General features: G+C 40.0%; 3 protein-coding genes and 1 long non-coding RNA gene across 14 annotated transcripts; 3 read left to right on the top strand and 1 right to left on the bottom strand.

Moving 5' to 3' along the window:
- Positions 1 to 87071: 87071 nt before the first annotated feature.
- On the top strand, positions 87072 to 213632 carry LOC129736627 (uncharacterized). Its single transcript, XR_008733528.1, has 3 exons — positions 87072 to 87263; positions 106959 to 107087; positions 213554 to 213632. It is a non-coding gene; the product is annotated as an uncharacterized LOC129736627 (long non-coding RNA).
- A 13300-nt stretch (positions 213633 to 226932) lies between these two features.
- On the top strand, positions 226933 to 472263 carry NCKAP5 (NCK associated protein 5). Of its 10 annotated transcripts, none has more exons than XM_055718342.1 (18): positions 226933 to 227369; positions 252593 to 252656; positions 278607 to 278740; positions 330104 to 330185; positions 347417 to 347566; positions 372906 to 372974; positions 379097 to 379135; positions 385226 to 385345; positions 404967 to 405071; positions 408537 to 408728; positions 409229 to 413082; positions 413774 to 413951; positions 418248 to 418326; positions 436110 to 436424; positions 438595 to 438731; positions 443094 to 443223; positions 445914 to 446101; positions 471504 to 472263. In XM_055718342.1, exons 1-18 carry the CDS (start codon positions 226948 to 226950, stop codon positions 471783 to 471785), a joined length of 6540 nt encoding a protein of 2179 aa, XP_055574317.1. In that variant the 5' UTR covers positions 226933 to 226947; the 3' UTR covers positions 471786 to 472263. The 10 variants fall into 10 exon arrangements, 8 of the variants coding, with proteins under 8 accessions (XP_055574317.1, XP_055574319.1, XP_055574318.1 ...); XM_055718344.1 differs by having other exon boundaries at positions 330104 to 330194; positions 413831 to 413951; XM_055718343.1 differs by having other exon boundaries at positions 330104 to 330194; positions 436110 to 436379.
- A 1655-nt stretch (positions 472264 to 473918) lies between these two features.
- LYPD1 (LY6/PLAUR domain containing 1) lies at positions 473919 to 491286 on the top strand. Of its 2 annotated transcripts, XM_055718349.1 has the most exons (4): positions 473919 to 474444; positions 475406 to 475463; positions 475557 to 475694; positions 489770 to 491286. In XM_055718349.1, the coding sequence occupies exons 1-4, from the start codon at positions 474022 to 474024 to the stop codon at positions 490003 to 490005; spliced, it is 855 nt and encodes a 284-aa protein (XP_055574324.1). In that variant the 5' UTR covers positions 473919 to 474021; the 3' UTR covers positions 490006 to 491286. The 2 variants fall into 2 exon arrangements, with proteins under 2 accessions (XP_055574324.1, XP_055574325.1); XM_055718350.1 differs by lacking the exon at positions 475406 to 475463 and having other exon boundaries at positions 474250 to 474444.
- GPR39 (G protein-coupled receptor 39) lies at positions 490390 to 573603 on the bottom strand. Its single transcript, XM_005433212.4, has 2 exons — positions 572713 to 573603; positions 490390 to 490886 (listed from the first exon to the last, which is right to left on the bottom strand). Exons 1-2 carry the CDS (start codon positions 573578 to 573580, stop codon positions 490390 to 490392), a joined length of 1365 nt encoding a protein of 454 aa, XP_005433269.2. The 5' UTR covers positions 573581 to 573603.
- Positions 573604 to 576716: the final 3113 nt, after the last annotated feature.

Genomic DNA, 576716 nt, shown 5'->3' with positions numbered 1-576716 from the left:
TTCCTCGTTCTCTACGAAGAATGTACTGTCGTAGCTGCGAGGTCCTGAGTGGTGTTGACCACGTTTAGTGTCAGGTATATTTTTATCTTGGTTGTGTTCGACACAGTTTACAGTGACATCTAGTGACTAGTTAGTTAAATGCAGGTATGTACTTCAGATGGTGTTTCCGTCGTTGGTACCTCTACTTTACCTCCACTGTAGTAAAAAGTCCATAATCTGAAGCCAAGGACTTGGCAAAGGCACTGTAGTTTATCCATTTCTGGACTTTCGGTACCTTCTTCCTTCTCTCGCTGTCCACAGCTGGGTGCCTTGCAGAGTGGATGTAGCAAATTGGGCTAGAGCTGCTTCAGGTTTTTCATAGTCTTTACTGAAGTCTCTGCATTCTGCATTCATTGCTTGTAGTACCTGTCTTGTGTAAATACATTTAAGGAGCAGAGAAAAATCCCTGAGCATTTCTAATAATCCTCCTGCTTACTTTTGTTTATACTGGGATGCTTGGAAGTACAAAACTGCTCATCTCTTGTTTTGGTAAACATGACAGAGATGACTATTCTTAATTTCTAAACTGAAAAACAAATCTCATGGAAAGGGTGAAGAAAATTAGAGTGAGTGAACTGGGAGAATAGTGTCCCAATATTACTATCTGAAATACAGATAGTTCTTCCAGAAAGGCTTTTCACAGGACAGGGAAAATGTAGGTCAAGACACAGCTAAGTTATAAGCAACCTTCTCATTCAATAAGGAGGAAAACAGGTTCTGTTTTCTTTGTAAGTCCATCAGAAACCTTCTGGATCTATTTCTGTACCTTTCAGATCTGAAGATTTTTTTTTGTCAATGATTGCCCTTTCCATTCCCATACAAGCTCTCTACATGGTTGTATTTTACATTGAGATGTCCGTTTTGATGAGTTTTCTTTTGAGATCTGATTTCAGATTTTTTTTTTCATTATTTACACACCTGAGTTACTCTGGAGAACATTGCTGACTAGTTTCCTCAGTTTCTCGAAGTTGCATTTCAGAGACAAAACCTTCTTATTCCACAAGGAGTGGACATCCCTTTCCAGGCTGTTCAAAGCCTGCATGCCGTAGCTGCCTAGAACCCTCTCCTGCTCACTGAATCATCTTGCCTTTTCCTCAGGTAACAGTGGAAGATGAATCTTGCCTTTTATAAGCCTAATCAATAAATTAAACTGTTTGTGCATTGCAGGAATGGAGCAGCATGTCCTTTATGACCTGTTTTATGTTGCTTTTTATTTTATGAGATGAAACAGTGTCACAGATACAAGCCTTGACTCCAGCATCAGATCTGAATGTTCTTGAGTTTGAGATCTGGGTTTAAACTGAGGCATTCCTAAAGTCTGAATTCGTCCCGATATGAAAATTAGTTGATTTTTCAAATCAAGATTTCAGTCCATGTCTCTCCTTTCAACTGGTATTCCAGTTTGCAAACTTTTGATATTGTTTATTCCTTTTACAGTTTAACAGGGATAGAGCTGAGGACTTAAACCTAGCAACTTTGTGTAGATTTTGACTCTTTTCCAGAAGTAAATAAACAGAGGAGTGTCACCCATGAGCAGTCCTGGTGAGCCCTGGAGGTAACTGGTTTGGCACCATATTGTTACCTTACCATTAACCACACAGCTTTTGCTTTTTTTCTGTACTGTCACATTCATGTAATAAGGCCTGCACTCCAGCAATAAAATGCTCGCTCATAAATGCAGGTCTTTGCATTGTTGAATTTCTTTCTGTCTCTGTGACCCTGCATCATAGGGCTGAGCAATTCCTTTTGCATGAAAACTTGTTCTCAGTAGTCGGCATTACCTTCCTGCTCTGTGTTACCTGAAGCTTCAGTACCATGCACCTTCTTGGACCATCTTCTCCTTGGACCAGTATTTTTATTAAAATACTAAGCAAAACTGGGACGGGCACTGATTTTAGAAAGACACCCCTTCTCTTCCCAATAGTATAAACAGTTATGATATCTTCTTACCTACCTAATAGTTATTCTTTTCATCTCCATTTTCCCACTTTAATAATTAATCTCCCTTGAGGCAGTGAAAGCAATTCTTGGTTTAAGTCTATAGAGATTAGTTCCAATGCATTGAGCTTGTCTAAAAAACCAGTTATCTTATTGAAGAGAGACACTATAGACTGCCACAATCTAGCCTGATAAAACCCTGTGGCATTTTATCACAGTTTTCATTTACCTCTCTGTCCTAGATTTACTCATTCTGCAGTAATGGTACTGAAGTCTTGCAAAATGCCAGTCCTATCTCCTCACTTGCTCCTTTTGAATATGCACACAGTGTGTGTTTTTGCTCTGGGTCATAGCATATTGCTGTCAAATTATAGGAACAAATATTCTATCCAGTGTACCAGTGATTTTTTTACACCTTTGCATGGAGACTATTTACCCCTTTATTTTCAGTTTTGTTGTGATTGTCCACATTTTGGTCATTCATAGAATGTGGTAAATACTTCATTCCCATCAGATGCTCTGCTCTTAGTCTCTTGAATGTAATCATCCCTACTGAAAACAGAAGAAAAGCTGTATTTATTTGCTAGTCCAAACCTAAATTATCATTTGACTCTACCACATTGTGACTAGGTGAAGGCCTCACTTCTCTCTTTAGCCTTTCTCTACTTGTGAGCATAAGAGCCAGGGTTCTGTTCTCGTTGTAAGACCCTTCTGGCTCTATTTCTGTTTCTTTCAGATCTGAAAAATGCTTTTTGTCAATGAATGCCCTTTCTACTCCTGTACAAGCTTTCTACTTGTATTTTACACTGAGGTGTCTATTTTTATGCATTTTCCTTTCTTTTGAGATCTGATTTCAGTTTTTTTCATTGTTTACACACCTGAGTTACTCTGGAGAAGCTTGCTAACTACTTTCCTCATTTTCTCAAAGTTTGCATTTCAGAGACAAAAATGTAATTATAGATCTATTTTTACCTATTTTGAAATTTTAAAATTAATTGAAGCAACTCATGATTGCTCCATTGTAAGGGAAGTGGATGCACCTGAAAACAGAACCATTGTCCTAGAAGCACTTTTAAATTGTGCATTTACAATTCATTCCTTATTAGAACTAGATTTTACAGTTTGGATTTTCAGGTCAGGTGCAACATACAGATCTGCTCAGGCCACTCCCCCTTGAATGTCATGCACTGTGGATAATAACAAACTTTTGAAGCTATGGAAGCAGTGTAGTGATCATGAGGCATACTGTGTGTTTAGGAGTGAGAAGTGTTATGAAATAGAGACAACAGCCAAACTAAAATAAAAGTGTAATTCAGTATGGTATCTCAGCTGTGTGCTGAATGCAGAGGGACTTGAAGTACCCCATAGGAAATGCTAAGTGCTATCTGTATCTGAGATCTTTCCCCTGTTTAGAGAGTTTATGGCACCTGAAGAGAGCTGCCAGTGACTTGAATGGCTGTAATTTCCCATTTCTTTTTCACCAAAGAGTCTTTCAGTGTTAGGCTATAAATGGAGGGAGAAATCTCATGCCCAGTCTGGTTTTCCACGTTTAAGAAGTGGGTCACTGTGGAGTATTCCTGGGGCCAAGAGGAGATCAAAGAGAGATGAAAATCATTGTGGCATCTGGTGTTCAAGGTATTTGGCTGGAATGGGAAGCTCCTGTGTCTAGACTTTACTCTGAGGCTTATTTGTTTTTATGTGATGATTGTTTAATGTAAATTATGTGTGCCGTATTGGGAGCGGAGGCAAGAATCAAATGGAAGTTGTTTCTTGTTGTCTTGCCCTTTGTTCAGTCCCGCAAGCTCAATGCTGAGATGCATAGGGCAGGTCAGTCCCAAGCATTTGCTTTGCACAGAACCCTAGATACTCAACAAGTTATTGCATTAAAAAAGGTATTTTGTGTTTCTGATTGTTGAGTAAGATGTTCTGTATTGGAGTTTTTCGTTTAAGCAGGTAAAATCTTTTATAGACTAAAATCTCACGACTTGTTTTATGTAAGGTATATATAAAGTATATATAGATTCTATGCAGTTACATTTTTAACCACCTAGGGTTATCCACAACCGTTCATTCCACAGGCATCATGCCAAATCCATGTTTCTTTAGACAGCTATGTTTGGGAAACACGAAAGTACAAAGCAGGCAAAGGAGAAGGACATATTCACAACTTCTCAGGCTCCATCAAAACTTCATTTACTTACTGTGGACTCTTCGCTGAAACCTTCAGGCATAATACAAATTAAGATAATGCACTGTGGGTTTTGACAAATATAGAAGTTTCAAAATAATTAAGAATGCAAACTACTGACTAAAGGGTTTTTGAAATGCTGTATCAGTTTATGAATCATCTGCCCATTGGTCATAATATACAGGCAAATTAAAAATTAGCTGAAGGATATTAATTAAAGAAGATTAAAAGAAAAATGCTACTTATTATGCAAGAGAATGGAATGTGCTCATTGTTGAAGCAAACCTCTTAACACTTTAATATGTATGTAAGCTTATAATATGAGTTTCACTCATAACTGCAATATGTGGAATTTGAAACAAATAGAGTATACTCCAGAACTGGCAATTTCTTACAGGACTGAGACTTTCCTGTCAGACACTTCTTTTTGAAGTGGCCAGTCAAATTCAGAGTCAGGGACAAGGTGGTCTTTCCAGATGGATCCTTTAGCTCAAGTTTTTGAAAAACAGAAGTTCTCACTTTATTTGTAGTCCTTCAGAGAGATCTATCCATAATGGTGGGGATATATTTTTTTCTATATGAGCTCTTAAGTATTATTGTATTTGGAAGCTTTCTGTTTTATAATAGCAAAAACTAACTGTTTTTTAGTGTCCAGGAGTAGAAAATCCTAGATGTTGTGGGCAAGAACCCATTTGATTTTGGGTGGTCAGACAGACCTTTTCTAAAGTTTTCCATTTTCTAAAGTGTGATGGTAGTATTTGGAGCATATAGCAGAGGTATTCTGGGTTTACAATCTCCCTGTAATGCATGAACAAAAGCGCTAAACAGAAGGTTAAAGAAGTGTTAAGTTCTGTTAAAGCAACATTTGTTAGAGCTCCAGATGTTCATGGGAAGGAAAATCTGTTTTAGGAACCACTGGTGAGTGGGAGAAAGGAGGAAATGAGCTCTCCTGGGTCCCCCTGTTCTAACAGTGTTGCTGTGAACTTTTCTTTCTGAGGAGATTCCCATTTGCTTTCCATTCCCATAGTTTAAAATGATTGGAACAGTAAACTACCCCTACTAACAAAATCTAATACCTATTATACCTACATTTCAGTGCACCAGAATCAAACTCAAATATTGGGTGCATTAGATAACAAAAGGCGAAGCTGTGAAATATCTCCACAACTAATTTTCTACACAGTATCTGGCACTTTTGGACATCTTTTTAATCTGAAATGTTGAAACCGATATACACAGCTAGGTGGTGACCAGGCCAACCTTATGGCTACGGTACTGTTGTGGCTGTGACATTAGACCAATGGAAAGGCCAGTCATGAAGGCTGCCCTGGCTTCGCATTACTGGTCTGTGCTGGAGTGTGTGCAGAGCTGAAGTGTTTGTAGTGTGTGGAGAGTTGGGTAACAAACCTGATTCAGAAACTGAAGCTCATTTGACTGAGGCTATTGGTAATGCATTGCAGCAGACATGGCTGGCTTAAAAAAGGCCTGTTTATTTCCCCTTATGATAGTATCAGAACACAGTGGTGTATGGGGGTGAAAGCTAATGGAGGAGAACCATTTCTTTGCTAAACCATATCAGACTGAAGCTGTTCACTGGGGAAAATATGTTTGCAGACAGGGCTGGGTGCAACTGCAGTGTGGATGAAGGATGGGCTGCCAGGCAAGGGGTGCTCATTTTGCTGCCATGTGATCTACTTTACATAGAATATTAGGAAATGCTGGATGTGGTAGAAGGTTTCCTTGCTGGTAAAATCTGAGAGGAGAAGAAACAACAGTCTGTATTACGCAGAAATGCATGTCAGAGGGTTATCACTCCTTGTACGCTATGTCTGTGTCATCCATTTGTATTCCAACTTGCATGTGTTCTGGTTACCTAAACACCTCTTCTTCCACAAGAGTGACCTTTTCCAGTAAAGGAATCGAAGTGCTGAGAAACAGGTGGAATGGTAAAAAGTCATGCAAGAACTTTTAATTAAACAGGTAGTTGAGCCTAAATTTCTTGTGTTAGGCCAGTGGTCTAACTGGTGCCCCATGCTACCTTGATGGAGGAAAACATCCTGTAGGTATGTCTGTCAATAGCTTCTGGAGAAGGTGCACCCAGCAGACTGGTACCTCTGTAACTGGTAACCGGTGCTGATTTAAACCAGAGGACTCATTTCCTCAGATAGAGCATCCTGTGCAGAGTGTGAGTTACCAGCAATGTACTGATTTGCACTGAAGGAGCGCTGTTTTCTGGACTCCTGCAACAATCTATGGAGACAACAGACTACCTACAGGTTTTCCCATTTGTCTTTTTCTCTGGTAATAAAGAGCTGAGAATCAAAGGATTAGCTACAATCACACAGCTGTCACAGTGAACAGTTCTGCATCCTGCTTCACTGGCACTGCTTTGTGTTGGAACAATGAGTTGGTGATGTGCAGGGACAGGTAGAGCATGTTGTTGCTTCAGAGTAAATGAATGCCAGAAAGTGTGCATATGCATGATTTGGACATGTTTCCTGGATAGCTGAGGAAGGCACAAATGAGCAGTGAAGAAAATCTTTTCTAAAACATTTATGGCAGCTTGGAGAATTCCTCTTCTGTAATGTTATAATTGCTCTGACCTAGAGCTGGTTGAACATTCATGCCATTGTAATTTTTGCCACTGAAAAAAGTTGATTTCAATAGTCAAGGTATATTCTTCTAGTGAACTTGTCTGTGAAATTCTTTTGATGTTACTAAGCTTGGAAACATGCAAAAATAAAGTTATCCAGCTATTTGAATACAGATACTTTCTATGGAATATTGGGAATGCTAAAAATATTTGTCTCAATGAAACAAAAATAAAACATTAGCACAGAATTCTGAAATTTTTACTTAACTTCTGTGCAATGAAATTATATCCTGCAATGTCAAAATTCCTCCATAGATGTTAAGTTCTGCACCTAGAGCTTCCCTTTAAGTCTAGGTGACACCACTTTGTCAACTCTCTAGTAAGAAAATGAGCACAGAGGGTATCAGGCTCTTCCTATCCTAGCCCAGGCCTGGCTATGACCTCTGTGGGCCTTGGTTGTCTGTAATGCTGTTGTGTTGATGGGCTTCTCAGAGCTTTGTGAAATGCTAATTTGAAAGGTTTTGGATGTCGTTTGTTTTGTGGCAAGAAACTGCTCTCACTAGAAGGACTTACTGCCTATCTAGCTTCAGAGTAGGAGGACATACATGACTCAAAATTCTGTGCTGTTCAGGCTGTCCTTATGTTTCCACCCTCCAATCATGAAAAGCCTTCAGTTTTGACACCCAGCTTTGATCTAGCTTCTCTTTATGCCAAACATATATCATTAGTCTGTTTCCTACATTTAAAATTTGTCTCTGGACTATCACTAGGGTATACTAGCATGTTTACACAAAAGATGTAGTGATTGGAAGCTCCATCACACATATTTATCAGCATACCTATGCGTTTGATGATAATGTGTGTTAGCCTGTCTGCAGTATTAGTCAGGAACTGGTCTCAGATCAAAGTCTGTAATTTCTTCAAATACCTTGCTTCTGCATCTATGAGCCACTCAGTTCTCTTCCAGTTCAAAGAAAAGCTCATTGCTTTTTACTGTTTGTGGCTTGTACTAAAACAGAAGAGGAGAACACAAATTGTGCAAGGTGACTATTGCTTGTGCCTATTAAAAAAGGGCAATTTTTTGGATGGAGACAGATGTAGAGGCATCTCACCAGTACAACATTCTCATTTCAGTGCTCAGTACCTCTCTGCTTTCTAAAGAGTTTTTCATTATATTATCTGGAAAGCTGGAGCCTTTCTGAGTGCTAGAACTGCTGTACAGTGCTGTCTGTTGCATTAGTAATGATCTTCTTGCTGTCACCTTGTGCCTCTTGCTAATTCATTGTCTTCCTCTGTATGGTTCAGCTGTGAGAGCAATCAACAGGCAGTTTGTGGGTACCTTTCCCAACAAGGTGTCAATCTAACTCCCCCTTGTCTCTCTTGCTGTAGTGATTCAACATAAATGTTATGAAGCCACATCAATGCCTAAAGAGCTTTCTTTCCCCAAAATGCTTTGCTGTTTTTGAAATGTGCTTCCTCACTCTCAGGAAACTTCATCCAAAGTTAACAAATTTTAGAGCCATTTGCTACCTAGCTTGAAAGAAGCATGTGTAAGAGCAGTGGCTCCTGTTCACTCATGGGCTGGGCTAGGCTTAATTAAAACTATACTTCTTTGATTTGAATGTTTAATTCTTAGCAGGATCAACCCCAGTCACTCTTAATTTAAAATAATGTGAGACACCATTTAGCCTCTGATGATGATTTTAATTTTTCTTCAGTTATTCTGAAACCTTTTCTCATCATATCTTGTTTTGTTCTATCTAAACAAAGTGTGAGGTGTGCTAATATTCCAGAGAGAAGTTAGCTGGCCTAGGTTTCCTACCTAGTGAATAAATTCTTAAGATAGGTCTCTGTGCAATTACTCTGCAGCAGGAAAACCTTGCTAGATGACACTATGCAAGTGGTTTTGCATTAAAAAAAAAAAAAAAAGGCATTCTGTTCCAAATCTGGCTGAGGTTCCCTGCCTTAACTGCAAACTCTTTTGTTACATGTAGCTACAAGGTTCCCTTCCTTCCCTAGCCTCACCAGATGGTTCACTCACAAGTAAGCCTGTTGGCTCAGCAGAAGGGAGTAGTCCCAGTACAGAAGTGTTGCAAACAGGGTCATTTTTTGGCCAACTAACATCCATAGCAAAACTTCAGGATAACTTTAGCGGACCGCAACTTTCATCTAAGATCTTTCCCGCAAAGAAGGAAGCTGCAAAGTAAAAGTTAACTATGGCCAGCCCTCAGGGACAGGTTATAGAACCAGGTGCCTCTTTTTGCAAGCCATATCAAAGAACTGTGGAACTATCAAAGGTCTGTGACAAAGATTGTTTTTCTATGCTCCAGCGAGGGTGTGTGCACCTCTTAAAGGCTGTAAATGAGGTGCTGCATTATAATGGGTACTCCCGTTTTAGAATTCCCTTTGTCCTCTGTCTCCAAGAGTGTGCTGACTTCTGGAGAAGGTATTGTTCTGTGCTGCTGCTAGGACACATTGTATTCCTCAAGTATCTAGAGAGCTGAGATGCAAAGGGCAGTATGGGTAAAATAAGTGAAAAGGACCTGTTAAGTACAGAGGACTTTCTACTTAATTTTCTGCTAACCCATGGAACTGCAGGAACTAAAATGATTGTGATGCATAATGTTCCTTATGGTGAATTACAGGGATCCTCGGAGCATGATCTGGCGCACCTCTAGTTATTCCTTTCAGATGAGGTTTCAGAAATTACATATTATTTGACAAATCTGGCATTTGAAACAATCTTTTTTTTTTTTTTTTTTTTTTGGTAGTACTGCCTTCGCAATGAATGCCACTTCCTCTGGCAGGGAAATCACCATGTACCTCCAAACTCTGCAGCTGGCTTTTCTGAATACCTCAAACAAGATTCACAAAATGCTAACACATGGAAGCTCATGTCCTGTTGAATATGTCTCTTTGCTCTTAGCAGCTGTCTTGTACTTCTGTTCCAGCACTTGTGTAACTGGCTTTTTTTATTGTTAAGAATTTTCAGAACAGTAAGAAGAGTACAAAATTTATGTGGTAGAAGTGGTAACTACAGTCCTAAAATGAACAGTAGACTTCACAGTGAAACATGACCAGCTGGCCCAAGCTGTATGAGTCTGGTGATTCTTCATGAGCTTGTTTTGACTAATTTTGAAGGTGTCTCTGATGAAGTGCCAAAAATGAACAGAGACTTTGCTACAGGGGACTCTCATCACCTTTTTGTTTCTTGGTTACAAAGCCACCTGAACTCAAACCAAGATGGCTGTTTTCACCTCTAATGGGAAACCTCAGCTGAGTCATTTAATTGAGGTTAAACATTGCTGTCTTGGGTAATGATGTGATGCTACCTTCCAGCTTGATTGGCCACTTGCTTCACAGCAGAAGCACCAGTAAGAGGTTTAGATAAAAGACTTATCTAACACTGCAGGTGCTATTTATGTCTTCTGCAGAGAGCCTGCTTTTGTTCTGGCATTGCTGTTCTGACACAGTTTTATCCCAGTACTTCCTATATGTGTGCATTAGCAGCCATAGAAGATGGAACACAGCAAACCTCTTTTCTGACAGCAAATGCCTTTTAAAATCTTTCCAGAGAGCATTTGCTTTGTTCCAAATCCCTTTTCACCCAGTGAGATGCATGGGAAAGAACCTCTTATTTTGACCCATTCTTCTCTTCCATAAAACGAATTTTAAAAAGTTGAAACTCCTTGTTTGTCTCTGTTCTCTTGTGCACCTGCACAGCATTGGATTTTTCTTGAAAGTAATATGCGTGGTTATTTTTTTCCTCTTTTGAAGGTTGCAAAAGGCTTAATTTCAGCCATGATCTGTGCCTTGACTTAGCAACATTGCCATTAAGAGGCCACTGCTGCCATTTGTCCTAGTGGGTCAGCCTACCAAAAATTACTCACCAGATTCCTATAGCATCAAAGATGCCTTAGATGAGGGTGCCCGTCAGGCTGTGGGACGGCTGGAGCACATTCGCCAAGTGGCAGGAATGCAAGGACAGACTGACCAGGGCTCTGGTCTGGCATCAGTCTCTGTGTACCCACCTAATCTGGGGTTCCCCGAAAGAGTTAGAAGATTTCTCTTCCCACCAAATTCCCAGTCACTATATCCATGCATTTTTTTTTTAGGCAAACTGGGAGTTGCAATTTTGCAGGAATATGTCCCAGAGAGGAGGAGGGAGGCTGAAAGCACCAGTCCCAGAGAGTGGCGTGTTGGCAGTGCCAGGGAAGCTTCCTATGATGTCGGGCTGATCTGAAACAATATAGTTAGGGATGATCGGGGGGGGGGGGGGGGGGGGGGGGGGAGGAAAAGAAAAAAAAAGTTGTTGGAACAGTTTTCTTCTAATAAAATAAAATTCTTCTGCTAGAAACCAGAAAATAGCTCCAGTAGTAAATTCTCAAGGTTCTGCTGGTGTTAGTAATACATTTGCCCCCTTTTCTTGATTTCAGTTATTTTAACCCTTTCAATACCAAGCCCACAGTAGCAGCTCATTACATTTCTTTCTTAGTCTTTCAGTCCTTAGGGAAATCCTTTACTTCTTTGGTTTGGTTTACAAACCTGAGGAAATAGAAAGGAAGTCAAAACTCCTTTCCCTTGCCATGACCCGACACTGTTGAAGCTGCTGGTTCCTTGCACAGGGCTCATGAAGAGGCGCTGGGGCTGCCGGTCAGCCAGAGGGTCCTCACCGCGTTATTCCTCTGCGTTGCTTCCCCAGTCACTTCTGGGAAAAGTGCTGCCATTTCTCATGCAATAACAGAAGACAGCAGAATGGAAAGCCAGAAAAGCAAAGTGTGATTAGTTTTAAAAGATAGCACAAACAATAAATGAAAATTATGACCAGTTGTGAACAGGAGAAGCGTGAAGGACTAAGACAAATTTATACTCTTCTAGCTCCCTTCTAAATGAAAAATGGGCATAAAATCCCCTGTGTGCTGATTTGCATGCATGAGAAAAGGGGCTGGCTGGGTGAAAAATAGCCTATAGTGCCCATCCTTCACTTGTTAAATAATCTAGACAAAGGAAAAGAGAGATTCATGGTCGATGCATTTGTACCTGAGTGATTTCAGTGCCATTCTCCCAGCTGGATGAAGCCCCATGGTTTCTCATCTGTAAACCGTCCCTGCTCTGTGCACCCCTCCCCGCGCTGCTCAGTCGCGCCGCCGCACCCCGCAAAGCCGAGAGGCGCCCGCCCCGGGCAGCGGTTCCCCGAACTCGTGGCCGGGGCCGGGCCGGCCGGGGCGTGGCGGCTTCTGCCCGCCAGATGGCAGCAAAGGGCTGGCAACGGTGAGCGGGGCCCTGGGTCCCGGCTGCGAGCGGAGCCGGCGGGCACAGCCAGCCGCCCTGGGGCCGGGCGGGGCGGCCCTGCCTGACACTGCCCTGCCCTGCCTTGCCTTACCCTATCCTACTCTACCCTGCCCCGCCTTGCTTTGCCTTGCCCGGCCCTACCCTGCCCTGCCCTGCCTAACCCTGCCCTACCCTGCCTTGCCTTGCCTTACCCTATCCTACTCTACCCTGCCCCGCCTTGCCCTGCACTGCCTGGCTTTGCCTTGCCCTGCCCTACCCTGCCCTGCCCTGCCCTGCCTAACCCTGCCCTACCCTGCCTTGCCTTACCCTATCCTACTCGACCCTGCCCTGCCTTGCCCTGCCCTGCCTGGCTTTGCCTTACCCTACCCTATCCTACCGTTCCCTGCCCTGCCTTGCCCCACCTTACCCTGCCCTGCCCTGCCTTGCTTTGCCTTGCCTTACCCTACCCTGTCCTGCCCTGCCCTGCCTTGCCTTGCCTTGCCTTACCCTACCCTGTCCTGCCCTGCCTTGCCCGCCTGCTGCCATGGCATCACTGGCTGGCCTGCACAGGCCTAGAGCCAGCTAATGGTCCTTAGATGAGCTCTGGCTGGTGCGGCGGGAGTTAAAGGGGAGTACAGAATCAATGCAACACTGAAAAATGGCAGTGGCATAAATAATTGTAATCTTAATTTTTTAAAAAACCTTTTGATGTTCTATGGATCAGGTTTTAATAAGTTGCTTTTCTGGAGTGGCCCTTACTTTAGACCTCATGTGCATCCACTGTAAATGAGCTCTCTAAAATTCCCTGGCATTCTTCCTCACAGTGTGAGAAATTCTGTGAAGTCTTTAACGTGCCTATTTCATGTTTCCCTGCCTAGTTATTCCTAACAAAGTAATGAATTCGTAATGCATATTGAGATAACATTAAGATTTGTAGCCTAAAGCAGGGAGAAGGGGAATGGCAAATACTTGGCCTTTGTTGATAACTTGGTTGGTTGTAAAGGGAAGGTCAAAATTCTTAAGCTTTACAGTGAATTCCTAGCAACTGTCAGCTGCTTCCCAAGACCTCATGTCACTCTGCTTACATGTGATTTTTACACTTAACTTCTACATTAAAGAATGTAACAGCTTTTTAATCCTTATATATCAGTCCATGCTTTCTTAAAGTTGCATAGTTAGTTATGTATTGGCTTAAATGTGCAAATTCACTTTCTTCGATCTGATGGATGCTGGTCTGAAACTGAGTTTTAAAAGTATTCTAACATAAACCTCAATCACACACTTATAGATGGTTTTAAAATACAAATTTTTATTTACACGATTATTTTTTAACAAGGAAAGCAATAATCCCACCCTGTAGATATTAATCAAAATTGCTGAAGCTATTATCAGAAATTGCTTAGGTGTCTGGAAAGCTGTCATATTAGAAGGCAAGGATGATGAATAACCACTGTCCTGCATATCTACTTTTGTGCCATAGCACTTTTCTTCTGCAGAGCTCAAAATGCTTTCTTTGCAGCAACTCAGGCACTTTCATGATCTGTCTCTTTTATAGACAGTTGTGTCAGATGAGTGACTTCTTGTTAATGACTGGCAGAGCTAGCAGGAAATCCCCCCTATGATACTGTAGAGTTTAGGAAGACAAATGTATCTCCTTTGAAATGAAAAGGCATCTTACCATTGTCCTTAATAGGACATTAATTTTTCAAATGTGTTCACTTATAGTAAATTCATTTATTTTCAATGAGCAGAGGGAGGAGTTAGCTGCTTGCTCACTGACATAGAGACCTTTATTGGAGATCATTGGATTAGGTTCTTCGTATGTGCACAGGGTTGTTTTTCAGCCTGAAGTATTGTATGACAAACCCTGGGCCAGAAAAAAATACTTCGGGATGCAGGTGAACCAAGTGAGTTAGTCTTCACTGTGGTGTTTGCTTGTTTGTTTTCAAGAGAACATTTCCCAGCCATGAATGTCCAAACCAGAGCTCTTTGGTATTATATTGTACTGTAATGTGTTTCTAAATATTTTCGGTGAAACGATATATAGCAAGACTATATTGGATATGCCCATAAAATACTAATGAGCTGGAATGGGTTGGCACATCTGCATCGCCCAGCTGGTTCTGTATGGAGTTACTGGGCAGGCATCTGGAGGCTGTGTGGCTGCAGGAGCATGGTGCTGATGCTCTCAGCTGTGCTCACCAGCTTAAGCACAAACCAGCTGCAGCAGTTCAGGTCCCAGCACTAGTTCATTTAGGATTAGCTCAGAGCTGATTTGTGAAAGGTAGATATTCCCCTTCCCCTAACTAGAGCAATGGGGAAGAACGCAGCACAGCTTTTGGGCCTTACAATGCATTATTCTTCTTTTCCTGCTTGCCCAGTTGTCTTCATACATGAGTCAATACATTGCAGTGTGGTACACAGCTGTGTGTCTCTAAATGGAAAGTTGTTCACAGAGCTCCTTTGCGATTACCGCAGGTGAAGGCAGGCACCTGGGATAAATGTAGAACAGCTGATGTGCTGCCCTTGTCCAGGTGCTCCTGCCCTCCCTACAGAGCTTGTTTTCCAGGGGGAACATGTTAGAAGTTGCTTTGATATTGAGATTTTGCCTCAAATTAGAGGGAAAAAAAAAAAAAAGAAGAGAGAATATGATCATCTTTATGTGAGCAACAGGAACAGGACTGTAGTCTCCTGTTCCCCTGTCTAGCTTTCATAGCTCTTCCACTTCAGTAGCATGCTCAAGCACAATCTCATTTGCCTTTTGTACATATTTTTCAGTATTTTTTGCTTAAGAGCTTTGCTCATCGATATTTGCATTCAAACAGAGAGTTAATACTTCAGCTGATATTCTATTGATCTTCTCCAAAAGATATTTTGCCAGTGAAAATTGATTGAATTTAACTGAAATAGCAGAAGATTTGGAAACAAGATATAATGAGGTCTCAGCCTTTTTTATCTCCCTCAGGTTTTATTTACTAAAATCCTAATATTTTGAGCCTAAGGGAGAGAAAGGAAGATGAAGAGGAAAATGCAATATAATGTAGAATTAGTTTGAATTTCCTTCATATAACATATGTGGGCCATCTTGGCATCTTGTTGTGTATAGAGAATGGAGTACTAAAATAAGCTGAGATTTTCCCCTTTCACATTGATCCAGTAGGTTTCAACATAACCTATCACCTGGCCAAAAGCTCATTCCTGTTAGGCATGTCAGCCGATACAAGCAGTTCTCCTGCTGAACGTGCTGATCCTATGAAGCTATAAGTGATCTTAAATCTTTTTTTTTTTTTTTCCTGTTTTAGCCAGAGAAATAAGGAAACATGTATCGCTTCTGCAGGATCATGCATTTCCTGGGGTTCACACAAATCAGTTTACAAATGAAAGTGTAAGGGCAATTATGGCCTTCACCTCCTTGCTCAATCAGTAACAGTACCTGTTTGTGTCAAGGGAGGAGGAGAACAAGAATACTGTTCCAAGAGCACAGAGAAAAGGAGGAATCTTAGTAGTGGTACTGTGAGGTGTGAACACTGTTAAGTGGGAACAAGGGGACAAGTAAACTGCCCCCAAAACAGAAGTGTCCCAGCCTGTGCCTAGCTCTGGCTACATCTGTCATTTGTTGTGTCTGGCCTCAGGGCAGCCCCCAGGAGGAGGGTGGTCAGAACATGTATACCCAGGCACATCTGGCATTGTAGTAGGCGTCTGGCATGTGTAGTTAGACTCTGGCACAGTTCGACTTGTCTGGCAGCTCTACATGCGGGAGGTTGGCTCTGAGGGCGAGCATGCATATAGGCGTTCTGCAGTCTGCCTTGTGCAGTCAGTCGCAGCTCTGTTCCTGTTGTGCTTCCAGAGCTACATGCATCCCATCTTAGGGACTGCCTGTGCTCTGAGTAACTTGAAAACAACGGACAGTCAGCACTTTGTCTGAGCATAAAAGGTTGTGTAACTGACTTTAAAGGGCTTCTCAGTGCATCTCATAAGAATCAAATAATGTCTGATGATACATCAGTTTTCACAGTGTTTTGAGGTAGATGTACTGCTTAAACACAGACTGTTCTGATTACTTCTGTAGGGAATAACATACGTTTTAGCTACCCTTCCGCCAAGAAGTTGCGGTGGAAAACTGCATAGATGATTGACAGACTTGTGCCACTGGAAATCTGTGAGACCATGCCAAGTGTTCTGTATAGGGCAATGGCATTATACAGTCTTGCAGTTTCATGTAGCGGTTGCTAAAAATGAAACCTAACTATTCAATTAAAACGATATTAAATGTGCTTGTCCTAAACAAAATTGCAGCTAGGGGTCTCTGTGTACATGTAGGAGACAGCAAAATGGCAGGCGTGTATCAGAACTTGTTTGTTGCTCTCAGAAGTTTGTCTTAATAGTATATTGGAAAGATTTTCTGATTCCAGATAGGTAAAATACAGGCTTTATGTTTCTATGGCACATACATTTAGGCTTAATTCTGCTAACGCTTTTCCTTTGCATGGCTCTGCATTATGGAACTACCAGCACATAAATAATTGGTGCAGGCATGTCATTTGGTGGCTTCTCTGGGTTTAGGGTGTTCCTTCATGGGTTGCCTGGCAAGGAGGGACAGTGTATGGCTGTGTAGTTGAGTTTGGTGTATGGCTGCCAACAACAGCTACTATCCTCTGTTGCTAATTTGCCTAGGAGTGTTTTACCAGAAAGTGACATTTAATGCAAGGCAAAGAGCTCAGATTTTAACCCTCTGTTAGTGGTTAAGCTCTCTCTTTCTGCAGGTCTCCATATTGTTCCTGCTGCAGAGGACTTAGAGATGTTACAATGACAGTGTATCCATCTTTGGTTAGAGGTAGTGACGCTTCCTCTCAGAGAAGGAGTTATTGTCTTCAAAAAAGAGTTTGGCTAGTCAAAACACAGTATTACAAATCTGGACCTTTTTCAGCAATGAAGCATAGTGTAAAAAAGTGGTATGCACTTGTGCAAGAGTGAGGAACTCACCACATCTGCATGGATCCACGGCACAGACAGGAACAGTCTCAGTTTCTTAATCTGGAGGACAGTGGGGGTTTAAGAGAGGCAGTCTCCCCTGCTAATGTCTGTTCCATAATAGTGTCTGTGTTTTCCAGATTGAAATGAAAATGAATTGTTAAAAAATGCCCGCAGTAGAAAATGTGCTAAGTACCCAAGAGTGAGCAGAGAAGCCATGTAAATCTCCTGGATTGGTTTAGCCCCCAGTGGCAGAGATTTTTTAGATCAAAGAAATGGAAAAGAATATAGAAGTAGGAACATGACAGCTCCCCAAATGTAACTGCTCCAGGTTTCTCTTTTTTCAGGGGAGCTGACTCACAGTGGAGGGAATGTGTTTTTTCCTTTCATTCTTTCTGTATTTTTGGATCTGAAGATTGTTAGTTTCTCTTTGAAGGGTTTGCTTTATAGCTTCATGATGAGCTGCAGATGGCTTGTGGAGTCAGGGTGACAATATTTCATTCATTATGACACCTTTTGCTTACTAAGAGTGTCTTTTAAAAGTGAATTGGTTGATTAATGTGCATTTTTATTAACATTATTAATTCTCAGCTTACTTTGTATGTGGAACTGACCTGGAAGAAACTTGCTCAAAAAAGCATCAAAAATTCACTAGTAGCATAAAGTGAAGTGGCAGCCTTCTCTCTGCTTTATGCAATCAGTGCAAAGGAACTGTAAAACTTAGCAGAACTGGGTATTTCTAGTTCTAAAATTAACAATGTAGTTTTTACTGAACAAGGTATGTGAGGAATTAATGTTTTATGTCTTATATATGATCTAGCTCATAAAAACTACAGGAGAAATTATCCCTTTTACTGATATAGAATGCATATGGGAAAGTGCTGAAAAAATAAGAGGAGACATGCCTGTCATAACTGACCAACTCTTGCAAAGTGCTTGGTACTTTTCTTTCTCGCAGAAGTCCATGGGAGTTGAAGGCATGCTGCACTTTGCAGTAGGCACTTAGCACATCTAATGTAATCCATTTTTAATGTGACTTTCACTTTGAAGCATCATGCTGTATATGAAAACCAGATACAGCAATGTGATGTAATTGCTAATGTTTCTAGAAGCAGCAAGGTCGGAAAGTACAAAGTCTCATAGCAACTACCTCCTTTGACCCTAGATTGACAGCTATAGAAGTTAGCAAGACAGACACAGTAGTTTCACAATTTTCAGCATGTTAATGTCATTTGAAGTATTCACATTTCCAGTTTGCAATAGCAGGGTGTCTTCCCCATCAGCAGAGAGTAGACTTGACCCTTCTTATGCTGACATCAAAACCACTTTTGTTCTTGACTTTTCTGGGGCAATTTTGAGCCTTGCCTCTGATTTTTCTAAAAGATGAAATCAAGGGACATGTATTTATAGGGGAAGACTGTGGTCATACAGTTGGCCCTCTTCTGTTCACACACCAGCTTTGTGTAACTGTGTGTCATCTGTAGTCAGAGTCTGGTCCCTCTGTCTGCATAATTGGGATATGTCAAGTGCAAGTGCTCTGGAGTCCTCAGTCATTTCCTCCTATCTTTGGGGGTAAGAAACAGTGAGAATGACAAATACAGCCACTACAGGTGGACTTGTCACTGTGATTCAGTCCTGCTACTTACTGGTTAAGAGATGCAAAGGTTGTACTAGTGATATGCTAGAGGTTTGTAGCTCTTTGATGTCTAGCTGGCATGGCTTTGTCCTGCAGAGTTCCCTGTCCAAACATAGTTTGGTTTCCCAGTCCACTGCTTCATGAGGCTTTGAAGAAAAAGGTAAACAAAAGCTTGGGCAGTTGCGGAAGGTCTCATCCTTACTTGGTTGCTCATAACTCTGAATAAGCTGCTTCTTCCAGCCTTCTTTACTGGTTGAAAAAAAATTTGGGCTTCCACTGCATTAAGTACAGCAGTCGTGATCATTCCTTAAAACAAAGAGGACCCATTTTCCTTTTCCACATCAAAGCACGCTAAGCTTTTTGTCTGCGCCTCATCAAAGGAATGATTTCAGCACATGTATTCCTCAGAAAATGACAGGAGGAACTAGGAAACAAAATTGAAATGAAACACTAATTTGAAAGAACACAAGCATCCTAATTGGAGATTTACTTTAACAGATTTCCCCATGTCTGAAAAATGATGGCTGGGAGCATAATCAGGCTTTTGGCAGTCACCGTCTCTGAATTGTTCATAATAACTCTTAAATCTGTTTGCTGCGATTTTGAAATGAATTTAGAAGCCATCATCTGCGTGGGTAATCTAAGGGACCATATCTTGATACTTTGCTCAAGAAAGATTAGTCATTAAAAGTACTAAAACCAACAGGGAACAGAAGGCATGTCAAGGTCACTGTGATATTCTTGTTCTGAAATTAGTGCAGTAGTCTGTAGAGTATATATAAATCATATCGGGACTAGCTAGGTTCCACTGACTCAGCTAACGTTACACCAGGGATGAAGTGGCATAAGGTATCAGTGCCTTCTGTGAGAAACCAAATCCAATGTGTCTCCAAACCACGTTCATCTCATACCGTTAGGAAACCACTGCAAACGTGAACATTCCAAATTCTCATCCCTCAGAGTTCATGGTGGGTATAAAGACTAGTCCTTGCAGCCGAGGTGTATGGGCTGTCACAGTACAGTCAGCAAAGAGAAGCTGTATAAATGTCTCATTAATATTAACAAAAAATACCCAGCCACATTTGCCAGGTTAAATTCAAGAACATACTGTGAATGTTTGAATACATGGGCAAAGACATCCAGTACTAATTCTTTCAGAATACCCCAATGATGGATTTTTGAGGGTTTGTAGGCAAGAGATTAGAAAAGCTATATGTCGAGAGTGACAAGGAGACAGACACACAAACACAGCGTCTGGGATGGAGCAGCATTTATTAATAAAAAGAGACATCCGTACAGTGCTGGTGGCTAGCAAGTGATGTGCTCCCATGGAGTGGGTGTGAGTTTCCCATGGAATTAAATTAAGTTCCATTTAATCCTGTTTATTATTTAATTAAAAGGCAGGGTAGCGGGAGACCTGCATCTCCTCTGTTGGAGCTTTTAGTGCTCAGCTTTGTGTCATGCAGTATGAGGTGGGAAGCAGCTGCTCAGGCAGTGTCCTGGATTTCAGGGCACAGTGACACTACTGTGTGTTCATTAAAAGGATGTATATTATTGCATCTTGTTGCTTCATGACTAATGCTCAGGAGAAGAAAATAAGGCAGGCAGAAAAAGGACTTTTCTATAAAGTAGACAGACAACGTAATCAGAATGGTATTTGTACCAGGGGGCTGCTTTCAAAGATCTTTGCGTTCACTTTCCTTTTCTAGGCTTAGGCTATATCTTGATCCAGATTTACTGCCAACTCTAGATCTGAAATGATCGTTGTAGCAAGGCTTAGATTAAGCTCTTAATGACAAATCCATTATGAAAAAAAAAAGAAACTGGTTACCTGGACTCAACGAGAGAAACAGGAAAACTTGACCTATGCCTTGAAGATGGGCAATAGGTGATGGATGGTGTGTAGCATGATAACAATGTTTTACATAGCATTAAATGTCAGGATGGTTATTCTGAGACTTCCATCTTTTTTCTTTTTGAACCTCTGTATTTCCTTAAGGAAAATGGCATAAAATATCTGTGTTCTTTGGTCAGGTTTCTGATTAAATTCAGGATCTGCAGATTCATTTGAAATAGTTAAGGAATCTTCCTATAAACTTACCACTGCTGCTACAAGTACTTTAGCAAGGTAATCCTTGCATTAGTTTTTCAGGTGTTTGAGCTTAGAAAGTTACCAAAAGTATTCCCTTCAAGTTTAGTTCTTCAGTATGCAGCATAGCCTGTTGTACTACTGTAGCGTGTGCACTGTGTGCATGAGAATTGTATATAGATGTAAGTACAGGTCTGTCAGAATGGAGTTTTTGCAGCTAATTGGTGTCTTTATGTACAACTGGAATGCAAATATAAGTAACAGACTATCTCATAGACAATGAGATACGTATCTGGACAGCTGGGTACGCTGATCCATAGCATTCACTTCAGTCACAGAGCAATGGTGCAGTCTCGCTGCTTCCTCAGCACCTGATCTAGGGGCCTGCCTAAAAGCAAGCTTTTCCAAAGATTAAGTCAGACTAGACTGAGATGATGAAAGACGGTAGGACAATGTGGTGCAAGGGATATCTTCTTCCAGAGCAAATCTCGTCAGTTAATGAGGTTAGCAGCTTAAGATGTATTTTCTCTTTGGGAGTGATGGTAGGGTACAGACTCCTAAAGCAGCAAAGGCAACTAGAATAATTGGTTTGAATTTTGTTTGTCTTGGAATCTGCTGGGTTTTTTGGTGTCGATGATGTGATAACTGCCTGTGTTTTGTTTGACCTCAGGATTGAAGATATTCTGGGTGATCAGCTGTTGTGTAGTGTATCTCTGCTTTCTCTACTGTGCTAGCTGTCTGTTTCCAAACATGTTGGAAAATGATGACTGACCGGTGAAGCTGAGGCTACCTTACAGGCTGTCTCTCCCTTTATTCACCCTCTTGAAAGAACATCTGGGACTCTTCTTCCAACAGTGCTTTTGATTTTCAGCTCAGGAGGAATGGTAGCAGGATGTTCTCTGGATCAGTCCTAACCCCTGTTGGTCTGACAAAGCAAAACCCAAGTTTTTTGACCTTGCTGGCAAGTCTTTTCTGTTTATTCATGAATTTTACTGTGGTCAGGACATGGGAAAGATTTTGGCTTTACATGTTTGCACTGGAAAATGCTTCTGCTTTTGTTCATTCAAATGGAGAAAAGGTTTTTGTTCTCTTCCTTGTACTGTGAGTATAAGAGGAAACTGCCTGTATTTCCATTGCTGTTTCTACATTGCCATGGGAACAGATTTGAAGTGCTGCATCCATTAAGTCACTTAATTGAAAAATGGCACAGTTTATCCATTCAAACTGCACTTTTTCCACTGCTCTGTGTACGTCTACATGTCACAATGTAGTTTTTGAGCTAGCTTGGTCCCAGAAGCAATGCAGCTGCATTAACTGCAGTTGGGTATGATGGTTTGGGTTGGGATAAATAGCATAGGCAGGGCATGGTGTGACATAGCTATGCTGCCAACTCAGGCTCCTGTGAGATCATTGTGAGGTAGTGCAGCTATATAGACTGATGTAACGTAACTCAATATAACACTGCATTTCATTGCGCAGGACTTTCTCTTAATACCTTTCATAACGCTTTGCATTCAGTTACTACTTACTGGTGCAAATTTAATATCCTACCTACTTTTTCGTTAATCTTGAGGTTGGTTTCTGGTTCTGGAATGCTAAATAGGACTTCATTTAGTAGAATAAAGCTCTCAAATGTACAATAGAGTAGTAATTACTGCTTGTTAGGCATGGTGGAGTCAGGAGAGAGTGAGGCACAAACTGAGGCAAAAAGAGGCCTCTTGAAGAAACTGCAGTGCCTGTATTCTTGGCTGCACAGTACCTAATTGCTAAAGGATGTCTAAGTATGTGTTAGTATGTTAAAATCTATCAAACCTGTATAAATTTATGAATTCTTACCTAGTAGTACATTTTTTTCTTTTAGTTTTTAAAACCTACCTCAAGAGTGAAGAATAGAGGAGTAATCTTTGAATGCATTCATATTTCAGCTGAGACCCAATTCATAGCCCTTTAACCTCATCTGCAGGATCTGTCTGCTGGTACGAGCATTTTCTATGAGGAATAGTATTACTGTTCAGGTTCTCTATATGAACAGACACATAATGTAGAATATTGATTATAGAAGTTTACAGAGGGAGTTGTAAGTACTTGATAAATGCTGTTAGCGTTCTGCTACGTCGTGTTTGTCACGCTTGGTGCTGTGGATGCTTCAAATAAGATTGTTGGCTGGGTTCAAAAGGGCAATGAATCTGCAGCTGGGGTGGAGAAGATGAGCTGCTAGCAAATCATACTCAAGTCACCAGAGGAGTAAGGGGAAGGAAGGAAGAAAAGAGCAGAACTATTTTATTTTCTTCTTTCCCTGCATTATAAATTGACATCTCCCTCTTGAGTACTGCCTAGCAGTCAGGAAAATGTTATGTCTCTTTAACTCTTGGACAGACATATGTAGGCTAATTTCCAAATACCTGCCAATGATAAGTAATTTAAAACTTTGCAGATAATTTTTAATTTTTAAAAAACTGTTTAAGCAGTTACTTGACAATTTATGAAGAGGAAGCTGAGTACAAGTGAGAAGCCTTATGGTAGTAGTTGAGTATTGGAAAAAAATGAAGGAAGTTCATAACGATCCTAGAAGGCAAGAACTTAAAAAAGACAAACTCTGAAATCGCAGTTGAAATACTTTCACTTCCTAAACTGTTTCTAGAGAACATGGCACATTTCAAAGAGTGAGGAAGGGAATGGTTAACTCTGAATTTCAAATTTTTAACAACAAGGTGCATGTTAGGGTGACGATGCACACTGCAAATGTCTCCTTTGAAATTTCTGTGGCGGGTTCTGTGTGAAGGGAATTGTATTTGGTAGCTGATGAACTACTCTTCTTCTGGAATCTGTTTGAATTGAGCTGATCCACAGCTGAGATTTATCAGTAGCATGAGAGCAAGCAAGCATCCATTTGGGACATGTCTCAAAAAAGGTTTTATGGATTAAAATGAGAACTACCCAGTTACCTGAGTCTCAGTCATGTTAGTCTTATTTAGTGGGATGATTTGTGAATGTTTCATTCACATCCATAGAACCTGAGAGTTCTATGGATATAGTAGGAATAATGAAAAAAAAAAAAAAAGCCAACAAAGGAAGACAGGAAATAAAGGGTGAAGTAGACAGGACTGGAGTAGTCAATGCCTTCTTTATTTCTGTCTTCACCAGACACTTAATTGTGATCACATACTCAATGAAATTAATTTTAATAAAAGGATAGGCATACAGGCCAACGCAAGGAAAGAATGAGTTTTGTGTTTTCTAGTTAAAGTGCTCAATGAACCCCAGGCTTGGTTTAGAGGGCCTAAGGAATTTGCTGGAGTGATTTCTCAACTGTTAGTGGCTATCTGTAAGATTTCATGAGTTATGTCCCAAGGGAGAGGAGAAAAATGAACATAGCAATTACCTTTCCAGTGAAAAAATGTGGAAGATCTAGTGGATACCTGAGCAGTCAGTCAGATTTCGATTCCTTGTAGATTCTGCGCTGACAATCAAGACTTTTATCTTGACAAATAATGTAATTGTGGTAGAATAACTGAACTACTGACAGAGTGGAAGCAGTATCTTTGATATATCTGAGAGTTTTAAAGTACTTTTTAGGTAAAGATTTTTTTGATGGTCGCAAATGCCATTTATCATAAGCCAGCTAGGTAAGCTGTTCTAGAGGGCATTGCCATAACACGGTAGCTTTTTACAATTTTTTTAAAGCCAATTGTTCACCTGTCTGAGTGGTAAGCACTTGCTTAGTATGGAACTGGGAGGGCTTCTGGACCAGATCTGTTGTATATTCAGTTCTGGTCAGTATTTTCCCTTTAACAACTTAGATAATGAAGCAGTAAATGCAGTTACAAAATTTGTTATGACACAAAATGAAGAAGAGGAGGGGAGCGAAACACTCTGAAGGCTGGAATCAGAACAGAGGCTAAACTGGAAATAAAGTGAGGCTCTATTTTTGAAAGTCAAAAATATACGTACCACAAGGCTTCGGCTGCTCAGCTGTGTGTCAACTACATGATCCAGTTGTAAAAAGACAAATATCATTCCAGAATCTCGTAGGAGGAATGTCAGGTGTAATTACTCTGCTCACCTCGGTGCTGGTGAAGGCTCAGCTGGAATCCTGCCTTTAGCGCTGGGAACCATGCTTCCCGAAAGAGTTAAAAGGAGCTAGGAGGAGAGTAATGAGAACAGCAGGTGTTTAGAAGACACAAGTTTGGAGACAAATGATGATTATGTCTTCCTTCTCCTCCCTTAAAAAAAAAAAAAAAAAAAAAGAAAAAAGGAGGATCTTTTAAGTTGCAGCAAAGATTTGCACAGGATTTGAGGTTTCTAATTGGATTTCTAATTGCTGTCTGAGGAAAGAGGTGTTTTTAGGCAGAAGTGAGGCGGTGCAGATGTAGCCACAGCCCCACTGCAGAACAGCTAAACCCCTCATGGGGTAATTTTCAACATGCTTTTGAGAAACTTGTGAGTCGTGTTAGTTTGTATAAATACACTGGGCTAAAGTTTCTGCAGTCAGCAATCTTCTTCCTAAGCCATCCTGCAGTGTGGCTGGAGCAATCGCCTCAACTGGCCTCACCACCACAGTTCCTGCCTCTGAGCATGGAGCACATTGAGCACATTCTTACTGGGAATGGGATTGTCTTGGTGTAGAGGCATGAAGGCAGTGGGGTGATCAGCACTGACAACATGCAGCTGTGGTCTTGCCTCAGCGGCAGTGGGTTGATTGACATGGATGATGTGCAGCTGTAGCTCGTTCCTGCTAAGTGGTTAAATAGCCCTGAGGAGTATGGGAGAGGGGGTTGGATGGAGGAGGAGCAGTGTGGTCTTGTCTTTGGAGGAAGGAGGTACAGTACAGACAGGAGAATTTGGTGAAGAGTAAAGCCTTGTTGTAGCATTTTGGTGTTATCCATAATCTATTCTGAGCTTTCCTTCCCCCCCCTGAAGTGTTCTTTGGCTTTTTAAAACCTTTTTCATGTCATCTGACTCTCTCTGGTAATACCTTTCTTTCCTTCATATTTTTCAAGCTTTTTTGCTTGCTGTGGTTTAGCCAACCATGCTACTGGCCTTTCCTTACTGCTCAAATTCTTGCAGCCACAGGGCTTTCTCATGGTACCTGTGCAAAGGGAGTTGGTGTGGGAAGCCAGAAACTGTTTTCTCACTAACAATGACAAACAAATTGTTTAGACCTTCTAAGTCAACCACTTAGATGCTGAAACAAAATGCAGGATAGTATGGAGGTCCATTTCATTGCTGCTTTGGTGGGACTCTTAAATGGCACAAAGCCTGTACCGCTTACCTAGGGAAGATATAGCCATGTTTTGATTTTTTTTTTTTTTTTCCTATGGAAAGATCCTAGGCTTTTCTCAGACAACATTTTCTCACCTAAATCTTTCTGTACAGTCTAAAACAGATGTTCTTTTACTGTTTATATTGAACATAGAGGATTCATAATATCTAGGGTTTTCAGGCAGTACCTAAATTCAAATTTATGTATTTAAACTGGAAAAGGATCTTGAAAGTATTTCTCTTACATACATATTTTAGTCTCACTTACCTATCCCTCTAGGCTAGGTAGGCTGTTACTGTTATCGCAAATGTTGCCATGGAAACAGTTTTACACTCTCCTTCCTTTTCAGTCTGTTTCTCTCAGTATCTGTCTCTTTAAAACTGTGGCCATGCTAAAATGGAAGTAGACCCCTAATAATTAAATACTGACAGTTACCTCACGGGCTGATACTGAGTGAATAAGTTTGTTGAAAGCAGTGAAGTAGTGTCAAATGATGAGGTGAAAATCTGTCCCTGGGTTTTCAACCCTTCCTCTCCTCTTTTTCTCCAAAATTAAATATCAAACTGCTTTGAGGTCAAAGCCAGGTGTTCATAAGTTAGGATTTTTTCAAGCCATGAATAGGCTCTTTTGAACTGTGGTAGGTACATCTTCACCCTGCTGCTGTTCCTGGATAATGACAATGGTTTATACAAACATAACTGACAGAAAGTGTTAATGATTTTAGATTTTGAAGAGTTTTCAATGAAGTCTTTAAAAGGAAGATGTTCCACTGGCATATGTGTATGAACTCCACATGACAGCCAGGTATGAAGGTCACTCACTAAATTGAAAAATGAGTCAGAAGTATTGGTTTATAATTTTTAGACATCAAAGCAAACATATGGAGCAAAACATGTTAAAGGGGAAGTGGCTTGTCTTATCCTTAAAGCTCAGATTTCAATAGGGAAATTGGAGCTAAAATGAAAGAATCAAGAAAGCCTGTATTCATGTATCTCAGAGGGGAACTTTTATCAGTGTCTGATGAAAGAGGCTCAGCAATATCCCAACAAAACATTAGGTTTATATGTTTGCAAAGTGAACTCCTAACCTTAAGGATTATTTGACAGAAAGCAACCTAGTCAAGGTAACTAAACAGAAAATGACAGCCATTAGTTCAGTCTGTACTCAGTCTCAGGAGGACTGATATCCTTGCCTCAGGTTTTCTGATCAGGCAGTGGTGGCATGGTAGTCAGTTTTTGGAATATAACGGTTGCCCTGTTTGTTTCAAATTTATCTAATAGCACCCAGGTACTGTATCAACATGATTCCAAAATAGTACTCCATGCCGCTACTACACAGCTTAACAGAAAGTGGAGACGCCACAAACAACCTCGACTGAATTTGCTTTTGTTTCAGGAATAATTTTCTATCACCTTTAAAGATGAGTGGCTGATATAAATCAGGGCTTAGAGTACAGAACATGATCTAGAGTATGCGTAAATAAATCTGAATGAAGAGTAGGGAGCAGAGCTGAAGGTCAGAAGGGCTGATGAACTGGGGATTGTTGGGATAGATACAGGGCAGATGCCTCCAAGAATTACCAGTTAGCATTGGGATAGCATTAAGGACAGAATATGAACTGGCAGAGTCTGATGAGATGAATTTATTGATGGGTCTAAAAGGGACCTAGGACTTCTAGGTTTCTTGGGTTGTGGCGTGCATTGCTGGTGGCAATTGCATTGATGGGTATGTGGTCTGATTTTAGGGCTGTTGCTTGTCCATCCAGACTGCAGGTTTAGATCTGGGTTAGAAAAAATTACTGGGGTATAGAAAGGCAAAGCTTGGGCTGGATTTGGGATTGGAGCTAGTGCTGTTACTAGGTTCAGAAAGGCTCCTAGTTTGGATTAAAACTCTGTAAGTCATGTAGCCTTTTGTGTGGGTGTTATTTCATGCAGACCAAATCATGTGGCACTTTTTGAGAGAGACTAAATTTTAACAGATCTTCCATGTCTTCACAGCTGCCTTGTCACAATGTTGCAAAAAAGGATATATAATAAATCTCTGCCATCAAGTATTTGTTTTCATTTTTATAATGAATCCTTTAATTGCAACATGACTGTTTCAGGTGGCATGTCTGCATCCACATCTGAGCTGTGCTGAAGTCTATTGATTGCAGCTTGAATATCTCCAGCTCTGTATTTACAGCTGACTTAATTTCTATAAAAATCATCCTGCCATATCAAATCTTGTAGTGAGAGTGCATTGAAATAGAACTATGGTAAAAGCTATTCCCACACTCCATACGTAGTAATGAACTAAACATCTGTTGGATTTCAGCAGGTTTAGAATTGTGTTTGCGGTAACACAATTTTTAAGGCAAGATGATAAAAGTTTTGAGGCAATGCTATGTATTCCTATAAAAAGGGGAATTAAAAAATGACTAGTGCAATTAAAGCTTGTCAAAATAATTACAATAATGATAGGAAATATGAGAATTTAGCTGCTTATGTGTAATATAAATGACAAAAATAGGTAAGAAAATCACCACATGTGAGAATTATAAAAAATTAATACTCCAAAAAAATCAGAGGATCTATCGTTAAAGGAGGTTTCTTTCATCTTCTTCTTACTGTGTCTATTCATTTAAACCTATATTGTATTATACAAATGTTTTTGTACGGTTCGGTGTATCTCAATTCAGATTTTACTGCCCTGTCATAAGGCTTATCAGAGGCTAAAAGTTTCCTTTTATTTCTCTTTTTGTGAAGTCTGCCAAGTTCTGTATAAGCTGTATTACACTCACTGAATGAATAGAAGTTTGTTCACAATGAAATTGTCCCAAATTTCTCAGGGTTTTTTTAGTCCATTTACAGTCTATCCTATCTTCCTAAATCCCCTGCATGGAGCTTCTGAGTCAGAAATTATATCACTGCGGTATACCATAACATCTTACAATGGGCCTGAAAAACCAGCAAGAACATCTATCATTTAATAGGTATTTCTACTAGTGGCTTCATTTTTGTCTTCTATACATATAATTTATAATCAAAAGTTATGGTATGTTAATGACTGAATAACCACTTTAAACTGTAAATATAAAATGTCAGGACTGTTACTAAAAGTGCTTGCTATCTCTTCAACCCAAGACAGAAGCAAGAGTTAATAGTTCCTTATACCTGTCATCCTGACATCACTGCAGTGGTGGCTTTTACAATACTGATGTGAAATCTGGCACAGAGGCATAGCCCTCCACCTGCAAAAGCCAAAACAGACTACACAGTGTCAGTGATGCAGATAAGGCACGCTGAAAAATGTCTGCTGGCTTATATGCACATAGATAAGTACCTTGCAGAAAAGCTCACACCAGGTAATAAGTCTTTCTAGTGCCTTTATTTCTGAGGTAAATAACATCCGGTAATGAACAATGGGTTCTGAATGCATAATGGAGGTATATTTGGTGCTGAATTGCACGAAGACATTAAGCGTGAGTAACAATTTAAAGTCTTGCTAGAGAATTTGCATTGATACAAAAATATAAAAGATCAGAGGGAGTTTTTGGCAAAAAGCTCACAAAGGATGCTTGCATTTCTCTTCAGCTACCATGGAATGTGAGTGCCCCAGCCCCATTGCCTTATATGAAGATGCAAAACCAGGTTTAAAACAAAGTAGTATTTCAGTGAGGAATCATTCCATGTTCCAAAAGGGAGAATTTGTGAAAGTGTCATCTGCATCTGTTCTGTATACTTTGTTAATGTGGATGAACATGTAAGGAATTAAATATTTAGGTGACTGAGAAGGATATGTGGTTTTTCCTCTAATGCTCCGGTACCTTACTCCCTGTACCCTGAACTGTCTTGTCTTGCATACAAATAATGTCTCTGATCTCTTTAGGTTCTTATTTTAGTTTTATTTGGTTTTGCTTTGTTGGGTGCACATATACCATGGGGTGAAATTAATGCCCATATTGTCTATTGTCTAAGTAAGGTATTTACAATATTTCTTTTAATTCTCTTTTCCCAGCGTTATGCAGAACCATGGCAAAGGGCTGTTGTTAGAATGTGTTTCAAGCTGGCTATGAATGAATGAATGAATTGAAATGTGTTTTACAATTACAAAGTAACAGGAAAAGAAAGGAGTGCTGCAAAGATCATTAATAAACTTTTCTGAAGCTTTCCCAACACCTGTGTCTTGTCTGAATTGGATATTTTGGTATGATTCATTCTGCTTTCATCTGGAGGATATTGATCATATTAATTTTTGATGCTGTAGATCAGCTACTTTTAGTTACATATGATTTTTTTGGAGTTGACCTTGGCTTTGTGTCAGCATCACAGTTCGATTCAAGCTAAAATTCTGGCCCTTCTGAAGTTAAACAGGAGGTTTGGCATTGACATGGGTATATCCAAGTTTTTCACGTGGTGTTTTATGACTGTCCTTCTCTCATTATACTTAAACGTCATGAGGCACAGCCAGATCTCAGCAAAGAGAATTTAGTTCTGCTGGAGTTTAGAAGTATGATTTTCAAATTGAGAAGGACAATAACATTTCAGCTGTGAGGCTTACCTATTTTCCTTTAACAAGGAAAGCCAAGGGTATATGGTGCTATGCATGTGCTTCTGTATGCATGCACACAGACAGCTTTACCACCTGTGTAAATTGTTAACAAGGTTGCCAGGAGCTAGGACAATTTTTGTACCCTGAAAGAAAATAGAAGAGGGTGCGCCTTTTTTCTTCTTCTCCTGTCACTTGCATGATAAATTGTCAGAGTATGACTCTTGGCACATCCTGCAGAAGACTGCTAAGATTCACATGGTGATTAAAGGACATATAAATAACCAAATGTTTATATTTGCAGTTGCACTGCAAGACTGTAATCCTTGCTTGCACTGCAAGATTGCAATCCCTGCTTTCAGAGGCAGGCCACACAGATACAGAAAATTGCAGCAACGTTCATAGGATGAGTTTCACTTGTCATGGTCACTTTGAACAAATATTCTCAGCAGAAGTAACCTAGTTAAAAAAAACAACAAAAGAGTCAACAGTAACATTTCACAGGCACTCTTCCAAAACAAAACCATTGTGCTGTTAAATTGCATCTCCTACTTTTGGTTTTAAATTCTTCAATGTCTTCTTTCTTTGGATTCCTACTGAAGGAATTATTGGACAATTTATCATCATTTCTTTATTATTTCCCTTGTGAAAATCAAATGTCTGGTTAGGGCCATAAAACACAAGTGTCTTATTTTGAAACCACCAGACATTTGCTTAGGAGCAAGAGCTGGAAATCAGCTAGACAGATCCCTGTTCACTCCTCAACCCTACAGGCCTTCAGTGAGCTGCACAAAGAAATGTATGGGAAACCACGCACATACTTGCGAGGTGTTTGGGTGGAACTGGAAAGCTGGGCTTTTAGGGTGTCTAGGTGAGACTGAAACCCTTGCCATTAAACTCCCTTGTGGGAGGGAGAAGTTAGTTCATGTAGTTGAAGACACATTAACTCTCTGAACCCGGGGACTGGGGTTTCCTTGGCTTTTCAAAGTGGGCAATCTGGGTTTAGTGCAGTCAAGGGTACCGCTGTGGCAGAACTCTTGGGAACTGGAGTTGTTATCTATATGGGGGCTCGTGGTTCTGTGGGTGCAGCTTTGTCCTGGTCTCTGTCTACAGAGAATGCTGCTCGCTGGTCCAGGCAGACAAGTCAAGACTAAAGAGGATAGATCTCTCTGATAATTTGATGTAGGATAAGAAAAGTTTTGTGAACTGAAAACGATGCAGACAAAATTCCCCAAGAGATCTATAATTATATGTAGTAGCATTCTACTAAAATGGGAAAGTGTTTTGCAGGGGGGATGGCTACCATCCATTCTCCCACCCTGGAAGAGGGCTCTTTATGATTTGGGTGGAAATTGTGTCAAAGAATCGATATCTTTTATCCAATAGCTAGAGATCTATATAAATGCAATTATTATTATTTTAATTAATGATTATGATAAATGGAAGGCCTGTCTTGATAATTTTCCTTGGGCTTTTATGCTTCTTGATTTACATTTTTAATAGCACTGAAGTATCTAGAGAAGGGGGACAGTGAGTTTCCATCCATGCATTAGTTGACAGGACTGACAAAAATATTTGAAGCTATATTTCTTTACATTTTTTTTTACAAGAAAGATGATTTTTCTGAAACTGTTAATCTTGTATATCTGTGACTTCATCCTAATTTCTGAGCATGAAAAATGTGCTTTTTTATATTTCCACAAATGTCATAAGATTAAAAAATTGTAATATTTTTACAGATTTCACATGGAATTTTATTCAGCTTTAGAACACTTTAAAAGAAACATTAAAATAAAAACTACAGAAAAAAGCTTGCCAATAATTTAAAAATGTAATTACCTATTTTGGCAATGTAAAAAATAATGTTCTCACTCTTCAAAACTCCTAGTGAAGGTAAGTTTACCATTTACGATATGCAGCTCTTCTGTGAAAAATTTTAGAGAGCAGCAGCACACTGACTTTTTATAGTAATGTCTATGATAGATACAGCTCACTTTCATTCCAGACTTTACTGACAACTGTAATTCTAGAAGTAATTGCATTCACATAATGACAATAGCAACAGAAAAAAAATTGTGATTCACATAAGGGATGATGAAAATAGTTATCATTAGCAGTTACCTTTCATTTGTGCCTCAAGAACACTGAATTTCATTAGTTATAATTCTTTGCTACAAATTAGGCCAAAAGTGGTTCTACTCTTAGTACTAGGAGACTTAAGTTTGCATATATTTCTGCATTATTTGGCTGCAGAAAGTGAGTAAGGGTTTAAAGTGCAGCTTTTGAGGGGCACTGTAAATAGGTTTTCAATATAATGTATATTTTTAAAGCTCTGAGATGAGAAAGATGATATATCTTAAATTGATTAGAGAACATCTTTTACAGTTAGAGATGCTACATGACTACTGTGAGTTGTGCATAAATCTTGTTTCTTTTTGGCAATGATTTTTATATGTGGTTTGATTTATATTCTGAGGCGGATGCCAAGAGACTAGCAACATAAATCATGAAAATGAAGCAGCCTAATATGCAATAGCTAGTTACAAAATTCATACTTGGTATTAGGTGAAATAAAGTGTAACTACTCAGAAGATGATAGAGTGCCTTAATCTACAGAGTTAATCCAGCTCTGCATGCAGAAACTTGACGAGATGACTGTGCTGGTTCCTTTGTGCACTGGAACCTTTGGGCAAAGTCTTGACTCCTTTGATGTTAATGGCCACTTGACTTGCCTGATTCCAAGATTTCACCTCGGATCATGATCCGTCCCAAGCGCATTTTTGTAGGAGGAGCAGAAAGCTGTTTCAGTTCAACTGACCTGTGGAAAACAGGGAGCAAAGCATTAAGAAGGAGAGTTTACACAAAGGCTCTCTGTAGAGCAGAAATTTTATGTTGTGTGGTGCCATCAACCTGTAGTAGTTGGTTGTCTGTGGAGTCCGTCTCTAGGGTACATTACAAGAAGTTTTTTTGCTGACAGGCTTGGCACTTCTTTCTTGCCTGTGGTCACAGATTATATTTATTTGAAAGCTGTCTGAAGCAGAGGGCTGTGAAAACACAACAGACTGTGTTCGCTGGAAGTCCAGCAAGTAGTACAAGCCAGCAAATTTTTGTATGTGAGAGTTTCTATGAGCTTTTCAGTGCCTATGTGAGTAAAGAGGGGGCATCTCTCTCTTCTTTTCTGGTAAGGATAAGGAAAACTGAAGTGGGAGCACCAGGAAATATCGAATATGAGAACAAAACATAGGCAAACAAGCCTATAGGGAACAGGATTTATGGAATCATGCAGCTAGTATGAAAGAGGACATAATAAACTTTATGCACAGAAATATATATGGAGTAGAAACACAATCGAAGGAAGTCCTGGGATTTCCAATTGAGTTTTGAGAGATTATTGAGGGAAATGAGCCTGGTCATAAGCCTTGAAGTTGCAGATATCTAATGACAAAGAGGATCTAAACAGCAGACCCTTTTGTGAGGAGGTTAACAAATGGAAGAATGTGAATGTGAGGAAGGATGATGGAGACATCAGCTAGTGCAGGAAAGCAGAGCTATAAAGGATGTGATGGGTAAAGGCTACCAGTAGTAGGTGATGGAGTGTCAACAGGGAACAGCCAGTCTGTCTGAGACAAGAAGAGGAAGGAATGAGGGAACTTCTGAAAGAAAGCACCTGTGGAATATACCAGAGATGATAATGGAGTTGGATGTGGTGTCAGGTACTATAGTAATCTATTAGATTGCAGGGAAAATAAGTAAAATTACTAGCTGCACAATAATGGAAGAATTTAATTTCCCAGAACTAGATCAGAAAAATAAAAGGCAGGGCTGAGATACTCCTGGACTTGATGGGAATTAGGTCTTGACATTGAACAGTTAGTGAACCAGCAAGAAGTACCAGTTTTGGCCGGCTATTGACATCAGCCCAGGCCGAATTATCACAAACGAGTTTCGTTCAGTTTTAAGACAGAAAAATGTAGGCATAAACCTGAGGTTGAGTCCTGTGACGCTTCTGGTGTTGGTGGTGTTTGCAAAACTAAGGATCACAAAGACAACAATACAGAGACAGCCTGGAATTACTTCCAACTAAAAATACAGACACAGTCCGAAGCTTCACCGCCAGGCAGACAAAAAGGAAGAACTGGGGAATGGGGCAAGTGTCTCTCAGTGAGCAAGAACTTAAAGCTATACATTAGGAATATGCAAAGAAAGGAGGAGGCCTGAAAACCTGGAACTTAGAATCTCAGTAGAGATATACAATCAAAAAACTGAGAGGGCCTGGTGTGTACAGAAGCTCAAGGGTAATCTATGTAAAGTCCAATTCTAAATGACCATTTGACATAGTTTTCAAAAATGTTGATGACATCCTTTAGGATAACATAAACAATCTCCATTGTAGCATACTGAATGAACTAACAAATGAAATTGCATGGTCAGTAACAGGGATGTTTACTCAATGTGTAGGGAGATACCTGTGTCTGGAGTTTTTGAACATTCAGAAGAAGAGGGAGATGTCTGCACAGGCACAGACATGCTGTTTTGTGCTCTAAAACTATACAAAGTCTTGGATTTCGAAAGAAAACTGTTTCATGACATGGAGGCAAACCTGAATTTGGAATAGCCGCAGAAGCAGCTAGAAGATTCTGTGTAGCTGTCTAGTGCCAGCAATGTTTTTATAAGGTGATCATTCATACTTACTAACTTTCTGCTACACCTATGCTATTTCTACATGTACTTCAGGTCTTTTAGTTCAAGGACACAAGGTTTAACAGATATTGTCTAGTTATCGTTATTATTCTTTCACCATTACCTGGTCTAAGCCAATTGTAAAGATGGCAATGACACCACCCTTACAGAAATACTTGTTAGATCTTTGCATAAATAGTATTTGAATGTCTAAGATTTCAATCTCAAAGCTCCCAGTAGGTTATCCCCAATATTAAGGCTATCTCAAATCTATACTGTGCAAATTATGTTTTCTGGATTCCTGCCAGCTCTCTTGTCACATCTTGCTCTTTCTACTGTTTCGGCTCTTTTCAGGGCATAACCTGAAGACTAGTAACAACATGAAATACACCAGACACAAAAGAGTATTTTTAAGACAGAGAGATTTTCTTTCAATGAGGAGATTTTAAATGATAGGTGTGGGAAACATCTTCCCCTGTTTCTTTTTTCTCTTTTTATTTATAACTGTTTCATTCCTGTTTCACCATTGGAATAGCAGACTTTGTGCCAGTAGATATATATTTTTACATATACCACTGAAAATACCATGGTCACTGAACAAAAGAAAAATACTCTATATGACTTGTGAATGGCCATATGCATGCTTTCTCTGGCTGACCTTGCTGACGAGACCTGCTAGCCAGCATGGGAGCCATTTGGAAGGGCAAGAGACAAACAATTACAGGTTTATGTGCCTAACCTTACTGGCAGGCAATATCCTGGAGACATTAATAAGATGTGAGATCACAAAACATCTGGAGAAATATCAGCTGACAAAAGCTAGCTATTTCTGATTCATAAGGAATAAATTGTGTCTGACAAATCTGGAAATGGAGAAAAGCAGTAAAAAATGAGACAGTGGATTGGCACTGTGAAAAGACTTGAAGAGGAATTGCAACATTGATGTTACATATAAAGATTTGCAAGTACAGCTGTAGAAATGACATTAATAGCCATGCTCAGATAAGATGACAGGCACTTGGTTTGGGGGGTTCTTTATGCACAGTCTTTAATTAGCCTTTAATTAAATTAAGACTTTAATTCATCTTTAATCCACAGCTGATCTGTGCCCAGTAGGCTCTGATCACTTCACTTGAACTATAATGTTTCTAATAGGGCAGCATAAGAAAATGTAACAAGTTAAGACAAAATTAAGACAATATGATCTTAATTCTTTAGCTGAATACAGCCCTTCATGGATAGGGGCTTTTTGTAAGTACTTGAATTTCAGAACAGAACACCTTCCCTGCCTATGCCAGGATCCTAAAATGTGCTTTTGTGCCCCCAACAATAACAAAATCCTTCTGTGTGTGGCTGTATCTCAGAGGATATACAACCTCATGTAACCCACAAACTTCCAGCCAGAGGGGAAAATGTTGTGTAGCTAAGGAGAGGAGATTATTCTGGTTTTTATACAATATCAGATGATGAATTACTGTTCTGCAACCTGGAAACAATTTCATATTGATGATCCAGGTATGTATGTTTGCAACAAGGCTGAAATGAACATTGTTATTCATTATTATTCATTAATTTGGATAAGTAGCTGATACTGTACTACAGGGAATTAACTCTAACCACCTACCTGCTATTTTATCTTCCTCAAAAAGGCTGTGGGAGATTTTCTGTGGTGTCCAGGAACCTGCAACACACTTCACCATCTCTTCTGTCTGCTTATCACAGGCTGTAATTTATTAAATGCTTTGATAGCCATTGAGATTTAAACTGCTGTGTATGTAAATGAGTTAGTGTGATCTGTTTCATCTTGTACCTGTTTGTGGGGAATTACTGTTTTGCTGTGTGTAAAGCGCTGAACTGCCTATACAGAGTTCTTAACGTAGGAGCTACAGAAATTATCCGTTTGAGTCCTGTAGAAGTATCTTCCTGTAAGTTTTCATGGATGTGTTCCTAATGTTGATTCCCTGATTTTATACTAGTGACTTCTTTCTTTCCCCAGCTAACACATGATTTTGAGCATGATTTGGTGTAAACCTCAAGTCAGTGCAAGTTAATTAACATAGAAACTGAATGGGGGCAAGTGGGTATCTGCTTTCTAATTTCCCCATTGACATACATTTCGGAGTCTGCGCTGACTCCCATGAGAAAGTCTTCCCTCCCAGCTGCTGTCCTAAATCAATAAAATACTTTAGCATATATTTAGCCTTAGGTAGGTGCCTCAGTCCTGCATTTTTTCACAAATTCTAAGATGTGTTTTAAACATATGCCTTCTAATTGCATTTGCTTTCCTCAAGCAACTTTATAAATCCTAAAGTCTGAGCTTCAATTCCACTTCCACTCCTGGAGGAGACCAGAGTTCCAGTCTTATGTCTGCCAGTGTTATCTAGCATTTGAGGGATGCCTCCCAGTGGAGGCATCTGAAAACAGAGCATGATGCTTTTTTTCCTAGCTGTGAAAGATGAAGTCTCTTCTATAATTATGAAGCTTCTTCCATAAATTATAGTAAACCAGTAAATCTTTTTTTTTCCCCTGTTTTTTCTCCCAGAGATAAACCATCTGCCTATTGCAGATGGTTAGCATAGTTTTTGACACAGGAGAAAGCTTATAATGATGCTATGCAGAGATAAGAGGGCTGCGTGGTATAAAACTACTTCTATATTTCTCCTTGTGAAAGCTTACATGCATCAGTGTTGGAGAAACAATTTCCTATACGTGCCTCAAAGGGGTGGTGTTTGAGGATGAATGTATTTCCCCAAATGATTAAGAGCCGGTGTTTGCAAAGCACTTTGTTATCTTTGGATGGGCAAGGATGCAAATTTAAGAGTGCTAGCAGTGACTGCTTTGAAATACTTACAGCTGTTGTACGCAAACAGCATAAACCAGTGACTGGGACTTGTTCAGGTAAGAATGCCGTTTGGGAAGATTATTTTCAGATGTCATCATTTAGTTCTCTTGGAAAAAACACTCACAGAAGGCAAAACTGATTTTGCATATTAAAGCTGTTTCCTAGGTGTCAGAACTGACCATGGGAAAGCCAGTCCTGCAAACGGTTACTGTTGAGCACAATTCTTCCCAGTAACCCTGGCTGGACAATGATGCAGTACTATGTCATGTGTATACCCCAAAACAAGGTTTAATTGTGCTGACTTCAAAATTTATGGTGCAATACCTACCATTTCAAAAGCTCACATTCCTCCTTTTTTGTTGGATTTATTCCTGGTTAAACTTCTGCCTCTCCTTTTATTCTCTACCTCATTATCTTTTTATGAGGACAATGGACGTCATTTTGTGTCATCATTACACTTTCTCTCAAAAAGGTAGAAGTGTCTTCTCTTCTTTATACTGCAGGAAATCAATATAGTTGTACAAACACAGAGCCAAAATAATCATATGCTGATAAATACAGACCTAAACTACCTCATGGACAAATAGCTCCAATCTGGATTTTTTCTCCCAAATGGGAAATGTTCCAGCAAGGGAGGGTAGGCAAAAATTGTGTGATGAATTATAAATGTGATGTGCTAGAAAAGTGTTTGGTAATGTGCTATAATGTTAAATACATAAGATATTAACATCAATTTTGTTTGAAAGTTATATGCCAGTGCCATGATTTTTAATATGGATTTAGTAAGGTAAAAATTGATTAGAATTTTAAAATATCTTATAACTTTAAAACAAAAATGTAGTGAAACATGTTTTCTCTGGTTTTGTGTTTGAGACCTTTTTTGGTGTAATTTGAAATGCAAGAATTCTGCATAAGCAGATAAATTAACAGGCTAGCATAGAAACCATACCCAGAAGCTCTAACAGGTGGAGTCCTTTTACTTTGCAGATGATGGCACATCAATGTAGTTCAGCGTTAATCAAGACCTGTCTCCAAATTCACTCGTAGGCTGGATACCACTAGAACATATGTCCATCTTATACATTCAGCACGGTACAGTTACTGATGGGCATACTGTAAATTTTCTAATAAATTGGCTCCTAAATTACTAACATACTCAATATTGCACAGTAACATTCACCTAATGTTCAAATACATCCCAGTGAGATGTAGAATCTGCATTCAGAGGGAGGCATTTGAGAAATATAAACACAGATACTAGTACTCGAACAGCAGTAGCTCTTTACGAGTACTTCTTGAGATTAGTAATATAGTTTTTCCATAGAGATAAAAATATGGGAACTGCTGAATGGACACTCCATTTCTTGATGATCAAGGGTGGAGGAATGACTTTCTGGAAGATATTTGCTAACTAAACACATTTTACTGACTGTATACAGAAGTGAGTGGGTGAAGTTCTGGTGGTTTTGGTGGTTTTTTTTTGTTGTTGTTGTGTGCTTTTTTAAAATGCAGGTGTTAGATGAGATGATCTAATGGTCCCTTCTGGCCCTACGGCAAAGTGCAGCCTCCACTTGACAATATTCATGGAGCTCTCTCAGACCCTTTTTACCAGGCCTTTGGGGAAGGAGGTTCCTAATGGAGAAGAATTTTATAGAGCAGAAAAGTGTTTGCCAACAGAAATATTTGCTGTTGGCAGTTGATTTTTTTGGGGAAGAAGAGACGTTTGCCAAGATTTTAATTTGAAATGTCTTTTAAATCTTCATTAAAAGTGCCTGTAGCAATATTTAGGCATGTCTTTGTGTATTTTGCCCTAGAAAAAATAGATTTTTTTTCCAAGGCAGAGAAACAAGAGTTTGCATATTATTTCATGGCAGAGGCAAATTTAATCACATATTTGTGTGTGTCTCATGGAAAAAAATAAGGGAATATGAATAGCATCTGTCTCATGTCACCTTTCTTGGAAGCAATGCTTTCCAGCTTTGCTAAATTCATCCATCTCTGAGCAAACTGTCAGAGATTTAGAGAACCAGAGCTGTACTTTTGTTAGCTGTAGTCCACCTAAGAAGACTGTGGACTGCTCACTTTTGACCATTTTTTAAAAGCAGACCTAGAAACATTTACAAAAGCAGCACAATATAATGGTGTGGTTTGTAACCACGGATAAGCCATCAAATATACAACCTGCCAGACAGCCAAGGTATTAGATGGGACAGGTTACACACGAGCGCCAGCTGGCTCGGTAACTGCAAAGCACTATGGAAAACTTAGGATGGCTTGTAGGTAGGTACACCAGCAAAATGTTTGCAAGCCTTTTGCGCTCTTACCCATTCATATTTTAGAAATGATAATAGCTTTTTGGAAAATATTTTGCTTATGACCCGCTCCATTCAGTATGATACTTTGAGCAGAAGACAGTGCAAGGAGCCGTGCCGTGTTGCACAATCTGTCACTGAACTGCATGAATAGTGCCCACGTCAGGCTTTTGTCCTCAGCCACAACAGAGACAACTGGCTCTCCTGTGTATAGGTGCTGCTGGGGTGGATTGTCCTCCAAAGAGGCAGATGTCATTAACGAATGATATACAGCAGGCAGTGTGGCTTGTGGGGCTTACAGTGGCTGCAACATCCAAAGGCCATATGTAGCGATCTCATTAGTTTCTTGATTACCTCCTGCACAGGCTGTTGGAAATGTTTAAAAGTGCAAGTTCAAAAGGGAAAGTGATGTATCATGTTTGGATTTTCTCCTTCAGTCATGCAAAGCAAACAGAGAACCTGCTGTGTTTGGAAGCTACAATTTTTAGAGACTCAGGCACATCTTAATTGTGGGTCTGTTAAATGGCTTTGCTTCATACTGTATTTGACCACTGTCTCCCACAGGGAAAGAGTCAAAAAGATATTGAAGACATGCAAAGTCCTTTGGGTATTTTCAACCTGAGATATTTATCTACTTGGTTCTGTTTCAGCCCCAGCAGATGTTTATCTTTTGCTAGGAATTTAAAGGAGACATCTGCAGAATTCCTGGGATGTTCAGCTTTGGATACGGCTGTGAAGAAAAACACATGATGTGCATAATGTTTTATTGTATTCCTTTTAGTTTTATTTCTCCGTCTTCTGTTTCAAATGAGTGTTATAGACACAGCCACGTTCTGCACCTCAGTCTGGTGGGGTGGTTTACCTATAGTCTACTTTGATAACTTTGGGAAACCTTTTGATCTTGGTGCTCAGCAGCACGTTGCATTGTCTTTACTCCCTGCTTTCATCAATGGGAAGTTCCCTTCCAATCCACTTTTTGTGTTATTTAAATACGCTTTCCCAGCCTCTCAGAAGAGCTTGTTTCTGCCTGAACTGGGGCAGCCCTTTTACAGCAAACATGAAGAGGATAAATTTTCCTGGGCAAGACTTTTTACAGAGGCAACATCTTTGTTTTCAGAAGGATATGTTCAGTTGCAATTGGCAGCTTTGAAACCACGGTAGACCATTTAAATTTTAACTGTTAAACCTAACACAAACACAAGCTGTTATATTTCTTACCTACAAATGATGCAAAGTAAAAGTAAAAGCATCTCTGATGCTTTGAAAAACAAAAGCATCAGTAAACATCTTTCTAATCTTATCACATAATTTACAAACTCTTTAGTGCAAATGCAAACTGCTGTATAAAAAGTGTGATTAGATATTACTTGTTTAGTGGCAATTGCAGACAATAATTAGTAGGAATTGTATTCTGTAAGGATCTTTTTGTTATACCTTCATTGTCCTGTTCTCTCAGATGGTTTTGATACTGGGTGTAAAAGTCTGAAAACTTGATTTTGGATTCCAAAGTTAACTGTTCCTGGTGGAGAGTGGTGGTTGAATCATTAATGGCTGATGTCCAGTTCTGCTTCTTCCTGAGCCCTGCTGTCTTCATAGTTCTGAGTTCAGTCACCATGGTCCTTATTGCCTCATATCTAAAATCTATCAACATAGCTGGAAAATAGTGTGGTTTAGTGAAATATGACAAATAGTTCTCTACCTGAGGTATTAATTCATCCTGTAAATGTTATATGCATGTGTCTAAACTGTGGTTGCAGGCCACACTGGAGTGGCTTTGAAAACCATCACAGTGGTGGGAACTTCTAAGTTTGTGTCTGACCAGTAGAATGCAGCGTAGTGACCAAAGTGGTGGTAACAGGTTGGAATCGCACAATGCGTGTATAGATTTCTAGTGGGGTATCCCAGGGCAGCACATTAAAATCGGTTGCAGTATTAGTCATTTCCTGGCTGCTCCTTCCCTTTTAAGAAGACACTATCTATGCCTGTGACATAAGAATAAATACTTTTATGTAAATATTTTCCAAGTGGAATTACTCATTATTAACACAGACAGTTCTGAAGGCAAATACAAACAACATGTGTCAGCAAAAACATTATTATTAAGGAATTCAAACTTCAAACCACATCATGATTCATAGAGCACCTGACTGATTTTTTTTTTGCTTCTCAGTTCGTTTTTTTTCCTCTTCACTAAATATGAAAATGTCTTATGGGGCATATTTCCTCTAATAATGGATCTGACTGATAGTATACCACAGGTTTACCAGAAGGCTTGTGTTGGTGTTTGATGAACTGGGAACACAGGGGAGGTTTCCTTGGGTAGCATGTCTGCTTAAATGTTGTGTAAGTGGAGGAGAAATGGAGTGGGTGACATTAGGTTAACATAATGAAACAGAGCTGCACAAGGTCCACCTGAAAATAAACTGTGTGATGAGATGGAAAGGCAAGCTGTGCCATTTTTACTGGAAAGGAAAAGCTGGAAGGCTTGTCTTCAGTGAAACCTGAATGAAGCCCGTACATCTGAGCACTTTCTGGAGCGTGGCCTCAGCTGCTAGTGCCTTGGGTCGATGGCTTTCTGCATGCACGTAAGGCACTAGGAAGGTGGTGAATACTATGGTAAAATGGAGTAGTTAAATAATCATTAAATAGATTCTGAATTCCTCTCTAGTTTATCCTCAGTTTTTCCGAGTGTACTGAGAAACTCTTGTGGGGAAGGTTAGGGTTTTGGTTCAGGGCTGAACTTCATTTCACTGGCAGAGAGACAAAGCAGGACTTCCTCCTGTTTAGCGGCTGTTGCTTTAGTTTCACTGTGCTGCAAAGGGTACTTTTAAATTTAATTTTTTTTTCTTCCTTAAGAATACTTTGCATGCAATCACATCAATATAGTAATAGATTTTTACACTCTTTGGAATGGGAGAAAAAGAGAAGATGAAAGATACAATTAATTGCAAATAATCTTGTCTATAACGTTTTAAGTAACTAAATTTGTTTTGATTTGGTTTTGGTGGTTTTTTTTTTGGTTGGGTTTTGTTTTTTCTTTAACCGAATGAGTATGGTGTGCTCTGTGATACCTTCCTGCCTCAGGTCTCTTAAATCACAGCTGAATCTCTTTTATGAGGCCTAAGGGAAAGTGTAAGGTTATGTTCCTTGCTTTCTTTTGTAAATATGTTACAGCCCATTTCATCTAGAATCTGGCTCTTTTCACAGCTGGTTGTTGAGTCAGTTCTGTAGGCTCTACTGTGATTTAAATCACTTAATATCCTGTCTTTTTTTTTTTTTTTAGTAATGTTTCTTTTTCAAATATGAAGAACACTAGCATTCATGTAGAAGTAAATTTTTTAAAGTACACTGTGGTTTCACTGGACATCTAAAACTATGTTCTGTTTCCTTTATAGAACTAGCATGTGTAAAATGCAAGAAAGTCTTCATCCTAATCCACATTTTTAAAAAATGACTACATATTCAGGCTTAAGTAATACTCACGTCAAATAATTTTTTCACTGCTTAGTTTATATAAAAAATATACCAAATCTTATCAGATTCTTTTCCAACACAAATGAAGCAAGAGGACAGGAAGGTATATTAAGATGAATGACACTTACTTCAGAGAAAAGTATGACTGATAGACCTTTTATTGTCTGAAACTCTTCATGTTCTTATTTCTGTGAGCTGATTTTCTTCTGTATGCTCCCGCAGTGCTGATCAGTAAATCAGCTATCAGACCTAATGTAGAGACCCATAAAATAACTGCAGATTAATTTTATCTTCTTGTTTTTGGTTCAAAGTTCATGATTTGAGCAAGTCAGGAATTTTGTTTTCTTTCTTCTGCTTTTTAGAAAATAATTGTTTCCACAGGTTTCACAGGCTCTGTCAATCTGAATAGAAGCATTTTGCTGACTGAGGTGTATTACAGCATGTTGTTGGAAATCAAGCGGGTAATGAAGTCGATAGAAGGAAACAATACCAGTCCGCTTACTGGAAAAATCCCTAGTGGCACCTCTCTGTGCAGTTGGGGCTGCTTTACATCCATCAGACATGCACTGCAACACTTACTCTTATCTCAATTTACCACAACTATTTAAGGTCTTTGACTTGGGCCAAGTTCACAGGTTTATGGAGACAATTGAATTTCCCAGACACAAAAATATAGGTTTGATGGGTTTGCTATTTTTGAAACAGAAGAAGAGAAAAAGGGACACTGAGAAGCACCATGGTCTTGTGTGTAAGGTATTTACCAGTATTTGTGGGAATGATCTAAACTTTGCATGCTTTGCTGGTTTTATCTACAAAGCTTAAATCAGGGTCCTGTTTTATCTGCAGCTGAAGCTGACAGCTGGTGAAGGAGAATAAAAAACCTTTGGGGTTTTGGCCCATCATTAACTGCTTTATAGTGAAAGCTTCTAAGCGTCTGAGCTTAAAAATGTAATGTGCGTCCTCCAGTAGTACATGTTTGTTCTTGATTCTTACATCTTTCATTTTCTTGCCAGAGGGATAGGTGGATTTGCTGTGCTGGGGAAATATGACTAAACTTGGCCTGAAACTTAACAAAATGTACACTCTTTGCTTATAATTATTAAACCACAGATTAGCAGATCTATCTTTAAATCAGCAGCAATCCCAAGACTGCTTTCTGCACTAGGAGATGACGTGAGTAGGTGATGGAGCAGAAGGAGCAGCTTCATCATGCAGCTCTGAGGAGCCCATCCTCCCTCTTGTTCATCTGTCAAAGGTCTAGTTTCCACTGAGGTAATTTTTTTTTGCTACAGCAATCTTCCAGTGCTCCAAGGTCCTTTTCTGTAAAACATGGCTTTTTCTTCTCTCTCCTTTCCCAAATAAACTTTACTATTCTATGGCTTGGTTGGCTTTTCTAGATCATTTTCTTCTATGAAATGACACCATGTCCCACAAATGTCCACTGGTTTCTTCTTGTACAGTCAGAATACACTGGAAATGGCAGCAACTCCATGGCAGATAGAATCCATCCCACAATAGAGAACAGAAACAACTCAGACAACCTGGAGATCCTCCAAGACCAATATAGCTCCTGTGCTGCAAAGCTGTGGCATCGCTTGTACAGCGGTTTGTAGTCCTGGGATTTTTCTGATCATTGACCAAATAAATGTATCCTTCTTCTACAATAATTTCCATCCAATGTGTACCTTTTCTATGTAACAAAGTTGCTGAATCTCTGTAAATTCCCACTGTGCAGCTACTGCTTTGGTGCTGTAGACAAACGGTATTCCTATTTTCCTGGAAGAATGTAACTCCCCTACAGCTTGACTTGTTGACAATATCAACATAAATTCCCTCTACATTTCATTATAGCTTTTTTTTTTTTTTTTTTGAGTGCTATCTGGCATGCCCAGCCAGCTTCCATCTGGATATTTTTAATTGGGAAGAAGGAGGTGGCAAATCTTTCCTTTTAATTACAATATGACAGTAGAGTAAAAATAGGATATCAAATATGTTATATCTGCTAGGGTTGTTAAGGCTTATCGTCTGGGTCTTCATTTTCAACTACTTGCTGTGCAATGAAAAGCAGAACTTGTACAATTTTTTTTGAAAGAAAAGCAATGATAGTTCATGGAAGAAGTAATGTGATGCCACTGAGGCCCCATGCAGCCCAGTGCCCAATTACTGTGAGGACTAAGTCCAAAGAATAGCGGCAGAGGAACAAAACAATGAAATGCTCCCCACGTGCTCTTGTGGTATAGACAAGTCAATCCATCATGAGTGCACAGCCTAGCGTCTGGGAGATCCAGATGATACATACTGTAGTTTTCCTGTATCAGCAGTAGTGTCTCTATTGTTGCCTTTTAAAAGTGCTTTTCTAGCGAGGCCTAAGGCATGATTGAAATGCTTGTTATGGCGATTGCTCTGGCTCAATCAATCTTCATGAGTGATACAAGGCCAACCTGGTCTCGGGCTCTTTATCTGCCCCTTTTGTTTGCAATTGTTAAGAATGTGCTTACTGACCTAAGAGCTAACAATTTCTGTGTATGAACCATGTGCATGTACCACATAGTGAAGAGAACACCTTTTAATTGTGATTCTAATTGCTCAATGCAAAAATATTTGTTTTAACCGACTAAATCCTAGTCAAACCTTCATCTTTGTATGTTTATGGCAGGTTTTTTTTCTAATGTACATTCCTGTGGATTATTTTGCAAGCCGTCTCATGGGTGTGTTGAGCATCCAAGCATCCTTGCAAACAGTTACGGCAGATGTATAGTTATAATTCAGGTGAATCATCATTCCCCTTGTTAAAGTTTTACAGCAAAATATTTGGCTAAATAGAAATGGGAGAGGTCTATTTAGGGAACAGAATAAAAGCAACCTAGGTTTGTCATGCAAGGAAGAAAATTGCCTTAGACATGCAGTTTATTTGGATTTAATATGTCCACAGCTGGACAGTATTATTTAAAAGTTAAGTGCTGTTCTACTGTCAAAATACGCAGGGCTTGGTTCACTGTCAGTGTGTATCAACACAAGACCCTTGAATAGGATTTCTGGAGTAGAAGGCTGATGTAAGCAATCATTTGCAGGAACATAGTGTGTATCTCTGTTGCAAGGGGAGAAGGGTTAATGTGACCTCAACTCACATAGTACTGACCTGGGTAGCTAGAGGATGCATTGACTCACAGCATCACTGCTAGGGCTCTGGAAACTCCAAATATAAACAAACCCCACGTTTGTTCCTGCAGACATCCAGCTGTCCTTTCTCAGTCCTGTACTATGAATATGCTTAAAAGCGCTTTGTCATCAGGAGATGCTTTAAGTAATCTGGTTTATTATTTTGAACTTAGATAAAACGCATCTGTGGGTTGTGTGGTCAAGAAGGCACAGGGCAAAAGCTGTCCTGGCATAAATCTCATTTGATCTGGTGAATGCTTATAGCCAACTTGGAAACAGAAACAGAACAGAAAATTCAGCTGCCCATACTATAGCACCTAAGGGCCTTCAGAAAATGGAGGAGTGATGTGAAGAAGGAAAAAATTCCTTAAACCTGAATTTTGGGTCTGGCAAATTGCTGAACTTGCTGCTTCTTCTCAGACTGTGGTTATTCTATTCTTATCCTTTCTTTGTCAACTCTTTTGCCTTTTTCTTTCTGTCATTTGCTGGTTCATTGACCAAAATGCTCTCGTTATGCTTGGAGTGTTTATGTATGCTCATGTCCACTAATTTGAATAATTGTAAATACCACTATCCTACAGTGCTCTGTTTGTTCAGAATTCAACCACATAATTACTTTGTGCAGGAGGATTGATCATATCATTCTCTGCTGTGTTCAGAAAGCTTCACTGGCTTTTGGAGGAAAAGTGAAGCAATTGGAAGATCTTACAGCTACTGTACAGACTCTGTGTTCTGCTTTATTTTTATGACCTTAGAAAATTTGGACTTGTTTACTAGTGATGCCATAACTCTTTGTCCCGCTCTCTTTCCTATGCCTCTATAAACAAAGAAAATTCTGCTAAAATATCACCTATGCTCAGGAAAATTTAGTACAGCATTGTGACTAGAATAAATTTTTCAAAGAATGATATTGCTCATGTAATAATACCACATTCAGCTTCTGTAACTGCTTCCAGCAGAGTATTTCATAGATGAATTCCTTGCCTCTTGCCACCACAGTCATTTGAGAAAAAGGTTATCCCCATTCTGCAGAACGAGGAACTGAAAGGAGAGACAATGACAGTAAATCTGTGGCTGGCTGGCAGGTGTCATTTCTCTCATCTCCACATCATGGCTGTGATTCCTGCCCAGCTCTGCCTTTGCAAGCTGGGTTTTGCCTCTGCATCACCCTGAAACTCAAACCAACAACCACGCCAGTGGCTGCTGAAGGCACAAGTCCTCTGCACAGAGGTCCAGTCACCCACATTCGTGCAATACCCATTACAGCCGTGCAGACCTTTACAGCCAAGCCTAAGGCCACCTGTAACTTCACTATTGAAGTTCGTCTTTTAATACAGACAGGATAGCTTTCAAAAGGAGGTTTTCTGCCATGTTTTAAGCCCTTTAGTCCAAGGGGATAATTCTACAGCAGCCCTAAAGTGAATGTAAAATAATCAGCTCTCAATATTAATGCAGCCCAGCTGCCTTGGTTATACTCCCTTCGCAAAACCTATTGCTCGTTGGCAGTTTTACCTGGTGAGGGCACTGAGCAGGCACACTGCCCTTCCCTCACCCACCTGCAGTGGAGGGGGAGGTCTGCAGAAGTTCACTCTTTGCAGTGCTCTGTCTTGACACGTTGCTGAAAGTTTAGCCTTTAAGAGGGACTTGTGCCTGAAGCACAGACATCTCCTTCATCACAGCTGACCGGGAGGGTCTCTGTGGTAAGAACCATGCTGTTGGGGTAGGTGCCTGTTGCTGGCTTGCTGCTCACATAGAAAATACTGACTGGTGGCACCTTTCCTTAAAACATTTTACCTTTAGGTGCTCTTTGGAAAACACAGAGTAGTAGGTTCCTTCCTCTGGTAGCTTTATGTCTAAGGCTTTTCAGAGAACTGTTATTGCCAAATACCTTTAAGAGGTGGAGCCACAAATTAGAATAGAAGCAGGCAGAAAGATTTCTATACAACCTTGAATCAGTGCTTGAGGTACAAGAGGGATTGAAGTTTAATATGTGACTTCATGTTGAAGTCCTGACTTCAGTACATGCTGCTGGTTTTTGGTTTTTGGGTTTTCTTCCTTTTCAGTCTCTCTCCATGCATCATACTGGGCATTGAGGCCAGCCATTGTCTTGGAGATCTTGCTCCAAACACAAAGCAATAAACACTAAGTTTATATAGTGTTCAGTAATGTGGCGGCTGACACTCCCTTTTTGGATATACTTGCTATGCCTACAGATAGTAAGCGGTGAGTACCACCACAAAGAAATCCAGCTGTTAACCAAGAAAGTTGAGTAACTTGCCCAAGGACACACTTTGAAGTGGCTGGTTCCACCCAGGTGGATTTTTGTGGTGCACCACTGAAAGCACTACAGTTTAGCACAAGCACGAGGGATCACCTATACAGTCTTTTAGCAGTGTGCTACAAAAGTAAAGTTTTCTATATACTAAGCAGAATAGATCTTGATTGCTTTATTTCAAGAGATTAGAAATCAGTTCAGACTGAAATGGGAACAGTTGAAAGCAAAACTTACTCCCAACTGTTACAGTATTTCCCCTTTGCTGTACCAAGAGTGTACAGTTGTGTAATCATGAAGACAATTTTAGCCTCTTTTGTACTCAAGAATACAGTAAGTTATGTTTTACCTGTCTGTCTCTGGAGAAGAAAGGCTTTAATTAAGTCTTACTTTAATTACGTCCCATTTATACAGTACCTAAATGCATTATGAGAGGTATGACATTCGCTGTTTGCCTGCTTTCTGGGGAGGTTTAGATGTTGAATCCTCTAGTACTGTATAAAGTTCCAAGCGCTATTATTAAAAGAATGTGTGAAACAAGGTTCTTAATATATGCATTGTTATAATAATGCTAAGTAGTGGTGTAAAAAACCCTTAGTGACTAAAGTATGGTTTGGAACATTCTTCTGAAAGAATAGAATTCTATGTCCATGTAGAAATTCCCCAACAGCAGTGGTCCTGATGATCTGCTGGTATGGCTGGTGTCCCAGATCAGAGCCTTATTTCACAAAAAATCAGTATTTTACCGGTCTCATTGGTAACACTGTGCATTACCATTCTGTGCTGTTCCAATACACAGTTTAATTTAAAAACCCACCAGTCTTTGAAGGTTGTCTCATCTTAATTGAGCTAATAAGAATGTCATAGTTTCCAGTGTTTATTGAAAAAAATGCCCTTGACATGAACTTTCAGGCATTGTTTTATTACAAGCTGTGAGTGCTTATGACCAAGAGATTGATAGGAATGTGCATAAACAAAACACTCAGCTTTTCTAGAGGACCTTAATCTCCTACACTGAGTACCCGTAAGTCTTCCTCAACCTCTTTGCTTAATAGAAATTTAAGCTGATAAAGAGAATGAGAATGAGCATCCATGGACTTCCCTGTGTCTCCCCTGACTTCTGTAACTTAATCCTCAGTGAGAAGTCCTAGAACAGCAGTAGATGTTCTAAATATTTTTAAATATCTACAGTGGGGTGTTATATATTACCCATGAGGAAAGAGTGACACATTGATGCTTTATATATATATATATATATATATATATATATATATATATATATAGTTTTTCTAGATTTTTTTATATTTCTTTTCAAGTTGTCACAGCCTGACATGTGAATCTGCTTGGTTATAAGGTAAGCCAGCATGCAGCAACTGAAAATGACATTTGTCTTAATGCATCAAAGTGACTATTGTTCACTTGAGGATGATGCATCTCTCCAGGGCATCAGACTGCTTCCCCTGAAGGTGAATGTGCATCCATGCAAGATGCATAATTTGGATTGTTTTTGCTCCACCCTTGTTTACTTTTGCCCTCCAGTCAGTTGTGTTGTCCAGGCCTGTTTGTAGTCAGTAACATTATCCCACAACCTTCAGTGTCTTCTGCACACACCTGTCTTCTGCCTTGAACTCTCAGACCATGCCCTTGCAAAGGAATGGTCTGAAGTTTTTCCTATCAACCATGTTTGGTCTTACTCTCTTCATGAGCAGATTATTACCTTCTCTGACAGCAATGATTTGCAAGGCAAATGATACCAGCAATTCTGAATACAAGCTCATATTTTAAATATCTTTTCCTTTTTCAAGTGATATGAGGCAACAAGAAAGTTATAATATTTTGCAGGGAAAAATTGAGAAGCAATGGTAGGAAGTCCATGGACACTGATTCAGAATAAGCTTCCAAACTGATATTAATGCTGAGTAATATGACTTTGTGCCTAACCAGATTTGCTGAGGGTATGAATTTGACACAAATTAAGTATTGTTTTTTGAAAATTATTTTCCATATTAAGCACTGTTTGAGTGTAGAATGTAATAGCGCTGCAGATACCTTGTCACAGGAACGTGTGTAGCAGATAATAGGCCAACAATGTGTGCATCTTAGCTTTAGGGAATTGATCTGCCAAACGGTGTCTATCATCTCAGCTCTTGGTATTTCCGTAACATGCCCTGTGTTCTAGTTCCAGTATCAGAGATTTTGTTCCTTCAGAGGAGGTACAGACAGATGAGATTTGAACTCCCAGTAGACTGATGACATGAAAGCATTTCTCAGAGTGCTGCATACTGCAAAGGAGTGGGTTGGTTTCTAACATCCCCAAATCCCATGCTGTTGATTTCAAGAAGGTGAGGTATTAATGCACAAGAAAGGTGATTGCTTTCCTGACCCATTCCACTACTGTACAGTATCAAGGTCTTGTAATCAAGTCACTGCCATGCCAAAAAATTTAGACATCTTTTGTATACATTCTTTTGTTTACAAGGCCTTGACTTTACTGTTCCAAAGCATGACACATTAATAACTGGGCATCTTGCTTTTGTTAAGCCCTGTTTCCACTGGGGAGATGTCGATATGAGTAAGCAGTGCAATGCAGCAGGAGTGGTTAGTGGAGTATAATTGTGCCAAGGACCTGGCATCCATGCGGTGAGTTTCAGGGCTTTTTTATACGATCTTCATTAAGATATGCCCTATATATATATGTAGGGCTGAATTGGATGTAGTTCCTTCAAGGAAGAGAGCAAGGGATGCAGAACCAGATTTCAAAAGATCAGAGAAGGAAACCTATTTTCATAAATATACATCCTTTGCCATACACCATAGCGTGGTGGAGTTGTGGGTGATGCTCAGGAAAGTATTATAAGGCCAGTGGAGCTTAAGTCTGCTGTTATCCTACGTTTGCCTGACCAGATCTGGAAATCTTGAAATGTACTGAAGGAAGATGGGGAGGCAGAAAGTGGTGTAAAATGCACAGAGCTAATCCCATTTTGTGAGCACAAAGGCTGCAATTTGTCCTCAGCTTTCCTTCTGCCTGCTCTCCTCAGTTAGGACCAGAGAGAGTCTGATCATCCAATTACTTGTCTTCACAGCATTTCACATGGCCGGTCTCTGGATTAAGGAAAAATAATTGAGTGGCCAGTGTTCTCACCTAGTTTTTAAAGCCTGCGATAAGCTTTATTTTAATACTTCCACCACCTGGTTTCTGGTGTACTGGGTAGATGACATATTCTTTCTACTGTTGTCTTCAGAGACATCATTCCTCGTCTTTTGTCATATGTTTCACTAGGACTCTGCTGGGCTGCTGTTTTAATAAATCCTACACACTTACATCCTCATCCCCCTCACCTCCTTCATTTTTAACCAGGTATCAGTTGCGCTAATAGCCTTATCTATCTCCTGAAGATGATTCTGTTAGACTGGAAACCGGTTCATTGATGCGTAGCATTTGCATAAAAGAAAACCAGCTTTTCATTCACTGTGGGGTTTCTCCTTTGCCATAGTTCACTTTCACTTGTGTGTGCTGCTGTAATGTTGTTTTTTTTTCCTTTCGTCCAGCTGAATGCCAACAGCAGTTAGGGAAGAAAGGCAGCAAAGAATTGCCATTAGGCATGGTGGAAGTATTCTTTACTGCTTGATGTCTCTGCTTTTGAAGGATTGATTATCTTTCCTTTGATAGCACCCATATTTCTCTCTCTGTCTTCTTTTTTTAATAGTTTCTGAAATTTCAAAGTAATGCTTTTCCTTTTCACTGTGCTTAGGGCTATTAACTGTCTTAATAGTAAATGTTTCATATGCTTAAGTTTTGTCAATGCAAGGATTTTCTTGCAGAACTGCTACCAGAAAATCAGTTTAGTGTATGGCTTTTCTGAGGCTTATTGTGGCTGTGGCTTGAATCTCACATGAGGCTTGAAAATAAATCAGTCCCTTTTTTGAAAATCTCACTGGTACCATTTCTTTGGAAACATTTGCCAGTGTCTCACATTTAAATAATTGTGAAGATAGATATTGAAGCTAAATAATGGCCAATTGTCTTAAATGTCCTATAACAATCAATGGCACATCAAGGCTTCATGGCTGTCATCATGCAGCCCATGACAACGCAGGGGATTCTCAGAGTGACAGCATGAATAGAGCTCTGACCTTTCTCTTTCCAAAGTCTGCTGCTTGCCACTTGGCAGAGGCAGGAGGACAGGAGCAGGCTGTTATGCATGCTGCCTTTTGCCCTCCTGTCTAGAGCTCCCCTTCATCCACCACACAGTTCATGTTGATACTTCCCCAGATATTTACACTGTAGCACTTCTACCAGGAATATTTTTTATTTGCCTAAACAAACACATAAAATCATGTGGGCAAAAGTGTAAAGTTTTAAATGATGCATGAGTAAAGATTCAAATACGATGTATTTTAGTTGCTTGTAGTCTAGGATTTGCTTTTTATTTATAGCTGAGGTCTCAAATAATGCAATTGTTCTCCCATCCATATCACCTTTTGAACTCAGTGGGAGTTTTGTCATCTGTTTTGGTAAGCTACAGATGAGATAAAGGTGAGCGGCTCTCTAATCTTCCATTTCTGTTTGGATGAGGGTGAAGAAGGCCTGGAGTTAAGCCTCCACTTCTGTTTCCTTTGCCCTTCAAAGATCTAAGATGCTTCCTTATGCTTTTCAGCTGTTAACCTGAGCTAGCTCTGATCTGGGTTGTGTCCCACAAGTGTCTCTATGTGGGACAGTTATAAATGCATGACCTAATGGAGGAAGGCAGGCACTGAGGAGCTGGGTTCGTGTCCCAGCTTGGTCATGGGCATTGTGCCTTCAAACGGAGGAAGGCAAGAATATTTGTGTAGTCATGAATATATTTGAGGATGAAATACATTAGGTGAGTGTGATACAGTGAGTTACCATAACAATGCAGACAGAGTGGACAGCTGCTTGGCACTCTCTCAGCAAAGTATCATAAGACAGTTAAAAGGTGTCAAATGATTTTGCTTCTCAGAATTTATCATCTTCTTTGGCCACAGTTTTGTTTGCTTTTTTTTTTTAAGGTGGTACATCCAGTAAGTTCCTTTGAGACCTCAGTACACTGAAGGTTTTCTGCTTCTTAGGAGTATAAGCCAGTTAACTATGGAAATTTCCAGAGCTGGATGGAATCAAATTATTAAAATATGCAGCTCTTCTATAGTATAATGGTCTCTCTCTGTGGCATTAATCCTTCTTTTCATACAATGCACTTGAAACGCTGCTTTTCTCTGTAGGTGGCAAGTATTGTCATAACTTCACTTCAAGAACTATTCACCTTTTAAACGTAGAAAACTGTTCTCATTGTACTTCAGCTAGAGAATAATCCCTTTTCTTCTTCTCCTTCATCCTCCATGGTACACTGATGATAAGTGAACTCTCAAGCAGTTACAATTTCACAGGAGCTTTAATGGATTGCAGAGCTCTGGTTTTTCAGATACCATGCGTTCAATCAAAATCACTTGGAATGTCTCTCTGTTTTTAAATCTGACTTGTTAATGTCCCTACATTCATCCTAAATATTGCATTTTACAGTGTGAATTCTTGTGGTTCTCTCCATAATGTCTCCTTGTTCTTTTTTTTCTGAGCATCTGTTGGTAACTCTCCCTACTGCTGTCAACCATTAAACCTCTGCATTACAAACTGCAGAGGAGGGGGAACTTACTACATTAAATTAAGGCTCTGCAAAGTTGGCTTACAATACACATTAGGAACCCAAAAATAAAGCGAAATGGAAAACTTGAGCCATTCCTAATGTAATGTACTAAACTTAGTTTATACTTTGATCCTCGAATAACTAGCACATTAGAAGCTTTTAAAATAATATTATATACAGAAATCCATCTGGTAACATTCCTGATATGCTGCAAGTATAGAAACAATAATACCAGTGTTGGGGCCACACCACTGTTTAGATCAGATAGAGAAAAAGCACAAGAAAGGCCTCTTTCTGGCAACACAAAGGTGTTTGAAAACGAATGCTGAGCATTGTAAATCTGCAGACTGCTCTGCAAATGTATCAGTTGGTAATAGATTCTGCTCCCAGTATAAGCAAAAATTTAGCAAAGAATTATTAATTACATCACCACACCTATATAATAGAGTACACTGTAGTTATGTAGGAGTCAACGGTATTCAAGCAGTTTCTTTTGATGAAGTAATCGGGCTGCTTCTGGGGTCTGTTTCAGCTGCTAGGGGCGTGCTTCAAATGTAAATGACTGCCAAATGGATTCCTTCTAAATTCCAGCCAATTAAAATACATTTAAAGTGCAGCTGGTGGAGAGCAAAAGGCTCAGAATTGCATAAGAAACATTTGGGCATGAAACAAATCCCTGAAGTTTGGTGAACGGCGATTATTAAATACTGCGTTTCTCAAGAAGTAAAGCAATCAAACAAAAAACCTTCTGAAACTGCACTCAGAAGCAAAGATGACACTTTTGCCACCACCTTAAAAGAGACAAAGCAAGAAGTGTGTTTGTTAGGGTGTCAGTTTTCTACCCTTGGCTCTTTAAACCATGCAAGTTTGGCAGCTTGCCCTGTGTGGTGCTGCATACAAATATTGACAGAACAGTGTGGTATTTGTTAAACCCCTTCTTGGGAAGCGAATGATTAAAACTCTGAAGGAAGATCTGAAAACCTCAGACATTATATTTTTTCTCAGTAGCACTATAATATTTACAGAATGAAACAGAAAATAGTGAATGGGGTGTAATGAATGACCTTCCTTTTCTGCTTTGCCTTGTGTAAGTAAGGACAGATTTTTTTGTTTGATGTTTTAAATGTTATTATCAAAGAGGTTTACAGTTAGTTACACTGAAAGATGCCATTAACGCTTCTGATTTAACCTCATGTTTTTGGAAAAAGCTCATGAACAGACCATGTAAATAGGTAAAAGACATTACCCAGGAAGTAGCTGTGTGCAGTCACTGCGGATACTGGGTCCGAGAGACGCACAAACCTTTACAGATGTTTTGATACACAACTATGTTTGAATGTTGGTACTTTCCAGACATGTTATGGTCATGTCTGCGTCTGCCAAAAGTGACATTTCAGATTTTTCTGCTTTCAATATGCCTTTGTAAAGTTTTATCCTAATCTGTTTAGTAGATCATTGTGCTGATTTAGAAATGGAAACAAAGATTTTTATAGACAGTTCTGTGTTTTTTTTCTATGTAATATTTTATCTGAGAATACTTGTTTTACCCATTTGGTATTAAACAGTTGAAATTAGGTGAATGAAAAGTGTTTCCTATGTTATCTCAGGTTTTTCTTAACTCTATCAGGAAGTAATGAATGAAATCAGAAAAACTGTCTTACAGAACTACCAAGTGTTAGTTTCTACCTGTTGTTATATTTTATCATATGACATTGATATATATTATTACATATGTATTATTAAAATTCCTAATTGTTTCCTATTTCAGCATATCACGGTCAGTCAGTCTGTTTTGGCTTCACTTTTGTCAACTGTGATTCCTGCAAATTTCATAGCGACAGATCATACTGCACCAGTAGGAGTTCAGTTAAATGTGTCTTGTTAATTGTTTATGTGTAAGTAGCACTGAGCATGTGCCAAGGGGAGGCTTGTAAGAAATAAGCTTATTGCCAAAATAAATGTCAATTAAATTATAAAATCAAGTTTTAAAGGTATTTGTCAAGAAACATAAACATGGATACACGTATACTATGAAAATAACTGTAATGCAGTTAAACTCAAGAAAATTCAAGAGAATCAACACTAAAAATATCTAAATTGAGGGACTGGTTTTCTTTTTCAAATACCCTCATTGATTGGCAATTATTCACAGAGGGAAATCTATTAAAGAGATAGAAACTATTTTGTTTGGGTAAGTTCCACTCATCACCAGCCACTGTTACAAAATTAGGATCAGTGTGTATTTAATTGCAGTATTATGTAAATAGATATGTTTGTATGTTTATGAAATACATAGTATACATAAAATAATAAAAAATAATGTATGTAAGTTTTAGCAGCACCTGGTCTATAACAGCATTAAAGATTTCATCCAAGCCCAAAGGCAGCAGGAGTACAGAAATAGTGCAGAGAATAGTTAGCTGATCATAAAGAAGTGGGACAGACACAAACAGCTAAGACAGATAATTTGCTAATACTAATAGAAATTACTTTCATATGCTATCTGACTTCTAATGAACTGCCCGTTTAGGGTATTTTTAAGCTCTGCAGACAAACAGTTCAATATAGGTAAATTTTTATTACAAAACACCAAATAACCCCTTTCTAAAGTTGGTAAATATGGAAGCTGATAACTGAGTGTAGATGCACCAAAAAGCAGGCTCTTAGTTGTCTTTGATGGAACCTCAGGGCTAACAATGACAAAACTTGCTTCAGACTGAGCCTCTGTCTTAAACAGGCTGAACTCAGTATAAATCAAAAGATGAATCTGAGTCCTCCTGCATAATAACATTTTTCATGTCATTTACTGTTCCTTTATGCATATGTGCAGTGATGGATCTATCTCCTAGGTCCAGTGATTTATGTAACATACCAGTTACCTTAAGGAAAGCAAGAGAGGTGCTTAGAAAGTATACAAACAAACAGGTGAAGAGGGTGTATTAGCACTTCTGTATTTCCTTCGTGATCTCACTGTACCAGTGTTTGGCTGAGGTTTAGCTGTTTGTGGATCAGAGCCTCCTTTCCTCCACAATTAAACAGCAAGCAAGTGTCTCTCCAGGGAGCTCGCTGACCTGTAGGCACACTGCTGCCTGGTCTCTGGAGCTTTGTGGAGCTTAAGCGGAGCTAAGTATGAAACTTTCCAAACTGCAGTGCACTTCTGCACAGCTGTTGAGGAAATAGTTTGGGAACACTTAAAAATCTTTAGGTGTCCCCAAGGTTAAATATCCTTTGGAAAACTGGCTTTGTGAATTGTTTTCTTGGATATTAGCCCTTAAATTCTGCCAAAACATGGGCAGGTTTCTGTTGGGCTTTCCCCCAGAATGACTTGCTGAAAAGTTGTACAACTTCGGTGTGTCTCCACAGGGAAAATTACATAAGTCCAACTGAAGGGTCGGCATAATTTATAATGGCAAACAGATGAGAACTTTCCTGGAGTTTTCCCCTGGGTGGTATTACTCAGTGATTCTGCTACAGTAAAAGCCGCTACCACTTCATGTCTTTGGCAGGTCAAACTGAAATCTTTGGGTATCTGAACATATACCCTCCTTTATTAGAAGACTTGCATGAAGTCTGTAATGGTTATACTGCCCATAGGACTAGGGAATGGCTATTCTGCTGGTTTCCTGAAAAGCAAAGTGCTCTTTGGTTTCTACATTAAAACATCTATTAATTTTAGGTCGGATTTACTACTTCTTCTCTTATAATTTTGCTGGCAGTCTAGAGAACTCTGGGGGACAGAACCTGGCCCCATAATTAAGGGAAGTCGTACAGCAGCAGAGGGATGTCAAGCTAATTAGCGGATAAAGATGAAAGTCTCACCCAACCTAGGTAGTAGCAAAACTACTTCCACCTGGGCAGAAGGGGGGGTTTCCTAAGTGTGTGGTGTTCACCAGTAGCTGTGAGGATAGAGGCCTCTGCTTTTTACGATGTACTGCCTTCAAATCCTTGATAATGATTCATGTATGACATTCAGCTACAAGTGAAGATATTGGCCTAAGGGAGCTGTTGCACTGTGTCAGCCCTGAGAACTTTGGTGTTTGGCACTGGTTTCTGTGACAGGAGCTGCACGACCGTGCTTCCTCGCACTGCTCTGTCTTCCACCATGGTCATTGGAGCTGGTCCTGAGGTCCACAGTCCTTCTGGCACAGAGACACAAGGACAGAAAGAAGCTCTATACAATGGGAGACTGTGGAAGGAGTGTGTTAGCTTGTAGTACATCTTTCACAGTTCCTTCCTAAACTCATAATCACTCCAACACACTTGGTCTGTCCTCAAATGTGAGGCAGTAGTGTACAGCTCACATTGACCTGGGATTTGAATGTTAGCATTTTGCCTCTCAGTGTGCAATAGTCTAAAGATTTTTATAGGGATTTGCCAAACGCTGGAACTCTCTTGAGCTGACACTGCTCTGTGACCAAGTGATAATCACACCTGGCTATGCTGATGACAGAAATGGTACCTGGAGTAATCAAACCATATTCCCAAGTCAGGTGAGGATGAGGAAATCTTGAGGGAATCAGGAGAGAAGATGTTGAAAATGGGGTTGTGGCTCTTTCAAAGAGTGGCAGAAAGTAAAGAGAAGTAAGACCCTGAAAACTAGATCCTTTTCCACGAACGCAGCATGAGAACATAAATGTTTCTGTGAAAAATGGATCTTTAGCTGTGAATATCTAGCAGGCCATTAGGTGGATTATGCAGGGTCAGAAAAATGAAAGAAATAAGCAACAGTATGTTTGATTTTTGTGTGCATTTCTGTTACCTGGAGTTATGTTGCCATAGTTAGTTAAAGCATCTGCCAGTTAGTTTTGCAGGCAAATTCTTCATTTTACCCTTAGTCTTACCACACTCAGATTCCAATAATTTCAGACTAATTGGTAAGCGTGACAGACTTTCTAATAAGCATGGTGAACATTAAATTTCCATGACTATTCCAGGAGCCTGGAAAGCTCTGGTAGGACTTTTTGGGCTGCGAGTCTCTAAAGAATCTGCATGGGCTGGTTTGGGTGATGTTCCATGCAAAACCCTGTATCATTAGGAGTCTTCCATTGACAAGTGCTAGCCAGATAAATATCACTGCAGCAATGTGGTGGAGACATCTTTTGAGACTTGAGAGTTACAAGGGAGAGTGATGTTCAGAGCAGGAACAACTTGGAACAAAATATCTTTAAAGAAGCCAAAAGGATAGTGGTTGTTTTCCAGATTAAACGTGAAAATTGCTGATGTTGATTACGAGTAGAATTTATCATTTACACCAAAGCTGTGTCTGATAATTTGCTCATGATCTTGTGACCTGTGAACTGAAAGCAAATGCAACTACTGCACTGTGTGTTTATAGACAGCTGGAAGAAACTGGAATAGTACACATTTCTTCAGCTTCATCAAACAGTAAGTTTCGGTCCTCAGCAAGGTGACCAGTTCTTTCCTCTTCTTCCCTTACTACTAATTTACTTGAAAATAACAATATTGAAAATAACATTCCCTGTCTGTTGCTGGTGGTATCATAAAGCCACACCATGGATTGCTGTTGCACTTTGGGCATGTTTCCTATTACCAAATAAAGCCCATTGGGGATTCAGTTCGGGGAGTTTTGATTTTGTGGGATTTTTTAAAATAATTTTTCCATTTTGTTTGGTCAGTCCTTGATTTGGATAGTATTTTCTATGGATCACATGCAGGAAAGTCGAGGGACAGGTTGTTGGGAGGACAGATAATTATTACCAAACATAGTTGTGTAACATGTGGAGGAAGAGCAGAAATACTAAAGTAATATAAGTGGTTACACCCTCTAACATGGTTAGTGGAAAACCTAAATGAAAGAGTAATGTGCACCAGATGTGTATATCACAAGGAGTATAATTTTGGTAAGAATGATTTCCAGTGGGAAATAGTAGAAGGCAAGCAGGGCAAATCCAAACGTGTTGCAGACCTTCTAATGGCAGGGCTATGTGAGTGTTTGTTAATATTTGTAGAGCTAGTTCTTTAGTCAACTTCTTTATTCTTCATGCTGCAGTTTTATGTCATAAGGTTAAGGGGGGTGATCAATATTGACTGGTCAATGAAAAATCATCAATAGTCGGTGACAAGGCATAAATTTATCCTTTAGTTATCCAAATTATAGAGTGGCAATGCGGGTTCAGGTTGTGCTTCAAAATCTGGAAGCTGTAAGAGCTCTGGCAGCCTTCTCTGCAGAACTTCACCACAATGGTGAATCTATCTCTTGATCTGTAGTCTTTAAAGTGATTATTTCAACTCTTACACTATCTGTCTGAGAGCCTACGGATAAAGTGAGATTAGCCTTCTCAAAGTTGCTTACGCAGTTTGTTGGTGGCAGAACAGGCAACTCCCCAGACTCTCATCTAAACAATAAAATTATCATGCATACAGTGAACCTGATGGCAAATCTTTCCTCACTAGAAAGCAATTCTAATGAAAACAGTATTGTAGTTATCCAGAGTTGGGCAGTTCAGGGCAGTAGTCTGGAACCTTAATCTTCTTGTGGTAACTAGAGTTGAAAAATGAGGACATCTCACATAAATGAGATTTTAAGGCCTTGGTGATCAGTGCACGTAGCTGTGGATCACAAAATGAGTCCTGAGCCTTAATGACATACAGCCTTCCTACCAGGACCAAAGTAATTTTCCTGTCCAAAATTAAGGAGTTTGTCCCCTTCCTGTCTTCTATAGTGGGAACCACTAAGCAGGACTTCACTGTAATTTTTATATGACTTCTGTGGTAGCACACATGAATGTTGTCTTTGTCACATCAGCCCAGGAGAACTTTGCCTGGATAGGCAGCTGGACCCATTACTCTGAGATTTGTTTCTGTAGGGTTAGGTTGTGTCTCTAGACACCAATTGGTATAAATGTGATTGGTCCAAGGAAGAAACTGCCTTTATTTCCTTCATTTGTTGTTGGAAGAAAAGTAATTTACTTCTACTTTTCCAGCCTCTAACCCATGCTGGCTCGGTTTTGTGGCTGGTCCTAAAGGAAAAGCCAATTCTTTACTCTTTCCAAATCACTGTTCCAGAGAAAATAACAGTAGCTGTGCAGTTCCTACTCTTTCCACTCCATCCCCTCTATGCCCTTAGGGGATATATGCAGAGATGCTATCAAAATAATACCTGTATTTATCGTTTTCCTCTTTTTTCAATCTAGAAAGACTGTATACAGCTAAAAAGGAAACACCCAACACAAAAGACTGTATGGGGAAAAAAATGCATTCCTGGAACCATGTTCACATTCAAAGCAACACTTTTAACTTTGGCAACACTCTCTGACATTGCAACATGTGAGGAACAACTGTGGCTATGCTTGTTAGTGCAGGTTAATTTTTAAAAATTATTTTATACCTCCTTGGTGCCCCTGTGGACAAATACAGAGCTGATTCTTTTTTCTTTTGCCATTTTTGTTGCTAACAACTTATTTTCAATATTGTGGTGTGTATTTAGCTTTTCAGAAGTGCATGAATTGTTATGCACTCTTGTAACATATGAATACATGTTACAAGTAATATTAAAGCGTAAAATTTCATGGTTTACAAAATCCCGCACATAATAGTGTAATCCTGCTCTCTTTTGCAATCTAAATCCAGCTGGGCTGGGTGAGTACTCATTTGGGAGGTTTGAAGGATTACCTTGGCTGTAGAGGTAACAGACTTGGTGATCAGACAGTGCAGCCCCACTCTAACTCAGTGCTGCAGGGCTATCTTTGTATGGGTGGGATGTGCATTTACAGCTGTTCTGTGAAATAAGGTGTAGTAAAGTGCCTGGCTTGATGTGCGTGATGCAAAAATGATATATCACTATTGACAGTAAAACTGAAATATTTTATTGACTAGCTCTCAACGACAGAGCTTTATGAGAACAGAAAGCAAGTTCCCTGTATGCCTGTTGGTCCTCTCAGGAGGCTGTGATGGAGTGCCAAAACTGAGTAATTTTGAAACTAAATATCTGTAAATGGGTTCTTTGTTCATTTAGAGGAGATAAGAGGGAAGAGTATGGAGGCTTCTATTGGGAATGTCATGGCTTTGTTGTGCAACACAAAGACTGTGTTTGAATCAAGATGTGGGTACTTCTAACAAGGTCTTTTCTAGCAAAGCTGGCATGCACTACAATTTCTCCAGAACCCAATTTATAGCCCTGAAGTTTGTATTGGCTCTTTGAGATTGCTTTCCACCTCTTCTTCTGAGCTAACCTCCATCATGGAGGATCTGTTAATGAGGTGTTTCTTTCATTGATTACTAAGAATTTCACAAGGTCATACTGTGAGCAAAGACACGTTTTCTTTAATGATAAAACTTGATCTTTCTGAAAGGCAGCAGGCTGATCTATGTGCCAAGAGATTTAATTGGAGGGATTTTTTCCCCCTACAAAGCTATTTCCTTCATACATGAGAAACAAAATAAAAGCGGGGGAGGGGAGAAGAAAGCAGAGCAAGCATGAGGAAATGCTTTATTTTTTATCATTGGAATGGGTCCTAAGATGGGATTTATTGTCACTGCTATATTAAACTTGCTCACTGAGCCTCACTGCAGCTGTGACAATTGGTGTCATCCAAGAATATGCTTTATTGACAGATTGATGTGGCTTTAGAGAATAACATTCTTCAGTATGATTTAAGACATCAGAATCTAGGTGCAGCTTCGTTTGGACTTTGTTAATACTGAGAGGATGTAGCTTCAGGCAGCAGGTGCTGGTCAGCACAAGAACTGTGGTGGTACTCCAAGTGCTTGGTTAATGTCTTACTCCCCAGGGCATTTAATTCATCCCAACCCCTCTGCTGCTCCTGCTGCTGCCTGCACCAAGATTTTGACAGTCAGAATCAACAAAGTTGGGAAAAAGGCTATTTCAAAGTGAGACAGATCAAGAGTGGCGCAGAAATGCAGACAAGTGGTTGGCCAAGAGTCACAGAGGTGACAAGTGGCAAAGTTAAAAAAACAAAAAAAACCCAGACCTGAATCATCTTAATTAAGTGCTTGTGCATTAACAACCACAACATCAGTCTTCCTCTGATTGTGAAGCTCTTAAATAATTTTGATCATCACAATGATAGTCCTTGTCACAGATCTTCTTCAATAGATGAGTATGGTCTTGTCTTTTGACAGTTACACAGGTTATTTTCTTTGAACTATTATAATCTTTGTTTTGCAAAAGAAGAACTTCCTGAAATGAATGCTGATTGTATGAGGCTGCTGCTCTGTGCCTCCTGTAGAGCAGCAGCTTGTAGAACACCTGCTGAAGTTTGAGTCAACAGCGTAGTTTGTCTTTTGTCAAGTGTTCCTCTTAATAAAGAAAAGGGAATAAAAGTCATTTTGTGTGACATCGCTCACTAGGCAGACAGCTGCATAACACATTCTGCTGTGAATTCCTGCTGATACTCCACAGTGAGTACTTAGGCTATGCATTTGGTCTTAAGGGCTTAAAAATGACCCTCTGCAAAGGGACTAAGTTTGTTAAAGATTGTACTGGTTTTGATTTTATATGATGACAGTAAGGATGTCTGGGATGAGGGGAGAAATACTTCTGCTGACTTTTGTGAGATCAGGATTACACTACGAGTGAAAGACCAACAGCAATTTGAAAAGATGACTGCACAAAACCAGATGAGTGCAGATTCTTGGCCCAATTTATCCTCCTAGCCCTGAACCAAGACCAGTGTGAGAGCTCCTGCTTTCGACATACGGGACAGTCACCGCATCACACTATGTATGTCTTTTACAAAACAGAGATGCTAAAACATGCTGGGACTACAAATAATTGACATAACAAATCTTTTGGGGTCACTCATTATGAGAAAAAGTATGCCATGCCAAAATTAATTCTGCAAACACAGAATGTAAGGTATTATCAGTGGAAAAAATAAAGGGGAAATACTCTTGAATTAAATATTTGGATGCAGTTAAGAATTAGAGGACAAATTATACTGGTGTAAACTCTTGCAGTCCACTTGTGTCCGGGGAGCCAATTTAGACCTTTTTTTCTGGGTTTTTTTTGTTGTGTGTGGTTTTTGGTTTTTTTTTAAGCACATGCTGAAGACAAGTAAATGTATTTAATATATGTGGTTTAAAAATAAAGCTATTTTTTTCACAGTGAAGTATGTATGCTAAGAAACTCTTCCTCTGTGACTGCAATTCTCAAGGTGATTTTTCTTGGACTGTCATAGAATTACATAAAAAGGATATTGGGATTTCCTTATCTGCAAAATAAGGAATATTCCTTATATTAAAAAACCCTTCATGCAGGGTAAGTGGTAGGAGTACAGGACTGGAAAAACTGTCCATTCTTCATATGGGTCTATTTGTATTAAGAAAGGTTTTGTGATGGAGACATAGATAATGATAGGAACTGGTGGCAATGTGGCAATTTGCAGTAGCTCACCAATGTCACACACATGATTTTTATTCTTTTCCCATTGAAATGGCTGAAAGAATTCTTGAACTGCTGAATTTTGAGTCAGCAGCATAGTCAACCTGTCGATTTCCTTGCTAACAAAAATACGGTATAATGAATCATTTATATGAAAAGTTTGATTTGCAGAGTGGAAGTTCATCCTTATTTCTGCATGGGAAGAAAAGTTACATAGATTCTTGTTCTGGGATAGACAACACATCCCATGTGTCTGATAGATCTTTGGGTTTATTTCAGAGCAAAGATTGGTTTGTCAGATCAGAGACCTTCAGTAGTGTGCCCAAAGCTCTGCCTGTTACATAGTGATGAAGGGGAGAACAAGTGGATTTCCCTACAGATGTACTGTAAAATCCCACCATCTTGACTCTTCCCCCCCTTTGTATTTTGCTTACCACCTTGGGGAAAATCTTGTAAACGACATTCCTCTACAGAACCCCAGTACTTACTTACTGCTTAGTTTTTTGAACAGCATTTTTGACCATTGAGATGGATTGCTTGGACCAACATGATCCAGGAATAACTATCCTGAGAACAGCCTGCTGAGACCTCATAGGCAATTTGATTTTGTGCACTGGAGGTGAAGGCTTCAAGCCCCTGGCAAGTGCTGTCACAGATCTCAATAGGGTCATTTTTCTGCTTTGCTTGAGAGAAAACAATAAAATAATTATTCAGGAAAAATATCTGAGAGCTTGAAACACTTATTCTTTATGTACACCAGAGCCACAGCTTGGCAAACAATAAACAATGGGAAAGTTTGTCTCTGTATCACAACTTAGCAGAATAAAAAAACCTGGAATTCTTTCAACAAAGTATATTCTCTTCTCAGCTATTATGGAAACTGATGTCACTTGTAATTCCTTAGGAGAGAAAAAAATCCTTACACTTTGCAGTACATCAATGCAGTCATTTTTTCCCCTGACTAATCTATCAAAAGACATTGTATATGAATGTTATTTTCTCTGCCAGAAATGCATTCCTGGAACATAATAAAGGCTTTTCTGTTGTTGTTCAGTAATTTGGATAATAGTTTCTCCATGAAGTTTCATAACATTTGTTTACTACCATAAATGATTGGACCAAGTGGTTTCAGCAGTCGGGAATCCCTCTGCAATAAGCTTTCTTACCAGAATTAATTTTGTAAATATTATGCATAAAATAATTTCAAATGAAATATATAAGTAACATAACATGGATATGAAATAAATCCATAGAGCTCTGTGTATAGAGCACAGGAAATTTTAATGGAAGAGGCATCAGCTGTGTAGATTCAACTAAGCAAAACTTTTTCTAGAATTATCAACAGCCTTGGATAGTTACACGTATTTCTTATTTGGATCGATTAGATTGCAGTAGGTGTGGCCAACAGCACTTTCTTGCTTGATATTTGTAGAGCCTGAAGAGTTTCTCTTCCCACAGAATGAAGATTCAAATTTCTGAAAAGTCTTCCTAGACTGCTGTGAGGCAAAGCCCACACCTTAATTTACTGGCCAAGAAGCAGCAGCAGGGCATGCTGCCTTACACTTATCTAGGGAGATCATAAGAACAGCAGCTGTGTGAAGTCTTTCTCTTTATGCATGGACTTGCACATCTTTTGGTGTTGTAACTTGTGGTTATTCATGAGTGTGGCTTCTGTGTAATGCCTCAGCTGCATACCAGGCATAGCTGGTGGGCAGTGCTGGCTGTAGGAGCTCCCAGAACAGGAGGGAAATGGCATTTTCCTGTAGCCCCGTGGTCAGCTCTATTAGTTAGGGCATAGTGTAAGTGAATTTGAGGGGACTGTTCCTTTTGTATGGTTTGGGAAGTGTGGGGAAGAGAGGGAGAGGTGCAGCTTGGCTTACTGTGTAAAATATATAGTGCTCATTAACATAAAGCTGAAGGGTCTGTTACTAGGCAAGGCTGAGTTGGAATCAGCACTTACACAGCCAACCTTTGGGTGAAGAACACGTGACCCAGTTTGTGTGTGTCATAGAATCATAGAACCATAGAACTGTTTGGTTGGAAAAGACCTTTAAGATCATGAAGTCCAACTGTTAACCTAACACTGCCAAGTCCACCACTAACCCATGTCCCTAAGTGCCACATGTACACCTCTTTTAAATACCTGGTGACTCAGCAACTTCCCTGGGCAGCCTGTTCTAATGCTTGACTATCTGGTTAATCTGCTGTAAATGCTGTTTACAGGGATACTTCAACTTGACTTTGCTAGTCCTCATTTCTGTGTAACGCCCTAGGAAGGCGGTGGTATAATTAGTAATGCTATGCCCTCTTGTCTTTACTCATGTAATTGCAAGGAAATCAATCAGAGCTCATCCTATCTCTTAGTCTAGTCATGCATCGCTCAAGAAAAGTGCTTCTGCACGTCAGTCTAACTGAAATTCTCCCTCCTTTTTGATTTACTTTCTTTCCTTGGCATCTTGCCTTCACATACTGGTTGTGGTTACATTGCTTTTGGTAAGTAATAATTGCTGAAGGTGGCCAGAGCAGTGTAAATGATGGTATTTAAATTAAAGATGATGCCTGCCCATTTTGTTTTTTTGGGGTCTGTTGTATTTCACTATTTTCTACTGGTGCTCATTTCATCTGAAAGGTGAATCACTTGCTGATAGATTTACCAGTCTTCATTTTTTTCACAGAGGTACTAAGCATCATCCCCGTTCAATCAAATAAAGCTTGAAGTTTAAATTGGGTTCAGGAGGCATGAAGTAAGATCATGGTTTTAAAAAGTAGATTAGATACTCCAGGAGACTCTCTGGTGTGAGACAAGGAAAAGAAATGAGAGGGAGAAGAGAACACCAACTTGTGCTGTCTGTGAGGGCATCATTAAAGAGTTTAGTGTGGGGGTCCATGAATGTGTCAGGAGAGCCCTCTGCTCTGCCACAGCTGCTTCAGATCTGGATTTCAGGTAATGAAGAGCAAGCTAGATTTAGCCTGATCGTGGTTTTCCAAATACCTAATGCAACCTATAGCTAGAAATATTGTGAGTGTCATCACGTATCCCTCACAATGACACTTCTTTTAGCTGGAAGCATAACTGATTTCAAAGTTATTGGAGGATGAATGTGTTATTTCAGGTTTGGGTTTTTTTGTTAATAAACGTTTTGCTTGATTCTCATCTGTAGGCATATTTGCCATAGTTTTTGGTTTTGTGTTAGTTCAATAATATTGTCCCCCAAAGAATTTACCTTTTTCCTTAAATTAAATCTAGATTTTAAATAACTTCATGGGGGTGTTTCATTTCTATGAGTGGCTTTTAGGTCTTACCAGGCCCTCTGGGGCTGAACAGAGCCAGGTCCCTTTGCACTCCCTCGCATCTTCCTATCGACATCAGCGGCTGTTGGTGCTTGAAACAGAATTACTCCAGTGAGTCCTGAAAGTAGGTTAGACTGATATTTTTCACAAGCTTCCCTGGAGGAAGTTTTAGATGTGCAAATCCCAGTGAACTATCATCTCAGTGAAATGTCACCGAGACATCAGATAGACAGAGATGACTCCCTTTGCTTCTTCTTGGAAACTTTCAGAAATTGGAAAAGGACCTGTAGTGCCAAGAGAGGTCAGAGTGCATGTGTAAAGTGTTACTGTATGCGCATCTCACTCAGTGCTGTTCCTAAAATTTCCACTGGGACAGTATGTTCTTTCTGCATTGCTGTTCCTGGGCAATTAGAATATGAAATAAAAAGGAATGTAATCTAAATTTGTAATTTCTTACATACCATTCTGCATGGAAAGAATGACATATTGACCCTACTTATGGCGCAGAGTGATGATAAACAGTTTACAATCCTTCCCAGATTATGGTAACAGACGCGTCTGACCAGAACAGGCAGTTGTATTGCTTTCAACTCAGTGGTACTGTGTTTATTGAACAATACTTTTTATATGTATTTAGTATGAAGAAAGTTAAGGTTTTAAGAAAAGAGACATGATAACTAAGAAGGTTGTTCCCAGTTTTGTGAGATTTCTGTCAAATCAGGTCTATAGTCTAAAGGTAATGTAAATCATTGCAAAATATAGATTTTAAAATGGGCTTTGAATTTTATCCTTGATATCCAGGAAAGCCTAAGTCACGTAGGCCCATACCTTTGTGAAAGACTAAGGTATCCTAATTGCCACAGAAATACCTCCTGGATGCTAACTGCACTGAATTGCATGAATATATTTGAACTTTCCTTCACGCTGGTGAAGAATTAAACCTTTTTTTCCAGTTGTCGGTTTCACTTAGTTACTTCTAAATTGAAAAATCGCAAATTCCTCAGGCTTGGGCTTGTCTAACACACCTGAAGACAAACAACATAAGAAAAGCCATCACATGATGCATTTCCACAAGTAATTAAAAACTCTCCCTTTTTTTTCACGGAAGGACATATTTTATTAGAGAGACTAGTGAAAACTTTTGATCACTGAAACATTTTAGACCTTTTGGCACATATCATGTTAAGATTTTACTCCAACCAACCATACAAGGATTCAGTTGTTGCAAATGTGTAATGTGTTGTTGATAGCCTTTTATTTATATTTATTCTTTCAACCCTACCTGTTGTCTGTATGCATGCATACATGCAGACCTATTTCTGTGGCTGTGCAGAATCTGGAGAAATACTGGGCAAGTACACTTTTACATACGAGTCATGCAATGTTTCATTCTGCATAGACACAATGACAATGAAATACCTCTTTTGTCAGTCATACAGAGCTACAGGTTTTTAATTTCCAGAATTATTAGTCATCAGGGCTTGCATAAGCACCAGTTTGCTGTGTAAACCTGCTGGTCCAAATACCCTCAGTGTGGTACCCCCTATCCTGTAGGTCTCATTTTCCCTTAGTTTCAAAGGAGTATGATCTTCTTGGTATTCGTGATTTCCTATCTAACAAGTAAAAGTCAGAGCCATTGGGGGCTACAGACCTGAAAAATAATATTAAAAAGGAAGCCCTGTGATGTTGCAGTGTCTACTATCTTCCTTTTGGCCGTTATAAAGGACACAACACCTGATAATAGAAAATCATTCTGTTTCACGGTCCTGCATATAATTCTAAAGGGACCTCAGTCTACTTTTATTTATTTTTTTAAAAATAATGTATGGATGTGATCAGTCAAACAGCATCCTCTTCCAAACCTCCTGCACCACAAAACCCAGAAAACCCTTTAAAATACTTTTTCATAATTGAACCCCACCAGCTTTGATGCATTTTCCACCTACCTGTAAAAACAGAGCACAAAAATGTTATTAATAGACTGAATGCTGACTGAATGTACTAAGATAAGTAGCAATCTGCTGAAGGCTGGTCTGGCTGTTCTCACTGAGAGCTTTTGAGTAATGAGACCTTTGGAAAAAGATCTGATCTTTTCCTGCAAGGTGCCTGAAACCAGACATTGAGGTGTTTTGATAATTGGTTGTTTCATCTCCATCATAGTCTTCTATGCCCTGTTAGTACAATGTAACAAATAATGTATTTTTTCCTCCAGTGCCTTCAGAAATAGATTTTGCTGCAGTTGAAAAAGTTATTTTGCAGTTTAATTTCCATAGTCAGAAGCTTTTCATTAGCACAGCTTCCTAGGACATTAGTTTATTCTGCATGTAGTTCAGTTACATTATGGAAAATCGCAGCAGTAAATATCTACTAGGTATACAGGTTTTTGTAATCAGTCCCTGACAACATCTGTCAAAACAATATGGGAAAATCCTGGCTTGCTTTGTCATTACAGAATGGGACTGTTTGTTTATTCAATAGAAGAAATAAAGCATATTGAGAGGAGGCCAAAAGAGTCACACTGACTCAGTTACTGAGACTTCCAGCATCCAGCTACAGGATATTTTGGTTCCAGCATTTCACATCAATAATAAACAATCTTTATGGGAACCATTGAATGATAAAAATGAGATCATGAATTGAGAGCTAGGCTATATATTTTTTGATCTGTTGTATGCTATAGTTTACATTAGGGTCAATCTTGAGACTGGAAAGAGGCAGGTTCTGTATCACAGCATTTCAAATAAATAGTTGCCAGCTATGTGAGGTACTATCAATAATTCATCACCGTAGTTCTTCCAGGATGGTCTATTGATGCAAACTGTCAGAGCACATGGTAATAATATGAGCATTTATGTGATTTACAGATCTACAAAATAGCCAATAACTAGAAATTTCTTCAACTGACAGTATGCATAGGTTCTTCAGTGTCAGAAATAGCATGTGTGACAGCTGCAGCATGTATAAATCACAGTCAACTCTTTAAAGTGTTCTCTGGGTATAAGTACATGCACTTACACTGGGATCTTCATAGTCCATTTTCAATATGTGATTGACAGATTGTGTTCTATATATTCTATTGCACATTTTCTTATGCTTTATTAATTCTTTAATCCACCGAGGTGCTCAGGAGTTAAAGTAGTATATCTTGGTTAATAGACTTGGAAAAGCTCAAAACACAAATGTTACCCTGTCATGCAGTGTCCCCTGGGCCTCTGGGTTTTTTAGTAATTTGAGTCTTTGGCCACATCCTGGAAATTGTTGCACTAAGTGGTTTGTAAAATTTTTGCATGTGCTCTTGTTCAGTAAGAAACTTAGAAATGGTGACTCACGTAGTGTAGGGGGATGAAGCTGGGTTAATTAGCATTGATAATACACTGCTGTGGGCTGGCTTCAGGGGCGGTGGGTTGGCTGATGTAGATCAGGTGCAGCTGGGGCTGGTTCTGGTAAGGGGCTGGGCAGCCAAGGAAGAGAGAGCAGCTGAGAAAGAAGCAGAGAGAAGAGAGAATATGTGTCCTGGGGGAGAAGAGAGGAGGAGAAGGCAGTAGAGCAACTGGTATGAAGAGTGTGTTGGTATGAGATGGTAAAAGACCTTGTTGCAGCTTGACAGTTTGGAGAGTGCTGCGACAACGTAGTAATTTATTTTTTTGTTTTGACAAAATTCAGGTGAGAGGCTTTCTTTGATTATAACTACATAAGTAAGTGCTAGTATCAATGGGAAGAGCTTCTTTGTGTTTCAACTTAATTCCTGTCTTTGTACCAGCCTTGGTCCAGGAGCTGTTGAGGTCTGTATGGTGCAACAAAGCACCACCCTGACAACAAACTGAAGTTGTTCCCACCCGTCCAAAAGTTTTACTTTTTTAGACTGATTTTTTTAGCAGTTTATGTTAATCTTGAACTGGCTCTGTATTTATCAGACTCTGCGTACAACCAGCCTATGAATGTGAGATTTGGAACATAAGATTAGAAAGTGTATTCATACTGAAGGGAGTGAGGACCACGTTTTGGGGTTGGTTTTTTTTTTTTTGTTTGTTTGGTTTTTTTTGTCTCTGGCATAGTGTGTAGGTAGAGCTGAGCTTAATTCATCTTTCTGGCATGAGTACAGGTGCTGAGTACTGTGAAGGCAGAGGACCTATCCCTCAAACTGGAACCTGTGTGTTATAGGGATACTTAGCAGCTTGAAGCATTTTAAAAGTGCAGCATTTCTACCGTGAATGAAGTTCCATTGTTCCCAGGAGTATATCCGCTAGGTGCTATCACTCATACTTGAGCAGGAATGAAGAAAGAGAAATGGGAATAAGGGGCAATTTCTGGCATTCAGTTAAGGTAGGAGAGGGCATGATACATTGTCCCCCATTATTTTCCTCTCTTCTCCCATATAATCCTATGAAGAGACTGGTATAGTAATTAAGTGAGTGGCTGGAAGCTGGATAGATTTGGATAGTTGGATAGATTTGTGACCCAAGATATTGGTGGGGTTGCAAGGTCAATACACTTGGCTCAGACTAGAAGATAAATTTGATTTTTGTATGGGAAAAGTTTAATAGCTTTATCTCTTTCATTACAGTAGGGAATAAAACCAATATGCAAGAGTTTGGGGGTGTTTTGTGCAAGCACAGCACACCTCACTGCGGTGAATGATGTACAATGGAAGATCAGCCTTTTTTCCTGGAAACCCACCTGAATGCAATCTCTTTTTAATTTAGGATAGCTGTGGTTGCGTGTGCCGGTCCATCTCTACCCTACCAATTCCCATGTGTTCATCTTCCTCCTTTTCACAGTGTCCTGTGATTGTGTGGCCGCTGGATGATTCTGTTCAGCCTGTGTGTGTGTGTCTATGGACAGATAGATTTCGTGTGTGTGTGAGCAGCAGGGATGGCTTCCATCTGGGAGCTGAGCTGAGACCCTTCTGCTGTGTGACAGGGCACAGGAGAGGAGGCAGGAGGGCATTCCTGGTGTGGGGAGAGGGACTGTGGCTTCTGGCTGCTCCCCGTGCAGCACTGGGCCCGGTGTAATGTGAAACTGCAACATGAGTGACTACGGATTTGTGAAACCGCTGCCGTGTCTCATTGTTTCTGTGGCTTTGTCCTGAAACAAACCTGGGTTTGTATGCCCTCCACAGTGTGCCATGACTAAAATGTTTGTGTGCTGTTCCCTGGAGAGTGGGAGATTTGCCGTCTGAGACAGAACTGCACGATCGGGATCAGCTACAAGCAGGGTGTGACTTGCCCCTGTGGTTTTGCGTCTTGTTTGGGAGTGCTCTTTGTGGAGCACTCCTGCTTTGGTGGCGCTGGGCACAGTGCAGCTCGCAGTACACTTACGCACATCCCATGGAAGGTAACGGATTCCCATTGACATCATGGGAACGGGGCTTTGGATCAGGCTTTTAATCGCAGTGTTAAATGTATGGACGAGAGGCAGTATCTGAATGGCTGTGCCACAAACACTAACGAAGCCAGCTCTGTACCTCCTGTAGAGGGACCTTGCCCAGCCCTGATGTCTCGTGGCATTTTCTGAAACTCTCAGTTGCAGCTCAAGTTTTTTTCAAAGAAGGGAAATTTTATGTATGCAAATGTGTAAATACATGCCTCTAGGAATGCTTTACTAAATAGTTCTAATATACTGTTGTTCAATTCATTTTATTGTAGTCTGTTAATATATTGTATTTACATAAGTTTTAGGAAAAAGAGTATAGTTTTCCATTTGGGGTTGTTGAAGGGGAAGAGTTAGGGCTGAAGGCAAAATCTGTTAGGCTGCTTTGGAAAGGCGGGGGAAAAAAAACCCCCAAGAACTGCACTTTTTATTTATTAAAAAGCTGGTGTTCATCAGTGAAGCTGCCTCTAGGAAATGCTGTTATTTCATTTCAGCTTTGTGCTAAGAAGAATAACAGAATTTCCGAGCTGTTGTCTTAGGCTTTATATAGGTTGAAGGTTTATGTTCTGCTCATGTTTTGATAAATCTTCCTTCCAGGCATAAGATGTAGAAACTTTTAATTAAAGTTTAAATTCTAGAGCAAGGGGTAAGTGTTGTGGTAAGGCATAGACACTTGGTCGTTGTGTAATTCCCAGGCAGAAAGAAAAGATCTCCATAAAGTCAGTGTGCAGCTGAGGTGGCCAGTTAGACAGCTCAAGCACTCACGCGTACTTGGGTGGAAGATATTTCAGATGAACATCTGTCTCTGAGAAGTGTTTCTCTCAACATCCTTGTTTTCCTCAAAAATATTTCCAGAATATGCCAGCATAAGGGCAGCTGTTTCCCATAGGTATCCGTAAAAAATGAATAGCTGTATTAATAATTTCAAGGTGGTTTCTTGGCATTTAGTGGAGAAGCCAGGCTCTACTTGCTACCCAACTAGGCTGGGAGCAGTGGCAGCCGCAGGAGGGTCGGCCTGGGAGCTGTGCTGCTGGTTCTCTGCTTTGGGGCTGTTTGGGGCAACTAGTTCATAGCACCAGACAACACCGCTATTCCCTGCGGAAGCAGGGGTATTCCTATAAGTATATAAAGCATGACCATAGCCATATTTTGAGTAAATTCAAGGTGTGCTGACTATGGTCACTTGAAAGACAAGTCTCCCTTGTGAGGTGGTCACAAATGCCTGGTGTTGGACAGCCCTGCTCCAGCACACTGCCTGGCCTTACCCATAGCCTCATGCAACATGGGACATCTCATCCTAAGCAGCTCCTTGGATAACAAGCAATTGTGGTTTCAGCTCCTGGCACCAAACATTTCCAAACAAACCCAGCTCTGTAGGGATGATCTATGGGAGCAGTGAGCTGAAGTTATTTAAGCTCCCCATAAGGCTTAACTCTCCACTCAATTTAGGGAGAATTATGCGTGAGTCAGGGCTATAGGTATAGATAAAATCAAAATACTTTCTTCTCTTTTTTTGAAAACTGATTATAGTATTTTAATAACTGTACAGAAAGCCTGAATATGTAGACTAATTTGCAAGATGTATATATAAAATGAATGTAACATTCAAGGGACTTGATGGACGCTGTCACTTACTGGGTTTGTCATTCTAGGTGATAAAATCAAATGGCTGCATATGTATTTAAAAAATTGTTGTGGCTGCAGGGAAAATATCAGAGCAATGAGGACATTCTCACTAACCTGGAGATTAGAGAGGCCTGTTTGGCAGGAGGAAAATGTAGTTTGCTTATAACACCTGCATATACTTGCATGTCTATGATCTTCTAGTTTTTACAGCCTGTGGTGTCTCTTCTCTCCTTGATATATTTGCAAAATTCATATGATGTTCTGCTGGGTGGAGAGGAAATACAGTCCCTAGTACAAACAGTTCCTTGGGAATGCTGTGTTCCTACAGCTATCTGTCATTTAGAAAAAATGCAGCTCAGTAACCTATTTTTAGCACAGTTTCTGACAGTTGTAATTAAGTATATTTTTAAAAATTATAACATGTAATATTAAAACAACTCCTGTCATTATATTTACCATTTCTGGTACATAGTCCTCATTAAGTTACAGCGGCGTTTACTGTTTATCTTGCCAGTTATCTGGTCACTGAATCTTTCTGAGGAGAGGAGGGGGGAGAGAAAAGAAGATACCAAGCTTTCTTGCATTCATTTCCACAATATTTTAATACATTGGTTCAGCTTAGTCCTGGTTATGAAATTCTGTTTTGCAATGCATCTGGGTATTCTAATCCAGTCTCAATCTGTTTGGAGTATGATGGCCAGGATTCTGAGTTTAGTGGAAATTTTCGGGCATGTTAGGTAGCAGCTGGAAACCAGTTAGTGAACAGTCCTGTTGGATCCAGCAAAGATGCTGAGATTTAATTCAGAATTTCCAAGTGTGGCAGGTAGAGGAAAAAAAAAAGGTGTAGTGTAAAAAGTTGTCATCTTAACATGTGCCCAGAATTGCTAAACAATAAGAGCAAACTTCTCATGAATAAGACAAACTTCAAAAATTACTATAGACATTTCAATCATCCATGAACTGATATTTTTTTTTTTTTAGAAGGGAGTGATAATCCTGGAGGTCCTGCTAGGTGAATAAGGTATAATTAAGTTCTTGATCTGTGATCATAAAATCCTAGAACCATGGAATCACAGAACCAGGGAATGGTTTGGGTTGGAAGGAACCTTAAAGATCATCTAGTTCCACCCCCCTGCCCCGGCTCAGGCTGCTCCCAGCCCCATCCAGCCTGGCCTGGAGCACTGCCAGGGATGGGGCACCCACAGCTGCTCTGGACAGCCTGGTCCGGTGTCTCACCACCCTCACAGTAAAAAAATTATTTCTAATAGCTAATCTAAATCTACCCACTTTCAATTTAAAACCATTTCCCCTTGTCCTATCGCTACATGCCCTTGTAAGAAGTCCCTCTCCAGCTTTCTTGTTTGCTCCTGTTAGGTACTGGGAAGCCGCTGTAAGGTCTCCCCGGAGCCTGCTCTTCTCCAGGCTGAACAGCCCCAACTCTCTCAGCCTGTCTTCATGGGACAGGTCCTCCAGCTCTCTTTTTCTGGTCTGTTTTATAAATGCTGCTTTTCATGGATATCATTTTATGTAAAAGCTTCTGACATGCATAAGACTTAAAAATAGAAACCTAGTTTTAGGGCTTTGTCTACATGGAGAAGTTACTGCACAATTAGCAGTAAATCACTGTAAGATAGCTACTCTGCACCAATTCTCCGTGTAGATATTTCTAATGCTCTCTACATGGTAAGATTGCACAGAGTGACAGCTGTACTGTCCCATCTTATTTTGCAGCAGAACTTTCATGGAGACTAGTTCAAAGACTGTATAGCTCGATAAAATTACTCTAATTCTAAACCACACTAAGGTGTAACGCTCACCCTCCAGTGGGAGAGAGAAAAGTCTTTTATAGTAGATACTTTTTTAATACAGTGGAATACCTAGGTTTTCTACAGAATAAGAATGACTATCGTTACTAATGTTGATATTGGTTTAGGTAGTTGTAGTTAGATTATATCATGAAAGCACACATCACCATTACAGTTCTGGCTGAAATCCTGATATTTTGAAATCCTTAGAGTGGCAGAAAGTCCTAGGTATTAATTGGGCCTCATTACAGAAACAAAAAAGATCTTGATATTTCCTAAGGCTGCATAACAATAATTTCCATCTGTTTAAAGGCATGTGCCAAAGTTAGAGCACTGTAGAAATTATTCATGTCCAAGCTTCTGGGATGTTTGGAAGTGGTCTGAAGGGAAGTTATTGATACTGTGGACAATAAGCAGAATGGGCTTTATTTAAAATTCTTAAACTTTGTCCATTTACCTATCTCATCATTTAAACAATACTAACTAGTAATACCCACTCAGAGAGTAAGATGCACTTCTACATGCTGGGAACTGCTGTAGCTGTAATGTTGGAGGGATAAGGAAGCAGCAGCTGGGCAGGGGAGATGTCGGAGAAGCTGTTCCAGGTGTCTGCAATGGCTGACCTGTTGGCCAATACACGAGACTCGATCCAAGTCGTTCAACAAACCAACCTAGAACATAAAGTAGAGCAAGAATAGTTATGTTACAACTGTACAGGCTTTGTACTTCCACGATGCACCAAATATGTTCAGCAAGTCGTTCTGACTAGGGACAGGTAATCCCTTTTATTAATAGGTGAGCATATTTCATTAATATCCATGGATGCTAAGCATATGGCAGTCAACCTTTGGAAGCAGGTTGGAGTTGCTCATCTGAATTGCTAAGGTTGTATTTGAAATCAAGGGAACACGGAGCAGGCACTAGCAGTGCTGGTCAGTATGCACTTAAGTTTCTTGATATTTAGCAGGTATAATAAGGCAGTTAACTGGCCTGAGCCCTAGCCCTTCATTTGATCAAAAAGCAGGGGTGAGTCTTGCTTCGTGTTATCACAGACCATTTCAAAGCTGGTGCTCAACCTCAGGGCTACTTCTGTTCTTCCAGCTAAGAATGATGTTTCAAGATGGATCAAGTGAGCTCGCACCATGACTAGGAAAGCTTTTGCAGGTTGCGACTTACACTGTGAAGATAAAGCATTTTCTTTATCTTTCTGAAAGCATAATGGACACTTGATAATTCTGGCAGTTGTACAGCAGGGTCTGAGCTGGCTCTGAACCTGCTTGCTGCACTGGGGCAGGACTGTAACCATGCTCACATAGAGCTCTGCTGAGGGGATTTCCCGTGTTGTGCTCCATGCAGGGGAGCTAATGTGGCCAAGTTGCTTCCCAGAACCAAAGTAAACTTAATCAAAATGACTTCAAACATCTCTGCAAGTCATTGCACTGCACTGTGTGAATATCACCCAACGCCAGTCTTCTGCACTTGGTGCACTTTCTATAGTGGCATATGTTGGCACAAAGGGAATGGAAAATGCAGCTACATTAACTTGCTGGTATGCTACAGGACTTTACCATTTTTAATTCCAGATGAATAAAAATTTATCACAGATCTACTGTTGGCTGTTAGTCATGTTTGTGTTTATACTAACATCACTGAGCAAAATTAGGATTGTGGGGTTAAAGTAAACAGTGAATAACATATGAAGGGACCTGTTGAAGGATTTGAGAAAACTTCCATGCAAAATATGACTAAAAGTTGGACAGTTATTTTATTTAGATCTAATTAACATGGAAGTCAGCAGCATCTCATTGCATTTCTCTGTTGTGGTGGTTTCTTTTAACCATGGATTCCCATTAAAACAACTCTTTGACAACAAAATTATTCAGTCCTTTTATTTTAATGTGTGGCATTAAGTAAGCTGGGTGGCAAATTGTCTTCTCAAACAGATTGACTTCTTTTACCTGTGGGGAAAGGAACAGCTGAACAGCTAGGAGGGAAATCTGCCAGTTCAGAAAATTTATTGTAACTTACATAGCAGAGATGGAATTGTTTGGTTTTGAATGCTAGTTTGCTTTTGATGCTTTTAATCTAACTGAAGTCTTTATCATACCATTTGAAATTATCCTCAGGGGTTGAGGCTATCACTGAAACTTGGAAAAGTAATTGATACTTATTCTGTGGTGTTCACTGTGTTTATATGATTACAAGATGAGTTTTTCCTCTCTTTATAGCACGCAATAAAATCTTCAGTACTGTAGTAGAGAAGACAGTGTGATAAACCAGAACAGCCTTCGTTTGATATACCTGCCCTTTTCTATCCAGACAAACAGAATGGAAGGGTTTTTTTTCTTGGAGGAAGACTAAGAAACCTTTCTCCTCACAAAAATAATTTCAAGCTGTTTCATCATCCTTTTTGCAAAGATGCACTGTGGTCTTCTTCCCTGGAATGTGTCTAGCTAGCTGTTATGAGTTGTTATATTTCACAGATTTAAAGTAATCATAGCATATTGTTGAAATCCTGGTGTGTGTACATTTTATTACTGCTTTCTACAGCCCGGGATTTTTCAAGAGGACAGCAGAGAGAGTCCTGAGGACTTGCATTGAGGTACTTCTAGGTAAGACCATGGTATTTTGCAGGGCTCTGTTGACAGCATTGAGAGCAGTAATTCCTAGACTTTAATTTGTTGGTGGCTCCCCTTGGGCTTTAAGCAATCGGCTTACCCCCTGAGTATTTTACCTGTGATATGGATCAACTTTACGTGGATCTTAGGGGTGTTAATGGTCCAGAATACTGTCAGTGCATTTCAGATAGACTTGTTGATAATAGTCACTCAGTGAAATGGGATGCTTTTATCAATTTATATGGTATGTCACAATATGGAATTATACGGTATTAAAATGAGGCATGTTGCAGTTCTTATTTGATAAGTCATATGCTGGTAGTGGTTCCTTCCTTTCCTGCTTTGAAGATGGAATTGAAAGACCCAAAGAGAACTTTAAATGATACTAATATATCTCAAACAGTGTTAGGACTGTTGTTTTCTTACAGCCTTTGGGAAAGCATGGTGCTGAGTGCCAGTTTTGGTCTCTCTGGCTGCACGTGACCTGGTATGGTTGGGACCCATGGTGACACTGATGCATTGTTTTCACAGGTGTCATTCTGGCCAGAGCTACTTGTGGGTACTGATTAACTGGGAGGGTGTGTGCTTTGGCAGGTAGAGTGGGTGACAGGACTGATGAGGTTGTTACTGGGTCCTCATCAAGGGATCGATGAAATACATGAAGGTAGATAGCGGGGAAGGTTTGTTCCCTCCTCAAGATCTCTCTGTGGCAGGAGCAGGAATTGGCCTGTTTGTAGCCAATTGAAGGTAGCAATAACAGTAGTTGCACCCCACAAGAGCTTCATACGGCAAGCACAAGAACAACTAAGAGTAAAAGCCTGGCAAAGGAGAACATAGCCTGCCCAAGTCAGTTCATTATTTATTTTTCCTCTGCAAGGAGGGAAGAAGAAGGAAGGTTATCACAGAGAGACACAGATTATCATTTGGAGTGCAAAGGTGGAGATGGGCTTACATATGGCTGAGAGGTAGATGGCAGCTTTTGATCTTTGTGGTATCCCTGTGAGATCTCCTTTTTAATAGTGTTAATCACATTTGGTGTTAGGAGTGCCGTGTGCTCATTTGTTTGGGGGAACTACTTGGAACTGTTTGTTATATTGTGGATTTGCATAATACGTTTACAGGCAATTTAAATAAAATTTAATTCTGATTTATGTAATCTTCTCTGAATAATTTTTTCTCTTAATAAGTTGATGTGCTGTTACCTCTGTGCCGCATAGCACAAGACTAAAGCTTCCAGCCAGATTCCTATCTCCATCTGGTGTGTGCACATGGGAGGACAGTTTATAAAGCCATCTGAAATAAAAAAAAAATATGTATTTCTTATTTGCTCTTTTTGATCTGATTACCATCTCCTGTAACAAAGCAGGAGCTGTGAAATCCTGTGACTGAAGGATGAAGAAAGTCATTCTAAGTGCTTGCTCTCGCTTTGGGAAGATGACCCTTCGTTTGGTGTGTAAAGGTGTCGGGACAGACCAGGACAAGGTTAAGTGAGTCAAAAGTGCAGGGCTGTATATCTGGCAGTCTCTGGGCAAGAATCTCTGCTCTGACATGTACAAAAATGCAAGCGATTACTCCAATCCAACGGCCAGTTCATTGATTAAAAGGGCAAATGGGCTTTCATCCAGGAGTGCAGCAGAAAACAAACAGCTAGGCTAAAAAGCAAGACTATTTAACCATCTGAAAGAGCATGGAGCCATCACAGCTGCTGCAGAACCTGTCACAACTTGGCTGCCAAGAAGCCAGATGCTTGCATCAGAGGAATGTGTGTTTCACAAGCTGATACCTCTGCTTTCTGACATACAGCGACATGTCCGAGAAGGCAGGAGCAGAGTGCAAATTAGTCAGCCTCCCCATTAGGTATCAACCTTGCTGGAACACTGACACCTGTAGAAATACACATTTTCATCAGAAATAGATTATGTAAATAACCTTCTCCTCTTAATAGAGACTGCTTTCAATAACCAGCAGGGGACCACTGTCCATATGTGAACTTAAACACTGCGTAAGTGATTTAATGATTGGATCCACTGGAATCTACATTTGCAGAGGCTTACCCATCTGATTAAGGATATACAAAAGCCCTTGAATGCACATTGGCTTTGGGCCTGCTCCAGAATCCACTAATGCCATTGATTTCAATTAACTCTGGATAAGGTCACTGGTGGCTGAATCAATTGCTTGATTCCAGAAACAACAGGAAAGGCAAAGAAAGAATAATGGCTTAACTCATGGAATTAATGAGACCCAGTCCTATATACTTATATTTAGTAATCACATGTAAAACATTTCTAACTTCTCATGTAAGTCAAAAATCCAGCTTCTGCCTACCTTTTCCAGTTTCAAGTGGCAACACTCAAAACAGACCTTGTATGATTTGCTTAACACCATATTTTACAATGAGGCAATTCATAGTGAAAGCCAGTGTCCTTTAAAGACATCTCATCATTTTTTTCCAATGAATGCTTTTCATAGAATTCTACTGAAGCAAAAATTATGGAACTGAAAAAGATTTAGGAGTTGATTGCAAATGGCTGGAAAAATCATATATGCTCATTGTAGCTCTCAGCTCATCTGAAAAGGTTAGATAAAACATTTCATTTTAGCCATTCTTTTTCTTATGTGTCAGAATAGGGTGTCAAGGCTTTGTCCTGACACTTAAGGACAGGATTTCCCATAGTGTAGGAGGTGAGTTAGAGTAAATGTTTCTAAATAAATGTCTTCCAGGAGGTAGAATATCATCTTTTTAGCTGCTGGAGTGACAGGTACCAGGCAGCATGCAGCTCATTACAGAAAGCGGTCCAGGAGCTCTTGGAGGGGGGACCGTGGCAGTGCCAGGCATCAAACACAACTGAAAAGGACAAACCAGACTGATAATATCCCATGACCCCATATGTAGCAGAATGGCCAATCAGAAGGCAGTTATTGTTGTTATATGTTATTTGCTGCTTTCTGTGAAGCTTAAATTCATAAATGTGACAGAGGAGAGAGCTATTGTTTGTTCCAGCCATAAAACCTGCCTTTGCTAAAGACCTTTCCCCTATTCTTGACATGCAGGGGAGGTAAAAAGCTTTGAAAAATCACCTGGTAAGGTTAAAAACCAAACTATCTTTGTGATCAAAAGCTTACCAGCCTGATCAAAACGCTTCAACTGAAGGCCCTTTTTGACAGGGAGTATCCGAGGAGATTCATACACCGCCCCCACACACTTCCTTTTATTCTCTCCACATATCTTTACTTGGTTTACTTGTTTATCCTCTCTGCCAGCTACCCCAGGCTCAGGAAAGTGTTTACTGTGCTAACTTGTGATGATCCCATATGCTTGTAGGTATGTGTTTTGTAAGACATGCTTAGCTGTGTTGGTAAAACTAAGAATAATAGTAAATTTCAAAGAGCATTTTGCTCTTCAGTACTCTGGTGTCATTCAAGAGAAATTTCTGTGATATTTTAGGAACGAGCTCAAGACTTCCAACCACGTGCAACTCCAAGGAGGGCAAATTCTGCAGCCTGAGATGTATTTTACTGGTTTTTAAATTTATCCTCCAGTGATCTGAGTATTTATGGTAGGATAAAAATATAACAGCTTAGGATTGTATTATATTATCTTATATTGCAATCTGTTGGGATTTCAATGTTCTGCAATTTAGTCCTCCTAGACTAAACTGCTCTTCAGTCTGTCAGCTTGTCTGTCCTTGCCCCATGTGTAGTATCAGAAGGTAAAACAAGATTTTTACGTGGCCCACAGGCTCATCTGAAGCTGTACTGAACCACACAGGACTTGCAGCACAGTTAGACATCCCTCAGGGGAAATACTCGTAGCTCTTACCATCTCCCTTTTAACTTGTCAGCCTGTGAGGCTGATCACCTTGTGCTGCAGCTTTATGGGTCTGTAATGAGACAGTTGATCTGGAGGCACTTGTGTCTGAGCCATTTTCTGCTCTTGTGCTGGTGAGAAGCAAACACACACCTTGGGCATGTGTGACTGCAGGAACTTCTGCAGTGCTTCAGGAAAAGTGTTGAGCAGTTTAAGTGACTTGATCCCACCCACTTATTGTATTTTCTGAGAAGATCAAACCTTTGTTTTGGCTTCTTCAGTGAGGGGGAACTTTCTAAGTTACTAATAAAGAAAAATCAAATGTGGACAGTGAACCTGAAGGTAGTATGGATTTTGTGTTAGTATGAGACACTGGGTCTTTAACAGATCCTGGCTATACTGCTATGGGTTAATTGACAAACTTTACTAATAGCTGTGTGTACTTAATCAGTTTGCTATGTCTCATCTTACCTGGTTGCCCATCAAAAATGAGGCAGTATGAAGCTGAATTATTTCCTCAGATGCATGACTCTGTTCAACCTACTGCATGTCAGTCTAGGTGCAGCTACTACAGCTCATCACTTCAACTTCTCTCTTTTCGCTCAACCTGTAGCTAGTCAAGGACTGAATTCTGTCATGAATCTTGTTCTAACAAAAGCCATGGTATTTCTGCCAAAAATAAGCTGTATCTGCACAGCCAGTAGTTATATCTTATGATGACTTAGAATAGAAATCAGATGGATAAATGCACTGACAGGGTGAGCTAATGGCCACTCCCTTAATAAGGGCTGTAATTTGAAGAATGCAGAATCTGTTTGTCCACCCGCATGGGAATTCCTCTCTCGGGAAGAATAACTGGCTGGTTAAACCCACAAATCTCAATGCATGTTTTATTGCACATTTATTTTTAAAGATCAAGCAGTTCTGAAAAGGACTGAGATAGAACTTACCTGGAAGTCTCTGAAAAATTGCTTTCAGGCAATTAAGTCACTGCCTCTGCAGTGCTGCCTGCCCACAGAGGTGGGCAGTGTGTATGCTGTCCTTATCCTGCTCACCTAGGTGTGCTTGGCGTGGAAATGCGTTAATATGTAGAAAGTTTAGTAAGATCTAAAATTTGCGAAATACTACAAATTCTTCCTGGGAACAGGCTGCAGTTTTCCTTCAGGCTTGTGCTTTTTTATTTCATTAAACATTTGCCTGTTTTGATTAAATCAGTGGTTTCCTTGTTTTATTAATCTATGCACTCTTCCTTTCTTCTCCATGTGCATGTGTCTGCATTAGTGTCACAGGACAAGGCAGTTTTGTTATTGAGAGCTGGAGTGTAACTTGTGTTTTGCAATTTTATAAATACTTCTAACGGCAGGTGAAAAAAATAATTTTATCCTTGGTCTGAGAAAGCATACTGCAAAGCAGCATTTGGTTTAAACAAAATCTAATCCTTCTGCTGATCTTATGGATGGGCTTGTTCCTGCTGAGATGAACTGAAGCCCTATGGAGTCGTATATGCAAGGACACAGCCCTGTTCGCATTGGTTTAAATAGAGTAGCTGCTCTACGGCATTTGTGAAGCTGGTATTAAAGCTGTATGTTTTGAAATTCATGTTATTGCATATTATATGTTAGTCCTTATTACTCCCATAGCCCACTTCATCTTCAAAGTATTTTGAAGACTTCCTGGATCAGGCCAGCAAGCTCTTAATGAGCAAGATATAAAACCTTGCTGACTGCAATGGAAGAGAAACGCAGCCCTGTATGTTTGAGCCAGAGCAGTAAATATAACTCGTAGTTGCGCAGCATGGTGTTCCTTGTGTGCTACAGGCTGATTAGCCACAGGAATAAATGTAGGGAGATTTATAACAGACATCCTTCAAAAGCACAAACTTAGGTTTTAGAGGTGGCAAGCGGCAGAGGTAATGATTGCTTATGTGAGAGGTTCTAGCTAGCTCAGTGGGACTATGTCAGCAGGGTATTGCTGCCACTCAGGGCAAACAACAAGAAAATCAGGTGCTCTGTCATTAGGGTCACACAAATTTTTTTAATGGTACCTTTGCAGGCAAAAGCAAGATTTCAGCTGGTGCTGACTGCTGTTGTTCAGGTATGTTATTGCATCTAGCTTGATTTACATCAGCTGAGGATCTGACCCAAGATTGATTTGCTCTCTGTAAATACAGGCAGGATTTGGGCTGATGCTCTTGTGTAGCAATTCAAAACAGAGTAAAAACTTGGCTTCAGCTCATCACTGAGCTCAAGTTTTGGTTGTTTTGTTGTTTGTGGAACGTGCAGTCTAGGGTGTTTCCCAATATTGAAGCTTTGTGTAGAAGCACGCACAGATAACAGAGCTTAGTCTGTCACAAACCTTGGTGGTATCCTTCCAGCGTTTTAAGTCCTGACTTGAAAGGACTGAATTCTGAGAAATCAAGGCACAGAATCCCAGCCCCTCTCATTCAGCAGGAACTCTCAGTGACAGAAGATAGATTCAGATTAGTAGCTGAACTAGCTGTCAAGTGCGTACCCCATGCCTCGCTGGGAACTCAGTGTGTGTTTCAGCTGCAAAGTGATAACTTAGTCTTGGACCTCCACCTCTGAGAAGGAAAGGTCAGTATTTGTGCCCTTAGTGCCTAGCAAATACCTATGTTTAATGCTGTTTCTTGCTTTCTCATATTTTCATCTTGGGAAAGTAAAAATGTTTTCTTCAAAACACATTGTAACTGAAGTTGAGCTGTCTTAAATCTTGCAAAGATCCTAGTCTACAATATGTAACTTTGACAATTAGGAGTGAGTTGAAACTTTCAGCTTACTAAAGTCCTCTGTTCTGTGCTTTAAAATCTGTGCAAATTTTCAGCCCTAGTTACATGTTTTAAAATAAACAAAAGAATTAGGAAAATTCAGGGGTAAATTCTGAAAAGGGCGCTGCTGGCATTGTTAATTTTCCTTTTTCTCCCTGTGCTCTTTCTGTGTTGAAGCTGTTCAAGTTCTTACTTTTCTGCTTTCCCTGCAAACAGTGTTTATTCATTCTAAGAAAACATCAGTTGGGTAAACAGAAGTATTTATATGTGTAGCACTGCAACTCCGACTAAGATGCAAATTGTGCTGCAGGGAAGATAGCTTGTGCTTTTCTTTCCCCTTTGCTTTTCTTTTTTGACAGTCGGTTAATAAAGACTCAACAATAAGCAGCTGCCTGTGATGTCATTTGGGACTTTGTCCACAGAGCTTGTATTTACAAGTACTGAGCAACTACATAGCAGCAGCAAACCCAACTATCAGCAAACTTTATGTCTGCTGTTAGTGGAGGACTTCAGTAGCGCTGTGGATGGTGTAGAAAGCTAACTCTGTTCTTCTAACCACAGACTTTTAAAGCTTGGTAAATAAACACTGGATAAACTCAAGAGAATTTCTGCACTGCAAAGACTTCTTACGCTTTTGAGTTCTCCAGGGCTGGCATGTTTTGACTGAACTGCTGCAAGTAAGACTTTTGCTGTTTTGCTGTTTTTATCATCTCTGTAATGCTTATTTTCTTTAGGAGTGTGTCAGCATTGCTATTTGTAGTTTTGCTTTAATTAAAAGAGCAGCAAGTATGTAGTTATTAGGAGTAATTACAAGCCATGCATCTGAGTATGGTTGAGCAGCAGAGTAAAGGACAAATGAAAACTTGATTCTGGCTTTTGTTTGCATGAGATTATGCTGAAGTGGCTCTCTTAATTTAAGTGATGAAATTCTAGGATTCTTAAAATCTCATGAGAACTGTCATTGCCTGAACAAAAAACAGTCTGTCTTAAGATTGTTCCTTTATCATTTCACAGTATTTATTTGAATATTCAAAATTACTTTGAATTTTTAATATGATTTCCTTATGGTTTTTAGTACAGTTGTCTTTAAAAATTGTTTTGCTGCTTATACAGGCATTGATTTAAAGCAAAAATTGACTTTTTTTTAATTTTTAGCCCCTGTTCAACTGCTGGAGGTATATAAATTTAAAAGAAACAATCATACAGTGCTTTGAAATCTGATGCCTTTTGGATAAAATGAGTTGTCAATTATGTGAGAAAGTAATTTTTGTTTTGTTTTGAGTGTTTGTTAGAAATCCAACAAATCCTGAAACATCAGAGCCGAAACACTAGTACACTGCTAACTGCTGTGAAAAAAACTGTTTCTATGCTGCCTGCTGTTTGTGGGACAGAACTATGTTTCTGACCACCGATTAACTAATTTTCAGGACAACTAGCTGCGATTGTCATGGAATTATTCCCTTTTTACAGAGGGGGAAACTGGCCCATAGATATGATTTATTAAAACTTAGTTTACTCACTTCAAAAGCTGGTAACAAACCCCAGGTCTCCTGCTTCTCATTTCAATCCTTCACCAGAAGCCCATTCTAAATCACTGCAATTTCAGTTGTAGTGGCTTTTCCAGGGTGTAACCTGATCACAGTACCGTGTATGAAGAACTCTTTTATTACTGTTTACCTCTATTTAATGATCTGTCTTTGTGGAGACAAAGCACATTTCTCAAGAACGAAAGCAGAAAACTATGGCAACTATATGAGGGTAAGTCAGTACAAATCAATCGTATAGGAATTGGAGGATTCCTCCTGAATTATTAGCACTATTGATTTTCGTTTGCTTTTCTTGCTGCTGGCTTTGTTTACAAGGCCTCTGGTCCTACACAGCAACAGATTTTCAGGGCTTCCTATTAAAGTTTGGGTGGCTACAACTGCAGATGCCCCTCTCAAGTGACACTGTTTCTACAGCAGTTCAAAACCTGTCTGTCTCCTCTTTTGATGTTATAATGTGGCTTGGCATGTCAATATATTGTGCAACTTAGGAGCCATTGTTCTGTCTTTGGAATTGAAGCATATTCTCCTGGGGGAAAACCCCAAACCCCATAAATTTAGCTATGTGCTGATGCCATGCAAATGGAAAAGGCTTTTGGGGTTTTAAATAGGTGCTTAAATAAGAGCGTAGTTTTATTCTTAAGTGTTCATCCTGCTTACTCAGCAATAGCAAAAATGAAAAGTTTGTGTCTTCTTTAAAAGACCTTTTTGTAGCTTGGAAGCTTCCACTGAGCATAAGAGTGAAGAACAGAGAATTGTGATAGAGCCTTTCCCTGGGGAGAAGGAACGGGTTTAAGGTTAGATGGTTTGATCTCTATCATGCTGACTCCTGTGGGCCATTCTTTCCTTCCCTCTATCACCTTGTGGCCAATAATGATGATCTACTGCTGTGAACTGATAAGAGTATTTACAATTGGAAAGTCTTCAGGTATCCTGTTGGCAAATGCCTACAAAATCTTCAAGATAATTAGAACAAAACCAGATTAAAAAAAAAATAAATGCTCAGGTGCCACTTGTCTTTCTCACTTAAATTAATTTTAAGTGCAAGTCCTAATTGTACAAATGTGAATTTTACTGCTTTTTAAGAAAACTTCATGCACTTCTCTGCTATTGTTCTTGTGCCTGAGTTGTGTTTAAGTGTTTAGAGGCTTAGATTTAAACAAGTAGAAATCCTGCCTCAGTAAACGTAAAGTGGTAGGGTACAATTCCAGTTCCACTTCAGTCAAGAGGAAATCTTCAGCTAATTACCTTAAGAGCAGAAGCAGACTCTCAAAACCTGATGAGCCCAGAGGCATTTGATTTTCATTCTCCTCTCTTACATTTCCCTTCTCACATTTACATTTTCTTTCTTGTATTCCAGTGTAGCAAATTAGGACATAGAGTGAGCTCACTTTTCAGCAGAGGGATCCCCTGGCTGAATTTTCCCTGGGTCTGAGAAATCTGCCCAAGGATACCGCACATAATCCGATAACATTCTGGGATGGCATTAAAGGGGACAATTGCCAACAGAATGTCAATTCTTTGGGCTTTCTCGCCATCTGAAAAGAAATGGAATAAGTGCAGACTCCAGCCTGTCTTCGTCTGACAAGTGGGACTGAGGTTGGGATAAAAGCCACAGAACAAAGGTGCCAAAGGGAAGCACAGTTGGCTGAGGAGCTTAGCACAGCACAGCCAGGGCCAAATGTGGCACCATGCTCTGCAGCTCCTGTGTGCTTCTGCACGTGTTCAGCTCTTGGCAGGATCGGAGTTATGCTTACAAAAAATCCGTGCCAAAGCTGCCAGAACACCTTCAGAAGTTGTAACGTCTAGTATGCCGTTTTATTACTAAAGCAGGATAAATGTACAATGTAAATAGAACATGAACCATTAACACTTGTAATACTCTGTTCTGTACTGTCTAGTGATACCACTCATGGAGCATGCAGAAACCTGAATTACATTAGGTATTCCCTGATGGTTACATAAATTAGTCATGATGTTTCAAGGATGAAAAGTTAGGTACCTATTGTGTGAAAAATACTTGGAAATCTTATACGATTCCATTGACTGCCATTCAGGTGAATCAGATAAACGTGGTTTGTACAGCAGCAGTGCCTTTTGGAAACTGACAGTAACGTTGTCTATGGACTATGAATGATGCAGACCCTGAAAAGCAGGTTGGATTATAAAGCAGTGGATAAAAATTATGTTGCTGAAATATGGTCTATTAGTATTGACACACAGCAAGAACAAATGCTACTGTTAAACTGCATGTTTGATAAGCTTTCCACAGGACAACACTATTTGTTTTCCAGACCTAAACTAGCCTCAGATAGTGTGTGCACACAATAAGCCTGTGCAGAATCAAATACATGTCACAAATTATTTTCTTTGACAGTGCTAATTGATTATTATAATTCATTGTTATCTAAATTGTTAAATTCAACAGTTTACCGCATCCTTTTGTTTCTTTGTTGCTCAGACTTAATACAAATAGGAAGAGTTAATTACTGCATGCAACAACAGAGGCGAATTTCATTGTCTGTTTCCCTTTGATTGAAGCTGTGTTGAAGCACCACCATGGATTTTCAGTAATGGTGGAGAAAAGAAGGAAGCAGGAATTCTTTTGCAGTAAAGTTGCTTTTTGGTGGTAGTTAATATTTGTATTTTGAATGGTATTCTTTTTGCAGCTGGATTATATCGTGCTTGCTTTGCCTATGCTGAGTATTACCTAATTGTACAAACTGAAATCATATGTGTGCATTCATTCTGTTCAGAATCAGTGGCACTCCTTGAGGAACACAGCACAATCTGACATGAGTAAAAGGGTTGCATTTGCTTCTAAAATTACTTAACTCCACTAGAAAGGAGCACTTGGCTTTTTTTTTTTTTTTTTTTTTTTTTTTTTCCCAGTGCTCTGGTGATGGCCAGAGCTGCATCTGCTGGGTAAAATGAAGTAGTGCTCTCAGCAAGGGAACTCTAGGTAGATTAAGTGATGGCTTAATTTATGCAAATTTCTAAAGCTCTGATCTACGCTGTTGTCTTCTAAGATTTGGTGTAACTTTGCTATAAAATGCTGCTCTGAAGTGATCTGGCAAAATGGTTCATAGTGATAAGATTTTGGGGGGTTATTTTGCCAGTAGAGGGCCGTGTTAAACTGGATAAAACAACTCCCTCATGGTCTCACATTTTCAGTGAGTAGCAGCTTAAAGCATATGGTTGTTTTCAAGGACAAAATGAGTAAATAATTGCATTTTTTAGAAGGTACTGAATGATTAATTATTTAAAATCAGAGTCACATTGCTTTTACAGTACAACACAGTTCTGTGTTGGTCTAATTAGACTGATTTCTGGTCTTTAAAATACATCATACCTACCTGTTTATTCTAAGCTGTTCAAGGTTGATAGATTCAGCCGTAATAAGTCATTAAGCTGACGTGATATACAGCAGCAGCATGTGCTTTTGCTATAATGACACGAATGAGAAAAGAATTGTTTTTTCAGAGGTACGGTCCCATTTGTTTTTGATGTGGCCTCTAAACTAGCAGTCATTATTCAGGCCCTAGTGCTGCAGGAGTTGACCTTTGGCAAAATATTTTGTTATCCTCAATCTTTTATACAGGCCTTTTGTGAACTCTGCACAGCTCTCATTTTGCTGATTGCATTTAAAGTCATTTATTGCACAGTGTTTGCCCTTCTAGCAGATGTTAAAGGATTCCCTGCCTCCCCCTTAAAGGCTACTCCTCTGCAGCATCTAATTATAACCTACACAAAAGATTAACAGATGTTATAATTGTCTTTACTCATTGATTAAATAGTTTCTGCATGATTTGCTCTCTCTTCCCCTCATTGCTGATTTGTGAGGTCTTTCTGGATGAGTCTCATGCATCTGCAATTTGTTAACAGTGGCTGTCTTCAGTTTTTAAGTTTTTGGGTTTGTGGTTCAGTTTGAGCAGGTTATAGATGTTCTTCTGGACAACGTGACAGAAACATGTTAAAAATGAGTGTGTGAATGCTTGCTTTGATTCCACACCTTCCTGGTTTTCCTCTTCCTTTTCACCACCGAGTCTGAAATGTATGTAAAAAGCAGACTGATTTAAATGCATATAAACTGGAGACTGGAGGGGTAAATGCTGAGATTTTCTTAGTAGTTTTCAGTTGCCACTTACAGAGGATGTTAGTGACTGAGGAAAAACAGTTTAAGAAGAATGTTCCTTGTAGGACAAAAATTCTAGTAGGACTTTCCTAGTAGGACCATTAGAAAACACTGTGTTTGCTTGGGGTTTTTTGTGTGGTTCTTTCCTCTTTTTCACCTTCTCACAAAATTAAAGTTACTCAATTCTTGGGCTAACCAACCTCTTCTGTGTTGTGTTCCCACACTGAGATGAGGGCTCTTTTCTGGGGTGGATGCATAGCCCTTCTCCTACAGCACAACAGCGCTAAGGCTGGCAATGGATGGCCTACAAATCTTTTCACATTTTGAACTAGGTTGGACTAATATTTCTTTTCAAAGAGGTGAAACATCTTGCACATGTATTTTCACTACCAGGGATTCACTTGTACTTAATTTTCCTTCCCTGTTTCGATTCTATGTAACGTTTTCCTTACTTGTTTCATTGACGCAGATATGAGTCATTGTCGAGTTCATGAAGATTTCCATGATAGTCTCTGAACGTCCCACAATTCTACGAAGCTGCATCTGTCACAGGGCCTCAGCCTGAAGTGGGCTGCCTTGCTTAATTTAGAGTTAGTGTAAGAAGAAAGCAAAGTCAATGGAGAACATTTTCTCACACATTCTCTGCCAAAACCTCGGAATGGGTTAAGGAAGAGAAACAGATTAAAGGTTTGAGGCTTGAATTATGGACTTGGTTATTCAAAAGCCATAAAACATTGTGCTGGCCCCTCGTCCATCCCCCAAATCCTACTGAAATATAAAACTGTTGCCTTGATTCCTAGTCAGAGAAACCACCTTGTGTTGAGATCGGATATACTTTCTCCTATCAAACCCCTTTTTGTATTTTTGGGTACCAAAAATACTTGTTCTGTGTGGATGTCTGGGAACATTGACTCAATTTATGCAGATTCTTGGATATGTGGGACATCCTGAGTGATTCTGCTTTCTTGATACTGTCCGGATATATATTCTCTTCACAGTGAACACCATACATAGCGCTGGCTGTGAGATTTTGCAATATAACTTACAAGGCTCTAGGTTTTTATCAGTGTTTAAAAGTTTATCTTTTACTTATAATTCATGAGTTTTATTAGCCTGAATAATAGTCTCTGCAGCACACAAAAGCGTTTCTCTGGGGATTCAAAACTGCTCTAGAAACAGAGGTACTTTGTTTGTGGAATTAACAAAGAACACTGTATCCTCCTTGTTTTTAAATGACATCTCAGTGCTCCTGAATACTTTCCATTTATGAGCTGGGGGGAGCAGATTATAGGTTCGTAATAAGAAAATTCCAGGGTGCCAACTGTGCTTGCAAAGTGTATTTTAATTATAAAGACACCTGTCCACTATAAACTTGTAATATTTCATAGAGGTCACTGAACAGCCAGCTGATGGAAATTACTTTTATTCAATACCAACCTGGTCTGAGTTTGAAACATTGATGCAGAGATGAAAGGCTAAAATCCCAATTACCAATAGTCAGATCTATCCAATCCCCATGTCAAGCTGGTGGTAAAAGGCCCAGGTGCTTTTTGCCGTTACACATGAGAAACATTTAGAAATTACTAAAAGTTCAGCTAAATTGTTAAGGATTTTTAACATCTGCTGCTACCGAAGGAAAATATTAAAGTGAAACATGGTCTAACGCTTTAATAAACAGCTCTCTGTTATGTCACTGGCTGTTAAACCTAACATTTGAGATTAAGATCTTAAACTTTACTTTGAGGTTGCACAAGTAAATGAAAGACAGTACCAAATGAACTGAAGAGACAACAATAGCACGATCTCCAAATTCTGGGGTTGGCTATTCTCCTTGTCTCTCCGCTTGACAATCTGTAGACTTGTCTTGTATTTAATTATGTGCCTTTCCTAAAACTAGTAACTTCCTTCCCTTAAGCTGCAATTCTGTCATGGTGTTATTGATTGGGAATACATCACAATGTTCATAGGAAACTATTTCTGTCACTTATATTTACCAATCTTTAATCAAGTGAATTGCTTTTCTTCTCGATTACCACAAAAATCTTGTCACAAGAAAAAGCTTTAAACAAACATTGATAGGAATTTATCAACTAGATGATAGTTTTTGGCACGGCCCTGAAAGAGGAATGGTTCATAAGGTACAACACCATGGGCAGCATGACAATGCAGAGACAGGTATATACCACAAACCCTAGGTAATATTTTCCTTGCTCTTGGCAGGGAGGTGATCTTCCTGATGGGTTCTGTCTCCCTAGCAAAGCACTAAAGTCTCACTTTTAGCCACTGGCTATTGTCTGTTGTGGTAGCAGGTTATACTTTACCTTATTTCCCTCTACCTGACCTCCAGGCCTGGATCCTGTGTGTTACAGGGGAATTCTGAGCTTGGCTTCACAGTTAAAGAGTTTATAACTCCAGGTATTGTATTTGAAGCCCACCACACCCCTGGCAGATGTATCTAACTTCACCAGCAGCGGTAGGAGACTAGATCCCCTTAGCTCCTTTCATACTTAGCTGCAATGGGGGGCTCACCCAGGTGTGAGGCAAAGCTTAAGATTTAACTCAAAGGCTCCTCACCCAAAAAGATAGGAAGGATGTGACACCTTCTTGTGGGTTTAGGACACACCCTTGGGCAAGAAGTCCCATCAAGACCCCGCCTGGCTTTCTTCTTTGACCTTCTTGGAGTCCTGTTTAGAGGTTCTCTTCTCTGGTAGCTCCAGGTAACAGCACCGTGAGCCAATAGGGAAAACCAAAGGGGAACAGCACTTAAGGCTGTAGCATCCTGCTTAAGACCTCCAACTATTAAAGAAAAAAGGGCCTAATTATTATTTTTTTGTAAATGCTGCTTTAATGCTTCCTGGTTTGCCCTGCAGGGGAGCCAGGTTTAAATCTGTAGAGGGAGTAGATGTTATCTGGCTCATTGCTTACATAGTTGCTTTCAGCTGGTTGGTGGCAGAATCTTCTCTGCCTCTGTTGGGTTTAATTCTTGTTCTAGTTTCATTTCTGCAATCAGATTGATTTTGACAGAATGCCCAAGATGTGAATGAGAACCAAGTGTCTTCTGCTGTGTTGTGCAGAATTTGGAGAAAGAATCATTCCCCTGTTTGGGTGCGTCGTGATGTACACATCTGGTAGACAGAGAAGAGTAATGATACAAAGCAGCAGTACTAATAGAAAGTTTCACTATTAAAGTCTTTGACAAAGAGGAATTATTCTGTAAATGGCACTTATATACTATATATTATTACTTTCACAGTATAGTGGAGAAACTGAGACAGCGGGAGTTATGAATCAACCTAAACCACCCACTCAAGAGCAGGGATCCAACTCAAAATATGGGCAAACACTTAGGGCTTATCTGAAAAGAAGCAAATACGCTTTTTTCCTTGCTTATGTCCAAAACTGGTCCTCCTCCCTCACCCTCCTAGATTAGTAAACCTGATGCAGAACAAAATAGTTTAAAAGGTTATATTTAATCTTTAAATGTGCTTTCATATTCAACACAGATCATTTAGAACATGCAAGTGTATTAACTCTTTTCCCTTCCCCACTCAAATACTGGTTGGTTTTTTTTTCAGCTGAAATTCAAGCTACACAGTAATATTGAACAACTTTGATTATTTCAAGACTGGAGATGCATAAACTATAGTCTTAAAAGCTCTACCTAAATCTGCACAGCATTACTTTCAAGAACTAATTTGGGTGGGGAAAGTCTTATTTGAGGCATTAATATGAATTCTATAAGAAAAAGTGGACAAATAATCTTGTGCCAACCCAACTGTTGCTACTGCAAGCAAAAATATCTTTCTGATTTTCGTGAATGATGAACATCTGAAATGTTGATTTAAAGGGGGTGTGGGGGGACTTGTGCCACTTCCTGTAGTTTAATAATTTTTACTTTGCATTCTAAATGGACAGATGCTTGAGAGAGAGACTAGAGAATTTTAATAGTATGCCGCCTCTTTTTCTAATATTTTCTGGATAGTACTGTATCCATAATCCCGATGTGTCGTATTATTATCTGTGATAGCAGAGTCTATGTTCTCTCCCATTTCGCTTGGTAGAACTGAGTGCAGATGAATTAGACTGGTGGAATGGCATAAAACATAGGAGAGTTATGAACCTTTTAAGTAGGAAATTCATGAATGTTTTTTAATTTACATTTTTATTATGTTTCTGGCAGACGGAAGAATTAGAAATCAGTGTGTGACAGCCAGTCTTCACACTGAGAAACTGGAGTAAGCGCTGCCAGTACCTGACTACATGGGGGAAGGACAGAGTAGCTCTTTCCCCCACCGCACAGCAAAAGCCTTTCACTCTTAATTGTGTCTAATGTGGATTACCATTAGATGTATATATATGTGTTTGTGTGTGTGTGTGTATACTGCAATGTATAAAGAAAGACACTGAGAAGAAAGGGAGAGAAGGCTCTTTTCTTCCACATCAGGGTCTTCAAACAACTCATTCCTGGCAGCATCCTCACTTTCAGTATATTTTATTGTACTTTATCCTGCCTTATTTTTTTACATGACAAGTGTTCCTTTGATTCTCTGGAAATCAATCTGTATTGGATTTCACTTTAGGTAATTTCTTCAGATACTCAGCATCATTTCCCCCAGTTTATTTCTTTTCAGCCTGTTGTCAATAACCTAATCAATTCCTCACTGTCTCTAGTGTTAGTATACGTCCCTCAAACTGGTGTAGATAGTCATTCCTTCCCATTTTAGTCTCCTCTTTGTCATTGTTTGAAACTACTATGAAGGGACTTGTTAATCGTTTCCCACCAAGTCAATACTTTAATCATCTTTGCTGCTATTGTCTGAATTCCATCAAATTTGTCTCTATCCTTTTGGCCCAGAACTAAATTCAGTGTTTGAGATAAGATTGCACTAGAATTGCAGAGAAAAAAGAAGTGAAGGACTGTTTGGTATGCCGACACTGTTCAGTGTTCTGTCACCATCTAAGGAAATATGGATGACGACAGAACATCTTTCATTTTTAATGTTTTCATAATAGTTTTCTTGGCCATAACCTGAAGATGGAGTTTAATCGATGTGTATCTGCTCCTTTTAATTTTACGGATCCCACAGTTCTATATGCTCTGTTGTGTAAGACTAAAGTGAACTTGAATTGGCTGGGGAAATCTCCCTGGAGTTTTTCTTTATGTATACTCATTGATGTATAGAGAATATATCCCACAACAAAACTGAAGGTAGTAGAGCTGAATCATACCCTGTTGCCTTTCTGCTGTGAGCATGAGCATGAAGGAGAGATGTCACTGAAGTGTATTTGGGAATGCTGGAGCTGAATTCCTTTGAGTCTGATCCTTGGATGATGTAGGTCGGCTGAAATGAAAGTAGACTTTGGAATTCTGCAAAGACTGAACAGCTGGGGGGGCAGCTGAAGGATTTTAGAACCCACCTTTACAGGAACTAAGTTGGTTCTGGCACCTCCAAATCCAGCTCCGGTGCCACATTTATGCGTCTTGTCTGTAGCAATGAACAGAGGTGAGTCCAAGGAACTGCAGCTGTAGTTAAACTGGCCAAACTGTACAGATTTACAGGACTCTGTGAAGGTATTTGCACAGCAAAATTAGTAAATAGATGAAGAATTTTTCTGATAAAAACATGCGCAGGGTCCTGTGAGGAAAGCACCCAGAGCTGCTCAGCCTAATGAGGCTGCGTGTTCTTGCGCTGCTCCTGTGCTATAGTCTATTCTCTCAAACCAGGGGCTCAGTTCTGGTTTGGCTGGCCCTAGAAGAGACTGATGCTGTCTTTCCCCTTTTTTTCTTCCCCAGGGTGTGGACTTCAGTCGTGGTGGGGTGGAGGAGCTATTTTCAGATTATGCAGATAGACGAGTTGAGCCCTTTCTCAGTTACCCTCTTCCCAGGCTGTGAAGGGATGACATATATTTCACTGTACCTTATCTTCCCTCATTTTTTATAGGACAGAAAGAGATTACAAGCTTGATTCAGCTTCTTTTCCAGGCTGTTCTTGTAACTAATACCTTCACTATAAAGTTACTGCCTGTAATGTAAGGATAGGCCCTGGCCCACTGGGAGTATCTGTACAGCAAGGTGAAATGTGAGACACCATGTTACAACCCACAAAGTCCCACATGCGTTAGAAGCAAATTCTGCAGTCTAAACATTGAAATATTCCCTCTGATGTGAACGACTTTGGTTATCTAAGGAGGTTGTGCTGAGCTGGGTGCTGAAGATGTTACTAGTAACTGAGGAAATATTTTTACAATACTTTTTTTTTTATATTGGGACATTTCTTTTGAGCCACGTGAACATTTTGAAGAGTCACCCAGTGCTCTGTGGAGTAAAACCAGATGTCTGTACACTATCACTAAGTTAACATGATTTTAATAATTCCTCATATGTATAAGCTGGCATACATCAGTAAATAAATGCAACTTCCATTCCTTTCATCTCTGCTGCCAGGGAAGACCAAACCAAGTAGCATTCATTTGGGACACTTCATCTCACAGAACTGCTTTTGTTCACCAAAAATGTCTGTAGCAAAATATGTTTTTTGTGCACAAACTACAGAATGAGTGAATGAGAAACAAGAGAGGTGATAGTGACAAAACCTCCAAAGTATATTCAGTCTCCAGTGTCTGATGGGCTTGCATTCAGATCACCGAGCCATCCTGTGACCCTTGCGGCCATCATCCCTTTTGGCAGTGCAGGTGGAAGAGGAGGAGTGTGCACAAAGAACTGATGATTTTTAGTGGTCCCTCTGGACTATGATTAGGACAGATGGGCAGGCAGAAGAGATGCAGACTGAAATAAATGCATCTGTCTCAGAGAAGAAGGCTTCTTTAGGCACATTTCACAAGCTCATAGTTTCAAAAATTGAGTTGGCAATCCACCATTGCTTACAACAGAGACCCTGATGCAGGTCTTACATGTACATTTGAAATTCTTGGATTTTCTTGAGTAGTGCCTTGATTTACATTAATGAAACAAAAATTAAAAGAAAACACAAATCAAACGGAGCAAATCATAGGAACTTGACTGTGTATTTTAAATCCATCCCACATTTAGCTGTCTGTCAGATTCAGATGTTGGATTTAATTGCATGCATTTTTCTGAACATTGCAACATATTAGTTGAATACATATGAAATTGGTATGTTATCTTTAATGTCCTCCTAAACTAGATGCCACTGCCTCTGATGAAGATTTATAATTCAGTGTTTGAAACCTAATGAGATTGCTGTTTGTCTCCTGCCAGCCAGTCTTTTTACCATGAGAAACAACTAGCTCTAATAACGACGTACTAGGTTACAGAAGTTGCATCCATTTGATGCCAGAGGCGTCTGTTGGGATATAAATGGGATGTTTATTTTTGACCCTCAAAATCTCTACATGACCTTTTAGGTCTGTGAATAGTAACAGTGAAATTTCCTCAGGTCCTGGAGTTCAGCTTCTCTGGGTGCCTGGAACTGCCCATTCCTGACCTAAGCTTGGCTGTGGCTCCCAAGGGAGACAAATGTGTGTTGAAGACCCCAGAGGCAGCTGATGCTGTTGCTGTGTTCAGAGCATGCCTTTTGCAGATTAACAGCCTAGGTTGCAAAACATCGCTGAAAGAGGCTCAATGGCTAAGGGAATATATCTTTACCATATATATATATAACCTATATCACCTAATTTATAACAGTATCTAGTAAAAAAATAACATTAGAAATTCACCCAAGGAATGGGAGCTTTGGATCTAATGTTTTCTTCAGCCTGAATAGCCTCAGTCTTGCTTGACTATCTCTTTCTCAGATACAGTTCTTAAAACATTCAGAAGGTTTTTATTTCAGTGCAGGAGCTAAGGATACACAAACACCATTGTCATAATCTGTTTTTTATTGATGATAACACTGTAATATATCCTGTTCTTCCATGCTGTCCTGACAACAGATTCATGCTTTCTGTCTGCTTATCTTTCATCATTTTTGTCTCAATAATTTTATTGCATGGTATGAATGCTTCGTATGTCCCATAAAAAGCAAACAGGGGAGGGTAATCCTTTGACCTTTCCAGCATTCTTTGGTGTAATTTACTGGCGATTCTTCTCCTCCCTGCAGCATGGCCCTGAAACCCCATGATAAAAATGGACAGCCAGTCCAAACAGAAAATGCTGAAAAGGTTAAAGCTTTGATTATGTTAGTCTATAAATGTTCATAGCCTTTTTTTTTTTTTTTTCCCCTGAAAGAAAATGAGAGCTGAAAATGGCAGTGGATGAATCATGCTTATTACAGAATACGGAAATTATATTGGTTCAGCCCGTTCTTGTTAGTGCTGAAAGAACGTAATCTTATGCCCTCTCATTTTATGTCACTGCAACCCACCTTATCCTCTTAAATGAATGCATGCATCCTTTTAATTAACCTGGTGAGATACTGAGATATAAATCTTTTAAATGCTTCTCATGCAATTCATCTTGACAGCTGTCGTAGTAATAACATCTTTAATGCCGTATTCTTTATTTTCTGATTTATTGAAATTCCTGGTATTATTTTGAACACACTGATAGGTTTGCTAGATTTAAGCCCTTAATCTTAACTTGTTTAAATCCTAGAAGCAATGCTATAGAAAGCTTTACTGGTTATTTAGTTTGCTGAATAAATGGAAGATTATCTTGCACGAAGAAAGCATAAATGTATTTTGAAAACTGTGGTTGAAACAAGGGTTGCATTTAGTAGCTGAGATGCTTTATTTTAAATGCTGTGTTTCTAGAACATTGTACTAAAAGTCTGTCCTATGCTGCAAGTGATCACCAGTCAAAAATTGCATGAGACTATCCTATGTGCTCTACTGCTTCCCTTTCAAGGGGTGAGGTGAAAGCAGGAGAGATTCTCAGCATTTTACTCTCAAGTTAGTCAACCCTCCTCAGTTTCTTTGTAAACTGCTGTGTGTCAGTGTCACTGTGATTAATTAAAATCACAACAAAGATGAGAAGGTTCCTTGTCTAGCTCTGGTCCTTCCTGTACTTCCTTGGGGCTACTTTACCCTGGCCTTGTGGGTGACCACTGGACAGTTTTCAACCAGAGCTAAAGGACCATTGAACAGAGAGTGTTTTGGGTCCCAAAAGAACTTGCAAGGCATGGCTGGCTCAGTGTGGTGCCTCTACAGTTCCAATATCTTTTGGAACAGCTTGAGGGGTTGTAAGAAATTTGAGGTGAATCAAAATCAATTATCCCTCAGGAAAACAAAAGAGAACTAGGAAGGAATCTCTTTCTATCTAGATATTTTCTGACTGACCTGACATATTTTTTTAACATAATTTCCCAAAGCCAGTCAGAATATCTAGACATGTAGGCAGAATGCTACAGCAGTGCTGCGTTTGCTGCCTTGTAAGTCCCATAGTATTCTACTTATCTAAGCATTTTAGGTTCCTGCATTGGAATTTTTCTAATTTAATTAACTCATTAATGCTGGCACATGGCACATTCTCCTTCCCTCTCCACAGAAATGTGGCTTGCTTATCCAAATAGCAACCTAATCCAGTGGGTGTGAATGTGCAGCATATACGTTAGTGCTAACAAACTGCTGACCAGCCTAAGCAAATACCTGGGAGTACTGGGTATTAGGCAGGCATGCCCTGCTTATGGCATTGCTATGAAATACATTATGGGCAAAACCAAAAACCATTTAGCTAAGTTTCAGGTTGCAGAAATGCCGATGTCGCTGTAGTGCTCTGTTTCCCAAGTGCTGAAGTTTGAAACATCATCTCAAAAGAGAATTTTGGAATTATTTTTCCACTTTATCACTTGAAATCATGAGCAGGTTAAGTAGCGCGATGGGGAGAGATAGGATTGTGGTAATGAAACCATTTTCATGGATCACTTTTTAATTACTAGGCAGAATTTTCTCATCTTTTGTGAAGGTGGGTTTTTTTGCTGTTACTGCTCTGACGCTTTGAACACTCTACCATTTAAAAGAAAACCACCAAAGGGAAATACTCAAACTAGTGTTTGTGGCTGGTCTATACCTGGGAAGATAAATGTAGTGATTTTATAGACCTGAACAATCTATGATCTGTTGAATACACATGAATTCTTAATTCTGGAATCTTTTTTTTTCCTTCCAGTTCTGAAAAGGCCCAGACAAACTGTACCATACTTATTTACCCCTTTTCCTACAAAGACCACAACAAAAGGAAGCATACACACACTTGTGTTAGCACCAGAGCCAGCAAAAAACCACAGCTGGACAATGACAGATTCAGTTAAATTCGATTAAGTTCTTAGGAAACTGAATCACTCCGGAGATTGGTAAGGAGATAAAAAAAATCTGTCATTTTTACATCACCTGTTCATTCTAACTAACATTTGTATTGATGACAATCTTTACTTTCTCATAGCTGCTTCCTGACCTATGCTACTGATAGTATTTTCCTTCTTTCATTGCTGAGGGATAATATCAGTTCTGCTTATTCCCTTTCCATCTTAAAGTATGGCAGGGCTATCAGGGTAGAAAAAAGGTAGTCGCTGTGTAACTTTGGCCCCATTCCATTACCCAGTAGTGGGATGTCCACATCATAAAACCTGTCCTGTTGTTAACACCTCAGAAAGACAAGCAGCCTGCAGAGGGGGAGTACCTTGCTGCCCTACGGGTGTTTTGCCTGCTGGCAGCGTTAAGGTGTGCAAAGCACAGGGTGGGGAGGCTGCATTACATCTATCCTGAATTTAAACAAAAGGACACTAGTTTGCAGAGCTGTCATTTTTGTCATGTGTCATAACTGCTAAATTTATACTCATTTGTAAGAGACAGAAAAATAATTACAGTCCCTTTCCAGTTACCAAAGAGATATACTGTGTGCTAGTTCCCAGCTGGCATATGTTGGCATAGCTCTGTTGAAATGTAACTGCAGTTTCAAACTGTCTGAAAATATCTTGGATGCTTATCTAAGGAATATAATGTTATACGTGTTCATCAGCTAAAGCAATATACATCAATCATCCTTTGTAACTACTAGAAATGAAGAAGGTAGTATAATCCAGGAAATTTCTTGCATAGATTTTAGAGAGTGCTTTTCTATGTTAATCACACCATTTCTCCAGGGCATAGTTTTAGAGCCGTCTCCCGAAGTAATGAACATTCTTGTATTGAGTACTAAAAATACTGCACTTTAGGATATATAATCAAGCTGATGCCTCTGGCTTGCTGGCTTTATGAACAGTGAGGATATACCGTATTTTAGCAAGATCCCACTTAGGTCTTCCCCTGAGAGCTTTTTCTGTGTCCATACAAAACCTTCTTCCTGAGCTCAATGCAAAACTGAGAAGCCAGTAGGCAAACATCTGGGACCTGCATTCTGATAGACTGATCCCCATATACTTCTCGAGGATACAAGCTTAATCACCGAGTGCCTCTAACTTCAGTGCCTTCCCCAATGTGCTCAACATAGATGAACTCAATAGTCCCTTAGAGAAGAGTCCTACAGTGAAAAAATTTCCTGCAGCACAAAGAACTGTAAGATGTGCCCCTAAAGATTTAGCAACGTGCATATGTGAGTGTATTATCAGTGAAGACACCATAAATCAGAAGTGACTTTGCAATAGTTCACAGTTCAGCCGAGCTAAATGGGACAGTCAGAGTCTGAATGCTGATCACTGGGGTCTCTGCTGTAAAGATATCGACAAGCAAAGTGGTCAGGGAAGGCGAATAAATTTCTAGTCTGTTCTCTTGGTAACACAAGAATAGTATTTCTGATGATTGGGCAAACTGGTTCTCAGTGCTTTTGCATTTCAAGACTGTTCCATCTGGATGAGCATTCTCCTCCGCTGAGTTTCCCAGTGGATGTGTTAGCTCTGTTTTGAATTGTTGTTAGTCTTTTGGTGGGTCTCAGAAGAAGAGAGATTTACCTGGGAGGGTCATTTTTTCTCTGTGACAAGCAGTACTATGCACAAAAATGACCATTCCAAGATGGAAACTTGTTCTCTTTTTGTTAAGTACTTCACTCTGATGATTCGTTTTCTTTAAAGGCTTCCCGAGTTGGGTGCTTTGAGGCACCAGCGTATGTAGGAACAGGTGATGTATTGAATTGTCTTGTGTTATAATCACCTTTGATTCAAAACTGGGTTTTCCAAGTGGGTTCAGCCGTAGGTTGTTAACTCTTCAGGAGAGATTTGTGACAGCTTGCTAATGGTAACATGCCCAGAGATTTTGGTTTCCGTGGCGTGTAGGGGGGAAGGAGTGGAGTCTGCAAATCTGAAGCTGCTTCAACAGTACATGAGTAGGGCCACGTACTGTGCTAGGTAGGGCTACAGTAAATCCGCTGCTTGAAGTGCCCAAGGCAGCATAGCATTTAAGCTGTAGGAATAATTAATAATAATCCTTTCTCCTTTTACTTCTAAACTGGAATCTGGAGTGCATCCACCAAATACCTGCAGACAGAAACTTCAGGTATTTGTTCATATTAAATACTTGACCTTCTATGGGGATAATTGGCTCCAACTGTAGTCTCACTTGCTCGCTCCTAAGTGGTTCTGTGTTCACTGATCAATAAAGACTCCCTTGGTGGAAGTCATGCTCTCCAGGCATGATAAATGCACAGAAGAATGATATAAAGATTACATAAGGTCTTTCTTTTGCTAATTTCTGGCATAATCACAAGAACAGTGTAATACCTTTCCTCTGTGTTTGTTCAAATCTATGGTGGTATTTCTTTTGAGACATGATAGCTAATCAGGAAACAATGATAATGATGCGATAGCACACTATTCAGATTCCTTATTAGCTGAATTAAATAGTGTGTGTAGCTTTTGGATCGGTAGCTATAAAAAAGAAGCAAGGGCTTACAGGTAAACCTGGAAAAAAGCCACAAGGCAGGAATGATCACAATGCAATAACTAAGATTTTCCTACTATTGTGTGTATATGTTCTTATTGTATGTGTTCTTTAGATGTGTATAGAGGCTAATTTTTATCCATTTTGGAGAAAATGGCATGAATTGTGGTCTTGCCTAAGTGTAAACCAGAAGTACAAAACAAGTATAGGAGATACCAGGTGGTGTTTAATAGAAGGCTGAATTTCCACTGCATGGCTTGATAGCTGGGCCAATTACAGTTTCCCCGTGGGAAGTATTTTTCAAGAGCAGTCCCGGCTGTGATGCCCACATTGTACCTGATGATCCCAGTGTGTGCCTCTGGGAGCCCTCTAAATTCCAGCTGGTTTCAGAGGCTCAGCCTGGGGCATCCCGCTCCCCTTGTGGGCAGCCTGTGCTTGGCTCACGTTCAGGCTCCTGCGTGCCCTCCTGGCAGAGCACTGGGGACAACCTGAGGAAAGAGTTGCCGTGGTTTTATCTGCTTCGTATCGCCCCAGCAACAGATGGGAGTGTTCACAGGTGCATGAGAAGTCAGGTCTATCCATAGGCATGCAAATATATCTGGAGGGCACATGCAAGGCTTCGTTTGGGAATGCCAGCTGTGTTACCCTACAGCCAAGCCCAGTGGTATTTGTGCATCACCTGGCTGTGACTGAAGGTGCTGTTCACATTAAGTAAACAAGGATCAGAAACAGACAGATTTGTCTTTGTTTTTCAGTGAAGTGTGATGTATCTAGGTTTAGCATTAAGTAGCACTGTATGAATATCTCAATCTTACTAGAGTTATGTTTCTAAATAGGCTTCCACATCAAATCTTGCCTAAAAAATGGGGACAAATTCTTGTAGTGAAAGCTTTTTGTCCTTAATGGGAGTTAGCCCGGATTCAGAGATACGGGATGTTGCCCTGCGATACAGTAAATGCAGTCACTATGAGATGCAGGAGAAAATTCCTGTATTTGGCTCTGTATCTATGAGTGTATCTGTCTACCTTAACTTAGACTAGATTCTGATTTCTGTTACTGTTCTGCTGCTTTCTGTAAATCCTGAATAAATTCATTAGCTTTGCCCATGTTCCTGAATCACACACAATAAATATTACCTTAAAATGCAAACTAAAACTTTAAAATACACATATCAGGAACATTTAGGAAAAGAGTGTGCTGGTAGCTGTTACTTGTACCTGCAGCTTGGTTTTAGTAGAAACCACCAGCCAGGAATAACCAAACCCTACAAAACTGAAAAGACTAATTCCGTCTCTGCTAGCTTTATGGGGTGAAGTTGCCCAGCCGCTCTGTACAGGCAGTGGGACTGTCTGATTATCACAGCAGAATCTTTGACCTTAAAAACTTAAGGAAAGTGCTGAGGGCATTAATCTCTCATTAAGGATAATGGGAGTTGAAAGCTTTTAGAACTCTCCAGGATTAAGTCCAAAATTTGTACATCATAGTAGCAGCGCAGATGTGCCAACAAGCAAGCAGGGCTTGCTGAGGAGTGCAATTAATGTGAACAGAACTGTTTCCCTCCCTGCCTCCCCCTCCCCAGCCCCAGGTAACTCATTGGCTCTGCAAATCCTGCTGCAAGCCCAGTCCAAAAGAGACTGTGTGAACATGGGGTGTATTGGTAAAGACAGTAGTAGCAGATTTTCATTTATTTATTTATTTTAAATTTGAAAAGTGACCCAAACATATTGGAAATATTTCTGTCTGGAGAGTTTAGCTTTTTTGGCACAGAAAATTTGTTCCTGGAACACAGCCTACTATAGGCACAAAGTCATTAGCTGCTGGGTTATTGCAAAGTTAATGATGAAAAGACAGAAACTGCTAAGTAGGATATTGAAATGTGCACTTAATTATTATTTTTTTTTCAGTGACTCTGGAAACAGTCTGACTTTTCTAGTTGATCAAAAGAAAAACAAATAACCTCAGCTATGGAGAGAAAAAGACAGCTACAAAAAAGGGAAATTGGGAAAAGACTTTCTCTGGACAGCAGTCTTGTGGTAAGAATGAATATTTACTCCATTTACTGAATATACCTTCTGTCATAAAATATAGTTGTTAAGAGGCAATACTCATAATGACGTACATTTTAAAGATGTTAATCTATACATCACAATATCACAATCTTTAGTGATTTTTAAGATTCTCCAAAGCAAAAGTACTGGAGGAATTTTACAGCATCCTAAATAGAAACTTGTTGTCATATAAAAGCATGTCCCTAAATTCATTTGATTTACACAAGAAAGGAATCCAGACAAATGTACCAAAAATGTAATTAAAATCCTACTGAGCCTCTGAGTGATCACTGTATTCCTTTATACTTAGCCCATGAGAGCTGTAGGTAGCTGAGGTCATTTAATCAGAAATGCTTGTTTTACAATTGAGTATACTAAGAAAAAATTAGTTGACTATAGCGAATGCATAAACTACTCTAATATCACCTGAAATATAAATGCCACATACTGTAAAATAATTGGGTTTGCTATACATAGGATTTGAATTGTGATTTGTATTCTAGATTTATTTCTAGTTAATTATTTCAAACAATGACTGAGATTAACAAGGAGTTTTTATAGCTGTACTATAGATACACGACTAGAAAAAGGTCATAGGTGTTGAACAGTTGTATAAGAGGATAAACATGCCGATGTCAAGTACTCAGCATGCTAGTTAACAAATACTGAAAGAAGCAAAGCCGAGAGAGCCAAGGAAACCCATTGAAATTCGTAGAAGTTGTCTTCTGAGGAAGTTTGGTCCTGGGTGTTGATAACGGAGCTGCCTCTGGGTTTTTTTGAGTACTCATATGGCTGGGACTGGTGCTGGGAACTGCTGGAAGCAGGTGGATTTGGCATTGGTAGCTACCAGGGCCACCTGTGAACACTGGTTTGTCTCCTTGCATGAAAGCCACAAAATATTAAACTTTGCCCAGTGCCACTCATAAATAATAAGTCAAATGATTCATGAAGCAGTACTTGGTTAGAGGGAAAAAAGAACAGCAGCAAGGTAGCAGGACACCAGGGAATAAGCAAGCACTCCCTTCCCAGAATGTACCAACACTCGTTTGAAGTCCTCATCTCTGACGACCTCTTGAGCAGATACTTCTAATGTCCTGTGACATCTCCTTACTCACAGGTAGTGACTGTGGGACCCCAGAGCCCTGTTGCCTGCTATGCTGGGCAGCAAGGTCTCATCCATGCCTGCACTAACCCCATCACCTGAGCTGCCCACAGCCCCCCCTGGCTAGCTGCTCCTGCCTCACCTGCACCGTGGCTTGCTGTTGATATTTGCTCCACCGAAAAGGCTACAAAGACCTCCTAGAAAATAGAAACTCTTCTGTCCCATCTCTTTGGTCTGAATTCTGTATCCCCATGCTGTAATGTAGCCCTAATTTGTGGTGACCATTTGTCTCGGACAAATTTGAAATGATTAGTCTACCTTGATTTTTACACATAATTACAATTATGTAATTTCCTTCCATGCAATACTTGTGCTTTGGGCTTTGGTTTTTTTTTCAAAGTAAAAAGCCCAGTGACATGCTACAAGCAGTGAATAGGGACAGAGCAGGTTTCAGTCTATGCACTGATGCCTTTCTTGGTCTGCTGTGCTCTGCAGCAGGGGTGGGGGAGGCAGTCCCTCCCCCCCAGGTCCCAGCTGCTCTGCAGGCCCTCAGGGGCTCTGCTTTTCTCCTTAGGTCTGAGCTAGAAGGTCTTCACTGCTCACGTAGTGTCAGCTGGCCGGTGAGGAAATGTGCAGAGCATGTTTCAAAAGGGGTCTGTTCTTTTCCTTAGCTTTGAAATGGCACTCTTTATGATGAGGATGAATTACATCCCCTTATTTTGAAATAAAAATAGTTAGAGAGAAATAAAAGTAGTGAAGAATAGTGAGTCCTCCTCCAGACCCTGAAGCTGATCTCAGAAGCTTAACGAGAAGCTGTCTAAGCTCCCTCCTGTTCAGGCCTTGCAACTCAGTGCTCTGATGGTGAGAAGTAGTTCTTTTCAGGTTGTTCAGCCGGCAACAAAATGTGCCTTCTCAGCTTGCCTGTACTCAACAGGCCACGTCATGCTCCCAGAACTGTTAAAACTGTTTCAGTTGTCTTCTAGCTTGTGGGCAGAGGAGGTAGGTTTAGTATGAACTCACAATTTTATCTAATATACTCAGAGTCAAACAAAATCTGGCAGGTTTTTTATGCTCAGAAGTGTGTTTATTCCCAGGGCCAAACTTTGTTACTAGTTTTAGGGATGCACACCCCTGAAATAGACTCCAGCCTAAATCCTGCAGCTAGAATGTACTGCTGCAATCCAAACAATCAGCCAAGAACTGTCAATATTTATCTGGAGAAAGAAACCCTCATAGAAACTGGGGACTGAAAGCTAAGGGAAACGCTAGCAATTGTGAATTTTGCACAAAGATATTGCTTAGTATGGCAAATCAGTACTGGTTTTCCCTACAAGTTTTCACCAAGGTAATGAACTAGACAGCCTTTACTTAATGCATTAAGATAAAACTTTGCTTTTCCCTGAGGTGACATGGTCTGTTGTGTGGACAGGACCAAGGAACTAGGTATTTCTGGCTTCCAGTCTCACCTGCTGCTAGTTTAGACTTCATTTATAGCCAAGACATTGCTCTATGCTTAATTCTTACCCTTTCCTATTGGTAAGGGGGGAGCAGAGAGAGACATTTGCCAATGTCATAAGGAATATTGTGTGCATAACACCATCGGAAGTGCTTTGTGTAATAATTAGCACTACCTGCATGTTAAAATGCCCATAAGGACTTAATTAGAGGGCAAACAGAAACTGTCGCTGTATGAGAAGGTGATACTTTATCCCTGCTCTTCAGCAAGTGGTAAGTAGGGTGGGAGACTGTACGGAGCTGAAAAATGGTCTTCAGGCAGTGGCTTGAGGTTGATAAATTTATGCCGATATGTGCCAGTTGAAGATCTGTGGCTGATTAGCTCACATTGGTGTGAATGTGTTGAAGGAAATGTGCAAAGGAAAGAAATGTTGCAGTATTTCAATATTTTGAACATATCAACTCATCACACCATGAGGCTGACACACCCAGTTATAAAACAATGTTTTCTGCTATGCGTGGCGTTTACAGGTTATGCCTGCCTGGAGAATTTCTCAGGGCATGCGTCTGTTTGCAATATTCCTGTATTACAGGTCAGTGTCTATCAAAGCTTTATGTAGAGTAGAATATGTATAACTAGATTAGAGAGTGCCATCCATACATTTAATTAGAAACATGTGAGCACTGTTCATTGTTTAATGCCAGCTATTATTTCATAACAAACTGGGAGAGAGATTTTGAGATTCAAGTGCCTTCAGTGGCCTGTTAGTAAATCACGCCGGATGCCTTGTGACTCCATCAAATTCAACTGGGCAAAACAAAGCACTTTGTGTTCCTCTTATCTTCCCCGAATTCCTATTCTATCATGCCTGCTCTTAATTGTTGCCTTCATATCGTATGTCTCTCTTCGTTACCACTGTTTCCATTCTGTTACCAAATTCTGAGCACTGTGTTTTAGTCCAGTCCCCTGCCTGTGTGAGTCCTTATGTCTCTCTTCTCATATCTCTTCCCAAAGGTTTTGCATTTAACCTCTCGGGCATTCAGGGCTGGACACTTTGCTTGGAAAATCTGGCCTTGATTTGCTCAAAAATGGTTTCTTCTTGTTTGGTGGAGTCTTCCAGCTTTATCGTATCTCAGAAAGAATTCCTATTTCTGCGTGTTTAGAGGAAACGTGTTTCTACTTTTGTACTCTGGACCATAAGATACAAATAGGCGTTTCTGATAACATTCCTCACCCTGCCTGGCTGTGCTGCTTTTCCCATCTGCATTAGATTGTAATCTTCCTCTGGAATGTTTTTTCCATGATTTAATCTGTAAGTATTGCATAGTGGTGTTTAAACAAAAAAAAAAAAATCCCTCTTCCTGTCTCATCCCTTAAATTCTGAATATATAGGCTATGATGGTATTTGATGGAAGAGCAAGTAAAAGAAAGAGTTTTTTTCTGAAAAAAGAAACATGGCTTCAAACTCTTTAGGATATGGATCTGGGCCTTCAAAATATGAACATAAATTTCATTAGTGTTTTGTCTTCAGGCCTATCCCATCAAGCAATGAGTTTTTCAGGCTTCAGATGAGGAGGATTCATTTCAGAAACAGCCTTCAAACAACATGCCAGTGAGAAATTTCATAGTCATTAAAACACTCTTCCTTACACCACAGGCACAGTAACTTTTTGATTTTGATCACCTTAGATAAAGGAGAAGAGTTCAGAGTTGTTTCATCTACTACTCTACCCCTTTTCAGCTGGTGCCTTGGGGGAATAAGCTTTACAGTGGGGGAAAAGAAACCTTTTAAAAATTAAAAAATATGAATGCACAAATACTTTCATAGAATGTGCTTCATAGGTCTTTTTTTTTTTTAAGTGAGTGATCTTGGGCTTCATGAATATTTGAATTAATGCTTTACTGGAAGTTGGTAGTTTGAAGCCATGTATTTTAACAAGATTCAGAATCCTACTGCTGTTACGAAATGCCAGATAATGCAACAGAGGAATCGATCCAGCTGCTGCCCAGGTCAAAGGGGAGTCTTGTTGTTTGCTTCAATGAAGTTAGATCCCTATCAGCTTTTAGTCATAAGGTTGCAGGTATTATTCCAGAAATCTCTAGTACAGCCAATGGCTCTTATTGCTCTGTAGGTTTCCAGTATCGGCAACAGGTTGGAGATTTATTACACACCCAGACACTCATTGAACTTTGCAGACAAAGCAGGTAAGCCTGCAGTGACAATGATGTTTTATAGCTTTATATTCAGGTAAAACAATTACAAAATATTAATTTCATCACAATTCTTACAGGTAATCCTCTCAGATCTGTTAAGAAAATAATACCTTTGTAATTTGCGCCTGATATTTAAAAACTAAAATATACCACCAAGGAGGATATATTTTTTACAGTTTCAATCTAATTTTATTCTACCGTATTGTTTCATCTGTTGATCAAGTGGTGCTACTGTATTTTGGTTGTATAAATTTTTCTTCTGCAAATTGATTGCAATCAAAACACCACAACTCTGAAAATCAAACTGGTTTGAGATAGGAGGACTAAAGATCTCTGATTCTTTTTTGGTTCTAAATAACAGATGTCCATCCCATTATGTTGTTACAATATTAGTGAAGATATTTTATCATATATGCAATTATAAGATAAGAATATAGACAACAGTTGCTGAGCAAGTTGGAACTCTATGTGCTTCTGGATTGATGTGTAAGAAATGAAGACCAAAACCATTGCTGTTATTGCTGCAGTACTTCTGTTTAGGATTAAAACAAACTGCCAAATTCATAAAGTTGATGGAATATATTTATTTGGAATACATGGCTTAGCTGTCACATACCTCCATGTCAGATTGTTTTCTGTTTAGACTGGGATATATGGCTGTTAAAAGAGAAACATCTTTTTGAAGAATATTCTGCCTTATTTTGTGACTTAAATCCTTTAGGTTTTGTTTAAAAAAAAACAGTTTTATAAAGTGAAATCGTGTGAATATTTCATGATTTAAAATTTTTTCATGAATAATTTTTTCATGTTAAATCTTTCATTTCAGCATATGTACTTGAAAACAACTAGTGAATGAAACTGAGTAAAAACAGGGTGGAAAGGGATTTTTCTGTATTCTTTTTTCACTTCAGACTGAAGCATATGAAGAAAATGAATATGAGAACACAGGAAAAGAAAAATTCTCCTTTAATAGAATTAAAGCACATATTTCCTTAATATGGGTATAATGAAGACATTTTTGATGTGACAAGGTTTCTTTGGTAATGTTTGTGTTTTATTATTTGGTATGTGGGGGAGACAGCTTAGGGAATGCTATTAAAAAAGCTGGTGAAAGGATTGATTGTATTTCAGGTTTTCCCTACAGAGGTTCTTCAACAAAAAGAAAAATGGAAAAAAACCAAACCCCAAACAGACCCAAAGCAAAGCTTTTAAGTAACTTGTGTAGGATGGAGGAGTGTGTTAAAAGTATCACTGCCACCAGGGCCACATTGGCTACTCCATTTACTGGGGTGCTCTTTGAAAATAATAAAAGCCCTATCCTCTGCCTGATCCAAACTGTCCAGTTGTCTCCCAGACCCTTTTGATCAGGAGAAAGTCAATGTTTCAAGCTGTGCTCTTTATTTGTGTGGATAATTCCCAGCCTGACTGCACACGTGGTTGGCCCTTACAGCTGTGGTGGCATTTAGCTGGGGAGACTTGAGAACAGAGTATCTTTTTGAAGCAGCCAGCTTTTATCAAAGTAAAAGTTTTTGTTTTATTTAAAACGAGGCTTTTACTTCTGAAAGCAAGCTGTGGTAAAGTGCTTCTCTGGTGGGTTGTGAACTGTGCCCTGCTGCTTTCATTCTGGTCACACGCTCCCGTGGGGCCCTGTAGGATTAGCTTTAATGACACAACTTTCTTGTAATAAGGGTAGCAGTGTAATATAATGAGTTGTACTGGGGCGTGGGAGTAACACCTTCATCTAGCCTACCTGCGGTTGTATCAGCATCACCTGCAAAAACACTAAGTTGAGTCGGAGACCTTTGTTGAGATCTGTGCCTGCATTATCAGTGAGTAACGCACAGGGCTGGGAGCCAGGTGTTTGGGGGTTAAGTCCAATGTCTGTGACCTCTACTCAATTTCTAACTCAATTTAATACATTTCTAATTCAGTTTTCCCATCAACAAATTGGACGTTATAGTAATTTCTTACCTCGTAAGTATTCTAAGAACAGTCTGTTATTAGCATGTGTCTGTAGCTTGCTTTGATATCTTCAGATGAAAGGTGCCACAGTGAAAGCGACGTTATAGCAAAGCTGTGAAGAGTGCTGCGCCAGCAATGCGGGAGGGGAATTCTTCGTATGTGGGAATTAAATTCAGTGAAGGGAATAGCCCTGACTTTTTTGCTAGTTGACTGTGACATTCACAATTTGTCTAACATCACTGTGTAACATAACATAATCCAGCATTTGGAAATGAAAGGTAGCATTAAAAATATTGCCTAGTCAGATGTTGGCCAGTGTTCTAGGGTTTGTAGACTGATAATTTATTTTCCACCTAAAACTGCTGCCAAATTCTTTACAAATCCACAAATATTTTCAGTCTTCTCAATACTTGGATTTTTATTTGTGTGTGAATTTATAATTTAGAATTTTATTCAGCTGGATACACCATCAGAAGAAAAGCATGCACCAAGGGCTTAATCAGGCACCAATAAAGCACGGTACAGCACGGGAAAAACCGTGCAAAACGCAAGCCTCAGTTTTCACAGTGTGTTGCAGAGGCAAGCTAAAGCATCCATAACATTCAGTGCATATAGCAGGAGCCTAAGTCAAGGAGAATGGTTTAATAAAGGTAGTAAGTATGTTACTTTGAGGTAGAAGTCAGAATACAGGAAACAACAGCAGTGAAGTACATGTAGTGTTACTAACTTAAGAGGTTAATATTTGCACATTTGTAGGGAAAACCCTAAAATATAGAATTGACATGAGGACTCAGGAAACTGAATTACAGGCAATATTAGGAAAGTCTGTTCCTTATGGCAAAGTTAGTATTGCTTACACTACTCTGCAAATCTGACAGTAAGGACATCTATTCCACAGACTGGGCAAATGAAGTGCTATCAACTGTCTATGTAAATCTGCGTGAAACTTTCTGGAAAAAGAAAATCCCAGTGTGTGTAGAGTGTGTAAAAACATCTAAACAGAAGAACAACAACAGATTGTCTGTTGTGCACACCCAGTGCCTTTAAAAACACCAGGACTTTGCCAAAACAGCTATCTATAAATGTATTGCCAGTAGCACATACTTGTCTGCATTTGCATTTTTAATAAAGTGGAAATCAGAACAAGAACTCTGGTATATCTGGGATGAGAAAATACATAAGAAAAGAACATCTAAATGGGTCAATTCACAGCAGAAGCTGGGGAGAGGTGAGGATGCAGGGGCTACAAGTTCAAAAGGACTCGGTGAACCCAGGGAATTACGTTAGAAGAAGTAAGTGTCGAGCCTAATGTGAAGAAATGGCTCTATTAGATGCCAGTGCCACAGAAAGAACTGAAATTCTTCCTTGAAGTGATACAGGTAGGGACCTATTACTTTGATTAAAGCTGGTTTATATCAGTAGGAACTAGTGAGCCTTTTCAAGAACCAGGGATGTGCTTAAACAATGTGCAGTAGCTGTATAGCAACCTAGAGAAGATACTGCTTGAAGAGGAGATAAAAGTAAAAAGCTCATATATAGCATTGGAAACAAGGAAACTGTGGTGGAGCATGTTGTTCTGAGCAACAGTTGGAACAATATTCTGCTGGAAGATGCCTCAATGGTTTATTGATCAAAAGCACTGACACCAACTCAGGCAGAAGTGTGCTCTGAGAGAGGAATTATTTACCATTTGTTGCTGCACATGAGGAGTTACATCAATAGGTATATATGGCGACATGGTGACAGCTGAAACGGAACCCAGATCTCTAGCGAACATGCCTTGACAAACTGCTGGCTTTTGCTTTCTCATGTCTTTGGCACATAAACTTGAAGTGGCAAACATGAGTTTTGAAGGTTAACATAAAAGCTTTAAGAGAAATTTCTGTAGCTGATTTGCCCTTCTTCGTTGTCACAGAACTTGATGCGAAAGTGGAGGAAAGCTAAGGAGTACAGAGAACAGAAAAGTTGATTTTCCTAGTGCATGCAAATTAGCTGGCAGATGGACTGAGAAAAAAGAGGGTAGTGATATAGTGTGCCCTTTAAAAAAAGCAGGAAGATGGGTCCATGTCGCTACAGAAGCTCAGCAAATTCCCTGTCAGACAACATGAGAATTTTAAATTTCTAAAAAGCTTTTAAAGGCACTGATTTGGCTGCAGAGAGGGAACTAAAAGTGAAGATGAACGAAAAAGCAAGACAAATGTCTGCACGTATTTTGAGAGTTATTCAGGAGGGAAACCTCAGCATGGTACAATACAAAATTTGGGTGCAACAAAGAAGAATGGGTGTCAATTGTTCGAGTCAACTAACACCTGAGACTGAACTTGGAGAAGTTTGTGCTAATTTACAGCTGCAGATAGGAAGGCGTAGAAGAAAACAGTCATAGATTCATCTCAGTGCAGAGGAGACAACTGTGTGCTGAGAGCTGATTTTTATAGGTTTTCTTCAATATCATCCAGTTAGGGACGTATTAAGGAGAAATCTTGCCGTGGAGCTATTTGACTGATAGTAGATCTTTATTTTGGATGGAGCCTTACATCATGCTTTGGAGGAGTTTTGATGATTTGCAACGTGCCCGCCAGGCTCTGTTCCCCTGGGCCTGAGGGAGTAGCTGGTGGGTGCCTGCCATCTGGTCCCCAGCCAGCTCAGCAGCCTCCTGCCCGCTCCTGCCCTCTTCCCTGAAGATGCCAGCAAGGAGCAGGCTGTGTGCAGGGGAGAGAAGCTCCACTGGTGTGAGCCTGCCCCCGGCTGCCACCTTGGGCTGCTCTCTCCCCTTCCCCCTGCCCTTCCCCATCAATTACAAAGTGTAACTGTGACAGATGTTAAGTCCAGCTACAGAAGAGGAAAGGTCACAGAAAGCTTTGGATTTAATGTGAATATGCACACACACTGTGTGGCCTGCCACATGATTATGTGCCTCGCTGTGACCTAAAGGCTACGTATCCTTGGACTAGCCAGAGATAAGCAGTTACCAAGGGAAATGGATATACTGGGGTCCCTTATCTAGGTCTATTAAGCTACCAAATGCGGCACTGTAATTGAAGGCTTTGCCGGCCCAGATGTTAAGAGCAGAAGGCTGCCGGTAACGAGATCTGAGGAGATTGGGGTTAACTAAATAGGGATTTTATTGACAAACCTTTTAAAATGCTTCATGCCTTCAGCAATTAAACATAACACACACCCTGAGAAGGACAGGTCTCCTCTGTCTGTCACAGTTGCCTGATTCTGCTTGAACACAATCCTGGGGAGAAGGGAGAGAAATTATATCCTATGTTGGTTTATAGTGTTGATATAATTCCCTACCCTGCAAGACTGGGAATGAAAAGTGAATGTACCTCCTCGCCTCCTCCTAGTTCAGTCATGGTATCCTCTCAAATGCCCTATTTTGAATATTGTTGCATCCCTAGAAGAATCTACATTTTTGTCATGGACTTGTGTGCATGTAAATGTACAAAGGGAAAAAATGTCTTTGCATATACGTAGACGTATCCAGACCGATTTATTTTACAAATAGGTATAGTCATCTTCCCCTGGTGTTACTGAGTTTTGCTTATTTTGTCCACTTACAGGGAATGTGGGATAGCCTCAAATGAAAGCTATAGCTTTGAACTGTCTGCAAACCAGAATTTCCAGCCTGTGTTAAAAATTCCGAGATTTTGATACTTGGTTTAGTCCCAACTGGCCTCCTCATTTTGTTGTAATATATATATATACCTTTGGCCCTCTTGCTCATTTAATTATATAGCTATAATAGATGGTGTAAAATATATGATGTACACTGTTTTGCTCTGCGAGTTTACAATTATTTTCTTTAGATAAAGTGTGTCTTACTGAAAAATTCAGTTAAATCACTATATGTTTTGCCTTTATGGAATAAGTGTTTCCTGGTTAAAAACCAAGCTGCCCAAGAAGTGGCTAAGTCCTTTACATGGAAAATATTCTGCTTCATGCTGTCAACAGAGCTACACAGAACTGTGGTACAAATATGTCTTTTGTTTGGCACCCCTGGAGTCAGGGACATTCAAGGGTAGATACTCCGATACTAGACATTTTTCTTTTTCAGGGAGTCTGTAAGTGCTTGTCGAGCAATAATTGCTGTGAATGGCTCTGCTAGCAGTTCGTTTCTACTTACTTCTGTTCTTGCACCTCTGAGCTTGCTTGTCTGCTTTTGTTTTTAGGGCCTGGTTTGACCCAGATAGGAAATGAGCTGGGATCATCACGAAGCATTTAAAATAATTGGGTATCAACAGCTGGCTTTGTGGGAAGATAACAGTATAAATCCAGAGAGTTTTTATGATTTCAATGGGCATTTTTTCTAGAGTATAAAGTGGATCCAAGTAATTTTGGCTGGGAAACAGTTTCCCAACTTATTTCTTTAATAATACCTTAGAGTTTTTCATTATAGTGAAAATCTCTAGCAGGTCTGAAGGGAAAAATTACCTCCACTGTTTCCAGACACCCAATATGTTTTCCCTTTGCTTGAATTTATGAGTTTTGGCAAAGGTAACTCACAATATGATTGTGTTTCAGGGTAATGGTTTCTTGCACTGAATCCCAAACAAATACGTAACTGTTCAGAAGGCTCCTATGTGTCTTTGGTGATGTACACATATGGGACATGGTCTCCAAAATCCTATGAATCTGTTTTCACCTGCAATGTATTATTCACTGCATATTGTATTGAAACAGTTTTCTGAAGCGCTATTTACTTCCCAACTTCTTTCAAAGTTTTTGTAGCATAAATTGCAGTCCTAGTCAAAAAGAGCAAGATTTGACTCTTAATGAAAATTCTTTTATTTGTATTGGTTTGTAAGTAGGTTCAAATATACCTGTTTAGTAAAGAGCTTTCCTGAAAGACAAGTGCTTGAATCAAGTGACTCCATGAGGTGTAAGGCAGAATTCCTCTCGGATTTAAGCATTAGACTGGTACAGAATGGGTATTTCCATCTTGGGAAATTCGATTCCTTGTTTTGACATCTTGTTTTCAACTAAAACTATTTTTTAACTTAGAAATGTTAAAAATATCTCTTCTTAAACTGAATTTACTTTCTTCCTATTTTTGCTTCAATGCCTTCAGAGAGTCAGACTTTATGTGCCTTGCATCCCCCTGCTGCCAAGCTACCCTATGGCACGTGTGGAGCACCAGGTTGTAGAGCTGTCATCCTCTGAAGGTCTGTCTCTGGAGGGGAAGCAACCCCAGCCTAGCTGGTACACGAGATGGAGGAGGTGGGATATTTCACAGGTGAACTACAGTGCTCTTTGTGACCTTAAACACGCCATGCTTGAGCACACAAACAAAAACCTTCTGATTCATAGTAACAAGGAGTGCGTAGGCATGTGTTTGTGCATTCAATTTGTGTAAATTGTCCCCAGAAATTAAACATTTTCTGTTATCCTAAAGGAAATATTTTTTAAGAATGATATTTGCTTTTTCCTTCAAAATTTTTGATTTTTCCTGAGGAAACTGCCAGTCTGCTCTGGAGCAGTCAGTAGGGAATTGCTGAACAGCTTTTAGTAAAGCTACAAGATGCTGCTTTTACTTTTAGCCTATCTATCTATTGCCTTATTCCACTAAGTGGAAACTTCAGTGACATTGATTAGATAGATATCTCAAAAAAGTACATACTCCATATAGGTTAAGGTGACAGCATCTGACATTGCAAGTGTCTGCATCTTATTTCGTTCAAGTCTTTTACATCTCTTACACTCCAGGAACCGCAACAGACTTTTTCGTGATGTACATCTAAGTTAGACAAGAATCAAGCTAACATCCTTTGTTTCTTCTACAGCTATTTTCATTCAAACGTTTTTTAGCTATTAACTAGCATCTTATGCCTTTTTCTCCTGCTGTTACTGAGGGTTGGATAGGAGTTTTCTCTCATGTCGTGTCTTTGTAAATTGGATCATCTTGTGAAACTGAATCACACTGGTTGTCACTGGCTAAGCAGCAGGTTCCTCCTAACCCTCTTCCACATGTGGTTCTGTTTGATGGGATTGTTATTTACTTCCAGCCACCCTGTAATCTCGGTTTCATCTGTGACTTCAAGCTTTCCTTTGAGTACCACATCAACTACATTGTGAAGGCTTTTTTTTTTTTTTTTTTTTTTTTTTTTTTTTTTTATCTATATAGGCATTCAGCAAAAGCTCAGGTCTTGCTGTCTCAGCAGGATGCAGAAGGTTTGATTTATGTCTGGATAACAGCATAAGTTGAATTGTTGCAGTAGCTCGCTCACAGCCTCCCAGATTGGCTTCTACGTGGTATTCTGAAGTTTGTGCAAAATTCACTATATGTGCTAAAGGACATACAGTTAAACGTGTCCAGAAATCAGCATGCCACACCCATGTGAGGCACTGAATTATTTTTGAATGTGGCATTGTTTAAAACTAGAAAGTTTAAAATGTGCTTCCTTCCCCATGTGCGGGACTATCCCAGTGTTTGCATGACATGTGAATTATTTTTTATGAGCATAATATACATCATTGAAGAGGATTGACTCACAACCTTTGCTCTCTTACTGTCCTTGAAGGAGTCAGACACTGCTGGTGTTGTGTTGGTGTTCCCCTTCAGCGCAGAAATTCTGATTCCTTTTAGAGTGAGTCCTAAGTGACCTGGGAATCTCCTTTGATGGAGACTATGTGTTTCAAAGTAATTAAGGTTTTTTGCATTGACTGGTTTTATGACTACTCTTTAGCAACTAAATTAAGCTTTTTGATTTATAATTGCTTAGTTCTGCTGATTGTTAGCTGGCTAGTGACTGCAGGTGTATTGCTTTTGGCATTCAACTTTGGGTACTTTATTTACAGAAACGTTGGTCATCTTGAAACACAGGTCTCATTAAGTGGGACACTGGGAACTTTCAGACACCTTGAGTCACCAGTTCCTTTGAAAGTCCTAACTAGTAAGCCTTCACCTCTCCAGAAATTACATTTACAAAGATGTGTTTGACAGGGAGTTGCTAGCTGCAGAAATGCAAGTTTTACCTACCATGCCAAGGTAAAGATTTGTAATTATGCACAGATCAAAGTATTCTTCATCTGCCAAAACTTTACTAATGCGGATTTGACAATTAGAACTACTTTATTATCTATAAAGAATAGTTTATGTGGCACCAAAATTACAGCGTCTACTCTTTTGAGCACAGAATTAACTTTCTGAAATGAGCAATTATATTAGTTAATTCATTTATGCTTTAAGATTAATTAAAAAATAAATCCTTTAAGTATTTCAGGATTGTGAGATAATTTAAAAAATTATATTAATAGCAGAATAGTACCAACTCTTTAAACTTTCAAACAAGTCAGGCTTTTGGTAAGTGCATTTACATTTTTTTCACACTGTTCTTCATAGCTAAAAGTTTCTTGTTCAGCAGAGGCTCACGCACAATATTCTTCCTTCCAAACAGTAAAAACATACTCCATGTTCTTCCATTTCCATAAAGCAGAGACCGTAGCTGCTTTCCTGAAAAATGCACTATTCAGAATAACATCCTACTGGGATGGGACAAGACTGGAAATATGCTTGCTGTTCATCCATGTGCGCTGTGTCTCTGCTACCTGCAGAGAATGTGCAAGGCAGAAGGTCAATTCCAGCACTCCTAGAGCTCACAGTAGTTTAAGGGCAGACTGGGTTAAGGCATACTGTGTATCATGTTGGCCCATCTCATACGTAACATCGGGCCTTTCTAAGAAGAATGCTGTGACTGACCTGTCTGCCTGTTATTGACTATAGGTGTTGCTGATATTTGTGCCAAGGACAGTGTCCCTAACAACTCCATACTGCTGGTCAGGACCGATTTTTGGCCATGGAAAGGGACATCCAACACAGCCTGCAGATTTCTTACCCACCATGTCCCCAGTGGCCCTCATAGATGTGGACTTCTGCCAAAAAGAGTTTTACCACTTTGAAACTGAATTAAAGATAGTCTTGAACCAATCATAATACCTTATACTTTGATAATGCAATGCAGCCAGAAAAAAATAATAAATAAAAATAACCTAATACAGAGCTGTAGACAGCACTATTGCTGATCACAATTATGTGCCAAGTGCTTTTCATTACCAGAGCTAACCTCTGTGCCTGTGAATTTTATACCCTAACATACATATATCTCCTTAAATATTTGAGTCTAAATTTCTAATGCTTTGCTTGCTTTTCAAGATAATTAAAACATCCTTGCAATGCTTTTGCCTGTAGCCCTCTGCTGAAAGTGTCAACTCTAGTTTTAGAGTTTTTGCATTGACAGTTTAGTTAGTATAGTTCTTTGGCTCTGTGCAGACATGCTGTCAGGTCTTCCCTCACATGGAAAGCTCAGTTGACAGCCTTTACGGGAGGGATGGAGATGGGGTGCTCTATAAGCTGGTGATGGGTCAACGTACTGATTTGAACGTGCTTGTTGCACTTAACTCAGTGAGGTGCATTTGAAACTTCTACCTGTAAGCTTCAACTTACCTTGCAGAGATAGATGTCTTATTAACAACCATAAATGTCTCCAATCCTTTTGTAAAACTAGCCTCTGGTATTTATTTCTGTGATGATCTGCAGTCCTGAGGCAGTAAGTGTAATCAGCCGAGGTTAATGATACTGTTTGGTGGGCTTTTAGTCAAGTGTGCTCATCATGCTTTACATGCACTCAGACAGATGCCCGAGCAAAGGAAGTAAGACACTTTCTGAAATGAAAGAGCTACTGCGAATTAAAACTGTGTTGACCCAAATCCTTGAATCCAAACATTTCTTAATATGTTTAGCTTAAGGCCTATCTCAGATAAGAGGCAATAACTAAGCCAATATATTGTCCCCCAGTGGAATTCAAGATTGCTGGAGGTTGCTGAGGTAAATACTGTGAATGAACTTTTAATAGTATTCAATAATTTTCTGACCTTGGCTAATGATAGTAACTGTAATTGGATCTCTTGCTGCAGGGTATAATATGGTCTCCTGTAAAGTCAGGAGAGAGTTTGTCCTTTCCTGGTACTTAACTTTTACTAAGATCCCAGTACTGCAGGTAGCTGATTTAATAGGTGGCTGGTTTGATCTGTGTTTTATCATGAGCGTTACTATAGGATTAAAACAAACATTCAAAAGATAGAATTCAGTGTTTTAATATGTATGAAATAGAAATCAGTCTAATACTACAAATAATATTAAGCTTATTTTTCTCACATTAATGACATATTTTGGGAGATGTCTTAATACATAGAAGTTTGGAGATCCAGGTTTCCATTTTCAAAGCAGAGATGTACCACTTTTGAAAGTAGCAGAAAAAAACCCACCCAATTTTGTTGCAAATAAATAAGGCGAGACCTTCTTATTTATCTTGTTTTGACTGTTTGAGTTTTTAATTTCAGTCCTTTTCTTCCTTTAGGACTGGAGACTGATCGGTATTTTTATCATTCTCTGTTATGCTTATTAAAATACAAAGTCCTAAGCACGCTGCTTGGGCTTTGAACTTGCTCTTATTTTCATTCATATAAAATCATATGTAAACTTTTAGGAAAGTGTCAAACCCTTGTGTTTAGAGATAAGCCTGGGACGGCATGCCGATGTTTGAGGGACAGTGTGCTAGCAAGGTCCTTCAGTCTGCAGTCTCAGTGGAAGTAGGGTATGGAGATCCATTCGGCAGCAAAGCAACAAGGGGTTTTGATGTGTTAGAAACCACAGAAGCGCCTGAGAACAGGAATTAGGTCTTATCCCCTTCAAGAAGGTGGTGGGATCAACAGCCCAACTGAAGTGCATCTACACCAGTGCACGCAGCATGGGCAACAAACAGGAGGAGCTTGAAGCCATTGTGCAGCAGGAAAACTGTGACACAGTTGCCATCACGGAGGCACGGTGGGATGGCTCGCACAACTGGAGTGCTGCAGTGGATGGCTGTCAACTCTTCAGAAGGGCAGGCAAGGGAGGAGGCGGTAGCCCTCTGTGCTAGGGAGTGTTTTGATTGTCTAGAGCTTAACGATGGTGACGACGGGGTTGAGTGTTTATGGGTAAGAACTGGGGAAGGCCAACAAGGCAGATACCATGGTGGGAGTCTGTTACAGACCACCCCATCAGGATGAAGAGGCAGAGAAGATATTCTATAAGCAGCTGGGAGAAGTCTCACAACTGCTAGCCCTTGTTCTCCCAGGGGACGTCAGCTTAGCAGCTGTCTGCTGGCAATACAATACAGCAGAGAGGAACAGTCTTGGGGGTTCCATGAATGTATGGAAGAACCTCCTGACACAGCTGGTGGGCGAGCCACCTAGGGAGGGCGCCCCACTGGACCTGTTTGTGAACAGGGAAGGGCTTGTGGGTGATGTGACGGCTGGAGGCTGTCTTGGGCACAGCAATCACAAAACAGTAGGAGTTCTGGATTCTTGGAGGAGTAAGGAGGGGGGTCAGCAGAACCGCTGCCTTGGACTTCTGGAGGGCAGACTGTGGCCTGTCTAGGAGCCTGGCTGACAGAGTCCCCTGGGAGGCTGCCCTGAAGGGCAAAGGAGTCCAGGAAGGCTGGACGTTCTTCAGGAAGGAAATCTTAATGGTGCAGGAGCAAGCCAATCCCATGCACCAGAAGATGAGCCAGCAGGGAAGAAGACCGGCCTGGCTGAACAGAGCTTTGGCTGGAACTGGGGGGAAAAGGAGAGTTTATGTCCTTTGGAAGAAGGGGTAAGCAACGCTGGAGGGCTACAGGGATGTCGTGAGGTTGCACAGGGAGAAAATTAGAAGAGCCAAAGCCCAACTAGAACTTAATCTGGCTACTGCTGTAAAAGAAGGGGTTTTTTCTTTTTTCTATAAAAACATTAGCAACAGGGCTAAGAAGAATCTTCATCCTGTACTGGATGCAGGGGGAAACATAGTGACAAAGGATGAGGAAAAGGCGGAGGTACCTAATGCCGCCTTTGCCTCAGTCTTTGATAGCGAGACCAGTTGTTCTCCAGGTACCAGCCCCTGCGCTGGAAGGCAGGGACGGGGAGCAGGATGAAGCCCCCGTAACCCCAGGGGAAATGGCCAGCGACCAGCTGCACCCCTCAGACACACACAGGTCTGTGGGGCCGGATGGGACCCACCCAAGGGTGCTGAGGGAGCTGGGTGAGCGCTCACCCCGCCGCTGCCAGCCATTTACCAGCAGCCCTGGCTCACCGGGGGGTCCCGGCAGGCTGGGGGTCAGCCAGGGTGACCCCACCGGCGGGAGGGGGGATCCGGGGAGCTGCAGGCCTGTCAGCCTGACCTCGGTGCCGGGGCAGAGCCCCCCGAGTGCCATCACAGCCAAGGCCAGGGGTGTGAGGTTCAGCCCAGCTCCGTGCCGGGCCCTGCCCGTGGGTCACAGCAGCCCCAGGCAGTGCCACAGGCTGGGGGCAGGGGGCTGGGAAGGGGCTGGGGGGGCTGGCGGCCGGCTGAATGGGACCCCCGTGTGCCCAAGGAGGCCAGCAGCACCCTGGCTGGTACCCGAAGCAGCGTGGCCAGCAGGGCCAGGGCAGGGACCGTCCCCCTGTGCTTGGCTGGCCTTGGTGGGGCTGGCACCTCTAGTAAGGCAAAACGAGAGGAGGGCAGTTAAGTTTAGTGCTAACTGGCACACTTTCTGCCTTGCTAATCTACATATTACAGAAGAACTTTTTTGTCAACCTCCTTTTCAAAATTAGGCTTGCAGCTTGAAGCTTCAATGTAAAGAACAGACAAGGCCTGATTTCACCCCTTTAAGCTTCAAAGTAAATCAAGAATAATTTTAAGGAAGTCAGTGGACCAAGCTTTTATGTGATATAAATCGACACTGACGATAATCAAGCTATTTCAGTTTATACTGAGTTAGAATTGGCTGCAATTAATATTTTAGCAATCGGGTAAGTGTGACTAAAATCAGGTCAACAGACTAGAAACCTGTAATATTTCCTTTTGCTAAAGCTTTTTAAGGACAGGTTTGATGCTTCTACAGATTGATGCTGGTCTGAGTGAAGGCAGGAGCCCGGCCCTGTAGCTCTGTGAAATTGCTTTGTTCCTTCAGTGGAAATCTCATCAGCATACTCTTGTCTCTGGTTTTCATGGATGTCTATCAGAGAAAGAAATGTCGATAGCTTAAGCACTTAAGCCTTTTTCAGTGTTTTGAACAGATTGCTTGGCTTGTTTAGCAACTTCAGAAATCAAGTGCTCGGTGTAAGTATCCTTCCAGTCATCCTAGGGATTCAGCCTGGGTTCAAATGTCTTATGATCTGTAGGTATAATAAGTCCTCTCCTGTACCAGTCAACTGAGCATGCATATTTTCACCCCTTGGCTACACAGTCTTGTAACAACTTATGGTATCTTATCTAAACACTCCTTGCTCAGTCTCTGATGTGTGAGTCAGGAGGACATATAAAATGTGTTATGTTAACTTTCCCTTTCCTTCAGGGAAAACCTATAAAGAGTGAAAATTACTAATTACCCATTTCTAATTCCCTTAACAACAGTAATGATTAGAAAGTTTTATTTAAATAAAACTGAAGAGATTCCCTATATTTCCTTGGAGGAAAACATTTCTTTCTCATGCAGAGTACATGATTTTCAAACACTGAAATTGTTGCCACTCTTTAGGAAGTGAATTCCAAGACCATGTGTTGCAGCCACTGGGCTCGGCCATCCCTCGGTGTCTGTGTCCCGTCCAGTCCAGAGCCATGGTGTTACTCACTAGCTTGACACAGAAGAAAGTAAAAGGTCTCAAGATTATTGGCACTAAACGTAATGGTATTTGCGAAGTTCCTACCTGATACTTGTCTGTGTTGGAAGAGCACATACCATGTAGGATGGTGCTGTTTTATTTGACCATAAGCTTGACCTGATAAAGCCCTGTTCACATGCAGTTTGCTAGTAAGGCATTCTCAGACTCCTGAAGGGGAAAAGAGGCAGCTCTGTAGGCGCTCTCCCATCCTGCAGACTCCTTAGCGGCAGGGAGCATCTGCCCTGTGTCTGTTTTGCTTGTCCAGAGAGCCTGAGAGTTCACAGGGCGTAACTGGGAGCTAAACAGGTGTGGTACTTTCATAAAGCATCACGTGTTGACGGGGGGAGCCTGCTCCATGGTTCTCAGGGGAATAATACCCTGTCTTCATACTTTCCAAAGTTTGTTTGTTTCAATAAGACTGAAAAGTAAAGAAATAATGCAACAGTGACTGGTTAACTGGGACAAGCTGTGTTGAATTGAACAAGTCAAGGATCTGGTGTTGTTTTGTTGCTTGGTTGGTGTTAAATATTCCCAGTGTGCACGTAAGATGCGTCAGTGCCATGTGTAAGGAAGGCAATTAGTTGTGCAGAGAAGATAAGCAGTGAGCTGGTGCTCGTTTGTATACTCAGGGAATAGCAAGGTAATATAATTTGTGCTACATTTCCACCTACAGTGTTTCTCAGACCCACTAATTTGCGTGTGTTTAGTCTGAAGATTTCCTTAAGAAACAGATTGACTTACAGGCGGCCTGGATTTTATATAATGCATTGGAGAGGGGTTTTGCACAGATTGAAACAACAAAGCACAAGGCAATGCCGAATCCATTGAGCACAAACATGCCTCAGTGAATAGCTCTCCCTAAGCTTATTTAGCACTGTACACTGCAAAATATGCTAAACAAAGAACAAATTGCTGCTCTAAAGAGCTTGCAGACATAAGAACCTGAACCCATATGATACAGTGAATAATCTGTGCCAGATAAGCCTTCTAGCTGAAATGTTCAGAAGTTCTTAATTGGAAGGAGCAAGGGGATGTAAGTGGGAGTTATGTGTATATCATTAGCAAAAGAACAAATGTCTCCAGCTTTAACTAATGTTGACTACAATAAATTAAAATAAAAAGGAACAAACTGACACTTGATTTGAAGCTTCAGATGAGTGTTAATTTGAATTTTCTTGCTGCACCTGGCTTGCTTCGTATTCTCAGGATTACTTAATTGGACTCTTTGTGCTTCAATTTTTATATTTTAAGAAATGTCAGGTTATTAAAGTTCCAGAACAAAATAATGTAAAAAAAAACAACCTTCCTTTCAAGTCAGATACCTTAGAATTTGTTATTCAGTGACTTTGAATGGAGCTTGACTCACCCCACCTAAACATCCCCAGCTCAGCCTCAGGTTTTTTTCAGTCTAAGCATTGCCTTCAGCTCTTCCTAGAAACATGCTGCTGCTTCTAGGTACTCTGTGCTGCTTTTTCTTGAGGGTGACTTGCTGCCATGGAAGTTCAGCTTTTCAAAACACTGCAGAGTGGATGGGGGAGAGGATTTGCTCATCTGTAACTTTTAAACGCAGGTGATAGTCTAAGGAATTCACATACCATGTTCGTTAACTGATGCTCATCTTTGTGTTTGTAGGGAGAGGTAAGGAAGGATCCAGGGAAGGAAATTTGTATTGAAATTTGAGCCAAAAGCTTTGACATTACAGGGGTTAGTGTAGCATTGTATTAGCATGCTTTGTTGATACTTCTCAAGAGCATATGTAGCAGTGCTGCTTAGGCATCCATTGAAATCAGTTTTAAGGAATGCCAGAGAAATTATGAGGTGAATTATACTCAGTTAAAGTACAAGGACAAACCATTCAGTTTGCTTTTTCATATTCCAGTCAGGTAAGAAACTTTATTTTCTAGTGGGAAACAGAATTAACTTCTCTAAGACCTCTTGAAATCTCTTGTTCATTTAAAGTTTGTATTGTCTCTTCCCTGATTTAGTGCTCCCGCAAGCTGCAGTTCTCCTGCTGTGGAGAGGAGAATGCTGTACTTAGGGAGAGACCTTAGACAGATTCTTAACTCTTCATGTTTGGGGAGCTTACAGGTTGAAATGCTGCCACATGTAGCACCCAGCATTTCTCATCTTAGTCATTCCCTCCGCTGGAGCTGGTCTTATCTTTTCGCCATAGCATATATCACAATGATGTATGGTTGTGGCTGTAATAAGTCTCGTGGCTGCTTTTTCCATAAGTAATCTGAGCAATTTGACTGTAAATAATATAAAAAATGTGACCTTTGTCCCTAATCCTGCCATTTTGAAAAAACATCTTGAGGGATATTTTTAAATACAACATTTCTATATCCTACAGCATCGTCAAATTTACACTTCACTCCTTGCTTCTGTAAACTTTTAAAGCAATAACATTGGCAGTTCAAGCAAATAGTTTTTCAGTTCCGTGCAGATCCTAGGATACAATGAAATTATGATGTCAAGAAGATTCAAGCCTTGCTTTTAGTCAACCGAAAATATTGGCAGAAAACAAATAAGATCCAGCTTTTTCTAGTGAACCCAAGCATCTTTCTCTCATGAACCCAAGCATCCTTCTTGGATGTGACAATGTGAGTTGAGAATATTGTTTTATCAAATACCACTCCAGCTGTAGAATTCCATATAATGCAATTCAAAACACATTCAATATTTCGGTTTCTTGCAATTTTCTGTGATGTCCATTGTAGCAAATATTTCTGAGATAAACAAGCAATAAACCTGTCACTGAATGAATTCTGTATGTTCAAAAATATAATGACTGTCCTTGCTACAAAAGCTGTATTTTCAGCTTCACAAGATGAAACTGCAGAAAGAGAAATTATGCTCATAATATGTTTCTATAAGCACTTGTACTTTAAACCTAATGTTTTGACAAAGTGTATGTAGCAAGTACAATACTTTAATTTATATTTTTTCTAATGATAAAATAAGTGAATGAGCATAGTTTAAAAATTGGAAACTTTTTTCATTTAGTTTAATGTATTCATTTAGCATATTAATGTGTTATAGCTGAAACAATTGAATGCTTGATGGAAATTAGTCTTTGGATTCAAAGTGCCTATAATTAAACCAGAACTGATGAGGTTAAGGGATACTTTTGCCATGTTGTCAATAAGAGCCACTGGAGGGCAAAATGGTTAAAACTGGGTCTAAATTGATCCAGTGGAGACAATGAAGCTTATTTGCCAGTAATTCCACTACAGTTTCATGAGGGAAGACTTACTGTATTGCAGATTTTGCCTATCTTCTTAAATGTTTACAAAATGTAAATCAAGGAGGGTTTATTTGGAGGATGAGCTTTGTTCTAGGGTACACAAATGGAATGGGACTGGATCTTTTGAACACTGTGTCTGTTTTGCACATGGAAAAAGCCGCAGAGATGACAGGTTGCCACAAGCACCACTGACCAAAGCGGGCAATTACATGGACTCCTCACCTGGCACGATGGATGTGAGTTTAAGTGTGCAATTGTTTCATTTGGCCAATCAACATGTCCTTACAACTTCACGTGTGAGAGCAATCAGGAAAAGAAAACAAACCTCCAGCATCCGGGGGGGCTTTCAAACAGCAAACAAATGGCTAAAAACCATTGACCCAAACTAATTCCTGCCAAATGGGCTTCCACAGGGTTCATCCAATATATCACAGTGCAGAGAGAGGAAAGCCACCTTTGTAAAGTTGCAGCATTTCCATATGTACAAAGAAAGACATAACTGCAGTATTTTAAATATCATGGAGTTACAATTTTATGGACAAGTACAAGACTGTGAGTTACATAGGAGGCACATTTTATGTGGTAGAATGTAAAATTTGGTCAAATTAGGAGGCCTAGGGCATGGCCAGCTATCATCAAGGCCTCTCTGCAAAAAGTGATATTAAGTCTTCAGAGGAACCCCCTGAAAAAGTAGAGCTGTCAAAGGAACCACCACTATCATCACAGGCTGCTGCCGGAAGATGGTGGTTGAGGGGATGCCTTGGTGCAGGTACTGGCATGGATTTGAGAGGATTTTGCTGCCCTGCAGAAAAGGACAGGTCAGAGCTGTGCATGGGACTTGTCTTCTTGTGGGTGTCCTCACCGCACTTTGGGTCACACAGGGTGTTTGGGAACAAACTCTCCTGCTGTTCCTGTAGCCAGCAAATGTCCCCAACCTGGCCATGGTGACGTGATTCAGAAAGAAGCTCCTCAGGTGGGAATTAGGAAAACTCTGCAAGAGAGGTCTCATATTGGGGGCAGCATCTGTTGCAATGGGCTACTCTTCATTTACTTAAAGTGCAGACAACTTACAGCTCATGGTGAATCTTCTCATTGAATACATTGGCCCATGTTCTGGCCTGTTTGGCATGGACCCTTCTGTCTTTGTACTTGCTTGAAGGAAGGCGATACTGCTGTGATTTTTACTGTGCTTTCTCTCCTGTAAATTTGATGCTGTTAGTGTTTTCTTGGCTTTCATTGTGATCATTTACTGTTGGTTTATCCCTATAAAACAAGGATAAAAGTAATCCTTGAAGCAAGGTTTATACAATGTTTTTCTAGTATTGGAGATAAAAAAGCCTTGCCAAACTTCTTTTCAAAGACTGTTTTCCTCCATTTTCTTTCTCTTCCCTACTGAGTTTTCTAGGCAGTACAGAACTGGAAAACAGCAGTAAGGAAAGGCAGCGTGGTGCATCCCCAGCAATGTTTTATCTTTCACTCTTTTTGTAACTGTGAATAAAACACAGTTTATTTTTTGTTCATGACAAACAGGCAATGTGCACTACACTGGAAAACAGGCAGGTGCTGGGTCTAGCCTCAGAACTCTGTCTTTGATAAACACTCCCCTTTAAGTTGCATTTTCTATTAGAGATAGCAACAACATTAAATTGAAATGCAGCTTTCAGGCACCATTCTTGCATATTCTATCAGTCCCAAATTCCCAAACAATGCTAGCAGTTAAAGTAATTCAGAATATAAAGCTAAATTCATAGGGCAGCTAGTCTTTGTGTCTGCACAAGGCCAACCCTGATTCAACATTTCCAAGCTGAGATGCTCCAAGCCGTATTAGAGATGCCTGACATCTCTAGTCAGACCTCATAGCCCGACCAGAGCTGCTTATGTGACAGTGGCCATCTGTGAGCTGCCGACAAACTTTCTGATGTCATGGCATATGTTTGTGCAAACAAATACAAAATAGACCACAGAAGAGTGTATATTAGAAGGGAGATGATGAAAGGGGTTGTCCCATCTCCTTCGTGAAGGCTCCAGGATTGGGCTGAACTGTGGTTACATCTAAGCAAAGCTGCTGTAAAACTGGCCAGTAGCTCAGGGCTTCAGGGTGGTGGCTCTGTCCTTGTAGATACAGCCAGAAAGAGTTGATAAATGAGCAGATGAATGAGGATAAGGGCTTATAAACAAAATCTGCCAATTTTTATATTTGGACAGTACAGAGTTAACGTAGCTTTTACTGTCTGGAATGGTGCACCCAGCAGATAACCCTACCCTCCTTTTAACCTAACTACTACCTCAGTAGTCTCAAGAGCTGCTTCAGCAGGCAGAATCAAGCATCCCTTATTAGTTCCTCGCACTGACTGAATTATTGAATGAAATTCTGTGGCCTGCATTATGCAGGAGGTCAGACTTGCAGATAATGATGGTCCTGCTGCCTATGAAATCTAGTACTCCTGCAGTTCTAGAGGCTTAAGGATCAGGAACTGGATTTCAGTGTCATGCCCTGGTATTTCCTCTCCTTGTTATTCAACTCTGTAATGCTATGAAGCCACAGTGTCACTAATGTGATTCTCAGAGAGAAAAGAGATCTGCAGCAATTTATTCTTCTTTGTAAGCAAAAATACAGGGAAAGCAAAAACTGGCATAACTTCCAAAGATGATGGGCAAAATGGTGGTGAAAAAGAGAAACCAGCGATTAGTGGCTGCTTCCAGTAATGGCTGTGCTTTAATTGTGGGTAACACTGTGTCTCAGTTTCATCACAGGTAACTTGAGGCTGATAGTTTATACCTATTCTGAAGTGCTTTGCAATCTTGCGAGAGTGCTCTGGAGGGCAGGGTATCATTATGGTATGTCACTTTATTTTATGGGGAGAAGTGACTACCAATAATTTGACACATGGACAAACTTTCATCATCCCCAGTGGAAGCAGCCCGTGAAGTGTTGCTGGAAGCAGTGTATGAAAAGTAGCAAGGGAAGTTGTGTGAAGGGAAGCAAGGTAGTTAGGGGAAGAACCAAGGCAGAATTGTTTTACCATCTAATGCACCAGCTGATTGCCTTGAGCTCCTCTCCTTCCCCTGACTTTGGGGACAAAGGGAAGAGCCACTGTACTTTTAATAGGAATGTACCAGCTGTAAAATGCCTTTGACCTTTTGGCTGGAGGGAAATGCTGTACTCAAACCTTAATTTTAAACCAAGAATTTCTAAAAAAGTGTATGAATACTGGGTGAATTTGTTTCACCAATGAGAGGGCCATTTCAGAGGACAAAGATGCTTTTATATTTATTTCGTGTTTAGCTGGTTTGTAGAAAATCTATCTGTTCCTGTTCTCTCTGGACTAATGCATCAGATTGTGACTTGACTTGTCTGCTTGCATTAATAGCATTGTTTTATGATAAATGTTATAACACAGTGTGACTCATCTGAGTTTTCTCATGCTTTCAGTGCAGGACTGTCACAATGAATCCTTAAAGAATGTGTGTCTTTTGATTCACTACTCTATCAGCACTGTGCTGACCCTCCAGCAATTTTTAGAGCTATTTGGTTTATCTTTGCTGTGTATTGCATATGTTTTGCTTTTGCTTTTACTTTTGCTTTTAGAATCCCAATAGAATTTTCAAACTGTTGTATCAAAGACCAAGGTGATCTGGTACGAAGAAAAATGGAAAAAGGAATAAGAAAAATGGGATGTTTGAAACACTCCAACTTGTTGCATCATGTTTTTCACATTAGGGCCAAAACTCAAAAGGGGAAGACGAGGAAAATCCACAGTTTGATTTTTAACTATGGACTTTCCGAGACAGATGCATTCCAAAGACCTGGGGAACTGTTTTTGAGGACTGTTCCAACCAGTGTAGACCATGTGATGAGTCTAAGATACACGCCTTTATCACTTTTCGTTTCCATCCAGTAGAATAAGAGGAATTGTCATTCCTTTTCTATTTTCTGTTGTAAGGTGCCAGTTTAAATATTATGAAATTTCGCGCTGAAATGTGTCAGATTTTTATATATAAAGATGTCTGTCATGTCCCAGTTGAGCACAGGAAAATTCTAAAATGTTTTGTGCTGAGACATTTCTTGCCAAACTCTATTTGCAGTATTTGCATCCACTGTGGGTTATCTTAGGTTCAGCCATTGAAACATCACATGAAAATTACTTTTTCCTAGGAAAACTGTCATAAATCGTGTGAACATATGCCGAGATGGGAGATTTCTTCAAAGAGCAGCTATAGGACATGAGTGGGGTGAGCACAGAAACACAAGCTGGGAGCTTATTCTGACACTGAGTTTCTTGCTAGTCTTTCCGTATCACAGAAATAGTAATACTTAACCCACAAGGGTTTGTGAATCATATTGGAATGAAATTGTAATGTATTAATATTGTGCCAGATTTCTATTAGGTATTTTGAAATTATACTTTTTTTTATCATATAAATTATGATAATAGTGGTCCAGATCTCCTGCTTGTCTGTTTCATTTTAACCAATGTTGACAGCTAGAGCTGGTAGAAGCATATTCTGAATTAAAATTTAAAGTTAGCGCAAAAATAAACGCTAACTTTTTTTGGTAAAATAATTAATTCATTTTACTGATGAAACAAATGAACTCCACTTTCAATACACTGTAAGTCTTATTAAACAAGGATGACAATATGATAGATCTCCACAACATCCAGACACCTGAGACAGACATTTCTTTATAAAAATGAGGGGCTAGACTGTCCTTTCATATTCTCTCTGTCCCCTTCACTTTCTTTACATACATGCATACACATAATTATAAATGACACATCATTTTTTGAGAGCAGAATTTGGTTCTGGGTTAGGTACAATGTGTTTGTGGAACTAATGGCTGTAATATTTCTTTTGAAATATATTCTGGCTTCTGTTTCTTTTTCTTTTTTTTGCCCTCTAGGTAATCCAAAACATTTATAGTCAACTGGTATCAAGTGAGACTTTGACTGTAGTGATTGTATAAGGTTAGGAAATCTGAAAGCTGAAGTTAAAACATTTAGATTATCCTCCACTCAGCAGTTAGTGCCTGTACTATTGACAAAAGAAATCACTCTGCCAAAAAAAAAGGCATATATTTTGGTTAAAGGTCTTGTATATATACAAGGTATACATGAAAGTGACAAAGAACTTAATTTTACTGTCAAAAATAGTAGCTTTGGCACCAAATTTTTGACATTGTCTCATTTGAAGAGATACCATAGCTCAAAAAGCCTATGCATTAGACTGGTAATGCTTGAATATTGAATATCTAAGGATGAAATGAAAATCAAATGAAAGTGTGGTACCTGGAGCCACTCTATGGATGTGTTCCTGAGTGTTTTATAAGTGTGATTCTACACATACTGAGAAAAATATGTAGCAGTGTCATTTCTGGTATCCTTCATGCACCACGTGTTACAATTTGTAGTAAAAGATCTTAAAAATGAGAGACTGGAAAATCCTCTTGCATTCTACTATCTCTGTGCTCCTGTAGGGGTTGCATCCCAAGACCATGGGGCTGTATCTGTGTCGATGCTGGGCTTCCCACATCCCTATGGGTTTCCCACTTTCAGCTGCAAAGATGGAAGAGATACAGGGTAGGGGAAAGCAAAGGGAAAGCAAACCAAAGGAAATCTTGGTCTCTCTGGGACTGGATAGCTTCAGCTGTCATTTCCCTGTACTAGTTACAGTCCCCATATAGTGTACAGCACCCCATCTGTGTTTGGGTGTGCAACCTTTTGTGTTTGTGCAGGCTAGAACAGTGAGTTGAGAGCTGCTGAGACCCAGAAAAGCTGTTTTGGCATTAAGTAATACTGTTTTCTCAAGTGGGATTCAGCTCACAGGTGGAGGGGATGCCAGGGACTCAGAGGTGCTGTTCCCTACATGCTACTCTGTCCCAATTAGCCTGTTTGATCCAGACATCTGTGGAACTTTTCAATGTAGCTTTGTGAGAGGAGGAAAGCACATATAATAGTGATGAAAAGTTCTGACTGTGGCCCTTGAAAGGAGTGTGGAATCTTATGTGTTTATTTCACCTGTCCAATTTGTTTAACAAAACTTTAAAAACTAATTTAACGTTACTTAGATCAGTTCATATTTGTGCTGAAAATGCCTGCAATTGCATTTGATACATTTATAGGATGTAAACCCATTGAAAACAACAAAAAGTCTAATTGGGAGAGGTGAGTTTTGAATCAATCTTAAATCAATATAATTTTTTATTATTATTATTCTTTATGATTACCTCCCACCTGTCTCCTGAAGGTCCTTTAAAAAGCTTCCTGATGTGCATCCAGTAATTTATAACCTCCATAAAGATCCAACATCCATTGCTTCGGAACAGAAGGCACTGGGCTAGCAGAAAAATGTAGGCTACCATCTGAGGCTGTACAACTGACAGCCTGATGCCAAGCCAATAGCCTGGGAGTTTAAATCTGGACTAGATACTTCAAGGCCAAAAGTCTTGTTCATGCATGTGTGTGTTATGTGCATGCTGTTGCAATGGCTTGCTGCCTTTCTCTGCGCTAAGTTGTCCCAGTGATTCACAGGCTTAGGGCTAGAGCCATGATGTCAACTTGTTCTTTCACTGATAAATTCAGTCCACCCAAAACCCCAGAAAAGCCCTTACATGTTGAAGGCTTTGCAATAGGGGTATCAGAACTCTTCAGTTTCTTCTTTGTAGTTAAGTATCCCATGTTGGGGTACTCCCCTGATGAAAAGGAAATGAATGGAGCAAGGATATTGTACGTTGGGGTGAAGCTGTTGCTGAAACCCCAGCTCCTATGGCATTTATGTTCTGTATTAATAAATACGGTGTCAGCACAGTGCACATTGCGTTGAGTTCCACAAGACATAACTCACCTTCACCATTCAAATGATCCAAAGTCATTCATCTCTTTTAGACTCAGTTGTTTTCAGATCTTCTTTCTTAAAGAAATAAAGCAGTCTGAAGATTTTTCGTGCCTTTCTATTGAAAGATTCCGTGTTTCAGAAGCAATTTGTGTGAATATTGTGTCAGGGGATGCCCCTCTCAGCTTCGGTCCATGTTCTTCACTGAAGATCCTTTCCATTTCCCTGAAGAAGACAGCTGTGCTGTGGTCTTTTCTGTATCTGATTTAAATTTTATCACTTTTTGTTTTCTGATGCAGAATTGAAAGATAAATGCAGTAAATCTACCTCTTACTGTTTCACTAGGAAATTATTCTGGAAAAAGCTCATTATTGCCCATGGAAGAGGAATAATGATTTGATTGGAAAGATGCTTTTAACTTGTAGTTAAAAAGCTTTCAATTTAACTTGTAGTTGAAAAACCCTTAGATTTTGTAATTTGTACTCAAATCTGGATACAGATCCTGAGATCATTGCTTTATTGCAATACCATCTTTGCCTGGAAGATGTTAAGCAGTTAAAGATTTAAACTCTTTATTGCACAACTGTCTTGTTGGTGTTGCTAAGCAGCTATAAGAAGGCAATATTTTCCAAACAGACTTTTCTCTCTTAGATTTCTTTTCAATCAAGCCTACAATTTCATAATTTTATCAAATGAATACAAACTGTCTGCTAGTTACTCTCTTTCCTGTGGAGTTTGCTTCTTATGAAATGTTACTTCTATTCAAATAGTACTCCTGTGGTATCATTTTTACAGAAGAATGAATTGAGTGTTGAATTAATGAACCTTGGACTCTGAGAACATAGAGTTAAAGATACAGTTCTATGGAAACCTCCTACTTTAAAAGATAATGGCCACAAAGCTTCCCAGTAATAACGGGTGATATGGAGGTTTCATGGTATTATCAGAGTTCTAAAAATATTCAATATCAAATGATAGAAAAATTATTAGGTGTTAATAATACTACCATGGTATTGTGTCGTCTGCATTGACAGGTTTGCCTGGTAATCCAGGTAATCCAGACCTTCACGGGTGACCTTGTCCCGAACACTGTGGGATGCTAGCTGTGTGCCTGCTTCACCACGGAAAGGTTGTGCTTTTCCTTTTCCTCCTGTCCCTCAGCACTGCACCAAGGCAGAGCTTTGGCAGGGATGAGATCTGTCAGTTTGGGAAGAGGCAATGAAGAGGCCTCTCCTCCAGGTGACTGAAGACGAGGCAAATACTGGGACCTCCAGCACAGAGAAAATTTATTCCAGGGGTAGGACCCTGCCTTCCTATCCTATATTATAAGATCACACAATCTAGGGAACACAAACTGAGTGTGTCTTCCCTTGCCTACAGTCCTGTAAAGCCCCTCTGATCCCTTTCCCCAAAATCCTGAATGAAATTTCAATATTCAATAATATTTTTCTACTTTTGCTATTAAAATCTTCTTCCTCTGGAGCAACAGTTGTTTCTGTTTTCTTGAATTGCTGTTTAAGTCTTGCCTGCTCATCCTCCTAAGCATTGATCTGGCTAGCAGCCTAGAAACCGGGAGGATTTTCATGGTTTGTGAGGCTGTAGAAAAGTCTGTGCTTAAAATTAGTAATCTTGGGCATAATTTCTTCCTGCTATCTGGGAGGACAGGTTCTGTGCAGAATTGCTTGAGGCTTCTGTGCAGCCCATTGCAGCTGCCAGTGTTACATATACATGGACAGTAACTGATGTTCTAACTTTTGAAGAGGCTGTCAAAAAAACATTTTAAAGCTGCATTGCTCTCAGAGGCAGAGAATCAGACTTCAGCTAGAAGTCTGGAGCTGAGCTAAGCTGTAGACTTCATCCTCCTGTGGCTTTTGGTGAACTCCCACTGAGGTTTTCATCACCTTCTCATGTTTCTGCTGCCTGGGTGAGAGGAGAGGAAAAATATTGTTATAAAATAATGCATTGTAATTCTTAAAGGAGAAATTTTGCTTTAGGGCAGGGTATGAGATAATCAATAGGTTTCATATACAGTCTTCCAGATGATGTGCAGTTTCTGGGCTTATGTGTGTAAATAATCAAAGAATTTGTGTGAGGAAGCCTGTTGGTTTAGGAATTGTATGTTTGAGGAGTAAAATGCAGAAAAGCTGGAAAGTCCTCTTTTCTTCCACTGTATATGAGGTTCAGGATTGGCAAGTTTCATCCACATGAGTTATTTAAAAGGAAGGTGATGATAATTTTATTTATAGCTCAAACGGATGAATGTTTTAAATGAGATAACATGTGAAGCATGAAGCAAAATGTTTCATTCAATCGGTATTAAGAAAAACAAATAGCTTATTAGGAAGAAGTTGTTACAGAAGACTACTTTTAAAAAGAAAATGAAATTGCAAAAGCTCATAGCATCTTTTTGGCTGAAGTGACTGCTGGTAAGAATGAATCAAGCAGTGGCCAGGAATTGAGACCCATTACAGAAACTATTTGAGTCAAGTTACAAAAAAAATCAAAACGGAAGCGTATACTAGTTTTATCCATTTTATACAGGGGTAAAAAAAAAATCATTGAGGATATGTACATCATCTGTTACACAGACCTGCCAATACAATAGTTGCAAATGATGGGATTTGTTTCTGGTGAGCCATTTACTCAGAGCAGGGACAGTAACTGCAATATTTCTGTGGTATATGACCTCTGAACACTCCTCTGCTGACATTATTGGGATCTATTTTTCACTGTAGCTTAACAGTTCTTATTTCAAATTAATTAAGTTGCTCTTATATTTTTAACCTACTCCTTTACTCCTCCTGTTTAAAACCGTATGCATTAAGTTCTTTGTAAATAGATTCAAAGCAGGAAAGCAGATGATTTCTGAGCAACTTCAGGTATTGATTTAGAATATTCCTGGCACAGCCACAGCTTGAGCCTCTGGTTCCGTGCATGGCTGTTGCTTGAAGGCAAGAAACGCTGACACCAGAGAGTGTGTTTGTTGTTTTGCCTGGTATCTTTAAGTCATAGCAGTTTATTTCAAAAATATTGCCCAGAAGCTGATAAGCTTGAAAGCCCAGTCTTAAAATTGAGTTTTCCTGTGCAATTCTATAGGAATGAAAAGAGCTGAATATTTTAATGGGACTTGTCGTGGGTACATAACAGTTGTGGGTTTGCTTGCTGTGAAGAACATCACAAGAATCTTTGTCCAAATGAATAAATTATCCACTCTTGGCACATCATAATTATTTTTAAAAATAATTGGCAAGCAACATTTTTATGGCTCTGTGGACTCTTCAAAATTTGTGAGCATTTCAAATGCCATTAATTATCTCTGTGAACTCCTGAGACCTCAGCTGGTCTTGTGTCTGCAAGATTAGACTCCTAAATCTGACTGCTGCAAAACCAGGAAAACATAGTGCTCGTCAGCCTTTCACCCCAATTTCAGATCAATGTCTCCTAAATGTTTGTCTGTTATGGTTTAAAAAAATAATAAATAAGATTGATAATATAATTCTTGGACTCACTGCAGACTCTTCCTCGCTTTAGTCATTAGGAAAATATTTTCTCTAACTGATCATGTTGTAAAATGTGTTATTTCAAACCACAGATATTGACAATTACTGTAAATCAAGCTGAATAGGGATAATTAAAATTTAATATTAAGTTCATCAAGGTCTTTGGAAGCATATCCTGAGGGCCAACTGTGTCTAGGTTGTGGCTTCTTTCCAGTTGACTTTGGGCCAGAAGTTGACATTGTTGTTGAGCCCCCTTTTGAAAACAATTCCCAGGCACTTCAGAGGGTGAACGCCTGTTAAGCTGAATAAGAATTGAATAGAGTTTCCACAATTTGTCCTTGAATATGGGTTGTGGGAAGAAACGGCTGTAAGAATTGAGATAATTTTAACCAATATTGCTCTCTAATTGCTTCTGATTTTCTTTCCACTGCTGACAAACTCAGTGCCTAGCATTGCTAGCATGCATGTTCTGACAGCTCAACTGAGAACAACGGGAAATAATGTGGCTCTCTAGGGTTTTTCCACTGTTTGATGTGTGCATCAGCTTGGTGGTCATGTAGAAAAAAGTTAGGCTGTATTTTGAGAGCACGCTCCCGTTCGTGAATTTGCCATATACTTCTTCAGGTAGCTCGCTGAACCTCCTAGTCACTTCTCTGAGGCTGCCACCTCTTGTCCCTCTGCTCAGACTGAATAGAGAGAGCTCTTTCATATGCCCTTGTGTTGCATGTATGGCTTAAAACTATACATGGTCTATGAGGACAGTTGCATATAACTAATAACGATGCAGCTGCACCATGAGTTTGTGCCAGGCTGTCGGTGTAGCTTTTGCACTTTCTTTCTAAGCAATGTGTTTTACAAAGTGTCAAATGTTCTTGAAATGCATGTAGGAATGTACATTTATAGCAAACACCAAAAATCTAGGAGTTGAATGCTGTTTCTGTAGGCTCTTCTACAAACTCTTAGGTATGTTTCATTTGTTTTTCATTGCGCCTTTTCTCATTAACATCAGCAGCCTATTTGCAGTATATAGAAAAGCATGTGCTTCCATCTACAAGTTCAAGGCTTTACTGACTCCAGCATAGTTGTACAGATAATATTCTGAACAGGACTGGCTCTAGGTCAAAGAATACACAAAGTTATTCATTGTGAGCTAAGACCTAAGCAGATGCAGCCCCAAGCTAGTGTAGGTAGATGCCTATGTAGTTACTGAAGTAATTTATTTGTGAAAATAAAAAAACCACAAACCCAAAACCGAACTCTTACCTGCTTTATGTTTACTCTTGGCTAGCTTAAGCGCTGATGTAAATTTTCAGTATGAGTTTGCTTAGAAACTCTTACAATATATAAACAGACTATTATTATTATTATTCCTTTTCATATGGGCACAATCCTGCAATTCTGTCAGAAGAAATTCTGCAAGTAGAGCAGGGAGACTATGACCTGTAACTTTCAATAGCTCATGAGTAACAATACTTGTCAAGTCATGTCTTAATTCTCTTTTTTTTTAACTTTTCATCTGATTATCTTATAATTATGTATGATATACAGTAAAAAAGCCAGTGATTGCTTGACTGAGAATATCAAGACATATCTGTGAGTTAATAATTCTAATAACCGCTCTGCGATTTTAGTGGAAAAAAGCAACAACCCAAGAAACTAAAACCAAACCCTTAAAATTCTTTGAACATCATTTGCTTTCTGCTTTTGAATGTCTGAAAGCAACTAAGAGATCATTGGATGTATTTATTGCTCAGGTATATTCCATAACTGTATTTTAACTTTAAGAAATTGTGATTGCTATAGGGATTGGTGATTAGATAAAAGTATTCAATATATTCAATATACTTACATGGGAACAAAGTACCACTCTTCAAAAATGAGGCATTATAGTTACTATTGATAATTTAATGTCAGCTGAATATTCAGTGGCAAGCAAGAAAGAAAATTGAATTTAGGAATTATTAGAGGAGAAATTGAGACCAGAGCTGTCTGAAATTGTCCCGTGAATGTACAACAATATGCTTGCCATCCTCTTACATTCTCCCTTTGCCGTCTTCTCTGGCCACTTTCAGAACCCTTGATCTGACCCAGTTTGGCTGTCCTTTTATTTTCTGATGCGTGAAAGTCAGTGTTTGGTCATAAATCGCGTTGCTGTTAAGGTGATTTTATCATATGGTGTAAGATTTCCTCTGATTCTATTGTTCTTGATCTATTAAAAAGGAAGATAAACAATGCTGAATGTAAGGAAGAAAGAGGATACCTCTTGTTGAAAACTTATTCCTAAATATCCTGCAGTCATTCTGGAAGAGGAAAAGCACATCTGAATTAGACAGTAACTTGACTCTTGTGATCAGCCTGATGGAAGACAATGAAACTTTTCCAGTGTGTAAGATCTGGTAGTTGCTTGGATGTCTGCAGCTGCATAGTAGCTTGTAGAATACTTTTAAATTATTCTAATAGATAGTATTATATGCTGTTTAAATGATTTTTTGCACTTTTTATAGGCAGCAAATCTATGATCTAACTGGAAAGTCATCTTGTCGCCTAAGAAATCTTTATACCATGCATGTGGATATTAGAACGATACAAAAGATACTCTAAAGCAGCTGCTGAATTGGTTGCTTACACCCTGACCCTCCTCCTGCCCACAGTCACAATCCATACAGCAGAATGTTTGGGAATGTATTTGGTAGGATGGGGTCAAACAAATTACCCTTAAAAGATTAAAAACTTAATTATTTTGATTCAAGATGATGACAATTCTATCAGGACTCCTATTGTGTTTATTACCTGTGATAAAATATCACGCAGGATTACAAACTGGTGGTTCCTTCCAGTTCTGAACAGAAAGTAACAACTGAGTACATATATGAAGATTAATTTCATTAATAAAATCTGTCACCAGTTAAGACATTAATGAGATAGGACAGTATCTGTGAAATCGGTGTGATATAAGATTACTCATCCTACATTGATAACTGTGCTTGTAAGCTAAGAACTTTGTCAGCAGAATTGGCAACTTTAATTACATTGGCTTGGCCATTAGAGTATTTGAGTGTCAGATGATTAGTATTGATGAACCTTGGTTAATGAAAAGCCCTAAAGGTTAGTCGGTCGTATTTATATAATTGAAGACAATCTCAATTAACTGATAAGGGTTCTTTTATTTTTTAATTTTATTTTGCTACTCAGTTAAAGATAAAAGTAAGATTTCACTTTGTGTTCCATCCAGTTAAGAGGTTTATTTAGATGGGATTAGTGAATTACCGAATATGACAGTGTTTTTCACTCCCTTGGTCATCCACTGTAGGAAGTATGATTATGCCCTTGTTTATGTCCTGCATCACCCCATGGACTTCTCTGGCTTGATGCAGTTGTAAATAAGGAAGAATATAGCTTCATAATAAGAATGACAAATACTGTATTAGTTCGGCAGCTAAACTGGTTGCCAAAGCATGTGGGTGTTTCAGGCATTTCATTGAGTTAACTGCTGTTACAGAAGCAGCAGACATGAAGACAGTAATTTTAGCAATTAAGATGGTCTGGATGTGAAGTGATTCATAATATGCTTGTTTGTATCTCATCAAAGCAGATACTGGGTGTTATTATCTATGAATGCTAAATACAGTGATTAATTACACTGACATACAAGAAAACAAGATAACTTGGATTTTTATGATAAGAAAATGCTGATTCTCGTTGTCACTATAATAAATAGTTCTGTCTTCCCTTGCTTGCCTGTTTAGATGTATTGAGATAATACTAATTATTTTATAATTAGTTATGTGTACAAACGGGTATAGCTCACCAAATGCATACATTTCAAAGCATCTCCTTTCAGTCCACCAGGAGCAGGAATTTGGAGCTATTAATTTAGTTCCGTAGTGAAAGAATAGAAAACCTAATATTTTTCCCATGGTGCCAGGACTCCTGGCATATAATTTTAAACCCCTGGATACTGGAAAAATACTGTCAAATTAGAAAGAGTTCAGAAAAAAATGCAAGCCACCTACTATCTTTCATTAAGCCGCTTAGAATTGTGAAGCTTTAACCGCAGAGAGTTGAATCTGATGCAGAGTCCTGTAATACTGGATAGTCGTGCCAGGCTGGCCGGCCACTCTGAGAACCATCTGGGAAATCCAGGCCCATCAGCCTTCCCTGGGCCTGCAGTTTCACAACCAAAATGGCACGTGCTTCAGGGACTTCCTGCTGCCATTGTGTAGGGTTGTGCAAGTTCTGGAGAGCTGGCTGGGACACTTGCGTAATATCTAGATGGGGTAAATGAGTAATTTCTTTCTACTTAAGAGATTACGGGCCTGGTTAAATTCTCACTCTGTTAGCATGCAGGCCCCAGAAAGTGTTATTTCATAACCCATTTCTCTACAGATACCCCCCAGACTGGCTGTCCTGTGCCACAGAGCAGCCTGGGCTGTGCCCAGCACTGTGCCATGCAAAGCCTGCACTGTACAGAAAGAGGCTTTCTGCAGCTGCAGTTTTACATACTCATTAACCACGTAATCTTTAATTTTATCCACCATGTAGTTACTATAATAAGAATATCTACTTGAGCTGGTCTTTGGAAAGAATGTGGTTAATGCTATTCTTATGCATAACTGTGTATGTGCATGGGAAGCACTTTAGTTTATATTCTTGTGGCCAGATATGACCCGGCTTGCTTTTTATCAGCACACTGTCTGTGGAGGCCAATGTTTCTCAAAAGAACAGACACTTCGGAATTTTGTTCTCTGTTTGAAGGTGACTGTCTCCAGATCTCATGCACATCCGTTTGAAATATGTCTGAATCAATGCCTATCTTAATAGGCATTAAAACTTTAATTTTGGTTTTATATCTGTGGAACTGAGGGGAAAAATAAAGCAGCACCACAAGCAGCAAATAGGCTGTTTTGGCATGCATGTGATATGAACATGTTCTGCCTCTACTGAAGACCATGTTTTTACAATTATTTTTTTTTAAAGAAGGAAAAATATACAAATGAAGTCTATTAGCAAGGCAAATAGCTAGCAAATGCATGCTATGCATTTATATAAAAAATATATATGTATAAATTTACCATAATATACTTGCATTTGCAATAACAAATAAAGAGGCCTGGAAGATGACTGAAAATAGAACAATATGATTAGGGGAGTTAAACCCTGATTTTTAGATGCACTGAAAAATGTAGTGTATGCTCATTTATGTGCAAATGTAATGGAAAAAGGCTGCAGGTAAAGTGGCGAAAGCCTAAACAAAATAAACACTTAATTTTCTTTTATTGTACTTTGTGACTATTAATAATATTACGGTACTAAGGCAGAAACATTAAACTAAGCAGGGGAGCAATAAATGTTCCTAGACTGTGCAATGCTGTTGATATTAGTGGCTAATAGCTCCAGAGTTCACATAAAATGCAGATTGAAGTACAAAGAAGATGTTTAGTGGAGTCAGCAGTGGCAGTGAACTGTTTACAGGTGAAACTAATAACCAGAGGGCAGGCACAGCAGGGGCATTTTCTGCAAAAGATATCTAAAAGGAACTTTTCAAAGCACTTAATCACACTGTCTCTGTCCTCAGGGAAGAGATTTGATAATCCCAGTTTATTTCTCTCCAAAACTAGCTTCTGAAATCATTAATTATAATGTGCCATGTTTCCATTTAAAATATCATGAAAAATGCAGGGACTGTAGGGTATGTTGATAAAAAAAAAAAGTCCACATTGATTTAAGAACATCATGCTGAAGTTATGAGAGATGGTTTGATACCACACTGTTGGGTACATGAATGAGAAACTGGATTTGGGGTTAATGAACCGTAATTAAGTTCACTCACTGTGACATACAGAAGAATGTAATACTCGGCAGTAGTCACACTGTGTTTTGTTTTGCCTTGCAAATCTGGATGCAAACGGTTTCCCACATCTTTATCTGAGAGACCATAAAGAAACTACTGAGTGCAGAAGAAATAAATAGCCATATATTTAATTGAAGAAAGAAGATCTCCTCCTCTCCTCTGCCCTCCATGCTGAATGGCAGGGGGCAATGAAAGTATAAAACTGACATAGTGTTACACGATAGTCATCTTAACAGTGATGCTCCTTACCAGCGTCAGTAGAATAACTAAAATGAAAATGGGTATAAAATTGTGTCAGTGTGGAATATGATCATTCAAACCACAAAGTTAAAACCAGTTGAAGGAAATACTTTTTTTCTGAAGTTTTTTTATCCAAAACAGTATATATTTTTTTTTATTTCGAGGTGGAGTGGGGGCTTTTTTATTGAACAATGTAAATTATATTTCTTGGCCAAATTGAGAGAGAAAGTATCATCCTTTTGCCTGACTTTGATCAGCATATACATTTCTCTAGGTTTTTCCACCTTGCTTTGATTGATGATTGGAATAGTATGATAGGTTACCTGAGTCATTAAAATATCTTGTCATTGTGCACAGTTGCACTGTAGCTAATTAGCACATCTCTCTAAATGTATGGTACTCCAAGACAAAGAATACAGTTTAGGGATTGGACTACTAGCAATAATTAAAAATGTGGTAAACAAAATTAATTGTTCAGATTATATGTGCTCCTACCCAATTCTGCCATGAGCTGCCCCGTTTCTCAATGCAAGGAGGAAGCACAAGCTCAGACAGGGGATTTCTTCTGTTAACAAAGAGCTGGGGTGTAATTATCCTCTTAAGTATCTCTGTCTTCATACACATATCTAGGAAGAACAGGGAAAAGACAGCTGGTAGTACTTGACATATCATTTAACTCAAGGGCTAATTAACGTGGCTTTATCCAGAATTAGAAATGGATAGAAGTCTGTTACTAAGTAAATTGGTTAAATTTTAAGATATTAAAAGATTTGAGGCTTCTACTTTGTGCTGTGACATTCAACCTTGTGCTAAAACTGCACAGATTGTCTCAAGACAATCTCGGCATTAACTTGTAAGCAGTCAGAAAGTCTCCCTTCCAACAGGGTCAGTCTTGCTGGAAGTCCTGAGGATGTCCATCGGTACCGAAGGCTGAGCCATCATAGCAGACTGTCAGCATATATGATAATGGTCACCCAATATGAGAGAGTGAAACGTGTGAACTTGACTGGAACGAAGTTTCCTCAGTAATCTATTGTCACAGTCATAGAATTTATTAGCCAGGTTAGAGGTAAACCCCACTATTTTAAGTCTGTCAAAGGGACAGACTCATTTTCCTATCTGCTCGCTCACTCAGACCGTCTCTCTCTTTGCAGTTCTTCATTAGCTCACCTTTCCCTAAATGTAGTTTAAGAAATTTACCTCTCAGGGCCTCTTATGAAGAGTTGACTTGGCTCTCTGACCCGCCGTTAATGTACAGCTCCACTCCCTGCTCTGCTTGGAGATGTGTTGGAAGGCATTTGCGCTGCTTCCCAGGTCTTCCTCACGCTTCATAAAAACGCTCCATCAATAGTCAAAAGATACTTCTCCGCTCTCCTTCAGAAGCCTTTAAAACACGTCTTCAGTGCCTCATGTATTGAAAAAAAAATGGTTAGGGTGGCTCCTATTCTGAAATCCCTGCTTATTCTGCTGCCCAAATTCCACAGTTTACACAGCATCAAAATAGTGAGGGTTCTGGATAATAAGTGGGTCTTCTAGATCCTAAGATAGCATAAGGAATTAATAATAATTTCATACAGCAGAAATGGAAACAAGATCCTTGGTGGTGGTGGGGAAGGATTCCCATCACTTTCAAGATCTGAATCATTATCCTTTTGAGATGAAAATACATCCTGGTGGTAATTATTTAGTGTTTCCTCAGTGACAGAAAATTCTCCTCCCTGCTTTTCAGAAGTAGCTGCCTGTCGTTAAGTTTACCTCGTGGTATGACTGCACTCCATTAAGTTTTTACAGCAGGATGGGAAATAGCATTTCAGAGCTTCGTTACATGTTCTGGCAAAGTTCAGTTGCCTGGAAACTGCTTGTGAATTTGGGTCAAATTTTCCTTCTCATTTCAGGGGAAAAAAAAAAAAAAAAAAAAAAAAGCAAAGCAGCAAAAGAGCTCTATTATCCAGGGAGAAGGAGATGATTTTGTCCTGCTTTTATAAGGTTCAGTTCTCTCCTCTGCCTGGAGAGCATTGTAGCCTCTGAGCAATAGGTCATTATGTTGCACAGGGCATTCACAGTCCATTCTGTTGACTCTCTTGTACTTTGTATAAATAATTGACTGTCCACTGGTACAGCAATAGTAATATAAATCTCCAACTGCAGAACAAGAAAATCTTTCTGGCTAGTTAAGTATTCTGTGCAAAGTGGGGAGGCTCGAACACAAAGGGAGGGAGAGACCCATTCAAGAATCACTTATCTCAGGCTTACTGAAATTATCAGTTCCAGGGCATCTTCTTAGTTCATAATTTTTGTCCAAACCACATTTTTGTCCCAAGCACAGGCTGTCTCCAGCATTCCAAGCTTTACGCTTTCTATTACTTTTTGTGAGTGTGTTGCAATGAATTTCTGGCCTCACTGTCCAGAGAATTAAGAAGCTGCTAGCAGTAGGGAGCTGCACTGCACTGTCACACCAGTACAAGAAGAACCCGAGTAACATGTAATATTCAGTGAATATTCAACTGAAAAAGCAAGTTAGGCTTGGTCAATGCTGTATTAAAAGACTGAACACATCTCTTCAGATCCCAGAATATGTTATATATGAATAAACTGAATGCTCTTTGGCATGGTATAGCTCAGGATTTCCAACGCTGTCAGTGTTAAAGGAGTCCATGAGCCTTTAAAATAGCAGCATATTTACTACCACATACAAGCCATCTCTTTGTTTAGGTCATTCATTCAGATTATTGAAATGATACTTTATGAGCACTGGCTTGACTCTATATTTATTTATGTTCTTAAGCCACAATCTGTCTGGTATGCTGCACTTTATACATTTATTTTTTAAATTTCTTCTTATCCTTGTTACATGATGGCACTTGAATTGCAGGTTGTATTCATAAAACCAGGAAGCATTTCAAGAACATTGGCACTTAATACATTGCAGGTTACAGGTTTTGATTTGAAGCCAAACTGCTGTTGTTTTTGGCAAGTGTATTTTCCTCTGAACCTGATGCATTTGAAATATCGATGCAGTGGAATTAATGATGTGGTTCCAGCTCAAGAGACTTATTCTGCTGGATCACCTGCCTAAATGTGGTCCTTCCTTTTTCATGTCATTAATGATGCAGGACTTTCATGCGCTGGTCAAGAGGTGACTTGACCCTCTTTTGCCCTCGGCAGTGCACACTGAATTAGTGTAGAATCAGATGGGAACTTCATGCTGGAATGTAGATATTAATGCAATATTTCAACAAATGACACAAATACTGCTAATTTTAATGCATCTGGTTGTGAAAATAAGGCAGTGGTGCTTCTAGAGCTCATTATGCTCTGATACTCAGGTAAAGGATTCATATCTATTTCATCACCACTTCCATCATCGTTTTGATTCTTTTGACTACCAGTACAATGAATCTTATTTCAGAGCTGGTAAATACATATGTGTTTGCATCAGGGAAAAATGCTACAGTCAAAATTTTTCTGGCAATTGTTTTGTTAGTGTTTGAAAGAGAACAGGGCGGAGTTCTTTTCTGCAGGACTGTTGGCTGAAAGACTTAAAAATAATAAAATATGTTTTTCTCAATAACTTAGGCAAACGTGACCTCAGATTGAATAATTGGATATGCAATTACCCTGACAGTAATTCTGATTATGAATCTGCACTTCTTAGTCAAAACTTCTGTCCTAAGCTACTTGCTAGTGCATTCATTTCAAAAATCCTCTTGAGGACAAAGTTTTGAACATCTTTGTCCTACTACAGAAATAAAATTCAGCTATTTTATATAATATATAAATCCCAGCACTGTAGAAAATTGGAGTAGCAGTGTATGAACTTGTTTCTTCTTTTGCTTATGCGTTCATCTTGTCTTGTGGCACCTCTGATTCCATGTGCCTGGTGCAGCACTTTGGATTTACACATACACAGCTGTGTTTGAAAGTTAGCGCAAGTGTGCTTTGTTATTTATTATTAGATATAGTTTCTGCTGGATATATCTCAGAACTGAAAATAGGTAGGAATAGAGACCAAAGCTGTGAGATATGACTGTGGTGTTTAAGTGAAATTCATCCCATGGCAAAGATGTGAGGTACAATGTCTGTGAACCATTTACACCCTGCTGATATGCAGGTCTGAGGACAGAAGGGAGAATTTAAACACTTTCCTGCTGGCTTTTGTTAACATTGAATTTCTCACAGCTGTGGACTCTGTGCTGAACATGTTCATCATTTGGTTCACAGCTTCCCTTTCTACAGAGGTGTCTCGTAATGCCATGCTGCAGAGAAGAGAACTGAGGGTTTAAGCATCAAAGCAGTGGAGTAGAGGAGGAGGAGGAAAGAAGCCACGTTGGAAATTATAGATGACTGGACTCTGGAAGAATGAGATGTAGCAGATTATTTATAGTTACGCAAAACTGGAAGTCAAATACAGCCAGGGATCTGCTGTCATTGGCAAGGGAAATGGGACCTGACCCTGCATGAGTAGAGCACAGGATCCCATCGCTGACTGAATTAATTCAAGTTGCTAGAACGTGGGCAGGCTGCTAAGTCTTTAATTTTGCTTTTGGCTCTTCTGATGTCTTATGAGTCACAAGTGGCTTGCTGGCCTTGTTTTACAGATCTGAGAGAAAGGGAGTGACAGTGTTTACCTATCTCATACGGAAAATGTGAGGCATAATTAATGTTTGTAAAGATCTGGTGGAACATTGACCAGAAACGTTACATCTGTGCTGTGTTATTTTTATCCATTGCATGAAGTTCTTCCTCAACCTTTGCTCACCTTCTAATGACCTTTGAAAACTAAGAAATATTATTGAAAATGGCTCAGGGTTTTATTTAATACGGTTTACATATTTTTCAGGCCAGTGATGTGAGGACATATCTTACTTATGGGCCAAATAAACTTGTATTATGGTGCTTTCATAACAAGTATCAGAAGTTTTCCAGCCCTGCATGAATTGCAGGACGGCACTTTGCAATGAGGATACCGACCTCAGGAAGTACAAACCTGTGAATCTGGGCTCACAGTGTACAAGGTGAACTCTGAATGTCTTGAATGAGGAACAAACATTTTTTCAATTCCTTATGCATCAAGGCTAAGAGTGTTTTTCCCAAAGCATAGCAGAAAACAGGAAATTCTCATTGATGGGAAAAAATATGTCTAATTGACATTGCTGATATCTTGTGGAATGACTTGAATTATTTATGATGGTAAAATCATTGTTTATACTGTACTCATAAAATGGAGGCAAGGAAGGAAATATGGAGAACAGTGCTCCATATTAGACACAATTACCATCTATTTTTAGGGGTATTCTTAAAACTCAGAAACACAAGGTCTTTATATCTAATCTATATTTATATATCCATGTGTATGGCTCAATGCACTAATTAGCAAAGCTCAGGAAGTGGTGCCAGCAGAGATAGGGATAGAGGGAAGTGAGAGATGAATGTCTGACAAACCTAAAAATAGGGTGAGTTACTCTGTATACACTTGTTGGTACCATACAGAAAGGAGAATTGTGCTTTTCTGTGGCACCTTGGTTTGAGATACACATTCTGGGTATTTGTGGCATCCAATATTATACAGCAAGATTTTCTAAGAATCATGAAATACAGTTTTCTAACTTCTAAATATTCGCCTTCCCCAGTGTGAAGTGTGTCAATTTTGCATATCACTGTGCTGACTAAAGATTAATTAATTAGTGGACTGGAAGCTGGTGTTTGCCCACAGACCATTGACTAGAACCTAATTATATTCAGTCTGCACAAAGAGAGGCCAGTGCCAAGCCTGCGTCATGTCAGTGCATCTGAAAATTGTATCTCTCATGTATGCTGGAGTGTGAAAGTCTTTTGTTACTAAGAAAAGCTGCCTAAACAAGCAGAGGGCAGGGCTGGTTGAACTCAGCGGAGAAACCTTCAGACAATGAAATTAAGCTCTTCCCAAGTGTTGTTTTTTGTTCCGGCCTTACCAAGTCATTCCCCTTGACTGATCAGCTAAAACCACTGGATTTCTGATCTGCCTGTGTAAATACTTGCACTGCAGAAGTCAGTCCTGCTCTTTTTTTTTTCCCTAAGTGAATGAGCACAGTGGGCCTCCTCCAAACAAACTCCCTGTGAAATTATTGGAGTATATTCTTTCAAACCGCTCCACGAGTCTGTGAATTCCATCTCTGTGCACCTGCATGTGACGCACCCCGTGTCGCCAGCTGGGTTCGGGTGGAGAAGGAAAGGTGGTGACAGCCCTGTAAAGCTGCTCCTTCCCCCATAGAGGCTGAGCATGGGCTGGTGGGCAGGAGGAGCTGTGGGAAGGCAGGGGATCAGGCACAGGCTGCAGGGTTTTTTTGTTTATTTTAAGGGTGTGCTTGTCTGATCCCTTTTCCTAAGCAGACTTCAGCCTTTTCTTGTGATGTGGGGCTTCTGCAGGCATCTGTTGCCGTTGTGTGTTTTTCTTAGAAGGTAGCACATCTCCTAAGACAAATGCAAACAACTGGCTTAAAAGAACACAGATATTGTAAAATACAGACCTTTAGCTGAATCCATGGCAAACAATTATTGCTGCTTTGTATCACTGAATAGGAAACACAGAAAGGGTGCCTTGTATTTACAGACTGGGGTTCCTGAACACACACAAGGCTGAACAAGTGTGCTGCTGTGGTGATGGGATTACCTGGTTTACAGGGCTTTCAGGTAGGAATGGACATGTTTTTCCAAACTCTGAAAATAATGAGCACTATCACACGTTCACAGATTATTTAAGCAGATTCTGCCTTGAGTTACAAACCTCTCAGAAAGTCCTGATAATTGACAAGCTTCCAAAAAGAAATTGGGGGAAGTATCTGTACTGTGTATGGCAGTTTTCATTATCCTAGTATTTCTTGGGATTTAAATGATGACTTGTTTTCAGTGAAGAGCCATCAGAGATAAATTCCACCCATCTCTATGAGAAATAGCAGAGACTGTTAACTAGAGCTTTATTTCCCCAGAATGGTAATACAGGGGTTTATGAGCTAATCAAAGGGAACGCATCTATTGCCCTTTATTGAAATCCTTGATAGCCTTTCAAAACAAATAAAATTTTCTTCTCCTCTTCATGGCATGCATTTTTCCCCATCCAGTTGTATGTAGGCTATTTCCCTCAGCACAGACAGCACTCACCTGAGTGTGTCCCCACCGGCGATGTCCATTACACTGTGTCAAGAAGCCGGCCAGTGAATGCGGGACAGACACGCGCTTGCTTTTGCTCTTGTCATTGCTAGGTGAACAGAAAGGATCCTGTCTTAGGCAGATGTGGCAAATTGAAAATGTGAGTAGCAAAAAGCATTTATATTTTCTGTTGGAAAAAATTCTCAGCGTATGTGGCTGCTCTCAAAGCTAGGGGTAATGCAGCTTTTGTCCCTTTGGTGGGGTAACCCCTTTGTAAATGGAGGCTGGAATCTGGTGCACAAGAGCACTTAAGGCCAGAGTTAAGTAGTCAAGGAAAACAGCAACAATAAAAGGTTACAGATAAAAAGAGGTGATTTTCTTTTCCGAGCCCTGAGGACTCGTGATCCCAGCCTAGACTCATTAGGATATAGCACAGTGTAAATTCTCAGTAAGGAACTTTGATGTGAGGCAGTGGTAATTGATAGCTAACAATAACATACCTGTCTTCTTTCTATAATCTTCCAATAACTATTTAAGGAAGCAAATAATTAACTAAGACCTTTTATCTTGATTATGTCAGTTGCCAAAACATGATGAGAAAGGAGTATGGTACACGGATGAGATCTACCTCGGCATACGTGGCAGCATGTCACTGACAGAGCCTGTAAAAGAGCAGAGTCTAGTCTAGAAAAGCAGTTTATAGAAATTCAGAGCCAATGCACTCTGTATCAGAGAAAACCAAGCAACTGCTCAGGATAAGGTTTCATTCTTTTTCCAAAATTTGCACTACAGTCAGTATGCTGAGAATGGAGGATCAGGCTCAAAAGAGAACAGGTGTCAAAGAAAATTCAGATTTCTAGTGGCTGTAGAGATGAAAATGGATTGAAGAAATGAAATTCTTAAGCAAAGATATGTACTCTGCTGTGCTTATGGTCCTGGGGTAAGATTGATACTACACATTTAATGCAGAAGATGATATTTGATGCATTCTCCTTGGTTACAGAAAAATCTTTTTACCATTTTAATGTTTAAAAAATATAAATCTTGCAAATATTGCCATATTTTTGGAAGAATTTGATAAATATTCAAATGCTTGTAATTTGGTTTTTTTCCTGCGTTCCTTTAGAACATATGTAGTTGGCCAAATAAAGCACAAAGCTCTCAGTAGGGTGGAAGATAATTTTCACTTCAGGCTTAGCAGTAAAGATCAATTTCCTTTTCGTGAATCCGATAAATCACTTGGTTTTTGAGGGGAAATATAATTCTTAAATATCTTGTTCACCTTTAAGTATGACTACAGGGACGGGAAAATTTTTTCTTGTATTTGTGGAGAATACTTATTAGATTGTAGGAGCTGCAGCAAGCTTATATAAAAACCGAGTCTTAAAAGCAGCTGAAAAATCTTTTGGCTGTATTCGGGAGTAAACTCAAACAGAACTCTCAACTTTGATCACATAAAGGCTGAAGTGGAGGCTTTCAGGCTCTCCAAACTCAACTGGGTTGGGAAATGCCTCATGAAACTTCTTGTTTAGTCCACGAGACCAAACACTAAGTCAATATTTAGACTAAGGGCTGGGTCCTCAGCTGGCACAAAATCACATACTCCCACTGGTGTGAGCTGGAGCTGGACAGATTTTGCAGCCATAGGCTCTCATGGTTTTGTTACTTGCCTTGTGGTGTTTGCTTCCAGGTTTTTCTTTCATTCCCTGCAACCCAGACTCAAGGAACTACATGCAGTCTCCATTTGCATGAAGATGAAGTGTGACTAAGTGCCTTGCCTGTCCGATGTTGGAAAGGGCCTTGAAAACAATAGCCTGGAGGCCCTTAAACTATAAGGCAAAGACAACAAACCACAGATTTATCATCTCAAATAATACGGTTTATACAGTGATGTCAAGATTTTTGCAAACATAGGGCTAAAGATGCTCTAATTTGTCCCAGTGGAGGATCTCATGCTAAATGTTAGTCATGAGACAAAAATGAACTCTGTTTATTCAATGTACATAACCCCTCTCTCTCTTTCTCACTCCTGTGTCTCTGAGTTGACTGTTCCTATGGAGATTGCCAGTCTCTTCTGCAAGCTCATCCTATATTCTGTCTTAGATGGCTACTTACAGTTGAGATCCACAGGATGTTGGCTCATTCCCATTTGCTTTGGAGACAGCAGATTTTGGCAGTAGAACAGCCTCAAGTGCCAGTTGGCATAAGCCTTTACACAGCTGCAGTAGTGGGAGAAGAATTTACTTACAAACAAATCTCCCTATTTGAACCCTGCGTTACCATCCTGACAGATTGTGAATGTACTGAAATGTTTTTGCTGAGCTCAGGCAATGCTCCTGAAGCTAAGACTTGTATGACTCAGAGTCCAGGAGGCAGCCAGTTAAATGAATCCCTGCTTCTCACTGCTCTTGAAGTAATCTACTCAATTCCCATTCCCTCATTCAACCCCCTTCCACCTTTCAGGTGTTCAGCAACCTATAGTAAAAGTAGGTATTTGCTCCATGCAGTTGTATAGACTACCTACTGGAGACCTGGGTGCTGCAAGAATCAACAGTTTCCTTCTGACCTAAGGTAGTATGTATGCTTGTATGTATTTATTAGTTACTGGTAGGAGCCTCTGGGGAAGATGATGCATTATACAGCTTTGCCTTACATGGCTGCATTCTGTTTAACTTACAACAACCTTCTGTTTAAAAAACATAGTATTTCTGCTTAGTTTCTGAGGCTGAAACATGGAAAGCAAAGGATGCAGATCCATACATGAATGATCAACAAGAAAGCAAATATTTCATTTATTAAATTCAGTGAGTTCATATTAAGCTTGCTAAGGGCATTCCAAAATAAATATATATTTTACCAATACTGTTATAATGCATATATTTTCATTGCCATGGATTTATCTCTCTTCTACTGGATTTTCTTCTTGAAAAAAAGATTAAGAGAATGCAGCTTCATTAAAAACCACTACCCTGAGCTCAATCTGCCCCTTCTGCTTTTGTTTCCCATTGGCAAAACCCTTTGTAATCTGGTAAAGCAACAGGAGAGCCTGAACAAGGAACTTTATTTTGTGTAAAACAATACATTCCATTTTCAAAGCTTGTCTAGCTCTCGGGCTTTAATCACTTATAAATCAGTCCTTTTCTTTGCCTTTACAGAACTATATTCCAACACCCATTTCTTCACATGGTAGAAGCTGTCCTGCTGCAAATGTTCTGCAGGGATTTGCAAAAAATCAGAGTAGAGCCTTCCCCAAAGAGAAGAGAACAATAGAAGCTGAAGTAACTGAGAAAACGGGGTTCAAATTTAGCAGAATTGAATTAATTCATCAGTTTTATACTCCATGTCTGCACGGTCAGATTGAGGAAAAGCAATAATTAACATTACCATGCCAAAAATGATAAAACTGATTTACAAAACAGGAGAATGAAAACATGTATTGGAGATCTGTCATATCATGTCATATCCATTTGTGCATGGATAGTTTCACGTTTGCTGAGTACTAAGAGTCCCAGGTACTCACACGCCTCTTCAGGAAAGCAAACAGAGCAGCGCCTATGGCCAGCCCAGCCCCGGGAGCACAGGCTTTAAGAAAGAAGGCAGCTGTCACTAACCAGCTCCAAGCTATGGATAATGCCCTATCTGTGCCCTGTGGTTTTAGAAAATAGTTTGGTTTCAAAGTCTTCGAAGAGTTCTGACTGGTCTTGATCTACACTGCTGTAGAAACAATAGTCTGTCAGCTAGAGTCGTATTTATTTTTATATATAGGATATCCAGACTTAGAGACCTGTCAAAAGTCTGTCTAATGGAGGTCTACTGCTTCCTCAAGTCCCGGGAAGCCCATTTTAAACCCTGTTTTACAGCTTCTTGATTCTCTGCCTCCCAAGGGCAGCCTAATGGTGAATGTGAAGTGTATCATAATAGATGCTTTCCCTCAAATCCTTCAGCTTTAAATCCTTTCTTTTTCTAACTCTAGTGTGAGTTCATCTCAGACTTCCCCTTTTGTGCTATTATCTGCTGTCTATGGAGGCCTAGATTTGATCTAGTAAGGAAGTGCTGTGTGTCACAACAGATACTTTACAGATCCTTAAGGCTTCTACTTGGCAATAAACAAATAAATAAAGTCAGCATCAGAAAAGCTTCCCAGAGGCAGACCAGGATGCTTTTGTTTTCCTTTTGACTTTACAAAGAAGCTAAGCAAGATAATGCAATAGCAATATGTTCATAAATATAAACTGCTGTAAACATACTTAAATCGGCATTTATGTGAACGTACTGAACCTGGTCATTTCAGTGTAGAGGATCGTTGCTCTTTGGACTTCTTCACACATTTTGCCATCATATCCTGGGTCAGGTGTAATAGATGCTTCTCAGCTGGCCAGTCTGGGACTTTTACTGATCTTTCCTATCGTTTTGTAGCTGCTAAGGAAAATTAATCCCATCATAAAGTTTGAAAAAGTCATAAGCTCAAACACGTTCCAAAGAAACTGATTTGTCTATTCAGGTGCACATCCAGCATATCATTTTCTGTAGCTATCATGGCGATGTGCAACTCTGACCGAAAGATTCAACTTCCATGAGTTTGTTTCACTAGCTTGTAATTCTTAAATGAACTTACTAGTAAAGGTTTACAATCTTCTATCTTACTATAGGTACAGAAGGCATACCTGAGACGTAAGAATTTTTATCAAGGATTAAGTGCCTTTAATTCCATCTGGTTTAAATCCAGAACATTTCTACTTAGTCCAGCAGCGGAGATGAAAAAAAGGCTGGTATTTGTGCTGCCAGCAAGCATGGTGTGATTCCTCCAGGAGACAGTGGTCAAATGGAGCAGATCCTGTTTATTCAGAAGTTATTTCAAATCACAGTGACCCAATGTGTTGCACTGCTGACGGTACCTGCGCTTAGGTATGCAAAGCCTCCTCCACTGCTTTGAGGAGCTCTAAGTTAGTCTTGTAGAAACAACATGCAAATCCCCTCTAGCTCTTGTAAAAGGTGACTATTCACAGGCAGCAGGCAGCCATTTGACAGTAAATAGTTTCACGGCTCTTGAACTCTGCTTACAAAAGCTGGCAAAGTGTCCAAAGCATTCTAGAAAGTTTGGCCTTTTTATAATGTTTGTGCTGCGAGGTGCTGCCTCCGGGTGCTAGGTAAGTGATACGTATTGACAATAGTCACTCAAGTGAACAAGGGGTTTTTTTGTTGTTCCTGGTAATTTATAGTTTATTACTACTCTCCTTGCACAGATTAGGCTCACCGTAACATTCAGCAAATCCATTTTCTTTTTTTGAAACAAAATCTTTTTAAATCTGTGTGGTTTTCCTCTTAGTCCACTGTACCTCTCACTGGTGAGTATCAGCCTGCCAGAGCAGAGTAAGGAGAACTGAGGGACTTTCTTTCTTTAATGACCTTCAGCTGACCAACGTGTGATTTAAATTTTATGGGTATAACATGCTGTTAATTGCACAGCTATTTGCATTTATGACCTGCAACCATCTTTCCCTGGGCTGTGATCTCTTTCAATTTTGCATTGAGCCGAGTTTGGCTGGCCAATATTTGGGTGTTAGATTTTCCAGCCTTTCAACATATGGATACCCTGGGAAATGCTGTTTGTAGCTCTTATGTGACACAGTCACCTCAGATCCCCTACAGAACCCCAGAATGAGCTCATACTCACTGTGCTAGCTGAGGTGCTATCTCTTGGATGAGATGAGGGAAGTATAGGATGTATAGGGTTAGGCACTGAGGAGATAAGCTTTTACAAGCACTACTGTGACCACTCTTGGGAAATAAGGAGACATGAGTGGGAATAGCGGGGGTGGGGGGGGAAGGAAACAACCAATTTCCTCATCATTCTCCCTTGGCATCCATGAATACAGGAATACTGACAAAAGTGATGTCAAAGGAGGGTCTTTTCCACCTTGAGAAAGTTAAGATGCTTTCTTGATGAAAGGCAATGAAGGCCAAAGAATAAAAGAAGCGTCCACTGCTCAGATTATAGTATGGGGCACAAGGCAGCAGAAGTTTGGAAGGGGCATGGTGATGCTCTGCAGAGAAGTTGGCACAGGAGGAAAAAGGTTTCCTTATTTTCTCTGTTGGTTTAAAAAAAGCTTAGTGACCTCCCAGTAGCAAATGTCCTTACACAGAAGAATGACCTTCAGGCCCCTGAAATGCACAGGTAGGGTGTTCCCACTCACGTGAGGGAACACTGGACTGCAGAACTAATTACCTTCTCCACACTGTGTGCCATCAGTTTTTTCAATGTTACCACATTCAAAAATATTTAAAGTTTCGGAGATTTTTTTGCCTAATTGGTTTTTTTTTCTGAAAAGATCAAAATAGAGGATATGGAGAAAGTATAATTTTATTTCTGGTAATGCTAAACTGCCTACTGCACTCTGTGAATGACAGGTATTTATTTTTTAGCTCAAGGCCATAGCTGTGTGTAGGACAGCAGTGAGGGTCTTGGAATTCCTTCATGCCTAAAAAAGGGAATTATAGATGTCAGACTGCTCTAAACAAGGTATTGGGGTGGCTGGACCTACTGCACGAAAATCAAAGGTTTTAATGTGTAAGTGACATGTAGGAAAATATATTTTGTTTTTATTTATATGGTTTTTCAACCACACATACTGAAAAGAAAGCTTTAATAATTGATGAACATTTTTTATTGTTTCTCATTAAAAAGTCATGTGCGGTTTGTTGTGTGATGGGGCAGGCACGGCAGTGTTAGAACGGCAGTTATGTTGGATGCTGTGTGGTGTACACTGTTCAAAGTTTAATGAGCATTATAAGACAAAGAAAAACATTATGAGCTGATCAAAAATTGTCTCTTCTTACTCAGCCTGTGGCGCTATATGCGATTTATTTAAGTGGTACGGAAAAACAATTGCACTTATTCAGTCTCTTCCAACATCTACTGCCAAAGATGCATTGCCAATAGATTTGATGTGAGAAAACGGTTTACAATAATGCTTGGAAAAGTATGTTATCCAATACATAAAACCTACATACCTGGATTTTAAAATGCTTAATGTGAGTTTAAATCTGTTCCCACTGAGGTCAATGGAAGTTTAATCACTGACTGATTTCACTGGGAACAGAGGCCAAAAATAAGCATCTTTCAAAATCCCACACTACAACTTCTGGCACACAAATGTGGCAGCTACCAAGACAGTTCATTTTTCTCCCAAACACAGAGTATGGTCCAGGTTTTTTTCGTTTCATTTTGGACAAATTTACATTAGGGCATTGGGGGTTTGACAGATTTAGCCATTGTAACACAGTAAAAACCTCAACTGATATGTCTAAGGTGTATAAATGAGTCTATGAGTTACATTTGTTGTAGTGCGTACCAGGAAACGTTGCCTCTGTGCATATGCAACACCATTAATGTGCATAAATGGGTTTCAAGAAAAGGATCAAAAATTTTCAGGGAAATCTAAAGGTCTAAACAAGAATTTAGTCTTGTTCCTCAAAGAACACAGAATGTTGAGCAACATAAATATAGCCTTGAAGGTCCTCATTTGCTTAAAAAAATTTTTAAGAATGCAAAAACTTGGGACGGAAGCCCAAGGTAACTCCTGGATGTGGATGCTGGGGCAAAGGCAAGTTTTGAAGACAGTTGCCAGAAGCCATATGACCACTGAAACAGCTGCTTTATACTAGGCTGAACTGCTTCACAGACTCATTTGTTAAAGACCTAATTCTCCTCTATGTGAAATTTTTGGTGTTCAGCTCTGAATACCGTCAGGGGAGACATCAGTTGGCAGCAGATGTGGAGAGCTATTCATGTTGGCAACACAAACAGGCTGGCTGGGGTTCATGCAATACTCAAATAAATAATCAATAAGGACTCAGAATTGCATTGGGTAAACAAAGATTTTCCTGTAATGGATTTATACTATTTTCTTCTGTCATTTGTGTTAATTTGTGTTCTTTTATATTACTTAAAATATTAGGCAGAATTTAACTGTTTTGAGATTTTCTGCAATCCTCTTTTTTTTTTTTCAAATTTTGAATCTAATTATTAATTTGCAAAAAAGGAGAAAACACCCAAACTTCAACACAACCCTGAAGACATTAGCAGTGTTACAGCTTCATAATAAAAAACTTTTCTATGCACAAGAATGTAGTCTTTTTTGAAGAATTTTTGATGTCTAGCATTCTTGCTCAGATCTGCAGATTTCAGGTATTAAATAATTTTCACTAAAGTTACATTCAATAATAGTTTTTCAAAAATAGCAATTCAATTACACTGAAGATGACCTCATGACAAATTGATGTATGTTATCTTGTAATCCCAGCAGCTAGGTGAGCTCTATCACACAGTATCCTGGTGACAAAACTCCTTCTCCTCTCCCCGTATCTGCTTCCTTCCTATGATTGTGTGTGCTGATAATGATGAGTCCACAGTTCCCCTAGTGAAAAATAACATTTAATAAGACATAATTGGATGTCTCCACTTTTTCCTTTTTTAGCCAGTTAAAAAGATGTAAAGTATCACATTAAAATCTTGTGTTCAGTAAGCTCCAATGCATTTCCTCCTGTCAAGGCCACATGCAGTGATCTTGTAGCCAGTGATCTAAGGAGTTTTGCACTGGGATCCAGCTCACAGCCCCCAGCAGCTGAGCGCTTCTAATGATAGTGTCAAAGAAAACTTGCCCGTTGCAGAGCTCCAGTGGTTATGAAATATGGGTCAGCTGCTTTGGCTATGACTATTGCATGTCAGTTAATATTTATCAAAGACAAAAATATCTTGCTGCAAGAGAGTAGCATTTGTTCCACTAGTTTCAGAGACCAATTGTGCATGGTTTGGATTTACAACTACAAGATCGCTTTTGGGTGTTTGAGGCTCAGCATCTATTTCAGTACAGGCTGGGGAAGGGAGTGGGGAATTAAGCTGCTAAAGAGTTTGTATATAGGTTAAGAATCCCTTTATACCTAAAATGGCCATTTGTACTGCAAATACAATTTCACTGGCTGATAACCATAACCTGAAGGTTAGCGGCCATCTATCTGAACAGCAGATGTGAGCTTCTACAGGTTTTGGTGATCTGAAATCATGTCATGCTGGACAAGACCCTATACATCAACCCTGAACCATCTTGTGATATTTTTGGACACTGAGAGTTTTTTCTCTTGGAGCCAGAGTTATGGGAATGGAAGTAAGCTACCCTGAGTGCCTCTGGTATAGTAAGCCCAGAGAACGAGCAGGAAAATTTCCAGTTGCTTCAGTGGCCTTTGGGTCAGGCACAGTTATAATGATCTTGACCTGATAACTTCCTATGAGAACTCAACATGTACATAGCCATTTTCAGACCTGACTTAGTTATTAGCAATGACTAGATAACTTTAACTTTACAGGGATGTAACCGCTCTGTACTATCAAAGACATGGGAGATTGCCCAGCAGTCACAAACTTCCAGAATTAGCTGGGGAACACGGCTAGGTAGATTGCACCTTCTGGTACCTTTGTTGCTCCTTGCAAGCAGTGTGAATCTTATTTCTCCCATGACTTTGTTGAACTCAGCTCTTTGGCTCCAAATATCCCCTTGTTTTGGTGAAAAATCTTAGAGGGAGGACAAGGAAGAAAAGATCTGTGAGAAGTATTTGTATATATTATTCTGAAACCAATAGAATTTTTGCATCCCGTCCCTTTTCGGAATAAAAAAAGTTTGTTGTTAAAAGTCAGCATTTCCCCCCCCCAAAATAACATTGTAACATTTCTTTAAAAAATTCTACCTCCTGAGACAAAATATTGCAGTGGGCTGGTAATAGTTGACTTTTTAACGTTAACTGCTAGAGCTTGAAGCACCATATGGGCTTTGCATCATTGTTTTTGCTGCCTGATGTTATTAGTGCCTTTAAATTTGGAGAGCAAAATTTTGTTCTGTTGAGGATGGTGTTGGCAAATTGCCTATGCCCGAGACAGACTTAGCCTGCAAATAAATGTACAAAAGTGGAACAAAAAATTAATTCCTATGACCCTGTTCATAGTAGTGTGTAGTTGCATCTTCAGTGAGTCAAACAGAAATGGCTTGTTTGCAGTCAGCCTGAATAGCTCTGGTCGGGGTGGGGTAGCTGCAGGGAGAGGGCAGCTGCAGGCCACATTGGAAGGTGGGATCAGCTCTGTGGAAGCACTTCCTTCAGCCTCCTTTAAGAAAAAAGCCTGAAAAAGCAGGTTATTTTGTAACAGTCTATTGAAAAGTATGCATATATTGGAATTCCTCCTATTGCTGTGAATGGTCTTTTCATACAGTCTTCATTTTGTGGCAAACAGTCATCAAGAAATGCTGAAAATCCAAAAAACTCCTTGTTTTCTGTGTGTGTTGCTGTGGAACACAGAAATCACGGCTGTTTGTTTACCATGTTGGTTTCTCTGGTGCATTGGTTTGGCAACCGTATCAGCCATATATGATAATGCACTCAGGAAGAAACCTTTCAGGTCAAACAAATGACTTTGATAAGCTATCAATATTTGACTAAGAGGCTGCATTGGAAGCACACCCACTTAGTTGGAATTAAAGGAGTGGGATTTAGGACAGGCGATTATAATGCAACTTGACAAACTAGTTAAACATTGACAAGAAGCGGAAAGGCAGCAGCGCTCGGGCTGAAGAGAAAAGCGCACTCTTGCTTTTCTGATTGAGCACATCCAGGGTTTTCATAACCAGAATGAATGGCTGCAGGAACCCGAATAATCCAGCCCAGTATAATGACCTGAGTGCCTTATCGTTTCTTCAGCTGTTAAAGGTAGGTCTGCTCTCCCAGAAAGGCAGCTCCTGTGGGTCCAGCACCTAGTGAGGGAGCTGGGTGGGTAACCCAAAGCTGGTTTAACTTTGAGGGAGTATTTTTATCACGGGTTGCACAGTTGCGTGCAGGCTTACAGTGTTCAAAATGTAAGGACTGAAAAATAGGTAGTGAAACATAATGTTGTACATTTTCTGCCTTGTAAATCGGAATGATTATGCGCATGTGTGTGCGTGTTCATTTTAAAATGTTTATTTAGTTGGTAGAATTACTGTAAGACTGTGTTCAAACCCGGCTATCAGCTAATGCAGAGACTCATTGTCAGGGATATTAGGGGATTATGGCTTCATTTACCATAATGCACAGAGATAGTCCAAGTGTTCTGCTTTTTGTTTATGTGTTTGTTTAAATTTATTTACATACTTTAACCCATTCCCTAGCATTTTGTCTTTCAACAAAATCCTTTTATAATCCAAAAGGTTGGGCAGAGATGCTGCTTCACATGATAACTGAAGAGCTATGTAAATAAAACCTGACATATTAACTGCTTTGGATTCCTGTAGTTTCATATTTGGAAATAAGAAAATGCAGTGTAGATATGGGAAACAGCCGTGTTTGCTTTTCCAACATGGTAATTACTCAGCAGCTGGAACTTTTGAAACGAAGTAACAGAAGCCAATCACCTTCTCGCAGTTCCCACAGCAGCAGTGAAATTAGGGCAGAGAGAAAAATAAAAAATATGTTGGCATTTTGGGTTAGTAGCACAAATGATTTTATAAACAAATAATATATAAACCAAATTGTAACAAGCACACGAGAGAGCGAGCAATAAAATATTCACTGTTTGTGTTAACATGGAGTCTCCTTGGGAGACGTTTCATGAACATATGATGATATACATGTCAGATAGTGATTGTTATGTACCCCCATAACTAGAGCATTGTACTGTACAATTCTGGTGTGCCATATGGCCTGAACATACCATGAAATTCATTAGTGAACATATTACAGCTTTATATAGCCTCAGAGAAACGTGGCAACATGTGATGTAATGCTCATGGACAGTAGTTTGTTGGCTCATTTACCAGTGCTTTAAATAGAATGATGCTGGACACATTAAATTTGATGTTCTTGCTTCTAAAGCTGGGAAATTCCCTACACTCTTTTTTGCTAGCAGTTCCTCTGTACAAATTGTTACAGGAGAAGAAGAGAGTTATGGAAAGTCTAACATATATGTGCAAACTGATGTACAGTCGACATCGCCTGGCTCTGCAAACACTGGGTGCAACACTGAATTCCTGTTCTGTTCTTAGGCAGAAATCACAAGCATGTTCTTGATAAAAATCTTGGAGCCTGTCCCATGGTGCTATAGCCAAGGTACCAAACTGAGAAGAAAGCCATATGTGACACTATTTGATTAAGGATTAATATGCCGTGACTTGATCTGGCCAGGAATATTTCATCAATTTTTCTGCCTTATGATAACCCTTGGTATCTCAAATAGCTTCAGGTGACTGATGTGTATAGATCACTCACATCAAAATCAGCTCTTGGGTTTTTTGTTTTAAGTTTTCTAAGTGTGCATTGGTATATTGAATCCATGTTTTGCAGTGTAATGCAGCCAGCATTTGGTAAAAAATGAAAAGCATCCGTTGATTACTCTTTGGACACATCCAGAACTCTTCCACATGTAGAGCTGCCTGGGTGTGACTCACTGTTGCGTTACTGGATTTTCTGCTGTTACAGCTTTATTGAGATCAGGGGAGTTACTGTGGCTTAACCCAGAATTGCACAGTGGTGACATCAGCCTTGTTAATCCAGGAGAGAATTCTGCACGTGGAAAGGCTTCCAAACTGAATATAGTTTTTCAGAAAGGAAAAATGGAGCTAGAAATCCAGTCCAATATAAGGAACTGACATTAGTATATATAGCAAATAATGGAATGGTATCTTTTCTACAAACAATTTAGTGATACAATTCAAACAACCTACTTCAAAGAATGATTAGGAATATAAAAGAACACTAAAACACAAAGATGCAATAATATGTATGGGCATGGGGAAGAGCGGACACTGATGAATTCAAGTTGAAATATTTTTGAGAACTTGAAAGAAATCTTTCAACACTTTTTCTTGAGATCTCTAATTTCTCGTGTGATAAAAGGAAAATACTCTGATGTACCATACAGAAATTCATAGAATTTTTGTATTCAAAGTGTTTGTTGCAGACACCTGGGTTGAATTTGACCCTCACGGGGCGACTATCTAACTGCAGGTTATATCTGCTTTATGCCGCTGGTGGTGACCTCATGGTCCTGCTTTCCTGGTGCTAATGCAGAAGGAAATGCGACTATGGATGTCCCACCAGGGATTCTAAATATAGAAAGATTGATTTCATGTGCCCTCAAGCTTTCAAAAGGACAGGGACTTTCTTTAAACAAAAACTTCATGCAGAAGAGTAAAGAAAGGAAATATCCATAAAATATTGGGTACGGGCAAGGGAAGAAATTCTGTAGATAGAGGTTGAAGCAGAAATGCGTGTTCTCAGGCATGTTCTTTGCCAGAGCACAAGCTAAAACACAGAGAAGTAAATTAGTGGGAGAAGTAGTAATTATTCACTGTAAATTGCCAGTAAATTACTGGGGAGAAGAACACAGAGGACTGCCTGCTGGGAGTTATGCACCAAGCTTCCACATATGTTCCCAGGCATCAAAGCTGTGCAAATACTTTGGAAGTCTGTTTAAAAAAACCCAGAGATTATCAGCCCATTCTCCAGGGAAGTCATGAAGGCCTAGCAGGACGGTCAGGACAATGAGCAGTTACATTTTCTTTTTACTTTTATGGAAAGAAGAATTACTTCCTTTGCAAACAAAGCCCAGCCGTATCGTGAGTGTAAGATATCCTCTATTCATTTGTTTGGCAGTTCTTGCAAAATGTTGCCATAAGGATTAACCAGGAGGATTTACATGTGCAGGTGGACAAAACACAGTTTAAGATGAAGTTGAGGCAAGATTCAAGGCTTTCTAATTTATTATTAAAAATGTTAAATTAAGTTATTAAATTAAAAAAACTTGAAATATGAAAACTATGAAATATGAAAATAAGAGCTGAAATAGCAGGGAGCTAGTTATCACGAGACAAGCTCCTTGCTTCATGCCTAGCTCCAAAAGAAGCACAGCACTTACTGATGTGCGGACAACTTGCACCTCTTTTCCTTGGTAATATTCTTCCCAAAGAGAGCCTGATCATCTTTGGTGAATGGTTCAAATTTGCAGAGATATCAATCCCTGGGTCTAAAACCAGGTGAATAAAGAGATAAAGGAATCAAGAAAGTTACTCTGAGTTGGCTAGAAATGAAGGAAATATCAGGAGATTTCTGTCCGAGTAGGAATCTTACCATAACCACTGCTAGGGACCTCATTCCATGCATACTTGAATGTTAGCGCTGATTTGGCTTCGACTCTGAATGCAGACTCTGTTCTCATGCTGAATCTAGAGCCCAAATATATTTTCTCTATCCCATTTATTTTCCCAGGCCTCCTTAATTAATAAGATCTGTGTGCATTCCAGTCCAAGCTCCAGATTTTGACATCCTATGGACTTCAGCTATTTAAAGCACAATTCCCATGAATAAGTCATAGTAAACAAGAGTCAGCAGGAAGTTATCATTTGTTGCTCAAAAAGTAGTGAGTGCTAAATTAAATAAATACTATGTCTTTTTAATGTTCTGTCACACACACTAAAATCAGATAAAGCTTTTATTGAATCTGGCCCAGAGGTTACAAAATAAAATAAATATAATGAAGTTGATTTGATTCTCCTATTTACTTCACTGTAGTTGGAGAAAATGTTTGCTTATGGAGGCATAGCATAGAATCATAGAATCATTTAGGTTGGAAAAGACCTTTAAGATTTTCAAGTCCAACCGTTGAACAAACCCAGAAATATTTTAAGCCTGCATCTCAGAAACTTGTAAGAAAGTATCGTAGTTTGGGGAAATCTTTGAATGATCAGACTTAACATATTAATTTTTAGTCATTGTCATTTAATATCATATTCTTATTTATGCAGTGAAAACCTTGGAACTATTCTGTATGATTGAGCAAAACCAAATGTTTGGCAGGAGAATGGGATTTTCAAAATCAGAAGATGTTCCTTTTGGTGTCTGGTTTTGTTTAACTATGGAAACAGAAGCTTAAGAGGAAAAAAATTTACTTTGTGATTAAATGGGTGAAAATAAAATTGCATGTAAAGTCTCCTATATGAAGCAAGGTAGTTTGAATTTTCATGCTAGTTTGAAAGAGAATACAACATCTGTTTTGATAATGTGTTTCATGGTATTTTTTATCAATTTACACAAAGCCAAGAGAACAAAAAGATATAAGAACAGATTTCTAAGCCAAGTTCACAAATTGGTTTTAAAAGTGATTGATAGCCACCCACCATAAGCAGGCAATATAATGTAATCACATTTGAGTAAGACACAAGGGGTTTCATCAGGCTTTCCCTGAAAATGCTATAGAGAACAGTTTTCTTTAGTTACATTTTGTTTCAGCTAAAGTTCCCTTTAGCATTAAAAGGAATTTTGCCATGGAAAGAAACATGGATTTGTCCTTTAATGCAGTATGTTATCCTCATGCAGAACCAGACACCTTCCCATAAATAAACAGGGGTGTCTCTGGTTCTGTGGTGGTAATGTAACACTGATCCAGTTGCTGCCCTTCATGATATTCTGGTACCATGTACTTTTCTCTAAAGTTAATATTTCTGCATAGGATATCGTTTCAAATCAGGTTGAGTTTTGAGGAAAGAATCTTGCAACTTGTGTTTTCTTTGGATTGTGTTCTGATCCTTGCCCCTGCCTAGGACAGAAATAAAATTGCATGGCAATTCCTCCCTGAGACAGGGGCTTTAAAATCCAATTTGGAGATTTTACTTTTGAAATGTGACTTGAATCCTTCTCAAACTTCTCCATCTACTGTCTTCATTTCTCCTATGTAATCCGCTCTTCAGGCTCCAAAATATGACATAAAATGATATTTTAAAGATGTATTATATGGAATACGCTGAATATCTTCAAAACTTAACAGGAAAATAAACTCTGGAAATAGCTATGTGTTTTTAGAAACAAGAACAAAAATAAAGTGTGTCAGCAGTGTACAGTAAAAGAAATTTACTTCTAAAAATAAAAAGGATGGAAGATTTTATTTATATATTTATTTATAAATAAATCTTAACTTGTACTAAGGACTCTTTACTTGCTATATGAGGGTAAAAAATGGCTTTGTGAATTATTGTCTGTTTTATGGAAAACAATCAAGTGGCACCTTACAGGTAAAAGTGTTGTCACATGCAGTGGGCAAAGCCTGTCTGACCCTTCAGGGTATTCATCCTAGATAGCGATGGTCCCTCCGTTACTGCAGTTTGCTGTGATTCCATATGGTCTATCTGCAGACTGCCAGACATATGGGAAAGGAAAAGCTTGGATTGCACAAATGATGACAGGCCATCTAAAGCCTTCAGATATTCTGCAGTAAGGTCCGGTTGGCTCAAAGGGTTTGTTTTGCTCCATATCACATCTGAATGTGCTGATTGTCAGGTGAGTCGCTGCAGATATTTCTAGCCTTATCAACTTCTTGTTGCACAGCTCCTATTTTATTTCGTAGCTATTCAAATGCAGAGAAGTTATTTACAGTATATGATCATAGGCACAGAAATCTGTCTACATCCCAAATAATTTAAATCAAACATCTGTTTAGCAAAATATTTACTAGCCAATGCCAGTAACTAATAAGGCATGTACAGAAAACACTAAGTGAAGGAATTAAAGGAAAAACAGGACAAAAAAAGACACTCAGTGAGTGCAACTTTTAAAAGGTGGATATTTCCTGTAACTGCTACTGATGGAACATGATTTTAAAGATGTTTTTGTAGCTAGCAAGCATTAACTTAAGGGCTTTGCTGGACTGCTGGTGGACTGGACTGTATGACACAGCAGGGGCCTGTGGACCTCAAGGACAGTGGTGCTCCATGCCCTATGCATGCTTAGTTTTACCTGCATTTAAGTATGTTACATCTTTTTTTCTCAAATTTTTCTCAAATTTTGCTACAGATACTATAAGTACTTGTATTCATGGAAGACAGCACTGATATTATTAATTTCCTCACTCCATTTACCCATAGCAGTGGTTTATACTTGCGTATGTTGTAAACTGAAGTAGTGTGAGGTACAGGATTGTTCTGCAGAAGCTTGGAAGTCCTGAGGAAACAGTTCAGGTGGAGAGTGATCTGGGCAAAGAAATCCTGCAGTTTAAAACATTTTTGAAGTAGGAGTAAGAGTCTTTGCTGGCGTGTTTGATGGAGCAATACTCAAAAGTAGACAAGTGTAATGCAGACAGGGAAACCTCTCCTGAATTATTTTCCACACCAGTCCCTACATACCTCTAAATCCTGGGTTTGCCTCTGTTTTAAAAAATGTGGTTTTAAGAACTTCATTATTTTCATCGGGTTTTACCCTTACAGTCCTAATTTCAGAGTGTTGTCAGTGCTAACAGGAGTACATACACCCCATTGGGTTCCTGGGTGCAGCCCCCAGCACTGCACTGTACTTCCAGCTCATGCTGGAGAGGCTCTGCACAGGCACCTCTCTCTCTTTCATGCTTGGTGTTATCTTTTATCTCTTGTGCTCTTCTGTAACCTTTCCTTTCTTATTCCAGGTCTTGGCTGTGTTTCTGTGAGATTGTTTTTCAAATTTGACAACGTGAAATCGTATTTCTGACATCAGGCAAGCCTCTTTGCCCCTCGTCACTACCCTCACTATCAGTCACCACCAGAGACAGCTGCACTCCCAGCATCAGTCCACCTCTTCCTTAACTCATAACAATTTACATCAATTCTCTACATCGCACAGAGTTCAACTGTGGCTTGACATAAGACATTTATTTAGAAGCCACCAAAATATCTATGAACAACTTTTCTAGGAAATATTTTGTCAGAGTAATCAGAACTTCTTTATCTTTCCAGGGAGGCATTAGGAAACCTAGCGGATCTGCTAACATCTGGATGTTTTGTTGTTTGAGAGATGAGTTAATGCAATGGCATTTTAAATGTAATGACCTAAATACTCTTTCAGCTGGCTGTAAAGTAAATGGACAAATGAAGCACATTGTTGTTTATGCTTCATTGTGTAATGTTTTAATACTCTTGTCATGTTTGGTGACAAGGACTTCAGCTTAACCCATACTTTTAATAACTTCATTGAAAATCTTAATTAGAATTTTATAATCCTGAGGAAGATCTATCAGGTAGCTGGGGTTTTTTCCCCCTAAGATCTCTGAACTCACCGGCCTGTGACAGCAGTTAAGTATGTTGCTGTGCTGTGCAGTGCTCCCAGTGCTTCTGCTGGGCCAGGATAAATCAGAGGTTGAGCTAGAGCCATACCTTTCAGCTGGCTCTCAGCACTTAATGTCACCTTTCTGTCACTGGCCCAGGGATTAGGCAGGGATGCTCTGTTGGTTCCTAAGTGTGAGCAGCTGGGCTCAAAACCTGTCCCTCAAGAAAGGCTCAGTAGAGGCTCATGTCTTAGGTAGGGAAATACCTCGTTCAGCTGCTGCTGTCTGAGCTGAGATGGGAACAACAAGGATCAGCTCACACTGAGCTTCACGAGGGAAGGGGGAAACTCTGCTGGGTGAGCTTTGCTCTTTTCTCCAAGAAGGCGTTGAAGACTGGGGCCCATAAAAGTCTGGGGTGTTGCAGTGTCTGACCTTCATGGCTGTGGAGCCCAGAGCCTGGCATGAGATGTAGGGTGCTGCATTTCTGGTGCATTTGGATCCTTCAGAATAAAGAGTGGAGATGCCTCAGATGGGGTGGCACGGTAGCCAGGATGCCGAGTACAGAGGTACCTTGCTCTGCTCGCTGCATGTTGGTGCCCGGTTCGGAGGCTGCAGGCAAGCACCATTCAGATTCATCATCAAGAGTCCAGAGCTGCCTCTGGACAGCTAGTCCCATACAATAACAACCAGGCAAATATGTCTGGCAAAATATTTACTAAACACTGCCAGTATGTAATGTATGTAATTCTAGTTCTGCTTTAGGTTTGGTTTTTGTTTTTTGTTTTTGTTTTTGTTTTAAATTCAATGGTTATTTAAAGCAAAGACTCTCGCTCATCCTTTGTAGCAGAGCATGCTCTAGCTAGGGTCCTGCCAAGCGGACCATGTTGCATAGCAAACTTTCTGTCTATTGTCTGACTGAAGCTCCAAAGAGACTGATAGTTCAGGGTTTTACTTGTAAGTTTTAACCTTAGCGAATGCTTCATGGATTGTAGTGAGGGAACAATTAGTGTAAGGACTGTGGAGTTGTACAGCACTTCAAGGACTGACATGTGAACGATATATATAGCTATAGCTAATGCACAGCATTTACTGGAACATGCCTCAATAAATCTTCCTTTTATAGGACATATAACTACAAGGAGAAGGGAAAGTGGGAAAATTATAAGTGGAAAGTCTTTTATTTGCCAAAGATCTGTGTTTTAGACATCTTACATAGTTGGTTATATATGGTACAAAGACAGAGCAGGAATAGAAAACCTCACTAGCATCACTAGGGTTTTCTGTTCTCACCTGACATTAATCTGTGTTTTCTTTACACTCTGATTATCAGGTTTTGGTCACTTTTCATGCTCCCAACTTGGAACAAGATGAGGCAAACTTCGTTTAAAAATCAGAATTTATTCTGGCAGACAGATGCACTGGTTACTTTTTCTGTGCTGTGCACAAAGCCATGTGATCTGCTCAAAGGTATCTCCAGTGAGCAGAGCTAAGGCTACAAATAGATCTGTGGAGCTGAAGATGTGAAGTTGAAGATACTGCCTGTTTAAGACCAGAAATAACATGGGGTATTAATAAAGCAGGTCTCATGTTATTAATAGTTTCCTTGGTTCCCTCTTAATTACCAAAACGGTCACACAACTTATGGTCCTCTGCTCTGCAGAGTAATTCACAAGCATATGCTCTTTTAGACTTTCAAACTCGATTGCACAAGTAAATAAATGGTGGCAGCTTTATAAAACCTTTGACACTTTCCAGCATTCAAAACTTCTGTTTATCCAGGATTCAGTGAGGACAGAAATTACTTTCATGACAGAACTCTAGTAATGCTCCCTGCTAAAACTCAGTCCTTGAGATATCATTTATTAGCTTGAAATTTATGTCTGCTGTATATTGGCTTCAGGCAGAACAGGGCAAACAGTTTTAATGAAGGAGAACCGGATTTTTCTTTTTGATACATGTAAGTCGGCATCTGATGTTATCTTGGAGTTAACTAACAAACATTGGATTTAAAATAGAACGGCAATGAGCTGCTCCCCACAGTCAGGAAGCCCTCCAGAGGTTCTTAGTGCACTGCTCTGCACCCAGGGGGGTTACTTTTCAATGTGAATGTAAATATGGACAGGGAATTATAAAGAAGAGGAAGTCTAAATGTAAACAAAATAGTAAACCCAGCACAAATAGCATGGTGAGTTACCAGGAAATGACAGTATTTATGAAGAGCATTGAAAGAGGAAAGAGATGGAGAGGGCACAGATGGGTGCAGTGCGTCAATGGACACAAGTTCCCATGGGGAGAAGGGTGAGGGTGGGATAGGACCCCTGAGTCCAACCCTTCTTCCCTGCCCATCCCAGAGGCAAGCTCTGCATACGGAGCAATCCTGGAAGTCTGCATCCCTGCATGCTTTAGAGAAACTTGTTCTTTTTTTTACCAAGAGAAGCCATACATTTTAAAAGCATGTGAAATGAAACTCTTAAGTGGTATCAAGCTCACGAAGGGCACCAGACTAAAATGACAATTTAAAAATGAGGTCACTTTTTGGTGTGCTGTTCCTTGGTTTGGAAGTCATCAGTCCCTTGCAGGTTAGGGAGCAGTTTTACCTCAGATGAGGTCAAGGACCTCACTGTAAGGACCTGTGTGTGCTTTCTTTGCAAATACAAAATAAGATGTCATATGGCTATGTCCTAAGTCTTAGCTAACAAGATTGTGGCAGCATGCCATGATGTGAGCATATCCTCAGAAATAAAAGAAATGCCACACAGAAAAACAATTAGCAATTGTCCTGTTCCTCTTCATAGCTTCTATTACACTTCTCAAGTACTTTGCAGTGCTTGAATACTTTTTTAGCCTGAAAGGAGTTGCAGTTTTGCTGTATGAAACGAAGGTAAGACAAGCAATAACTTAAAAGTTACTTAGTGAGGAAGTGTCCCATCTGCATGCTGGAGGCTGGGTCTCCTGCCTGGGATTCTGCCCTTCATTTCAGCCCAGCCTGTGGCTTCAGACTGGCTAGACTGGAGGGTTTGGATAGCCAGGTACCTACTGTCAGGTGTATGAATTGTCTCACCAGTACAATGTGTTGCTTTGGTTGAACGGCCACAGATCCTCAGTGCATCACTGACACTGACAGTGCTTCAGTCACATAGTGAAGGAATTAAATATCAAGTAGTGTGTGACCGTAATAATGAATAATACATACCATGGGATTCTGATTAAATATCAAAATCTTCATTTGATAGAATAGTTAGGTAATGATGAAGGAACTCTTTTTTCTGCAGACTGTTTTGGAATGTGCATTTACACGATTAATATATTAATTCATTGTAACATCTTTTATAGCAAGGCCTATATCGATCCAACTTTAAAAGTCTGCACTTTTAAATACTACCAAAGGCCCTAACACATGGACAGTAGCTTCCCTACATCTATTGAACTCGTCTTTATTCAAGAAGGGGCTTAACTCTATATCTGAGGGTGCAGAGCAGACAGGCTTTGCTCTGCTAACAAAAGGCACATCTGGATTCCCCAGCTGTGTTTATCAGTTCACTGATCTGTTCTAACCTGGGTAATGAGAGGTTACAGAATTAGACTGTTTTATAGAAAAAATAATCTATTCCATGATGAATGGATTCTCTCTCGTACTGTAAATTATGAGTATCAGCAGAATATCTATATCAGTACATACTCTACTGATTGCATTCTATGGACATGCATAACACTAAGTTACCCTTCACCTTTTTAAGCAGTATTTCAAACATATGTAAACAGCTGTAACCAGTATTACTGAGTCAGACTTGGCAGATTATTTTCTAGAGTGAATAAATTAGACTATGATGCTCTGCAGATGAATTGTAGTGGGGCCAGTCTTAAGTGAAAGCTACAAGTATCTATGTGTTGCAGTCTACAAAAAAGATGTGATCTCCAGAGGAGCATAGTAGCTTTACTTACTTTACATATTTCTTATTTAATCTGAATGAATGTGACCAAGTATGCAGTTACACTGAATATCCATTTAATGCTTTTTAAAGTGCTGTGTACACATTTTGTCCAACTCATTTTAGTGTAGGATACAGGTAGTACATTACTTTGGCTGTACATTGTACCCCAAATGATGCTCTGGGAAAGCAGGTAGACAAATCAGAAGTGTAAGAGCGGTTTTGTGAGCATTTTCCCAACTGCTGTTTGAATTTTTATGTGAACAAAAGTTTGGTTGGCTTGGGGTTTTAGTTATTTGTGACAACCAAAACTCAGATGCTGTGTTATCCTGCACTTATTTGGCTGCTTTTATAGGAGTATTTGTGAGCTTGGCACACCTTTTATTTGAAATGAAGTGGAAAATCTCCAGCACTGAGTCTGGTTTTGGGTTTCATCACATACCTTTCAAGCTTCCATAATCTACAGTGAATTTTCACTAAAATAAGCTACATATTTCCTCAGTTAGTGAAGACAGTAATAAAATGTGGATTAGCTGTTAAAAACTCTTATGAAAACATATTTTCAGTATGGGAAAGGGAAAGAAAATGATTACTCTGGCTCCGTGATGAAATAGATAGAAATGATTTTAAAATCAGCTCAGTCCTTTTCCCATATCTCTAATATCCGTAATACTTTGTGCCCTTTGTACCAGTGTCGGATACAGAAAATTCATGAATGATGTACCTTTGTAGGCACAGCTGTGATGGCTTTCAGCCTTACATGTCTTCCTATGAAGGTTAAATAAATAAAAGAAGTGGTCAGTAGGTAGTTCTTGAATTCCTGCTGAAAACGAAGATTTAACACCCTTTCAGCAGTGTAAGTTTGAATTTATTACAAGATAACTTCATGATAAAAAAGACACCAAACTTTTCTCTGAACTACAAAAAAATGAAGATTTTCAGTTCCTCAACTTCTTTCAAAGTTCCTACCTACCTTCAGGCAAGATGCTGTACTTCATCTCCTTCCAGTTTTTAAAAGATGCTTGAATTACATATTGCACCTACCAGCTGTGATGTTGCCATGTGGCGTTAAAGTAACATCTCAAATTTGGACTATTTCCCCTTCACAGATCAGATGTCAATCTAAAAACAACAGAAGCTGAGGTGTCCTGCTGAAATTCTTGCTCCTTTTTCCATAAGTTTTTAGTTGGTTTTTTGGGGTCCTGAAATCCCACAAAGCGCTTCCTGGCAATGACAACACAGTTATGTCACACTTGTGTGAAATATCGGAATAGTACCACCAAACTTCTGTGTAATCTATCAAAATCTCCTTGGTACCCTTTTAATTTTCTCTGCTAATTCACTCCAAAGCATGGAATAATTGCAAGTTTCTGTGTGTCCTGATATTATCAGTCACCACAATTTTCTTCTTCTCTCCAGTGTGTTTACTAGCCCTTCAGCTTTGTTTGTGAGCAAATTTGACCATGGTTGAGCTTATATCAAAAGGAGCACTCAACAAAGCACTACTCGTTAGCCCTTAAATTCATTGTTTGTTAGCTGACTTACATTCCTGCGCAGCAATCCAAGCAGACAGAGAGGCACAGAGGGAGCCTTGGCAGGAATGAAGGGACTCTGCCGGAGGACCAATGAATGCACAATTGATGCTTTCTACAACAGCACGACAGCCTCTTCTTTTAATCACACTCTACTGAGTGGAGGTGCTTTGTGCACTTGTGGGAAGTGCTCTCTGGCAGCTAATTTTTAAGCTTCATCTGCAACCAGTCAATAGGTTGCAACCAAAGTTATTGGACACATTCCTGGCCAACACGATGTACACATTCATGATTCATAATGTTGGTCATTACAGAACATTATACATAGGAATGAAGCCGAATAGCTTGAAAAATCTACAAGTGGAGTGTGAGTCCCCATAGCAACATATCTCATTATGGACATCACCCTGGTTTTCCGTTCCATGTGCTGACTGTCTGTTGAGTAGACAGATCAGTCCAAGGTCTCAACCCTTCATCTTTGAAAGCCATCTATAGTCTGGCTCCTGCTACCTTTGAGATCACTTCTCCTTTCATGACTAACATCTTCCAAATAGCTGCATCCCAAAAAGCGGAGAAGTTACTTTTTATTGTGGGGTTTGAGACCGTAGGAAATACAAAATTTTCCCGAAGCCATGTATAATAAAGGTAACAACAACTCTTTCCAGAATTAAAGGTCAAATTTCTTTCTTCAGTTTTAGATTTACATCAGTAATTTCATCCCATGTCTAACCTACTCACTTGGCACAGTTGAGTACACAAATGGACACACAGTAAATTAGGCTATTTCCCCTGTAGAAGGAGAATGGAAAGATAAAGTGGATGGTTTATTACTTCTCCTTTTAGATGCCCTGAGTTTCATGGATAAGCTGGTGGAGGGGACCGTTTAGATTGCAGCTTAGGGAAGATGTATGAAATAGGACAGAAAATGCTGCAGCTGGGTGGTTTTCCATGATTTCTAATATGTACCTGCCAGCGGGCATATGTGCATGTGTGGGGTGTGAATAGGGGATACTAACGTGTCTCAGCAGTTCTTTCTTTTGTTCTTTCACACTTGCTTTGTTTGAAGCTATCTGGGCTGCATCACTGAAGACAAAAATATTAAGTTTTGCAAGCAAATAATAGATGTAATCTATTAACTTTTCTTAATTAACCCAAAAGATTGAACTGTGGTAATACTTTCTCTCCTAGTGACATTGAACTAAGAATATGACTGGCAAAAAAATTCATGTTTAATTAGAAAATATTTAATGTGCCATCCTCAGTGAAATCAGTCCCCTCAAAACCTCACATCTGGGAGGCACCAGGCAGGAAGCAGCAGGAATATCACCTCCAGTGTAGCAGCACTGCCTATCACCAGGTGCTTAGTGCCACATTGAAGCTGGCATTTCAACATGAACCTTGCTTTGGAAATGTCAGTCTTGCAGCTCTTCTGCTTTGGAATAAGAGCTAGTCAAAGACTGGCAGGGTGGCTGTTCACAGACATCTTTCTATTTTGTATATATATAGCTATATAAGGTAGGAACACAAAAGGATGGTCTCAAAAACCAGTAGTGGTGTCCACATATGAGGCATGTGATGGGTTCAGTGGCGTTCAGATATTCATTTTTGGTTTGCTGTGTTAGAGCTTTGCATAATTCAGATCCAAATGAAGGTAGTGAATGCCTGTACATTTTAAAAGTAGGATGCATGTGGGGTTCAGGGTCCTAGCTGAGCCTGTGCGACATGTGCAAAGCTTTCTTTGCTGTCATTTTGATCTTGTAATTCTGAGGTTTGGAAAGCTGATACTGAGGTAAGATGGTGCATCCCAGAATGATTGTTCTGTCATGAGCAACCTTTAGGTTGCTGTGAACAGTTGCAAGTCATCGTTAAAGGCTGCACTCTTTTCCAGGTCAACTTCAATGCATATGCAAAACGATAACCAAAGCCTTTAGCTTCTCCTTTTTGTGCTTAAAGCACTGAGCTGTGAAATAATGCTTAGAATTGATCACAGATGTATAACATAGTCCACCTATGTGAAAAAACTCCGTTTGGTATAAGGCACATTTACATAGAATCTGAATGCAAGCACACAATGTGTGTACTTTATAAATTGGATAATAAAATAAATGTTCATTGTTACTTTAGTTTTATTTAAAAATGTCTATAGATCTTGATGGAATAAATGCAGTATCTGAAGGTGGAGAACACTAGAGCTTATTTTGGCATAAATTGCTTGATTATTGGAACTTCCTATTAGAATTTCCTGTAAAGCTCATTTATGGAAATAATTAGAAACAAACTCTTCAGATCCACTTTTCCAGACTAATCTTCTTTACAAATTGCCACTCTAAAGTAATTTCTGGCTCTGTGTTCTGAGAAACTTTATCACAAGGAAGAAATGCAATATTAGGTTTGAAAATTAATATGTGATAATCTTCTGATGAGTGTTGGACAGTGCGTAATGAGCTTATGCTTTCGCAAGCAACTGAGAGAGAAGAGTATTGCTGAAATTAAGGAAAGCTGGCACGGGTCTGAATCCTTTTGAATTAAATTTTATACCTTAGAGGTTATGAAAAGCCCTAGTATCTGGTTTGCAGTTCAAAAAGGTAAATAGTTTTGGGACTCTTTGGAAAGGTATATTCCTTTTTTAGGGACTAGGGTTAAATGGAGGTGATCAGGAGCAGTGTTTTAGAGACTTGAAACAATGCTAGAGTGCTGTACCCTGGCTCAGATGGAGAGAAGTATCGAGCCATAAGTGCAGTATAAACTATGCTCTTCTGGCTGAACACCTCCACAAACGTAGCTAACTGGAAATGCTGGACACTGGAAGATAGACAAACTTTAATTTTCTGACTCCAGCCAGAAATACAAAGGGTGGACCAGTATCCAGCTGCAGAGACAGCTTCTTAAGGCACTTGCTGCTGCTCACTGGTCTCTTACACCAGCTTTCATGGCCAGGCTTTCTCTGCATTAGCCTCACAGAACAGAAGGTTGAAATACCTCATTTAAAAACCAGTTTCTTTGAAATATTTCTCCAATACTTCTCTGTAGTATTTACTATCCTTGATGAAAATCATTTAAACCTAAAATATTTACTCTCTCATGTGTGATTGGACTGAACATGATGCATAGCTTTTTAGGTGGGTTTGAGCGTTGTTGCGTTCAATGTATTGAGCACATAAAACAGGTTCTACCTTACTTTCATTTGCTTATTTTTCTTAGTTTAGCTTGAAGTGTAAATGTAGATGTAAGTATACAGCCCTCACCATAGGTGGGATGCTCATCAGCAATTTCTCATATATTTTCTTAAATACATTCTCATAACGGATAAATAATTACCATTTGCTGCATAGCAAAACAGAAGGGCTCTAATACGCTTACCAAATGGAAGAATTTCAGAGCATAATTGAGTATAGCACTTGAGGAGGAGAAACAAGCAGCAAACAATACCACTGCCGTGTGCTTTTAAAAGACTACATATCTGTGAATTCTTTCCTTGTTAAAATGTAGGTCTGTGATTGATGTCAGCTGGTAACATCACTGTCAGTTGCACTGCAACATAAAACAGACATCACCAGGAGCTTTTAAATGTCACTTTATTTCTGCAGACTCATGTCACAAAGCCCAGTACCTTGCAGGATAACATGTTGCCCTCTTCATTCATCTCTGGCACTTTTCCAGTGTAGTTATTGTCAATCTTTAGCAATCCAATTTTTTTAATTTATTTTTTTTCCAGACCATAGTTTACTTAAGAAAAGGTAAACAAGAGAGTCTTGTGCCATATGCAAGAATTTTCCCAGGTAAAGGTGCCCCAAATAAATTGGGCAAAACAAAAGTCACCTCCTGCAAATATGCTGTCTGGTGAGATGTGCCAAGAGGATGGCCCAAAAAAACCTGAATTCCCCTTATTCAGAGATGAGGTGAAAAACTGGGGTTATAAATATACCGTAAATACCACGATGATTAAAGGTGATGGGCAGGAACATTTCCCAGACTGACTCAACACTGCCTCAGTGCAGACCCTTAATAAAAAGCCCACTTGCTACTGGAACTGAAATCAAACCTTTAGTTCCTGACAGCCTGGATGTCAGCTGTAAACAACCAGGTTTATTTATAGACAGTGGGTAAACACTTCACAGAGCCACAGAGCAAATGGTATCCCTCAAGGTCCTCACATTGCCTAACTGCACATTTCCAACCTGCAGAATTCAGGGTTAGCCTCCAGGTATTTTCCTTTCAGTCCTCACTAGCCATGGAAGAAGCAGCAGCCTGGATCGCAGCCCAGCGAGGTAAAGCAGAGGGCGAGGCTGTCCCTTTCACTGTAATGTGGAAACTATTTCACTAAATGAATTTTATAGGGAGTCTGATGATCAGCCAAATAAATCCTGTTTGTGACAGGCAAGAAGGTACAACGTCTTGACCTTGCTGAGGCCGACACAAGCTTTAGATAATGCTCTGTGCAGGGATCAAGATTTCATCCCAGACACTGATCAGTACGTTAATTCCCAGTAATATACTATTGCTGACTACAAGAAGTAGTTTCTGGAGCTGGGACAAAAGTGGATTTACCACAGCCACTACCTGAAAATTAAAAATTTTTGTAAATTTGTAAAAAAACTCCAAATATTCTTTGCAAACAGATTTTGATGCCAAAAAACACTTTTTCTCATTTTGCTACTGTAGAACTAGCTATCACTTGGGTTTCTTTATTTCTAATGATGTGTAGATGCCTCTTGTTCATGGTACTGATTTTCTGCTCACAACATACTGTCTTGATTTTTTTAACTATCAAGTGACAAGAAATCATTTCTTGAAAATGCACAAATAGTAATTGCTGATGAGAAGGAAGTGTAGGAGAATTTTAACTCATAACCTCATTTCTTCATTGCAAGTCAAGATGGATCTGTTTTCCTATATGAAGGTGCTAAGGTGTAAAAATCTTCTCCTAAAAATATGTATATACATGATGGTTCCCCCTTTGAATAGTTCTTTAACATTTGGCGAAATATGAGACTTTTCCTCAAGGTTTTTTTGTTTCAATAAAATGACAGTAATGGGTTCTGAATACTGAAAACAATAAATTCTTCTACTGGGCTTCCAAGGGTTGTATGGACATTTTTCTCAGTTGTTACAGGTGCAAATGATGGTTCTGTGCTTCTCATAGATTTATGTAAGCCACTGGGTATGCCACAAGAAAGAGAGATTCACAATACACTTCTAAAATCCTGCAGAAAATGAATTTTCCATTAAATGTGATGCTTTTTTCCAGAAGAGCTCATTCCTTAAATGGGGGGTGGGCACAGGGAATAATTAGGGAGTAGAAGCATTAAGACCTCTTCAGAAAATTAGACTTGAAAGCACCAAATATACATTACTAAAACTTAAAATTGGCTTCATTAACTTCTCTAAATTATGCAGGCATTAATAGGATTCTTATTATTAATTCATGTAATAGTTTATACTAGTTTTTTGATTGGGCTTTCTATGTTTATTTATTTATTTCTGCTAATCCAGCACTGCATTGATGGGACTCATTAAATGTAATGACATTTGGCAATTTATCACACAGATTAAAGGCCCTTTCCAGATCACCTCTACTCACCCTTTCTTTTGGAGAACATCTTTGGCGTATATCTGGGACGCAATGAATTAGACAATTTTCCTGTATGCAGCACTGCAAAACCTGTATGCCTGAGCTGTATAAGGAAGCCAGGCAGCTGAGTGTGTAGCCACCATTCCTCCCTCTTCTCTCATTTATTTTTATTCGAAAAAACTCTTTCAGACTTCTGTGTTAATTCTAACCACAAAAAAATGTGCTTAAAAAAGCATAGAGTAGTGTAACGGCTTTGTTAAGGTCAATAATTGGCTTTACCTGACTGTATTTTATCAACTATCTTCAAAAGGTGCTGTAGAAGAGCTTTTCAAATACTAAAAGGCTCTATTATTCAACACTATTGTAACATTAGCAATATATAGAATAGTGTATTCCCATTTGTGCATAATGAGGTTGTAAATTCCTTTGAGAGTTCTGGCAACATTATGAACCACCAGAGCAAACTCTAATTTTTTTAAAGTCACCAAAGTCAGGCCAATGAATTTATGCAGCTTTTGAAGCAGATTACCCCTTCAGAGCATGGTAGGGCAGCAATCAAAGTATTGCAAACATCAGCCAGGCTGTATGGTATGCGTGCAATGTAGGGGATGGAAGAGACAAAAGAGTCATTCAAAGTCCTGTTGCTTCTGAAGTCTGAATCATTGAGAAAGGGTGTCATATGGGGTGGTTTTTTCGAAGACTTGTCTGTAGTAGTTATATTTTTTATCAGAAGTTGGGTTTTAATTAAGGAGTCTCTCCATTTCAGATGTTTTCCTGTGCTTATAGTCAGCAGTCCTGAGCAGTAGGTTAATATAAGATTATGTGGGGAAGACAGCAGTTGCTCTGCATAAAGATACATACGCCTCAGGGTGTGTTTGTCCTTCTGTTACAAGCTGCATCTTAATGTTTTTTTCTGTTACTGGTGGTTTGAGAAACACTTAGGCCAGCAAACGTTCATCACTAATTGCATAAAAGTAAAAATTACAAGATGATCTGTAGGAGGGCAGTAAAAATGATGAGGGTCACCTATGAGGAATGAAAGAATGGCAGAAGATGATTAATGTTTTGAAGTTTTAAAAGATCTCATTATTTTTCTGCTTCTATACTTTTTGCCCCTCCATCCAGCGTTACCAGGGTAGTAAAGGCTATTGCACATGCACTAACTAAATGGCAAACCCATGACGATGGCCTGAACTGCAGAGTCTGTGACCGTCTGAGGCCTTAGATTTTACTTTGGAGCTGTCACATGAAGTTTTTTTTTAACACAGTTCCTTGAATTTTCCTTCTGAAAGCCCTGTTTCTGTGAGTGCATTTCTTTGCTCCCAGAAACTTGCTGTCTTTGTGCTCTACCTTCTCTGCCTGAAAAGGGAGGGATTTTCCTATCAAACCGCTGTGATTTCTTTAGCTGATCTTCCATGATGAAAAAGTTTGGCTTGTTTCTGCTTTCCTGTCGCTTGCTATGCAAATATGTATGCTTTCGGAGGGAGAGAGCTGCAGCCTGAGGAAGGAGGGAAGCTGCTAGCTGGGGTGAGGAAGGACTAACCCATGACCTTGGCTGAAAGCTGTGTAAGCCCCTAGCTATTGTTCAGCCCAGGCTGGACGGTCTGAATTGCTTGTGACTGATGTGCAGTAATCAATCACATTGTACGCTTTCCCAGCTCTGAAAAGGAGACAGAGCTAGGGATGGAGAAGTTAATGTTTCAAAGTACTGTTGTCTACATAATTTGCAAAGTTCTGTCCACCCAGTTGTATCTAGCTTGAATTTATACTGCACAATATCTTCTTCATGGGAAATCATGAGCATTGACTGAACAAACTTTCATCAAAGGAAAAAAAATAACTTTATAGACGCTTTAAAACTACCTTTGATGCATTCTTCAAAAACATCAACATTGTGCGAAACCGTCACCTTGTAGCGGTTCATATCCATCAGCCTAAAAAAGGGGGAAATCTTGTCCTCTGTGCAGAACACAAACTTTTCTGTTTATAAAATCTGTGTGATTTGTAGCTGTGAACATCCAGGCAGGTAGTTTCTCCTAATCCCCGGGGCGGGGGAGAAGAAAGATTCGGTGGTCATTAGTGTGCAGAATTATCTCAAACACAATAGATTTTCCTCATGACAAATCACACATAATCTCCATAGCAACCTCACATAATTATGCACAAGATTTCAATGTAGCAACAAAAATAAGCATAGAAGGAATTGTAAAGAATAGCTATACAGTGTGAGACAGATGTGGTAGTAGATGATGTATAGAAGACTGAAACACAACTGCTCTAAGATGTAAAAAATGAACAAAAGACAGAAAGATTGCCTGCTTTGTGTTGTGAACAGTGGTGATTAAGTCAGTACATTATCTGGAAATTGGAGATGATGGGCTAAAATACCTCCTCATAATATAGAGGTTCCTGATAGTGCCACAACAGTTTGAGGAATGCCAGGAGCAGTTTTCCCCACTTTCATAGGATTATTACAGCTATAAAAATGATCTCTGAGTTGTAATTTGGCATGCAAGATCTGAATGCAGCAGGGTTTGGTTGGTTTTGTGTTTTTTAAAAAAAATTTATTTCGGTCTTTTTGGACAGATTGATTAACAGGAATGTAAAATATTACGGGAAGTTTTGTCATCATCCTTATTTATCTCTCTATCTATCTGTCTGTTTATTTATCTGTCTTTGGAATTCAAAGATTGCCAATACCTTCCACATGAGCAGATTGCTAGTGAAGGAAGGGCCTTTTCATAGTTTTTGTTTTCAAAACTGCACATGGATTTAGGGAGAGGATGGGAGAACAAGGGAAAATGCTTTTTATGTATACCGCGTGTTTTTCTTTCTTACTATGCTCATAGTACTTTGCACAGCATCCTAAATTAACAGCCAACCCACTTGTGAATGTAATCCTTCTGTATCATTAGCAAACACATTAGCAGTGTAAATGCAACACATAGATTATATATTCTGTTTCTGTATTCCTGTGTGATGAACCCAATGATCCCATTGTTGGAGCGGGACCACCTCAGCAGTGGGGGTAACTCAGAGGCCCTAAGTACTTTCAGCTTCAATAGTATTTGAGGATTCCCAGCAGCAGATTCAATAATTAAGTTCACGCTTCAAAGGCAATAATCCTGTGTCAAGACATATCTATGATTAAATCATTCTGATGGTGATTTTCTTTTAATTATCATGGCCTGATCCAGTGCTCTGCATCTAACCTGGCTCTTCTGAAATCAGTCAGGTACTTTGATATTGACTTCAGCTGACTTTTACTAATGCCATATAAAAAATGGTATCATCACATTAATTAAAATTTTTGCAAAAAATATAGGAGAAGAAGATATACTAAACTGATCCATAAAATTTCATTCAACTATTTTGATTCAAATGGTGTTATGTGCTTTATTTAAATTCAAAGATTTATTTCAATCCTGAACAAATTTAAGCCATAGGAATGGATAACTTCTTACATTTAATATTTTATGCAGCAATGCTACTTCATTCCAGGCTTGTCTTCCTGAAGTAGCAGATCACAGGGACAGCAGAGGTGGATTTGGTACATCACCCCATTAACGCGTTCACATTGCTAATTTGCCTTATTGAAGACTCTCAGTTTTGTTCATAGATGAGAAAAGTTAAACCAAGAACAGATCATGATTCCTAATCCATGTTTTTCTTGTCCCTGAGCAATTAATAATTTTTAATTTGAATAATTTTTAATCCTCTGTGAAACTCCTAAGTGAGAATCAAACCAACCAAGACATTTCTGTGCCCTTACACTTTCCAGTCTTTGACATATCATCTTCTTTTCCTTTTCAGGTCCCCTGGATCTTTCCTTTATTTAAAAACCAAAGATCTTGTCTTCCAAGAGCTAGTAAATACCTTCACTTTCCTCTATGGCTGATGGCAGGCAGTGGGCTGTCGCTTTGGGGACCTCAGAAGCAAATGTCAAGGCATTGCAAACTCCTAAGCATCTTTTTCTCTAAAAATGAGTTACAGGCAAAACAAATATTATTGGCAGGTAGTAATAAAAGATTTGCTTGAACTACTGATGAATTGTGAATGCAGGTGGCAAGCAACTTCATTTTTTTTGTTTAAAATATCTGAAATTTATCACCAACTGTCTGTTGCCTTGTAGCCAGATGGTGGTCAATACTCAGATGTACAAGTAAGACTGAGGACAAAAGTCTGTGTCTTGAGATTCCTTCTTCTCAGGAATATCTGAACATTTGCACAACTGAGGCGTGTAGTGCTAAAGCAGAATAGCCTTGCCTCTCTGCAAGCTAGGTTTATCCCAGGATTCTCTGGGGTTTGAGTCTATTGACTTGCACTGATAGGAATTAGTTGTTTTGAAGCCTCTTCATTCAAGATTACATTAGCTTCTATATTTTTAATTTATGTCACTTCTACTAAATAGGTTTACTAATATTAAGTACGAATGGGTTTTAGATATTTTTCTGGCGTTTGATATATCACTTTTTCATACTATTCAGTTAAAATCTTTTCCAAATGAAGCAAAGGTGACTAACAGAAAATAATTGAAAGTTTGACTAAGATTTTCTAGAAACAAGGAAGCAAGTATTGCATTCTGCTGAAGTCTATTAACATTTCATACCACAAGATGTTCCATCTGCTAATATAAAACATAATAAGATGATTTGTCAGTAGATATATGCCAAACTTTTTATTCCACTCTCAGTCCATTTTATTTGCATATAAAGTGGCACATTTACACTCAACAATAACTAGTCCTGAAGGAATGATATTTAAGAGGTGAATATAATTAATCTATTCAGGTCATAAATATTTTCTTCAGGGCAATGGGCAACCATCTAAGACAACCTTTGTAATCATTCATGTACATCACTAAAATACTTTAGAGTGAGCTGGTAAAGCTGAGGATAGACAAAATGCCATTTTATTGCATGGAAATATTTATATTTATTTTATGTGGCATTTTGAGAATTATCTTAACAAAAAAATCCTCTGTATTTTTTATATTTGGCTTTGTGCTGATGCTGCATTCTGTTCCATAGTGTGCTTAAATGATGTATACATTGTGTTTCCCGTCATTTTATATCAGAGCTCAAAAAGCACACAGGAATTTTGCTATTTTTCAAATATTATGACCGCCTTATATGGAAACAAGTTATAAAGCTACTTTAGCAGTTCTAATTATGATAAAAGGTTTTCATCAGGTCTGCCAAATAAGAAGGCATTTTCCAAATACATTTTCATGCTACTTCATCTTGGGGGTATTGACATATGATTTTATAAACTTTAACTATTTCCATAGTTTTTGAAAGTCACATAGATTGAAGAGGAGGAAGAGAGGAGGGAATTGTGTAAGGGAACACTCTAGTCTGCTGCAGTATTCTACCCCCTTGTAGTACCGTGCAGGATTCTCCTCTCTTCACCAATTGTATTAACTTAAGGTGCAAGGAGGGTTCATACTGATGGCAGATTACATTCAGAGGGAATTAATAATACATAGAGCCAGATTTGTATGGGCATAAATGAGAGCCAAATCTGTGTAATTTTTCCCATACCCCAGTTACCACATTTGCTCTGAAGAGCAGTGTTTTGCACTGGGATCTGATTTAAACCTTCTGGCCTATTTCCATAACTCCAGCCCCATAGTTTATAGTCATAAACTAATTCATATTCCAGGAGGAAGGGTCAAAATATCTATAGGTCACCCAATGTGCTTGCTCTCTGAACTGGAAGACAGCTCTCTTCCCCTTTGCAGGCTGAGCACATCCTCTCTGTTCCGCTTTTAGTTTCTAGCAGACGTGAGAACAAGGGCCCAAACCACGTGCTTTGCAAGGAGGTCTCCCAAAGTTCAGTACAGTCTGCTGCAGCTCACTATGCATGATCTTTGAGAATTTCACAGAAAAACTCTTCAGGTCAGTTCTGCTGTTGTTGGAGCTTCCAAAATGTGGGCTATTCCCTCCCCCAGAGGTGATGCCCCTGTGCCAAGGCATACACAGTTTGGTAAGGGGGATGATAAATAGGTAAATAGGCAGAGGGTGTGTCGGAAAACATGGGGGAGGCAGTCACAGCTGCTTGTGTTTACTTGTGTACATAATTGGACATAATTTTTTTTTAAATGAAAGAAAAAAGAAAAACAATGCTAAGTAGTCACAAAAGCCCCTAGTCAACAAAGCATTTACTTCAACCACTATATTGCTGTGGCATAGGCTCAAGCCTGTGCACTCAGTTCCCTTTAATCCAATGCAAGTTGTTTATGGAGCCAAATGAAATAAATGTTTTACTTAGAAGTATTTTTTAACTATTCATTTTAATTCCTTGGTCACAAAAGGGCCAATAGATAATGTTTAAGCCCAGAAAGTAGACACTGAGACACTTCTGAGGCATCATTATTACCCTATGATAAATTGGCTTACCACACATAGATAAGTCACAGACAAGTAACAGTCACAAGAATGAATCTGAAATAACTGGTAATTACTGATCACAGTACAATGCAAACCTTTCATATGTTGATTAACTGTAACTAATTATGTGAGTTTATCGTCTTTATATTGTGGACATAGCTGAAGAAAACAATGACCCACATTTACCAGTCCGGAATCACTCAGTTATTGCAGATGCAGCGATTCAATCTGATCTTTAAATTTCAGTTTTGCTTTAATCTCATGTTCCCAACAAATTCAAACTGCTCTTAGAGCAGCGTCAAAGGACTCGCCACAGCAGAAGATCAATTTGTCATGCTCTTATTATCACTGCATTTCAGCTTGGAGGGAAGCGGAGTTTGGCTGGAGCTTGATAGACAGAGGAACTGATGGCTGTATACCTGTGTTGTAAGGCAGATGGATTGGTGTAGTGGGTGCATTTCACTCTGTGCAAGGCAGGAGAAGTGTTAAGCCACTCTGTATGAATCATACCGTTTTCCTTGTGATTGGATTTTTAATAGTCAGACATCTAATTGGCCAAACAGTTGGCTGCTCAGAGGAAAATGAGAAGGCTGTAGGGACAGAGCTGCCTTTCTGAAGGCCACGTATCTATTTGGGACTTAGGCCTCCTGTGAAAATGTGTTTCTAATTTTGGCGTATCAGTGGGAAAGAAATTCTGAGCCTAAGTGGGATGGAGTGAAATGTTTTACTTTATATATATATATATATATATATATATATATATATAGGGTTCAGGCTCTTGAGTTTCCATGGCTTTTCAGAATGTAATCACATTTATCCTGTGAGCTGTTCAGGTTCTCTCACTCTTAATTTTCTACTGACACCCATGTACCTATCTCGTAAGATGCAGGACGATGCATGCTCAGTGCCCCTCCCTGAGCAGGTGTGCAGGTACGATACGGCCGAGCTCCTGTCAGTGGAGGGACTCACACTGTCTCATTCTCTCTCTGCTCTGTCCTCTGCAATGGTTTTTTACCTTTCTGATGAAAACTCAAGCTCTCGGTGGGTACACACTAGGGTGGATTGCAGGAAAGCAAATGGTAGAGCCGGCAAGGAGAAGGTAACGGGATTTTCTGTTAGCTCCATCTCTGCAAATTTGCACTAGGATAAAGTGAGTTTCAGCAGCAGTAAAATTCATTGCATCTGGACTAACCTCAAGGAAGGAGGCTTTCTGTCTGCGGTGTGACAAGGAAAGGCATGGCCTAGAGAAAATCGATGACGAGGCAATCGAGAGCAGCGAGCTGTTCCTGTAAAGTGCAAACTTATCAATCACCATCGTGGGCAGATAATAAGAATCATTTCATTTACACTGTAGAAACTTGTTCAAGGGAGCAGCAGAGGTGTAATAATGGACTTTGCTTCTGGAACTGACAGCAGGGGATTGAGATAATCCTCAGGCAAACATTGGTCCCCGCATTTCCCCCCCCTATTTTATGAAAGGTGCTATTTCTTTCCTGAAACCTGAGGCCTTTTTGGGCTTCTGGAAATCTTGAGCCTTCAGTGAAAGGGCTGCATGAACCAGTGCCCAGGAGTGCTGGCACATCCCACCTAAAGCCTAAACCCAGCCGCACCATTGCGAGCAACAGAGCTTATAGAAATGGGAGCTTATAGGAATGAGCCACCTAGTCTTTGCCAGCCCCAGTTTCCCTCCCAAGACAGATCCAGTTGCTGTTCATTCTGTTCTTCTGGCGGAAGGAGAGAGCAGTGCACTATATACCACTGACTTAACAATGAACAGAAATTTTTGACAGGCTTGGATAAAAGATAAATTTCAGCTGGGTTCACTGCTACCTTTTAGTTATCACAAGCTTTGCAAGGAACTGAGTGGCTGTTGAAGGGACTCAGGGATTTCCCTAACTCCTTTACTAAAACTTGCCTGTTCTTCTGAAAGACCTGTAGTCAGTACTACTGAAAACAGAGGACCCAGCTCTGTCCTCTATTCATCACCATCTTTTAAGCATTGTAGTTCAAAGAAATGGGAAGAGATCATCTGGTACCTAATATTTAGGGAATATAGGAAGACGCAAAGCTGTCAGGTTATTCTGCTTGCAAGTCTGGGGACAGCCCGAGGTTAAAAGCCTTTCAGAAGAGGTCAGTTTTGAAGAATGTGCTCACTTGTAACGGGGTTCTCTTGAGTAATTTGAAGTTCCTCTTGAGATCTTAATGATCTGCCTTCAGTGCTTCTTTTGGAATGCCTGCACTTTTATTACCTCCTATGAAGCTCCCAGGGCTCCCAGTGAGATTTGTTCAACTGTTTGCAATCACACCAGCCCACCCACCCATCCCCATGAGGTCATGCACAAAACTTGCAGGATGTCAAAATGTCGTTGGCATTTCTTCATTGCCTCTGGAGTCCAGGATCCCTCTGCGAGCTCTGACCCAAGCCCAGGCTTATTTATGACTTAACAACTAGAGCAAGGTATTTGGGTTTTATTAAGCAAAAGCCCATGAGACCAGTTTTAAAATGAAACTAAAAAATGCACAGGAGCCTAAATATCTGTCATTTTTGAAATGACAAGACTCTCTGGCAAGTCATAATGCAACTGATATACATCGCACAATTTATGCTACAAACTGATCATGTCAAGACGGCTAAAATGGGCTGTTAATTCATTTATATCCTTTCTTGTGTTCTGAAGGATCCAATACATTAATTTTAACTATAATAAGGATGAAATGCACAGTTATTTAAAAAATAAAACCACTTTTATTTAATCTAAACATTTTTGGTAAGGTAGATTTTTTGAAGAGTTTATGGTCCAGATGGATTGCATGACTATTGCTACTGTTCTTGCAGTTTCAACCATTTTACTCTTAGTGGAGTCAATGACCAAATTTTCCATTAAGCAAAACAGAAATCAGACACTATAATTATTTCTTGTCGATGAAATTGTTATTTGTTTTAAACATAGGGGTTTATTGCATGTTAATATTTAACTTAACACTAACAGACATCAGGAGGAACTGAAACTTTCACAGTACTCAGCTTTTGGCTAATGTGCTTCAGAACCTCACATGAAGACTTACATCTCTAACTGTACAGCAATAAAACCAGCTTAAGACAAAGATCAGAAATATATCCAATACTGAAACACTTAGCGGTTTAGGAAATCAAGTATTCCTTTAGAAAACTGTATTGACTAATGATCTTACAAATGATTGCATGTAATTGTGTTTCTGTTTCTGCAGTTTTCTGCCAATGGGGGTCAAGAATCTGCCTGCATGGACTAAAAATGCCCCTGAAATTGCAGGCATCTCCAACTGTTGTGGTCCTTCCTCCTTAGATGATCATTGCCATATAAGAAATGAGGTTTTAATATCAAGGAAGTAACCATTCTGTAATTCCAAGGTTGAAGTATCTGACTGGAGATGTCTTTATGAGACCTGACTTTCGTAACATATAGAGGAAACAGAAAATCAGATTCATTTAAAGTATTCCAAGCTGCCATTCCCAGACTGAAAACTTCAGCAGCACTTACACTGCTTATGCAAAATTCAGTTGGTGGCTTTTTCCCCTGCAGTTTTGGGGGATGCTGTAAAATTACAAGTTTGTATGAACAAATTCTTCTACAGATGTACACAAATTCATGTATTTGCCCATACTTAACTGCATTATAAAATAACAAAATTACTTCTAATAATATAAGGATTTCTGAAAGCAGTTGGATACATGGCAAATTTGTTCCCCAAATAAAAGATAACAACTAGCCATTGATTTGTATTGCATATTTGAATAATACAAATGATCTCACAGCTGGTCCCCAAGGACATATTGCTGCGTGTTGCAGGGCTGGTTGTTTGCTGGAGCAGTTTCCAACCAGTTTCCTATCAAGCTGGTCCTAAGCAAATAAAAAAGGAATACGGAAGAACGTTAAGTAAGGAAGTGTCTTTGTATTTGCTCCTCCAGTTTGCTTTTAAATCTTAGTAATAACGTACTATACCTGTGCTTGTCACCATGTGAAAATTGTGGTATGATGACATTGTGGCATCTGCATTTAATTCAAATACTAACTGTATTCACTGGGTTAAAAGGCTGTATGAAATAATGTAACTGCAGCCTGGGCCAACTACTCTTACAGGTATGAGGCTACATTTTGCCTTACATTGCTTGACTTCTGGGCAATTAATGACAAAAATTATACTGCAATGACATTGTCATTTACAAACTAGCAGAAATGTTCTAAATAATATCCAACATCATGTGAAGATCTAAGGTTAAGCATCCACTTGTTTTAACAGGTTTATTTATTTCGTTCAGCCCCTTGAAGCTATCGTTGACACTGGACCATTGCTTTTAATTGCCTTACCTAAACAGCACATTTTAAAGCCTGCAATTGTTTTCACAATTGTTAAAACACTGGTTGTACAACTAATATCAAGAAATTATTTCTTTTTTACACTGCTTGAAGTTTCATCCTGGCAAATGCTTGAATGATAAGTAACATTCATGTGATCTGCCCCATGGAAGACAAATTTCAATGGTCAGTTTTCTTATGCAGAGGTAGAGAATAGCGGCAGAGTCACCTAGTATTTAATGTGAGCTGGCAGGAGCACAGCTGGTCCTGACATATGTCACAACACATAGACTTGGCGACATACACTTAAAGCAGCCTTAGCAATTGTGGTGGGCCAGCAACTGAAAAAAGCACTGGCCCCTTTACGTGTCTGTCTGTGCATCTGTTCTTGTCATGAAGGTCTGTTTAATTCCCTGCAAAAAGGACTAGGATTCTTTCACGAATCTATTTCCATGCACTGCTCTATGACATAATGACTGCTTTCAGGATAGTTCTATTTTTTTCAGCAAAATCTACTCTCATACAAATCTATATGTAACCTGTCTTCCATTTAGGTACACAACCTGTATTTATTCTGCTCTGCCTAGAGGAGAATAGTTTGCTTTAGACAGAAAGTTGGTTTTGCAGCATGTTGGATAAACTCTAGGCTTAAAACTTCCTACAAAGTACGCTGAGGTGATATAAACTTTTTCATTTACTTGATATAACGCAAAGGGAAAGGTCTTGACACCCTGTGTCAGGCGTAGCGCACACCCAGGCTGCCAGCTGCACACCTGCATCCAGCCAGGAACACTTGTGTTGAATGACATGGCCACAGAGTTACGTTACAGCAGTGGTCTGCTTAATTTTTTTCTCTTCTTATTGCAAGGACATTCTGTTGACATTGATAGCTTGATAGCTTTGTGAGTGTACTCATTTGAGTCCCTGGTCTCATTACGTATGGCCATTATGTTGGGTAATTTAGCAGCTGTATACAAAGAAAACTGGTGCAAGAAGCTCTGTAAGTGGGGTGGGGGGCAGGGGGAAATTGATTTGGAAGATTATCAGCCTGAATCTGTTAACAAAAATCTGCCCAACACCAGCAGCAGGTTCTTAGCAGGCAGCATGGAGAGCCACAGAGATGCAATTTATCCATGACTAGTCTTCATTCTTAAAAGGGGGGGAAGTTAGCCTTAGGCAGGACCACCATGCAAGTGAAGTTTGTGCTGATATTTGACCTGTACTGAGCAGTCAGGAAACAGTAGGTGTGGTATAAAATCCTTCAGTAAATTAACCTTGAGTGGCATAATGCTTCCCTACTCTTTCTCTCATTTCTCATCCCTTTGTAGCTTGCTTGTTTCCATGTATGTAGAAGAGAAGAATTTATGGCATGAGACTGAAATGCAAAACCTTGTCAAAGCTCACGCACTCGGTTGCTTTGGTACCTCAAACCACTAAATATTTAACAAATAACACTGTGACACTGGGTTTTTTCCTTTTGGTTAGACATTATTCCTAGAAGGTAAGTTCTGTTAAGAAGTCTAAGACTTTTTCATGAACCAAGATTTATAAAGTAATTTGAAGATGTAAAGAACCATATAAATGCTAAGTGTTATTATTCATGAGTGATCAACTGAACAATTAACATAAAGAATGGCAGTCCTCTTACTTGCACTTTTGATGTTAAATGAAGAGAGACCAATAACACATAATGAATGGAGATAAAGCCAAATGGATTTCAGAGTTTTGTTTGTGCATGAGTACATACATCAAACAGCCATCTGCCCATATAGAAAGGATTAGTGGTCTGGTACCATTTTTATCCACAGCTGAGAAAAAAAGAGAAATATAGTATTTCTCCTCTGTAGTCTCCAATACAAATATGTTGTAGATATGACTGTGATACTATTTGTGACTCAACATTACAAGGCCACAGGAAATTAGAAAGCAAGGGATAAAAAGTGCTATTTCAAGAGCCATAGTGAACCCCATGAACTTTCACAGGGCATAGTGAGATGGCTGTGATTTCCTGATCAAAGTGGGTGTAATAATGGTAGTAAAAACAGAGAGCAGAGAACCTGAAATGATGCCCAATACTGAGGCTGCTGATCCCTTCCCTAGAAATTATTCTAGATCCAGTTGCCTAGATCCGAGGACAGCGATCAGTAGTGTTAGAAACTTCCTTTCATAATTCGCGTAAGATTATATTTTTCTTAAATTTAGTCATATTTGTGCTTTTTCCCTTTCAAGTATTTATATGCATTTTCTTCACTTCTATGGAAAAATAGTATCTAAATAGCCACAAACTCTTGAGAAACAAACTTTGTGTAGTAAAAGCTACTGTGTCTTAGCATACATCTATACATCCTTTCATGTGTGTGTATACATATATATGAATACAGACATTTTGTGAGTTTGGTTCTTTTCTTGCTTTTGGCCTGCTGCAAATGTAAACGTCTAGTTGCTTTATTTCCCATTTTGATCACAAGACTTTTTCTGTTTGATAACAGAAGAGCATCTGACAGCATACAAATAAAATACCTGTCCCTTTGTCAGACAGGTGTACAGGCACATAAAAACACAAAACGAGTGAAAACAACCACCCAAATGCAAGGCAGCCATAAATCCTGTTTAAGTAAAGCTGAAAAGTATAATCTGACACCTGTAATAAGGGGCGAGAGGGAGAACATAATGTTTGGAGGTGTCCTGTGCAGGAACTAAGAGTATATCATTCACTTTTACTTTCCATTGATTAGACACAGTTACGGGAAAGGCACTGGGGTTTGGCATCTTTCCCTGTGCTTAACAGGCACTGAAGGTGACATGCAGGGGGATCCCAGCTGGGGTTCCAAAGTGCTTAACCACTTACACTGGCACAGAGTGGGATGTTTATATTTTTAAGCTCCAAAGCTCTACACAAATAAGCCCAAGATATAGTGAGGACACAATAATTGCTTTCCTTTCAACAGCAGGTGACACATTTCCCACTGAGAAAAATATAATCCTGCTGCTTTTAGTCATAACAGGAGCAACGGGAGAAAAATAGACTAGTAAGTGAGAAATGTCACCAGTTGTGTCTTGGAAAAGCTGTTTGCAGGCATGAGTGAGCCTCTAAGTGCACAAAATTAAAACATTAATTGACAGGTCTAAGTTTATTGTCCATGAGCAGCAAGTCCCCAGATGATATTATTTAACAATTAACTGAAACTTTCCAAGTTCAGTGAATGGTGTGAACTTTTTGTTCCTTTTCCTTGATGTTTTTGCCGTGGGTAGCACACCTCAACTGAGCAGGGAGAACACATATGCCCCGGGTGGCGTGAGTACAGACAGCAGCTCCACAGGCTGGTCCACAGCGAGGATGAGCATGGAAAGGGCTTTGACATTGCTCTTTACATTTAGCAATGCAGACACATACTGTTCAATCATTTTAATTGATAGCAAAAATATTTTACCTCTCTTACTGAATATCTGATACTGTTATCTGACTGCATCCCTTTCCCTGTCGTTGTTCGTGTAGACCCTGAACCTGGAGTTCATTTCAAAACGCAGTCCTACCTGCAAACTCGCTTAGACTGAGGTCTTCTTCCCACTTTGGGCTGGCCAAGGCAGGAACGGTGCCTTCATACAGCAGTATAGCTGGACTCCATGTCTGACTCTCTCTGGGAGCCAATACATGCTGATGAAAATAATAACGTAAATTGGTGGCAGAAGTGGTGAAATCTAGCCTAATATTGTGCTCCTGTGGCACTGGAATTGCAGTGCTATCCACTGGAAAGCAGCCTGTTTTGCAAACTTTCCCAAAGCTTGGAGGGGATGCAAATAATCATTGTGGAACTAATTAGGGTACCCATATAGATTATAACTTAGTAAATACTTCTGTTTGAAATCATGTTCAAGAATTTCCTCTTAGTGGATATTAGTATGTGTCTCATATCTTTGGCGTGTGTAACCATTTTCAGATAAAGCAGTTACAGCGTATCAGTGCTATAAATTAAAATTAGATGAGGAAATCCTCAGATCTCCCAGGAGAATAGTACATCCCCACATTATTCCAAGTCCAAGCTACATTTATGATGTACTGTATCTGTTAAGAGTTGAGTGCTGCATTTTGTAAAACAAAAGTTTTCCCCATGTAGCACTCATCATATCTAAATGAATAATTGCTGATTTGTGGAAAGCAGAAAACTCTGCCTTGAATAATAACTTAGTATTATATTTGAAAGAAGAAGTTCTAATCAGGAGCATTTTAGGAGACAAATAATCTAAAGGTGTTTTTCATCAAAGTTTTAAAGATAAAACAATTCACTATGGCTTGAGATCTATCAGCTGATACATATTAGCATAAGCAGTACAATCTGTCAAAGCAGCAAAAAAATCACTTGCCCCTGAGATGTCTCTAGAGCTGACTGCATAACTCTTTTTTGGAAAAGGCCTCTCCAGCTTTTGAGACCATAAGTTTAAGTCACTGGATCCTAACTAAATACACACTTTTTGAATTAGCTTATTTTTTGTACATGTGCATGTGAGCATGTATAATGCACATATATACTTGGCACGTTTCTGATGCCAGATTAGGGAGATGGATGTAATCAGACTGAAGGAGTGGAAGGACTGAGGACATCTTGGTTTCAGCCACGATCTTGCCAGAATGACTCAGAGAATGGGATTTGTTCAGTGAGTGGGTTTCCCCCAGCACAGAGAGCAGTGTGATCATATCTGTGAAATTCTTCACTCTTTGGCATTGCAGGAGAGCCTGCAAAGTTTTGCCGTCTGAAATGGCAGACTCATTTGCCTTGTCTTAATCCTCCCTTTGCACCATATTTACTTTGTGGCTAGACAGATACTCTCATATTCAGCACATCCTTCTGGCCCCAGGCATCTGATGCGTGAATGCAAAGTAATATAAGGGGGAATTCAGCTATCCACATATAAATGATTGTGTCTTTCAAATATGTACAGAGGAGGGGTTTTTTACCTTACACGGTATGAATGCAAGTATCAAAGGAAAGGACTTTTTATGCGTGGCTTCCTTGCCCTCCCCCCTCTCAGAAAGAAAAAGCAAAGCTGTTGCGTACTTTGGAAGGGATGGGGAGACAGATTTGAAAATTTACCAAAAGTCTAGAGGCATTTCAGAAAACTCCAAGGGAGCAGAATGACCACATTCTTATTAAAATCTCATACAGGTGCCTGCCTGCATCTTTAGATGTTTAAATGCCCCATTTTAATCAAACCTTACGCTGCTTTGATTTGTTTGTGGTTTGTGCTTCTCCCTTCAACACATAGGCAGGAGTGGCTGGGTGGGTAGACCCAGGCCATACAGAGCTCTGAGATAGGCTTGTTTCAGTTAGCACTGCAGGGTTGGGCATAATCTGAAATCTTACCCTGAGCATCCTCATCAGGAGAGACTACAGCAGGAGAACTCGCTGGGGTGCCAGGTCTAGGGCCTTTTCTGCAGGGAGGCTGGTTTAACCGCATCCCAGGTGTCTGGAGGAGGCATCCTCTTCTAAGCCCTATTCCTTCACTGCTACTGCAAAAACCTTTTGGTCAGACAATTTTGTTTTACAAGATACAGAATTATAAATGGTGCTTGGGAGAAAGGGAGGTGAGGCAAGAGAAATAGTTCTGCTCACCAGCAGGACTTTTGAGTGCTTCCCTACAAGTCTCCAGCCATGAAGCGCTTGAGGCATCTTCCTGCAAGGAGCGTTTGCTGTGTTTTCATAGCGTGGCACTGTCTCCACATCCTAACAGTCGGTTTGTGACACTTCAGTTTGTGACAAAATTTCCATTGAGTCCCCTGCAACCAGAGGATAGTACTGTTGGGCAGTGAGATGTTTGATATCCAGACAGAAAAAGTCAGAGAGGAGGAGGAAGGTTATTATTTATCGTAAGGGGTTTTCCTTTGAGAGGGGGGTTGGTAATGTACACATGATACGCGTTTATATAGAAGTAATGTGAAAGCTTTATACTACACTAGCTTGCTTTTGTTCTTAAAGCTTTTGTAGATGATTTATGAAAAGTGTTATTTCTATTACTCAGGCATATGAAAAGAAGCAAATTATCTTATTACATTATGTGGACAGTCAAAAGAAGAGTTAAATGGACCATACGACTTTCTCTTAAAACATTAATTTTCTTGTGTTTTCTTTAATTTCCTTGATAATGAAATTTCACAATAGCCAGTGGGTATTACTGTGTGAAAGATAAATTAGATCGTTCCCGCTAGATGTAAATCCTTTCCTAGACTTGTCATCAGGATATGATTACTGTAAATTTCTCTATACATGTGAAATGCCAATCCCTGAAAACATTTCCTGTTGGAAAACAAGAGGTTTTCAGAGGCTTTTCATTTAAATACTGTCAAGTTGATGGCTATGAAAATGCTTTTTAAATGAATGATTAAGGACTGTATCTAAAGTTTGAAAATTGCTTTTCCTCCCCTGAATAAGTTTAATTCTGCACTATCAATGATACTTGCAGATGCTCAGCACTTTTCACAGCAAAGCCACACAAGACTACATGAATACAGCTGAGTGGGTACCATGGTTCAGTTTTATGACTACCTTGATGTCTGTAACACCTTAAAACCGTACTTACATGGTAGGCTTCTCCTGATGTGAGAAGTGAGATGGGAGAAGTTCCTACCATTTCTGCAGACTCCCTGTGGGAGCTGCGCAGCTGCAAGACCCGCTGCCTGAGCCACGCGACAGGGCAGAGCCTTCAAGGCTAATCCTAGAATCATGGAATCATTTAGGTTGGAAAAGACATTTAAGATCCTCGGGTCCAACCGTTTACCCAGGACTGCCCAGCCCACCACTAAACCATGTCCGTAAGTGCCACTTCTACATGTTTTTAATACCTCCAGGGGTGGTGACTCAACCACTTCCCTGGGCAGCCTGTTCCAGGGCTTGACAACCCTTTTGGTATGAAATGCCTGTTAGTGTAGATAATAAAGATTTGAAAGGGAACACATACCTTATTCTTTAGCACTTTCTGGGCTGGAATATCTCTCAACTTTTAAAGTTTCTTTTTCTCCCGTGTTTTAATATAAGCTCAATATTTCCAATCTAGAGTATGCATGCAAATATTAAGGCTTACGAAAATTAATCTTAATCATCAGCCCTTGTGAAGATCATACAATAAATTGTCTGTGATTCATGCACGGAGCACCTACACAGTTCAGATGCAGTATTTCAACCTTTCTGTTGAATATAAATTATTGCCACTAGTTTTCAATACTCAGAAACATGAGATGCTTAACAAATGCTAGATGACAGCAAGAGGTCAGTATGTATCAGAATGTTTATGTTAAATAATCAGTATCTCCAAATGACACTTTTTTTGAACCACAGTTTCAAAAACTTTTTGTCCAATTACTCTAAAAATCACCCATTGACAGTACAGAGGAAAAAATTATTACTTTGTTTATCTCTTTTCTGTCTTTGATTTGGACTGACATGCCTTCAGTTAATTCCATCAAGGTCAGCACGACTCCAGCTGAAGCTGGATCATAACACCCTTGCACAGAGGAAATGGGATGTCACCTTCACACCTTCATGTGAAAACAAAAAGCTTTTAGGTACAGGATTGATAGGTATTTTGTTTTAATTTGTCCTCTGTGCCTCGACCAGTGAGAACCAAGGCTTCTGCAGGAAATTGTGTATATGTCTGTTTCCCAAGGGAGAGATGCAGTACCTAAACATCACAAAGCCGGCAGCAGAGCAGCAGGTACACTAACATGACTCATCACCTGTTGCCATAGATTTTCCAGCTGCTGCTGATAAAGATCTTTAAAATCTAATTCAGTTAAATATTGTAAAGAACTTTTCCAGTAAGCTGCAGTTCGTGACAACAATGAGATTAGAAATATAAGGTTTTATGCTTATATTCTCACTGTTAATTCACATTAAGTTCCCTGTGGGTTGAAAGATTCATGTTTATGAAACATGGAAAGCTGAGTGTAACACTTGCTATTTCACACATAAAATTAAGAGCCTTTTTAAAATTACATTTTTTAATGCTAACTGGCAAGATAGTGTATGAAACAAAAAGCCGTCATGTAATCTGAATTGTCACTATATATCCAGCGTAGCAGCCGATAATGAATATTTATCTAAACAAGTATTTTCAAGTCTTTCTTGCTACCGTTTGTGTTTGTTTCAGTCTTATTTGAATTGAAAAACAGATCGTTTTGCAATAACTGTAACTAATATCTCTAGGCACATAATTTGAGATGGATCTGTAATTCAGTGCAGCAATATTCAACTGCAGAAAAAATTATTAGCATTAACCAGGAGCTAAATTACAGCTTGGCTTTCACTTGTACCGCATTGTACTTGTGAATTCTAAAATGCTGAATGAAATTAAAGGTTCATTTTAATTTTTATGAAAAGCAAATAGATTCTTATTAAATTGAGTAGTGTCATTATATTTGTTTGGCATCTACTGTACATACTGAAGTTACAAGCATTCAGATGACAAAACATTAATAATGTGTTAGACCACTTATAAAATCACAAGATAATAATGATTATTAATAAAATTGTTATATGCAGGAACTGAAGGGGGAGTTTTGCTTTGTTTGGCACATAAGCGAGGAGGAAAAACTACCACTTTCTACTTTATGAAAACCTTTACGTTAGGCTCGGTTACTCCTACACATTCAACTCTGCAATTTACATCCATATTTACCCAAGTGTATCATCTCCCTGCTCCATTTCTGACGACAGGTCAATAAAGGATCCCCCGAGATCCCTTCTCCATGCATCGCAGCCGCTCTGGGAGCATGGCTCTACCTCTCAGCTTTCCATCAAAGCAACCTTTTTCAAAAGGACACAGGGGCTGCTGCCTGGCTGCCTGCAATGTGCCTCACTGAGGCGAGCTGAAGGGCTGGAGCGTTGGGCTCAGGTGCAAATCCATGCCTGCAGGGAACTGCACCCAAGCACCACCCTGTTGCATCCCGTTTAGTCCACGTATGCCCGAATCTTACCAATGCATCTAATTGCTACTGCTGCCCCAGACTGATCTGTACGTCTGTGTTTGCAGCACTGGTGGGGATGACAGGGTTGGAGTTTCAGCCCAGCAAGAAACTGTGCTTTCAGTGCTTTTGTGCTTTCTGTTCCACCCAGAATTTACCGAGAATTAGTGGATATAACTAAAAGCACTGCTTTGGCTTAAGTATTTAACAGGCCTGTGCAACATAAATGCATGCTTGTATGCTGTTTGCTGACACAAATGTTCCAGGTTTTATTCCCTTTCTGGCACTTCTACTGAACTTTCTGCTTATAGCTTACCATTAAAGTGAAACATTTTCTTTCCACTAAATCCACTTTCACTAAATCCCTGATATACTTAGGGTTTATCTCCAACCAGTATCACATGATGCCGTCTAGCCTATACACCACTTAGGAAATGCCAAACTTCTTAGGATTAATCCTCTGACCCCAGAAAGTCAGGTTCCACGATGCGCCCGCCTGCCCTGCGCTGGGACTGCGAGCTCGTCTTGTAAGCGGTGACGGTTGGTGGCTGTCAGGGAGCTGCAGCAGCTGGGGTCAGAGCTCCTTATGGGAAACCTGCTTTGCAAGATTCTTGGGGAAGTTTAGTTTCCTTGCACGCATCAAATTGAAGTGCTACCTACAAGAAAATATATTGAACATTTTAGAGATTTTTTTGTTTCATTTGCACAAATAACAACAAGCCGAGCCAATCCTGTTGCATTTGTGAAAGTTTTTACTTTCTTGACTATCTCATGGAAATTAGTGGGAATTTTGGTTGAAGAAAGTGCAATTTGGGCAACACTTTACAACTGATTCATGCCTTAGGTGCCGTTGCATGCTACAATCAATCAATATCCCAAGTTGAACCAGCTGCAAGCCCTGGTAATGAAAGCTGACAATAAGTGTGCTTCAGGTAGAACACGAGCTGAGACTGCACCCTGCGAGCATGGCTGCTGCTTTCTTTGTAATCAAACTATGAAAATGTATAGAAATATTTGTGAGTTAGCTTCTGATTCGCTTCTTTTTTCTCTGTATAAACACAGAGCGGAAAAGCAAACCAATGGACTGGGGATGATGAGGAGCATATTTATTTGCATGTTTCATCATTTTTCTGTATGTACATGTTTATGTATTGTATAGATGAGATGGATGGATGTAAGTTAGAGTAGTCCCACTGAGTTCAGCGTACCAGGAAGAGGCAGAATGCTGAAGCAGCTTGTGAGATTTCCTGAGCATTGCTATGTTTTTAACGCTGAGATAAATTTTTCTTGACTATAGATACTGCAAGCAGAGCCATCATCAGAGATTTGTTTTCAAAATGTGCTATAAAGAGTTGCCTCCTCTGTTTGAAAGAGTTTGTGGATAGAGCAAAGCGTGGTGGCAAGTGGGCAAAAAAGGGATGGCAGAAGAAAGCAATCAAAAACTCTCAAAAAGAGGTCTCAGCCTTTGGTGCTGCACATTGCCTTCTCTGTGCTCACCTCCATTTTCTCAGTTTTCCATCCATACAAACCCCAAAGAGCTGATAATTTGGGTTTCACTAAACCCTACCTTTGTACCCACCCTTAGAGCAGGGGACGGAAGCTGGAAATTCTCAGAAGTTTTTCTCACGTTGTTTTGCCCACTGATGCATTTTGGGATCATCAGATTGAAATGCCTGTAGCGTTGTGTTGGTTTTGTACCTTACATTTATGTATTTTATACATGTGCATATACATGATATTTTATATTTTTTACTATGGACTTTTAATAAGAAAATGATTGAGCTAATAAGCATCTACTGCTTTTTTATTTAGTTTAAGTAGAAATGCATCCATATGAAAGTACACTTGATTTGTGTGTGTACCTTGTTCCTTGTCAGAAGTTGCCAGAATAAATGTGAGGACAAGTGATAAAGAAGCAGTGAAAGAAAATGGTAGAAACTTCAGGTCCTGAGGTATTCGTTGGGATGGATGATGGCAGTTATTCCAAGTGAGCTAACAAGTCTGATACAATCTGAGAATGAAGCGTCTTTATCTGTGAATCCCAAACATCTGTAATAACCTCAGAATTAGATTTCTCCAGCTCTGCTATAGATCCCATTAATGTTTTTCTGTCTTTGTTATAACTCTGTGTCTTCTTTGGTCAGTGTGAATCACATGCAAGTGCCATATGTCTACGTAAGTCAAATGCCTCCAACCAGCAGTTCTTCCGTGTTCTGTGGTTGATTTATATTCATAAAAAACATCCAAGAAATTATTCAGAATTTGTAATTACCTGGTAATGTCAGAAACTGATTAGTTTATTGTTCCAGTGTTTACTCTGTATCTTTATGGCTAACATTTCTGGGCATTTTCTTACAGCATCAGTGTCTTTGCTGGGTGAAGTTTATTAATGTAAATTGGTTCTGACATAAACAAGACTACACCTAATTATTTCATGTAGATATACATGCTATGTAGCAGCAAACTCGTGAAATCTGCACAAGTTCTTGAACTCTTTTATATATATATATATATATATGCCAAATGTCTGTTTTAGCTATATAGCAAATACCTGTTGTGCTAAATAACACTGATGCCTTTTCATTTGTGGAATTGCTGGGATATAAACAATCCTAACTTGCACATAGGCATCAATAACTTCAAACAAACAGAACTGTCACATGTACCACTATGCTGAGCTTCACTTTGTATGTTCATTCTGTATTTCATTATATAGAGGAGTTTTATGCACCCCAAACCTGCCCAGGAGACATGGTCAGGATGCTATGGTGCAATCTGCCCGTCTATATCTGTTCCTGGCCAAAAAAGCAGGTTTTTCCCATTTCCCACTGAAGTCCTTGGCTGCTGCAACAGCCTTGTTGATTTTTTTTTTTTTTTTGGTAGCTTAGAAGCTCAAAGAGTTCTTGGTGCTTTTTCTTCCTCTGGGACAAGCGTGGGTGAGTGCCGCAGCTCATATCCTGCATCATCATCTGCATCTGCCGCTGTTCCTGCTCCTTGCCTGCTGGTCAGGATCAGGCCCTCAGCAGCCTGCTCGAACTTCACTACAGTGAGCTACTCTCAGGATAGATGGGTATCCATAGACACTCGGCATTTATACAGACTGATTACCAAAAGGATCTCCTGATTTGACCCCAAATACAAATCAAGGGCATCCACCTGTTGATGCTGTAGCAGACACTTCCATGTGATCACGGGGTTTGTTCCTGCAGCAGCAGCACATGCCTCTGATGTATTGCTCAGTGAAGCTGTTGACTGGTGTTAAAAGCTCTGTGACTTAGAGGACATCAAATAAACGCAAACTTCTCTGGTAGGATAGCATCCTTTTCTATTTCAAGATAATTTTGTAAATTCCAGGTAATGCTTAGTATTTGCTTTTACTGATTTATACTTCTTTCAGGGAAAGAAAATCAGCTACAAATAGCATGGATTTGCATGTTGGACAGAATGTCCCGTTTCCTTTACTTATACAGCCCAACAGAATCATTTGCTCAATGGCAAAACGTCATAGCCTGTTATTTGCATAGAGGCTTTTAGGCCAAGGAATGCTGAACTTTTGGAGCGAAGGGTGTTTGTACAAAAGAATCTTTCAAGTTCTAGACATGTTCACTGCACTTACTCCTGCTCACCTTCTTTCTGGTTTGAGATACCTCTTACTCTTGTATTTGATCTATCTTCTTGGTGTCTGACTTTACTCCCCACTATCTTCCTTTATATCCTATATTATTTTGAAAAATATTCCAGTCTGTCACATAAGCACAGATTTTTCTAATGGGCCCCAGTTTGAAATCGTCTGTCCAAGTGCCTATTTTCTGTAAAATATAATTTTTATATCTCTGTTTGATCATAGGAATTTATCCTAACACTCACCTACTTTATCTTGGGCTCTGTTTCATTGCCCTGAAAGAGGACAGCCATCATAGCTTTATAGATTGAAATTTGTCCTTCGTCCCAGCTGTTGCTTAAACCATTAACTGCTTTGAAAGTTCGGGGCTGGAGTATTAACCCGACATGAGAAGCGGTACAGTGGTTTTACCGCTGCCAGGGATTTCCTAGGGCCATGGGAAACACGGGCATTGCTGGAGCTTCTCCGTTGTTTTTTGCGTTGACCCCGGTGGCTCCGCGGGAGCCCGGCTTCGGTGCGGAGCCGCGACACGGCGACACCAGGCACCCTTAAACCGGAGCCGCGTGCCCCGGCTGGAGGACAGCGGGCACTCAGCCCCACACCCCGCCCCGGGGGGGTCCACACACACCCCCGGGGGCTCGTCCCCCCCGGCCCCCGCCCCGGGAGGGCTCCTCACGGCCGCTCCCCCGCGGGGCTCCGCGGGCCCCGGGGCACGGCCCGCCCGGCCGGGGGCTGCCCGCGGGCCCGGGGGCGGCTCCGCTCCGGCGCCGGGAGCCCCCCCCGCCGCCGCCCGCCCCGGCCCGGGTGCCGCGGGGCCGCTCCGCTGCCGGGGCCTCGCTCCTCTCTCCCGTCCCGCCGGGGCGGTGCCGGCTTCTCCCGCTGTCCCCTGCCGTGCCGGGGGCTTCGGCCGCGGCCAGCGGCGGGCCCGGCTGGGAGCCGGCGGGCCCGGGCTCCCTCCCGCCCGGGGGCAGCGCCCGCAGCAGCGCCCGCAGCACCGGCCCGGGGCGGGGGGACACAGTACTGCATTACTATGAATTCAGCAGCAGCCTGTGAGATTACAGCACTCACTTGTACCAAAAAAGGTGGAATTCAGCAGGTTTGGGCCAGCTGAGAGCTGCTCTGCTGCTTTCCTGCCTGAATCCCTCATCAGGCTTCCCTTCGGAAAGCTGAAACATTTATTTTTGTCTTTTTACTTTCACTCCTTAGTGCCATGGGAGAGCAGCTGGGAAGCTCTGGGATTCTTTCCTTCATTCTCAGTACCTTCGTTGATTTACTGCAAATCTACTTCAATGTGTTTGACCACAATTAAGCCAACTTTTTAGCTGTTCCTCTTCCAGAATTTAAGTCCAGCATCATGGCTATCCTGCTGCCTGAGTTAGTCACTATGGGCCCTGACATGGGGTTGTACAACTCACATGTAAAACCACTGTAACCCTTAAAGGGGGAGCAATCCAAACCAGCCAAGCATCTGGAAATCTGAATGGTGGTGGTGGTTCTTGCCAAATCTCTTCTTGACCTTCCACCTATGGTCCACTAAACCAGGAAGAGCCCTCTCAGAATACTGGTCCATACATCTCTGCTGCACATGCATGCCTGAGCCATGAGATCTGCTTATAGAAAATGTCTTACAGGAAAACAGAAGGTTTTATAAGCTGGTGGAAGACAGTGTAGAACTACAGCATTGTCTATGGCCCCATGTGGGAAGAACACAAACATCAGGTGTCACTGAGTAGCTGAGTACCCACATCGTTATCCCAGAGCTTTTCCTTCTCTGGGGACATACTGGCAAAAATTCAAATGCAGTGGGGCTGGGTATGCCAGCTGTATAACTGGGTAGCATTCCTCTGTGACCATCCCTGGATTCAGAGCACAGGGTGCAGAATCTGTCCGTTAGCTAATGTGCTTGTGCTATTTCAGGCTTTATTAAACTCCGCTGTCATCTGCAGATAGGGCCATTTAATAGGGTGCAAAGTGGACGCCAAGCAGCAGCAGGAGGAAAACCCAGCTGATTTTTTTATGAAAACAACTGGCTGCAGATGAGTTGGTAAATCAGTTTTAATCACTGCAGCCGAGATATAATATGAACTGTTCACTGAGGCTTAAGTGATTTTGAACAATTAAGAAATTTGCTCAACATATTTATTAAAATAATCATTGCTGGTTTTACCATAATGATGTAAAATGTATGAGGGCTCTTGCCAGCCTTCTGCTCCATTGCAGAGGCTCTAAATGTACACTTTCATGCCAGTTGTTAATAAAACTGACAATTAAAATAACATGTTGAAATCAGGTAGGAAAAGAATAAGCCAGCAATAATGGCAGTTTTAAAAGATCTTTCCTTAAGCCACACAGTTTACCTTTTATTGCTGTTTAGCACTGAAGATGAGCAGTCTAGCTAGATGTGGTATTGAAGAGAGTGACAGTATCTAATCCAAAGACATTTTATCTGGTTTTATACCTGATTTATTTTTAGTGTGCAGCTAAGTAATGTTGTATAACAGACAGCTCGCTGAAATTGTCAATTATAATGCTTTCAGACATGCAAAAAACATAGCCCAGACAAGAATACATATATATAAATTTATATATATGTGGATATATACATATATGTCTTCCTGGGATGCTGGAAAAAAGCTTCTTTTCTATCAAAGGTTTATGCAGCAGCATGATAACAAAATTAAATATTTTACAGAAGTTATACTATTCTCTGAAGGCACTCTCCCGAGATCTAAAGCTTTACCCCAGGGCACTCTTCCAAGATCCTTCAAAGATGACTTGTGTCTCCACATTTAGTGTAACAGCTTAGATTTCCCCCTCGTTGCTTTGCTAATATCATTTCCGAATTGCAACAGTCTGCTGTTTGGCTGCAGACAGCTTTGTTGTTGTTTGATTTCTAGTAACCTTTCCCTGTGAAAATACAACTTTCCACATTGTAACACATGATTGCGGCCTCTCTGTGTAGTTCCCTGCCTCCAAGGGCTGGATGGCTCCAGGAGGAGGGACTTGTCTGTGCATTTATCAGGTTGTTCATTTGGTGTTTTTCTCTACTTCCCAACGACAAACATCCTCCTCTGTGAAGTACATGAGCCTGATTGCATGCTGATGCTTTCCTGTCTGGCTTCAAGTACAAATAGTAGCAGAGTCAAGGGGTAGCGCTGCAGAGGACTGTGTTAGGGCTGCCTGCTCAGTGTCCATCCCAGCTGAAGCAGGAGTGGAATTAGATGTGCCGGGGGGGAGAATGGGATGCTTGGGGTTCCACAGTGTGATTATGACTTTCACCTCCCAGACCTGCTTCAGAGCTGGTCTGCAGGAAGGTGAGTGCTGGCCCAGTCTTTGCCCCAATTTCCTTGTTTTCTGCAAGACTCAGGCATTCAGCTGTGCACCCAGGTCCTGCGCTGGGAGCTGGCTCAGGACAGGGAAGCAGGGGCAGGCAGGGCAGCTGCCGTGTGCACGCATGCCCGGTTGAGGCGTGTGGGTTTCGGAGAGCAGGGGTGTCACTGCTGTGGGATGGCCCAGTCCCACCACAGTGCCGCCCACCTCCCAGTGCCCGCTGCCCAGTGAAAGTCCTGAAGCACACGCTTAACTTGGAGCACATGAGTAGCCCTATTGAATTAAGTATGTAATCAAGTGATTTGCTGGATCAACGACTGTATCTTTAATCCTTTTCACATATTGCTAAGCTCATTAAACTCTCTTTGATACCAAGCTGTGCAAGTTCCTTAGGAGGGGCAGAGACTACGTGCTATTTCTTTAGCTTAGATTTATCACCTCCAGCTTCCAGCAAGGGACTCCTGTGTTACAAGCCTAAGGTTGCCCTAAGGGTTTGCTCCGAACAATGGATGGGAAAATGTTCTGTGTGCTGTATAATTTTTGATACCCTGCCCAGCACAACAACATGGATATGCCAGAACAAATACCCATGTAACCAACCAAAATACCGAGCAGTGGATCCTGGGCCTCAGTGCAAGCACTTCATTTCCTTTCTTTTCCCTCTTTTTCCCTGACAACCATCCAGCTAACAAAGAAAAGAAATAAAAGAAATAGCAAAACAATTAAGCATTGCAAAGCTAGGTATTTAGTTCTGTCAAAACCCATTCTTACATACATTTGTAGGCTTGTGCTTCAGCTCAAAACAGAGACAATTTTGGTAAAGCAACCCTCTAATGTTCTTTAAATTAGATGAGCTGGTATGTGACATTTGCATACCAACTCCTCCTGGATGCCAGAATCTATGCAGCTGTTAGAAAAATTTTCTACTGCATTTAAACATACTACAGGAAGATTTCTCCTTAAAACAGTGCAGTTATATGCCATCATAAGAGGATAGATGGAGAAGTGAAATCCTCCTGGCTCAAAGCTAACTAATTGAGAAGAAAGGGGACAGGCTTCACCCACTATTCTGAAAAGGATTTTAAATATCTTTTTTTTTGGGTGTTAATCTGACTCCTTAGAAATCCTGCAAGTCGGGAGGAATTGCGGGAGGTTGGAGTGGGACTTGAAGCAGAGCCAGAGCAGTTCAGGCTGCCGAGGTCTAATCAAATAACAGCATAGAAGGCAATTCCACAGCCGGCAGAATCGCTATATAATAAATATCACCAGATTTATAAGAATACACTAATTTGGAGCCTCCAACTTCAGAATAAAAATGCTTAATTTCAGAAATGTTGACTTGGCCTTACACAGCCTTACCCCCTCCTGCTTTGCAGGTGCTCAGTGTTTAGCCTTCTAGTGGGAACAGGCAGAACCATAAGCCGTGTCTGAAACCCTGGGACCACTGTGCTTTCACAGCCTTTCTCTCCTATTTGATTGATCTGTCTTATTAGTATCTAGTGTAAGTACCAGTCATGTCTACCTAAATGATCTTATTCTTGCTCAGTTATTGGATCATGTCTCTGTTTTCATCAGGAAAAGGTATTTTTCTTCATATGTGTGTGTCACTTGGATCCTCCTTCCAATAATGTGAACTCCTGAAGTCATATGCTCGCATCAGAAAATGACACTCTGTGTAATTTTTCAGACTCGACAGTTAGCCCTGCTACTCAAAGTCTCCGTGGCGAAAGCAATTCTATGACAGAGCTCCAAGGAAGCTACTAAGTATTTGTATTACTCCTCTCAATGTGAGCTATTGGGCACTGAAAAATGTCGGTGCTTTACTGAATTGTGTATATAGTCTTTGCGAACATAGACTCATAGAATCATTTAGGTTGGAAAAGACCTTTAAGATCATCGAGTCCAACCATAAACAAGTGTGACTACTGTGAGGTTTTTCGCACATTTTATGCTTTCACTGCACGTGCCAAGGTATTTTAAATTACAAAGTTGCTCTGAATCTCAAATGACTGTTTGCTTCACATTGACAAAATTACAATACTGGGTTCTGATCCAGGGTTCACAGGCTTTGGCTTATTGGGATAGCTGATAACAGAAAATAGCAGAAACCTGGGCTTGGGAACAGAGACCTTGTCTGGAGCAGATGGCTTGCTTTGGGCATGGCTGGCACATGAATATGCCACAGCAGCAGAGAATAAAGGAGGTACTTCTAATCACGATGGTTCTGTCACATCATGGTTGATCTTTTTACATCACTTTTGCACACTGACAGATTACGTACTCCTGAGTTGCAGGTCTTCAAAGAGAAATAGAATAATATTTCTGATTTGCTACAGGAAAAACTTAACATGAAGGCAGCAGTCATACAGTATAAGCACACTGCTTTCTTTTTCCCTATTGCCTTCTTTTCTAGACAGTATTTTTGAGAAAATAGCTTCAGAATGAGTTTTTTATATTATCATGGTAGAATTATGCAGAAGAAAAGTGCTGATCCTATCCTTGCCTGTAGGGCAAAGTGCACTGATGAATAAATCAGGAACATTGTTTAATATTACATTAAAAAGATGTAAAGGTATTAATACTAATTTATACCAGGTTCATTGCAGTAAAAAATATTATGTAAAAAAAGGCAGCTTGTTTTAAAGAACTTGGTACTGCAACTGATCATCATCATACATTTGCACAGTATATTTTTTCTGGACTGTAATATGTGTGTATTACAGAATGACTTTACTTGTATTGGCTTGGAAGAATCTTGCTGCTTAATTGACATGGTGTACTCCAAGTAAAATTCAACTCAGTTGAGTAACAGGCAGAGTAAGAGCCAATGCTGATGCCAGCATCTAATCTAAACAGCACTGGTATAAAAGCTATATTAATGCCACAGAAGTTCATGGTGTTTCTCAGGATTTACATTATCTGATGTTTTCTGAAAGTAACATCTACAAGATATGTCTATCTACAGCACTTAGATTAAAATTTAAGCTTGGGGCAGCCATAGAGTTTAATAGAAAGTTTCACAATACCCAAAGGTTTTGAAGCAACACGGTTTGAACAGGATACAGCTGAGATGCATTCGCACAGGCTCCTGGGGGGCAGTGCCTTACTCTTCCTTCCTGTCTGTGCCAGGGGCCATTTCTTTGTGCCACGAGAGCCTTTGAGAAACCACTCTCTCTATCAGAACAAGAAAATAATTACTGTGGGCAGAAACACAGAATCACTTAGAACAATTCCAGTTCTGAAAAATAAAAAATATATACATTTATATATAAATTATGGTCATTAAAATCAGCTAACATTTATCTTCACCTTGAGAGGGCATGATGACGTACTGTGGTAGCTATCTCATATTCCTGGTCATGAAGATAAACGGCTCAGAAGAACTAACTACTTTGCAACAAAAATCCATATTGGTACACAAAATAAATAATAATAGTAAAGAAACAACTCCTAATACAAACAAGAACCCCACAAAGTGGTTTTGTGATGAGTTCAAAGCTAAAACAGTGGAGCTATAAAAATAGAGCTTTTGTCTCCAGAAAGTGAAGATGGATTCTTTTCCATATAGTACTCCAATACTTGTTATTTCCTGAAGTATGAGCTTTGGAACATATTTTTGCTTTGGTGAGATATTTCAAGAGAGTTATATCATTACTGATAGGCTTTCAGAATAATAGTAATGTGGCTGTGTTGGTACTGCTGTCATACAAATATATCGTATTCTATCACATTATGCTGTGAGTTCATTCTGAAGTATTTTATATAAATAACACTGAAGTTGCCTTCCTCCTGGAAATGAAGTGGTATATTTCTATTACTGACGTATCTCGCTACTGAGAATAAACATCATCTCTTTGCACTGAATTTAAAGAATAGGCTTCAATAAGAAAAAAATCTGAATTGTTCATCTCGTCATGATTATTTGTCAGAAATTCTGTCTAGACACAAATATAGTAGCTTTCATATAGCTGATATTGCAAGTTATAGCATCTGCAAAAGTTGAACTGGAAAATTATGTAGGAGCTGAGTTATAGTTTCATTTTCAAATAGAGTACATGCTATAATATTTTTCAGACCATCCATGAAATAAATATTTGAGTCAAATATTCAGTTCGCTTTGATTTATACCTAAAATAAACAAAATGTGCACCAAAACAGTGACTGCACTGTTGAGAAGTTATTTTTCAGTCTGGATCCAGGGAAGATAATTCTGGGCTTAGAATATAGATATGTATTTATATGTACTGTAATTTATTTGTGCTGCTTGCATATCCTCACCATCTTTTGTCTTCTCCTCAAATCATCTCTGAAAAGCATATTGGGCTACTGCCCTGTTCATTTAGTGTGAATCCAAATTTGGCTTTAATCTAGATTTCTACGTCATTGTGATTTCTATGTACATGGGATAACCTTGGGTGCACAATGAAAGTGGACTCCACACACTGACTCTGTCTTTTACTCAAAATTTTACAAATGCTTTGGACATCGAAAAACTAACCTTTTGATCATTTTTCTTCTAGGAATATATGGACTCAAACAAATATATAGAGCACTTAGTGACTCAGCTGGAAGAGCAACGCTGGAATTTATGGAGGCAAGTACTATGCATACACGTATTTATTTATGTTGCTATTTTGGAAAAAATACTCCGTAGTTTTCATTCTCAAGTTCAAATAAATGATTGGGTATTCAGTTTCTCCCCTTCTTAATTCTTTGAGGACTAGCAAATCTTACCTAAGTGAAGTAAATAGGCCATCACACACAAGTTGAATCTTGGCTTTGCTAATCAGGGCAGTTATGCACAGGTTTCCTTATGTTCAGTTTTCTAAGCAGTGAATGCTAAGTCTACTTCAGATTCTTTTAATTGGACTGAATTTAAGAAATGGCCGTATATTCTTGAATGTAAGTGTTTTCACTGAACACAAACTATAGCCAAAAAACCAGCACAGCAGCATGAAATATCGAGAGTTTTGAAACTAAAATAAACATAGTTTTAAAATTTTGCAGTACTCTTGATAGTCTATATTTTCTATTTCTTCTCTGTTCATGCTGCTCAGTGCAGGCTGCCCAGACTTAACTCTGGTTTAAGTAAAGCCGTGATGTCCACTTGCGCAGTTAGTGGGTGTTTCTACTCTGCCATACAGCAAATGTGCTAACTGTACAAGCACTTCGGAAGATCTCCTCAAACTCTGCATCCCCCTGGTAGGATGGCTGTAAGGACCCTGCAAATCTCCATGCATTTCTCTGGTGTAGTAAATGTCATCTGCTCACAGGTAGAGGTTGTCAGCTCTCATAAAAAGGTGCTCGCTTCATTCCAGACATAGTTTCCTCTTTACAACAGCAATTTTACTACATATTGTACTTCAGTGGTTTTGCTGCTGTGTTACTGTTGATGCCTTCATTAGGTAGGACAAGAGGCTGTGCATTGTTTGCATCTTTCCAAAGTTTATCAAGCATCCTTCATAACTGTGACATGACGGCAAAAATGTCTTAATCTATAGATTCTTTATTGTATTTCAGCAGTACTGCTCTCTAGATGTTGTCTCAGGGCTGTTCTGATATGAAATGGCGAAGATAGCCAAGAAATTACCTAATCTTCAAAAGCCTCAGAAGTGTCACACCCTTAATGAGTTAATTATCTCTTGATAATTTTTAAACTAATACTTCCAGATTTTCTGTTGGTATAGAAATGTTACTATCACAGCTGGTCTAAAAAGATCAGCCTGACAGCACTTTGCAGTATTTGCTTGTACTTCATATTTTCGAAGTATTCTGTATCTATTTATTAACTACTCACCATCTCATATTTTTATAGTTACCAGCTAAATTCCTATCTGAGATAACATTTAATCCAGAGGAAATGGAATAATACCAGTGATGAAACTCATTCAACATTCACAGCCATATATTTTTTTTCAATGCAGTATTTAACTTTTTTTTTGCTGAAGGCATATGAGCAGTGACAATCTTTATTAATACCTAGTCAAATATAAAGTAATCTTCAGGGAATAATTTAATCTTCAGAGATTGAAACCTATTTCACCTTAGGAAGAAATAACGATCTGTCTGATTTTTCAGTTGAATGCCTCTCATGTACAAAAAAAAAGTAGCTTTGCACATGACAGTACTAGTTAGTATGCAGCTTACAAACTTCTTGACCTATAGGATATAAAGTAGTATTACAGCATTTACAGCATACAGCATCTATGATATGGACTTAGTCTTATTTATAGGCAAAACTCAGAAAGTTTGTGTTTAATTCCTACTTCCTTTCAAGAGTAGTCAAATCAATTGGTGAAAAACATTGAACTTTACATTTAAAATTACAGAATTTAGGAGATTCTTTTTGTAAGGATGAAGGTGATTATATGTGGATGACACCACTGTGGTTAAATATAAATGAATAATAAAAGATTAAAAGATGAAAAGGTCTTTGAAAAGTAGCAGGGGTAGTGACTTTATTTTATTATGAACAGACTTTCAGAATTGTTCTGAAAATTCAGTAGTTTTGGAAAACTGAAGACACTAATTTATCTTTAATATTGATTTATTTTTAATATTATTTTTATGGGGTATTGGCATAAAGTTAGACTTATTAATATTGGAAAAATTTAGACTTACAATGAGCATTACAGCATAAACCCTTCTGGTTTTGCTGGTCATCTTTGAACACTTTATTTCTCTCTTCTAAATCTCTAAGATGTTTCATGGTGAGGATTATGCTAATAGCTTGCACTATACAGGGGCAGTACTAGGCTGTCTATAGCCAGACAGATGTCCTAATAAATCAGCATAGCCCTCTTCTCAGACTTCATTATGCTCTTGATTTGTGACTACCACAATTTTAACCCAGTGGGTCACTGGGTGCTGAACCTGACATTGACCGATAACCCCTACTTTACTCTAGGCAAGCTAATAAAAATGACAGACACAAATTCTGACCATTTAGCTCCTTCAGCGTTACAGCCGGGACAGATTTATAGTGGCCAGACTAAGACAGAGAAGACTAAAGCCGATGTCATGGTGCGCATATCAATTTTACATTTCCTTTACATTTCCACACGTACAATGGGACCCTAAAAGACATGTGGGGGCAAAAATTTCTTTTCATTTTAGAGGCTGACTGTTTATACACGGCATTAGCATCTGCTGTGGAACATTTATTGCTGTAATTGCTGTCCCAGGAGAACTGGCTATCGTTAGGTCACGTTTTATAGCTTTCTACTAAAATAGACCTCTAGCCCAGCTTCAGCTTTTTCTTTCTTTAAAACCTTTGCAACAACGAGTGATAGTACGTAGAGATGCAGGCTTTTTTAACATAGCTTTTCTTATACTGAACATTTTACAATAATTATTTTCACATGAAGAATGATGAAAATGATAGCATGTTTGAGTTGTCAGTGTCCCCCCCATTTCTCAATGGAGGGAACAAAATTAATTTATCCAACATAAGAAAAATTTGACCCCTCTTGATGTAAATCACCAACACTCATCACTGGAGATGATGCACAATTCAGCTTGAACCAGAACACTGAACTATTTTAGATTTCTCTGCCCTATCCTGTCTAGAAATAACTTTAAATAGGACAGAATTGGGTCAGGGGTGGTGGGTTCCCCCTGCAGTGTTGTTTCTCACACAGTTATTTAATGCTCTACTTCAGCTAATGTGTATTACTATGTATGATTTTTATGGCAGAATCACATGGACAATCAACATGAGAAGCAGAAATTTTCTCCTGTGGTCTTTGCTAATTGACCTTGACAGTTAATCATAATTTTAAAGTCTTGACACATAGATCAGTGACAGCAATTACTAGCTTCCTTAACAGAGGAAAGAATTTGTATTTCAGCATAGGATGCTTGCGTAAATATGCAGGGGTCAGACCCTGGGTTTAAGACCTTTCAAGGAGTTGTACTGTTAGTGCTACTGGAACTAGGACCAAACCTTTAGTCTGTCTTGGTGAAAGCATGAGGATGTGCTGCATTTCAGACGTAACCATCGCATAATAAATGAATGAAGGATCAACAGCACCTTATTACCTTATTACAGTAATGAAAAACATAAGAGGTGGAGGACCACAAATGTGCACGAGGACCACATAGCATTTTTCCAACACTGTATTTTAAAAAGAGTTTGTTAAATAGATTTGCTATACTTTCATCATCAGCATTAGCCTGCTTCTGTGCTCCTGGGTTTAATGCTTGTATACTGAAGAGGTGCCAAGTATTAAACAGGTTGCTTTTGCTGTAATCATGAACTTCCATTGGGAGACCATAATTGCTAACAAGCAAAATAGCTCTGCAAGAATTCTTGATGGTGAGCACAGATTAAAATAACAACTGTGCTTAGCTTTAAACTGCTTGACTAGAAAAGGACTAATCTAAGGGGAATAAGTTGCATGGCAAACTAATGAAAAACCCTATGTATGATGCTACAGTAATGCAGGCTGTGAAAAAAACCCAAATGCTACCCCGGCTAAATAAGGTCATGCTCTCCACAAGTATCTTTTTCTTGTCAGGGGCTTAGTAACTTGGCCCTAGGGCAAATAAGGTCAAAGCAGCCAGGTCCTGAGGCTGAAACCCCATCTGAACCCTTTCTGGAAGTTTCTGCTAACAAAAGTTGTCTCTGGTCTATGATGCTAACGTGAGTTATAGACTGTATTTGGAATTAATTATCTTCCAAAACTGTTGTAGCCCATGATCAGCAGGCAGAGATTGGTTTGGTCTGGTTTGGTTTGGTTTGGTTTGGTTTGGTTTGGGTTGGGTTGGGTTGGGTTGGGTTGGGTTGGGTTGGGTTGGGTTTGGTTTGGTTTGGTTTGGTTTGGTTTGGTTTGGTTTGGTTTGGTTTGGTTTGGTTTGGTTTGGTTTGGTTTGGTTTGTAAGTGCATGTGGCTTCCTCCTTCTTCATGACTTGATCTACCTGTCTTGTCACACTATCTTAGCAATGGATAAAGCCAGGAAAAAGTTGTTTTGTGCTATTAGCCACTAACACCTGCCTCTCATCTCTTTCTCAGTGTTTTGTTTTGCTGGGTTTTCTTGGTGGTGGTGGTGGGTTTGGGGTTTTTTTGCTACATCTCTAGAACAGTGATGTTAGAACAGTGGATATATATGATAGAACTGTAAAATCCATGAAACCGCAGACATACTCCTTTCAGTTTCCTTAGTGTTTGGAGGTGAGGCTGGCCAAGGCAGAGCAGAACTGAGTTTGGCAATTAGGGGTCATTCAGTCACCACAGGTACTTGAATGTTTCCAATTGACATTATAACATCATATAGGTCTCTCTAAAGCTGAGGCTTCTCATTTGTGACTTTATGTGTGAAAAATTTCACACAAAAATGTAGATTAAAACCGTATAAGGCTACTAATTTGTATAATCGAGTTCACAATACTGCTTCAGATAGGCATTTCTACCAAGGATTAGTATTTGAATATGCGCATTAAGGTACCAATTAAAAATGTATCTGATTTTTGGCCAAATGTGCTTTTCTTTAGCTGAGTGTAAATTTGGATGGTTCAGTGAGCAGTGCAGATGTAGTTACAGGCCACAGAAAGCAGCACCATTGTATTATCAGTGAATGACAATCGCTCGCTTCCTTTGACTCCCTGGTACAATGCCTCTCACACCGCAGTTGTTAAAGATACTTTTCCATGACTGAATGGGGTGAGAGTAATCTGAGTAATGAGTAGATAGAAAAGCAGGGTTTTTTTACTGTTTTCCTTCTAAATCATATTTTTACTAAGATCACAGAAGAGTAAGAAAGAATAGGTTAAAGATTACAAATGAACCTTATGGACTATGTAAGTCCACTATAAATACTAAACTTTTAACCAAGAGAAGAGGCTGGATAGCCGCCACTTGTTGCAGTTGCAGAAAAAGCAGTGCATATTTATTCAATGTTCAAATCAAGACTGATTACTGTCTTTCAAACAAATAAAAGTAGATGCCTTGCAGAAGTTTACTACACCAGTTCAATTTTTTTTATTAGTTCCACTAATTGGCCATATAAAATAATTGTCCTCAACTGATTAAAGCCGATAGCAATTTTATGTGCAACTCCTCACCCGATCAATAAGTAATTCTTCAACAGTGAGTCATTCTAACTCCGATAGGGCATATTTTTGTGGAGTATTTACTAAGCTGACTTAAAAGCTCAACTTGATGTGCTGTGGTATATGTGAAATATGGCCTGGGATGGTTTTGGCATTATACATTCATAACAAGTACTAATTTTAAAGAATATTACTCTCAGCCTGTTTCCTTTAATCGGAGAAAACTCCCATTAACACTGCCCATCAGTGCTGCATGAGTCAGGAGTGAAGTGTTAAGCCTTGGTTATTGCAGCCATTACATAAAGGATGTGGAACAGTCTGAACAGAAAATAATTTTGTTACAAGCAAGTATCTCTGTATCTATGCTAAACTACACAGATCTTGAAACTGCAGGTAAAAGATGGGAAATTGGTCCTTAGAAAGTAACTTCATATGGTCATGTTTATAAAAATTAAATAAATTAACCAATGTTAATTTAAAAACTGTTAATAACATTCTGTAATTAATTAGGGTTTGGGGTATTTTTGCACAGATGTATACTTGTCATAATAGCAAGACTGCCAGAGCCATGAATTGATTTGTTTCTCTTAAATTAAAAAATCGAAGGCCTTGAGCAAAATATATTCTTTAGATATATTTGGTAGAATAAGGATCACAAATGTTCCCTACTAAGTTGAAAGGAAAAAAACTCCAGTAGGGAAGTATATGGAGGGTCTATTTGACATATGGATGTTTGTTAAAAGCAAAATGCATGAAAAGCCCAGAGTAAATTAGATCCTCATTTGTATGCTAGGAAATGAAATGTATAATCTTGGCATGGTTCTCCCTTTGTTTTACATTTTTTATAAGAACAAACCCTTTTGTGTATGCAGATATACATATTGCTGTAGTAGCTATTTAGGGTTATGCAAAAAAAGAAAAAAAAGCTTTGCGCAGATTTGATCTGAAGCTAAGTGTAAGCGGCAGGTTTTTTGTCTGTGTCTCCTGAAGTGCAGACTTTGGTTCAGGTAGGAGGCACCGGGGATGCGGCAGACGCGCTGCAAACTGCTGCACTGCTGCATGGGGGAAACGCAGGCTGTCCCAAAAAGACTGGCTCATGTGAAGAAGCATCAGACCACCGACTCATTTGGAATGGTATCCCAGTTTTCAGATACAAAACTAAGTAACAGGTCAACATAACAACTTACAAGAAATTAGTAGACAGTTATCAGTTGCTGGTGCTCACAGATTATCTAGTCCTTTTTAAAAGAATCAAACATTTTGAAATGGAAATGGTCTGTAGTCTCTTTTTATTATTTGGTGTTGAATCTTGTCTTCCACTAATGTCTAGGCATAGCCATGCTTATTCATGTTGAATTGTATTTCACTCCTCTGATAATTCCGTTTTTTTACTGGAATTATTCACAGAGCAAAGAATAATTTGTATGAGTAACAGTGACATTGCCCTGAAGTCTTCTCTAAGGCTGAACAGCCGTTATCTTTACACGGAGCCTCTGTTTCCTATTTGGCAGAGGAAAACCCATGGATTTACATCAAGGCAAAAAAAGAGAATTGGGGCTCTTGTAAAAACAGGATGTCGAAATGCATTATAGAAATGAGTAGTGCACAGACACAGGCTATGACACGGGGTTTTAAGGGGGGGGTAAGGAAGGAGAAATGGAGAATTTATGAATTTCTTATTTTTAAAGGAATGGTATGTCACTGATCGGTTTCACTATTAAAGTCTACAAACAGGGCAGTGCTGATGGCAGATGTAGAAGAGGCCAGTCAGAAAATGTATATGAAGTCATGCAAGTCTGGTTAGCACCTTTCCCTGTAAATCAGTTTCACTTGTGAAAGAGAAGTTAAATAATCAGGTTTACCATTTCTGTTTCATTCTGTAATGCCCAACCATTTTTATTTTTTCTAAATTACATTAAAGCAAGACTTTAAGACCCCAAGTGAGAACAGGGCCTCATTGTTCCACATGAAGTGAGAAATGGTTTTCATCTCCTCAGCTCCAAGGATGAAACAAGAAATAACATAATTCCCTTTTTACAGAGAAAAATAAAAGTAATGAATATACTAAGTAATGGAGCTTATACAAGAAATGTGTGTCTAAGCCAGAGTTTTTCTGTGTTCCTGTTCAGTGTATCAGTAATAAGGTTGTATTTCTCATGTCACGGCACTGTGTGTGTTGTCACCCTGTTCAATCTGTGGGATGAAGTTCCCACATCACTGCTTGAATCTTTAAAAGGTTTTATGGTTTAAGCCATAAAAGCAGGCTTGGTGACAATGTTACCCCACACTCCATGATGAAAGAGCGTTTTCTGGTGGCTACAGTTCACAGCATGATGCGGCATGGAAGAGGAGACCTATCCTTGGAAGTGTCCTCTCCAGCTCCTGTCCTTGGCCCTTGCCACCCCACACTGTATAAGCTGATGTCAAAGATCTCTGTCAGGGGACGGGTAGTGGCAAGGGGAGAAGAAGGGCTTTACGCCGTTCTCTTGTGGCAGATTGTTTTGAAGTATATTGGTGTTGCTGTGCTGCTGCAACTGTTTTTTAATATAGACAAAACCATGGATGTAGATGGATGTGGTATCTGGCTGGGCCTACTACAGGGCAAATACGGTTTGAGTTGAAAGCAGTACACCTGCGCAACCAGGATATTGCTGTGATGTCACCTTTTCCTGCTAGTTAATGTTTAGTGTGCGCTGATCCATCACCATCATCTCCCCGCGTTCTACCGCGACAGTCAGCACCTCTCTCCCGGCTCTGCCTGCACTTGGCAGCTGAAGCTCCGCAGGTACTGCAGTGTATTTTTGCAGAAGTGGAGATTAGAGCCTTATCCAGGAGGTCACCTCATCTCCTCTGTAGGCCTCACGCTGACCGTGATCAGGCTGGAGGAGCTTGGGGAGATGCTTCACAGCTTTCTGAAAGTTCCCTTTAATTCCCCAGGATTTGGCTGGTTTCCTGTTTACACACGTTGCAGGAGACCCAGGGTGCGCTTCCTATCAATTCTGCCTGCTGCATGAAGACCTTTATATGTTAAGAAATTATATTTTCTGTTGCTTTACTTGTTAATAAAAGGGCATAAGTATGTCTACAGCAACCTATATTCTGGGATATGGCCTATTTGCAAATTAATTTTTTTAATTGGGGGTAAATTCCAACACATTCTGCTGCGGGGAAAATAGGCATTTATAGCATAAACCTGTATAAACATTATTGTAATGGGTCCCACTAGGGACCAGGTTTCAAATATAAGGCAGCATTCATCAGATATTAAAGACCTGAGCATATTTTTTCCTACTTAAATCAGCATAGCTCAGAATCTGCAAACTCTTGCTTATGTAGATATTCCCCTGAGATTTCAAAAAATGAGTAAAAGCTTGCAAAGTACAGACCTTTTAGTTTTATTACCACCCGATTAACTAAGCAGAGTCTAGAAAGTGTAACTTAAGCAAAAACCAGAAAACATAGATTAATCTCCAGCAAATGCTTAGCAGTAAGGAGATACCAGCATTTGCAGGCTATTTAGTTTGCTGTAATTTATATAGCACCTTTAAAGACAGGAGAGGGACAAGCCTGTCAGCTTCCACATGCTGCTAGAATCAGCACATGCTTGTACTGCCCAGTATTTGAGGAGGTTTGATGCTGCCTCTCAAATTCTTCCTAGTTCGGTTCCTGATAACGCTGTAACAAATCCAATATTGCTTTTCATTCAGAAGATTCTTAGTCCTTTACCAGGCAAGTTGAGAGCCTCTTAAGCCCTTTTGAGAGAAACAAGTATGTGTGGCGTGGTTCCTGTAAGGCTTCCTGTATTTTTATGATCTTCCACTCTTCCCGGTTGGGGAAGAGAGATCAGATGCAAAGGAAGTACCTGTCTTCCTGCAGAGCCCTGGAAGAGACTGGTCCAGGAACACAGGTCAAAAGTTGTAAGCACTCTCAATCCCTTTTCTCTTTTTCTCTAATAGCACTTAAAAATGCTTGAAAAAAATGGCCAAATGCTGTCCTTTTCCCAGGGACAGTAATGTCAGGATTTCTTTTTGCTTCTGTTCTGCAACATGGAAATATGCAACAGGCAACACTTGACCATCCAAGTTAATTCAGGAGATACTCAGAATTCCCATGAAGGATCCAAATTCTAAATTTCTAGAGAAAGAGATGATCAAGAGATCAAGAGAAAACTTCTACAGAATCCCTTTTAAGCTGAACGTAACCATTAGCAGCAGGAGCTTAGGGTAACAGGTATCAGCACAAGGCAGCAGCCAGACTGCGAGTATTCCTGTAGCCTTGCTTCCCAGTCTGTACTGGGAAATACCAACACAGTTATTTGGGACCAGTTTGTTCTGGAACCTCTCCTCAAGCAACTGATCTGTGATTTTTTCTGCCAGCGCAGGGCGCTGAGTGAGGGTCCCCTTCAGCTACTATTGTGCAGCTTTTTGTGTAATAGCCTGGCCTGGCAGTTTTCCCAGATGCGCAGGCAGTCATCCCGATATTTGAATTGAAGTCCCCAAAAGGGCAGCACTGCCACAGGTCCCACTGAACAGTGTCCTGTGTCAAGCTGAAAGAGCAACTGTTTCTATAAATGACGTCAGTACATGCGGTTTGTACCCTTCTCATGTTTAATAGAGATTTGGAACACCACTGGTGTTAAGTGCTAGTCACGTCTAGGTAGAATATCTAAAACCCTAGTATTACATCACCTATACACATCTTTAGTTCTATGTAAGTAAATAAATCACCATTTAAATAGACAAGAAGTGAGCTAAACTCAACTACATTTCTGGAGGTTTCTTCCCCCAGAGCTTTAAGTATGAAGTTTCTCTGTGAAGCACAGACCCTCGAAGATTACACACTTACTTTGACATTACTGATTACTGTGCTAATCGGTCACTTCCAAGCCATCAACATAACTGTTCTTTCCCAAGTGCCTCCCATTTGAAAGAGCTGAAGAATGCAACAGTGAGCAGAGGTAAATCACCTCCACATGTACATTATTGCCAGCTGAGAGGCAGAAGTCAATTTAAGAAGCATCTGTCCCTTCAACAGTAGCTTGGTGTCTGTGAGAAAATGACAAAATTCCTGCACTGGGCAATTACTGCATTTGTCAGTGCCAGCTGCTAGGTTTCTATGTTTAAAACCTATGGCTACTATTAATGTATCAAGCTAATGCTCTCATCTGCTTCATTTTAGTGTTCTGAAATATAAGCATTGCGGTTTTAGTATCACTCTGAAGCTATGGTAAGCGAAGTCATGAATTTTGTTTGAGGATGAGCGTATTATCTTGTAAATGTCTATGCTAGACAAAATTGCGCAAGCCTAGGGACAAGAAATAATTAATGATTTGGAACATGTACTTATTGCTGTGTATGAAACTGAAATATGATTAAAGAGACACAGCGAACAGTATCTCAGCTGTCAGAAACAGTACAGCCCCGATATGCATAAAATATACTTTCAAGTTGTAATTATAGCTTTAAATTGTAGATAAATACTGGTTCTTTTTAATTCTAAATCACTTCTACTTAACAGAGTAGGACACCAATTCCATTGCTGTTGATTCCAGTGGATGTAAGCTCAGTCCTGAAAATATTAAAGGACTGGCAATTTTTTTTCATTCCTGTAGTCCTGGTTAATCTAGTGTATCTGGTGAAAACATTCAGTGATTTCACTAGGAATTGGGGAAAGGAGAATGGTGGAAAGACAGATGTGGTCTATAAATGAAAGCTTTCTATGTAATAATTTAGAGACTGATGGAATTGTTGACTGGACTAGAACAGTATTTTAAGATCTGCAGTTCCACACCTAGGAAGGGATCATAATTATGCCAGTGATTTTACCGCCTCTTGAATACCAGTTGTGGTCCTGGTCCCCCACTTCAGAAAAGGCGCAGCAGAACTGGTAAAGTTCAGAGGAGAGCAGAAAAGGGTAATCAGAAGCATGAGATGTTTTTCATTTATGGAATAACTAGGACTCCTGAGTGTGAAAAAGCAGTAACTTAGGCAGGGGAATGACAGAGCTAAAAACGTGAGTAGCATGGAGAGGAGCACATTGTCTGCCGCTTCTTCTGATGCAAGAAATACAGGCTACCAGAGGAAATAACAGGTGGCACATCAAAAAACAAATGAAAGGAAGAGACTTTTCATGTATTCAAGTCTACAACAGGGTATCACAGATTTTAAAAGTGTACATGGTTTTAGTTGGAGACTGGACAGAGCCATGGAAGCAATCTAGCGAGGTGCAGTAAACGCAGAGAGCGCAAGCTTGGCTTGGGATGCCCCTGAGCTCCCAGGCAGATGGAGGGTGGAAAAGTGGTTTATCTTTCCCTGGATATTTGGGGTTTGCCACTGAAAAGAAATGATACAGAGTTACACAGACCTTCTGGGCAGATCCAGTGCAGCCACTTGTATGTTACTCGTCTCAAAAACCGTTTAGCTTTTGCAGTTCAAATCAGTAATTATAAAGAAATCCAGATAGGCTATTTAGGTTGCCTGTGCAAGCAATAGGCATTGTAACGTGGTTACATTGTATTGGGATGTTATTATTTCTATTTAAACAGAAAATTTAACACATTTTAAACTCCGTAATTAAAATTAGCTCATAGGGGGGTTACTCAAGGTGTTTCCTTGCACAACAAAGCAATTAAAGATGTCGGTAGACGTTACTTCAGTACTATGCAACTGCTACAGGATGATGGTTTAAACAATGAAATTCTGTTCAAACGGAGAGTAAGAATCCTTTTGGAGACCCTAAATTCTGCTGCATTTACAGACCAATCTTTTGGCTACCTTTATGCCTTCTCATGCTTCTTTCCAGCTTTCTTTCAGAATTGTGTAGTATCACAATACTGTATCACTGTATCATCTACTCTGATTCGCAGTATAGTTCAGGCTTTATGCTTCACCTAATTATGCTGAATTAAACCCACAACTTTGACTACCCCAGGGCTCTAGATCAGTCCTTGGAAAATTGAACCCTCGTGTCTCATCAGGAGGGACCAAGGTGCCTGAGTAAGCTGCTGTCCCGGAAAGGATGTTTTAAGTTTGGCAGATTCAAGTAATGTTGGAGGTTCCTGTTCTACACTGGAAAAAGGAATTCCCAACCTAGAAGAAAATCTGCATTAACAGACCTGGCTACCGGTTTATCTAAGATGCCACAGTTGTATATTTGGCTACAAAGGCTGTTCTCTGTACCACCATGGGAAGAGGTTCCTTCTGCAAAATGCACCATCTTCAGCTACAGCCAATCTGTCAAGTGAAATTAAGCATCTTTTATTTCATTTCAATGATTTATTAATTCTTGAAAGTGTTATCGCTTCTCTGCTCAGAAACCTTCAAATTCAAAATCCAGAAAAACTCCTGCCACTGTCAATTCTGAAGCCCTGTTTCTCCAGTACTTCTCACCTCCTATTCTCAGCTACAGCTCTACCCTTTGCCCCTTGCCGCAGCATTACGGGGATTTACTTTCTGTCCTGCAACTCCCGCAGCCCCTCACTCCAGCATGCCGGGCCATCGCTCGTTCGCACCATCTCAGGTTTTCTCACTTTGCTTCCAAGACCTCTCACATCTTCTCCAATTGAACTAGAACGTCCTGCTAGAGCGCTCGCTTGCTCTACACTTCGGTTCTCGTACATGTATTGCATCTACAAATCACCCCATCACCTACCAGTGGGGTCTATTGTAACCGGGAAAATCTTTTGACTTGCGGTTTTGGGCTAGCAGGTGACAAAGCTGCTCAGCATCACTTTGGGATGAGCATGTCACGGCGCGACAAGGCACACAAGGCTGCCCGAGGGCAGCCGTCCCCCTCGGCCCCGGGCACCCCCGGCCCTCACCAGCCCGGGGGAGCCCGGCGGCCCTGGCCCCGCCGCCGCAGACAATGGCCGCCCCCGCCCCCCCGCGCCGCGGCGAGCCCCTGCTGCCGGCGCAGCTTTGCCGGAGCCATTCACTTGCGACCGATTGCGATCGCGGCAGATGGGCTGGATCTGACAGCCCCGCTCCTCCGCGGGGCCGGGGGCGGAGGGGCCCGGCCGCCGCGCTCCCCGCCCCGCCGAAAGTGCCACCCCGGGCGCCCGCCCGCCCTCCCCAGGCACATGTGCCGCGTCCCGCGGCGGCAGCGGGAGCGGGAGGAGAAGCCGCCGCGGCGGAACAAAGCGGAAGAGGCGAGCGGCGGCGGCGGGGCGGCCGGCCCGGGGGGCGGCGGCCGCTCTGCCCGGGCGGGGGCCGGCGGCGGCGGGGGGCTCCCCGGCCCGCCGGGACGCGCTGCCGCCGCCCGCCGCAGCATGCCCCACCGCCGAGCAGGTAAGGAGCCGGCCGCGCCGCGCCTCCCCCCCTCACCTGCCCGCCGCGCCTCCGCCGCCTCCTGCCCGCCCCGCCGCCGCCGTCTCCTCCCCTTCCCCGGCTCCCCCTCGCCGACCCCGGCGGCGCCCGCCGCTCCCCGCCCGGGGGGCTGCGCGGCGTTCGGGCGCGGCCCGCGGGCGGGGGGAGGCACCTGCCGCCGCTCCGCCGCCGCCGGCCCGGCCTCCTCCCCGCCCCGCGGCCCCGCCGCCGCGCCCCGCGGCCCGCGGGCGAAGCCGGCAGGCGGCCGTGGAGAGCCGGCTACCCGCCCGCGGGGCTGCGGGGCCGCCGGTCTGGGCGGCCGGTGGGGGCGGCATCCCCCGGGGCCCCGCCGCGCCCCCCCGCGGCCCTGCCTGGCCGCGCCCGGCCCCGCGGGGAGGGGGCTGCGCTCGGCGCCCGGCGGCTCGGCCCTGTTGCTCCAGGGGCGGCGGGTTGGTTCCTGCCCCGGCTGCCGAGCCGCGTTTCTCGCAGGTTTCGTGCCCGGCTGTGCAAAGCGTGCGTGCTCCGCGCAGCCCGGGGCGGCGGTCGCGCTGGTGGGGGCAGCGCGTTAGGCGGGGAGGGATCTGTCCGAGATCAGTTAAAGTACCCGAAGCAGCAGGGGTAAAGCAGGGGTGACCCGCCGTGTCCGCTGAGGCTTTTAGTTGCTGATGCTGTGGCTTTAGCAGGGTGTGAGATCCACCACCCGGCTGCCGGGACGGGCTTACCCGCCAGGGACTGAAATCTGGTAGAATAAGCGGGCCTGGCACTTCCCTGCAGGAAAAACGCAGAGCCACAATAAATACTGTGTTGTTGCTAGCTGTATCTTATACAATCACTATTACTTTACTCCATGTAACAGTATAAAATTCACTCCCTAATTGAAACGGTTTATAAACCGTTATATAAACGGTATAAACCGTCCAGTGTACATCCCTTAAAAATTGATATTCCACATAAGCCCCTTGTTTATCATTAGAAAGCTAGCAAAGTTTTTAACAAGCAAAGTAACATTAAATAGACAAGAGATTTACATCAGAGGGGTTGGCTGTATACATTATGGGATTGCAGATAAGCTATGTAAGTAAACAGAAGCACTATGCTCTGTTATTGTGCATGGCTATGGAGATATCATGGGACTTTTTTGCTAGTTAATAGCATAAGGCTTCGTGGGAACTGTTTGATCTGCAGGACTTTTGCTTGGCAGTAGTTTACTTAAGGTTATTATACTCTGTTTGGAGACTTGTATTTGCTAGCCATTATTGCATTCTTAGCTCCAGGCTTCCCAGAGTTACAGGTTAGTAGGTCAATAAAACTTGCACTGAAATGCTGGAATGGGCAGGCTAAGTTTTTAAATGCGGTTGGGGTATAACTGGGTAGTAATCAGAATGCTGAGGATTTTTTTTTTCAGTGAATTTTGATGTTGGTCGTTGGTGATGAGTGAGAAATGTTTCTTTTGGGTTTTGGTTTTGGGGGTTTTTTTGCCTTGAATGCCACACATGTTTTTCCATTTCTTTTTAAAAGAGGAAACAAATCATACGGGCTGAATACAGTATTCCCTTTCAGGATAAAGTGACCAGTAGCCTTAGTTGGATTTACCAAGACCTAGTTCTGTTTGCTAGTGGACACTGGGATTAATGCCACTGGTATTACATGAAGCTTCCCAGTAGCAAGAATATCGGGTCTCTGCTGCTGCAGATCTACATGTTTCTTTTAAAACTTGAAATCTGCTGTGCTATGCAGGGAAACAGCATGAAAAATTACATTATTAGGTTGCCGTGGCACTAAAAATGCTCTAATAAAATTCTGAGTCACCCAGGTTAAAGCACTCCCAGAAGTTGTCGTGACCCAGTGGATTTCAGACCTGTGGAGCAGAAGCCTGTGCCTGACTTTGTGCTGCCCCTGTCTGCAGCTCTGCTTGTTCCCTGAGTGGCTGGAGCTTGTGGCGCAATCCCCGTTCCGCCAAATCCTTGGAACTGGTGATTGACTGTGTACGTGGAGCAGTTCCATTCATGTCACAGCATACAATTTACGCAGTTAAAGCGAGCCATATGGTGCGCCCCCCAGCGCGGTGGTGTGCTGATCATGAAGGATGAATTGGAAGGTCAGTGCAGAGCTCTGATGCTCTGATGGAAAAATGAAAAAGATCAAAACGTTAGAGTGGTTTCAGCATCTCTCGTGCACTTTCCTCTTTCACAGAACATTGTGGACAGGAACATTATATCCTTTAACACAGAAATATTATATGTTGTACTTTTTGGCTTTTTCAATCTGGTCTCTTTGTACCTTGGTGTTTTTAGAGGGTTGCCTAGGAAAGTTATTCCTGCTTCAGCTTTTTCTCGTCTGCATTTTTGCTGTTAATTGCATGTAGCACGCACTTGCTGACAAATTTTTCTTGCTGGAGTGAAGTATAAATGTATGCTTTGTAGGTGGTTGCGGTCGCTTTCTTCCTTAAGCGGAGAACCTCCCTTTCAGTAATAATTGTTAATGGTTAACTTCTCTGCTTCTTTGCTATATAGGGTTAGTTACAACTAGCGTAGGGTGTTAACTACTATGCCACTGCTTGATTCGGCCAGATGAATCCCTGCACAGATAGGCTCAGCAGCAGTGGCCAGGTGTGCATAAATCCATTTCTTACACTGATTAATTTCCCATTTAAGAATCTGATTTTGCAACCCGTTAGACACCTGCTTAACCTTAAAGTTACAGCACTGAAATAGATAGGCTGCTCTGCATGTAAAGTTAAGCATGTGTGTAGAGTTGTTCGCAGGATTAAAGCTTGCAAAGAGGAGCTGTACAAAACGCCCCCAAAAACCCAGATCCCTTTTGCTTTGTGCCTATCCTCAAGGCTTACAGTAGGTAGCTGCTATTAATTTGGTTATTCAGTTAAAATATAATTGCATAGTGTGATGGAACTGGCTTGGGACTGGTATTAAGATGCAGGAACTGTGTTTCTACTTTTAGCTTGTGGTTCCATGGAGGTTTGAGGCCTCTTTTTTTTCACCTGAAACTGCACAGCGGTGAAGTTGAGGTTGTCAAAGTGCTAACGCAGGTTTGCCACTGCTCAGAAATGAGATGATGAAACAGCAATTTTAATAATATTTGGGTAAAAACATCAACCAGAAGCTTGGTAGGTTTGCATTTATGCTTCTGTTCTGAAGAAGGTCTGGAGGGATTCCTTTTGAAATCGAGACTTTTCTCTTGAAGTCCAACATTCTCCCTAGATCAGGTATCTGGAGAGTTACTTCAAAACTGCTTAGACTATCCACAGCTGGCATTGTGTCTTGCAGGTCCATAATCTACTAGGTAACAGGAGCCTGCAAATGCTGATGTCTCTTGACTTCTAACCATGGACTGCCTCTGTCCAAATTCCATATCTGAAACACAGAAAGCCCCAGCACGTCCCAAGGTTTCCAGCTCTGCACTCTATGTAAAGGACCTCCTGGTTAGAGCGAGGATCTGTGGGGCTTCACGGTTCTCTGATGAGGAGCTAGGAGTTGGTTCCTGAAGAGTCCAGCCTCACGGGGGGTTGAATACCCTGATCTAGGAGAGACATGGGTAACAAAGGGCGAGGATGACTGGCAGTCTAGACCATGGTCAGTGATCGCAGAGAATGAAGTAGCACCAAGGATGACTGTTGGGTTTGTTTTTATTTCAAGCCAGGAAAGACTCTGTAATAGATCTGTATGGCAAGGAACAGGAACCAGGGGCAGCAGAATCCCAAGGAAGAGTAAGGCAGGCAACATGAGTGGGTCATGAGGGGAGGGACTGGGAGATCAACACCATCTTGGCAGGTGAGAAGGAAAAACATGGTCCTGTTGGATTTTGATGTACTTCCTCTCGGAAGAAAACAGTGAAGCTGTGCTTAGGAAGAGAACTTCAGGTTTGCAGGAATTAATCAAAGGTAGAAAATTCTTAACTACAAAGTGATATTCTATGAAATTTGAAAAGCTGTGTTAGGAAAGTGTCGGAACTAAAGGAATAAAAAAATAATTGCAGTGGAACAGTAGTCTGTTAGGTCTTGAGATTTGTGATACAGATGTTATGAAGTGTGAAAGCAGGAATGGAGAAAGATTGGGATCAGCATGTGTTTCAGTGAGGGAGGAAACCAAGCTGGAGGACAGCAAGTGTGGCATTAACAGATATTATAAGTCTTTCATTTTAATAAGACTTGTTTTGTGGCGTGGAGATACTTGCATCAAAGAAAGGATCAGATTTTTCATAGCTAGTTAAAATATGTTACATAAAAGCTAATGCTGTAACTCATTGGTGCAGTATGCACTTGACAGAGCAAATGATGGCAGCAGTCCCTGAGATTTACTTCATAGAGTCAAGAAAATGTGCTTGGGTATTTATTGTGCATTTTGTGGGCTGATTTTGGGTTTTCTGCTAGGGTGAAGGTTGGATAGGTTGAGTTGTATCAATGTATGTGAATTTATCTCTCCCTTGTCATGTAAAGGCTTTTCTAAGAAAGATTTCTAGCAATACTTAGATAAATATTATTAGAGTCTGGATTAATCTCCTTAACATCTTCACTCAGCTGTGATGTAGCTGTGATACTCTCAAGGATGGTGAGCAAGACAAGGTTTTCAGTCATGGGTGTCTTTTATGAGATTAACACGGGAAAATAAGTCAGGCTTTTGGCACATAAACCCTATTGTTTATCCTTTCAGTTCTGTTAATCTCTTTTTTTATGGTGGCAGCATGGACCACATGTTATAGAGTCAGATCCAAGTTAGTTGAAATGTACCCTGGTTTGTTTACTAGCAGCTGGATCAAACCTCAGCGTGAGGCACATAATAAATAGTTCTGGTGTGCTTTGCTGCAATCTTACACTGATAAATGCATGTAAAGATAGCAGGTAAATTAATGAGAACTATTGTTAGATCCAAAATATAACCCATTGTTCCATTTGGGCATGGATTTATTGATGGCATCAAGGGGATACAAGCATGGCACGGCCCTCTTCCCTCCAGTGCCCCCAGTCAGTATTTCAGATGCAGAGCACCTACACAACAGGATGAAATCACAGCTCTAAAGCCAGGTGTCTGCATGCTCTTCCCGTTTGGATCAGTAGTGAATTTCTCTCTGCCTTCAGAAAATTTGCCACCACCACCCCCCTTTTTTTTTTTTTTTTTTTTTTTTTTTTTTGTTTTGTTACAGTGTTATTACAAAATATCCCATCAGTGAGGTCTGGGTAGGAAATACGAAAGCTCCTTTCCCATATGGTGAGATGAGCAGTCAACCAGTGAAACAATTTGGATTAAGACTGCATTGGAGGTCTTAATTTATTTCTTTGACTGTCTGATATGCAGTGCAACTAATATGTATTTCTGAGAGGCTGCATCTGCTGCTTTATAGAGAAGACTGTTTGACACAGTGCTAACTCATTAAAAAGAAGCAGCGGACATTAATTGCTAGATCTTTAATAAATACAGCTCAAAGATCTTCTTTCCCCTAGTAAGAGAGAGAAGCTTTCATCTGTGCAAAGCACCTGAAAGACTGGTGAAGGTTGTGGCTAAGGTTACAAGGACACAGAATGGGGTGGCCAGACAATACTGGGTGGGCTTTCCTGGGGGCTGCCCCTGGGGAGCTGTGGCACCTCTCCCCACCCACCCCAAAGGGATGGCTCTACCACCCTGACAAGGGGCCTGCAGGGCTCATCGTTTGATCGTTAGTTGTGAGCAAGAGAACATGCAGCTGAGATGGCGGTCTTGACCTGTTTGATATTTGTAATAATCTGTATTGGTTTATTGGCCTGAAAATAGCGTGTTTGGCTTCAGTAAGATGAGTTGGCCAGAGTAGTAGTTGGTTTAGAGAGGGGTATCTCCAGTGGGCCAGGTGGAGCTGCACCCACACAGCCCTGCTGCCTGCGCAGCCTGCCCGCTGGTGTCTGAGCTCCTGCAAGCAGATCCTCTTGGGGTAAGGAGGCGATAAACGTAACTTCTCTGTGGCGGCGGTGGGATGGAGATCTAGGCGTCCACGAATAATCACGATTGCAATCTGTGTGCTAAATTAAATTTTCAAGTTTTGTAGATAGCCTGTATTTTAGGCACGTGCTATGTTTTTTTAGCTATCTTCTACCAAGAGCTGTAGACTTTTTTGAATGCAACCGTAATTGATGTGGGGATGCTCAGTGTTTACCTGGGTAATTAGCCAACAGCCAGCCCGCGCCTCTGTTCGTACTCGTGTTTGTTTGTGTGGAACACTTCAAAGTACTGATGTTTGAAGCCAGATCCTTCAAGATGTTGTGTTTCCAAAGCTCCCAGTAGACCCACTCCCAGCTAGTGTTGTGTGGTACCGGGGAGAATTTGGCTCTTGATTGAACAAAGCCTGACCTGTATAATTCTGTCCTGCCTTGGTAGTCCCCATAAGCCATTTAAATAAGAATGCTGGTGTGGGCAAATTTTTCCAGAAAAAACTCGAGAAAGGTGTCGGAGTGCCTCACTGTTGCAAAATTGTACAATCAAGTGAAATACCAGCCTCTGCAAAGATGGAAACATGCCTGTGCTGGAGGTACATGGATACTCTGGCTTCCTTCCTTGTAGGTAGGTTTCTTAATGAAATCTTTCACTGCTTTTTGAATGCCATTCTCAATCAAAGACACATTTCTTCAAAAGTTTGAGAGCCTCATTAATGACCTGTGATTGCTCTTCTACAGGATCTTTTCTGTGGTTGGTGATGGAAGTTGCCACATGCATTTGCAGTAGTCAACCTCTGGCTCATTTGTGTCACCTTTTGAGGGGAAAAAGCCTTCATAATCTCTCAGCATTCATAAAAAATGATGATTTTGTCAGACTGTATTCGAAATCACAGCTTTTGTTCAGGCTACCTATATGGGATAAAACCCTTCCAAAAGAGTAGGAGTTGCAGTTAGTGAGATGTGCCAGTTAAATAAGATTAGAGATTTCCTCTTTGGCTGCAGTTATTTACCTGAGGATAAGACTAAATTATTTCTAGCATAATAATTATAAAAATGTTTTCTATTAAGAAAATGGATAATTTGCACATTGATATTTTAGATATCCGTCTAGTTTTACATGTTTTATATGTTCTTTATAACAGGTTATCATAATAATTAGCAGTTGAGCACAGTTCATAGGGCTGTTTATTACCTAAGTCTGTAATAGTACTATAATGTCATTATCAGCTTTGCTGCTGACAAAATCAATGAATATTTTGCTCTAGCTAACATGCAGCAATGTTGTAGGGGTTGACAATTAAGACTGGTGCCACTGACTAACCCAGTGAAAGTGGCGTTTTGATTTTTTTGTGTTGTACTGGGATGAAGGCCAGTTGGCCTCTAAAGATAGTTTCCATAGCTACTGTCCTACAGAGAAAGAAAATGCTGCCACAGCATTTTTCCTTTGGACCTTTATAGTTTTTATGCAAGCTGTCAAGACAATTAATTTTCATCAGATGTGTTGGTTATTAGCTGTTGAAAGCAGGGGGGCATGGGTGGGTACATATGATGAAAAAGAGCATTAAACTAAGTAGAACATCAAGAGATTTCTTTATGTACACAATATGAATGTGTTTCAGATTTACAAAATCCCATTACTGCAGCATCTGATATGCTAGAATGCAATCTATGCTCAAAAGGCAAGGTCCTGAAACTGCTCAACTTTATTTCTCAGAATAAGCAAGCCTGGCCCTGACTGTCACCATTGCTTCTTGTTGGATGCTGTCATCTAGATTTTTGATTCCTTTTAAAAATGAAATTAAGAAAACCCCTACCTGCCGGAACAGCTCTCAAACTTTCACTGGTTTGAAATAAAAACAATTTTTTTGTGCCTCTTGTGTATAGAAGGGCATAAGCAGGGCAGTATGTTGTGTAAAAACAAGCACTGAGGCTAAGATTACTCCGTGAGGTTAGGATGGGTGATGCCTGCCCCTCGCTCTGCAGTGAGGCTTGGGGGCACGCTGGTTCGAAGCTGGGGCTGGTCCTGGGAGTCATGAGCAGGCTGTACTGCCTGCTGGGACTGCACGTTTCCTGTAGGTCACTGTGCCAGAAATAAGTATTTGACTCTTCAGATCATCATATTTGTGCAACTTGTGTACATTTATTACACCTTTTCTCATTCTCCGTGTGAAATAATGGAAGGGGGTCTGCATGCTCTCTGTAGTTAGGGATCCAGCTTCTGTTACTGTGCTCCCAGACAGCCTCCGCACTCTGACCTTGACAGGGATTGTAACGTCAGCTCTCACTCCCCAGGTCTGTCCCCCTCCGTGATATCAAGGGACAGGACGCAGACGTTACTGAATGGCTTTGACCACAATCATTGACTTCAGTGTCAAACCACGTTTGCTTAGGAGAACAGTCACCAAAACACATCTACTAGAATTGGTGAAAACTTGTTTGCTTCAGCAACGTAAAAATGCGAGTGAAGAAGCAGTGTGCTTTGGGGAACGAGGGAAAGAGGGGATGTGGAGGAAATAAAACACAGGCGTAGAGAGGATAGGCATTAGGGGGTGCAGTGAAATAGGTGACAGCGTGGCTCTGCCCTTCAGTGTGGCCGGGTGATGGCTGGCCAGTGAACTCCTGAGAAAATCCTCTGATCGTTGAGGAAGGAGCAGATTTGTAATCTAAAAATGAAAATTCCTGCCAGTGTGTGGCTGGAAGCCTCGACTGAGGAGGAGATAAATAAACTTGAAGTCTGAGGGGTCAGAGGGGCATTTTGTTTTGTGGCAGTGAAAGCATTCTCTTCCCCATCCTCTGTAGTGAAACTTCACTTGTCTGAGTTTTGGCTCCGTCGTCGTCTTTATCTTAAAAATCTGGGCTAGTTATTTGTCTCGGGCAACTCAGCTGGTTAAATACGTGTCAGTGGAAATGGGTGAGTGCAACCAGCCATCTGATTGCCTGATTAAAGTATTAAAGCGCTGCTTGATATGATTGGCATAACTTTCTAGCCTTTTAAAATACTTTTCTTCGTTAATACCTTTGACACCGTGAGGTACTTGTGTACATTTACTTAGAAACATTTTCCTCATGAAAGGGAAGTTGATTGGTGTTGTTGCAGGGAATGCACTAAAAGATATCCCTGTTTTTAAAGAAAATATGTCTCTGGGAAACCTTGTAGACCACAACCTGCATAGAGGGGAAAATTGAAATTATTCAATACCTATCTAGAAAAGAAATAGTTTTCTCTATCTGTCACTTGTAATTCTGAGAGATGGGAAGCTTTGGATTTTTAAGTAAAGCTATAGACAGCACTTCTCTATGCACCCATAAAAACTATAAAGTTTTTCATAATGTTTTCACAAGACAGTACAGGGGGAAAGTACCTGTTGACAGACCTCATGTACCATGAGAGTTTATCTTGTCCTACATCTGAGATGGCGAAAAAAGCATGAGTATGCTAACTAAAATAATTTTGAATTTAGCAAGTAGCTGTATAATCATCTAACACACAGGGACGTTGCGTTGATGCTGAGCAAGAACTTCGTAGACAGAGGCCAGTGGCAGAGCTGCTGGTGCAGAGCGCTACCTTGATGGCCAGAGGCAGCAGCTGGGCAAAGCCAGAGCTCCTGTGTCTGGGTCATGCGCTGTCACCAGCAGTGCTGCTCAGTGGTGGGGTGAGTATGTGGGTATGTTGTGCAGCCTAAAATCCTAGTGTTTGATTTCCACGTGCAGTTAGATGATAGCGGCTTTCAGTGTCAACTCTGAAGACTGTTTCTGTGGGATGTGCAGTAATGAGCAGGTACTGGTTTTATACTAAGCAATAATATGCAATCTTTTTAGATTTTATGGGGTTTTTCTGCTTCGCTAAAAAAATCCTGAACATGTCTTCTAGATAACCTCCAAATGATAGATGATACTAATTAAGACAATATCTTGTTAAGAAAAATATGTCAACATGGAAGTATTTCAGCATATCAAAATATGTTTGTTCTTGCAGTATGATGAAAAAGTATAAGCTATCCTGTTCAGCTTTGGGGGCTTCGGAAAGGAAAGTGAACACAAACATCTCTAAAGTATTGATCCCCTGAGTTCAGAAAAGCTCTGAACACCTTTATAGCAGCCTACACCTTTCATAAAAGATATTCTGTATATAAAAGTGCTTTCCATTCTTTTTGCACTCCTGTGAAACACTGTTAAGAGCTGCTGTTACAATTTTGCTGGTGAAGCCTGGGCATCAAGGAGATGGCTTCTGTTGGCTTTCTCCAAGAAAACGGCTATTTTGTGGTGGTAGATGTTAAAGGAGGTGCTTATTGCAGCCTCATTCTGATCCTTTGAATTTAAGGTATGTGTAAACAATTCTAAATGCCCACATATGTATTTTCTGTCAGATGTTTGATGTCATATAAGCTGAAGGCATGTCCATGTAATGACGCGGGAGATTTACCTAACAAAGTTGATCACCAGTTTTATATATGGCTGTTTTTCTTCCTACTCTATTACCATGGGTACTGAAAGTGTGGTTCTAGTTTCATCTTGTCTAATATTTAAGTAACTTAAAATCAAGATTAGGCTCACTTAATAGGCAAATGAGCTTTAGGGGTTTTATTTTCTTTTTATAGCTTTTGACTGGGGAATTAGGTTTTGAAATAATCGATTCCTTGATTTGAAACGGACTTTTTCCTGATTCTGTAAGTGGGGTAGTACTTGTGGTGATGCTGCACGGGCACTGTGTGGTTTGTGTTTTGCATGTATCAAAGGTGATGTAGCTGGCTGCGGTGATGACTATAAGAAGTCATTTCAGAGACAGTTCATTACTGATACTTAATACTGGCATCTTTCTGCTGTGAAGAATGGGAAGGAGCTTTATTCAAACATCACATTGGTTTCAAAACAGGCTGTTTGTTTTGGAAACTGGAGAAATGCAGATTTGCCCAAGTATCTGGTTGACATTTGAACTGCTGATTTTTTTTTTTCATTTTAATGCTTCAGACAGTTAATATCTTAAGTATTTCTTAATATACATTTGATATATTTGGAAGTGCCTGAACGCCAACACATCTTGACCCTTATTCACCCGTATCTTTTAAATTATTTCATTTGCTGAAGTTGAACTTCCATTGAAGTTGATGGTCTTTGAGCTTTGAGAAGCTGGCCTCACTCACAAAGCAGATCTGGCTGATGTCTTTGGGGAAAATCAATCATTTAAAATGCCCCAAGGACATTTTAGATTGTCTGGGGTTTCTTGAAGGTGTTTGCTTCCCTGATCCAAGTTTTAAACAGAAAACTGGTTATTTTAGATGGTGTTTACTTGTAAAATGATGACAATACAATTTTTCATAATGGGATTTTCAGTCACATCACGGATAATTGGAAAAGTTCTAAGTAACAGTTCTGGCCCAGCTTTGTTGAGCTGTACTAGCTGAAAGGACGGGCAGTACCCAAATTTCATCTGGTAATGGTTTTTTTTTCATGTAATGTTCAGAGAGCAGGTTTTAAAGATGCTGTACTGAAGCAAGTTCACATCACCACATGTGAGTGTTTTAACTGAGCTCAGTAGAAAAACTTAAGCAACACAGGTGGATCTTGTGCCAGTTGCTGTTCAGTCTTCTCTGTTCCATTCCTAGGCAGCCACTGAGGTTGTGATTTGACTATATGTGAATTTAAATGGCTTCATAAATACACACAAAAATACTGTCATTGCTCCTCTAATATGTCTGATGTGCTCTGGATTTCATTTTCAGTGTTGTTAAGTGTTAGACCGGTATATTATGTGGTAAAACTGTCGTTGATAACTTAGTTTCTCTGTCTCTACTTGAACATGTTGGAAAGCATTTTGCATATATTACTGTATGCAGGGTCCATTATTTAAAGTGACAACTATAATTTCTATATTAAAATTAGGCTGTGTGCATGCCAGCCACTGTTTGGTTCGGTACAAATAATGCTCTTTGAGTAGCTCTTTCAGTCTGGGCTGGGGTCCCTGTAGATCCGTGTCCTTTCAAACCAGTGTCTTTTCCTCTCCTCTTTTAGGTCTACTGAGACAATGAAGCTTGAGTTTGAGGTTCCAGTTAATCATCTAATTTGTCAAAACACATAATCAGCCAGAGGCCACTGCCTTTGACTTTATCCAGTCTTCTTTTATAGACAGAGTGACAGAAGAAACAATTATATCATTAGCATGGAACTGATTTTATTGCTGTAAGGCTGCATGAATATGAATTCGTGCGTTGGGTTACTGAAGGATACTTCAAAGTGATTTTCAGCACGCTGTGTTTTTTCTTTCTGGCATAGTGAGACGTGGTTTAAAGAACATTATTTTGTTTAAGGTGTACTGAAGCATGTTCTCTAGCCTGGGGGAGGACTGAGGGAAGCCCAGCAGTTTATAACTTTTTTCCAAGGAAATTTGTTATGGTATCACTTTAGATAAATAAAAGAATGGGCTATTATTAGCTTTCCTCTTTTTTTCCTCTTCTACAAAACTAGTAGGTTACTGAAGTTCAGAGATTTATAGAAAACTCTGAATTACCTTCGCTTTTCAAATCTTTGCAGTCAATAAACAGGATCACATTCCTAAATCTGAAAACGAAGTGGCAATTACTGCCTATCGGTACATCCAAAATATATTTTCTGTAGACATTTGAGAAATGCTTTCAGGAAATAATTATTTCATTTATTTTATCTGTCACTTGCTGGTAGTCCTATTGGAAGGTGCCTCCAGGGTTTATATTGTCGCTAAGCTTATGCCGTGAGTGATGCTTTCATTCCCATGGCTTTTTGCAGGTGGCCCGAGAACCAGCTGTTGCACATCATTGAATGACCTGTTGCTTTTAAAGTACAAATCATCCATTTTACATTTTTACCAAAAGCAGATAATTTTACAGAAGGTGATCTTGGCAGAGTTTATCTCAAATGTCCTTTAACTATGAAACATGCCTCTTACTTTCACAATTATGAAAAATGGTTGGATATCTGAAATTATTTTCAGAATTGGTTTAATATTTTTGTCACTACTACAGTTTAAATTAAAACGATTGAATAGATGCACTAATACTTTTAATAATAGAGGTCACGGATATACACATGTAGAACTGAATAGCTGATTTTATAGCAGTGTTGTAAATATGGCAAATATTGCATGTCTTCCAGCATGTGTGCTCAGTATTGATCAACTATTTGTACAGTGCCAACCGTATTTCTATCATTTTAGTAGCCTTTTTTTTCCTTTTAATGGTTGTTGCTTCAAAGTGTATTAAAAATATATATTCCTCTTGTATGCATCCATTTAGTTTTTAACTCCACTCCCTTTGCTACATGTTTTCACTGGGCACCCACAGCCCTTTGTGTGTTGTTTGTATACACTGTATCACATTGGAAATTTAGAAATATGAACATGGGAGCTATATGGGTTGTATGTGGATGGTTTTCCTTGTATAGAGAACATCTATATTTTTATGTCTCTCTCTCTCTCTGATAGACTGGTTTGGCTTATACTTTGACCCACTCTGATGATTTCCTGAGTACCAAGTACTCTGTGTTACTGCTCTGTAATCCTGGTGCCAGGTGCTCAGTCTAGAGGTCCATAGGTAATACCCACGGAAATCGGTGCTGCTGTTCTGCTGTACCCAAAGGTGTATATAGCATCCCACTGTTCAGTTTATTTGATTTCCCATTAAATAATGTGAGAAGAAATTCTCTCAGGTGAGCCAGTAGAGGACAGCAAAGATGGGTTGCAGCACAAGATGCTACTCTAGCACCCTGCTCTGAGTTTCAGCAGCCTCTGGCCTTAAAACAGAGACAGTCCCCAGCAGAAATGTGCCCACCTGGCTGAGCAGGTATTTCTGGGTCTTAATTGAATAGTATTCCTATCTTTGGGGTTGCAAAATGAAATTACAAGAAACAACAAAAAAACCTCCTAATTTAAGCAGTAAAGAACTTTTTCTGAACAACTTTGATTCTCCACTGTATTTTGTGTTTGAGTGGCAGGAAGGATTTTTGTTAGATTTGCTAGCAATCTGTGCCAGAATACTTAAGTATTGAACAATTGTGTAAAGGAGAAAAAAAAAGTCAAGAGAGAGAGTAGTCCACTGGGTGAAAAGAATAAAATCACTTTGGTTTTGTTCTTTGGCCATGGGGAGGAAAAAAAAGAAAAGAAAAGAAAAAGATGATTTTTCCAAGGTATTTTAATGTTCAGTTAGAACAGAACATGAGTGAGAACTGGAAGGTTACGGAGTATGCAGTAAATGTAGCTCAGAGAGAGAAAAGACTTGGTAAGTTTAGCCTGTTAAGAAAAACAGAAGTCCTCATGCTGTGGGCTTACTGGATAGATAAAGCACTTCACACTGTGTAACACCCCTAAGAAAAAGAGATTACAAAGAATACCAGGAATGTGTTGTGATGATCTGGGAACAAAGGAGTGGAAAACAGAGGTAAGAGGTCAATCAGAAATAAAGCAAAATTAGCTATCTTTGCATTGTAAGAGCAAACCTGAAAGGCTTTGTAGAGAACAGGGAGGAAAATCTTTGCAAATATTACCACAAACACACGCGAGCTGGATGATCAGTCGGGCAGAGCAGAAGGAAAGCTAGTTATGAAGAAAGCAGTGGGATCTAAGAGTTGGGTTGAGCTTAGTGTCCAAATCATGTTTGGCTTAATGTCCAAAACAGTGTATTTGGGTTTTGTGCCTTACACTCGTGTTTTTCTTCAGTTGTGCGATTGGTCCTTTTTTCCTGAAGAAATACACTTCTCCTGTTTATTCACATAGACATACAGGAGATGGCTTGGTGGTGTGTTTCTGGGATCTCTGGTTTGCAGACCCAGTTGTCCGTAGCCTGCATCACTTTCTTGCAAATTCATTGAGTTTCAGTAGGTGGTAAAATGCTAATAAGATGTGGGATCAGCACTTTGCATGAATCTTACCCACAGATTTTAAAAGCAGTTATGATTAGGATGAATCAAAAGTCTTCCGATAGTGGTAAAAGGTTTTCATGGAAGGATTAGACACGGGAGAAGTAATAGCAGTCAGTTGCTATTTCCTGCTGCTAGTTTATATCTGAGTAATTTTGGTTATAAAAAAAAATGTTTCTGTGATTTTCAGCCTTATGTGAAACAAGGGTTCTGACTTCATTTTTGTAGAGGACAGCCACATACATTTCAGCTAGCACCTTCTCAGACAGCCTCAGGGGATAAAACTGAAGGAGTGAGAATTCTTTCCTGCTTAGATGCATGGGTTGGGAAAGTTACACTCCTGTTAAGTGTGATGCATTTTATGTTAATAAACAAAGATCGTTAACTGAAGACTGAAGTGCTGCCAATCCTGAACCTTTCATGAGCAATAAATTCTCATTAAAAATCCTTTAGGGAAATGCATATCCTTTCAACAGAATTTCCACAGCACATCATCTCCTCATGACAATTCTCCAGAGAAAAAATACATACGAACAAACAGTGATTGGGGGATTTGTTAGCTGAACTTCTGAGTCCTTTGCAAAAAGAAAAACTTGTTTGCTTGTTTCTTCCTTTGTTTTTCATTTTTCCAGGTCCTGGCTTAGTGAGGAAAAGAATTAACTTTTGCTAGAAATGGCCGAAGCGGTTCAGGGTTCACTGCTAAATCTCTTTGGGTCACAATCCAGGGAATTCTTCATAGATCAGGAGATATCTTCTGGATTACAAATATTACTAATACAAGTAAACAATGCAATAAAACCAGTATAAATCTGTATGCTGTAAGGATCTAGTCTATCATACATGCCCCAGACAGAAACACGAGAACTGAGACTCCATCTGGTCTGGAGAATGGCTTGACCCAGCTTAAAAATGAACAGCAAAACACAGAGTAAGACCTTACACACTCCCGAGCTGAAAGACACTGCTAGGAGTAATTAAATTGAGGAAAACAACTCCACTTTCCCTCATGGCGACACAGTGCACAGCCTACACCAGTGGGCTGGTTGTCAGTCTAGGGTAGAGCAGTGTTGCTGAATGACGTGCTGAAGAAAGGCAAGATGTGAAAAGTCCCCTTCACATCATGGTTTCTGTCTAGTCCTTGCTCTCTTCTCTTTCTTGAATGTGCATAAAAAAAGGCATCTTCCCATGGCTGTATTCACTTCTCTGCTATTGCTTTCCATTTCACTGAGTTGCAGATATAAAAATTTGGACTCTTGGAAGTGGCACCTGCTTTAGCAGCATCCTCCTGGTGTTGGTGATTGATGCATTGCCAGGCCCGTGTGAGCTCCGCTGAACAGCCAAATGTCACCGGTGTCGGTACTTCCAGGAGTGGGAGCAGGTGTATTTGGGGATGAGGACCAAAAAAGCATCTTGTGGGCACGTGAAATGAAGAGTGGCAGTTGTGTGTGTTGGAAATAAGCGGGGGGGAAAGGTGGTGGCATAAAGAGTTGTCTTTTTCCCGTGGACCAAACTGCCCTGCAGCAATGACCCTGTGCCTCTGGCAATACCCACTTTGAACCCAGCTGCACTATCAAGCTAAACTGGGAGGGTTTTAGTGACCGGTCATGCTGTCTGGTCATCCCATTTTAAGAAGTGCAGCTCCTGGACCATATGCTACTACAGGAGGAGCAGGTGTGTTAGTAGTGCACCAGAAGGGGAAGGTGGTAGTGTAAGATTTGCTTTCCACACACTGGAGAAGGTCATAGGAATGAAGCAGTGGCTCTGAGGATGCTGTCAAAAAGGAGATAAATACTGCTATTTTGTTTTAATTAGAAAAGTTCAAACTGTGGGCCTGTACTGTGAAAGAATGCTCAGAAAGAAGTTTAGTACCATCTTAGGGTTTTCATTCAACAGATACTTTCATTTGTGTAAGATACTTTAAGGTAGCGCCTCTAAGGAAGAGCAAGCAGTCATTCTTGTAGTAAAGGATGAGGATTCGTGTGCAACAGCTGCCTATATTATAAAGTTTCTTTTGCTGAATTAATATTCCAAACTGTTCCATTAGTCCTTTTCTTCTCTTATTCCCTGTTTTAACACTGAGGTTTTCCATAATGATAAGTCTCTTGAGAACTTGGCAGTTTGCCTAATTGTACAGATTCCCACTGTATGGTTCGTGGATTGCAACTTATTGGCAGAAATAACAACAGCATTAAATACAAATATCACTGTTAATGTAACGTTAAAATTGATAAATGAGTCACTTCTGTCAAGAAGGTCTGAACTACACAACAGTGTGAATTTGCCAAGTTGCTTTTGCTAGGTATGTTATGGTGTGGATTGCAGAACAGAGACAATAAGGCTTATCGTTAATGTATCACTTCTAATAATAACAAATTTTGTGGGACAGATCCTATCCTCATTGATTTGTAGTAGAGTGGTTTAGTAGTTTTTGAGATATGTTGAATCAAAAGGTTTAAACAGAGAGCAAATCTGCACAGAATTTGGCCCTGCTAAAACCTTAACTACGCTTTTTGATAAATGCAGCGTTTACATAAAGCATGGACTATTTAATTTATAATGTGAAATCCTGTACTGTAGGTGTATTTCAGAGTTCAGTACTGTAGTACTGCTTACTTGGTGTTTCTGGGCATTTAGGTGTTTGATTTTTTTATACTTGATGCTGCATTAAAGTTGACAGCCTGGTGTAAGTCCTTTGCCTGCTGCAGTTCACTGTTTTGTGATTCAGCTGATTTCTAAAATAAATCTCTAAGTATCTCTCACGACTATCTGCATGCTTTAGAAATTATTAGGAAGATGTTAATTTTTTCCCTCTATTTCTGTGTTTCATTAAAAAAATCAGCTTTTTTCCCCCACCCATTTTCTTCTTCCCCCTTTATTCTCAGCCCAAAATAAAGGCTTCAGAAGAATATATCTGAAAAAAAAATTGCAACTGAATGTATTATCTTGTGAATAATAGTCATAAGTGGGAAGTTCCAGGAGATTTGTACAATGATTGCTTGGCATAATTCATAATTGTCCTGATGATTTCGCATTGTGTCATACAGATGTTAAATCTTTTCTCCTACAACTGAATGTGTGTGTCATGGGGAAGGGAAATCACTTTTTTTACCCTTTTTTTTTGTTGTTGTTAATCAAGAAACTGCATCAATTGTGACTGTTGGTACCGTCTCCATGTCTTGTCAAGGAACTGAAAGGAGGGGTTGATGCCTCTATTTATTGTTGTTATAATTATTTAGCAGTTACTAATGAACATTATTTAAAGGTCTGTATTTAAAGAGCTTTTGCTCTTTTTTTGCTGGCTTTTCTACATTACCAAGGTTAAAAACCATCTCAAAGCTCAAGAGGAAAAAACTCAACATTCTAAACTTTGGGTCTAGACCTCCCTAAGTCTGATGCTGTTGGCCCAAGTACGTACAGAATTTGAGAGATGTGTTGTGGAGCCAGCAAGAATAGTGGAAGGAGACACCCCAGCATTAAAAAATAGATATATTTGACGTGTTGTCTGAAATACCAGTGAATCATTAAAGCGTGCAGCCTTGCACCCGTAATTTCAGTGTTGAAAACAATAAATGTCAATGAAGTAATAAAGATTGCCAATGTGAGGGAAGATACTTCTGTTGAAAATGCATTGCCGTCTGTCCCCATGCACACGCTTAGGACAGGAGAATTACCATGCTCAAGTGCCCAGCCGATTTCAGCTGCCGTGCTGGTGTTGAGAGAGTAATTTGTCATGAAAACAATCCTGTGATAATCTGCCACAGACTCCTGATAACCTTTCCTTTTCTAATTTCCTTGCCACGGCTCTGCCCTTCTTTCTTGGCCAAAGGCAACCTTCTTGCTTTTATAACGAAGGTGCTGTCCTCGCTCTGCTCCTCTCTTTGCCTCCCCCTTTCTGACCAGGGGAACGTGATTCAGCCCCACGTTACCCTGTGATTTCTTCCACGGTATTTCTTTTGTATTTGGTGTCTTGTTTGGGTGCCTCTGGAAAATAACTAGATGGTTGTCTTTGAACTTGTGCTTCAGATTTCTTTTACATTAAAATCCTCTGGAAATTGGTGAGGAGCCCGTGGGGATTGCTGATACCTATTTTAGATTAGAGTTATAATTCTGTGGTGGTTGGTTGTTGTTTTTTCCCCCCTCACGGTTAGTGTCACCCAAAGAAAATAGAGTTTAAATAAGTTACTACCTGTTTTGCTTGTCTGGATTTGGCAGTATCATGTCTTGTAGAAGAGAAGTTTAATGTAAATTATGTTTTCTGTATGCTTATCTTTTATTACAAATAAATTAGCAATAAATAGGAGCCTGTGCCTTACTGGTGGCTCATCCTATCTATTCTGCTTCTGCTTGACAGCATTAGTACTTCCATTATTGTAACTCCAGTCTTTGCAATTATTGTAAAAATAATTAAATAAAGGTCATACTTTGCTCGGCTTTAAATTTGCAATGAATATTTCTTTGCAAGATGACTCTTTTATTGCCAAATCTAGTTAAACCGTTGCGACTCTAAAAGACCAGTTTCAAAATGCACACAACGCTGACATTTATAAAGTACCACATGCCTTCGTTGTACGTGATCTTCAGTAGGAAGGAAGGTTGCAGCATCACTAACCACTGCGATTGCAACAGGAGCTGAAAGAGGCGCATTAGTTCACTGCAGCTGTTCCACCTTCGCCTCTTCCCTTGTCAGATCTCATAGACTCGATGGGGTCAAGCCTGGTCAGCATTCGGATGGGGAACTTCCCTGGAACACCAGGAGCTGAAGGAAGGCAGGCTTGTGTCTCTCGGCACAGACTAGTGCCCTGCCCCTAGGTCAGTTGTTAGAACCGTGCAATGTTTAATCCATGTTTAATGGATTTCAGTGGTGGTTTTTTCTGGTCATTTGAGAAACAATGCGGTGGCTACAAGTGATGATATAGGGGGGGAAAAATGTTACGTAGAAATAATTTTGGTAGGTGATAAATATGGAGTGGTTCCAAGGCATGGTGGTTAGGGATGCCTTGCAAAATCAGATTCTAAGTCTCTGTCATGTGTCTGTTTGCTTTTTCCCTGCATGAACAAAGTATTTATTCACCTTCTGAATCTCACAGCCGTAGCGTAGAGTGGGAAACTTGGTTTGAATTTCTCTGCTCCAAAATAGCCTGCAGAAAGCCCAGAAGGACTTGCTGGCATATAGCTTGGCCCCTCTGATTGGACACGGTCACTGAAAATAAATGTTAAAAGCGTATTTTCAAAGCTTGACTTTTTCAGTGGGTCAAGCGATGCTTTTCTGGCTTTACAAATACTGTAAGTTATAAAATGAAAGGAAAAGCTGGGCTTCATTTCATGGTGCAGAACCAACCGCTTCTAAATGAAATCACTTTGGAGTGATACTTCCAAGAAAGGATGAGACATGAAGAAAACACTTTCCTGTTCACGGAAGAAAAGGCAGGTAAAGAAACAAGTGTGTAACTTGGGAGCTGTCATACCTATTAAATTTTGTCCACATTCATTCCTTGTGTAAGAAAGTAATAATTTACTTCGGAACAAGGAAATAGGAAAAGTCTGAAATCTTCATGTGTCAGTGTTGAAAATGCAAGACCTGTCAATGCACGCTGGCAGATTTGGGCTGCTGTGTGTGTGTGATCAAGGCAGGAAAGAACAATGCCAGGGTTTGATGGAGCCCTTATCTTCCTAGTGGATCCTGCGGATTACAGTTCACTGAAGCATTAACTTCAGTTTTGGATGACATCACGAAGACATTTTCCATTCTTTTTGAGTTTTGATTGTGTTCTTCATTAAAACTATAAAATTATTTTTCTTCGTTAAAACTGTAAAATTACTATTTACCACTGAAAATATATCCTGATTCTGTATGGCTGAGATCTTGGCAAATTGATATAATTCAGCACATTTTAAGGGAGTCTTTATTCCGTAACTTTATCCAGAAGCTGTTTTAAGTAACACTTTTCTGTGTTAGATGGAAAAGCAAAGCCCTGTATCTAAGAGCTTCAGAATCTGAGGTTTTAAAATAAAAATGAAAATATTTTAAAACTTGGGAAGCTGAAGTTGACTGCTGGAGTTTTTTGTTTTGTTCCATTGATGTAAAATAGCAGTATAAAGGAGAACTAAGGGGAGTCTTTCACACATCCAGTGTAGTTTATCTTGTGTTTGATACCTGTTTCCAGATCAGGAACAGTATCAGCGTTTGTTCAAAATTATGTGGTAGGTGTGGGCTTGTGATTGCATCGACTTACCTACCTGGCTTTATCCCTGTGGCTTGGGAGAGGTTCAAGTAGCACAGCTCTGTAGCGAAGCCATGAGCCGTGTGTTAGTTGTCACTGTCATACAATGCAGGTGTTTTTTGTCTGGGATTTGAATGAGTCAACTGATGGGAAGGGAGAGCGAAGGAGAAATTATAGTTTAAGGAGAGTTCAGAACTTGCTGGATTATTTAGCACAGTGATGTTTTTCTTGGACTAAATGGGCTTTCCTCAAACTGTTGTTTTTTTGAACAAGCTACTGCAATATCTACCAGCGATACTGAGACTTGAAATGTATCTTTCTTCCATCCACACAGTGACTACTTGTGTGCTTGGTTCCATCTGGAAAGGATATAATTGAATCCTTGTTTGGCTCCTTTAATTATCTCTTTGCAAAGTCCTTGGCTGGGAATTTTGCCACTTACAATGCAAATATTCAAACTTAAGAGCATAAACTGTGCTTTCAAAGAGTGATTTTGTAAACCTTTTATCATTTGATGGTTTTTCAAAAGCAAGCATGAGAACTTCTCAATGAACATGTTATAATTTTTTTAATCCTCAGAGAAGATTTTGCTTTCTTGCAGGTTGGCTGTAGTTGCTAATTAACTTTGTTAATTAATATTGCTGTATGGATGAAGCATGCTTGATTAAAAATAAATAAAACTGTATAACAACAAAGTAATGCTACTGATTTTTCCTATTTAAAAGCAAAGAGTAAAAAAACCAAGATTAACTTTGAAGCTGCATGTCAAATGTTCTTTGCATATGAAACATCTGAAAGGCTAAAGCAGTTAAAAGCTTATTATTTTTGCAGCTCAGGCCTAGTAAAATGCTTATTCAATTGTAACACCATGTTAAAAAATGGGGGCTGAGAATAGTTGCTTAAGGCGCTGTCTTAATCAAAACTGCCTGAGATCATGGGTAGTAACCAATGGGTTGGCTTGGTCGTGCTTCGATACGGAAGTCCTTGTTCTGTCTTGTCATGTATCTTGTATGAAAACTTCCAACACTGCAAATTGGTGTTAAATGCTGTTGGCTCCTAACACAATTCTGACAGCATTTCTCACCCATTATACTGGCATATGTTTGTATAGAGGTAGTGGGAAATGGCTCGCTGTGGGCGATGGGCCAAGTGCATCGCAAATGAAGCTCCCTGGAATGATCTCGGGGATGACTGTGGTCCACAGGCACGCTGAGCCTCTGCCGCGCATCCTGCCTAGAGGAAGGTAACCATCTGCATAGGTCTGGCCGTGAGTGCACAGCTCCTTCACCTGGGGGATGCAGGCGGGAGGGAGAAGACCTGCTGGGACCTATTTGAAGTGGGAGCGCAGACTTCGCTTGCCTCAAAGTTGCCTTATTTTTAGACGCTGCTGGAACAGATGGCACTTCTGGATCCGCTATTGCAGATTTTTTTCTCCTACATGATAGTCAGGTTTCTTTTCATTTTCTGCTATTGCAGAGTGGTTCTGTTTCTAATACCAGAATATGAAAATGCCAGTCTTTGCTCTCCTTTGCTGGGAAAACTGTTAAGGAAGCTCTTTCTGAATCCCAGCCAGGATCCTCACCAGCGAAGGAAGACCTGGCATCGCTAGGGGGAGCCCTCTTTGTGGATGGAGCTCAAATGGAATTTACTCTGATAAAATTCCTTGATTCCATGTTGGAGGTGACAGGGAGACGGGAAAGTAGGAGTATTCCTCATGTAGGAGGAATAACTAAATAAATCTCTCCAGACCACTGGCAGGAAGTGTATGGAGGAGTGTTTTGTGGGGATTTTGTTTGTTTATTTCCCCCTCCCCCCGCATCTTTTCTCATAAAATATCTTTAGGCATTTGTTTTGCAATTAAAAAGTCAAAGTGTGCCTCAAAGGGCACACTCACTTTTTCCACTAAAACATATTAGGTCGCTGAAGCAGAGCAAAAATGCAATGGGCTATTTCCAGCAGATGATCTAAATCCTTAAAATAGGATTAACCAATTTTGTAATTTGCCTGTGATAGTATCCAAGCAAGGAAGAGGGAGGGCGGTACGTGTCTTTTAGAACCTGTTTTTAGGATACTTTCGATAAGGCTATCAATGCTGTACTAATGCCACCTCTCAATTTTCAGTCATTTTTCAAGAGCATCTTGATACCATGCTGGAGTAACACAAATGCAACTTCTACAGGGCTGTGGCTGTGTCGTCTTTGGCTTCTTTAGGTTTTGCCAATATTCAGTGGTTTCACCATTGTAAATGTTTACAAATCACGATATTAGCAATGCCTGGCACTAATCAGGTAAGCGTGCTTGCTGGCTGCCACTAGCTGGGTGTGCAGGGAGTGTTGGGGGAGTGCAAGCAAGCACGTGGGGGCAACTGACTGTTAGGGAGACTTAAACACCACATCTCCTACTGAAGTGGGGAGGGAGGGCTGCGTTAGTGACCTGGGTGTATGCTGAGCTATGGCACAGTGACATGAGTGTGTCATTCCCACAGTAATTAGGCAGTACACACAGGTCTGCATTCCTCAGCAGAAATGGTTCCTAAGAAATGGTTTAAAGGCTATTTTTTAATATTTTTTTTTTGCAAGATCAATAATAGAATATCATCAGGCATTTAGCTTTTTATGCCGGATGACAGTGATGCGGTCAGTGACAGGAGTGGTTACAGAGCCCGGGGAGATGATCAGCCTCCGGGTCCTGCCGCAGCCCCAGCTGGGCACCTTTGCAGGTTTTTGGGGGGCGGGAGTCTCCAGCCCCTGCTCTTCTCTGCCGTGAGAGCTGGGAGATGTGTCTGTGCGTTTTCAAGACTTTGTACTTCACTGCAGTGCGCAGCAGGAAGGTTTTCTTTGCTGAACTCAGAATGTCTCGGGAAAGCCAGGTGGCATGGCCGGTGGGCTCACGTAGCCCTTGGCGAGCAGCACGGGGCCGGTCCTGCCAGCCCTCAAACAGCACAGCTGGGCAAGGGCAGGCACACTCTTGACATTTACATTAGATGGGGTGGTCACTGGGGCAGAGATTTTAAATACCCCTGGTAAGTGCCACTGGGATGGTTCAGGTCTTCCCTTCCAATTACACCAAGTAGAATTTCTGGACAAAACATGAGCAAATGGAAGATTTCAAACACCATAATGGATATATTCTGATTTAAAAAACCTTTTGCTGGAAGTTTTCAAAGCTGATCATCTTTTGTAAATAATTTATTCATCTGCAAATTTATTTTGTTGTGTACTGATAAATTCTTGATGTGCTGACAGATTCCTGTGATGTTTCTGCAAGGTGCAGAAATCTTTCAAAAATAGATACCCTTCTTTAAAAACAGCCTGTTTGAAAAGTGTCTTTGTTTTTCTCAGATCCTTTTAAAACTGTGGTAGGTTGCTTAAGTCCCACTTCTGGAAAGTATATTCTGCTTTGCTGAGCTTCCAGAGCAAATTCTTTTTCCCGTAGCCCTCCTGCAGTGGTCAGTTCCTGCACCAGCTTCCACTGTCTAGGTGCAGTTCACGTACTTGGTGCGTGCTACGTTTTCCCAGTCCATACGCTGTGAAAATCTCTTTCCTTTCCTACCTATACTAAACTCCTGCTTTCATGCCTTTCTTACAACTTTTCAGGTGAAAGTGTGTTGTGATTGCCAAACCCTTAATTAAGCAAATCGATTGTTACTTGACTTGAGCCAAACAGTTGGGTAAGAGTCTTATGTGAAAAAAGGCTAATTAAAAAACCCCAACAACCTAATAACTTGGTAGTCGCAAAATGCAGCACAGTATGTGTAGGAAAAGAAAAGATCTTTTTAACTTCATTTTTATGCATACATTTATTGATGGTCTAACAGCCTTCTAGCTTGTGTTAATATAGGGTGGAATAAAGCCAATGTGCAAGGCCATAGGAAAATAAATAACGCAATCTGATTTGCACAGTCTGTTTCTGTATCGCCAGCATGATGAGCTACTTTGTTGTTTGAATGGAGCAAATGATGTTTGGATTCAGCTGATTTATTGAATGTTCTGTCAAACTGCCACAAAATGAAACAATCATGCAGACGCTAAATATTGCAGAGAAACATGGTGAGGAGAGCAGGGTCTGCCGGGAGGGTTACCGGAGCGATGTGCAGGAATGCTACCCCGACGGGGAAGCAGTGCGTTCTCTCTGCCAGTGAAAAATGAACTGCTACTCACATGTTTGGTTTTTTTTTCCCATAGGGAGAAGCTGTCTGTGGCTCGGCTGCAGCGAGAAGTTGCACAAAGTAAGAGTGAAGGAGCAATGGTAAGCTGCAGCAACTCGCTGCTTTGCAATTCTTGTCTTATATGTAAGTCTTATTACTTCAGGCCTTGGGTACGTTTTGTCTTGCTGAAGATGGTCACCAGAGCATTAAGGCTGTCTTGAACACAATGATGGGTTGCCAACGATGCATTCATAAATACAAGGAAACTCGAGGCTCTATCTTGGCTTCCTTGGAGAAGCCACAGTAGAGAAAAGCTGTATTCTTTTACCTGCTGGTGATACTTACTGGAATTGGAAGCAAGGCAAGCACAGAAAGGCAATTTCAGATCAAAATGCAGTAGATTTACTTGCCTGTTAGATCTTAGCTATATGCAGAAAAATGGAAGAATACAAGCATGGAAACTTAAAAAACCCTCCATCTGATAATTTTGTAAATCATGTAATGCTTCTTATATCTTCATTTTTCATGTAGCAATTTATGAGATTAGGCTTGTGAGCAAAAGTTGAAATGGCAGATTTTTGGTTAACTGCAAACCTCAATTTATGGAGTGCCTTATCTCTTCAAAACAATTTTCTGAAGGAACCAACATATGCTGAGTGTGCTTAATTACTTAATATCTAAGGAACTCTTCCCATCTGTTAAGAAGTTTGTTTGTCCCTGTCTTCAGATAAAATGTCTTGGGTTTCCATGGGCTAAAGCAGACCTGTTTAAAGACCTTAAAACCCAAACCAGTCCCCTTGAACATACTGGTGAAACTGCTACTGATTTGAGTTGTATAGTGGCTGTGAAAGAATTTGGTCCAAAGTTTGTTCAACTTAGTGGGGAGAAGTTGTTGAGGGTCTCTGGGGAGCGCATACCCCATTAGCTGTGTGTTGCAGTGCTCTTTAAATTCTACCTGCCTCCAGTGAGTATCTTATGAATTATTATTAATGATTAGTTCAATGAAGTGAGGTTTGGAGGGACCGAAGTGACAGATAAGGAGAAACCAGCTATGACTCTATTGCTCTCACCATGGCCGCACACTGCTGGAGCAGAGCTGGGGGTGCCTTGCGGGGGCTCTGCTGAGGCAGGGGCTTCTGGGCTCCGAGTGCATTGGAGACGAGGGAAGGAGACAAGTACTGGTTGCTCCAGCAGATATTGCTGATTTGCCCCAAGCCCTCGCTGTGTGCCCAGCTCAGCCACGGCAGCCATGGCCGTCCCAGCACCACGCCAATGCGGCTGCCCTGGGTCTGCAGCACGGCTGGGTTGGCCACAGCAGGGCTTTGCGGTGGGTTTTCAGCAGTGGGGGAGACTGGCCGCTGGGCAGTGTGTGTGTATTGGGGCAGCAGTCCTGGAAGAACTGGGAAACAAACTTTTATCACATTAAGCTGCAATGCAAGAGTCTGCGACTGAGATCAATCTCCTGCTGCCTCCGGGAGGAATTTTGCTTGAGGGAGAATGGCAGATGTGGGGCATTGGATTTGCAATTGCATTTTAGTTTTCAGTGTAAACAAATTTCAAAATCTGGGAAGAGCTGTTTATTTGAAATGTTTCCTTTATTTTTTTTAAACTAGCTTTCCCTTGGAGGCATAGAAATAATATAATATATATTGAGTGAAAAACATATTTAGTAGGATAATCCAGGATTTTATGAAATGAGCAATATTGATTAACCTTCTAGAGCTGGTAGGGCTCTTGGTATACGCACCCACCTTGTGGTCTCATCTCGTGAGGATCAGACACTTCTTGTTCCTTTTACCATGGGTTTGTGGGATTAATCACATAGCCCTGCTAACCAGAGTGTAATTTTGTATAATTTGTTGAGAGGCCGAGTGTTGTAACCCATTAGGAACTGATAGGTAGCTCTCGGGGGATGCAATCTTCCCTAAGGTAAATACGAGGTAGTTTTTCCCCTCTTCCCCAAGGGGTAATTTTCACAATTATCCTGCAACTACAGCCGAGGACGAGTGTGCCTGTAGAGACAAATGCTTTGAAGCTGTTGATGTATGGAAACTTCTTTGAGTCTCAGGGCTCAGAACCGGTGATTTTAATATGAAACACAGCAGTCATTAATTAACATTAATGAACTTGCTTGGCTGTGAGCAGTAAGGGTCCTGGAGATGGAATATTTGAACACAGGAGAGGCCAGGGATGAAGTAACGCGTGTGAGCTGTGTTCTCGGGGCGCACACAGCAAGGACCCTGCAGCACATACCACTTCTGGAACAAATTCTTTACAAAGATTCACAGCAAAATTTCGGTGAGGGATTGTGAGCAAGCAAGGCTTTGGGAAGCAGCGAGGCTTCCTCCCAAGTGCTGGCAGCCAGCAGCTTGCCTGCAGGGTACCAAGCCCCATGTGCTGCCCTGTTTGGTGTGATGGACATCGCCCTGGAGACAGCACGGAGTCCTCTGGGGCTGGTGGCGAGGACGCAGGGCAGTGGTACCAGCCAGCTGCCGGGTGCCCGAGGGGTTTTGCTGTGCTGTCACTGGCTGCGACTCTGGATAAAAGGGATGGCACCCCCTGCCAGTGACAGACCACAGCTTTATTTAATCACTAATTAGCTAATTGCCTTTACTTACTCCTGTTTGCTTTTTTGTTGGTTGTGCTAGTTAGATTGGCATGAAGGTTTTCAGTGAACTAAGGCCTTCAGTTGGGAAGAGCACAGGTGACAGCACATGCCACCTTCAGTGCCTTGCCCAGTCCCACGGAGAGCATTTCTTACACCAGGTGTGAGGCAGGGCAGAGAGCACCAGGTGCTGCCACGTGTCCCGGGGTGCAAAGCGCCGCACAAGCCTTTTGCAGGATAGCACCCACTAGTGTTTCTTGCGTCTTTTTTTTTTTTTTTTTTTTTTTTTAATTATTTGGAATTTTCAGTCACAGACAGGTCATGAGGGTAAGAGGTGACCACCTTATGTCAACCTACGCTCATTTTTAGGGTGAGTGGAGTCAGTGAGCAGGAGGTACGTGCCCAGTCCCTGCGTGTGCTGCCCTGCCACCGGCTGGAGGGTGGTGCAGTGGGTTCGCCCTGACCTTCTTGCTTCCCGTTTGATCACAGTGTGAGAAAGCTGTGGATACTCTTCCCTATTGCCTTCCTAGCACAAATCAAGGGGGGAATATGCTATTTCAGATTTGCATCCCTGCATGGGGGGATTGTCGTTTAGCATTTGCCATAACTTGCAACCAGCTGTTGCCTTTTTGCATGCAGTCTTCAGAAACGATGGGCAGGAAAGGCTCCTGGTGCTTGGGTTCACCCAGTGTCACAGAAATTGCTGCAGCAGGGTGGACATATACATAAAATCAGTAACAAGTACATGCAAAGGACGTGCTATAGAAACTACTTACACTTTGGTATCTTTGCTTAAAACCTGGGTTTGTACATCTGTATAAATTGCATATGGTGAGTGATGATGAAATGCGTGTTTATGAGGACATGGTTTGCGCTCCCCCTAAGAAACGTGGGTTTTAATACGTCCCAGTTATATTTTTCATGACTGATTAATTATTGGAAGTGGGTAATTACTGGAAGGTACTATAGAAGGTTAAATGAAGATACTTCCTTTCAAGATAAATGTTTATCGCCAAAGATACACAAATAACTGCGATATGTTTTTTCCATATGGTTATATGGAAAATCTGATACCTCATATACAGGATCGAGTATGTATTTGTAAAATACTCAAATTAGGAGAACAGAATAGATTCAGGCTGTGAATACCCGATGGTTGCTTAGGATTCTTTATTTTATGAACTACCATCAGTAAATAGTAATTATTCATTATCAAAATGCACAATTACTTACTGCCAATCTATCCGCTGGCAGTTTCAGCAGCACTGAGCTGGATTGCCGCTTGGCTCTTGCTGTCACTTAGGGCCTTTACTTTCTCAGTCTGCATGTTCGCAATTTTCTTAGTCATGTTTCTTCTGACTCATCAAGGGTATTTTACTTTTTTGCAAAGGAAAGGAAGATGATCACTTCATATGTGTACAGTTCTTACTGCATTTGATGGAGACTGCAGGTGTCTGTGGTGACAGAGATTACATTATGAAAATGAGCAGCTTTCAAAACAGAGCCCAAGTTTATTTCAAAACATAGTAAAGACTGAAAGCTGCTTTAGTCATCGAAGTCTGATTTTGTCTGGTTGGTTTTTTGGTTTCTTTTTAAAACTTTAAGTCCATGGCTTTGGACCTTTAGGACATGGAACATGACCAGGAAAAGTGTTCGTTTTTGTGAAATTTTCTTAACAGCGAACAGTGCTAGGTTAGGAAAAATATGAGGAAATTCTGTCACAGTTACATAGCAAGAGTACTCATGGCAGAGTAAGTGTTATGTTAGCAGAAATGGGATTAAAAGCCTAAAGTGAACCAAAAGTATACACAATTACATCATGTTTTAATAATTGGATTAATTTAGTATTTACCCAGAAAAATGGTTAAATTTTTTATTTGATACCTTTATTTCTGTGTATATTACCCAGTTTTGTTAGTTTGTACTTCTGCATCCAAGTCCTTTAATTCTGCTCTATTTTCCATTAGTTCAGTGGCCTGTAACCTACACAAAAGAAATTGTACCACTCTGGCAATTTAGCTGTGAAGGTTAAAGTGGTATGATACTGCCTTTCATATCTACATGGGTTTCTCTTAGGGTGGGCCCTAGGCTCTGATTTACCATGTGTCCTGCTGCGTCTTTAAGTGATGCAAAGTGATTATCATGGGCTCTTCCTGGTACCCGTCTATTCCACACCTGCACCCTTTTGTTAAAAACCCACCACGTTAAGTGAATGTGAGGTCCCCACTGAATAGGTTTCCACCCTCTGGTAATCCTTCTGCATTAGATTGATTTATGAATGTATCAGATTCTTTGTTAGCATGTAAACCACTAATTAATTTAAAGCTCTCTGTGGAAAAATTAAAGCCCTGGTTAAGGCTTTCAACAGGCTCAGATGGTGCTAATAATGGAAAAACAAGTTATATTAATGAGTTTTGATGCGATCAGCACAATTCTTGCTTTACAAACAGTTTTTGCTGTAAAACAGTAGGGACTGCAAGTTTTTAGAGTGGAAGAAATGAAAAAGAAAGGCAGAAAAAAAAATCGGAGCGTCAGTAAGATATCCCATTATTACTTGGAACGGAGTCACTTCTGCTTGTTACAGCTTTCTTAAATGTAATCTGTTTAGATGTATGTAACAGCCTCTTACAAAACCATGGGAAGCGCAAACCAGTCTTTTTTCCAGACTGAAACCGAAATTGTAATGTAAGCAGCTTTGGAAGGATCTCTCCTCTTCATCATGCGCTGCCAAACTGGAGCGTTCACAATGGAGATGGACGTGTCAAAGTGCAGAAGGGTCTTGATGGAAATTGTATTAAAAGCAGCAGAAAGTCTGACCATATTATCTACTTTTCCACACTGTAGGGTGTTTTTTTTAAATGTAATTTTAGTTGTTTGCTTTTTTCTCAAGTTTACACTTCTAATGTGGGTGCTAGTTTTCTGTGAGAAGGAGGAGATCAGAGCCCAGCTTGACAATGTTTTATTGAGCTGAGCGAAATGAAGTTGAAAATAGAAAGCCAAATCTCCTTCTCTTTTTGTAGGAAACTGAAAACGCACAGTTACAGTGGCAGCCTATCATTGTGGGAAGTTGTGCTTTTTCCACAGCTCTCCTGGGAACTGCATTTACCTCTCCTGGCTCTCGGCACTGCCGGGGCATTCGGTCTCAGGCCACCATCCTGGCTCTGCTGTCAGCGCCGCAGCTGATACGAATGCTGCCCCATTAATCAGCTAGCGGGGAGCCCTACAAAAAGGAGCACGGTCAGCATGTTCAGAGGCCCAGCTCCTAACATCTGCACTGTGTACCTTGTTTTTAGGGAGGAGGGGGAATCCTGAGGTTGCTCTTGAGCTGGGGTCTTACAGATGGCAGCACAATGTCCTGCTGCTAGCGCGGAGGTGCTTTCTGTCACTGGTGTGATGAATCTCTGCAGTCGCCTCCAGCAGCTGGGAAGGCTGTTGTTGCAGAAGCACCCAGGTCATTCAAAAATAGATGATATTTAGTAATAAATGAAGTGTTAAAGATGAGATACAAAAGGCTAAATTGCCTTTCCCAACTTCTGGGTCCTTACATCTATGAAAACATCTATCTGTGCTTTAATTAGAAAGGGGGGTGTGTGTGGGTGTGTGTGTGCAAAGTCACAGTTTTACAATGTCCCTTTGAATATTAAATATCCTAAACTGGAGAAGCAATCTGACCCTTGTACCGTTTTCTCTGTGAAGATGTGTATTTATACACAGCTAGCCATGCTGTCTAGCTTCTTTTTCTTGGAAACTTCATCATACAGCACCCCCCCCCCCTCCCCCAATTCAGTGGCATTAGTAGTAGTTAGCATCAATAATGATTATTGAAATTCTTTACAAGCCTGGTTTAATGCTTCTGGACCTCATTAATTCATACTTCATTAGGCCAAATGTCTTCATTCACAACTTTTCAGCTTTATCTTCAGTGGTTTTAATATAAAATCTTTTGTCCTGAGTATTTTTTGTTGCTTGCTTCATATTTGCAAATATGCAGATATTTTCAGGCTTTGTACTTGAAGGCTTTTATGAATCTAAGGATTCTCTGTGACTTAAAAGTGCTGACACCTTTCAAGAGTCATTTTCCGATGGAAAAAATAAACCTGGTTGCTCCCTCTTCCTGAAAGAGAAGTACCGAGAGCCTGATTGCCTGTGCTCAGAACCATCAGCCTTTCAAAGCCTGTCTTTCTCCTTCTTGGTTAATTAATTCCAGAGTCAGGTTTATTCACCACATTCCACAATAAATCCTTAAAGTCAATGTACTTTCATTCCGTTGTCGTTTAAAGCGTAAGAGAAATGGTGTGAGCGCATCTGGGAAGATGCTGGACGCTCCCTGGCTGGTGGCCTGCCTGGCTCTGGCTTTTCTACCAGGAGAGGGAGCTGGAACCATTGGAAACAACACCCACCTCCACAGCCCTGGTGAAAAACTAAATAAAAAAATGCGGCATGCTGGAAGTGAGGTCCTTGCTGGCTTCACTGGGATTTAGGTTTTGTGGAGCCAGAAGGTATCAGCCGCAGTATTTTAAAATACACAGGACTTTGAAGGGGCTCTTCGCACCTGCCATTGCAAAAGCAGCAATACTCCATCCTCAGTTTTGGTGTTTTCTTGCTCCGTTTGCCAAGGATGTTGTAGGCACTGGCACTGTAAAGACCATTACTAGATCCAAAGGCGCAGAAGTAAGTTTTGCCCCTCAGCTGGAGCCCACCGAAGTGGTCTGTCTGTTCAACGAGTTTCTGCAAGTATTTAGTTAATATTAAAAAAGAGTCACAGAGAATTATGTAAGAATCACTGAACACAGGAAAAAAAAATATTGAAATGCATTTATATAAGGTCTTGAAAGTACAACAGAAGCAATCTGTAGAAAGTATGTCATATCAGCTAAATTGCCCTCAAGTAGAAATTGCCATTTATACATTACATAGCAAAGGCAGGGAACGCTAAAGTACAGAAAGGGTGCATGCAGTCTCATAGCATCTACGGGTGTATGCAATATCGGAGTGGCAGTTGGCTTCAATGTGAAGCAAATCCCGCTTTATGACTAGAAACAGATGTATCCCGCTCTAGGCAATACCTCACTGCATAATAGGAGTGATGCGCCCATGCACTAATAACGGTGAATTGCAACCATTTTCATCTCAAAGGTTAAGCTCTGCAGTCCTGAGCTCCTCCAGGCAATGGCTGGAGTTGACTCGAGGAAGCCACATACTCACTGCATTAATATTTTTGCAAGGATGACCTGAATAGAGCCACTGATCTGCAGGCTGAAGAGGCAGAACATTTATGGTTGGGTTTTAGCTTAGGCGAGCAAGGGGTCTCAGCTAGACCAGAATTAGTCGCAATGTCTGAGGCTCTGAAGAGGAAAGGTGCATGTATGCACTGGGCCAACAACTCTAATCTTACGCATACTTGGAAGGTAAATTTCTACAGATTCATGGTAGTGAAACCACTGTTATAGACTTGGTGTTGCACATTTTATCCTGAAGTAGCTAGGGAAATTAGCATATTACAAGTAAAAGAAATCTCTAGATTTTTGGTTTGGTTGTGGGGTTTGGTTATTGGGGGTGGGGGTTTGGCCAGTAGTTAAACTGCAAGTGTAGAACTGGTAGCTTACCAGCAACTGTAACTTCCATCTAAAAGGTCTGTTTGCAATGTTAGTTCTGGGAACAGAGAAAAACTCATTAATTTATCTTCTTAAGACTTTGTTCATCCTTATTTTTTAGAAAGTGTTTTCAGGTTTTGTTCTTAAATCTTGTAGGCCCACATGTACGACCAAAGAAAAACTCTTGCCTTACAGGTTTGAGTCGGTTGATTCAAATCTGGTCATAATACCCATTGCAACAATTCCAGCCTTTTCCTGTTGTTTCCATGTTGGTGTCAGATCTTCCAGGGGTGCATTCTTGTGGGGTGTATTACAGTCATCCTCATGGTAATTTGGACTCATTACTGATTCCTCCTGCGAAGTATAGCTAAAGCAAGGCAGAGGGGATGAGACGGTGCAGAAATACTGATTCTTCAAATTCACCTTAGTCTTATCAAGCCAGTCAGGGTAGGTGAGCATTTTCACTGCTGGACAGGGAGTACGGTCTTTAATTTCTTCATTGTTGTTGTTGTCTAAAGGTCAACTTAAATAACCACTCTAGTGATTTTTATTTTCCGTGATATGTAACATTAGTCCTTGCACAAACCAGGTTTTTTGTCTGGGTCCAGAAGAATGACCTTTTTTCCCCAAATGGGACAGAAAAGGTTATTGGAAGGGAGAGAAAGTTTCTGTGTAAGGAAGGACAAAATTTATGTACCAAGAGTATTGCTCGGTTGTGCTGCTTCCATTAAACACCCATTTATTTAAATGAATGCAGCGCTCTTGGAGCTTGCACCGTGAAGTCGGTGCTGACCCTTGGAACAAGTCTGCTCGAGCAGTGCTTTAGATTACCTTGTGGTAGAGTAAAAACTTTACTGCAACAAATTTTTGTTCAGCATCTAGTGCAATAGAGCCCTGATCCGTAGTTGTGCCACGGCACTAAGATGGCATGGTAAGATGCTGCTTTCTTGTCCGGTTCCCTCTGGGCAGAGACAAAATGTGTGTGTGTGTGTATATACACACAGAGACACACAGAGTAAGTAGCCTGTTGAAGGTGAATAAAAGAGAGACAGCAGAAACTGGGAAAAACTGTTGGCCCCATTTTGATCACTCAACGCTTTGCAGGTAGACATGAAAACCAGTCGCAGCTCATCCAAGCAAGATTTGAACTTGTCAGTATTCTTTGTGCCATTAAGCCCCATTACCTTTGTTGTTTTTTTCTCTTGACAGAGCATAAGCTCTGCAACTTCAGTTCAAGATTTAAAAGAAATATTAACACATAGTAAGGAAATAATGTCTTCCTATAGCAAACTTATGTAGCTTTGCATAGATTCATGTAGCTTGAGCTAACGGCTGTGATTCTTCCTTTCTTTTCCCTCCCTACTCTGGTCTCATAAACTTTAATCCAGTTTTTGCCTTGTCAGGAATTTGCTTTTACATACTTTCTGTTTGTTTTGGCTCTGTGTCTGTTGCATTGTGATAAGGCATCTTTTGATATTCTACAGGATCTTTCATAATGAAGATCTCATGACAGTTTTCCAAGTCTGGAACTGGTGATCAGACTTGCTTGCATGTCCTGCAAGAGGAGACTGTCTAGACTGTGGGAATGACTGTGATGTTTGGATTGTTTTATTTCCATACCACTTGGCAGGATGCACCCTGTATTTATTCTGGAAGCTAATGAAAGTGCCAGGCCTGATACAGGACCTTACCTGGCTGTGAAGTGGCTTTCCTTCATTCTCCAGACTGTACTGATAAGTTGTGCTTTCTGTCCCGTCCCTGTTGTGTGACTTTAAATAACCAGGTGCTTACAATCCCTCTTTGCTATATTCATTACAGGTCATATTCTTCGACTTTGGTGTCCTACAAGGCCTGTTGCTACCTTTGCAACCTAACTCCTTTATCATCTTGGAAAATACTTTATTTCTGATCTAAATTGCTAATTTGTAAAACAGGGTTTATTCTGATTCTTCCGCTGTTCATCTGCTTGCCTGTGTAGGTAGTGGACTCTTTGGGGAAGAGGCAGGGTCTTACTGGGCATCTAAATAGTGCTGATTGCTGCTTGGAGCCTGGGGTGCCGATGTGCCATGAATAATCGCAGCGCTGCGACGTGGGATGAGTACAGAGAGGGGCTTTGGCTCAGTCTACACGACTCATTTTGTAATTACATCTTCACGCTGCACATTTGTGATCGGCATCCATGGTGACACTGCTTATTTAGAAATGAATTCTGAGTGTTGAAAGAAAATTATTATCTCTTGGGAACACCCTGTTCCTGGTCGTATCTATTAACAAGTGCCCTGTGACAGTGATTGGCACAGTTTACCACTTAAGAAACTTTTTCTGTGGATGGCACTAGAGGAGCAGGTCAGAATTCTCAGGTTGTTGTTGGAAATCTTGCGTTCTGTACTATTTCCCTATGTCACTGATAATAAACCACCTCAGAAGGGAAAACTTGTGATGTAGGAGATATCGTAGGAAAATACATGCATTAAATGAGAAGCTGAAAGATGATTTCATACTTAAACTAGACATGAGGATTGTTGGCTGTGGTACTCTAAAGGCAGGTTTCCAGTGGTTGTATCTGCCATCAGTTGATAAGGGAAACCTGTTCACAATCTGAAACCTGTAGGAGGAGGTGAGTGGAAGTCAGGGTGTGAAGAATGCACGCAAGCTAATGCATTTCAAAAGGAAAAGCTTTAGAAGGAAAATAAGCAGGTTAGCAGAAATACCCTTGCGATATCCCCAGGAAACAAGAATATCAGCTTATGAAAATGTGTTTAATCTAACAAGAGACAGGAAGGAGAAACTTTTCTTAGTTTTGCACTTTTCATGTAGCTACTGACTTCCATCTAGGATGGGCAGGAGCAGGACCGCTGGTACTCCATGGCACTCGTCCCCCTAACCCCACAACAGCTGAAGAGTTGAACTCAACACTTGTGCACCCTGGTTCCCACGAAGCCAGCTCTGCTTGGCTTTGCTTGCATGGTCGGTGCAGCTTGGGGTTTGCTTTTCAGCTCCATTTAGACAAAGATTGTTCATATTTCTCCCATATTGAATTTGTTACCAAACTTGCTGTCTTGAGTGAGTGACAGGAAGTTTGTTTTAGTACTATATTACAGTAGCCCTAAGAAGCACTGGCGAAGAGCAAATTTCCTGTTCTGCAGATGCACAGCAAAATTTCTTTCTCGCCAAAGCTAAAAGCCCATGTAATTACAAAGAGTTTGCTAACCCCCTCTTCAGACTCCTTGTACCTGGTGGACAGACAGACTGGTATGGCTGTGATTCAGAGAGTCTCTAAATCATTGCTGAGCTGTCCTGGTCTGGGGAGCCGGGGTGTCACTCCCTTGCTTTTACAGAGCATCAGCCACTGTGAAAGACAAGGGAACTGTGTGTTGAAGGGATGGGAAACCTTGGCGTGCTGGCCACAACGTACCAAAAATTTAGAACGAGTCCTGACTCCTGTTCCAGTACTCTATGTGGTAGAGAATGCACATGGCAAGTCCTGAGTGTTAATTATGTGATTATGTGTTTTATCGTCCAGGGACAGAACTGCTCAGCCTAATAGCTGCAACCACTTCTGTCAGGTTTTTTTTCAACTGGTGCTGAAGGTGGAAGAAAAAGAAACATCTTTTCTTTTCTCTCTTAAAGAAAATCAGACTATCACTTGTCATTGTCAACACTTGCTGTTAAGTTGAAAAAAAAACAACAGCAGATCTTTTTTAGTCATGTCTTAAATGAGATGTGTCTGTGACTATGTGCAATTAATAGATTAGAATAAACTATAGTTAGATACAATAAACCAATTACATGCTATGTAAAAATATAAACATGGAAATGAAGACCAGAGGACTAAGTGTTAGAGTTTTTATATCTGTTTCTGATCTCCTGCTTTAGAAGTGTATCTAGCCGACCTGTTCTAATTAGGAGAGGGGACTAAGGGAGGAGAGTCTGGCTGGTGCGTAGAGTTGAGCTGAATTTGGTCTCTGGAAACATAAGCAGGCAGTCAGGTGAACCTGTTGCTTAAAGTGATACTGCAAAGTGATACCGGGTGGAGACACAGTCTTTAAATTAGTCCTGTTTGGCCAGTGAATGAATTAAAAACGGCATGCAAACCTGTTATTTTATTTTTTCAAGTTCTCCCAGGTACCAGACTGGCAGACGAAGTCTGGCCCCTGAAAGTTGAGTCAGTTCTTCTACATGTGTGCGTTGTCAGCACTAATAAAGAGTTTGCAGTGGCAGCTCTGTTAAAAATACCACTGAAGATGTGCCAGCCAACAAAACCCCACTGCATTTCCCTATTGCCTATAGCAGTGCCTGCAGTGCTAAAGGAGTGAATATGAAAAAGAAGTACATTTGTCAGAAAACTAAAGCAGTAGGACTCTGGAATACATGCAGGGAACAGCTGAGTAAATAAGGTATCTTTTTTTGCAGTTACTCACCAACCATAAATGGACTTTACAAGTGCACAGAGAAAAATTGTAATAAGATCTGACATGTTCATGAGCAATGCTGTAAAGAGCCTGGGAAAAAGACATGCTGTATGGAAAGGTAGCTAGCAGCAAAGTAATGATGCCAGAGGTGTTGTGTCAGCTGAGAAAGGCTAATAGAAAGTGTGTGTGTGAAAACCAAAATATTGGCATATCCCAGATCTGTGGGGGTCTGGTGGTACTGCAAACTGTTCTGAGCCACTTCTCATGACTGGCATGGTTAAGTTCTACTTCTCTGATCATCCCAATTTTTTTTTTTAGCCTTATGTCTATTTCAGTTAACTTCTTGATATCCTATTTATTAGCAGGAAATACAAATACATTCATGAGAAGTGCAGCAAGTGAAGAAGCCCTAACTCTCCCCAGCATCAGGGCAAGAAACATGTACTACTCCTAGCTTGTGAGTAAATCCCAGAGCTCCCTGGAGTGATGAAGCAGAGTTCCACTGGCCGATCCATTAAAGCCAAATAAAACTCTTAGAAGTGTGGTTTTTTCCTAATGCTTATCCTATGCATATCCTGCTGCCTAACTCCTATCTCACTAACACAGATCCAAGTGGGAAACGCTTGATTCAGCCACATGCCTATTTGTTCTGTAAGCATTCAGTCCTTTAGAAAAGAAACCATTTATATCATCTAAAGAACATTTTGGTCAGTTACAGAGGAGAAAACCTATTCACTTTGTGGGCAGGCACCCAGGCGTTGCAGATAAGCAAGTAATTTAGGATGTCGCTGTTACCCTGCTGGGGGTTACTGTCCCCACAGCGGAGCGGGTGGGGATTATGCTGGTGCTCCGTCTTCTGCTTCATTGCACAGCCTGCCAGGTTACTTCAAAGTACATCTTGTGGTGGGTTCAGTTAAGCCGTCTGCCTTGTACCCCATCCTGAGCCTCAAGCAGTTCTCTGCTGACTTGAACGGCTGGTGACGTCCAGCTAGTGATCAGGAGTGATCAGACTGGGGCAGTGACCTCTTCTACCATTCTGGCTGGATCTAGAAGAAACGTGGTGGCTGGGCCCTCTCTGTTACTTGTGCTCTGGGACTGAGGCCCTTCATTGCACACTTCAGAAAGCGTAGGAATAAACACTGCAGATGCTGCACAGCTTCATATGAATTCCTTAGGTTAAAATCAATACCAGGTGTAAACAGTGCAGCTTGAGTCATGTCACCTTTCATTATCTTTTTACCTGGTCCTTGTCTTCTATCCTTTGTACAGGCTGGGCTTTATTTCTGGTGCGGCACTATTCCACTGTAGCAAGTACCCTTAAATGGATAAGCATCAACGTCCAGCATGACTACAAATTCATGGCTTCTTTCTTCCCACTCCGTCTAGACTTTATAGCCACTTCCAAGTATGCCTAAAATACTGTTTGGCAGGAATGTTTCCATAGTGGCTTATCAAAATATTGTTACCTGGTTACAAGGAACTTGAATAAATCTTCTGAGTCTCAGCTGTTCACTAACTGCCATAGTTCATGGGATTATCTTTTATAGACACTCCAAACAATGCAGACAAGATCTGGAAACTGCCAGCCTTACAAAACCCCTTTGAAAATATTTCTTTCTGTGGGACTACATGGGTTTACAGAGCTCAAGGCATCTCTTCCCTCTTTCCTTTTCAAGTCCATGCCTAGGCTGGAATTTCATCCAAACTGACAGCAAATATCTATTACTTAATTATAAAAAAAAGCATGCCATATAAAATATTAAATGGAATCTCAGCAAGTGTGAATGTGAAAACCACCCTAGATTCTAGGGCCGAGAGCTCATGTTACGGACTTATATGCAGTTGTTTTGAAAGTGTTGCTGTAGGTCACAAAAAGTCCCAAGAACATGTAATGCACTTAAGAAAACTTCAGGTAAATCTTAACGGCCCTCACCACGAGAATTCTCTTCTGATCCAAGGTGGAGTTTCTGATTACTAAATATAGGCAATATCCCATGGGCTAAGGCACTTTCTTGAACCTGGATCTTTCCTACATCACCTGAGTTCATTTATTCCTAGTCAGTGTTCTGTGAGTAGGGAGTTCAGTCCTATGGCCTGTGTATTTAAATAAATCTACTAGAGAGTGACTGAGAGACGTGCAGTCCATGATCAGTAGAGCATTCAGCTCTACGGGCATTGCTCTTTGAGTCTGTGAAGTCTTTATGCAGGCTATAACGGTGTTACTACTAAATGTTTTGGTGTTGCTTGTATTTATTCAAATATATAGTTTAGTTCTGATGAAAAACTCAAATTGCAAAACCTCAGCTGTATTTCTGTGTCCGGGCGCTTTTGTTTTGCCAGAGGACCTTACCTTCTGGGTTTCATGTGTTGCTCCATTGGTAGCCCTTTACGAGGTGTTCAAGAATTGTAGACCTGATAGAAAATTGTAGGTGAGTCAAACAATTCCCGCTTTGCTGGCCCAGGCAGATTGGCATTTGCAAGTTGTTGTCCACATGCACTCTTTTGTGCTGCTCTGTGGTTCAAATGCCGTTATTATAATTTTCTTGAATGAAACAAGTGGGAAACAAACTGGCACAGACTGGGGATTTTTGCTTGTTTGCAACTGAATTAATAAAGGCTCATTGTAAACAAGTTACATTGGTTATAAAACTTTTTTTCTAATAAGAAAAGATTGTATATACTTGGTGTGAAAAACAAAACAAACACCTTTATGCTTGGTTAGACATCTTAATATAATGCAAGTCACCTTACCAAAAAAGTATGTGTGGCAAAGGTCTTGGAATTATAATTAGGCATTATATTCAGGGAAAAATTTTTTTTACAGTATATTGCTTATTAACTCTACTGGTTTTCCTTTTGGTATTGACAGCAGTTTTTTCCTCACACTTCTGAATACTAGGTATTCATACAAATTATGTCTGTCTTAATATTGTTTACAAGTTTTTATTTGATCTTGAAAAGCATTTCATTACGTTTAATTTAGAGAAATGAGATTTCTTTAGTTACTGTCTGTAGAAGCTATTAGAAGTTCAATTACATTTGCAAATTCATTTTTTAAAAGTGTTATCATTTTAAGATTAATAATTAAAAAAAATCCGTGCTCTGACTGTGTGGGACTTTCAAGTTCAAGAATAGTCTCTCTACACCCCTCTTTTATAAGGAAATAATGTCTGAAATGGAAAAATTAATTATGCTAGGAACTGAAGATCAATACAGGTCTTTGAAATTGAGCTATCAATTCTGAACTTGAACGAATAGCAGTTGTTTTATCAGGGCAACAGTATTATCAAAATATGTATTGCTTGCCTTCATTCATTTAAGACATTCATTGCACACATTCATTGAAAATGTCATGTGGAGATGACCTTAAAGAAGTTAGGAGAATGACAGCTACGGGGGATGCAGAAGTTTCACCTGCATAAAGCATGCCTGCATGTATGTTGCCATCATGGATTGTGTATAAGCACTGTATCTATAGATAATGTTTCTGGGAAAGATGCTAAAAGAGGTCCAAATGGTTGACTTCAGTTTACTAGTTTCTGGAAGACTATGAGTGGGATTTTTCGGTATTTTAATTTTTTAAAAAGGTAACTCCAGTTTCGTGTGGCCTGTTGTTGAGGGTTTCACAGAAATAAAGAGCTGTCAGGCAGTAGGAGCTCCCTTTCGGAGAGCTGGCCATACACTGTAGCTGTTGAAAGCGATGGGCAGGCAGTGGAGCTAGCTATCTAGCTCTGGGCTGAAAGGTTTTGTGAATTATTTAATTATTTCCCCCCCCTGTAAAATAAATGTTGTCACAACTCAAACTGTATATACAGTACTGCTTGTGTAATAGCCTGCCTAATTCAGATTAATTGTAGGCTTGCAATGATAAAGGAGCTTCAGCACAGCAGTTACTCTGTCGTACAGATGCAATTAAAACCATATCAGTGCAATATAAATAATGCTAAATTAAGTTGCTGTCCTGCCACATGGTGGCAATTTTGAGCTAGTGCACAATGAAAGCCAGCCTCTTACTTTATTTAGGAGTAACTACACCAAGAAAGAGTTTCTAATTTACTTGCCATCACCCAAGAATATAAAGTGTGTAAACTACTGTCACTAAAATATCACTACTACTAATAAACCTTTCTTATCTTGCTATTCATCTTAGAGCCAAGCAAAGCTTGAAGTTTACATCTGGTAGTCACAGGATACATGTGCTAGTCTGATATGTGGCCAAAGACAGAGATATATTAGCATATTAAAATTTCATAGTGGAAAATAAATTAATTGCTTCAGATTATTTACTTTAACTGTTTTCAAGGCAGTTTTAGAGAATACTAATACAAATCACTTCATGTCAGTTAGATTTTCCAGGTTTATTTGGGCAGCCTGTCATTTTTGGAGCAGAATCCTGTTCTAAAGAACGATCATATTTTTTTACTGGAATGAAAAAGCTAGAAAATACCAGCCTAAAATTAGGATACTGTTTTTTATACTATTTATATCTTGCTGTTCCAGAGCTTTAGGAGGAATAAGTTTAGGAAAAATGATTACATCATAAAATAATTGGGGAAAAAAGTAAAGGCCTGATATAAATCAAGGGAATTTCTTCTTTGGCCTCTGTAGTACAAAACTGTGTCAGGTGAAAGGGTAATTCATTTTGACTACAAAGCAGCCAGACAACCTCACCCTTAACTTTAATATTTTGAAGAGATGGGGAAATAAGGCTCCCTCTCCCTCCATGAACCCCCAAGTGCTTAAGTTATTACTATTTGTACCTTGATACTTCACTGTGCGTTAAATACACCTGTAACTTCATTCCTGGGAAAGCTTTGAGTGTTTAAGGGTATTTGTCAGTATCCCCAGTATAGCTAGAAACAGTAACAAGAGACAAAGGCGTATTAACTGCCACTGTTGGAAAGCTCTGGTTTCAATAGCTGGCTAATTTAATAAAGTCTTGTTACAGCAAAATGATTCAGCTGTAAGCAGCCTGTAAAAATTGTAATAATCACAAGCAATGCACTTCTTTTTTCCCCCACTCTTTGGGGTAGTGTTTTTTCATGCTGTCAAAGTCCGCTACAGGGAACGCTGCAGTGTTCTGCAAAGTTGTTTGTCAGTGCCTTGGTTTATTTTTGCAGAGAAGTATTGATTACAGAATGAGAAACATTTGGTTTAACAGCGATCGATGAGGAGCAAACAAAGGACACTCTGAAGTTTGACTCATTTTAATTTGAATGAAAATACAGTACCTGGTGCAATTTATGATGAGGTAAAAAATGCTATCTGCTCCCTGTTCTTGTAATTACATTTCTATCCTGTCATCTGTGAGTGAAACAAGTTTAGACAGACAGGGGTCTGTAGTCTCCCATGTGCTGGATTTGGGAGCGGGTTGCGTAAAGGGCAGTTTGGAGGGGCAGTTCTCACCTTGCGTGGGAGCCCCCAGCTTTGCAGAAGGGTGACCGGCAGGTTCATCTGCCACTGGAGGTGACCACACCAAAGAGATTTCACCCACCTTCCGTGTAAGACAGATGAGGGCGAACCACCTTGGACTCCTTGACCTGTTTGTTGGGGTTTTTTGCAGGACCCAAACACAAACTCTCACAAAATATCCGTAACATAGAGGACACTTGTACTTCCCTTCAACCAACGGCTTGGGCCGTGCACAGCTGGGGCTCAGGCATATTTGGTGGCACTTGAACAAATACCATTTGATCACCATGCATTATGTTGGGGGAATTAAATATTCATTGCATCAGAAAAGATGAGTTACTTTGTTAAAGTAACCAACTGGGAGACCAAGTTGCAAATTCCAGTTTCTATTTCAATTAATATTTCATAATTCATTCTAGAAGAATGGAACTGTTTCACCATCCCTCTCTCATTCCTTATCCCAGGCTGTTCTGTGGCTCCTGCCTGCAGCAGTCTTTCAAAAGTGGCTCACAAGGATGATAAAATAGTGGGTTTGAGTACTTTGAATATGCATATTTACTCATAACAGTATTGGGCATTGACTTGCTAGAAAAGCTGATTTTAATGTTCTTCTGATAGTTGCTATTTGTTTGCTTAATTCTGTTGTCATTGTTTTCTACTTCAGTGGTGGTGGTATCTGCTTTTGTGGCCAGGTGATTCTATCTGGCTCATAGGATGTTGTGTTACAGACCAGACTATGATTCTATTGAATTATGATTTTTATGATGAGGTATCTGATGCATAGCATTAGAAAATGCATTAAAAATAAATCCATAAATACTCAGTTTAGGTTAGCAATGACTTAATGGTACTTCAAACTATAAAAACCCCAAACTTGTATTCTTTTCTTCCCATCATTTAAATTCATTGCAAAGAATCTGTTTGAAATCAATATTAATTACACAGAAATTGTGACCCTCTTTAGCAAACACTTTAAAATACTTGCTAAAAAATTAATGTGAAGGTTATTAGCCTGATTTTGAGCAGCATTATGCCTGTGTTAAATATTCTTCTGTAGACTTTTTTGACAAAATAGTGCTTCCATGTTAGCGTAATTAGTAGTACCATAGTAGAACCCTTCTTTCAATGAACTGAGGAAGCAAAGAACAAATTCAAGAATACAGAAGAATCTGATTTCTATTTAAACAGTAGGTCTTTCACTACTTGTAATCTTAAAAATGAGATTACATTCGTGCCCCTTTTAATACATTTTTGATATTTGAACTGTCAGTCCAGTTATACCTAGCTGTTCTTAAGAATTGCCTTTCATAAGGCTCACATATAAGCTAAACAGGAGGGGAGATCAGGTCCTATGTAGATGTTGGGCTTGACTCCCTTGTGAATAGCAACACCCTATGTAATATGCATCATGTGTGGATGCGGAATCCCTTAGATTTTTCACTTGCAGTTACCTATAGTTTTAAGTCTTGATGCACAGCCACATTTTTAACATACAGATAACATCATTGATCAAAGGAATAGTATGATTTTTATGTGAAAGAGAAATTACAAAGAAAAAAATTAAGTACTCTGGCGCAGTGAGCTGGCCTTGCCTGGCTGCCAGGCACCCACCCAGCCGCTCTCTCATTGCACCTCCTCAACACAGCCAGCGGAGAAAATATGATGAAAAAGCTTGTGGGTCAAGATAAAGACAGAGACAGCTTACCATTTACCCTTACAGGCAAAACAGACTCGGTTTGGGGAAGATTAATTTCATTTATTGCCAATGAAAATAGATGTGGATAATTTAAAACAAAGACAAAATTAAATGCTTTCCAAAGTGCAGTTTGGGGAGTCTGATTCCCCCGCTCCCCCTGTGGAGTGGCGCAGGGGGATGGGGATGCAGGTTGAGATCAGGCCATGACAGGACCTTCCTCCGGAGTTGCTCCGGCCCCAGCGCGGGCTCCCTGGGGCTGCAGGGAAATGGCCGTCCTGGCGCCGGGAGCGCTCCCCACCCCGCCACCCAGAGCCGGGTGCTCGCGGGGCGCTTTCCCGCACCTTCTCCCTCGCTCCTCACGGCCTCCCAGGCGCTTTGCCCGCTCGTAAATGCCGTTTCCCAGAGGTGCCACTGGTGCCGCCGAGGGGCCGGGCTGGGCTGTGTGGTGGGGCCGCGGCAGAGGCGGGCAGAACCGGCGGGAACCGGCGCGCGGCAGCCCCGGCCTCTCCTCACAGGGGAGCTGCGCAGCCGGCGCGCGGCTCCAGGCACGCGGCAGTGGCGGGCTGCCCCTGACTGGGCGTGTCACGGGAGGCTCCTGCGCTGAGGTAAGGGCAGGACAGGAGCGCCCGCCACTTACCGCCACGGGCAAAACAGACTTGACTTGGGCAAAATTAATTTATTACCGGTCAAATCACTGTAGGATAATGAGAAAAACTAAATCTCAAACCACCAACACCGGTGCGGGGCCGGGGCCGCAGACAGCCCCACACCGCCCCCTCCGGGAGGGCTCCTCCCCCACGGCCCCCGCCCCGGGAGGGCTCCTCACGGCTGCTCCCGCGCGGGGCTCCGCGGGCCCCGGGGCACGGCCAGCCCGGCCGGGGGCTGCCCGCGGGCCCGGGGGCGGCTCCGCTCCGGCGCCGGGAGCCCCCCCCCCCGCCGCCGCCCGCCCCGGCCCGGGTGCCGCGGGGCCGCTCCGCTGCCGGGGCCTCGCGCCTCTCTCCCGTCCCGCCGGGGCGGTGCCGGCTTCTCCCGCTGTCCCCTGCCGTGCCGGGGGCTTCGGCCGCGGCCAGCGGCGGGCCCGGCTGGGAGCCGGCGGGCCCGGGCTCCCTCCCGCCCGGGGGCAGCGCCCGCAGCAGCGCCCGCAGCCACAGCCCCCCCGCCCGGACCCGGTACAACAGTACATCTGATCCAGTAACATTAAGAAAAAGTAAGGTTATTAGGATGGCACATTATGGAGGGGCAGGGGAAAATATTTTTAGGTGGAGAGGCAGGGAGGAATGAGCTGTTAGCTAAGCAGTTTGAACACGGAGGGCACAAGATCATCAGCATTGAGGAGGGGAGGGAAGCAGGTCCAGCAGGAAGGGTGGGATGAGAGTAGAGGGGTTTGGAATAAGAAATTTGCTTGAGTTAGTGAAATTCTTGACCTGCATGGAGAGAAGTCCCTGTATACTTCTCTGAGAAGGTATTGTCATGGAGTCGGTCCTGTCATTTAAACAAGACATCTGCTGATTTTGTTTGTAGTAACAGGTAAAGGAGTTAAACTGCAAGTCCCTGACTTGGAAGACTTGAGTGTCATCCATGTATAAATTTAAAGTTGACAGTGAAATAGCCCAGAAAGGAAAAAAAAAAAGTAAGAAGGCCGCCTTTCTGTACAAAGCCTTAAGGTGCTACGTGTTCACTCTGCATGCTAGGTGTCACACTGGTCAGAAATGAAGGTCCTGTTGTGTAGCTCCTGGCCTGGCAGCACCATGTGCTGCCATCTGCCTCCTGTGGCTGCCACCCGCCACATCCTCTTTCATGTTTTGTCACTTCTGCATTTTCTGCTGGTTGTCACAGCGTCAGGGGTCACTAGGAGAGGAGACGTTTACAGTTTGGTAGAATGTGAAAGAACCAGGTGCTGACATTTGCAGCACATCCCAAGGGAATTAAGAAAGAGACATAAATGATTGAGCACCTCTTAGAAGACTCTGGTCGTGTGGCAGCACTGGGTTGGTCCTTAGACCAAGATCACAGCTATTAACCAGTAGCTCTGAAAATAAGCATTGTCACTTCATGTCTTTGTGGAGTGCTGAGGAGCGATTCAGACTTTTCTGTCAAATACATGTACTATTTTCAGTCTACCCATAAATAGTTTCCATGCGGTTTGTTTTGATCATGAGTATCTCAAATTGGATTCCTTCCTTAACTTTTAGAAGACAAGTTAATGTGTGGTACATGCCCCTGACTGGATGAGAAATGAAACGTTTTGACACGAACATTTCTACAGCTACACCAAAAGGAACTCGTTGAAGTGCAAATGCTGGCTCATGAGTGTAATGAGCAGCTAGTGAAACTTGATTGCTGAAATGTTCATGAAAGAGTAATTGCAAACAGTATTTGTTCAAGTGTTAAAATATTCCAGTACTTGCACAAAAGTATTGGTGGAGTTTGCTAACCCTGTCTTTCACTGTAGTTTGTTCGCATAAGATTTTTACATATTTGGAAAGTTATCAGAGATTTGACAGGGTGATGTGATGAAAGGCTATCTGGAGAGCCTGAAAAAGGGAACCAAGAGTGAAGTAAGGATTATACTTCTAAGAGAAGAAGGTTATAGTTGTGCTGCTGAAGGTAAGGAGAGGAGGCAGGAAAAATAGTTTGAACAGAACCCATGGGGAGAATAAGCTGCAATTAAAGAGGAGCTGGCAAGTGGGAATACGTATAACTTCATTGGAAGATGGCAGTGATTTTCCTGGTGTTAAAACATACTGATGCATTTCACATGATGCTTTCTTTTTTAATTTAACTTTTTCTTCACATGGCATGCTAATTGTGTCCCTTTCCAGTAAGCTTATATTCACTATAAAACCTTGAACTGTTTCTGGCTAGTTCATTTCCTTTCACACACCTTTATTTTTCAAGGAATAAAGTGGGGTTAGCACTGAGGGGGTTGTGGCAACACACAGTTTCTGGAGAATTCAGGTATATGATATCTGCTTATAGGAGACAAAAAAATACCTGTTTAATCTTGGCCTTTCTGTATGTTAGGCTCACTTCTCTCTTCTGACACATCATTATGGCTTTTCTGGGGTTGAATAAAAATGTAGTTCTCTTTTCTTGTAGATAAGATCACTGCTGCTGGGAGCTACTTTCAGTGTGCAGTATACACGGGTGTTTTGTGTCCTGGAGAATGAAAACTTTCCAAGTGTGGGTGGTCTCTTACTCCCCCTCTCCCCAGTATTTAATGTCTGTGATCTGGCTGAAAACATATCTGCTTTCTACCTTAAAGAAATGGCAGAAGTGCCTCAAGATTGCCAGTAAATTCTTGTGAAGAAGCACAAAAATAAATCCTGATGGTGTGATGGTGTTATTGCTGTGCCGCTATCCTGTGGGCAGCCTTCTCCCCATTCCTACAGGAAATTTTTGGTAGCTGGGAAGAGAACACAGACTTTCAGGGCCATAGCTTTGTGCTTTTGTTTATGGTTTGTAGCCTTGTGACTTCTTTGTACGTTTTGTACAGCAACAGCTTCCAGAAGTTCCTAGCGTTTAGACATTCCATTCCAGTGATGTTATTGTTCTTGTAATGTGAATTTGGTTTATGGGTATTTTTCTTGAGGTAATTCCTAGGTCCGTCCTTCTTAAAAGAAGCCCAAAGAACATGGATGCGCTGACCTTTTGTGTAGGACAATAATACAGACTTCCCCACATGAATAGATGGAGTAAATGGTAGCAACAGCATTCTCTGATCTATCAGCAAGAGGTGAATGAAACCTAGAAATAGCATATACAGCTCATTGACCTGAAGGGGAAAGTTTGGGTTTGTGAATCTCTGCTGTGTATTCCCCGCTTTACTAGAAAATGTGGTTTTGTGTTTAGCAGTGGCACAGCCATGCAGCTAGGTACAGCACACTCATTCTGCAGGACAGTCAGTGGAGCTGTGTGCAACCTGCAAAACATCTTGGCAGAAAGGTGGAGGACAGGATACACATCTGCTTTCTTTTTGGCAGGAAAAAAAGTGATGTTTTGTCTCTTCTCCCCCCATGCAGATCTGGCTTTGTACTTAATGTAGAAGGAGGGTTTATTTCAGGACCAGAGCATGGTCAGCGTAGCAGGCATGGAGAGGTAGTTGCTGTATTGGAATGACATCATTGTTGCAGTAATGATGCTGAATGAGTGTTGAAGGCATGGCTGAATCTCTGGTCTTCAGTACATTATCACAGTTTAGCTGTTACTGCATCGGGTAGCTCAGGCATAGCCTGGTGCTTTGAGATGACTTGGGCACTCAGGGGTTCATAGCAGTACCTGATTTTTCTCCAAAGTGGCTTATCAGTTACTGTAGGGATGATTAGCTATTTAGGTTTAAGAAAAATTTCTGTAGACAGCAGTGTCTTCTGAAAGTTTGTCTCAAGCCCTGGGTGGTAACTATATATTTCTTTTATGTCATTTTCCTTGCCACTCTCTGACTCTGGAAGCTCTAGATATTTCTTTAGCAGCAGTGAAATCCTTCTGTAAGAGAAGATGCCAACAGTATTCAGCAAGGGCCTCTGGAACAGTGTAATTTTGAAGCTGGTGTTGATGGGATCTAAGCTGGAGAAATACTAACTGCTTTGAATATTCCTCCTGTATCATTAGCCTGAGTTATCTTCTGTGAGCTGTATTCTCTGTGTGGCTGTTGTATATCTTCTGCCTGGTGCCAAGCACTCTTTGCTTTTCTTAGTTTGGCAGAAACAAAGGATTACTTAGCACCTGGCAGAACATGGTTGTGTAACAGTAAGGACAGTAATCAGATAATTTAGTTAGAACAATGCATTTATTTCCCAGTGATTTGATTCTTATTTTACAGTTTTCCATTTTCCAGATATTACATATGACCGACTAGACAGAAGCCCTCTGTTCTCTGAGTAATCTCCCCTACTTTTTCACAAGCATATAGATACTTCATTTAATCCTTTGCAGCCTCCCCTTGTGGCATCTGCTTATTTATCACTGTCTTTAAGATCCCTTTTCCACTTGGTAGTGTACATCTTTTTGGTCCCTTGGTTACTGCTATTGTAAATTATTATCCAATAAGATTTATAGCTGTGAGACTTGTACACAAAATCTGTCTCCCACATTTAATGGCTTAACACTAGGAAACCTTTTTTATTTTCTAATGAAACTGTATGTGTAATTTCTAGATAAATTTTTGCAGGTATGTCATGAAAATTTAGGTCAGCAGTGGAACTATGTCAGACTGTCTGACAGGTTACAAGTTGCACTACACCGTGGGCACAGATATTTTTCAAAGCGTATAGGTGGTCGACCCACTGTAGCTTTATGACTTAACCTCTTCTTAGACAACTCACATTGGAACCCCTTTGCTGACAGAGTATAATGTGGTATCTTGTAAATTGCTTGGGTTTTGTAATAGATACACTTATTTAAATGCACAAGGAAAAAATTAATTTACTTTCATTCCCATTTAACAGCATCACATCAAAAAAGCTGTATATAATTTTTTTAAATTCCAATAGCATTTTTTATAACGTTGCAGTTCATTCTCCTGCACCTCCTAAATTGCATTTAGCTGCTTATAAAATAGGGTTTTGAAATAATTAGGTGCTCTTTCATGTGATGGTCATTTTGTTTTTTAAATAAAAAATAAAAGATTAGGCCATGTCATATGTAGATTTATCCAGGTAGTGCTATATGTTGTGGGTTGGGGTTTTCGGTCCTATGTGTTAGGCAGCAACTGTATGCTATTTGTCTTTAAGAACTATTAGTAAAATTAATGACATTGTGTTTCTCTCATATTTGTTTGATAAGTTTTTAAAAACATATTCTTTATCATAGTATTTCAGTAAATAGATTCAAATAGGCTCTGTCCTACTGAGAGAGATTCTTCTCCACCAAAACAAAAAAAAACAGTGGCTGCAGAATCAGGTCCCCTTCTCTGTTCATGAGAATGAAACATTAAGGGATGGGTGACAAGTTGTCCTCTTGACTTGTTTCATGTTTCCTGTGTCTGCATTCAAGCAAGACAGGTCACAGATCTCAAATACAATTTTTTTTGCATTTATTTTGAGTGGAGGTGAAGAAATTGAGCTTTGAAGGAGAGGGTGGGTGTTTGTTTTTAAATGTGCTGTCTTCAGTGAGGCTGAGCCAAGTAAGAGTAGTGTAACATGATGGGGATGTTATGAAAGTCTTTCCATCTCTAGTTTGTTATTCTGTGTGACATTGCTATACAAAAAATTATGGGACTGCATAGGTAGGGTAATTATTCTGTTTGATGACTTTTCCCAAATTAAATCTTAAATTTTTGCTAAAAGTATGCTTTATGTACGCAATTAATAAATAACCTTTTTATGGTTTTTCAGCGTGAGAAGCTGATACATGAGTTGGAGGAAGAAAGACATTTGAGACTTGAGAGTGAAAAAAGATTACGGGAGGTGACCCTGGAGTCGGAGCGTAGCAGAGCTCAGATGCGTGGGCTGCAAGAACAGTTTTCCAGGTATGTTGCATAAGTAAACTATGTTCAAAATATGGTAAGAACATACTTCGGTGAAAAAAGATTGATCAAACCTATTAATAACTTGAGTGGATGGAATCTAAGGCAGAAATTGCTCTCCCTCTGAAATCCTGTAAACGTAACAGGCTTTTCAGTAAATGATCGTTAGCATCCTGTAAAACTTAAAAGGCTTACACCATCATTCTGTGTAATGGTGAAAATTTTCCTTTCTAAACATCTTGCAATTGTTTCTCAATAATTTTCTAATTAGAGGTCTTCACTTCTCAAAAGTGTATGTCATTGGTAAGTCAATATTTGGTTGTTAATTTCTGGTAACCAACAAGAATGAGTTTGATCAATCTGAATAAAGGGGAGAAAAAGTGATGCCTTTTACCAGGTGGATAATCATCCTGTTTGGACATGTGTCAGTTCTCCTCCTGCACTGACTTTGTACTAGAACAGAGCTCCACTTACAAGGGAATCGTCTTAGAACTGGGATTTAAGACAAACCATTCATATGATGACAGTAAGGATTTGACTTATGTGTTGTTTTCATGGTGCATGATGAGATCTTGTACATCAAATAGAATTTTTTATTGTTTTTTTCACATCAACAGAAACAAAACAATCAAAACAAAATCAAAAGAGACAATGGAATTTTATGTTGTGTATTTTCCATGAAGGCTGAATATTAACTTGTTCCCTCAGGCCCCTGCATCACTGAGAAGTCCAAGTTCAGTTTAATATGGTGAAAACAAGCTGTGGGGAGGGTTTTTTTCTTTGGTCATTTTCGTTGTAGGTTTTAGGGGTTTCTGTGTTGGGCATTTTTTGTGATTTTCTCCCTCAGTGTGCCATGCTGCTCATCTGATCTGAAATTGAGTTTCTAGGCAACGCTGCAAAAGCCATTAATAGCAATAATAAAATTTGTCCTGATTTTTTATTTTGTTTTTGGAAAATTTCCATTAATACTCTCCAAATTTTAAAAAACTAGCAAAGTGTTCAAGTAAGTCTGAAATTCTTTCCCTAGAAATGCTAAGGGTATTTCTTTTTAAGTTTTCTGTTGTTGTTCTATGATGTTTGATTTCAATTTTTACTTATTCTGATGTGACTCCCTAAGTAATATACACAAAATAATTCCATCCTATAAGTCTTCTTGGTTAGAATATTTTGATCTATTATGTATTAATCTTTGTTTATTGAAGAATTTCCTGAGGTTCTGTTTGTAGAACGGTATTATTGTTACAATAACTAGAAGCCTTTGAATAAACTTGGAAGATGTTGGAGCCATGATTAAGAAAAGAAGGGGTGAAGGGAAGCCCATTTCCAGAGTAACGTGCCAAATAACTTGATAAAATTTTAACTGTTGCATATTCAGATCTTTTCAGGATAACCCTTCATTATTCCTGTGAATTTGCAGTAGTCTGAATCACTTCTACAGTCCTTCTGAAAAGAATGACTATTATATTAGTTAGGATCCCTGAAGTCCACTGTCTTCAAATTAATCCATTCTTTTTCTTCCATTATTTGCTTGCTCTGATCTATCAAGAAGCAGAGGCATGCAAGTTCTTTGGATTAAAGTTGTCTCTTTTTTTTTTTTTTTTTTTTTTGTACCTCTGATTTAGATAAAGGTGAATGCCTCCTAAATCAGTACTGTGTTCTTTTTAAGGCTGTCTGCATGTTAGCTATACTGCTTGAAGGCAAACTTAAATATCACTTTTCATTAACGGCACCTTGGTTGGCTCCTTATTACCAGTGATGAAAACTGGCGTTGGCTTCATTGGGCCATGATTTTATTTTAGTGTAGACCAGATGCTAGGAAGAGAATGCATCACTTAAATGCTTCATTTGCTTTTAAAACATTATGTTTGTTATGATGAATATTAGAGGTTATTTTTTTCTTACGTTTAGTAGAATATTAAGATACTTGCTTACACAAACAGACTTTCTCCCTGAACAAGTGTATTTCTTATTACCCTGCTTGAACGAGTAATGAAACTGGCACCTGGATAATCTTGTGCTGCTTAGAGATTATGTATTGTTTGAAGAATTTGAGACTTTTTCCTCAATTTGAGAACAATTAAGTGGGACAAGGCAGGTGGTGATGGGAGAAGATGTTAAAATCAAGCACAGTGCAAGTACTTTGGAAGAAGATGGCTAGAAAGTAATACTTGGGGCCCATACATTCTGGATTTCAGATGTAGATAAGACTAAAGTAAGAACATGTATTATAGGGTTTTAAATATATGCTATTCCTGAACTAAATGGATTTACATAGACATTCCTGCATAGACATGCAGAACAGTAGGTTAAACTATGATTTGGAGGATGTTTCTTTGCATCTCAAAATATTTTCTATGCATCTTTGAAAGAAAGAAACATAATGGTTTGTGGAAAGCTGTAAGCTGATCTTTTTAATCAGGGGAAGAAAGCTGCCTGTTCCCATCTGAAATTGTGTGAAAAACTTTAGTCTGTCATATAAGCATATAGGTTGAGATTGAGGACTTCAGAGTGCAAGGGTTTTTTTTATTGACTGACGTTTCTGTTCTTACCAGGTAAGCAATATTCCAGGCTAGGAGTCTGAAATAAATCAAAGTTCTCTTTCTTAACATCTGTATAAATCTGGCAGAGCCTTAAAGTGACACAGTGGATAGTTTGATAAATATGTGACAGTTGCTGTAGAAGGAAAGAGAGCTTTAAAAACCAAATTTCTTTTCCAGAATTGTATAGTGATGTATCCATGTAGGTTTAAATTTGTTTTCTAATTTTATTGGAGATTAATATATTTAAGGTGTGGAAAGATCCTGCAGGAAAACCATTTAATGCTAAAGCTGATTTTACATTGTAGTTGGATGCAGTTATTTTTGCATTGCCTTAGTATAATATCACCTTGAGGTGATATTATACCTCAAAATCAAAATCCTTGATGTTTTCTTTCTCAAAACCACTGTTATTTTGCTGCAGCTGTTGTGTTAAATTCTCTAAGGCCCTTTTTGGCATAGCAGTATATAGATGAGTGTTGCTCAGATGCATGAAGACTAACCCTCTAAATGCCCGTCAGCCCAGTTTCTTCCAAGACAGTGTCATGCAATCTGAGTTTCCCATGTTGATTGTGGCTAAGTGTCATGGTGAGTTGCCATTTAGGTTCGTATTATGCCTGCTGCCTCTTTATCCAGCTCTGGAGGAAATTAGGTTAATTCTTTTTGTTTGTTTGTTTTTTGTTTGTTCGTTTTTCTGGGTTTGGATTGCAGGGTTTTTTTTGCTTTCTCACAGTTTAACATTATTCCTCCTTGAACTTCTTGGGCGTCAGAGAAGAAAATCCACTGTGTCTCATGTACCTCCTTGTTCTTGGTTTCAGCTGTGCTTTTCCTACTTTAAGCGTCTTCCTACAAGAGTAGGAACAGAAATGCAACAACCCTGCCCAAAGCAGTAGGTGTAATTTATAGTATCACTCTAAAAAGCACACTAATACACACAATATAATATGATTACATTTCTCTGCTGTACATCAGTAAGCAATAGAAATTGTTGTCTGTTGAGTGCATATAGTACATGTGACTCCAAACTGCGATTAAACGGTAAAGCAGTAAAAGAGGTAGCTTTACTTAAGTTATTTTGATTGCTATTTTGGTCTAAATGAAACCAGTTCAATAAACACGGTGTTGTAGAGTATATCTGTAAACAGTAATTGAAGAGGCTAGTATCAAATCTTAAATCCCCTTTGGGTAAATTTCAAAAATTCTTTCAGTTAAGATGATGTTGTTTATAGGTAACAATGACTGTGACTGGAAAACTGCCTCAGGCTTTTAAGAATGGATGTTATTGGAAAAGTAGGAAATGGTCCTTGTTTGATCTGCCAGGGTCCTGCGAATGGGATGAGTGCAGTTCTCATTAGATTGTATTTCAGCATTCGTCTCGCATTAATATTGACCATAGGGTTAAGCCTGTCACTTCTGACAAGGGGAAAAATGACTGCTACAAATCCGATAACAGTTTGCATAAAAGGGACTGCATGGTTGTTGGTTTAAGCACATCCTACATGGTTTTCTCCAATTGTTGTTAATTCCCCTTGCTCCATTCTGGATTGTCAACAGGTGAGTGGAAATGATAACTGTTTTCCTAGCAGCTGTGATAAAAGAGATTTTTTGCATTACATCAGCATGTTGATGTTGCACCATCACATCGTAATTTCTAATGTGCTTGATCTAGGGGTCACCGCCTGCTTGCACTACAGTAGCTTTCCTGCCATGACTGGTAATCCATATATGACAGAGACCATGTCTGGAAGTATAAACCAGTGCAACACCTCAGTAGCCCCTGTGGTTGGTCAGTTTGTCTAATGTCCATTGTATGCCAATTTAAACCATTAATAACATTTTAATCTAGTTTCTGAGGAGAATAAAACGCTCTCCTGGCAGCCATTGGTGGTATTCCTTTGTTTCTGTCGTAGCAGGGATGAGTAAAATACCATGTGCGAATTCACTCCTTGTCTTGGAGGATGATTACAGGAAGAGCTGTCTACAGTTCTCTTTTGTGTAGTTCTGCAGTAATTTCCCATCATCCTCCCTGTATGGCCTGTATGTAGGGTTATTGCGGGAGGCAGATTGTCACAAAGGTAGAGTTTATATCAAAAGCTGACCTTATCATCCTGCCCTATGTTTTTGATACTGCCAGATTTTATTAGATGTGACTGTGAAATGTTACAAAAACTAGTGAATAAATATAAACCACAACTTACTGACTTGAAAGTTCTGCGTCTCTGGTGGGTATCTCACTTGTACACTTCCTGTTTTGCTGCTGACTACAAGATTTCCATCGTTGTGGTAGGTTGACCTTGGCTGGCTGGCAGGTGCCCATCCAGCCACTCTCTCATTCACCCTCCTCAGCAGGACTGGGAGAGAAAATAAGAAGAAAAAAACTTCACAGGTTGAAATAAGGACTGGGGGATAACCCAATTACTATCAAGGGGAAAGCAAACTCAACTTGGGGAAGATTAATGTATTGCCAATTAAAAATAGTACAAGATAGTAAGAAAAAAAGACAAACCTAATACCACCTTGTCCCACCCCTCCCTTCTTCCCAGGCTCAACTTCATTCCTTTGTTCCTGACTCTTCTACCCCCTTCCCTGAGCCACACAGCAGGCAGCAGAATTGGGGTAGGAGCTGTTGTGATCAATTCAAAACACTTCTTCTCTGCCACTCCTTCCTCCTCACACATTTCCCCTGCATCAGCATGTGGTCCCTCCCACTGGGGTCTCTGAGTGCTGGGAGGCCTCTCTGGAGTGTGGGAGGTTAGAGATGGGACTGATACCTGCTTCGCAGGCACCAGTTCTGGAGCTGCGACTGTGTGCTGGGCAAAGTGCTTTCACTGGAGGGCTGCTTGGCTCTTGGGCTTGGTAAGCCTCAGGATGTGGTGTGAATGCTGTTTTCCTAGGGCTTTGACCTAATGCTTAGGATATTGATCTGGTCTTTTGATTAGAATTGACAGAATAAAAGAATGAAGTTTCTTTTAGATTAATGCTGCTGGGGTGAATATATCAGTGTTTTATTTATGTGCATGTATGACACTTAGGTACATATTTCATCTCTAATTGTTGCTCAGAAATGTCAAGCACTATTTTGAGTAAGATCAAGGAGCTTTTCTGTGAATAGCTTTTGTCTGGCAGAAAATAAAGGAATGGTTTTATTAAATCCATGAAATTTAAGTCCAAAGAGGAGGTTGCCACAAGTTGTATATGGATTTTGACCCCACTCAGTTCCCAGGCTACGCTGAACTGAATATGCTGTTCTCCTGTTGTCTGAAGAAGAAAAAGTAGTTCTGTAATCTTTCATACCAAGCTTATTTTTTTCTGTGTATGGATATGGTGGTTTTGAAAGTACATACACATGAGAAACATCTTCAAAGAATGTGTTATCTCAGTTTTCTTCAGAAACTACAGTTCTTATTCTCATGTTAGAAACCATCATGTTGAAATACGTATTTTCATAGAGAAGCTGAGAAAGAACAAAAGTAAAGAGGTTAGAGTGACTGCAGAGAAGTGAAGAACTAGTGAGTTTGAAACACAGAGGTCATTTAAGGACCAGGAGTTATAGCAGCTGTATTGTATGACGTATGTTGATTTGCGTAACACTTTTAGAGGGCAATGGAGTGCTTTGCTTCAGGCATTATTAAAGATGCACATAGAACTACACGGAGTTCCTGATCTTCTGTGGACTCTTCAGGGGCTGAGGCTACATTAAAAGCCAGGCCTATTTCACTGCCCTGACATATTTGTAAATCATGTGTTGGTGTTTCATGGCAGCTCTTACTTGCTGAAAGCTTCTTTCAAGGGGTCCAGGGGAATGGGTGATTTTTATCTTCCACAGACAAAAACACAGCTATCTGTGTGCTCAGAAAATCCTGAGTTTGGTTTGTATTTATTTATATGCTGATGGTATGTGTCATACTTGTATTTCTGGAAGGTTGCATCTATTGTCTTTTACTGATTTATCAGAGCATGAAATGATACTCTGCTTCCTCTGTTCCAGCTAGCACTACAATTTGATAGTATATAATGTTTTTTTTCTTTTGCATAATGTACTAGATTAGCACCAAAGTAGTACTAGATTGCAGCATAATCCTTTGGTTTACCCTGTTTTTAAAACATACAAGATAGAGACTAACATAAAAATAATATATCAACATTTTCACTACAATTTAACAGTAGGTTACCAATGCCCATATACAGGTCCACACACAGCATATAATCCCTTCCATGCATTATTTTTTGTACTAGGAAGACGGCTTGAATATTCTCTGCACTCCTGTACAGAACCTTTCTGTATTACATAGTGTGTGGTATGCGTTATATCCGTCATCTCTCCTGTTATATGACTGTTTCATTTCCAAAGTGAGAAGTCCCCATGGATGTTGTAGGAAGCTCTTGGAAGCATGTACCAAATAATATTGTGCTTGAGGGTAAGAGCAGGGATCCCTGTGCAGATGTAGTCATTGGGTTTACAGACCCTTTTTATGTTGGAGGACAGTGAAAACTGCGTTTTGGTGAGTTTGCAGACTCCTTTGCTGCGGCTGTTTAAAGAGATTGAGGTTCATGTTTGATGTTTATGTACCATGAAATCCTGTACCTGTTGAAGTTCACAGCTGTGTGCATTTTATTTTGCACAATAATAGGTATATTTTTGCAGGTATTTCTAGCTACAGATAATTCTCCATTGTAAAGCATGTTTAGGTTTATGGAAGGACAGTGCTGATATAGGAGCTAAGTTCTATTACTGAGTAATGTTCCTGCAGAAGGGACATGCAGTTATGTATGGTAAGATGTTTCCAAGGTAGATAGGACCTGTGGCTGTTAGGAAGACATCTGTTACTTACTGCTGGTTTGCTGTTCTTATAGATGTCTTTTTAAAATTGCAGTGGAACATGCAAAGGTAATACTGACTGTTTCTTTCCTGTGGAATTTCCCATAGTTTGGTTTCTTTCAAATTTGGAAAATCAGGAAAGTCACTGATGTGTCATGTGCTATTCTGCAATGCTTTCGTGCCATATAAGGTAAAGAGACTATTCAACCCCACCACATTCCTTCACATATTTAATAAAAAGATCCCTTTCCTAGACATGATAGATACCTTAATTCCAAGGACCAGCAGAAGGATCAGCAGATCTGCCAGAAAAAGATTGCAAAGATCAGCAGAAACTCATTTGTTTTCCTTTAGTTTATTTTTTCCCTGAAGCCAAGGCATTTGATATTAATTAGGTGTGATCTGATAGAACATCTTTTAAAATACTTTCCTTTAACATTGTATTCTTAATTCTGCGTAATTTTTTTTCAGGAAAAACCTGCCCTCATTACACTGTAAGGTCATCGTCACTTTTTCTTCATAGCTTGCCACAATTACCCTGCTATGTAGAAGACCAAACTCCTTTATACTTAGGTCACCTTTTTATTTGGAGGTATAGAATCACAGAATTACATAATTGTTTAGGTTGGAAAAGACCTTTAAAATCAACCATTAACCTAGCACTGCCAAGTCCAACACTATGTTCTAGCTGGCCTTTGGCCTCTCTAATTTTCTCCCTGCATAACCTCACGACATCCCTGTAGCCCTCCAGCGTTGCTTACCCCTTCTTCCAAAGGACATAAACTCTCCTTTTCCCCCCAGTTCCAGCCAAAGCTCTGTTCAGCCAGGCCGGTCTTCTTCCCTGCTGGCTCATCTTCTGGTGCATGGGATTGGCTTGCTCCTGCACCATTAAGATTTCCTTCCTGAAGAACGTCCAGCCTTCCTGGACTCCTTTGCCCTTCAGGGCAGCCTCCCAGGGGACTCTGTCAGCCAGGCTCCTAGACAGGCCACAGTCTGCCCTCCAGAAGTCCAAGGCAGCGGTTCTGCTGACCCCCCTCCTTACTCCTCCAAGAATCCAGAACTCCTACTGTTTTGTGATTGCTGTGCCCAAGACAGCCTCCAGCCGTCACATCACCCACAAGCCCTTCCCTGTTCACAAACAGGTCCAGTGGGGCGCCCTCCCTAGGTGGCTCGCCCACCAGCTGTGTCAGGAGGTTCTTCCATACATTCATGGAACCCCAAGACTCTTCCTCTCTGCTGTATTGTATTGCCAGCAGACAGCTGCTAAGCTGACGTCCCCTGGGAGAACAAGGGCTAGCAGTTGTGAGACTTCTCCCAGCTGCTTATAGAATATCTTCTCTGCCTCTTCATCCTGATGGGGTGGTCTGTAACAGACTCCCACCATGGTATCTGCCTTGTTGGCCTTCCCCAGTTCTTACCCATAAACACTCAACCCCGTCGTCACCATCGTTAAGCTCTAGACAATCAAAACACTCCCTAGCACAGAGGGCTACCGCCTCCTCCCTTGCCTGCCCTTCCAAAGAGTTGACAGCCATCCGTTGCAGCACTCCAGTTGTGCGAGCCATCCCACCGTGCCTCCGTGATGGCAACTATGTCACAGGTTTCCTGCTGCACAGTGACTTCCAGCTCCTCCTGTTTGTTGCCCATGCTGCGTGCACTGGTGTAGATGCACTTCAGTTGGGCTGTTGATCCCACCACCTTTTTGGAGGGGATAAGCCCCAATTCCTGTGTGACTGTTCTCGGGTGCTTCTGTGGTTTTTCACACATCAGTCGTCCCTGCATCTTTGCTGCTGCATGGGTCTCTGCACCCTGCCTCTGCTGGGATGGCAAACTGAAGGACCTCGCTAGCACACTGTCCCTCAAACACTGGTGTACTATCCCCAGGATTATCTCTAGTAAGCCTGGGTTTATTCCTTTCTCCCTTCCAATTTAGTTTAAAGCTCTTTCCGTGAGCCCTGCTAACTCCTGGACAAAGATCCTTTACTGTCTTTGAGACAGGTGTACCGCGTCTGTTGCCGGCAGGCCTGTTGTTGTGTAGACTGACCCATGATCAAAAAACTCAAAATTCTGGCATTGACACCACTCTTGAAGCCTGTTGTTTCAGCAAAGGCAGCCTTTCATATAACCGAGTGCTTTTAAAAATACCAGTAATTATTTCTGCCATGTTTCCTACCAAAACAAATAAGATGGAGTTTTCTTTTTAATTTTGGTGGGATAGAAGTCTTCAAAATTTAGTTTATTCATGTGAAAAAAACATTTCCATCTTTCTGAACCTGAACCTGGAAAAATTCCCTACTTCAGATTGTATGTGTACCTTTATCTTCTAAAAAAATTATCCTCATTTCATAATATTTGTGTAGCAAAAGAATATTAAAAAGGAAATGGAGGAAATATCTGTGAGGGAAGGACAATGTGGTGATAAAGTCCTTACAGTAGACTGTACTGTGGGGAGTAATTTTTGAAACAGCATTGGCATTTACATGTTTAAACCCAGTAAATCCAAGGGATCTGTGTAAATGGAAATTATGTCCCAGTAAAATGATTAGAGAAGTTAAACTAGTTAAGGAGAACAGGCAGTAAGAAAGCTGGCAAAGAACAGATGTTACCTTAGGGTCTGGCATGGATGACTCTGGTAAAAGCTGTTTTAAAAAGCATTGATCTGGATTGAGCTACAGGATTGTGTACCAGAGTTTTCTACACCAACACAATGACTCAGTCTCTCTTTAAAGTCTTCTCTTTCCCTGTGGTGTTGTACAGTGGCACCTTTTACTAATTAGCCCTTTCTGGGAAGGGAAAGAATATGAAATGGAAATGACAGGAAGGTTTTGAAACCTCCATTGCATGTGCCTTTCACAGCTGGTGGTCTTAGGTATACTCATGCCAGGCATAAACATGGTGTCCACACTTTGAGACCAATTTCTTCAAAGTGAGCAGTTCTTTTGGGAAGTCAACAAGACACACATTTTTAAAATCCATATGTATAATGTTAGGTAAGACTGTTCCTTTGATTCCATTATTAGATTGAGGTAACTACCCAGATAACATGGATTTATCCCATTTTAGTTTACTGATCCTATCACACTTGTGGTTCCTTTTGTTGTATGATTGTAAACCTATACTTAAAAGCCATCTGATATGTGATTTGCAGATTATAGACTGTTTCTCTTTACTAATGGATCAGAGAGAAACATGAGTTTATGATCACCATTTTTGTGGTTCTTTTTCTGTTAAATGCTTGAGGTTGCTTGTATTAATAATTTTCCTGTACTATAAAACATGTGTTATAAACAGTAAATGTATCATTAATGGGCAGTGGTGTATATTCAGATTGATGGTGGTAGGTACAGAGCAAATTAAACCATGAGGGAATACTATGCTTAAAAAGCTGAACATAAAACCAAATGATCTTGATAGTGATACTTCTCTTTTATGAGCATGACTGGAATCTTCAGAGGTTCATTGGCTGACTGCATCTAAGCTTTACCTTTACAATTTTACAACAAACTGAAATGGGGAGCCTACACTCCCATTCTAATTGCAAGCAGATGAAACCTGATCCAGAAAAGTGCTTAGCCTATTTAAGATACTGGTGTGCCTTCTGCTGTCGTTAAGGGCAGAAGGAGTGCTTCAGGTACCTTTGAGGACCTTGGTGCCTTAAATAGTAAAGATGTACAGATTTGTGGTACAGAGGATAAGAACATGAAATCCTGAATGTTATCTCCCTGAGTAGAATAATAGGGGAATCCTTTGTTTTGTCTAGATTTCAAAGCAAGATTTTGTGTTCTTCATGTGTGTATGAGGCAGTGAGGAGGAAAAGGTTTTCTCTAAAGTAGTCTAAAGGAAATGGTACAGGCACAAGCATAGGAAAACAGGCACAAAGATGTCCCAACTTGATACTGCCAGTTGTATCCAAAGGTGGGTACCTATAGGCTGGGGCTTTTTCTCATGTCAGTGAGAAGCTTTTGTAGAATCATATCTTTACTCACAGTTTGCATAGCTGGCTTTCTAATGCTGGTGTGCAAGTAAAGAGCTGGTCTTTAAATGTGACCAACAAATAATATGTAAATATAAGCAGTTTGTTATCCTGATCTGCATAACCTCTTAAGTACCTACACTAACTAATGGAAATAGAATAATTTATCTGCCTGACTTGAGGTGGTAATACATTTTTTCAGCCTAGTAGCAATTTGTAGTCTGCATATATTGGATTGTTTCACAGGAGAATTATTACGGTAATTTTAATTTTATCTTAGAACTTGTAATTATTCCACAGTATTGTTCTAATGTAATAGGCTATGCAGCAGTTCATGCATTTGTCAGTGCTCAAAATTGGACAGGGCAACTTCAGTTTTAATCTTTTTATTTTATCAAAATTTTTTTGGGGGTGTTTTCCTCTCTAAGCACATTTCAAATATGATTATTAAAAGCTGCATTGAGTATGTTAAAAACTGAAAAGGTATAAGGTGCGAACTATTTCTGAGTTTTGCTTCTCAGAGTATATGATAAACATTGATACAACAGGATGGGATTTGTTATTCTTGTATAGTCTTAAAGACCTAGTTCTTCTAATTATTCATCCCTTACTCTGATGCTGCATTTTGCTAGATACTGTACAGGTTCATCCTCAGGGATTTATTCCCTGAAGACATAAGAAGTTTTTCAGCCACATGGCAGTTGCTTGTGCTTATTCATACATGTAATAGAACTTGCTTAGAGGAAAAATTGGATTTAAAAAAGAAAAGATGCTTGGTATTAGTCTATCAGTATCAGTAAGGACAGCTGTGATGTCTTTCTTCCCTCCTGTCTGAAGGAAAGGCTTAGGATTCTCACTGAGTTTGGCTCTAGACCAAGCATAGGGAACATCCCCTAGAAACAAAGGGGCATTTCCCATCTTAAGGATGGAGAAAGCATTGAAGGACAAATGCTACAGTTTGAAGTCATCTGACACGATTCAAACTATTTAAATAAATAAGGAATATGGGTGGGCTAGATCCTCACCAGCTCCTGAAAGGTGCTAGATGGCTGCAGTAAAAATGCAGTCATGAGAATTGACAGTATTTGGCTTATGGCAGGAATGGACCTAAGTAATTAACTGTGGGCTTTGCCTGTAAGGGGGTTGTTGCTTAAAATCTTGGTATTTTTTGCGGTGCCATTAATCATGCTGAATTTATATGACAATACGGTTATAATTCCTGTCTCCATAGGGATTCTTTTACAGTTTAGTAACAATTACTGTTTAGTATTTCAGATAGCTTTTATTGTAAAGCATTGCCAAAAATCTTAATGTGATTATCTTTGGTCATAATGTGTGCTTCAGTCTGCGGGTACTGTAAGAAAATGTAGATTGATTTGAATGATGGTTTCAGTGTAACATGGTTTTAATTCCATATGCAGTGCTTCCCTCATAATCTCAAACTCTACGAATTGGGCAATACTACTCTTCAGTCGAATTGTGTATTAAATAGCATTACTTAAATATGTATTTCAGAAAGCATCCATTATCTTTCAAGCATGCAGTATAATAACTACAGATAGGTTATTCCGAAAACATTGTCCAAAGTATGTTAATAGAATATTGTGTTGCATAAAACAATGAGCTCCTCTTGTGACAATCAGATAACTAAAGATATGCTGCAAGAGGACGTAGGGAAACTACAAATGCAGTTTAGAACAAGTCACATCATAGAGAACACGGGAGTATTTTGCGTTGTTGAGACACACTCTTCGTTTACATATATCTTGGAGTAGCTTTTTCTTTTGCATCATTCTGTTTCATGATAACTGAATCCTAGTTCAATTGCTTTCTTCAAGATAAGGGATTTTACTCTTCTTGGTTTTCACCAGCATTCCAGATAGGAAGGAAGAAGCGGCATACCAGGGAAGGGTTGCATTTGTCATGGGGAAAGTGGTTAGGGGGAGATGTGAGATGAGGCTTAATGCTGCAAGGGAACAGAGATTTCTGTAGTCTCTTGTTTTGGTACAAAAGGTTATGCTGCATTTTAGAACTTGACATACCTTTTCTGAAAGCATTTTTAATCCTTCTGTTTGTTCTTCTGTACTTGTGGGATTTAATTGTCCAGTTTTTCATGTGAGTACATAGCAGAGAAAACACATCCTGCCATACATTGTGCCTGCATTGGAAATCCAAGCAAACTGTGTTTTGAATTAAGTTTTCATTCTGTAGGAATACAGATTAGATCATTAAGTTGTAGTGCCCTTATCGGTGTTTGCAAGCTGCAGAGTCTATTAATTGAATGAATGTGGCATGGGTTGATACACTGTCTCACCTGATCAGAAAGTAACCTTAGTTCTGCCTTTAGCTATAGGTTTCATCCTTCATCTTAAAGCCTTTTTAGAGGGACTGAGTTGATTGTGGTTTTATTGCTGTGTTCCATTTGTCTTCAGTTGGCAGATTCCTTCCAGCTTGTACCTACTAACCATAAGAAAGCTAATCATGTATAGATCATGTATAGATTGTAAGCAAGTAACAGTAAGCTTCTGCATATGTTACTTTTTACTGAAAAAATCAGTAAGAAACTGGAAAATTCTTACCACTTGTACTACTTTCTGAAAGGCAGATAAGGAAGAGCAAGGTAATCAGTGGATTTAAAAGTCAGGAAGTTGACTAACTTCAAAATTACAGTTATAATTATGGTATATCAAAGTGTATCAGTGTTAAAAGTGGTCTACAGTAGAGATCTGTCTCCTTGACTTTTCAAATACAAGTGTAGCTCAGAATATGAATTCTGTTCAAGACAAAGCATTTCTTAATTTTCTCAGGTACTGTACACGTCTGCTGCTGCTATGCTTGTATTCTCAAACTGAAGAGAAAAAAAAATCCCAAAACCAATCTGTCAATGTCTTCCTTAAAAGACAAATGTGTGTCAAATTCAGTTCTTGTGTCTTAGTCTCAGCCATTCACAGAGAAAAGAGCTCATTTTGTCTAAGCCTATGCAGTAGTGAGTGGTGGGAAAGCATGTTATATTGGTGTGAATTTGCTGTAGAGCCTGTTAAAGAAAGAATGAGGGAAACTTATTTTATTTTGAGTTTTACAGAGGCCATGGATCCCTAAAAAACAATTTTAGTATATACAGGGAAGAAGGGTCACTGGTTTCACTAGTTTCATGCTTGAGTATTCTTGTTTTAAAAATACTTTAAATATTCTGGGTTTCATTCAGCTCTTCTAGTCATGTACTGAATTGCTGAAATTTACAGCATTGCAAATTAAGGAGCAATATTTTCCCATTCCAGACTTGCCTGCATTTCATTGTGAGCTCTCTGTTGCATATTTTGTGACATATTTGGTGTTTGTTGCAGTGCTACATATATTTTCTCAATAAGCGTGTTTGTAATAAGACAATTATATTGGCAACTGCAATGTGAAACACATGAATCATGATCCATTGTAGTGCTGGCAGGATGAGAAATGTCAATTGAGGTTGCTGTAAGAGGTTTCCTAATCCTGTTGAACTAAGGAGTGAGATTCTTTCTGAATCATTGCCATCTGGAGTATATAAAAATGTGAAATAACCTTTTATCATTAGGTTGGCACGTGCTACTGGAGCAGTATTGGCATTGATGAAGTTCTAATGAAATGAAATACTATGCACTGAGAAAAACTCACTGCTTCATTATTTTATCTAGGTTCTTCTGAACCCTCCCCTCCAATTTATGAAGGTCATTGAGTAGTTAATAATGTTTTAAATCTGGAAGACCCAGTCTTCATTTCCAATAATCTGGCATTTTAATATGCATATTAATCTACTTATAAATACAAAACAATGTGCATGTGGTGGAAGATAATTTGTAATTCATACTATAATCAGGTAATTAAGATCACTCTTTCTGTTTTCTTAACTTGCTGCACTTATTTGACAGGTATTTATTGCCCGTAAATTTTAGGGCCTAATATTAGGTCAAGAGTCTTCAACCCTTACTTTGTCAGAAGCAATCATGGCACATAATCGTTCCATAATCTGATCACACCCACTGCAGAATAGCTGCTCTGTCCAACTGTTGCTATAACTGCCTCATCTGTACTGAACTGCTATCTGTAGTACACACAATACTGCTCAGTTTATGTAAATTTGTTCTTATATCAGGTTCATTTTACAAATATATACTGACTAATCCTGTCCCACCCACCTTTGCTTTACTAAACTTGCCCAGCTTTTTTAGCCTCTTCCCTGTGCCTGTTGCAATATAGGTTAATTTTTCTTGAAGATAGGTGGTCTGAACATGTATTTCAGATGGGTCTTACCAATTTCACAGGTATTGTATATCTGTTACTGCCATCTTCCTAGAGCAGGTGCTTTTCCTCATGTTGAACTTAGTTGCTCACTATTGATGGGAGAATATTTCCAGGAAATGTAGCTGGCACCTGTAGGTAACTTGTTTGAGAGTAAATGCTTAGGCTTTCTTTAGCGATACCCTTACAGGCAGCGTAACCACAAGCTAAATTCCCAACACCCTTGGAATTTACAATGGCCCCATGTCTTCCTTCCTGATCTGTTCTAGGTCTTATCTTGCTGCTGCCCTGAACCCTTTCCTGTCATCTCTTACCTATTCTTCATTCATTCATCTGGATTCTCTTTCACATAAAACACCCAGCTGAGTTTGTGAATGGCCATTATTGTAATTCTTGCATCCAGAAAAGACTGATATTTGCTGTGTATTTGCTCTTGTTTAGCAAAGCTTACATGGTTAGGCACATTTCTAGTTAAAAATACTGTCTGTGTCAGATGTGGAATCTTAATCACTTTGAATCTTCTGTCTGTACCTTACGTTCTCATTTTGAAGGGTTAATCATCATGTTGTTCAGAGAACTAGATGACAGTCCTCTTTACTCTTCAGATTAAACAATATGAAGGCTGAGAGGTAGGGCTGGATTTAGAAGATGAAGGATTAGGACTGTTAACTAATTCTTTTGAGGATGTGATTTTGTTCTATCATGCTTAAGTTGAACTGGGCCAGTGATTTTGTGATCCCATAAATATAGTAGATGAGAATATATTTTATGTTAAGCATCTTGTTTAGTCTCTGTATATTCTTACGTAATTCTGACAGAAATTTGTCTGCAGTATTGAAATAAATTTAAAGTTTAAAAAGTTCTAGCCAGTTCTTGTGCTAATTGTGTTTATTTCTGCTATACAGACAAACCAAAAACATTATTGATTTTTCTGTAAATGATATTCCTGTCAATTTTGTAAATGCGTTGGGATAAACAAAAAAGATGAGTATCATTCTCTCTACACTTTTCAGTAAAACCTCTAAATGCATCTGCCGTTATGTGTTGTGTGTACATACTATTGCTCAAGCTAGTAAGAATGTACAAGAGCACGTTTTAGGCATTCTGAGAGCATACCTGCTTGATTTTCCAAGACAAGTGTTGCTTTTACAGTTAACTAATAACCTGTAAAGCTACAGAGATAAATTAAAAAGGAAAGTAGCACTCCTCCTCCCACTGGAATATTTAGAGATAAACTCAAATTGTGATGGTAGCTAACATGCAAGTATCTGAACTAGCGTTCAGTGAGTAACAGAGCACCAGAAATAGTGTTTTTATAGTGTATACTCTAAACCTGCCTGTTCCCCAGATGAATATTGTATTGACTGCCCTGCACTGAGCTCCTTGATGCAGTGCTGTTGGTCAGGATCTAAGCCAGCTCATTTAAAGTTAGCTTGGTTATTTGAGCTGCAGCAGTAGTTTTGATGAAGAGCGTGCATCTCTTGCAGAAATAACATTCTGCAAATTATGTTAGGAAGATAAGCAGTGCTTTAGAGGAGAAATAATCACACTTTCAGAAATTTAATATCTACATTTGAAAAATACATTAATTTTAAAAATGGAAGAAGGATTATCTCGTGGTAGTAATAGTGTCATTGCCTTCCTGGTCCATGGAAATAGAGATGATTTGTAAAGATTGGTATTGCCGCTTGTTACAGAAGCTGATACAAGTCTAATAAACAGTATGATCTCTTCCCAATAATTCAGTCTGTACTTAACTTGAAATTTTCTGTTTCTGACCTGAAGAAACACTTGTGTAAACATATTTCACTCTTTGTTTTTCTGTATCTGAATCTGTTGGCTTTAAAAAAAAAGATTATGAAAATGATTCAAAATCTCTTAGGATTTGTTTCCTCTGTTGGCTGCTAAATGAAGATAATGACATTTTACAGCTAAGCAAGCAGAGGAATTCTGAACCATTTACTAATTAATATTGCTGTGAAATTGTATATATAGCATTAAGAAATAAAATGGGAAATGCTTAAACATGGGTAGCTGCAAATCTGATCCATCTACCTAGTGAAAAAAGGTATGTGTGCAAATGAAGAGACACAAATGAACTCTAAGCAAATGTCAAGTCTTTCACAGGCAGATTGTATTTAATGGAAGCCATATAAATATTTCAAGTGGCTACTGACCCCATTGTTTCTAACCTCATACTCAGTGGCAGGACATCAGACCTGATGTCTTTCAAAGTAGTTGTACATGTATGCTCATAAAATATCTGCCTTGTGGACCTCCAAAAAGAGCCCTATATATATTTAGTCCTGTATGTTTGGTATTGTGTTTTTAACAAATTAGAAACAAAGAGCACAGTCCACTTGAATCTCGTGTGATTAATCAAAATTGCATAATTATGTTATGAAATGGGACCTATGCGCAGAGGAGATGATTGTACCATGGAAAATGTATGCCTTTGCTCAAACCCAACCAACTCACTCCCCTTTAAAAGGGTCCAGAGCAGTCAATGCTGAGGGAACCGAGTAGGAAAAGGGAAGATGCTTTCTATGTCTTGTTTCCCTTTCCAGCATCAAGAATGGTAAATTGAGGTATGTGATGCTTAGTTAGGAAGCAAATACTGAAATGCTTATTGTCAAGAATTTTAAATAAAATTTTGAAAAAGCATGTTCAAAAACAAAGCAAGGCCAAATATTTCTCACAAAATTTCAGGTTTGATGATGGTTCAAGACTTACGGTGTTCAGAACAGGGACATAAAAGCTTCCCCAGGAGTTTTACAACAAGAAAATTAAATTCCCCAGTGGGATGTGAGTAGAAAAGGATCTTACAGCTTGGTCTCCTCACCTTAAAGAAAACAACCTCATAAAGAGGTTACACTTGCCACCTGATAAATGTCTGTGTGGTTTTTTGGTGAGGGAGATGTGGGGGTGGGAAAGTGGAAGGCTTCATTTTGTCATCCTTTTGTAGGAGTGGAGTGAAGGGTTGAGAGGGAAAAGTCTTGATTTTTTTAGAATCACAGAATTGTTTAGGTTGGGGAAGACATTTGAGATCAAGTCCAACCATTAACCCAGGACTGCCAGGCCCACCACTAAACCATGTCCCTAAACACGGTATCTACCTGTTTTTTAAACACCTCCAGTGATGTTGATTCCACCACCTCCCTGGGTAGCCTGTTCCAATGCTTGACCACCCTTTCAGTGAAGAAATTTTTCCTATTCTGCAATCTGGACCTCCCCTGGGGCAACTTGAGGCCATTTCCTCTTGTCCTGTGTTATCTGGGGGGAGAGACGGACCCCTGCCTGCCTACAGCCTCCTTGTTAGCATGTTCACCATGGGCCTAACTTGCATGGGTTTCTGATGCAGCAAGTGTACCTGGGGCATCATCAGGAGGTATTCTGGGTAGTGCAGCTGTGGGACTTGAAAGCTGAATAACCCAGTAGATCTCTTGAGATGGAACTTTTAGTCCCCATCTTCATGTATCCTATGTGGAGACAGCAGAAGAAAATACAAGGGGAATAAAAGCAGATTTGTGTGTTGTACACATATAAAAGATTTTATACATGGAACTTCTCGTCTATGGAATTCATAGTGTTTTGCAAAGCAAATCTTTGTCTATTCATAAAACAATGTCATACCTGAGACCAGAAATCCTGATCTTGACTCTGTGGTGAACTTCATACGGTGCATTATAGGATTGGGTTCTTCATCAGGCATTGAATGCTTACCTGAAAAACACAGTGAGGTAATAGTTGACCAAGCCTATTAAGCAGTATTGACTTAATAAAAAATAATATTAAAATACTAAAATTGCACATGAAAAATGGGGTAGGTGGGAGGGGACAGTGTTGTTGGATGTCAGGAAACTATTTTTCTACCTGAATTTCCAAGCTGCATAATCTAACCACCAGTATGCCACTGATAATACAAGACCTTTTACAAATACATTTTCTAAAACACCCCAAACTGAAAAATACCTGATACACATTTCCAAAGATGCCTGTCCAGTGTAATGAAGTTTTCAGTCAGCACCAGTCTCCTTGTTAATTGAGAAGATTAAAGCTCCAGTTACCTGGTGCGCTTGTCTGTAGGCTCCCAAATCAGCTTAAGAAGAAAATCTTTGGAAAGAAAAAAATCCACTGTATAACTTTGGCTTTCAAAATTTGATCTGGCATAGATGACAGTATTTCAATAAACAAGTTGCAGGTCCAGTACAGAATATTACTTACTGTAAGCACATTCTGACTGAGTTCTGTTAAAGCTGATTTAAAAGGTTTATTGTATTAAAAGCTGCAGTAGAGATACCTAGCTTTCTGATAAATGGAGTACTAGTAGATTGTATCTTTGTAATTTATGAACATAGTAGATTATTATAAATGTCATTGATTCACTCTGATGCATTTTTGCAAAGGGAACAAAAGGATATGAAAAAGAAGTTGAGGAGCAAGAATATTAAATAAAAGGTGGGGGCAGGAATAATGCTTCTTGTCACATGCCTGGCTTTCCTGTTTGGGGTTTAAGAAAGTCTGGCTATTAGGATGTGGATTAGTGGAAGATTCATTCTTCTTCATGATGTAGGTCAGACACTAGCAAACATGTGGTGAAGAAAAAGCCGTTTTCCCCAGTAGCAAGTGAAAACAGTAGCTCTGCGGACTTTGAAACAGAGGACCAGACAGAATGATTAGTTTTGATGTCCTGTATGCTGTGCAACAGATTTGAAATGTATGAGTAATGAAGGCTTCATGCAGAAGAGTCTCTGACTGCACAGTGTGGGGCCACGGTAATGCTTTTTTAAAAAGCAGCTCAGTTCCTGAGTAGCCTTTTGTGAGAAGTCATTTGTCCAAGTCAGAAAAAGGAACTGGCAATGTCCCGGAACGTGCACAAGAGGAGTGTCCCCAGGAGAGCTTGTTCACAGGAGCCTGACTTTAATTTCATGCTAAGAGAGGCTGTTTGCAGGTACTGCATCTTTCTGGGAAACTTTTCGTATTGACTGTGTTAAATCTGAGAGAATTTAAGATGAATGATCCAGTGAAATTCATAAAGCTGATTATATACTAATAGTTGGAGTTCACACTTGTGTGCAATCAATTTGAAGAGGTCTTAAGACCTCTTTTACAGCATTTTAGGTGTTGGTCTGAAAAACTGTTTCTTCTTTCAGTGTTCTACGTGAAATCTCATCATTTTTTATGCCTGGAAAGCATATAACTCTGATGTGTAGCAATGTGTGATTTATGCAAGCCACAAATTTAAGTGTCATTTATCCATGGTTTAGATTCTTTTATTATTTTTATAATAGTTTCATAGATTTATCATGGGCTAGTTATATTGCAACAAAAATGTTCAGAAGGCTTTTTTAATCTCATTTGCAAGTTGTGTTAATGCTATTGTTGACTTAGAAATTAGTTTCCAAATTTTAGTCGTCTTCTGTCTTCTCCTTCCTGTCCATTTTTAGTTTGAATTTTAAAATTCCTATTTAAAAACCTGTCATGACAATGACTTCTGAGAACTGACTGCACACAAACCAGTTCAGTCTCATTTGCATCTGACAGTGGATCTTTAGACATATTACTTTCTTTATAGACAATTTTACAGTTGCCATTAAGCATCCATCCTATTTATAATTTTTTAGATGTTTTTACTCTTACAGTTAACATTTACATGTTTTAGATTTTTGCTGCTCAATTACATGTTGCCTTTTTAAGGACTAGTAGTTAGAAATATGATCAAAGACAGAGTATAACTGTAAACTGTACAGTTAAAAAAACCCAACACTAATAAACCCAATACTAGGCATCTTTTTTTTTTCTTTTTTTTAAATTTCTTGCTTCCACTGTCTGAAGTCACTCACTTTAGTCATCAAAGATGTAGAATAAAAATGGAGGTTTGATTGTTTATATGCTGTTAAGTCCCTGAGGTGTTAAAAGCTTTGATGTTAGGAAAGACCCTGGGTGTTGAGGAACTGGCAGTGCACAGGTTTGTAAATTGCATGGAAGGTTTGCTAGAAAATGAAAAGTTCTTGATACGGTACTGTGCAGTCATTGTAAGAAGCAGAAAATTTGTCAGTTTGTAACTTTATTTTTCAAGTATCAGCAACTTAAATTCCATCCCCAATATACTAGAAGTCTTAAAATTCAAGCTGAATTGAAATGATAGTCAGGATCAGACAATGAAAAACAATCATTACTATTTTACTCATTTAGTTTCTCTAGTGTCTTTTGGATGGATGCCTCAAGAAAAAGACAAGAGTGGCTGAATTTCAAGAAAATGTGAGAATTCAAAGTGGTGGATTGTGTGTAGTCAGTTTGCTAATCACATTAGTTGTGTATTGATACTGTTGTCATAAAAGTAGTAGTTTAAACGCCTTTGAAGATTTCTTGGCGTTTTTTATTGTAGGACATTGTGTCCATTGAGTATAAGTGTTCTCATTTGCAGGTAATAAACCTTGCTATGTCTGTTGATGTTTTAGTGTGTTTTCATAGCATTTAACACCTAATAAGTCACTGGAAAATGCATGCGTACTGCAAGGAAATTAGTCATACCCATCCAGATTAACTGAATACCTTTGTCATGTGTAAAAGTGGGTTTTCCTCTTTTCCAGTTTTCTTCAGATACCTCACAAAATTTTACTTGCTATTATTTTAAGGAAGTTAACTATGGAAATTTTGGTAATGTGTGTATTGATTATACTACATTCAAAGGATGACACTTGGAATTGTGTTTTTATTTCTTTGCTAAAGAAAGATTATATCTACCCCTTGTGGGTGTTTTAGTAACTAATCTGGATTAATAATTTCTTCCTGGTGGGCGTAATTAATTTTTAGGCCAATCTAACATTTTATAGACTGCTTGTTTGGTATAGATCAGCTTGATTGCAATGACCCTTGGAACTATGACATTTCTTTCTGGTTAAATCAGCCAGCTGAAGACACCTATCTGTGTTCAGTAGATGTATGTGCTTCCTTGTGATGACATCAGGAATCTGTTTTCCGCATGTTTGTAGGAAAACACTGTTTCTTTATCCTCGTTTCAGTCTACTACCAGTACTCTGAAAGGACAAGACTGATGCAGAGGTTTGAGGTACTTCCTTTCGTCGTCTAGTTAGGATAGCACCTTTCTGAGAATTAGAGAATCATAGAATCATGGAATTGGTTTGGGTTGGAAGGGACCTTAAAGACCAGGTAGCTCCAACCCCCTGCCATGGGCAGGGACACCTTACACCAGCCCAGGCTGCTCCCAGCCCCATCCAGCCTGGCCCTGAACACTGCCAGGGATGGGGCACCCACAGCTTCCCTGGGCAGCCTGGTCCAGTGCCTCACCACCCTCACGGTAAAGAATTTCTTTGGCCATTTGTAATATCTAGGAATATTGAAAATAGTCTAGATCTTTTCTCTACAGTGTTATCTTACGTAAAAGTAGTTGAGGTGAGATAGTAAGAGCTTTGTTTAGACTACAGACTCTTTGCAGCTGGGATTTTCTCTCCTTTTTCTAGGCAGTTTTTGATGTACCAATATATAAGATGCTCTAATTCCAGGAATTATATTCTTCCTCATCAGTCCCTTTAACTTCTGCAGTTCCATTAATACAAAAGGCAATTTTGGTCATATAGCACCTCTAACAGTGCTGCTTATGTGGCTATGTTCCACCCACTTAGTGTAATGCAGCAGTAAAATAGGAAAATTTATCTATAGGCATTTCCGTATGTCTCAGCACTGCATAAAATCCTAGCAGAGGAATTCTCTGATAAAGTGTGCAGCCTTTCTTTCTAACTGGTGAACTGTATTCTAGGGGATTGTTTCAGCTACAACAGTGGCTTTTTTGGCAGGTGAAGTTAATGGTTTCTGACAGGAATCGCTATTGTAGGCTTGTTTTCCTCAGTTTGAGCTCTCATGTGTTAAGCTTTCACATGTTGGACTTACAAGAACTCTTACCTGTATTTGCAACTGAAAGAATTATAAATAGGACAGGCTTTTGATATTGCCATTCTAAGATTGTTTTATGAATTTTCTTTTCTTTGGTGGTTTAAGTTTGCATTTCAGTTTTTGTCCGTCTTCCAAATTATAATTTAAGCCTGAGTTAAAGGTACTGATTTGTTAAACCCAATTCTATCAATGATGAATTCTCATGTGCTTAAAATGTCTTTTGTTCTTGCAGAGAAGTTACCTGTGTAAAATCTGGTGTTTAAGCATTCCATACTGCAGTGCTGTGCTCAGGAGATACTTCATTGACTGTAAGCCTCTGTCAGAACATAATTGATGGTGTTTGGCTCCTAAAATGAAGAGACTATATAGGGGAAATCCAAATTTATCCAATTAGTCATACAGAATCTTTTCATGTTAATCAGGAAATCTGCTTCTATGTCTGTAAAGGACATAGCAAGTTGAGACATTTTTAGAGAACTATTTTAATTGAAAGTGTAAAACTCACAAACCAAAACAAAGTTTAACATATTTTTTCCATAGCCGCATATATGACACCTGTAACTTGTAATTGCTGAAATATGCACATGAGAAAAAAAGGCATGGCAGTATCTTTTGTTCACAGAATTCCCAACTTCCACTTGCAAGTGTACAAAGTAAAAATGTGTTATGTAACTGCTTATAAAGTTTGTTGATTTTATCAAATGTCTTACAGATATAGTAAAAAGCAAGAAAAAGTCTTTGTTGCAACATTCTGCAGTTAAATAGTCTAATGGTGATTCTAAACTCTGAAGTTGAAGCTTAGTGCAGTATAGATGAGCATAGTCCTAACATACTCAGATTTTGTGGAGGATTGTCAACTTGTCCAAAGAAAAGATACATGCCTGCATCTGTTACTAAAACTATGAAAGAGTAAAACTGGAATTGTTTCATTTATAGCTTCGAGAAGTTAATCTCAGTGGATGCAGAAGAAACACATAGGGATGGTATTTGTTGATAAAGAAATCAAGCACCACTGTGGCCATCTGGAGAAAAATAAACCAAGACACTTAACCAGAAAGAACAAATACTGCTATCTCACATTTTACATAGGAGCTTTCTTATGGGTGTTTTGCTCTTGTGAATATGATATGTAATTAATCTAGATTGAAAATCCCCCTATAGTGGAATACAGGCCTCTTCTGCCAACAGGCATATAGAAGCAAAAAGATGTAAAGCTACTTACTTAACAGCAGTCAAAATCTAAAATGTGTGAATTGTGGCTGTCACCTTTCTACGGTGAAGCCATACTACTAGACATTATGTGAATAGAGGTACGTAGATATTCCATGATATATTTTTTGGCTCTCCTTGCACTTAGATAATTCATAGGCATACATTAACATGCACATAAACCAGCCTTTCATAATACTTCAAAATCCTGTCTTTGTACTGAAATATATATATGAATATGAATTGTAACAATCCCTGTGGCTACTGCTAAAGAGGGGAAGTTGCAAGTGAGGAAAGTAAATGTCTTCCAGCTGAGGATGGATGTGGTGGCTGATGCCGGAGTAAGTTATGTTAATACATAGTTAGCATTTAATTTGCTGCCCACCGTCATCTTTGTTAGAAGTTCTTAAGCAAAAGCTTTTCCAGGTACAAGAAAATTGTATCTCGAATATTTCATGTAATTTTACATATGAACCTGATTTCTGTACTAAACTTACGATATTCTTACCAAGTTTTTATTCTATTGAGAAAAAACTCCCACTGATTTCAGCAGAGCTTCATACTTCTGTGGTGCAAGTTCTACATGGCTAGTTACATTTGTAACACAGATGCTGTTATAATTAAAATTACTTAAAATTATTTTCCTCAAACCTTGTTGGCCATTTAAATGCTTTTCACAAGCTTGTTGAGATCTCATGCTCCTTATGATTGCCAAGGTACTGACAAGTAAGATCTCTTCCAGTTACCTGGATTTGCTGTGTAGCCCAGCCCAATAGCTGTGCCATTAAACCTGTTTCATGGGATGGCAGGCACTGGGTAGGGGAGTTAGATAGAGTAAGGAGGACAAACCCTGTTGTCTTGTTTTGCTTTTTAATGAGAACTTCTCTTTGCTTTTATTGGAAGAGGCCACTTTATTCCCTTTAGAAATGTGATGTGATTGATTTGCTAGTGATGGCTCTCATACAGCAGAAATCACAAGCAAAATAAATACCAAGAGAATATGTGGCAGTCAAATGTGTTTTCACTCAACGTGTTCTTTGGTAATAAATTTGTTTCTTAAAAGGTTTATTTATCTTTTTCTTTTAAAATCCTCAGGTTTTTTCCAAGGGCTTATATTCATCTTCTTTGAGTTGCATGCTGGTAAACAGCATCTATATGCCTTTGTTTTTAATTAATCAAAAACCAAAAAAAACAACAACACCTTAAAAATATGTTCCTGGGAGAACTTTAATTTTAAACTCATCATTTCATATGATGTTATTTAGTAATAGCCCACTAGAAGCATAAAACAAAATTCTGCTTCTTTATTAACTTGTTTTTACTACTGAACATGCTTGTTACTTTATTACATGATTTTCATGTCTGTTGGGCCAGTGACAGTTTTCTTAAAATACCCAAAAATTTCATGTAGTATCTTCTGAGGATCTTGAGGTCTAGCATTTGACAAGTATATTTCTTTCTGTAAGCTTTGTCATGATCTGAAGAGAGTTGTATGCCTTTTGCTGTTGCAGATATACCTTGTTCTCAACATAAGACTCTTTCTGGTTTATGAAACTGCGTTAGCATCTCTCCAGCTGGCAGTGTCTAAGCATGACTCACTGAAGAAATGTAACTGAAGCAATGTCTGTCTTGTCTGTTCCCTACCCGTTCCCAAGCTACATGTGGATGTGTGTGTCACTCTTCCATAGAGAGTAAGAGAAGAGGAAATCTTATGGAAATTACCTTAGAAAATATACAAGAGCAATGTTAAGTCTTTATCCTATTTATTATTTGTTTCTTCTTCTGGAGAGGGAAGCTTGTATCTAGATTTCCATTTCTACAGCTCTAGGTACCTCTGAAAGTGACAGGAAAAGAAGCAGGCTGCGAAATTTCAACAGATAGATCTGTGCTTGGGAGGGGAAACTGGTAACTAAGACAAACCTTATCTTCAAAATTGTTCAGTGTTTTGCTTAGTCTCCAAAGTACCTTGCATTAGCATCTTTCATGCTATAATTGGCATTAATAATGTGTTGTGATGGAATTTAAATGCCTCATTGAGTTGCATGCTCTCTAAATTTTTAGTGGGTGTCCCATACTGCTTACTGCTGGAGACACGTAAAGGCTCCATACTGATTCTGGGTTAGTTTAAAAGAGTTGCAGTCCTCATACAAGGTCACTGCAAGAATCTTGTACCTATTTCTCTTCCATTAGTATTTCATAAGCAGGAAAGGACAAGAAATGAAAAGTGTTTCCTAGCTTATCAGAGCTATGAGGGGAGTTGCTATTAATTACTAGAACAGGGTGATAATATTAATATCCTTGCCTGGCTGCTCCTGTACACACAGTATCATATTAAATGGAGTAGGAAGGCATTTGCTGGCTTTAAGGAACACAGGCACGAATTAGTTCCACTTTCTCTGGGCTTTGTCTGTTGTGTAGTTGGAATATAATATGAAAAGGTAAAAGACTTCCAAGTGAAATAAAACCATACCTTTAGAGGGAATAAAAAAGCCAAAATTAGGTGCTCGGGTTCCCTTTATAATGCATAGAAGTGCTTCTGAAGGGTGATTGATAAAGCATTCATGCTGAGTGAGGAGTCCTTCAGCTAATGCTGAGGGAAGGACTGTATCCCTTCATAGAGCTCATGCACATAAACCAGTCCTACAAGTGAGCTGCTCCAAATTTGTCTTTCATCTGGTTGGCAGAAGAAGTGATGGTGGAGGGTGTCCTCTCTTCTAATCACTTAATGAAGGCAGCACTTGAGACAGAACTGGAAGACATATCTGTGCGTGGCTTAGACTGAGGGAGTCTAGCTGCTTTTATCCTGTCTTTCAGGAGGGTGTCCCCTAACAGGCCCATAGGTGGCCTCCTTGTGGAAATAGTCTCCTCTTTTCCCCTGAAGCTGAGCTCCTTCTGGAAGTAGTTCATTTTACATGGATCCATATAACTGTGCAGGCATGGGGTAAAAGTTGCCCACATGTCCCCTAGGTGAGTGTCCCAACCGTTGATTCAGAGACCCTTCATGCTGTTCTTCACACTGTGCGTGTCCTGTTGTTGAATGCGTGTTCCAGCTCCAGAACTGTAACATAAAAGGTCAACATCACATTTATCTCCCCACAAAATATGGTTATTGTGACTATGGTTTAAGACCATCTCAGGCCTTGGGATAAGCGATAGCGGTACTCCCAAGTGTGCATACCACATCTGGTGCTCTTCAATGACTAGAGCTGCTCTCCTCCATTCTGAGTCCTCAAGACTCAGCTCTCTGTTTCAGATGCACAAGCTCACTTATGGATCCAGCTCGCAGTGATCTTAGCGATGAAGTCCTACATTGTGCTTGGCCTGGCTAATCCGTCTCCTGTATGACTTGAATTTGGCCAAAAGAATCAAAGTTTGCTACAGTGCTTAATATTTCAACCTTCTTTATATTGTGCACAAACCTCATTCTGTCTTGATTGTTGATAGCAAAGAACATAATTTGTTAAGTACATATTATTGAGTTGGTTTATGCATTCACTTGTAGGCATGTACTAAGGAGACTAGTCTTATCGTACATTTAAACTACACAAGCAAATAATATTAAATAATTAGGAGGTGAGAGGGCTGTAAGAGTACACCAAGAGTTGCCAAAATCAGGGATTTTAGAAAGTTAAACCAAGGTATAAGCAAAAGAACCTGAAACTTGTTTTTGAAACCTATCCATTAGGCTGCTTAGACAATGAAAAATTACCGTTCAGCCAGGGAGAATTTAAATAGCAAAGAAAACTGAGATAAGATTTACCAGGCAAATGATGGTCATGGCCTGATGCCACATGGTCCTGACAGAATGCACAATTAACCTTTTTGTTTTATTATGCCTGCTTCAGATACCTGCAAGGTTATAATATTACCCTGGGGAAATGAATTTGAGTGACCTACGGCTAAGTAATGACATGAATAGTAACAAGAGATGATAGGTGCAGCAAAGAGATAAGTATTCTTGCTTAACCACTGAACCTTATTAACTATATATGTTACAGTATATTCAGTTCAAGTACTTGCTTAACATCTATTTATTTTCTAACAAGTCGTTACTGTGGGGTAATGTTAGTGCTTCACAAAACCGTTACTTGGGCTCACTTAGACATAGAACAAAATTAGAGCTTTTGTGTTCCTACTTTACAGTATGTTGCTTTCTAAAGGTATTACAAAATTTTCATGTGTAGCAGTGATGCAGATGTGTAGATATTTATCAAACTTACAGTTTATTACTGTTTTGTATAACTCCCCATGTCATTGGGGAAGATGCAATGTTTGAATTTATACGTATAAGCAGTGGAAAAAGTTCTGTAACTTTCTAAATACTGTTTTTTAATTCTTGTAAGTTGAAAGGCATAAACTCATTGCTTTTTTCTTCGTTTAAATAGAAGTTACTGCTATTGCAAGATACTTGCCTTGGTAGTAAAGTTATATCACTCAAAATATCAACCTAAATCTGGTTGCATTCCACTGAACTCAATCAGACCCTCCACAGTTCCTTCACCTGTTCTCAGCATCATTTCTGTTCAGGGCAACTACTCTTGCAGAAACTAAATGACCTTCTTGACACTTTGCAGGGAATGGCAAAACCAGAACTTTTGCAGTAGCTCCCAGCCAGTGACTCTTAATAAAAAGTGAAAATTAAGGATAGAAAAATGAACTGAGAGATTCCAGACAAGAACTGTCCAAAATAAGATCTAAGAACTGGATTATACAGCATGTGGATGTTGATGATTTGGAGAAGCTAATGACCAACTAAAAAGAGTGAAGTGTTCTGTGATTGTTTTGTCTCAATGCTATGTGAATTTTAGTCTGAAAATCAAATAACTACTTTTCTATTTTTTTTTTTAATGGAATTTCATTATAATTGGGGAAATGAATATAGGAATATTTTTTGGCAGTCTGTTGCAGCTAATATATGAAAGAATAATACATGGGCAGTAGGATTGGTGATAGTTCTGAGAGGGGGATCCCATGAAAAAGTTGGGTTCACTAACAGTATGTTTTAAATAAGCATTTCAAACAAGGTTATCAAAACAAGATATTGCTGAGTTCTTTTTAGTTGTTTACTTGGACTGGGAAGAGGTATGTGCTGACCTACCACTGAACCCCTGGATTTAGCTTTGTCTGACTTCACAGAAGTGCTTTTGTACAATGGACTCCTGTTCATGCCTGAGGTCTTGTTACATTTGTTGTCATCAAACAAGCAGATTTATTATGCTAATGACTTTGATGTTACAAAAAATATCCCAGGTAGTACAAAAAGAAGCATATTTTGCCTCTTCAGATGTGAAGATTAAAAGAAAAATCTATTCCATTGCTCAAAAATTTCCCTTAATCACAGTAACAAACACTTGCTGTTTATTTCCAACAGTTTAGCCTTGTGCTAGAAAAATTTCTCAGAGAAAACCAGAGTGTTTAAGATGGGGAGAGAGAGGAAAAGGAAAGAAAAGAGAAAATGTAACAGCTATGCATGAAGTATTGTTTTCTGAACATTTGCTTGTACTTTTGCTTAGGGCAAAATGGAAAGACATTGCTGTTTATTGTATTACGTATAGGCAGCGTACTAAAATCAACTATTACTGTTGATGTTGAGGTCAAAATGTCTTTTTCTTCTTTATTGCAATACTCTGCATCTAGGAGGAATCCAAAGACCTTGAAGTCCATTATGTTTGAGAAAAACAGAAAACAGTGGGGGCAGCATCCCCACAGCGTAATATGCTATCCTAAATGAAAAGTAGGAGGCAGCAAGGGAAACAAAAATTTCCAGTAGTGTCTTTCTCTTGTTTGGAAGATGCGTCTTCTTTACACAACTGGAGAACAATTTTTTTCATTATTACTTACTGTTTTGAATTGACTGTAATAACCGATTATTCTGAACCATTAGAGTGAATGGATGGCTTCTGCAATGGATAATCGTATATGTTGACTTACCAGTCCCATTGGAAAACAAACTGGCTGAGCCATCTTAATGAGGTTTTCCTGGACTGTGTACACATTTCAAATAATTAAAATTAAAATGAATCTGAGTCCCATGTAATTAGAACTGAATTTATTTGATTGTATTCCCCACAAGGAGGGTAGACACAAAAGGTTTCAGTAATTTTAAAGCTTCTTGCAGATTGCAGACATTATGTCTCTGTTAATTGGCAGTTTTGAAAAATTAATGACATTGGAAGTATTTTTGGAGAGTTTATGTCATCTTTGATCATATTTTTGAGCAATATCCACTTGATTCCAGCTCCCATTTATCCTTTCCTAAGAATGGTTGTGTGCAGTGGGCTTGGAGAAGGTTGGATAACACCCTGTGGCTGCAGACTGGGGATGGACCAAAAGTGGGGCAGTCTTTTCCTCTTGCATTTGAGCTCTTAAAACTTTTTTAGTGGATTTTTTCCTAACATTCAATAAATCAATATTTGCTTATAAAAGGGAAAGCTGAACATAGAAGGTAGCAGCCTCCTAGAGTGTTTTATGTATTGGCGATCACTTCTGTGGGGGTCCTTATGGGTAATATCTGTTTGTATTCATAATGGAATGCATAGAACAAAACAAAAAGTCCACAATAAAAGGAGTTTCTCTCTTAAAAAAAAAAGTTGTAAATTACTGTTAAACTGGTGTGAATTGTTGGTTAAAATGGTGTGAACGTGTAAGTCTTGGTAATTTGTACTCCACTGTTTGTTGGGCTGAACCCTAATACTACATTGATTAAAAAGTGATAATCTAAGTAAATCTTTAAGATAATGCAGAATAGGCTGTCAGAGCATCTCCTGGAAAATAAGTTACTGAAGTTTATGAATGTATTTTTGTTACATATTCCTAAGTAAAGTGTGCATGTATTATCTAGTTCAGAAGTTAGAAAAATATTGCATTAAGATCCCCAAGCTTGCTTTTCATAGGGGTGAGTATACTCAGTAACTTTTAGATAAAATGAAAGTACAGTCTTAAGTTCTTGTAAAAGTAACACTTAATTTTCTGAGATACCATTTTCTTAACTGTAGAAATAAAAGCAGTCAAAATATTTGAGGAAAACTGTCCAGCAGAATTTTTAAAGTTATATTCGTGGGATTTCTTTCTTCTTTGCCATTTTTTTCTTTAATTAAACTTTAAGTTAATCTGAAAATTTGAGGTAGCTCAGGGTTTGAGTAAATTAAATCTGCCTATCGTGCCTGCAGCACTATCAGCACTAGACATGGTAATCTAGCACAGGGACTGAGCTTCTACAGAGATTTAAAAATAGGGCATCAAGAAGGAAGCCCTGGAGCCCGACTGGTAATGTGTACATGTAATGGTGTCAATAACATTCAATCAAAGTGTCAATGACACTCTAAGGTAGCAAAGACAGAGTTAAAAGATTCTTCTTTAAAATAAAAAAAAAAAAAAAAGACCCAGCAATTACTAACACTGCTGAAATGCCACAACACTTGAACCATGCAGTGGTATCTTGCCTCACCTCTCTTTCACAAGCCTATAGTAAGGCAGATCTTTAGTATTGCAGATGCTGCATATTGGTGAATGTTGTCTTTTTTTTCCTGTAGTCATTTTGGGAATATGGCTGTTTGATCATCTAGCTCTAGCTTTGACCATTTTCTCACTGAAGAAAGTTGAGGACCCGTTTAGAACTTTAGTATGACTTGTGTTCTAGAAGATGACAATGAGGAAATTATTTTTAAAACCTACATGAGTGACTTTGTCATTCCTGTTGCATCATGAAATACAAAGACCTAAATACAGGTGAACTCACCAAGAAAACTCAAACAAAAAATTAAATATATTTACTGTATTTAAATCCACTTTTAATGTGCATGTCTTTTTAGTTAAAGTACAACAATTTTTCTGAAGGTATTTTCCTGTCAATATTTATGCATACAATGTATGGCAGAATTGTTACATACTGCCACAGGAAGGCATGCCTTCTTATGATGTTGAGCACAGATACCTCCTGAAAAAAGAAAAGTGACAAAAATGGGCCCCACTAGGTTAAAGTGAATTCTTGTTTGTTTGTATTACTAGATCATGTAAGCAGTCTGTATACAAATGGTGTTGAAAATGGTATTCAAAGACCTCGGCTCAGAGGGTGATGTCATGATTCTTTGGAGGATGGTACAATTTCAGCAGTTGCTGAAAGAAGCATTAGCTTATTATGGTACAGTGTTTTGAGAAGTCCATGTGAGAGTGATTTGCTGTATTTTTTGTTTATTTTTTTAATAGACAGCTTATATTCCCTGGTCATTGCATTTCTGGTTGTGATTCACAATGCTGTCCAAATGTCAAATTTATCTTGCAGAAGCGAAGCGCTGCTGACCTTGTGTTGATAGTTCATAAAACTTTAGCTAGCACTCATTTGTATATGTGGCATTCAATCTTAATTTTATGCAATGTGTGGGCAGAAATACATAAATTTTATATGAGGTGACCATTCATTAGTATATACTTGTGAGTTTTAATAAAGCATGAGTGTTGTAATGCAGTATAATCTGTGCAGTCTACATGACTTGAAAACCTCAAGCAAAATTTTGCATCCCAAAGTAAACAAGTGAAAAAATAGACTTCAATAAAATTTTTTGCATGCTATTTTAAAAATAATTAATGGTTGGAACTGTCCTTTACCAAAGTTTAAGTTCAACTTCCATAACTTGAACAGATTGCAATTTTAAAAATATTTTTCTTCAAAATTAGCCTTTTTTTACAGTACTTTCACATCTCTATATTATTACACATTCATATAGCATGGATAATAATTTTTTTAAAAAACACGGGTTTTATACAGATTCCCAATGTTTATGTGTGTTTGGACTCTGAGGGTAACCAGTTGTTTCTACTGGCAAATGAAGTATCTTTTTAATTGTTAAAAAAGGAAACATTTTTTTCCTTTTAAAAAGAGTGTCACAGCATGTCATAGAATATTCACCATCCTAGTTCAATGCTGAATATAAGTTTTCAAATCTCAGTTCAAAAGGAGATACTTTTTTTTACCCCCAAAACAATTATAGTTGGTGGTTCTACATTAACTTCTATGGATACTGTAGATGATATTTTCCTCTTGAGCATTACAAGAAAAGGGACTTGCACACACTGATTTATGTTACCTGAGCAGTTTCAGTTTTCCTTCCACTTCAGAAGTTTCCGCAAAATCCAGTTTAAGTGTGAGTAATCTAAGTTTGCATCGCTTCTCTAAACTGTCTGTTTTGTACTCATCATTCTGCTGGCATTTATATGAAAATCCTATCCGAGCAAGCTGCTAGTATCAAAGCAAATTTCAAGTCAGGATTTCTTGTTCTTTCTTAAGTACCTGTTGGAGAAGGATCTGTAAACTCTGGTTCTGACTCTGAGCAGAAGAGACTTTCAGATTGCCTATTTGTATGTGGTAATCCTGTAACATTTTAACTGAATTCAAACTTTTGTCTCATACCAGGTGCCAACTACACTGTCGATCACCTTATATCCTCATGAGCTTGATTTTTTATTATTTCTTTTCAACTTCTGGAACAGGCTGTTTCATACCTTGCTGGGTAGAATGGGGCATCTTACTCTCCACTGACTGTAATCCATGAGCCTGTTTTATGGTGTTGACCTACTGTAAATAATGCTGCCTTTGAAAAATCTGTTGAGCGAGGAGCCTGACATCATGGTGCCAACTGCTCTGTTAATCCAGCTGTGTGTTGTAGGGACGGCACCACGTGTTATCTAAAGCATATAAAGCCCTTTCACACTGTTGGTGACTGTGTCTAGGGTTGCTGGGGAGTGCAGAGGGAGGGTGGTTACACCGCTGACATTACACATCCAGTGCTGATGCTTGGACTGTGGTTTGCAGTAATCTAGCAGCAATCATAGAATCACAGAATTATAGAATGGTTTGGCTTGGAAGGGACCTTAAAGATCATCTAGTTCCAATCCCTGTGCCATAAGCAGGGACACCTTCCACTAGACCTTTAGAGACATGTACAAATTTTATGTGCTCTGAGTTGTATCTAAGTTAGACACGACGAGTAAGCAGCTCAATGTAAGGAATGGTACTATCTGTCTGACAGTGTTAAAGACCAGGCGCCCTTACAGGATATTTTGATAGGTATTACCTGCCTGTCTTGGTTTTATATTGCTTTCCTTCATGGAATCTGAGTGGTTTCTCAACTGAAAACAAACTCTCAGGAGTAATATTGAGGCATACATGTTAAGTGCTAAGTATGACAAATATAATAGGTCTGTGAATATTCTAGCAGTTAAATCCGTTGGTGCAGCTCGTGCCTATCCGTAGCTTTTCTCCCTTCTGTAATGACTGGCTAGTTACTCTGACAGAGGTAAATCTTGGTCAACTTGGTAAATAGCCAGTCACGCATGGATCGAACTTTATTATGATTGTCACACTTATTTGCAAATTTAATTGGTTAAAAATTTCTCCAAACATTAGAAGAAATCTGCGGGTTTTGTTAAATCAAATTTTGTTAATCAAAATTTGTTGAATTACATTTTGTTAAATTCCCTGTAATTCTTTATGTACATTTCTCTCATACTGTGATTGTATCTGCAGCTATGCTAAGACAATACAGATAATTAAATGTAATCTGTTTAATATTTCTGTTTCTGTTCTTTTCTGCATGTGCTGTTCATGTGCTAGGGAAGGTAACAGAAAAAAAAATAATGCTTAGACAAAAATACCTTAAAATGCACCTTTGCATTACTCTTTAAATATTGGGATTACAGAGCAAAGATTAAACCAAACCGTAGAGTTCACATTGTGTCTACATAAAGGACTAAGATGTAAAAAGGTGCCTTTACATTATTAAAGAAAATGGGAGGCAAAGTATAGTTGGTGTGGTTTGGTAATAAAGGACCAATCTGGGCTGCTGGGTTTTGTTCTTGACTGAATTATTAAACCAGACAGACTTGCTGTCACTGAAGTCTGAAAGGAAGTTTGAACCCTTCTGACTGACTGACTCTAGGCACCTAAGACCTAACTTTTCCTGTGCTTTTTATTTTTGCCAAAAATGTGGATGCTTTTAGGACAAAACACAGAGTGTAAGAAGTGCTGAATGATTTAGGATGTCTTGTTTCTTATATGCCCAACACAAGGCTTGCTAAAATGTCCTTGGTTTCCCAAGGTGGAAATTTTTTGCTGTGAAACCCGTGCCTGTTTAAAGTAGACTCAGAAAAGGCAGCATATGCAATCCACTTGGTAGTTTTAAAAAACTTTTGTAATAGGCAGATGTTCATAAGATACTGTTAAAGCACAGATGCCCATCATGGCTCTTGATGCCTAGAACTACTCAAAATTATGTTTTACTTTTTTCACTGTGTGATTGTAATAGTGAATTAAGTTATAAGAGTAAAGGACTATCAGATATCTTCATATCATCAGGTATTCTACAGAATCTAGGAATATGTGATTTTTATACTCACAATTGAAAACTTGTGTATTACAAGGCACATTTATACTAGAGGTACGTTATTCCTTTAGATCTACTGATAATACAGAGTCTTGTAGGTGTATTAACCATTTTTCAGACCTTAATGCTTGCTGACGCTTAGGTTCCCCCTGTCTGTACTTGTCTGTGTATTGTTTATAAGCAGGTCCTTAAAACAGCTCTCTTAACAGCACCAGCATCTAATAAATAATAAATAACACTCAATACAAAAATGAGTAGATGATTGCTTACATTTTAAGTTAACAGTAGATGTTTTCTCTGTAATTTTTCATTAGTGATAGATTGAAAGATTTGCTCCCAAATGAGTTCAAAATCCAGCTTTGCACTTGCTCAAAGAGGTGTGATTTATAGATTTATAGATTACCTTGCCACAAAGAGGTAATTATAAAATCAAGATGTATTTGCTCAAATTTCAAAAGATTTGTCTTTAGCAAACAATGTTAGGAGTCAAATGCTGGAAGAGATCACCCCACCAGATACAGATTTGTCTCTCTTACTCCCACTAGACTATTTTCTATTTGGAGATGCATCAGTGTAAATACCAAAAGAAAAGAGCCTGTGTTTTACAGAAGACTGTGGCCTTTACTGTAAAATGAGTTACCATATTCCTTTAGGAATTCCATATTGTTATATTTATAATTTTTACATTTCCAAACAGTAAGTTTATTTTTTTAGCAGGTTTAGTTTATGCCATTTGCAGGCCAAGCGATTTCTCAAAACATACAATGTGCTTAGTGGCATGAACAGCAAATGAGGGTTTAAGATGATGAAGATTAAGGAAATCTATTACACATCCTTTTAGTAATCTGAAATTACTTTTAAATGAGTCGTTAGCAATAGCTTAACAAAGGTATAAAAATACTGTGCTACCACTATGCTAATGAAAAGACTGTCAGCATCTTTATTTTATAATAATCTTTAAATAAAAATGATGTTTAGAAGACACTAATAAACCACGCAAGTATGGATAATTTACAAATTACTATTATAGCAGTTATTTTAAAAATAAAGTGAACGTGGATGATCTAAAATAATTCAGTTTCATTTTACAGTCAATGCCAGTGTTAGATTTTGTGCAAGATCACAGTGCTTGTATTTGTGTCAGGGAGGATAATCTTTCTGTGAAGATAACCAGCAGATAGATCCTACTCTATAAGCACTGCACTGGTGTGCAAAACCAGTGTCCGGTCCAGATGCAGTTTTTTAGCAGGGATATCACTTCTGCCCTCTTCCTGTATTCATCCTTCTGCCTCCTATTGCCCATCACCTATCTTAGGCTAAGTAGGCTGGCGAGAACTGTGTTTGTCACAGTACTTACAGCCCACATAGTGGGAGGTTTGGCCCATGCTGGTTGCTGTTAGGTGGAGCTCACCCTGCATACCTCCTCCGCCTCTGCCCAGCTTGTCTGTGGCAGCTGGAGGGCACAGTGCTGACTTGGCCTCTCTGGGTCACATCTGTAATAAACATGATCTTTTCCCTCATAACTATGGAACATTAAAACCTGAGTGAATTACTATAATTGTGTCATAAACCATAGCTTAACTTTGTAACTGAGCAAACAGGAGTCTTAGCTGTCTCCTATACCCACAGTTTATGTTGCCTTTGCATAACTGGCTGAAAGTCCTGCCTTTCTGCCTGCCCAGCTATGGATATAAAAGGACCTGACGCAGCTTCTTCTCACGTTAATAGATTCCCCTGCTCTATGTAGTGTTTTTGCTCATGATGAAGGTAAACTGTCCTTCCTTTTTGAAGAACAAATGGAATTTTTAAAGCTTTGATACTGTGAGATGCTGCTGTTCAGCACTTCCCTGCATTCCCAGCATATCCAACCCAGTCTCTCTTTCATGTATCATTCTGGCTCTTTTTGTTGTTATTGCCCTTTCCCCCCCCGGACATGGGTATCTAAATTGGTTTTTCAGGAATCGGTTTCCTGCATTGTAATGGTGTATTATAAGATAATGATTGTTTTCTTTCAGTGTTTTATAATATTTAATTAAGGATTCAAAAGGATCTTTTTCTTTGTGTTGATTCTTGCTTAGAGGTGAAAAAAAAGTCCCTCAGGATAACTACTAAATTATTTCTTAGTAGGGCAGGCTTGTGAGGCTTTGTTTCCACCAGATTAGCTAAAATACATGCTGTCTGTTCACTTAAGTCACAAAGGCCCTGATTCTATGAAACAAGCTGTTAAGTTCAGTGGAATGACTTCTGCCCAAAGTTACTCGATTTTGCAGTAGTTCGTGCCAGTACAGCTTGAAGCTGGTAGATACAGTAGGTTCTAGAGTCACCTGTTTTTTATGCATTTCACTGGCATAAACTCAGAATCTTGCAAAATGCTGAATTTCTCATGTTATGGGTATTTCCTAAGGTTTTCATAGTAAACCTTTATATCCTGTATCAGTTCTCCTAAGTCCAGGATAAAAGTGTGTAACTAGTTCAGAACTGCAGAATTTTATTTGCTAAGCCCAATTTTCAGGTAGCTTAACATAAATGTATGTATTCCTAAGGTGATCTTCCATTTCACAGTAGAACAAATTGCATAGATAAGGTGACAGTTTATAGTGAACTGGTGATACCAATATTACATCTGATGTTCATTTCTGAAGCTAGAAATGTAGGCTCTGTATGTTACTTTTGCTGTGTCATGGCTAAAATTTTGCCTAGTGAATGTACCAGCTGTCTTTTCTCTGCAGTTGCCCAAGTTGAAAAGGTTGAGGATCTCTTCCCTGAAATGTAAACTTTTTATGTAGCCAAGCCTATTTGGTTCATATTCCAAAGGATAATGGAATGTGATCCACTGTTTTGGGTGCATGAAGGCTGATTAAAATTGCATCTTCATGGATTTATTCTGAATGCTGCTTCTGAAAGGTGAAAGCACAGAAACAAAGGTCTTTATAGAGCGTGGGTGGCAAAGATTTACATTTCTCAAAACTTTTGTGTTATCTCACACCTGATTACTGAAACAGCCTTCCTCCTGAAGGGAGAGAGGGAGTTAATATTGGAGCATTTTTTCTGTTTCTGGTGACTCTTTAATTAATGCCTCACAGGTATTTATTATCATCATAAAGCTGTTACGAAATAGAAACTGTAAAATGAATTTTCAGAGGAAAATCTGAAACAAAGCCACAAAGGTATCCTATGACAGTGCGAAGTCTTGAAGAGAGACTTCTCGAATCTTAGGCTGATATGTTAACTGCTGGATCTTCCTTTCTGAAGCAGATGTGGTTTATTTTTTTCTCTATTTCCTGTATTATGAAACATGTAAATCCTAAATAGTCATGTTGAATAATTTTACAGAGGAAAAATATCCCTATAGGAAACACTGACGAGCTTCCCAATAAATACTACTTTTACAAAAGACCTAACCTTTGTTTCATTTTAGTCATGTCCTATGAGAAGTAATGCTCAACTAGTGCATTATTTAGAGATTTTTGGAGTAAATTTTGAAAGCCTCATACAGTGCTCTGTCCACAGGATTCCCATTAAACACAATGGGAGCCATGTGGCTAAAATCCTGCAGAGCAGTTTGAAAATGTATCCCGTGCTGTGTGGAAGATAGATGATTAAAGAATGAGTGCTTGAACAGGGAGGAGGGAGTGATGTTGTGATTCTCCATTTAGCACTATAGTTAGACTAAAAATCCTTCTCTAAACCCTTCTTAAATGATCTTCTGTTGGAAGTCCGAGCTAATGGCTCTCCTGCTTGTGCGAATGAAATGCCAATACATTACAAATAATTAAAATAAACATTTGCACCTTAGAGATATCTAGATGCCCTTTCGCTTCTTTTTATGTTAACCTTTTTATTGCTGTTCCAATTTATTCTTTTTCTGTTTTCTTACATCTTGCTTACATTTTCATGTCCTCCTTCTCCTCAAAGCTCTATTACATCTTTTAGGCTGCTGTTGCCTTCACTTTGGTCCTCACGTCTTGTGCTGTTCTTTTCCTCTCCATTCTCTCCTTAAGGTGTTTTCTCAAAAAAATTTTCTCTACTTTCCTTCTCTGCTTATAAGTATTTCCTTCTCTCTTCTAATCCAACTCTTCTTTGTCCAGTTGCTCTACTTTGTGGGCCAAAGTAATGGGATATGCCTTTCCAGGCCCCTTTACTCTCCCCTCTTTTCCTTTGGTTTTCCATGTTGATAGCTGGCTATCCCTCCAAAGTGTCCTTTCCTCTTCTCACCAGATTTCTGACATCATACAACTTGCCTCCTGAACCTACAAGCTGAGAAACATTTGAGAGACTGTGTCTGATACAGGCGCAACGTTCTGCATGACTTCAGCACAGGGAAAATGGGAGCAGGCAGGCACTAGTGGAACCAGATAGATGCAGCAAAGAGCCAGTGCTCTTTGCAAATCTTACATGCAGACATGCTGCCCTACTTTTAATCAGTTTGTCTCCAGGATAATGCAATTTAAGGAGATGGGCTTCAATAGTGATGAATTTGGCATTTTGAGCGTGTTTAGTCTGGTGTGTTTTTTTCCTGTTGTTACTTCATACAATGGATAACGGCTGTGCCAGAGTAATGTGTTTGAAAAGGTATGGGGAATGCTTTATGGTGCTTGACAGAGAGGCATAAAAGTGTCCCTGCCTTTTTCATTTCTTTTTTTTTTGTTTTGTTTGTTCTGGTTTTGTTTTTTTTAATACAGCTGTAATTTCTTCTTCTTGCATCCCATTTGCACTTTGATATTACTCTTCTTCCCTCCTTTTTCTTATCTTCTTTTTCTTTTGATAGGCTTGCACACATACAGAAAAGGATAACGTTAGAAGTTATTAATGACAAATCCTTCTTGTTTTTTTGTGACCAGTTCACAAGTGGTTTAATTTAGCTTTTCTTGTTTGTTGGCATCAAAGCTGATGATGCTGTATATGACACTGTTCCAGCACTCTTCTGTGTGCATTGTCATGTATTTTTATTGCCTCATTATCAACTGCTTGGTTGTAGAAGAGCTGTCAATATAATTTTACAGAGGCTACCACTACCTAATGATACAGGTAATTAAGCCCTTGGAGACCATTATTCTAACCATATATTACTTGATTAGGCCATTTTGCTATGCTGCTAGGGTTTGGAATTCTACAACCAGTAAGCTTTCGTTCTTACGTCTCTGACACGAGTTGTTTTTGTGGCTATTTTCCAACCACCTGAAATTTAAGACTGGAAGAGTAATTACTCCTACATCTTAGGTTTCTTTGGTAGTACATATGTATTGCTGTTAACTGAATCTGTCCACAGAAGGGTAAACTCCTTTTGAGCTGGGCACCCTTAGAATAAGAAACTATGTTGTTCCAGGGCAGTGCTGCAGGAAACCCGCAAGGAAGGAGGCATTTTTCAGGCTCAGGAAAAGATACTTGGCATTCACTAGCCTGGCAGTCATTCCCAACCTGCTTTGGGGAAGAACACATGAAGGCATTTTATTTATATATTTTTCATTCCATAAGTTGATAATTGGGAGGGTAAGGGGGAGGGTTCTAGTCATACAGAGAGGACATTGGGGCATCATTTGTTCAGGAAGGGTACAGAGAAAACACTTGATCATAGCTGATCAGCCAAGGTCTCATATCCTCTGTTTGTCAGTGTCTATTTGAACGTCCAAAGCAAGCTCTCTGCTGAGGAGAAAAAAGGAAAGACAAATTCTATATATACCTACAGCAGCACATTATCCCCCATAGGAATTAGAATATTATCATACATCTTTTTGTAGTACAGGCATCACTTGGAATATTACTACACATTTCATCTGTCTTTGCTGATCTTGTATGTAGAGGCTTTCAGGAAGTCGTAACTGATTTGAAAATCTTATTATTTTTTTTTTCTTTTCTTATTGTGGTCTTTGTGAGGTGAAATTTGGAAATGCAGAAGTCCAGAAAGTCAAAAGGAATTATATTTATTAAGACTCTGTGTTGTCTTTAAAAGTACTTCGAAGTGAATCTCATGGTTGGGAACGACAGTCATTGTTTCTTGCAGTTCTGTTGGTTCTTGCTGTTCTTTTTATTTGTGAACATCTGACATGACCCATTTTGAAGGGATCTAAGCTTAAAGTGGGAAGCTTTGCTGTCATACTTGAGTCCTGTGTAGTAACATTTTCAGGAGTCCAGCCTTTGGGCCTTTGTAGTTGGCTGTTCAGCATCAGGAAGGGGCTGATGCTGTCTTGTGAATTTAATTTTTGATGTAAGATTTAGGTTATTGAACCAAATCAGGAGTGGTGTGTTGAATGTTTATTTAGAGTCCCATTTACTCCATTAGTAGTTAGTTTTTTAAAGGCATTAAATTCACATTTTAAGGGCCAAAGAATGCAAGAATTTAATAAACTTTACAGTCTTTGCCTCTGAAGGCATCAGGGCATATTTTGTGGTGTTCAATGTAATGCAACTTTCTGAACAACTTCAATGGTAGGCGTACTTAGTAGTCACTTAAAAGAATTCTGTATCTTTCTGTGCAGCAATGATATGCATGCTTACTAGCCACTTAATCAGAAGAATTATATATTTTAAGTGTTTTGCGTATAGGTGTTTTACTGGGGAGTCAGAGAGGCTGATATCAAATCATGATTGTTTCTGCAAAAGGAAGTCCCTCCTCTATTTAGCTTTCTTCCAGCTGCTGTCTGTACTCTGGACAGGACAGGTAGGTGTCTACTGCAGCTCTTCACATCTGAGCCTGGAAGCGTCATGATGGGCTGAGTTGCATGAAAGTGCATCAGAAGAGCTTGTTTGCATTGTGGAGTGTTCTGCAAATGCTTGTTGATGACAGACCTCATTTTAATCTTGCATTTCTCTTGTGCCTATTTCAACCCCACAAAAGCTGCCTCCCTTCACGTAGCATCTTTGTTATTCTTAGAAACACATAGAAATATATGTAGCTATGTCAAGGTGGTCCTGGTACTACCTTGAAGCTGTGACTCAGAATTGAATAAGAGATGTTTAGTTTTGAGTGACTTTACATTCCTGTAAGTAACTTAAAGCAATAGTGGTTTGTCTATATCAGGGTGCTTATAGGCAAAATTAAATATGCATCTTTGGAGGAGCTGGTATATATCTCTCTCTCCATCCATCTATGTATTTGCAAAGATGGAAAAAAGCAGATATTTGTTTAAAATGTAGAAAACCAGGAAAAAATTTTTAAAAAACCACTTTATTTGAAATAGGAAATATTTGCAGTCTGACTGTATAACTATAATTCTTCTGATGCTTTTAGTTATGCTGAAACACTGTGACTATTTCTGGTGCCTCCAGCATGAATAGAGTTCGAACTTAGGAGCATATGTTTAAGCTGACATGAGAATTAGTTTTCTGTACATGTCTGGTTCTATCCACTTACAGTTCATTAAAATATCTCCTGTCCTAAGGTCCCAAATATGTTACTGAGGAATTGCAGGAGGGACAGTCCTTCCATTGGAAAAACACTTTCAGTTGCCTATGAGAAGCTTTTCTGTGAGGCTTAGTCTTGGATTGTTTTTTGTTTAATTCGCCATGCCTGTAACTTACAAAATTGTAGACACGGGTGGTGATGGAAGACACCCATACAGTCCATATGGCATTTGTCTATCTGTCAATACAGAAATAAACATTACCACTGGTTTCTCTTGCAGTTCAGAAACTTTTTGCTGTAGGTATAAGTTTGATGAGTGAAATCTGTATGGCTGAAAGAGACAATGGAAACATTTCCAACATTTCCTGGCTCAGATGGTGTTTAGAGCAGTCTCAGAGAAATGTCAGGTCTGCCATTGCGTGATAACAGAATTCAGACTTGTGTGGGAGCAGTGATATACCAATGCTGTGGTCTTTCAAAATCCTTCCCTACTTATCTGAGGCTCCAGGCACATACATATTTTAAGGATACCTTGAAAATTGCCAGTGGGTTCAACGGTCAGTGGTTCAACTAAGTAAATGTTGTGCTCAGTCTTTCAATTCTGTGGAATTTTCAGGTGGTGGTATGGTCTAGCAGATAGAGCACCTGATTAGGTCATGCACTCAAAAGAAGGATTCTTCTCCACTTGTGTAAATAAAGCTTGAGACATGTTTCATTCCAGCATGGCCTTGTGATAGTTGCCTTCATCGTGTACAAGATACTTTATGTGCTGCTCTTCTTTAGATGGCTTGCCCTTCAGGCAACAGTTTGAGTATGCTTTGAGTACATTGTTCGAAGAAGGGTTTAACGTAAGTATGTGGAAAGAGCATGGCTTGTGCAGTTTGGATTTGCCACTGGCGAATGACACAGGCTGCTCAGAGCCTGTGGTGGGGAAGGGGCCCTGATGGTGCTGCAGGAGGAGAATTTGCCCTGGAATTTCTGGATTGATAAGCACCTGTGCTCATGAAGAGAAAGAATAAACATAAATGATACATTGTATGTGTGTCTTTCTGTTGATACTATAAAGGATATTATTACTTCATTTTCCAACTGAAATATTAAGGATGGATATTGTGTGTTCTGTAGGCTTTGCCCAGTGCACTCCTATAAAACGTGTAGCAATGTCATATCCTAAGCAGAACTGAAAATGTGGAGAAAACCCCTTGGGGTTTGAAGCCCCATCATTTCCCATGTGTCAGATCTCTTAAGTTTATGACATATCTGTTTTCACTTCTCTCTGTGCTCTTTTTAAAATCCATTTTCAATATCTACATTCTCTGGAGAAGCTTGTGTCTTTTTCCTGGCTACCTACCCACTTGAAGCAGTGGCCTAACAGCGTGCTGCAGGGTCTCCACGGTAGGTGCACTGGGAGCAGCAGGCTTGGGACACAGCCCCAGGAAGGAGGGGCCACTTCATTCTGGGGATCACCATGGCTTGCAGAGGAGAGCAGAGGGTCTAGAGGCTGTCGTTGTGGCTGACAGGTCACTGCACAATCTGGAGATGAGTCTGCAGATCAGGGGAAGAGCTGAGGAGAGCAGGCAGCCATGTCTAAAGCTAATGAAAATCCCTGGAGCCAGAGGGGAGTAAGCAAAGTCTGCAGTTCAGAGCGCCACTGATTTAATTGAAACCAGGTAGAAGGAGAGACACTCCTGCAAGGATGCAGTGAACAGGAACTGCTGTTTGATGAGCTTTTTTTGATTCTGATGTCTTGTAAAGCCAATTCCATGTTTTTCCTGTTTAAAAAAAATCCAGTGCTTAATCTAAAATCCAGATTTTTTCTATTTTTTCAGGAGGGAGAGTTGTGAGTGTTTGTTTACTTTGAAGCCTTTTGGTAGTTTGAGGAACTCACTGTAAGGAGAAAGTCTAGCCTTATCCGTTGCTTTGCATGGAGCGGTGAGGGAAGCGATATGCAAGTAACCCCAAACCTGAAGTTCAAAACTACGAATGAGCATGCAAACTAATTTCTCTGGGAGCTGAATCAGAGAGAAGCTTTTTGTTTGGTTGGATTGTAGGTTTGGAGAGAGATGGAAGGCTTGGACAGAGACACAGAAGTCTGCCACCAAAGCCAGACAGATTGCTGTCTCCAAAGAGACTGGTTCACAGATGAACCAAGAGCTGAAAGAACTGAGAAACCACTTGGGAACCGGTTCCTTCATCTGTTATCAGGCAATAGGGGGGGGTCAGACAGCTCAAGGAGCTGAAACCCAGGCCACATCTCCAGGGAGGCTATAAATAAAAAGTCAAGAGACTTAAGCCGGAAACTGCCCAGGAGAGAGGCAGGAAGCTTCACTGCCTCACAAGACAGGAGCTGGAAGAAAATATCCACCTGAGAATTTTGATGACACAGAAGTTAAGCTAAAGATGGAGAAAGATCTGTTATTGATATTTTTCTCTAAGATTTTAAGAGTCCTGCACCTGCTGCACACTGTGAGAAGGAAAAAGCTGAAATACAAACCTCAACTGCTGCAGTAAGATTCTATAGGAACCTCCGGACACATCTCTGGAAGACTGAGTCGGTCTCGTGTTGAAGGAATTCTTGTGACATGCACTTGAAATAACTACCAAGTACTGTCACCTCAGCTTGAGGGTGATGAAAAGGGAAGGTGATAACACCTAGCAAAAGGTAGCTGCCAGCCTGTGGAAATCTTGAAGGAAGTAGGTCAAGGAAGAAAGGGGTTGAAGCTGTCATGCACCTTCTAGAGCTGGAACAACTACATGCTACCTGTCCCTTGGAGGGAGGATCGTAAAAAGGGCTATGTGGGAAATGGCTGAATAGAGCGTGGGCTGTGGAGACTATTTATTCTCTGTGCTAGAGATACTGGGAAGGACTTTTTTTTTCAAGGAAAACTTGCTCTGTCAAGGAAAGATTTTAGGTCTGGGGAGATCCCTCTGAAGGATATGCTACAAAAAGTGGAGAAGGGAATGGGTTACCTCTGCAGTGAGACATAAAGGCATATCCTACACAGTGGAGAGCTTGTTCAGAGAAAATCCTCTTCACGTGTGAAATTACTGTGGCAAACCATGAGAGACATCTCTCTCAAGGAAGGGAATCAATAAACCTAGCTGAAAGGGGTCTGAAAGACCTTTCTGGGAAGTGGGAAATTTACAGGGAAGGTTCTGCAGAGTTAGGGGGCTGAGAGAACTCTTCTGCCTCCTTAAATTAGTGTAGCTGAGGGAAGATAATTCCTATATGGTATGAAAATCTGTTCTTGGGGAGGACCCCAACAAAATAGACTCTGGCTTTGGTCCACTTGAAATGACAGAAGTGGGAGAGGCACAAAGTGGACAGGTTTTGTGACCACGTCCCAGCATTGCTGGGGAATGGCACAAAGGACATGCCTGTTTATGAAGGTGATGGTGCTGAGAAAATTAAGAGGAAAGTCAGGAATTTAACTGTGTCGTAGTGATGCATCAGCCCCAGCAGGGTTTGTCTTGCCTGGTCTGTTTGAAACTGCTCTGGCTCATGCCACGAGTTGTGGCAGCAGGGCCAGGCAGGAGATGGAGGCAGTAGAGCTGTCAGAAATGTAACATGAAAATGCATTAAAAGCAAGCCTCTACAGCTCATTGGGTCCTTGCAGGCAGGTCCTAGCTTCCAGGCAAGATTTGAGTTGCAGCAAAAATACAGAGGAAGCTTCCTTCTGCCATCTTGGAGACCTGAGCATCTGTGCCCTGTGTGCTGCTTCCTGGGCAGGGAATGGTGTTTCCTTCTTCCCAGAGATTCCTCTGGCCCCCTTGCCCAGAAACACACACAGAAACAAAGTCAAAATAAATAACTGCATGTTGCAGTTGGTTTGATTTCCTGGTATTCTCTCAACAGCACAGAACAAATTACATTTTTTTAAAATGTAGGAATGACTGATGTTGTTTCAGGAGTAATAGCAGCAAGAACCTGTGGATCATAAATTCAGGTCCTTAGCTCTTGACATGTCTATGTAATTAATTTCATAAACTGCTCAACTCTGGCTTAAAACTGTTTAGGTTTCTCATCCTGTTACTCTGCCTGGTAGGCTGGTTCAGGGTCTCAGTTTTTCAGTGATTAAAAACATCCTAATTCCAGCCTAAATATATTTAGAAACACTATATTCCCATCTTGTTTTTTTGACGATTTGCCTTGGGTTGGTGTAGTTTTCTTTCCCATTTAACTTTTTCTCAATGATTCTTCTGTGGAAAACATAAAGCTCTTGGTCTCAAGTCTAGCAAGACAAGTTGTTTAGTCTCTTCTCATGACACACTCTCAATGCCTCTAAACACCTCGGAGCTGTCTCTTCACTGAATCTTCTCTGAATGAGCCACTGCTGAACACTGATGATCATAATTACAGATAATATTCCAGATGAAATCTTGACAGTGGTTTCCACAGTAGCATTAATATTTTATGTTCCTTAAACTCTTGCATTCCATGAACAGATTCTGGTTTCCAAGGGCCTCATTTCTTCTTGCGTTTTGTGCTTTGAGATATCTATCCATAGGTTGGGACTAGTGGAAGACTGTTTCCCTGCTCTAAACCGACATTTTGTCAATAAACTTAAGCTTCTATCAAACATGGGTTTCATTTAGTTTTCTCCTAAAGAAATAGCTTTTGTTTAAAAAAAAAAAGAAAAATTGAAAGGAACTCTTCAGTTTGAGGAAAGCTTCCATTTTCTATTCAAATAATAGATGTAAGAAAAAATTTAATGGTACTAAGCGAGATGCTTCAGATGAATAGACAGTAAATAGAACACTAAAGAAAGGGGGAAGTAAATGATCTTAAATAGTGACTGAAGAATGTAGACTCAGGAATGGTGAGCTTTAGAGGCTGTTTTTGCAGATTGTAACAGCTTGATAGTTACATAAGATACATGGAATCCTTGGCAAAACAGGTTTTTTAGCATAGTCCAGCAAGCAGGCAGAATACATGCGTGGGGGATAGCTATTCTAGATGTAATCTGCAAGTACTTGACGTTGGAGTGGGTCCATCTAGGATATAAGAATCATGATGAAAAGAAGATAACCTTTTGTGGTTACCAGAAGGGGGGGGGGAAATATAGGTTGATATGTAGAAATAGCCTTTCATAAAACTCCTAATTTTTCTGTTTCACTTCCAAATTTTATGTCCTTTGGAAATCTTGTTCAGGGAGCAAAACAGGGAATTTCAAGTTAATTTTATAGAGGCTCCACTATTCTTGCATTATTTAAAAGAACTTATACTAAGTCCTGGCATGTACATGTCCCTGTGGAGAGTATTATAGATCATAACAACAATCACTTTTCAATTAAGGTGCCATTAATTCATGCTTCAAAGATTCTAATTTATAAGGAACAAATCTTGATTGTTATCCTGTGCCATGTTTGGTTAAGCAGTCCTTCCTAAAAATGGACAACTGGGGTGCTAGTGAAAAAGCAGCAGCTTAAAAACCACAAGAGCACTGGCCATCGGAGTCTTGCAGTAAATTTGACTGTAAGCATATTTCACCTCCTTGTTTGACAGAAACTGTTTTTCTCTTTCTATTTTCAGATATTCCATGGGCACCTAGAATTTGTAAGATCCTCTCAGTGCTGGTTTTATAGTGACGTGACCACACAGACAGTGTCTCTGTTACGCTTGTGGTTCAGCTTTACGGCTGTCAACTCTTGCAAACTTTTATAATAGCTGCAAACAGCAAAACAACAGAAGTCTCAACTGTGTTTAACTGAGCTCTTCATCATGTTGCAAAGATTATTCTGTTGCATAGAAATCTATTCTTTCTCCCCTTTTTGCTTGTTTATTAATTTGTAAGAACTTCATGGAGGACTAGATTTGAAACTGTGCATGCATATATAAACAAATAATTAAGAATCCTATTACATCATTGATTTAAAAATGAAGTGATGAGCATGTTGAGAAATTAAATCTTGCAGTGAGGACTGCACAAGAATTTATGTTACAAACCAAAATGATTTGTTCTGTTGTGTAAAAGGCATCTTGATTAAGGTCAGCCTCTGAACAGAAATGGTTGCAATCTGCAACTGAAAAACTGCACCACTGTCTGCACTAGAGATTAGAGCTGGCTTGTTTTCATGCACATTTGGTCAACAGATGGTCCAACTATTCTGTGGGCATTCTGGCAATATAGAAGTCTGCACATCAATGACAAAAACCTATCATACGAATAAGTAAAATGTCAGTGTCCATCTGAGTAAAATGAATACCCAGTGTCGACTTCTCAAAAAGTAGCGTAGCTGGCTGACTTGGAAGGAGGAAAACTAGCAAAACATCCTATTATTGCTAAATTAGCCAATACCATTTATTCTGATAACACTGAAAGAACAGAAAGACTATGAGGCTTATATAAAAGATAATATTATTGGCCTTTGGCCAGAGCATTAGCTAATATTTGCTGTCTCACTGGATTTTTACCTTAGAAATAAAAAAAAAAAACCAAAAAAAACCCATGATATGCTGTGAATAATTCTTCTGTTCAATTGCATTTGCAAAGAATGGTACACGGAAGTCATGTTTCCCTAAACACAGTAGAAACAAACAACAGCAGGCAGTTTCTGGTCTGATATGCTGAGGAATACAGGGTCTTTTTTCAAGGTCACAGCTTTAATATACAGCCTATCTATCTGGCAATATGGCTTAAGGTATTCCTTTCTCTCTCCCCTGCCTTTGTGTCACCCATACACCTGTGCCACTGCAGTTTTCCCTCCTCCAGCCCCTGTTCCAGCTGGGCTGTTTCCAACTATATCAAGGGATTGGGCCAGCTTAAAAGGAAAAGAATACAAAACATGAAAGGCAGAGTGAGAAAAACTGTTGCATCTTCACAGCTGAAGAAGCAGCTGTACAGGGGCGAGAGTCTGGGTGAGGAGATGAGGAGTGGGGAGAAGCTTGAGGACCTTTGCCTGGAATTGGCACTCACCATTTTTTGTTGTGAAAACCGGTGTCTTTGTGGTTTTGTCCATCACTGCTTCTCTGGTTTTTGACCCCTGTCCTCCTCTTAACCATACACATAGAGCTGAAATCAACTATAGTCCCAGGCCTTTATTTGCGGTAAGCCTTGGTGGGATCTGCTAAGCCCATGGGATTTAATTTCTGATTGACCTTGAATGGGACCAGTGTTTTGTAGATGGCTTCCCTTATTCCCAGTGGTCCTGTTGTGTGAAGGAGCAGAACTCTGTCCAGTTCATCCTCCATTCAGGAGAGTTAGCGTTATTACCAGTTTTAACATGCTTGATGAATGCAGATAGATGAAAGACAATTTTTGGTGATGCCTATTATCACCTTCTAATATGGAAGTGCAAACCTTCCTTCTTTGGCTGGTGGAACTGAAGTTGATTACGTTTTCATGAGATGGTAGTACCAGATTTTAGACTACACTTGCTTTTTACATCCTTTTGAAAGGGCAGAGAAGGGTGAATGTGTTCAGCAGCTGTACTCATATAAACAAATGTACTGGCACACACTGCTGCACCTATAACATAGAGAGTAAATACTAGTAATGTGTTTGACAGTCTGTCTAAATTGCACAAACCTAACAATTGGCTAGAAATACAGCAGGTTGTTGGTTTTTTTAATCTAACTGATTTTGTTCCAAAATGACAGTAATTTTATCATGGTGTTTGGTTACATTGTTGATAAGGTGTATATTTGCACACATTTGTTTTTAATTTTTGTAACTGAATTGCAGTAGGATTTTAACAATACAACTAATTACTGTGCATATTCAAAAGATAAAAGAGTGCCCTTAATGTGTTATTCATAACATGGAGTATGAGAACATTATAAGGCCGGGATTGTCTTTAAATATTAATTTCATGGTAGCCATGGATGCATTAGGCTTTTGTAAAGAAGAAAAACACTGAATGCAACTCTTAATTTTTTTTCCATACAGTTGACTTTTATAAATATTTTTGTTCTCTAGAATGGAGGAGACGGTGAGAAATCTGCTAGAGAGCCAAGGATCCCCAGGCCAGCATGGAGAAGGAACTGTCAATATCATGAAGGTATATCAGGTATTAGTGACTTTTTACCTGTTTTCTTGTGATAGAAAAGTTCTTTAAAACAAAGATCACACTACTGAGATAAATGTGTCTGGCATTGTTTCCTCTGTGTGTTTATTAGTTATGAATACTTGTAAATAGTGGTCAGTACCATCTATATTTTCCCGGGTGTTCTCTCACCAGAGTTTAAGGGTTTTCATTTTTATTATCATTGTCTTATCTGCATTTGCTGCTCCTCACAATTAACAGGACAGAGAAACTAGCTTGGAAGACTTTATTAAAGCATTTAGTATTTTAAGTAATATATTCCAGCATCTTTAGAAAACATAGATGCTTGTGACAGCTTGACCTTCAGATTGTGATGGATAATTTTATCCACTCATAATCTTACTGAGTGTGAGGCTTCTATATCAAGCTCCATAGTTTCTTGTTGCAGTTTGTGGTAGGTGCATTTTATCAGTCTCACTTGGGGTAGAGAGAGTATCTCATGACAACATTTCAGAGAGCAAAGATTTTAAGAGGTTTTTCAAAGGGAACCGGGTTTGTTTATACTCTTTATAAGAAAGGAGAGTTTTGCATTTTCCTAATGTACTGCCATATTCTGGAAGCAGTGAACCTGAGGAGATAGCAAGCCTTTTTAAGTGTCTCTGGAAACAGGAATGAAATAGATGCCAGTTCATCAGATATTCTGCACATAAATTCTTAAAAAAAAAACACTTGAGGAAGCTAGTCCTGTCCTGTATCTTTTTAAACAGATTAAGTATTTTGTGAAGACATATATTGCTGAAATATTAAAATCTATACTACGTAGTGATCCTTCAGATAAAACACTTTTCAAAAATTCTAGTTATATTAGTCCATTCTTACAACTGATGGATCAAAAATACAGCAATATAGCTAAACAAAAATGTATATTAAAGAGTATTTATCACTGTAATTTTCATTTTAAGCTTGGATTGAAGGGAAAAGAATCTTTTAGATTAACCTTCCAAAATAAATCAATTTTTCTTGTTAAAATGATAGCCTATAAAATTTAATTTCAGGACAAATTAAACTTTTTGTTGAAGTTATAATAGAACACTGTGCTTTTAGAAACTGGTAATAAAAGCATCTATATTTTACTCGCTGTCCTTTTAGAATGCAAAAATGAAACTCAGTTCCCTCCTCTTGGTTCAGAATTTAAATCCATACTTTCTGTTCACTGTTGCCACCATACAGAGGGGTTCTGAAGTGGGCTTGGTGTGAGTCCTTTGAGTGGATTACTTGTCTTGTCTGTTTATAACAGACAGCTGAACTGGTTTTATTACCTGCTTTTCTGTATGCTGTCTTACTGTGGAAAACACAGTAAGGTGGTATGACAATTAGGTTTTAGCATCTTTGGGTTTTGTTTTTGCAGTCTCAGCAAGAAAAGGAAAACAGTACTTCCGTTTCTTTCCATCAAACTGGGGATTTGTGTGTTCTTTAGTTTTCTTTTAGGCACTAAACTGGAAAAAAATTAGCTATGTGGTCATTTGAAATTTGAAATTTTGTTTGATGCTTTCCTAGAGGGGACATAAACTCGTCATTTTGGTGCTTGTATATTTCTGTGTAATTTTTCCTCCATCTTTTATTTCTTAATTTTTGAAAAAAAGAGGCAGTTTGGTAATAGTCTTGGTTTTTTCTCATTTGGGGTGATACAGACATTGGCATTTGTTGTCTTGTGCTAGCCAGGAAAATGGGTATCATGGTGTGTTTTGTGTAAAATCTCTTGGGTTTTATGTTCTGACCAACAAAAGAGCAAGGCAGTTCTCTCCAGTTAATGATAACAAGAACAGTTCTTTGTTTTAATTCACCTCTAGCAAACAGCCCCCTCTACCTAATAAAATGCTGTCTAACCCCTTTTTTTTCCCCTTCTTTCTGGACATGGGGCTTTGTTTGAATCTGCTCGGTGGTAGTCTGGGTGGATTCCCCAAACCTGAGCCTGGCTGTCTTACAGAGTGAAGCATCTCTGCCCCAGGACCTTAAAGCACCCATATACCTGTTACTCTAGGATTTTTTTTAATCTTGTACTCCACATTGCATAACAGCTTCCTTCTCTTCCTGTTCCCTTCTTGTTCTTGGAAAAGTTCTCACTCATGATATCAGTCAGCTTGGTTTTTTGGAATTTCCATTTCTTCTATATTGCCAATATGTAATTTTATTTGGTTATGAATTTCTTTTCATAATTCATGACTCAGAAGCAGTGGTCTTTCCTTTCCTGAAAGAATAGCTAGGCTAGTGCATCCTATACCAGTCTGTGAATGGTGAAACAGGTAAAAAATATGGAACATTGCCATGAGTGTTGTGTTTTTTCTGAATGTCTCTTGACTCATTCATCCTCACATACCTTTTGTTTACTTTTATGACAAACTTCTTAACAAATAGTTTATTTTCTGGGATTTTCAAGGAATGGCTCTATTCACATGCAAAACAGTACATTCCTGCCCTCGTATGGCTACCTGCTATGTAGGTCAGAAATGGGTTCACTTGATGTGTGTTGATGAGTCACACGGTAAAAACAATGCAGTATGATTTAGGCAACAGCCACATGTAATAATAAAAGCTAATACCTGAAAGGTGCTTCAAAACAAATACATGGCAAAGAATGTGTGATCTGAAATGTTCACAAAATATTTTAACATTGAAAAACATATTAATAAAACATTATATGAATCATTAATCTGTTATTGAAACCAACTGTGTGGAAATCATGGACAAACATATAATCTAAATACAGGATGAATTTTATTGCAAATACTGCATCCAGGTTTGGCAAGAGGCATCAATATTGCAATAGAAGCATTTCATTTGTACCTTTGTAAATGGATTCAGACATTTTTTTCATATATTTATAAGGGTAATTCACAAATGGGAATAGAACTTGAATGTACAACCTAGGTAATGTTTCTGAAAAAACACTGATGTATTTGGGGTTTTGTGAACATGATAACCATATCCTGTATTTGTAAATGAAGTATAGATGTGAGCTAACACACAAAAAAAAGGTTTTTATGATCTGAATTCAAGTGATGCGTACACAAAACTTACAGAATGTATAAATACTAACATTGTTTTGAAAGCCATCCTCTACAATCAGTTACCTTACAGAAAATATTCTGAGTCATAGCTGTTCTCTGTGATTACTATGATATGATATGATCAGTACTCATTGCAAGAGAGTATCAGATTTTACTGCAGTTTCACACCATGTATTTCATAACAAATGAGGACATGACCTAGGGGATCTCCAGGGTGACTTGCTCACATATGTCCCATATTTTCTGACACCATGGTAAGTTAGTTTTAGTGTGTGAAACCTGTTCGAATTAATATCCGAATACTTATAAAAGATGCCTCTTGTGCAATAAACACTTTTGATCTATTGACCATTGTCTATGTATTTGTTTTTTACAAATCTAATTATTGTTCTGGGATGTATGAAATTGAGTTCTTATTATAATATCAATATGCCTGACTCCAGAATAAATATTCTTGCTGGTGAACATTAGATGTTGCATGGTGATCATGTTAGAAGAATAATAATAAGATGGAGCCCAGAGCGTGCAGTATTATTGCAATATTGTGTTAGATCTTGCTGAGATTCTTACTTGAAGCAAAATATTCTAACCCTTTCCATAGAGCTAGCTGCCCTATGGGAACTTAATTTGCTGGACTTAGAGATGGATGATGTGATTTCTTTAGGGTAAATGAATTTAGAAGCAGGACTGTAAACAAAATTCTCCTCTGTTATCATTTTACATAATGACTGAAGGAAGATTTATAATGAATGCTGACGTAAATGTGGACAAGAATATGTGTGATTTGAATTGCTGTGAACCATCATATTTCTTACTTAAATGTTTACTTGACTAAAAAGCTCTAGCATGTAAGAGCTTTATGATGTTTCCAAGAGGCATTGCCCATGTAAAAGTAAGACCATGAAAGGCCAAAGCAATACCTCACCCTCATATTCTCATTCAAGACACAAGTACTTTATCTAAGAGAGAGAGTGATCCCCAGAAATAACTGTGTGCAGTACTTGAACCCAAGACATTAAAACAAGCAGCCCACAGACTTTCCTTCCAATGTTTGTCCTTGTGATTTGGATATCAAAACCCAGAGTCTCTTTCTTGTTTGATCACAATACTGGATAACTAGGTAGAGTCTTACCTGATTACAGATAGCTCAAAGACTTTCAAGGTTTTTTTAAAATCCTTTTGACTGCATGTCAGTGTACAGTGATTGAAATGGATGAAGAAGAGAGTTTGTTCTAAGTTCACGATTTGTTATAATTCTACAATTGTCAATATGTGCACTAAAGCTCAGGACAGACGTGGTGCAGTCACGTTGGAGTGGAAGGATGATGTTCTGTTTACAGTACTGTGTTTGCAAGACTACATTTTGATTGTTTCATTTGCTACAGATTTCTCCATTTCCTTGGACAAATTCACTTCATCTGTCCATCTTTAACCTTTGTTTGTAAAAAAAGGGTAGCAACTTATCATTTAGTCTCAAGTATATTTAAGACATCATCATATATATAAACCGCTGCTTCTGTGGCAATGGGAAGTGTTATAAGTACAGAGCCAGATAATTTATTTTTTTTAAAAAAAAAAGGGGGGTTTCACATTTCCTGGTAAACTTGGAAAAAGGCTTATTTCTCCTAAGGAGTTTGTTTAACATATGGACACTTCTAATAGAAAAAGAATCAGTTTCAAAGTGGAGCTTGGATGGTCTTCAAGCAGGGCTCTCCTGTCTTGTATTAAAAAGTATGGAAATGAATTTTTGCTGTTGGGACTTCGGGGATTTTGAGACATGAATTCATATGAAAAACCTCATGACTGTAGGGGCTGTAATCTCTTCAGAACCACACTGTGCTGCTTTGAGATTTGCACTCCAAATTCTTTCTGTTCTTCTCATCAGCAGGAACTGAAATCCTGGGTTGTAGGCAGCCTGAATCCCACCCCATCTTATGTCACTGGCCCAGTCATCCCTCAGGTTCTGTGCGAGTGCAGAGTGTCTAACTGCTTGTTCACCAGCTGACATGGTCTAGACTACTTTTCAGCAGCAGGGATTTTCATCATGCTGGACAGTGCAGGTCCTCAGAGATTGATTATACAAATTCAGAAGAGGAACAACATGAATAATGAGGTCAGGGGATTGTCAAGGGGAATGATCCCTGTACTGAGTTCAGTGCTGTTGAGTTGACTCCAAGAGAAGTCTGGCTGAAAGACTCAACGGAGGTTACAGGTAGCTTTAATAGTAGGGTGTGTTTGCAGGTTTCTTTGGCCCTGGGTGCAGTGGTGAAGAGCAGCTTGAATCCTTACATTTTTTTAAGTGAGGTGTGACTTGTTCCATTTTTACTCCACTGCTCATTTCGGCACCCATGTGACTACACTGGACATCCAAGTGGTAGCAGACAGTTTAAGCAATTGCAGCTGATGCGTTTGGATGGGCTCTTCTCACTGAGGAAGAGCTGTGACTGTGGTTCAGCTCTGCTTTTTTTGTCACTGTGGAGGGATGATGAGATTTTGAGAAGTAATTGACTTCAGAAGAGATTTCTTAGGCTTTAGTGTGCACCATGAGAAGAATGGCACACAGCTCCATGGGGGACATCTGTCCCATTTGCCAGGCATCACCACCAGTGCAATCATGAACTCACGCTACAGCTTTACAGGAGGAGTGGCTTTGAACATAAGGAATTTCAGTTTCATTTCCCACCCTCTTGCTGGATATAAATATGTGTGCATGTCCCTGCCTTATCCACAGCTAAGAAAAAAGATTTAACTGTGAAGACTCAATACTGGTAACTTCCAACACCAAGGATAAAATCATTCCAGTCTTACAAGACTTCTAATTCTCAGTCATGAAGTCTGGAGCATTTTGCCATTTGCTTTCTGAAGCAGGTGTCAGAGAGGTGTGACTACATAAGTGGTACAGGCACATTTCAGGTGGCATTGTTGGCCAGATCAACCCAATTTTTTGTCTGCGTGCTTTGAGACTCAGATGTGGAACAGTTGTTGTGACTGTCACTTCTAATTTGCACAGTCGTTGGTGTCAGCAGCTCTTTCATGAGAAAAAAAAAAAACCAACACCACAACTGTAACTATTGGCAATACAATTTTATCTTAACACAAAATTACAGAAGCTTAATATTCAGGCCACTGATATGTAACATTTTATAGATGGGGCATGGCCATGAATTGAAAAAAAGGCACTAGCTGAAATCCACGTTGGATTTTTAATGCTAACTTCTATTGCAGAAAGAGGAAATATATCCTTAAAATTAAACTTGTATCACTGGACTGGAAGTGCCCACAGGAGACTGCATCAATCAGGCCTCCTAAGCTGCTATGGAGAACATTACTAGACAAAGCTTAGCAGTTTTGTGTCTCCCAGAGGACAGGAGAGGAGCCACCCGCACTCTTGGGAGCTCCACCAGAAATCCCGGGCTGTCAAGGACGCAAGCATTTGCTTGGGCTGCTTTTCCATACAGAGAAATGCAGGGCTAGCTCAGTAACAACAAACTCCTTATGGCTTTTCTCTGGTAGATTTCCACTACTGTGCAAAGATTCTGATAAATATTTGTTCCCATATTTAACTAAATTAAGATTGGATTCTTGCCCCCAAAGGAGATGGATGGTGCTCCTCAGACAATGTTCAAAATTACAGTTTTGTTCCAAGGACAATATGTGCAAATAGTTTTCTTTTTGATTGTTGTAATACAGTAACAAAGCAATGGACTTACATTTAACACAACAAAGTCTCGTAACTGAAATGTGCCATTTGTGTGCCAGTTTCTCAGAAAACAAGCTGTTCTTTCCTTCCCAGAATCCTCTATATATCCACAGTAACAAGAGGTGAAGAGTGACTGATTCTATGGTACTATTATGTATTATACCGATTGTAATTCTGCATTTAGATTTTCCTCTGCAGTATAGTGCTGCTTTGCTATGACTTTCTTCGAGTTCTTACTCCTGGAATGAATCTAAAAAAGTCAGCCTATATACATTGCCTAAAGCCTATACATATGAAAGGGGCATAACGGAGATTCAGAGACACTCTCTGGAAAGCAGGGTGATGATGTGGTTCACAGCCTGACTGATACAGGTCATCCTAATGCATACGGGGACTTCCCATTTATGCACAACAGGTTGTCTGCAGCCTTAATCTTGACATAATGGTGGTGTTCTGATTGCTTTTTTTCTGATTCAGGGGATGTATTTGAGAGAAAAGAGTATGGCTCTAAAATGACTCTGCTTGGTAGTCCTAAAAGACGGGAATAATCTCCGGGAGTTTATAGCTGATATCACTTTTAAGGTAATCTATCTGCTGCTTGGAGAGATGCTGGTATCTTCTTATGTAAAGGCCAACTTGTTGCTCTGTATCTGCACGTATTCCTCACACAGGTCAGCTTGGGGCTACCAGCCGCAGGGCTGTGCAGGCACGCCGGCCGAGGGCAGCCCACGCTTTGGCTATGTGAGAAGGCCAGCCTGCAGGGCTGCTGTGCCACGCTTGCCGTGGCACCCGGTGCCACTTCCAGGCCCACTCTGTTTCTCAGTAGGGCAGTGAGATCCCCAGGGAGTTGTTGTCATCTCCCATCTGTCAACAGCTTTTAGAGTTCCCAGGTCTGTAATGTGTCTCCTGGCTCTTGATCAAAAGAAGATTTTAATGAGGGGGTCTTACCTATCTGTAGCCTGTCCAGGTCCCTGTGAGGATCCATATGTGCTCTGTTGACCTGGCACGGCATTGCCCATCCTGGGCTGGTATTGAAGAGGTTCTGGTTGGGCAAGAGGGTCAGTCAAGTAAAGAAGCATTTTTATCTATCAAATCCTTTGTGTTTCCTGAGTAAGGGTAATGAGTAAGAAATAAATAGGGAGCACTTGGAGCAATCAGCTGTTCAGGGGAAGAAGTGCTTGGACAGAAAAGTTGAAAAAATGGTTTGTATTCCAAGGTTGGGTCATATGTATGGCCAACTCACTTGCTCGGTCCCTGTTTCCACATCTCCATAAAAGATATTGTTCACTCTGAATTTTGAACTGTGATTAATTTATGTTTTCAAATAGAAAGCAGTGCTATTTTTTAAATTTTAAAAAGTTGAAAAAATGTAAAATTGTGCTTGTTTCCTGTGGGAAAAAATATGCTGTATTCACAAACATTCTCTCTCTGAATTTTAACAGAAGAATGCCCTTACCAATATATTTGTATTTCAGTATATTTGTTTTGGAAAGAATATGCACTGATGATCAAGTATTTTTAATTTCAGTTAAATACATTTGCTCTAAACTGTAATAACATATTTGAAAAGCTGAAGTTTTGGTCTGATCCAGAATGATTGTTCCTGCATTTTATTTTTGTGTGAAGATGCATTCTGAGCTTCTTTTAGAAGTTTTCCTGACAATATTATAAGACAAACTATTTCCTGCTATTTGCAAAAAGTTACCTGGTTTTTTAATAGTTTACTAATTTTTTTGTCCTAATCCCACAGGCCAGCTTGTGCAGTTGTGCTTATGGTAAGAACTAGTTAGTTAATATACTGCTGTCATTCCAAAACAATAGTTAATACTCATCTTCAGGTAGGTCCTTTAAAGCCTTTTTTTTTTGTATTCCCTAAAGAAACAATCTACAGAAAACTGGATCAAAAAGTATGACTACTTGGGAGACTTTCTGGGAGGGGGAAAAAAAATTCACTCAAAAGTTTTTCGTTCCATTAAAAAGAGTAATTTGGCCTTCATCCAAGTAGTGAAAAGTCATTAAAAAAAAAAAAAGGGGGAAAAAAAGTGAAGGGCTGCAAAGGGAAGGAAAATTGGCTTATTTCTAGCAATCTAAATCTGGAGTAATTCTATTGCCTTAATTGCTGTTACATAAAATTTACTGAATTTAATTTTCAGAATAGTTTGGCTTGTTTGTACTTCAGTCAAAGCTAGGTATTTTAATACTGTCACTTTAGTCAAGTGTAGTTACTTTAATACTTACAAACTCCTTCAGGAAAGTTTAAATGCTGCATATAGGTTTCCTGGGAGGAAAGATGATTACTTTAAGTATGGTACGGTAATGAACCATTTTTTAAGAGAATATCTGCATGAAAAATAACACTGCATATTCTTCTCATAATAGCATATATACACATATGAAGAAGGCATTAGCTTCTAGAACATTTTTTTTTTCTGCTTATAACTTTTCTATTCAGTGTAGCTGAAATCTTCCATTTTGAAAAGGAACAACACACTGAGTTACTGCCATACTGCCATGCCACCACTGTGCCTGAAACCTGGCTTGGAAGAGTCACCTCCAGAATGGTCAGTCTTTGATTTCACTTCTGACAGATGAAGTGCCAGAGGCAAGGGTGCTACTGATAGATGAATATCCATTCACTAAAGACAGAATGGTATCAACCGCAATATTTGGCCACGAGGTTAGCGTAGTTTACTTCGACATCCAGGACTGATGTTCAGCTGGGGACCTAAAGACAGGAAACTCCATCTACTCTTACTGAACTGATAAGTACAGTTAACTTCACTGTGAAGGCTTTTTTCTTTTACAGCCCTTTTTGATCTGAACTTTTTCAAAAAAATACATGTTTCTGATGCATGGAAGAGCCAATAAAAGCATCATCAGGAAATTTATTAATGTTGCTGCAGAACTGTTCAATAGGGGTGATAGCTTGTACTAGTGAGGAGCATTTTGAATGAAGAATAATATGTAGTACACTTGGATTGATATGCGAGTGGTAGGTGGCTCATACCAGAAACATAAAGTACTTTGTTCTCTTATCCATCACATGTATTTAATCTACAGAATGGTACTGCTCACTCTGTTCACTTTGTAAGTAAAATCCAGAGATGAGAAAAAAGATTTTTATATGGTTTTCCTGACAACAGTAATGTTAAACTGTGAACAATTTGGGATGTTTCTGTAAAATTTTGTGATATACGAGCATTCCTTTCTTTTCCTTCAATTTTGGTCAGCTTGTTCTGAACAAAAGCTGATAGCTAAACAAAAATATGACTACACTTGCTGATGTGCTGTTTAAAGCAAAACTATATTTTAACTGATCCTTCCACTGGAAGGAAATAAAGCATGAGAAAACAGCTGAATACATAGATAGAAGTAAGCAAGGTAAAACCAGAAGTCATTTTTGTAGCCCTGAACTCAGAGATTACTTAGATTGCACTGCCTAGTTGCATGTAAATTTTTTTTTACATTCTAACTTGTTTGCCCAGTTATGGGGGGAGCGTTTCAGACCTGGGTCATGGTATTTAATGGGATTCCCATTAGCAAATACAGAAAATCCAGAAAAAAAAGTTGCAGATAGAACAGACGTATTCAGGTCACAGTGATATCAGTGACTACTCCTGTCTCAGGCATCTTGCAGGAAACACTTTTGTGAATTCATCAGTTCACATTGCTCTGACTTAACATACAAGTGTCTTTCACACATCTCAGGTTTCACCGAATGAGATAGGTTATAAAGCATATCAGAAGATACTGCAAAATTTCAAAGGGCATATTTAAGAGGGATTGAGTTGCAGTAAACAAGTGGTAATTAAAATTAAGGAAAAAAAGGCCATGGTGGGGGAGAAAGGAGAGCAAGGTGCCACTGGAAAACAATTTTAACCTTGTTGGAATTTGAAGTTAGTAGTCCTTGGAACAACTGCTGCCTTTTTTCAGCTTGTGTAGTTAGAGTGAGCTACTTGTGCATAGCTCGAGGCTGTTTTTTTTATGAAAGTACAAAGAAACCCTCATCTACTGTTTTTATCTGCATCAACAGTCTGGAAATACTCATTTCATATCGCTCACGCGCAGTGAAGAATAGTGCTGAACACTAGGAGGTCTGCAGTGGAAATAACACTGAAAGTACATCATCTAAGAATACATCAAGACTATAAAATGGCCTTGCAAGAAAAAACATTCACAATTCGTTATTACATTGTTGTGGTTTAACCCCAGCCAGCAGCTAAGCACCACACAGCCACTTGCTGACTCCCCCCTGCTGCCCCAGCAGGTAGGGGGGGAAACAATCAGAAGGGTAAAGGTGACAAAACTCATTTGAGATAAGAACAGTTTAATAATTAAAATAAAATAAAACATGCAAAAAATTGTAATGAAAAGGAAGGTAACAGTGAGAAGTAAAACCTAAGACAAGTGATGCAAATGAAAACAATTGCTCACTACCACCCAACCAATGCCCAGCCAGTCCCTGAGCAGCAGCCCCCCAGCCAACCTTCCCCCAGTGTATATGCTGACCCCGATGCGGTATGGGATGGGATGTCCCTTGGGTCAGCTGGGGTCAGCTGTCCCAGCTGTGTCCCCTCCCAGCTCCCTGTGCAGCCCCAGCCCCCTCGCTGGTGGGGTGGGTGAGGGGCAGAAAAGCCCTGGGCTCTGGGTAAGCAATAAGAAGAACATCCCTGGATTCGCAACACTTCCCAGCACAAAGCCAAAACAAAGCCATACCAGCTACTGTGAACAAAATTAACTCTACCCCAGCCAAAACCAATGCATACATAAACAATTCTACATATGGATTTGTAAACTGCAGTTTGGGTTTCGAGGTTAACAATCTCCTTTTGTTATAGCAGGAAAGGGTGTTAGAAGTGTAGTGTAGCACACCTGGGTTGGCAAACTGTCACTGAAATCTAAGATAATTATTTAGTAAATATCTTATTTAGAAAGTCCTGTGGAAGCTCCTGAGATGCCATGGAAAGTGATAATGTTTAGAGATGCTGAGTTAGCCACTTAGTGTGGGTTCCATATTGACTGGATTCTTGGATTCCTGTTACCATTGCCTCCGTATAGGATCTGTTTATAACTACATTGTGAACCATTTTGAGGTTTTTTTCCTCAAATAAGTGGTTATGAGAAATCATAAATACCGTTTAATTATATAACCTACATATGTTTTATTCTTGTGTTAAATGTGTGATTAAAGTGTGGTTTCAGAAAATTGCAGGCATGACTCTCAGGAGAATTTGAATTTGTAATCATTAAAACAATTGTTTTTAATAAATTTCAGACGCTGAAGAATTAAAAGGAGTTCAGAAAAAAACCCAACTCTCAGGCTCACAACCTGTCACTCAGAGTGGACATAGAGATCATTTGTATCTGAGGAATCTTTACATTATATCTGAAACACTTCACTTCGCTGGAGGACTTGTGTTTATTTCATGAAAATGATATTTAGCTTCTATAAGCAAAGGTTCATCTCCAATTATTAGTTATCAGTTTCCAGACAAGTAATTCATGTCATCCAACACTCGTAGGGAAAATCCGCATTTCAGAGATCTTGATTTTTTTTAATTCTTGTTTGGTTCAGTCAGAATATTGTCATATGTCCTTGTGAAAGATTGCTGTTCATGATCAGTACTGCAGAGTCCAGATCCAGTTGTATCAGGATTAGATTATGCTATGTTGTGTTATTATAGCCACTTGTCCAGTGAACTTTGCAATATCTCTGTGATTCAGAAACCTCCCTGGGTAACCTGTTCCAGCAATCATATGACCACCCTCACAGGAGGAAAAAAAAAAGGGGGTGGTGGGGGGGTGGAGAGGGCTTTCCTCATATCTAATTCCAATTTCTCATGTTCCAAGGATCATCCATTGTATCTGATCTTTTTGTCATGCCACTTCCAAGAAGAGTCTGGTTCCATCTTCTCTCTTCCCTGCAACAGATACCTTCATGCAGCTGGCTCCCAGCCTTTACTGGTTCACAGGGTTATTCCTCCCCCCATGGAGAACTTTGCATGTCCCATTACTGAGAGCTGTGGCAGGTGCTGTGCTGTCATTGCTTCTGCTTGACCTCCTCCTGTGGAGGCTTGTGTGCTCGTTAATGGTGTTAATGATTTCTGTTTTCTTCAAGGCTTCTTCCTTGAGTAGGTAGCTCTTGCATTGTAAAATCTCAAATTAGGAAGAATTGGAACATGAGTTACCTGGGGATCTGTATGATCATTTTGTATTAGGTATTTGTCTTTACTACCAGAGAAGAGACCTTATTCCAATTACTATCTAATCATAGTTTTCACTGTAAAAAAAGAAAATCTGGAATAGATTTTTGTTAGCTACCTTTTATTTCTTCATGTCATCTGACATTTACTCATCTTGATTTGAAATTTCATGGTTACAAATTGAAGTAACCTGAAGTTAACTAATTTTTTTTTCCTTTTTTTTTTTCTGTGTGTGTGTAGTGTAATTCCTAGAAAACATCTTAAGAAAGAAGAAAGGGCAAAGAACAGGCAACTGATGGTACTACCAATAAAACTTTAGAAGTATAATAATTTCTGAGGTAATAATGTTTAAGGAACAGCTGGCTGAGTGTCCCTTTGACCCTTACCTGTTCCTTGAAAAGGTGACGAGTCTTAGAGGAAAGGCATCCCCGTGACTAATGCTGTGTCCAGAGGGTCAGCAGCTTTTTGCCTTTCTTGGGATGAAGGAAGAGGTAATTTCTGAAATAGGCAGTTTGGTCCCTTATCTTTTGAAAGCTTACGTATGATCTTTTCTATCACTGTAGTTACTCCTTTTATTTATAAACAGTGAAAACGCTTTCTTGTTCAGTATTCTGAAAGGTAGGTGGAAGGGAGAAGATTTGCTTTATATTCTACATATTTCTTTATATTATACAAATTCCAGTAAACTGTCATTTGTAATTTTAGGTGGATTTCCTCCTCTCCTAATTTATTGTTATTACTTTTATTTATTAGTGGAAAGGGAGTATTACATTGTTACTTCCTACTTTAGCCAACCAAAACCAGGCTTTCTGATAAGTCTCAATCAGGCTGCTGCATTGTACAGCTTCATAGATCAACGTCTCCAGTGATTTATATTTTCTCATTGATTCTAGAAAGCTTGCCGTTTCCAGACTGTGAGGTCTGTTTTCATCTCTTGTTTTCTATTGGCTATAGGGCCTATACTGTCTGGTCAAAGGGTTCATCACCGCTGTACTATTTGTTTGATTTATAGAACAAACCAAATACTTAGAAATAATGGTCAGGGCAGGATGTCATTTAGGATTTGCAAAATATTACTGGTTTCAGAGAAGCAATGACAGTTAAACCAGCTTGAGAAGCTTACACAATGTGCAACTTGGTTGTATGTTTCTCACTGACTTCTGTGGGAACAGGTCTGTAGTAAGCAGCATAATCCTAATTTCCTTTTAGTAAGGTTTGAATATTTAATATTTTATTGTGTCTTTGTTGACACAGAGAATTAGAGATGTAGATGAGCCTTTACTATAGAATTCTCATCAGGCTGCTGTGTTTGCATCCTCTTGTAGTACAGGCACATGTACTTAAGGCACACTTAAACTTTTACTGGTCTGGAGACACCAAGAGCTAGGTTGTTGCCTTTTTTTTTTTTTTTTTTTCCCTGCCCCCAGCCTTTTTTTTATAGCCTGTCCAGCTTGCTTACTTCCAGAGCACCATCTCAATTGTTACCTTTTCACAGAAATGAAACTGCATTGGTCAGCAGGATAGCACTTTCTCTGCCTTTGCTGGACTTCTAACCTGGAGAGTGTTTTGCCATTCAGCTTGAAAAAACAGCCTGCCTTTAATTTTGCAGTACATGAGGCACGCAGCAGAGACTGTTCAGAAGATTCAAAAGATGGTCTTTATTTGAGGTAACACAAGAAGTACAGGATTCTAGGGGAAAAAGAAGAATAAGCAGCTCTGTGCCACTGTTTGCTGCCTTCAGCATGCTCACTCCAGAGCTTTCTGTAGGATTTGATCAACATCATGCAGGAGATACACATTCCCTCTTGCAAATCTCTCTGCCCCTTCCTGCCTCCCACCAGCAGACAGCTGCCTTTGATATTAGCAGATTTTTCACTCTTAAGAGGATTCTGTCATTCCAAAAGCCTTTGTCATCCTCCCTCTTACTTGACCCGACTTTAAGCCCAGAGGGTATTTAAGAAGCACCTGTTCGCTTTCTTGAGGGTAGATTTTCCGCTCTAGTCTTACTGTATATCACCCAGGTTGAACTGGTTAAAGTGATGGGGCAGCACCCTCAGCAAATTGCATTCCTAAGCACAATTTCTAAGGTTCATAAATGTTTTCCTCTACACTGCAGCTTTTCTAGGTAGGGTGGGAGACATATCAACCATTTTAGCCCATGCTTGAAACACTGAACCTCATTTATTATTACTCAGTAAGAGACATTTTTTTTAAATATGTGAGCTCTACTTAAACACTCAAGCAGAGGTAATAGTAGTATCTTGAGGCTATCTAGTGCACATCATAATAAAACAGGATGTATATTCCTGATTGTGCCACTAGTATGCAAAGTTCATCCAATTTTGTAATTAGAAGATTAATGAGTTACTTCTTTAGGTGACTGGGATTTACTCTGAGAAGTTGCATTACTCCCCCTTCTGTAATGAAATGTCATAACCTATGCTTTCTTCTGCCTGTCCTTTGAAATTGCTGCCCTCTAGTTTGAGCAGGAAAGGTGTCCCTGTGCAGATGTTTATTTTTTCTCCCATTGTTAGCCACATATAATTCATGTCACATTCTCTCCTAAAAATGATTGTTTGTGTTTGAATTACATCAGAGAGGTACCTTTGTCAGGTTTTTCCCCCTGAGTTCATCAGAGTGTTTTATATCAATGCACTCATCAGGGCAACTTGAAGGGAAAATGGTTTAATGGTTCTTTTACAGATGCTTGATCGTTGTACCAGTGAGTAGCAAGCAAGAAAAAAATTCCCAACTACTATATTTATGGTTCCTTTGTGATCAGCGTAGCACTAATGCTGGAAACCTGGTGAAATGGCTCTTTGACACTTATGTTTTGAGGCTCAGAATGAGAACTGTTCCTCATGGTTTGTGTAAGAGTACTCAGTGATTAAGCCCATAGCTTATAAAATTGATTCTTGATTAAAGTTTTAATATAGTAATAGTCAATTTCTAAGCTAGTAAATATTTTAAGAAGACATTGTTAAAAATGTGATTCACAGTGTTGATTTTTATTTCAGTTGTGTTTATGGGGTTTAATTAAGATAATGTCTTGCTGTTAACTCTTGAAGAGTTATATTTACACAGTTACTCAGGCTGGATCAGTTCTTCATGAAAATACATATTTTTATGCTTAGACAGAGTTTGTGTTCTGTAGTAGTTACAGGGTAGTTACAGGAGATATATATTACTTATAGAGTAACCCAAAGATCGTGAAATTATGTGCCTTTATATATAAGAATTACCAAAAAGGGACACAAAGAAAACTAAATGCTCATTAAGGGACTTCTCTAGACTCCTGTTGACACCCGTTATTTAATGTTGATTTACCTCACATTTTCCATTCTTAATCTTCTCATTAGTTGTTACAGTGCATGTGCTTATATAGTTAGAGAACATAGTTTACAAGGTAGAGACTGTACATTCCGTGTTGCACTCAGATGATAATTCACTCTGTACCTCTGTGTAGTTCTCTTTTTTTTTCCTCTTAGGCATGCTTATTGTTTTGGGCAATATTTGGATATTGCCTGCTTGTAGTCTTGATGTTTGGCTTGCTCTATCTCATTCTTTCTCTCAACACAGAACTTGGGTGCGTAATAGAGTTAGTAGGATTCGCTGTTCAATCCTATGATTTTTATAGGCGCCTTGTAAAACTCAGCAGCCATAGTCCACTCAGCAGCAGCAACAGCAGCAGTTGGTAATAACCCAATCTTACTGACTCATAATAGACTGGGGCACTTCTGAAAATTTTGCGGTCAGTTTGATTCTCTCCAGTTATATATTAGCATGGATCTTAAATCAGTATTCAGGTGGTAGCTTGGTTCTTAGCCCATTATTTAGTACTTCAAATATTAGCTCTAGATGAAGAAAGGTGAAATACATTAGGCATGAACACATGTTGGCTTTTCCACAATGAACTAACTGCTTTATATCTCAGTAGCAAAATGCTTCCATTGAAAGCTAGTGTACTCAATTTTCATTGCAACTTTTAAAGAAGAAATGCAATTTTTAAAAAAATGTTAATTATTTTATTAAAACAATCATGAGTTTCACTTTTTAAAAATCTTAAGTAGATGGAGCGGTTAAGTTGTGCATATGCTTCGGCATAGCAGCATGTTTCATAGACCCTTCATGATTCCACTTATTTAGCACTGTAATCATGTAACTAGCAACTTGCTCGGTCTTTTTTTCATTCATATACAAGCAGGATATGAAGATATTTGCATACTTAACTTCATTTGCACCTGTGAATATTGATATTTTTAAAAATCATTTCAGGAAAAGCTGTCAGAAGACAGCAGAAAATGTAAAGAAGGCATGGAAAAAAATCACACACCAGCAGATGAAGATTCAAGAAGTGAAAGCAGCAGCACTGAAGAGGAAAAGGAAAGGACAAAATTGCTATTGGAGCGTTTGAAAGCTCTGGAGGTAAGAAGCACAACAGTTTCACACATAAAAGACCACCCTGCCCCCTGCCTCATTCATTTATTGGCACTGAATCACCCTGTAGTATAAATGTAATCTTTCACAGTTCACCTGTACTCGTTTTATGGGGTATTTTTTTTATGATTCATTTACCAAGGATGAACAAGAAGCTTAGTCTTAGAACCACTGAAAGGATCCCTCTCTAATGTTGAGCATCAGATATCTTTAAAAAGAACTTCATACATTACTTTAATTCAGTTGAGACCATTTAATAAGAAAAATTGTTTTACTGGTTTTATTTTAATTATTAATATTCTAAGATAATACAGATGGTTTAACAGCTGTCACAAAAACAGTGTTGCTTCATTGTAGTTTATTGTTCAACTTTTAATTGCTGGACTGCTTGCTTGGGAGAGCTCAGGTCTTTTTACTGCTAGATTGTGGAAAATCTATTTCCTTGTAGACCACATGGAGAACTGCACACTACATTTTGAGTGCATTTTTGGAAACTTGGGATGTGCAAAACAGTGCACCTTGTGATAATTCCTAACTAGAGGAAAAGTTTAAAATTTTTGTTAGGCAAACATGGACAAGGTGCAGGTAAGAACTTATTTTGTGCCCCTTGATAGAGCATGGGTTTTGATATGTATAAAAAATAAACGTGCATATTTCAATATAATTTTGAACTAGTACAAAGGCGTATTTTTAACTTACTGTTTCTGCCATTGTCTTCTGTTCAAGTATCTGTGTAGTGTTATAGGTGTGGATAAGTGAATGCCTTAAAGCAATCTTAGCGGTATTTTGCCTATGTAGCGTCTCAGTAAACAAAGACTTCATCACTGGGCCCATACATTTTTGGTTAAGTGTGAAGGCCCTTTTGCATCATAATTTTTATTTTGAGTTGTCCTGTGATCAAATGAAAACTCTGGATTTGTGTTCTTGAGGGCTTTTTTAAAAGTAAAACGTGAACAGTTATAATCATGTTTGAATTTATGCACAGAATCTGAAACCCAAAAGGTATAGGCAGTCTGTGCCGTTTTTCTTTCCTTTAAAGTCTTAGGCTGTTTGTAAAGTAAACACATTTAATATTAATTAATTCTAATTTTGCCCTGGGAAAAAAACACATGATACTAAATTTTTAAGGCACATAAAGCTCTGATAAATGTGCAGTTTACTATAGTCTTGCTTCATCTGTTGATGGTGAATGACTCTAGGTTCCTTGTGGTCTTTTATTTCCAAATATGCATGATTAGTGTTTGCTTCACCTTGTTCTTAGTCAGTCAGCATGACAATTGCAGTTCTTTATGTCCTCAGTTGATAGAAAGTTGTTCAATAATGTCACAAGCTTTATCAGTTGTAGCAAACTGCCTGGATACGTAACGTAACGTTATAGAGAGACAGAATCTAGTTCCGGAGGTCAGTGAATAGGTCTCCTCACTGATGTCAGTGTTGTGCAGTGGCTTGTTCAAAAACACATCAGTGAGTGCCAGTACTTCAAGAAATAGTCTACATGAATAGTCTACGGAGCTATAAAAGTAGAAAGATGAACTGCAGTGATTAATTGTGACCCAAGATAATTAAAACAAAGTGTTGTTAATTGGGTGTTGTTTAATGTTACATATTCTTGCACTTGATTTTTCTCTTGAAGAAAATAAATTGTAATGTCAAAGACTCTATGGTTTATTAATTAAGAGACATACTTCTTTAAAGTTACGTGCAATTAGCAGTTCTAATCCTTTACTATTTGCAGAGTAATTATTCTAAATATTTTATTAATCTATATAGAAAGGAACAAAAAATTATTGTTTGTTAGTTCCTGTGCTGTGGGTGTCAGAGTCTTTAATCTTACTGTACATGATTAGTTCTTGCTGCATCATACACAATTAATAAAATCAGCAAGGCTGAGAAAGTACTTACTAAAGTTGCTACTCTCTGTGCACTGTAGAATCTGAAGACTGCCTACAAACAGAACCTAGTAAAAGTAATGGTCAAAATGTGGGACCTAATCTATTAGTACCTATTGATATAATTTAATTAACATCAGCACTTTTAAGAACTCTTTTAATATCTCTTCGTATTAGTTTGTTACTCAAGTCTAGCTCCTGACAAGATGTAGCCTAGTCTGGTAGAGCATTGTAAAATTATTCCATCCTTCTCCCTATATTAATTGCTCTATTGCTCGAGTGATCTTTGCTTGAAATGGGGGACCATGTATATGTATGTATAGGTTTGAGCAAGGGGTGTAATGGTTTTATTATATAAAAATTTAGATTCAGCAGATGAGGTTTTTTTCTGGTTAATACATTTTCTTGACTGATCACATAAAACCAAAAAAAAGTTGGTTAAGTCTGAGCTAAGTTTCAAGTGAATGAAGTACCAAAAGAAAAAAGCTATCCACCAGCACAAGGATAAATAGGTAGTTTAACCAGTACATATACAGTATAAAAGATTTTTTAGTTTCTTTTATTTTGAATATCTATACGGGAAGAGTTACTGTTCCATACATGAAGTAAGCTCCTTCTGCCTTTCCTGGAGTACTGGCATGGTAGGTATGAGGTACGTGGTGGTTTTCTTCAGGAGTTTCTGGCAATGTGAGGAAAATTGTAGTCATCTTGGACTGTTGGATATGGACCAGGAAATGATCAAATCTAAGTGTGAAAAAGGGTGAGGCTTCATTTTTACAGAAAAGTTTCTCTAAGTGGCTGCTGTATCCCTGGAGTTGTATTTAACATTTTTTTTTATACTTGGGTGCTATCAGCTGTATTGCCAAATAAATTTATGTAATAACTTTTAGGGTTTTTTAGCTTCTGTTTAACATGGGAATTTTCTAACTGAACAATACAAATCAGTATAATAAAGTGTTCTTGTAGTCAGCCCAGGTGAAAGGTATCATATACTTTGATAAGACATGTATATACATATTCTCCCATTGCTTCTTTTACCTATAATCTTTTTACAACCTTTATCATTTACAGCAAATTCTATTTCCACTCTACTGACTGATAAATACCATAAGTTTCTAATCAAATGAAACAGATGACAAATAACAAATGGTTCGTACAATCTCATATCTCATTTTATGTAGTTGAAATTAATTGTGATTTCCTGGATATCAAAATTCCTTTGTGCCTTCGGCATTTTTAGTTGGCTGCTCTTGAAATGCCACTTAATTTACTTCAGCAGTTATGATCAAATGCCTTCTAACTTTTACAAAGCAAAGAGAAAAAAAATTCTCTGATAACTTCTCTGTGTATTTGGAGTGTTGCAAAAAATGAAATATTAATGAAGTGCAGTGAATAACATATCAACTACTTGGTGGAATTTCATTTTTTTAATCTGCTTTCATCACCAGAAGAATTGCAATTCTTTTCTAATGGTAGCCAGAAATGTACAAAAAATCTAATTCATTCTGGACGTGCATCGAACCCTGTACAGCATTTTCGGGTATATGTAGGTATAAACACAATTACAGTAAAACAATAATGTTATCTTTCCAAAGTCACATGCATGTAAGTTGGAAATTTTTCACAAAACCTTAATTTGCCCTCCTGGGTATAATATTAGTTATTATATGGACTGTCATGCAAGGTTGTGTACTATTTCTTGTTTCCAGCAAGAACAGTTTACATAGTCACAATGCACAGAGGAAAGCTTTGAGAATCATCTGTATTTGAAAATGTTTGTAAAGGCCTTAAGACTGTCACAGAGCTTTGTTATCCTACGGACTATGGGCTCTCTGCCCCAATTTAGCCTTAAATGACTGAAATACAGGCTGCCCGAACACCTTAAATGACTGAAATACAGGCTGCCCGAACACCTGCATAATTGGAAGTGAATTAAACTGATATACAGAGTTAATGTCAGTCTTAATTTAAACGTGTCTGTGAAAGCCATAGTTACTTTGATTTAAAAAATTTAATCAGTGATAAATACTATGTCAGCTTTGAAGGCTTATTAAAGTCTGTCATTTGCAAAGATATTTATGCAGTGAGGATAATTCAGTATGAATTAACTATGTCTAACTGTATGAAATGTTCCAGCTCTTCCGGACTTTTCTTCTTTGCAACTGCAGTATTGCAACTTTCTTAGAAAGTATTTGCTTTCAGTTGATTATGAAGACAGTAAGCTGACTAGGATTGCTCTGAACTAAATGACCAGAGTACTTAGTTGAGGTTGTTTTGGATGATGCAGTGTTTTGCTGGTAACAAAGGGATTCTGTAACTTACACAATTTTTGTTGTTGGTGGTGGTGGTATGTCCTTTCACACACTGCATGTCCTCTCAATTCCTCAAAAAGGAAAAGGAATGTGAGTAGATATTGGTTGAAGACTGGATTCAGTTCCCATCTCAGCTGCAGATTTCCTGCATCCTGTACAGTGTATTTCATCTGTTTGTGCCTTGGTACCACATCTGTAGACGGGTAAAGAACTAAAATGTGGCATGTAGTCAGATAACTTGGGAAGCTGCCTGGTTTCCTCTGGCTTCTTCCATGTAAATGTATTCTTATGCTTTGACTCAAAGACATGGAACCAGAAACAACTCAGAGGAGAGGGCTGTAATGCCGTGCTTTAGTCTGGTAGGGTAGCATGTTTTGTACAGGAAACATAGGAAAACAGATTACAGAAGAGGCAGAATTAAGGTTTCAAGTTTAGATATGTCTGTCCAGCTCTTAGATGCTGAGTTACCACATATAAGGAACATCTGAACTATTCTAAACCCACTGTGTAGTAAAAGAAGAGTATGAATTGCCCTTACTTACTCCCACCCTCTCTCTGTGCTGGTTTTCCTATGAAAGTAGGCACAGGATTGACCTCCCATCTGCATTTCTGAAGAGCCTATAGGCCCTCATCCCAGAAAATCACTAAAGTCTTTCATGTAAGCAGAGTGCAGGCATGCGCCCTCCTGTGAGCCTTGTAAGTTGGTCTGTATGGCAGGAATCAGCAAGTACATTACATCATAATGGTGCGCCATGCTTGTCTTATGGCAAGATGTCCGTCTGTTATGGGGTGAGTTGTGCCTGCGTTTAGGATAGGACACGGTATTTTTGCTAGAACCTATTCTGTTTCATGGCCCTATAAGCATCCCTCATTTGACCACACATGGTCCCATTCCCCTCCCCTCTGTCAGGTGAGCAGTGTACCATCACCTTGTTATGGGGAATTAATGAGTTACGATTATGTGGGGGTGATGTCCACTCCTCAGAAGATATGATTTACGCACCTTAGTGTACACACAACTAATGCCTTGCTAAAAATGTAGTATTTACATTCAAATTAAAATAAGCATTGCCAACAAGGAAGTGGTTCTTCTGGTTTGCTGAGTGTCCCCCTTCCCTCCCAGAAGTTCTGCAATGGGCACAAGTTCCACTGGCCTCAAAAAATAATGATTGAAATCTGCTCACGGCCTTGCATTTTTCACCAAATAGCAAGTCACTGGGGTAGCATTAAATTGTAATCTTGAAGTTATCAAATGAAGAACCTAATCCATGTGTGAAAATCTCATTGCTTGCGGGTGAATGAGACTCAATGAAAGTTTCAGTAAACTAAGCTGCAGTAGAAGCAGTATCTGCTAGGAAAGAGTCACAAAACCACTCTAACTGTAATTATAGAATTTTGCCCTCTTGCCCTTTGCACATCATCATAGAAATATGTGTTTTAAGAAATCGAGCTTTGGGAGAAAACTCACTCAGGATAATATGCTAAATGTTGAAATATATTAGAGGGGTAAATTTCTCTTATATCATCACCATTAAACAAATGAGGAAGTATGTAAAGTATTTCTGATATTATGTTTTTACTACCCTGCAGAGAAAGGAAGACATATCAGTGAACTATAAAAAAAGATTAAAAAGAAGTATGAGAAGGGTACATATTTCCTTTGAGTGGATAGAGAAGATAACTTCATTTTGAGTGGGGTGCTGGTGGGTTTTGTTTTGCTCTGACATTATTTTCCCTTTTTTTTTTCCCACATTTTTCACATACTGCAATGTAAAATTGTAAGAAAACTAATAATTGTATTATTTTCCATAGAAAGAAACATACAGTATGCAGAGGCAAAGAGCCTGAGTTTCTGAAAATAACTGTGAGGAAAAACTTCTTGTTTATTAAAGGTCAGCAGCTTCACTTTGGTTTACAGGAAATTTTAATCGCTTTAGGTAGAAGTATAGAAAAATTAGGAAACTTTAAAATATTTTGTAGCAATGTTCTAAACATTTTGTAGCAACTGGTCTTGTTCCAGCCAAGGCATTTAATCTGATTCAACCAGAAGTCACTTCTTAGCCCGATGCCTTGGCCATCCACATAACTAGATTCATTATGCTGATCAGTCACCAGAGGCCAACCTACTTAATCCTAATTATTGGATTATTTTATTTTTAAATCTTTTCAGTAGGAGACTTTTATAATTAGTTTTCTGAACGGTGCCTAAGAACTCCTTTTTCTTTTCTTTTTTTTTTATAGCCAGGGATCAGATGATGAGGCAGGCAAAGTCTTATTTCCAAACTTATCCAGTGGCTGATAATGTATCAGCATTGACTTGCATCACTAGTTTCAAAAGCAGCCCAGTTTATTCCAGCTCTTTGCTGGTAATAGTATTGGCAAACTGTTTTAGCTGTTGGAATAACTGAGTAAATTTTAAATTAAAATGAAGTAAGTGCTATCAAGTTGAATGTATTCTGTAATCTGTTGGTGCTTGAACTCTTCTATTGTAGGTCTCTGGTGGCTCAGGTGTTCCTGGTCTTTGAGAAGCAAATCTCATGGCTGCTACCTGTTTATCCTTGCCTTTGTGCTCTGGGGTGCTTTCCTTTTTGCCATCTGTCTTTACCCACTCCTGCTGCAGTCTTTAAATGCACCTCCCCAGTTGTTTGTACCCTCCCTCCTGCCAGTTCCTGCCCTCATGATGTTCAGGTCTTCCACTGTGGCTTTTTCATCCATCCTACGTGCTGCCCATGAGTGCATGCAGCTGCATTCCTCATAGTTGGCACAGAGACTGAATAGCTTTCAGTTGTCGATGCGCCTTATCAGTTGGGATGTTAATAAAAATAATGTCTTCATAGAGAAGATGAAGACTAATAGAAACCTCTTCTGGGCAGAGTGTTAACTTCAGTTAGTATATGAGGAGTAATTAAGAGAAGAGAATGTACTTCCTGCAGACATGTAAAATACTGAGGAACTAAAAGGACTTTCTTTTCTTCTCTCTACTTTTACACTTTTTTTCCTAAGCCAGTAGAAATTCATGGCAGTTTCTTTTTTGGCATGTAAAAATCAAGATGATCTAGTAGGGATATGAATTTACACATGGATGTTGAAAATAGCTCTGCCCACAGGATGTAGGAAGAGTTGTTCAGATTTGCTGTTTTTCATTGCTGTAACCATTTGCTGCTATCATTAGAGACTGCCGATCCACTGTTCCACCGAACAGTTCCATCTTCTGAAGTGAGAGAGTGCTTAATATCAACAAGTCTGTACATTAAGTCATTGCCTCCATGACTGGTGGAAGAGACATAGAGGAGGCCATGCATATCTGCATTTTTCTGAACATTCAGTTCAAGGAAAGCTTAAAATACTTAAGTTTCTAAAATCAAACATGGTGCCTCCTGGGAATTATAGTCTTGAGTAACAGATGGTATTGTTTTCTTTTCTAACTAAGTCTAGGGGAAAAAGAAGAACATTGAATTGCATGTCCTATGAAGCACCATAGTAGTGGTTCAGAAGTTAAATGTTTTGGGTCACAATATGCAGAGCTTCTGAGTTTTTGCCACATGTTGAAAAAGTAAAAACTTTGATTGACTCTGCTATCTACTGTGAGATACCCACAAAGCAGTAATCTGTTGAAATCTGCTAGTTCAGTGAAGTGCTTAACAGAATATGCTCTGACTGGTGTTCCTATTGTATTAAATTTTAAAATTGTGTTTAATTGTTTTAAGTATGACATTGTGTCATACCCCATCAGCTACTTGTATAAAGGAAATATTGCTGCGTATCAGAATTTTTCTACTCTACGCTGCTTATGCAGTCAGTTTAGGTTTTAATAAAAGTTACTAGCTTTCTAACATCAGGTATTTCAGTGCTTTTATCACACACATCAGTCTATCCAAGTGAGGTACAAGGCACGTTGGAAGGGCAGAGTGAGTAACATGCTGTTCCTGATTTGTACCTTCTCAAGGTAGAATTACAAAAAATATCCTTTTCCAGGACAGTGAATCCAACATCTTCCAGGTGGAAGAAACATTTTTAATACGCAATTTTAAATTCAAATTAGTATTTTATTCAGGATACGGTTTAGAAGATCCTTCCGTTTACCCGTAGTGTTGATTTTTTTGCCTGAGTTTTAGTGCACACAGTTGTGAAAATTACAGGTAAACTATTGGAAACTCAAGATATTATATTGAGCTCTGAAATTTTTACAATAAAATAAGGAGAACATAGGTAAGCATTTAATGTTTATTTTAGCACAAGCAAATGTAAGTGTATATAATCATTGTAAAAGCAGACTGTAAACTCAGTTTTTTCTGTGATCTTCCAAATTCCAGTACAGTAGCGCTTTTCTTACAGTTATGTACCACAGAGAAAGCTCTGTGGTAGTTACTTGGCTGACATAACAAACATTTTTTAAATAGTTCAAAGTATTGAATATGGCTACAAGAATAATGATTTGGTGCCAGAAGGTCTGAGAAATAGGTGTAGTCAGTGAAGAAAAGGTAAGTCATAGAAGTCAAGGAAAATCATCTTGGTTTTATTAAACCTGTCAGATTTTCTCTATTGAAATAAATGTTAACCACGTTCTGCAGAGTCCTTGCTAGGTTGCAGTGAAGGAATCTGATCTCTCAGTCTGACTTTTATAATTTAAATAATGATAGTTTTCCAGTGCCCTTCTAGCCATGTATAGTGCCTTTTTGCACGTAATCAGTAGATAATGTAACTTACCTTTTTTAGCAATCAGGCATGTGGTACAATTGGAAGTGCACTCTCCCTGCTGAATGAAATTAGATTTTCCAGCGCCATGTTATAGATCTAGGTGACTGTGTTTATCCCAACACATCTATCATTTCAGAGAGTGAGACTCAGTAGTTTTTTTAAATAGTTTCTATCAGGTATGCACTCCAAGACCAGTTCTAAACAAGCACTTTCTGTGAGCCACCTTATTGCTCACAGTGGCACTTCTTTCAGAGGAAGGATTCGGTGTGACAGAGATTTTAGAATCATGCCTTATATTTCTAATTTACATACTAATGCATGCAATTTGGCTGACAGTAATGACAGTTGTATAGTTCATAAACTGAATAAATAGCTGCAGTTCATGTCAAACTAACACTATTAAGAAAATCCCAGTATTCTGTGGACATTCTCCAGTGGCTGCATAGGAAATCCCAATTAATTTACCTCAGCTGTTAGAGCTGAATCCCTTACAACTCTTACAGAGCAAAATAATTTATCACTTTTCATTTCTCTTTACTGGCCTTAGAAAACAATGAAACAGTAATGAGGTCTGCATGGTGATGTGCTTTTTCTTTATTTGATAGTGATTTCCTTTTTGTTTTCGACTTATAGAAATAGAGAATTGGAGGTTATAGCTGGGATTCTGGACACGTATAGTTACACTCATACTACTAGAATTACTGGATCTGTGCTGACTTCTAGCATATAAGGGTCTTGGCTTCTGTGTTGGCCGTATGTTTAATGACACATGTGAAATCTATATGATTAACATACTCTTGAAATTCAATATTCACTGACTTTATTAGGCAGCCAGTTTAATAGTCCACAGCAGAAAATATTCAAACGATTATTTTTAAGTCTGCTTAATCTGTCATGGTGACTAGCACAGATTTTAAGGTTACTTATTAATATATAAAGAGAATAGATAAATCAAATGCGGAATAGTCTGACTTTGGTCCATTACATGTCACTGATTTTTACCGATGGTTCTGTAGGTAACTGGTTACTTACTAACTAGTCGTTTAATTTCAGTCTATCACCAAAACAGCTATACATGGGTACAATATAACCTTGTATGTCTGGACATGTATACCTATAGGCATGCATGCATGTTTTAATGTCTATTTGTCTGGTTAAGATAGGCCATGCTATTAAATGCCAAGTAGAAGAAGGGGTTTGTTTTTTCATTATATGTTTTCACATATTGCCTATCCCTGCAAGTTCTAAGTTGCCTTTCTCCGTATGTGATCAGGGAGATCCTCCATTCTTTTTTCTATTAGGCTGAGCACCTTTCCTCTGCTTCCCATATCAAAGAGCTAAGATAGGGTCTCTGCCCCAGGATAACCTGTTTAGTAGTGTGCAGCTGTCAGCTTCCCATTGAGACCAAGAACTGCCATCTGATCTTTTTGACGTATGTGCCCATGTTTCCTATGTGGGTGAAAAAATTATTAGATTGCCTAGCAGGGCTCTCCCATTGTATCTGGGATATACGGGCACATAATGCCATCTAGAGGGTAGAGTTTCTTCCCTTCCCACAGGAATACCTGTGATAATTGCTGGCCTTCCATCACATGTCGTACCAGTGCTCATTCATCTTTGTGATTCATGCATTTTCCTGTTTCTCTTCTGGTTAGTATGTACTCATATGAGAACAAGACTTTGAAATTATTTAGAAGATAAATGCTAAATTAGGAATTACAGCTGTTTCCATTTAATAAGCCTGCAGTTTTCCTTGTTGTCTTTAATCAGTCAAGTGGCCTTTTCCTCCAGAATAATCCTGACGTTAAATGCTCTGGGTCTCTAATGTGTAAGTTCTTCAGTAAAAAGTTCTCTAAAAATAGGAAGCAAGTAAGACCTAGGTTTGTCATTAAGCTTTTGGTAAACTGTAAGAATAAGAGTACTTATGAATTGGTTACTTTGCTAGACGAAGTCCTCTGTAAAGTTATTGCAGCAACAGTTTCAGTTCAGCTGAAGAAATGGGTCTGAGGGTTGCGCGTTATGTGAGGCTGTTGTGTGTTTAGACAAAAGGAGCTAAAATCTTCTTTTGTTGTAATGCATGTCTTCCACTGAAATGCTCAGTTAGCATTTCTCTTAACAATTTTGGGCAAGCTGGAAGTGAGCAGAGACAAGCTTTACTGTGAAGAGGTCATGTAGCCGAAACAGCTAAAGTTTCTCTTGCCTTCTAATAGCTCCTTTTTATTCTTTTAAACCTTATGGGATTTGCTTCTTCAGGCCTTAGGCATGTGCCAGAGAAACACCTGCTGCCACTTTCTTGATAATTTCCTTCAGTCCTATATTGCATTTGGTGTCATTATAGTTTAACTGCAGTTACCAGTAATGACAGTTGTAATATTCTTTTTCTTAAATAAGCAATAAATGTTCTTTCTGTAACCTTAAACTGATCTGTATCATCACAAAAACTTTGTTAGCCATCGTAGCGTCTCCCCAGTGCTGTGCAGAGATAGCTGTTCTGTACATACATACATTCATTTGATTAAGGTAGGATGAGTGAAACAGAGAAAAAGGCCATGTTACAAGCTTTATAAACAATACAGTCTTTTTATATAGTGCCTGCCATGCAAGATCATGTAACAGAAGCAGAGTAGCTGCATGGCAAAGTTTTCATTTGAACTAAATAACCTTTTTTGAAAACCAGGGTATTGGCTCCAATAGAACAGTGCATTAGCAACCTGGGCCAGCTTTAGCAGCTCTTTACAGAACTGCTTGGTGGTGTCTTGGCATAACTTCACTGCTAAGGAAACAGCTTGTGCCTTCCTCTTGGCTCCTCTTGGTGTAGCAGATTTTTTTTTTCCATTCCAGTGGTGGTTGTCTTTGTACTCTTTTTATCAAGTATTTTGTCCTTTGCAGTGATTCCAGGGTAACTTATTCAAAATGTTGCCCAATTAGATGGGTAAAACCAGGTATTCTTATTTCATTGTAAAAAAGAACTTGCTAGTATTAGGAAAAACCATGTATTTCACAGAGAAACTGAATAAAAATAAGAGAGGAAAAGTTCTCATGTTTTTGAGCAACTGATTTGCCCTACTAGTGACCTCTGCCAGACAGGAGTATTTCCAAATTGCAGGCCAGACTGACAGAGCAGTAATGTGTTTGATCCTAGGTATATATAACACTGCATAGTATTTCATACATTGATTTATTTTTGTTCTTTTCTCTGCATTTTCCCTTCAGACCAATCAATTAATCACTGATACTGCTCCTGAACAGCAGCTTGGCATAAGATATTTTATACTAGCGTTAGTGTATTTGGCTATCAAATTTGGACATGGCAATGTGGGTGCAGTTCTGATGGTTGCATTTGAGTTGTGCTTACTTATGTGTGATGTGTATTTGGCTCATGTAGATCAGAGCTGGGCTGTTGGGCTGCCGCTGCTGTTGCTGTGCTTTTTGTGCCTGAGCTTCTTACTGGAGCACCACTGAATCCCATCAGCTTTGACTTAATGTGTGTTCCATGTAAGACTGTTAATGTCATCCAAAGCTTGTTTTTTTAACAAGGTCTACAGTTTGCTACATTGTCCCGAAGTGTGTAGTCTAGGGCTTTTCTTGGACCTCCTAGAGATGTAGTTTACCAACAAATGTAAGTACAAAGAACAAAATCTGAGATAAATTTTATATGCTGAAGATCAAGGTTAAGTAAATAATTGGAAAGTATTTAGTATTGCACGGTAACACTTAATAGTGTATAATTAAAATAGAATTTGTTTCCCGTGTATCTGGCTTTTATGTATATATTTCTGTACTGTTTCATATTTTCTATTTTCGTAAAGTACAAAGCTGTAAAATTACCCAGGTAAAAAATCACCTCTGCCACATCTTTTGTATGTAGGAAAAAGCCTTTCCAGCAGGCCTGTCTTTTACTTAGCTGTTTTGGGTTACATTCATGTTCTGGCAGCTGACTTTCTTAGGTCTATCACTATTTATTGAGCATCTGAAGATAGCCTGTTGTATGTCTGCCTTAGCAAGCAGTGCAGCATAACATGAGCAGATCCTCAGAGCCAAGCTGTTTGGGCTAAGGAGCTGAAAGCTGTATTGTATACATTTTGGAGAGTTTACTTTGGCTGAGCTCTAGTGAAGTCCAGCAGCAGTTGGAGTTCCTCTTCCAATTTCACATAAAAGAAACCCAGTTCATTGGTTCCAAGGCCACATTGCGGTGTGAATTGTAGCCTGGTCAGTGTGACGATCAGAAAAATCACTGCTCATCCAAGCCAAAAAGCCAATGTAGATGCACCGGATGTCAGCCAGCACAATAGGAGAAATTTCATATGACTAGTTAGGACAATGTTCAGGTACTGCCACAGTATCAGACAGTTTCTGAAGGGTTCCTCATCCCTCTACATCCATCTTCTCTGAAACGAACAGTCTGTAGGGCAGGAAAAAGATGCAACTCCAAACTGTTGAGGCTTTTAAAAGAGCGGAATTTAGGGTCTGGATTGTTATTCTTTTGAGCAAAATACAATTACTCTGCAAATTCACTATTCCTATCTAAAAGATCAAAAACTAAATGAATCAGAACTTTAATTTAACCAATGTCAGTGCAGAAATCAACCTACCGTGTATTGCCGTGTGGAGTGAGGGACATTGTTTGCTACTTACTGTGCCTATAAAAACAAAAGAGAAAAATGTTCAAAGCTTTCAGGAGAAGCAAGGTGACGTTTGCAAATAGAGTTTTATTTCAGTTAGCAGGAAATGAACAATCATTTTGTGATTCGGTTATCAGAACTTAGCTATTGGCTACAAAACAATTGCTGCACGTTATATGGCATTTGATTGTAGTCGTAATACAGTGCACCGATACCTGTTCTGCTTCACTTTGCTTTGCAACTCCTTAGCTGGAAGGGAGAGAAATAACTGAAGCCATCAAAAGCAGTTCATTTTTAAATACCTGGGGCAGTTGACTTATGGGTGACTTCTGATGAAGAAAGTGAAATTGCAGGAAATGTTGCCTTCAGAAATAACTCAGTGCTCTCGTGTAGTTAAAAACAGAGAAACTTGTTATAAATTTACGTTATGAATTGTGAAACAGTTGGCATTAATAGCTTTTTGTGGTGGAAACCTTTTAACTCCAAGTCTTTAAAGTGATAAAATAAAATGATTCATCAAAGGAGAAGGAAAATAATGTATTTTATATTTTATTATGTTTAAAAATATTTTGTGACATATCAATTATAACATCGTGTAGTGCTTTAAATCTGTTGCATAGTACAGCAAAGAAAAGTTATTCTTTTTCTCAAATAAAAATTAGCTCAAGGGATATTTCTCAAAGGGAAAACCACTTGTATATTTTTTTTCCATTTAATAAAAAGTCATACATGTTTCTTTGGAGGGAAGGAATTATATTTGCCCACTTAAATAATCATTGGATTACAGGGAACTGATAGGACTTTCCCATCACACAGCTGGTGAACATGGCATTTAAGCATATGGGATCGGTGTTTTCCAGGCTGTCAGTTTAAATCACTTTATATCATAATTATTTTTGTTTGGACCAAATGAAGAAACTTAGGATAAATAATTGGGGAAAAAAATATTTCTTGATGAAAATTCAGTATCCACTTTCTCTGAAGACAGAGCAAAACACCTGTTGTTTCACCTTCCATTGACAGCCAAAATAACTGGTTGTGGGAGACAATTAATAGCGCTGTTGATTATACATTAAAAGACATATGGGGAAAAAAGCGGGAATGCATTAAAGTTTTGAATATTCTCTTTGTATCATCAATCCCAAGCACATTCAGTTGCTTAGTTTTCTGGGGGAGAGGAGTAGGTGAGTGGGTAGGAGGTTGGTGTTGGTGTTCCTTGAAGATAGTGCCAAATTTAGCTCCAAATTTGAACTGTTTGCTATCATTTAATAACAGCTCTTCAGTTCAGGTGCATGGAGCAACCTAGGAGTACCAGTTATGGCATTAGGGCCATTTTTTTGCATTGATCTATGAAATTATATTTCATGTTTATTCCATTGATATCAGAAAAAATACATAAAAGCCGCTTTAAAGGAAAAGAGCTGCTCTTGATAGAAAGAATTTCTAGAAATCAAAAAAAAAAGAATCCTCTATATACATATGTGTAATCCTTGCCTTCGTGGTACTCAATTTCAAAGCTGTCTACTTAATTCCATCAAGTATCATTTTTAATTAATCTCAGTTTTTAAAGAAAAAAGTCACGTTTTTTAAAATTAGTTAAATTCTGCAATTACATTCTATTCCTGAACTGAATATTTTAGCGTGACCTGCCAAAATTTGAAAAGGTAAATTAAATTTGCTAAAAGGAATGTAAAATCTTGAATTTGAGCTTTTGAAGAAAAAAAGCGTAAGGCCTTTGTGGCTTATTCCATTACTTAAATATTGAGGTGTGTCCTGTAAAGACAAACTGTCTCCTGGGCTTATTTTCCATATGCGCTTCCCAGCACCATGAATCGCTAGTAGCATTGCTTGTATTTACTATGAACGTCTCAGCTAGACAAGTGAAAAAAAATAAGAAATGGGTTTCGTTGGAATAACGTTACCCAGAGATCAGTTTTCATACATGGATCTGAAATGTCCTATACTTTTCAAACTCCACATTAGATTAATCTTGAAGCTGAGTATGCTACTCAGGAAGGTATGGATAATGGAATCACAGAAAGTAGAAAACTGTCACTGTGTCAATAACCTCATAATCAAAATTGCAAAGGTTTGTAGGATAATTAATTTCAAGTAAATTCTAAAGTTCCTTTCTTAATGCTTGATAAACTGCCCTGAAAGTACGAGTTCCCCTCAAGATCTGGGTTTAAAAAAAAACAAACCAAAACAAACAAAAAAGCTGTTTTTTTATCAGGCAAGTGCTTTTAAAAATTGGTTCTCATTTGTATTATTTCAGAAGGACCCAGAACCCTGGAAATACTTGTGCTGGTTTCAATGTCATTTTTAAATTTGATCGAAATCTTCTGCAGAATGTTTCCTTTCAAATCAAAGCAAATATTTTCTTTATAAATGGCTACACTGAAAATTTTTTATTGAGCTTCAGCATTGAATGTATAGGTAGTCAATGGTTTTCAACTAGCTTTTACTACTTTCAAAGAATTGGTATTTAAAAGAATTAGAACTTTCCCTGAAGAGTTTTGTCTTTTTGCAAGAAAAATTGAAACAAATGCAACTGACCAAATGTGGTATGAATAATTCATAGAAGAGTTTTCAATGCAAAGACATTTGTGTATGTGTTAAATACAAGTTGATATTACACATAAATGCCTTTGAAGATTAATCAGGTCCACATCGCCTGCCTTTATCTGCCTGCCTTAATTCTAAGAATCTTAGTTTCACTTAGATTCAGGATCTCATTCTTTTTTCATGGACAAGGGATTTTATTTTTAGTTCTTTGATAGAGGAAATAACTGCCTGTTAATATTACATGGGGAAGCACAGTAAGTATGTCAGAGTGAAATGCTGTCACTTTTTAAGGGAGAACAGTTCCATAAGGGAACAAATCGCTTCAAATGAGGAGGAAAAAAAAGAACGAGATGGAACAGCTGCCTGTGGTTCACAGTTTGCAAGGGGAAGGATCACTGAGTTGTAAATATTGGAAAATCAGAAAATAAACAAATTTCATGACATGCTGACACTGTGCCTTGCATAAAAATTCAGTCTTATATCTTACCTTTGTGTGATGGCATAGTGGCCTGTGACATGGTGCCAGGGCACGCTTCAGGGAGAGGCCCTGTTCTGTTGGAACAGTAGTGGTTTGGGGAAAGGTGAACGAGATTCAGCATTTCTTCTTCCTGACTGCCCAAGCCAGTGTTTTTGTATGACAGGCTTGTTGTCACACAGCTTCATGGGTCTGCCTGACTCTGGGTGCCGAGGCTTTCTCTTGTCTGTCATTTTACCCGTCATTAATAGTGGTAGCTTCTGTTCAGGCAGCCTGGGAGTATTGCTTACGGAGGGTGAGTGCCTCGGTCTCTGTGCAGAGCAGTGTGTCACACTGAGGCACACAGCTCAGTACTTTATTCAGAGGATGAGTGATAAAAAAATAAGACTCTTGCTGGGACTTCTGGTTTTCCATGTTTGTACTTCCATGCTTTTTCAAGTGTATATGCATTATATAAGACCAGGGGGCCTCAAACTTTTTAAACAGGGGGCCAGCGCGCGGATGAAGGGGCAGGCAGTCATCTGCGGCTGCTTGGTTTCCCCCCCCAACCCCTGGCGGGGTTTTGAGGACCCTGGGGGGCCATATCTGGCCCGTGGGCTGTAGTTTGAGGACCCCTGATATAGACCATCATGTGTGCTATGTATGTCTTTAACTTCGGGAAATTTACACGGCTTTATGGTGCCTGTCTCTGCTTGTTTAGATCTCTTTCATTCCTCGTCCTCAAAAAACATTTTATATGTTGGCATTTAGAAGAATTTAGGGGGGAAAAAAGAGGCATCCTTCAAAATTTTAACCTGTTTGTTCTAAGGCCTGAATTGACTGTGCTTTACCTGTGGATATATTCTAAGTCTATTATAGTCTCTGTAAATAATGGTAGAATTTGCTGTTTTCTTTCTACAATTTGCATGCAGGTAACCATACAAAGCTATTATTGATACATCTGTTAGTAGTCTAGATATTTATTTGCTCAAAGATAAGCCTGGGCTTATAATGCAGTCTGTTTTGCTAGATCTGTTCCTAACCTTCTTTTTAAAATGTCAATTCCAGACATCTGTGGTGTTAGAAGGGAAAATATTGAAGGTTTTAAAGGCTCCTCATTCTTAACTACTTTAGAGTGAAGCAAAATAAAAAAGACAAATAATACCTTATTTGAACCAGTTAAAAACGTCCAGCCTCAAATTCTGAAAAATAACAAAAATCATAATAAAGGTATTTCACAGAGGAATTACCAGGAATATGAGGTTTACTTGTAGTTGATTTTAGAACATGGTCTCATCAGCAGTGTATGAATCTCATTTGGTTTTGATTTGTTTGATTCAACTCCTGAAGTTCATATGTTTATCCAACGTAAGTAGATTTGAAGGATTAAATTCTAGTTATCCCCTTCTTTCAAAAAGCAGGCTTCATCATTTAGGTCAAACACCCGTTGTTTCTTCTCGTGGGAACTGGGAAACACTTGACAGACAGGAGAAGAGGTCTGTGATTATGAGCCCTGTATGGGACCCTGACTGGGAGTCCCTCCCTGCGATCTGCTGCAGATCTGCAGCTAAATGAGCAAGTTCTGTTTTCTTATCTCTGGCACCATGGAATCCGTATTTTTTAAAGCTGTTACATAGTTTCCAGTGTAAATTAATGTTTAAAGACATGAATCAGCTCATCAATAATTGGTAAAACATCATATGCAGCAGACCTTGGGCTGCTTTTTGTTAGGAACATTTAAACCCAAGTTTTTATGTAACCCTAAGTGGTTAGCTTTCTGATGTTGAATAAATATCTTCTTATTTCCAGTGTACATTAGAAGAAGGTTATACTAGCTCCCTGAGGCTACAAATCCATTTTATTGGTAGCACAGCTGTAGCATAGTACGGCCTGTGAGAGAGACTGCTTTTGAGATCAATCCGTGGCTTGTTCTAATGTCACTGGGTTTTTGTGTCAGTAAAGAATTAAGAAATGCATTATTGAAATTTTGAATTGCAAAAATGATCCCTACCAGTACTGCCCAGTAAGTTTTAATGTGGCCTTTTTGTAGACAGAATTATAATTAACTCTTGTATGGTTCTGTATTTTATTATTTAACATCACATATGTGTTCCTTTCATTACATCTTATACCTGAATGTGAGTTGAACAGTGGCTGAGTGTTTCAGATAAAATGTGTTAAATGTTTTAAGTTTGGCTAAAGAGAATAGGCTATTTTATCATACTAAAAAAAAAAAAAATGGAAAATGATGCAGCTGAGAAGGCTAAGGGGCTATGTGTTCTGAAGCCAGGGTGAGAAGGGTGGCTGCCATCATATCACTAATTTGTCCTTTTTGGGTTTTTTTCCTCCCATCTCCATGAACCTGAAGAGCTAGTTAAGACTAGGACATTTGAGAAAGCATACAGTAATATTTCATTAAGTATTGGTCTGCTAAATTCACTGCTTATTTCATCAGTAGCTAGCATGCTCCAGTCTCAGTTACTGTGCTGGGGATAGGGGGCCAGGGAGCAGAGCTGTAGCAGATGGGCTGCAGTTCAGTAGGAAGATGCTCCATGGTTGCTCCAGTGGTGCTCTGTTGTGGAAAGTATAAAGCAGAATGTGGAAGCGTCCAAATGTTGACAGGCAGGTCATGAGGTGCAGCTCCCATTTTACTCCTAGCAAACAGCTGTCTACAGCAATATAAAAGGCAGTGGGAAGTGGCCGGTGGAAATGCTTTTATAGTGCTAGAATTAAATTAAGGCCTTTGTTGCTAAACTTAGGTTGATTTAAAAACACAAATGTAATTTTCAGCACTTCTAACCAGCATAACTAAGTTGTTAACCATTCTCTGACAATTTGTTGAGTTAGTCTTTCAAAGGACAGATTTTCTATGTAACATGGACAGAATAATACAAAGAGTTTCCGGTGACCAAAGATGAGGCAGTTCAAGTGGTAAACTATTCCTAGAACAGCAGCTTACCAGAAAATTGCTATAAGGACCTAAGTAAAGATTGCAACAACATTACCTCCTACTTTACCAGTAACAGGCGTTGACCTAGGTTTTGACCTCTCATGTGTGCTGTATGAAGCTCTGACCACAAAAATATATAAAATTAGAGGCTGAGAGCAGGAAAAAATTGCTGAGCACATTTGAAGTGCTTGGATGGCTATTAATACACTGCACAGAGCATGACAAATGAGTCTCTGTGTAAATCAATAATGCTTTCTATAAATGGACAAATGATTTAGTATGAATAACAAAGAAGTGTACATGGTAACCAGTGTTTGTAGCATTCTGTCAGGGGTTTTAAAGTTCACTGTCATAACTTTGTTCCTCTTGACCTTTATTGATGATACCTTCAACGCATGTTGAGCTGCTAACTTGACGTACAACCTTTAGACCTCCGTCTCCTGCCCATGGCAGGGGGGGTGGACTAGATGATCTTTAAAGGTCCCTTCCAATCCAAACTGTTCTGTGATTCTATGATCTGCTTTTTCCCTTAGCGCAAAATACATACTGCTCTCTGCTTTCTTCTCTCTTCTTCCTCCCATCCTTTTCTTTTGTCTCAACTCTACAATGGTTGCGTAAGGAAGAATGTCTTTTATGTGCTTCTCTTTTATTCATGACTTCTAGTGGAAAATTTGGTGGTTTAATTCATTTCATTGTAGTTATAAAACTGTAGAGGATTGTCTGTGGAAGATTTCCTAATAGGTACATGAAATAATTCCTCACTTAATGACCCCGGTATGCCAAGTATGTCCTAATTCATAAATCATTGGAACAGGCTAGCTAGATAACAAAATGTTGTTCTTTCTGTTCTCTTGACTTAAAAAATCAAGACACAGAGAGGTAAAGTTTAAACTTTTTGAAAAATATCCCTAAGGCCTTAAATCCAAATCTTATTTTCCAATGTGATTTAAGCACTTCAGTTCACTCTTTAAAGAAGCACACAGAAATGGCTTTTACAGGATGTTAAGTGGAAGTTGTCCTCTCAAGTGCCACTTAGAGAGGCAAATCTGGAGGAGACGTGGATGTTTCATGATATTCTTAGACATGAGAATGTGCCTGCCACCAAACACAGGTAAATGTTGAGCCGAGTGTAGTTAGTAGACAATCCTTAACATGTTGTAATAATCCTCTCGGAATTCGTTAAAAATGAAGAGGAGAGAATGAAGAAATCATCCTAAATGTCTGTATCAATGTGAGAATATATTTATTAAGTGTACGTTTATTGTGGCTATTTGTAGTCTGGGGCTGTTATTCAGCTGGAAGGTGTCACGATCTGTGACTTTAGTTGAGGACTGAACCCCCCAAAATGTCTTAGATTTGACACTATGAGATTTGTGGGTTATCTCGTGCTTTGACCATGTAAACCCAGGAAAAGACTGTTAGCTGGGAAGGAGCAGAGCACATTTTGGCTTGGAGCCTACTGATAATGAATACTTTTTGGGAGGCAACATTTCCTTCTGTTTTGGGGCAGAGGGTGGGGGGCTTACATTTGGTTTTTTCCTATGACACAAAAATCTAGTGTATTTTGTTGTTCATTACCAAAAAAGTAAATATGACCACAGTAAGGATATATTTGAGATGCATTTTAGCTTCAGGTGAAGATGCATTTTCACAAGAATTTAAAGTTTACGTGCTTGTACTGCCTGAATGGATGCTTCCTGTGTTTTGGTGTTAATTATGACCATTTTAGAAACTTTTTTAAGAACTGTAATTAATTGGCCTGCCTTTACAGATCCAGTATATAACACATTTATAGAAACATGAAAAAGGCTAATGCTGCGCTCTGTCTCCTTGTTTCTTCTATAGCATAATGAAGAACAAATATTTGTGAACCTTCCTTGCCCCATGCATGAGTTACTTCTCTTGCCCCAAAGAAATTTTAAAGAAACATTGTGTATTGTGAAACAAATACAGTTTATTTCATTGCACCTCACTTGCATATACAGTCATGGGAAATAAATGGCAGATTATTATAGACTTCAGTAGGAAGAGAACTAGAGTTCAGTGCATCAGGTGTGTAGCCTGTCTGTTACTAGCCCTGAATGAAACTGTGCAAACAACTGCCTCACAGGAGAAAATACAGTGTTCAACATCTATCAAGGAGAGAGAAAGTTCTTAGCTGACCTAAAGATAATTTTCATCATTACTAGGGCTATGTTTTCCATCCTGAGAAAGGGATTAAAATCAGAGATCAGAGAGTCTCGTAATGACTGTGTCTTAGCAATGACATCAATACAAGGCAACCTCTGTATTTTATAAAGTAGCCTAAAGTTTTCACTTTCAGATTGGTTTTCCATAAACTCAGTCTCACAATTCAGATCAAAGTTATCTCTTATTTAAGCAATTGAAGGCTGTTCAGCATTATCCAGGTCATGACTGAAATCTTTAAAATTTCCCATGTTTGGAGTGACTCCAGATTGGAACTAGGAAGTACCCCTGTTTTGACATTTTAGGATCCTTGCATCTATAATGATCCAAAAGCAACATGTAATGTTGCATTTAGTGTTAAGTTATGCCACTTTTGGCTGGCTGAATGATACTGTGCTTGGAGGCCTGACCCCCCCCAAAAAAAGCATGCTTGCCTGTAGGTGCTGGCAGCAAGTGTTGGATGTCGCTTGTCTGCAGCACTTTGCTGGGCTGCATCACTTTTCACATTTGTGAGGCTGAGGGACAGAGATGGTTTGTTTCTATGTGTAACATAAAATATACATAATTTCCTAGAGGACTACACCTAAAACTAGAAATCACTGTAGAAATCAGGTGATATCTAAGAGAGTACTGATCTCAGTAAGCTAGGGTTTTTTCCTGTGTAGTCCCCTGCTAAGTTATATATGGGAGAAGTGAATGCATTAGGGGTCAGTACTTCTCTACCACTGCCTCTGGGTGCCTGCAAGTGTGCAGTAGCTTTCAAGCTGTGTGAAGCGTGGGCTTCTTATTGCATCTTAGCCTAGTCTTAAGTATGGCCTGAAAATAAAAATCAAAATTAAATGTAATAGTGGTTTCCTCCAAGGAGACCTACTTTGCTTAACTGGCAAAAGATGCCTAGAATATGCAACACTGGAGGTAGGCAGATCCCTCTGAGCAAAAATTGAGCAGTCTTAACAATAACATCAAAACCCAGTGGTTCCTGTTAAAGAAATAAAGGTTTGGATTAGGAGGCAGGGTTTTGAGACCACAAGTGCTATTACAAATTTTCCAAATGAATACTTTTGGGAGAATGAGGATTATTATCAAGTATTCAGTTGCAATATAGAGTGATTTAGTATATCAAGTACTGGTTTTCCCATGTTGTGGGAACTGGCACAGGATCTTAAGCAAAGTCAGTCAAGTGTTCCCTTCTAGTCCAGTCCTTATTACAAAGATGCCAAATAAATAAGCATGATTTGCTCAGCAGTCAAGAAGCAGTCAGTGTAAGCTTGACTTCTGTGCATTACGCCCTTTCACTACACTTCCAAAGCCAGTGGTGTGAAAAAGGGTTTTATTATACGGATGTTTCCACTGTGGCTTGATAAGAGGGGAAATGTAGCATGTATTTATAATGCTGTCGAGTTCAGATTTCCTAATTTTGGTAGCCTATTTGTAAAGGAATAGCTCACTGAAATCAGAGATTCAGCTAACAGATCCAAGAAGATTTAGCTTCCATTTTACAGCCTTACAGCATTCAAAACAAAAAAAAAAAAAAAAAAGAGTAAGAGAAATATGGAGAGCTCTCTGAGTATTTTGTATCGAACAAGTATATGTTGTAGTTCTTTTAGACATCTCTATATGGGAGCAGTCTGCCCAAACTGTCTTAGGATAAAATCATACAATATATTTTTATGTTAGTGAAAATGAAATTTAAAAAAATTGAACTAATAGGTCTACCAACATGCATGAGTTACAAGCTGTGCAGGCTAATCCTTTAATGATGGCTTTAAAACAGTAAGAAGAAAATACTTTGGATGACATTTTAGGGTGATACTCATAGAGAAAACATCTGAAAATCTTTAACTCAGAAATACATTTTTATGTAGCAATCATCTCTTTATTTTTATCATTCAATCTGCAAGAATGTGTCTGTAGAAGCAAACTGATAACTGTACATGATAGCCTCTTCAGTAAGGAGGACTATTTACCCTCCAGCCTCTGATTTCTTACTGCTGCTTTCGGTTTTGCAGCTTCTGCTTCTACTTCGCTACTTACTTCTGCGTCTGTACTATTTGCTTCCTCATCTCACAGTGCTCTCTGCAGGATCACCCATAGACTTTATAGCCATATGTTGAATCCACTGGTAAATGACATTGTGAAAATATGATGCAGAGCAGTTTCCCACCTTTGCTGGCTTTGATTGTACCCTCAAGATAAAGCACTGATTCCGTACAGTTATTTAGACTTGTAAATAGGTAAACTCTATATACTCTTGTTTCTTACCACCTTTTACTCTTTACTCTCTTTCAGTGTGGGATGTTATTACATATGTTTACTTTTTCTTCCTAATCTTATTTTTAGGATTTAGCTGAATTTGAAATTGTTAATGAATCAAATTATTGGACTTGGGGATTTTAATTTTGTTGAATCATTGACTTTTCTTAACAAGGAAGGGGAAAGTGTGCATCTTTCCAAACAGTACATTACATTAATTTTTTCTCTAAAATTACAGATGATAACTATATTTATGACCCTTGTTGTTTTGTATAACCGCAATTCTTTTGAAACAACATTTGTTTAACTTTTATAGGTTAACAGAAGGTTAAAGTGAAGCAAGTATTGTAAATTGTGTAACAGTTGTAATTATGTGAATGCATTGATTTTGGTGTTATGGTTACATGATGTGAGGTGATGCATGGAAGGCAGAGAGGTTTCTAGAGCCAGTTTTAACTCACAGATTTTTATACATTGGTTTTGTTTCTTAGGCTTTAACAGAAAGCTACTTGAAACTTGCTCTGATGCAACTCCATACAGCACACTTTAGAGATTTTCCTTTTCCAATACTGTAAGAATTCCTAAAGTCAAGTCATAATATATGGGAAAATACATTGATTTACTGTAATTTCCGTACCAAATTGTGCCATTCTGAAGTTTCTGCTATGCAAAAATATGAGTGTCATGGAAATTAAAGATAGATGAAAGGCACTACTATACAGGAAGCTATCATATTTAAACTGAAATATGTGAGAGAAAAAAATTCTGACTTTAAGATTGCATTTAGGTGTAGTAAAAAACCTCTCTCACTCTTGAAATAATAGGAATTGTTTTTTAAGTAAAGGCTAATAAATTTATCTGATTCAGTTAAAGGGTGTAATTCACCAATTCGCTGTAGTATGACCAGTGCACCCGGAGATACTTACTGCAGAAACCAGGCTTATGAAGAACTGCCACAGTTAAAAGTTTACATAAGATTGCCTTTTGTTTCCTTTTGATAGTAGCTGCCTCTGCTTCTTAAGTGGCTTTCTCAGATAGCGAGTGCACTCTAATCAGAAAAGGAGGAGGAAGAAAAAAATGTACCAGTATCTTTTATAATGTTTCATTGCCAATTCTATTGCACCTGACAAAATGAGCTTGTGGACATATGTGGAATATCTGCTTTGATATTGTTTTAAGCTTTAATGCATGGTGTCAATAATCTCATAAATGAATGTCGCTTCTGTTTTTACTCAAAATGCCAACTTGTAGCAAAGTAAATTGTATGGTGCTTTTTATTCTGGATCTTGAAGAAGTACACAAAGTAAGCACCCTGAGAATTTTTATGAATTGTCATGTAGTACAAGCTACCCTTTGATTTATTTACATATTTATTTATTTATTCTATTTTACTGTAGGCAGAGAATTCAGCGCTGGCTCTGGAAAATGAAAATCAGAGAGAACAGTATGAAAGATGTCTTGATGAGGTAAGGTAGATAAAAAGGTTGTTCTTACCTGGTACTATAATTAAATAACAGGAATGAATCTCTCCCACTCTCCAAGGTTGACATTGTTCTGCAATTTCCTAGTATTACCTCATTCTAATTAATTCCAAGAACATGTGTTTGGCAGTCATAGATACTGTTCTCCATGACCTCTGCTGTAAATCCTGTTTTGACCACACCTCTTCACCAAAAAGTTGATATCCCTGTGACCAGTATTTGGAACTGGTTTGCTTTGATTAGGAGAAGATGATGATAATTTACCTATTAGGTGTTGTGTACTCCTCCTTTTCTGTAGAGTGGAACACAGTTCACAGTGGCTTCTTCCATCAAAAGTCCCCCAGCTTTCCTATGCAATGTATTCCATAACCAGAGAATTTAGTCTCTCAGCTCCTCCTTAGGGTTACATACACAGCTTTTTTTGTGGGTGTTTTTTCTAGCTGTTGGCTCACTTCTACTACATAGCTCAGCTGCTGATCAGACCTGCTAGTTACAGCTACAATATAATTCACCCATCAGTTACTGTCTGAGCACTCGAGCAATGCTTACCTTTCCAGAAATGTCTAGTATCTCCTACTGAATGCAATTTTCTCCATATTTATACTGATGCTTACTTGTTCCTCCCATTTATCCTGAAATAAATCTCTTCAGCATACACAAGAACTGAAAATAGTTTAGACATTTAGTAGCTTGAAGAGTTGCTTAGTAGTAATCATTTACCCATTCCATAATAAGAATGTGCAGTAGCATAAGAAGTTACCTAGCAAGTAAACAAACCAAAGCAAAAACTACACCAGCTTCTAAGCTGTTCCTTTGAGAAAAACGTGCATGAGTGTGCAAACCACACATACCAGGTGGCAATTCATGTCTTCATACCAGCTTTTATAATTTTTTATCACCAATTGCTGAAGTGTTATGGGCATGAGTAATACAGCTCTGGTACAAGAAGCCTCTGGTTTAGTGCAGATTTTCATCAGCAAATCCACACTTATGCCCCTACAGCATATTTTTATCAGGGACCTTAAGTAAAAGGCTTGCAGATACACTTTCCCACTAGGTTATGCTCTGCCTTTTCTGTGGCAGGGATACCAGCAGAGCCTTGGTCTGCATTGGCCTGAGTCACTGCATTCAGTGCACACTTGAATTATATTTGGATATCTTGGTGATAAGGATTAAATTATCATATAATTACTAACTTCAGTTTACAGAGCTTATCTTAAAATTATTTTCTGATTGTCTAGGACAAAATCGGCCTACATAATTATTTCTGGAAATTAGTAAAGCACTGTAACTGTCTATTCCAGCAAAATACTCCATACAGATTATAAGGATAGAAGGTATCTTTTTATTGTGTTTGCAGTAAAGTGATGGATTTCTGATTCAAGGTTGTGTTTTTTACAGGCTGTTGCAGTTTAAAGAGCAAATAATTATATCAAACTATGCTCTGAACTTTATTATCTTCAACATTACATTGGCTGTTGTCAGTTCTTCTGTATTATCACAGCTGTATGCACCTTCTCCCACAGTGTCAAGTTTTTCAGGAGAAAGTGCTTCTCATCATCTGTGCTTTTGTGCTTCCCTGCTTTATTTTTTGTTTGCTTATCTTCTTCCTTCTTTGTCTTCTGTTTTGTGTGTTATGACCTCTCTTGTCCTTCCCCATGGCTTGGTAACACTTTTTTCTCCTCCTTCCCCTTTCAGCCCCCACAATACTTTGGCAGCGGCACTGTAACCAGCATTGTTTTAGCTGACACAAACTTGGACTTAATCCTTTCTGATCGCTGAGGTGGAGTTGTTGTTGCCAGTGACTCAGACAACAAAACCATGTTTAGTAATTGCAAGTTTTTCAGGAGTCCCAAGTTAGCACCCACTTGAGTACATTCCTTTGGTGGAGCTTCACAAAAAATCGCACTTTCTCACCCTATTGCATTATAGTTAGTAACAATGAACAGAATAGGAGATGAGACATAAATGTAATTAGTGAATAACCCAATTAATGATTGTGAGAACCTTCATTTCCAACCAGTCTTCTGAAGATGTGTTGTGTGTGACAAAGTCCTTTTCAAACAGGGATTCTTACGAGAGTTCTTGAGCAAATAAAATGCTCTCCGTAAATATTTTTATGGGGAGAAAAAAACCCAAAGTCTTCTCTTTAATTTTTTTTTTCCTTTAAGACTTCAAGTCTGTTCATAACTCATCTTACACCAACCCTGCTTCTTGAGGTGAAAATCTCTTGAGACCTTTCCTAGTTTAGCCTTCAGGACTTCATCAGTTTTTAGGAGCAGATGTATCCACTACAGCTATGTATCTGTCTGTGCTGCAGCTCCATTTTGCCTCCCAGGAGACCTGATGGGTTTAAAGGGAGGAACACAAATGTTTCTGAGAACACAAGACTGTGATCATACCCAAGCCTGAACCAGCTAAGCCTGTCATCAAAGAATTTGAGTGCCTACTACAGTCATTATTTTAATTTTGCCTCTGCGGTCCAAGTAGTTATGAGTGTATGGAACTTCTCCTGGGCTGATACACGAGGAACGCTTACCTCCAAAGCTAATACCTAGCCATTCTGGCTAGTCACATGTTTGGGATGCTTGACAGGCCCTTGAGGTAACGAAGGTTGGGAATATCTTTTGTTAACTATTGGAAGAATGCTGCCATCTTTCACTCATCATTCAGCATCCTCACATTGCAGCTTCTCTCCGCTGGGCACAGGGAAACTGCTCAGGGCACTCAAACATCATTTAATCTGGCCACCCTACCAATAGTGTCTCTGCATGGTCCCTCAGGCCTCTACAGCAGTGTAAGGACACTTGCTATGCATAGTTTGTTTTCTGCTGAGGTGTTGGTGGCCATTAAGCTGATAGGAAGGAAATAAAAAGAACCAGCATTCTTTTTCTGTCTGTGTGTGACAAAAAGATAACGAGAGCTGAGTTTTGAAGATGAACAGATCTGCCATTATTTTCTCTCTTTTTGGTTTTTTTAATCAATTATTTTACTTAATTATTTTCATTCATATATGACCCACATTTAATATTGTATGAATGCTTGCACCTATGACTTAAAAATGCATGCTCTTTAATCATTTTCATGGTAAAATCCAATGAAACTCAAATGTTCATAGAGATGAAATCTGAAAAGAATAGGGGTCAAGCTGAGTCCTTTATAAATTTTGATAAATATTCACTGATTTTTAAAGTAATTGTTCATCTCTGAAGTGTACCTGTGAACAACTTTAGAACAGTATTTGGAAGAAGGTGTCGTTGAAATGTTCCAGTACTTGATAAATAAGAAATTTAATTTCAGAAATACTCCATATATGTATCTTTCTGTCTCCGAAAAATTTAAAGCAAAAACCAGGATTGTCTTCTAGTACCCTTGGGGTTTGAGGTTAACGTGCTTAATCTTAGTTTCCCGTCCTAGAATTCAGCTGTCAGTTTATTGGTAAGTGGTAATGTCATGTTTATTCACATCACTGTGCCAAATGAGATTTCTGTCAAGCTTCACCATACTTACATACGGGATACAGCTCAGAGTAGATTATATATTTGATGGTGTTTTAAGAATTAATCAAAAATAAAAACTTACCTTAAAAAGGCATTCTATTTTTAAGGTTTGAATAAAATACAAGACTTTTCATTTTAGTACACTTCCAATATCTTTGTGCATATGAAATCATAAGGTAAAGGCAGCTGTGTAAAACCTCAATACTTGTAAAAGGTATAATAGATGTTACGCTAGGGTCTCTTTTCTTTGATTCATTCTTTTATACCTTTTCTATTAAGACCAACATGTATATGTAAACATAATTGTGTAAGGAAAAATTGAAGCTGGAATTTTTATCTCTTTTATTGCAATCCACAAAAGGGAACCTCACTTAAACATGTTGGCTATTAAGTTCAAAGGAAAGGCAGGCAGTGTGAAGGCAAGCAGTGTCATCTTCTACGTAATAGCAGACTAAGGAACTGGCCATTTCTGTTAAGTTCCTTTCACCTTGATTAACTGCATGAATCACAAGTCAAGTCATTTTACAGCCTGCTTTTTACTGGGATTGAGCCACAATTCTGCCTTATATTACTGGGAATTTCTCATATTCTGCATTTTAGAAGTCAGTCCCTCTGTCTTCAACAGTCTGTTTCCTCAGCGTTTGGTCGCTCTGACTGTCAGTTTTGTAGGTCTGGCTTATGTTGTTCATTCATATCCATGGTGCCTCATCATACCTGTAAGTAAAAATGAAGTACATCTGCTAGCTTAGCAGTTTATTTCCATCTGGACATTAGTGCTGCCGTAGGAGTGGAATGGCAACCTCATTTGAAATGCAGAAATTTGGATTTGATTGCACTTATTGGCTGTTAAATTAATTGTAGTAACTGCAGAACATATGACTGAAGGCTCCTACCTCTGTTCCTGCTGAAAACCAAGAATACAGACCTGAAAATCTTTGAGGGGTAATAGCAACAGTTTTCCAAGTTGCTATATACTAGGATAAAATAACCACATTTTGTAAAGAAACTAGTTAAATATCTGTCTTAATGAGATCTGTGGGAACTATGGATCACTGGCAGATACTTTCATTTAGATACCTAACTTCATACACTGAACACTGGTAAACTTGTTGCATATTCATCAGCAAATTCAGTTTTTTCCCATTTGGAAGCTTATGCCATTTACACTCCTCTGTGCAATATATAAAGCTATAGGAGTAATTTTCTAAGCTGTTCTGTTGGGAGTGACTAGTACAAACTTCAAATAACCTTCTACTTCCTCCTTGGTAAAGTAACCCCACGTCAGAAATTTAAAAAAATAATGTACTGTATGGTTTGCTCAGTTTTCAGGTAGAGCAAACATGTTAAAAGTACGTGCCAGAAGGAACACTGTCAGTTGTAGATCCTGAAAGCCTATAGGGCAAGGCACATAGTTTTTCAAAACTGTAACATATTTACTTCTTTTGGTTATTGCTGTTCTAATATTAGTCTGTGTCTTCTGTTAAATCATGTATAGAGCTATTTTATGGGGCTGTTGTTCCACGGGCTGCCTTAAGTTAGGGACCAGTTTAGAGGAAAGAATTGATACTAGGCAATTTTATGAGAGTATGAATCAAATGTAACTTTTGGATCTAACAGAATTGAATTATTTACAGAAATGAATTAGCTTCAACTCTTCCCTCACAACTCAGTTCACATCAATGGTGTCGGCTTTTTTCTTTAATTCACCAAGAGTAAGAAGAATCATTGCAGATTTGGTGATGTCTGCATATGCTTTACTGTAATTTCTGAAATCCAAAACCAAACCAGAATTCATGAGTACTCTTTCCTTTTGCACAATGAGATCTCTAGTTGCTTTGTCTAAATTCAAGAGCAAAAATATAGGCAAACACATAGTGTGATAACATATGCATATACAGTTTTAAATTACATTAGAAACATAACATACAAGTTAGACATCATCAACAGAAAATCTTATCTCAGTCCCTCTTTCTATCCCTTCTTTTTCCCCTACCCTGCCACTATGCCTGCTGGTAAGTATAAATTAGAAAGGATGTATAAAATAAGTAACTTCAAAAATTCCCAGTTGAATATATAGTTCTACTAATCAATTGTGTGTAATCTCATTCAAGTCAATTATGCTGTGTGGTGTGAATGCCTTCCAACCACATTCTGATGACAGTAGGTACTTTAATTTTCTGTGGCAGTTTATGGTTTCTGTCATGGTAGATGTACCATTTTGTCAATATTGAATCAAGAAACAATTAAACTTCATGAAAACATTCAGGACTCCATCCTTGGCTGGTAAAAATCAGCTCTAGTGAACGCAGTCAATCCGTGCTGATGCACACCAAGTCCAAAGAAGAGGCGACAGAAGTTAATCAGATGTCCGTCATGTCATACTGCAATTGACATGCTTGTTTATGATGAGGACTAGTACAAAAGCAATTAACGTGCATTTCATGTATTCTTACTGGTATTATCTAAAAAAATACTAGTAAATAATGAAAATATTAGAATTGCTGATAGTTGTAGATGGGAAGTGAACTGTAAAGCTGTGAAAGAAGGTATTGCTATGCTTAAACACACATGATGACATACCTTAACTCTTTTATTTATTTATTTCAGGTAGCTAATCAGGTTGTTCAGGCTCTACTTACTCAAAAGGTAAGTTGTGGTTTGGGTATTGTGGTGTAACTTAAAGCATGCAGATGTTCATTGTTCATTTGATATATATACTTGTGTAGTATAAGGTTTTTTGGACTGTTCACACATTTAATTACCAAGGCTGCCACACGTCAGGCCCAAAGTCAAATTTCTTGTAATCCAAGTGAATAAAAATCCATAAGACTACATCTTTTAAGACTTGGTCATATATGACCTATATCCAATTTTTATTGTTTACCTATACTGAGACAATAGCACACGAAAATCTTTCGTCCATATGGTGATTTTTCCATTCCCTGTCCATCCCCTGGGATACTCCCACAGTCCAGTCCTGTGGAGTATAAAACAGATAAATTACAGTGCATATCAATAGCTGGCACGCTCACTCACATTCAATGGAAGAAGAGACCTCCTGGTGTGGGCTTGTGCTGCTTCCCTGAGTAGAAGAGAAGGCTCCATGCATAGAATGGGGATTCAGCTACTCTGTTGTTGGGGACCAGGAATAGAGAACATGTATTTTGTCTTTAAAAGCTTTGTGATGTCCTCCTGCTCCATTCTCCTGGGTAAGCAAGGGAAGTACTTCACAGGCAAAATTCATGTGGAGTGACTGCAAACCTGGCAGAATGAGAAGATTCATTATGGCTTGTGTAAAGGTCTGTTCTGGATCAAGTAATGTTTGACGTTTCCATTCATGCTCCAAATGGTTGGATATGAACTATGGTTGTTTCAGACAGAACCTAGTGGGAGGAGTAAAATTAAAAATTATCTTGCTAAAATGAAGAAGTAATCTGGGAAAAAAGTAAGATGAAATTAAACAGGAAGCAAAACAAGGTAATACAAATAAGCAGAAATAATCAGCTGCCCAGAGAGGGCAGGGAATAACTGGTAGGACAATTTTACAAAAAAAGTTGTCTTTGAGTTGAACATGGTTCCGTGATTTCATTTGGTTGGGGTTGGGGGGGGGTGGTTTTTTCAAGCAAAACATGAAGATCTGTAATAATAAGCTATGAACCTTTCAATATTCATGAAATGATCCTTTGTGAGATCTAGACCACTTGATGAATGTGGCATTATTAAAATGCTTTGGATCATTTAGCTTTAAAAAGACTAGTCTGAAAGAGACATAAATACAGTCTTTTAGTGCAGATAGTGCTAAGAAGAATATAAACTGTTTTGTCTACGCTGAATGACAGGACAAGAAATAATGTTCTTAAAATGCAGCAAGAAACACCAAGTTAAGATAATGAGAAACCTCTGCCACATGCCCAAAAGCTTTCTAGATGCAAATGTAGTGAAGTACTGAAATAGATTTTGGTGACAGGCTCCAAAGCCTCCATAATGGACATCATTCAGAACAGCAGAACATCATTCAGAGTGCCCCCCACAAAGGGGATGAGCAGGACCAAGGGTGACAGCAGGGCACACAGGGTGCTGAGCACCAAGTGTCAAGGCCAGGCCTGGAGGCAGTGATAAGGGTCAGCCTCAGTCCTGTGTTTGCTGGGCCAGTCCGTGAGGAGGAGGCAGGTCTGAGCAAAGCCAAGCCAGGGTGTCAGGAGGCTGCTCAGGACCAAGGAGGTAGGAGGCTGGGTGCAGGTGTAGCTGCAGAGTGCCTGCTGCACAGCTCAGGTGTGAACAAGATGACCTTGAACTCCGCCAGCTAAACTCCTAGAAGTGGGGAATGTGCCCTGACAGCAGGATAGACGAACATCTGCACCCATAACCATCTGCACCTAAGTGAATGTAAGTAAATAGGTGCAGAAGGTTGCATTTGGCCACCTGCATGCATATCAGGGAGAAGGCTGGATACCCTTTTCAGCTCCTTACTGGGCAGATTTTTGGTGAATCAATTTTATGACATTCTGGATGGATTAAAAGATACGCAGGGAGGTGTTCTGACTCCATTAAGTCTGCTCTTGGGTATCCTGCTTGGAAGACAAGAGATGTCCTGGTGACCTGTAGGTGAGTGATGCAAGACTCTGGAGGGTGCGGTTGCCCCTTATATAGATAACACATTCCTGTGGCCCAAGCTAATATCAGAAATCCAGAAGTATAATAACATTCCCTGAATCTCTTCATCTGACAGCTGCAGCCACCAAACAGCCATGCAGCTCTTACCACAGGGTAGGGTTGAAAGTGTCATTGTTCAGTCCCATGTTTTTTTGATGCACTACAAAGCCTTTTACTCTAGAAGAGGGATGTTGCTTTACAGCGATTGGAAGTGCTGTAGCTTGGAGGTGATTTGTGCAAACCACAACATAAGAGGAAGCTTGTGCTGTTGCTAGCTGTGCTGTATTACTCTTCCTGTACTCTGTATACATGTGCTGTGTATCATCAGAGGACTGCAGTCTGCAGAGCTATTCCTGTAACACATTTTAGAAACATTAACTGTTTTAAAAAAAAAATCCCCAATCTGTGTTTCTGTACAGCTTAAATGGAAATGGAGGCATTTTCTTGTATTAATATACACAAAAACCTCATCTATATTTTGTAATATAAAACTATATGTGATTAAATATTTAGCAGAGGGTTAATCTCAATATATTAATATCTAGTTGGGAATACTATGGTTGTTTCCTAAATGAAGAGAGGAGTTTCCCGAGTCCCTTTGCAAAGGCGTCAGACATTTTGCCGACTACATACTTGCTCAGTAATGAATCCTCCCAAACCCATAGGAATCAAGGAGTTCATATGGATACAATAAAAACAGATTTGAATACATTTAATGAAGTGATTTACTTAGTATCGATGGGATTTAACAGCTGCTTACCTATTATTGAGTAATAACAGCTAATTTAATATCCATAGAGAAAGAGAATACTCTTCTAAATGCTAATGAATATTAACTGTTACAGTGCTCCTGACACCACTCATATAAGTCCTTTTATAAGAAAAGACAGGCACACAATAGCATACAATGAAGAGGAAATTGGACTCCTCACACCAGTCCCAAATAGGTAGATATCAGAATCCAAATAGTAACTAGTAAACAGATAAATCTACTGTCATGCAGCTAAGCAGTAAGACAGAGCCAGTCATGCCACAGTGAGATAACACACCTCTGGGGCATAGTGAGACATGAAGAAAAGCTGAGAGCTTTCAGAAAATGGAGGAGAGTGATTTTGTACGGTAACGTAGATTGCTTAGGCTTTGCTGTGAATTTGAAATTGTCCCTTAAGGACTAATTTTTGTTTAAATTAAGTACATGCTGTAATGTAACAAATAAAGCACTGTGTACTCACCAGTATGTGGAAAGACTGTGATTCCACCGAGAGTTTCTAGTGACACAAATTGAGTGAGCAAAGCTTGAGTGATTTATCAAATGTCACTGAAACCTTGAAATGGAATTACAATCTTAAATGTGCACTTTTCAAGTATATAATTTGTTACAATACATATAGAATTTCTCTAATATGAGAGGCTTTTTTTTACTGTGACTATGGAGAAACTATATGAAATTGAGATTTGTTCTGAGTTAGCCACACAGCAAAATTTCACAATTCTATGTAGCAAAATTATATGGATTTTCTACCACTTACTAATAGAAAATTTTACTTCTGGGAAATTTAAGAAGTCAGAAAAACAACAAAATTATCTGAGTCAAACCTGTATGCTTTGATACTGGTAGCATCCTTTCTTTATCCTCCTACCCAAAGACTTCTCATATCACGTGAGATGATAGGAGTGCTGGGAACTGTATTATTTTTTTTCCCCCGTATAAGTCCTGGATCAGCAGTTTGAAATTTGAGTTACAGCACTTAATGAAATTATTTTGTGATGCTGTGTATCTGCTCTTTGCATATTACCCTCCTCCACAAGACAGTATTCAGGAGAATACTTTTTACTCTTGAGTTCTACATGAAAATTATTTCTTCTTCATTTTCGTCAATGAAATAAAAAAATAAAATAATTAAATGTTAGAAGAAGTATCTTCAGGGGAAGAGCAGCATACTTCTGGAACCTCTAGTGAGGGCACTGAATCCCATTTTGGAAAAGAGTAAGTCTCATACTGAAGGGAAATTTAAGAATAGAGAGGTGCTCGAATATTACTGTAGCAAGACTATAGGAATACCTTAGATATTTCAGAGATTACTATATTAATAGCTGGTCATTTTGCCCGCAGGAGAGGGTTTACATGCTTCAGACATTTGGTAGTTGTATTAATTGGTAATTTTAGGACTTCAGCTTTCTAAACTCAGACTTTATTTTACCAGAATACTGCTACCCTTATGTGCCTCATTTCTCCTCAGGGCTATGTGTGGCATTACCATTGGCACGGTTTATAGCATCTGGGTGGGTAATCTACTACTTTATATTTCCCTTTTTACAGAAAGTCTAAAGTTTGAAACATAAATCTTACTGTTTTAAAACTGATAAGATTTTGAGCAGAGACATTGCTAAGATTTAAATTTTTTCCACATTTTTTTCCTTTCTGTGCACTTAGTAGCATTGAAATGCTAAACACTGTTATAACAGCTAAGGCTCTGTTTTAAATTCTGTGATTATTAGTGAAGGGCAGATAATGATGGACTTAGATGTCTGTGGTTTCCTAATAGAGTGTGCCTTGTGCAAGACCAGAGATAAAATGTCTCACTTATAGAAATCAAAGCTTTAGGGGTTTTCAAAACACCGAACTCAAGAGTTTTGGGGAGTCATGTTGGAAGATTCTAGCAATTTTAATGGAAGAGCCACTTGACAGCCACATAAAAAAAATACTAAGAAACTATCAAGAGAAAATAACTGCATTCTTCCAGTGGTATTATATAATCTAATACTTACTATATGCATAAAAAGCTGATTACAGTTCTCTGAAAGTCTCAAGATGAGCTTATTTTATTGTGTATTTACCTCTTATAACCTCAGTGCTGGTTACAGCAGAGACTAGACCAACTGTAGGCAAGAATTTCAGCTACATTTGACTACAGTTTCTTCCTCTGAGTTGTCTTCTCCTAAAGCCAGGTCATCATATTGATAGTGGTATTGAAGGGATGCCATGTGGGCATCCAAAGGCCTCTTGATCCACCTTCATATGGTGGAAAGTAGTATCTGCTGGGCATACCACAGTGCAGCAACTGTCCTAAATTTAAAGGAATATGGGAAAGTATTTTGGAGATTTAATTTTAAAAAAAAAATGAAGCTAAATATGGCTGCAGCTTATTATTTTAGTATGTAGTCTTTATTAGGAGACTGCTCGTCCTAATTGATGAAGCTCTGCCTCAGAATGGACACAATAATTTCAGCACAAATTATGCTGAAAGGCTGTCAGATTCTGCTCTCTCTCCAAAATCCTTTTTCTGATAGAATCTTTATTCCTTCAAGTGGCCAGGAAAAGCTGGTCTTACATTGTAGATAGATAGATGGAAATTTGCTGTATCTGAAGGCCATTAATGGCTTGTTCATGATGAACCTGACTTGACTAACAGACCTGCGTCTTCAGCAGTGATGTCCTTTGCCTTAAGATACAGAGGTTTTACACTCCACCTCTGCTTCTAATGGCCTGCTTTAAGGCTTTTTGGTACCTTGTGTTGGAAATCTCAGCCAGGATCATAGTACCACATGGGTAATGTGGGGCACCAACATCTTACTATGGCCTAGCCCACATCTGTGGCAAGTTACAGTGGGGAAGGTACAGACCATACACAATATGCCAGCCAGCAATGCTGACTTGATTATTCCAGAAAAAGCAAGGAGGTGATCAGACTTCAGAGGAGTACCTTGAAGGCACAGTACCACTTTGAACTTCTTCCTAGTTTGGTATAGCTTATGCTTATTACAATATTCATATCTTAATTGCTGCTTTCAGCTTTGCGTCAACTGGAAAATGAAACACATTGCTAGCAAAGTCACTTTATTATACTGACAGAAAACTCCAAAAGGAAGTGTCAGGTAACTACTGTTTCTCGATACAATAATTTTTTTGATGTTATCATGTGATGATCAAACAACCAGAGAAAATGAAGGAGCACATTTTTCTGATTTGTACTATTTTAAAAGTGGTATATGCATTTCTTCTTAGTATGTGACTTGACTTAGAGCTTTTTAAGTGCTTTGGTTACCTGCTTTCTAATCTTCCTATTTTCCCTTGTGCTACAGGATCTGAGGGAGGAATGTATAAAGCTGAAAATGAGAGTTTTTGATTTGGAACAACAGAATCGAACATTAAGTGTGCTTTTCCAGCAAAAAGTCAAACCAGCTTCTGACCTTCTTCTTCAGGTAGGAAATGGCCTTTGCAGGAAGCAAGCTATGAGCTTTATATTTCTTACAATTTAAAACTGTTTTTCTTCTTTTAAAGGTTATGTCAATAAGGGGGAAATTATGTTGATAGATTTAATATATTAGAATACCCATTACCTATTATCTGATACCATTGAAACTGAAAATGTATGCCTATGAGCTATGGACACATTATGTGCAGATGTGGAGAGAGGAACACACCTGCAGAGTAACTTACTTTTTTAGGCGCTTCTTCACTATGATAAATGGAATTATATGGGTTCATTATCCCTCTGCAGGGGAGAAGCTTGGATTCCTTAACATTCTGCTTGATGGTGAACAGTGTAATTTCCTATGAGAAGACAGCCCATTTATTTAACTTTTGCCATATGTGTTACAAGGACTTAAGTACCCCTTCACAGGCACAGAGTGATCTTTTTTCCGCAGTGTTCTATGGGAGGATATAGCTGAGAAACCAATTGACCCATCTCCTGCTACTTTGTCGTTCCAGAATAATAAGAGATCTTTCAGTATCCCTTTTCATTTGGCAAAGTCCATTGTTGTGAATGAATCCATTGCTTTGTCATCCTTTTTTAGAAGTAGAATTGCTTTTCAGAAGTTCCAACAAATTGACCATGAGCTAGGAGAACAGTAAATGAGGACTAAAACTTTGCAGGTTCCTAACAATAGGGCAAATTCTGGTTTTAGCAATATAGGTTATTTCTTATTAGAGAAAAATTCATTCATTTTGGAGGAGAATTTTGGGTCATGTCAGCTAGGTAAGTGATATTAAATGTGTATCTTATTTAAATCCTCTGATGCTGTGCATCTGTATTGCAAAGTAAAATCTGGCCCTTGCACTGCTGCTCAACAGCTGAGGGCTGCTAACTCTCATCAGCTTGGGCTGTACATTGAGGAAACATGGTCTGCTTGCCAAGTGGTGCTTAAAGGCAAGGGAATCCCCACACTGAGGTCAAATAGCTGTACTTACCTATTGTGAAACTAAAGCACAGGCACAGTGGTACCAGGTCACCATCACAGGGATCTGTGTTCTTGTGTTATCCTCAGGTTCTTGTTCTGTCTCTTGATTTTGTGTTGATTTAGGTATTGCTAGGTCAGGACTTTCGCTCTTCTGGTTTCTTCTCCCTTGGCCCCTACTTTCTTTCCCACTTGTTCATCCTTCATAGACTGCTGTGTAGGACTGATTTATCTTTATCCATTCAGATGTTCTGACACACCCACCACAGCATAGACCTTTGTTGCTCACTTCCTCTGCTATTGACAGTTACATCACCTGCTCCTTCTTTGTGGTTTATCTGTTGTCTGTCTGTCTGTCTTTATTTATTTATCTTCCTCTCCTCCCTCCCTTTTCAAAAGCATCTGACTCGACTCTATATTAGTATTGGGTTAGATTGCACAGAAGTCATATGTTGGACATTCCTTGTTACAGATACGGTTCTTTTTCCCAAATCCTTGTGTGGCAACAATAAAGTCAGGTTATTCTGGGAATGTTACACAAGTGTTAGGTAGGTAGCATCTGAAAAGATGGATCAAGGCTTTGACTGTAGCTCCTTGAAACTGGATTGTGTCATAGCTGTAAAAGAAGTTAGAAGAGATGAACCTGCCATCAAGTGGAAGAACCAAATGATCTAGCAGGTTTTCCTGCGGGATCCAAACTATTTTACATCATTGTTCCTGCACAGTTTGGCAGGAACTAAGGTGTAATAGATTCCCTGGCCCTTTTCACTTGCTTTGTCTTCATTGGCTGAGGATTAAAAAGAATTAAGATCATTTGCAAAGTCCAGGTCTCCCAGACTGTTATATCCCTGAAATTTACTGTTATATCCCTACTCTTGCTATCAATAGATTTTAATCCCCCTGGCGAAAAAAAGCAGGGAACAAGTTGCAGTGTACATCAGAAAATGAAGAACTTCTGTTAAAACACTTCATGTATGTCATTTTTTGCTCCCAAACCCCTCAATAAATTCATGTGTTTCCAGAGATGTATTTATCCTCTAACTGTACTCCAGACTTGAATAAATGGTGTGTAGTTTGTGATCTTGCAGCCTGAGATGTAAAATCTGAAGAAGGGTGTTTCCTTAGGCCTGAAATTAAGCAAATACTGTTGTGTGCCTGTGTAGAATTGAGGCACAGTTTGGATTATGTCTTCTTGGAAATGCATACATCCCAGATTTAGAGCGATAGCTAAATATTTGTTTAAATCTGTCACTACAGAAGAGTACTAAATATGTGGTTAAGGACATTCCTGTTAAATCATGACCCTAATCAAAGTGAATGGACAAATACGGGGGGGGGGGGGGGGGGGGGGGGGAGGGGGCAGGATACATGGTGTTAATTTCACCTTTCCTGCTGATCCAATACAGCTCAGTTTTATTTATTTAATGCTGATCTCATCCTAGGAGTATTCACAGTCAATACAATTACAAATTTTAAAGAATGCCTCAGAAGAGGGTATAAGCTAAAAATAAATAATATTTGTTACTTTTCTACATATCAGCCTCTGTGATTTGGTTGTATATTACAACCAAATTACTCTGTAATTGACATTGGAAGACTCTTATATTAAAGACTAAGCTTATTTTTAAACCATAAACATTCTTGGCATCTCAGATTTCAACAGAAATACCGATTTATTTTATTTCAAAAAATTTTAAATTAGAATAGATTTCACCATCACCCTAGGGGCGTTTGTATATTTGATTTTAAAAAAATAATACATGATTTGTGTCTTCTTAGAAATCACATAATTCACACTTTTTTCAATGAAAAGATTGATACAAGTGTGTTGAATTTGACTGGAAGGTAATGGCCCATATACTATACCGATGGTACTGTTTTGTTTTTCTCATGCTTCCCGTACAGTTCAAAAGAAAAACTGATTGCTACCAATTTAAAAAAAACAAAAACAACATGTAGTAAGGTTTTCATGACCGCTTCAGGAATCCTTCACTGTAAAAATCTTATTGAAAGTATTATAGTTTCATGCATTTACAAGACGTGTAAGCACTTATGAAATCAAAGGGCCTAATAATATATTGAAAGAAATATGCATGTTTTCTTGAGGCATGTGATTGTGTATATTGCCATGTAAGTTCTTTGCTACTAGAAATTTTGGTGTGCTTACTGCTTGTAGGGAGCGACACAGAGGATATGTCACTCCTGTCATGAAAAGATTAACTAAATGCAGTCTCTGATGCAAAATGTAAGGAGGAGAAAGAGATAACTCAGTTGCTTTTTTTGCCATCTCTTTGATATTGTAGACGATTTAAAGAGCTATCCTGTCTTTCTGGGGACATTCTTTCTAGCTGAAGTGTGTGATTTACAGAACCAGGAGCCTGATCATCTTTTTTTTATTATTATTTTATTTTATTCAGGCAATCTTCTCTCTGAAACTGCTTTCTTAAAATGACAAAGCCTTGGAAAAGTGTTTCTGTCTCAGCACCATCTGAGGAAGAGCAATAGTTTTAGTTAAAACCTAGCACAGAAGAGTAGCTTCTGCCCAAGTAGCCTTCATTTTCCTCAGCTAATGTGGTTGCTAAAAAGAGATTAAATTCTGCCTGTCATAGCAAGAGGGGTTTGTGAAAGAAAACCAGGAACTCCACTTTAGTGAGCCACCTTGTATTTCATCTGCAAGTGAGAGAAATAGTTGGGAATAATAGACAGACTAAGATTTAAAATTGAGTATAGCAAAACTGATTGGAAGTGAAGAGAGAAATCTGTAGAGGTGATACACAGAAGGTTGCTGAAAGAATAAGACAAATCCAAAGAGAGGATACAAGAGTACGAATAAGAAGCCTTAAATGAAACTTAGCACATCTGCTTTGCCCGTGGCCATGTATAGTATAGCATCTATGAAATATTTTTAAATGTTAATGTCAATATCACTGTGTCTTTGCCTTATTTTTTCTAAATGATGCAGTGTTTTTTTCAGAGAAACTTCAAACTACTAAAATCACCAGATTACAGTGTTTTTCTGCTTCTTAGTGTTGGCATCTCACAAACTTGTTTTGACTTTATTAGGTATAGAACTGCTCAGCCTTGAGACACAGGTCTTTTTCTTCTAGTTAGCCCTCACTTTCTGCGCATATTTGAAAATATAACTAATGACATTGAACCTGTTTCTGATACTACTTATTCTCCTTTTACAACAATAATGACTTGTATAAAGTTACTGAGGATAACAGGGGTCAAGAGTTTGCCTTCTGATAGATATCCCCATAATTTGTTTATATTATGTATCTGTGTTTACATAAATTCAACATGTTTGTTAGCTGAATTGGTCTCATGGGTGGAGCTTTGCTTTCACTTTTCACCCAGAAAGCTGCTGTCACAGCATGCAGGAAACCTTCAGTGAAAGGTGTTAAAAAGTAGCAAGTAGCAACATTCAGTGAGTTGATTTATTTGATTAAATAAGTAATAACATTTTCACAGTTGGGAAAGTATAAAATAATATTTCTAGTCATAAGATGTACAATATCTCTGATCCTAAATTATATTTTCATTGCAATTTTACTTCCATCATAAAAATTCTAGTTTATCAACCCCAGAACAAAGCAGGAAGGACTTTTGAAGCCTCTATTTTCTCCTTGTGTTTCTCTTGCTAGATTAATTTCATTTATTACTCATGGACCATCCACACTGTTTAATTTCATGTCTGAAATTTTGTCTAGAACACTACAGTACTGTCTGCTGAATTCTCAGAAGGTCAATTTAAATAACTACTTTTTTATAATTGCATTGATATTAGCTCTTTTAATAACCTGACAAGTATTCTCTGACATACGAGATAAGAGCATAGCTGTACATACGTAGATGGAAACAGTTGTACAACTTAGCAAGAAGGGGTAAATTGCACCAACGACATTATTATATATGGGAAGAAAAAGAGGGCAATTAATTGCCCTAATACCTGACAAAAGGAGATGGAATATCTTGCCTCAGAGCCTGACCTCTGGTTCAGACATCGTTAGACATGATGATGTCTGAATTGCAGAAGGTAAAAAGTGAAGTTGCATAGCTTTACAGCAGTCAGATTTTAAGTATTTCAGAAAGAAAATTTAAGGGTTTGAAATTAAAGCTAAAGATCATCACACACTGTTAGAAAACAGTTTGTCAGCAGTCCAAAGTATATTTAAATAAACTGGATTGTTACATGCTGCGCAGCAGTATACTTCCCATCTCACAGAAGCCAGCTACTAGTCCTGCCGTGTGCCTCCAGGCTCTTCAGAGAGCAGGCAGACTTGAGACCAAGATCAGCAAATTGTATTTGAAGTTTTGAAACTCCTTCAATTGACCTGCTTATTTTCTTACTTCACGTTTGTTCCTTTGTATCTGTCAGATTGTCAGGGTACTCTTACCTGCAGATCTTCTGAAAAGTTCCAGCTCCAGAATAAACTCTGTCCTTTTCTCCTCAATAAACATATAAATATAAATCGGGCATGGCAGTATCTGTTAGGGATATTTGCTTACTTGGGAATCAGGACTGGTGGCTTGAAGGAAAGAATAATTTCAGATCTGCTAATTGTTTTAGCAGTAGTGGAAAACTTTAAAAGTTACGACAACCTCAAGGGCTGTATCAACAGACAGAAAGGTAATCACATAAGTTTAAAGCATGTTTGAGATATATTAAGTGTAAACTAGTAAATCAGACTTCATCCAGGAATTACATTGCCAGTAGAGCACTTGCTAAGAAGTGAGGTTGTGGATTTTACACTATGTGCAGTTCTCAAAAGGTTTCAGGCCGTAGCCCGGCAGGAGCGCTTTCTCCAGATCAAGGCTACTGAAGGTGCACAATTACTGTCATGAAAATCCTGTCCCAAGAAAGAGCATCCAGTCTTGTAGCAGTGAGAAATAAGAGTGCTTCTGTGTATCAGGAGGCAAGATAGTGATCTATTAAGGAACCCTCAAAAGATTTTTGAGATTTTTCAAGAACAAATTAAAGGAACATTTCTTCATGTGAAGATGCTGATGTCATTATTTCCAGTCTTGCATTATCTTAGTAAAGTGGTACCTATTTTCTATTTCAGTGTCATGTCCTCACACACCGATAACATCTGAGAAGACAAATACAAAGCTTTGGATCTCTATTTCATCTCAGCTTAAACTGTATTTCTTACTTGCCCTGTTCGCAGCTCCAAATATATGCTGAAGAAACATTACAGACATAAAGTATTCATGAGAGCCTACTGGTTAGATGAATGGGTGACCAAACTCAGGGATGAGAGAAGGAAAGGAAACCTCCCCCTCTGAAGAAACTCCATCAAACGTCCCTAAGCCATATGACTTCTAGTTTTGAATGAACAGCAGCAGCATAATACCTGAAAGAATTAGGCTGAGTGTCTGATAGCCAGTTCTGGAAGGAGGCTCTGAGATAAGCAGATATTTGGGAGAGCACTGAGATTGGATGTCATCCACAGCAGTGGCTCTCTACGGGCCATCTCCAGTCACAGGGACTTAACGCTTGTATGGAAATCACATCTGTGCTGTGTAGACCTCCAAGAAGCTTTGTGAGATCCCTTGAGTGAAATGGCTGGGTGGCTTTTCTTGTCCCTCAAGAACACCAGTCTTGTAACACTAGTAACGGGGGAATCCTGACATACTGTTTTCTGACTGGAGAAACTATAAAGCTTTCATTCTTTAAATAAAATATTTGCCAAAATGATTTGCTGGATCTAAAGATAATGCAAGCTGGTAAAAGAACATGACAAAAATTTTTGTCATAGATCATGACATGATGTATAAAAGGAGAGGCAGGGCAGTATCCCTCACAACATTTAAAACTAAAGCAAACAAAGCACAGCTAGAGGCTCAGTGGAGAACAGTATTTGATTATTGAGGGAGTTAGATCAACTGACCTGATAGATGTGCTTCATCTATAATTTGCATTTTGTGATCTCCCTTCTTGTCAGACTGCTGTCCATTATTTCAGCACCTAAATTCTTACCAATTTGCTCTCAAAGAAAAAGAAAACATTTACTAAAGCTCACTAGGCATGTAGTTCTGATGAGAATGATAATGCTTTTAAGAGAAAATTATCCCCAACTGCTAGAATTTCATATGTCTAACTAGCCTTGAGAGGTTCCAAAGAAAAACACTGAAAGGCTTTCCATACCTATGCAAACATGACATTTTGTGATACAATTTTAAATTCATAATTTTCAGATACCAAATATAAAAATGAGCTTTTTCCATTATCCTAATGATAATAAATGGCTACAGTGATACCGATACCAGTAAATCAAACGAGCAAATAACCTTTAGGAAAGCCACGAGTGATCTTTGGTGAAGTATTTATGAATGATATCTGAGGAGAGCACTATTATTTAAGTTTTGAAGAAATAGATAGGCATTGTTCTGAAAGGCGAAGGCAGTTTTTCAGAATAAGCACATGTCAAGAAAACCATGGGGCTGTAGTGATGTGAAGGGCCTTAACAAAAGTAAGATTTTGCTGCCTATTTTTCAGACAAAGAAAGATATGCAACTGACACTGGATGAACCATAGATATGTGTTTATTTTATGCGCAATTCTTATTATCAGTGCTGATAAACATGATGGCAGGAGTCCAATATGGCATTTGAAACCCTAAGCAAATATGTGGGCAGACTCATTAGGTACAAGAATGTGTTTCATGGGTTTTGCTGTGACTCTGTACAATCAGTATGGGAATAAATATAAGAAAAAAGGAAGTAGTTCCGCTGTATTCCTTACCAAACTTGCTCTGTGATTCAAACTTATAATAAGCATTAAAAAGATAATGCTTTTTTATTCTGTGCAGTTATATTTAAGCTATAACAGTGCTTCACCTGTTGGATGCTGTGTGAGCCTGCTCTGTTTGCTGAATGTATTAGCAAGATGTATGAGCAACTTACCATGTAAATCCCTGCATAAATGGTCAAGTGTAAGTATAGAGGCTGGTTAGAAGCAGCCTTTACTCTAGGTTATGAACTGTACAGTGAAAACTCTAGGAGTTACTCGTGTGTTTATGTTTTGTGACCAAAAGATCCATTTTCTTGTCTGATACCTTTCTGGTTTTGGAGTCTACAATTTCATTTTTATATATATATATATATATATGGTGTATTTAAGACAAGAGTCATTCAGATTTCCTTTGTAAATGGAAAAATCATTCTCACTGACATTCTGATAGTAAAAATTAGCATGGACATTCTAATGTTATCATAGTATGCAATGTGGTAAGTACAAGCTACATGTTACATATAAAAGTGCAAGTTCATATTACTGGGTTAACTTTTAAAGCCTCCCCATTTTGGATTTCACAGTGGAATAAAATAGTAGCCACCGCAAGCCCTGCTTAAATACAATACGTGCAAACAACAGGTGTACTAGATAATTGTTTTCTCATCATGGTGCATATTTCACACTCCATAACTCCCAAATGAAATACCAAAAGAATGCATAAAATTAAATGATTCAAAGACTTACAGGGCTGCTTCTTGTTGTGATAATGTAGAAAACTATTGAAATTCTAAAGCAGTATAGAAGTATAACCACTATTATTACAGATATTCTTATTGCACTAATGGAGCTAAGTATGTAGTTTGTTTTTGTTTTCTAAAGACTTTGAAACTTAAATGAAGGATAACTATGCAAAAGTGTGTATATACAAGACAAATAACAATAGATAAGGGATTGATTTCATCTGGTATTACACTCAATACCTATAAAACTTTATTTATATTTTACTTTATAACTGTGGTTTTGTTACTGTTCAGTGTTTTGGCACTGTAGACATGAAGCAATATGGAATTATGGCTCTTTTGCTTAAAAATATGTGTGCCAATAAGTACTCTACTTGGTAAAATTTAAGCTGTTCAGATTGTATCAGGTCAGTGTAATTTGCTAGGAATTTTAAATCACCCATTCCATCAAATGAATTTAACATTATGCTAAGTGGGTTTTAGCACATCAGATTACTCAATAGGTGTTTTCTGTTTCATCTTTTATGAAGAAATTAATTTTCCTTTTTACTTTCTATGTTTTGTATACTGTTATGGATACTGCACGTAGAAGAAAGGTGTGGTAATTAGAATTAAATGTTACTCATAATGAATCATAAAACACCTACTGAACCAACCCCATCTTTTAGTATTGAATTGTACTAATGCTCTCCTTTGTTTCCCAAATGACCTATCTTCTTTAATGATGATTTGGATACTGGTTAGATTCAAATGCTCATCCAAAGGCCGTGACACTATTGACTACATCTGTGTTGACTTCGCTGAGAATGTGAAATACTGTATTGAAAGATAAAATCAGCACGTAGGTGCTCAGTGAAACTGAAGAGTCCATTAGTGCCTTAACTCTTAAATTACCATCTGAGTATCTCTGTTGATAAGGACAAGCTAAAAGGAAACGTTATCTTTGTCATTAAATCTTTATCAATGTGATATTGACAAACTTGAGTCTTTCTGTATTTTTAGATTGCATTTGTGCTCTTTTCTTCCTCTGGATGTGAGCAAGCCATGTTTCATTAGTCATTAGCCGATGTCTGGGTGCAGGGAGGAGCAGTGATTTGTCTATGTCCTGTGTGCATTACAAGGGCATCTTCAACATTATGAATTAAACTCCATGTTACTGCATTAGAAGTATGGAAACCAGACTGCCAAAGTGATGGCATCTAGAATTAATATCAGTGCTTTAAAATTCTCAAATATATGCCCGTCTTTCTGGTATACCGTTTCAGAGATGAAATACTCAATTTTGTAGTGTTTTGATCCTAAATTTTCATATTCAGTGATATTTTAAAAGCAGAAATGTTCCATCTATTCTTTTTTATTTCCTATTACTTGCTATTAACACTGGTTTTTTTCTCTAAAACCTTGTGTACTTTCCCTGTACAGTAGATACAGGGACAGGCACAGGGCTTAGCACAATTATACATTGTAGATACTGTAAGTGTGAATGTGAATCAGAGATTACCACTGTATTTTAGAGGCTCGCTTAAATTTATTCCACTAAATGGTCCCGACAAGATCTTGACGATAGTTAGAAATATAGGTACTCTCAATTCTGTTACCAGACTTCACCAGTTCATGGGGGAATAACAAATGGAATTAACCTTTCATTTAGGTCTTTACATCCTTCATGCACATGGGACCAGACTTTCAGGTGTTCAGGCATTGTGCTGAGCTCTTCTAAAAACGTGGCTACTTATTTGGTTCCAAACTGTGAGCTGACCCTTTCTGAAATTCCTGTGTAATACCTCCTAAGCCCTGCTTTTATCTGCTGTGAAAAAAACCCACTGAATTCACAAGGGCACAGATTCCTAATCAAACATTGGCACCACATCTTCTGAGCACAGAGAGCTGCCGAAAGGGTCCGCAGCTATCAGCCGTCCATGCTGGAGGTAAAGCTCACAGTTGCTTCGAGACCGGGGGCAAGCTGCCTGTGGTGCTGCCTGCAGGATGGGAGAGGGGACTCTCTTCAGTGTCATCATATGCCAGGGCCTAGCACTCCCAAGGCCAGTCCAGGTCCCAAATAGCTTAGAGGGCACTGTACCTCTTGCAAAAGCACAGTTTGGCCAGGAGCAGTGACTGACACTTCTCGTTTTCCATTTCATGGTATTCCTCCTGGCTGCAGCTATAGGAGCGAGGTGCAGGTGAACGTGGGCAGTGCAGGTCTGTATCCTCTTATCCAGTACGGTGCACCCTCCTTGGTCCCAGCACTGGCTCTCCCTCCTCACCTGCATCTCAGCCTTACTAAGATTTCTTGGCTCGCATGACCAGGCTGATGGTTTCTCACTGCTCTGGAGTAGGTCAGTGGAATTACAGAGGTCTGAAGCCAGGATTTGAGATGCTTATTCAGATCATCAGGTTTAGAGAGTTGTACTCTGTCCTGCTCACAAGCCTCATTAATTTTTATCTATCAGAATAAATGTTGCAGAACTTGAACTGCCATTTGGAGATCTTGTGGTCAGACTTCAGACTTTCAAGAATGAAATACCACAACACATGCACACTGTGACCTTCTAGAAGCTTTATTTCTGAAAAGCAGCAAATGTTTGGGAAGTCAGTGGGACAGTTCCTGACCTGGCAGAAATTATTTTAATTTCAATACAAGAAGTGGAGCCAATAATTCTTACCAGCTGGGAATCTGCCCACTTATTCTTTCTAAACCATACCTCAAGTAAGTGCTTTGAGGAAAAAGGGTATAATACCCTCGTATCCAGGTATTCAAGAAAACCTTCTTAAAAAGTCTGTCCTAATTTGAAATTATTCTGTCAGAGCCAAAACCAAGACATGAAGGGTTGGAGAGAATATATGTATGTAAAAGACTTAAACTAATGATAAAGGTATTTCTTGAAATCCTTCTCCTACTTTTAAACTCCTTTCAGTCCACCTGACAGTTCAACAATCTTACACACACACACACACACAAAAAAAAAAAAGAGGGTGGATGGATGGAGAAACCTTTTAAATGCATAATACTGAGGCAAGGAAAATATGGCTTGTTCAGTATTAACTTGACAAATTCATGCTCTTGTCATTTAAATGATTGTACCTTTCCAGTGTCTAGCTTGCTGGACCCTGAGAAACAGTAGTGAGGAAGGATTGTAACAATGATGCTCATCTCTCTCGAATTATTTTTCTGAGTAAATGAATGATTTCAATGAAATCCAGATAAGGATGAATCTGCTCACTTGAATCACCTGTTTCACAGCCAATGAACTTCCATGTGAAACAGTGCTTACCCTCCTTGGTTGCCATGTATTGATCTAAAACATCTTCCCTGAGCTTTCTCTCTCCTTTTCCTCCTACAGGCAAAAGGTTAGAGTTAGATAATAGTATTAATTTTCCAGACATCTGCACATGTTTTAATAGCCTTTAGAAAATTTGAAATGGTTTCTGTTTGACCACCACAGGGCTAAAATGCCATTAAGACTTAGATTGTAGCAATACATAGCAATCATAGCCCCATAGTTCAACCTGGCAATAAAAAAGCTAATTTATTTTATCGAAGATTTAAATTAATGTGATGAACTCCTCTCTCAACAGGAGCTGTAACACCACTCTTATGAAAATACCATGCCCTTGCATATTTTCAAAACCACATAAAACACTTGTAGCAGACCCTGTGCATATATTTTTCCTGTGTGCTTTTTGAGTGTTTGCATGTGTATGTGTATTCACATAATACTACTTATCATTCCTGAGACTATTTTGGGTTTTTTCTGTCATATGTTCATTCTTAACCTCATTTTTTTCTATCATCTGGCTCAGAGACTCAGCAGGAAGGAAGTAATTAATAGATCCAGGGCAGTTTCCAGTGTTAGCATTTTTTTTTACCACCCTGAGAACTGGAATTTTCTTGTGGGCAAAAATTACTACTCGTTAGGTAAATTGAGTCTAAAATAGCTTTTAAAATAGACATATGCAGTTAGTAAGGATATTTTTGAAAATCTGTGAAAGAAATACTTAGAGCTCAGACAGTTTTCATTTCCAACTATATGCTAGAGGAAAGCTTCAGCTTATCCCATTATAAAGTGATAAAGCAGCATTTGATGGCAGCAGCTTCTGTGATAAAATGATCATGGCAGCACTGAGAACGAATCTAATAAGGGAATTGATCTGTAGATTCCAATTCTGTAAGAGCCAACATCGATCAACATAAATGTCAATAACAAGATCGTACTGAGGTCTGCCTAATTTCTTCAGATGATTTTGGGGCATAGTCAGAAAGTGAATGTGAAAATGAATTTTAAACTGTAGGAATCGCAAAGACAAAGACCAAAATTATGTTGTGCTACCAGGAATATCGCAGACTGTCATAGTATTAACAATTTAGAAGCGTGTTGAAATTAGTGGGTAGCATTTAATCAGATAATGATTGATAATGCAATGCCTGATGTGTGAGACTGAAACGTCAGTACTTTTCATTTGTGTTTTCATGCTAAAGCATTTCTTAAATACAGTGAAATGAAACACAGCCCACCTTTTTACTGCTAAAGCATTAACAGTATGTGTAGGGCATGCCATAAAAGATTAATGGTGGTGTTCTTCCTTGTCACAGGAGTTCTGTATAAAGTTGTTTCCTAGACTGATTCTGACCATGCTGAAATGTTAAGAAAAAATGGTTTTCTTTGTGAACTATGTAACAAGAGGCGGCCTCGAGATGGGTAGGATTCTGCCTTTCACTCTTGATGTTCCCATAATTCATAGCACCTACAAATTTAGCAAATTTAGGACTCATTTAGCAAAATGGAATTAATGTATTAATTAGTATTAGATCAATAGGAAGGTATTTACAAAATGCACTTACTGTTTTGTACCAAATTAATAGGAAAGAAAATACAAGTATGTACTTAGTAAGAGGCTCAACTGCAATACTGTTCTCACAAAATTGCTGTTTTACCATACTACAAGGAGTCTTCCACGAGCAAGCTCATTGAAAACATTTATTTCATTAATTATTTACATTCTGACTAGCTGATTACTGGGTCATTGATGTAAACTGTTGACTTTACAGTAATTACAAACCACAGGGAACTTTATACATACATTTTCCTAAGAAATTAAATTAGCTCATTTTATTATTACTGCAATATTTACAGACTCCTACCGTAGTGCTATTAAAATGAGAACTAATACTTTGGAGTCTCAGAGCTTGAAAACACTGATAGAGTTATAAAATGAAAACTAGGATCAGAGAGGATTACTTTGTGTCTTTCAATGTAACTTATTTAAAGCAGTTTATAAAAATTAATAAAACTAAGGGATTTGAAACAGGAGTAATTTTAGGCTTACATTAATGTTGTCAACTCTCTGAAGAGTACAGTGGGATTATGTTATTTATGTTTATGCATCAAATATCTGCTTTACACCTCCCAATTTAAACCCTGGGATATAAGTTGCCAACCTTCTGAGTTACTTTGGAATCTAATTCACTGGTTTTTGCCATCTCTGTATGACTCGATAATAGCAGAGAGCAGCAAGCCTGGCAAATCTGAAGCAGACACAAATGAAACCTTTGTTTTATTTTTTGTGCTGGATTTGCCTTGTTAACAGGATTTTCTGATACAGTTTTAGCACCCTAATCTTCCATACAAATGTTTGTAATATCATACCCTTGTACTTTTTCTTGGATGTTGTCAGTTAAGTCTCAGTAAATTCGCCTGGAGGATTTGCCAGCAAAACTGGCAAACCACTATTAACACTGGGTTTGAATCTGAAGTCTGGTGTCTTCTGCAGTACCGGACTTCTAGGGTTTTTAGCAAAGTCAGCCTAGTAGGAGAGTAAAACAACAAAAACAAATGGAAAATAGCAAATTAGAACTGTCATGGAAGTATTTTTATTAGATTAATGAAAGATCCAAATCCACTTGACTTGAAATTTCTGGAATAGCTGGAAACTTCCTTTTTTTGTATTACGAGCTGATTTAGCTTACTGAAATGTATTTTACATTTAATCCTTTAATACTCATTTTATGTATAACTTCCTCCTGTTACCACTGAGCAGTACTGCATGTTTGTGATAGTTTCCTGTATTTTCCACAGCTGTAGGTAAGACCAATAAATAACAATCTCCAACTGCTTGCTCATACCACTGTAAGAGTTATCCTGAGATTCACTTACTGTGTTTTAACCCCCGCCTCCCACCAAAAATAAATACAACCAGCAATAGTGGTAAGTCTCCTGCGATACAGCTGTTGAGAACCCTAGCAGCAACATAGGAGCAAACTGATTGTAGTTAACCTGTTGGACAGACCTTAAAGAATAACAGAATATTAAACATGAAAGACAACCTACATGTTCATACTAAATACAGTGGGGTATAAGACTTCTGAGTTGCTTTGCCTGTTCCAGCCTGAGCTGTGTAATGTTTCATGTTACACACTTTTGCCAAATATCAAGTATCTTCATTAGCAGCTTGATCTGTTGGAGATGGTGCCTCTAGCAAGAGAGAAATAGAAAAAGTAGCTTAGTGTGATGAATTAGCTTTACAATCAGAAGTTATATGTTCTTGCCTGCACCGAGGTGTATTAATAGCTTCTAGAGGCCTTAGAAGTGATGAGCATATAATTGTTTTGGGTAAGGGAGGAGTATTTTAAATGGTCAGAGTTCAAAAAGCTCATCCTAGATGTGATTAATTCATAGCTGCACTCTGCTTCTGATGGATATGACAGTTATGGATGAACAAGGGAACAGGAAAGTGAGATGGGTCAGGTAATGGGGGAAAAAAGTCTGCTAGAAGGAGCTCTGGCCTTTCATGAGCCTCTGTCACACCTGTAGGGACATCACCATATCAGCACTCTTCCTGTGTTGTACATTTTTTGGTACATTTTTTGAACATTTTTGGTGGAGTTACTAAGGCTTAACTCATTTAGTACAACAAGGGTAGAATTAGTAGTGATGTTGTGATGTTCCTGACTGTGGACTTGAGGGAAATCTTTACGTAGAGAATTATTAAAAATGAGTGGCGTGAAGGCTGCAGAAAAGGTATTCCCTGCCAGTCCAGTTACAGTTGTGGGGTTATAGAGGGAGCTGTCCAGAGTATACCTGCTCAGGTTTGTCATGCTGCAGGTAACAGCAACGATGGGAGGAGGCCACACGCACCAAACGAACATTACAGCTCTGGCACAGAGCACCAGGATGAAAATGTTGTCTTAGAACCTAGAGAGAGAATTTCTTTCTTGTGAGTGATGGACTTCGGCTCATGTGAGAAAAGGAAAGCCAATTGATTTAATAGCAATTAACTCATCCAATATTGGAAAGCCGCGTACAGTTTGGCATAATTCATTGACAATTGTTCTGGCGATGCTGCAGGCCATTAGACGTTTCAAAAAGGAGACGGGAACTGATAGATATTCTGCACAGATACAGTCAAGAGGCATAATCGTTAGGGGAGTCTCTCTGTAATATTGCCTCACGCCAGCAGGTAGTAGCCTTCTTTTATCTTCCTAGAAAGCCTTAATAAGGATGCTGCTGGGGGGAGGGGGAATGGACCTCCTATTTGATGGATTGGTTATCCACCTGCCAGATAATTGTATTTCCTATTGCACTTGATGTAATAGGTTTCCACCTAAATTATCAATTACTTTCGGGGGGTTTTGGGGTTTGGTTTTTTTTTAATGGGAATTACGGGAGTTAATCTTGACATTGAGCCACAAAGGGCATGGCCTTTTCTGTATCGATCTCACAGGTGAAGGAGGAGTCAGAGGCAGCCACAGAGAGGCCCCTTCTGCTCTGCCCTGGCCTCCCTGCCTCTCAGAACCCACTTACTGTAGAGGCACAGATCCAGGCTAGCTAAGATGCTATGAACTTTTTAGTGCACCCCTGCCCCGGCAGTACTTAGTACAGGATAATCTCTAAGCAAGTTGGCCCAGCCCATGCTGTATTCACTTCCATAAGGGTTTTCTTTTCAGCAGTCCAGTGCCTCTGATGGTTTCCTGTGTTCAGAGGGTCCCAGGCGTTCCCCACCATGTGCAAATATTGCTCAGTTTCCCCTTATTATATAGGGCACCAGCAAGTGGGGCAGATGACTTGGATTTATAGTTGTAACTCCTTAGTTTCATATTTAAGTATTTATTTAAATTGATGTGATCCTTTCTGTGGAAGTCATTCTGTGCTGTGGTCTACCTGTTGTTGCATTGCATCACGATAGCATCAACAGTGGTTTTAATATTGTACAATATTCAAGGCGGCAGTAACTCCTTGAGGTAGTTATGTGACTGTCATATGAAAGTAACCATGAAGGATGCAGTACGTTTTGCATATCTGAGAAGAAATCAGAGTCAAGATACATAATTAGCACAATCTGTTACTTGGTTTTAAATGGACCATTAGTGAGGTTCTTTAACAAATAGTAGAGTTTTTCCCATTATTGAGTTGGAAAATGGAGACGGAAAAAGAAAAAAAAATAAATGAAAGAAAAGCAATTTTCTTATCATTTTTCTTTTGTAATTGGATTACTTGCTTCAGTGCTGTGTGACTATATTTAATTAATGATCTCAAACTTTGTTATGCTGTTTATTAATGCTACTCATTGTGCTGGCCGTGTGTCTGTTAATTTGCATATGGGGGGGTAGGAAATATTCTGAATGTGATGATCTCTTGTTTGATACAGAAAAGTAATCACATTATACATCTTGAGAACACACTTTCCTTCTTTGTTAATCATTTTAGTGCTGATTCACCTTTGTTGTTACAGTTTTATAGAGTCATAGAGTCTAACACTGGGACAGATGATTCAAACACAGCATGACCCATGTGCAGCTCAGCCCTTCTGGTCCTCGAGCCAGTGTGGAGGGACCCCTGTAACTCCGAGCTGTTTACATCATGCTCTGCTGGGCTATGTCTTACCACTCACCAAGAATTATTTCTGGTTTCTGCCTGCTCCAGTTGGGCTGAACTCTGCTTTTAATGTCTGATGTGAACAATAACAGCAGCATGCTAAATTCCATCAGATGACATTATAGGGGTATATTTAGTTTCCTTTATTGAGATGTGTATATATTCCCATTTAAGTAATGAAGTATTTAAAATGCCTTGCTGGAAAAATGGGAAGATAATTTTACAACTTTAAAACTCCTATCATACTATTTATAGGATATTTATTTCTGGTATAATGTTCATCCATCTCAGGTGTCCCCAGTCATCATCTCTAATCCAAAGATCTGGCTATAGTAACTTCTGCTAAAATATTTCTGGAAGATAATCAGGTGACTGGTTTCACTGGAGAAAGTAATTAATTCCTCTGCAAAGACCAAGTACACCACGTGTTTATAACTCCTGGTTCTGAAAACAGTGGAATCCTCCTGGTGGTTCAGCATTGCAGTTGGAATTATTGTCAAGAATAACGTGTACTAAGTCAGTAAATCTGTGAGTTTGGGAAGGCATTTTACCTGGAGCTTAAATCTTGAACAAGCACCTGACAGTAGCTCTAGTAATAACACTTCAAAAAGTGTGTGCTGAGTAACTAGGCGATAGGCATTACTGATGTTAAAAAACACATAGCCTGGATGTAATTAATATTTATAATGAAAAGTGTCTTGGATACTGAGTGCTTGTAGCATTTTAATCTGTTCAACAATATATTGGACAAAATATGTTTATACAGGCTATTGATCGTTGAAAATATTTTCCATAATCTGTCTGCAACAGAATACCTCCTGAAGAAACCTGGATGAATATGTAACTCTTGAGGAATTCGTCCCAAATTTCTAATTAGTAGTTTTTTTAAAAAAATTGCTAGATTGTCTGAGATAGATGCCTGAAGCACAGCACGCAGATAACAGAGGCTGTAGGAATGGCCGCCTGCTTTGTTCTCTAGGAGATGAATTTCTGCAGTGGGTACCAAGAAAGTGGGCTGGGGAGTAGCTGGACATAAGATACTGTGTGATTGATGTTTCAGGTCCCTGCAAAGAACTGTCTTGCCATTACTACTGCTGCACAGGGTGGAAGGGCTTTTGTGACTGCAGATTCTTTTTCCCTCTTTGACCAGAGTTTTTGAATGGACAGGGTGATGGGCCACTCACACAACCTCAACAAGTCTGCATGGTTTGCGTCCTTCACAGGGTCTCCCTGGCAAAGCACCTTGGCAGGGTCTGCACCATTTGTTCCTCCAAGCTGAGTGCCCCAGTGCTGAGGAAGGGGTAGATGTGGTCTCACAGGTTGTGAGTCTGGAGGATTGATGGGAAAATGAAAAAGAGCCTGATCCAAAGTCCTTCTGGTTGAGGGAGGCTGGTGGTAGTTTAAGTCCTTTCTCATTAATTTCAATGGACTGTGAGTCAGATCCATACTGCCTGTTACATGATATGTTGGTCCAGTGACTGAGGAGACTGCAGATATTTCTTCTTTTGAAGTCTTCGGCCAAGGCATGCACATAAATCAGGGATTTTATTGAAACTGCAATTAAAACAAATCAGGCTTAATGCACACTGAAAGCCTTAGTAATTAGTATACAGGTGAACATGGAGGAAAAGGCACAAGCTTAGCCATCCTTCCAGGCAAAACTGAAAAAAGAACTGTGTATATAATCGAACAGCATGTGAATATTAATGCACAAAATCCTCTGAGTCCCTAGTTCCCTGATGCAATTATTTTCTATTCACATTAATTGTTCCTAACAGATGACATTAATGACTTTGAGTTAAAATGTGTGCAAAGGAGGCCTTCAGCAGATCAATGCTGTTTAAAAATAGGGTCACTTTTGCAATCATTCACTCAAGGTGTAACAGCTCGTAAATAAAACAACATTTACATGTTGATTGATTTATAAATGTTAATTTTGTAGTTCATTTTTATGCTTTTTTCCTGAAACCTGTCAAACTCTATGGATAATGCTGAGACTCGTGTTCATTTGTCATTGTTGCATGTGAAGTAATGATAAGTTGCAAAACAGAGACTAGGAGAAAAAGTAGAGTTTGTTTTGGATGAAGAATGATCTGTTCTGCAGACAGGAAATCCTGGACAAAGTAAGCACAAAAAGCAACACTTCAAATTAGAACAAATCCTCTTTTACCTCGGGGCCTTCATTTCCCTTGAAATTTAACAGCAGAGTTAGGAATTTTAAAAATGCTGATCTACTGCATATTTGACAAATGCTTATGCTTTGCTCATTCCCTTCTGCCCCCCTCCCCCAGAAACTCCATTCACGCATCTTAGACCTCTCATCTGGGGATTTGCTTTCAGAAGTAGAAAGAAACAGAAGCCTGATGCAATCTCGAACTGCTGATGCTCAGATTCACGTGAGTTTTTGTGCTGTCCTTGTACCCCTCATTTGGAACCCTCCTTTTTACTTCTGAAGTCTGATGTCAGGGATGAGCCATAAAGCTGATCCCTGAATTGAAACACTGTTGAGGCAGATAACAATACTTCTTCTTCCTTCTGTTCTCTGAAATTCAATATTGTGTCCTCAGTGGATATAGTAAGCAGATAGTGTCACTCTGTGCAAAAAAGCGTAAATCTTAGCAATGTCCCCAGTATACCTTTTTGGGTATTGATTACATCTCAGAATCTCTGAGAAATGGTCAAGGAGCTTTTTATTAAAGCCCATACACCGTATTATTCATCCTACTTTTATGATATATTATGTATGAACTTTTAAAAATTCATGGGCTCTGCATTTTTATTTTTTTTTTCAGATGGGGTTAGCTTTGTGCTTATTTGGCAAAACATTAGCCAGTGTGGCTTTCAAGTTTCATTGTCAAAGAGCAAAGTAGCTTAAAAAACAAAAGCCACGTAAAGATAGAGGGAAACAAAGAGGACAAGAACAGAACATTGAACCTGTGCGTGTCTTTGATCTTGAAGTATAGTAGTGTCAACAAAAATGTAATCTTCTTTAGAATACATACTTTCATGAAAAGGCATTGTTTCAGAGCTTCACAGAAAGTCTAACGACCCCTTGCATTATATGTAATTAAGCCTTCAGGTTAGGTTTTTCTAGTGCAGAGTTTTGTGTCTTTAATAGTCTGATTCTTTTAATTTTCTGTGATTTCTAGCAAAAATTATGTGTTTAAATTTTAATACTGCATTCAGGCCTTTTTACTCTGATTTCTTTAATGGTAATGACTTAAGAGTCATGATTACAAAAAATGAAAATTTCAGCATGTCAGTTAATAGACCCATATGCAAGTTAAATATATTTAATTAATGCATTATAAACACATGATTCAAAGTACTTTCTCAGATAATTTAGAGAATGAAGGCAAATTGCAGGAGATAATTCTGCTTGCTCTTTAGCGGTCTGAATGCAATCTAGAAGTTGGGTAGATATCCTACTTCAGAATCTGTACTGACATGGTAGGGTTTGCACACTTTCTCGTCTCTCAAGCGATAAAGATGACTACAGTAATTTACTGTCCTTTCGTTTTCCTTATCTATCTCCATTTCTCCCATTGCTAAAACTGTGGGACCAAATGCCTTTCTCCTCTCTTTAAGTACAAAGGAAACAACGTGAGGCGATGAAAGGCTCTCAGAGTAGCTGAAGATGACAGGAAGGGAAGGCAGTACTTGTCACTCTGCTGTGATCTCCTCTTTTCTCCTACAGGAGATTGTTGTAGGAATCTTATTTTGTAGGCCTCTTCCCTTAAACACCATGATGACTGGGACACAGCCTAGTATAAAGAGCAGAAATTTGACATGACGTGTTTTTCCAATGCTACAGCTGAAAGGCAACAAAATAGCCAGAACAAGCAGATGCTGTCATTGGCCTCTGCACAGTCAAACTTACAGGGAATGACGCAGACATAGCTGAGGAAGCTGATGAGAGAGGGTCTCCCATGGGAACCATGATGTCAGAAATAGAGTAATTTGTCTTAACAAAGCGAGGTAGTCTGTTTCAGAGCCAAAAACATAGGCATCAGCCTGCCTCTGATGCTGAAAGATGTATTCTTCCCAGAGCCAGTGGATTTGAAGTCTTTTCCTCCTACAACCATTTGACTTCCTAGGAGAACATGTACCAATAACTCCCAGAGGTGAAATGTGCTCCTGCTACCTCAAAATGATTTTCCCATTCATAGGTTTTGCCTGTGACAGAGAATAATGATTTGCCCTGTAGTTACGTTTGTCAAAAACAGAACATTATTATGTCAGTTGAGCAATGAACAGCTGTACTGATGAACTCCTCAGCAGTAAAAATTCTGCTCTCTCCCATTTAACTGAAAAAAGGTTCAACCCTAGTAGTAATAAATGGGAGGACATGGGGAAAGAAATGGAAGAAATTAGCAGGAGGCCAACAAACATGTTACTGTATGAGAAGTGCCTACAAACTGGGCATTTTCCCAGAGATTTGCATGAAGAAGCTGTGTCTACTGCATATACAGTTTTGATAATTGTTTTGTGGATTTAATAACTTTAGATTTCTTGTGTCTTTCTCCATATAAAGGTAAAATTTTCGTCTAAGCAAAATTAATCTGGGGTATATCTATGCACAAAAATCAATAAATATTAATTGAGCTTGCCTTAATGAAATACAAAGCAAAGTTTTATGAGAGTCATGGAATCATAGAATCGTTTAGGTTGGAAAAGATCCGTAAGATTGTCGAGTCCGGCCATTAACCCAAAACTGCCAAGTCCACCAACAAACCATGTCCCTACGTGCCACATCTACACATATTTTAAATATCTCCAGGGATGGTGACTCAACTACTTCCCTGGACAGCCTGTTCGAGTGCTTGACAACTCTTTCAGGGAAGAAATTTTTCCTGATACCCAATCTAAACCTCCCAGAGTGCAATTTGAGGCCATTTCCTCTTGTCCCGTCGCTTGTTACTTGGGAGAAGAGACCAACACCCAACTCGCTGCAACCTCCTTTCAAGTAGTCATGTCACCCTGTCTGCCGTTCCTGGTAATTAAAAAGATGTCTGATTCTGTAAGGGAACTGGAGAATAGCATAACAGAATGGTGTAAGCACTTAACATTAAAGAAGCTCTAACACTGTTAGGCACAAGAGTATTAGTTTGAAAACAAATTAAAGGCATCCTAGATACTCCTACAGAGGTTTAATATTTTACCTAAAGTGCTATCTGCTCTTCATTACTCTCTTCCTCAAAGCTGGCACTTAGTCACAGTCAGCTGAAATTGCATTTGGAGAGGGGCGATAACTACACAAGTACTAAAGGCAGCCATAAAGTGTCAATAAATTGCATAAGCAAGAGGCTTCAGCTGTCTGCGAGCGACACAAAGATGGATTGTCCTACGTCAGAGAGTTTCTTAGACAAAGCTTTGAACTAGATAGGAAACCAAAATTAGACTGTAATGGAGAGATTCCATTCTCAGTGGACATTCTGGTTGGGATACTAAATTAATTTACCTTGTCCAGGGTGTACAGCCTCATCTGTTACATTGTGGGCCTATAATGCAGTTGTCAAGATGTACTTGTATTCTTATAACTTTGTTTTCTGTATCTTACTGGAGCCCGCTGCTTATGTACAAAACATAATTCAAATAGACTCAGAATAATCTTTAGCAAAAGAAGAGCAGAGTACTGGTTTGAGAATAAAGAAAACATGGAGGATGGTGGATTTGCCCCCCAACAAATGAAAATATTAGCAATTTTTAATTTACTTCTCTGTATTAAATTCCCCAGATGCTAGTGGCATAACAGGAAGGTGTAAGTAGCTTAATTGCTTATCTTTGTCCTTCTTAATCAAGGGGAAGTTAAATGATCTTTTTCCACCCATAAGATATTTCTCTTTCTTCTCATATTTTAGGAATGCCAGCAGAATGTGAAATCCAGTATACCTGTCTTGAAATGCCAGAGTCAATTAAATATGACAGGTCCTATCCGCCTGTATCCCCGGAGCAGCTGCAGTAGCAGTGAACTCTCCCTCTCAAGTGCTTGCAGTGAATATTCCAGTGGTTCCTCATACACTTGGAATGATGGAAAGATATGCAGCAAAAGGGTAAATCAAATGAATTTTCTTCATTTATTAGCTTAACTTAATTCGAAACAAGATTAACTGAAAAGCTGCCTATTTCCGATTTTTTTTTTCACTTTCCTTTTCCTATTTAAACAGTTGTCACTAAACTCAGTAAGGGTTCTCTTCCCTATGTCTCCCTCCCTCTCACTCTCCCCCCTTTTAACTTTTTTTAACAATTCCATTATCACTCAAATTTGCTCAGTTTCCTCATTTATTCTGACATTTATTCTGTCTTTCACAGTCCAAATTATTTCTCTTCTTTATCTTAATCCTTCCATTCATATTGTTCTTCCTACAGGTTTCAAATGCACTGCAGCCTTCACACCACTATGAAATCCTTTATTAAAAAAGAACGTTGCTATTAATAGCAGTGGATGAAATGTAATGTCCTATGCAACTCGTGTATCTCTTTACTAAAATGGTGACACATTTTTATTAACAGCACTTGTAAGTAATGTGTGAGTTTCATTTTGTTTTAACAGTCATCCGTGAGCTGGGATAAAAGAGTAAGCATTGGTTCTTCGCTCCCGAGCAACCTCTCAAGTCCTGCAGATGATCTACCTCCAACTCGTATAAAGGAAAACCATATCTTAGAAGGGCTAAAAAAATTACAGAAGCAAAAAGTATTACTTGAATCACCTTCAGTAATATCAAAGTGGGGTTACAAAGACTGTATGAACTCTAATGAAGGAATATATTCCCCTGGAGTTAAATGTGGCAGCCATAATGAACAGACTCATTGTAAGCCCATGGAAATAGGAAGTATTTGCATTGAACATAACAAAACTTTCTCTTATGATTCAGATTTGCATGATGATGCAGATGATGACTCTTCATCCTTACTGTTGCTGCAGGAAGCACCAAGCAAAGACTGCAGGACCTGCTGTAACAAATTAACTCACAGTGTTTCTGACAGTCTCTTTGACTGGGATCCTAATAGGAAACACTTGCCAGAAAGAAGTTCATATTTTAATTCGAAGGAAAGACCTGAAAAATTGACTAGTTTTGTCAGCGGATTTCAGGCAGAAGTAAAATCATGCACCAGAGCAAAGCTGCCTGAGTTAGAGTTAAATCAAAGCCATGCTAATATAGGCTGGAAGGACCTTAATTTTCAGCTTTCAGACACTGATGACAATGAAGTGTTGGATGAATTGCATATAGAAAGCAGTGATGAGAAAAGTCCATCAGATTTATTAGCAACTCCTTTTACTGAGAAGTACACAAAGACATCTGACGTGCTCAAAGTCGTGGAGAATTCTCAGTTTGTATCTACTGACAAAGAGGAAAACCAGACATCTTCTCACTCAGACATTAGGCCAAAGACATGTAATTTCATTAAACAACAAAAGGTTATAAAAAAGACCTCTTCTGAAGAGTGCATTACGGTAATATTTGATGCTGAGGATGGTGAGCCTATTGAATTCAGCTCACATCAAACTGGAGTTGTCACTGTAACAAGAAATGAAATTTCAATCAACCAGCCACAAACTGCATCCAGTGCAGAATATACTGAACTTATACCTCAGGGAATAACTGACTTGCTGACGGAAACCAGTGCTAGAAACTACACTGCTTTAGAAAGACCTGAAGATGAAACCGAGAAAAAGGTTCTTGAAGATAATACAGGGAAGAAAAATACAGTTGTCCCCATGACCTGCAGTGAATCTTCACGCTGTGGAAAAGTGACACTGCAAAATACTCCACGACAAAAACTAGTGAAGCCAGTGTATGATGTGTCATACAAGGCAAATTCAAGCTCCACTGCACATGCAGGAATCAATCAAAAGCCAAACTTGACTAAAATACCCAGCAGAGGTAAATTTTCTCCACAAAAAATTGCAGTGATGGAGAGCAAGGAGACACCTGTAGCTCAATCAGTGGGCCCTGCAACCCTTGAAAAATCACCTGCTCTGCCACCTGTAAAGCTTTCAAGATTCAAAAAGGCACAAAGTCCACCTCGTAACTTTGACTCAAAAGCTGACTTTCAGGTTCCAAAGCCCCCTGTCTGCCCTCTGCCTGGCTTGAAACGTCCAGGCAGAGGCGATGGGCCAAAGTGTCCAAAGAGCCAGAGTCCAGCATCACCACTGTTGCCTCAGCACCTTATAGAGCCTAGTGACTATGGAGAACCCCCAACCAGAGACTTCCATTGTGATTTAGCAACTGTAGAAGCCCGATCACCATCCCCACCCATTCCTCCAGGCAGGTCAACATCCCTGTTGATTCGGCCTAATTATGCTTATTCACCACCTGTAGCAGTAAAGTTAGGAGGAGCTGGTCCCAGTGAAAATGCAAAAAATGTACTGAAATCATCACCGTTAAAAGGAACTGTGAACTCTGGCTTTCATAATCAATCTAGTCATGAAATGCAAGCAAAAAATATATCTTCTGGGGCCAAAATTGAATTATCTTACCTTCAAGAAAATGCAGAAGCAATTATGCAAAATAAATGTGTATCTCAGCAACCCCATAGTGCATACCAAGGACTTTCCAAAGTTTCTGTGAAGCAAGTCTGCCCAAAAAGCCCTAATCAGCTGGGTCTCCACAGGAATCATGAATTTTCCAACACAGATTTTCAAACAACCAGGTCCTTTTCTCTGGGTTGTCCGTCATTGGAAACCACTTCATCACAAGATGCATATTCCAGCAAAAAAGATATTTCCAGTGACAGTGGGGTAGATCAGCCACAAAAGATGCCAAGCGTTCTCCCCACAACTCCTCAGTGTCATACAACAAGCACAAGTGAGCCGTTACTATCTCAGGTGAACAATTCCCCATTGTCAACACTGATTCATGGTACTGATGCTCCACATGCTACCCAAAACTCTAATGAGAAAGGAATGAAAACCCGTCTCCCTGTAGGCCTGAAATTATTTGTCAAATCTCCCCAACTTCTCCGAAAGAGCTCTACTGTACCAGGGAAGCAGGAAAAAGACAGTATAAATGCAGCTTCCAAAAGTAACGTGAGTTCAAGTAAGTACAGGCAAAATGAATCTATATGCATAACCTCCCGAAGTGCAATGGATGCTGAATTAAAAGACTCTAAGTCTGATACTGAAATCAAAAATCATCTTACTGTGGGACTTGGTATGGATACAGCGTCACCTCATTCACATGAAAACTGCAGCTTGGTGGTAGACAGAGTAGATGGATTAGAAAACAGATTAGTTAAGAGATCTGTTTCTTCTAGCAACAAGTCTCACTTGAAACCAGCTCTGGGCATGAATGGAGCAAAAGCTCGTAGTCAGAGTTTTAGCATTCATACAGGGGAAAAGGCATCTGCCCCCGTGACAGAAGGTCTTGGAAAAGTACGAACTCAGATTATTACAAACACTTCTGATAGAGGAAATTCTTTAACAAGGCAGAACTCAGCCATGGAAGGACTTCAAATCAAAGCCGTTCCTGGGTCAGCAGTGACACCAGAGACTCTTTCATATACTCCTAAAACCACAGAGAATTCTTATTCTAGACAAGGTTCTCTTGGAAATATAAGCAGTTGCAATAGCCAGCATGGAAGCCCGAGCAAATTGCCCTTCAGATCATCTCCAAAAGCAGACTCGTTTCATAACACTTCAAGATGTGATGGTAACAAACCATTTTCTCAGAAAGATGCACGCAGTCTATCTGTCCAGAGTGAGAAAAGCACTGAAAGTTTTAAACATGAAGCTCTAAGTAAAAAAACTGTTCTGCCAGCAGAATTGGAGTTAGAAGCGTCAGCTACTGTATCCTCCAAACAAATTTCATCATTTCAAAGCTCAGATGGAATAAAATGTCCTCATAAACTGGAAGTGACAAAGTCACGTAGACAGCAAATGTCTTTAAAATTAGCGGAAACCTCTGAGAAGGTTACCCATGTTTTGAGTTCACCGGCTCTGCAACCTACAATAGAGGAGAAAGTCATGTTATGCATCCAAGAAAATGTGCAAAAGGGTCAGGGACAAACCAAATCTCCCACTGTGGAGACTAAGCAAAAGACTGGGCCTTCTATAGCTAGTTGGTTTGGCTTTCGAAAGAGCAAGCTCCCAGCACTGAGTAGCAGGAAAGCTGATGTTCCTAAAACAAAGGTAGAAAAAAAAGATGTAAAAGTTTCAGGATTTGGAATTAAGCAGGCAAAATTAGAGAGAAGAAAAGAAAAAAAGAAAACTGAACAACACTGTGAAATAGAAAATGAAATTAACAGGAAAACAGACAACAGTGACATTTTAGCTGATGTCATGGAGAGCAAAATTATGAAACCTTCACAAGACATGCCTGGTGAGATTGAGTGTGAACAAGTCAAAGGTTCCGCCATGGCTACATACTCACCAAAAGACAGTTTTATGAAAGAGCTTTTAAACAGGTAAAACTCTGGAAAGCAATTTGAGATGCGTTGTTGTACACTGTAGCTTTACAGATGCTGAGATGCTAAGTTCAATGTATGTTCCTTTTAGACTAAATGCATAGTAGCAGTCAGTAGGTACACAGCCAGAACTTTAATCTCTACATGAAAAAAACATTAATAATGAAATTATAATTTTGTTTGTGTGACTTTGTTAACCAAATCAATCATCTTTGAAATGAAAGAATGGCAAGTTACATCCAAGTTGATAGAAATTCAAATGATTCCAGAAATCAAGAATCTAGGCAGATGGTGTGTAAAGATAGAGGATAATTAGGTACATGTTTTAATGTATTCCTTCTTCATGTATGGTTACCAGCAAACATGTATTTGCTAACTAGTCAGTATTAATTACATTTCTAGCTACTGCAATTTAGTCACAGAACTTAGCAATTGCTATACTGTGTTTTCACGTTTGCCCCACAGCAGTCCCAAATATAATATAAATCATTATATGTGAAAGGCTAAATTGATATACTACCTGAAATTGCAAGTGACAGATTTGATCAAGGCTAGTTAGAAACATTTATCACTCAAAGGTCTAGAGACAGAAAGATACAGAGAGGTTACTTTAAACATTAAAGGAATGGGAAAGTAGAGTGATTGAAGAAGGGCAATGTAATTTATCAGAGGAATCACTCTCTACCTGCAGAGTTGATAAGAAAGCAGCTCAGCAGACAGAAAGTGGATCAAATAATGTTTCCTACAGGAGTGTGTCGAAGGGCAGCTCCCAGGGCTCCTCTCTTCACAGCAACTCTATCAGCGCTCAAGGAAACCACAAGAAAAACAGCAACACAAAAGCTGATATGGAAATGCAGAATCAGACCCTGGTAAGTGCTTTAGTACATGAAAACATTATTACCTTTTTTTTAACTTTTGGATGAGTTCCTTATTGCCAGTACAGACAAACAGGATAATAACTGTTTATATATGATAGAAAGATTTTGTGTAGCTGGAGAATTGTGAATTAATACAAAGGTTGGCATCTTGACTATAGGCCAGAATATACAGCTAGTCATGAAGATCCTGCTGCTTCTGCTGAAAATTCAGTTCCAGTGGAGATATATGTACAATGATGCTATAATCATACTGTAGTAGAGTGAAATAACAGGATCCTTTTTTGGTTGGAATTTTTTTTTTTCAGTTTTTCCCCTTTCCCTGAAAATTGCATGCCAGTGTTGAACATTCCTCTGAACATTATAGAAGTCATTAAGCCTAAAAAGTGCACTGCATATAGCGAAAAGGTGAAGTATTTGACCATGTTTGGGAATATTTGTCACTTAAGAGGGAGTCTCAAAGCAAAAGCATCCATTTGACCCACATTTCTCTTTGTACCATGGAAAATCTCCCTGTTAATGCCCTGTAGTTCATTTTATGCTTCAATAAGGTACTAACTATACCTGATACTTTAATTTACCCAGAAAGCAGGAATGTTGCAGTTTAGAAGAAAAATTATTTTCTATTAGTGGCTAGATTCTGGTTCTTGAAAGCTGCGAATGGCTAACTTTTATGCATCAAGAAGTGGATGCACAGAGTCTAGGATTGCAGCCTGAACTCAGATAATGGGTGCCCTTCCTTGTGAAGCATCTAATAATTAAGCGTAGAATTTACTTAGCAATTTCATGCGCAGAAAGGACCTTTCCCATGATGTTTTAAAGTACAAGCACCAGGAGAACAGAGATGCTTTAACTCGATGAGCATTCTTTTCTCATTCCTGATAGCTGTCTTGACAGTATTATTATGACAGTTATTAACAACGATCAAAATTTTCACAAAATAGTCTGAAAACTTATGCCAAATATAATACTAAACATGAAGTTAAGTCTATTATTTTTGTTGTTCTGATAAAACTGAGTTCTTGAGGTACAGGACATTCAACAATTTCATCTGAGAGAATTTCAAATACAAATTCTTTGGGATGTGTTTCAAGGGTAAAACAAATTTCAAAAAGCTTCATAATGGAACTGGAAAAACTCTTAGCTTAGTACTGGCATTTAGGATACATAAGGTTAAAGTATCTCACACAGTTTCAACTTCAGGCATATGTTTTTTTTACTTTAATGCAGATGCCTTTCCTAAGAACATCTGCAAGGTCATTTTTTAAAACTTACGGGAAACATATGCAGAATGAATGTGTTTGAAAACTTTTTCCTCCTGACTCCTGTGGTATCATCTCTTCTTTGAAAATGTAGATGTCTCCCGCATTATAAAACCACAAATTATAAGCATATCTAAGGCTGTCCTTGTAGTGTCACTGAAAGGAAAGAGAGAGAATGAAAGTCTGGAAATGTGCAATATGCAGGAAATTCAATCCAACTGATCTAGAACTTTGATAGCAAAGCAGAGCCCCTTATCAGAGCCACTCAGTTTAACTGTGCCCCATTTAATATGGTCCTGACAGCTTAGGGTATATCTTCACTGTACAGAAGTACAAAAATCTCTACACGTTGCTTCTACGATTTCTTTCTAACTTATTATTTTCTAATGCTGCAATAATTTGTTGTGCTTTTTGTCTGTCATTTTGTCATTCTAAATGCAGCAATAATAGTCATTTACGACTTTAAGTCTGTCTTCAAGAAACACACTTTGTTTTATGGGGGAACTACGAAGATTGTCCTTAATATACATAAATAATGGAGAAATGCTAAGCATACCATTTAGTTTTTAAGGACATGTTAGTCATGGGGAAAAGGCATTACCTGTCCTATACCATGCACACTTTTTTTTTGCTGGATATCGATGTATTTTTTGTATTGTTTTTGAAGATTAAGTTACATTATATGCTTCATCTTTTTGAGTTTCATACTGTATTTTTTGTGGCACTTAATTCCTGAAAGAAATATCTAGTGCCAAAAGACTGAGGGCATCTAGAATAACAGTATTAAAAATGTGCTTACAGTTCTTAATGCCAGCATATGAAAGAGATATACCTTAAGATTCCACAGTATGTGATATTTCATCTTGTCCTCCAAACTTCTACAAGAAAAACAATGGAAATTCTTTAAACTCAGAGTTCACGCATCTTATTACCATCATTTCCGGTTATTCTTTGGTGTCTGCTGACTTTGAAGCAGATTGCAAAGGGCTGGGAGATAGCTGTGACTGAAAACAGTCGCATGCAATGGAATGGCCTGTTGTGTGGTTTTTTGCTTGTAAAAAGACAAAATGAATGCTTTGGAGAAAACAGTGTAAAGCTTTTGAAAAGCCCTAAACTGTGACGATTTCTTTTCTTTTTGGAACAATGCAAAGTGCATTCAGTCATATGGGTTCAATGTGGAGGCTGCTGTATTTCAAAACTGCATAGCATATATATCCTGCTGCTTTAAATCCTGGCCATAACATTTTTTAACATTAATTTTCTAGCAGGTTTTTCCTTTCAAACCTATTTAATTTTTGATGATAAAATCTCTTCTCGTATGATGTGCCAGGTAAAGACTTGGGGCACTATTATGCCATAACATATGCACCAATTACCTCTGAATTCTGTTCATGCAAAGAATGTTATTGCTTGACTGCCACTGAATGTATGGAAAAAGCAATGTTTCACCAATGGCAGCCTTGTGCATTCACCTTCAGAGGGATACGCTTCCCGTTAGTGTTCATCAAAAAAGCACTTTGCTCTAAAGGCCAGCCAACAGAAATACATAATCCTTTAGCCCACACCAAGGATATTCCACATTCTCCAGTACTTTTTCATGTCCTTGGCTGGATTTTAAGGTGAGATACAATCATTTTTGTGCTGCACTGCTTCATTTCATCTTTGTGATTTTATTACAGCCCACAATAATTTAGAAAAGCCATGGGCTTTACTTTGTGAGGTGGAAGTGTGGCACCAAAATCAAGACACCAGGAGTTTTGTATAGTGTTGTCTGTCTGCAGTCTGTGTGTTTGGGGAATACCCAGAGATCTATCCTAATATTGTGAAATGTCACATCAGCTGCGAGCCCCAGACCGCCATGCAGTCTGCAAATGTGAGAAATTGTTCTACCCGTAATTCAGTGCCAAATGATCACATACTTTCCTCTTCATTTTCCATAGCCTGAAGGGTGTCATTTCAGAAGAAGAAAAGATGAATCAAATCTCTGGGATTAACAGATTATAAATGCACTTTTATAAATACAGAGAGCGAGTCTTTCATGCCTTGCTGAGACTAGTCACAAGAGGTCAATAGGGCTACTTGCATAAACCAGACAAGCAGAATATATACTATGATCAAAGATATGTCATGCAAACGATGATAAATACTACTGGTTTAGATTACAGAGCATATTTAATGTTATTGTGTATGTGGTGTAAGTAGTTTAAAACAGCAGGGAGTGATTAACAAATAATTTAAGATCTCTGAGATATTGAAAGTAATTTTTTCTGCAGTGCTGGCTTTCCTCCTCTCATCACCCTGAAAGTATCTTCATTCCAGTTTGATTTATATAGCCTGGCAGAAAAATATGTCCCTGGATCTGAATTATGGCCACTGATGGCATGTAATGGAGGGGGTTTTCACTGTATGGTTGGAAGATACTCAGATTATATATACACTTGGGAAACAGGAGCGCAGAAGAACAGAGCAAAAATATGCCTTCATCTGAAAAACAGAGTATCTAGGGGATTTGAATAACACATACTTGAATAGTATGTACAGGCTCTTAGTGTGCACTGCATTCTTAAATGATTTTTTTCTCTCTTTTTAGCTAATCAATGCTTTTAAGCAGAGGTGGAAACAAAACCACCAACGTTCAGTGAGAGAGATACCACATAACACATTAAGTTCACATTTTTCTTAGCATAAACTCTGAAATACAGTATTTCTAGAGAGAAATAAATACAAGGTCAGGAGAACTGAGCATAATTTTGTAACATTTCTTTTTAATGCAGAAAAAGACTTTACTTTTTCAGGAATTGTATCTTCCAATGGTATTTTTTGACTGCTACATATTGTGACTTCGAATTAAGTTAAAGTTGTTATCCTCAGATACTGTGCATAGAATGAGACAGGCTATATACTTGCACTCTTAGCTGCCCTATAACTTTACTCGGGTTTATTTCTGAAAAGATACTCTGTAGTTATCATGAAGCAATGTAAACAGAGTCACAGATGTTCTTCACTTTTGTTGTTGTACTATGTACAGGCTAAAGTAGTCACAGAAAACCTGCAAGAGGAAGAGGAGGACACCATGACAAGGACTACATGTCAGAGTCATGTGATAGGTACAAATTATATTTTACACTGGATTTTATTGCTGTCAGCTCTTGGAAAAAAACATGTTTAATTCTCATTACTTTATTTGTTTGCCCACCTAATGTCAGCTTTGGCATTCGTTTAGCTCTGTTCCTGGATAGCCAGATTTCACCATCTATGTAAAAGATTAATATATACCATTACCAATTGTGGATCAGTCCAATGCTTGATGAGGGGCTTTGGAATCTGGCTGTAAAAGATCTTTCAGCCTCCAAAGCTAGTGGGTTACATATAGTTGCTGAACTCGAGGGTTGCTGTGCATGATACTTCAGTGTGAATAATACTGATATACTGTAACTTTGTCATCTGGCCTTGAATTAGTGAAATTCAGAATAAAATTCTGAATAGCAGAATAATTACTGCCTTAAAGTAAACCAGAAGGAGTAGCAAACCAAATGTCTGTTCGGAAGATGTTAAAGCTGTTACTGAAAATAAAGCTGCCTTTGCTCTACACTTTTCAGGAGGGTAGCACCATCTGTCCTGCTTCTTGATTGGCGTGTACTAATTTTTAACCTCAGTACTTGTTAAAATATCTAATAGGCAACGGAGGACTAAACAGAAGTCTGTTTGGGGCCTGTATTAGAGCAGTATGTCACCAGTGTATGGAACTGACTCTGAACAAAAAGGACTCTGCTTTAGCAAGTCTGCTTTGCGGGCAGAGACTGCAGCAATAGTTACATCTGATTCAGTGTTTTAAGGACACTGTAACTGGTTTTCCTAGCCAGAAGCACTTTCATTTCATTAATGCTGTCAGCCTGGCAAGTAGGGCTGAGCAGAGGTATCGTGTAGAAACACATTTCTCTGTGGGGTAGTAGGAAAATGTTTGCATGCTTTATTGACTTTACATCCTTTTCAGTCCCAGATTCAGCCAAGTAAACTCTGCCTCTCTTACTTGCAGAAAAGATCCATATACTTTTCCCTTTCTAAGAACTCAGCCATAACTTGGCTCCATTACAGCAACTGCGTAACAAGAACTTTGAACAATGTAGTGTAAGACTGAGGGGATTCTGTGAGTGAGTAGGCACTAGCCCTGAAAAGAGAAATACATGCTTCTCACTCTGAATAAAGGGCTTAATTTCTGTTACTAGAAGTTGCCCAAAAGAGAAAAACTTACTTAGTAATTCCAAACACTTTTATTTATTTTCAGACTGAAATAATTATTTTGCCTCCACCTCAAAATTCTCAAAACTTTTACTTTGAATTGAAGTGTTTAGGTTTAATTTTTTAATCTAGATACTGAACAAGAGAAAACAGCTATTTGCAGAGCTTTTTTTGGAAAAGACTCCAGGGCTTCCTTGGTGTTCATCAGTGTAACTGGTGGTTGTGGCTGAGACCTAATTAATATATATTTTGATATATTACTTTGTTATTGGGTCCTGTAATACGGCACGCAGGTGACTTTTGAGGCTGTTAATATTTCGTTCCTCCCACAGGCACCAAATTTGAGTCTCTGACAGGACAAGGTGGTTATGGAGCAGGTTGGTTGGCATTCCCCAAAGTCAGTTGTGCTTTGGGTTCGTGAGGCCCTCAGTTAGCTGGGAGAGGTCATCACTGTAGGTCCAGCCCTCCTGCACACCCAAGTCCTTTTTTGCAAAGACCTTTTTCTTCACCTTTTCAGGACTGATGACATCTGTAAAGCATCAGGTAGATCTGTGGGCCCAAGTCTATACCGCTCCACAGTAAGTAGTGCGACAGAGATGCCAGGCAGTGCTACCCTTTGGAAATTGCTGTAGCTCGTACAAAGACCTTCCCATCATCTGAATTATACTAATTGCAAAAGCATCTTCTTTTCCATAGACAACGCCATCTCATAAAGGCTCAACACAGGATGCCGTGTATACCTATTCTGCCTTGTCAAACCATCTAGAATAACTCAAGTTTGCTCTGAGGACCTAGTTGTTAAAGTCAGTAAACTTTGGTGATGGGAGACATTATGTGCAATAGGTAGTATTGGCACAGTAAAAATAATAGAAGTCTAAGCAAATTTGTTTACATTAGCACAGTTGAGTCCTAATGCAGAATGTACCAGTCATTACTTACTTCAGCAGGACAAGCCTAAGCCTGGAAGATTAGAAGCATGGATCTAAGTGCACTTCCTGAATGCTTCTGTATCAGTATCATGCTATGATTTATTCTACTCTCGTCAGGCTGTGTTTTATCTTAAATTGGTATTTTTGCTGCTGTATGTCCACATTGCTCTTCTTGGATGCCAAACTTTCCTAGGTCTTGTTCAGATTATTTTACCAAATTCCTTGATACAGATTCTGGCATTTTTCTGACACAAAGGTTTTCATAGAAATTTACTGATTTTTTTCCAAGACTGAAACTCTGTACGGCTTTAAGAAACATTCATTTGGAACATTTCCCATGTCAGCTTGTAATTTTTAGTCAAAACCATATACAAGAAAAAGCTTGTGAAGATTATAAAGAACTTGTTGGTATGGAGAATTACCTGATGTGCAAGAGTGCCAAATTCTGCTTTCTTTGTTATCAACTCCTAAGCTTCTGGTTGTTCAGAAGCAGAAGGGAATAATACAGAAAGGGTGGCTCTGTAAATGCTATGCCTTGCTGCCATCAAGCACGCAATATTGAGCCAGGTCTTTAGTCTGATCAAAGAGAGCAGTTCCTGTCCCGGTGGAGGCTTTTGGTCTGTTGTTTTCCTGGAACAGTTTCACAGTGTTGGGGATTCTTCCGGAACAGGATCATCTTTGTAATCTTTGAAATCTTTAAAATTTCAATGGGCTGTAAATTCATTGCTTACTGCATTCTTCACCATCATAAACAGTTGTTTTAAGAAAACAAAGTTTGCTGTGGTTTGTAGCTGTACTTTAGTGTGTCGATTCTACTGGTTTTGATCTAAACAATTAATAAAATATAGCTGAATAAATGGAATATATAGAAAGGCTATGATTAAGCAGGGAAGATGTTCTTTACATAATAGAAAAACCAGGTGTTACTGTGATTGTCACTGTAAAATACCTAAATTGACATCAGTTCTGCCTAGTTAGCTAATAAACAAGATACATATAACTGAACAGTCTTCAAGGTTGGTATCATGTAAGACAATGCTGGTTCATCACTTTCTAATAATGAGATACTCCTGGGTGTGTTAAAGAAAATACGTGTAAAATGCCAGCTGCTAGGTTTTTAATTTATTGTCAGTTGTTGATCTAAACAAATTTAAGTATTTTGCTGACGCTTTGGATTTGCTAAACTGAAAGAATAAAAGAATGCACAGTGATATAAAATTGCCCTTCTAGTATACCTATATCTCAGGAACACTTGATCATTGCCATATGAAGCAGTCACTTATATTGTGCTATTTAAACATATATTGTGTATTTAAACATACATTTAAAACATTTTTTTAAAGATAAAAACAAAAATAGTTTTTACCCTGGATGCTTTTGCTGTACTGTCAGTGAGGATGCCAAATAGGCCCTGGCAGCACAGATGGTACCTGTGCTCCTGCTTCCCACAGGCAGGAGACCTAAGAATCCAGGAGTATCACTTTCAGTTCCAGTCATATTCAGAGCTCCTCACTCAAGCCCTTTGCAGGAAAGTAGTTGGATTTCAAAAGAGTGATGAAGTGGGAGATACTAAAGTATCTAGTATGAGGAGGGACATGATAAAAAGGTTGACTTTCCCTTCATGTCACGAGAGACTCCCCAGCTCAGACAGGTACAGCAGGATCTCCAAATATTCCTATAAATAAAATTCTGCTGTTGAATGCAAGATGATATGTCAAGCTCCTGACACTATTGTTTCCGTGTAAACATAAAAACCTCTTCATTTTACAAAGAAAAATAATTATGTTTCCCCCACGGGAGTAAGAAGTGTCAGTGTTTGTCTTGAATTTCCCCATTGTCACAATGGCCAAAAAAATTACAAGTCAATTACAAATTACACCTTTACATAGAGAAGTTAATAATTGACATGTTGAGAAGAAAAAAGCATTTGTGAGAAAGTTTAATGTTTCATATTTCAAGTACTGTTTCAAATTAGCAGCCACTCCTGGAAAAGTGTGATTGTATTAATTATAATGTATTAAGAGTTTTCATTGATAAACAGCGTCAAGGGAAAAGCCAAAAATCGATGGCACAAGCAAAGAAATGCTAAGTACTGAAGAATTCATTCTTGCAGAAAAATTCACATGAGAATACTATGGTATACAGTAACAGTCATACCAAAGACAGTTTCCTTGGTTATAATATTCATCTGTAGCAGCTAAAATATGGGCACCTTGAAGGATCAAACATACTTTTGGCTATACAGGTCTCTGCACAAATTACGAGGTTCCTGACCTTGTTTTCTTTTTAGGAATACATATATATGTAATAAAGAGGAAAGTTAGTCATAATTAATCTTACTATTCTTCAGGGTTGATATAAACCTATGCCGATGCTGAAAGAGGAAAGACTGCGTGTGCCATTTTCTCAGACATCAACACTTCAGTGATTTACCAAGTTCCTTGTTTGAAAGCTACATGTTAATTGTTTCTCTGGGTCCAGTTTCCTTTTCTCTTTTTCACCCCAAATGGGTGACAAATGCACTAGAGAAGCAAGTCAACATTGAATATGCTTTTTGGTAATTATATACTCAAGCTTCACAGAAGCCACCATCTCAGCATATTCTCAGCAGCCTAAATATGCTGATCAGAGGTGTCTGAGAAGGCTTCAGGTCTATTCTTAAACTTATACTCAGGTTTCAATACAAAGAAAGAGGATTTTTTAATGCCACAGATATTTCTATGTTTAAATACATTTATTCATCGTAGTAGATTTCCAGTGGTTATTCTATCCTTAGCAATTCCTAAATGAATCAAACAAGCACTTCTGGTCTAAAGCACTGGAGTTCAGGAAGTACATGCAAACACAGACAGAATTATTTCATTCAACTGGAAAGTTTTTGCTTTCAAATGTTATCTTTTAATATGTCACTGATTGAACTAAAAGGCCAGGTTCATTCTTTAATAAAAGCCTGTTGAGCTTTGACATCAGGGACATTACTGCAGGTAGGTTTTGTCCTTGAAATGACATCACTGGTAAAAATAAATTAAAATAATCTGAACAGACCTGCAGTTCGCTGGAGTAGTTGTGGGTACTCTGGAGAGCAAATAATTGGTAACGCAAAAATTGGTAGTAGCAACCCAAAATATATCTGGGTGGTTTTGGTGCTGTCTGCTCCACTGGAAGCACAAGATACTACCTACTGAAGATGCATGGGGAGTTAATTCCCTGAGGCAGGCTGGGGTTAGAATCCACAGTGAAAAGGTTCACAGTTCTTGGAAAGAAATTATCTAACTGTGGCATTGACCCCTGTTGTTTGTTTGGAGTATTGCAGGTGAAATTCAGAGCCAGACAAAGATTATGAAAATAAATGTAATCAGAATTTTTGAAACTTTGAAGAATGACTTGGGTCTAATTTTTGTCAGATTTTTATTACAGATCCAGGTCAGTTGCTCAAAATTGAATCATCTAGCATTAAATGGTAACCTTGTAGATACTTGCATTTCTATGATACAGAAAAAGCACCTGCAGATATTTAAAAGGGGTTTGAAAAGTATCTAACTAGAGACCTTGACTTCCACACTATCAAAGCAACATTAAAAGTCCATTGTAGACTTCGCTGCTTTGTGCTAGAATAAAAACACACACTGAGGTCACGGGATTCTTTTGTATCTCTGCTGTAGCCCAGCACTGAATTCCATTAAAGTTCCTGATAATCATCTGCCTTTTAGCAGGCTTTATTATCATTTTTTCTACTTTCCAAGAACAACCTTGTAGAAGGGTTTTGCAGTTTAATTTAAAGGCAATCTGGTCAGAAAAAGGAAGGTCTGTCTTTTAAGCAACTTTTTGGAGATTTGTCTTCTGTAGAGAACATTTGGTTGAATCCCTTAGATGCCTAATGTTCCAGAAAGGAAGTGTTGTTGGTATTTTATATGTTGCGTTGTGTTTTTAAGTCCACCCCTTTAAGCTTTATATGCAGCAAAGTGCTCAAACTACATTTTTAGTAGAAACCAGGAATGTCCTTCACAGTGAGTTTTATAGATAAGTTGCTAGCAACTTGATAGCAGTTTTACAGATATACTGATAGCAAATGTAGGACATGTAACATGCTGTAGATGTAAGTGGGTTTGACTTAAAATGAAATGTCAGCATTATAATTATTTGTGTTGAGGTATCATATACTAAAGATGATAGCCTTATCTGTGTATTCTGATATTGTTTTATTCAGCACCCAGCAGTGATACTATGAAACTATATATATATGAAAATAAAAAAACACATTTCATAAGCAGAGTTTTCTATGAGGAGAAGAACCTGCATTCTTTCTAGTATCCCAGGTAAATTTGTTTGTCCCTGACTCCTCTTTTCTTTCTGGTTCTTCTGTATGGTTTTCACACAGATACACCAATTTACTGCCAAGATATTATTTTCTTACCTTTCCCATCATGTTTTTTCACCTGCATTGTTTAGAACTGGTGATCACTCTTTACTGCTTGTGTGGTGCCCCAGTATTGCTCATTATCTGACTCCCCACAAATCTAAATGACGATACAGAGCCTGCCTTTTTGTTTCCATACCAATACCATTTCTATTAACAGATCCTTGCTTCAGTGTCATCTGCCTTTTTTCTCTTGATTTCTTTCTGAAGTCTTGATCTGATGAACACCAGAACTGAAAAAGTATGTTTCAGATTTTATTTCTGCATGTGCCATGCACATACTCATAATGCTTAATTATGTAAGTTGTCCAATGGCCTTTTCCAAAACTTGATGAAAACAGTAGCAGTTCATCTGCTTGTTTAAAAAGCTTGTGCCAAGCTTTCCAGAAGCAAAAACGCTGGACACCCCCGCTGCCAAACAAAAACCTGGGGTTTATCCACCATTATGTAAACTACTAAAACTTTGGGTGCTTTTACTTGAGTTCTAAGTAAACAGCTATTGAATTCATGTTTTCTCACTCTCAGGGACTGGAAATAGATGTGAAAGAAACAAGCTTGATTAATGTGGTAAATACATTAAGTCAAGTCTGACATGTATCATCCTAAAATATGTCCATTGAGCCTGCAATATTTGAGCAAACACATTTATATTAAAGAACCCTCAAAACCTCGAGACAGATTAGGTGAGGTCTGTAAAGAATTACTGAGATAAATGTAACAGAATATGTGACAGAGGAAGGATGGTGAACAAATTCATCTGTATTACTGCCTGCGCATTCAGTAAAGAGAGATGATCCACATGACTGTGGAGAGGCAAAAGGATAATCCAGAAGTTGCTTAAATGTCAGGCCAATCCTTGGATGCCTCTAATGCATTTAATGAAAAACAATATTCAACTGATAAAATGTCTTTTGACCACAAAAGAAATCCTCTCTTGTCATGAAGTCTCAATGCCTGAGAAAACAACTTATCACTGTCAGTGTTAATTCCTTTCATCAGGCCATTGATAGAAGTTGAGAAGAACCATTTAGCTATCATCTTATCACTGATATAGCAGTTGAATCATTCATTTACACATGATCAGATAAAGGAAAAATGTTTGTTTTATCTTCCCCATCACCACCCAGTAAAGCTGTGGAATACCTAGAAGTCTCTACGTGTGAGGTTGCTGTCTGTAAAAGCCATCAAACGAAACCAGTTATCACCAAATCTGTTTCCAACCTGGGTCTGTTCCTATTTCAAATCTGCATCCTCAAAAATGTTATGTTTTGATACAAGTTGTATAAGGTATTAGATTTTTGATGAATCCCCTATACATGACCAATGGTACAAGTATGAATGCATTTACTTGTACATCAGTAACAAAGCCATTTCCTAAAGCCCTGTGTGCATGTGGAAGGTGAGAGGTAGGTGTTAAATCTGTAGGTGCTGACTGTTCTTTAGCAAGCATGCTTCCTGGGCTGGAGCTTTGAAACCAGGCATCAGTGTCGCAGGCAATTTAACATGCTGGCTTGCCATATCTAACTGTATGGATGTTAATCCAAAGGACTTGGTTCCCAATTGCTAAAACAATGATGAATTATTAAATACTAAAATAAGCTGCTTGCCTCTAGCAACATCAGGATCCAGACTTGTTCATGAAAACAAAACAAAACAAAAAAGCCTCAAAACCTAGTGCCATAAGGGGACTGGAACTTATGGGAGAGACCCTCAAAATGCCCTTATCTGTCATGGTCTCACTGTCCTTCAGGCAGGAGGTATGTGTGGAAGTACACAAACAGAACAGAGCTTGGCTCAGTAAAAAGCAGATACATTTGTACTTGCACTGACCTGAATACCTCTGTCAGTTCCTCAAAGTTTATGCCATTTCATGCCTCCATCTAATATCCCCAAAGCATTAACATCTTAATGCAATAATCAAGCACTGTTCTTCCCCTTTTGTACCTCAAAATCCTTATTTTCAGATCCTTCAACACCATTAAAATTACCTGTGTCTGTGGTTTGCTTACTTTTCTGAACCAGAGTAGCTAAAATGAGGCATCGCTGAGGGGAAATCTTGTTTAATAACCAATAGCAACTGACGGTCTTGTCTGTAGAGACATACCTCTAGGACCACATAGGTTGGAAATCCTCCTGCTCAGGGTCTTTACCAGTTATGTCTTGAGTATCTTCAAGGATATTGTTCTAAATGTGTCCATGACCAGTGCGCCGTTTCTTTGGGAGGCTTTACACATCATTTGGAAGTCCTGTGTTCTTACACTGCAGTATTCATGTTACTGAAGATTTGGTGTGGTCATGCTTTTGAGTGGCCTTCCAGAGTGGTGTGGAGCAGCATTCAGCATTTATCATCTCAGGACTTGCTCATCAGAAACAACTCATACTGGTGCATAGAGCTAATTAAATATTCTGCCCTTCTACTGAGCTGCTCTACATCTTTTCAGTTGTCTACATCTTTATTAGTGTGTGTTTTTCAAATGGGTGAGAAGGTGAACAGGCTACTCTGCAGAATGGAGAGAGCTGTGAGAGGAACAGCGTTATATGGGGTTGGGCAGCTAGAAATGGGAGGAATAGTGTCTTCTGTACTGTGTTCTTGACTCGTTTGGCTTTTAGGTATTTCTGCAAGGATTAATTTTGAAATGATGGTCTGAAGGAGCCTATGATAACCAAATGAAACTTTCTGTGTATTTTTCTACTTGTTACTTAGGTTTTATAAGATGATGGAGAACCTTGCCAATGTGAATAATAAAGTAACATTCCTTAGTGTTTTCTAATTTATGTCAGCTTACCTTCTTCAGAGTCTGCCAAAAACAAATAAGTTCTTTGTATTTTAAAAGATAGTACACATAGCATTTGTCTAATTGCCAATTCTTCTGCAGCACTGCTGCAGCCTACTGCCTAGATTGTCTTCCTTCTGTGGAGAGAATTAATATTTTGGATCAACACTTCCTTATTAGCCACAATGATTTGCTTAAATTTCCTTCTTTGCCATTACATTTATTCACCCAGAATTGCCAAATTTTATCACTAGAACAAGAAGAAGTGTAGCTCTTTATATGTTATATATAGGATACAGTCTAATTATTATTCAAGATACTGAGAATCTGCTGGTCTCATTCAGGCTTAAAATGTCAATTAAACAGGATGGCCGGGTTCTTCAACTCTGAAGTTAATGCTGCTATGTTGATTTACACTACTTTACAGTCTGGCCTAATCTATATTCGTTTTTATCACTCAAATCAGGACTGTGCCTGATTATCATACTTATTACAGGATAGTACATGCCAGTATTCTCTATAATAGTATGATTCCTTCTATTTGAAACTTTTCTACTTTACATGTTTTTTGCTTCTGGCTAGGACCATCTGTGGATGTGTGTATGGAGCTTCAGTCATGCATTGCCTATTAACTCTTAATTCATATACCTGAAGTGCAACTGAGCAAATTGAAAAGCATTTTGGATGAGGACTTGTTATTTTAAACAATTGTTTCAACTGTGCTCACATGGACTTTGTGCCCCTTTTCTACAGTGACATCTAGTAGACTGTTAATGAAGAATACATTTTCATCTGAATTATCAGTTATATTTGAGCTGTATCAGCATATGTCTTTCCAAATTCTCACTCTTGAGTGTAGGATGCCTATTCCTAATTTTGTTGTTTCACTGCCATTTTTAATTGAGTTTGAGGAGCTTTAATTCATGTCTTCAGTCAGAGACCTGAATTGTTGACATTTGATTATGCAATTAGTCATCATAGCAGATCACAGGAAAACAGGGTCTTCCAAAAAAAAGTCACTATAATGGAGATATAATACCTATACAGTTAGTGCATTGTTTTTAATACTAGGTGAACTCGAGAATTTCTCTGTGTTTGGACAATCCTTTGTTAGGAAAAGAAAAAGAAATCAACAAATATATTTATAGTGAATAATTTCCCTACTTCCAATTTTTAACAGGCAAAGAGGCCCAATACATTGTTTCAAAATGGTAATTTAAATGGTGTCTTTATAATATCATGTAGCATTGCATACTTTTTTTTTTCCGAAAAAAAAAATAGACTTGCTGAAAAAAAAATCTCTGTTAATGTATTAAAATACATTTCAAAGATGGGGTAGTGGTCATGGAAAACTGTGAAGACGACTGTCAGTCTATTGGGCAAATGACATATTGATGTTGGTGGGTTTTGCAAAAAAAAAAAAAGCTTAACTTGGGAGAAGCAGTAGAAAGAGCACTGAATAAGTCGGTAAAGTCTGTATTTATTGTTTTGGTTATTTTTATTGTTATTACAAATGAGCGTAAATTGTAATCCCATATTCAAGCACCCATGAGTGAAGTTCACTTGTAGATTCATCATTTAAAAATACACTGCACCATCCTTCTCTCATTTACCTTTCCCTAGTATATGTTAGAAATAATTCCATTTCACCAATGCAGTAGCCATGGGAATATCAGCGCTGTGAAAACCTGAGTCTTTTCTAGTTTTACCTAGGATAGCCTTTGGGGTTTTTAGTTTTACATATTGGTTATACTTTTAAGTCTAGATAGAAAACAATAATGCATTCATCTTTGACTAATTGGATCAAATTATGGTGCAAACCCAGAAGGAATAATCTACTTAAAATTGACATTGATTTGGCAGAAATACATTCATTTTTTTGCGGTTGCTTTAGCATTGCAGATGAAGAGAAGGATGTGCAAATAAAGAGATCTGTTTTGCCATCTGTAGTTTAAGTTCTTCCTGCCAATGCCACATGTAGCCTAAAGATGTTTATTAACTGATAAAGCAATTTTGCAGAGGCCTGCTTACATTTGAAATATTATTCTGAAAAAGAAAAAAGTATTAATTAATAATTTGGCATGTTTCAAAATACTAGAAAAATTGTACTCGCTTGGTGTTTCAGAAAAAAATAACTACATGTTCTCTGCTTCTCTGTGTCAGTTTAGTAGAAAGTCTTGAACTTTCTAATGCAAAGAAAGGTAATTTGTTACAATTAGTGTATTCTGTTATGATGAGAATTATGCCCTTTCGTTTTTAGTGTCCTAGATACTCCTTGAAGAAAGCCCATTCGGTGTTACATATCTCTCAAAACCTTCTTTCAAGGCTTGAATCTGTACCTCTGAAAACAGCTTGCTGGAAATTTCCCAGGGAAACTGTTCTTGATACAGAGCTATTTTTGACTGATTTTTTTCTCTGAAAATGTCTGCTTTCTGTGGAAAATTCTGGTGGTTACTCAAAGGTTTCAGCTGAAATTTGTGTCAATCTTGTGCAGTTTTGTAGGCCAAAACTTGAAAATTTATGTGAGGAAGATCTCAAACCAGCTGTAGTGGTGAGCACAGGGGAGAATTCCACATTTTTCATGAGGTGGGATGCTTCTTTGAAAGAAAATACGTCCCTGTGCTACTAGCATAATACATAGAAAACCTGTTGTGAGCAGAACTACCTGTGATTTTTTTGACCTAATATACAGTTGTTCTCTTTTTTTCTGTTTATTTTTAGTGTTAAGATAGATTGGCCATCAAAGTTAAGTAACATACACTTCTGTAACTTTGCCATCTCCAAATAGAAACTGTTAGTTTGTGTCAGTCATTTGAAGCAGAGATAATGTCTGTCTGTATGCAGTAATTGCATCTGGTATCCATCAGTATGTTTCATTAGTAATATCATGGTTCTACCTCATGGGGAATGTCTGAGGTTATTGAGCTGCTTCTGGAAATCCTCACCCCCTCAAGCAGCACTGAGAGGTGGCTGCCTTCTGTCAGTCATGGCACAAGTTGGTAGAGAGGCAAAACTTTACTTACAACATGGTAGGTTCTATGATGATCTCCTCTCATGACCTGTAAGTCCTTCCCTGCATGCCAACACCCAGAAATGTCTCCTTTGTTGTGTTTAATTCGGAGTGGGTGAATTGCCTGACCATTTTGAATGACATTACGTATGCACGTAAGACAATATACCTGCTTAATAGAATTGCTGATTGATGCCTTATTTTAGCTCTGTGGGTAAAACTTTGCATCTTGTGGTTTCTGTAAAGGTTTTTATGGATGATTTAAGCATCATAATAAAATTCACATATTGTTTTAACTAGATGGTCAAAATAACTGTGAGTGAAGATACAGACTTGTTAAAAATATAACAGGCCCTATGTAAAGAAAGACTGCTATGTGATTTGTGAATAGACTAAGCATCTGTCAAACTCTAAGATACAACATAAAAAGACTTTATTAGAATGTGAACTTTACTTTACCTGAGGAAACATTTTGAAACACTCTCCAGTTATTCAGTTAAAGGTTTGTTGACAATAACATGTGGCATTATATCCCTCTTAGTAAAAGTAAATTTTCACATTATTGAAGAAATGTGTGTCAGAAGCTGTGTTTAAAAGCTGTGTCATTACCTTCTGTCTTCTATTGTATGAAATTCATGAAATCTCTTGGATATGTGCTAGGACTCAACATTAGAAAGAGTAATGTGTAATCTAAAAGCAGGACAGATTTTACTCCATTGCCTATTTTGAGTAATTTTGCAACCATCAATGTAGAACTTAGCCTGAGGGAGGATGGACCCACATTTCTTGTGTTGTTCTGGAAGCAATTCCCTTCATAGTAGCTGTTCTATGTTTTCTTTTATTTTTTCCCCCAAATTGATTTTCCTTCCATGTGCATTGTATAAAAAGAGGACCAGAGAAGGGTGCTGTATAACAACATAAAAAGCGTGGTACCAGCTCAGACCGAGGGCTCCTCTCACTCTCAAGAGTGACTGATACCAGTGCCTCTGAAGGAACACAAAAGCCAGGTCAGCAGTCAGGTTCCCTGAGTGTTCTCTCCCAGTCTCCAATGATTTTTACCAAGAGTAGTTTCTGAGCTAGAGTTGGTGTGTTGGTGGTATCTTTGTGGCAAATGTTTCAGAAGAAATAAAAAAAAAAAAGATGAAAAATAATTAGATTTAATGACCTTATGCTGGTATTTAAAATGCATTGTAAAATTATCTATGCTCAGGGGAATGCCCTAAAAGACTTTAATGAATTCTAGGTTGTCAGTTCTTGACAGTGGGCTATGTTTACCTCTAACTCTTTAATTTTTGCATTTCATAGGAAGATGTAAAAAAACCCACAGAAGGAGCTGCTATTGTAATTTTCCCCAGTGATGATCTCATTTCTAGAATTCTTGATACCTACCACTTGAGAGTATGTCCCTTTTCTATTTCCCTCTTGTCCATACCCTCAGAACGGTGTACAGTTTTCAAAGATCCTTTTTATTCTATCTCTTTTGGGTGTTGACTCCATGTTGAAGAGGTCATAGTGGTCTACTGGTACCAGAAAACTCTGGTAAACCAGTGATGTTGAAATATGCCAGCGCCTGTCCAACAGTACAAATTACCATGGTGTCCATCTGATGTAGGACATGAACTGCATGGTCATCCGCCCTGTGAAAATACTAAACCTGAAAATTATTGAGAATTAGGGAGGTAGGGAGTTCAGCAGACTTTCAGAAAACTTTCTGTGCAGTGTTAATTCCTTTTGTTTAGTGTTTGAGAAGCTTCTCAACATCAAAGGTCTTTCTCAAATTGTCCACAAAGCTCTTGCAATACCCTGTCATCAAAAGATTTCCATGCAGTCAGGAGTTTCACAATCTCCAAGAAATTTCTCTACATTGTTCCTTATTTCTGTTTCCAGTTTTGAGAAATGTTCCTCTGCAGTAAGACTTCCAAGACTTCATTTTCTGCTCAGACTCAAATCCACATGATGGGAGGGAGGGAAGGGGCTATTTCAGTATTTCAGACTTTAGATTCTAGTCCGATTGTTCAGTGAAATGGCAGATGGTGAGTCTGTCTGTGTCCACTATAAAATCTGATAGCAATGCGTGAGCTTCTTTCTTCCCTGGCAGTGAAAGAGGGGAAAAAAACCTGAAAAAACAGAATCAGGCAAGGAATTTGACTTGTATGCCAGGAAAAATTCACAGGGAGAAGCCATTAAGCTCGTATATAACTCTTTTCAGACTTTAATGTTTTGCAGAATCATTTTTCTTCTATTGAGTAGTACTGTCAGAGCATCAGAGATACAAGTTTTACATATTTTCATTATGTAGTCTTGTGTAGCTCTCACTGATAACAGTCATTAGAAGTGTCAGTGCAACTGATGAAATCAGATGGGCCATGAACAGTTCAGTTTGAAAGCTGTCACTGAGATATGGAATGTATTTTTTGATTTTGCAGTTGCTTCATAAAAGTTTAAAAACAACACAAGATAATGTATATTCATTTAGTAATACAATTTGTTCTGAGAGATACTTTTTTGTTTGTATAATATAGCTTTAGGGGTGAATTAGTTACTTTTATTAGTGAAAAATTAACATCCATAAAGAATTTTGTGGTGTACTCTCTGGATTTAGGACTAGGTTTTTGAGGATTTCTTAACATAGTTGAGTCATAGGATTTTTCAAAAACGTCTCTTGAGTGTCACAGTGGGAGCTGCTGAGCTTTGAGCACTTTGAAATCCAGGCTCTTTTGCCGTTGTTCAGAATTAAAAATTAGTGAGCTCTTTTAAAAATCTGTTTTCCACCTGCTGTATTTCCTTTGTCATGGATAAAGTCTCTGTGAAGGAAGACTATAATCAATGAAAACTGGTTTTCCTTTTAATTGAATGTGACACTGCTGGTGTGCTCCTCCATCGCTCTCCCAGTTATTTTGGGAACAGCAGGAGGCTGTATTTTCTTGGAAGTATAGCCCTTGGTATTCATTTCTCTTGATTTTATGCCGTTGCTTTCATGGTTCATTCCTAGATATAGAAAAGGTAACTGTCAGCAAGACAAATCCTTGTCATTTTAAGAAACATGACCTTAGAAAACAAAATCGTGTTCATCTTCCAGTTTGCTGGAACAGCATTTTTCAGTTCATCTTCACTGGTATACATTTTGAGTCTACTTAATTTTCCTGTAATAATTAGAAGGGAGTTACTTTTTATTTTCTTAGAGAATGCTCAGAAAGGAAAAAATGCTACAAAATCATTCAGAGTCCCTGTGGAACTGGGTTGCAGAATCAGGTCCAGCATTAACCGTACAGACAGTAGATGGGAGAAAGTTCATATTTTTGTTTTCAGGAAGTTCTTTTCTGTGGTGTCTCCAGTTTACTCCATGTCTCTGCTGAAGAGTTCTGCCTCTCCAGCATAACCAGTTTTGCACAGATGTCTTTCTTCTGGTCAGGAGACAACTAATGGAAGTCCTTTCTTATTCTACATTTTCCTTTATTTACTAATTCTGTCATCAATAGTCAAGAGTTGAAGCATTGCCTGTCCATGAGCTAACACACGGTTAAGCTTGATTGTCTACAGAGTAAATGTCAATGGCAGACATCTAGCATTTTAACTTACTTTTCTGCACTCTGTTATGTCCTGAGAGGAACAGTTCACCCACTTCTAGCTAGGTATTTTACTATTTAAAAAAAAAAAAATCTTACAGGAAGGATAACTAGAGTAAGAGAGTTCAGTGGCTGGGATAACTCCTTTTGATGCGGCAGAACCAAATTAATTCTCTTCTTTTTCACATTTCCTGGATAACCTTCAGCAACTTCTAAGATCATTATGGCACATTAGCTCAAAAATATGATGGAAAACATTGTTGCCAGCTAGCTGTGACTTCCACACCTTATCTCCTTTTACCTGTGTAAAGAATTAATTGGAATGCAGTAATTGTGTGAGAGAAATCAGTCACTTGTTGCCCATTTAAAAAAGAGAGTGTGGTTTGTTTTGCTGTCACAGCTCAGCTAGACCCTGTAAAGTTAATGTGTTCAGTATGACTGTCAGTCTTTCTTTGATCCTGAGTGACACGGATAACGTCATGAGGACCATGTAAATACACACTGCTTCTCTTATGACAAGAACCAGGAAACATAAATAGATGTTTAATTTATCTGTAAGTGGTTTCTTACTTGCTATCAAATAAAGCCCATTGCAATTAAGATATTAACAGAAAATTAGCATGTTAATGTTCTTATTTCAAAAACAAAGAGGCAAAGCCCATAGAGGATAAATGTTTCTGCATTTCTGAGAGTATTAGAAACACTACAGAGGAAAAAATAATGAAAATGACTTGACAGAGGACTGCTAACTACAACAGACTTAAATAACAAATAGACATACCATAAAAAAAATCAATACTCAGGAACACAGAAAATAGAGATGGAAAAGATATATTGGGTCATATTCTGCATCTCCTGCTAGAGTACCATTGTTCACTGCAATCTGTCTTTTATCCAGTGTAGCCTTAAATTGTTCAAAGCAAAGGAAATTCCACTACTTCCTTTGGGAGTGTCTGCCACAGACTGAAGATCTCACTGTCAGGGGATGTTTCCAGACTTTTAACCTAAATTATGCTCATTTTCCAGCCATTAATGCTGAAGTTGCCTCCTTGGTGTTTATACCTCTCAGAAGGACCTTGCCATCATAGTCCCTTCAATATTGTTTGCTCATTATACGAACAAAAGGCAAGTCACTGGAAATCAATCGAAAACGATAGGGCAGGGTGGTGCTGTTACATCCTAGTTGCTAGAATAGCAAAGTGCACATCTCTGCACTTGCATCTCTCTCTGTTGCATGGTTAGTAGAGCACCTGTCCAGTAGGATGAATAAGCTGGAGGGCTACGTGTGACCATACTGCTTCCCTACCAAGTACTTAAGGCAACTCTGTCTGACATTGTGTTAGAAAGTGGAGACTTACCTAAATTGGCATGTGCGGAACCAGAGCATAAGAAGGTAAACAAGGACATGGCTGTTGCTGTAAGTTTTCAGGATGCTCTGACAGACAGGTATCTCTGGGAAAATCTGTAGAACTTAGTTTTATGTAAGGATAAATGATACATTTTAATTAACATCTTCTTGTAAGTGAAACAATTAAGCAAGCAGAGGTATGGAGAGGCCAAGCTTTTGTGCAGTGTGGGTTTACGTAGGAAGAAATACATTATGCTGCTGAGGGCCTCACACTGGTACTCTCCAGACATTCTGTGGGCCTTCAAACTAGGTCATGCCCTTCTTATTCATTATCACACAGTAACTCTGAAGCAGACCAATTTCAGTGTTTTGGCATCTGTTAGTTTAATTGCACCTCAGAATGGTATTTCATTGTATGCAGTTAGATGTGTTGCGTCAAAAGCATACAAATAGCAGTTAACAGCATACTCACAAAATGCAAAATGTTTTTTCTTTCATTGAAACCTTCCCATGAAGATGCCCTTTTTTCCCATAGAACCTTTCACTGTCTTTAAATACCAATGACACCTTTAGCTTCACCCTGTCACACAATTTTCCTGTATCTTAGAGTCTTGCTGCCAGATGAGGACGCTGGACAGCGGGATTGGAACCTTCCCCCTCCCTGACTCAGGGAACCGTTCTACAGGGCGACATGTTTCTAGACAAGAATCAGCCTTGGAAACAGAAGACCTTGCACCATCTGAGCAAGTTCTGCTTTCACCTCCTTCAGTAAAAGCCAAAACTCTTGAGCGAGAAGTGCCTTCAACAGCTAAGAGCCAGGAGTCTGTAGAAAGCATAATTAGTCACTCAACATCGGATCCGGCCATGACTGCCAAAGGTATACGACCTTTTCAAAGTCGCCTTCCAAAACCAGCTTCCTCAGGTAAAATGTCAATTACACTGAAAATCACATTATTTCTGCCCTGACGTCTGTTTTGATTAGCAGAAGTCCTATAATAATGACTATTGATAACAGAAATGTTAAATGCAGAGCAGAAGATATTCTTTTGATGAATGCATAAGGTTAACAAGTTTGTGACCTGTCCATATGGAAATTTTGTAACACATAATGCTTATCTGAGGAAGAAAAATGTGTTAAGTACTTAAATCCTTTTCTCAAGAAACTGTACTTGAAGAAAAAACATATGCCAGCCTTGGAATTTGACTTGAATAAGAATGCAGATGTTCAGCGATTTTCAGGATCAGATTTTGCAGCAAAGCACAAAACATATCCATGTTGTGACATGGAAAAGATATATTCATATATACTTGCTTTTGAAACCAGATTTGGACTAAAGACTCATATGACCTCAATGCATAAACTCTGTCCCTATGAGTATATGGCCTTGACCTAAACAAGACTTATTACTTTTCTACATTATACAGAAACAATTCTGTATACAAACATAAAATACCTTACTTTCACTTAATCAGCTATGTGTGTGTTTAAACCATAAAACAAAAGCTGATAAAGGAATAAAAGGGCTAGCAATCCAGCAAAGCCCCAAAAAAACAACTTTGTATTAGTAAATAGTTCCTTTAAACTCTGTGCAATTTTTTGTAAATGCACATTGACCATTTATAATCAATTCTGAAGGTTTTGAGATATTAATATATGTCAATAACATTAGAAATTATTACATACAGCATTTATAACAGCAAATTTTTTATAGTCAGCATGATAGGTATGGTACAAAATGCAGTAAAAGTAATTGGTTTAATGGAGAAGAGTATTGTTTTATCTTGACCAAATGCAATGTCATGTATTTATTGGGGTTATGGTTGTTAGCACTTTGTCAGCAGAAATATTTATTGCTCCGATAAAAGTTGTGAGTGTTTAACTTGCATAAATCTGTATTACTCTAAGAGAGATTCCAGGTAATTAGCATGTAAGGTTAAACATCGTTTAAGCTTAGTTTAAAGCCATCAAATATGTGTTCTGCTAATGAGCTGATGTCTATTGAGCCTAGAAGGAAAAAAGTCTCTTCTGTTTGTTCATAAGATACATAACAGCAGAATTCTAATTTAATATCTTAGAACTTAGTTGATTTAGCCATATTCCCAGTGCAGTATTTTAGTGGTATAATAGACTGCAAACACACATTGTATGCTTCATTGACAACTCCCCTACTTGTTTCAAATCAAAGCTAAATAAAAGCTGGTTTAATACTTAGTATTTTTTAAATAAATGTACTGTTAATTAATGGTACAGCTAAGAAGGATTCAGAAGAGAAATCTTAGTTATAGATTATATGCTACATGCTTGAATAGCCACATGTGTGACCTCAATTCAGCAGTGTACTATAGAGTCCATGATTAAACACTGTCATTATAACAAATTGAACAGAAACTGCAAGCATTGAATTGCTTCATAAGAAGTCAGTAGCAGTAAGATTGTTCTGATCTTAATGCTAATATTCACTGCACCAACCTTGTAAGGTTTGTATCTTAATTAAATTGTCATGAAGAGATGTTAAAAAAAAGTAGCATACATCAGATGGTGGGGTCAACTCACTCTTTACTAGAATTTTTTTATTTGATTCTTCTCTCCCTCACTCTCTCATCCAAATTACAATTATCACTTTAATTCATATGCACCATGTATCTTCTTTGATGTTCTGATTTTGTGTAGTGCAAATATAGCAAATAAAAAGGCTAGCTTTCTGCTAGAAAGGTACTTCTAATTGTATTTATGTTAACAGACTGTTCTCTCTCTGAGGACATAAAATAGAAAAGCAGATCCTACAATGCCTAGTAGTATTGAATGTTTTTTTCTTATGTGAAAGAGTATATGTTTTAAAATTAATAGAGGGATTTAAATCCGTGTGTTCCTTTTCTCTTGTTAACTAGAAAAGGCTTTGGATCAAATTCTGCAACAGTAGCTGTTAGAATTATTCCAGTAAGTTAGTCAATTGTTCCTTTGAGTAGTAAGATATTATTTGACATAATGAAAGTATCATGACTTGCCCCTAGTTTTTACTGGATTATAATTGAAACACTGTCATGAAGATGCTGTGAGACCTACAATTTAAATAATGTCTCTCTTAATTCAGGAATAATTAACCTTGCAAAGCAGAGTGAACAAGAACCAAGTTCTGTGACCTCTGCCTCATTAGAGCATACTGAAGAAACTGTGGAAAATAGAAAAGTTCTTCCAGAGTGGACCACCAAGAAAACTACTAAAACAAAGGTATAAGTTAAGAAGTGCCATCTGTTAAATGAGATATGTATTGTGGTAAAAGAATCAGAAATGGTAAATGTTTTTAATATAGTGGAAGAGTAACTAGCAATCTAACAGCTCTATTTATTTTCTTGCCCTTCGTTTATAATTTCATTATTTATTAATAATAATAATACAGCACCCAAAGGTACTTTGTCCTCATGGCTTACAAACATGTTTTAATTAAGATTCCTCACAGTCATTTTATAGACATGGAGAAACTGAGACCTTTTACCATTTTTCTCTTCAAGAAACTTGATCTTGTTTGTTGGCTTTCCATAAGAGTTGGATCTCTTTTTTTTTTTTTTTTTTTTTTTTTTCCCTGCCCCGGCCTAGGTTTCGTTGTCTGTATGACTGTGTAGTATAAGTGTTTGAATGGATGTGCTATGGAAGTATTGTGAACAGGAAAATACTCTTCTTACATGTTTCTTTGTGGTTTTTGTTAATCCTTGCAATGATCTGTCTGTCCTTCAATCTTTTAATGAAAACTGCAGAAAGAACAGGCAAATACATATACCTGTGTGAAAGCTACTGCTGATGGTTGTCAAGTTACTCATAGTCAGGAATGCCAAGCTGTGAAGCCCCCTGAAAAGTACAGGGTCAGCAGGTTAGCAAAGAGAGAAAAAAACTTTATCAAGAAAGTGGGCGTTAAGTAAGGAAACTGTCAGACTGCTAGTTGCAAGAAGCTAAAAACATTTTGTTGCGTAGCTTTTTTGCATCCATGTATTTACCAACTGAGGTATCTCGCATTTTTATATGGACCATTCTCTGGATATTTGGAGGAACTCCTCTTCTTAGTGGCAGAGTTCTGAGAGGAGGTAAGTAGGTTGAGGAGTATAGGGGGGCACAAGAGAGAGATAGGTACTGGAACCACACCTTAACTTCCCTGAGACAGGCCCAACAGGCAGACAGGACGCATGACACAGAGGATTCCCTGTCCTTTCCCCACCTGGCTGAACACTGTGACTTAAGGGACAGGCGGCAATGGCATCAGGACAGGTCTCCCCTGTGACCACCCCACCTCCCCAGGTACCTGTGCATGATAGATACAAGGCTCTGCAAGTGGAACCAAACAGTAACAAGGACAATAGTTCATCTAGCATGGAGGTTAAGTCAACCTATGCCCTGCATCAAAACTGCTTCCATAAAGAAAAAAGATGGGTCATTGTCATAGGAGACTCCCTTCTGAAGGGAACAGAAGGCTGAATATGCAGACTAGACCCACTTCTTGAAGTCTTCTGCTTCCCTGGGGCCCACATTAAACATGTGAAGGGAAAGCTTCCTGCCCTGGTACAGTCCTCAGATTATTACCCATTACTGACTGCTCAGGCAGGCAGCCATGCAGTTGTAACAAGAAGTCTGAGGGCAATCAGGAGAGACTTCAGGGCCTTGGGACAACTGGTTAAGGGATCAGGAGCACAAGTAGTGTTCTCCTCTATTGGTCCAGTTGCAGGGAATAATGAGAGAAGAAACAGGAAGAGCCAGCAGATCAATACCTGGCTCCGACCCTGGTGTCACTGCCAGAGTTTTGGCATTTTTGATCATGGGTCAGTCTACACAACACCGGGCCTGCTGGCAACAGGTACACCTGTCTCAAAGACAGTAAAGGATCTTTGTCCAGGAGTTAGCAGGGCTCACGGAAAGAGCTTTAAACTAAATTGGAAGGGAGAAAGGAATAAACCCAGGCTTACTAGAGATAATCCTGGGGATAGTACACCAGTGTTTGAGGGACAGTGTGCTAGCGAGGTCCTTCAGTTTGCCATCCCAGCGGAGGCAGGGTGCAGAGACCCATGCAGCAGCAAAGACGCAGGGATTACTGATGTGTGAAAAACCACAGAAGCACCCGAGAACAGTCACACAGGAATTGGGGCTTATCCCCTCCAAAAAGGTGGTGGGATCAACAGCCCAACTGAAGTGCATCTACACCAGTGCACGCAGCATGGGCAACAAACAGGAGGAGCTGGAAGTCACTGTGCAGCAGGAAACCTGTGACATAGTTGCCATCACGGAGGCACGGTGGGATGGCTCGCACAACTGGAGTGCTGCAGTGGATGGCTGTCAACTCTTTGGAAGGGCAGGCAAGGGAGGAGGCAGTAGCCCTCTGTGCTAGGGAGTGTTTTGATTGTCTAGAGCTTAACGATGGTGATGATGGGGTTGAGTTGTGCAGGACAGCCGGGGGATCTGGCCCAGCCAGCGCGGGGTTATGGAAGGCAGGTCCGTGCCAGGGACCCCGATCTCCTCCTGTGACAGGGAGAGTCCCTCAGCGGGCGCGGGAGGGGCTGGGGGCTGTGCCTGGGCCTTCGTAAAGCCTTTGCCAGGGTCTCCCGCAGCATCTCCCGGAGGAACCGGCTGCCGTGGCTGGGGCGGGTGCATTCTGTGTCGGGTACGAGACCGGCCGGACGGCTGAGCCCAAGGAGCGGTGCTGAGTGGAGTTACATCCAGTTGGTGGCTGGTGACAGGTCGTGTTCCCCAGGGCTCCATGCTGGGGCCAGCCAGCAGCCCTGTTTAATATCTTTATCAACAATCTACATGAGAGGATTGAGTACGCCCTCAGTCAGTGCACAGATGACACCGAGTTGGGAGGAATGTTCATCTGCTTGAGGGCAGGAGGGTTCTGCTGAGGGATCTGGGCAGACCGGGCCCATGGGCCAAGGCCAGGGGTGTGAGGTTCAGCCCAGCTCCATGCCGGGCCCTGCCCGTGGGTCACACCAGCCCCAGGCAGTGCCACAGGCTGGGGGCAGGGGGCTGGGAAGGGGCTGGGGGGGCTGGCACCCGGCTGAACAGGACCCCCGTGTGCCCAAGGAGGCCAGCAGCACCCTGGCTGGTACCCGAAGCAGCGTGGCCAGCAGGGCCAGGGCAGGGACCGTCCCCCTGTGCTCGGCCCGATGTGGCCGCCCCTTGACCCCTGTGCCAGGTGTGGGCCCCTCTCTGGCACTGTCAAGCACTGGAACAGGCTGCTCAGGGAAGTGGTTGAGTCACCATCCCTGGAGTTATTTAAAAGACATGTAGATGTGGTGCTTAGGGGTACGATTTAGTGGTGGACTTGACAGTGTTGTTAATGGTTGGACGTGATAATCTTAAGGATCTCTTTCAACCTAAATTGTTCTATAATTTTCTGATTTAGAACAGAAGCAGAGATAAAATTGCTTGTCTTGTGTGTCACTGACAAACTGGTGGTGAATCCTCTGTAGCACAGTAGTGTTGGCTTCCAAGTAACAACCACATCAGTATGTTCTTCACCCTGAGCCAGTCGTGACTGACCACCTCCAGTTCCAAAACCATCTTTACATGATACATGTGTTATGCTAAGTTGTCTGCCTAAGACTCAGAAGGTCGGCGTGGGTGTAGCTGATATGTGAATGTGGTTCAATGGCTTCGGGACTACAGCTGACTTGTAGTCTCCCAGTTTTACAGGTAAAGCTGGGCATACCCGGCTACATGCAGGTATCCTCAGGCCTGGTCCCCTCTCCACAAGTATGTGCTTCCTATGAAGTTGGATGTCCTTCTGCATGAGTTAAAAACTGTGACATGAATGGGAAGATGAGGAAATAACACTCTCTGAAAAACAGAATTAAAAACTCTTTTGATTCTCTGATTGGCAGTTGGGGTTAGAATAGCAGGTGGTATTTGTACCTGTTTTGTGGGTTTTATTGTACTGAGCTGCTTCTCCTAGAAGTTTTAAGTCTTCAGGTCTTCCATGATTAGAAGCTGTCCAGAGCTGTCAGTGTTCCTCTTTACTCGCAGAAGAAAATCCTTAGTGTTGCCTCCGGAAGAGAAATGGGATAGGAATCAGCGAGGAATTAAGGGCTCTCCAGTACTGTAATGTAAATGCCAGGACAAAGAACATGAAATTAGGAAGAATTTAGGATGTACTAATATAGAAAGCATGAATATCGTCTACTGGCCATCCTAATGGTCTCTAGAATTGCAACAAACTATTTGTTGTGTGATAATTTTACATGTTACAAATACACTGTATTAAACATACTTGTGAAGTTTGAAAATTTAACTTGGTGGATGACATTATCTGAAAATGTTGGTAGATATGAAAATAATGTAATAGTGAAAAAAGTGGTATAATCTGGACTGTTTCTGCCAGACTAACTCAGGAGACTTACCAGGAAGAATGTGTTATTTCTCCCATGTCAGACTGATGATTCCTTGCTTGAAAGAGAAGTGATTAGTTACACTAGTAATGCAGACTTTTTTCAAGCTGGACTATCAATTTATACTGCATGATGAATATAAGATGTTCCACTCGTAATACCATCTTCAGCATTATTTTGATATATATGCATCATCTGAATGATTGCAATACCCTTATTTGTACAGGACAGAGCTCTGAGAGTGTGTACTTACTCTGCAAGCAGCAGTGACACTGAGCTGGAGCCAGAGTATGAAACAAATTATTTTAGAACTGCAGAGGAGACTTTTGTAGAGTTAACAAAGAACAACAAACAAGGTAATTGAAAATTTGTACATAAAAATGTGTATCCCTCATCTCCACTCTGACTCAGCAGCAGATAGTGTTTGTCATTGAACTTTCCATCTAGTTTTCACTTTCTAACCCCCGATTTTACTTCAGTCTAATTTTCCATTAGCTTGATATTACTTCTTGCTTTTTACTCTATGTGTGTGTCTTTTTTTCCTCTCTTCCACAGTTTTTGCTAGCAGGGGCTTAACTTGCAGATTTTTGTGCATAAATCCCTGCAGTGTAAGTAAAAAGAACTCTTCTGTTACATTATTACAAAATCTAAGTGGTGACTATAAAGATAGCTTCCCTTTTTTTCTTTTCAATTATATTAGGCAGTTGAAATAATGTAATGATCAAGGCCATAGTTTTCCAACCTCTGTATCAAAGTGGTGCTGGTTATGGTGCCATAGTGAAGTCTCTCTTATTGTCCTCTGAGTATTTATTGCCATTTTCAAGTATCAAACCTTTTTGTGAGAATTGTTGGCAATTTGGAATTTACTGAATTCCACTAGGTAAAAACACATTAAGTTAAGTTCTTGAGATAATAGTTTTCTGTGTTTAATAACCCAAGAAATTGCTGTCTCGTCTTGACCACCAGCTTGCTGTGATGCAAGCCACCTTTTCAGTGCAGATGTGTGCCCTCTGGGAGGGGTAGGAGTGTGCGGCTCATATCCTTGCCTACACTGCCGATGGCTTCCCTGCAGGAGATAAATTCTGGTGAGTGCAAAGGCTAGTGCAAAGTCTCAGCACCACTGAAGTCCTGAGAGCTTAAGCAGTACTTCAGTGATTTGTAGGATTTGCACTGACCCTCTGCACAGCAGTGAGCTTGACCTAGCAGAGATTAGCACCTACAGTAGATACTGCAGTGGTGAATGCATTAAAAATACTGTGGATGGCTAGATATGTCGACAGACATACTGTGCTCTTTAGCGTCTGCTGGGACTTGGACTTAAAGTTGGCATTTTCAGAGCTAATCCATTTTTTTTGATTCCACCAGAGAGAGAGCAGAGTAGGAAGCTAGGACAGTTTATTTACATTACTCCTGTAACTTTATATTTTTAATAGGTATGAAATGTTGCAAGTCATTTAACTCAGCCCGTAAACACTTCTTTTTGCAGGTGTTGCTTTTTACAAATAGTGTTCTAATACAGGAAAAATGTATTTTGCTAAAGAGGCAGATAAGCATTTTTTCTGTATTGATCACAATTTGCAAAAAAAAAAAAATTTTATCGTGTGTGCGGTTGCATTAAATGGCAGCAAATCCCCAGTTTAATGATACCTAAGAATGACTTGAAGTCACCATTTTACATAGCAAATCATTAATTTTATGTATATGGCTTTGGGGCTAGTAACAGAACTAAAATTCATAATTGTGACTGAGACAAATAGAAAAGAAAATTACAATAAAGTGTTATTGCAAAAGTATTTCTGCTATGGTCCTTTCTTGTAGTCAGGGCTTCTGTTCTGTGCTCTGTAAATGCAGTTCTCACATCATATTAATAAAAATACTTTATTCCATTCTGTGTTCAAAGATCTTAGCTTCTTTATGCACACAAGTGATACAACCTCAGAACATCCACATGAGGCTGAGGCAGGGGCTGCAGCAAACCAATTCATAGAGAATATTTTAATACATATAGATAATTGTATTTATTAGATGAGTCCCCAAAACATAAATGAACTGGTTGCACAGTTACAGTGTTGGAATGATTTTTAATTTTCATTTATGAGCAGTGAACAGAAAGACTTGAAAGATTGAGTGCCCAATGCAAAGGCTATTAAAAGTCAATGATAAGACCTTCATTGATTTAGTGGCCTTTGGATGAGACTCCCAGTACATTGCCCAATGTTACAGAGAAGGTCAGTAGAATAGCAGGGAATAAGCCAAATATTCTAAGTTCTTCTGTTTCAACCATGAAAATGTTTTGATTCCAATTTCATGAAGGCTTTATCCTGATGCGATTTGGTTGCAGGCGCTGGAAGCAGCAGCTCTTCTAATGCTATAGATTACAAGGTAGAGTTGAAGTTTGTGTAGCAAGAAGTGTGAGGAAAGAAGCTAGATGTCAGTCTCTGTCTCTTGTGCATTTTCATGAAGCTACAGAAAATTTCTTTGGTTTTGTTTTGATCTTCTGAATGAATTTTCAGCCTTGGACTTTGGAAACTGAGGTTTTTATTTGTAATGTTCTTGTATTACAGTAGGATCCATAAAAAATAGGTAGGACCTGTTTCTTACCTTACTAGTGTATTTTAAAAACTGTTATATTCATTAGCTAAGAAAGGATTATCAAATATGGTGGGACTGAAAGACATGCTAAAGGAATTCAGCCTATCTGCCATGTAAGGCTATTAAAAGAGAACAAAAACATATAGCGAATAAATAAGTAGAACAATACCCCAAAATTAACCATCTTGTCTGTAATTAAAACAGAAAGGAAATTAATTCTGGCTGTCTCATACCATCTCCTTCACCTTGAGTATTATGTATGAACAGTCCCCTGTATATGCATTGATTGGAGAGTCAGGAGCTCATATTTTAATGCTTTTATTACATTGAATTTCAGATACCTTAAAACATGTGGAATACATTTTAAAAATGTAGAATTACATTACAATGTATGTAGACTGCATTTCAATAATTAAATATGCGGGAATAATGCTGTATTTGACATCTCTTACAGCTGTGCAGGAAAAACAAAATCAGAGAAAGTCATTTCTGGGGAACCCAATGTCAATCTTGGATTTATACCAGCACAGTCTCTGTGGCCATTTTGGAGAGGATGGACCTGAACAATTAACACATTACAGTTTAATTGAGCAGCTGAGCGGAGCTTCCAGTAAAGACAGCAAGGGCAAGGAGAGTCCAACTGTGAGTTACTGTGATTTTTATATTACCTCTCATTTTATTCATGATTATTTTCATTTGTCTCTTGTTTTTACCTGAATGTGTTGATTGATCACAAAAACCAGGCAGACTTGGAGAAAAAAACAGCATGACCGGCAGAAGAGTGAAGATCTAAGTATTTTTAGAACTGAATGGTACATTCTGATGCTCAGCTGTCATAGAATTAGACTTCCAAAATTGACAAGTAGAGACAGGATAGTGCTAGCACTCTACCATTAGAGAGGAGTTGAAATTTCAGGCTCGAATTCATCTTTTAAGGCTGCTCCTTCACATGTAGTTGGATAATACGTATAACATAACAATGTAGTAAGTGACTTAAACATCTGAAGTAGTATTCCTGAAAATTCAGATGAAACTGTGCTATGGAACAGCTATCTTCTGATCTCTTTTGAAATAACTTTTGGTGTTAGCTATGGAACTCCTAATTTTTGAGGGTTTAAAACATTATTTTGATGAAGATCAGTCCTGATCTGATTGGTGGATCTTGACACTGAACAAACACATTTATTTTCTCTACTTCATGTGAATCCACTTGCTATTTCTATGTCTAAAAGCATTGAACCTGACATCATACAGTCTCAACAACCCTGAAAAGCAACTTCTTAGTCTGCTCTTTTCCTCCTCTTTTTCATGTCTTCTCTCATCCTCACACTACTTTCTCACTTTTTCTCTCCTTTGCTCTAACAAGCCTATTTGTTTGAAAATACAGCCACCCGGCCATGATCCACTGTAATCATTTTGCCTCTACGTTCAATCTCTTTCCCCAACTCTTTTTCTTAAATGCAAGCTTTTTTGTTTCTGTGTGTATCATTCAGGATATTTTGGGTATGTTACAGTATAATCAAAGGTGGGAGCAGAAAACAGTGAGTGAGCTGCTATTTTGTAGCATAGTGGTATAGTTCATAAGTGAAAAAAAATTTTTGTCCCTTCCCAGACTCCAGTTTTTAGCTTCAGAAAATCACTGTGCATTGTAACTGCAAAGGTGATTAACCAGAGTTAGAGTCTTACAGCTCTCAGGAACCCAGGCCAAATGTGCAGAAGGAATGTGTGGAACAAACTGGCAATGTCCCTGTTTATTCCAACTCTGCTGGCATGAAAGCCCTGCTTAACTGAATATTAAATTGACTCACAAACTTCAAAAGAAAAATCCTGAAACGTATCATCTGCTTCATTTCACAATCAACCAAATTTCACTACTACCCAGAATATGATTCAGTTTGAATATATCTGGGTCATATTAGATAGGACAATTTTGAAGAATCTGGTTTCATAGTTGGGAAGAAGAAAAGGAAGAAAAAATAAAAAGGTAGTAGAAGTGTATTATCAAGGATAGAGGAAGGAAGATAATTTGAGCATCCACATAATTCTTCATCTTCAACATCTAGAAATGCATAGCTTAATTATGCAAATGAAATTCAGTATTTATGTATGCATATATATAAAAATACGTAAAAATCAGTTCTGCTTTCTGAAGGCCAAGGTCTTTTGCTATTAACAGAGCAGTTAGATTTGATTCCACTATAGAAAAGTGGCTCAGAGTTGCATCTACTTTTAATTCATTCTTCTCATGCTTTTCTTGTATATGACATCTCTGGAATGTGCCCAATCAGCATCAAAATGTAAACAAAACTTAGGGAAATAGCCTTAGGATACTTGTAAAAATCCATCATTAAACTAGAAGGCAACAAGTATAACTCTGCACTAGCATTTTTCATGCACTGTGTTGGGGGACTTTCAAGATTACTTTCTGAGGATCTGAAATAGCTCTCAAAACAGCATTGCCTCTTGATGAACAGCGAAAGCTCAATAAAGCACTAGAGATTTGCCTATTAGTATTAAACTTTTCAGAATGACAAATGAGAAGCAGTAACCATGAAAAGCAGGTTGCCCTGAACTCCTTGTTTGAACCAGCACAGCAAATTTTTCTGAGCTGTAATTTATCCAACCCAGGAAGATCCACAGTCTGTTTAAATTAGAACTGTGTGATCTGGAACATTACCCCAAAAAAAGGGGGACACCAGAAACCCAGGCACTTAAGTCCAACAACTTTAAAAAAAAAAAACAAAACAGATAAATTTGGGGAGGGCGGGCAAGGGGTGCAGCTTTCATGCATAGTATTTGACATTTTGAAAAAGGAAATGCTATGTGCTTTGAATTTCATTCCCAAATGCTGTGCGTGAAGCCTTTAGAAAATAGAACAACCAAGTGTTGTGATGGGCAGGATGAGTTTGTGCTGCTTGTTGAAAAGAGCAGTGTACTGTATCCGTTCCTCAGCCCAATTAAATTGGACTGTACAGCACCAGTATGATAGTGGCTTCAGACTGGGTGCTCTAATGAGGGATTCTGGCAGGAAGCTCTGTTAACCCAGACTTACTGTCATTTCAATTGTCTCCTCACCACACATGTTCACCAGCATTACCCCCAAAGTATATGCCGAAGTTTTATCTGCAAAAAAGCATTGCACAGAAGGAGTTTCAAAAGGGAAATAACCAATGGGTGATTACCATGATAAAAGGACACTGAATGGGCAGTTTGAGGAATCAAAAAAGGCTTTTACACATTGAAAGAAGAACTATTTATTTTTCCAGTTTCTTACCTGCCAAGTCTTAAACACTATCCTGGTTAAATTCTCTCATCACTAAGACCAATTTTATGTTACATGTACTTTGACCTGGGAAGCATGTTCTGAAATAATGTCATCCTTTCGTACACCGCAGAATTTTGGACAAGAAAAACAAATGGCAATTTCAAAGAAAGAAATAAGATGCATTGAATCACAGACATAAAACTTTCACTTAAATTAACAGCTATGGTGTGTTTTCATGTAGGATTTTCAGAACAGGAAAAAATAATTTTTATATGAATCAAATTAATTTTAATTGAACAGTAACTTCTCTGATTTCATAAAACATATGCAGCACCTGATCCAAAGTCCACTGCAGTCAGCCCATGGGAGACACCTACTTAGTGAAACTGCAGTGAGGCCTGCATTAAACAGCTGTTCCTCTTCCCTGTAGCAGCAACTGCTAGTGCATCGAGCAGTTTGCTGACATCATGATGGCTATTTTTGCAATAAAAAAAGTATTTCACATTTTAGTAATTCACTGTTTAGACTTCAAAAGCTCAGTGATCTGTTTCTTCTTATAAGAATTCAAAAAACAAGATAAATTTCCCTCACCCAGGCCCTTTATTTAAAAACTTACTTTATGATCAAACAAGAACTGACACAAGACTTTTTATTGTCAGCTTTGTTCCCTTGGAGAAGTAACTGAGTTGGTCAAAGATTTTATTACTTAATCATCCTTATGTTCCCAAAGCATCAAGAAAAATATGTTTTCTTCTCTGTCCTTAACCAGCCACCACATAATTGTTTTCTGTAATACAGCCATTCTTGTTTTCTTTTGTCCTTTCGTATTACTCAATTTGAGTCACCGTCAAGGCTTGCTTGTATTTCAAGGCATGACTTGAGCACTTCAAAGAAATCATGCTTTATGGAAGGGGTTGATACCCATCACAAGTTTCTAAATTCTCTTGTTTTCCCTAAGTTGTGTGACATACGTGAGAAATCTGACATTTCTGGCACAGTTACAATGTTGACTGCATCAGCAATGTAACTAGGGGGTTCAGTTAATGAAAGAGGCTTGTCTGTACAATGTGAAGTTACAGTCTTCCTCAACACAGCAGTTTGTGTGTGTTGTACAGATGATTCATGAAGGAAATCAACTGTTCAAATCACTGTGTCTTGCAGTTCAAGTAGATATTAGAGCTTGCTGGCAAATACAGGGAAAGGAAAAATCTGAGAAGTTGCTGCTGTTTTGGCTGCACTTACAAATGGGACTGACATGGCGGCATTCCCAGATACGCTCAAGGTTTTTTACAGCCGAGTAAGCTGATTGGGAGTTAATGCTGTATGATTGAATCATTGCTCTCACAAGCCTTCTAATGCATCATATTAACAGAGGGGAATATCCACAAAAGGACTAGAAACAACAGTGAGGAAGTTTGGTAATTGCACAACACTTGCCATCCTCAAGGATTCCAGATCATTAAGCTGATACTATAGAGGGTGTTCCAACATTCCTGAATTACAGCGATAGTTAAAGCAGCCTAGACACCTCTGCAGGCTACACTAAACAGGAGTAAGAGAAAAACAAAGGCAGGCATGAGCTGCTTCTGTTTGTGTCTCATCTCCTACAGAGATCAGTAAGACTTGAGCTAGGGTATGAATTGGCAGTACACTGGGCACTTTGCACTGTTCAGCTATTTAGGCAGGCCTTGGAGAACGTGCCAGCAAAGTTTATGTCCTGATTTGGGTTCTCTGAGTCACTTCTGAAGGGGCCTTGTTTTCTCTGAAAGAGGGAAGCTTTTAGGCTCTTAAATGGAGCCCCTATTTAAAAAGACTCTCCATGTTTAAATGTCTGAAGTAGTTCTAGAGCGACTGTGTGCACTCTGCTTTCACAGATAACTGATGTTTTTCACATTATCAGATATGCTTAGGGAGGGATTCTGCTTATCACATGTGGAGAAGACTAAGATAATTATTTGGGTCCAATTAGCAGTTGGGAAGAGGTGCATCCTAAGAGTTTAAGTGGGAAGAGGTACTGACCTGTGGAACTACTTGCTTCCTTGCCTTGACCAGAGAAAGGGAGCCTATGCAGCTAGCTTATACTGAGTACCAAACTTTCAACCCAAAATTAGCAAGATGAACATTGCCCCAAGCTTTCCTCTGTGGGTAGCTAATAAAAAGCAGCTATTGTAGCTACCATTTGTATTTTAGAGAGTGAAACTGCATCTCAGTGCACCCTCAGGTGAGTGCTAAATAATTACCTTGCTTATACTTTCATAAAAATAAGAGTTCCTGCAGCTGGGGCAGCACTGGGTGGTACTTGGCTAGTTGCTTGGTCTCAGGATCTCAGTTTCACTGTCTGTAAATTGGGAACAGCAATATCTATCTCATGTTACAACCAGAAAGAAAACAGCAAATGCTCTAGATGACCTACATCTTGTTTTGTACAATGTGTGTGTTACTACAAATACAGAATCTGAAGCAACTCTTAAAAATTTTGTACCAGAAAGTAATAGAAGATAGAAGGGATCCCTTGTCAATAAAAGAAACTATCTAGATGGGCTTCATCAAATCTAGGAAGTAGTTGATTATGGATTTCTGTGTACTGATTGTAAAAGTCAGTTTCCTGTGTATCAAGGACAGAAACCTCACCTCCTCTTTGCTATTTTCCTTGCTAGGCTTAAAAGAGAGGAAGATGACAAGGTGAGGAGGGAATTAGCTATATTTCCTTTCCTAGCCCTGATGAACCAAAGATATTAAGGAAGATACTGCTATTGTACAACTTGTAAATGGGGAATAAGTCTGCAGATTCATTCACCCATCTGTTGTGTTTTAAGATCAAGGCTTTTCTTTCATGTAAGGTATTAGTATATCAAATCATTGCATATGTTTAGGGAGGTGGTCTATTGATGTAAACATTAGAAGATGCCAGCCTAGAACCAGACGTTCATCCTCCTTGTCACAAAAATGGAAAATAATGTTTACTGTATTTATGCTTTTGTATCAGATCTTCAGAATTCACATCATGTTAGCACAGGGTGTAGTATTGAAGATCCAGCAACAGTTTTATAAAGGGCAGTGTTACAAAGAGAAAGTAAACTACCCAGCAGACTTGTTTGTCCATCTGGGGGTCAGCACCTCTGTTTTGAAAGCAGAGCAAACTACCTCACCCAAAGAAAAGGAGCACATTCTGAGCACCGTGCTTGAATTGGCTAGGACCCAAGCCAGGAGTCTCCTGGTGGTGTAAAGCCGCACAGCCATACCCATTTGGGTCAGAGTGCAGTCCAGTCACGGCAGCCCTGAAGTGGCCAAGCTGGAGCTAGGCTGTCCTGAGCTCATTGCCTCATGCGTGCTTGCTTGGAGCTGCCCTGCCTCCAGAGCTGGTGCTGCCAGGCAAGGCCGCGTCTGTCTGCCACCACCGCGGGTATGTCACCGAGAGCGCTCACACAAAGCCTTACGGGGCATGGACTGCACTACTGAAATAGCCACTCTGCACCACAGCTCTGTCCCGTTCCCTAAACCTGGTATGTGTGCAGGTCTTTAAGCCACATGTTTCCATTTGTCAAAATTGTTTCAGTCAAATTTGCCCACTGACAGGCTTGGGGCTGCGAGACTTCCTCTCTATTTAATCAAAGGTTTTTGATTCTCAGATGAGTGATGCAATACTTGTTCCGTCAAAGCAAAAGCTGTCTGAGTAATTACCCAAGTTGATGTAAGATCTATTGTCAAGGGAATTTTATAGGAGTATTTGACAATGCAAGTGACAAAAACCACAGGACCATGATCTGATAAGAAAACAGATTTTACCGTACCACCCATGGGAGTAGTACAGAATTAAAAATATTTTTTCTAGCCTCAAGTCTGATTCAACTCATGGGGAAATGTGAAATTAGAAATAGGCTAGGATGTCTCCAGACATCAACAAAACCTACATCCCTGCGTGTTTTTTTCCCCTCCATAGGGCAAGTTCACATTCTGAGACCTGCTACTGAGCCTTATATCCCTAATCAGGTCTTACTGTTTCTAGTATCTTGCCATCAAAGTTACCTCCAAAAAGTAGAGTGAAGAGACAGCAAAACAAGCCATTTGAAGACTGCTAGGTAGTCTCTTGGGAGCAAAGTCTCACTTGACATGTATCACTTAAAAGAAATGTTGTGTAGTGTGGAAGAACATTCTTACAGTTAGCCTGAGGAGCTAGCTTGGCAACAATAAAAAGCTGCAGTTATACAGAGACTCGTTTCTCTCCCTGTGCCTTCTAGGTGAAACAACTGAGGCTTCTTACACTGCTGAGACTTTTAGTAAAAAATCATGCAGTGAAGGGTGGCTCAGCAAGGAGGATGGTAACATTCTCCGTAACTTTTTTAAGTTTTTAAAAGGCTTTGGCAAGGCAAAACAACATTTGGAAGGCAGAGTCCGCCAGAGAAGATAACTTTTTTAATGGTATGCAAGGGATATTTTTAGGAAAAACTTACCCTAAAAAAAACTGGAAGCTGTTATCTGCTGATACAGTTCTGCTTCTAGCACTAATGGACTCAGTAGTTTTAGTACTGTGCCACCACATCCCGTTCTGACTAGCCCTCCAGCTGGTGTAAAAGTTCTGTTTTATGTTTGGTTAGTGTATTTATGAGGACGGGTAGGTGGCGACATTTTAACTCAAATATCTTTTAGCGCAGAGTTTTAAAAGAGTATTTGGATATTGGTGAAGGACAGAAAGTCTTTGGCATAGTACAGCAGGCTGTGTGGCATTTAAAACACATGGTGTGCAAGGCTAGCAGGAGAATACTTTGGATGGGAGTCTGAGAGAAGACGCGGAGGAAGTGAAAAGCTGTAGCTACAGGAGGAAAGTTAAGGACTTGAAGCATCACTGGCATGTAGGTGCAGTTCTAGTGCCTATGGCACAGTGTCATGTAACGCTAAATGCCCAAATAATTCACAGCACGGAGTGAGCTGTGCCTTTGTATGTGGTTTGTCAGGTGCCAGATGCAGATGTGTGGGCTTGTCTGATTTAAGGCAACACATTGAACTGTCCTGTGGCTGCAGCTGGAGTGCTGTGCTGACTGAATATAACCCCTTTGGCACTGTAAGGAGGGAAGAACTTTGACCTTTGAGTGGAAAAACTTAATCACTGGAGCAGAAACCCCCTGTCCCACCATCTCGGCACGTAATTTCAAATTACAGAGAGAACCTTATCTTTTCAGCATGTAGGAGCTGCATAACTATATTACACACTGGCAAAAAGTCCTGCAGCTCATTTGCTGGAGTACCCAGAGGAATGGTCCAAACCTGCTTGTGTACAAATGCCCAGAGCAACACAGAGCTGTACGGAGCTAATTTACAGTGAGCCTGCTTGGGCAGTGTTAGCACAGCTCCTTATGGCCTGGTTACTCCAGGTCATTTCTCGGCAGGGCTGAGCAGCTGAAATAAGCAGAGTGTTGATAAGACCCCACCACGTTTGGTCCCAGCCCCCAGTTTGCTCATCAGTATCTTCGCATCACACTGTGCTGTGCCTTGCAGATACACCCTGAGCACTATAACATCTATTTGCCTATTAACTGAAGATTACATAAGGATTTGATAGACGCTGTGGCTCTTAGGTGTAAGTAGGTAGATTCTTTAGTCTAGTAAGAACCAGAAGTACTGCTGAGCAAAAGTATCATCAGTGATTTCCCTGAGTGGAAAATGTTCTGAGCTGTTTTTCAAAGGTTTGACAGATGGAGCTGCTGTGATTTGCAGCATGGCCCAAAGTGCACTAATGTTTCTGTCATTTGTAACCAGACACTCTTCAGTCCTCCATCTTTGGAAATAAAGCTTTAGGTTTCATTTCTCTCCATGTTGAATTGGAATATTATAACAGCACTGTAGGCCAAAATGGAATTCAGGGCACATTAACAGCAACAAATGATAAATATTAGTAAGTTTCTGAGATAGTGTAATTGTTGTAATGGTAGAAATTATATTAGTAATAAAAGAAAAAGCTAAAAAATAAATTGGATACCATAAACATTGGATTGACTCAATCAAAATAAGAGCAGTAGGGCAGAGAGGTATTCAGTGAGCTGTTTGTTTTCTGAAGCTGGAAAATATTTTGACTCCAAGAGGAGCATCTGATTAGCGAAGTTAAATGAGATGAATAATGCTGTAATATTTTTGTGAATTGTTTTTCCAGCTGAAACTTGCCTTCCTTGTCTACAACAGTGATACGTTTTGCATAAAGCACTCAAACATCATGCAGGGAAGGGTAGGAAATGACTGATCTTTTAGTATGAGAGTTCCATTCTGAGCAGAATACATGAAGAATAAGTTACACAGCTGATGGTAGTAGAAACTGTGGCAGTATACTGAAAATATATTAGCAAAGTATTTCTTTTTTTAAGAGGATGCTTTTTCTTTTCATGTGTATACAGACAATAATACCCTAATCAACACAGTCTTTGAAAAGAAGGCAAATTTTATGTCAAATACAAGCGAAAGTCATACTGAAATAATTTGCAGGTGTTTATAGTTTGTTCTACAAGCTGTTTTCATCTCCCCAAAGTGATTCACCTTTTATTTATATGAGAAGTTATACTGGATTTTGAGCAATATGACACACAGATTGTCTAAATACTCAAGAAAAATATTGGTTACATATTTTTTGTGAGCTCAAACACTCTATAGCACGTCCCAAAATGAAGTATTTTATTTTTTTACTGTATTTTCAGGCCCCGATACGTGAATTCCAGGACTTGTGCAGCATCCATATTATTTTAATGGAAAGTAGTGTTTGTATTTGGTAGGAGAAATAAACATGGGATTTAGCAGATTTGTTAGAATTAAGTGACACAGGGATGTTTGGGAAGTTTGTAAGGTATAGCTATACAATTTAAATGTCTAATTATCTTTCACAAAGGCTAAGATGGGTGATATAAGTTTTCATAGCACTTGTCAGAGTCCTCCCAGCCTGAACTGCCCATCAATCCATCAATGACAGACACATCCTGATAGCTCCGCTCCCATTAGTGCCGCCTTCTCTGGATTACTCCACTCTTTGCCTGATCATTAATAGAGGTCACTAAAACTTTTACATATTATAAAAAGCTGTAGCCTTAAGAACTTCCCTTAACTAGTGTTATTCTCAGCAAATAAAACCCCAAGTGAGTGTTTGAAAAATTATCTGAATAATTGCCTGTCAAACATGTAAAAGTGATTTTTCTGACATCCTATTACATATGCACATATCCTATGGTTATTGAAAGCTCTATAAAGAATACTGTAAAACAAGACCTCAGATGGATTTGGGTGGATGAAGAGTAAAGCAGAAGTGGGTGGGAATGAAGAAATTAAATATGAATATATTATATTGCTGAGCGTTATAAAATTAAAATGTTAATCATGCAGTAGTAGTCTATGATATTTCTTAGAACAAGAGTGTATAAACTTCACCAAGACACCGTATCTGCAGAAAAGTTACCAGATTGAGAAACTTGTTGGTAACACATGCACTAAGGTGCAAAGCAGATTTGAAATGTAAGAAGAGCTTTTCAGACAGTGCCTGAAACCGAGGAACAGAAGTAGCTAAGCAGCCAGCACACACTTCCTGATTGCTGTTGCATGAATTATTTTGCCCTGCATAGCCTAACTGGAGAGTCTTTGTTTGTGGCCCCTAATCAGTAAAGATATAGGCCAGTTTTTTCAAGCTTCATTTCCTAATGTCTGTGCCTAAATTCATATATTTAAACACTTCAGCTGCCCAGTTTTCAAAGGTTCTAAAAATCTGCAGCTTTTGCTGATGTCTTTGACAGATTCATGTATTTGGATGCTGTGAAAATCATGGTGTTTATATAGGTGCTCGAAATCTGGTTTAGATATTCTCCCTCCATCTCACAGAATATTGATCTGTAACATCATACTTCTGTACATTTGCTTTATGGGTGATGTCATGGAACATCAGCAGACATTTTGCCCTGAGTTACAAGGAAGACCAAATACAGGGTATGTTTTAATCTAGTCCTACAATGTCACAGTTAAGATCATACCATAATGAAATTCTTTGTATTTTTAAACCCATTTCTTTGTTGCATTTTCCATAACATTCATGTATGAGCAACAGGAAAACGCTAAAACTCATCTGTGTCATTTTACGGAATATTTTTATTATTACTATTATTGGAATGTCATCCTTTCTTTCCATGTTACTGAGAACTGCTATAACAAGCCAGGGTACCAGAAAGATCAACATTTATAATACAGCTTTTCTATAAATAAAATCCATTGTAAAAACATGGAGTCTGCATTATGACATCATTAGTAGCACAGTGATGAAAACAGAAGCAGCAGAGCAAGCCAAAGAACAGCAGTCACCATCGAAAAGCAGCATAATTTGGAGGGCTGTAGCCTTTCTGGTTAACTGATAAAGACTAAATAATAGTTTTTAGAGGTTCTGTTTGCTCATGGTAATTTCATCACTTGTGATACTAGAAGATGAAGTGTCTGGCTATGTAGGAAGTTTAGGTATGAAGACGTTTATCTTATTGTCTTGTTCTACAAGGCAAATACTGTTGAGTTTTTTCCCCACGTTACACAAAAACTACTTGGTTGCTCAGTTAGTATGTTTTCTAAGTGGAAAGGGGGCACATGTTGATGGCACCCGCTAGTGTCACATGCACTTTAGCTCAGCAGTGTCTGTGCCTGTGAAAGTGTTTGGGAAGCCACACATTCTCCACCACAGCCAAAAACTTAGATACCAAGTAGGGAATGCACTGTACTTGGGATTTCAGGTACCTCCTGCAATTTCTGTGGGAGATAGAGCTTTTTTTTTGCCTCCATATCCTTTTCCTCCAGAAGGTTGTAAGACATGGAGTCTGGATATCAAAGGACAGAAGAATTCAGATTTATGCATGCATCATTATATAGATAATGACCATTCATATTTACCCAGAGGCAGAAACTGTTCAGTGTCCGCAGGCCCGATGACACAGTGCACAAACAGGATCATCTCCATAAGCTCCATAGGCTTTGGATAGCAGAAAAGCCCTGAGCTTTTACACAGGGCTGTCCAAAGAAATAAAATGATAGACAACCCCAACTGATATACCAGAGTCTGTCTTGCTGTTGCTGGTGGCATTAGCATTTGCTAACCTGTGCTAAGCCAATTTTGTGAGACAGTTGGGAGTTTAACAAACCTATTTCAGATTGTATTTTGGAAGAATCTCAAGCATGGGGGAAACTGGTCATGTTCTGTTCATTGCAGCAGATGGTATCCCATTTGGTGTTTGTTAGCTTTGTTTGCAGCTCAATATTTTGTTTCTAGGGGAACTCAGTAAGTTAAATAATTTATCTCTCTAATGCATCAAGAGTCTGATCCAAAGTCTACTGAACTCAGTGCAAAACATTTGATTAACTACCACATACACTGGATAAAATGCCAGGTCCTGTATGTTGAAGAGCATTTCAGATGCTCTCTAGTGAGAATAATACAGGCCTCTGTCTCTCCATGGAGAATTTCTTGCCTGCAAAGAAAAAACTGAATATTCAAATAGTGACAAGCTTAGTAGTTAAGAGTGCAGGACTATGGAGATCAGGATGATGTTCTGGCTGACTGTTCAAATTGCTAAACCTCTCTTGCTATTAAATTCCCCATTTTTAAATAAAGAATATAAATAATACCTTCCAGCTGCATTTGAAATTTAATCCAGTACTGTTAGCAGGCTGCTTTGAGGGCTTTGAAGGCCCCATAGCAGCGCTAAGCAAATAATCATTATCGCTTAATATTCTCATCAAGCCTTCTTACTCAATATGGGATCTTGCATTACAAGGCTAACCACAAACACATCACCCCTCTGCTGAGGAATTTTCGGAATGTCAGAAGCAAATTCACACCCTGATTCTGCAAAGAGTTTTGCATGAGTAGAGAACTGTACCGCCTTCAGCAGTCCTGCTGTCTATACAGGGCTCCTAACAATATCTGCACATGGAGGAAATTTTTATTCCATTCTTACAAGTAATTGAATCATGAATAATCTAAATTATCAATGAAATCAACACTTAAAACACTTTTTTTTTTTTTGTATTCCAGTAAATATCAAATGCCTTTTTATTTTCAGCAACACTTCTCAAATTACTCATTCACTACTAGGGCCTGGGAATTGCTGTGTTCTGTATTTTTATCCAAATTTCCTGTTTGTATCATCTTTGGTCATTCAAAAAATGAGTGCATATTAGCTCTACAGTGTGTCTGCATGAATTCCAGTTGTATTTTAGTCCTCCTAGTGGCCTATTACATTAACAGTATTATAATCTGTATCTTAGGCATAGGAACATGTTCTGTATTACCAGTATCTTACAATAGTTTGCAGTGTTCATACTATAGCAACATTTCTGTACTGGTAAGGTCAATAAATCTTCTAAAGCATTTGTCCAACAAATCCATTCATGTGGCTGGCTATCACTTCACATGCACTTTTTTTATTTATATACAAATTGTAGCCAAATCAATACAAAAAATACTACATTATTCTGTCACTGCAGGAAGCCCACTGTAGGAACAGGAGCCTGTCGTGGTTCCTCACACTGAATTCCTTCTTTGATCATTCCCAACAAAGGTTTTCTCACAGCCAAATAGTGGGGTCAGACCCCACAGAACTGAGGTTCTCAATATATCATTTTCATTGTGCTTCCTTTCTTGGAAGAAGCCTCCAGAGCCTTGTCAAAATAACACCTCACATTCTAAGTGTGGACTTTTATAGCCCAGGTGGGTTCAGCACAGATGTTTACCAGCCTTTTAGATCCTGTTAGCTGTTTAACCTAAACCTTGCTGGAATCCAGGGAAGGCAAAAGTGAAAGGCAAAGGTATGTCCAGCACACTTGTCCTTGACTCCTTTCTGTATTGAGGCTGTGCCCCTCACAGAGAGTTTGCAACCACTAATGCTTCCTACCAGATCCAGGTGAGAGACGTTTTGTATGACTGGCTGAACCACAATACAGGATAGAGGTTCTCAAGACCACAAACAGATGTACTTGTGTCTAAAAGATGAAGCAAACAAATCTAAACCCATAAACTTCACTATGAGAGTGGTAAGACACTGGCCCAGGCTGCCCAGAGCAGCTGTGGGTGCCCCATCCCTGGCAGTGCTCCAGGCCAGGCTGGATGGGGCTGGGAGCAGCCTGGGCTGGGGGGGGGGTGTCCCTGCCCATGGTAGGGTGTTGCAACTAGATGGTCTTTAAGGTCCCTTCCAACCCAAACCATTCTATAATTCTATATGAAATTAACTAAAATTCCTTTCGGCTCACAGCCAGATGATATCTGTGTTAATCAAAATGTGTATCACTGCTTTAATTTTGTGAGGAGGCAAGTTTAACATAAATCTCCTGGCTGCAGGAACTTCCATCTGCATCTCCAGCAGTGGTCATCTTGGTGCCCAGCATTACCATACTTAATTCACAATGTTTCTTTTTTATTATCCTTTAGAGCTGGGCAAAGGAATAATCTACAGTCTGTGTTTATGACATAAATTGCCTATTCCTTTCATGTAGCCCTGTGTCTCGTTTCCTTTTGGATTAATCCGCATGGTTACTGAGTCACAATGCTCAGGACTATATCCTTGAGTTGTCTGGTAAACATGAGATTAGTTACAATCTGTATTTTTTTCATCAATATTTATTTTAATCCGCTGGCTAAATTATTAAATTTAATCTCAGCCTGTTTCTGTTCTCGGTGTTGTCACCGCAAGCACAGGTGTAGTGCTTTCTCCTGGTTAACCATGGTGGATGCTCCAAATGACACAGATTCTCTCAGGTACGAGGCATACTGCACTACTTGAACATACACCACGTACTCCATAAGCCATAAATTGAATGAGAAGCCTGTTCCTTGACCCCGGTCTCTCATGAGACAAGTGAGAGACTGAGCAGGGAAGCACGATTGTTATCATTATGCAGGTTGTTTCTGGTGGATGCGGGTAGCATTGCTTACGGATTTTGTATACACAAAGTATTTTAAGAGTGTGAATGGCTGGCCCCAGTGATGGTAGTGGTCAAAGAAGACTGCAGCAATTGTGGAAGTGAGACCAGGGAAGGAAACAAAGAGGACATGAAACCTGGTTACCATGCTGTTTCGATACCAGGACTATGTCCATGGGTTATGGACAGAACAGGAATCACGGCAGTGGAGTAATACATCAAAGGTGAAGCAGAAAATCTGTGTAACATAGCAGATAGGTAAATGAGACCTTGCAAGTAGACACAGTGAAGGACTCTGCTCGGCTGGTCTCCGAGGTGCCTTACTTGCCTCAGATCATATCACCATGCTTCCCAGTTCCACCATTTTTGCACGCTTCTTCGTCCTTCCTTGTATAAATGGTGGGGAAGTAGTTCTTGCTCTCCTCATGCATTATGCCACACCGTACCATGTGCCATGGTCTTTCCTCCTTTGTTGTCTTTGTTTATTCCCTTGTTTAGCAGATGTTTCTATGGTTCTTCAGCTTTTAGCAAGCAGGAGGTACCCAGTGTGCACCTTCTTACAGTGGACTTCTGTTCTGTGAGAGTAGGCTTAGGTCACAGAATGATTTTCTGAGCATCACAATCACACTGGGCACATTCCTGTGTCCATGTGCATGAGAAGATTGCTAACGCTCCTCTTCAGCACCTTGAGTGGGGAAGCCACACAGGCAGACATACCTGCAGCTCCCCATTCTTTCAGAGGCAATCCAGGAGCTCCTGCCAATGGATCTGAGTTAACAAACATGTCCTCGAGCACATCTGGAACTCAGCCATTAATTTCTGAGCTTTTAAATTACAATTTTTACTTGATTATCTTCCAACAGTTTTTTAAATTCTTGATTAATTTTGGGCTGGCTATTTAATACATTGTTTGGTTAACTAATTCATGTAGCTGTTTATAATTATTGCCTTACTCTAAAATCATCTTAATAGAAGGTTGGTTGGGGTGGGTTTTTTGTTTTCTTTCCAGTAGAATAACAAGTTATTTTATTATTCAAACAAGGCTTACTTCCTGCTGTTTTCAATAAGATTTTTAATAAATATGTAAATTTAAAAATTAATTTACTGCATACGTTTGGCAGCATGATTCTTGAACTGACAAAAGTTTGATGGATTGTAAAATTATCCTCCATAAAAATCATCAGTCATAGTAAACAGAATTTATCAACCTCTGGTAATTTTACAGCTTTTTCTTCATCTTATCTTCTGTTAGGAACTCACTTAAAATTGATTATAATATAGTATGTTTCTAGAACCGTAATTCATTCATAGATTAATTAGATTTTAGGTTAATATCCCATCATGGTATAGGACATAAGCCAACAGTGTTTTCCAGTTGTTACAGAACTGCAGTAGAGAAACCTTGATTACTGTTCCCATGTGGTTTAACCGCCAAGACTAATCACTAATCAAATTCAAACAACATAAAATGGAACATCCTTCATAGCATTTATTTTCTAGCTGACTTATACTATGGGCTCTTTATTGATACAACTTGGTGTACTAAAATGAACTAAAAATTGCATGAGAGGATTTATCCTTCTACTTTAATTTAGTTCTGCAGCCTATATCTGAAACTCTTGCTCAGATTTTTGTGGATGTTGTGTCTCTGTCCCTCAAAATATTCTGCCCTACAGCAAAGATAAATTGTTTGCATAAATTTAGAAAGTACATGTAAATAACTGTACTGTTATGTAGGATTTGATGGCAGATGAACTTAAACATAGGTTTCCATTCTGCACTTCATGCTTTGCTTGAATCAGTACTGAAAATAGCACACATCATGTCAGCAGAAGAGGTGGCAAGTGCAGTCATGTAACCAGCATCATTATTTGCATCTATCCTGTCCCAGTTTTCTCTGATTACAAAGCAACTTTTGTAGTCTTCATTGCACAGGGTCAGAAAACAGCATGCACATAGGTCAGGCTGCGACAGATTTACCGGGAAGGCAACCTGGGCCTCTTCCTTTGCTGCCTCCAGAAGCACTGACCAATGCAACATGTGGCATGATTGCCCAGCCACATCCCCTAACCCTCACTTAGGGAAGGTGGTATCTACATCCCTATAGAGGAGGGCACACCCGGGGTGGGGGGTGGGGGGGCGGGTCATTAGTGCCTTCCAGACGCCAGGTGTCACAGAAGAGGAAAGAAAAGGCAATGGTTTTTCATTACATTCATAAGAGGTAAAAAACATCTAATATATAAAGAGTTGATTAAGATCTGGAGTGGAAAGGAAAATGACAGCTTCAGGCTCCTAAAATAAACTCTTTTGTTGGGGTGGGATTTAAGCATGATAATTCAGAATTTTTTAAGAATAAAGATCCCGTTTCCAAATGTGAAGGTTATCACCTCTGTATTTCTGCTTGGTGAGAGCTTGGGAAAGGTATTATTCTGATGTGTGCACACTGTGTACACCAACATGGAGGCTCCCTCCACAGTGGCTAAATGTGCAGTCATGCAGAGGTGGAGTGATGGGTCTGGAAAGATTGTTTGTGTCTTCCAACTGTCCTCCTCAGAGGCTAAAAATGAGAAAAGTATTTGCTGTGGAGTTCACTCCTTTGTTTAAATTACGTCTATGAATCATCTTTTAAACTTGTAAGAAGGGATATTCCCTTACTTTCCTCTGCAGGTCTTCCAGCAGAGATTCATACTCTTTGAACGCCCTTGCAGACAGCACAGCCCTCTTAGTGCACATACAAGCCAGTTTTCATAGCTGGGAGAATTATTTCTGCATGGTTTCTTCATACTGCTGATTTGTTCTTGATGCTGCCACATAACGTTGTTCCTTTTCTATCTGCTGCTTCTGCCTTTTTGCCCATAGGTCAGGTGATGTACCCTGGATAGTCACAAGCTAACCTGACATGAATCTAGTCCAGTACTCAAAAGAGAGGATTACTAGTGAGGAAAATCATTATCCTCTACCAATTACCATCTGCAGTATAGTTTTGAAGGGCAGTTCCATTTTCCACCAGTATGCTGGGTGACTGACATAGAGACATTACAGACCAGGAACTGAGACATCTCTAGACAGTGAGAGGATAAGTGTCTTTGTAATTACCAAAATAAATAGTCTTGTTCAAAAAAGCCAAAGGTGGAAGATGACACAGCTAATACTTAGGAACCAGTAGTCTGAGAATAGTTCAGCCATTCAGAAAAATGACCCCGATTACTGAAAATGTCAGGGAGATTATATGTTGTATGAGTATGATCCTGCATTTACTGAGTTTGAAAGGATTTTTTTGCTGCAGTCAAATGTGGGATAGAATCTATCTTTTTAAGAACCTCATTTTGTATTACATTTTTAAAAAACTTTTCTTGAACCATATTTTTCCCCTTCTTGATTCAGTTCTGAGTAAGTATCCCAATTTTTTTTAAAGAAAAAAACTCCAAACCTCTAATCTAGGATAAAATTGTAACCCCTTTTTTATAAAGCCCCTTCTTTATTGGAACAATCAGCCATACTTTCATCAAGTTGAGGACTTTCATTCAGTAGGGCAAAGCTCTGTATACTTAAATGCCATGTGGTGAAATACAGTCTGATGAAGACTGGAACAGTGAAGTTACTTAGGACTGCATAGTTCCAGTACCGTTCAGTTATCACTGGCAACGTAACCCTCAGCATAATTCTGTCAAGGAATAGCACTGAACTTCAAATGGTTAAGCAGAGTTCAGTAACTTTGTCAGCAATCTTTTCTGTCAATATGAATTTTTTTTCACTGTAATTTTTTTCCCGTCACTAGAAAATCAGAACAATTTGGTTTATTTAACTCCCTCTACAAGTAAAGCTAAAAGGATGTTGAAAAGTAAAGTGTATCCTATGCATGTCTTGTTCATTTTCAGTCTGTCAGGTTCTAAAAACTGAGTATCGGCTTCCTTTCTCACCATGGATATTTCTTCCTTAATGCTTTGTGATGAGCCTCTGATTGCAGTAAGCATTGCTTTTAGTGGGTAAATTCCCTCTGTGAGAAGCAAAATTGGTGATTCCACCAATGTGAACACAGCAAGGCCTTGCTTTACCTTCTGGAGAAAGGACTGGTGTTGAATTGATTGGGTTTTTAATAAATCCCCTCAACATGCTTGATTGAGCACCTGCATTGTGACCATTTTCCAAGGTGTTGCCACTTAGAATTGTATTTTCTTCTTCCATTTTAAATAAATTTTGTCCGCATACAGTTGATGCAGCCAGCGGCCATTCTGAGGCACTATGAGAAAACAACTGCATTTGTGGCATTCAGTTTCTAAGTAAGCAGAAAGTAAAAAGCTAGATTTACCTGACCTGGAAACTGGGACCTGAAAATCCTTGTTTATTAAATTATGTGAAAGTTCAAAGAGGGTTGGTATATACCTAATCGGGTCAAACAGTCTTCTCATACCAACAAAATAATCATATACTTATGAGGATGATATTCTTGGCATTAAAATGCTGAATGTACTTAGTCATCTCATCATTTTATGAAAATGATGCCTTTGAAAGCATAAGGCTCAATTCACTAAACTATCTTTCATGTCCTAAACTACACAAAAATTCAAGCTGTAGACAACGTGAGTCTCAACGCCACAGTCACCTACACATTAAGCAATAGCTGTTTTGTCCAGATCAACAGTTATGAATCATACACAGTTCATGCTAATCAGCTTTATTTCCTCTAAGATAATTTACTTACAATTCAGGATTATCAGAAGCGCTCTCCTTGTGATACTAAAATACATTTGTAGATTGTGACACTTAAATTCAGTAGGCAAGCTTTGGTTCTGTTGTCATTGTTATTTTTCCCATCGTGCCACAAGTGGATGATACCTACCTATGTATATATGGCTTTCCTATAAACTGCTGAACAGACTAATGAACTTGAAAGTACTTCGTATCAATGTATTTTTTCCTAAGAAAAGAAGCTGGCACTTATTCTTTATCTTGAAAATCTGATGGTGTGTCTTTGAGAATGTCATTGTCTGCTGCAGCAAAATAATCGTGGGATTTCTGCTCAAGTAGAAAAAAGAAAAGTGATTCATTATTTCAAAAATTATTTTACTGTCAGTCCAGAAAATAGATGAAAGCTTCTGACAATATAGAAGGGAGAGCAAGGCTTATCTTATTATTTAAGGTTATGCTTTAAAGAGAAAGAAGTTCAAACATCACATTTTTAGCTCAGCTGTAATACAGCAGAGGTCATGCAGTTACAGCTTTCACCTTTGTGGTTTCCTGGATGTGACTGTACAGCTGTTTTCACTGCAGAGTGTTACCTGTCCACCTGATGTTAAATGAGATCTGGAGATTGTTCGCGTTCGACACAGCCTACCGTTGCCTTCTGTCCTGGCTGGCTGATAGAAAGCTACTACCCGGTAGTTCAAAACCAACACTTTTCATGTAACACCTTCCTACGGCAGGCTGGTTGTGTAACACCATTGAATTCGGTGAGAAGTTACTTCTGATTACACCAGTGTATCTGTGATCAGAATCCTGCTCTGCATCTCAATACACTTTATTTTACAAGAAGCTGTGAACATAGTAAAAATGTCCTACTACAGAGGTTACATATGAGCAACCTATGCAATCCTGCAACTGCGTATCCCGTTTAGAAACATTGTGTCATAAATACAAAGCAATTACAGGACTTGGAGGATGTCTAAATTGCTAGAACTCTGAATTTGAAATAAGAAACAGTAGCATTGTGGGATCAACATACACAGACAAAGTAACAAGTTTTTAAAAGTTAAAAACCTAGAAAATAGTTTTCCTTTACAATAGAGTTTTAAATAATAACTAAAAAAATAAAAAGTGAACATACTTTGTATCTCCTATTAGAGATCAGATCTGAAATGAAAGACCTAGAGTTATACAATTAAGTATTGATTTTGTTGATCTATATTTAATTCTCATAGCAATTTAGTTGTTTTTACCCAATAGTGTTTTCCAGTTATACTTCACTAGAAGCAATGCCCTTCTTGCTTCTGTGTTAATCTAAAAACTAAATTGCCCGGTGCATGAGAGACATAAATAAAGTTCATTTTATTTTTGTGTGTAACTGATTCTGAACCCTTTAAAGTGCTGGTTAACTAAACTTAGACAGCTGGAAAATACATTTATCCTGCAGAATGGTTCATTGCTAATTCTGGGCTCTGGCATGCCTTATAAGCATAGCCTGACCTCCAGGCTATCAGGGCTTCTGTGTGTTACCATCTAGAAGAAATGGACTTGCTGTTTCATTCCTTTCTGCATGCCAGCTGTGGGGTCCTTTGCACCTATGAACCAGCCTTCCCTGCACCTTCCCGTTAGACCTGCAGAGTCTTTGTGCCATTCAGAACAGCTACGGTTGTGACTGGTCCTTCATCACACACACAGCACTGAAAATGCATTCTACCCATATGTAACCTCTCATTTTTAAAGTTTTAAAAAAATCTAATTTGATGTATTAATGTAGAAATAACACCTATTTATAATGTATCAGTGTAACTGCAGGCTAGTTTTCTTTTCCTAATTTCCTGTGCTTGAAGTGACATGCCAGATTTTATTATATCACTAATGGGTTTTAGTTATTCCCTTTAGGATGTTGCCAACAAGGAAACATTATTCTGGTTCATAACTCATGAGTTTATTTCAAAGTGATGTGACTCGTGATGAGTGTCTGTATTATGTCAGATAGAGTTTCTACTCTTCTAAAAAAAAAAAAACACCCCATACTGACTAGCTAAGAAATGCCAGTGGTGGGAAGCTCTCTGCTTACACAGAGAAGAACCACAAATGCTCCCCATACCCTGAGGCTACAACGGTACAGACTTTCTATACAAAAATATAGTATAAGTAAAACCAACTATCTATTGATCTGCTTTGGGATGACAGGCCAATGCTTTTACAGAGACACTGTGAAAACCACAGTCCTTTTCTGCACTGAGCCTTTTTTTTTTTTTTTCCTTAGACCAAAATCTGTGACTACGTTTTTTTATCTTTTCCCTTAAGTTAATGCTTAGGAAAACATATAGTGACCACACCGAATGCAGCAGACACCTTATTTATTCATAGAACACAGGCAGAATAGCCAGCAGCAAAGTCAACACCTTCAGGCTGAAATGGCTTTTAACTATTTTTTCTGAGAAGAATCCTGTCTGAGAGCAAGCACATGCTGTTGGCCCTGTCTTAGCTCTTCTAGCAATACTGAACTATATCACCAAGTCCTTTTTTTTTTCCTGCAGTGATAAAACCACCAGCTAATTATGCAGAAAATTACTACTAATACAGGAAAGATTTGACTGGAACCCACGACTTGGAGGTTAGCTGCTCTACACTATTACCAAATCTCACCCAGTTCTCATGGATACCAAACACATCTGGTCTGCTGTCAGATGTTCCTATCTGCAGGAAAAGCTGCTGATTCACATTAGTGTGACTCTCAAATGCATTAATGAACTAATTACTTTAAGATGCACAATGCTAACATCTTCGAGCTAACCCTTGTTCTTTGTTATAACTGTGATTCTGCTGAAGTCAGTAACAGATGTATATGAACAAAACTAAAGACACTACTTAACCACATACACAATTTATCAAACAAATTCTAATAATGGTTGCTTTGGTTTTGCCTTTTGATTCATCTAGCAGCTATTGTGACTGCCATGAAAAATAAGAAACTTAATTAAGTATGAATCTAAATTAATAAACTGTTACTTTTTTCCAAATTGTATCTATAGTAACTAGGAAAAAAATCCTTAAAGAACTTGGGGTAACATTTGTTCTGACATGCCAAGTTTAAAGAAGTTATCGGTGACTTTTCAGCTCCAGGAGTACACATAATTTTGTTACTGTGGGAGAAAATTATTTGTGATTATGCATATTCTTACATTAATATTTCTGCTTAAAGCTTTTTGTATTTTTGCTCATGGAGCTTAGGCTGTGAATGTTTTCTTTTATGTGTCAAGGACTATAATATTGTATTTTAACCCTCAAACTACAAATATATTTTTATTCCATATACAATTTAACAGAAAAATGTAACAGATTTAAGTGTAGCTGTACTAATAAAACCATGAGATAAGATCATACTGTACATATTGCACAACTGATATCAGAGTATACTTCTAGAATATTAATTCCCTACCAAAAGTCCTGTCCAGGTGACCCTACTTTCTTACCTGATTACAAAATTAGCAACAGGTGGCCTGAAACTGGTGTAGCCAAGCAGATTACACCTACATCAAATGAAAACCCGCGAAATATTACTTTCCGTGTCACATAAGCATTGCCTTTACTTACTTGCATACTATTACAGTAATGTGTTAGAGAAAGGAAAAGATTATTTTTCTTTTTTTACAAAAAGATGCCTTAACTGGGCATTAAGACATCTAAAAAGGACAAATTATATCCAAAAATACCCATAACTTATTTCTGAATTCTGTCTCTATTGCAGTACTAAATTTTGCTAGAACAACTTCTAGAATTAGTTCTTCCTTTAAATCTTGATGTATTGTAGATGTACTGTTTATGACTCTCTGTCTTTTGCCAATGGGTTTCACCGATGGGCTTCAGTTCAATTTAATTTGATTCAATGATTTTGCTTAAAATTTGTAGAGAATAGGTTTTGTTCCCTGCATTTTCTCTAATACGTTTTATAAACTGTTAGCCTTATATTAAATGTGAAACTAGGGTGTGATTAAAGTAGGGTTGTAGTCTAGGTTGTGCTTGTAAGGTATAATAAATTATTCATGTTACATATACACAGAATATACCACTGTATTCACTCTAGTCTGTCCTGTGGTTTAAATCTATGTCTCAGCCAGCCAGAGATGCTGCTCTTACTTTGATACTTCATCTGGACTGCTCTGTGTAGCAAATACTGTAGGTGTCTCTGCTCCTCCTGCCCAAGAGTTTAAATTGGGCCCATTTGAATCGGTAAAAGTTTTATCATAGACCTTACTAACAGCAGTATTGTCTTAGTGTTGTCTTCTTGCAGACCCAAGTTTGTGCTAAGTAGCCACATTCAGTTTATCTAAAAAAGAGCTGTGAAGTAGGAAAAATATCCAAAAGAAGAAAAATCATTTAGTTTGTCATACAGTATTGTGGGTTTAGTACTCTGAAGAGTGAAAAGTGCTAATATTTATGTTATTGATGCTATGCTTAAGAATTTTTTCATCTGGCCTACAGAGAAATGAAACTGTTTCAGTAATAGTATGTAATGTTTTAAGTGAGGGCAAAGGGGAGAACATTTTAAGCTGAGATTGTAGAGAATTTCTATTGAAGGATCCTAAATTTGGGTTCATTCCCATTACCAAGGGTTATTTTCGTCTATTTCAGAAAACATTGTAATTACAGGTATTGAAGACCTTGGTTTTAACTGTCATTTAAAATCAGAATCTAACATAACATTCCCTAAAACCTTTTAGACTGAAGATTAATTAATGAACCAAACACAAATTTTTCACTTACTGAGACTTTAGCATCTCCTGTTGCTTTGCTTAAGTTTATTTGAAATATTTGATAAAAATACTAACCTAATCCAGGCATTGTTAGCTTATGAAATGTGACAAGATCGCAACATTAAACAGTCACCAAACTGGCATTTCAATTTTTACCTAACTAGCCAAAAATCAAGCAACCAACTATGTAACTATTTGTTATCTTCTTGCCCAGGATTTCCCAGGATAAGCATCACAGCGTGCACAACATTTGACCTACTCAAAACTTCAAGACTTCAAAAAATTCTAATGCCCCTCTAGAACTGCATATGTAAAGACACACAACATCCATACACCTGGCCATGCTGCCTTTTCAGTGTGCTTTAAAATACCATTTCATTTTGTATTGAAACCAAGATATTAATGTGTTGGATCGACAGTCATTTACTGATTCAGTCTTTGCTATCTGATGGTAATAACAAAAATGGGGAATGGCTTGCACTCTTGACAGCGTATCTCAGAATTCTTGAATCTTATCTCTCCGAGAGGTTGTTGAATGTTGAATGTAAAGTGTTGAATGTTATCTCATATTTCTGTGATAATATTACCTGTAAGAGAAGTTCGTTATGCATATTTCAAAACACCCTGTATATGAACAGCAGGTGATTTTTATTGAACTGCTCCCTACATGTTCCCTAACTATTCCTTGGTCAGATCTCTGATTATAAATACCAGTAGCTAACAAAGGGACCAAATTACTCTTGTATAATCCTACTGTGCATTTTTAATATAATGTGCTAATACATCGTCCGGTGTTCCTGCAGAATTACAACACTTCTCCGAGTAGGCCTGGCCAGTATCTGATTGATTCTGGTCCGTGGGGATTGGCCCAGTTCAGTATAATTTCCTGTCTCGCTGCTTTCTTGTCTGTCAGAGAGGGTTTGGGTCCCTGGAAATCAATGGGCTTACACATGCAAAATGGGAGGTTATTCTCTGGCAAGTTTCATTTGTGTCTGTAATTTACAGAAAATGCTGTTTTCTCCTCTGAACATGTCTATGCAGCTTTTGTTTCAGCAGACTCCAGACTCAAACAAATACCTGTTTACATACCCAGCAAAGTATTCATAAAGGAGCTGTAAATTACTGTGAAGGTGCTGGAGATGCTTAACACATGCATACCCAGGATCTGCTACTTAAGACATTAATAGCACTTCAGTGTTTTGTAAATGGAGTCCTATTTGTCTCAGCAGAATCATTAAAGTTATGATTTATCCTAAAATGGACATTAATGTTCTATTTAATTGTAACAGATATTTAAGCATCTAACAATCTATCTCCTTTAACCCTGTGAACTTTGGAAAGACAGCAATTAATGGTGTACAGTAGGATAACTTTATTTTTATAAGAAATATGTTTCTAATATTTCCCTCACTTATTACAGAAATTGAAGCAAACTGAAGAAACAAAAGAAGATTCCCAGAATAGATTATCTAAAATTTCCCTGGAGTCGCTCAATAAATTTAATAGCAATAATGTACTTTTATTAGAAAAAGAGAAGAACTGCCTGAACAAGGTTGAAGGACAAAAGGAAGAAAATGGAAAGAAAGAAGCAGCTTCCTTAAATAGCTCGGGTAGGCACGACGTGGACAATTTAGAATCCTTGAGCGATTCGCTATACGATAGCTTCTCCTCTTGCGCCAGCCAAGGCTCAAACGATGTATAGAGACGCTTCCCAGTGGGCTGTGACTGCGGCACGTGAGGGAGCTGAAGGCGAGCAGGGAATGAGGAGGGGATCTCAGTCCGGATCGCTGTACTCACGGCAGGGTGTTCGGATTCTTCAAGCAATAAGAAAGGCGAGACGGCAGTCATCGTGATGCGCGAGACTCAACGCTGAACACAACCAACGGTTACACAGAATAAAGTCTTAATTTTGCACTTTTGTGAATATTTGTACAGTTGTAAATATCTTGGGAAAATATATTTGTAGGGATAAATGACAGCAATAAATATTACATTGGTGCTATGCTTCTGTAATGGCAGATTACTAACTTAAAGAAATTGATGTTAATATTAACAAGAAAAGTTTGATTTTTTTAAAGAAGATTTATAATTGTTCTAGTCTTAAAACTGTATGTAGAAACACTGCGTTACCATAAACCTGAGCCTGCCAAATTGTCTGTAATAAACTTCCTTGGACTCCCTTTTACAAAACATTTTATTTTTTACTTTTAGTGCAATTCCATACAGGTGTTCTAGGGATACGTGCATTTCACATCTTACAACCTCACGACAGGTGTCTTATTTCGGAAGGGTTTTCACTTTTGACACAGCAAGAAAATGAAGAGATAAAAAGGCCTGATAACTGCTGGTGTTCATCAATCATGTACATAACGTTTGAAAGATGAGCGTCAGAGTTATTCAGTCCTGACATAAACGGGAGTCCTGTATGAATAAGAACTACATCAGCCGCCCTTTACTCCTGACTGCAACATAGTTTCCCCCTTCCACCTCCTCTGTACTCATTGCCTAGCAAATTCTGAATGTACCCTATCGTGTTACCTTTTGTAGGCCCTGTTCAGTCTTAATGAAATTGTAAACGCTAAAATTATTTTTAAAAATAGAAACTCAGCTCCTGTTCGTGACATGCTGAGGGAAGATGTTGGTGCTAACTGGTACTAGTTCAGACATATCCAGGAGCAGGGGGGCTGGCCTGTAATTGCGTGGGTTTGTTTTTTCTACAAAGGTTGTTTATATGTAAGGGAAAGTCTATTTCAAAGGTTCCGTGTATTTTTTCTAGATGTGAAGTATTTATAACTGCTTTTTGTACAGCAATCTGTAAACTAGATATATTTGCGATATTTCTAGACTCTACGGTTTCTTTAGCTCATGCCTGTTGATCTTTGAAATGCTGTTCGATCCGTGTTGATATTCTCTGCAATTTGGTATATTTTAAGTCATTTCCGCCGTAAACTTGCATCGTCTTTTTCGACTTTTAAGGAATTCTCATTGGAACATCTTTCGTAAATAAAACTTCCCTTGGGTACGTGTGCGCTTGAGGAGGGGTGTGCGCAGGAGCCGGTGCTGCGCGGGGGGGCCCGGCGGCTCTCCCCGCCTCCCAAAGTCCCGCACCTGCAGGCCGGACTCGGTCACGTAGATGCATTCGTAACGCGGCGGCTAGAAAGCAACTGGAGCTTGGCTCACTGGCGGATAAGGCCGCGGAGCGACCCAAGAGCAGCACGCGGTCATCGGCGCGGGATCCGCGTCACCCCGCGGCGGGCGGGCACGCGCTGCAGCTCCCACAGCCCGCCCGCCGCACGCGGCCCGCCCGCGCGCCCGCCTTGGCGCCTCGCCCGCGCGCCGCGCCCCGTCCCGCCGCCTCCCCTCAGGCCGGGCGGGCGCCGCCTCAGCACAGCTCCCCCCTCACCCCGCCACAGCTGCCGCCCCCGGCAACGCACCCCGGGCGGGGACCGCCGCGGCCGCCTCCGGAACTGGCCCGTGCGCCCGTCCGCGGGGGGGGGGGGGGGGCGGCATGGCGGCCCCCGCGCTCCTTTCTCCATCTCTGTAATTCCCTTTCGGGGGGCCGAGCGGAGAGGACGGCGCCTGCCAGAGTGAGTGGCCGCGCGTGGGGCCGGGCCTGCCCTCACTCCCTCACCGGGAAAGCGGGCTGGGCTGGGCGGCGCAGCGGGCGACGCCTCGCAGCGGGGCCCGGCCGGCGACTCCCCTGCGGGCGCGTTCCGGCCGCCACCTGTGGGCTTCGGGCGGGCGGGAAAACGGAGGCGGCCAGGGCCGGGCACCCGTGCCTCCCAGCCGCAGCCCCGGGAGCGGCGGCGGAGGGCTGGGGGTGAGCCAGCAGCCCCGGCGGGCAGGGGTCGCGGGAGCCCGCGGCAGCGCCGGGCGAGCCGCACGCCGGGCGGGCGGTGCGGGCCGGGCCCCGGGCGGCGTGCGGGGGCAGCGGGGGTATGTTCTCCCTCGCTGAACTTTCCCCGTCGCCGGATCGCGCCGGCGACGCAAGGTGCGGGGCGGCTGGCGGGGATCTCCGCCCCGCTCCGCCGGCATCACATGGTGCTAGGGGAGGGAGGGGGGAGCCGCCCCCCCCCCGCTCTCGCTTCTCGTACAGTTTCTTCCAGTCTCAGCGCTCAACTCCGGCGAGGCTGGAGCGCGGCGCGGGGCTAGGCAGGAGCCGGGCGGGCTCCGCCGCCTGCTCCCGGGGCGCCCTCCGGCAGCGGAGGCGGCGGGGAAACGGCACAAGTGCGCGGCGCCTCCGCTGCCTCGCTCCTTCTGATGCCCCTTCGCGACTGCACGCCAGCCCGGCGGCCGCGGCTCCGGGAGGATGCGGCTCTTCCTCGTCGCTGCAACTTTCTGGGGATTGTGCCTGGCTCCAGGTAAGGGGCTCCGCACCGTTCCCCCCGGAGGCACCTGCGGCGACCACGAGCAGCCCGGCGCTGCCCGCAGCGGCCGCGGGGATGCTTCGTCCTCTCGCCGCCCCTCGACGGAGCTGGAGCTGGCGCCAGGCACTCCGCGGGAACCGGGCAGCGAAGCCCGCCGTCCTGCCCGCGGCCCGCAGAGCTCCCCGCCGCCGGCGAGGGCGCATTCCGGCCCGGTGTCCCCGGCGCTGGCCGCCCGCGGGGCGAGGCGCGGCGCGCTCCGCACGCAGCACCCGGTGCGGCCCCGGAGGATGCCGCCTGCTGACCGCCGCCGCCGCGCACTGCGCCCCGGGCGGGGGGCGGGCAGGGGAGCGGCTCCGTCCCGCCGCCGCGCGCCCAGCGAGGGGAGGTGCGGGCCGGGGGACCCGCTGCGGGACGAGGCGCTGCTGCCCGACGGGGTCCGGCAGCTGCCGCGCCGCGGGGCCCAGCAGAGGGCTGGGAATAACAGCTCTTGGCGAGCCGTGCGGAGCATCTCGTTTGCGTGAAAAAGGAGGGAGGTGAAGGATGCTATGCAGCTGTAATTGTGCACGGCAAAATAGTAATTAAGTCATTTCTAATTAATTAGTACCTAAGTAAACCCGTCGGCACTGATAAGAGCCGAAGTGTATGTGTTAGCCGAGCTGCTCCCTCCGGAGCGCGGATAGTTTTAGCCCGCCGCGCTGAGGGCAGCCCCAGGGCGGGCCAGGCGGGCGAGGGGCAGCGGGTGCCGTGCCGTGCCGTGCCGTGCCGGAGCCCCGCCGCCTGCTGGCGGCAGCGCGCCCAACGCTGCGCCGGGGGCAGGGCTGGAGCGGCGGTGCCGCCGCCTGTTCGCTCCGCAGTCCGCGAGGAAAGGCGCCGGCTTCTTAACCAGGTGCTGTGCACAGAAGGCATAGCCTCAGCTGAGTGGGCGCCGCGATGATTTTACGTTATTTTTGTCAAGGTCGCCCTTTTGTTGAGCTGCTGGGTAGTTAAGAACATCATAATGCAAGGAGGGAAAGGTGAGGAAGATTTCTGGCACGTATTGATTGTTTGGTCGGTTTTTTAAAAAAATATTATTACTGTTATCCTGAGCAAAATCCTATCTGTTCCAGGTTTGGGTTTGCAAATACAGTGCTACCAGTGTGAGGAGTTCCAGCTAAATAATGATTGCTCAGCTCCAGAATTCATCGTGAATTGTACAGTGAACGTTCAAGATATGTGTCAGAAAGAAGTAATGGAAAAAAGTTTTGGTAAGAATTTAATAATTATACTTCTCTTTACCTGTGTGGGATAGTATTTGTTGCTTTTGGCTCCGCCCATTCACAGCCTTCAGCTACAGATGAATCTGGCATCGCTACCTAAAGGGACCAGATTCTATTTCTTATACTTCTGAGTGACTTTGCAACTCAATGAAGTTAATAATTTTCCTTTAAAATTGGTGTAAAACTGAAGGATGCAAGCCAAATGTTGATAAAGCTGTTAATACACAGTCTTATGGGTCTCAGATTTAGTTTCCCAGCACTGGGAAATTAATAACAACAAGTTAGTTTAATCTCATTACAGTTAATTACATGGGCTTTTCCCCCAAGAGATGGAAGAGCATTAAATTAGTAATTCCCTCCTTTCTTTTATTTACTCTAGCAAATCATATACTCTGAAGGTTCATCTTAAGGGAAGGGTAGTCATCTTTGCTTTCATCCATAAAAGAAAACATCAAGGAAAAGAGAGAGAGGGATAAAAAGAATGTTTTGGGAGTTTGGTGTGGGAGAGAAGGGTGCAAATGGATATATTTGCCATACCAGTTTTCTAAGTCTAAGGGGGGGTTCTCTTACTGTAATTAATACTGAAGTTAGCATATTTGGAGATAAATGTGTTCAAGACAAAACTAGCTGTGATTCTGCGTCTTGCCTCTATTGTCTTCTGAGCTGTGTTATAAAATGCTTTTATTTTATTCAGCGTTGTGGAAGGCATTTGAAATTTAGAGACAACTGTCTCTGTTTAGACCACCGCATTGCTATGTAGCCATCTATGTGAGTAGAAGACTAGAGCTTTTCTCAGGGGCTTCTGGGCTGGGTAGGGCGGCAAGGAAGTGTGCTGGTGGGAGCTGGAGTTCGTGTAACGTCCTGCTCTTACTGCAGACAGCCGTTACGATGCCGGGCGTTAAAAAGGGCACGCTAGCAGTAGCTCGCTGGTGTGCCTCAACACAAATGTGACCTCTGTACCAAGTGGTAGGCTTAAGTGGCAGCAGACAGGCTGGGACTTCAGAACCCTCACTGAAGGGGAAGCTGCTCTCTAGGATTGCGCATCTTGCTGCTGAGGGCAGTGCTTTAGAGCGTGGAGTTTACTGATGGAGAGGACTGTTACGCTGTTCATATAAATCAAGCTGTCTGTCCTTTCTTAGAACAGCAGGATCCCTCTCTACCTAGCAAATGTGTGCAGCCGTCCGTCTTGAACAGTAACATTGGCTCTTTGCATTAGGAAACTATTCATTCGTATTTTCAAAGTGCTTATCAATCAGTTCCACTTGTGCTGCTAGTTTTGGATCACTACGTTAAGAATCATAGAGAAATAACATCAATAGTTGTTACCTATCAAAAGTAGCTGAACTGCTGGCACTTTGTTTCATTGTGGGTAACACCATCCACAGTGACTGAATTTCTGTAAAATATTTAGAAGCTCTCCAGTGTAGAAAAAAAAAGCTATATGTTTAAAGGAAGATTAATCTCTTTCAAGCTATATATTACTGGATTATTTTATTTCAAGTTTACTTGGAAAAGGTAGTGGGGCTGGGAGACAGTTACAGCTTGCAAGGTACTCTTAAAGTCCGAGTAACTAAATGAATGTTTGAAGGGTTTGCTATCTGAAGCTTCCATGCACCACAGCTTCTATAGTACTTTTAATAGGTTTGAATGGATGCTGTGGTGATTTGAAGGGCTGTAAACATGGCATGTAGGCATAGACAAAAAAGTCCGTTCTCATTCGATTCTTAACCATTGTTTGGGTTTTTTTAAAAAATATCTTCCCTGGTGCCTTCATGTTTTCATTTCAGTACAGCCTCAGACTGTGTCAGCTTTCCAGAAATGTATCTGCAATCTTCCCTTCAGGTGAATGTTAGAAAAGTGTTTTCAGTCAAGTAAACCCCTCGCAGATCAAAGCGCAAGTCTTCTGGATAGGTGGGCTTGCAGGTGTGCGCACACACGCCTGCAGATGTGTTCAGAGACAGCCACGTGTGGGGTGGGATTTGGCCACGCACCTCTCCTCAGGCTAGCACGCCGGGCTGCAGTCTGGGCAGTGGGACTGTGACACTTGAAGATGCAAACTGCTACTGTTGTAATAGATTTTAGACATACATTGATGCATAACTTGTCCTTACTCCTGTGCAGAAGTTGGTTTGCAATATAGTAAATCGGGAACTCTTAAAAGAAACTTCCAGCTGGTTTTTGGTTGGGTTTTGTGGGGGTTTTTTTTCCCTGCACAATTTTATGTTGTCTCGGAGCAGATCCTTGGATTTTCCCATTAGGAGGTAACTAGCATGCTGTGCATAGCAGGTACCACTGTTCTATTTTATTTAGTTTGCTTCTATAAATGCAGCCCTTATTCATTTTAAGCTTAGCAATTGTAAATTTCAGCTAGTTAATAAATTCAGAATTTTAACCTATTTCAAGTGAAATTTGCATTGCAAGCTTAGTTTCTGTGTTATCCTCAGTCAATTCTATAGAGGATTGGTTGTAAAACAGATGATTCAGTTCATCATCTTTTATTGGTTTTTTCCTAATTGATATTTAAATGTGCATAATATAAATGCCTTATTCTCCCAAGTTTTATTTAATAATTCATTCTACTTCTACCAGTATATTTCATAACTTGATTCTTTCGGTTGTTGCTTATCACTGAAACCTGAAATGTTTCAAATATTGATTTTAATTTATAATAGACTTGAGTTTGAATTTTTAACCCAGAATATGAAAGATGTGAATTTGCATTTATTTGACAGCACAATCTCATAATTAGAGTTTTTCCTCTTGACTAGATACAGCCAAAGAAGTTTAATTTAATTTTTGTAGACTAACCTATTTTTGTCCTTAATAAAATATAGCTGTGTCAGTGAGCAAAATGTTTCAAGTTCTAAACCTTATTTAAATGTTAAATGCAATATTTTGAGATAAAGTTCATGGTCTGAATCAGTAAGCTATCGCTGTAGTCACCCTTCCTTTGCAGTGTGCATTAATCTGTGTGTGTGTTTTGCTGTCAAGAGGGCCCCGACTTACTTTCTGTGGTGTGCCTACAATATGGTCCCCTATGTGTAACCACTGACTTTTTTTCGTATGTATTTGTCAGTGTTCATTGAGTCGTGCAATGACAGCTCTATGGTTCAGCTTCATTCAGCTTCATTTCTGTATTAAACTTCCTATAAAAAATGCAGTGGAGAACTACAACCCCGTGCAGGTTTTTTCATTTGTGTTGTAAACAGTTCCCTATGCCTGATCGTAGTTCAGCAAACCACTCCTCTTCAGTTGCTGTAAGATTAGGGTTAGTGCTTTAAATGTCACTGTGTTCTGTCAGAACATTATCTCAGTATCTGGTGAACCAGTCTTAAGAAGTACTTTCTGGCTTCAGGTGAGGATAACAGCAGTATAGACATGTTCCTAACCCAGAGCTTAAAAAGTGGCTGTTACTGTGACAGCCTCTGATGCGAGTAGCTAAGAGTCACTAAAATACCAGCCACTGATATTTTGAATTAGATCAGCAGGCGTCTTATCTCCGCTGTTTGTAGCATCAGGTAGAAGTTTGCTCCATTGCACACCTTAAAATGAATTGAGAACTGAGCAGTATGTAAGCATGTATCTGATTAAGTGATTATGTGGAACTTGTGTAATTCTGCCTCCCCTGCAAACACACACTTTGCTATGGCGGTTTGTATTTCAGTTGCACTTTGGGGATCTGTCAGTGCACAGAACTGGAGACTCTGTCAAGTAAATGACAAAATATTTTTCTCACTTTAGGCAGAGTTAGATTTTAAAATTTTGCCGGAGCAAGTTTTATGCAGTTACGTTAACATTCTGTTCTGGTGGGAGATACAGAAGGACAAGACAGTATTTTATCTGAGATGCAAAATCTTAGAGACTAATTTTTTAATTTAATCTTTTTTAAGAAAAAATAAAATCAGTGCTTTCTTCCTTCAGAGGGAAGAATGGTGAGAATAGAAAGTGGCACTGAAGACTAGACCAAGTAATTTTTGTCCCACAGAAACTAACGTAAAGGATACATCTCTAGTGTTTTCTTCAGCTGGATAAATGGGTGTCTGAAGAGTGTGTAAATGAAATGTTTGACAAAAGATCAAAGATCTTGCTTATAATAATTTCACTTGCAGATGATTTGTGGAAATACCCATGGCAGATTCCCCTCTTCCCCTTGCCCCTCTCCTTCCTATCTATGTACTTCTAGCAGAAATATCAGTGCTCCTTTGTATTTGGAATGTATGTAGGAAGAAAGAAATCCCACAGTACATCGGGATCAGATGACATATCTTGATGACACGTAGATGAGTTTGTATATATGCTTTTATACATAGATCATAGAAAACACACAGATAATGAAGTTTACCTTTTACTGAAGGCAAGAACTATCTAAGTGTAAAGGATGATCTAAAACCTACTTAAGGCAAAACGAAACTTGCAATGTGAATAGATGAGAAAGGAATAAAGCATGAAGGATGAGACAATCAGCCCAGGAAGGCAGCCAGTCTAGATTTCTCAGAAGTCTCTGTAAATAAACCCGCCTATGCGTATGTTTGGAACAATATACCTTGTGCTCTAATGTAGTTGTGAATGTACTTTTGCAAGGAAAGATAAAATGACTCACAGTAGCAAGACTGGTATTTTAAAATATCTGTCTAAATAAAACTAAGATTTGTTTCTAAATTTTCCTTTGCAAGTAAATTGGGAAACAACCTCATTATTTCTATTAATCTACAATAAGAAACTTCTCTTATTTTGTTGGTTTACAATGGTACTTTTAATGTATTTACATAGTATATAAGCCTGCAGTGTATTTAAAACAATTGCTGTAATTGTGTCTTCAACATAGTGCACGGGAACATCATGAAGAAGATCATCTTCTCAGAGTTGGATTATAATTTTGTTTATTTAACTTTTCTCAGTATTGGTTTCCCAGTCATTTGTTTTATCAGGCAGAGGAAGGCAGTGTCTTAAGTTGTGTGATAAGTTGGCCTACGGTAAATTCTTTACCTGTGCTTATTACTCTTTTTATCTTAGGGTGTTCCTGGCATGATTAAGTTGCTTCATGTATGGCTGTTAAGGATTACAGAAGCACATACTTTGTGTTTTCATGTGTAGCATCCATTAGTACTAATACTAATTGCATGCCTGTATCGAGGGGAAATTATACTCTGGTGTACATTTATTGACAAAATGATTAATACATCAAACAAAGTTTAATGTCTTCAGAATCACTGTAGGCATTAAAGTTTTATAGGTAATAGCTGCATCCCCAGTATCCACTTAGAAACAGTAAGAAACATCCATTGAGCTGGCAGTGGTTTTTTAAATTTTTATTTTCTTCTGCGCTGTTTCTTTTGGTCAAAGTATATCACCATAACTCAAAAGAGCTTTTAATGTATTTTTTAATTTAAAAAAGCATAATATAATAAATCTTTATTGAGAATTATAAGTAAATAAATAAAAACTTGGCATGTTACAGTTATTGCCTGTAACATGGTTATCCAGTGCTACCAGGTGCCCAATGAAATGAAGACATAGTAACCAGTATTGGAAACACCCAGTTCATTTTTGGTGCCCAATAAAAGACTTACACTAAATGCTGTTAATTTGTATTGTACGCTGAAAACTTGGAGCTGTGGCTGTATAACCATTCAGAAACACTTTTTCAAATGCCAGGGCTGTCTTCTTATTAGTAGATTCCTTCCAGTCTTGCGGTTGCTTAGAAAACTTCCAGCCACATACAGGATGTACTGAACTATGTGCATCAGCTAAGGAGAAATTACAGACTGTATGTAGTAGATAGCGGTTCCGGCTGCCTTTAAGTATAGAAAAGCAACAGCAGAGGTAACAGTTGGAGCAGTTTATGACTTGAAAGTCATGACAAAGATCCAAGTGCAGAAGTGATGAAGGGCTGTATTATTTTAAGGAAGTTGTGGTATCTGGTCCAGTGAATTTCATTTTTCACAGGACATGGACAATAGCTTTTTATATTATTTTATTTCTCAGACTTGTATGAAAGGTATACAAATGAATTTTGTGATGATACAGTGCCCACAGCCTGGTGTCTCTTAAACCTCCTTCTATCACATTTCACACACAAATGAGTCTGTGTTTCCAAAACCTTCTTGTTTTCAAGACCCTACCTCTTGTCTTCGCTCTCGGTGACCTTATCAAAACATTGGCAAGCATGTTTTAATTAATCCAGACTGTTTTCGTTTCCATTTTCCCTTTGTAGTCTGGATTTTTTTTTTTTGAAAACTTGATATAACCTATTTTGCAAAATTACCAATGAGTCTTTGAGTGCGGAAAAAGTAATATAAAACCCAGTCAAATCCTACTCTGAAGCTGAACAGGCTGTAAAACTGTAAGCATGAAAATAGCTAAAGATATAAAAGCTGAATGGATTTCAAAGGTACTGGCATGCAGGTGTAAACATGTGAGCCATTCCACTGAAATTGGTGAGAAACAACAAGAATACTCACATGTAAAATTATTGATGGGACTTTTTACAAGGCTATAGCATTTTAACATTTGTAATGGCATAAGGACTGTGGCGTCTTAAGTTCACCTCTCTTGCTAGAAGATCAAATATATTTAGATCTTGATATCCAAGGCCATTTAGATCTTGATACCTTTATCAGGAAAGTACAGAAGATTGAATGCTGTGAGCCAGCATCATCTGAAAGATTGTACGTTCCAGTCCTTGACTGTAAGCCCACATCAGCAAGCAGAGAAATGAATAAGGACAGTAGAAAACAGAAGAATTGGATATGCAGTTGAAAGATGAGCTTTTACTTCTGGTTTGTAGCCTTCTGTGCTTTAAAAAGGTACTTGATAATGCCACCATTAGCAGCTGTACTTAACTTTCTTGGCCAATGTATTTTTAAGCAGTTTCATCCCTTGCTTCTACTTTGTGATGCTGCAAGCAGTGACAAAGGCTACTTTATACTGTTACTTACATTATTAACAATGCAGTTTTGAGTCATATTTCCAGTACCAGATTTAGAAGGCATGACTTACAAAGAGTAATCCAAACACTTGTCCTCTGTTGGTCAACAATTGTCCGGTTTTCCTCTGAGATTATTTAATTTCTGCAAGATGTCATGTCAGTTAGGGTCAGCAGGAAAGTGAGAAGAGCAGTCTTTCATTGTCAAAAGCCTCCTGTTAGTTTCAGGGGGGGAAAAAAATGCAACTTTTTAAAAGTGCCAATTTATGAAGAATTTGTGATGATATTGAGTAATAGTTCATAGAAAATTATGAAAATATGCTAATTCAGCCACATAGGGTTTGGTGGTAGGGTGTTCTGTTTTGGTTTATTTTTTTACAGATTTTGTGTACTCTAGAAGAGTCTAATAGCATGAATGTACTTTTATCTTGTCTCCTAAATGCATCAAAGGGAGGGGCTGGGATTAAATACCTGCAGTCCTGGAACACAGGATTAAAAATCAGCAAGTGTGTGACATAGCTTTGCAATACGTTTCAATTTCTCTTAATTTTAGTGCCTCTTTTTTTTCAGCTGAAAAACACTGATAATGGTTGCTTACAGTATTTAATTAGCTGTTTATAAGGCAATTAGTAAATTTCATTATAAAGTTTCTGGCAAGGTGCAAATTATTTGAACCACTTGTGAGCTCCAGAGAAAGTTGAGATGACAAGAATAGGAGGAGTTAGTGTAAAATGAAACACAGAGGCTGTGTTGGGTATGGTTATACATTACACTGGCTTAAACTGTGTTTTTAACAGTGCGTTTACAATCGTAGTTCAAAGGATTTGTGTTGGGGAAGCTTAATTCATATTTTAAACAAATAAAGTCATGATCTGACTGGATCAAGGACTGGGGAAGCACAATGTCAGAAGAATGATTGCATTTCAACATTCAGTCACCTTCTAAGATGTTTAGGACCTTTATTAGGTAAAATATTTTTAATCACTTTCTCTAGAAAACTGAGTAAATCACAATAGGACCTTTTGCAGTCTGTCACTGTATGATGTATGTGTACAGGTACTAGCTAAGAAATAGACAATTACTGTAGCCAAACCACTGAAGCCATAAAAAAAATGGGCATAAAACCTAATATGGAAACTAAAAAACATGATTTAGAAACCTGTCTGTGTATAGAATGACTGAACCCAATTTTGAGCATTGCTGATACAGTAAAATCCAGAAATAGTCATGTGTGTATTTTATGTTCCTCAGAAAGGGATATTAAATGTTTACATGTTGTTCTTGCACTAGTATAAGTTCTTATTTTAAATTTCAGCAGATGTTATGGAAAAGCATTTATAACTCCAGTAGCTGAAAGTGACAGTTCAGGGCAAGAAATAAGGGATAAAATATATAATCAAAATCACAAAGGAAGCATGGATAGGCAGACAGGACATCAAGTCTAAGGACAACTAGAAGGAAAACCTGTATATTCACCAAGACAAGAAAACTGAAAGTTTCAGTGAAATAAGATAATTGAAACTATTCAGAATATTAAAACAAAGAGGGAGTATCAGTTCATAAACACAGTCCTTAGGCTTGTTTTTATGAACAACAACATTAAGAGAACACCCAAAACAACACATACAAATCATGAAAGCATGCCAACGCTAAGCTAGGACAACTTCTGGGGGCTTCTCATAGGTTGTGCGTGCTACAATCTGAATTGTCCGCTGTGGCCAGTTTTCTACCTTTTCTTGAGGGAGATGGGCAAGATTAAGGACCAAATCTAAAAGAGTTGAGTAAGGAAGTTCTTCACAAGTTGTCATGGCACACCTCAAAGCTTGTCTTGATGTGCTTGCAAACTTTCTAACTTATTTAAGATGCAAAATGTTCCAACATGCCTGAAGCCATGGCTCTGTGTATGCCTCCAGCTCCTAGTCCAGTCTTGAAAAGGCAGTTTTGTGACTGCTCAGGGATGCCTCGTTCCCGGGCCCTAGCTGGGTGTAGACTGTCTTCTAATGCTCTGAAAGATTTGATGCAGCAGGTACATGCAGAGTATGCACAGAAGATTTTGCTAAACCGGTTATCTGTGGAATGAGTTGCAGGAGATAAATCTGACTTCATGCATGCCTATGGAATTGGATACATACAAAGCACCGTAGCACAAGCTTTCTTTAAAAATGAGGAGTGTGGGTCATAGCCTATGAGAGAGAGCATTTGGCTTGGAAAAGTTACCATTGGGTGAAGTGACATCATCTACTTGACTGGAGTCAAGCTTCCAGTTAAGTTTTGTGGCCCTGAGGCCGTAGACTTTCTGGGGTGAAGCAGAGGGCTGCGGCTTCCTGCTGAGGTGTGCCACTGCAGAAAGCAGTTTCTGAGTAGTTGGGTCATAGAGTGGGAATCTGACTGGGTTTTTTAGAAATTAGGTCACTGGTCTCGGAGGTGGTGTCGCAGTTGCCTCTCTTGGCTTCAGACACTCTCCATGTATTTTGCTGAAGAACAGTTGTGAGAGTACAGGTATAAACTGAAGTCCCACACTGCTTGGATTATGGTTGGCTCGTACGTTGGAGCGTCATGCTTGCACTTACTCTTTTTTGTGTCTGTACCTGCTGTAACAGAAGAATCGGAGGTGCCTAATACAATCCTTTTCAATCAGTAAGAGAAAAAGCTTGCATCTTCTGGTACCTTCTGCATATACCCAGTGTAGGAAGTAGGTGTGATGTCACCTTTTGTGGTTGTCCTAGTAACAAGTTAAGCTGTTATTCAAGAGAACATGTACTGGGCTCTGCAGACAGGGTAGGTGGAAGAAGTCTCACTGTTGGATTTGAACAAATTGTAGCATGAATTGTTTGTTGCTGTCGAGACTGAACGCATTTGCGTGTGGCTGAAGCAGTGCTGGGGTGCAGATGCACAGGACTCGACTGCAGCTGAGCAGGAGGGGCTGAGCGTGGTGGCTGGGAGGGGCATGTGTATGGAATAGATCTAGGTGAGAAAATCGGTATTACAAGCAGGAACTATAGAAAAGCCTTGAGATTTACACCACTTCATTGCATGGGATAAGGCAGAAATCCTGCAGAAATAGTAGTTTGGGCCTTGAAACTTATCTAAATGTAGGATCGCGTGTAGGGTAAAGAGAGGTGTAACGATAGGCAAGTTGCTCCGTCTAGGAGTAAATTTTCAATGCCTGATTTAAGCCCAAAGTTGTAGTAGTCCTTCCCAATGTGGAAGGAGAGGGCGTGGAACACTACTGCGTTATCACACAGATACTCTAGCCTTGTGTACTCCCCTCTTCTTTAACAGTACTTGTACCTGAACTACACCTTCAGCCAACCCCACAAACCCTGAAGCCAAAATGACGGAAAATCAAATGGTCAGTAATAGGTACTTCATAGTAAAACATCATTATAGTACCGACACGTATGCATGCATAACCCACAGTGCCATTGAGGGGCTGCTGAATCTGTGAAAAAGGACAAATTTTTCAGTACTCCTCCATCAAGAGATTGGGTAGTAAATATATTAATTTTATATTAGTAATCATACTAATTGAGCACAAATGTAAACTGCTGAGGGCAGGCAGCTGGGAGTGACCCTGTCCCAGTGAAAGCAGCGTAAAACGTGTAGTCACCTTGCCTAGCCAGCAACTTGGAACAATCTGAGGTGGAAGAAAAGCTCCCGGAAAGGTTTGCAATTATATTTCTAGGTGATGTGTTAATGAATGTATCAAGCTGATTGCTCAAGCAAGAATATCCGGTAATTAGCAGTTATGTCTGTGGTATGAGTCTTATGAGGCAGATAACCACTTTGAAGAACTGTCTGTAGTTCAGCCTGCTGGTGGCAAATGATTCGGGAAGAGCTCAGAAGTAGTTTCAGAACTGGCTCAGCAGTACCATAAACCGCTGCAGGAGTGGAGTCTGAGGAGATGCCCCCGGAGGTAACGCAGAGAGCAGGTGCCACCACGGGGGAACTGCAGCAGCGCGAGTACGTTAACCTGTTTGCTGGCGCAAGGAGGGTAGTGTCCCTGGCAGCAAACCATGGAAGTCAGTTGTACTAATTTATTTCCTACCACAATTAAACTGGAATCATCATATGATAGGAAGAAGGTTTAAGGGTATTTTTCCTGCCTTTCTTTAATTCATAGTACTTAAAGTGTCATTGCTTTTTCACACTCATGGTAAAAAAAAAAAAAAAAAAAAAAAAGTGAAGTCATGGCTGAAGTGTTTTAAAAATGTTGCTCCTGTAGTGCTAACATTCTCTTTTTTTCATCAGTCTTCTATGCCCGTTTTTGTTGTATCTTGCTATAAGAATACTGCAGAATTAGAGGAGAAACACAGGCTTTCTGTGCTGATCAAGCTTAGTTCATACCTGATGCTTCGCAGAAAGCAGTTAGTGTATGACAGTGGCTGATTTGCAAGCTCAAAAGACTATCAGTACTTGGGGGGGGGGGGGGGGGGGGGGGGAACTTGGATGCGAAGGGCACGTCTTCAGCCAAGCAGCTACAGACAACCTGATAGAAGTGCTGACTTTTTTTAATTCTAAAGAATCTTGCTACAATTCAGATTACTAGAGCTGGGAATGGGAATAAACAATGATTTGGGGAGTGTAAGACATACTTACAGAAAAGCCACAGGAGAGGCATTATAATGGGATTTTACTGCTAGTTAGATTATTCTCTCTATTTAGGTGTGAACGTGGTCCATCTGTGCGTGAAAGTTTCAGTTGTAAAACTTCAGTCTGTGCGGGAATATTGTGTTTTTTTGACTTTGAGCTCCCAGCTCAGGGTTATTCTGTGGAATTTATCCTGGAGAACAGAGCTGTTGTAAACACACAGAATTAAGCTGCAGGATTTCAATTTTTTTGCAGGAGAGGTCTCCTAGAGTTGCCTGGTGAAAACCATGCCTCAGAGGGCATTACCTAATTGTTCACAGCACTGAACAATTCTAGTCTCCCAGTCTATGGGAAAACTGCAAAATATATGATATTTCAGGGACCTAAACTAATAAATTACTTACTAGTTCGAATTGCAAACAGGGCTTTGCAGGAATCCTGCGTATAGGAAATGGCAGGAAGAGAGTGATCTATAAAACAACGGGAATAGGAAACCTGCCAATGACAAAAGCCTTTCAGGGGAAAGTCAAGATTCACTGCTGCGCATGCGGAGGACTGAGGAAGGGCTACCTTTGGGGGTGGCTGTAGCTGCAGGGAAGGAATGTGTGATGAGGAGAGGGGTTAGAGATGGGAGAACAATTGCTGTGCCTAGTTCTGCTGAATAAAGGATTCCCTTCTCAAGAGGGAAGGGGAAGAAAAAAAGTTAATCATAGTCATGGGAAGGGTCACATCTGCCTCAGCTCTTGGAAGACTGCAGGAGAAACATGGAGGAAGCACCAGATCTTTGTGGGAAACACCAGCTGAGATTTCAGTATGGTAAGCCAGTCGGTGGCAGCACAGCTGAAGCTCTTTGACAGCAGTGGTTTGTCAACAGAGACAGAGCTCCCTTCTTTTTGCAGACTGTAGTAATAAAGATTGTGCCTCCTGATCTGTGTGCCTTTGCTGTCACAGCTCCAACAGCCAGTAGCTCCTCTTCCTCCTTGAGAAAAGGCTCTACCTGCTGTGTTGATTGATTGAACCTCACTGGAGACAGAGACAGATTTAACACTGACTGGAGGGCTTCTCTTCCTAAGTATAACTAGATAGAGATAGCCTTAAAACAAGTTTCAGAGTTTAGATTTGCAGAGGGAGAATGCAAAACAGGGAAACCCCTGCATTGTTGGGGTGGGAGCAGTGTTGTGACAGTATAAAAGAATTGCTTTAATTAAAATTCTCTGAGGACAGGAAATCCTTCTTTCAGAGCACAGCCCACACCGTGTTTTGCTGCTCTGTGCAGCGCCTGGGAGCACAGCGGCAGTTGCCACTGCAGCGGTAACTGCTGGACAGGGCAGGTGCTGCAGTGCTCACTTCTGAAGGCCCCAGGGACGGAGCAAGTAGCTGCAGGTACTGTAAGGTCAGTACCTACCCGTCACGTTCCTGCTTCACTCTCTCCAAAGAAAAGTCTCAATGACAGTCTATTAAAAAATATTGTGGGGCCATGCTAGGGGATGCAGGGGTACTGTTCTCCAAGGGAATCCTGTTCTCATGGCCCTGAGAAGAAAAAAATTGAGAATCCCATATTCAAAGGAACAGTGATTTTATCATCCTTAGATCTACTTACCCCTTTCTGTAACCACAAGGCAATATGAGCAAACCGCCGTTATCATCCGTTTGTGTGTTATGTGTATGTTTTTCCAACACATAATCTTCACTGTAGCACTTGTAAGAACATTTTAGACTAATGGCAGGTGGAACTGCCACAACTGTATTCCACTGTGACAGGAGAAAATGCAAGTATGTATTTTAAAGCCTTTATAAATCATTTAAAAATAACAGTAATGTGCATTGGAACGTACTTTTTCTCAGGTAAAAACAAACTGAGAAACCATAAATTCAATTAGATTATTAATTTAAATTAGATTAATTTAAATTACACTTTAAAAGGGAAGACTTTCAACTCAGAAAAGCCATTTCTGTACAAATGGAAATTTTTGTTGTTGCGGCTATTAAGCTTCAAAGACAGTACTTCTAGTTTTTCTTTAAAAGAAACAGAAAGGGGGGTGTGTGGAAGTTTTGCTGATAGCAGTTCTCCTTTTACTCTGGGTTACTTGCTTCTGTATGGCAAAGGAACAAGAAAAGGGACAAAAATACTCAAAAGAAATTAACAGCATAGAAAACTAATTATCTAGACACCTTAAACAACTCAGACATGTTCAGCAACAGAAATGTAAGTCATTTTCAAACTAGCTGCATTTCAGTTATAGCTATTCAAACAGCGTATTCCAAAAGATGAAGAATTCTGGTTATAAAATGCATTGTTTGATATACATTATGTAAATCAAGTTTGTGATACTTGGTTCCAACCAGAATCAAATAAAAGTCCAGACCAGAGTGACTGTGCTTCTGCAGTGCGGAGCTGTCAGCCGTGTCACAGCTGTGGTGTCTGGCTTAATCACCAGCATTGCTTCGGAAACGTAAACTGGCTGTGCAACAGTTTTCAAGCATGAATGGTGTTGTAAAGCAAAACAGAGTTCATCTCAGACTGAGTAACCTTTGCTCTGGTTCACAGGAATCATGTATCGCAAATCCTGCGCATCTTCGGCAGCGTGTCTGATAGCCTCTGCTGGGTACCAGTCCTTTTGCTCTCCAGGGAAGGTGAACTCTGTTTGCATCAGCTGCTGCAACACTCCACTCTGCAACGGGCCCCGGCCGAAGAAGAGAGGGAATTCTGGCGCGGTGCCGAGGGCACATGCGATAACTACAGTTCTGCTCCTGAAATTGGCTCTGTTGGTTTTCTATTGCTAAACTTCAAGGAAGTTTTTTGCCCTGACACGGTTTGTTCTGTCTCCTCCTTTCTTCAAAGACACTGCAGGTTTTTTCCAAATAATTTGTTTCCAAATCCCTGTCAACAAGCGAAGGAAGTTCAGTGGTTGTGGGGAGAGAGGGGCTGATATTTTTGGCAGCTACTGAATTCAGTTAGCAGATTGATTTCCAGTGTGCAACCTAAAAATCCCAGTAGCAGGATACAGAACTCCTGCTCTTTTTGCATAACTGGAAACAAATCCATCTGTGTTACTCCGTTTAAGATGTAGTCAATTCCTCGGTCATTTTAATTTCCATGTTTTTAAGTTCATCGCTAATCATTAACTTTGCCTTATGAAGTCACACTCGATGTTCACAAAGGCCATTTTATGCATCTGGACTGGGCTCCGAGTTGGGCTCTAGTGGCACTACTTCCGAGCCTGGCTCCAGTGGGTCAAGACCTGGTTTCTGTGGACTGCAGTCAGCCTTGGTCTCGCTCTGAAAAGTACTTAAGAAAACTTTGTTGTTGCCCCTTGTAGAAGAATTGCGCCTGGATGAAAGGAAGAGCAGTGGGCGCAGAGACCGGCTGCTCCTCACTGTAGAGCTGAGGTTGGCTCTGAGAAACCTCTCCTTGCTGGCGTGCTCTATCGTCAGGCGACAGCGGAGGACCTGCAGAAACACGGTGCGGAACTGCTGAGAAGAGATGTTGTACAGGAGGGGGTTCACCACTGAGCTGATGTAGAAGAAGATGTCGGCGATGGGAAGAAGGATGATGTATGCTCTGAAGTAGGGGACAGTCCAGTCCTGCTTTGGTTTAGCAGCAGCCATGAGCCTTCTAACCTGATTTGGCATCCAGCATATTGCCAGAGTTGCAACAATCAGTCCTGTGAACAGAAGGAGGAAGAAAGAGGTGTGCATACATTAGGCGGGGGAAAAAACGTCAAATACTTAGCACCAGTTCTGCACTTGCTAGGAAAAAGTACCGATTTTTCAGTGTTTTGCTTGACAGCTTTTTCTGCCAGTAGCATTTTTTTGTTTGTTGTTTTTAATAACTGTTACAAGGTCATTGCAGCACATGCTCTGACAAGAGACTGCGTAGTACTTGGGTAGTGTTTGTCTGTTACCTGTTGTCATTTCTTAGTTTTCAATGTGTTCTTTCATTGATACCTGTATCTGGGGAAAGAACGCATTCTTCTTTTGGTTTTCTACATTTCCTACGTCTTTCCCTTTACTTTGAAAAATAAACAAAATAAATAGAACCTATAGCCATATCAGATCAGGCAATACCCAGAAGAGATCAGATTCTTGTTTGTACTTTACAAAACAGAAAATGTATGCATAATAATATATTTCATGTTATTTTTGGTAAATTTCCTCTTACAGAAGATATTTTTAAGTAAAATATGTATGGATCTTTTTATGGTAATTAAGATATGTTAGGCTTTCTTAAAAATCAAATTCCAGTGGAATTAAATTACGAATGTAAATGAGAAAAACCCAAGCCTAGTCATGAAAGTGTAAGCAGTTTCAGATTATAAATAATGCTTAAAAATGTGGTATCTGACCATGTTGTATTTATATGTAGATATAAATACGTGTTGCTGCATCACTAATGGCATTAAAAAAGGGGTGACTTAAGTGCTGGATGTCTGAAAATTCTGCCTCTGCGGACCAGCGTGCACTCGGTTGCAGCAGTGACGCCACCTGCAGAGCGGCAGCCCAGAAGAAACGTAAGGGCTGAACTTGAGCAGGCTCTGTTCCCAGGCGGGAGACAGGGCAGGGGGAAGGTGCGCATAAGCGCTGGAAATCTTGACATCGTGCATGAAATACCAGGTACACAAAGTAATTCCTCTCAGTGCTCCCGCCACCAAGCGTTACTTCTGAAACACCACACAGCCACCAGTTCACTGTTTCCACTCTGTTTTTCTTCTTACAGGAAACGTGCCTTACATGAACACTTAGAGGGAGCAGAAGGTGCAGGCTGGCTTCCCGGCTGCAGAGGCACAAAACTGTAGAGTACCCTGATGGTGCACGGGTCTCACCTCCCGCAGAGTTCTGTTAATTGTGAGTCTCCTCCAACGTCCAGCCTCCTTTCTCAGCAGAAGCACAGAAGCTTTTTAATTCTTACCTGTCTAGACTGAGTCAGATTGCTCCCATTGAGCAGATCGCTGCAGGGACGCAATTCTGACACAGTGCACACTGATTTTTTTCAAGCCAGGAAAATGGTACTGCGCTAGCGGGAGGACAGGAATGGTAACTGAGGCAGAAAAAAGAAAGGTATTTTTTTTTTTGTAACTTTGAAACTGCCAGGGCTTAGACAGGGTGTGTCCACGTTCTCTCCACCACCACCCCCCCAGCAAAGGTATGAAATATCTTTTTTCTTCTTTTTACAGAAATTAATTTTGTTAATGAAAGCTATAATTACATTAACAAATTTATGATCTCACTAAATGAGCTACCAAATAAACGTCTTTTTGATCATTTGCTTCTGTACTCAATGTCACAGTAATTGTGGTAGAATGGGGAAGAAACCTATCTTAGAGCACTAGCTTCGAGCCCTGGAAGGCTGCTCTTAGTAGCCCAAGTGATAAATGTGTTTACCTTGGCTGTTGCCTGCTCTTGAACTACCGTAACTCTCCTCAGCCAGTCTCTGTTCTCATTCCCATTCCTACACAATCCCATGCCCCTTTGCTCGGCTGCTCTACTCTTCCCCTGCCCTCTTGCCTCACTTTTCAGTACCTTTTGTATCTCTTGTCAAAAGCTGATCTGAAACTTGTGTCAGTCCTGCATGTTTTCTAGCCTTGTTTCTCTGCTGCCAGCTTAACAAATACAGGGACAGCGATCCTAGCAAGGCCCAACAGAAAAAACCAAACACAACTGAGCAGTGATGGGCTTTACAAAAAGGCAGCAGAAGGATGTACTATTCCATTGCAACATTTTCTCCCATGTAACTTAAACACAAAGCCCACCAGGCCTGCAGAATTCTTGTCAAATTTTACCAGATTATCTCTTTCAAGGGAAAAGAAAGTAAGTGCTACAGTGTAATTTTTTTGTTCTTGGTTAGAAACAGGATACTTCATCGTGCTGATTAAGTTTTCTAAATTATGAATGCCGCTGTGAAAAACTGTAAGCAAACAATGCGTGCATTCAGTTTTAAAGCTGAAACGCAGTGCTCTGACATGTCTGAATTTTTGCTTGTATCTGAATTCTTCACCATTGACCTTTCTTATTAGTTCAAACTGCCAAATGCTTAAGATCCCCCTATAGATTCTCCAAACGCTTTTGTTCCGGGGAACTGAACATGTTGTTGTGTACAGCAAGTGAAAAATGAGCTGCTTGTGCCCTTGCACAGCGTGCTGAGGTTACTCTTTTGGAGGGGAGGGAGATGTCTAAAACTTTGTTTTTTTCTAGGGATGAGTAATTGTTCATTTTTACACTTGGAAAAAAAAAAAAGTTTGTTGATTCAAAGGAGATGTGCCCTGTAAATAAACATGCTGACAAATTCACGGTATTTTTTCCAACTGTTCACACTTGATGTGGAAGTACAAAGTAAACTGAAGTGCATGAGAAGAGCACATCAGAACAGCTTTATGTTCAGGCCTTGGCATATTAAACATTTTGGCCGAATTACTGCCACCATCTCTTTGAACTCGTACATAGGCTGTAGGAGTCTGTGTTTAATGCACGGAAGGTGCTTCAAACAACGTAGTATCAGCTTGAATATAAACCAAACTGCATCTTACGCCAGTACCGCTGCATTTTTCCCTTGAGCTTGCTGCCTGCTAGGAATTAAACTCCTTCACATTTCATCTCTTATCCAACTTGCCCTTCCACTCCATCCTATCGATGTGAAAAAAATTAGTAGCTCCTTTTCCCCCCCCATTTCCATGACTACTCTGCTGAAGTGACACACTACATGAGAGCAGAGATTTATCTTCCACAGAATAATGAAGTTTATAAACAAAGTAATGCTGTGGTCCAGTGATCTCCAGCACTGGTGCTTGAAATTTCCAACACACATTTGAATCACTTGCTTTAATCATGAAAAGTGCCTTAGACCACACCAGTGAGAGCCAGGAGCCCTCACGTTACCTAGTTGACTATGTGTAAGTAAACACATCTCAACCTTTAAGAAAGCACTTGAGCTTACAATTCATTTAACATTGATGAAGATACTTCAAGGTAACAAAAAAAACAACCAAAAGACGTGAAAAGATCCCTGATTCAAACCACTTTAAGCAGCTAAGCCTTTAAACCAGCCACAAAAGAGTTTACCCAAAACAGGAATTATCACATCCACTACTATTTTAATGGGGAAAAAAACGCTACGCCAAACCTCTTTAAAAATAAATACACTGATTTAACAATTATTTAAATTTTGGTATGGTTGTAACTTCCTAAAAGTGGATCTTACAGTATTAATTCTTAATACGTGACAAAGGATCACTTATGTAGTAAAATAAACCCGGTGTTTAAGTGCCAATAATATAAATATGCATTGCTGGCACAGAATAGGAGTTGGCAGTCATCTGTGCCTTAGCAATAGTTTTTTATTACTCAGAACACTCCTCTGGGCCATAGGGGAGTGAATTAAATTCATTATGAACTTTATTGGAAAGGATTTTAAATATATGCAAATGTCTGGCAGATAAAGAGGGCTTCCTTCTCCACCCTTCCAGATTTCGCTTGCTCTTCTACTGAATAGTTTTTTGTCTGATTTTCTGCACTTAAATCTGTCTCCTTTTACCGTCCAACACGTACTTCCCCTCTTTCCTGGCCGCTGCCAGCCGTCCCACAAACTTGGAATTGTCTACAACATTGTAGCTGTCACTAGGAAATGCCAACACGTGTTATTTGGCTGCCATGGCCCCATTAACCGAGGCTATGGCCGTGACCTCCTGTACGTGCTCCTCTGCCCGTGCCACTTAACGCTGACCGACCCGGTGCACCAAGGCCTGCCGGACTCTGCCACCGTTCTCATCGCAGTTAGCCTAAGCAGCATTAAACCTCAGATTTTGCTTTTTTTGTGATTTAATTAATGGCACAAAGGCAGGTTCTCAACATCTGCTTGTAAACTGACATTTAAATGGCAATTGTCAGTGGAATATAAGCATATGGTTACTGAGCTATGAGTCAAGTGCAAGCAGCAATGCAGTTGGTTCACAGGGAGGTGTTTTTTAGCACTCGTTTCACATTTGCATACTTTGCCCGACTATACTCAAAGATACAACATGACATTAATGCCCTATGCCTTAGTCACAAAGTCTTCCAAGCATGCACCAGGGGAACTGCCTCCCAAGAGAGGAAAATACCCAGCCCATCCCTCATTATTAAGTTTACCATCATAAAGCAACACTAATCGTGAGGCAAGTGCTTGGTCCCTACTTAATTCTGCTACAAACAGCTTTGGAAACGCAAGCAAATAGCTCTCCTGGCTAATCAGGTTCTTGATGGTCATAGTATCAGTCACTGCTGATTCGGAGGAGGAGAAAAACAAAGACGCCAGTACTAATTAAGAACGTTACTTTCAGGAGCTGGGGTTTGGCATGTAATTACGTACGTTTATTATTTAACCCAGGTCTCAAAACTTTTGCTTCTCATTAGAAATAGGGACATAAGGCATTAGTTTATTGCCTTTCTAGCTTTTAGGAAAAGAAGAGTCAAGCCACAAAACGCAGTCTTCAGTCACTGAGATGACCTTCCAACTGCAGATCAATGCAGTGCTGTCTTCCAGCATCTGCAGCTGCTCTGTGCCTCCACTGCTGCAGTTGCCTGCATGTGAGAAGGCAGCTACCATATGCTTATTGTCTGCTGACAATTGTCATTTAAATGTTAGTTTACAAACAGCTGTTACTTTCGCTGCTGTGAGCCTGACTTGTAAGCGCAGCAAAGAAACCAACCAGAATGATACCAAACGGCTGCTGGCACTGCTCGGCAGCGCTGTCAGCAGCAGGGGCGACGCAGACTGCACCTCCTCAGCGGTGTTACACTGAGGAAGACTGGAGCACCTCAGGGAGGGCACTGTCCTCTCTGCCTTTCAGCCTCCAGGACTTCCTACCAGTGCTTATTCTGGCAGGTAAGTTTGGAGAAGTTTCTCTGGTCTGCCAGCAGCTGGGTAGAATTTCAGATCCAAACTTTCACCTTTCAACAGCTTTTGGTGATTATCAGGTGTTCAGCCACCAGCCACATACACAGGTGACTCAAACCCCTCTCTGACCAGCAGCAACTAGCTGTCGATGAGCAGAAGGGGTGCAGGCGGTGGGAGAGGAACACACCTTTTACTGCTGCTCCCGCTCTGTTTACTGCCCACCCTTCAGCTCCCTCTGTTTCAGGTCAGGAGGTTCACAAGCAAGATCCAGAGAGGAACAGCAGCATTTTTTCAGTGCTTCTGTGGAACTTAACATTTCTGCCTCATTGCCAGGGCTGGGATCGCCACACAAATGGGTCCCTATAGCATAAATCGTGTGCTAAAAGGCCTCTGCAGATCTCAGACAACTCTCGTGACGTTCAGTGCCATCATGCCTGCGTCCGTTTTGTGCAGCCTGCCCTCACTGTCTGGCTACAAAACCTCTGTGGTCTTGTTCTCTAAGATCTAGCATTAGGATAAAAAGGCAACGGGACAGATCAGAAGGATAATCCTTCAGACACAGTGAAGTGTCCACACACACTGCTTGGAACAAATGCAGGAGGCCCAAACAGGCCACCAAGTTCTATTCAGGTACTTGAGTGCCCATAAATAAAGTTCCAGCTGGCATGCAGACGCAGAGTGCCACACCTACCGCAGGCGTGAGGAAAGCTCATCACAAGGCTCCTAACAGATCCGCAGGTGTCCCCCCGTTCAACGCTAACAGCACCATTTCGTAGGCAGTGAGTCACAGCTGGGTCTCAGAATCTAAGTCTTGTCAATTTGTCCCCTGCACTCCGCACACGTCCGTGCTGCCAGCTGTTCAGTGGCTCGCTCTTGGTTACAGAGCTACTACAGGAAGCACCCCCAAGTTAACTAGTCTGTAAAACAGAAGTGGTGGCTTTGCTGCCCCTGCCACTAGTGACAGTTAACTTCACGTTTCCCAAAAGTCACTCACTCACTCCTGTATTCAGTGCATAGTGTGTCACAGCCATCAATAATGGTTTTGCTTGAGTGAGGGCTGCAGTGTGCTCCGTGGGCAGGATAAAGCATCTGATGAAGTTTAAAATGGGAAAAGAATACTAATATAAACCTCCCTTTTCCCTCTCAACCACATGCAAGTTTCTTCTGCTGAAGGACAAACATTATTATAATAATAATAAGCACATATTGATGTGTGTTGAGGTGAATATAAAAATGTATTAACCTGAGAGATAAATATTGATATTGCTTTCTCTGTGTCAATATTTAGTTCAAGGGACAATAAATTCTGATAGTCACTGAAACAAGTCAATACATGCATTGCTACATACATTTTGTATAAGCTCAAATTATTCGGCAACTCTTCCTTTTATCCTCAACTTTCTGAATCACAGCTTGCCTTTCAAAAATGCTTCTCTGGAAGGGAAGGAAGCAATAACCAACTGTCCCTACTCAGGCAGCAACTACAGGGAGAAGAGAAGATACAGTGTCTATCTCCCAGCGATTTCCCCATCAGAGTTTCTAACCACCAGGGATCTGCAGGCTCACTTTGGGGTGTGACACTGGAGCTGGGCTGGCTGCTAAGTGCAGCCTCCTCAGAAGACGGGAGTTTCCTCGTCACTGCACATCAGCAACTTGCTGCCTTTGCTGAAGCCCCCACCTCACGTGCAGACCACATGCACGGGGGTTCCGCTGGCAAAGTTAAACTGAGATAAAATCCAGCCCCTGCTCCTGCTGGTGCTGGTACTGCAGGGATAACAAGAACAAAGAGGTAGCGAGATGACATTTCTGTCACCTGCACAAGCAGGCAAATCTCCAAGCACTCACTGAGAGGCTCTGGCAAATGCCCCACAGCCCTCCTCAGGATGGGTTTAAACTGAGTGGAAGCCAGTAACAAACTAGTTACTGTTATAAATACTGCGGGAAGGATCAAGCATATGGCCTGGGACAAACAACTGGAAACCAACTCCATGCACATCCGAGCCTGTCAACAGCTTTCAGCAAAAAACCCCCATGGGCCAGCAACTCGCACAGCCCTCGGAGGGACCTGGGTCCATCTAGTGCTCCTTGTGCCCCTCCCAGCCTCAAGGGTGCTGTACAACCAGGCTGTGTCTCATGAGCAAGCACAGCTGGGTGATAAGACAGTGCTTTCCCACGAAGTGGCATAACAAATGAAAGGCGCTGAGAGGAACCAAGATGCCTCTTGGTGCAATAAATGAACCAAAGCTGCAAGGTTTTAATAAATATGTTGCTGTTCTGTTGCACACAAAGTCATCTTTCTTCCAACTGAAAACACCACTAATGTTCTCATTAAATCACCAATGCTAAAGCAATGCATGAATTCTTCCCATAAGCAGATGTTTTTTCCTCAAAACAGCAACGTGTTCATGTGTGGGACAGTGACGACATGGGGAATTTATGTATTTTTTCCTTGTTAAAAGCTTCCATAAGTAACTGGCATTGTCAACACATATTGAGAAGAATTTCACACAAGTATTTGCCACCCTCGGCATCAGAAAACCACCAGCAGCTGCTTTCAATACCTCATTTCACAGGTGACTACATGCCAATGTAAATCAGCACTAAGGCCCAGGAGATGTTAGTAGAATCCAAAGTGTACATCTTCTCACTTGGATTGACCTACACTCTCCCCCCCTCAAACAGCTTTAAAGGGTGCTACGCGGTCACTGAGACCAAACTGGCTTGTCAGAGGTTTTGGCCCAGTGTTGTGTCACTAGGTCAAATCAATGCCACAGCAAAGAACAGCACACCCACAAACCCTCTCTCCACTTGAAATCCCTGCATCACCCAACAGTTTGCTTAGTTCAGGCCCTCCCTGCCCTGCTGCACACATTTCTTCTCCTTGACTGACAACAAAAAGCTGCTCTAGGCTGGACACAGCACAGCAATATGCCATCAGCTACTCAGCAGCAAAGGGTGAGGTGAATTTTGTGTTTCCAGCAACCTGATCTCTAATAGAAAGTAATGCTGAAGAAACCTGCCCAGAAGAACACCTGCGCTTTCTTGCAGAGTGGTGGTGCTTCAGTCTACACTGTGCTTCAAGTCCTCTACAACTGATAAGCAATGTATTGGGTTGTGAAACACAAACATTCCCAATAAACAAGGAGATTATCAGAGACTTACATGGAGCCTGAACCAAAGTTTCAAGTCTGTGTATCATTGGTCCGTCCAGCTGGGACTTACAGGACACTACAGGAAAATCTTTTCTGACTCGGCAGCATCAAAACATAGCAGCTTCTGGGGTTCCCATCACACACTTCTCCACAAGCATCAGCAAACAGGGCTTTTCAGAGGAATAAGCTCTCTGTGCTTTGCACTGTCACTTAACAGCCCCCACCCGTTAGGTACAGTGATACCGGATGCATCGGAAGTTGTCAGGGAAACACAGGCAGGCGGAATATAATTAGTGAGGACACAAGTGTTAACAGTTCTACTTCTTAGCAATTTAAAATATCTGACAATTATCTTCAGTTCTTACCAGGGTCAAGTTTTGCTTCTCAAATATTTTTAAATACTGCCAACACTAGTGCAAACACTAGAAAAAGCTAAAAATACTCAAGAAATTTCATGACAAATACCATTACTGAACATGAGCAGCCTTTTTGTAAAACAGTGATTAAATTCACGGTACGATTTTAAAAGCCACACATGCTCCTGCGTTACTAGAGGAAATCATGTTAGTTTTAATACTCCACACCGGGTCGGTGCAGCGGGCGCTGCCCCCGGGCGGGACGGAGCCCGGGCCCGCCGGCTCCCAGCCGGGCCCGCCGCTGGCCGCGGCCGAAGCCCCCGGCACGGCAGGGGACAGCGGGAGAAGCCGGCACCGCCCCGGCGGGACGGGAGAGAGGAGCGAGGCCCCGGCAGCGGAGCGGCCCCGCGGCACCCGGGCCGGGCGGCGGCGGGGGGGGCTCCCGGCGCCGGAGCGGAGCCGCCCCCGGGCCCGCGGGCAGCCCCCGGCCGGGCGGGCCGTGCCCCGGGGCCCGCGGAGCCCCGCGGGGGAGCGGCCGTGAGGAGCCCTCCCGGGGCGGGGGCCGGGGGGGACGAGCCCCCCGGGGGGCCGGGGGTGTTCCTGGCCGCCCCGCCGGGGCGGGTGGCGGGCGGTGGCCCCGTGTCGGGACACGGCGAGCGCTGCCCGCGGCCCGGGAGCCCCCCGTGGCCCCGCTCTGCCCGGCCCGGCGGGGGGCAGCGGCAGCGCGGCGGGGGCACGGCGCGGCCCGGCACAGCGGTGCTACGACCACAGGTTTATCCTGCTCTTCAGCCTTATTCTTCCAGCCTCAAACCCCACCCTGCCCCCGCGGAAGGTGCCGTTTGGCGGACGCTCCCCGCCGCAGGCAGCCGGCTGCCGCCCCCAGCACCCCCAGCGGGCGCGCCCCCCGCCCGGGCCAGCCCTGCAGGTCACGGCCAAGGTCACCTTCCTGGGGACCCCCAGCCCTGCGGACGAAGCAAGCTAGGCACTGCACTGCCAAGGCTGCCAGGAGACGTCTGGAAAAGGGAACAGGGAAATTGCATGCACTCCCTTGTCCTTTTTGGTGCCTTCCCTCACATCGGTGGGTAAATAGTCCTGAAATCCTTATGCCTCACAGCAAACACCACCTTGGCATTTGAAGCGCCGGTCAACTGTTTCATTCAGGTGCCCATCTCATGCAGTTTGTCAGTAAAAGCTACAAAATCCAGCATCTACTTTTGTGTCATTCATTTCCCTTCACTACGGCAACTCTCCAGTAAAAACAAGAAAAAGATCTGTATCAGGGCTACTCTGGTGAAAAGAAGATCGAAAATATTGTGGAAATATACACAGACTCAGTACCAGAAGACATACCATGGTATAATAAATAATTTTTAAACTGCTAATTTTTAGCAATCTCAACATTCCAGCTGTCAGAAAAGACATGCTTATTGGAAATTGCTTTTTGCATTGAGAAAGTATTTTTTAAAAACACTAATAAGAACACAAATGTGTAGAAGGGAGCAAGTTTAGTTGTTATTAATGCTTCTTCCTTGCAAAACAAATTCTTGCCATGGTTGCTTTGATTTTCTTTTAGATAGAGTGAAGACTTGTTTTCTTTCTGCATTGGCGAAACAATGGGAAAAATACATCTTCCATATAAATCTCATTTAAATTCTGCATTCTAACTAGCAAACACAATTTGGAATTGAGAGGTTTTTTGTTTTTACATTACAAAATCGGCTGTTGCAACATTAAACAGCTCATCTATTGCAATTCAGCAGGAGAAATCATTGAACAATCAACTGCAGAATACAAATACAGAAAGACAATATATTAGCTCAGCAGATACATAAGATACTTGAGAGCGCCGGCAAAAAGACAGGCTAGAGTGCTATGTTATATGGAACCGATCATCATGGGGGAACCAACAAAGCTCTTCCTAAATGAGAGCGATACTATCAATCTCCAAGTCAGATTTTTGTACCAAAGCCCCTCAAATGAAGAAAATTTGCTGTTTTCCTTCAGCAAGTGAGATTAAAATGGAATTATTGATGCAGAAATAGTAGCAAGATCATGCTAGCCAGCTGCTTTAAAAGAACAAATGCAATTGGTGTTTACGTTCAGCAGCATAAGTGAGAAGACAAACCAAAGCAAACTGCCTTAAAAATTACATGCAGTTATCCAAATTCTCCACCAAAACCCGCAACAGGAAGCAGGATCCAGGGAGTGAAAGAGCAGAAATGTACCGAGGCAGACGCGGCACCAGTGGCACACGAGGTGACAGCTTGCTGGCTGAGCTTTGAGACTGAAGGCCCATTTATTCTCCTCTGTCCCTGAGGAAGGTGACTGTGTCAGTCCAGTAAGATACGGGTACTCCAGTTTCCCTTGATGGGAGGAAAAAGGGTGAAAGTGCTGCACTGGATGAAGCCTCCCATTTTTTCCTCCACCCTGATTTACAGTCTGGCCACAGCAGTGACACGTGCTGGAGCTAACCCCCACTGCGTATGGCTTGCCTTTGCAGCTCTACTATCATAACATATTTTATGTATTTATTGAAGCGGGTGAGGCTGGCTGTCGCGATCAGAAGGTGGTACTTTTTTTTTCTGTGTACCCACAGAAACTGTGGGTACAAACAGGTCCCACTCCAAACCGGCACATGGGAGCCACTAGTCCCCAGGAGCTAATCCTCAGATACAATCTTCCAGGAAAGCATCTACACAGTCCGAATATTTCCTTTTACCCACTAGCAACCTGGCATGAGCAGGTGAAAGGCTGCCTGCAGGACTCTCACCTTCTTCTGAACACACCGACAGCCTGCTCTTCCTGACAACAGCAGCCTTTTCCTGCTCTGAACAGATTCCTCTCCTTTTTGGAGGGAAAACAATAAACAAATGTAGTCAAAACAAAGTTTCACGCATTTTCAGAACCAGTTTGTTCTAAGGATTTAAGGAAGAACATAATCTGCAGGAGAGTGAGGAAGACTTTCTTGCCTGGAAGCAGTGTCATGAGAAATGAAATTGGGTATTTCGGGGTGGCAGGTGGCTATCTTTTGGAAAAGGTGAGGAGAGAGGGAATGTCTGATTCAGACATCTCCAATACAGCCACAGTAGCAATTCCAATGCCAAATTCCAAAGAACAAATTCCAGTCTGACTCCTTGAAGTATGTCCTGGCTGTTACACTAATGGCGGAAACATAAAGTAACTATCACACAACAAGGCAATTTTATTCTTTGAATTAGGCCTAACCTTTGACAATTTGGATTGAAGCCTTGGGTAGTGGTGAAGCTACTCGAAATCGCACTAAGAGAAATGACCTGGCCAAACACTGCTTGTTTGCAGCTTCCCCTGAGAAGGCTATTCAGGGAGCAGTAGTATTTTCATTGCAGCAAAGTCTCTTCTCTGCTAACACCTGAATCTCCTTTTATTTATATTTCAGAGCTGTCCAGAGAATCCTAATGAGTGCAAACATGTCAAAACCTCCTTTCTCAAACCTTTTCAATGAATACATACACAAGATAAAGAGTATTCCTCCCCCTCGCCACAACCTTGGCAGCAGTCTAATTCAAAGTCTGCGAGATTCAGTCTCCCCGTATCAGGTGAGACGGCGAATGTGCTCTGCGAAATGGCATTCAAACACACACCTGTACATGGATCCGCCGAGCACGCGGGCACAGTTTGGTTTGGGAGCGTTGTGTCTGTGCTGTGATATTTGCACTTTGCTTTCAGCTAGCTGCTGGGGGCTTCCAAAATGTCTCAGCTAGCTGGCGTGCAGCAATAGCTCGCAGCAAACGTCAGACAGCATTTCTTCCTTTCCTCCACAAGTGCAATCTCAGCTTTCTATCTCAGTATTAGTGAAAGATGTCAGCTTATTTTGTTATATATAATTTATTCGAAGTAAACCCCCTTATAATGCTTTTTAACTTCAGAAAAAACAGTGTGTACTCCTTTCTTTATCCAAGCCATACAGGGTACATTTTTTGCTGGCCTATTAACTCTTTTATTTCCTTGAGGTGAATCCACAGCTAACTAGAGTATTCCAGGTGGAATTGGAGCATGCAGCTCGCTCTATCTTTTGTAGCACCTTTCCAAGAAACACTAAGAACTATACCATATTACTGCAGACCTGAGAAAACTAATTAAGCCAGAACACCAACTACCCATCAGCTTGCTCTCTCCCTCTCTCCTAGAAAACACAGGAATAAGACAGTGCTTTTTAGAGGAAATCTATAAACAAGGATGTGGCAATGCATTTGATTCAATTATGCCATTTTTAATGTAAATTCTGGAATCTGGTGGTAAATATGGTGGGTTTTGGAGCACAGTGGTGCAGGGGATTTTAACAAGGACTAACTCTACCCTACTGTGAATTACAAAACACTTTTCTTCTTGCAGTCCCACACAGCTGGCTCCAACTTCAGGCACACAGAATGACAGTGATGGAGAAAAGACTTTTGCAATAACCCTTTCACATATAATAAATATATGACTATGAAAAAAAGCAAGATGACCACTAAATATCAGTATTCACAGCAAGTGAGAGGGCAATTATAAGCTTTGGGAACTTTCCTATGCATTTATATAGCACCTTAAGTTCAACTGCTGGTCTTCAGTTTGACCTGTACCATGGCAGAAATAGATAATCCTATTACTTCTGACATTGCTACATAATTAAGTAGCTGCTCTGCCCCCATTAACATAGCTATATCCACTAGACTTTGATTTCTCATCCTCTTTCCAGAATGGCCTCTTACTTTGAAATAAGTTCTTCTACTCAGACCTATCAACTAAGACATCTTGGGAAGCAAGATTTTTTAGATACCTTCTTCCTGAGCTTTGTAAGGTTTTCACCTACTAATGAGTGAAATTCTAACTCCCAAGAGCTAACAGAACTGATTTTTCTTAAAATATTCAAGATTAAGAGATGAAAACAAAAAGTCTAGATCATCTTCTCATGTGGCAATAAAATCCCTTAATCATTAAGTCATGTAGCAAAAAGACAAGCAGCTCTCTCCTAAGAGACCAGAGCAAAAATGGACTCTTACGTCCTTGAAGTCAGACAGCCAAGGGGTTAGACTTGGTGCTACAGTGACCCCCAGGCAGCTGTGCCAGGGGCAGCAGGATGCCCTTACAAACCCTGCCTCCCACCTCTAAAGTCAGGGAAAATTATTTTTGGTGCCTGCACCAGTAAAGCCTATTACAGCAAAACACAGCAGGAGATCTGTTCATGGCACTGATGGGATCCTCGATCTCTTTACTAATGTAGCTGGAACACACAAGGTCCTCTAATTTGCTGCCACACACTAAGCAAATAATGTCACCTGATTTGCTACAAGAGTCTTCCATCTAAAGAATCCCCCTAAATCCAGAGACAGCATCTTCAAAAAAACAGGCATTTCTTTCCTACTGCTTTCCATTTACCCAAGTTAACTTTATTGGACAAAAAATCCTGCAGAGGTGGAAACTAATTCAAGGTAGGTAAAAGCAATCATTTACACTAGTAAACAATAGAAACAACACAGAGGAAAACCATATTTTAAAAGGCTGATGCGTAACACTGGGATTGCACTTGCTCCAATACCCTACGCCACCTCATTACCTCAGTGATTGCAGAAATCCTGTTACACTCACTTGGAACACACAGCAATGACATCAGACGCTGAATGCAGCTGAAGACCTATTTAATTAGCAGCTGATCACAAAGACCAAAATTTACCCACTTGTATCTTCTGATAAGAGGAAAACTGTTTCAGTTCTTACTAGTGTAGCCATATTTCTACAATATATTGTATTATTTTTAAAATTCTGTGTGCAGTCAATCATATTACCATGCCCTACAGGAGTCTTTTGCTAACTGCTTTAAAAAAAAAACAACAACGCACACAGTGTGGAAAAGCATCACAGTGTACTATGAAGACTTTTGCTTAATTTTACATTCTTTATTTGGCCAAAATAGTAGCTGTTTTGCACTCCAACTCACATTTGTAATAAAAACCCCATTCAGCTGCTCATATACTAAAGAAACAATTCATGACTGAATAATGTACCAATTCAAAAGCAATCTCTCTAAGCTACAGGAAACCTCTCGAGTTGCTAGTCTGAACAAAATGAAGCCTCAACAAAATGAACCACTTTGAAACTAAATGAAAATTTAGCAAATTGATCTGAACAAGAAAATCTTATGTACAAAGCAATGTTTTTAGCCACAACAGAAAAGCCTGTTAGAGATCACGTTTTTTAAAAAAAAAATTACACCAGTAAATCAAAAGATGGTGTTATTGTTTGCTCATTTTTCTAAAGCAGGATATTTCATTTTATAAGGGGATAGTGGGTTTATAAGTTTGTGCTTAAACAGCAACTGGCAAGTGCTGAAAGAAAAAAAACAGCCACTGAAACATTGGACGTTTTCTCAAAAAGGATGTTCTCTCTTGCGGCTTTGATTTTTAATCCACATTTTGGTGCACTTGGCATCTCACAAACCTCTCAGCTCCAAAGTTACTCTGACATCAGTACACCAGCAGTCTGCCCAATCTAAGAAAGTGTTTGCTTTGTGCACTGCCATAAGCTAGTGGAGCAAAATGACTGCAGTTCAAAATTATGAGGTTGCTGGAGCAATTTATATCACCAAGACAAAGAGCAGAGGGAGGGACAAGATGCAAATGTTGGAGATGCAGTCATCCAGCAGTGCAGCAGGAAAGTAAAGGGTAAAGGAAGATGGGGAGAGAGGGACAGTAAGAGAGGAAGGTTGAAGGCAGTGATCGTATCAAGAATCACTTATTTTTCCGAAGCGGCATGCCACAAGAAAATGCTATTCCCACTGATCCAGTAAATTGTTCTGTTTTCCATGGAGGTGGCTTCAAGGAAATAAGGGGCTAGTAGAAAAAAGGTCTAGTCATGCAAAAGCACAATTTGCAGTTGGAAGCTGAGTTTGAACAAGAGTCAGGCGAGAACACCTTTAGGCAAGACACATAGCTCAACCTCATCTGGGACTACTAGGGCCTAAAATGGCAGTTACATGATTAGCAAGCACAAAAGGCTTTTTAAATTAAAAAAAGTAAATAAATAAGGCCAGCAGGCTGAAGGCTGAGTTAAGAGGTGTCAGTGCTGGTGTATGTGCCAGCGCTGGTGTATGTGCCAGCAGCAGGCAGGGTCTCTTTCCCAGATTGAGACACATACTGGGTTGGGCTTTAAAGAAAGCCACTTCCTGACCTGGCCCCAGGGACAAAATTAAAAGTCTGTTGTAACAAGATGAGCAGCGGCATTAGACATGTGGGACTTAAAAGGACATTTTACCCATCTGAACCATTAAGAGGAAGGATCTGCATTGTATATGTACGGAACAAGGGATTATTTTTTTTTTCTAATTAAGTGGTATTGAAGTACGCAAACTCTCTCTCTCACTCTGCTTGAATTACTGTTCTACAATGACAGTTTACTTTTAGTTCCACACCTGGAAACAGGAGAAAATCAAGTGATAAGCTGCCAACGATGGTCTCAAAATGGAAAGCACTTTACCCAAGAGTTCCTTGGAGCCTGCTGAGCTGGCACTGCAATATAGCAGATCCGGCAAGATTATCAATTAATGACTGCAGTTGAAGCCAGTTAACGACACTGTAACAAACTCCATTGGTGCACACTCTGCCTTGATGTTTTTAAAGGAGAAGAGAGAAGAAAGCTACTGCCTTCAGAAGGTGTTTCAAGAACATATGGAATTAGCAACATGCTTTTCATGAGCACTAAGCACGCCCTGCGGTAAAGAAAACTTCCTGTGATCCCAAGATCCGCAGGTACCTCAGACCTGAGACAAATCCCCAGAGAAGAGCAATGGCCTCCACCCTCAGTCTGGTGAGAACTGGAAGCCAGGCTCAAAGCACTTCCCAGGGATGACAGACTGCTGGGCCAAAGCAGCAGCCAAACACCATGGGGACTGTCCCCAAGATCAGTGTGATGTGCAAGAGGAGCATGCATGGCTCCCGTTTGGTACCACAGCATTCATGCACAGGCAACACTGGCTGGAACACTGCTGTGCCCACCTGCCCTACTAGGAATAGGGTCAGGGATAGCAAAATCTCTGCAAAAAAATGGACCGGTTTTCTAATGTCTGCAGTTGTCCATTCAGAGGAGCAGCTTCCCCACACCGCTGGCTGGCCAAGCACAGTGAGAGTCCACCCTCCCACGTCTTCTTGGGAAGTCCCTGTCCCGAGCCAGGACAGGGGTCTGAGGAGCCTCTCTTGCAAGCCAGCAATCATTTACACCGTATTACCAACACCCTGGAGCAAAAAGGGAGCATCAGAGTTGGGAGAAAAGAAAACCAGAAAAACCCCCGAGGCCAGAAAACAAAACACTGGCACAAAGAAACAAAGCACAGTGGTGAAGATTTTCTGTCTCCTAGAAACAGTTTCAAGAAAACCCCACAGCTTGTTTATGCTGATCCACTCTGGGTTTTGCTTGCCCCACCAGCCAATTTGGCGCCCTCCCCAACGGTGTGCCTTTGGTTTCCAGTGTAATGTGTCTGGGAAATCTAATTGTTTCAAGAGGCACTTTCTAGCTCATGAAGTTCTTTAGAGCTGCCATGCTCCGAGGCAATCAAAGTGTCTAAATAAAAATGCAGAACTGTGCTCAAGCCAGAAAGCCTTCCATGGAACCAAGAGAGTGTTTTCCCCATTCAGCACAGATCCAAGTAGCTCACAGTTTGCTTCTGTCAATACCAGTCATGCACTGAGCACATACACTAGTACAGAAGGGTGCAACATCTTACACTCTTGCAGCATGCCAGTACAACAGGATTAACACCAGGGACATGAATGCAAGATACTAGCGGCCAACACACACACACACTCATGATAAACACGCATACACAACTTAAGCTGTTCTTTCTTGAAGCTAATGGAAAACCTCATTTAATATTGCATGTAGAAATGCCTGATAGTTGTAAATAACTTTTTCTGTGTTTGGTTCATACATAATGAAACAGCAGTGAGCAAGTGTGATTCAGTACTCAAAAGAAGAGGCTGCTCAAGCAAATGGATCTTCAAGCCTGCATGCCAGTCACTCCCACCGTGCCACAGACTAATGGATTTCAGAGACAAAACACAAGTGTTATACCTTTAACTATTAGATTTGTCATGCAGCTTTAAAGCAAAATAATTCCTGCTTCTAAAGCAGGAAGGTCCTATTCTCTCCAACTGAAAATGCAAACTGTTAAGTTCACTTTTGATTAGAAAAACAAGACCAGCAATAACACACAACCATAGCTGCGCTTCAGAAAAAGAGAAAACATAAAGCCTTGAAGCTGAAGGTCACAGTTGCTCCTTCCAAAGGCCTCTTCAGTAGAGGAGTTTAACATTTCTTGTTACTTCAGTCAGGCCATAAGCTAGTTTTTTGTTAAAGGGCTCTCATGCTGAAACTAAGCACAACATGCTCCCTGGCCTGGTGGAGCACCAAGTCCCTTTAAGACACTGCTTCTTGCCTTCTAATCCACATACAGTTTGAGCTGTCAGGACCAGGACATTGCACCAGGCTGGGGACTGCACCCGTCCCCAAGCAAACAAGTGTCTTACATCCAAACATGTACAAATAGCACTCCCTAGCAGTGGCACCGAGCTGCTTTATTCCAGTGGCACCACAGCTGTACTGTGCTGGGCACAATACAGACCCCAGGCAGAAAGGTAATTCCTGCCTGAACACAGGAAAACAGTTGAAACTGGAAATATCCTGGTAGAGGCCTGCATGAGAGAATGCAATAGGTATTTATCCTTTCTCTTTAATAGATTGGAAATAGAAGACGCCACAGGTGTTAAAAATTTCCCCAACATCACAAAGCACTGTCCTGTGGCAGAGCATTAAACAGACCTGGATGTCCACATGAAGCCTTTCCTTCTCAGCTCTGACATCTTCCTGGACAAACTTACCAGCCAGAGCAATGGGCAAGTATTACTGCAGCCCTTTCCCATGGTTAACACATTCAGACTATGCAGACAGACTTCTTTTCAAACCTCTTAAAAAACACCCCCAAAATCAAAATCTTACTGTTTAAAAAAAATAAGAATTCGAAGTTCCATAATTTACATGGGATGTCTCCATACTTGTTAGGTGTTAAATGCTTTACAACAACAATTAAATGACTTGAAAACAAAACCAAGTGACAGGTATATTTTTCAAGATCACTGATCTTTCAACTAGGGGGAAAAAATCCCAGCTTTAATTGCATGAAGCTGCGTATCATACTTCCCTCTCTTGAGATTTCATTATAGGCCTGAAACCAGAGAATTGCATTGCCAGCTCTTGCCTGCTCTTCCAGCTATTTCTGGTTTTTAATAATTATTCATTAATTGCACACTATGATAAGATCCTTGCTGTTTTGAAACATTTTCCCTCTGGCCCCCATACTATTAAAGACCCTGATTGCCTGCCAACAGCGTAAAATTAAAAATCAAAGCACTACCTCTGAAAGGTTTAATATGTGCCACATTGAAAGAGTTTCTACAGCTTACAGCCATGTAATTGCATCACTGGCTAACTGCACAATCTCTCTCAGCGTTTGAAATGTTTTCCTTTGAAACATTAGCCAGCTGAGAGCAGAGGTTTTGTTTAACACCCTGATTTACTCTCTGTGCATGCCAGAGTTTTGTCCTTCCCCACTTCTCTGCTTTGCCTGGGGCAGCTGAGGGAAAGGCCTGGCCACAAGGCACCCTGCTCCTGCTGTGGAGAGCAACCAGGGAGAGAAGAGTCACCAGTTCAAGCAAGAGATTAAAAATAAAAGCATTTTATCAGCTGAACATCCTCTCTACCCACCCCTTGTAAGCAGGTGTTTTTCTGCCTGTTGAATCCTCTTCTCCTTGCCATGACAGACTCCCCTCTCCCTTTCCTGGTGCCACATGGACCTGCTGCTCCTGCCAAACTGGCAGCCCCTGAAACCTCCTCTCCTACCCTGGGCTGCCAAACCTGGCTGGACCCAGCCTGCTCAGCCCGCAATCACAGGAGGCATTTCCATTCAACCGTCAGTCTTTTGTTTATGGCTCTCCTCTTGAAAAGGGATGAAGTTTCCTCACGTTGCCAGTGGCCACGCAAATGAGTGGGTGTACCTGTGCTGCTGGCTGGAATAAACCACAGCGGCTCCAGTGACAGGCAGCAGTTCACAATTGTGTTCTTTTGCTGAATCCGCTGAGATCCTAAACACTATTTCTTCACCTAAAGATCTCATTTCTAAATTTTATTTCTTCTTCGTAAGGGTCATATTGGATAAGGACAGGTCACCAACGACCAGCTTAGCGTATGCATCTTTACTACTGAGGCAGCCTGAAGAAATTTTTGCAATTGAGTTGATCAAAGCTGGTTTAGACAAAGAAAACTGTGGAGACATAGCTTGCATTGATCGAAGTGTAGTCATGATGGGCCAAAGGGGAATAAAGATGCCCTTCACACAGTTTGGCTGCTTTAATGATTTCAATATTAACAGTGTTCTTTCCCAGAAAAAGGCAATTTTCTACCTTCATTTTTTTGGACCTTGTGATTATCATGAGTGCCAAAAACTGTTTAATGCTTATAAAAGCATACCTTAGCAGGACAGTCCTCTGCAAGCCCTCAAATGAAAAGGCTTTGGTTATTTGTATCTGCTTTCACACCAATCCACACTTTTCTTTTAGTTCAAAATCTTGGGCCTGCCTGCCCTGCAATCTGGTTGCCCTTCCAGTTCATCAGGTTTCATTTTCACAGTACTTCTGAAATCAGTTTCTGCAGCCTTTGTAGAGCCTCCCTGGAAAGCTGGGTGAGTTTGCCCTGATTCCTCGCTAAGCTAGAGGTTTGTATTCTTCTCCATTATTCCCATACTATCATAGCAATTAAAAACAGAGACACTGCAGATAAGATTAGATACTTTGGTAAAACAAAGTATTTCTCTCTCTTCACAGTAGCTTTAGGGAGCCAGAGAAGAAGCTGGCCTTCACTTTGTTTTCCAAATTGCAATTCAGAGGTTGTATAATAAAATGTGCACTTCATTTTGCAGAGATTTTCTGTATTCCAGGCTGTTCCCTGAAGACAAGGGAGGCTGCTGGTGCTGGGGCTTTCCAGCTGCTGGTGCCTGCATGTGGGGCAGGAAGGGGCACGGGGGGGAGTTTAGAGAGGTAAATCTGGACATGTGGATTTAGGCTCATAACATCAGGTACTGAGACCTTAAAGATCTTGGCCTGAATCAACTCTAAAGCTTGGGCCTTAGAGTCTAATTTAAAACAAAATTCATTTATGACAGTATTTTTTTTTTTACTGGGATAGTACAGATTTATGCTTGAAAGAAGTTTCTGGAGTAGAAAGTCAAACCACAGACACAAAGAGCACTTCCCCCCCCCCAGATCTGTAAGGATTTCCATGCAAATTGGTGCTCCACAGGGCGTGTTCGTTTGAAATCAGGAGATCATTAAGTAGAGGTGAACAATACGATATTAAGGACAAAATTATTAAATGAGAAATCCTCCAATATATATAAAACAACAAACACTTTCATTCAGGATCAGCCTCTGGTCCCAGAGGAAAATCCCGAAGAGACTTCACAGTGGTGAAGCACAGGACAGGCTCTGTACCAAGTGCCGCACTGCACAGACACATCCCCACTGCAACACACCAACACTCCATGGGTGAAGGGCCACCCCTGTAACACGTAGCAGGGGAATGAGGATCAAGGGCACCAAATCTCCTGAGAGTGCTCCTGCTTCTCTACCTTCCCCATCTGGCACAGCGGGCACACTGTGCAGGGAACATGCTGCCCTGGGTGCACACCACACCGGGCACATGCTGTGCTGCACCCAACTCCCCAGCATGCAGGCTGGGGGAGTTTGCATGTCTTCCTTTCTGATCTCTGCTCTGATTCTGCGTCTCTCCCTTTGGACCCACCTGGTATCATTTAGACATCATTCCTCTCCTTGTTTGGCTCTGCACAAGTAATGCTAGAAGAAATCTAGTGCATGCAAAACCACTTTGCACCTCCCCACCCTTTCCTGCACCCCGGTGTGAGCCCACAGCTGCCCCTTCTCCCTGAACTTTGCACGCTGTTCTCCGTGCACAGCGGAACAATGGAAATGACAAACCCCCATACTCCTGAGATGGTGCAGCCATAAAATCCATTGTGCATGGACTGTCAGATGCACAGATATTTTGTTTCCATCTAAAAGGACAGTACACAGACTTTTACCTTGCCTGTGCAAATAAGAGGCATTGAGAGGAGACAGCTGCCTGTTTCCAGGCCTAGGGCAGTGAGAAACTAGTCCACACTGCTGCCCTTTGCACTCGGGGCTGGGGGTGTGGGGGTGTGGGTGTGGTTAGACAAGGAGTGGACCAGGGGCTCTGAGGCTGCAAGAAGATGCACCACTGTGCAGTGAGACAATTTAAGCAGTCACAGCCATGATGTTCACGCAGCCGCTGTGCAGCAACCTGCTATACCATTACTACACCAGTTTCACGTAGCCACTTTGTGTTGCAACCAATTAGCTCATTAAGTGTCTGTTAGGAAAATGATGAACAGATCTATACATGATGGCTATTCCAGATGTTAAAATATTCTCCTGAGCAGAATGCACAGGTTTTTTCTTTCTCTTTGCCTTTTCTTTTTTTCAAATACAGAAAGATTGGACTGTTCACTGGCTGGGTTTGGTACACACAGAACAGGTAATAAACACATGGAAACACTGCATCTACCTCGTCCTGCAGCTCATGTGTTAACTCCTCTGTCACTTTGTTTAGCAGCAAGGAGCAAGGCCTGACCCTGTAGGGAGGTATTTGGGCTGAATTATCTTCCCTTGCTCCTCCCAGTCTCAGCATTTTATATAAATTAATAGCTGGAATATAAAGCTGAAATGAAAGCAGAGGGAAAAGTAACACTGAGGTTACTATAGGCACTAAATAACCGATCACGCCCTCAGCTCACAGCTGATGCATGCTGTCACATCAAAGGCAGTATATCGCTCCAGTATCTTTTCCTTTACCAGCACCATCCTCATTCCCCTCATTCTGCCTTTGGGACACGATAATAATTAACTCAAGGGTACTGCTGGAGCTGAAGGTGCTAACCTTATCTCTAAAAAGCAAGTCCCTTGTGTCACAAAGGGAAGAAGGCTTTATTCCAAGTTGTAACACCAACTTTTCTTTACTGCAGTCTGGCATTGCTCACACAGACAAGCTGGAGATACAGCAACAAAGCAAAGGAGAGGAAACAGAGTTCCCAGCAGGATTCACAGAGCAGGTTAAACTTTAAAAGGCACATTTGTACCTGCAGGACAGGTTTAAGAAGTACCCAGGAATCCTGCACTTCCCACAAGAAAAGTAATTGCTTTCCGGGGCTATTTTAAACTAAGAACATTGTCCTTTCTTACACTCTCCTGCAGCAGAGTGGCTGCTTTTTTTCTTCCCTTTTTCAAAAATCAACACTGAAAAATCTCTAATTTTCCAATGTTGTAATGCTGCAAATGTAACATCCATGTTACCCAGCAGTATCTGAAAGATTGCACTACTATTTTATTTCCCCTTCTTCTTTTTCAAGTCCACATAGAAAAGGATAGACTTTGGTTCTAAAACTTGGACTCCACCACCCAACAACCTGGATGGACAAGCTGAGTCACATAACACCTGAGAGCAGACAGTGCCTTGGGGTAACCTGTATGTTTGTATCCCAGCACCAGTACGCAGAAGTGCCTGTCTAAAAGCTGCTTATTGTAGCTGGTGTTGTTACTGGGAGTTGGTTACACCCCAAAGTGCTGAGGCTGAGGAGATGAATCCCTTTCAAGACCTGTTTATTGTCTCTGCCAGCTCCTGCCTCCATGCACGCAGCCCTTCAATATGCCAAGCCACCACGGAGAGGGTGGCACAAGGGGATACCCCAGCTGACCACGAGCTCAGAAAGGATCAGACTCCAACACACTCCGACACCTGGAATAATCCTGGATTATTTCTTACTAGAGACACACAGTCATCTGCATTTAATCCACAACCATTAAACTGCCCAGCATTTCTTATGCAGAAAAGATCTGGGGTTTTCTAGCTACTCTGCAAATAATCTCATTAATGAACAGGTTAATGTAGTCTAGTTCCAGCTGCACGTTTCTGAATTGCAGTAATGGCTAGTCCTACCCACAATCCTGCGACTGAAGCTAAAGGAATGGCTCGTTTGTTAAAAATAAGTTAAATATCCTTTTTTGCAAAATTATTGCCTGGGATGATGATACAGACATCAGTGAGGAAAGGAAAGACTACAGCATATTTTTTCTTTACTAGTCACATGGGAACAACATGCTTAAACACCTGAATAAAACCTGTATTGCACACTGCCCAAACAACTATCTATACAAGCCCTTCTGCTGTACTGAAAATTTCTTTTAAAATTAAAAATCTAAAACTTCATTAAAAAAATATGTTTCTGGCTCAGGCAAATATTTCTGTTGAGTCTATTACCCAAGGAACTATATTATTCTCTGGTGACATCTCTGATTAATGCCAATGAGAGTTTGATGAACCCAGAAAAAATACCAACAGTTGTAATGTCACAGGTAAAACAGCATCTTTTTTTTTTTTAATATGCTTGGAAATGAGCTTGAAAGATGTCACTATCTTAGCAGAAACCATCTAATGGGATGTGTACGCTCAGGGAACCAAATAGCACAGTTATAATTAAAGTTTCATTATCATTTCCATTAGAAAGTAGTTTCTAAGGGATTTGATTCAACAGTAAAAATTGGCTCCGTGATGATACTTTGTATGCAAGGTCCCTATATGTGTCAGAAACAGTAGGCAATCCATAACATGCTACAATCATGCTGGCTTTAATAGCAGTGCTATATGTGTAGGATAGGGCATAATAAAAAAGCCCAGAGAACCAACCCCAGCTCACCAGACTGGACACCTGGCTTGCAGCAGGCACTGCAGTGACTTTCTGATGGATGCAAGTGGCTGTGCCTGTCTTTGCAACCCTGACCTCCCGTACAGGTCTTCTGAATTGCAAAGGTCAGTGCACACAATATACAGCACACACAATATACACCCTCATGGCATAAATATTCTGCTCCAGGGGCAGAGTGGGGGGTCCTGGCCCTCATTTTAACTTGGTAATTACAGAGCACAGAAAAGAAAATTGAAAATATCAACTGTTTGTGAAAGATCCCACCTGTGTGGCGCACAAACTGGGCTTGCAGTTATAGCACAAGGCAAGCTGTTCATGTAAGACTGATGAGAAAGATCAGAGCACTTTACTTTGTAAAATAAATAGGAAAACCCCTATAATTTTTATTAAGCACAGCTCATTCACCCCATATCAATATATCCCATATCACCCATATCAATATAAGCATATTTTAGATCACTAGGGATTTTGCTGGTGACTCTGTCAGAGTTGCCACTGGCTAAGCCTTCTCATGACAGGTTATAAACAAGATGATGTTCAGACCAGTTGTGACTATTAGAAGGAGCTGAGGCTTTCCACATCCTGCTCACTCTAGTCCTCCTCATATACTGCAGCTCTACAGAGTATCTTGGATTTTGTCACCTGTCGTGGTTTAACCCCAGCCAGCAACTAAGCACCACACAGCTGCTCGCTCACTCCCCCAATCAGCCTCACCTCCATCCCTGGAAAGCTGATGGAACAACTCATTGTGGATGTCATCTCAAAGCACGTCAAGGAAAAGAAGGTCATCAGAAGTAGTCAAGATGAATTCACCAGGGGGAAATCATGCCTGACCAGTCCGATAGCCTTCTATGATGGAATGACTGGCTGGGTAGGTGAGGGGCGAGCTGTGGGTATTGCCTACCTTGACCTCAGCAAGGCTCTTGACACTCTCCCATAACACCCTCGCAGGTAGGCTCAGGTCAGATGGGGGGGCAGTGAGGTGTATTGGGAACTGGCTGAACGGCAGAGCTCTGAGTCGAGCTGGAGGCCTGTAGCTAGCAGGGTGCCTCAGGGGTCAGTGCTGGCTCCAGCCCTGTTCAACTTACTCATCGGTGACCTGGATGAAGGGACAGAGTGTGCCCCCAGCAAGTTTGCTGATCATACCAAACTGGGAGGAATGGCCGATACCCGAGAAGGCTGCGCTGCCTTTCAGCAACATCTGGGCAGGCTGGAGAGTTGGGCGGAGAGGAACCTGATAAAGTTCAACCAAGGCAAGTGTAGCGTCCTGCACCTGGGGAGGAACAGCCCCACGCACCAGTACAGGTTGGGGCTGACCTGCTGGAAGGCAGCTCTGCGGAGAAGGACCTGGGCGTTCTGGTGCACAGCAAGCTGCCCATGGGCCAGCACTGTGCCCTGGTGGCCAAGGAGGCCAGTGGGATCCTGGGGGGGCATTAGGAGGAGCGTGGTCAGCAGGTTGAGGCAGGTTATCCTACCCCTCTACTCTGCCCTAGTAGGCTACATCTGGAGTGCTTTGTCCAGTGCTGGGCTCCTCAGTTCAAGAAAGACAGGGAACTACTGGAGAGGGTCCAGCAGAGGACTGCGAAGATGATTAAAGGACTGGAGCATCTCCCTGATGAGGAAAGGCTGAGAGAGCTGGGCCTGTTCAGCCTAGAGAAGAGAAGGTTGAGAGAGGATCTTATCACTGTCTACAAATACCTTAAGGGCGAGTGCCAAGAGGATGGGGCCAGGCTCTTTTCAATGGTGCCCAGCAACAGGATAAGGGACAACCGGCACACACCACAACACAGGAAGTTCCATCTGAATATGAGGAAACACTTTTACTTTGAGTGTGCTGGAGCATTGGAACAGCCTGCCCAGAGAAGCTGTGGGTTCTCCTTCTCTGGAGAGGTTCAAAATCTGCCTGCACATGATCCTGTGCAACCTGCCCTAGGTGAATCTGCTTTAGCAGGGGGGTTGGACTACATGATCTCCAGAGGTCCTTTCCAACCCTGACTATTCTGTGAAGTGTGAAAGGGAGATAAACTTGTGGGCTGAGATAGCGTAATAGATGAAGCAGAAGCCACACACACAAGCAAAGCAAGCCAGGAATTCATTCACCGCTTCCCATGGGCGGGCAGGGGTTCCGCCACCCCCAGGAAAGCCGGGCTCCATTACTGGGGAAGACAAACACCACCACTCTGAACATCCCCCTCCTCCTTCCCCCAGCTGTATATGCTGACCCCGATGCCGTCTGGGATGGGATGTCCCTTGGGTCAGCTGGGGTCAGCTGTCCCAGCTGTGTCCCCTCCCAGCTCCCTGTGCAGCCCCAGCCCCCTCGCTGGTGGGGTGGGTGTGGGGCAGAAAAGCCCTGGGCTCTGGGTGAGCGCTGCTCAGCAGGAACAGCCCTGGATTAGCAACACTTCCCCGCATCAAGCCAAAACAGAGCCCCATAGGAGCTGCTCTGAAGAAAATGAACTCTACCCCAGCCAAAACCAGCACATCACCACACAACAACTTGAAGGGCATCTTTTGTTTACAGTAATAAAAGGCTTTGTGGGTACAAAGACAGTATCACAGTAATATCAACACTGTACTATGATACATTCAAATGCGGAATATAAGGACGTGGAGGGGGAAGAATATGCCCAGTGCTGGACCAAATACTTTTCAAGTCTACAATCACAGAATCACTCAAGTGTGTTGCACGTCATCTTGGTGTGCAAAGCCTCAGCGGGTGAGCATAAAGTAGCATTTGCAATGGAGATCAGGATTCCAGATAAAAAATCTGAAAACAGTTTGGAAGGGTGAATTGCGTATTAGCTCAAATAAAATTAGCTGAAACCTTTATCAGATTAAAAAAATAATTGAAAATGTATCAGTATTTAACAGAGACTAAGTGCAGGAAAACAAAACTACAGTAAATAGCATGACAAATCCGCAAGTTCAAGCATACACTGAAGGCCAGAAGTGAAGATTCATCCTGTGTTAGTAACAGAAACCAGGTGGCAATGCTGCAGTTAGGCAAAGAGGGGTGAAAACCTATTTTAGCTTTAAGCAATTCATGCAAAATTAATGTTTCACTTATTTATGAGTTGAAAGGTTCACATCACACAATATCTCAGCCCTGGTGAGTGTCCAGAGGCACTGAGACCACCTTTCACACCAGAATTAAGTTACATTTATAAGGCACCACGTACAAGATCTTTTTATTAAAGTCAACTCACCTTTTTAAACCATTTATCACAGTTAATCTTGTCCCCTGCATAAGCATTTACTTTCGACAGCATTCTCCCATGCTGTCCAAAGGCACAATTTGCTAATGCAGCGCTGACATGATTTTAGTGAGTGGGAAACAGGGGCAGAGAAATGCTCCTGACACCAGATATGGGTCATTGACCCACATGTTGACCTCCTACAGGCACAGGAAATGGGCACAAGCAAAGGACAAAAGGCTAGCAGGTGTATATAAAAAAAAAAAAAAAAAAATTACCATGGATCCCAATTTCACCTTTCACGGTGGAAACACTGAAGTTCACAGCAAACTGGACTCACCAGCCCAACACACATCCACAAATCTGGAAAGCCTACAGTGCTGACAAAAAATGAAAGGGTTGCTTTTCCTGTCTACTTTGGCCATTTCACTCAGCACAGAAAACACACAGGGCTAGACCAAATACTTTTCAAATCAGCAAATATGGAGCCATGCAGGTGTGTTTTGGAGTGAAGCAACCTGGCTTATGTCCCCACTGGCCGTAGAGAAATTGCTAATTTGTCTGACTCCTCACAGGACCTCCAGCACGACCCCAAGATGCAGCTGCACCTCATTCGTGCTACCACCAGCCATAGGCAGAGAGCAGATGGAAAACGGAGTTTAAGCTAGTGAAGGGCTATTGACCGTGCAAGGCTGGCAGGTCAGAGGTGGCAGATTCACTTCAACTTGCTGAAACATTAGTTTGCTTTCCTTGTCAGTGGAGCACTTTACAATAGATCTTCCTGAATAATTCATTGAATGGGTCTTCATGTGTGCATTGTAGTCTTTGATTTTCCAACATACTGCCCTAATCTATAAATACTGACTATAAACATTCCTAGCAGATAGCTTTATTTTGTGTTGCATTGGTCTTTTTTTCTTTTTAAGTGTAGCAGGAGACAGCGTAGATATTATACTGTCTCTCTCCTTCAGCAACACCAAATGCTACAACATTAGTGTTATTAACATATGCGTTAGCTCAAGCTGATCTGTTCTCCCAACTGCTGCTCAAAGCTCCCAGTGAGAGGCTGCAGCAGTGAATCAGATAGCGCTAATGAGCGTGTTAATGGAGTTCCCGCAGTTGAACGCAGAGCTCCGAGAGGGGCATTAAAAGCATATCCTGTAGTCTTGAAAACTGGAACGGTCCATGACAATTGATTTTATTTATTTATTTACTCATTTGCCATTCTGTGTACATTCCTGCTCAGGAGAAGAATTCAGCAAGAGAAACGCATATGACAGAGAAATGACAATATTGCAATCCAGTCTGAGTTTAAAAGTGGAGAATTAAAGTTAATTAGGAAACATATTCCAGCTGGACTTTTGCCAGCTCCACTCTGCCCTGTAGAGGGCTGCCAAACCCTTACTTGCCTTTCATTAGCTATCTCTGCTTGCACTTTCCTCTATTTTGTCCTCAATAAATTGTTTCTTCCACGTTTACTCCTTTAATAACATAGTTTGTTAGTACTGTAGCAGATATTGTTTATGCAATTTAATTAAAACTACATTCCATAAGTCAATTGCTGCTACTTTGTATAAAAATTTCTCCCACACGTCAAAATACTTAAAAATAACTGAGGACCCAGGAGAAAGTTATTTAAATAAAAGGTCTTCCAGTTGAACCAGGAATTGTTTCCATGGCAGTCTGCAACTGCATATGGGAAATATAAAAAGACAGTCCCTGAGCTAATGCTGCTGGGAGCCTCATATGTGTCTTTATAAAAGAGAACATAACAAGAGGTATGAAAAAATTAAGACAGTGTAAATAAAACCAGCAGTTGGCATTGCTGTAAAAAAAAACCCTACAATCTTCCAGCAATGCAACCATTAGGTTAATAATGATAGTTTCATCCCTTATCTGTATGAACAGTTCTTGCCACTGCTGAGGAGACTGCTTTTCACAGGTTTTTCTCCAGTCCCTCCCCAGTAAACCAAATGATTGCAAGGTAGTTTGGCAACATTTCTGCTGCACTTCTATTTGATTATATGGCAACCGTGCTGGGTTTTGTGGCAAGGGAGACCTAAGCACTCTGCAGCTTTTCCAAGCAATCATGCCAGGACAGAAGAATAGGGTCGGAGGGAAAAATGCTAAACAAGTCTTTTATTTCCTGTTGATTTCCTCTGACAGACTGATTTGCATGCAAACATCTGGGTTTCTGTGAATTCCTTCTTCTAAGAAATAGCTTTGAAAAGGTAATGGTGCTCCCAAAACCATAGGACTTAAAACTCATTTGCAGTCTGTGGCCACTCTCGGTCCCCATTGCTGCACCTTTGATAGAGCTTCCAACCCAGCACGTTTGGAGGGCAAACTGCACCCAGCTCCGTATCCCTTCCTCTGTGGTTTATTGCACACCAAGGGATTGAAGCCACGGGCAGCTCTTAACACTGAGAAGAGGGAGGCAGCAGCACCTATTTAATCCCTTACTACACCACTGCCACCACACACCTCCCGCTGGCCATGGCTGGTGAACCCACCAAAGCTACTGCTAGACTCATGCGTCTTCCAAAGTAAAGCATCATACTGCAACAAGGCCTCTGCGTTAATTGGCTATCATGGGTTACTCAAAAAGTTTAATCAAATCCAAAGCAAGGCAGCACAAGAAGATGCATATGAGGCAAATTTCCCCCCAGCATCAGGAAGCTACAGCTCAGCAAGGAATCCTGCCCACAGCCCTGCTTGGCCCAGGGTGTCTGGCAACACATTTGCCCTGTTTATCTGGGAATTCTGGTGCACTGGCAGGACCCTGCACAGACACTGGAGCACTCCCTCTCCATACTGCACGTATCGGTTCATTGTTTTGCTCTACAGCGCATGAATCTGACAGCTGCTGCGGAAGTCAAGTACAGGGCTTAGCACCCAATCAGTGTATGCAGAAGTTCAGTGCGTGCCAGCTCCTGGGCATCGTTCCACTCGCCAAACATAACAGGGATCTGAGGGTACAGGCATGGGGAGAGGTAACCTAAGGCAAGACAAGGCATGGGATTTTGAAAAGCTGCAAGCACAACATGCCACTGCTAAAAGCCATGTCAAGCTACTGAATGGTGACAAACATACCTCCTGTCAACGCAGGGGCATTTCTCTCGTTTTTAGATTACAGCTTTGAGAGGAGCAGCCTGCCTGCTTGCATACAGCTGCCACCATGCTATTTGCTCTGCCAGTACTCCTTGATCTTTGCCTCCCTGTTAATGCATCTGTGGGCTTTGATGTTATAGTACTCTCAGTTCGCAATGGCTGGGTGTTTTACCAACCACACTATTTTTCTCTTCTTTTCTAGCTCCTGCAATATGAAAAGAAAATCTCCATCATTGCAAGGGTATAAACAGCCCACCAAACATGCTGCAAGCACCTTCAAACAAGTGAGCTGAAGACAAACGACCATCAGAGCTGGTCCTAACAAATCAGCATGTTGAAAACATTGTTCTGCAGTTCTGTGTTGAAGTTTTGTCCACAGCATTTTTAGCTGTGCCATACTGGTTTTGCTAATGATGGGAAAGAGCCCTGTGGTAACAGCGTAGATTTTCAGGCTAGGACATTCCTTTTGGATGCTGTGTCCTTCTAGTATGTGTGAGGCTGTTGGTTATCTGGAGCATGTATTTCCTCAAAAAAATTTAAAATGCAAACTTTGTATTTTCAATCTTACAGAGTTTTGCTAAATAGAAAATATTCCACAACCTCAAGCAGCTCAACCTCTGATTTTTTTCCTGCTTCACCTGATTGCTGGAACAATTAATCCCTCACTGTCCTTCCTGTTGGATCACAGGTTGGTGCTGGGTCCCCCCACTGCTGCCAGTACAAATTCAGCTGCCATTTCCATGCTGACAACTCAGATCTGCCTCTCCATTACAGCCCTGTCTCAATGTGTCCCAGCAAGATGCTCAGCCTGTCTCCCTGATGGTACCCCTGGATGTCCAGATGTCAGCTTGCAAGCAGTTTGGCTAGAGCAAAAATTGAATTTCCCCTCTCACCACCTGTTGGGGTCTGCAGCAGGTCTGCAGCTAAGTTAGTTGACCTCAAAGACTTAGCCATGTACCTTTAAGACAGCCACAAATTGTCAGGTATGTAACCAGGATGTGAAGAATCGGAACTTAGAACCACAGCATACGGGCACCTACAGCAACAGCAAATAGCAAGCAAGAAGAAGGACACAAAAACCTATCAGGGTCTAACACCTGCACTGTCTAAGATATATACATAGTTTGTATAAACAATAAAGGCCATTTTGTCCAAACCCAGCCACGCAGACATAGTGTTTCTTTTAAGTCCGCCTTGACTTGCATCACCACAACCGCCACCTCTGTTCCTCATCTTTTCCAGACCCTGCTGCCACACTGCCCATCTCACTGGCCTACAGCTCAGCCTCCTGCCCTGCTTCCAGCGGGGCTGGCCAACCTGGCTGCATCCTCACAGAATGCCTGGGACTGACCTGAGCTCTCAGTATACAGCTGTATACTGTGCTCATTTCTTCTTCATCCTTAGCAAATGTTGCTCTGCTTTGCTTGTATCTATTCAAAGTGCTCAACAGACCTTTTTCCCAGGCTGCCGAGATGAACACCTCACCCTTCTCTCTCCCACTTCTCCCTTACACCAAATAAGAAAAGGGAAGCCAAACTGGGACATAGTTTGCAGCCTGTTCCTACTCAACATTGACTCCTCACTAGCAGATGGGACACTGTAGTCCACATCTCCTCTGCCCATAGAATCAGGCTTTCTTATACTCTTCTTGGTTTTAATTAGCAATTTGTGCTCTGTTCCAGGCATCATCTCACACTGCAAACATCTGCAAAACTGAACACAGCTTACTCCAACAGCCTTTCAAATTTCTAGTGAAATTTCTGCAGTATCCAGTTGCTACATTGTTTAAAATTCATTGTTGTACCTACAACATAGCACTTGGTTACATGATCAGGGCTGGTATGAGCTTCAGTGCCACATGTTTGTAATACTTCCACTCTTTACCACTGAAATGAAAACAGAATAAATATACTTTGAGGAAGTGGGGTTTAACTAGAGCAACAGCAGCGCAGAGGACAGTGCCTCCAAGGACAGTGAGCTTCGCAGCATTTGCTGACCATCCTTGAGCATTCATTTCCAGGGACCCACGCCCAGGTGAAATCTCAGCTCCTCTCTGCTCCTTCTCACTCTGAAAATCAGAAGCCCAACAAAGCCTCAATGTTTATTCACAATTTTTCAGGATGAACTGCTGACTTGTGAATTTACACATGTGGGAGTAGAGCAGCTCATGTGGTGGGAGCTATGGTCCTTGCGGTACCCTCTCTCCACCTCCTGCAGCAGTTCCTCTCCCATAGCACCCTCAAAGCAACACTTCAAAACCCACTCACTCCCTTTTGCTAACGAGCCTCTGCCAGGGGATAGGGAAAATCCAGTGCAGAGATTGCTCCATGGTAGATTAGTGCAACATCATGTTTTTCCGAAAAAACATCGTGTCAAATTCCCTCAGCTGGGCATTTATACAAGCTTAGTTTACTGCTACTGCATGGTCAGGCTGCAAAGGGCACAGACTAGACACTAAAGGACGTAAGGGTGTTACCAGCATCACCAAACAGAAACACTCAAAATGCATTAATTTGGTTTAGTAGGCAATGAAATGAGTTGTGCCTACATCAAAAAAACTATTTAAGTTTTGAAAGATTACTTTCTAGTTTGAGTCCTAAGCATGCATTGGACCATATTTCCTTTCTTCCCCTGCAAAAATGGAGATTAAAAAATTAATTATTTAATTCCTTATTTGCATGTTATGCTCAACAAACTAAATTTGAAGAGGTTGGCCATCCAGTTCAGAGAATAAGAGTATCAGATGGAAAACCACTCCAAATGTCAAATCCTGCAAGGCACCATTTAACTGGGGTTTTCCCTCCTAACACTTCCCCCTTGGCTAGAAGGAAAACAAACTCCAACCAACATCAATATAAAATAACTTGGTTAAAGGGACTAAGACATATGGAAATCTGAGGCTAATCTCCAGTCACTGCAAGAGACCTATTAACTCAATGTACTTTGACAGTAGATAACTGTTTTCTTTCTAGTAACTGAACTGCTAATTCAAAGTGCTCTGACCTAGCATTTACTGCAGGTAAAGCCCCAAGGCAGGAACCCTTCCACATGCGCAGGGCAGCTGTGTTGTATGTGTTGCAGAGGCAACTGGCAGACATGTCACAAATCTGATGTATCAGAGCTCTGTCAAAATTTAAGGCAATCATCGACTGGAGACACAAAGTAGATCCAACTTGCATGAACGAGACCCTCCACTTCTACACCTGCCAACATGAGCAGCTCTGCACCACAACGTGCTTCCCAGTGCACCAGGGTGCAAAGCAGAATTCAGTGCTCAAATGCAAAAAGCTTTGTAACACAACACTCAATAAGATGCACAAAATCTTTTAAAACCTATATAAACAAACTGCATTTTATGATTGCACATCCTTTGTGTAGAGGCTATTTTCTAAGCTTGTATGTGGTTGTATTTAGATTTCTTTCTTCTCTCACATTCTTTGATCTGCTTATTACACCTTTTTTAAAATAAAAATTAGTTTTGGAACCAGTATTAGATTCTGCTGACAGTCACAACTAGAGCACTCTGTTCAATGCAAAACAAATTATTCCCTCATACTAGTTTTTTATAATGTTTACACAGTCATCATCGCTGGAATGTCAGCATTATGGTACATTCATCACAGTTTGACTTAATTTCTGAGACCCCTTAGCCTAGGAAGAACCAGGCTGTTGATTTGCTTTTTGGCATTTCAGAAAGACAACTCAAAAGACAGAATTTGTTTTCTGTTATTTAGCTATTGTTGTGAACTCTGAGAGATGATAAATGAAGGAAAAAAGAATAGCTTTTTGCAAGGTGTCGGTTTTCTCCCAGTCAGGAATGGAGGTCTTTCCTCTCCTCACTGTACCAGTGGCAGATGCCAATCACATTCAATTAGTCTCACAGAATTCATTTTAAAACTCACATTCCCAGGTACAAAACTAGAGAGAGGGGTTTGGGCTTTTTTTAGCCGCCAACTGCTTTTTCCATTGCAACTGTCAATCAATCGATCAGAAAGGAGGGACCTGAGTGTGATAGTTCTAGATGTTCAAAGGAAAAAGGGTAAAACAATTTCTAAGTAAGAAATTGCTTTCTCTATTGCTTGAAGTGTCTACCACTACGGGAAGTAGCTAGCAGTAATGATTAGTTTCTGGTCTTTGTGTGGACAAGGCTGTGCTAACGCCTAGTGTACGCTATGGCAGCTTGCTGTCCTTAATCATACAGTAACCTTGAATATTATATATTCTCTAACACTTCCAATTCTAAGCAGCCAATATTTTTGGGAAGCACAAGTTTCAGAAGTGAAATTAGTTATGGAGTGGGGAGAGATATGGCCAGTGTCCTCTGAGTGACTAAGGCCATTTAGTCCCCAGGTTTCATTTTAAATTAGGTTAAATAAAAAGGTGCCCAGCACTATCTTATCCCTGTGCATTTACAGTTTGACATGCTTTTTGGAAAATAACATTGCATCAGAAGAATACAGCATTCCTCTGTCCTCAATGCACTTCGGCAATTCAGAGAGAATACTGAATATAATATGCAGGAACATAGCACTAAAGGGATGTATAGGTCAAGGAGCCCAGTCCCTTGATATTGGAGACAACCACATCACACAATCCCTTTAATAAACTGATTAAGATCCATCTGCAAACTAGGTAGGTTTTTGCCCCCAAAATCCCAGTGAAAGGCTTTTCTAGAACCTCACCTTTTTACTGATTAAAAAGCTGCTTCTAATTTCCATCTGAAATTTATTCATGGCCAGTTTATTACCAATTTGTTCTTGTGCCAGCACTGTCCTCTAGCTGAACTAGCTCCTTTCTCTCCCTAGTGTTTAATTCTTCGATGTATTTATAGACAGCAATTCACATCCCCTCTCCACTTTCATTATGCTGGGATAAATAAGGAGCTATTCTGATACCTTCATGCAACCAAATCACACCATCCCCGTGTTCATCCTGACACCATTTCCTTGAAGTCCCTTTTATTGAATGCCCCCAAAATCCTCACCATATTCCAGAGGAAATCCCACTACCACAAAAAGTGTCCATTTCCCCAGCTTCTTGGGAACACTCATCTTGGATCACATTTGCCACATTGCTAAGAAGCCTGAAGGAACTCTGTAGCTGTAATTAGCTCATCTGCAGTTCTGCCCTCTCCAAGTCATGAGCTTACTGCTGACATACTTGTCGTGGGCCCCTCTATTTGCTTGGTATTAGAACCAAGTGCTCTATTTAAATCCAAAATTTTAAATCCCAAAGATTATGGTTGGCAGACTCCTATAAAAGAGACCTGGCATAGGTGAAAGTTTAGAAAGCCTCTCAAGCTTGGAACACTCAATGCCAGCGTCACACAGGAGCTGCAAAGCACCTCCAAATCTCAGGCGCCCACCCTAGCACGGTAGGCCCCTGTGGGACATTGCAGGCATAGGAGCACATGGGACACCACGGGGTTACCTTGACTTCCCAATCTGAAATGAACTGGGAGATATCCCTTGGTGATCCAGGAAGGGGATTTTCCTTTCCCCAAAAATCCTCTAAGGAGGTGAATTTCAGAGAGAAGCTCACCTCTGGTGCCTCACAAAACATAGTGCCAGCTTTTTCCAAGCCTCACTGAAGAGAAAGGCATCTCCTCTCTGCATGGTAGTGCAGTGTTTCTAGGGCTGGCTGGGGTACAAAATTTCCTCATTTAATTGTGGGGTTTCCAGTTCACATCACTGCCATGGGGAGACAAAACTTACACAACTATGGGCTCTTCTGAGCTAACAAGCCTCTGCACAAACCAAGCAACAGGCAGATGAGATTCAGTAGGGCAGGACAGCTACAGGGAGGAGGAGGAGGAGGATGGGTTTATCCCGATGGCTCAGGCCTCACCAGGATTCAATCACAGCTTGTGGCTGTTTCTATATTATCAAACACAAAAGAATGTTGATTGTTATCAGACATCAAAGGATGCAGTACAAATCATCCCATTAAAGCCTCCAAACCAAACGTTATCATCTGTTCTGTAACCTCTTGTAAATCAAAAAAGGTAGTTTTCAGTTAAGGTGATGACTACCACCTATATTCATTTCTACACCATCTTCACATGACAGGTCTCCATAGGTCTTGTTCAGAGAGTCCAGATTCCTGTAACTCTGCACATACATTTTACTTAGTGGAGGAGTACAATAAAACTTTGAAAAGTCCATCTAATTTATCTCTTATTGCTCATTTACCTCTGAGAAAAGAAAAAAAAAAGAAAACAAAAAAAGAAATTGCCTTTCTGGACTTCACAGATCTTCAACAAGACCCTTTGAGTCCTGTCACTTTCCCTTTTCTCTAAACTTTTAATATTTGTAGGCTTTAACATTGTAATCTTTAACAAAAATAAAGGAAAACACAAGTAAAATGAAGTCAGACAGTGATCAAGACAAAAGGGTCATGCACAGTTTAAATGGACTCTTAGACTCTTTCCAGTGCTTGTAACTGAAGAGGCCTTCAGTGGCCTTAGAAAAAAAATTAATGCTATAACCTCCAGGCCAGGTACTCCAACAAAAATGTTGAGCTGAGAGCTTTAATGGGTTTGGGATATACCCTTGCACACTGGGAAATATTTACTATTCCGCACTTAAGGGGACTGTAACATCCTCTGGAGGACATGGAGGTGAAAGATTAGCCCCTGACAATTGGTACAGTGGCAGCAGAGCAAGCTACTTCTGTAAAGATTTCCTCAACTCTGTCTCTGACTCCTGTTATTAGTAATGTAGCACCATAAATGTGAAGGGCACCCCAGCTCACCTGTACCTGAATGCTACAATTCATAGGAAACATCTTTAAAATCACCACCATCTGAAATATTATCCGTTCCCCATACACTCGTTCTTTGAGGTTTGCGGGGTGGAGTGGGGGTGAGGGGTGGTGTTCCCCCCTTTTATCAGAGGTATTTCAGATTCATAACCAACTGAGTAAGCAACAAAATAAGTTGTTTAAAGTATAATAATAAAAATTGCATTTAACAGGTCCATATTTTCTGAAAATAACCTAGGTCCCACTGGGACCAGAACTCCAGAGGATTCTCTATCTAACAGGGTTTGTTCTCTCGACTCCTGACCTTGGAAAAAGTATGTACTAAACCTAAGCTCTTAATAGAAATGTATGTATAGTTTTTGAGAAAACGTTTCTCCCAGAAAAGATCATCCAGTCACAGGGGAAATTTCTGATGTAGCGATACAGACTCAACCTCAAAATAGCCAATGATCTGGAAGCTCAGACTAGGTCATAGTCCTGGCTCTGCCGTTTTACCTCCAGCAATACCCCTATCATCAAATTACTGGTAGAGAAGGTTTTCTTTTGAGTGAGTGACGAGAGGAAAGGTGGAAGGAGTTCACCCTAGCGCAGAAGAAAAGGACTGGTATCTTGACATGGAAGATGGAAGGGGAAAAGGCACTTAAACTAGCTACACCTTTTGTTGCTGCCTGCTTCTTTTTTCTAAGTTTCTAAGCCTCAATCAAAGCATCCACATCTGCAAAGAAGCATTTCCCATCTTCAAATAAAAGCATGTGTAAATTGGTCTTCCCTGTCCCAATTTGATGTCAGTCATGAAGTACTACTGACAATCAAGCATACCACAATGTCACATGTTGTACCAGAGCTGTCTGCTGAAGTCGCTATGTTCACTTTCTTCTCAAGCACAGTGCCACTGCTGCATATTAATAGCCCCAAATACATAAAATTCTCTTTTCTTTTGAATAAATTACTTTCCAACTCTTGTTTTTCTACTCCTCTCAATTTACTTTCTCTAGAGATGAGAGAACTACAACTACCAATTCATACCTCTTCTTACTTTGAATAAAAGTATTCAAAAATAAAAGTTCAGCTTTAACATCGTGCTCTAAGAAGTTTAGCACAGCAACAATTTTGTGGCCATAGTAGCTGATCCTTCATAGAGCCAGTTACACTTCATAGTGCCTTCAGGAAATGCTACCTGTGAAGAAGGCCAAACACCAGAGCTTCAGGGAAAACATTAAAATAGTCACCTTGCAATCACTGAAACAAAGCCATTTCAGTGTTAAGAGTCTGGAGTTTCTCAGTAATGAGGGAAATAATCTGAAAAGATTCATGTAAGGAGATGGACACTAGCAACAGCCGTTTGGGATAATATGCCAGCTGGACAGAATTCAAGTCTCAGCATCATACTTAGAAGGAAAGTAAGGCTTTTAAGAGGGGTGGAGGGGTTTTTGCATTTATGTGAATTAAAAAAAAACAAACAACACAAAAAGTTGAAAGGCAACTGACTTTTTATCATTTATTTCCTTACAGCTATCTCCAGCAGGCAGGGCCCATAAGCCCTCTGAAACCACCCATCACATCCCTTAATGGACCAGAGCAACCTTCTTCTATTCACCAGATTTGCTACAAATAAATAAAGATTAGGGATTTGGTTACTCTCTAGTACTGTCCCCTAAGAACATGTTTTCCAAAACCTCTAATATGCATCTGTAGATTAAACAGCTCCTATTTAGATGTCCTTCCCCCACCAGGCAGTGGGACTAGAAACTGGAGTGTCCTTCCAGCAGGTCCAGATGAAAGCCACATAAAATATTATATAAATATTGAACTTGCTTCACAGATTGGCATAAAAACCTCAGAGAATGCCCCAAATTCTGGATGAGGACTTTGATATAGAGAGTCTACTGTTAGTCAAGAGAGGTAATTTCAGGTTCAAAGTTTGCACGCTAACACCTTTTGTAAGCACTAAAATAGTGCTTAAAATAGGGACTTAACATGCACAAAGCCTCCAGCATAGGGAGAAACCTGCATGTGAAACCATCCAGTTGAGGTCTGGGGTTTTTTTCTTACTAGCTAGAATGACTTGAAGTAACTCTGATGCTTCAACAATGTGTTTTCTAAACAATTTGCTTGATCTAAATTGGCAGCATTATATTACAAACTCACTCGCTGATACTGATGTAACTGATACAGGTTTTATGCATTTAGCTTTGTTAAAGCCTAACTCCCTCCATGAAGCAATTAAGGCCATTTGTAAAAGTGTAGAGTTAATTTAGAAATTATAAAATTAAGGCTAATGGACTCAATTATAATAAATGCATGGGTCAGCGATTGTAGCAATTTCTCAACCCTTTCTTTATTTCTAGGTTCAGCTTAATAACATACTCATCTCACACTGGTGATGGTGTGGCAGGATCTGATCTTCAGAGTGGTTGGGAAAAGCAGGAGGCTACTGAGCCAGGCTGGGAGGAACCAGCTCCCTCTGCCTGGCAGGAGCCCAGCTCCAAGCCTCAGCCCACAGTGGGTTCAAGGCCCCTGGCAGTACCCTACACCCCCAGCTGCATGAATCTTCTCTGCAGGGAGATGGGTACATGCATCTGTACTCCAGATAATTCATTGCCTCCCCATGATGGAACATGCTGGGAGTAGACAGCTTTCACATAAATGACCTACAGCATGACGTGCCTGCTCTCACATCGGGACTTTGAAAAAAAGTGACAGGCATTCCCTCCCTGAATCCTTCCCCAAGTGCACGCAGCACACAGCTGGGGGTCCTCAAAGCACACACAGACCCACACCTCCTCTCCCTCCTTTGCTGCACTCCTTCTGGGCATGTGGACACCCACATGGCACCTGCACCTTCTTCCAGAGAGACTTGAGAAACCTAATTTTAGAGCACTTCCACTTACACTGACTAGGGTTATTTTCATTTCTTCTCCTTCTCTTGCCTGGAGTTTCTTTGTAGATCCAAAGACCCTGGTGATTTTATTCTCCTAAACACATCTGCTTTTTCCCAGACTGAAGCCCTTAAAATCCTTTTTGCGATGTCACACTTGGTTACTGAGAGTGTTTTGAAGTGAGTAGAGGGTTTTAGCTTCAGAGACTGAACAGCAGGAGATGATTAACACTTAGGGAGCAAAGCTGTTTATTGTGTTTTAAATAGTGCAGAAGAGTTTGGTTTTTAAATTGCCTCTAATTAGTATAATGTACTTGTGCATGTGCACACCTGATCTCTACTTCACAAGCACCAAGGTCCTTATCAGACTACTGAACAGAAGCACTACAATCCACAACATGAAAGACCAACTGCTTTTTTCTTCTATAAATACATGCTCAGGTGGTCTCCACAGGTGAGGAGGACACAAGGAGTGAGCCACCTTCAACAATTTTCAACACTCATCTTCAGGCAAAGGCAAACAGGAGGTTAAATCTCCAGTGGGTACAAGCAATAGCACAACACATCAACGGAGTCAGACTCGTCCTTCCTGTATTTCACACTTGTTCCCAAGATGCTTTCCTCCAGAGATTTTGAAACACTATTTGCCTCTTGCTGCTCTGAGTAACAAGTGATGCAGCAAAAGAAAAATCAGGGGCTTAGATATTCCTCTCTTCTCCAGCTGCCTCTATGAAAGGCATTTCAGGACGTAATTTGCTTGCAAAAGGTGGCCCTAGCTGAGGAGACACCCAAGGTGAGAGCAGGCAGCTAGAACACCTGATGGCCCCACTCAGTTCTTTGCATTTCTTTCATCCTTGCCTTGCTTACACCCAGTTTTGACACTATTCAAAAAGGAGTGCTCTTTCTGTAATTACATACCATGAACATCCCCAGAGCATAACACTGGGTGCATGAGTCTGCACCACAGACTGGCACACCAACACCTTGGGCCAGACACAGTGCATGGGAGCCTGAGAGGCCTGACCCTGACCCAGAGATCCCAGCTGGGGCAAAAGGCAAATACTGAGCTTGTATTCACATCTTTGCAATCACTGGGACAGCTTGGCATGGCTCTGGTTACTCAACATCCATCCATAGCCACATTAAGGTGACTGTGGTAGGAACCCCGGTGTTCATCAACAGACACTTACTTCAGATGCTGTTCATCAGATCCCTTCCCTATACTTTACTGAATTTTCTGGAAAGAGATTCAGAAGCTAAACCCTTACCCACAACAGCTGTAGGGTGTTTGTTAGCCACAACAACTCTTACGTATACTACCATACCCATAATGAGAAGAATACTGCAATATCTCACCAACAATAAAACATGCAGTTTAAACAAGATCTTTCTGTAAGCAGCAAACCATCAACTGTATCTATTAGCCCTACAGGTACCTGATAAGAAGCAAATTAAAATAGGGGAGATCAAAGAAATGGGAAATTATATTTAGCTGGCTCATATTAAATAAAGTTTTTGACTCAGGCTCACTGGAGACTGATGCTTAAATTGCTACAAATGGAACTGCCATAAAGACAAAAGAGATTATTAAATCTGTGCCAGTCATTCAGATATAGGACCAGAGCTCTGCATTTTGAAAGCATCTTTCAAGCAAGAGAGAGTGAGTGAAAGCTATGAACCAAATCTAACATTAAGACTTAAAATACCTTTTGGTATCCACTCAGATCATCTGGAAATCTATTTCAGATGTGCAATCTAAAATGACAACAACCTTAAAATATATGCTTGAGAGAAGGAGGCAAAATCTGAACAGTGCAGTCTAAAATTGTGTATTGCAACATGACAATACAACCACATTTCTCTAAAAAATAATAAAAAATTCCATTGAAAATGGGGTATAAAATCACCAAGACTTAGATTTATCCACAGAAGTACCAGGGGTCACCCAGGTATATGTCTCATTCAAAGCGTGACCTTATTGTGGGGATGATTGTCCCAGCCCAGACGTGTGGGTGTACAAGGTCTAGTCCCAATGCCACAGCTATCACAGATGAAAACAGTTACACAGAGCCATCCCTTCCATTTACTGGTGTAAAATATGACAGGTTAGACAGGTTCGTGTAATGCAGAATTGATGATCACAGGCTGAATAAATGCAAGAGACAAAAAGGCAAGTTGGAATTCAGAGAGAAATAACAACTGGCAAGAGCTCCCAGTTTTATACCTCTGAGTCCAAATACTGGGACAGGGTAATAGAGCGAGAGAAAAGTATCTTTACTGATTTTAAGAAGAAAACACTTTTTTACTGGAAAACTAAGGAAGGAAAGTATGTTCTGAGTCGGGCATGATGGATCCCTCCAAGCTTCCTATATGCTACGGGAATAGACATCATCAGTAGGACTTGACATATGTTAAATTTCCTCCTTTGACAGGGACCTGAAGAATATAGAACATCTGTACAGCTTTATAGTTATATTATCCTATACTCTTAATGGCTTCTAGTTATCCAAATGATCTGGTCCTCTCTGTAGATTGGAGATGCACTATGTGATTAAGGTATGGCTGAAAAAGTCATCTTAAATTAGAATTAAGAACCAAAAATAATAGTTTATCTTGCTTCACTGTCAGATTGCCCTGCACAATTACAAAGGCAGCTTTTAATCTGGGCAGTGAAGACTGGGGAAGTCTGGGACCTGAACAGTCATTCTGTTGGCCAAACAGAAAAGATTTTGGAGGTGACTTCTCTTATCCTGATTAACACTTTTATCTTGTTCTGATTAAGTTGATAACTGGCACTCCACACGCCCCTTGGTTTCTCCCACCCTCCTGCATACCCTACAGACTGACCTGGCTCAGCGTCTCCCCACGGCAGGAGCATGCCCATATCCACGGCAGGTATTATGCACACACGTACTACAGGGGCAATAACACAAACACCTGTTGCTGCAAATGTAACTGTCTTCATTGCTCAAACACACCCATATTTTTTTGGAAATGAAAATCACAATGCCACACACAGTGCCCCACATGCAGCTTCTGGGATGATGAGTACAGCAATTATTTACCCTATGGACCCTAAGTGATGTACAAAGCAGCACAGAGTGCTTCATGCTGTGAAATACTAACCATAAATCAGACTAAAATGAATTAGTGCTATCTTTTCAACTGTATCAAATGTGTAGTTACTCCTTTGCAGATATATCATAGGTCTTTTATCCAGGGTAGCATCAAGGTTAAAATGATTAAGTAATTAATTTCATTAATAATTATAAATGTTAATGATGATAGAGAGGGATTTTGGATACATTTGCACAGAAGTGGGTCATATTGAAGGGCTACCAATAATTGCTGTTATGTATAAGACTCTGACACATCCACCAGGACTTAAAGAAGCGTCTTTCTAAGCCAGTTTAACTCTCAGATTTTACATTAGAAATGTGGTACATTAACACAGCACAAAATTGGATCATTTTCCCAGACATACAAATGCAGCCACTTGGGTTAAACACTACAGCATAACGGTGTTCCCCAGGGCTTAGAAGCTGGTGCTGAAGTGAAGCGTGTGTGGACTGGGACACGCTGTGCTGCCCAGCATCCACTGCATGCCCTCTGTGCCCCTCAAATCTCCAACTCCACCCTTCCTGGGACTTGCCTTTGCTTTTACAAGGGTTTCCACCAGGTGCCTCAAGCCTAACATTTCCTTTCCTGTGACAGCAGTGACCCTCTCCACTTTCCTCATCTCTCCTGGGTGAATGTGAGGAGGTGAGGGGCAGGCATCAGGAGCTCTGCTCAGTGGCTAAAGAGCAGGGAGGTGATGAAGAGTGAGCCTCCAACTCCTTTTCTTTTCTCCCCACCAATGAAAACAGCTCTGAGGTGTGAATTATTTTGTGCAAAGACGGGTTTCTTAAATTTCATACTACCACCTGCTTGCACAAAGAAGGTAGACAGGGATCAGCTTGAACAGGGGAGGAGAAAAATAATGTGTCAATAATGTGTAAAATTAAAGAAACGATAACATTCAAAAGGCTGTGGGTGCTGAAGCCCAAGCATGCCGGCTGGAGAGAGGCAGTGATGGCTGGGAGGGGGCAGAGGCAGCAGCATTTGCACACTGGCAGCACGGCCACGGCCATGGGAGGAAGCTGGGTCTTCACCCAGCAGTGTTCTTTCTAAACAAGCGAGGCAGGAACTGCAAAAAGGCTGGGTAAGGACTTTATGGTTAGATTAATTTGCTTGTTATTTTTAGCCCTCCCGGTGTTAACATCAGCCAATACTTGTCTAAAGCAGAATCTATATTAACAGTGAGTCCAAGTCGTGAAGCAGAGTAAGTAGCAGGGTCTGAATTCTGGCAGGGAGAAATTCAGCCCCAGAGAGAGGTATGAGGTTGGTACACAAGGGGCTTCCCTAAAAACAAGCAGGCACAGTAAGGTGGTATGCACCAGTGCATTTAAAGCACTTATAGATTACTGTACACCTGTTTGATACCATGTGCTACAGAGCATATCATTCAGCAGCTGCTGTAAAAGTTGTGGTAGAGGTCTGAAACAAATCCAATCATTCTGAAAACTAAGTATTTCCCATGGTTAACATTGCATTAGAAACACTAGGCTTGCATTATTCAAGATTCCCCGCTGCATTTTGGTTCTCATATACGTTTATTTAGAAGGCAGGAAAGTGTGCTACTTTCTGCACCCATGTGTGACCAAAGTGCTTAAGCAAGGCAGCTTGAACAGAATGTAAGAGTCTCCTAGCAATGCTTCTTTAAATGCTCAGAGCTGATTCAGGTTAAAAGCATTAGAGAAATGAGAAAAAAAAAGACCAAACCCCAACTAATGTGTGTACATGAAAACGCTGACTTCCACCGCATTCAGAACTTAAAAACATGGAACCAATTCTCTCCAAAACTTGGAACTTCCCAGTGAGGGCTATAAACAAGCTAATTTGACATTGCTAGTTCCAGCCAGCTTAGACTTATGAGTGCGCACATACTTTATTCTGAAGATATGGGAAAAACATATTTTCCCCATGCTTGCATAAATCAAAAACAGCTGAACCAATCTTGCTTAAATTGGAGACAGAGAGAGAGAGGAAGGAAGGAGGGCTGAGGAAGTGAGGAAGAAAGGGAGAGGAAAGAAGGGAAAGGCTAAATACAAAGTCTTCAACCTATGGAGGGAAATAAAAAAGAAACCCTGAACAATCAGGAAACATTCAAGGCACACTCAACATCAGCAGTGAAATAATGTGCTACTTTATATAATTTTATTTTAGGATTAAAATCTCAGAAAGTCATTGAAGATGTCCACATTACTTGAGCTATTGCCTAATGTGTCATACTAAATCTTCTATTCTTGCGTTTAGTTATTTCCCACACTTCCTCGCCTGTCCTACTGAGCCTCCTTACTGCTCTCTAGCTCCGCTGTTCCTCCTTGCCATTCATAGGGCTATGTATTCCCAGGACAGATACACAATTTGGCTTTTGCCCTGCCACTTTAAGGCAGATCCAGCTTCATCCATCCCCACCACAGGAACGGTCTCTGGCAGATTTTGCAGGTGCCATTTGGGACCCTCTGACCCAGAGACTGCCAAGGACTTCACCATTGCTCACAATTTGCAGGTACACTTCCTCCATCACCTGAACTTCATCTTCCTTTCTGTGCTTCTCAGAGGCAGGAGCTGTAAGCCTCAGGGCACAGAAAAGGGTGTTATGGTATAGGACAGAGAACAGAAAGGAGTGGGGGGAACGCGTGCTGTGCAAGGGAGAAACGATGGAGGTCCTGTGCAGCTCGGCCCCAACACAGGTGGGATACAGGGCAGTGCTGCAGGCAGCCATGGGCATGGCATATGGGTACTGACCAAGTCTCACCCATGGCATCCCCCAGGGAGCTGTATCCCTCACCCTCCACTGTGCCATCAGGAGTTATCCCTATGTCCTTGCTAAGCCCTTCCCACATCTCATTCCCTTGCAACAACATGGCACCAGTTTGCAGTACTACAAAGCTGGCAATCAAATGGCGCTGTACAGTACCGGGAGATAAGTAGTTTTACTCTCATTTTAAAACCAAAGATCCAGTTAGTGCCGTAACTACAATGCTAGGTGGAAAGCAACAGCAGGGAGAGGCTGAACCACCCAGAGGGAAGTGTCTACTGGCCAGTGCAGCATCTGTGCCACCCAAACCAGTCACTACTGCCTGCAAGGGATCTGGAGCATCAGGGACAGAGAGCAAGTCCCATCAGGAATTTTAATTTTCCTCCTCCTCCCTTTGATGTTCCGTTTCTACTCCCACCTCAAGTCCATCCCAGAGGAAAACCCTCTGCCCTTTCAGCTCACCCATCACCTCTCCTTCCCATCAGAGCCACTGCAAACACCAAAGCAGTAAACGTTGAGGATGCAAGGAAATGCAGAACTCACTAAGAACTCAAAAAAAGTCTAAACATTATCAAGCCATAGCTCTACCACAGCACTGCCACCATCAGCAGGTGTTACAGCCAATTTCAAGTTTCTGAGATGCTCCCTCTGTTGTTGTGCCCTCTTCAATCCCAGCACAGCCTTCCCATAAAAGTCTGCTTCAAATTTCAACTTCTAACATTCCCTGAACCCCATCCTGGTTCTCTGAGGGCTGGGCAGCGGGTGCTGTGGGGATGCCACTCGCTGTGGAGTGGCTGTAGCACCAAGCAGCTGGCTGCCCGGCAGCAGCTCCGGCTCTGTACAGCCACATGCACAGCTACAGCCTCCGGCACGCTGAGGCTGCTACATGTACATGTCAGCCTCAGCTATTATGGTCGTTCACAGCTGATGTCTACTGCATCTCTTTAGCTAGTTTGTTTATAAATACATTTGGAATATCCAAATTATAATAACCCACCCAGATTTTAAGGAATTTAATACGTGAAATGCAAATTGGAGAGTAAATGAAAAATGAAATGACTGTGAGAATCTGTTTTTACCATGCACAGCCAGTTTCATAATAAAAATGAGAATCATAATCCTACTTTACATATAATTTTCTGCAGGGTTGTGTAATTTACAACTTACACAAAGCAACAGGAAGATTAAAGACATCTTCTGAATTAGAACTAAAGTGCTCGGTAGACTACCTGCAGTAACAGATTATTACACCTTACGCAGCTCTGAGGAAGCAAAAGAGCATTTGTCCAGGGAGTCGAGGGTGGCATTTCCAATATATTTCCTTGGAGAAGGCACAAGCAGCAGGTATAAACCCTTCCTTCCCAAGTGCAGCCCCCTCCCGCTCCGAACGCCTTCCAGGCTGCCGCTCGGCGAGTCCTGCCGGGCGCTGCCGCCCCCTCCTGCCCGCCGGGCTGGGCGGCCTCCAGCGGGCCCTCCCCCGCGGGAGCAGGAGGCAGCGCCCTTTGCGGGGGCTGGGCTTTCCTACCTACCCCACGTTTTAGAAACTCTCCCGCTGGGAAGAGGGGCGACACGCGGCAGGCGGCGGGGGTAGAAGCGCCCCACTGCGGCCGAGGACCCCCCGGTAGCCCCCGGGAAGCTCCGGGACAGCAGGGCTGCGGGGAGCTTCTCCTGTGCCTCCCCCCCAACTCGCCCGTACGCCGCCGTGCGCTCGTACGCTGCTTTTAAGGGGAAAGCCGTTGCAAGAGACTTCTAAAAATTCCCAAACAATCTATTAGCGTTTCTGAAGAAAACCTGGCTGTATGGAATCACATAGGAGAGAACAGACTTTCATTGGGGCTTGTGTAATTTCTCTTGGATAATGTTTTTTCTTTCCATAAACATCTCATGCGTACAACAAAAAAAGTACCACCACAATGGCAAACTCCTCTTTCTTGTCAGTTAGAGGGTGCCCTAATTCTTTCCACACCAACACCTCTGAAAGGCTGGTAGATTCAAGTCCAAATCTGGACTACCCCACACCCCTACCCCCATTTATTGTTAGCAGTATAGTGACTACTCATTGTAAAAGAAAATAAAGCATTAAACAATTAGTTAAGAATATAAATCCATACAATAAGCATTTAGAGTCCAAGATACACATCACAGATCTCCAGTGATCCAAGCAAAGTTGTCCAGGATGCACAGTGTCTTACAAATTCAAAATGAAGTAGATTAATTGATTTTTTTTACATGTCTCTCAGGTAAACATATCAGCTTAAATCTCAGTGCAGGTATCTCAGAGACAGATCTAAAGACAGCAGTCTCATTACAAAGAGCTGCTTGGTAATCTCCTCATCCTAGAAAATGTTTTGTGCTCCACAGAGAGTTTCCTACTAAGCAACAAGGGGGACTACTTGCAAGAGCAAGCATTATTCCAGTTTGCAAACATCCAGCATAAGTATCTTTCCATAAAAGAAACCAGTTGCCTGGACTACCAAATCATACTTAAGCTTTTAATATTTGTTCAGAACAAAAGACTCACCAAAAGCTTTGCTTTACAATTCTCACACACACAACATTTAGCAGCAAAATGCCCCTCAAATTACACAGTAACACTTTCTTCCAAAAGTTCAGCATGTTTGAGAAAAAGGCTCATGAAACAAACCCACAGAGTACACTGGCTAATCACACCGCACACAACACAGATTTCTGTGACCATGAATACTACATTCAAATACAGAAGCAGCCAGGGTCAAACAAGTTTCCGCAGACATTTTTCTGCCTTGAAAGCTCAGTGAGAGGTACGTTAACGTACAGGGTGCAGGTGTGCTTTGTTCACTGCACAAATTAGTCGCAACATTCACAACCGAGCTCTCCTGAATGCCTTTATTTCATTTTAAACACACATCTCTGCATCGGCCCTACACTACAAGGCTTAATCTAACTTCGGTGCATTAAGTGCCAAACAAGGGGACTGGGTCGATCAGATTTGCCTTATTTCCCAAGATGTCCAAGCTTCACTGAGAATTTCTGTCTTCAGTACTTGCAAGTGCTCAGTGTGCCCTGGGAGTTGCATTTTGACAGCACCAAGAACAAAAGCCCTGGGGTCTGGCTGGACACCTGCGTCCCCTTGCAGTCCTGCCCCAAAGCACCCACCCCTTTGTGTCGTCCTTCTCCCACTGGTGCACGGGCAAGTGACACACACCCCATGGCTGGTTTGCCTCTGTTTCTCTCACACCTGTGAGGGCCTCTGCTCCCAGCTCCCACCCCTCTCACAGGCCCACAGACCCTGTGACCTGCACACAGAGATTTTAAAGGGAGGAAAGGGATACATGTGAGAACAGGTAGCCCTGGGATTCAGTGAGCGGTGAGCCAGACTGCAGGGCTGTGGGCATCTCTCTTTCCTAACTATCCTACTCTGCTCAACCTCTCCCCTTCCTCTGCTTATGCTCTGTGGGTCTCCAGCTCCTCAGCAGCATAGTGAGGAGCCTCATTACAAATATTTCTGTGTTTTCCAGGTTTCCTGAACAAAATCCATGCTTTAAACTTCAAGATAGCTCTCCCAGGAGCACCTCCCAAAGAGGAGTTGGTTGGTTCAACACTGTTTGTTATATGCCCCAAATCAAATCAATATCCTGTTTCTTCCATTGAACAATTTGGTTCCCATTCCCCACACAGCTTTTATCTCAACCATGACTTAATGAGTCCTCATAAAAATGCATGGGTCTGCATGCATATGTAAAAACTTGTTTTCAGTCTAATTCCTACTCTCAATGAATTGCTCCAAGTCTTCCCGCAAGTCATTCTGTGATTACACAGCAAAAATTGCTTCTGCTGCACCCTCACAAGCTGCCACCTGCTCTCAGCATGGGCACACATGTGGTCCCCACTGGGGGAAAGTGTCCACTAATGAAAGGGGCCCTAAAATTGCCAGGTTTCATGGCAACTTTAAAGCTCCCTGCTGGAGCAAAGCATTGTAAATAAGAAGTCTTCCCCAGTTCATTTGCAGGACACAGGAACGACAGCACTGATAAAGCAGCACTGAGTTGTGCTGCGCTTCACCACTCTCAGGAGCGTGTCTATTTTCTCTTCGTGTGTTTTGCTATAGTTTCTCACAGCATCAAGTTTGTAAGCCTCTGCCACATAAAGTTGTTTGCTGTTATTTCTCTGGGTTCAGAGTCCTTAAACTGTACTTTAAACCCACCATCAATGTTTTCACTGTATTGCTATTCCATACATCATTAATCACTGAGAATGACGGCCTGTTTAATGGAGCAAAATACTCACAGAGAGTTCTCTCTATAGCAACTTACACCTCTGTTTTTTCCACACAGGAGGTGGTACCTGTTGCAGCTCATGGCTGCAGTGAGCCTGTGGCAGGAGCTGCTCACTCCCAGCTCCCCACATAGGGCAGGTAGGACAAAGCAGGACCTGGGTGGCTGCAGCTCATTCCTACTGCTCAGCCCCCATTCCAGCCAGTGGACATGGTATTTTTCTGCCTCCCCTAACAGCTCAAGCATTGTGTGAATGCAGGACAAAAATACACTCATTTTAGGATGCTTTCTGTGGGTGAGTTTTTCCGGAGGTGAAACCCAAACCAATTACCAGCAGTTTAGTTCTAGCACAAATCATAGTCCAGTAAAAAAGTTTTACTGGACACAGCAATTTAAAAACACAGCTTGGATACAGTGAGTGAAGGTACTTCTGCTAAGCCCTTATTTCCTTGGGTTGGCAAAATAACCTATGTTGTCCTTCTTATCAAAAATGGGGTTGAGGAGGAAGGAGGGAGGGAATACTAATAAATACATTGAGACAGGCTATTCAGAGGTTGGGTCTCCAGTCCCCATCATTTACTACATTTTTTTGCCAGTCTGATTACTGGAAGGCAATCTGTAGCTCAGGCAGAACACTTAAAAGTATACCTATTTTATACCATATACCTACCCCATTTTCCCCTGTTCTTGCAAATGTACTCCCTTCCTAAGGAAGCATATCTTAAAAGACAGGCACAGTCCTTAATTCGAACACAGTGCAATTGTAACAGCTCTTCAGTATTCATAATTATTTTTTAGAAAAAGAAAATCATTCTATTATAGATGTACACAGAAGAGTAAAACCTGTAATATGAATGAGGACACAGAACATTAAAAATGTAAATTGAGAATTAAATAGCAAAACAATGGAGTTCTGCCAATATTTTTATAACCATACAAATTGCTCATCAGTATCCAGTGTCATGTTGGCAGATTTGTTCAACAGGGAGTATAAAGCCGGAGACAAGATGACAGACTATCCTTTCTAAAGGATGTACTTTCAGCGCTGTCCCAGCTGCTATGCGTTCTCATACTTTAAAATAGAGAGGTGAACACACTTGGAGCATGAGCGATGTGCTACAAAAAGGAGCTTTTTTCCCCCCAAGTTGTGAAAAATTGGACTCCTGTATGCACATTCATCTGTAAGCTTTTGTCATCAAAAAAGCAACAGCCCCTGTTATAAAGCCTCCCAGAAACGACTGTTGTCAAAACATTACTATACGCTTGGAATCCTTTTTACTTCAAATCATGTGGAGTTTAGTGAATGCAATATTTTTACGCCAGCACAATTGTACGAAGCACTGAAATTCCTAGACCAGAAGAGCAGTGTTCACTAGTAAAATCTGTATATAATGTATTTATTCCTGTTTCCAGGTCTCCTCAAGAAATAATTTGATGCATTGGATTTTGACACTTTGAGTAAACACCAGAGTTTTCACTGAGATTGTGGGAGGGATGTGAGCCTCACACGTCCTCCCCAGGAGGAAGCTAGCGCTTCTCCCCATCGCACTGGTACAGGCTGTGACTGCAGCCACATGTGGGGCAAGACTGGGAAATCTCCATTTGGCTCTTTCAAGGAAACCAAGGAGAGAAAGGCACCATTTAAGTTTAGAGGTTCTTACTTATAAAGCAGGAACTGAATTCTCACCCTGAACTCATTTGTCCTCACACCACTGGTATAACAGAAAACCCAGTGTCTTGGAGAGCAGAAGGCTGGGGTTTTATCTCATATCACCTGACTCTGCACATAACATGGCCTCTTCCCTTTACATAGTAACAAATAGAAAACTGTTGACCCAGGCCCTTTCTTACCAGCACAGTTTTGTTACAAGGGTCAGGAGAACATCAGCAGTCAGTCAAGGGCCCTACATACCCTTGCCACGTAGGTAATACATCCTGATTATACTGTAAAAAGGTGCTTTATTCTAATAAGTTAAAATGTGAACTACAGCATATATCCAGGTGCTCAGTATAGATTAATGATTTTAGTACTGATTTGCACCAATGAACAAGTCATGTGTTCCCAACCACACCAATGGGCCCAGGAGGGAAAAAAATGGGACAGATCCTGTTATTCCTGGAGCCTCTCCATCCATCTCCCTTGAAAATTAATTCTATTTATCCAGCTGCTTTGCTGGAGGGATCTTCGAGCAGACATTCAGGGGACTACTGCTTCCACGTGTCACGGTTCCTACCCTCTCCCTAACAGCACCTGGAGACAATTACTCATTAATGACCAAATCAGGTGTCAGCACAAAGTAAGACAGGGTTACTAATGAGGAATGAGGCAGAGCAGAGCACCTCCTTGTTCACGCAAAGTCAAAGGCCATGCTGGCAATTAAAGGCAGGATCTCTTAAAGAGTAAAGTCTCACAGCATGCCACAAAGCCAATAGGAGCATCATAGAGCTTTGATTTTCATAACAGAATGATGAGGAAGGGGGAAGGCTAATTTAGCCACACTTACTCTTTCTTTGAGAGATGCAAGTCACAGAGAAGAATGTGGCTTGTTCCTTGCCACAGAGTTTATTTCATGCCTGGGACACAGGTAAGCACCATGCAAAAAAACCCAGGTGGACTATCACAAGCCAGTGTCATACTGTAGGGTCGTCTGACCTGCAGGCCAGCATGCTGCAGAGCTGGGGCATCTGTCCCACTGGGCCAGTGCTGGTTCTCCCACGGCCAGGCAGGCAGGACATCCTGCCAGGTTTTCAGAAAGGAGATTCAGTGACAAAGCAGCTGGCTCTGTGAGAAGGACAGCATACAGAGGCCTCACCCTGCCAGGAGGGACAACACCTTCTGACAGCAGATGTGACCGCATGTCCCTCCCTAGGGTCCCTCCTGTCCCCCCCATCTCCCACCACCCTTAGGACACCCAGTCAGAAGAGGTTTGCTTCCAACCAGCACATCTTGATTGATCACCAAAAAGGAAAAAAAATGGATGTTCATAATGCACAACTGCTAAACAATTCTTAGAGATACACACTGATGACATTTTAAACCCCAGTGCAAACACTACATAATTCATGATACTCACTGTATCAAAGCACACTGGAAAATGGATGTGTTGCTTTTCTCTCAGGAACTTGAATTTCTATATTAGTAAAACAGTTTGGGAGGTGGGAGGAGGAACCTGATAGATTTAAGGCTTATACTTTTCTCCTAGTACATTGCCAGGAAGATAAAATATTTAGTGGCTTCATATTCCCTAACCATATTTTTGACAATATGCTTCATGCTCTATTTGCCACAAAAGTTGTGACACTGCAGTCAGTCATCAAAGAATAAAGTATGCATTTTTCATGGCAAAAGATCAAAAAAATCCCATTTTTTATTACCCTGCCATTGGTTAAGTCAAGCTCTGATAATTAGGATATTGGATATTTATGAGGAGCTATTCTGCCTTTATTACTGCTTTAGGTGCCTGTTGACAGATGCAGCAAGACAATTTACATTGATGTGTGAATTTGCCAGTATTTCAGTAATAATATCCAAGTCTAAGTCTATTAGAAAAAGGGTCCATATCTCACTCTTGGAATACATCTTTTCAATTAATTCTGGTTTTGTTGCATTTCCTCTGGCATGTTGTCATTGAGGGTTTCTATCATTTGTTTGTGCTCTGATCGACTACTAGCACAAATTAAAGTCCAGAGGGTAACTGGATAAAAGCAGGTTATTAGATTAGAAAGGCAGAATGAAACACTATAATCTCCTAGTCTGACCCACTCAATAAACACAAGCCATAGGACTCTCCCTCTGAATCGAACCCAGCTGCCATTGCAGCATGGAGGAAGGAGAGGAGAGCAACTCCTTCCCCACACCACACTAGAGCATAGAGACTCTGTGACAATGAGTTACTAGAACCCATGCAGGTGAGGGGAGAAAGCAGAGCTTAGTGCCAGTCTCTTTTCCCTGTGTATCCCCTCAGTGTTTGGGTTTGTTTTTTTTTTACTTCTCAAATGTCACTTCAACTAGGACTGAAATCTGCTTACAAGTATTTACTTCCACTTAGAGGATGCAGGCTGCTATGCATCTCACACCATGGTCTCTAAAGCTGTCCTTCATCTTCTTGTAACTGCAAACAATTTTTTATCCCAAAGAAATTTTCAGTCTTACTATTGATGCTATGTGATAAAAGCGCACTGATCCATTCCCAGTTAATCTATGTCTATTCTACAAGTAAATGGTTCAATACTTCCTCTAATGATCTGTACATTTCAGATTTACTTATGCCTGAAAAAGCTCCAGCAGAAGTTTATGTGAGCAGAACCATAAAACCAAGCATGGAGCAATATATAATTGCAGCGGACTATATGCTCGAGACCACCAATTGAAGCAGAGCTGAGTAAAACCTTAATGCCCTCAATTACAGACATGTGAAATGTCCTGTATGTCTCGAGCATTTCCAGGGAGGAATGAGACAGAAGGAAAGCTGTATCATTACAACCTTGGCATTTACTCACATCAATATCATACACCTTCCTTGCTCATTGCCTACATCAAACTTCTAGAAGTGTTATATCCCCAGAGACTGAAGGGAAATTTGACCCTCACAGCTGAAATGACTCAAGGCTCCATATCACAAGACGACCCTGGGGACATAAAGAGCAAAAAGCAGCTTACCCTTCTGGCTGAGCCCTCAATGAGCCTCTGGAGGGTTTCTTAGTGCTAAGGAGGAAAGGGTGCCACAAAAGGAAGGTGAAGAGCAACAGCACTGACTTTTAAAGTGAGTTCAGTGTAATTTATTCTAGCAACAGTCTCTTGCACCAGTTCTCCCCTGCACCATCTCCCCATTAATCTGTAAGGTCCTCCTTACTCAAAATGATGCGGAGAAAAGAAATTTTAAATCACAGGTCCTTTGCACAGCATGGCAAATTAGGGCTACCCACTCTAAATAAGCACCTTTTATTAATAAGATCTTTACAGCACCTAATGATGCTTTGGCATTTTGCTGTAACAGTCAACACATTTTCTCCCAGGAAGACTTCTAAATTAAGCCACATTTTTTGTTTTGCTCTGGCTTCCACCTGAAACACTCTTCTGGGTCAGAGATATTTACAACGTGGATGGTTAGAAAAGAGCTTAAAAGAAATAGGCAGGTGAAGAATAACACTGCTTTTAACTTGACCTTTAATAGGTTTTCAGAGGGCTTTAATACATTCTCCCAAGTTTGATAGTGACTATGCTCCTTTGGCTTCACTGATACAGTGCTCTATCAGTTGAAGTAGGTGTGAAGGGGAACATATACACAGGGAAAGCAAAGAGCAGTGTTTAACTCTATGATACAGCTTATATTTGAATAAGCTTTCCTCAGCTCTCAAGCTCTGTCAAATCCACAAAGATCCTCCAAGCAAGAGAAAGGACAAAGAATGTAGGAAAGGAAGACTTATCAGGAAAAAGCCACAGTTTAAATAATTTGATTTACTCCTAACAGCCAGCCCTACCATGTCCACACAAAGGACAACACAAGGGCTCTATTACTGCTGCACCTCCAAAACACATTTATTTTGGATTAATTTGCCTGATCACGTAAGTTATCATAATAAGAAAACAGATTTTACTTTTGTACTGTCTCTTCTCCTTCAATTCACAGGATTAAGACTGGCAGTGCAGAAGCTGTGGCCAATGTTAAAAAGTGTAGTTACACCCAGGTAAGCACTTAACCAAGCAAACATCACAAAATTAGCGACAAAAAACAGGTTTCATGTGGGAGTTGTTAGAACTCAATAATATTGCAACAACTGGATTTCAGAGATCAATAAGGAACAAATAAAAGGAGCACAAAGCAAAGCATCACCAGTAGGACCCAGCTTGCTTCCTCAAGGCTGAAGCATCCATCCATTACAGGGTGTCAGGAAGATGCCCAATAACTTTTCAGTGAGTTACTACCTTCTGAGGTCTATGATATTACACGTTAGGTGCCCAAACTGAAGGAAGTCTGGAATGAGATTAAAGCTATCAAGCTTCAAAGACACAGGAAAGTCTATCCACAAATCTGGAGGAAGGGCAGAAGAAACTAAAAGGAATAGACCAGAAATTATTTTCTAGAGTTTCTAGATTGCAGAAGCACCTGTAGAAGATGAGTTTGTACAGGCTTCTACTTGGCAGACAGGATTTTTTTTCCCTAGTATGAGAAAAGCCAATATAAGATGTGTTTATAAATAAATTGATTAAGGCTAGCTTTTCTTTTCTATCTAATTAGACCAAAAAGCAACATCTGAAAGAGCTTCAACAACACTCAAATCTCACTAGCACATCCATTTGCTGCATATTAAAGAGAAGTTCAAGTTAACAAAATGAAGACCAGTTTGAAGATACATGGACATGAACAGCAAGGAGCCGGGCTGCCAGGACACTAGCTATGGAAGAGCAGTCCATAGAGACCACATCACTGTGCATGCAGCATACCTGACCTGCGGAGCCACAGGAGCATTATGCTCCATTGAGCTAAAGCAGGCACAGCCCACACCGCTTGTCTTGCTGCTTTTGTGAAAGTGCAGATATACACAGCACTAATGCTAAAGATTAGCATAATTTCTCAGTATTTCAAGATTTCTGTCTCAGCTTTTAGAGGGGAAAGTCACTCCGCAGCCATGAGGTTTGCCAGTATTTGCAGGGCTGTTATCGCATTCCTCAGTATTCAGACACAATGTCTTCTTACTCAGTGGTTACACCATCTTTTGAGGTAAAATACTAACTTCTACTTAGACAACATATTCTGTTGGTTAGTTTGTGATTAGCCTGACCCACCTGATTGGTGCATTAAGCACACTGTAAATTCTGAATATCTTGTACTTGGGGAAAGCATGAGCCAGCAGCAGCCTCCTGCAGGCCTCCAGCCTCTGCAGAGAGCTTCAGTTGTGACGGTGATGAACTGAGGGCTCCCATCACCACAGCCAACAGTGTCTCTAAGGCAAGCTAAATGTCCAGCCATTCCTCTAAAAAGCAATTTGAAACCTACCCCACAAGGCACAGGGCAAAAAATGCTTAATTCTGCAAAGGGACTCAATCATTACAGCTTGGTGAGAGAGGTGCCAATATTGAGACTGATTTTGATAGCAGTCATAAGCTTCTGCATCACAGTAGTTGCCTGACTGCTGCTGAAGGCATGGGAGGGAGGAGCAGACAGTTTGAGTCCCAGTACAGGCTTTGCTTGGGGTAATGTCAGCATTTGTGTTTAACCCTTTTCTGACCTCTGTGTAAAATGAAGGTGCCTAGAAGCGAAGCAGAAATAGTAATGAAACAGTTCATTGGCTCAGTTCACAGTAAGTAAGGACATCAGAAATTTTCATTACCGAAACAAGCAGCTACAGTAAGATCAGTCTATTTGATGTTTGAATTAGAGGTTAAGGGCAGAGGAAAAGGAGAATTTCGCTGTTTGTGATAAAACTCATCCATCTCTCTGGATACTGCTAAGCCATCCCTGGCAGGGATGGACTTTTATCCCTGGCTCAGACTTCTGAAGAACAAATCTTTTTGCATTTTGAATGCACCAGATGGTATGCCTTTACAAAACTGGCCTCCAGGGAAGATACCTCTAAAATCCCTTCCTGCAAGGACTTCACTCCATCTCCCCCCCCAAATTACTCAGTTCAGGCACTGCCTAATGCAGGACAGAAGCATATGCCTTTCCTTTGGCAATTGCATTGTGTTATGCTATTAAGAAATATGCCCAATCTGCCTTCTTTTCAGTTCTGTGTATTGTACTTCTCCTAGATTGATGTATACCTCAGACCAAATAGTCCTGCATGGCCTAGACTGGGGTAATTGGATTACATTTATGTGAAACCCAAAGTGCTAGACGTTCTCAGGGGTGATTTTCTTTTTCAGACTGCCATTAGAGTCCCAAGGAAACCAAGTACAAAAGCCTAAACTAATCTCACATTAAACAGGATTTTTTTTTTTTCAATCAAGTTGCACAGAGAGGTTGACTTTTAATGGGAGTTGCACAGCTGAGAGACTAACACACAGAAAAATATCTCCAAACTCCTTACCCCAAGAAGTTCAGAACAAGAGAAGTAAGGAAATCTGCATTAATGACCACACATATGCTCAAGCTCACCCTCCTGTGTATGCTCATGGGCGCTGGTAATTCATGCAGTGGCAAAAGCCAGGGTAAGTGGACTCCACTGTCAAAAAACCCCCCACACTTACAAAGGAGTCAGAAATCATTATTCCTACAGTACAGAAGTGTCTGAGGCACAAGGAGAGCACACAGCTTGAACAAGGTCACTCAGCGGGACCACACAGGAGCTGGGATTGGAGCCTGTCTCAGACCCCATAGACAAGGTGCAAGTGCATTTACAGCTGATGAGTGCTGGGAAGATAAGCTGACAATTTATTGGCAAATTTGCTGTTCTAACTTTGCTGTCACAGTGGAAGAGGAAAAAGTCCTCCATCTTGAACATAATAAAGGACTATAGTTGTGACACATTTTGAGTGCCTGAGATATTTGTGACAGTTTCAAATGGCTACTGTGAAAGGCCCAAGGATGCATTTAGATGTGCCTGCTAGAAAACAGGGCACAATCAAAACTACTGGGTGACAAAGTGTACCTATCACTTCCTTGTTCCCAAAGGAAAAGTATTGTCACAGCACCTGGACCTGCGCCCTGTGGCTGGCTCAGGACCAAGGTGATTTCTTTGAACTGCATGATTTCCAAACTGCAAATAACCATTTTGGACCGTGGCAGGATTTTATTGTATTTCCAAAGGGAAAAACAAATTCATACTTGGAAATACAGCTCAGAAAACCCTTTCGAGACTACTCTAATGCAGAGGGGAGAGCACTCTTTCACAGACATGAGGGGTATTAACTATTTTCCATTATCTTACTAATTGTCTCATAACATCCCAGCAACATTTATTTTTCTTAGTGCATTGCAACTGAATTACATCTGAATAGGGAGTAATTAAACTAGTTTGCTCTTTTTATTTTGCCTCTCTTGCAGACACAGACCTAATTTGGGTTCATCTTGAATGCTGTTGCCATAGCACGTACTGTACTTGAGAGCTGAATGTCAGGAAATGTGGAATAGTAGTTTAACCTGCAGGACAATTTGGGAAAAGAAACACATAAGAATCCCAGTAAAATGGAGTCAGAAAAGACTCCTCTAACTAGATTTATATGTTTTCCTTTGGAGTGCAAGTCCTTCGGCAGGGAAACTATGCATTGTGTCTCAGAAACTAGCCAATTTTCAGATTTCTGCATGTACTCACAACCCAAACCAGAAGCTATGATGGACCCTGCAACGACAGGGAGTAATTGGGAGAGGCAAAAGAACCCAGAAACAGATGCAGAGATCTAATAGAAATCTCACATGCAGCAGGCTTATATCTGTGGGCAGATCCAACTCAACACTGCCAAATCATATTGCATAGATATCTCACTGGCTGTTTGGATGTGCCATATTCAGTGCCCCTACACAAGCCTTGGTTTCAGGTGGACAAATACATGCTGATCTGAAAACCAGGCCTCGCAAATCAGTGTGGAGAAATTTCATGCTGTTTGGCTCCTGACTGGAAAATCACCATGTGAGGGGAACAGCAGCTGTCCTTTTTCTCATCTCACACAGAGGCACTTTTAATGTGGCTCCCCAACCACTCAGAGGACAAGTCATCTTGCAGTAACTGACTCACACTGGCTGAGCTGTCCCATTTGCCTGTACTGTCTTCCTGGTGTGGCCGGGCCCTGTCACCTCCCCAGGGCACCTGTAACGAGGCACTCCCAGCACTCTTTGGGACTTTTCCTTGTATGGGGTAGGGGAACAACTTGTAACTCCGATTTCTTTTCCCTCTTGGCATCACCATGTGTCTTTCAGTCAATGGTTGATATGATTTTCATGCTTGAAAAGGAAATTAGTCAGAGCTCAAGGATAACAGTAATTTCTGGTACTGCAGCAGGTATACGCCTCTGGGCTTGTGCATGTGAGAAGTGACATTAATGTGTATCAGTGGGTGTTCAGAGGTTAGGATGTGATACAGCCTGGAGAGCCCCTAAACTGGGCTGTGCCCTCAGTTCCTTCCTTTTCCCCTGTCCCAGATGGGTTTGCTATTTATAGGGTGGGAAGAACAGGGGACAGTTCAACTGTTGACTTTCCAGGTGAGACCAACTCATCATGGCAGTCTTTTGGCTTTGTCTTCTTGATACCGTAGGGGCTTCATACTCCTAAGCACTGAGCCAAAAAGATCAAGAACTTATATTTTAATCTTCCTAAGAAAAAAATAATTTTAAACAGAATTGTTGTTCTAAGTATCTCCAGTTTGATGACAAAAAACAAGTGTCTTTCAGTTCTGAAACAAATGGGTGACCTTTTTCCCCCCTTTTGCAACCCTTCCCCTTCCTTTCCTTCATGCTCCCTCCCCGTAACTGCAGGGTTCACCCCATTTCAGCTAATAACAAGGAGTGGAGAAATGCGGGAGAGAGAACAGGATGAGAACTAAAACACTGAAGAAATGGAGGGAGATGCTCCTTTCATTGGGAGATTTTCTAACAAAAGCACACAGAGGTTTTTTCTTTTTAGGTTTTAAAGACAGCCCTAGAGCTCAAACAAACTCTAGCTTCAAAATGAGAATCAAGGAGGGTTCATTTTTCATCAACCTATCAAAATTCATTTCAGAATAAGCTGTTAACATGGGTTGGACAAGTCTCATATAAATAAGAAGGAAAAATCTGGTACTGGAAGTCATAGAAAGAAGCTTGTTGGACTGTGCGTACCTTATTAAAAAATAGGTTATGGAAAGTAACGAGTAAATTACTTTTGGTTTAAATGCTGTGGTTTGAAATTTGCCTCAAACTGAAAAGTCCCTGATAATTTAAAACACTTTTCTTAAAACTAAGCAACTAAAACTCAGACTTCCTTACACAGTAAGGATACTTAAGTTAGTAGTTATCCTTAAGAATATTTTCCATAAGAAATATGGGAATATGACAGTGGATGTATCATTGACAAATTTACCTATAGATCTCTATTATGACAAGCATAAAAAAATCTATCTACACTACAATACAGCTCTTCATAATAGGTTTTGATAGTTGGATATGTAGAAGCTGTCATGAATACAAATGGAGAGAAACCATCTTTCCAGCTATTCTGCAATATAAATCTTTTTTGTGTGTCATTGAAATAATGTCTGCTGCTTTTTGAAAGAAAAGATACTGGGAAGGTTCTTCTTCCAGCTATACCATTTGAAGTTCTTGTTGAACCTTTCCACAGCAAAAATAGAGGACCTGAGGGTGTAGGCCCCATGTGTAACAGTTACAAATTTAGCAAAGTTACTGCTAGCAAACATGTTTATCTCAAACCCTGTAAAAGACGAAAATTGTTAAATAAAATCACAGTGATGGGTGCCATTGCGACAGAAAAACTTAAGGTAGGGACTAGGGGAATTAAATTCTATTTACTTCTGATTTGGGGGAAGAAGGGGAGAATGAGGGAGAGGGTTTGCTACTACTGGACACTGAGAAAACTGCTGTTTGCTCTATAACTGTGAAGGGGTAAAACAAATATATATGTGCATATACTTCGGTTTATGGTGCTGGGGCATGGAAAAGGTGTTCTAAAAAGAAGTCTTGACTGCATGTCCACAAGAAACAAAGAGGCAGCTGGACAGCAGGATAAAAATGTTGAGTTGTAAAAGCTTTAGTTGAAGTCAGAATCCTGACTTATGAAAGGAATAAAATCTTTAGTATGCTGTGGATGGGCCATTTCCCATATAGAAAATCTTCTTCTGTCCAGTGCTTCCTGTTATAATAGTTCCTGTGTTTCAGATTATCTTCATCTGTAACAGTTAACAAGTAATACAGCTTTATGAAGCTTCCATCTCTTTCTCCAACCAGAGAATTAAAAAGCCCTCTTAGGCGAGGCTTCAAAACACAAGAGCAGGCAATGTTAGCTCTTCTTCAATCAGACTATGCATATACTTCTGGTCACCGGATTTGGTGCTTGTTTTCAAGCAACTGTTCTATTTGTGGAAGAGCACAAGACCTGTAAAAAAACTGTTATGGCTAGGATGTATGAGGGAGCCATAGATCTTATAAACATGAGGCATTCCAGGCTTATAGGATTTTATAAGGTACAAAGAGGAAGTTGTTTTTGAAGCGTGAAGTGGTGGACACTTCACAATCACTTTTGGTCTTGGGGGTCATTCAACAGGACAACACCCTTTATCAAATCACAGCCTGTATAATAATATTTTCTACAAACAAACTACCAAATTAAAGGCAGGGAAGATATTCAGAGGAAAGAGAAGACTTCAAAGCAATTTCTTGTATTATCTTTGGTACATACTCACAGACTGCTCTTCAGCCAGCTAAACAGAAAGGGATTGCAGGTAGGGCAAAAAGGAAGATCAGTCTCCAAAAAGTAGTTAATTACTCATGTTTGATCTCAAATCAAGTGCCAGCAATACACTGTATGCATTTATCCCATTTAGAGATCCCGCAAGTTTGTTCATTGCTGACTGACCTAGAACTGGCATACTGGTGGAAGATGCAGAGGAAGAAGAGGAAAGGAAGGAGAGGTTTCAGCTTCATTTCTCCACATCTCGATATCATGGGCTCAGAAAACCTGCACTATTAGCATCAGATGCTGTCTTTTGAAAAGTCCAAAACATTTGGTTGTACAGCAAGCATTAAAGTGACACCCATATAGCTCACACAAATGGCTATTCCTACGGACCGATGCATGCCTGAATTAAACTGTACAGTTTCATTGCTCTCTTAATTTTTCTACATTCCATATAATTCTTTTGCACATGAAACTGCATATTAGAAATTATAAGCCTACACCCTATCTGTCACAGGAAGCTGCCATCCTAAAAGCACAGACATTTAATGCACCAATGTGTCTGAATGTTCAGGACTATGAACAAGCAAGCCTGCAGGCTGTCCCTGTGTTACTCCAAGACACACTCAGACTAAACAGACTCACCCAGGAGAGCTGTTGTCAGCCCATTTGGAAATATGATTGCCCATCAATAACAAACCAGAAACACTGTAAAGCAAATAGCTGGACCCTTGCACAGGCTCAAGATGAAAAAAAAAATCCTACAACCTCCCAACACCTCCATACTCAAATGAGAGAGAAAGAGCGAAAGTATTTAAAGCAGAGAAGTCCCTTATCTAAAAGAGATAAAAATGAGGACTGTTCAAATGCAGATCAGGGAGAGATGAGGTTTTCTAACACTGCCAAGGGAAAAATACAAACAGACTGCATTTCAGAGCAATGCAAGTTACATTATGGAGTTTTCTTCAGAGAAGCAAAGCGTATGTCTAGCCTAATCTGCAAATCACAGGTTATTTTTTCTCTGAGCAGCTACAAGCTTGTGCAAATAACCCTCTTCATCTTCCAACACCAGCAACAGAAGTGGCTGACCATGAAAGTCCACAAGCAGCGTTTCCGGCTGCTCAAAATCACCTCCCCTTGACAGGTGACTGGAGTTCATTTTCCACCTACTAATCCATGATTAATATCTTTTAAAAATCCAATACACATTGAAGCTCCTGGTAATGATGAACACTTCAAAAAGAAAATAATAGTTTTTACAAAGAAGATTCTTGTATGTGCATTTTCACGAAATGCAAACTAAGCCATGCCACACAGTTGTCACATAGCTAGTAATTTTCAGAAGTAGCTGGGCCACTTCTCTTCAGGAAATAAACATTTCTTACCTAGTTTCAATATATTTAAAGCATGGACTTAATATGCAACAGCTACGTTAACAAAAGCTAGACAAGATCAACTGCATATGTCAAATTTCCTTTTTACTACTAGTTGTGGTTCTAACTATGTAGATTGTGTATGTTTTGACAGAGATTCTTTCCTCTTGTCTGCACAGTGCATATACAGTGGGCCCCTGGTCTCAGATCAGGCTCCAAAACACCACCATGTAGTAGATAAATTACAAGATATGTCACTGAAGTACCTAAATTTGTATAAATCAGTACTGCTTCTGCTAAGTCAGGACAGGCTACCAGATACCGTTGTTTTCACAAGCTGGTGGTTCTAAATGACCAGCATCCAGCTGCTTTTTTAACTTGTTATTATAGCCATAATAGGTTGCTTGCAGAATCAAATTCTATTCGTTAATTGCCTCCACATCTGCAGAACGCAGAAGACTTATTTTAACTTGTCTTTTTACAACTGGTCTGAGGATAAAATGCAACTTTGCCGTAAAGTCCATCAGCTGCAGAACTTTTTTTCTGTCTCATAATACTCCTTAGATGAAGTTCAAGTGCTCTGACAGGGAAACTTCCAGTGCAGATTCTTTTTTATTTTCATCCAGCTTTTAAGTGGTGTATGTTTCTCTACGGGTACATACACAGAACTTGCAAATACTAATTAGAACTATGCATGTGTTCTGTGGGAAGGCAAGCCTAATACTGAAACTCTCTGCTCTGCTATGGTGCTCACGTCAACAGTTTCATTTATTTTGGCTAGAGGTGCCTATGATTTAGTCATTAATCCTGAAAAAGAACTTTCATACTGAAGTGGTATTTAATATAAAACAGTATTACTACATTTAAAATAATAATACTGTGTTTAAGAATCTGTTTCTTTTCCTTCACACAGAATTTTACATGCCCTTACAGATGATTACCAAGCATTAATGTCCCAGCTGACAAAGACTACCAAACTGAAACCAGGACAATTAGAAGTTAAAGTGCTCTCAGATTACAGACCACAACAGTATCTCAAACTATACAAATTTAGAGAACAACTTTTAGCCAGGTTAAAGGATTTCTGTTCAACAGCCAATTTATTAAAGTTAACAAGAAGGACAGCAAGGAGCAAGCCTGCAAAATTGCAACTGCACATCTCCTGGCCACCTCTGACTGCAGCCACTATCCGCTCACTTCTCTCCTTTTCTCCAACCATCCATCCTTAGGACTGAGAAAGACAGAGTTGCAATTTTAGCAGATGAACGTAGACAGAGTTAACTTAACCTGCTTGGCATAATTAACAACATGGCAGAAGCTATGGCAGCCTCTACTAGAAAGCAGAGAATAAATTCTCATTAGACTAACACAACACGAAAGGCCAACACATACAAGTCACTTTATGATGATCTGCTGGAAAATAACTCTCATCCAAAACACCTTGATCCAACCAGTGTCATAATAAAGCAAAGCAGCTTCACCCATTTTAAATTTCATATGAAAAACTGTTTTGTTGTGTTGAAGCTATCAATTTCTAATTTAATTTTGCTGAATATTGAATTCTACTTGTGTAACCCTGAATTGTCAATACATTATTTTGCTCCTAAGGATTTCAGGTCCTTTCCTGTAAGTCGATGCATCACAGTTTATTGAATTCCTATAGCATTGCCCAATTTTTCTTCTTTGCTTGTACACCAGAATTACTTACTGTAAAGTACTTATTTTAAAACTCTGATGATGACAAAGATATGTCCCCAATGTGATTTCAAGGATACACTTTAAAAAAACCCCAAACTCTCAGTAATAAATAAGTTGCATGTTCATGGGACAGGAAGCAGAATAATTACTCAACTGCTTTAAATAAATTGTGGCACCTAACGTTAATCAGCTTTAGTAACCTCAAAAAAAGGAAGTGAATGTACATTCATTTATATTCATTAACCAGGCAGCTTTTCTATTTTAGGAAAGCAGAGGGGTTATCATGAGATTTTTGTTTCTATTCCTCCTGTGAAACATCATTCCTTGGATCAAAAGCATGATGTTTCACTTTAAAAAGATTTTTTTCACACCTCAGAATTTTCACCTCAAAACCTTATTAGGCAAAAGCAGTCAGAACCACCAATATATTAAAATAGTAGGAAAATTAAATAAAGAAGATTTGAACCTTAGGGACACTGACTTTCACAGTGCTGCTGCAAGGGATAAAGAATTTGAAAATGGTGATTTAAATATGGCAATCACTCCTGACCTAAAATGACTTGGAAGTAGAGTTCAGTCAACAAGATTTTTGCTACCAGAAGTCTGAAATGCTTATAGCTCCTACTAAATTCAGTGCACTGATCTCCAGCGCACCCCAGCAAGCCTCATTCTCTAGGCTCTTGGAGCTTTTGCCGAATGAGGCTTTTTCCAAAATGTGGCTGCTCACAATGGGAGCTGGGGCCCCCTGAGCCGAGTCTGCTAGAAGACTAAAACAAAGGAACTAACAAACCAAAAATCCACCCCAAAACTGAAGTTCCAGATGCACAAAGAGGAAACAATTGTTTCAGGCCCTATTATTTTGGGCTGCTTTTCTTGTAAAATGCAACATGTTGCCAGCCAAGGCAGCTCTGGGTTGCTGTAACTCCAAAGCATGAGGAAGCTGCTCAGCCTGAGGAACTTGCCTTGAGATACAACAAATGTTTTGGTGAGAATGGCTGCTTTTAATTAGTCCATACTCCAATACATGTATATACACACGTCTGTGTGTGTATATAGATATAGACCATTTCAGCATGCCATGGTGTCAAAAAGCTACAGTTTTTGTTGTCACATGAACACCCAGAAAAGCGGAGGCAGGGTATCTCTCAGTCTCCGGTTTTCTTTGTTTGAGCTGATACCAGCTATTGCGCCTTGCATGCCCCAGCAGTGCAGGCAACTCAGAGGTTTGAAGGGCCAGTGCAAAGTTTAACTAAAGGAAGCAGTAAAGCCAGACTGATCAAAAGCTCTTGGGAACCACAGAGCTGAACTCAAACTCATTCATGAAAGGCAGCTGACATCTGATGTAGAAACCTAAACACCAAAGCAAGCTCAGTGCTTGCTACCCAGTGTCCATCCCCCACACCAGGAATTTTAGAGGTCAAATACCACAGTGTGTATACACTTAAAGGAGATTTTACTAATTCGTGCCAATTACGGAGTAAAGATTTCCTTTAATACAAGGGGAAAACCCAGGACATCTTGGCTTTTCTTGAGCTGTTCAATGCAGCTGACCTCCTACTGTTTTTTTTCTATAGGGCAGGAGAGGCAGAGCGCACACCATAAGCTCACTTTCAGTACAGAGAAAAAAAAAAATCCTCCCTAATGACTACTTTGTGTTCCAAGACAAAGCACCAGAAAACTAAGCATCCCAAATAACAAAAAAAAACCCCAACCCATAACACTTTTTTTTCCTCTTTTTGTTGTTCTTTTTAAAGCAGCTCTTCATTAGAATGTAGCAGAGCATCCTGCTTTCAACGAAAGCACTGGGAAATGATTCAGAGAAGCACAGTGGCTAAGGAGGTAGCCTATCAGTTTCAACTAATAAGCCGATTGAAATGAGAAGGGATATGTCTGAAAGACAGAAAATAAAATCCAGAGCTTTATTACCAAGAAACTGATCCAGAAAACACAAAGATATGCAGATAATACAGTAGTATGGAGAAGGGGAAATTCACCTAATCACTGCTACGAACAGGAGTCCCAGCCATGGGCTCAGATGACAGTGTGAAGGACTGTTTCTTAAACTACTTGGGCCAACATCAGATATCATTGGAGATTTAAAGGTATCTATTAAATTGCGTTAGTGCAGTGGAGCACTCTCACAGCCCAAGAGATCCCTCACAGAGAGCAAGGCACAGGTGCCAGCTGCGAGAGAGGAGCATTTCTGTCCAATTTCCATTTCCAACCAGAAACATCAGAGCTTTGTGGAAGGGCTGCGAGAGCCCATTGTGGCTCCTTGACGCTGTCCATGCAGCATGAGGAAGCTGCCTTCCTCCTGACATCTTAACAAATTTGGGAGCAATTCTTCACCTTGATTGTTAAAGACTAAAACCAAAACAACCATAATCAATTACAGCGTTCAAGGCACCAGAGGAAATTTTAAAAAAAGCTTTCAAGGTCAGGGTTTCAGTGGAAATACATCTTTGTTGACAATAGGCAGAGCTTCCCTGAGCTGACGGCTACATTTGCAGGACAACTACACCATGTACATTTTCAGTGTGTCAGAGCAGCAAACAGGAACACATTTAGCTGATTCACAGCACACAGAAGGGTTAAGCTTACATTTCATGACAGAAGTTAACCCAAATAAGGTCTATGCTATTTGGTCTGAAGGGGAAAGAAATCAATTCTGGTTCCCATGGGTAGGATTTCACCACTTGATTAGAGAAAGAAATGAATCTTTAAAGTATACTTACAGGAAAGGTATTTTCCATTTGCATGAGAGATGGGAATGGCTGCATCCCAAGTTAATGAAATCAAGTCTTCTGTGCCTGCTTGAGGATTTCATCTATTTGAATTATGCAAATATAAAATATAACTTCATTGTATAAAACTTGAAATAAGAATGCTATCCACACATCCAGGGAGGCCAAAATAATATCCCCACTCCCCAAACTTAACATTGTTTCATTGAAAGCCAACAAGAGGTTATGATCTGGTCCTACAGCTTTGCATTTGAGATGTGACAGTCAATTTAGAGGACATTCCTGCCTGTCAGCAAATAAACATTAAGTCATGTTAAATTTCACCTCCATTTGATAAGGTTAAAGCAATTCTTTCTTAGGCGATAGAGACTCGGAGGCAAGCTTTTAAATGCTAGTCATCAGGCACAGGGAGACTGACAGCCACGTAAGTTGCGAAGGGGGGTATTGAGGCAGGCTGGCAGAATGGATCTGTGGCAGCAAGGCAAGGAGAAGCAGAGGTGGTATCTTGCCCTTGATTCAGAGACCAAAACATGCAGAAAATGGATCCTTCACTTACAGGCAGGGATCCATGTGTGCACCAAGCCATGCGGTCCCAGGTCAGCTTTCTGAAACTCTCCTTTTGGCAACAGGTATTTGCCAAGAAAACGTTCAGCTTCAGTAAGCTTACAGGACCTTCTTTGCAAGTTCAGCACTCTCCCAAAGGAGGATATGGAGTGTCACAGTGTCACAACAAGGAGCAATAAACATAACCTCTTTCTTCCAACCCAGGGGAAGCCTGGGCTTCATGATCAGAGACACACCTCCACTCCCAGCACAGGCAACTGCATCATGGACCTGCAGAAATGATCACTTCTTTATCCCACAAACTGAACTAGTTTGGTTCAGCTCTCCACTTGGAAGGCTGTCCCTGAACATGTCCTTCTCATGACTCAAAATTTTCTCATTTCTGTCTGTACTCATTCATGGCCCCTATAGACCTATTAGTTCTTGAGCCAATGCTATCATTTACATCAATGCAGAGAACAAGGCAATATTTTGTAATTTCAGAGCATTTGCACTGCAGGACAATGTTTCCTAAATTGTCAATATGCTCTTTATAATAGAAAAGAATGCATTTAAATGGTGGCTTGGACCAGAAGACAAATAGAAAGGAGACATTTGAATTTCAAGTCGCTATCAAAAAGCTTTTTAGAATTCAGTAGACATGTATACGAGCAGAAATAGGAAAAGGTAAGGGAATCAAGACAATGGAAAGTTTAAATCTCCAAACTAACTTTTAACAATGAACTCCCAGGCTGCCTCCAAGTACACTAGGTGGGAAAAATCTTTTAAGAGAAGTACTGAAAAAAGTTATATAATCACAAACCTCCACAGGCATATAGAGATCAGATCTGCTTTGGCTTTGCTCAGAGACTACTCAGACTTACGGATGATGGCCCTCTGTATCCACCAGACCAGCAGACAGCAGTTTCAGAACTCCTCTCCTGTTTTGCGCTTCTATGGCTGGTTTGGGGTTTGTTGTTCAGGGTTTTTTTCTTTTTTATATAGACCAAATCAGCAAATCCATACTTAGCAGGGATTTAAAGCTCTGTAAATTCAGAGTTAATCAAGAGGACAGTAACTTTCAAACTTACCTCTAAGCTGAAGGGGAAGATTTGTGCATAATGGAGTGGAGGTCCTCGACCCTTGAATTACAACAAAGGCAATGGCAAACTCCTTGACAAAAGGCCTAACAATCATGCTGGGCTCCCTGGGCAGTTTCTGAAGATGCACAAGACAACTGCTAAGCTTAACGCATTGCAAAATGAGATCAAATTAATTGTACATGGAGTCTGCATAGATCACTCTGCATATGGCTGTTACCGAATCAGTTTTGCAAGATTCTCAAACCAGGGTACAAGCCAGATCTTTCTCTTGCCTTGGTACTCACTGTCCCAGAGTACTTACAGAAAACTCAAAGCCAGCCATATTCTTCATTTTGCAACATAACACAATACAACTTCAGTTTAGCTTCCATTAAAGGTTTGTCTCCCTATTCTTCAGTCATCTTAGTAGTCCCTTTTCTCCAGCCTCTGCATGGGTAGTTAGACATTGTATTTTTTCAAATGTTCAGTTTTTTTCAAAAAAAAGATATCTTTTAACCCATTATACTTCAGTAGCTAAGTTACACCCTACAATCATCGTGCAAGATTTCCAGAGCTATGCGTACATCTGCAAATACTAATAGAAGCTTTTAAGCATTTTTGGTAGGAGTTGATGTCGTCATTATTGGCCCCAAAATTTGGCTTTCAAGACAAAAAGATTACTTCAATACCACCTTCTGAACACTTGTGACACATCCCACTCCATCCATTTTAGACCTGTATTTCTTTCAACTGATCAGAAAAATCTGTTAAGTAAAATGTGACAGAGTCAGAAGGCTTTTTGCAATTTCACTCTCTGAAGGGCAAAGGAAAAACTTGACGAGCATGCTTGCTTTTGACTTCTGTTTGTCTTTTACTGTACCACATTAGTCCTTATCTAATGGCTTGAAACCTGACATGTTACAGTTGTGTTCACAATAAAGACTGAATCTGTGTACCTTATTGCTGAGGTACTGCAATCTTTAGTTACCTTAAAAGCTTAATTCTGATTGTTGGCTCAGTCATAGCAGTTTCAGGAACTTCTTGTTTACAAATATCCTTAAGCATTTCTAAGACTCAGGTGGTGAGGACCTTCATTCTTAATGCCTTTAAAACTGAACTTAAAGTTGTCCCTTATTTTCAAAATGAGGGAGCTCAAAAGTTGTCTTTATTGAAGAGACAGAATGAGGCACAGGCATTTTTTACAAAAATCAACAAATGCTGGAGCCTATCAAACAAGACAAATTTTGGTATGCACACACACAGAGATAAAAACAAGAAAAAGATGTGTTCATTACTGTATGTGAGAAATTTATGTTTGGGGGCCGACAGAGGAGCATAGTAAAAAAATAGCCAAAATTTAAGGGAGAGCACTTTAATCAAATTTTTTCTTGTCCAATCAAACTTTTTGTTCTACAGTCTTAAAAAGTTCATGTTCCCATACCTAGCTGAAGGCACACTCTGATTACTTGCCTATTTTGGCATATACAGAAAGTTTCAGATTAAGAGCAGACATACTGGTACAGACCTAGGATTCACCTGCCCATTCATTTCTCTCTGTGATGATCCCACATAGATGTCTGCAGGAGAAGGAAAAAGCACAGAGGGATTTTCCCCGTACTATTCACAATGAGGCTTTGGCACTCAGCAGTATCAGGACTTTCTAAAGTAGAGATTATATCTTGTTCTTGACAGCACTATACTTCAAGGTTGCCTTTAATCTCTTTTGGAGCCCACTTTTACATTTGGTCTCCGCCACAATAAGTTCCACAATTTAAATTTTATGCTTTATGGACAAAGTGCTAGAATAATTGTAGTTATTGCAATTTAATAGAAGGGTACATATATGCTGAACTCTAGGGATTTTTCTAGGAAAGAGCAATCAGGACAGTCTCTAATATTTCTTCAAATCATAATCACCCTCAGCAGCGCCATGCTAGATGCACCACTAAAACAAAAGACTGAGCGTGAGGCAGCCCCTCATTTAGCCGTGTAAGACAATCGTTACATTCCACAAAAAGCAATCTGGCAGTAACATAAGGAGGAGCAAAGCAAGGTGGATTTGCTGAAGTGCTACATGAAGAGGCAAAATATTCAGACTACCCTCTGAAAGGGACTGTATCTGAGCTCTTTGGCACAGTTCAGCTAGAGATTGGAGCAGGATGGTTTCTTGAATACCTGTGCAGATGCTACCTAATAAAACATGAGAAAGGAAAGCCATTTACGCTGAGTGAGGACAAGGATGGATAGCTACGCAATGTTACTTTCTCTAATGCACCTCAGTTTCTGGGTTTCTTTATATCATGAGTCAAGTTTAGTTTCCTGGTAATTATTACATATGTGCACCTGTTTGCAGGTGGATGTCAAGTGTTTTTTGAGTTCTCACAGAACTCTGTCTACATGTTTCTGTAACAAGCATACACTCGCTGTCAGACATCCCCAACTCTAACCCCATAAACTGCACTTTAAACTTAAATACCTTATTTTTAAAATTCATAAGAACATACATAGTAAGTTCTTTTAAGAGAGAATTAAACACATGAAGCAGAGGCCTAAAAACAGCTTAAGGGGAAACAAGGAAAAAGTTATGTTACAATAGCAGATCTCCTTCTCAGTTTCACCTTTACTTGTAAGTCACTATTTATATGATTAAGAGGTTCTTGGCAGACTCATTTAATCCATAATATTTTGACCTTGATATTATTTATGCATCCACAGCAAAGATCAGTAGAATAACTGCTTTCTCACTTAAGTATGGGGCTGGTTTCTAGCAACATAAACATGCTTATGATGCCCTCAAAAATGGCTAAAAAAGTGGTACAGCACATGGTGCCAAATGTAAGTTGAAATCTTAACTGTTGGTCTTCAGTGGAAAATTTAGTTTTAAACTTCCTTCTAACTAGTTTTTCAGCTGCAGGTTTAGGAACTCGCTTGCATGAATGAAAGGGAAGAAAGTAATCTTTAATCTGTTTGTTAGTTCTCAGTTTCAAGGCAAAAGTTGCCTTTAGGAAACCAGGAAGTTATGTAGGATAAAACTGAAAGCTTCACATTACTAATAAATGCCCAGATATTAAAGCTCTCTTCCATTGAAATTCACAGGCTAGTGATAATTGTTTAATGATAATAGTCATAACATCAGCTAGGAAAACAAAAGATTTAATTTTGTGAAATGTGGTATAATTAGAATACAAAACGAGAGGAATAGATAATGCATTTAGTTTTCACAGGCGAAGACTTCAATAAATCATCTGTGGATTTGCCACAAATGAGTCCTATCTACTGAAACTGAGGAGTTGCAAGAGCAGTCTACATTTGAGACAGTATCTGGCTCAGAAGAGATAGCAATAGAAAAACTGGAAAATTAATGCTTAAGACAGTCTCTTGTCAAAAGAATAAGGGCAATACACCAAAACTGATGGGATAAGGTTACTTAATGTAGGGCTACAGTATTCTTTTTGAGGGCTATCTCCCTCAATTCATCTCATACCTGGAGCAACATCTCTATTTCTCCACTTTGATGGAATTAAATCTTCTTGCTTTCTTATCTACTCTTTGAAGAAAGAGACTGCTTCCACATAAGAAAACATATACTACAGAGTGTTTGCTATGATACAGTGTGTTTTTCAGAAGACGCAGCCAGACCTCAGCTCCACAAAGGCAACAGTCTCTTGCCTGTTTCTTGACTTGTGCTGCCACAGCGATGGATGTTGCCTGCACTTCCCTCCTTCCTTCTCTTAGCATATACTTTGGGGTGCCAGAAGGACTAAGGGTGAAGGGGGTGGGGGAAGGGGAGAAAGAGATCTCAACTGTTAACTTTGCCTCTGGAGAGCACGGATGGTAGAGCATGAAGTGGAAAGATACTTGTGCTGCGTGTGCCATAGGATGAGCTAGGGTGAAGCAGCACACCAACACCTATAGCTCCATATCAAACCAGGTGAAATACCAATTTCCTTGTAGGTATCAGGTGAAATACAAAAGCATAGATGCAATTTTCACTAAGCACCAGTAAAGCACTCATTGTCCTCATGCACTTCTCATGCAAAGAAGCAAAGGCAGTAGTCACATGTCCACAGAGACCGTATCTGCAGATATGGAGAGTTATATGGTTCACACTAGTGATGGATTTCGTTCTCTGACTACAGTATTTGCAGGGTTAGGTTGTTTTTAAAGCTGCAGACTTTTCATGTTGAGGCAATTTTTAAGTACTCTAATGCTGAGTGTAATCACACATTGATTTTTCCATTAAAACTACAAAAGTCTTAAATACCTTGGGGGTGCTGGCCTCAATCAGTCCCTATTCTTCCATTCTTTTTCTCTCTGTACCATTTTGCCATCCCTCAGCACAGGAGGAAAGGAAGACTGTCTACTTAAGTCAAAAGCACGATCTTCTATTACATGAGTCCAGTTAAAGCAAGAGTAGATAAATCATTTTCTGTACAATAGCAAGGAAAATTATGCTGGTTTCTGCTTGTGTTCATTTTTAAATTACAGTGTGGGAAAACTGAACATACAGATATCTAGATTTTGGAAGTTTGCCTTGAGTCTATTTTACTGTGGCTATGTATTTTTTTAAAAAGCAACAGAAGTCCCACAGCTCTTCAGAGGAGGTTGGTTGTACAGAATTCCTTGAGAAGCCATGATCCCTGAATGTGGCTTTTCCATTGTCATCTGTTGAATAGCTGAGCTTTGGTTTTGTGCTATCAGTATTCAGTAGCATTGATCAGTTTTGCCATTGACACTAGGTTAATACTTTCGCAGAGAAGAGGAAAGCAAATTTTACTTAACACCAGTAGGTAAATCCTTTGCTTTGATCTCTTTTCCAGAAAGCAGCACCTAAAAGAAAAATCTTACCAGCGGTAGAGGGCATGTGTCCCATTCAGTTGAAAGGCCAGACCCCAGTCTGTTGCTTAAGTGCTTCACATTCCCTGCTCAGCCCCTGCTACGCATTTCAGTGCATTCAGTCTCGTTCTTGGACAGGAATCAGAATCTTGTGTAATTTGAAGCCCTGCTCAGGGAAATATGTGGATGGAGACACCATATAAAACAGAGATGAAAATCATATCCAGCCTGCAACGTATTTATCTTCAGGCACTTCTCCAACAAAGTCTCTGAAGAAAGACAGCTGAGTGGAATGATTAAATAAATGAACCAAGAGGAGTCAATGAAGCCGAATTTAAAGAACATGGGCTGGAGCTGTGTTCTGGAATCTAATCAATTAGGTTATTCTTTCAATTTTTGTTCTATCCCTAGGCTTTACCTTTTTCAGTAAGGAAAACACACAGCCAGTTTCCAGCCTATGAAGAAGCATCTGATTTTCCTGTAACAGAAGTCCTACTATTGTCAAGTTATACTGTGCCCGAGTCATCTCCAGATGACAACCATGTATTTTTCACAACTACTTGAAGTAATCTGCTTCCTGAAAACCCATGTGCCAAGTGCCTTATGAAATACATTTCCTTAGTGATCTTTGGAAAGGCTATTTCTACACACAATACCTTTATTCTCAGCAAAACATTAATCTGCCAACACTAGTATATGGGGTTGGGGGAAATGGTGCTCCATCTTAAATCCTAAGAGGTCTTTTTAATTTCTGACTCAAAGTTTTATCTAGCTTTAGCTTACGGCTATGTGCAGCTATGTTCACAGTGCTTACAGTGGCATTGGTACTGTTAGAGAGTAGCCTAGCACTGTTTTAACAGTCACCACTAAAAAAAGTGGCAGGACAGAGGCCAGGCAGATAGGGCACTAGCACAAGATTCAGCAGATATGTTTGCGACTCTCCATAGCATTTGTGACCTTGGTCAGGTCACCGACCTCTTTCTGTTTAGCTTTTCCAACCCTTCCCTTTTGCCCGTTTTGTTTGGATTTAGAGACAGGGTCTCTTCCCTTCTGTGCCACTTACCAGAGTCTCAGTAAAGCCTCCAGCTGCTATTGCTTTACAAAGCAGACCAGAACTGAAGCTACCTGTTCCCATATTGCATCAAATGAAGCCACCACTGCTACTGTCTTCAAGTTGACACTCAGTATATTTGACATACTTGAAGAGTTAGACCAAAGAAAAAGGGGAAAAAAAAACCCAAAACAAAACAAAAAACAAACTACCACCACACTGTCTTTTTCATATGGAGGCACTGCCATAGGTTATGATAAGCAATTCCCTTCCCTGCTCATTAAGGAAGCTGTAGGATATTTGCTGTCCAGGCATGTAGATAAAATTCATCTTACATCAGAAGGTCCCAAAGCAGAAACGCTGCAGTTATGTAGTGACGAGAAAAAGCAATGAAAATTATCTGCCCTGCTTGGCATGGGGGAGCTGATGGTACCAGTAGGGTCTCCAGTTAGGTAGGTCCAGCTGCAGCTCTGGTTATTGCAACTGGCACAGCAACAGCAGTGCTTTAATACATCCACCTCAACAATTTAATAGTAGCCAGATTACTTTGATACTTCCCTCTTCTAGAAGGAAGAGCTTGGGATGGATGGACATCTCATCATGGTCAGGAGACAGAAAAGCACTGCACAGATGCCAGCTTGCAAGTGGCAAAGCACCCAAAGCGCCTAGCAGCTCCACGCAGAGGGACCCCTCTGCTGTGCAAACCGAAGAGTATTACTCCAAAGAGCAAACTGGAAGTCTATACAAAGAAAAGCAGACGATGTAGCTACACTAAAGGACTTTTTTATTTCAACATATTTGCTGTGGTAGGCTTGAGGCGGCTTTATACAAAATAATTACGGCTTTTAGCAGAAGCACAAAACTGAAGTCACCCAGGGAAACATCACAGAAGCTTTAGAAGCCATACTTTTTTCATCTGGGGTAGTCAAAACCTACTTCATTGTAGAATACAAGTTCAGGTCAGTCAGACCGAGTCTGATAACAATCCATATGGCTGCCTTTGTATAAATGTGGCTTTGTATTATTGACCAGATCAAGAAGGATGCAGCCACGGCCAGTGAGCAGGTACTGCTGGCAGCCAGCTGTTTGCATGGAGGCTTGTCCCATGCTGCTCCCCTCTCAGTGAGCAGGCCACCCATTAACATTGCCAAGATTTTTAACCTACATAGTTTCAGCTGTGAGGGTGCCTTCTTTTTGCAAGATTTATAATTACTGCACTGAGTCTGTTTTACAAGATCCTTCCATTACATTCTCCTTTGTTTGCACTAACCCAGTTAGAATAATTTTACGTCCTCAAACTCACCCCTTAAGAGCTCACTGGTGTGGTGGCAGGGGTCTCAGATCAGGTCTTTGAGCAGCAAAATGTCCCCAGTGACACCTTGTGACTGTTTAGGTAGCTCTCTGATCACTGCTCTGCCCTTTACAGCCACAGAAAACAAGATCGAGTAGCCACAAAGACTGAATCAATCTCTGTTAGGGTGGAGCAAGCATTAGGACATTTTAAATACTGTTAAAACCTTGCATTTCATCAAAGTGCCATCAACTAAGTATTCTCATAAGCACTACAGTTATCCAGTTTCTGCTGCTGGGGCTGGAGAAACTTTTATTAACAAATGCTGCTATGAACCCCTCAAAAAAATATGTTCAGCTATATTTTCCCTGCTACTCATGACAGGCCACAAAGACCCATGCAGATCTTCACTAGGAGAAGAAGATCAGCTGTCCCAACATGAGCAAAGCTGATTTAACAACAAACATAGTTAAACCACAGTTTCAGTGTCTGTCACCCACAAGTGTCAGCCAGTCTGATCTGCGCTGCTCACATTGTTGGGCCGACCCACTGCAAGTAGTGGAGTTTTTACCACATGACTCAGAAGATGACTAAATAAATCACACACACAGAGATTGCAGCAAGTATGCCTCAGTCTATCCAAAAGCACAAAATGCCTGACTGCAGGAGCATTAAGCAAAGACTTACATGTGCTATCATGTTTCTCTTGAAACCAACAGCAATAGAGGGAAGTTGGAAGGAATAGCACTGCACAGCCTACTCTATAAAACCAGACTTGATTTTCTTCAAAATACTGGGACAGATTTGCATTCCTCCACGGGGGCAAATCTACCAAATTCAAGCTGAACAGTCCCTGGAAGTACCCCCACACACCAACACCAGGCACAGAGCTGTTCTTGCAGCCATTGGGCCAGTCCCTCCTCTGCCATGAGGATAGCAAGGTATCCGGAAATAGAAGGAACTGACATCTCCACATCAAGGACTTCAAATCCCCAATCAGACCATCTAGACTTTAAGCCAAATGATTTGAAATTTGCAGCCACCTTCCTTGGACAAAAGCTCTTCTCCACATGAGCTCAGCCTGCCCAGCACAGTGGTGGTCCCCTTGCTTGGCCCCTTGTTGCCTTCCTCCTCCATCACAACAGCGGTGCCACCCTATCTGGAACCCATCCTGCAAGCATAAATTCTACCTATGGCAAGCAGTCATTCACTTTCAACATTTACATTTAATTTTCATGAATTTTCTCAAGTGTCACACAATAATGTGACACTAAAAAAGCATCAGTTCCTTCTTGTGTCTTCTTATACTTAGGTTTTTCTTATCGTCAGGAGATTTATGAATTTAATCTCCATTTTATAGAGCTTACAGCTTTTAACAACTAGAAGAAAATGCTAAATTGTTTTTATCGGTTAGATGTTCAAAGACATCATGCTATATACTGTCATTTACATTTCACATTAAAAGTGAAATATGTTGGGAATGCACAAGTATTTGTTTTAATTTGACCCATCTGTCAAATGAAAAACAAAGATGACTTCTAAATCACTATATTTAAATTCAGCGATTTGTAAACAATTTATATGTTCATTTCTTCTGGGTTAAAACTGCCCTAAAGCATCACTCTTATGAAATCTCCAAATTAAATTGCTTTGCATTGTTCTCAGGAATGCAGGCCACAGTTTCTTCCCCCTCAGTTTATTAATTTATTTCCCAACCCAAGTAAATTAGCAAGACTTGTATTAAGAGTCTTGCCACTGAAATATTTGGGGAATTCACAGAAGCATCTACTGGCTCCAGAAAGCTGAGAGCACAGAGGAAGTGTCAGATATTAGCACCAAATTCCCTTAAGACAAAGGACAAGCTGATCACTTTCTTTTAGCTTTTTGTCATGGTTTAACCCCAGCTGGTAACCATGCAGCTGCTTGCTCACTTCCACCCCCTCTTCCCAGAGGGGGATGAGGAGAAGAATCAGGAAGGAATGTAAAACACCAGGGTTGAGATAAGAACAATAATTAGAATGAAATAATAATAATAACAACAACAAAAACAATTACAATTAAAAGGAGGCAGAAGGGGAGAGGAATAAAATTCAAAGGGAAGGGAGAAAAAACAAGTGATGCACAATGCAGTTGCTCACCACCCACTAACTGATGCCAAGCCAGTCCCTGAGCAGCTATCGGCAGTCCTGGCTAACTTCCCCCTGGTTTATATCCCGAGCATGACATTCTATAGTATGGAACATCCCTCTGGCTAGTTCATGTCACTGTCCTAGCTGTGTCCCCTCCCGATTTACCATGCCCCTCCAGCCTTTTGCTGGCAAGGTCTGAGAAACTGGAAAGCGGTTGACTTGGTATAAACATAACCTAGTAACAACTAGAAGTATGTTACCAACATTGTTCACACCCCAAATCCAAACCACAACACTACACCAGCTACTAAGAAGAAAAATAGCCCAGCTCAAACAGATACACTTAACACTCTTGCAAGCATCACTAGGTCTGCCCTATTCCACACTAGACCACCACTAAGCAAGAACAACAATCAAGGAGAATAAAAGTTGCAACAATTTCCCTTCACCTCGCAACCTAGCTAGAAATTACTACAGAATTTGGGTCTTAGACTGGGCTTTAATGTAGCTGTGGATGATAATTTACAATGGGAGAGAGATCCACAGACATTTAGAGATCCCACTGTAGCAGTTAACTTAAAGAGCAGAGCCTTACCTCTTTTTCTGCCTTGTGCAACATGCTGTATTGAGCATTAGCCTTACCTCTACTCCCAAAATCAGTACTTTCAGTGGAGTAAGGATACCGAGAGCCCTTTTAATCACCCAGATATGGAGCCTCTCATCCCAGACTAAAAGATGCCCTGCGCAAGGAGATTATTTCTTCATTAGATGTACACTCTGAGCACAAGGAAGAGCTGTGTATAGCCTGGGATGTCACACCTCCCATTTGAAGCCTTTGTCACCCTCTCTACCAGTACAGTATGCAGCTCAATCCTTTCCCCAATCCTTTAAGTCACACGCCTTGTCTGTATGTCAGGTTTTCACCATGCTCCCAATTATAACACTGGTGCAGCAGAAAAGGAGTTGGGGACACACTGGGCTCCTCACCCTGCAGCTTCACATCCCAGCTATAGACCATGGCAAAAGCAGGACTAGATGAAGCAGCAGAGATAGCTCATAGGAATTTAAAAAAAAAAACACACCAAACAAAAACAAAACCACAAAAAAAACCCCAACTCACAAAAAAAACTAATCTGCTTAAACCTGTAGAAGTAGACAGGCCAACAAGTTTCAATTCCTCCTCTGTAGTATCAAGCAGAGCACCAAAAAGCAACACAGAAACACTAGGTCTACTGTGCATTCATGCTCTAGATGGCTCATTTATCCATTTGATAAATATCCAGGACCGTATTAAGCAACCCAACAGAACAGAAACTAGCAGCAATGCAGCCCCAGCATGATTAAGGGTGCTTCTAAGAGCATCAACAAACATGGAGACTACATGGATCACAGCCCAGAAAGATTCCACATTGGTAAAATGACAGCTTGATTAGGTTTTGTCTGACAAATGTGGTGAGTAAGATCAGAATCAAACATAATTCCAAGGTTATAGGCCTTCAGATAAAACCAGGAAAAAAAATCCAAAGAGGGCAACAGCAATTTGCAAGACCAAATCAACTCTCCAGCCCAGCTTTCTTAATGCTCAGATGCAACGCTGCCACAACTGCTGAGGCTAAGTAAGTACCCTCCAGAGAGCATCCTGAATTAACAGGGACATGCCTTCAGAGTGGGCAGATCTTCAGATCTTGCAAGACATTTTTCCCTCCCATCAAGACCTTTACTAAATATGCATATATTTGTAATTTAATGGGAAAACATGCAAGTACCACTACTGTATATCCAGGCAACTGTTGTCTGTTGCTACCCCGAAGGTCAAGTAGTAACACCCTATTACCCCTATTGCTGCAGTATAATCAAACAACATAAATAGCAGACGGTAATGGATTTTTCCTTCTTCCCTCCCACCTGTTCCAATGACAAAATGTGACTCAAAAACAAGCAGGGAAATCACATCTCTTAAAATATATACGCACAACCAAAAGTATCTCACTCCCTTATTTTGCACATTTTAAGCCATATATAAACATAAACCATTTGGGGAAACTTGGTGACATAAAATCAAGGCTTCTGGGTTTCCTTCCCATGTGGAAAGGGGGCAGAGGAGGCAGAGTAGAACAGGGCTCTTACCCAGGAACAAGATGATCTGTCTCCTGGAACTCTTGCCCTCTGAGCTCTCACTTTTTCTTAGGTACTGCTTCTGGTGTCTTGGTCCACCCTTCACTGCCACAGTTCCTTCCTTGTTGATCATCAGGGTTTTCATCATGCTGCGGCACATGTAGGCAACAGATCCCAGCACTATGATGTACACAGCAAAGGCACTGAAGATGCTGGCCTGAAACACAGGCCACTTGGAGGAGAGGCTGGTACAGATGGTCATGTTGTGCTTCAGCTCAGGGAGGTGGTGCCTAGGTGTAGGCTTTGTGCAGGCAGTCGTACCTTGGTAGCCCTCGATGGTTTCCAGGGGATATTCTGTGCCCATAGCAAAGAGCAGGGGAAGAGCCACTATGACAGATGTCCCCCAGACAAAGGCAATCAGCAGCTTCACCGTGCGGGGTCCAGAGACAGCCTTGAACTTGAAGGGGTGGCAGATAGCCACATACCTCTCAAAGCTGAGGGTGGCAACATGTAGCACAGTTGCATAACTGCAGGCTTCGAAGAGGAAGTAGTAGAGCTTGCAAGCAATATTGCCATCAGGACTGGAAAACGGGCTCCAGATAGCACTGAAGAACTCCACGGGCATGCCCAGCAGGATAACCAGCAGGTCAGAGCAGGCCAGGCTCACCATGTGGTCTGTGACCTCCTTCTGCAGGTAGCCTTTCTTCTGTAGGATCCTGGTGGCCTTAATGGTGATACCATTGCCCAAGATGCCCACAACAAAGATGCAGACATACACTGAAGCCAAAGTGATCTTGATCCAAAGAGACACCTCAAACTCAGGGATGTGGCTGTGGTCAATGAGATGAGAACAGTCTGAAAGGGATGTCTGTCCTGCCATGAACAACCCCTGGGAGAAAGAAGGAAGAACCTTTCTGACGTTTGAATTCACAGCAAATAAATCCTTTCTCACTTTGCCCCTCTCACTGAAATGCACAGGTCAGAGCAATCAGGTACAATGAACCTGTCTCAACTAGCCACACCTGTGCGTTTCGTTAGCAACAGCCACTGAGTCAATAAGCCGAGCAGGAAGGTGTTGCAGCTCTTACCAATCTTTAGGGAAAACACCTCTTGCTCCTTCTAGATTTTCCTTCTCCTTTCTCTACTGAGTGAGGCTGCTGCTCCCCAGTCCTTTGAAGTGTGAACTGCTCTCCTTTTAGTACTTGCCTCTTCCTCTGCAAGCAAAGGCAGCTTTTGGTCCTGGCCCCGTCAGGAGGAAGTCAGAGTTTCTGTGTGGTTATAGCTGCTCTGTTAACCATTAACCTAAATCTTGGCTATCCCTAGTCACTGCAGCAAAGCTGATTTAGAGAGAAAAAAAAAAAAAAAAAAAAGCAAGACACCCATGTCTGAAATTCACTTCCTGTAACAGCAGCTCCTTCTCAGGAACAAAACCAGGTGTTTCTCCTAAAGCTGTTCGGTTGGTGGAGTCAGGCTGGATGTGTGAACAGGCACTGAGGACAAAGTATCTGCTCCTGAGTTATACATTAACTGGGCTTCAGACTTTAATTCTATATGTGCTAATGCCAACATGCTTCACTACTTCACATTTCCTTTAATGAAGACCTCGGTATCTGCCGCAGCAGTTATGCAGCTTGTGCAGCCACAGACTGATTTACATCAAAAGGAGGTTCTGGTTTTTGCTTGCTGCTGATGAACTGGGAGCTTCTTAAAATAATTGTTTAGGCTCTGAAGAGTCTTCTCTGAAGTTACAAAATAAGCTGAACTCTAGATTTCGACACATTGATTGTCTCCCTTTAAATTTCCGTCCTCTCCTGTTAGATAACAAAAATAATGAAGTTAGTCATCCCCATCATGCTCATGCTTTGAAATAATCCAGAGTAGCAGGGGATGAAAATATACTTCCTCCTCCTGTGTCTCACCCCAGGGGGAATTAATTTAATGCACTCTTTAGTTTTAGTTTCAAACCATAGCACTGAAGGCTCCCAAGGTAACCCCTGGAAACATTTAATTAGAGGGTGTGTATATGGATTAGGAAACCTTTAAATTACAATGCAAAACGGCAGAACAGTTTTTGCAGCTATAATCAAGAGAGAGGCCCAGTACAGTGATCTGCTCCAATACCAAATCTAAGAACAGTGGGTTCACAAAGTGATTTTTATTAACTAGACAAGCTCATGTGACACTTTCAGTTCATGATAAAAGAGAAACATTAGAAAGCTGTTATTAAGCAGTCTCCTCGCATTCAGTGGTTATCACTGTACCTCAGCAGCCCAAGTATATAATGAACAAAAGATGCCCAAAACAGGATAATCAGCACCTGTTTCTATGCATTATTTATGCATTCCTGTTTCAGAAAAATCACCTCAAACCTTGCAAAACTTCAAGCCCTGTAGTCCCAGTCATCTTTCCTTACGTTTGATAATTCACATTTGTTCTGCTCAGACAAGCTTTCTATTATTACCCAATTTCTTTCACTTAATTTTACTTTATAAAAGTGTGAACAAAGATTACATATGCATGACTGAATTGTGGAAATGAAGCTAATTAAAATTTGCTGCTTACCATCAAAAGGGAAAAAGGGAGAGAGAGCAAAAGAGAGAGAAGGCCCAATAGGATTAGATCTCCCCTTTTTTCCACACCAATTATAAAATGCAGAACACAATTTTGCAGTCTTCAATATTATCTTTAGAACATACACAAAGTTTATTAACTTTCTAATAAAGAGCTGGTGCCACAAAGGGGATAGGAAGGAAAGAGACAATTGTAGATACTCATAGACTAAGAACGTTTAAAAAAAAAAAAATCTTACATAGGTTACTGGGCAGATAAACCAGCAGTGAGTATTCCAGAGATAGGTATAAAATCTCTGTCATGGATGATTATAAAAAAAATTGTCTTCCCGGAGGGAGACTTTTCTCCCCAACTAAATGTGCTTAATGCCTCTTTGTGGCATGGAGGCTGAGAGGCTCACAGGCTTTACCCTGGTGGATATGCTAGTTTATAAACTTATGATTTGTGTAATGGTCTAATTTTAGGGATTTGAAGTTTGCCTCAATATCTTGTAGCAGTGAGTACCACAAGTTTTTCACCCTATTTCTTTCTAAAATCAGCATACAACAGATGCTGCACACTGCCAATCGTCCCTTGGTAAGAAAACGGAGCATCCTGAAGATGCACATTACATGGGCACAGGGCGGCAGCTGACTCCGTGTGTCACTCACTCAGCCACAGTCATGCTCACCTGAATGCTTGCGGTGATGCAGTTGTTGGTAAGAGATTACAAGTACTGGGAGCCAGAGAAACACTGAGATGAAGCATGGATCATTATCGTTGTAGTATACAAGGTGATTTTTCACAGATACAGTAAGGCTGGTGTGCTTTGTCCACCCCAGTTTGTTACGCAACAGAGACTACAACGTTTCCTGAAGGGCTGTTTGCTTTCTTGCCTGGTCCTTGGATAACACCCTTGTGAAAGGCCTTTTGGGGAAGAAGAAAGCAGAACTTTATCATCCATCCTTTAGGCCGTTGCACAAAGCTCACTTTCTGTACCTTGTGTAGTGTACCAGCTAGCACCCTGCCATGCTCATGGACCCCTGGCTGAGCTGAAGGGCAGGAGAGGGTGCAAGGCACTCAGCCCCTGGCCAGCTGCCATCTCATTAAAAGCCAAGTGCCCCAAGCTCCTGATGAGGTTGGGCCCCCAAAACTGGCAGTTAGTAGGAGTTGTAGCTGGAATTAATTTTGGAAGAACAAACTAATTTGACAGATGCTGTCGCATTTTAGGTAAATGGATTGCATATTAACCTTTTCCAATGTGCAGGGGTATCGTATTGCTGCTGCCTTACAAATGCACTTCTTCCCAAGCTGCACAGTACCAGCATATGGATTGGCTCAGGGTGCCCAATCTGCTGATTCACTCTATGGTTATTTCTCAATTACCATATAGCACGGATGCCAGGGTGCTCCAATTGGCAGACAGGCATTGCCACACATGTGTTATCTCTGCAGAATTATTTCTT

The sequence above is a fragment of the Falco cherrug genome, chromosome 8, assembly GCF_023634085.1.
Source record: "Falco cherrug isolate bFalChe1 chromosome 8, bFalChe1.pri, whole genome shotgun sequence".
Lineage (NCBI taxonomy): Eukaryota > Metazoa > Chordata > Aves > Falconiformes > Falconidae > Falco > Falco cherrug.
Note: the sequence above shows the minus strand (reverse complement) of the source record. Positions and strands in the feature narration are given on the sequence as shown.

Excerpts from the sequence above, each read along its gene's own strand:
- LYPD1 (XM_055718349.1), top strand. The coding sequence starts at position 474,022 with ATGTTCTCCCTCGCTGAACTTTCCCCGTCGCCGGATCGCGCCGGCGAC. Across the intron at positions 474,445-475,405 it reads GGGATTGTGCCTGGCTCCAG|GTCGCCCTTTTGTTGAGCTG; the intron begins GTAAGGGGCTCC and ends ATTTTTGTCAAG. Across the intron at positions 475,464-475,556 it reads CATAATGCAAGGAGGGAAAG|GTTTGGGTTTGCAAATACAG; the intron begins GTGAGGAAGATT and ends TATCTGTTCCAG.
- NCKAP5 (XM_055718341.1), top strand. The coding sequence starts at position 226,948 with ATGGCCGCCCCCGCCCCCCCGCGCCGCGGCGAGCCCCTGCTGCCGGCG. Across the intron at positions 405,072-408,536 it reads CTGCTGATGCTCAGATTCAC|GAATGCCAGCAGAATGTGAA; the intron begins GTGAGTTTTTGT and ends CTCATATTTTAG. Across the intron at positions 408,729-409,228 it reads GAAAGATATGCAGCAAAAGG|TCATCCGTGAGCTGGGATAA; the intron begins GTAAATCAAATG and ends TTGTTTTAACAG.
- GPR39 (XM_005433212.4), bottom strand. The coding sequence starts at position 573,580 with ATGGCAGGACAGACATCCCTTTCAGACTGTTCTCATCTCATTGACCAC. Across the intron at positions 490,887-572,712 it reads ACAGATCATCTTGTTCCTGG|GACTGATTGTTGCAACTCTG; the intron begins GTAAGAGCCCTG and ends TTCTGTTCACAG.